Genomic DNA, 556,693 nt, shown 5'->3' with positions numbered 1-556,693 from the left:
AAGATCATTATTATGTATTTCTCAAGTTTTCTAATATATTCAGCAAAGTTTATTACTCCTCTCTCAATACCTGTAAGCAATCTCTGACATACTAGAGAACTATGTCTAAGATTCTACAGACAGAATCCTTGAGGCCATCCTTCCTATGGCTCAGGGGCTGGAAGGAGGGAATCTGTAGTTCTGCTTCTGAGATAAAACTGAGGCATTCTGGCAAGCAGACACCATCAGTACTTAAAAGATGTCTTTGCTCAGTCACCATCTGTTATGGTCTAACCCTGATGTGGTTTCCAGGTGTGGTCTGCAAAGGGCAGAGTCGTCACCACTTTTTTTCCATTAGTCAAGTGCTTCTTTTACCTGCAGAAGTATAGTGTAAATAGAATAAGAATAATTACATGGCTGTAACTTTAGCTTGATTTTTTCAGTTGGTTGATTTAACAATTTAAAATACTCTATTATAAATTATCTAATACAACTGTCAGGTGGTATCATTATCATTAAAATATTTGTTTAATCTCAATAAAATGTATCAGCACATTCCCATAGAACCCTTATTTAATGCAACTTAAAGGAAGTTTGTTTTGTGAGAAAAATTATGACTGACCATAGTTATCGCCTGTAATAAGTTTCTAATGTCTTCCTGCCCTCAGGATCCATCCCCAGGAGGGGAAATCAGAATAGCACGTATTGTCAGATGAGAGCATAATTCCAGCTAGGAAGAGAACACAAGTGAGAAGCTTGTTGAGTCAGTCTCTTTCAAAGATGATCCTTGAAAACCCAAAGGTATGAAGTTGAGTTGTTCCCACTCAGTAGAAAAAACCTCGTAAAATAGAGCAGCAATAACTGCACTCACACTTCCTCAGTTTTATGCCTCCCAGGGGCACTGACAATCAGGCAAATGAGTTGTAATTTTACACCTCTTTGCACCAGCTGCTCTTAACCAGTCTGATATTTACCTGTCACTAAAAGCCCCATAGAGAATTAATATGAAAGAACTATTAAAAGCCTGATGTATTTTTCATATGTAGGTTGTTTGCATTTCTAATGCTTATTTTGAAGCTTTGCATGAACCAAAAAGTGGAGGTGATAACTCATAACATGCAAAATCTGAAAGTACAATATTATGGGAAAAAAGGTTTTTTTTTGGAGTTTGAGAACTTAATGCACAATGTAAGTATGTCAGTGAGAAAGCTCTTTGAAGAATGTTGAAAACAATCCAAAAAGTATAATACAGATTTCCACAATAATGACAAAAAAATGGCTTTCAAAAAACACCCTTTTATAGAGCTTTAATAGGCCATCACCTTTAAGCTGATTCTTCCCCTTTTCCCTTCCCCCATGATTTTTTTTTTTTTTATATTAAAAGCTGCTTATATTTCAGTTTCATTTCTCCAAATCCTTGTGTCAATTAATCTGCAATAGGAGAAAGGTGAAAAACATCTTATGGACAGGCAATGAGAATTTTAGTCAGAGAGGACTAGGGGTAATTTTGACCAAGTTGGTTCCTCTCTAGAAAATGAACTATATGAAAGTTGCTGTAAGCAAATTGTCAGGTGCTGTGCTATATACAGGGAAATTTTAAATTAAGAATGTATGTGACTGTAGGAGATTAAGTAAAACCTTAACCATAGGACTGGGAGATAACTGTGAAATACATATTCTTTTTGTCCCTTTGCTTCACTGTGAGGAGTTTGACTCAGGGACATTGTAAAGCTTTGCAGCAGTGTAGACAAAACAGGATGTTGTTGCCCACAGATGAAGGATCTTTGAGTGGCAGCGTTCAGTTTCTGCAGACAGTAAAGAGTGAGTGTTACAAGAAACAGGAGTCTGAACTGGGTGAATAATTAAATATTTCTGCCCCCAGCCACAATTATCTCAGAAGATCTTTCACCTCCAAGGGCTGACAGACCTTCCTGTGTATTTGTGCCATGGGCATGGGAGGAAAAAGCAGCTGGGCGAGGATGCAGAGCCTGAAGTGTGAGCTGGCAACAGGCCTGCTGCTCCTGCTGCTCTCACAAGGGCTGTGGAAAAGTGAGGATGTTGGGTGGTGCTGGGTGGGATCACCTCTGGCTACAAAGCTGCTGCTGCCTCTCATGCAGCAGGAAGAGTGGAAAGCTGCAAAGGTGGAGAGAGAAAATAAGCTATCTTGGCAGCTTGTGCAGGGTATATACCTGGCAGCTTGGTAGCAGAGTGTGCTCTGTAGGTTGTATATGCTTGCCTGCCTTGCCTATGGCTGAACACATTCAAGGCCAGACTGGATGTGCTTCTGAGGAAGCTGATGTAGTTGAAGATGTCCCTGTTCTTTGCAGGCAGTTTAGACTAGATGACCTCTGAAGGTCCCTTTCAACCCAAATTATTCAATGATTCTAAGTTAGAATTGATTTAGAAGGATTTACACAGAGATCAAAGACACAAAAGAGCAAGGGAGCCCCTCCTGTTGAATCATGAGGTTCAGAGTGGACCCCCCTTGCTTCCTAAACCCCTGATGGAGCTTAGGTGCAACTAGGTCCACTCTTGGTCTCAGACTCAGGCAACGGTTTATATCGAAAGGGGTACATGTATAATCAATTAGGATCGCCTAAAGAATCAACGTCCAGGATTCCAGCAAAAGGTGATCTTGATATGAGGTTCTAAAAGTACCAATTCAACTATACTTACTATAGGGTATCTAAATCAATTTAGACACACATGAACCCAGACGCAAAGACAGACAGGTAGATAGATACGAAGGTATACCTGTTAAAAATCCCGCTTGAATTCTGTGAAATAGTCACTTCAAATGTCTCAGAATTTCTCAATGGTTGAGAGTTGAACCTTGAGGAGTGGAGAGTCTTTGGCCCAGGGCCTGTCATCAGCTTTTGTCAGTGGCCCTGCAAACTTCACAAACTTGAGTTTGTGAGTGTCCCAGGCAGAGAGAGATGCTGGTCACAGCCTACTGTGGTCTGGGAGAGCTCAAAGGGCCTCACTTAGGACAACTGCTCATAAGGTCACAAGATGATTTGCTTTAGTCATTAGTAAATTTCCACCTTGGCCACAACCGGAGTACGTATTTACTAGCTGGCAAAAGTTCTGATACAATGGCACCGTTCCACTCGGGCTACATAGTAGGTGAGGAATGTTCCAAGGCTGTTGGGGGATGACTGATTATTCCTGCTTTTGCTTCCCACCTTGGCCAGGCAATAGGAGTTCCTGAAAGACTCTCAGTTTGCTGCTGAGCCAGCTCCTCATCCCCCTGACATTAGGAAATTAATTGTATCCCCTAAAGAATGGGATGGGAACATACAGGGTGACCTTGATGATAGTAAACTAGGGGAAGATGATTCTTTGCTTCCCTCAGATTCCTCTGAATATGTGGCTAGATGCATCATTAAAGCAGAATACATTCTGATTCCAGCTGGCCCTCAACAACTGGCAAAATTCCTAACAGGTACAGGAGCACAGATCTCAATATTAACACAACAGGATGCCAAGAAGCTGAGGGTACTACCTGGATGGCAAAGAGTTAAAATCACTGGAGCGAACAGAGCGAGTGTTACCTGCCAAACCACAGTTAATTCATGGCTCTCAGGCCTCTACTTGCTGTGCATTTACAGATCACAATGAAAATAGTTTGGGTTTCAGTGTTTTCAGTGGCCAAACCTGGTGCCTGCTGGATGGCAGTGTGTGGTCCTTTGGTTCAAATGCTGACCCTAGCCCTGACAGAAACTGGGAGCCTACGGTGTGTGTACTCTGCACAGCACCTGCACGCCCTGACTCAAAGATTACTAGTGTACCACATACCCTATTTCTGCTGCATCACTAAAGGGAATTTCTGAAGTCATAGCTGATTTGGAGAAACCACAAATCATCTCCAGAACCCAGTCCCTTTACAAGAGGAGGATAAAAAGAAATTTGGGGTGACTTGGGATGGTAAACAATAGACCTTTAACAGAGCCCCACAGGGATATAAACATTCACCCACAACTGCTCATGCTGCACTTGCTGAACATTTACAGTCTCACTTCCTCAACATGTGAAACTGTACCAATATATAGATGATATTCTAATCAGGGGACATTCCCCTGAAAAGGTGGGGGAAGCAGCAACAGCAGTGTAGTAAGCACTCCATAAAACATGAAGTTGAGATCACACCTGAAAAATGTCAGGGACAAAGCAGAGAAGTAGAATTTTCAGGTACTTGGTGGTTTGCAGGTAGTGCAGTAATCCCACTGGATACCCTAAGTAAACAGCTTCAAATGTCCCAACCTAGGAAAGAATTACAACAGTTAATAGGAACTCTAGGATACCAGAGGAAGCATGTACCTGGATTTTCATTGCTCGCCCACTGTATTCACTTTTATGAAAGGCAAAACCATGGAAATAGTACTCAGAACATGAAGAGGCAGTCAAAACCCTAATACAAGAATTAAAAACATTGGGCTCAGAACACCCTCACAGCCCTATTATAGCCAATGGAGGTTCTGCTGAACATGGCACTTACTGTAACCTGTTTTAAACAGGCCCTGATGGACCAAAGAGACCTCTATTATTCAGCTTGACTGCATTTAAAGAGACAGAGCAGAGATATTCTGAGTGAGAAAATGGAATTTTGTCTTTAGCCCAAGCAGTTAAACAACTTGAGCCACTAAGGGGTAACCTGTCTGGAAAAATCTCGCAGAGACTTCTGTTGTTTTCCCTTTCCAGGAATGATACCAGCACAGCCCTACTGGAGATGGGCTTAACTACTGGATGATCGCTTACCCTTCTTGCAAGAGTAATCATTGCCAGCATGAACCAGATTCAGTTCCATATCAACAAGTTCAACTCACAGGGTGGAGAATCTCACTTCTTTTACTAGTGTCGGTCAATATGATAACTATAGTCAATATGATAACTATAGTACATTCTACACACATAGTGCAAGTCTGAGACTAAGAGCAGACCTAGCTCCCATCAAGGATTTAGAAAGCAAAGCGAGGGGGTTCACTCTGAACCTCGTGAGGGTTCTATCTTACCCTTTTTCATCTTCAGTCTCTGTGTAAATCATTCTAGATCAATTCTAACTTGATTTTCTCATATGTTTCATCCATGTAGTAAATAATAGAGTGAACCTTGCTATCAGACTTTGTTAAGTTGCATTTTCATAAATTCATATTAAAACTACTCTTGTTAATACCTTTGAGGGTGATTCTTTGAGTGACCCTAAACCATGTCTGTCTCATTCATGACAGACACTTCCCAGTGTTACTGATGAGTAGTAGGGGGAAAAGAAATCTGAAAAATCCCTAAGGCAATGATAAAATAGAATATTAGTTTTGTATTTCTGCTGCCAGATAGGCAATCCATTCAGTTAACTTCACAAGGTTTAACATGCTGAGAGAGGAATTCTAAATATGATTTTCAGTAGCCAGATAACCTCTAATCCTCTAATAGAGTTTAAACTCTAATAAAGTATTTCACCAAATTGAGATCTTAATTAGCCAACACTATATGCAGACTCTGCTTTTAAAAAAGCATTTACTTCTGCAGAATGGCCCCCACAGCCTGCACTATTCATGCTACCCTGTGGGAACTGTGTGTTGGAGTGGAATAGGGAAAACTGGGGGGGGGGGGGGGGGGGGGGGGGGGGGGGGGAGGGGGAGAGGTGAAGTGGTTTTGGCTGAAGTCCTGTTGGCCAGTCGCAGTTTCAGCTGGGGTAAGCCAGACAAGCAAGTCCTCAATGCTGAAGTCCAGACAGTTTTCTTTCCTCATGCCTTAAGCTGTGGTGAGGGAGGAGTCTGGTTCAACAGACACCATTCAAAAAGTGGTTGCTTAAGCAATTTATCTGGGGTTTCCCCTGATTTTTATTTATATTAAAGAGGTGATATTTACAGATTTTTTATGCAACAAGAATTTTAGTCAACCAGTAATGTTAGTCAATAGGTACCTGAAGTGGTAAAGCAAGGTTTGCTTGGAAATGAGCCTCCCATTGACAGACATTTCCACTGCACACTTGTCTCCTGAAAAACACCACTGTATCCTTGAAAGCACACTCTCCTCTTCCAGCACTGGAAAGACACCCTTTTATCATTCTGGGTCTTCCAAAATAGACATGTTTTTGATGAATTGCTATGAAAGACAGCCTTGACTAATAAACTCAGTCCTTTGTTTTCTTCTCTCTTGTAACTGTTTCACTGCCAGTCATATTGCTTTCTCCTAGAGTAAGACACCTTTCTTAATACCTAAATTAACAAAATAAGATATTGTGATTTTTTTTTCTATTGTCATCAGCCTTTGCCTGCTACCTGTGGGTGTGGGTCAGGGTAAAAATTCTGACATGATACAGTTGTGATTGATGGCCTTATTCTGTAGAAGGCTGTGTGTATAGGGGGTGTCTATTTCTACCCCCTACACAAATAAAAATGACCAGATTGTCCTCGTGGTCTGAGGCTCCAGGTTGGAGAGCCTAGGCATTTCCTTCAGCATGCCTGTGCTGTCACAGAAGACAAACAGAAATGTGCAGCATATAACATCAAGTCCAAAGTTCAGTCCAGAATTCTGAATTACTGCAGGAAAAGAGGAAGGAACAGAAAAGCAGCTTGCAAGAATGGAGATTACGGGGGGAAGGTAACTAAGGAAATGGCATTATCCTTTAAAATTTGTGTATAAGTGTGCACAGACACCCAAATTTCAAAATACTTTCTTACATGTAGAAGCTAATGGGAAGGGCCAAATTCACAGGGACAATAACTCCACATGTTCAGGCCGCTGTGTGGAGCAATGAACACCTACTCCTTGCTCTGCTGCTCCTACAGCTTCTTAGTAAAACATTTACATCTTTTCAAGTCCCTCTAATCTTTATGCATGGGAGTTAGCAGTCAAACATGAAGGTTAACTGGAACAATTCAGGGAGCCCTGCAGCCCTTTCCCTTTGGATGCCTGTGGTGTGTTGCACTGAGCTTGAAAGAAGCAGGAATGGGAAAGAGAAGAAAGCAGAAAAGCAGGTAGTTCGTATGAGGCACTGGTGCTGTCTTCATTCTTTTGTGTATACGTTTTTTCATAAACTATAACTTAGTTACAGTTCAGCCTAACTCTACAGGCATATTTGGTTTATAAGTCATTCTTCATTTTAGGAAAGTGTTTCTTTTTTACATTTGGCAAGTGTGATTGCACTCCTTTAGGTTACTCAGGCTTTCACACTGACATCTAAAGAAATATCTGTTTGTTGAAGTGCTTACTGTTGTTCACCCATTTGTAATGAATAGTAAATTCAGGCCACACAAAGACATTAGTGATATAGTCAGAACACACCCAAAACACAATACATTGAAGTAACACTCCATTAACCCAAGTTAGGTAGTGCAAAAAAGTGATCACATTTGTATCAATGTATGCTTTAGGAGACAAATTAGCCTTTTATTCACTGTCATATATAAAATTCATCAGGTACAAACCAGAAAGCATTAATCAGCAGCTGTTTGGCTCTACACTCCTCCCTACATTGGGGTCTGGAATTGCCCTTTACAAACTGAGAAAGTGTGAAAAGCTCTCTCCAGTGCAGTATGAAATCCCATTTGAAAATCAGGAGAGCCATGTGAAGTAAACAACCTTCACAGAAACGTGGTGGCTTACTGTAGCACTGCAACATCCCACAGAAGCCATACGTGGCCGTTAATAGTGTCTGTAACTCTTTTACTGTCTGCTGGGGAGGTATGATTAAGCAGTGATTAAATCTAAATCAGTCTAAACTTTCTCAAGTCTAGTCTGAACTGCAGGTGTGTTGTGCTGCATGATGTACCTTAACCCTGGTTCCTCCAGACTGGAGGTCAGACCAACACAGTACAGCTGCTTTCTGGCCTCATGCCCAATCCTTATTCCACCCTTCAAACCCAGGTGGTGGAGAAGGTTGGCTGGATTTAATTTTATGGAAGACTGGGAAATAGCTGAGGATTCTGTGTTCTGAATTTCCTATGGACTCAATGACATACTGGTCAATGAGACTGTGATGTGTTGCTACGTAACAGACTGTAATTTAGGGTCTAAGATCACAGAAATAGTTTTCAGCTCTGCAGATCCTGTGTAACTACAGTTGTATTAATAAATGTAAGCTAACTTTAACTAGGTAACTTGCATTTATTCAGCAGTGTACCCTGCTGATTTTCTAGGTTACTAATTCATTAATTCAGTAATTTAGTACAGAGTAACCACAGCCATCAATAACAGGCTGCTGTAGTACCCAGGCTGGCCCATTTAAAGCTAAGACAGACCTGCTTATGCAAGTTGCACCCATATCTTAAAAAAAATGCAGGAAGACATGTTTGATCTTGTGATCCTGACAACAAAAAAGTAAAATTACTAGACTGAGATGAAAAGCTGAACCATTGCTTCACAGAGAGAGGAAAAGTTAAGAGTTACACGAGGCCACTGACACCCAAAAATAGGACAGGAGAGGAATAAAACTTTGCTATTTTGCAATCTCTTCCTGAAAAAAGTCATCCTAGGAAATATTCTTGAAGTCCTCTGAGTCTAGTCTTACCTGCAAAGCTAAGGGGATAAAATAAAGGTATGTTTTGCTCCTTGGTATCCATCCCACCTATTCTGTAGTGTGAACATGAATTACAGCATATGCACTCTGATATTATTCTGGCCTTCACAGTTCAATACAGCTTCTATTTCAGTCTTTCTACCTGTTCATTTTCCATTTACCTCCTGAGTATGAGGGACTGTACAGCAGTTAAAGTCCCTGTTTTTACCTGAATTTCTCCATTTCTGTAGAGCTAGCTCATTAGAATCATAGAATCATAGAATCGTTAGGGTTGGAAAGGACCTTAAGATCATCTAGTTCCAACCCCCCTGCCATGGGCAGGGACACCTAATGCTAAATCATATCCCCCAAGGCCTCGTCCAACCTGGCCTTGAACACTGCCAGGGATGGAGCATTCACAACCTCCCTGGGCAACCCACTCCAGTGCCTCACCACCCTAACAGGAAAGAATTTCCTTCTTATATCCAACCTAAACTTCCCCTGTTTAAGTTTTAACCCATTACCCCTTGTCCTGTCACTACAGTCTCTAATGAAGAGTCCCTCTCCAGCATCCCTATAGGCCCCCTTCAGATACTGGAAGGCTGCTCTGAGGTCTCCACGCAGCCTTCTCTTCTCCAGGCTGAACAGCTCCAACTTTCTCAGCCTGTCTTCATACGGGAGGTACTCCAGTCCCCTGATCATCCTCGTGGCCCTTCTCTGGACTTGTTCCAACAGTTCCATGTCCTTTTTATGTTGAGGACACCAGAACTGCACACAATACTCCAGGTGAGGTCTCACAAGAGCAGAGCAGAGGGGCAGGATCACCTCCTTCAACTTGCTGGTCACGCTCCTTTTAATGCAGCCCAGGATACGGTTGGCTTTCTGGGCCGCAAGTGCACACTGCCGGCTCATGTTCATTTTCTCATCAACCAGCACCCCCAAGTCCTTCTCTGCAGGGCTGCTCTGAATCTCTTCTCTGCCCAACCTGTAGCTGTGTCTGGGATTGCGCTGACCCAGGTGTAGGACCTTGCACTTGGCTTGGTTAAACCTCATGAGGTTGGCATCAGCCCACCTCACAAGCGTGTCAAGGTCCCTCTGGATGGCATTCCTTCCCTCCAGCGTATCAACCGAACCACACAGCTTGGTGTCATCGGCAAACTTGCTGAGGGTGCACTCAATCCCACTGTCCATGTCAGTGACGAAGATGTTAAACAAGATCGGTCCCAACACCGATCCCTGAGGGACACCACTCATTACTGGTCTCCAGCCGGACATTGAGCCATTGACCACAACTCTTTGCATGCGGCCATCCAGCCAGTTCTTTATCCACCGAGTGGTCCATCCATCAAATTGATGTCTCTCCAATTTAGAGACAAGGATGTCATGTGGGGCAGTGTCGAACGCTTTGCACAAGTCCAGGTAGATGACATCAACTGCTCTACCCCTATCCATCAGTTCTGTAGCCCCATCATAGAAGGCCACCAAATTGGTCAGGCAGGATTTCCCCTTAGTGAAGCCATGCTGGCTGTCACCAAGCACCCTGTTGATTTTCATGTGCCTTAGCATGCCTTCCAGGAGACTCTGCTCCAAGATTTTGCCAGGCACAGAGGTGAGACTGACTGGTCTGTAATTCCCCGGGTCATCCATTTTCCCCTTCTTGAAAATGGGGGTTATATTTCCCTTTTTCCAGTCATCGGGAACTTCACCTGACTGCCAGATTTCTCAAATATGATGGCCAGCGGCTTCGCAACTTCATTCCCCAGCTCCTTCAGGACCCGCGGATGGATCTCATCAGGACCCATGGACTTGTGCACGTTCAGATTTTTAAGATGGTCTCTAATCAGTTCCTCTCCTACAGTGGGCCCAAGGTCTTCATTCTCACAGTCCCTGCATCTGCCTTCCAAGACTTGGGTGGTGCAGTCAGAGCCTTTGCCAGTGAAGACCGAGGCAAAGAAGTCATTCAGAACCTCAGCCTTCTCTAAATCCAGGGTAGCCAGTTCTCCCGAGAGCTTCCTGAGGGGGCCTACATTCTCCCTAGTCTGTTTTTTATTTGCTATGTACCTGTAGAATCCCTTCCTGTTATCTTTAATACCTCTAGCTAAGTTTAATTCTAACTGGGCCTTAGCTTTCCTAACCTGTTCCCTAGCTTCTCTGACAACATCCCTGTACTCTTCCCATGCCACCTGTCCTTGCTTCCACTTATTATAAGCCTCTTTTTTCAATTGAATTTTCCTCAGGAGCTCCTTATCCATCCAAGGAGGTCTCCTGGCCCTCCTGCTGCACTTCTTTCTGGTTGGGATGCAACACTCCTGAGCTTGCTGCAGGTGATCCTTGAATATCAACCGTCTTGGGCCCCTCTGCCCTCTAGGGCTGTATCCCATGGAACCTTCCGAAGCAGGTTCCTGAAGAGGCCAAAGTCTGCTCTTTTGAAGTCCAGGGCAGTGAGTTTGCTGCACGCTCTTCTCACTGTCCTGAGGATCTCAAATTCGGAGCATCTCATGATCGCTGCATCCAAGGCTGCCCTGGAGTGTCACATTTCCAACGAGCCCTTCCCTGTTGGTGAGCATGAGGTCAAGCACGGCACCTCTCCTGGTCGGCTCCTCTATTACTTGCAGAAGGAAGTTGCCTTCTACACAATCGAGGAACCTCCTGGGTTGCTTGTGCCAGGCTATACCGTCCTTCCAACAGATGTCAGGGTGGTTGAAGTCACCCATGAGAATAAGGGCCTGTGAGCGTGAGGCTTTTCCTATCTGTCTATAGAGTGCTTCATCCACAGGTTCTCCTTGATCAGGCGGTCTGTAACAGATGCCCACAGTAATGTCTCCCATAGCTATATTCCCTTTAACCCCGACCCACAAACTCTCCGTGGACTGCTCACCTGTCCCCAGACAGAGTTGCATACTCTCCAGCCTATCCCTAACATAAAGGGCAACTCCCCCTCCCCGCCTGCCAGGCCTGTCTTTCCTAAAGAGCCTGTAACCTTCCATTCCAACACTCCAGTCATAGGAGCCATCCCACCATGTTTCTGTGATGCCTATTATATCATACCCCTGTAGATTGAAGCAGTACAGAGAGAGATTCTCTGGGCCAGCTGTGTTCCAGAATGCTGTGAGTACAATGTTCTAGTGATCCTCTGGGTTGAGCACAGAAAAGAAGATAATTCTGGATGGCACACTCTTACAATTACTTTTTGTAAGTTTGAGGACGGATGAAGCAGAGAGTAATCCAATGCTAGAAAAATAAAATGCACCTACTGACCCATTCACAATGGGCAGCCTTTGAGGCAGAACAGCTTGTCTCAGATTTTAGATGGGAGCAAAAAGGGCTGTACCATAGGGAATTCCTGCAGCAGAGGTAGCAAAGTGGTAACCTAGATATAGAGAAGACCTCAAAACCAACCAAATGGACAGAGACCATGGATGTACTCACATAGAAACAGAACTGATGACAGAGCTACCAGGACGGATAGAATTACAGCATCACCACAGTACAACCTATGCAGGTATTAGTGTGGGGACAGCAGATGGCATAGTATGACTCTTCCTTTGGTCAAGGACAGGAGTTGCATCATCCCCTGTCTCCTTGTCCCCCATGAGCACCTTATTCCTGTAGGTATGTGCACATATGTTCCAGTATAAATTCCAACTGGTGAAAATTTACCTATGCAATTAACAATTTAGCCATGGTTTAACTGGTAACTATTAAACTTATTCAAAGCTGGGATAATATGCTTAGCGAGAACCAAGTGCCTGTCATTATATCTTCTGGATTCTGTGAGTGCTATATAGATAGTGGCATTAAAGCCGGGTTCTAGGGACCGTCCCTGGTAAGTCCCACTTCTATTAAGTGAAGAAATAATTTTGTGCTTGCAGTGTTTGGTCTCTTGTCACTCTTAGTTCACAGTACACTTTCCAGCCAAAAAGATAAGAATCAGATTTATTTTTAGCTAGCCTTGGCATCCTAATTCAGTGCCCTTTTAATGTTTAGCTGTATGTTTTTCCTGTTCCTGCTTAATAAGTCTTACAAATGATTGAAATAGGAGAAAATCACAATGATCAGTGAAATTGCTGGAGAGAGGGAACTTCCTGTATCTGTTCTACAGCACAGTAAGCAAATAAAATATTAATTTAAGGCTTAGTATGATACTAGTGTGACAGGGGTGATACTTTTTTTCTCTCTGTGGGCAAAATCAGATACATATTTGGTGAAAAGGACCCTGATCCAGCAAAGATTAAAAAAACAAACCCCAAAACAAACCAGCACAGATTCAAGGATCTTGCTGCACATAGCCTTGGGCATGGGCCTAATGTGCATCTTGAGTCCCACTGAAAAAGGAGCTGGAAAAAGTAGTTGCCAATAATTTAGAGAACAACTGGAAAGTTAGAATACACAAGGTACAAAATCAAATCTTGTTTCTTGAGTTGCTGTTTCCTCTCCTATCCAGTAAGATGCAGCTCCCAGATCTTTACCAGGTTGTAGGTGATATACAGGGGATACATATTTCACATCACCAAGTTCTTCAGCCGTCTAAGCAATTCTGTATTTTAAAGGGTAATAGTCAACCATGAACTCTCAAAATGGAAGGCCACCTGGACAGATGGGCTTCTTTTACCTGAGGACCAGGCTGGCCCTAGAGAAAAGGAGAATAGTTGCCTGCGATGCAGATTTCCATTAGAATCCAGACTATGATCAATTTCACTGCAAATAAGATTTTTGTATATTTTACTTACTTATAGGGAGATTCCCAGTACTATTTCATATGGTACTTCAGTTTATAACATAATTCTTGATCTTGAACTATGTATTATTTTGGGGAAAGAAAGAGGCAGGGAGCCTTAGTCAAAGTTTTGAACAGGGAAGACAAAGATGCTAGAACCAGAGCAGTATTAGATCAGTTGGTATGTGGACAAAACCATCAACAACTTTATGTTTCCACATGATTTCAACTACAATTCAAAGGAAGCAACAAAGGAAGCAACACTCTCTTCTCCTGGATTGTCAGTGGTAAGAGGCATGCTGTGAGTGTATGTGCTGGATTTAGCAGTGTGTTGAGTTCACAGTATCATTTCTTGCTTCCACCACAAAGGAAATGGCACAGTGTATTGTTCTATTGAATGCAAATAGTGCTGAGCATATTGGTAAACAAATAGATTTGGATCTATCCTACAATCAACTAATCAGATCTGCAGTCTATTACCATTTTGCAATTGGTTCTTTCCATCCTGCTTTTTGTGCTGTTTTCTTCAATTATGTTCTTACTTTAAGAATAATGCATAAATTAAGACAGAGGAGGAGATTTTACAAAATGGACTTCTATGCCTAACTAGTTTTTGAATGGCATAAAAGCCTTTATTTTCAAAAGAGGATGAAATCATGCATCTAGACAAAGAAGAAATCATTGTCCTCCATTGGATTTCTTCCTCATTAGGAAAGGAAATAGCCGTAATCCTTTAGTTTTGTGCTTAATCCTTCTATGTATCAGGGCAGCACAGCTAGTAAAGTACTGAATATTCTGGAAAGTGGATAAAAATTCTGATGCTTAGAAGTTACTGTAAATAGATGTACATATTGTGTGAATGCATTTTTGCAGTGCACTGATTTTAAAGGCCCAGCTTGAGAAATACTGTAATAAAGACACACTCTTTGGTAACAATATTTACATTCTAAATGTTTATTGTGAGATTTTTCAGCTCTGAAGGCGCAAGCACGTGAATATTTCCTACCAGAGTCATTTGTGTTACTATAATGAATGGCAGAGTGGGTGTAAAACACGATGAAATCAAATCCAAAATATCAAGCCCACTGAATTAATTTCTAAACAACAATGCACAAGGCCAAACTGCAATGGATTCTTTGTGCTTTGAATGAACATAGCTGACTTTATTATATTTTCACTCATATTTGCTGTTACGTGTCTTCTTGTAGGAGCACAGGGAATTTCATGTGCCTAGAAGTGGATAATCAGTTTTTGTTCCATTCTTTTAAAGTAACAAGGTTAATTTATGAATGCTCTTTGTGAAGACTAGAAGGAAACGCTGGGTGGCTAACAAGCCAAACCAGTTCTACTTTTATTTTAACAATTACCTGTAATATTTCCTGCTTTTAAAAAGTTAATTTTGCTAGTTTACATGGCATAGATATGGTACAGACATATCCAGACAGAATGAAATGGAATGGCTAGTTCACATGTTACAAACCAGGCTAGTAATGCCTAAGACTATTGAAGCTGGCTGACATTTCACTTTGTAACATCCAGTTAATGTTAACTTTGTATGATTTTAATTATATGAGGTGAAATATTCCATGTTGAGTAATGAATTCATTTATACTTCCTAAAGACGGTTGTTTTGATCGTATTAAAAGAATCCTGACGCACTTGTTGGAAATGCCCCTCTTGCACAGTAGTTTCTCATACCCAGCAGCTAGCCAAGACTAAACAAAAGTGGCACTGCTCTGTGCCTTAATGGTAAACAACAGTGTATTGGTAAGTGTAGCTGCTAATGCATGTTGCCTGTGTCCCTGAGCCATCCTTTACCAAATGCTTGCTTGCTATAAACCAGGATACACTCTGCTGTCAAGATGAAGTTCTTGAACTATACCCAAACAAACCATTTTGGCCAGTGCTTCTTTACTGCCCATTTCCCTAACAGAAGTTTTTTTTCAGAAAGCATCCTGATCTGAAAGTTTGTAAAGCAACACTGAGATGCTGCAGGGTAATGGCTGTTAATTTCTCAGAAAGGTGTTGGTGAGGGTGTTGTAGCAATGTCACACTGAAGAATGTGTGAAGAAAGGACATCTGGGGCACTACTGACATAACATAGTACCATCCTACTAGTCAGCTGGTGTTTGATTTTTCTGAAGGCTGTGAAAAGATCTATCAAGTGAAAGTACAGGGGAGGTTATGGAGAAGAAAGAAGCTTTATGCTTCAAGAGAAAATAAGTCAGTTGCTTCCTCTTAGATTAAACTTGATTTTACAGTTGGTCTCTTGTTGTTTTCATTGTGACTATTATTTGTGTAGTCCAAGCCAAGAGAAAAGGAAACTGGATAAGCCCTGCATGTGATTTATAATGGATTCTCATCTCACTGGTTCGCAATCCCTACCTTGGAGTAGGAAGCTAAGACTTCATAGAAAGAGGCTTTAATATCAAAGATGTGCCTTTGCAATCTCTTTGAAAATCTTCTCAAACTTGGCCAAATTTTTAAACTATAAACCAGCATTTTGCACATCCTGGATAAAGACATGTGAGAATTTAATACTTAAGTCTCAAAATATTCCACAATCACGTAACATAAATCTCTCACATGCATGACCAGACTGCAGAGCTGCCATTCAGAGAGAATGTGGTACGCATGAGGAATAGTAGGCATGAGTCCAAACCACCACTGCATCACTGCTGAACAAGTTTCCCTGTAATTGCTTATGTTGTGTTATCACTGCTGAAGAACTTTCCCTGTAATTGCTTGTGTTGTGTTTGATCAGAAAACTGAGAGCAGCCACTAATCTTTCAGTGATCCTCTTTTCCCTTGCTGACCTTTAATCAGCATGAAGGAAGAAACCATCCAATTAAATACAGGGGGAAAAAGGGGTAATAGATTGGAACAGAGAGAGGAGGAAGGTTGAGATGAGAAGGGAAAGCTGAGTAAAGAGCTGGGAAACAGGAGAAATTTCAAAAATTGAAGACAAAGACCTAGGAAACTGGAGGAATTTTACCTGAATGTTTGGGAGCCTGCTGGAAGTAACTGGGATAGCTAGAACAAGTCATTCTGGAAATCTGGGTACTTCAACACCAGAAGAAATTTTATCATAAACATATTGCACAGTGTTTTAATCCTATTTCAAATCTGAGTTAAGTCATGCCAGTTCATGCCCTATTTTAGATAATGTACAATACATATCTGGGTTAATGCAGCTATTTCTGGGCATAGGTAAGTCTTTAATTTCATCTTGAATTAGTGTTAAACTGGCCTGCTTTGTCCTTTCTATATTTCTTGTTTTATTAGTAATACCAATTAACTTGATAAACAAGAATTCTCTACTGATGTTAACCCTCTGCAGCTGGCATACACTGTGCCATTTTATAGATGAAGAAAATGAGTCAGGTGAGTCATGTAATTTGCTTTAGGAGGAGCACAAGTGAAACAGTGAATGAGCCAGGAATCTAAATTCAGGAATTTCTGAACTGTTTTATCCTGGAAATCTCATGTTTCCTGCTATTTTTTTTTTCTCGTTACACTACTGAGGAAACAAGTTCATTTTTTTTTTCTTTCACGTGTGCATTGCTCCAGTTAATGTTAACTGATTATACTTAAGCAGTGATGAGCCAACAGTCCTGATGTTAAAAGCAAACCCAGCTTATTAGTTACTGTTGCTCAATACTTCCTCTCTGTAAATTTGTTGTCTGTGTTGCTCAAAAGCAAGCTGAGAATTGTCCTCTTTGCTTTGTTTATGTACTAGAGGGAGAAAAAAAACACCACACTGGTAGCCAGAAAATTCTTTAAGTGATCAAGAGAAGGACAGACACATTGTTTGTGTGCCTACACAAATGTATCACACTTCAAGAAATGTGGAATGGGGGTGGGAACTGAAGGAACAAGAGACAACCATGAAAGGCGAGAAGACGAGAAGGCTGGACTTGCATATTAATGAGAACTGGCCTTTAATTGGGAATTTCCTTTCACTACATTGTTCTTTTTCCTTTTTCCACCACCCACTGGTTTTGTTTATTTTTTTTCCTTCCTCTGCCTTATGTGTTATTTCTCGTTTGTTCCATTCTGTGCAAGAGCAGCATGAAGTTGGCTCATATCCTGATTTCTGAGAAAGTACAGTTCAGAGAGCATGCCACCACAGAGTGGGAAAAGCAGTGCTGAAAGGAACTGGTACAGAAACCAGGGCAGAAGCTTCCAACATCCCTCTGCTGAAGCAAGAATTTGGAATTATTCTCAGAAGGATGATAATACCATGTTTACAGGATAGCTGCTAGGTAACTTTTTATTCTGTACAAATGTATTCCATTCACACCTGAAAAGCTAAAATGTCCTCTTGTGTGGGATATTTCAAAGCTAGGTGAAAAGGAAACAAACCTAACATCTGTGGGGTGTCAGGTAACTGGTCCAAACTATATTACAAACAGGTAAAAATATAATTTCATAATTTGCTATTTTCCCCTTCTCCTCCCCTGTCGTTTGCACCTAAGATCACCCAATTCTGCTGTTGTTCTTCCTTTCTGTGTAGGTCATATCACCTAAATCTTATAGTGCCCTTCCTCAGAGTGAGTGAGCTCTGTGGTAATCCTTGTAATAAAACAGACACCTGTTCCCATATTATGTTCAAAGTGAGACAGCCAGAAGCAGATACATTCTGACCCAGTCCACTGTGCTTTATTTTGTACACAGATTTTACAAATGCCTTCTTTTGCTATTTAGTCTTCTCTCTTGATTCATCAGTTATTTTTGAAAAAAGTGAAGTTACATACAATCAGACATATAGAAATAAAGATGGAGAATTTCACTGAGTGGATTCAAACCTAATCCAGGGTGGATCAATTCCTAACAGTCTTCTTATTTCTGTAATTTTTTTCACTTCCTATTTATAAGTGTCTCTTTAGGAAGAGAGCTGCACTCAAAACAATCCGAAAAATAAGGTGTTTTTTTGGTTATTCTTTTCTGAAATACTTCTACTGACCTTAATTTACTCACCAGTTAGTTAACTGCACATAGTAATCCTCTAACATAGAGTGTCAGTGATTTTTTTGCCCTTCTGCATGACCGTCCTCTGAGTGGCTCCTTGGGATTGGGGTGGGGAAGAAAACCCAGGAAGATTACAGTCCCCAAATATGTGTCCGTTAGAACTGAAAGAAAGTGACTGTGTAGATACACCCACCTGGTCCCAACATAATTCCTTCTCTGTGCACTAACAGATTGTTCCCTTGCTGTGATTATGTTGATGACATTATGTTTGTGAGGGAAATTCCTTCCTGACTCCAGATCTGGTGAATTTATAATCCTGTTGATGTAAGCAAAGCTCACTGTATTAATCTTAAGACCCAATTGTCCAATCAGTTCTACATATAAACCTCCTGTTGAAGTTAACAGAATTGCACGTGAGTAGCTGAAAAGATGATTGGACCCTGATATGGTTTCTGCTCTACAGTGATAGCTACAAGGTGACTTTAAGCCAGCACTGCCCTGACAAAGAAAAAAGCAGTCTCACCATTTTCTCCATCATTAGCTGCTTGTCTCTACTGTTTTTTGTCCAAGCACAAGTATCCATGCAGGAGCACAGCTTAACCAATGAAGTTAAGATTAGCCTGGAAACAAAGGGTAAATATATAATCTTTTAAATATTCAACTATTATTAGATTTCAGGCACCTAAACTTTCTTAGCAGAAAGGCTTCAAAATTTCAATACAGTGTTCTGTTGTCTGACCTATCACACTGAGTTATCACTAAAAGACTAACCACAACAAGGGAGACAGGTAATACACCAACACTGCACCTTACCCCAGCAGTTTATACTGGAAATGTTTTTTTTTTTGCTGTGCTCTTTTATGATGGAGAATGGGACACAAAATGTTTTGATTCAGAAATACAGCTCTTGGTGCCTTGTGAGAGCTGCAGTTTAGGAACTTTATGGTCCAATTGTTTTCTGTACATTAGGCTCTCTAGGCAGACAACGAAGTATTAGGTATTGTGGTACCTCCATTTTGTGTTCTCTAGCTTTATCTTTATGTTCCTCTCCCACTCCTAAGATGAGCTAACCGTAACTAGGGATTCCATTTTCTGTCTAATTGAGATCTCAATAATCCAGTTACTTAAGACCAGCGATTACTGCTAGTTCCCTTCACTCTTGTAATACCTTGACTACAGCTGCTTTTAGATCTTCATCCTTATAGATTCTTCCATCTTGCCATGCAGGGAGGCAGTTCTGCTCAAAATTTAATGACTGTCCCGTTATTTTTCAGTTACTATGTCTCTGAATTCCAATCCTAAGTGAAGGTAAGTTACACAAGCTTCACACTCATACTGGAGTGTTTGATATGGCTCAGATCATCTTCTGCACTGGGTGTTGTTATAGACGACACAAAATTTCAATCATAATGCTGTCAAAAACTGAGCCATGCTGTACACAGCACACTCAAGAAGTGAGAGTTTCTTTATCATGGGCAACAAGACTTCGCTGGCAGGAAAAAGACAACTGCCAAGAGTGGTTCATCATGACAACCAAGTAACTTAGAATCAGCATTAAGGAAATCTGATTTCCCTGTATTTGTGTCATGAGGTTCATTGGTTCTGGCATCTAACCCCAGACAGGTCTCGCGACAAGCTAAAGCTGATCTCGCCCCAGCTGCTGCCAGAGAGGCGGACAGCCACCTCTTTCCCCCTTCTCACAGCTCCCAGCATGGCGCAGCCGCAGGGTGATCTCTTTGCTACTCCCACTATGACCCAGAACTTGTCAAAACTAACTCGAGTTAGTTCGACGACCCGGCACAGCCCGCCCCGGCGGCAGCCGATGGGGAGCAGTGAAACAGGCCCGCCCTGCCTCCCCTCCGCCGGGCGCTGAAGGGGCGGGCTCGGGCCGTACCTCAGGTGCGTTTCCCCGCGCCGCTCTCCGCCACCTGCCGCCGCCCCGCCCCCGCCTTTCCGGCTGCTGCCCCGCCGGCCGGTCCGCGCCTGCGCAGTGCGGCGGGGCGGGGGTGCCGGTGCTGCCGGCCGGTGCCCGGCGTGCGGGCGCGGCTGGTGGCAGCGGGGCCGGGAGTGGGCCCGGGTCAGCCGGGGAACGGCGCCCGCCGAGCAGCGTACGGCGCGGGGCGATGAGCTCGCGCAAAGGTACCGCGCTGTGCCCGGGCGGCGGGGAGGGAGCGGGGGGGCTGCGTGGCCGCCGCCACCACTCACGCCGGCTCCGGTTTGTTCTCTTATCCCCGGCAGTGCTGGCGCTGCAGGCCCGCAGGCGGCGGCCCAAGCAGTCCGCGGCGGCCGGCAGGAGGGACAAGCACCCACCGTCCCACAAAAAGTGAGTACGGGGACCCCCGGCCCGCCGGGACACCGCCGCTCTCTGCTCTTCCCTCACGGTTCCCTCGCGCCCCACGTAGCGGCCGCCCGGGCAGTCCGGCGGCCCGGCCCTGGTACTTTGGTTTCACGCGGGAGTTCCCCCGCGCCCGCCGGGACAGACGGGGGAGACCAGAGCAGAGCACCCTCCCTGCCCGCACCGCGCCGGGGCCGGGCCCGCCACAGGGGGGGTGGGGATGCCGCCGGTTCCCACCGGAGATCGTTCCCAGCGGTGGCCCCGGGGTCAGCCTCCTTCGGCGGGGCTTCCCCTTAGTCTCCAGAAGCCCCTGTTCATTGGGGATCCGCACTGACTCGAGCTTCACAGCCCTCAAGTCCCTTTTGAGTCATCCTCCAGTTCCCCCCTATCTTCGTGGTCTTCTTTCCCTCCTTGTGCTCTCTGTTACGAGCGTTCTTTCTGGCGGCGTTGTCCCATCTGTTGTTAGTCCTGTTCTCTTTCTGTCTGATACACCCATCCTGCTCGCTGCCACCTGCTCGGTACCGGCAGTTTATTCCCTGTGCCCAGATGTGCCTAGCTGCCAGCAGTGCCGATAACTGCTGGCACATAAAAATATTTTTTTGGGCTGTTGTTTAAGTCTCTGGTCTTGCAGAAACGGTCAGAAATCGTGGTCTGTTCCCCCCACCTTCTCTGCTAGCTTTTCATGTTCTTGCCATTTCATCTTTTCTCATTTGCATAGCACCTGTTTCCACTGAACCATGTAGGAACATTCTCCCATCTCTAGTGTTCTTGCTTTAACTGCTCTTCCGTAGGCTAATGTGACCTTGGACTCCTCCCTATTTTTCTTTTTTCTCCTAGTAGTGTTGTGTGCTTCCCTCCCTAACTCTTACTGTATTTTGTTCAGTGAGACTTTATTGGTGACTCATTAAGTCACCAATAGTCTCTTGTCTTTGCTTTTGTTCTTTGGTAATTATATCTACCTGCTTTGTTCTGACAGGGAACATACAGCCTGATGTTCCTCATCCCCCTTTCCACCTAGTTGGCCAGTATGCAGAACTGGGAAGTGGTTTATGATGAATAGATGGATATGTATGTGATGGGGTAAAGATGTTGCTGTGTGCTATGGCAAATGATTCAAGGGGAAGATCATCTTCTTTCTGATTTTTATAGAAAGAAATGCTAATGCATCCCTGATCCTCGAGGTTTGATTTGTTTGTTGGTATGTTATTGGGTTTTTTTTTTGGTATTTTTTTAGTTATAACAAATGGGCTTTTTTTTCCCTTTGAGATGGGTAAAAATAACGTGAGATGAAATGCTGGTGTAGTGGTTGTCAGGCTTTGACAACTAACTTGTGTTCACATCCTGTTCTGTTATTTCCTCCAGTGTTGTATGAAAGCTGTGTTATGATTTCAGTTACATGAATTTGGAGCTATTTCGATGGAAACAAGCTTTTATGTGTAAGATATGTGGTGTGGTTGGAAACATGGGACCCCTGTTTCCAAACTCTTCTGGAAAGTCAGTTTGTAACCTTACATGGGTTTGTTCTACCACTTTGAAAGCAGAAATAGATTAAATTTTAGTGTAACTCTGGGTTCAGAACTGTTCATGCCGCTTTCAGTTAAGACTTAACCACAAGGTTATTAATAAACTTCTGTTCTACTTAGATGATACTGTTTAAAACACTTCTTAGTAGGGCTGCCTTGGCATGTCTTGCTGAAAGAGTTTGTCAAAAATTTGCTTTCACAGACACCTAGCAAGCGCAGAAATGGTACTCTCTTTGTGTTTGCTGAAGAAACTGGCTCCTGTTAAGTCAGGGTGCACAGTCAGTAGCTGGACATTTGCCATACTGAGTCGGCATTTCCAGATGCAATGGTCCAATCTGTTCAGTTGCCTCGGGAAACAGAGGTTTTGCTGTGGTAGACAACAGAGCCATCATTTCTTTTCTGGAACTTGTGTTTTCTTTTCTCTTCAAACCACTTTTATGGAGACCTCCTAATCTGTTTTGCGCTGCTTTCTGAAAGAGAGACCATTTTCAGGCTTTTTAAGTCTCCTTGTGTGTGGCTAAATAGTTTAGGCCCCCGAATTAAAGCCAGCATTAGACATTATTTCAGAAGACAATCTCAGCAAAAGTATCCATTTTGTCCTGTTCCTAGCCTTGCTTTAAATTCAACTGCTTCAGGATATACTAGTGTGTTAGAGGCATACAGTTTCTCTGATGCACATCAAATGCACAGTAGCTGAAGATGAAAATGTCTGTTGGAGGGGTGGACATTCTATACTGTAAGTTCCCTGTAGTGAATTTGTTCACTATGTGAAAATTGTAACTTAGTTTTGAATCCAAAGCTGTGTTTTTTTTTTTTTTTTAAACTGTGGTTCTTAGGAAGACTGTCCTCTCCTGGGTCATAGCTTTATGGAACAACTTCCATTGTTGCTGGTAACAATGTGCTTTAAAGGAACTGCAGGATTCCTCTTCTGGAATTGGGTAGGAGAGTTATATCACATTGTAGCTTACTTGAAGGCTTTTGTTTGAAGAGTATTAAGATGATGACACAAGAAGAAGAAAAGATTACAGTGCTCTTTAACACTGAATAGCTTTTTGTCCATTATGACCTTAATTGCTGTAGAAGGCTGTGAGCTGGTCCTGTAACTGCTCAGTATTGACCTCTTAAATCGATGAGAAGTGGTGGAGGTGAATCCATACAATAGGGTGGAAAAATAAGAAAGCAGAAGTTAAGTGGCTTGTGTTCTGAAGAGAAAGCACTTTGTCTTGAATCAAGACTACATCTAAAATTGCATGAAATAATAAAATCTACTTGGTATGATTTTACTTTGAATGCAGCCATCCAAGCTTCTGAAAAAGAATAACATATCACTAGTTAACAGTTAAGATAACAGCACTTGATTTTGGTTATAATAGATGGATTTGCATGTGCTGTGTACATACTGCTTATGTATTTTTTGAGTTGGAGAAAAGATTAATCAAAATGGTTAATTCAGGTCTTCTGTGAGTTATTTCTCCTTAAATGGAGATTTGCACTGAGAGAGGTTTTGTATGTAAAAAAAATCCAGGTGATGATGTGTGGATGTATGGAGAGAGGACTGTGTTGAAAACTTAAATACAAAAGCATAAATCCAGGTATCAAGATCAACTTTTCAAAATTCTGTTTTCTTGTGGAGTAGGGTTTTTCCTTTTGTCTTTAAGCAGTACTTCAGGTGAGAGGCCATGTGGTATTGCTTTATAGTGGTGAAAAAGTATATATGGTAGATAATAGAGGAAGAGCCAGATTTCCATACTGTGCACTTCCAGATGACTGACTTATTGAACCCATAGATATTGTACAGTTATGAAAGTTTTGGATATATGACATTACTGTGGAATCTTAAATGTCTGAAAAGAATTCCCTGCTTGCTTTGTCAGTGCTTCTGTCCCACGGTGTTTTTCAGTGTCATTCAGTAAGTCTTTGAGGAGAATAGTGCACAGTGTTATAGTGCACTATATAAAAGTCCAGCTTTCATTAGCTTCATTTATTTTCTGCTTGTGGAAGTTTAGCAAATCCTCCCCAGATTTCTTCACTAGCTTTTTTCCAAGTGTGAGAGCATGAGGGTGGAAGTGTGCATATGTAAAATGTGTGGAATGGACTTTTGACCACCTTTGGTGTGATGCCACAGCATGTGGATATCCTAGAGTGACTGTATATCTTAGGGTGAATTGGCTTGGGAAGTCCACTCAGTGATGTTAGGAGTATGTACTCAAAATGTGATGTTGATGTGAATTGCTGCTCTTGCCTTCTTTCTTAATAGCCTTTTGTCTTCTTGCTTAGAATATTTTAATCGGAGCTTTATCTTCCAGTTTCTGTCAAATTTTAGTATTTCATTAATCTACCTATACTTCAGGGCTGATTTTAGTTGTATAGATATAATACTAATAGGTGTTTTGTAAAGTAGTAAATAATCGCATATATCGAGATTACAGGAATGTAAAGAAGGTGGTGTTACATGTTTGATCTTGAATATTTGTGTCAGTTGATACTCACTTTTGTAATGTGATAATTAAACACATATCTAAGACTGGGATTGTGGTGGTTTAAACCCTAGCCAGACAGCTCGTTCACCCACTCCCCCCCCCCCTTTTTGCCCTCCTCCCCCTCCCGGAGGGAGGGAGAGGAGAATCGAAAAGAGTGCAACTCCCACGGGTTGAGATAAGAACAGTCCAGTAACTAAGGTATAACACAAATCACTGCTGCTACCACCAATAATAATAATGATAAGGGAAATGACAAGGGAAGAGAATACAACACCTCACCACCAGCCAACTGATAACTCGCCCCCCCCCCCCCCCCCCAGCCTGACCAAGCACTGACTGATACCTCGTCCAACCCCGCAGTCCCCAGCCCTTCCGGGTAACTCTCAGTTACCTCCTGGGCATGACGTGCTGTGGTATGGAATACCTCTTTGGTCAGTCTAGGTCAGGTGTCCTATCTCTCCTATCTCTGCTTGCTCCTGGCTTCCCCTCCTCCCTGGCAGAGCATGAGGCTCACAAAGTCCTTGGCCAAACCAAAACATCATTGTTATCAGCTCTGTTCCTAGGCCGAACAGCTACCTGCTGCACCAGCTACCAAGGAGGAGAAACATAACTGCTACTGCTGAACCTAGGACAGGGATGTAATTGAATCTAGAGTAAACTTCAGTGTAAAGTAGGATGTTTATTACTAAGCGTGTTCACCTTTTTGTTCTGTCGTGGTTTAAACCCAGTCAGGTAATTCGTTCGCTCACTTCCCCCCCTTTCTTGCCCTCCCCCTGCTCCCGGAGGGACGGAGAGGAGAATCGAAAAGAATGCAACTCCCACGGGTTGAGATAAGAACAGTTTAGTAACTAAGGTATAACACAAATCACTATTGCTACCACCAATAATAACAATGATAAAGGAAATAACAAGGGAACAGAATACAACACCTCACCACCCACTGACCGATAACTCGCCCCCCAAGCCCGACCAAGCTCCGACCGATACCTCCTCCAACCCTGCAGTCTCCCAGCCCTTCCGGCTAACTCCCAGTTACATCCTGGGCATGACGTGCTGTGGTATGGAATAGCTCTTTGGTCAGTTTGGGTCAGGTGTCCTGTCTCTGCTTCCTCCTGGCTTCCCCTCCTCCCTGGCAGAGCATGAGGCTCACAAAGTCCTTGGCCAAACCAAAACATCCTTGTTATCAGCTCTGTTCCTGAGCTGAAAGTCAAAACACTGCACTACACCAGCTACCAAGGAGGAGAAACATGACTGCTACTGCTGAACCCAGGACATGTTCTGAGCTCTGTGTCATGTAGTAAGAAAACATCCTGCAGCTCTATTAAACTTAATTTCAGAAATGGGAATGGCTCCAGAATTTCTGATATTCTGCAGAGGTCTACTTGCAGATTTGTGTAATGAAAGTAGTTACTGTAATGTAGGTGTCAGAGCATCTGTTATCAAAGAATTATGTGATCATACAAATTTGTCAAAAGTTTGTGCCTTTTTCATAGAACAGAAGTTGGAAGTGATCTTGAAAGATCCTCTGGCTCAGTCTTTTATGGCAAGGGGAACCTGGATGAGGTTGTCTAGCACCTTGTCCAGCCGCATCTTGAAAATCTCCAGGGATTAGTTGTTCTCACTGTGAAATTCTTTATTATATCAAGATGAAACCTCCCAGTGCAACTTATACCTATTGCCCCTTGTCCTTTCTGTGTGGCTCCTAGTGAAAAGAGAGACTAATCCTCTTTGTAGCCACTCTTTAAGTATTGGAACACTGTGAGGTCCCCCCTGAGCCTCTTCTTCTGCAGGGAGAAGAAGCTTAACTTTTTCAGTCTTTCCTCAAAGGGTTCTCCAGCCCTTTGATCATCTTCATGGCCCCCCTTTGGACCTTCTCCAGTTTGTCCATGTATTTTTTCAGTTGTGGGGACCAGAAGTGGACATGGTATTCCATGTATGACTCGAGAAGTGCTGACTAGAGTGGGATGATTACATCTCAATCTCTTGTTAGTAAGGTCCCTGTGGATGTAGCCAAGGTTGGCTTTGCCTTCATTGCTGTGATGAAGTTCAGCTGACTCGTGTTCAGTTTTATTGTCCACCAGGATGCCCGGGTCCCTGTCAGCAGGGCTGGTCTGCAGCCATGCACATCCTAGTCTGCACCAGGCTTCTGGGTTATGTCAGATTTTGAACAGGCAATGAATAAAGATGCCATCCTGGGACCTGAATTTCTTTTGTAATAATTTTATTTGATGAAATAACCCTGGTTTTAGTATAACGGTTGTTTTATTAAGGAAGATAAACCGGTTTGTCAGGGTTATGTTAAACAGGAGTGCCTTTGTGGGGGAGGGAAAATGACTACATTTTGTGTTTGAGATCATAGTGAGGTGAGCTGTCGGGGTGTAATAATTCATGAAGATCAGGCCACTTGTTCTGCAGTGCATTTTTATTTTTTTAACTCTTGTTTACTGTAATCATGGAGTAGGATGGTAATAAATTTTGTGGACAGGATTTCAAAATATAAGCATCCATCCATCTCTTCCCTTTGTTTGCAAGATGATGGCAAACTGTAGGAGCTGTCAACTTTTTTTTTTAACTACAATTTGACATTCTGTAACTGAATAAATAAAAATGCCAGCTTGTACAACAACTATAATTTGGTTTGGTAAAGACTGGACCAAATCAAATTCATTTTTGTTTTGGATAACTTCGCTGGATTCCCACACATTAACATGAAGGAAAGAATTCCTTTATTACTTGGCTTCTTGATGGTGTCCTAAATACCATTGTGATTATTTCAGTGGCTTAGTGTGAAAAAAAGATTGGAAGCCATGCATGCAGTCCTTTCTGATGGCCATAGATTATCCAGACATAGGGAAAAAGTCAAACCTGGGGAGAAGCCTGTTCTTGTCATGGCTATGCTAAATATTCACCTTTTTGGTTGCTGCCTTGCAGCATGAATCTTCTCAGAGTTTGTGGTCAGTCCCAAACATTTTCTGGAGTAGTAAGAGTGATAGAAATGAATGTGTCTAGCTGAGCTAAATGTTCCAGTAAGAATTTGAAATGTGGGACAATAAAAACATTCAATCAGAACACTGTATTGTATTAAAGTCTCCTTTTATTCATTTAGAGGAGAACTGCTGATCCTGTTGAGAAACAGGCACAAGACATTTATTTACTCCTAAAAGACAAGGATTTTGTATTTGAAGTCTTATTTTTAAATCCTGTTCGTGTTTTTTGAGATTTTGATCTTTAAGGATTGTCATCTTTTCACCAAGAAAGCTAATGGCAAAGGTGAGCAATTACTGCATTAACTAGTGAACTGTAAGGCAGTAATGGAAACTGCATATGCTTCTTGTAGGCATACCTGTACTTTGAGTGGTTTCACTGCTTGCTGATCTGTTTGTCTTCCTAGTGTCTGTAATAAAAGAGTAAATCTATACTGAAAACCATTTTCATTTGGTCTCTGGCTGTGATTGCATAAGACAATGAGCTTTTGATAGTAACCTTATCTAGCTTCCTCTTCCTGTTTTCTCATGAGAAAATGCTACTAGATTTGCTACTATGCACACAAACACCTATATGCATGATTGTGTATAAATATGTGTATATAAACAAGTTAAATATGTTAATCCTTGTTTGAAGGAAGCCTGGGTCTAGGTATAGATAAGAAAGGCCAAAAAAGTTAGTGTACAGAAAACTAGAGAAGTGTTTCAGTGCTTCAAGTGTGTTTGTTATGCTTGGACAAAATAATAATTTTGTATTGTGACAACTAAGTTTTTTTTCTTAAAAGTAGATACTATCAGGTAGTTCTTGTGCCCTTGGGTATTTGCTGATTGGATTTTGTTCACCCATCAAAGGCTACAGGTATGCTTCTGGGGCTTCCTGTATGAGAATGACCATGATCGCTGAGTCTGAGGTAGTCTTGGAGCTGTTCTCAATTGTAATGTGTGTGAGATTGTTGGTGGGATTTTTGATGTAGGGATTTTTTTTTTTCCCTTTCATTTTGTTCTTGGCATTGTTTAGTGAAGAATGTCAGAGAAGCTAATGTTTAGTTTTTAAGCTTTTGCAGAGAACTAGGAAAGATTTGCAAGGATAGCACCAAAAGTTAACCAATGTCTAACGAAAGCAAATAAAGTGACCTCAGCTCTCTACAGAGGAAAGGGATAGGACTGTTAAAAATGAAAACACAACTATATAGCAGTTGTATTCATAATCCTTCCCTTTTCTCACTGATTACTCCTTTTGTAACAGTTGTTGCCCAGCTCTTAACTGGTAATGTAGCCTGTATTTTAATAATAATTAATTATGTACTAATTGCCTTTGGGGAATTTGGAATGAGCCCTATTTTGCTAGGTTGTTTTTAAAGAAAAGATTTAAAAAAGCTTTCATTAGTATTTAAATGGACATAAATTGTCTATCTGTTTCTGCAATTCCCAATATTCTTGTCTTAAAAAATACTGTTGGTCTCAGCTTTCATATACTGATAACCTTGCTTTCTGTTTTTCCTAGTGAGTTAACAGTTACAGTGCATTGTAAGAGGGATGGTTCTACTTAAAGTTGGCAGAGCTTTGGTAGTAGTCTTCCTCCTATACCTCCCTGTAATAAAGCACATTACAGAGCAGATTGCAGCAGTCTATATCTGAGCCTAAGATAACCATAGATGTAACTTTCTGTATTTAACAGAAGGCATTATGAACAAGCTTTTTGGATGAAAAACATGGGCTAAGTTTCAAAGTGAACCTCTGTAAAAGTAGTAACTTTTTATTTGTTACACGTGTACTGTTATTAATTTAGCCTATATGTTTAGAAATCCTATGATTAAAACAGTGCATATATCTAGATACCACGTATTCTGGTTTTGTCCAGCGAAGCAGCTGGGAGACCTTGACTTTTATATCAAGGTCTTGCATAATGAAGTAATGTTCTGCTAGGAAGAGTGTTTGTGTCTGAGTGTTTCGCTGAAGAAATCTTGCTTTGAGTGTTAATGCTAAAGTAATCTTATTTTGAACTTGTTTGTTAAGGGCAAACCACAGAATAGACTGATGAAATAATGCTTCTTGACAGTATTAATGCCTTACTGTTTTTTTCCTCAAGTGAAGTTAGTCAATTAAAAATCAATACTTTGAATGCAGGAGATTAAAAGAATCAAGGGCTTCAGTTGCCTTGAGCTATTGTCAATGCTTAGTTTGCAGTTTTCTAAAATGGGAGAATTCCATAGTTAGAGGTCAATTACATTTTCCTATCCCTGAGGAAAAAAATGAATATCTCTGTTGTTCTTGTTGCAGCAATAAAGGTCAGAGCTGCCTAGGTACAATATCTGTATCTTAAATTCTGATATTAGAAACAACTTTTTACTAATATTCAAGCTGTACTAAAATTATAGTGCTCTTGTATTCATGGTTCTTAAGAAAATTCTCTTGTGACATCTCTTTCTTCCTTTGCATTGATCTGTTTCTTCTAATTTTCCCTCTCACCCCAGTAATTTCTGTTTTAATGTGCTTGTGTCCCACTCACTGCCCTCCTGCTGTTGCTTGCCTGTATGTGTCATTATTCCTTCTTAATAGAGTGAGACACATATGTTTGTATAAGATCATTATAGAAGAGGTTCTTCGGTAGTTGCATGGAGCCTGGAGTGGGGTGTGATGAAGTGCTATTTCTGTGACTGGTTGCCTGAAAAGTTGCTGCAAGGGTTAAAAATACATGATTAAGCTGTGTCTTAGAGACAAGGTACAGTTGGTGAAGCAGGACAACTCCTCCTCTTCCAGAGTGCTTAGGAAAAATATAACCCTGAATTCCTTTCCAGGGCCTTTTGAAGGTTGGGCTTCCCCTGTGGTTTGCCCTGCTGAGCTGTGGGCAGTTAAGTGAGATGGACCCACGCTGTTGTGCTGTGTGGGACTGCAGAAGTGTGCTAAGGCAACTAGTTTTACTTCTTACACCTTCCAGAATCTGGAGTACCCAGAGATCACTGACCACCTTTGGTGAGGATCAGTTGGGCAGCTTGAGTTTATGTATCCTGTGGAAACAAAACAGTAGAACACTGAATTCTAGAAAATAATAAGGCATAAGTTATTAAAATCCAAGTAGGAAGTCATTAAAAGAATGCCAGTCAAGTGCAGCTAAGGCTGTAGTTAAGTAAGGTACCTAACAAGACAACATTTTTTAAACCAGGTTTTATAAATGGCTATTTTAATGTTAGAAAGCTAATTATAAAATGTTTTAAAATAAATTGTGCTTCTGTATAAATTTTAATATATTTTTGCTCATCTTACATGGTTCACTCTTAACATCTCAGAAAAGATGATGTAGAACTAGAAGATACGTGAAGGAGGGAGTAAAGGTGATTAGGGATATTGGACAGCTTCACTTATGACTAGTACTTTTTAGTTATGTAAAGGTAGTTAAGGAGCATTTTGACATGCCTGAAAAATCATTACTGGTATAGAAAGGGAAGAATGATTAACTTGCCATTTTTCCATTACAAAACAGTGGTATCCAAAGAATGACTTTAATGTAAGAAAACAAGACACTTCTTTTTATGCAGTACAAATAGCAGAATGTGGCTTTGCAGTATGTTGCAGAGGCCAAATTATAGATGGGCTTAAGAAGTATGAGTGGACCACTGGTAGTTCTTAAGTATACTACTGCAATTTGGCTTTTCAAGCCAGTGTTTGCTGAAGCTCTGTCATGTAAGTTTGCCCTAATATAGAGTGATCCATTTGTATAGTCATCTCTAAGCATGTTTCTGTCACTGAGTGCAGTAATACTGGTGTAGATATGTATTTGATTTAAGTTACTGTGGCAGCTGTTAGATTTTTAAGGCCACCTCAGTAGATCACTTGCAACATCCGATAGTATGTGTAAGCCTGACAGTATTTGTGAGCCTAGATCCAGAGAGGGCTTAGGTGGTAACAGCTTGTGGCACTCCTGTACCTGGCTCAGGATGGAGCTCTGAAATTGGAGTTAGCTACTAAATCTGAGTGAATCCGTAGAGGTGTGTGTTTGAGAGGAGCTTTCATAAACCCAAGCACAATAAGGTAATGGCGGAGGGGTGGGGAAACATGCCAAGGAGAGCAGAATGCTGAAGGAATGGGTGTGCCTGAAATGCTGCTTTACCGGTAGATGCTGATGCCATCTGCAGGTCTGCGTTTGATGCCAAAATGAGCCTGGGTTTTAAAGTCGTCAGTCTAAGAATTTAGGTTATTTCCTCTGTTGTTGTGAACAGCTAACTTTGTTTTAAAGTTTCAGTTGCGTGCTTATGTAGTAGCTCAATAATTCATTCACCTGTGAAATAAGAGTTAGATGCTTGAGGAATTTCAAGCTTATTATTTCAACCTGCTGTGTGCAAGTGTCAGTCATGGGATTATAGGTCATGGTAGGCTTTGGTGTGTAAGGGATGGCCAGTAACTTTATATCTCTTCTGTGGAATAATCAAGACCAACAGACTGATGGAGTTGAATGACAAGTGATTAAAAGGGAAGCGTTGTTATCAAGTTTCACTAGTACACAGGTATCAGCATCCTGCTTGACTGGAGCCAAGTAACTCTGAGTTACAAAACAAACACATGGTAATTTGGTCAGAATGAGGCTGTTTGGGTGATTAAATGGTTTTGCTTTTTAACACAGCAGTCACAATTCAGCATTTCTATGAAAGATGGAGCCTTGAGGAGATCAGAGACTTAAACTTCAAGTTCCCTTTTCTTGTGTGTCAAGGCACAGTATGACAGGTCCCTGTTGCCAGAATCTGTTCCCAGGTGAATATTTTAACATTTTAGCAGTGTCAGGGAAACTTGGGAAAGACCAGGAGCTTCACAGTACTATTACCAGTTCTAGCCCAAAAGAACAGGAATCCTCTTTACAGGTAACAGTATCTGAAAAGAAAAAAAAGCAACTTTATATTTTTTTTTTTTCCTTTAAGGTACTCTGTTGCTTGGGGTGACCTGCTTTGTATATGTCGGTATACATGCTTTATATACAACAATATATTAGTAACTTAGTTTTCCAGCACATGTTGTTGTCCAAAACCATGGTGCTGGTCCTAGACATTTAACAGAATTCTATTCAAATGCTATTAGAACATTGCTTCTCTGTTTTTAATGTCAATTAGAGATTTTCATATTTTTTTCTCCCAGAAATGTGGGAGCAACTTTGTAAGTCTTGGGTTGTGTCTTGCTCTATAGCAACTTGTAAGTCTTGGATTGTGTCAGCAGTGTTGAGGTGATGCACAGCAGTTCTGGTAGTTGCTTCCAGCACTGTGCATTTTATAGAGTCACTCTTTAATCAGGAACAGACAGTCCTGGGAACAGGGAACTCTGTGATGAGCTCTTCTTGCTGTTGTGGGCAGACATAATCTGGGCATACCAGCCAGTCAAGGCTCTTGAGAGGCTGGATGTGAAAAAACAATGTGTGAATCTCAAGTTGACTGTAACTGTGAGATAGAGCTATAAAGAATTAGGCTGAGGCTACCACTATGTTTTAGATCACCAGATACCTGCTAGATAACTACTTTGGTCTTTAGTATGGATCAGTTATTTCAAAGTATTGCATTCTCACTGCTAATCCAAGTTGTTTGGTAAATCCAAGATATAGAAACTAGGTTAAAACTATTTATTCAATAGACAAAACCTGGTTTTCACCAGTTGTCCAAAACAAGTATTCAGAATTGATTAGTTACCTAAAAATGTTGCAACAAAGCTGTCAAACTTTCTGCATATTGTATAGGAAACACGGTGTAGAAAATTATTTCTGCTGTTCTGATTATTGAGAACTGATTCTCTGATGTTTATTTCTGAAGTCAGAAAAATGAGTTTTGTGTAATGAAGATTTACCTTGGGAATAAAGATGTTATTCTTTTAAAGTGCTCATTTTTGATCTAATTTTGTTTCCAAAATTCTTGCTAGTTTCTGTCTCACAGGGTGCTATATCTTGTCCTAATTGTAGCATTACAAAAACTTGAGATAAAGTGTAAGTAGACGAATGTATTTGCAATGCTCTATTCTTTTCCCACTTTAAAACATTCAATCACCATTTTAGATAATTATGTCAAGCAGTAAAGTCACCTTAAAAATAAAACTATGAAAAAGGTAAAAGAAAGCCATTTCATGTTTAACACTGGAGAGTTATTTGGCAGCAAAAAATTATCTTTCCAGTTTATTTGTGAGATTCACAGATAGCTAAAAATCACTTTGTGATATCTTTAAGAAGTGGGGAAGGAAATCTCACTTTATGTTTCTGGAGGACATACTTTTAAGCAGAAGAATGTGACTGAGCTTTTAAATCAGAAGGTGGCATTATTTATGTTAACAGTGTCTCTCTTAAATCCAAACAAATATGTAATTAATTATGATAACAATAATGCTAACAGTGCAAGAGTTAGCAAATACTTAAAAAAACATAATCCAGAACAAATGGGACCTTTCAGAGTTGTTCTATTAGGATGTGATGGAGAAAATGCAGAGAACTTGCTTGTCCTGTTAGTTTATTCAGAATGGTTTTAAGGGCAATAGGCAATGGAATTGAATGTGTGCCAGCTCTGTCCTAATTACAGTTCACAGCCTGAAGTATTAAGTTGAATTGAAACTGCACATGGTTTAAATTAGTATGTTAAACTCTGAAGTGTGGCGCACCAGGTGCTGGCATGTTTGATTTAGCAACTATTTAGCTTTGCAGCAATCTCCAGCAGGAAGATGAGTTGATAGCTAATGCTCAGAGTCTGTTTTTCAGAGCCTTCTCTCAGATTTTGTTCCACAGCAAAATTTCAGGTTTGACACCATGAATTTTACATTGGTAATAAAGGAGATGTTTGAAGATAACATTGCAGTGATAAGAAAAATACTTTGTTTTTCCATGTTTGTATCCTTAATAAGTTTTTTCCCTCCCCAGCTGATTCCGTGTCAACTCTGCCAATATTTTATTTTTGAGAAAATGTGTACGCTCTACTTCATATGTACTTCATATGTATACCATACTTTAGATCGATTTAGCTAATAAATAATGAATATGTATGTGCATATAGGTAGAAAATTGCCTTTACGTAAGAAACTTAACTTGTGAATCTTTAAATGCCGTTCAAGCTCAGTGCATAAAGTCTTGTAACACTCTACAAAGGTAATAGTCTAATAACAGGGATGAAGGGTGTAATCTCTTAGTGTTTCAGGAGAGGCTGCAAACAATGAAATAGAAAAATTGTTCCCCTTTCACTTCTTTGCCTAATAGTATTGCCTTTCTTCATAGGTTTGCTTCTTATGGTATTCTTATCAAAGCATGACAATGTTATAAGCAAGTGAAATAAAAACAACCAAGCTGCCTTGTGTCTGTTCTATAATGATATACTTTCCTTCAAACTGAATTACCAGATAATGTGGAATTAAAACTTTATCAAGAATTAAAAGCATCTTCACCCCATTTCTCAGAATAGAATGTAATTTCTGCTTTTATGAGCAGCAATGGAAAGCAGCGAAGCCCAGATTTGCTGCTGATAAACATACCTAGAATATTGCAATGAAAAGTGTGTGAGCATATAATGACATTTCCTTATCTAAGCAGATATACATTAATATGGTGGGGAGTATTTGAAGAAAGGAAGCAGAAGACAGGGCAGAGGCTGAGTAAAGGGAACATCGCTTTAGCAGAAAAGGGAAAGTAGTGTATTTTTTCACTGGTGGGGAACAAATGTGTATGCACTCCAGTTGGTGTTAGCAAACACCCAAAATGCTTGAATTAGTCTGAGAAGATTGGAAACTGGTACTTAGTGAGGTAAAGAGACCATGTTTCTGTGTATATGTATAAAGTTGTTTGCTGTTTCCCTTCCTAGTAACACATTGTTGGTCTTATTTAGAGGATAATAAATTAATTCTTGCTATTTCTTTATGGAGGCTGGGAGGAAGGGAATCCAGTGACTATGGGAGCTGTATGCTTTCTCAGCCTGAAGTTCTTCACTGCTTATCTCCCATGTTTGCAGCATGATCCTCACCCTGCAGATTGGACCTCGGGCTCAATAGCTACTAGTGGATCCATCTGTACCCACTCTCCTTCCACATCTTAGTCTTTTATTACCACTTTATTGCATCCAGTTTCAGATAGGTTGCTTGAATTTGTTACATTCAAAAGTTTATTAGAAACAGAAGGAATGATCAGTGTTTGCAGAGTCAAGAATATGCAGTTAGTCTGGTGCAAGTCTTAATGGTCCAACCGCGTAATTATTGATAGTTGAGTTAATGCTCCTAGTATTTGTTTCAAATTGCATATGATCAAAATGATAAATAAACAAACTTGGTAGTAGCTGCTCCTTCTCTGTGCTTTGCCCACCCTTCTAAGGTGGATGGTTTCATTTGGCAGGGAGGGATATGGCCAGTCATCAGCCTTCTGGCCCACTACTGGGAAGTCTGTGAGGTTGATGTTGTTGGCTGTCCTGGGTTCAGCTGTAGCAGTTACTTTTCTCCTTCCTAGTAGCTGGTGCAGTGCTGTGTTTCAGCTTTAGTCTGAGAACAAAGCTAATAACACACCAGTGTTTTAGTTGTTGCTGAGTAATGCTTACCCTGATCAAGCACTTCTCAGGCCCTCATGCTCTGCCAGCGAGGAGGGCACAAGAAGCTGTGAGGAAGCAGAGACAGGAGACCTGACCCAGAGTAGCCAAAGGGGTAGTCCATACCACAGCACATCATGCCCAGTGTATAAACTGAGGGGAGTGATGCGGAAGTCTCAGATCAGTGCTCGGGTCGGGATGGGTATTGGTTGCAATTGTGTTGTGCATCACTTGTGTTTGTTGTCTTTTTTTTTCCTTTCCCTTTTTAGTTTTATATTCTCCTTGTTTTTTTTTCTTATCACTGTTAGTAGCAGTTTTATGTTATACTTTAGTTATTGAGCTGTTCTTATCTCGGTGGTGAGGTGTTTATAGCCCCCAGCCTCTGTCTTATCCTGTGACTTTCTAGTCTTCCACAGTTGTTCCATATCTTTTTCCCCTTATACTGCTTTTTATTGCAGCATATTAGATAGTTCACTTCACTCTGAATAATTATTATTGCTCTGTTAGCTCCAGACAGATGTGTAACAGTAAGTGCTACACCACACAACTGTACAAAGCTAAATGATAGCTAAAACGAAGTTGGTAATAGTCATTTGATCAGTAGACTGTTGCTGTTCAATGCTAAAACAAATCTCCAGGCAGGCCAAGAGATATTCAGGCAGAGCTAGTAAGTCTGAAGGTTTGTGTTACGAGCTTAACACAAAGCCCGTGGCCCATTGCAAGCGATGCAACATCATGTTTATGGGCTACATTTAATTAATTAATTAATTTTACGTTGTTCTGTGTTTTATTTCCTGTATTTAGGGTACTTAGATCATCTTGCCATTAAACATAACAGCAAATGTACAGTTAAGTCCAGGCCAGATAGGTGGGAAGTATGTTCCTCTTTATTTTGTATTCAAGAATGTGAAAGAAATAAGCTTTAAAAATAGATTTTAGCAGTGGTGCTTCTTCCCCGAAATTATGTGTTTTGAGAATTATTCAATATTGGGTTCTTACATAATATAAACCAAATTATTTGATGATACTGTTTTGTTCTGCCCCTAGAAATAATTTTATTTTAAATAGAATGTACTATCTCTAGGCTTAATTCTGTAACTAGTCTGTGGCCATTTCCTTTGTTTTGGGTGGAGAGGAGTGTTAGACTTTTCTATACTGGTGAGAAAAATCTCTGGTTTTCTTAAACTTATTGTAGCTGTTGATGTTCTCGTGACTGGCTTTTATGATTATTTAACATTGTTGAAAAAAACCACTAGGTGGCAATATCAATTAAAAAAATCCAAGAGGTTCAGTTAGAGTTGTCATCTAAAATGGGATGCTGAACTGTAGCTTGAATTACAGTGAAAACGTTAAACTTTCTTGGATGTAAAATTGTCTTTATCTAGAGAGGAGGTGTTCTGCAAAAGCACATGGTGTGGATGGTTGGTAACGGAGGACAGTGAGGTGTATTTGCTTGGGTGCAAAGGAAATGTCTTCACTTTCACGTTTGCAGTATATTTTACGCATTTGAATAGGTAAATTATTGTCATAGTACTTGATGAAACTTGCTTTAGCCTGCTGGTCAGAAGGAGTTAATTGGGGTTGGATCAGTGCTACTTGAGAAACAAATCCTCACTGGTGTTAATGCAAAAGATTTAAACTAGTTAAGGTAAAATCACTGTGAATTTACTTACGACTGTGGATGATCTTCTGAAATGCCAAATGTGTCTGTTACAAGTAGACACTTGTTAATGGATGTGCTGATTATATCTTCTTTGGTGTAGGTGCCACTGTACAGCATGCAGTCTGGGTTTGTATGTGGGATAGAAGACTGAAGAGACTTGTCATTAAATAGCTGGTGAAAGCAGTCTACTTCCTGCACAGCTTTAGAAACCATGTCCTTATTTCACAGGACTTATCAGAGGTATCTTGTCCTTTTATTTAGATAGGTATATACTTCAGTGCTTTTAGTGAAGATGCTGTTGCTAATGTTCCTGCTTAAGTTTTCCTACTTGAGTTTATATCACAGTCCTATTTGGGCCATTACTTTGGGAATATATAAAATGAAATTGCTGGCATGCAGTAACAGTGGCCTTTCTACTTGAGTGTGGTTTTATTGGAGCTCCTATCTGTCTGCTCCATCCTGCCTGTATCACTCCACATGTATTTTTGAAACATCTATGTAGTATTCTGTTCTCTCATTAGGTTTAAGAAGAGTGTGATAGTCTGTCCCTCCTAGGAGCTTTAGTTATTTGGGATTTATCCCTAGTGCTTTGTGCCGTTACTAATGGGTGAGTCACAAACCCTGCTGTGGTTCTTGGGTATTTTGAGGAAGGTAGAGCTTTCTCTTGCTTTAACCCTTGGTCTTTATTTTATAGTCAGGTTTTATAATTGCTTTATCAGGCAGTGGCTAAATGAGCAAATTTATCTTGGGGTGGTTTGTATTTTGCCTTTCTCTGTTCTTGTCTGCTATGTAAAGCAGTGACTTTGCCTCTCAGTCTTTACGTCATGCAGTTTCTCTGAAAGTATTTCTGCTGTGGGTGATACAGCAGAGGCATTCCCTTGAAGTACTATTTTTGAAGCAGTTGTAAATGCTTAATTTAATGGTCTTTGTACGCAGCTGACTATCATAGATCAGACTGGACTGCTTGTTGGAGAGTAAGTTGCTATGTCTTGGTATGCAAGGTCTGGGCAAATAGGGATCATGCCTCAAATTTTGGGGTGGGAGGTATTTTTTTGTTTGGTTGTTTTTTACAGGTTTGATTTACTTTCAGTTACTTCTCCATATCTTCTCCATATCTTTTAAAGATAAATAATTAGATCATTCTTGGTATTGTCACCGCAACTTGACAGTTAAGTAACCTCTGTAAGTGTTGGCAGATTAATCTTGTGTATTACAGTAGATGCTTAAATGCAAACAACAGGAAAATATTTCCAAAACATTATTCTGTGGTAAAAGCTATGTCTGTTGAGTCTGCTATGATTTTTATTAAGTTTAATAATTCATAGTTTATGTACGGTACCCTCAGAGGATGTATAGAAAATGCCTCATGGATATGGGTTATCTTAGGCATAAGGAGCAATAAAGCCACATCAATACTGTATCTGGGATAACTAAGCAGGGAATGTAAACAATAAAATTCACTTAGGAAAGGAACATGAGGCAAAATGATTTGGGAAATGCTGTTAAAGGTTTTTAGACTCTGATCCAGAGTCCAGTGCTGACTTTGTTGCTGTGTGTCCTGGGTTCAGCAGTAGCAGTCATTTTTCTCCTACTTAGTACCTGGTGCAGTGCTGTGTTTTTGACTGGAGATACAGAGAGCTGGTGGGATAGTGGTGAGCATAGCTGCCATCCCAGCAGTTGACCCAGGTTCGATTCCTGGCCATCTCACCTAGAATTAAGGTAAGGGAATGTCTCCTTCATAGGTTGACCACCCAAGGAGGGGAAGAAGATGCGTAATTGTTAAAACACTGCTATTATATACATCCTAAAGTATAGAGGTGATGACCACACTGGAAATGCAAGCCAGATCAGTTTCATAATCAATGAGTCTATTGTATTACAAGTCATTACCATAAAGTACAGTGAAACAAGAACCTTAGCCCAGGCCCCCCAGCTGATAAACACTAACACAGCAGATACCGGCTGTAAGTAAGGTATGACATGCTGAAACTCCGAGATCAAGAGCAACAACTTTGAGAGCCAATAAATCAACATTGTGACGAGTGACTATTAATCCAAAACAGTGAATGCTTATCACAAATACAATTAGATGCACTCTGGGCAGATCTGTCGTTATCTCAAACCTTCGAGCCCCATGTTGGCTGCCAAAAAGAACTGCCGTGGTTCTGGGTTGCTGGCTGGGTTTAAACCAGTTTTCCTCTTACTGGTATTCATTGTTGCATGTTCCTGTAGGTGAAGTATTTTGCTTGGTGTTCCTTCTTCTGTTATAAAAAGACACCTCTAATTCTCTTAGCCATCCTTTTTTATTTTCTTATGTGTGTATTGTAGCCAAAAATAATGTGTCATTTCTGCTGAAAAGCTTTTTTCTCAGGTGTGGCATATACTTTGCACAGTGGGTGTCTGCGCCCTCATGGAGTACTTAACTCTGAATGTGCGTGTTCTGTGATGTCCATGTTACCACAGGCTTGCTGTGTCTGAGCCTTTGAAAATGTTTCTTCTTTAACACTTTTCTAACACTTCACTGTAATTTCCACCTTGCTGTTGCTCTCTTGCCTCTTCAGGCAGCTCCTGGTTCTATAGGGACTAGGACAGAGGTGACACGAACTGAACATTCTTTGTGATTCAGTGCCCGTTGTGCTTTGCTTGCTCTGACTTTTTCTCTGATGTTTGGATTGTCCTTCATTAGTGTCTTTCTTTTTTTGTGAGGGGTCCCATTAAGAATGAGTCCTGAATACCACTGTTCCTGTAAAAGCTGGGTCTTCCATTACTGACTTCAGCTGGATTAATCCCTAAGCAGGTCCCTGATAACATTCATGTCTGGGAGAGCATTTTTTGTCATCTTTGGAAAAAGAATCCTTGAATAGTTTAAACCCACCCCTCAGCAGCAAATCAACAGATGGACAGCTTGAGCTACCTGCCTCAGCAAGTATCCTCTCAGGATTGTTGCTCTGTAGGTAGCTCTGCTTTTTTGTCCAAGGCGCATCAGAAAGTGGGAGGTTTTGTGGGATGTCTTGTTTTTTTTTTCTTTCTTTTGTATGCCTCACATGCTGCAAATGTCAGCTCTGTTCACTCCTTCCATTTAAATTGGTTCCCTCCCCCCCCCCCCCCCCCCCCTGCTTTCCAATTTAAAGCTTATTGACTTTTTTGGTTTTTTTCCCCTCCATGCAGATAACAATTTTGTTACTTTCTTTTCTGCTTCTTGAAGATAAACCTGGTGCATAGCACCAGAATTTGTCTCCCAGGGACCAGTGACCAGCAGAAATCAGAAGAGTACCTGGCTTTGTGTCTAGCAGCAGGGCTTCACTGGGTAGCAGGGACTGCAGACTGCTTCTGTGGTAAGGGAGATGGAAAGAGGAGAAGACTATGGAGAAGGTCCTCTACAGCAACAGAGGTTGAGCACTTAGTATTCAAGCTAATTGATCCATTGTTTCTCTAGAATCACCAGAAGTGCTTAAAGTCATAGAATGGTTTGGGTTGAAATGGACTTTAAAGCTCATCCAGTTCCAACCCCCTGCCATGGGCAGGGACACCTTCCACTAGACCAGGATGCTCAAAGCCCCTGAGCAACCTGGCCTTGAACACTGCCAGGGATGGGGCAGCCACAGCTTCTTTGGGGAACTTGTTCCAGTGCCTCACCACCCTCACAGAAAAGAAGCAGTAAATTTGTTTATTGCTGCTGCTTTTACCTTATTGTTTGTACTCAGGAGGCACTACCAGTATGTATCTGTTTGTAGACCCTGGTAAATAAAAGGTCTTTGTTGTACATCTGTATTCCAGTGGCTCCTTAAGTGTTACCTGTAGGCAGGGTAAAACAATTTGCAGTGACTTTTCAGAACTACAAGAAACACAAAATTCATAGTAAGTGTTGGTGGTGGTCTGAGAAATTTTGAGCAATGGCAGTGGTCTTGGCTCCTAAATCTCCTGAGCCCATCTGCTGCCTGTGTGGATTTTCATTCTTCTTCAGTACTGCATGCTTTTGAAAAATGGGATGAGCAAAGCCCTGATCTATTTTTGGTAGCTGCAATACAAAAACATTCCTTTGTGTGTAGTAGAGCTATTTTACTTGTTTTTTATTTGAAAAAGAAGAGCAAATGCAATGCATTTTGGCTGCAGGGAATTATATGACTCATTTAGTAAATACTGAATACAAAGAAAAATAGTGTTTCCATTGTATTGCAGTTCTCTGCTGTGTTTCTGTTATCTCAGATTTTAATAGGGAAATTATCCAAGTAAATCCTAGGCCCAAGATGTTGATCTGAAAGATAATGATGCTACAAAATCTAGGTGTTCCCATTAAATTAAAATTCCTTTCAGTTTGTGTTCAAGTGTTTGTTTACAGGGTACGTGTGGAATTTGACTTCATTTCTACTGCAGTAAAAGGTGACTACTCTGTCAAACATGAATGAAGTTTGAAATACATAGAGCTGTGTAAATGACAGGCAGTGCCTACAGGGTTAAAACTGAAATTTGAGCTGGCAGAACAGCCAGTTATCTGTGTGCTGTGAATAATTTGAACATAAAGACAAACTCAAATAGTGAAAGGGGCGTCAGTTCCACCAACAAAAAAACCCAGCCAACCAAATAAGATGCTGCTTTTAGTATGCCCAGTATGTTTTTTAGATTATAATTTTGTGTCTGTTTAGCCTTTCTACAAAGGTCTGGGAGTCTTGTGGGAGCAATTGGGGCACTGCCCATCAGTTAATATTACAACTCAGCTACACTCTTGGGTTGATGTTTTTCCCATTTCTGCCTGTACTGCATGGTCACTAAAATCACAAAAAAAAATGTGCTATTTAAAATGCATCACAGAAGAAAATAGTTAGTATTTTATTACAAGGATCATGGGGAGTGTATTAAAAAATGCAGTTGTCCTTGTAACTGTCATGATATCATAGCCAGCATGCTTTTTCTCACTTGAAGAATGAGAATCTTAAATAATATCCTGCTCTGAGGTCGTTGAAGGATCCCAACCACTGTCTTGTTCAGATTTTTTGTCAGCGCTGTCTTCTTCTACAATAAAGTTTTCTTTGTACAAAACTTCTTACCCTTTAGCATAGGAATTATAGGAATTTTCACAGTATCACAGTATGCTAGAGATTGGAAGGGACCTCAAAAGATCATCTAGTCCAATCCCCCTGCCGGAGCAGGAACACCTAGATAATGTTACACAGGAATGTGTCCAGGCGGGTTTTGAATGTCTCCAGGGAAGGAGACTCCACAACCTCCCTGGGCAGCCTGTTCCAGTGTTCCGTCACCCTCACTGACAAGAAGTTTCTTCTCAAGTTTAAGTGGAACCTCTTGTGTTCCAGTTTGTACCCATTATCCCTTGTCCTATCATTGTTTGCCACTGAGTAGAGCCTGCCTCCATCCTCGTGACACTCCCCCTTTATATATTTAGATACACTAATAAGGTCACCCCTCAATCTCCTCTTCTCCAAACTATAGAGACCCAGCTCCCTCAGTCTTTCCTCATAAGGGAGATGCTCCACTCCCTTAATCATCTTAGTTGCCCTGCACTGGACTCTCTCCAGCAGCTCCCTGTCCTTCTTGAACTGAGGGGCCCAGAACTGGACACAATATTCCAGATGGGGTCTCACCAGGGCAGAGTAGAGGGGAAGGAGGACCTCTCTCGACCTACTAACCACCCCCTTCTAATACACCCCAGGATGCCATTGGCTTTCTTGGCCACAAGGGCACAGTGTTGGCTCATGGTCATCCTGTCATCCACTAGGACCTCCAGGTCCCTCTCCCCTACACTGCTCTCTAACAGGTCATTCCCCAACCTATACTGGAACCTGGGGTTGTTCCTGCCCAGATGCAGGACTCTACACTTTCCCTTGTTATATTTCATCAAGTTATTCCCTGCCCAACTCTCCAGCCTGTCCAGGTCTCGCTGGATGGCAGCACAGCCTTCAGGCGTGTCAGCCACTCCTCCCAGCTTAGTGTCATCAGCAAACTTGCTGATAGTACACTCAATTCCCTCATCTAAATCGTTGATGAATATATTAAATAATACTGGTCCCAGTACTGACCCTTGAGGCACTCCACTAGTTACAGGCCTCCAACTAGACTCAGCCCCATAGACTACAACTCTCTGGCTTCTGTCCTTCAGCCAGTTCACAGTCCACCTCACTACCTGATCATCCAGACCACACTTCCTCAATTTAGCTGTGAGGATGCTGTGGGAGACTGTGTCAAATGCTTTGCTGAAGTCAAGGTAGACCACATCCACTGCTCTGCCATCATCCATCCACCGTGTTATTTCCTCATAAAAGGCTAAGAGATTGGTCAAACATGATTTCCCCCTGGTGAAGCCATGTTGACTGCCCCTCATAACCCTCTTATCCTTGATATGCCTTAAGATGGCACCAAGGATAAGGTGTTCCATCACTTTCCCAGGGATGGAGGTGAGGCTGACCGGTCTATAGTTACCCGGGTCCTCCTTCTTGCCCTTTTTGAAGACTGGAGTGACATTTGCTTTCCTCCCGTCCTCAGGCACCTCTCCCGTCTCCCAAGAGTTGGTAAAGATGATGGAGAGTGGTCTAGCAATGACTTCCGCCAGTTCCCTCAGCACCCGCGGGTGCATCCCATCTGGACCCATGGATTTATGGATGTGCAGATTGTTCAGCTGGTCTCTAACCCATTCCTCATCGACTAAGGCAAACCACTCTGTTGACCTGACTTCATCTAAGGTCTCAGGGGTACAGGGCTCTTAAGGACTGCCTGCAGCAGAATAGACAGAGACAAAGAAGGCATTCAGTAACTCTGCTATCTCTGTATCTTCTGTCACCAGGGCACCCATCCCGTTCATCAGTGGGCCTACATTGCCTCTGGTGTTAGTTTTATCTGCCATGTATTTGAAAAAGCTCTTTTGCTGTCCTTGACCCTTCTCACCAGGTTTAATTCTAAGGATGCCTTAGTCATCCTAGCTGCCTTCCTACATCCTCTAGCAGCAGCCTTATATTCCTCCCAAGTGGCCAGCCCCTCCTTCCATGACCTGTAAACTCTCCTCTTCCACTTGAGCATACCCAGCAATTCCCTATTTAGCCATGCAGGTCTCCTGGCCCTCTTCCTTGACTTCCTGCGTGTTGGGATGCTCTGATCTTGAGCTCGGAAAAAGCAATCCTTGAATGCCAACCAAAATGCAGCCCAAAGCGGGTGGTAAACTCCATCTAAGGCTAAATACCGGCACGAGACCGATAGTCGACAAGTACCTTAAGGGAAAGTTGAAAAGAACTTTGAAGAGAGAGTTCAAGAGGGCGTGAAACCGTTGAGAGGTAGGCCGGTAGCGGCCCCCTGGCGCACCGGGCCTGGGGCTTCTCGGAGTCGGGTTGCTTGGGAATGCAGCCCAAAGCGGGTGGTAAGCTCCATCTAAGGCTAAATTTTGTTTTGGTGGATTTAAGAGCTGTGAACACACCGGCTTCTGGTTTCATCTAAAATAGTCAAGTAGAAGAGGTATCATTTCTTCATGCTTAAAATTCTATACTAATTTGCTTTAAATGGTATCTGGTAATGAAACTAATTGCCATGTCAACATGTTGAGGAGCTAAGATGAGCTTTACATGTTAATAAATCCCTTGATGCGAATATGAATCGGGCATAGACTGAAAATAGTAGTGAGCACTAAAATACGTATTTTTCTAACTACTAAGTACAGGTAGTATGCCAGAGAAGTCAAGAGAGCTCTGAGATCTCCAGAGACCTAACGAGCTTTGCAACAACTACCTTCTTCAGGCTAGTCTGTAGACTGAATCAGGAAGAGTTATGGGTCTCTTCATGACGATGTTTGGGAATTGCAGGCTGGGCAGGGCATGTGGGACTGTGCACCCCTGGTTTGGGCAGGTGACAGTTTCACCCTTGGGTGTCAGGAAGGGGTATGGGAGGAGTATTGAAGAAGTTTGTAGTAACTGCAGTAGGAAGTGGTGGGATAAAAGGTTCAAATCATAGGCAGTCAGGATCTGTTAAACGTGCAATACATTTAGGACAACTTCCTTGTGATTATTTTTGCAAGTATTTCTACCCCTTTCAGTTTATTTTATGAACATACTTGAAATCTTAATATACAATAATTTTAAAGTTATTACTGATTACATTATCTTAATAAATACTATTAACTGTGAAAATTAGAGTGGGAAGGAAAGAGAAAAGGGTACTTCTGTCTCATTTAAATTGTGGGCCTAGTTAAATACCCCCCCCCCCATGAGTGTCATTAAGAAATTGTCATTAAGAAAAAAGCGCTACTGGATGACCTTGTCATCCTTTTTCCTGCTGAGAGTGTGCTTTATGCCTAGCGCACTGTACTTCCTTGTATTTCTGAAGGAATGAGGAAAACTCTGGAATCATGTTTTGTAGCAAGAATAAGTTCCCTCTATTACAGTGCTCTCTATAGTCCTGGTGTTTGATTTTTGCATTTCAGAGAGGAGGTGTGGAGGCTGTTGCATAATATACAGCTTTAGAATTTGACTGAGTTTTCTTAGGACATGAGATTTTTATGGTTCTCATCTTCCTCTAAGTGTGAAGGCAGTTGTGCCGGTTTTTGTCTTTGAGAATTGCTTTATGCTTACCTTACATGACTTCAGTTAATACTATTTGGAGAAATTCTCAGACTTCTTTCCTTCAGTTTTCAGCACGAAGGGAATTTAGGTGTTGGCATCATTAGGCTCCAAGCCTTGCTAAAATTAGGGCTGACTTGTGAGACTTGAGATGATGCCATTTGGTTTGCCTTTGCATTTGCTATTTCATAAACGGACGCATTTTTTAGTAATACACCTATACTGATATGCAGATTTTAATGGAGAATTTGACGTTAACTTCTACAAAACCCTGGAAAAGAGCTGATTTTGATGAATAACAGTGCATGTGTTTGTTGCAGTACCCCAACAGTGATTTTTTTCTTTTTTTTTTTTTTTTTTCCCCCTGACCTAGAGTTTGCTGTTTGGCTGCAGTTCAGCTTTGACCCAACTGTGCTGTGGATTTCCCTTGTGTTTGGGAGGGAGCTGGGCTGCAGTGAACATTATTATTATTATTATGCTGCACTTGAGATGTGCTGCTTTGGAAAATGTGCTTTTGTGTTCTGCAAACCTGAAGCTTCTCTCTGGCAGGGATTTGTGAATACATTCGGGACTCTGGCTATGGTGGAATGTGTGTAGAAAGCAAAGCTTTTGGATGCTCTCATCACTGCTTTTACAGCTGAAACTTACTATTGTAGTTTTTAAAGTATTAGTCATTTCTGTCCTATGAGTCTACCTGAGTATCTTAACTGCAGTGATCAGGAGTGTGGCTTTATAGATGTTGTATTTCAGATGCTAATATGTACATTATGGTCCGCTGGGGCTATAATTTCAAAGAGAGACTCAAAGGTATCAATTTTATGTTGTTCTTTAGCTTGTGCAGTATTATGTAACAATGCATAAGAAATGATTAGTGAGAATGAAGCTAATACTGTTTAAAGTTTTGAATATCATTAGTATGATGTCATTGCCTTAAATGTGACATTTTGCACTTGCACTGAGGTGAGAAGTGTGAATTGGACAGAAGTGCTTGAAAAGCTCATATTGCTCATATTGTGAGAGAAAGAGCAGTCAAAGCACTAGTCTTCCTATATAAAATTAAGCCACCAAAAAGTACAAGGGGACACAGCTTAATTTTAATACCAGCAGAAGAGGGAGAGGAAGCTAATTTTGCTTTAAATAAATTAGATCACTGAGGAGGCTGCTTGGGAATTATTTAAAAAAATGTAATCATAGAAATTAGCATATTAAATTTTTCTGGGTCAGATTTGGGGAATGAAGTTTTAAACCAGGCATTAGGGCATTTATTCATATTATGTGAAGACTTCTGTGGAGATATAAACCCAAAGCAACTAGGAATACTTAGCTACTTATTTAGGCAATGAGGGGGGTGGGGGTGGAAAATCTGACTTGTAAAGGAGAAACCTCACAGTCACTTACAGGGGGCTGAAACATGCATAATTAAAATATTAAGTCATGGTAAATTATTCCAGCATGAGCCTACTTCTGAATTTGCTTCATTATTTGATTGTGATGCTACTGGTGATGAACTGAAATCAAGAACTTTGATAATTTAATAAATCCATTATAAGGAGATGAATATGATTAGATTTATAACCTCAGTGGTGGTGTGCTGATTTTTAGGTACTTGTAGCAATGCATATGTTTGAATCAAGTGTTCTTGAATTACTGTTTTAAATATATTAGTAAATCACACTTTTATTTTGCATAAGACCTACATTTAACTTTGTTTTGTACATTTCATGTTCCTTATTTTTTGTTACTTGTAGCACATTGATATTCTAAATTGAAAAAAACATTGGGTTTTTGTAGTGCCTTGTGCTAGGTAAATTCCTACATGACCTTTAATAATTTAACATCAGATTCGTGAAAGGTTTAGGCTCCTACTTTCAATGTGTGACGTGTCAGAGGTCACTTAGAAAAGCATCATTTAGGTAGACAAAGGAGACTGTTCATTCCCATATCAGACATGAGCTAGTGGGGCTCTCCAAATAAATTCCTTCTTTATGTGCATGTCATTTACAGTTATTAAATTACCAAATAAAAGTTTAATGCTGTTTTAGGCACTCGGAATGTTTGTACAGTCAGATTCTCCATCAGAGCAGGAATTACTTTCAGATCTAAAGCAGATAAAAATTAAGAGGGTGGGTTAAATGCTTGTGATGATTTAAACAGGACATGCATTTGGTTTTATCCCTTCAAGTGACATATGTATGCTGCAAAATTTCCAAAAGTAGAATTGTCAGACTCATCTGTGGGCTGACAAGTCTTTTATCTTTCTAATACTATATGTTTTAGAAAGTATTTGCTCATTTTGCCTACTATTGATACTTCTGTTAGAGATGACTGGAGATGTTAGCTCTTCTGTGCAGCAGTATCTTTATCTTAACTGTATAGTTATAAACCTGGAGCCCTAATACCTTTTCCAGTCCTTTGGTAAGAAAGTAATTAGCTAGCTAATACACTCTAAGTAAAGGGAAAGGATAAATTCCTATGAATGTTCTCAGGATATTTAAATTTGGAGGAGTATTTGGTTTTTAGTCTGCATTCCAAGAGAAAAAAAAGTTGTTCTGAGCCTCATTAATTCCAGGTTTTTACCTGATTTTTCCTGTTGGCACTGATTTCAGGTTTCAGGCCATAGGCCACTAGTATAAGAAGACTGAGTTGTGTAAGGATTGCGTGGTGTTACACATGTCTGAAATTCCTTTGGCAAACAGTTATGGTATGACCTGAATCAGCAGTTAGCAATGCTGAGTCTTGTGTACTCATTGAAACTCTTCATCCCATTTGTGGCTGAATTGCAAGTTGTTCACACCATGATGCTACTGGACAGCATCTGTAGACTGGTATCGACTAGGCAATTCTTAAGCACAGTTACAGGGATCTAGCCAGGACTCAATGTCTTGTCCAGGGACCTTTCTTTCTGCTTCAATCCTGACTGTTTTCTAGCTCTGTTAAAAGTCTGAATCGTCATCTTAAAAAACAAGGAGAAAATAAGCATGTTGCCATTTAAGAGATGCATTAAGCTACTGTACTGTGTAATGTATGTATGTTCTGGTTTAGCTTTGTGGGTGATCTCTTCTTTATTCTTTCTTTCTGTGCATGTATTTCACTTTGCAGTTTAACCCTCATGCAGTGACTTATCTTGTAGATCATGGTAAGCTCTGTAATTGTTTTCAGTAAATAACACTGAACGCTGTAATAGCTCACCGTCTGCCAGCTCTCCAACAGAGAAAAATACTTCGCTTTCTCTTAAATTATTCTCTTAGTAGGTTTTATATTCTTTCATTTGCCTCCTCCTAGAAAGTAATTACGAGCTGAGGGCTCTGGAGACCTTGTTGGACATGCCTGACTGAGGCTGGCTCATGAACTCCCTCATCAGTAACAGCAGCTCTGAGTTTTGAGATGCATCTTTCTCATATGGAAAAATACCTCAAGCACAAAACTAGGGCTGGGGGTTGCTGCTTTTGATATCTTTCTTCAGAAAGAGTTATAGTGCTTCTACATTTTTGTATTCTTTGATTGCAATGATTAAATGTACAATAGTCCACTTACTTTTTTGTAATTGCAATAGATATTGCTTGGAAAATGCATGGTTTTAAGTGTGGCCTTACAGATTTTGATTAGTGATCTACAGCTATTAAAGCATTACCCTGTGAAGCCCTGTATCATTAGGTTTCAGAAGTTATACTTCTGCCTTTCTAGTTACCTTCTTTGTTTTGAAAGGGATATAGATTTAATACAATGTTCAGTTAATGAGCTCACCAAAGAGGCAAGACATTGAGATTCAGGTTTGAGTGCAGACTATATGTGAACATAAACTTTTTGAAATGAATATCGCAGATGTCCCTAGCCTTGGATACCTGATAGCCTCACTTAAAACTCAGCAGTTTGAGTAATTTCATTCCATGTGTTTTTTCTTGCTTCTAGATTTAATTTAATGGAATTTGTTTTAATCAATTGCTTTAACTTGCTAGAAAAGCATGAAACTTGAACTGTATTGTCCTGGTGATAAGGAGAGTTGGAGACATCTCATCCGTGTGTGATGACTGTTACAATTTGAAGTCTTCAGAGACTCTTTTCAGTGAGCAGGTAGTGCTTATGACAGTGATAATGCTACAAGAGCATTATACTCAATTAACATAACTTGAATTAATTTAAAATAGGTCTTTCTGCTCAAGAATGAGAAGCAGTTGATAGATAAAAAAGGTTTTGATCTTTGTTAATTAGCTGGAATTTATTTATAGGCAATCACTAGGTGTATGCCCTTTGATTTTTCTACATGTATACATTAAGCTGTTGTTTAACCTTTCTCTTGCATGAATTGGCAAGCCACATGCAGTTAGCAATTCTGCATGCTAAGTTTGTCCTTGAAGTGGTTCTTAGAGCCCTTTTAGGTAGAGGAGTTTATTGTAACCTTGGATGTTGAGAGTAGATTGAGAGTGTAAGCTTTAGTGGGCAAAGGCTACTTTGATTTCTTTAGTGTCATTAAAGAACTGAGAGAAGAGACCTGTAACCATCTTTCAGAGAGCTGGTTGAGTAGTTTAGTATCTTTTGTGGTTTGGGATCAGCTGTAGAAAGAGAAGTTCATTAGTTGTGTGACGTTGATAAATACTAACAGTCAGTGACACTGTGAGGTTACTCATTTCATGAAACAAATGTGTGAATCGGGACACACAAATATAAACATACTGTGGCAGCCTCTCTGTATTGCAGCATGCTTAAGGGGCAAAAAGCAGATACAGTGTTAAGTGTATGCCCCAGTGTGTTAAAGGTTAAAAGGTATTACTGAGGGATCTCTAGTAAGCTACCATTCAGGCAAATCATTCTCTAATACAAAATTCAGTTGAGATTTAAAAGAAACGTACATTTACTAAAGTTTTGTAGTTGTCATCCTAATGATGTCATGTAACAACAGAGGAAGGTATTTTAAAGTATATGGTTCAAGAAGACAATTTAATTCATAATGTTTTCATATTCCTCTCTCTGAGCCGTTACAACATTCTCCTTCAAAATTCTGTTTTGCATAATATTAATCCCATATGTTAAAGAACACTGTGCTGCTAAAGAGACCATCTTGCAGATGAAATCATGTTAGACTACCAGTTAATTTTATGTGAAACTAGTATGGAATCATGAAAGCTCTTTAAAAAATAAAGGCCTGTGCTTGATGTTGTGCTATCACTTAAGATGCAAAATGCAGAAGAGCATCTTAATTGAGGCTGGGAGCAATAAAATGTATTTATATGCTAAAAGGCAGCTTCTCAAGTGAGTAGAAGCAATTTACACGAAAATATGTATCTTATCCACCAACTTCATTACTGCAGGATCATACCTCTGAATCCTTGGAAGAAGCATGTGGAATGTATCCTATTGCTTATTTTGGCCAAATTAGCCTTTTAAAATCTTTCATCAGTATTTGCTGGTAAGCTGATCCAGCTCATTTTTTATCCTCTACACTTGCCCAATGTGTTCCTCCCTTGTGTGCAAATCTGCATTGTCCGTCTCCGTATCTGTCAACGTTGTAAGCCTTGCCCACTCATTCCTTGTGTCTTGTAAATGCTCCATTCTTCCTCCCACAGTGTTCCTTTTCCTATAAATACCCTTCATCACCAACATTTGTAGCAGCTACACTCCTGTTCTTCAACCTCCTTAGCCATTTCTACCATCATATCCATAAGGAGGTAAGAGGATGATGGATATGGTTGGCAATTGCATTACTGTAGTTTATAAATGTTGCCTGTGTAGATGCATTTATAAATGCTTTTATCTCTCTATGGCTGCCTTTTCTTCCCTCCACAGTATACCCCTTGTATTCCTGTAGACTTCATTTGAAGAAGTAGTCTTGTCTTTGTGTTTTTATATGGAACAGTGTGATCTAACCTTAACTGAGGCTAATGTAATGTAAATGCTGTATAAGAATACATTATTATGTAAGGTGTTCTGACTGGTGTAAATAGGAGCCTCAGTATTTGCTGTGAACTCTCTCTGATGGTAGTGTTGGAGCTGGAATATGGAAAACCGGAGTCTTAGGAGGCTTTGAGGTCTGACACAAATGCTCCATGGCTGTAGTGCTGGAGATAAAAATAAGGACTTAGCATGAAAGTGAATCTTGAACCAGCTTTAATACCGTAACAAGTATATGCATTTGGAGCACACTTACCTGAGTATTTCTTTGTGAAGGTACCAAAAATGCCTACAGTGTGCAAAGGAAAAAACCTAAGTGATTTTACTTGGAAGGCAGTATAACAGTACTCAGAAGGGAGACTTGTCACTGGGGATCTCCACTTTCACAGAATCATAGAATATTTAGGGTTGGAAAGGACCTTAAGATCATCTAGTTCCAACCTCCCTGCCATGGGCAGGGACACCTCACACTAAACCATGCCACCCAAGGCTTCATCCAACCTGGCCTTGAACACTGCCAGGGATGGAGCATTCACAGCCTCCCTGGGCAACCCATTCCAGTGCCTCATCACCCTAACAGGAAAGAATTTCCTCCTTATATCCAATCTAAACTTCCCCTGTTTAAGTTTTAACCCATTACCCCTTGTCCTGTCACTACAGTCCCTAATGAAGAGTCCATCCCCAGCATCCCTATAGCCCCCCTTCAGATACTGAAGGCTGCTCTGAGGTCTCCACGCAGCCTTCTCTTCTCCAGGCTGAACAGCCCCAACTTTCTCAGCCTGTCTTCATACGGGAGGTGCTCCAGTCCCCTGATCATCCTCGTGGCCCTCCTCTGGACTTGTTCCAACAGTTCCATGTCCTTTTTATGCTGAGGACACCAGAACTGCACACAGTGCTGCAAGTTGAGGTCTCACAAGAGCAGATTAGAGGGGCAGGATCACCTCCTTCGACCTGCTGTTCACGCTCCTTTTGATGCAGCCCAGGATACGGTTGGTTTTCTGGGCTGCGAGTGCACACTGGAACCGCCTCAAGTTCATTTTCTCATTGACCAACACCCCCAAGTCCTTCTCTGCAGGGCTGCTCTGAATCTCTTCTCTGCCCAACCTACAGCTGTGCCTGGGATTGCTCTGACCCAGGTGTAGGACCTTGCACTTGGCATGGTTAAACTTCATGAGGTTGGCATCAGCCCACCTTACAGGCGTGTCGAGGTCCCTTTTTTCCACAGTCACTGGAAAAAAACAGTATGTTTGTCTTTTGAATGAACTTCTGTGTCAATAAAACAAATGTATCCTGATACTTACTGGGCATGATCATAGTTGAAATGTTGGACCAGATGATCCTTGAGGTCCCTTCCAACCTTGTATTCTACATTTCTATGACAGATTCTGTTTTTTTAGGAACTGCATGCAGTATAGCTGAGATGAGAGAAAAGCAGTGCTTCAACAGCATCATCAGTGCCAAGTGTCCTCTACAGCATTTTGCTTACAAAGACAGAGAAGGCAGTATTATAATCAGTCTGCCTTGAGGAATACCAAATGAAAAGATGAGTAATGATTTTTTTAAAGCAGTAAAGCAAACTGTTAAGTAGCAGGGATTACTGGAGGGATTTAGTGTTAAACGTGGACTGCAGTAAAATACTGATTTTAACCTTTTTCCACTGCGCTGCCTACTGAAAGTTTTCATTAAGGGTTAGTGTGTACTTTGTCAAAATGAGTCTTACAGGGCAGAACTTAGGTCAGTGATAAACATGTCCTCTTTTTTCAAACAGCTGGTCTAGCTCTGTTGGTATAGCAAGGCTGAAATGGTTCTTGTCTCAACATTGGAAACCTGTGATGAAACCTGTGAGATCTCCAAACCTGGGAGACACTGAACTGACTGAGAAGGTCTGATGGATTGAAGTGAATGATATTTAATCAGTAACGATCGTTTCAGGTATCTGTGGGGTATACAGCTTTGTGTTTAAAAATGGAAAACACAACTATTCACCATGTTTGTTTTCCTAGTTACTATATAGCTATTAGTATATTATTTTCAAATTCAGTAGGAGGTCCCTGGTTTTTGAGCCAGTCACAGCAATGCCATAAGATAACAAAGTTATATGAGAAAATGAACCCAGCCTGATAAAGTTGCCATCAGAAAAAAATAAAATTGCTTTGTTTTTAAATCATATTTATGATTTTCCTCCAGATTAAAGGGTTGAGCTTCATATCTAGTGTTGAGATTTTGGCAAAAGTGTGTCTCTAATGTTATCCTGCTGTTGCTACCTAATCTGTGCTGTCTTTGAGGAAAAAAAATCCTTTAAAAATTATCTAATTAAATATTTCCACACAACATAAAAGAGATTAGTGGTCTAAAACGTGTTTTCTCTGAGCGTGTTCTCTCTGAGTGGATCTCAAGAGGTGAACATGCAGCTTAGAACAGATGGATAGTCTGTGTGGTACACAAAATAGTCTAAGGACTAGGCAAAAAAAAGGAATAATTGACATGGTTTAAGAACATATACTCAGAATTGAGTGAGGAAAGACAAGTAACAGCCTGCCAGAGGGCTTAAACTGTGTTTCTGGCTAATAACGCCACGTGTGAGTAATACATGCAGATCACAGGTTTGCTTTTGGCATGTGTTAGCTGCTAATGATGTGCAGGGTTTTATCTGTCCTTGCATGGCCTAAGTGCAGTTCAGCCTTGCCAAAACCCCTTTAACTAGCAAGTAGGGCTAGATCTTAGCTGTAAACTTTCAAACCTTTAAGACAAAATTTGTGAAAATAGCAGCAATCTGAAATACTTGATTGCAGTGGGTGTTCCAAGGACAGGAGGGAGGAGGAAGGTCTTCTTCATACTGACGAAAGCGAGAGCTTTGCGTGACAAGCAGTATTGAAAAACCAGTTTAGGCTAGAAGCTCTGGCTTGAGCAGAGACCTTAATAACAATGAAAAACATGCCAATGTTGCCCTGGCTTTCAAACAAAATAATCAATAAAGGGAACCTTCTTTACAGAGGCAAAAATAGGCTCTGCCCCAGTTGCTGTACACCGAGACTTTCAGGGCTAATACCTAATAGTTGGGTACTTCTGGCATTTGTAGCCTTGTAATGACTAAGAATCCCACTCCTGTGTGATCCCTCTGCTATTTCAGGCTGTTTTGCAGAACACTGATACCCCCATCTCGGAGGAGAGGTTAAAAGGGAAAAAAGAAAAAAAAATGTGAAGTAGAGAGAAAACAAATCATATTTTGTTAACTGTTTTTTTTTGTGGTGCTGTGCCAGAAATGCACCGAAAGCAGTGCAGGATGGTTGTGTTTTATGTATTTATTTTAAAAATCTGATTAAAAATATCTCACACAACTGTACTTGCTTGGACACTTCAGCATGCCTATGCTGTTGTCAGGAGTGTACTGTAGAGATGCCTGGGTTTGCTTTGGTACCAAACTGTATGCATGGCAGTATGCAGGCCATGAGACAGCCGGCTTAGCTTCTTTGAAGATACATAGGTGTTTTGACACAAGGTTAATTGGCAGAGTAAATTCATACTGTGTGAGATAGTTTAATAATAAAAGCTAGCTACAGTTTAGATAATATTTTCAATTTAATGATCATACTTTTGGCTTCAATTATAACTGTAAATTATCTATAAGGCATCTGCATAATTTATTTCAGTATCAACATTTATAATAAAAGTGGTAAGTCAGAACTGAAAGACACTATATGTCAGCCCTTTGTGGGGTAGGCTTTGCTACACAGCAGAAAGTGCTATCTTTGTTCATTGGCCTTCTTTCTCTTTTGACTGTTGCTTGGATTGTGGAACACCGATTTTTATTCCATCATTCAGCCACCTCCTACTAGACTTGTTAAAACCTTCAGTGAATGGCTACAGGACTAAGTCTTTTATTAACTGTTCCATTCAGTCACTTTTTGATTGTTGTTTGCAAAAATGTGCCCCACTGTAAGATAGTGAAGCCCTTCCAATGAGTAGCAATTTGAGGATTATGTCTCAAACCTGCTGTGTGTCTAAAACCTTGTCTTCTGATATTAATTCACAAGATCACATGTTAACTCACAATATGGTTTTTGCCTCAAAGTTTAAAAGAAGAATATAAAATGCACAACTGAGTTGAAAAGAGTCAGTAATGGTTGGATGTGGCTTTCAGAGTCTTTCAGAGCCTGGTGCCCTGGCTGCAGAACACAGACCCTGACCATACCTGCTCTGGAGCATTTGCACTCTGGGGACAATACAGTGGCCCCATTGATAACTCTCTTGAACTGATGACTGTAACAGTATGTTTATTCCCACTGGAATTTTAAATTCTCTGGGGCAGGAAGTAAAAATACTGATTCTGCAGTGGCCCTTAGTGTAGGTTTTAAGAGTTTGGTTTGATGACCAGAAGTTTCATGTGTATAGAGATTTGGAGCCATGCAGGGCTGAAATGTTCTTACCGTCCTGTACGCATCTTTAAATCCACAAATATGTCTGTTTAGATTTAATCCCATGTAACTTTATCAGCTTGAGTAGAGTTACATCACTAAAATATCCCTGTGCTGTTACGTATTTCATTGTTTATCTTGCCGTAAGACTTTAACTATTTAGCATCTGTGTTACTTTACACAAATACGAAGATAAGAATGAGAATGAATGAAATCCAGCAGGAATTCCTGTTTGACTTTGTTCCCTGTCTAGTTTTTCAACTTTTTTTTTTCTTTTTGGCCAACATGCCCATGCTCTCTGCTTTCAGTTCTTAAAGAAAATGTTCTAAGTGCTTTGCTTTGTCTCCACTGGTACTCTTCCTGATTTGTTGTGCCTTTCCTGCCTTCAAACTTAATCATATCCATGTTATTTTCTTTTTCAAAGAATAATAAGTGTTAATGTGATTGATGGCTTGCCTCTATATATGGGAATTTATGTGCTAATGTAACTATATTAGTACCTGTTCCAAACCTCTATCATAGGTGGATTTCAGTGAATAATAGCAAGTTAAAAACATTTTGAGCATCTTAAATTTGTGAACACCTGAGTGACTCCACTGTAAAATAAATAAACAAGCTGTAGCCTCGCTTTTCTGCATATACCTTATGGAAGGGAAGTGAGTCAGTGTAACTAATACACAAAGAAGGCTGACGTTAAAAGATATTTTAATTCCATGTTAAATTACAACAGGAATTGTTAACTAAATAGGTGAAGATTATCTGCACTGATACAGCTACCTGAATTCATTCCATCATGTGGATGTCTGCAGTGGAGGTGTCTATGTCCGATCTGGTTATCCAGACTTCTTCATTATCCCTGGAGAGACACTGGCGCTTGGCGGGATTCATCTTGTTTGGGGTTAGATGAACCCTATCCTGAACTTCCCACTTCCTCGTTTACAGCAGAAGGAGCCCATGGTAATTCAGAGGTGGGCACAAACAAGTAGAATTAATTTAAGCACTCTAAAAGTTAGTGGTTGAAAATTATCATTGTGCCTTTTCAGTCAGTTCCTGCAGAACAAGTTACCACAGGAAGGCAACTTCTCTCTTTAAAAATAATGCTGATATCCTCAATGTCTCCATAGTACTCTAGGGATTTATACACTACGGATGCTGGTTTGACAGCTTTTGAAACTGTTCCAACTAGATTCTTAAGAGGATGTTTGGACATAGCCAAGTGTAATGTAAAATAATTTATGCTTTCTTACATACTTCTGGATCTGGCTTTTTATCTAGTCACTTGTGTACTTTCTCAAGCAGATCAACAAAGAAACAAAATAATTCTAATAATTATCCTTTGAGGATAAAGCAAGCCTGGATATTTTGTCACTTTCAGTCACTTTTCCTGTTCATATTTCGAAGTGAAAATAAACCAGGGCAGTGTTAAATCTTGCTGTCACTTTATTCCTGCTGGAGGAGTGGTTTGATGACTCACATCAATTGGGAGTTTTTCCAGTTTTAACACGGCATTTGGGGGTGTTGCATATTAAAAAAAAAAAGAAAAAAGCAAAAAAGCAAGCTCCTCTTCCATGTCTTCTAGTAAAATGAACATGAAAAAATAACAGCAAAATAAACAAAAGTCTGAAAAAGAGTCTGTTTTCAAATGTACATTTTACTTTTTGTGTCCATGATGTCATTCTACTGTCTTATTCATAAGTTTGGGGTTTTATTCATGGGCAAAAGCTGAATTCCTAATGTAAAAAGCGGATGCTACGAGTTCTCTAAATATGTTGTGGACTCTCTTCAAATAGGTACAAATTGTACTCGGCATCTCATTTTCCATTATATAGGGACCTCCAAAATGTGATTTTAAATGTCAGGTGCTGGGTTCAGCTCATGGACCTGCCACTCCCTCAGCTGCTCTTGTCATTGCTTTGCTGCTTGTTGGAGTAGAAGGAGCACTGCAGGGTGGGGGGCAGTAGTAACCTGCTTGCTGTCATGTCCCTTTTGCAGGAGAAAGGAAGGATGTGCCGTTTTCCAGTACATATTCTGGTGTATTGTGTAGACAGTGTATAGAAGAACACAAGTTGATCTTCTTTAAAATATTCAAAGTGCTCTTGCCTTCCTTCCCCTAAACAAGCACACATCGGCTCACTAAAGCTGAGCACACTTGCTACATTCAGTGTTTTCCCTTGCAAGATTTAGTCCTCGTCTTTTTTTAGTTTGCTGGTCTTCCTACACTCTCCTGAGCTTTCTCATCCTTCTTTGTCTGCTGTCTTCATCTGTCTGTTTTTGCCCTGGCAACACCTTTTCCCCCTCTGACCGTTATTCCCTTTTCCTTCTCCCAGAATTTTTTGCTTTATTTTTTCCTGCTTGATTTTTCTCTGCTCTCAGTGGTTTCTGCTAATTGTATTTTGCGCCATGTCTCCCAACAGTCTCTGCTCTCTCGTGTCTTTTCCTTCATGTAGTTCTTAATTACATTTGGAGGTAAATTGGTGATTCTTACAACTTAACAAAATGACACTGTTTAGAATCGACCTGTAAGGTTGTCTCCTTTTCTGCTGCTTATTACTTAATGTTATCCTTCCTCTTTATGCATATATAAAAGTATCTCATGATGGGTGTTAAATACCAGGAACAGATAAAGATTCAATGAATTTATTTATATTCTAGGTTTCCTGTAAGTAGGGTGAAGTAGCAGTGGCATTTAAAATACATATAATCATTGAAGTGTGTTTCCTTCACTGTAAGGGAGCCAGAATGATCACCAGGAGGCTTTGTTTGGGCTAGACTTGGCCAGCCCTGTTGAAACTTGACTGATCTGGTTTTCAAGCATGTATCTTCTATGACTGTGAAGTTAGATACTTTAGGGAATAGGATACTGAATATGAAGAGAATCCAGATAATTTGACTGCTCTTTTATGAGGTTTTTATTTTTATTTAATATAGTTTTCTGTTTTCCCCTGTGTTTCTATAAATGGAAGTTCTCAAAGGATGGACCCTTCTCTGAGCCCTCAGTGAAACCTAAAGTAGCAGACAGAGTATTGCGTGCCAGTCTGTTTTGTTTTGTTCTTCCTGTTTTCCTTTTCCTTTTGATGTCTTTATGACTATTTGTGTTCTATTTTTCAAACGAAGTTTCTTTTAGTTTCTGTAAGATTTATTTTTCTGAAAGACATAACTGACTGTTGGCAATCTGTGGAACATTGTGCATTGTTTAAGTGTTGCTGTAACAGCTGCCAAAATTAGGATGATGTTGTTGAAACCTACATGTATAGATATTTCTTGCCAGCAGTGAAGTCAAAGTGTTTTGCATTGCTCACATATGCAGGGAAAGACTGAATGTAGTGGAGTTCTAACTTGGTGGTTTGAAGAAGAAATTGGCCGGGTCTGGACACGTTTAAGTGACATCATTTGCTGACTCATTAGATGCCAGCCACCAGGGCTCAGACCTGGTAGCATTGCGGGGAGAAGGCTGAGTGACGAACATCTACACTTTTAGTGGTGATGCTCAACGAAATCCACTTCATACTGTGTAGGAGAAGATGGGAGGAAAGGAAGGGCCATGACGAGCTACTGAATGATGTCACCACACATTTGCAGGGTGGATGGTGATGACTCACCACCTATATCACTGGCTTCACTACAGGAGAAGCTTTTTGTAGTCAGCTTTTAGACAAGGAAATACCTGGGTTCTCATGTAGTTGCTGAATAAGCAATGGGGAAGTCAGATGGAGAAGGGGAGAGGGTGTGAAAAGAAAAACAGTGGAGCTGAAAGAAATCTTGAAAGTCTTAATGCTCAAGAGGTGAGCTGCTAAAGCACACTGAATTTTTCATCAGCAATAGCTGATTGTGATATCATTTAGATGACAAACTAATGGAGGGTGGGGGGGGAACGATGGTGGTAATGTAAGATCACATCTCATGTCTGGACAGACCTCTGCTTTATATAAATACCTCCATTATTGTGGTTACCTTTAACTCTCTTATTTCCTATGGAAATACTTTGTTTCTAGCAGCCAGAATGTTTTCTGATAAGAATCTTTAAAATTTCTTATTCCATTTCTTAAGTCTCCCTGTAAAAGTTTGCAGATATTTCTCCAGATCACTTTCCAGTCAGTTGTTGATGTTGTTGCATAAGAATAATGTTGCTTTAAAAAAATCAACATGGCATTTCTTTGAAGAACAGAGCAAGAGCAAAAGCAAAGCAAGGGGATATTTTTTACAAGTATCTGCATGTGTGTTGTATGTTGTATCTAAAAAATTAAAAGTACTCCTCATGGAAACCCTTCAGAATGAGCTTTCATAGCTCTCCCTTAACTGGAAGTACCTCATACATTTTTTTTTTTTTCCATTTTTGTGAGCATAGTGTGTTTTTTCCCACATGTTCAATACATGTATATATTATGCTGTAATTATGTTATAAAGACAGGCACATGAAGATTTAAAGGTTTTTCTGTTCCTTGCAAAAAAGAAAATGTTAATACAGGAACATCCTTTAAGATTTCGTCTGAGTGCCAGGTTATCAGCGTTAGGGTGTTTAGCGTTTGTATCAGTTTCAGTAAAGACTTTCCTATGTTACTACTATGTCCACCCTCAGCTAGGGAGAAGCCCAATAGAAAAATCTCCAGTGGCTTTTTATGTTGCAGTGTAAATCCAGGGCACTGGCAACCAAAGAGTGAAAATGGTATACATGAGAAACACAGTTGAAATATAATTAGAAGGTTCCTCCTTTCGTGGGCACTGCATGCATGTTTAAAATTTGTCATCAGTACAATTTTCTCTCCAGTAATAATTTTCAAATATAATTTTTCTGTATAATAGCTTGACTAAAAATACTGTTTCTGAAAGCTTAAACTTGTTCAAGATGTGATGTAAGAATAGGCAGATCTATTAGCTAAAAATTAAAAAGATGCTTTATTATGGAGAACCATATTTCTCAGGTATAATTGTTAACAGCTTTACTGTTGCTGTGATGATTTCCTTCTGTAGACTGTATTTGGGCTTTTTTGCTTTCATTGGCAATGGTTATGGAAGCAGGAAGGCAGATCCCCATGTGAGAAGCAAGTATGATTACAGGTAGCACACGTGTGTTTCAGATGACTGGAAAGTGTTGGTGTTCCATGTTAAGTTTCTTCTGCTTTCTTCACCTCAGAGATAACAAAAGTGGTGTGTGCAGGAGCCACAGTCCAAAGCCAGTTCCTTGCTGTAATTGATGTTGATCTGACAGGCTCTAACAGAGGACTTCAGTGTCCTTCAAGAGTTTGTATTGGCCCTTCAGTTGTTTTTTCAATAAGAAACAATCTGCAAGGAGCATGCTGAAGAATGACTAACTGGTTGGATACAGAATTTCAAGGTTGTTGAAATATTGGGAAGGTTGCTGTGAGACAAAGCCTTAATATTTCCTTCAGTGCTGTCAGAGATTCCCAGAACCTAGACTGCACAGTGGACAGGCTTATTTACGCAGAAGTTGTACAGTGTCCAAATAAAGGAACTATAGGTAAAGCCAGATGGATATTGGGTGTTATTTGGCAAGTGTGGCATAGTAAGCCGACATCAGTGTCTTGGGTTTGGCAGTTTTAATGGTAGCTGATGATGTCTTTCCTGCTGTCTTCCACACATGCTCTCATTCTTTCTTCTTGTAAAAAACCTATTTTGTTTCATGATGTTTTTTGTTTGTTTGGGGTTTTATTGTTTTTGTTTCATCCGCCTTGTCCCTTGTAAACAATAAGGAACATCTTAACTGAAGTTTGACAGGGACAACTGTGTTCCTGAAGAGCTATGCTTTGGATAGATGATCACCACATGGGCCCATGTCCCAGTGGGACAAAACTTCAAGCTGAAGTGGAGAGGTTTTTGGCTTGCTTTGTGCTCAGGATGACAGATACTTTTTTGATGGAGCTTTTTCTGAGAACAGTTTGTGCTCTTACAAGGCCAGGAAAGGTGAAACAAGTCCTGTCTCTTGTTCTAGAGGAACACAGCTGCAAACATCAACTTTACAGCTCAGAATTCAAGGAGTATAAGAGCCTGATGATCTGCAGGATAAGGAATGTTGAAAACCTTGAAAGAGTATTTGGAAAAGCCAGTTATGTAGATGCTGTAGTGATGATCACAATGTAAAAACATTCTGTCAATATCCTGTCCAAATATCTCAATTTAAAAATGTTTCTACTATAAGGATTTCTAAATGTGAAAACTGAAATAAAAAGTAAAACCAGAAAGCTTTTTGAAACAGTGAATGATAAGTAAGGAGAAATTCTAGCCTGGAGTTTAAGGTTATAACATGTCTTCAATAATTGTGACCCAGTTTAAACCTTCTGGGTAAATTGTGTAGCTTCATCTCCTAGGAGAAGCAGGAATCAGAATGTGTGCAAGATTTTATGAGTCATTGCTTTAGACTTCAGAAGGTAACATATGCTTGACTCAGTCTGGATGAATAGAAACCTGGTTTGTTTTTTCTTAAGACTGAATTTAATTTGTCATTTTGCAACATTAGAGCAATTTATTTTTTTTTCCATAAGTTTTGAAGAAAAAGCACATAACAAAGGAGTGGAAAAATATTAGTATTTGAAAATTTGAATAGCACTTAAGGCATTTAGGCAAATTGTAGACCTGAAAGAAAATGCTATTATTCAAAGAATCTTAACACAGTAACAATTGTACACTAGATTATAAAAGGAATACATTAGAAGTATTTCAAACTAGAAATCAGAAATTACCCATTCTGTACAGTGAGTTAAGACAACAAAGATACTGTATGTAGTTGGGTGTGAAAAACTTCCCAAACCGTTATTATGCCAGAGATTGAATTTCTTTCAGCTTTGGTAGAAGAGCTGACCATGCACACCCAGTAAACCGTTTGGCTTGCTCTAGGCAAGGTTTAGGAAAGGTTTAGCTCATCATTTATTGTTTTAACTAGCACTAATAACTTCTTAAACTACTGCATTTAGCAACCTTATGTACAACTGTTTCTACGTGAAACTGTTATGTGGCTAGTAATAGGAAGCAATGGGCAGCTGATTTTAAAGGACAGGAGGATGCATTTGGACAAACTTCCTGAATATTTTGAGGGTGGGTTTTTTTTTCCCCTGGAATGGAGAAATGTATAGGAATAACATTTATGTTTTGCAGCAACTTGCAAGAAATGTTCTCAACTCTGTCCCTGTCCCTTCCAAACAAAACTTTCTCATAAAGGTTAAATACATATAAATAATAAAGTTGCCACAACATAAATCATATAAACAATATAATATGAATAATGTTGATACATATATATATATATATACACACATTTAAATAAATAAATACTTAGAGAATAAAAAGCACAATCATATTTGGTGTTAATAATGTTTCTTTGTGTTTTACTGGTATTTATCCTGAGAAGTAGTTAAGCAAAAAGAAGTTTAAATTTTCTATTTTTTTTTCTTTGAAGAATGGCTTTTTGTCCAATTGCAGAATTCCAAACAAACCTTGGGCAGAGCTGGTTATTGGCCTGAAAGGGGATTAGGGAGGGAAAAGCCACAACTTGGTGCTGGGTGTGCATCTGGTACAGCAAATGCTGCAGACCCAGGAGAACTACTGGAAGGAAGAATTCCTCTTAATGTCATCTTTTTGTTTCAGTCAGCACTTTGTTAATGAATAGTACAGCCTGGCAAAAGATTAAATGCCAGCTTATGTCAACATGGCTTAGTTTAAGTTATGTGGGTGACCTAACCTATGTATTTGAATTTCTTTTTAAGTTTAGCTGTAATTCTGTTTCCCTGGGTTTATAATGGGCCACTTTTAGAGTAATTGTGGCATATCTTAATGCTTTTCTTCTTTAATACCTAGTGCTTCCTCAAGTTTATCTATAAACTTCCTTCACAGATTTAAATATATAAACATAAACAAGAAACTCAAGAATTTGTGTTAAAAATTCTTCAGAGGTATTAAGTATGTGACTTTGGCTGTATATTTATATATTTGGAAACTAAATATTTAAACAAGTGAAAGGCAAATTTAGCTGTGTATTTTGCATGCCTTTTTTTCCCTTTTAGAGAAGCACAAACAAACCTGACAGTATGGTGGATGTTCTCAAGTTTCTGGTTTCCACCCTGAGATTTCCTGCAGTGTATGTTTCCTTCCTACAGTATTTCGTTCCTTTCTGTATTCCATGCTTTCCCATGTCCTCCTTATGGTGAAATGAAGTTTTAAAATGATAGTGTTGTGCTTTTTCTTGTATAAAAACCCGTTGTTCGGTAAATTTTCTCAATGAATGGTCTTCCAGTTTCCTCTGCAAAACAAGGAACAGCTACCATCAAAAGTACATGCTGACCTTCAGATTGGCTTTTGCTTCTATTTGTATTAAGAAGAACAGTGCTAAGCAGGAAGTAGTGCCCCCTGGATGAAAGGTGTCTGTCTTTAAAAACCGGGGTAGACTTATCTCTTGGGTATTAACAGGGGGTGCAGCCATTTTGGAGAACAAATTTTCCTCAGAATATTTTGTAACCCCAGGTCAGGTATGAAAAACTCACTTTGGAAGGATAGCAGTGATATCACTATAAATATATTCATAGAATCATAGAATAGTTGGGGTTGGAAAGGACCTTAAGCTCATCCAGTTCCAACCCCCCTGCCATGGGCAGGGACACCTCACGCTAAACCATGTCATCCAAGGCTCTGTCCAACCTGGCCTTGAACGCCTCCAGGGATGGAGCATTCACAGCTTCCTTGGGCAGCCCATTCCAGTGCCTCGCCACCCTCACAGTAAAGAACTTGAAAGAAGTTGAAACCCATTCGCCCTTGTCCTGTGCTACAGTCCCTGATGAAGAGTCTCTCTCCAGCATCCTTGTAGGAATGTTCTTTAAAAGTAGCCAAGTAGATGATTCCAGTAGTGTTTGAAGTATAACTGAAATGTGTAGAATCATTGTTTCTGTGTACCTGAGGTTGCCAGGAGAAGACCAGATGCAACCCATGGTTTCTTAAGAAAATAAAAAAAAAGTGTATGTGTGTGGGAAGACCTGGTCCTGTCTCCTAACATATTTGCTGTACAGAAAATGGAAGAAAAGCACTGAACCTGATAGTCTATGGCCAGCCTAGCTTAACAAAATGTGGATTAGTTTATGTACTGATTAAAAACTGGGTATATTTTTCTTGCATCTGTTTAGTATAATGTTTATTTTAAAAGGGATGTATGGAATTTGGTGTGTCAGGAATTTGGTGTTTACATCTCAATAAATTGAAAGCAGTATGTTCAGCTGCTGCTTCTTCTCTCCCGTTTTCTCTAAAGTAAATAAGTAAGCAGGGAAAAAAGAGCAAGCTGTATTATGTTGACTTCTGCAACAGTGGTTCTCTGCCCTGGATAAACTTAATATATGCACTTTCAGTAAGATATTTTAATCTTGACTGATGAATATGTTGTAAACCTGTTTGTGATAGATATGATTAAGTTTTTAGTGAAACAAAGTCAGTTGACTTTGAAATACTAATATCTACCGGTATGTCATAAGGAACAGTTTGTGCAGTGTTGTATATGTTGTTTACCTTGTCTGCATTTTTCCATCTGTGCTTAAGCAGCAGCTAAGTTTAGTTTTTTGTTTTTTTTTTTTTTCTTTGCTGCAGGGATCTCTTGGTGCTTTCTTTTATTGGTAAAACCAAACAAAACTCCAGGCTAGACCTGCTTCCTGTTGTTTTTTTTTCCCAGATCATGTGTATTTTCCTCAGAGGTTCCCCATTTCCATATCAGATTTTTTGTATCGTTCTTTCACATCATTGAAAAAAAACAGTTTCTCTTCTTTGGGTTGTCTTGAGAGTTTTTCCCCCTTATCCTTACTGAGACAGTTTGTTCTAGACTTGTGGAAGCTTTAGGCTTCTTGGAGCCTTTGGCATGATGTTCTCCTCCAAATCCCTGTTGAGTTTAGAAACTTCCAGTACCTCTTTGTAGGGCTCTTCATTTTTCCAGGCCTCTGGTCTCCTCTTTTTTTTTTGGCAGAGCAAATGACCTCTCTCAAAAAGGGGATACCTTCCCGTTTTAACCTGTATTTCATACCTTGCTCTCTGATCTAACCCACAGCTACACCTGAACATCTGAGAGGGGGCAAACAACTGACCTAAAAAAAACCCAAAAGGCTGAGCACAGATCCCTGTAAATAGTTAATTTCTTCTTTGCTTTGGTTTAAGAAAATAAAAATGTGATGATTATGAAGCCATTTCGGGCAGTGCAGAGTCTTTCTGAGCTTGTTTTTTGTTTTCATTCAATTGCAGCTTGAATAGTACAGCTTTAGAGACTTAGTGTGTCTGCTTTGCTCAGGCCTTGGATGAGTGCCAGTTCTCTGCCGTTTGGTCTGTACACAACGTAAAGTCACTCAAAAGCACATGAAACAACTGAGAAGTTGGTGACAATGGTACTGCTGCCCATACCCAAGTTGATTGTAATTTTGTACCTTGGGAAGTTCCTTGTATTAGCTGCTGCTTTGAGACTGCAGGCACTGATTTCCGTTCATTTTTTTTTCAGACAAAGTGTTATGATCTATTCCTCTGGATGTGGCTCTACTGGCAGTGCCATCTTTTTGTTGCCTCTGAAATTAGGACAGGCCAAAACTCTTCAGTGCGAACTTAAGTGTTGGCTTACTAAGCAGAGGTTCACTGTATGTCTGTGTGCTGATCAATACAGTCATTCAGTAACTCATAAAAGCCATTAAAGGTGGTGTCCATTGAATTCATAACATAGCCCAGCATTTACCTCTGTGCCACAGCACTAGAATTTTTTATTTTACTTGGAGGTTAACAACTATTACTGTGATTTGCATTCTCTGGGCTGCAAAGGCTGGTTGAGTGGCTGGTAGGATAAGCAGAATTTGAAGGGTTTTCTCTTTTTTTATTTGTACTTGGGATGCAATTTGTATGTTCTAATAAATTCCGTAAAAGATCCCAGATTTCTGGACATGTAATTTATAAATAATCAAACTGAAGAAGTGGTAACATTGATATTTCTGCAGCCTTTTTTATCTCCTGGCCTAAAAGGCACTCAGTGTAAAGCTCATCTGTTGTGCTTTGGTGAAATTATTTCCAGGATGGGTTTTGTATCAGAAGTGATAATGGTGGTATTTGACTTACCTTGGGGATACAGTATGAATGTGTAAAGATGTGCTTTTGGAAATGAACCAAATGGGTCCACTTGCAAAAATCTCAGCAGAGACAAAAGATAGGTAAATCCCAAGTAAGAAAATGTTTCAAATTCACAGGAGAGAACAGAGGGGAAGGAAAGAAAGAAAAACCTCAAAACCTTGTAATGGAGGTTTTATCTACCTGTGGAATGGAGCAGTCATTAATGATGTTAGAATTTTTTTTCTGTGATGTCTCATTTCATTTAAGTTGTTATTGCTATGTTAAATAAATCTTTGGTGCCACTCAGTTTTACTTCACAAAAGTAGAACTCAATTTTGTGTTGGAATACCATTGGAGAGAAATGTCCTTGTGCATCTCTTAGCGCATCCAGGCACTTCCAAGTTTGAACTGAAGTAGCTTACGTCTTCAGTTTTGTTTTTAACATCTTGTAGCGAGTCATTAGCAATAAAGTGTAAGTGTAATAATCTCTAGGCATCCATTGAAAAGCCTGTCTAGAGGCTTGCTTCTGGAACGGATCAGTTGATAACTTTATTCCAAGCTCTTGGATATCATTTTGCCATGAAATCTTACATTGTTAATATGTTTATATGTTCCATTTTAAATTTTAACAGGGCAAGTATCTTCAGATGGAGTTAAAAAATTGTTACATTAAGAGGTCGAGGAACAGATTTAGTCAGTCAGTGTCAAGGGTCTGTGGTAGGGCGAATGAACTTTAGTTTGTGCCTCCAAATTGTTCATTTTATTTCTGTCCAAAAGTGAGGATAAGCAACTGAAAGAGCAGCCTTCTAACATTCCTTCATACAGAAGAGGAAAAAAATCAAGAGTATTGAAAGGCTGTTTTCTCCACAAAGCTGTCTGAACCTTTAGTCTCCTTCATCCCACAGACATGTCTGTGGTGTAGCTTCTAGTGCTGATAACTCCAATGTGTTCTCACAATGTGCAACGAAGCATCTTGTTCTTGTTGAACCATATTGGATCAGAGCATGACCCAATGCAGGTGTGCTGGTCCTTAAGGAAAAAAAAGTACCTGTACTTTCTTTTAACCTCTGTAATATGAAGTAGTCCATATTCAGACACTTGTGAAAGTAGGCAGTCTCTTTCACAGAAACATTTTTGCAGTGTTCTGAATACCTGGTTCAGTCCTGCAGAAGATGTTTAAATAAGTAAGGATATATCCAGTGCACTGCATGATTTGCGTGATCAACACCAATGTTATATGTTGCACTAAAAATCTGTATGAAAATAACTGTATGGTTGTATAGTTGAAAATGAAGAGGTATTAAAGCCCTTTGTGGAGCTTTTATGCAGTTCTTCGTAGTTCTTAATGACATCAGACTTTTTTTTACTGTAATATGAGTGGGTCTTTCACTGATGGGATGAATATTCAGTATTTTCAGTTCTTAGCCACTGCGCGGTTCAAAGTCCTACTTAATAGAAAACCCAGTACCCTGGGGAGGTTAGTTGATGTAATCACCTCTTGATAGCTGGAGAACTGAGGCACGGAAGGGAAGACACACATAGTCTATGTAAGAACATATGTGGCCTTTCAGTAGTGAGGTCCAAGAGACTAGATCATCAAGCTTATTATCTTATTCAGTGTGGTGCATCTCTGGAGCTGCCCAGAGCCTTGGAGGTTCCCCAGCCGTCAGCCTGGACAGTCCTGTGGCGACTGAACTTGTGCTTGTGTAGGGATGGGTCTGTGTGGGCAGAGAAGTCTCCTGGCATCTGTGACTGGAGGAGCACCTGCTGCCTGGGTTGGGAAATGGTAATGGGAATTCTGCATGGTCCTTGCAGTCACACAGTGGAGCCAGTTGTGGGCATACTGGACTTTTCAAAGAATTGTCTTGGAAGCTTTGAGAAGCATCTACTCTGGGTGTGAGAACTGAGACTGTGTGTGGAGGTATCTCTGGTCAGGATGTTTTGGGAAGAACAAATGGCATGCTTGATCATCATCATGCTTAATCAGGTGATGATCATTGCTAACTTGCAAGCCTTCCACCAGAGCATGAGGGTGATAAACTCATCTTAGTAATAATTTTTTAACTTTGGTTAAAAGAAGAAAAATCTAGTTTCTCCTGTTTTCAGAAATTCCTGGGGTTTTCTATGTGAAGTATGTGTAAAGGAAGAAAGGTTGAAGCTCTCCTATTGTAGAATGGTTAAACCCAAATAGTTGAAGTTTACTTTGGTTGTAAACAAGTGGATATAGTCCATGTTGCACAGATCCTACTGCAGTTTTCATAGGTGGCCCTACAGTCTGTGGCGAGGATAGGATCTTAAGATGATGCTAACATCTGTGACATTGTTCTTTGAGGTTTTATGGGTCACAGACCTCCTGATTCCAGAACTCCTAGTGAATTCTGTTCTGCTTTGGCAGCGTCCTGTGGTACAAGTGGCAGCGGGACTAGGGCACATGTCCCCGTGGTAATGGCTGGGTGTGGGTGCTTGTCACAACAGCATTGCAGTGTGGGCCCAGGTTGGCCTGGTTCGTGTCCGTTACCAGCACCAGGGCGGCAGTTAATGAATACTAAGTACATAAAGGAAAATTAAATACAACTGTTCAAAGTACATTAGGAGGAAATTGGAGGCAGGGCACTGAAATATAAAACCCAGGTATACGTAGTGGTTTCCATGTCTGATTTCCAACCCGTGTATGAAAGTAGTGATTTCATACTTGATTCTTTGTGACAAAAATGATTCAAAGAGCCATATTTTTCAGGGCTCTCGATCTGAAGCTATTCGAGGGTGCCCGATACAGCTTAGATAAGGAACCGGGAAGCTCCTCCGTGCCGTAAACCCTTTGTTTCGGGATTTCCCCCCTCAGGAACTCCCCTCCGCCCGCCCACTGGCAGCGGTTGCAGTAGGACTCGCCCGGGAGCCGTGTCGGCTGCCGCTGAGGCGAGGCTCTCCCCCCCACCTCCGCCCGCGGAATGGTTCCGCCCGGCGCCGTGCGCAGTCATGTGCGCGGTCCTGCGCGGCGCCTCTCGCCTCGTCCCCTCAGCGCGGCTGGGCCGGGCTCACACAGGCGCCGGGTCCTGCGGCCTCTTCCCGGACAAAAGGGCGTAGGGAAGCGGAGTCGCCTGGGCAATAAGGCTGTGGAAAGCGAGGGCAGGCGGTCTCGGTTGTGAATATTTTCTGATTTTTCCAGAAATCAAGCAGAAGATTGAGCTGCTGATGTCAGTTAACTCTGAGAAGTCGTCCTCTTCAGAAAGGTACAGCTGCATCTCCTGCATGAGCGGTTCATGGTGTAGCACTGCCGAGCAGCGCGCAGGGCTTTGCTCCTTCCCTCGGCACGTTTGCTGGCGTTCTGTACGTTTTGCATGCTGGTTATTGTACCGCATCAATTGAATCTCTCGTTTTGGTAAAGCCTTGTGCGTTTTTGCAGAGATTTGTTTTGTTATGTTATTTTTAATGAAGCCTGCCGGGCTGTAGCATGCAGTTCGTACTACAGCAGGCTTGTGTGTACTGGTGCTGCAGACCCTGCTCCTACCCGCTGCCGTGCAAACAGCATCTCTACATTCGCCTTTAAAGACCTCGCATTCTTGGGTTGCAGGAAACCGTTCCACGGTTGCAAAGGGTTCCTTTCTGTTTAGATGCATAGGCGATAGAATTTGGTGAAGCGTTTCATGTCCTGTTATGTGGAAAGGGAGTGTCCTTTGCAAAGTAGCTCAGGAATCGCAAATCCTCCAATTAGTCACATTCTGTAAGATAGATGTGATCCTTGTTCAAGTCTGTGCTAGGAAATGGAGCAGTCGCTGCATGCAGTAATGGTTCATGCCTGCAGGTAAGGACAGAATGACTCAGAAGTGTTTTTAAAGCAATTATTTTATCTGTCGGTCAGATTATTACAATTTCAAGTAGCTGTTTCGTTTTGAAGAAATATTCCGGGGTACTAAATGCACATTTAAGTTTTCTGACATAAAATAATCTGCTGATTATTTTGTCCATTTTCAGTGATCCAGCCCTGCTTACTCTTCCTTTGCTTGCGGCTGAATTCTGGGAGAGATTTGTATTTTCAGAATTGCTTAAATTCAAAGCAACAGTTTTTTGGTTTTTTTTTTTTTTCATTTTCTCCCAGATAATTTACACTAATCCTTTTGGCTGTATGCAAAAAGCCATCCGAATGTTCTGTTTTGCCATATTGACATTGAACAGTGGCAAAACCCCCTGTATTTAAGCACTCAGACTGTATGTTTAGCTGAAATTATTACCTGAAGTATTTTAATGAATGGCTCAGTATAGAAAGGCATGATAATGCACTGAAAGCTGTCTTAAGGAGGCAGGCTAAAAGGCATCTTTCAGAATGAACGAGTGCTGTGTGGCATGGTTTTAAAAAACAAAACGAGCAGCCTAATTAGATTTATAAGTATATTTGTGGAAGATACGCAGAAGCGAACTGCATTGCCTTTCACCAGTTGTAGTATAACAAAATATCAGCATTGAGAGATACAGAAAATGGTGGTGGGGGGGAATAGGTTGTTAAGTCACCTTACCAAAATGGAGAAATATAAGAAGAGCATTGAGAGATACTTTATTTATGTATCCCGAAGTAAGAATCATGAAAGAAAACCTTAAGGTTTATTTGTTTACCTTTATCCCACCCTGATTCCTGAAATTTTTAAATACAAGACTAATAAAATGGTGATGATAATGGAGAGGGTGATGGGGTGAAAATAGTAAAGGAAACAGGTGTTAATTTGATTTTTTGGAAAAGCTTTTGTTGGCATTGCTGTGGGGGAATTTGGTATGTAATACAGATATTTATTTTATAAATATGGATGTTACACAGCACCTGAAAACTGATCAGCCTGTTTTTGGGCACAGTGTGCTTGTAGTTGAACTAATGGTATTCCGAGGCAAATAGGTCCCTATAAAGGATTTTAACGCATAGTTAGAAAATGATGCATTTGTCTGAGATCCATTTAAGTGCCATTCATTAAAAAGTAATATTTTTATAACAGCATGATGCTTTATCGTGTAATAAAGATTAAAATGTGAATGTTAATTTATATATGCACATAGATTTTTGAGGATGTAAATACATGGTACTGTTCATCTGGAGATTGATTTGACACATCAGCTGCATGATTTATGTGGTCAGTTGTAAATGAAAACAACTTTATGTATAATCTGAGATTTTTTTTTAATAGCCACATTCTTTTCAAGTATCTAAAAATAGATGGAATTTTTTTGCAAGCTGTTATGAAACAGTGCTGTCTCTCCTATTAGCTGCCAGTTCCTTTCAAGGCCCTTTTAAAATTACTGTATAAAAGTGTTGTTTTTAAAAAAAAAAAAATAAACATTACGGTATTCAGAGTCTGAACTGCTAAAACTGCCCTCAGTCTGCTCTATAGCAAAATTGCAGTGTGTTTTCATACCATACAAACATGAAATTATGCATGTGTTTGACAAACACAGAAAGGGAATTTGTGCTTTTGTATTTTATTACTAGCTTTTACCCTTGTTTCTGATGGTTGGACTTTTTGAGAAGCTTGAATTCTCTAAGCGGAAATGTCAGGTGGAAGATCTGAAAGAGTCCATGGCTTGTTTCTGGTTTTCTACACTAGTAGAGACTGCTAGACAGTGCTTGCATAGCAGGAGGGGAGGGAGAGGAGGTGCTCTGTGCATTCACAGAAACATGAAATGGGAATAGAGAAGCTCAATACCTGCCTCTTTCTTTGGTTGATTTTTGTTTTTACAAGACAGTTCAACGTTTGTAGGTTTTCTTGCTCACTTGGCAAGTTCAACATGTTATCCTGTCCTAGGGAAACAAAAACTGAGAAGGAAGCTGGAATATAATGAATGGCTTGGCTGTTGTGGAAGATCAGCATGTTAGAAGTCTTGCAGCATTCTCTTAGCATAGTTGGTTGGTTTGATTTTAAGAGGCTTTTAGGAGCCATTATCCAGCCTTTTGTTGAGGATCCTCTGAGATGTTAAGAGGCATTTCAGCCTTCAAAAGTAAATTACAAACTTAGAGGCATTAACTCACAGTGACATCCTTCCTTTCCCCTTACCTCTGCCCTAGAAAAACAGTAGTTGCAGATGAAGGGGATAAGATAGCTGTGTTTTCTTGTATTATGGGATATTTCATTAAGCAGATACAATCGGGCAGCATCTGTAGGTCCTAGATTTCTGAGTAGTTAATGTTGCTGCTGTATGTGTTAACAGCCTGTGGCAAAGTCCTCACTCCTTGTTGATAAGGTAGCCCCCGTAACTGCGGATGCCTGTGTGCACATGAACACTACAGTGGATCAGGTAACCTGGAGCTTGTTACGATGAATTGATTTGTTTGGATGTCTAAGTTTTAAGTATAGCGTGGAAGTGTTTTCCTACAGCATGCTTACGAGGCGGCACACACCTGGTTTCTTTATCTACTAAGCAGTAATTTAACTACCATGTTCCCCCATGTTCTTTATGTTTCAGTGGAGGCTGTCTGAGGTTACCCTCCCCAGCCTTGCAAATATCATTAGAAAGCAAGTAGCAGCAGCCAGATGGAGGAGGACAGTCTTTCAGGACACCCCCCAGAAAGCAAAAAATACTTTAATTTCTGTTGTATGAGTTCTCGTACAACTGTTCTCTCATGCGCAGTGCAGTCAATGCTTTAAGCTGCACAGATTTTCTTATCTTGCCTTTTTTAGGCTTTGTGGTTTATGTTTTGTTTTGAGAAAAGTCAGTTCTTCCACCTGGACCATTTTCTACTCTTTAGACTGCAATTCTAATGTATATATAGTGTTTTTCTTTTTCATAAAACTTTAGTACAGAGAACTCAGTATTTTTTTAGCTGTGATTTTTGGATTCTAAATTTATGTCATCTTAGCAGTGCATTTTGACTGCAGGATATTTAGTGGTAAAGGTTGTTAGCAAGGCTGAGAAGTCTGAAATACTTGACCTGCCTTTTTATGTCTTGCTGCAAAGGCTGCATATCCAGGCTGCTTTAAAGTGAATTTCTGCTTCACTGTTTTTTAAAAGGAAATTAATAGCATCCACTCATGAGCAGTCTAAAGTAGATAACCAGAGTGTGTATAATTTGATTTTCATCATTTTGAGGGATTTCATAAATAGTAGCAATGGGAGGATACTTCCAAATGACAGTAGATCGGTAAAGTTTGTCATTCAATATGTAGAAGTATTTGGGGTGGGGTGGTGCAAGGTTTAAGGAGGACTGTTGTTTTTGTGTGTTTGCTTTTTTGTTATTTGTTTTTTTTTTGTTTTTTTTTTTAACCTTGGGCTATGTATACCTATCTCTCTTTGAGATTTATCTTTGCAGAGCAAATTAATGTATTAGTGCTTTTACATGGTTTCTTCATCAGGTCATGCCAGGAATGCAGTCAGGGATAAATTAAAGGAGAAAGAAATCTAAAATAATGAGGAGGAAGAAAAAAGCTGGAGCATGTCTTCTGCCTTTTCTAAGAGACATAATGTTAATTGATGTAAGAGGCAATGTGGAACAAATTTATGATGCTGAAGGATTCTTTTGGGTTTAGGAAAGGGAGGGGTTTATTTAATTTAATTGTGGATGCATTACTTCTCCTGAGGCAGAAGTATCACTCGTAATGAAGACCAGAAATGAAACACATGTTTAAAAGTAGAAGAAACTTCAGTTCACAACATTTAGTTTGAGTTGACATTGCTGTGTATCAGATAAATGTATTGGAATAATTATTAGATAATAGGGCATTATAAGATAATTCTATTGTTATTTATGTATCTAACACAAACAATAAATACTGTCCAAAAAATGCAACTATTTCATCAGTTCCAGTAACTTCTAAGCAAATTTTGAAATACCATCTTTTCTTTAGCTGTCTTCCTGCTTTACTTTTTTTTTTTTAAGCGTAAAAGAAGTATTACCTCACTTCTATTTTGGGGCAGTCCAAATTTATTTTTAGTAGTCAGTCAGTTTGTTTAAAATAAGATACCTGTAACAATGAAGAGTGTATATTTTTTTTCCCCTTTATTTCAGACTTGCACGCTAATACTGCTGTTCATTGTATTTTATCTCGGAAGTAGGAAGGAAATAATCCTATCTTAATGTGGGCCCTAAGTTATTTCTCCAGGGAGGCACTCTCCAAACTCTGCTCTGTGACAGTGTGCCTCTATAGCTCTCTTAGACTAGATACTTAATTTTAGATTACTAAAATTGGACCAAACAGAACCCTATATTTTATGTATTTTTCATATGAAAGGTTTCACAGGTTCGTTGTTTTGGAGTGCAAGGCTTTAAAGTGAAGTGTAAAAGGGATGTAGGGAGAAGGAATGCTGCAATGTGCCATTGTGCTAGTCTAGGGGAAAAGAAAAAACGGAAATAGTCTGTGGAAGCAGCCACTTGCAGAGCAGCTTTTTCACTTCAAGCGATATTTTTAGGGGACACAGCACTCGTTTTAGAGTTCGTAGTGCTTATATCAGCTGATCACTAGGCTTTGAAAAGATTTAGAATTTGCAGTGTGTTTTATTTTTGCGTGATGGACTTTATTTCTCTGTCTGTCTGGTATTTCTGCTATATGCAAGAAAATCAGTGTCTTTGGTATTTCACTACAAGTGCAATATATCATTAGTATCCCTAGTAGTCAGTGATCTTCTGTTTAAGACTTGGTATTGTTTAGACGTGTTTGTTTTCTTCCTTTTTTGTGAGCCTTTTATCATGCAGTTATTTGTGAGACAGTTATTACAAGGAGGTTTCTGGTATACCTTCTTGACAACATGAATAGTGATTTTTGGCACTTACTGTTGGAATTACAGAAATTTGGGAAAGGAAGAGACTTAAGATGCTGGGGGGGTGTATGAGATCTTCCTATATGAGAACTGTTCATGGGAAACTAATTGAAGCAGTGAAGCGATGATTATAACAGTTAGTGGCTAAAAAAAAATGCATATAAAATACTTGAAAACTATAACTTCAACAATATACTTTGAGGTAAACATGTATTTCAGTTCTACTTCATGGTAAAAAAGCAGTGAAAAAGCAGTTGGTCATTTCTAGTAAAGCCTTTTGTATCAAATTCAATCTGTTTCATAACTTGAAACTTTTTGCCTAATCACTGTCTTAATCCTGACTTCCCTGAAATGTCCACACCAAACCCCCTGACAGATGGTGGGGGAATTTTACCTGATAGATTGTATGAAACAGTATGAACCCATGCCAGATGACTGTGTTTCTATGTCACAGTGCTGTGGTACAGTGAGAGTTAGTAGTTTTCTGCACCTTCACATTGTATACTTAAAAATGAAGAATAAAGTATTTAGCACCTGATAAAATTCAGTAAATTTACTGTGATACGTTCTGTGTATTTCCATTGATATGCAATTGATGTAGTTACGAAGAGATGCTAAGCAACATGTTAAACAAATGTATGCCAAGTAAGGCATTCCGTTTTGTTGCATATTTTGTCTATTATAAGCATATTATCAGGAGACTGTGGCATCCCTCAGCTCGTGAGTAGCTGTGAATCCTGCCATGCAGTTAAGAGGATTAGTCTTTCCACTGGATTGGAAAATACCTGTTCTGTTCAAAAGATACTGTGACCAGAAGGTCTTTTACTAGTTGTGTTTTCCAGAATTTTATACTCCTGAGTCAGTATCTGCCCCAGGTGCTTCTGTTTTCATCAAAACTCCCCTTAAGGCTTGGGTAAACTCTCTGGAAAAATATATGGACAGTCACTGTTACCTTAAAAACAAATGTGAAAGTCACCTCATCTGGGATGCCTACTGAACTCATGCTACTCTTTGTGACTAGATGGGTAGTGATTTGCTATTTCCCTTTCTTTTGCTTCACACTTTTTCTTTCTTTTTATTCTTCAGATCTCCAATTGCCAAACAAATGTTTGCAACTCCATGCTCTGCCTGTTACCTATGCTACAAACAACCACATCCTGTGTAGATGTTCTGTTTGTATGGCTTTTTGGCCATTGTGCTTAATAAGATGTTCAGAAGGCACTTTAAATAACCTCTCTGTACTGACAAATGTGTGCTAAGTGTAACTTTGTCATAGAATCATATAATGGTTTGGCTTGGAAGTGACCTTAAAGCTCATTGGGTTCCAACCCCCTGGTGATATCCTCATTTAATGAAAGATAGTATTTTTTCTCTTGAAAGGTTGTGAAATGTATATTTTAATGTTGTGTTGGTTAATCTTGAAGAATTTTTTTCAAAATCTGGAGCAATGTAATTCTGTATAAGGGCAAATAATTCTTTAAAGCTACTTCTCATATTGAAAAATGTCACTGGAGTAACATGAAACATTTTAAGAATTCAGTGCTTTGTTCTCATCAAGCAACTTCCTATGCCCCAAATCTACTGGGATGTTCACTGCCTTCCTAAGAAGGCAAGGACTTGTCCTCACTTCTGTTGCTTGGTACTAATGTGCGTGGGAATAGGGCAGTGTATATATTTTCTGGGGGCAAAGAAGGCTGTATTAGTGCAGAAACTCTTCTTAAGCTATGTGCTTGTGTTGTCAGAGCTTAAATATTAGTAGTTCTGGCAGAACTAGTAAAATTGGTTTTGTTATTAATACTACTATAAAGAGACCATGTTATTTTCTTTGGTAACTACTGTATTGGAATATCCAGCAGTGATTTTTCTGTGGAGGTGGAAAAGGGGTCTGAAATTCCTATTGGTTTCAGTGGACAGCTGTTTTGTTATTCTGTATCCAGCATCAGGACCTGCATATTCTCATTGTCTGTCATCTAGAGCTGCTGTGGCCACTTCCCACAAAAGCATTCAGTTTCTGCCATGCCCACATACCAAACAGATGTACCAACCTCTGTTTATTCCATGCTATGAACTGGAATGGAAGATGTTTGGAATTAGCTCTACTGCCTCTGTAAAAGGATTACCTTACCCACAGGGAGACCACGTGGTGGTTTCCTCAACGTGGTGCTTTGTCATCCCCAGTGTGACAGTGTAAAGCCTTTCTGATGGCTCCTGTTGCATATGTGAGAAGAATCAGGAATTTCCACTGCTGCTTGGTGTCATAGATATGAGCAGTGGCTGCTTCCAAGAAGACAGTAATGCAGCTTTGGACCAAGACCTCCCTAAGAGATACGAAAAAAATGATCAACCACAGTGATTCAGAAGTACATTTTTGTCAGTTAAAACATTTCATTTCTAATACAGTATGACTAAGAGTACAAACAGTCTTTATATACTTGGTTTGAAGTCTCACTTGGCTTCTTCCCCGGTAATTAATGTTTTAGAGCATCAGTCTAGAAAGCCAAATGAAAAAAGATAGAGCCTTCCTCAGAACGCTTAGTTTCACAACAGAAGTGAAAGAATGCCGAACTTTATTACTGGTGATCGAGGAAAAAGTCTTCCCCTTTCTCGAAGGTACTCTTGATATCTGTGGGTGCATTACTGAGATGATGAATTAGCATAGGCCCTCTTCTTTGGGGACTCTGGCTATAGCGTGCTGCCAGAGAGTGCCGGAATTCTTTTGCAGACCACTAGTAGTCAAAGGTACTGTTGCTCTTGGTGGAAATCTGTTTACAAGTTTCCCCAAGGCAAACTTGTATATTAAATTGCAGGAACATATTAAATATCTACTTTGTTTCATCTGTATTTTTACCTTATTTGTGTTACTCTTCTGTTGTAGCGGTATACAGTTGATTCCTGTCTTGAAAAGGAAGTGGACAGTAAAGATCCAGTTAAGATTCCTTTCAACTGTGTTTAGCACGTAGGAGTTTCAAGGGCTATTAAAAGCCCAGAAGACATCCAGTTGAAGTAAAGTGGTGGCTGAGAATGCTAATTTTTTTTTTTTTACTATCATTTAAATACAAACGAGGAATTAGAGATGTGTGCACGTTTATGGGGGTATGATATAATAGGCATCACAGAATGATGGGATGCTCCTGCGACTGGAGTGTTGGAATGGAAGGTTACAGGCTGTTTAGGAAAGACAGGCCTGGCAGGCGGGGAGGGGGAGTTGCCCTTTATGTTAGGGATAGGCTGGAGAGTATGCAACTCTGTCTGGAGACAGGTGAGCAGTCCACAGAGAGTTTGTGGGTCGGGGTTAAAGGGAATATAGCTATGGGAGACATTACTGTGGGCATCTGTTACAGACTGCCTGATCACGGAGAACCTGTGGATGAAGCACTCCATAGACAGATAGGAAAAGCCTCACGCTCGCAGGCCCTTGTGCTCATGGGTGACTTCAACCACCCTGACATCTGTTGGAAGGACGGTACAGCCCGGCACAAGCAACCCAGGAGGTTCCTCGATTGTGTAGAAGGCAACTTCCTTCTGCAAGTAATAGAGGAGCCGACCAGGAGAGGTGCCGTGCTTGACCTCGTGCTCACCAACAGGGAAGGGCTCATTGGAAATGTGACGCCCCAGGGCAGCCTTGGATGCAGCGATCATGAGATGCTTGAATTTGAGATCCTCAGGACAGTGAGAAGAGCGTGCAGCAAGCTCACTGCCCTGGACTTCAAAAGAGCAGACTTTGGCCTCTTCAGGAACCTGCTTCGGAAGGTTCCATGGGATACAGCCCTAGAGGGCAGAGGGGCCCAAGACTGTTGGTTGATATTCAAGTATCACCTGCAGCAAGCTCAGGAGTGTTGCATCCCAACCAGAAAGAAGTGCAGCAGGAGGGCCAGGAGACCTCCTTGGATGGATAAGGAGCTCATGAGGAAAATTCAGTTGAAAAAAGAGGCTTATAATAAGTGGAAGCAAGGACAGGTGGCATGGGAAGAGTACAGGGATGTTGTCTGAGAAGCTAGTGACCAGGTTAGGAAAGCTAAGGCTCAGTTAGAATTAAACTTGGCTAGGGATGTTAAGGGTAACAGGAAGGGATTCTGTAGGTACATAGCAAATAAAAAACAGGCTAGGGAGAATGTAGGCCCCCTCAGGAGGCTCTCGGGAGAACTGGCTACCCTGGATTTAGAGAAGGCTGAGGTTCTGAATGATTTCTTTGCCTCAGTCTTCACTGGCATAGGCTCTGACCACACCACCCAAGTCTTGAAAGGCAGATGCAGGGACTGTGAGAATGAAGACCTTGGGCCCACTGTAGGAGAGGAACTGATTAGAGACCATCTTAAAAATCTGAACGTGCACAAGTCCATGGGTCCTGATGAGATCCATCCGTGGGTCCTGAAGGAGCTGGGGAATGAAGTTGCGAAGCCGCTGGCCATCATATTTGAGAAATCATGGCAGTCAGGCGAAGTTCCGGATGACTGGAAAAAGGGAAATATAACCCCCATTTTCAAGAAGGGGAAAATGGATGACCTGGGGAATTACAGACCAGTCAGTCTCACCTCTGTGCCTGGCAAAATCTTGGAGCAGAGTCTCCTGGAAGGCATGCTAAGGCACATGAAAATCAACAAGGTGCTTGTTGACAGCCAGCATGGCTTCACTAAGGGGAAATCCTGCCTGACCAATTTGGTGGCCTTCTATGATGGGGCTACGGAACTGATGGACAGGGGTAGAGGAGTTGATGTCATCTACCTGGACTTGTGCAAAGCGTTCAACACTGTCCCACATGACATCCTTGTCTCTAAATTGGAGAGACATCAATTTGATGGATGGACCACTCGGTGGATAAAGAACTGGCTGGATGGCCGCACGCAAAGAGTTGTGGTCAGTGGCTCAGTGTCCGGCTGGAGACCAGTAACTAGTGGTGTCCCTTAGGGATCGGTGTTGGGACCAGTCTTGTTTAACATCTTTGTTGCTGACATGGACAGTGGGATTGAGTGCGTCCTCAGCAAGTTTGCCAATGACACCAAGCTGTGTGGTTCGGTTGATACGCTGGAGGGAAGGAATGCCATCCAGAGGGACCTTGACACGCTTGTGAGGTGGGCTGATGCCAACCTCATGAGGTTTAACCAAGCCAAGTGCAAGGTCCTGCCCCTGGCTCGGAGCAATCCCAGGCACAGCTGCAGGTTGGGCAGAGAAGAGATTCAGAGCAGCCCTGCAGAGAAGGACTTGGGGGTGCTGGTTGATGAGAAAATGAACATGAGCTGGCTTCAGGTGTGTGCTTGCAGCCCAGAAAGCCAACCATATCCTGGGCTGCATTAAAAGGAGTGTGACCAGCAAGTTGAAGGAGGTGATCCTGCCCCTCTGCTCTGCTCTTGTGAGACCTCACCTGGAGTATTGTGTGCAGTTCTGGTGTCCTCAACATAAAAAGGACATGGAACTGTTGGAACAAGTCCAGAGAAGGGCCACGAGGATGATCAGGGGACTGGAGCACCTCCCATATGAGGACAGGCTGAGAAAGTTGGGGCTGTTCAGCCTGGAGAAGAGAAGGCTGCGTGGAGACCTCAGAGCAGCCTTCCAGTATCTGAAGGGGGCCTATAGGGATGCTGGAGAGGGACTCTTCATTAGGGACTGTAGTGACAGGACAAGGGGTAATGGGTTAAAACTTAAACAGGGGAAGTTTAGGTTGGATATAAGAAGGAAATTCTTCCCTGTTAGGGTGGTGAGGCACTGGAGTGGGTTGCCCAGGGAGGTTGTGAATGCTCCATCCCTGGCAGTGTTCAAGACCAGGTTGGACGAGGCCTTGGGGGATATGATTTAGCATTAGGTGTCCCTGCCCATGGCAGGGTTGTTGGAACTAGATGATCTTAAGGTCCTTTCCAACCCTAACGGTTCTATGATTCTAAATACTCATTGGTTTAGCAGATGTCTTAGCAAAACTGTGTGGAGTGTGTTCCAGCAGATACCAGGACGGCTTAGGCAAGTACAGAGTACCCCAAACTCCAGTCTAAGGCAGGTTTATGCACTTCACCTTCAAAAGTGTTACTGATAGCTTATAGCTTTGCTAAGAAACTTGCTAAAGGTGTGTGCCCTTTTAGCCCTGCCAATTGTTAGAGGTAGCCAGATGTGGAGGCTGTGTGTGCCAGAGGCATATCTGCTGTCCCAGCTAAATAGTTAAGCACAAGGCTGCTGTGGTTCTGTGTCCCTAGGGCCAGCCAGCAGTGAGACTTATTCCCAATAAGAGTGTGTGTGTGTAAACATGCTACCATACAGCAGCTGGCCACATGGATCAACAGAGTCTCAAACTGGTGCTTTTAGTGGCACCCACAGAGCACTCAGGACCTGCACGGAAGGCCCAGTCCTTTTCCTCCTTTCCAGCTCCTCAGGATGGATGTTCTCTACTGGAATTTTCACAGAAACTGACTTAAATGCTACACAGGTCCCCCTAGTTCTAAATGGTCTAGGTAGTTGCTGAAGCTTTGACCCGTTGGTTTTCTTCCCCTGTTGTTGGTACCTAGACCCTTGAACCCCTGAGGTCTGTGTTCTCACTCCAATTGCTGGTGCTTAGACCTCTTACCTACTTGCTGGCCAGTCTGGCTTGAAGTTGGCTTGAGTTCATACACACACTCGGAATAGAAAGTACATCCACAAAGATGACAGAAATGGGGTTTAATGACAATATAGGGTAGACTCTTATCAAGGGCAGGGCTAAGACAGACAAGTGCAGTGACCAGCTTCCCATTTGCATTGAGCCTGTCACATTTGTCCCTTTTTCCTGCTGTTTTCTCATACTTGTTTCTTCTTCATCCACCTTTATCCCTGTCTCTCCACCTCTGGTGCTTTTCCTTAAACATTTCATAATGTCTTGCATATTCTCACAATCCCATGATAAATTTTGCATAATCCCAAATGTTCTTCCTTGCTACATCCTATAATAAGTCCTGTACTCCTTAAGGCAGTAAACTTTAGTTTTCAAGGTATTTCTGGGGTGAGAGTTTCCTCCTTTACTCATCTTGGTGGGTTTCATGCTTGGAGGAGTGTGGACTAATTGATGGTCTTGGGAATAGCTGATTCAGGTGCTCCATTTTCACTCATCAGGTTTCTCTACCTACTTTCCACTGATCCTTGCTGGGTATGTCTCTGTTATGATTAGCCTTTAATCAGATAACTTGACACTGGTCTCCCAGGGGCCACGTAGCATCTGCTAAAACTGGATCTAGGTCTGACATGGGCAATCAAAAGACTGACATCTGCTGAGGATACAAAATGCACAATTCCTTTGCTGCTACTTCACAATCTTATGGAAATTTAGCATTGCAGTTTTGTCTGCTACTAAACTCCTATTCAGTTTATAGACCTGTATTCTGGAAAGGAAAAGTGAAGTATCTCCTTACAATGTGTTAAATATATACTCTGCTTTTGATGTAGACCTTCTGGAGGTGTTAGGATCATACATGTAACAGAGGCAAAGCTCAGCAATGACCACAAGCAAGTAGTGCTGCTTTGCTTAACTTGTCCTCTGTGCTTGTTGCAGAACCCATTTGAGGTAGATAGTGCAGGGATGCATAATAGTAGTAAGGAGTTCTGGAACATAAAGCAACTAGACATCCTGCTTCTGTGTGTTCTGGTCCAGAAAAGAGCTGTCTGGTAATAGCAATGGAAGAGTATTTCTTGGGCAGATTTAAAAAAGGCAAAACCCAATCATACGTCCTTATTTAGAAGGGAAGTAATGTCTTCATGGGTGGACAAGGAGGCCAGTCATTAATTTGACCTGCAAGCATCAAGATACTGCTCAATTCCTTTTCATGGTAGCTAAGCAGGCAAAACCCACAGACCCACAATGTGTAATAGCCAATATTTGGCTATCTGACATCTGCATTCAGAAAACCTGGCATGTATTATTTCTAAGATAAGAGCCCAAGAGCTAGCTAATACTTGAGGCTTTGCCAAGTTGCTTCTCTCAGGAAGAGAAATAGATTATGTGATTTGAGGGTTGTGAGATTTTTTTGTGTGTATGTACAGTCCTGTTTATTTATGAAGCGCGTAAACAGAGCTCTGTTTGCTTGAGCAGAGTAGAAACCAAGTGCAACAAGCAGCTATATTGCTGATGTTTTCAAGTCTGCCTGTCTGGCAAGTACTGTACTAAAAAAAACCCTTAAAACTCCAAAACCAACGCCCATACTCCTCCTCCCCCCCCCCAACTATCTCTTCTAAGATCACACAGCATTTTTGCTGTTTTTTTTTTTCCTGCTTAAAACACAGAGGTACATATAACAACAGCTTCCCCCAACTCCTTTAATTTTGTGATTGTTATTTATAAAATTCTTAACTCTTCACACACATCACAGTTTGACTGGGTTTAATGTGTGTTTTGGACAGTGTTTTTCTTTCCCATTTATTTAGTTATTTATTTTTTACAGCTGTTGTGTAAAAGACCCAATGTTCCCTTTTTTTCACGTAGACTAAAAGTAGGGTGTTCAGCCCAAACATCACCCTTGATTGAAGCCAAGTACAGAATTCTTTAGAGAGCAGCTTGATCACAGGCAGGATTTTTTTTTTTTTTTTTTAAGAATAACAATGCTGTACCTAAAATACAACTTTCAAAAGAAGTCTTTATGCATGCTAGAATACCTTTACTCCCTCTCTGGACTTCACAGTTTGTTCCCAGGTCACATCATGCGGCATCTGAAGACTCCTGCCCTTTACTGCAAATAGCTCTGGTCAGGAATTTCTCATGGACAGGTGTGAGCTGCTTTAGGATCAGTCTTCCTGGGCTTCTGCCAGGTCTTCACTGGACTTCTCTAGGACAAGGATGTTTAGATTTAATTTGTCCTGTATGTTTGAGGGTTTTTTCCCCCCTTCTAAATTACTGCCTTTCTTCTCTGGGAAGCCTGACTAGGTTATCGCATGATGCTTCATCACCCTGCTCCATTGGTCTAGCCTTGTATGAGTCAGCTGGAGCTCACACTTTGTCTTCCTTAACTCCTGAAAGCTTCTGAGACTTGCAACTTCCTGGCTCTCTGAGCTGCTTCTAAAACATCTTTTTTTTCTACAACTAGCAGTTCATATGTGTGCTGGTTCCTGCAGAAAGTAATCTGAGATTGAATTGCAATGGAGTTTTTATATGCAAGTACAACAGGAAGTTTATCCCAGAGCTTTCCCTTTACCCTCCCTCCCTTCACCCATTATTGCCTCCCCCCGCCCCCCCCGCCTTCCTAGTCAGTCCTCATTCTTGTCCCTGTTTGTGTTCAGGTGTTCATGTACTATCTGCTCACAATCCTCTGTCATCTGTTTGCTTTGCTATCCCTTGCCTTTGATTTTGTGGTGGCTATTGGAAAATTAAAGTACTGATGCATTGTAAGAGATAAGATTATGTGAAGTGAAAGTTAGAGGTATGAAAATATGGTGGAACTTCACTTACTAATGTGTGTATATATATGTTTGAAGTTTTTATAATAATTCAGTTACCAGCTTGTAATAATTAGTTCGCAAGAAATAATAGGATTTGTTGTGATGTAGCAAAAAATGGTCCAAGTATATAGTGAAGGACAAAAATGTTAGAGGCTTAAGATGTATTTAACATTGATTAAACAGTAGTAGTGTCTGTTGTTTATCTTGACTGCAGCAAGATTTGCCACTTGGTTATCAAACTAAGGAAGCCTGGCCTAGGTAAGTAGACAGTGAAGTGGTTTGAAATCTGGCTGAACTGTTTGGCTTGAAGGGCTGTAGTCAGTCACTAGTGGTGTACTCTTGAAGCCATCATTTACTGGAGCCAGTACTGTTGAATATCTTTGTTAATGGCCTGGCTGGTAAGGCACAGCACGCTCTCAGCAAGTTTACACATGATGCAAAACCAGCAGGAGTGATTAATGCACCAGAGGATTGTGACTGGTATTCAGAGGGACCTCAATAGGCTGGAGAAAACTTCAAACCTCCTGAAGTTCAACACATGGAAATGCCAAGTCCTTGCACCTGGGCAGGTGTAACCCCATGCACCAGTGCAGGCTGGGGCCAGCCAGCTGGAAAGGAGCTTTGCAGGAAAGGACCTGGTAGACAGGATGTTGAACGTGAGCCAATAAAACATGGGGCAAAGCGTTGCCCATCAAGTCAAGGGAGGTGATCCCTCCCCTCTGCTCAAGCCTGGTGAGGCACACTACAGTGTTGTGTCCAGTGCTGGGCTCCCCAGTATGGGAGAGCTCTACAGGGACCTACCAGAGTCGGTCCACTTCAGGACCACAAAGCTTAATGGTGAAGGCCTTGGAGCCCCTATCATACAAGGAGAGGTTGGGAGAGTTGGGATCGTTCAGCTTGGCGAAAAGAAGGTTCCTGGGGATCTTACCAGTGTGCATAAATAAATACCTGATGGGTGGGTGTAAAGAAGACTGATTTCTCAGTGATGGGCAGCACCAGAGGAGGGGCAGAAGGGACAAACTGAAATACAGTAAACTCCATTTAGATGTAAGAAAAAAAAAATTTTCTTTTTTAAAAAATCCTTCTTACATCAGGAATTTGTATTTCTGACTTCTATACTTAAACTGTAATCCTAAGACTAGTTGCTTTTCTAGTTGGTCATGTTTTTCTCTTGAAGGCACCTTTTTCAGTAGTTAGGTAAATTCACATGAGAGTATGTAGCTTTTCTTTGCTACTGTTCTGTTTATTCTTATTAGCCATGAAGTCAAACCCTGTAAAAAAACCCAGAGAGCCTGTCTGAACAACATCTGTTTGGTCCAGTTCTGTGTCTGTGGCTTTCATTTCCCCTTCTTACAGTAACTGGGGCTTCGTAAGCTTTACAACACTAATTCCTTTTTCCTCTGGCTGTTTCTAGAATTCACTTTAGTGTTTGGTGTTCAGCTGGTTTGCATCTAGGAAAGGTCTCAGATCTGTAGGCAGATGGACAAAAGTAATTGATAAAGGAGGTATTTAATTGTTGTTCATCATCTGTCCTGGCTATTTCAGAAGTATATGTTGTCCTGTTTCTGCACCTTGATTTTTGATGCTTTTCCTAGTAAGCATTTGATGCTTTTACCTAGTAAACATTTAGTAGATTCCAACATAAGATTTGGGTTGGGGGTGGGGTGGGGGGTGTTGCTTATTTATTTATTTATGATAACTTCCTAGCCTTAATTGTGATGGAAAAAGCTTTTTACTGAACTATATTAATGATGTGATAACTCCTTCAACACACCTGACTAATGTACTTGTTATGTGCCAGGTAATACAGAAACTCCCTTTCTGGGGACAGTCTCACCTTTATTCACTAGTAACAAACCCATCATTTTGGTTTCAGTGGAAGCTGCTGTGAGGTAACAACTGGGCAAACTGTAACAATTTCTTCATAGTTAAATGCCTATGAAGTTATTTTTATCTGTGACTTGAGTCTTTTAAGTTGGTACCAGTCCATTCGAAGAAATAGAATGCAAGCTGCAGTTACTCCAAACTATAGCCAAAATGGAACACCCAGCTCATTGAGTAGCTCACTGATAGGATTTTGGCAGTGAAACTTTTTATGGAAAGAAAGGAGGATATGGAATTAATATTTAAAGTGCTCTACTTTCAAATGAAATGAGAACTTTTAACATAGAGATGGTGAAAAACTAATTCTGGGTGTAATGCAGTTAATTGTCAGCATGGATTCTGGGGTACAAGGATTTACTTGTAAAACACACTGCACTACATTTTTGTTGGGATAGGCACATTATAATAATGAGGGGGGTATAGCCATTTTTATACAAATATAAAACTCAGTGATTTATGTTGTGTGTACTGCGGGCATTCAGTGCTGTCAACCAAAATGCTGTCTCCTTCCTTTTTAGTCCTACCTACGTGTGTTTTGTGGCCCTGTGTCGATCTGTTTATTGCCTTGGTTGGATAGGAGGATCAGAGGCTACAGTACAGCAGCTCCTGTTGTACCTTCTCAAGTAGTGCTGGTAGCCTGCTGCATGACCTACATACTGAAGAATTAGAAGGCACTCAAGAAAGAAAATAATACTTGCTAAGTAAAAGTGGTTTGGTTTTGTTGGGGTGTTTTTTTTTTTTTTTTTTTTTTTTTGGAAGTGGGATTATGCAGAATTCTTAGAAAAAGATACTGAGGATTTTCATATTCAGTCTGCAGAGTTCAGTCACAGGCTGCTTTGGGGCTTCTGAAAGGTGTTTCTTCTTTTGACTGTAATAAATTTTATATTATTTATAAATAGTTTTGAGATGATAAACTAAAGATTCTGTTCTGTTTTTTTTTCTTTCCTCTGTGCTAAGTTGTTTTATAAAGCCGAATGTAAATGGATCATGGTGAGTGGTTTAATTGATTAGAGGAGGGAAGGTATTGAGATCTCTCCCTCTTCCCCCCCCCCCCAGTAATCTAGTCCTTAATCAAGTCTTCTGGAGTTGGAAATCAAAGTTGTGTTACTTAAAATATAAGTGAAGATTGAAAGTCTTAAAGTTTCTGTTTTTTTCCAGGTTTATTACTGCTGCTAGCATTCAATCTTACAATTTCACAGTAATGCAAAAGTCTGCTTTCATTACAGTGTTACTTCATCTAATAGAAATTGCTAGAGCTTCAATGGAATACAGACTAGCTTCCTTGTGCCAGATAGGAGGATTGAAATTGCTGTTGTGTTGAGGTGTGGAGGATGTTGACGAAGTGTCAGTGGAGGTGCTTTGATGGGTGAATCACCAGCTGGATGGGAAGGTGAAAACTTGAGAGTCTGTAAGTCAGCTTTTATTTTGTATGTTGATTTGACTGCAAAATGCAAATCTTGGGAGGAGAGGCAGTTACTAGAAATCGAGAAATGCACTGTTTATGTTAAGGGGCAACAAATGTTACATATAGGAGGAGACAGTAATATCTCTATTATTGTAATATATCCTTTGTCAGTATCTTTTTTTTTTTTTTTTAGTTTTATGGGCTTCATGCTAGTCAAGTTTAGCAAATACGTCTAGGTATTGTTCATTACGATTCCAGACTAGCTTAATTTTACTGTCATCTGTTGAACATACTGTGTTTTGCTTAATTCATAGTGTGCATTGTTTAGGGTTCTTTCTTTATCTTGTTTTTTAAAAAAGCAGAACAGTTTTAGTCCGTTGCACACTGTTGTATTTGTGTACTTCAGAACAGTCCAAGCTCATTGTCAACGGGAATGCATAAACGTAATTAAGATGATGGTGGTGTTCTGAGGTACTTAGGTTCATTAATGATATAAGCACAAAAGGGAAACTGTTTTACTCACAGGAGATGCTCACATCTCTTTGATTGTATGATTGTATGATTGTGATTTGTCCATTTAAAAGTTTTCTATCAAATGTTTTGATTTTTCTTAAAGAAGTGTGAAAGATGTGTATATGTGTTTCTTCCAAACAAAGGTGACCGGTGGAAAGACATTATGTCTGTACACCCTGAAGAGAAGGAATTTTCACACGCGCACACACACACATACATACACACTCCTTCCAGTTTTTGTTTTTTGAGAAATGATGTTTAATGGTTTCCTATAAAGCATAAATATAGACGCATGTAAATGCAACACATCCTTAAAAAAATCTGTTATGTATTTGACTTAGTTGAGTATTTATTGCCTTTTTTTTTTAACAAAAGATGCTGAATTTAAAAGGTCTCCTAGGCTTCTATTGCACTGTAAGTCAGTCTTAACACCTCAGCATTGTTTTGTTGACATTTTTTATCCTTGTCCCCAGTGGTGTTATAGCTGCAGTTGGCAAACACTGAAGCATTAGCTAAAGGAAACAGTTACTGACTGAGGCTGGTATAACTCTTGATTTCAGTGAGCTGTGTTAATTCACACCCACACTGACTGTGCTTGTCTCCATCTTGTACTCCGGTATCTAGCTTTTACCTAGGTTGATGATTATAACATGCTTGCCTGAGGAAAGCTTGATCTATCTCCCTCCAGGACTCACCAATAACTGTATTTGAATTGCCTTAGGGTTTTAGGCAGAGCACCAGGAGCCACTACTCTTCCTCAGGATCCGATTGTGCTGTGTCTGAAATGATGCCAGCCTACAACAGTCAAATCAAAAGGCCTGTGTGTGATTCTCAAATGCTGTTGTGTTTGTACTGCTTTAACTTGGAGGCCAATTTGTTAATTCTTGGAACCAGTGCCATTTTTTTTTCTCCACGTCATGTCTGAGGTAATGGGTCAGTGAAGAAATTAAGGCATGGTTGTGATGATTCTTTACTGGTTTTAACATACTTTGATTTTACCTTTTCACGTACGTTGTGCTCTCTTGGCATTTTTGATGTTACAATGGGAAATACCACATGTTCTCAAGGTTTTAGGGGGTGCTCACTGCGTGTGTCTGCATGCCCATGAGGAGCTCAGCAGGTGAGCGTGAGGACTGCTTGATTAATACGGCAGCTCTGCTGCTGTCCTCAGGTCTGTGCAGGCTTGTTAGGGAATCAGTCTCTGATAGTACCTGGATTAAAGATGGGTTCATTCTGGGTATAGTATTAGTTCACTTTTCTGTTTACTTTCCTACAGGAAAGCTGATTTTTGGTGCAGAAACAAGTATCTGGAGAGCTAGTGATATCTTACACTGTCCCAGCTGTCTTCTAGGTGGATATTTCCTAGATTTCCAGTTGTCAAATTCTGTAACAAGATTTTAGTACCTAAGACATGACAAGCTTACACAGATTCCTTATGCTTCCCAAAATACAAGGGATAAATACCTCTTGTGCATGGTTCTGTGAGAAGGGCTGATCTCAGCCTAACAGTTTTGCAACTGAGTGGTCCTCCTACAGCTTTTTCCCTTAGGCTGGTCTTTTCTCCCCTCTGCACTCGGTGCAACATTACCAAGTTATGTAGTAATTCTTCTAATGCCTATAGAATCACAGAATCATAGAATAGTTAGGGTTGGAAAGGACCTTAAGATCATCTAGTTCCAACAACCCTGCCACGGGCAGGGATGCCTCACGCTAGTCCATGTCACCCAAGGCTCTGTCCAACCCGGCCTTGAACGCTGCCAGGGATGGAGCATTCACAGCTTCCCTGAGCACCCCATTCCAATGCCTCACCACCCTCACAGTAAAGAACTTCTTCCTTATATCTAACCTGAATTTCCCCTGTTTAAGTTTGAACCCATTACCTCTTGTCCTGTCACTACAGTCCCTAGTGAAGAGTCCCTCTCCAGCATCCCTATAGGCCCCCTTCAGGTACTGGAAGGCTGCTCTGAGGTCTCCACGCAGCCTTCTCTTCTCCAGGCTGAGCAGCCCCAACTTTCTCAGCCTGTCTTCATATGGGAGGTGCTCCAGTCCCCTGATGATCCTTGTGACTATGTGCTACGTAGGTAGACATGTCTTTCACCCTAACAATTAGATAGTGAGATCTTCAGACTAACATACTGCCTGGATATTTTGGGTTTAATATACATTAAAATAAAACTATAGTAAGAAAAATAATCAAGTGTTCTTGGGTATATGGTTCCCACTCAGAAATTACAAAGCCTTTACTTGAAAGCCCACATGGAAGAAGAGCTCAGTTACAAAGCACGGGCTCATTTGTTCTTGCAGAGCCTTATCACCCAATCCCTTCAATTTTTGGAGGGTAAAAGTTGAGACTTTTGGGTTGATGTTTTATTTTTTCCTTTTTTCTGGATTCTGGGTGTCTGTTAGGAACATTATGAACATGACATTTTATCACCGCTCTCCAGAATTGGCCAGGATAGCTGGTTGTCCTTGCATTTTGATGGGTTCCGTTTTTACTGTCTCTCTTCAGCATTAATTAATCCAGCATCTTTCTTCAATTTCATAGACCATCATCAGCAATTAATCTGTGTGGTAGAAGGCATGTAATTTCTTGTCTCAGGAGCTCTTCCTAACAGCAGTGGCACTGAATAGGCTTTTAAGCATTCTGGTTCTGTTTGAGAAAGTTTTGGTAATGCAGGCGTTGATATTGAAAGGAAATTGTGTAAGGTGCAACACCACCTTCACTTTCCAGGGATGTGTGGCATATTGGGGGAACAATAATTACAGTCTGCCAAAGCAGGGACTTAGTTCTTGAAAGTGAAGGGGGGCAAAGTGAGGTTTCAATTAGTAGTTTAGTTTAGCTGTAGATATGTTACTAGTTAGCATTTTCACCTATGAAGGTTGCATATACAGCACACCTTCTGTGGTGGATTGCCTCTGTACGTCTAAAACTAAAGCTATTGCTAAAGCAAGGCGTTGGCAATCCTGTTATAATTCATGTCAAGTAATGATATATTCACAGCATAACACAGTATATCATGCGTGGCATGGTTATTTGTCGAATGAGAAAAGGTATTCCCATTTGTAATCAATACTGTAGGTTTTTTAGAAGTCTTGGAGCAGAAAATTCTCCTGAATACTGATCCTAGTTCAACGGTAACGTTGAAAGAAAAGATTTGTGAACTGGAGGTGGGGGTGGGAGGAACAGACCAGAACCAAGCCCTTGAAAATTATTTTACGTGTGTCTTTGCCCATTTCTGTGGCCTGGTTATATCAGCCAGGAGCTAGAGATTCTAAATAACATCAAAGACTCATTTGAAACATGAAAGCACCCGTTATAGACCGTAACGACCGTTTAGAATTCACTGTGCCCAAAACTTGTTGTATTTTCATTGCAGAAAAGATGCTGAGGCTTTAAAGTTACAACGGTACATAGCTAGATCATGCTGGAAAGAAATGGCGTTTGATTTAAGGCTTAGTAACTGCAGGAGGGCCGCCTTGTTGATAGTCCTGTTTGGAGATAGGAAAGAATATTTGCAATTCACTGAGCCGTTGAGAAGGTGACTTAAGAAGGGCAATGCCATTTGCTCTTTTCTGGAACAGGAGGGACCTGAGAAATCATAGTTCAAATATCAGTGACTAAAAATATTGCATGATTCAGTTTCATTCTGAGAATACAGACAACACCTGGCAAAGGAATCCTGTTAATACAGTAAAACGTAAGAGTTTTCTACCTCTGGCAAAATTATCTCGGCTCAAAATAGAAATAATTCCCATCTTTATAAAATTTTCACTAGTTTATAGATTTGCTACATTATTAAAGTCAATATCTGTTAAAAATGTTTTGTTTCTTCTTTATTAGACTTTATAATATAAAATGTAATATAATCAGGTCAGTAAGGCTTAGTTAAGATGATGCTGAAACCCACGTAGGATGCTAACGGTTTTTAAATACAAGGACATCTGTACTGTACAGACTGAGAGTATAAGAAGATTTGTGAGTGTAATTGTTTCAGTATCATTATAGGAGAAATGATGGAGTGAGTCACCCAGGCTTATTGTAACCTCAAGGTTTTGTTCTTCATGAGAAGTCCATAATGAACCATGTGTATTTATCTTTTAATCTGTTTTTACTGTATGTGTTGCTGCAGAGTTTTTAAGGTTCTGTGTAAAAATTCATGGAGAAGATACTTCATACTGAAAACACACTTCAAGAGCACAGTTCTGCTGGTGGCTTGAGCCCACATTTAAAGTCTTACCTTATCCCCAGGACTTACTGTTTCTGTTCTTCTCTAGTGCTGGCACTGGTGCTTTTGATGCAATCAGTTGGATCAAGGTTTGATCAGCCTGAAAGTTGCTACAGAACGTGGGAAGAGGTTTTCATATGGGTTAGGGAGCTATGTAACATGGCAGCAGAAGCACAAATGCAGGCTGAAGAAATGCCTGGAAATAAGCAGAAGGCAGGACAGCCCCTCTCACTGAAAGCATCAATTTAGATCAGCCTAAGTTAATTGTGAAGCTTTACTCTGACAGTTCATAGGGAGATAATTCTAACAAATTTCACTCATAAGATATATTGAATAACAGCAAATGCAAGAACTCCTTACCATTGAAATAACTGGTCCATCTTCTGCACAGTCTTGGCCCCATCACCTTATCCCCACATTTGCACTCATTTGCAGCTTCCTTGTTACCTTTCTGCTTGCTAGAACAACCTCCAAAAGAAGTGAATAAAGGAGTGCTAGAGCTGATGGGAAGGAGAGGGCAGGTCTGCATGATCATGGCTATATGAGCAAGAGGAGCGAGACTGACTCATGGCAGGAGCAGGCTATCAGGTTGGTTCTGTACTCGTGACTGAACTGCAGATCCACTCTCAGCCCTAGGATAGGAAGAAGTGGGGAGATTAGGTCCCTGCCACTGAAAAAAATAAGGAAGGGAAGGTGGTGACTTATTCCTCTCCAGTGTGCATATTCTTCTGCTGTTGTTTGTTCCATGCCCTGTCTTGCAACAGCTGTATTGCTCATAACTCTTCTGTGTGCTGTTCTTAACCTGTGAGACAGAAATGTTAACCAGTTTGATTTACTTTGAGGATGATTTTCCTGATTTTAGCAGAGGAGTGTACAGCTAGAGGCAGGTGAAAAAAAAAATGGAGGAGGGAGCATGACCTGCTGTTGTAATGTTACTACTGATTTGTGCTGATTTGCTCTGGATAGTAAAATGGAGGGATTACTGAAAAAATTCAGAAGGAATTCTACAAGAAGGAGATAATATACATAAAAGTGTTAAAAATGTAAATCATAGCTCATGGAGAAAAAACCTTTAAAACTAGTGATGGAATCTAATGCAGTTATTATTGATATTGGAGGAGTACTGGATCCACAGAAGTCACAGCTTACTGCTGTAACAGGACTGTAAATAGAATGTTAGGGACTATCAAGAAAGGAATTGTGCTCAGTGGATAAATAAGCAGTGTCTTGTGCCTTAACTATGGCACTTGGTGCCTGCTTGCCATCTCAGAAAGAATATAATAAATGATTGAGGGAAGTGACATGGAATTTATAAAACTGTGAGTGACGTGAAAAGAGTAAATAAGAATTCACCATTTCTTCCTGTATTATCAGGAAGCAGGCAGTTTCTGAACACACAAAAGGAAATTATTCTTCAAATGTGGGCAGCTAAGTGTGTGGAAGTCCTTGCCACAGGATGTTAAAGTTAAATTTTCATCAGTTCAAGAGGTGACTAAGTTCATAGAAGACTTCACTGAAGACTGTTAAATACAAAGATCCCATTTGCGGCCTAAGAAGTCCCTATGGCAGATTGTTGCAGACTGGCTCAGTGTTGGGCTGTTGCCACGTGTTTGATCATTCCTGTACTCTTCCCAAGATGGTCACTTTGAGTTACTGGCAGAAATAGGATAATGGATTAGGTAGAATTTTGATGTGACTCAATGTGGCCATTCTTCTGCTGGCAGAACTCAGAAGTAGCTAGAGGTATTGATTGTCAAAATAAGTTTTATGCTTGAGGAGATTGAGTTATAATGTGAAAATGGCTCATGTAAATCTAGACTTTCCCTTACTGAGTGTTAATGAACTTGGCACTGATAGTTTTTGAAGTCTTCAGGGAAGAAAAATACTTCTTTTGAGGATGAAAATATGCAACTGTTGATTGTTTCTTTACAGGTAGGATAACAGCTGTGCAGAACTCTGGTTAAATCACGCATACCAGTATTGAGTGTTGCAATGTCATGGGTAGTTTTTAAAGAACTTGGTCAGTGTAGGTCCCTGAATAAAATTTCAGGTCTGTAGATAAGGAAGCAATCAGTAGTATATAGTGAAAATCACAAACTCCATGTTCCTTTTCTAGAAAATAATTCTGTAGTAGTCCTTTATTGTGATGACCATTTTGAAACAGTGAATAGGAAGGTGAAGTCATTTCAGGTGCTAAGCAAGAGCCCATAACTTTTCTCCCTCAATGTTATTAATTTGCACATGTACAGAATAAGGAAGAAGTAAACTTCCACCTTATTTTTCAATATATACAGAAGTTATGAAGGTGTTCTGAACTGTTCCCCTCCTACTCTCCAAAATGTTTTCGATAGTCTCATCCAGCTTTTCTGTATCTTTTAAATAGAATTTCTAGTCTGGTACCTTCTTTGTTTTGCTGGAGGTTTTGTTGCATGAGTCATGTGCATTAGTAGTTCTCCCTGTTTTAATGGCAGAGCTGTTGAATCCTTATCAACTGGTGTGGAGGGGACAAAACAGAATAAAACCTCACATCTCATCTTGATTCTTAGGTTAATCATCCAGAGTGTCTCTAAAGTCATAATCACATACTTCTTTTAGCCACCTACAGAATCTTCTAACATGGATGGTACTTTAATGTTGAGAGAAAGAATGAGCAAGAAAAATATTTAAATTCCACAATGAGAATGTACAGGTTTTCAAAAGTACTAAAGGATGTAATCCTACATCTTGCTTCAGAGCTCTGTGATGATTTCCCAGCTTAGTTTCCATCTCTCTCCCAGCAGTCTGACTAGTCCCACAAGTTAACTCTGATGTTGTTTGCCACAGAACTGCCATAAAATTTTGGTTGCACCTCCACATTAATTAATTTACTGAAAGCTACGAGCCATGTGCAATGATAATGTGTTTATCCAGAGCTTCAGCAATAAACTGCTGAAAATCACCCTTGTATAAAAATAAGCTTCACCTCTCCCTTTTTTGTAGCAATTGAGAAGGCAGTTTTATAAGTCATGAAATTTTGACACTGTTCAGATCAGTGACAATCTCATTATATTTTCCATGGAAAATGTTGGTTTATTCCACTTTCTCATCTTTTTTGGAACTCCTCAAAAAGTTTCTTAAACAAAAAAAAATAAATTGATTGCTGTCAAGTTCAAGAAATAAAAGATCCTTGAAATCTTCTTCACATGTTTTTAATACTGTTGATACCTTCTTTCTTAAAAAAATATAGTAGCAACACAACCAGTTTTAGAGTCTGTAAAGGCAAAACCAGGATCTCAAAAAACTGTGAAGTTTTAACTTTATTGATGCTTTCTTGAGCCCAGGCTTATTTGGGAATCTGGGTTTAAAAGATGCATAAATGAGATGTAGCATAGCTAACTAAAAGAAGGCCTCTGTGAAGTTGTGTAGAAACCACCGTGCAGTGCTTTGCTATTTGGCATGTCTCTGACTTTGGGAATTGTGTGGATGCCAGCTGTGCCTCTTGCACTCTTTCTTCACACTTAATAGACACATAAATTATGTGCTTCCTTGTTTTCCTTCTCTTTTGGAAAGGGAAGTCAAGGTATAGGAGAAGTGCAAAAATCAGTTCTAATTAGAAACTAGAAATAAGTATTAAGCAAATATTTGTGTTGCATGTCACTTCCATTTTTCTGAAGTCTGGATTTTTATAGATGTGAATAGTTCTTGTAGTCTGCTAAGAATTAGAGTTCCCTTTCATTGCTGTGTACGTGCAGCACATGCTGCTTGAATATTACACCCGCTTCTTGGCCTTTTTCATTTATATGAATGGCAGCTCATGAGCAGTGCTCAAGAGTAAGATTGTTCTTGGCCAGATCAGTATGCAGTTTTGAAGGCAGGGGGTGTAACTTCCAATTTAGGATGCTGTACTAAGCTGTGTAACTCTGGACTGCAGTTTCTTCCTTCTGCGAGAAGGGAGGAAAAAAAACACCTCATAAAAATATGTTTTAATTCGCTGTGTTTCATTAGACTCTTTTTCTCACAAAATTCAAGGGTATTTTTAGCTCAGTTTTTACATGGACTGTTCTAGTGGGTTGTTACAAAGAGCTTCCTCTCCAAGTCAGCCCATTGACTGTCAGGCCTTGCAACTGATGCTCTACTTCAACAAGAACTCTTTTGATTTTGGAGAGAGCATGATATATTGACAAGTGACTTCAGCTCCAGGCTTTGATGGATATTAGTGTACAGGCATTCAGTAACTCATCCACAGCCAGAAAATGCAATGATCCAGTTTCTCTTCAGAACATTTTTTTTATCTAAGTGAAAAATGAGAGTCTAAATCAGATGCCTTCATGTTACATTTATTTTCTTTGCTACAGTAGTTTCTCTCCTCTCATTTCTTAATTTAAGAAGAGAAGGAATCCATAATCCTCGGCTTTTTCTGTTCAAGGGCAGCATCTGTGGAAGCTCCCTCACTGTGCTGACAAGGCTGCTAGTATCTGTAATGTAACCTTGCAAACCGTTTAGTGTGGGTACCCCTTTGCACAGGTAGAGGTGCAATGACAGGACTTGCAGGGACTTCAGAGTGCAGTACGGTGAGCACCCTTTACTGTGCTTTCAGCGCGTAACCCAGGTAGGCTGTACCATCGTACCCAGGGATAGCTGTGCCTAGAGCTGGCTGTACTCATCACTGTGTACCTACTCAGGCACCTTCACAAATACTGTGCTCTTCCAAAATTCCTGGTACCCAGTGCCAAAGAGGAATGTGGAGATCCCACCCTGCGGAAAGCTGGTGGATGTACTGGTGAGCAGGGAACAGAGCTGAGCCTGAGGGCAGTGACAAGCATGGCAGACAGCCTGCAGAAGTGATGTTCCTGTAGTGAACATCTTTCTGGGTCGATTGTCACTGAGGAAGTGGTGAAGGGCACCTCATGGAGAAACGGAGATGGAAGTTTTCAGAGCAGCCCTGCAGAGAAGGACTTTGGGGTGTTGGTTGATGAGAAACTGAACATGAGTCAGCAATGTACGCTTGCAGCCCAGAAACCAGCCATGTCCTGGGCTGCATCAAAAGGAGCGTGACCAGCAGGTCGAAGGAGGTGATCCTGCCCCTCTACTCTGCTCTTGTGAGACCTCACTTGGAGTATTGTGTGCAGTTCTGGTGTCCTCAACATAAAAAGGACATGGAACTGTTGGAACAAGTCCAGAGGAGGGCCACGAGGATGATCAGGGGACTGGAGCACCTCCCGTATGAAGATAGGCTGAGAAAGTTGGGGCTGTGCAGCCTGGAGAAGAGAAGGCTGCGTGGAGACCTCATAGCAGCCTTCCAATATCTGAAGGGGACCTATAAGGATGCTGGAGAGGGACTCTTCACTAGGGACTGTAGTGACAGGACAAGAGGTAATGGGTTCAAACTTAAACAGGGGAAGTTCAGGTTAGATATAAGGAAGAAGTTCTTTACTGTGAGGGTGGTGAGGCATTGGAATGGGTTGCCCAGGAAAGCTGTGAATGCTCCATCCCTGGCGGTGCTCAAGGCCGGGTTGGACAGAGCCTTGGGTGACATGGTCTAGTGTGAGGCATCCCTCCCCATGGCAGGGTTGTTGGAACTAGATGATCTTAAGGTCCTTTCCAACCCTAACTATTCTGTGATTCTGTGTAGTGAAATCTGTGAGCTTTTATCTAGAGATTTCAATGTTGGGTGTGTACAGAAGGACCGTTGCTAGAACTGTATCTGAGTGCTCAGTCCATTGGCTGGGTGGATGCAGGGTTGTCGTCAGGAGAGTGATTTTCTGAAATAACTTTGTTGTGCAAATCACATTACCAAATACTGTACACTTTCATTAGACTGAATCAAGTTAGAAGACACGTCCTTGGGCTCAGAGCTTTCTCCTCGGCTCTAACAAGAACCATTTTGCTGTCAATCTTGGTGAAAAAAGCTCTTATCCTCAGTCCTAGTCTGTTTTTCAATCCGGGTGTCAAGGATGGTTTATTAACAGGTTGTTGCAGTTCTTGGTTAGCCTTACTTCCTTACATCTTTAGGCCTTTACAGCTTTAATACCACCATGTCATGCTTGCCAAAGAAGGCCGAGTCCCATAACAAACGCTGGGTGACTTTGTTTTGGTTTTGAGGTTTGACTATCCATTTAAAGTTTACATAAAGTGCTTTTTCATTCTAGTTTTCTTTAGCTAGTTTCATTAGCTAGTTTTAGCTAGCTAATTATTTGCAGTGTTTCCAAAGGATTTTAGATTAGGTGAAAAAAAGTGAAGGAGATAAAAGGTTGAGAGCTGTTTGTGTTACAGTTTAGATTTGAGTCTTTTTGAAGCATGGCCTACCATGGCCTTTGAAGTTAAGTTGGCAGAAGAGTGCACCCGCATCTATAAGCTTTCGATGTGGATTAGTCCCTGTATTCAAACATGTTTTAACTACAGTCCCTGTCCTCGAAGGATTGAGGGCACGTTCTGCTGGTTTGACAAAACTGTCACTTGCTGTTCTATTCATACACTCTTGCAGCAGTGGATTTTAAATTCTACTGTCCTTTTTGCATGCTTATTTTGGGAGACTAGTTCTGTGAAGCATGGCCTCCTTTGGTTTGGGCTGGTTATTGAACTATAAAAATGGGATCTGAGGAGTACATTTTTAAGAAAAGATTTTTTTTTAAAGTTAATTGCTATTTAAAATTTTATTTTTTTGTGTTCCTCCAAAGACCTACATTCCAGATTTATTTTCAATATTTTGATTTAGAGGGAAAATATGGAAAAACACTTTGTACATAGCCACGTGCTCTCTTTTGACAGCATTTAACTTCTTGCAGAGGAGTTTGTCCAGTCTTTATAGTCACTTATATGCAGCAGTGTGCTTAATGACACAAATATTAAGTGTCCCTTTCATTGCTTTTACAGTTACTTTTAGCTTGTAAAAGATGGAATTATTAGCATTACTCATGCAAGTGTACAGTAAAGCAAAATGCAGTGAAAATTCTGTGACGTTGTCGTGGTTTAAAACCAGGGAGAGCTCCTTCACTCACTCCCCCCCCCCCCCCTTCTTGCCCTCCCCCTACTCCCAGAGGGACGGAGAAGAGAATCGAAAAGAATGCAACTCCCATGGGTTAAGATAAGAACGGTTTAGTAACTAAGGTATAACGCAAATCACTACTGCTACCACCAATAATAATAATGATAAGGGAAATGACAAGGGAAGAGAATACATCATCTCACCACCAGCTGACTGATAACTACCCCCCCCCCCCCCCCCCCAGCCTGACCAAGCACTGACCGATACTTCTTCCAACCCCGCAGTCCCCAGCCCTTCTGGCTAACTCCCAGTTACCTCCTGGGCATGACGTGCTGTGGTATGGAATACCTCTTTGGTCAGTTTGGGTCAGGTGTCCTATCTCTGCTTCCTCCTGGCTTCCCCTCCTCCCTGGCAGAGCATGAGGCTCACAAAGTCCTTGGCCAAACCAAAACATCATTGTTATCAGCTCTGTTCCTGAGTCGAAAGTCAAAACACTGCACTGCACCAGCTACCAAGGAGGAGAAAAATGACTGCTACTGCTGAACCCAGGACATTATCCGCCCCTTATTCCATACCATTCACGTCATGCTCAGATCCCACCTTTTCAATATACCATCACTGTTATCTAAGTGCACTCTTATCTTAGTTCATGGACCAGTCCCTATAAGGCTGCTGAGTCCATCCGGTCCATGCTGTCAGGCTCCATGTCTTGTAACAGTCTTCCAGAACAGGAGTGACTGTTCTCGTGAATAACCTCGGCAATAGTTTCCATTGCTAAGTCCACCCCTTGATCAAGAGTCCATCTCTGTGTTGCATTTCTGCCCTGATGGCCTCAATGTCATGGGCCCACCAGGCTCAAAATAATTCACTGTCCCCATCAGCAGTTTCTGCAGCTTGTTGCTGGGGACTCCATACAGCTGCCTTCCATCTCCAATGCTTCCAAAGCACTGGAGGGGCCCAGTGGACTAGATAATTGCTCATACTGTCCCACACACCCTGCCACTCATGGCTGTCCAGCCTTGGGGAAAATCTTCTGGTCCTCCTATATCCTCATCTAACCCCAGATAAGACCCAAACCAGACTCTGCTTAAATTTCAGGATCAGACAAAATGGTCGTGGGTAAAACACAGTCTGTGAGTGTGCCAACATGCTGATTCCCATCACAATCAACAGGCAGGTCCCAAGGGTACCCAAAGGCCATTCAAAACCTTCAGAACTCTCAGTTGATGCTGCTGTACTTGTCACTGGGGCTGGTGTAGCTGCTATGCTTGCCGGCTCTCCCACCCCCAGCTTCTCTTTTCCTGAGTCCAGCTCTTCCTCCTCTGCCTTGCTGGGAAATGCTGCGTGGTCTCCTGCATCCTCCTGGGGCTCGGCGAGCGGCTTCCGGGGAATGCTCTCGGCCGTCACAGGGTTCGGCTCCTCCATCGTCTTCTCCCGCTGCTCGGCAGCTGCTTCCCTCTGCTCCTCAACCGCCCTGACCTCCTCCACCGGCAGCCGTCACCTTGCGGCCTCTGGCCCCGCTCCCGCCACCGCTTGGTCCCCGGGGCCGTTCTTCCAGGCCGCATCAGCAGCCGCTGGCTCCCGGGGCCACTCCCCTTCGGCTCCCTGCGGCCTCACGAAGATGAAGGCAAGGGAAAGGGCCAGGAAGGTGAAGAGCAGCTGGATGGCCAGGTACAAGTCTGTCCCACCCTGTTGCTGGAGCCCACCTGTATTACAAGTCATTGCCATAAAGTACAGTGAGACAAGAACCTTAGCCCAAGCCCCACACTTGATAAACACTAACACAGCAAATACCGGCTCTACGTAAGTTACAACATTCTGAAACTGTGAGATCAAGAGGAACAACTCTGAGAGCCAATGAATCAGCATTGTGACGAGTGACTATTAGTCCAGTCAGATCTGTCGTTATCTCAACCCCTTCGTGCCCCATGTTGGTTGCCAAAAAGAACTGTCGTGGTTTAAAGCCAGTCAGAGCTCATTCACTCACTCCCCGCCCACCCCCTTCTTGCCCTCTCCCTACTCCCGGAGGGACGGAGAAGAGAATCGAAAAGAATGCAACTCCCACGGGTTGAGATAAGAACAGTTTAGTAACTAAGGTATGACACAAATCACTACTGCTATGACCAATAATAATAATGATAAAGGAAATAACAAGGGAAGAGAATACATCATCTCACCACCAGCATCTCACCACCAGCTGACTGATACCCCCCCCCCCCCCCCCCCCCCCCCACCTGACCAAGCACTGACGGATACTTCCTCCAACCCCGCAGTCTACCAGCCCTTCCAGCTAACTCCCAGTTACATCCTGGGCATGATGTGCTGTGGTATGGAATATCTCTTTGGCTAGCTTGGGTCAGGTGTCCTGTCTCTGCTTCCTCCTGGCTTCCCCTCCTCCCTGGCAGAGCATGAGGCTCACAAAGTCCTTGGCCAAACCAAAGCATCATTGTTATCAGCTCTGTTCCTGAGTCGAAAGTCAAAACACTGCACTGCACCAGCTACCAAGGAGGAGAAAAATGACTGCTATTGCTGAACCCAGGACAGATATTTTAAATTAAGCAAATTTATGTGGGTCATTTGGGCATAGTTCTTAATCTTTATTTGATCCCAGGTAGAAGAAGGAAGCAGACAGAAGAACTGTTGTTCTGTTTTCAGCTATAGGCTAAATAAAACTGTTGTGTTCCTAGTACCCGTGTGCTTCATAGGAAGGTTGCTTGGTCCATGTGGGGGGGTTTAACAATTCAGGCAGTCTGTTAATGTTCAGAATTGATTCTTCCTGCGAGTGAATTCCTTCTAGTGTCTTTCAAAGAGCAGAGTAATTCCAGTTAAAAAAGCCCAAACAGCAAAACAAACATCAAAACTAAACCCACAATGAGGCAGAACGTCAGAGCATTGCAGGCATTACAGGGGTTTCTCTAAGTCTACATCTATAAACCTTTTTTAGGAGTGGAATCATATGCTTAGTTATTTATCTTTGCAGAACTGTCACAAGCTGAAGGGGAAAAAATTAATCTAGAAAGTCCTTTCACATATGTTGCTACAGCAATACTCTCTTCTACATTAAAAAAGAAGTATGACTTTGCTGGCCTTGCCTCTTCCCTGGCTCCGGTCCTGGCTCCTCTGCCACTGGCAATGGAGGCAGCGCAGTCTGCACCTGCCTTTCAGGTGATGACTCAGTTTACAGTGCACTTGTGAGGAGGGGAATGCTGTGGTTTGAGCTCGTTCTGGGCTGTAGTCTAATGTAGCACTGAAAGTGCATGCATCCAAGTTGTGATTTTCTTTAAAGAATAATAGTACTAAAACCCCTCAATGAATTAAGAAAACTACAGTAAGTAGAGCATGGGAATTAACACAGCACAACAAGCAAGGTAACTTTTCCAGTATTTCCAATTTTTCCAAAAGAACCATTCCTGTACAAATACGCAGCCTGACCACTGCATTTAGAATCATAGAATAGTTAGGGTTGGAGATGACCTTAAGATCATCTAGTTCCAGCGCCCTAGGGGTTGAGTGAGGGCAGGGACACCTCACCCTTCTCCAGGCTGAACAGCCCCAACTTTCTCAGCCTGTCTTCATATGGGAGGTGCTGCAGTCCCCTGATCATCCTCATGGCCCTCCTCTGGACTTGTTCCAACAGTTCCATGTCCTTTTTATGTTGAGGACACCAGAACTGCACACAATACTCCAAGTGAGGTCTCATGAGAGCAGAGTAGAGGGGCAGGATCACCTCCTTCGACCTGCTGGTCACGCTCCTTTTGATGCAGCCCAGGATGTGGCTGGTTTCTGGGCTGCAAGCGCACATTGCTGACTCATGTTCAGTTTCTCATCAACCAACACCCCAAAGTCCTTCTCCACAGGGCTGCTCTGAATCTCTTCTTTGCCCAACCTGTAGCTGTGCCTGGGATTGCTCCGACCCAGGTGTAGGACGTTGCACTTGGCTTGGTTTAAATTTAAGTTTAAATTTCAGAGAAACTCCTTCCTAAGAAATGATGTCTCTTTTGAAGTATCTGTTGGTGTCATGTGTGTGCTCCATTGCTTGCATGTTTGTGTATTCTGATGTTTTTGTTTCATTACATTATCTGAAGTGATACTGTATCCTGACTCTTCCTTTCCACCTTGTTGATGCTTTTAAGACCCATGTTCTACAAATTACTCTTCCATGGGCCATTGTTGAGAAATAAGAAATAATTAAATGCAGCAAATATTGGAAAAGTGTGGGAAATGTTCCCTAAAACATTTACACTCTGTTTAGAGTTTACTGACTTACTTTGAACCTCACATTTGGAACGTACTACTTTGATTTCTTTTTGATTTGCATGCTCTGATGCAAATGCAAGGAGAGTATCTGGTAAGGTGTTATAGGCACTAGCATTAACCTGAGCAAAAGAGAAGTAAGAGAAAGAATGCTGCAAGGGGAAGGTGCTTTGGATATCTTAAGAACCAGTCTGTTCTCCAGCTGTTAAATAGCAGAGAACCCATAGTGCCGCAGAGGATGCCAAACAACGACCCCTGCCTCTGGTGACAGTGGCACTGTTTGCTCTCCTGTGGTCCTGGTCACAGCCCACCTGTTGCATCCTCGCTTCTGGTGTTCCACTGCCTGAACTTGTGTGAATTATTTTGCATTTCGCACTGTTCGGCAAACCAAATGTTTATGTAACTTAACTAGCCTTTACCTTGCAAAAGGAGAGGGAATACTTAATTTTTACCTATTCTTGACAATTCCTGTGTTAGGAAGATTGTGGTTTACTTTCACGGGTATGGTGTATCACATCACTAAGACTTAAACACTTGCCATAGATAAATGCCTGAATTAAATAGCAAAAAAAAAAGGAGGGGTGGAGCCTGAAAGGGCAAAATGATGTAAGGGTTTTTGCCTCTCAGCTGAGGCAAAATCTGTATATGTTATTTACTCCTTTTGCTGTGATCTCCACTCTTGGACCAAAAGCCTTTCATTGGGTGGAGGCTGTGGTAACTGCAGTTCTCAGTTGCAGTTCAAAATCTGGCAAGAAAACATGAACTAAGTCACATTTCTGACATCTGTGTTTTCCTTTAATTGATCTAAATACTTTTCTTAGCAGAGTCAGAAAACATACAGGAAATAAATGAATGTGTCTTCCTGTTTATATCTGATGACTGTTTTCTGCTCTTGCTGAGATGTCAGCTTAAAGGTTGGGTCTGGAGAGGCTGGAGTTATCAGTGAGCAAAGCCATGAACAGGAAAGTTTTCCCTCAGCTGTCTTTTTCCTAGCATAGGTTGGTATTTTACTCTGCAGATTGAAACAAGACACCAAACACAAAGCCAACCAACCAAACCCACAGAGCTTAAACCTTGTTTTATAACAGTAGTTTTGTGGTCATTGGAGATCATGTTTGGAAACCATTTCACTACATATAGTTGAGTGTATGTTAGCGTTATCAGGTAGCATGGCACTATTTCCAGTGAGACCTGACAGGAAGAAAAATAAAGCAGTCAGAGCAAAGTGCCTGAGGTTTACCATCGAATTTAAGTGCAAACTAATATTTTACATTTAAAAAGCAGTTTTCACTTAAGGATTAATTCCTGTTCATTTTGTCAGATTTCTGTATTTATTACAATGATCTTAGTCTTTTGCTCAGTTAATCTTAAAATTCCTTATGCTGTGCAGTGGAAGATGCATCTTTTGTGGAAGATACAGTCGAGGATCCTACTGGAATGTCAGACTATCTGAACAAAGTTCACTCAGTACTAGAGTTCTCATTTGCTCAAATGAGTAGCTCCTTTCAAACTAGAATTGCTCCTTTATTAATTTTACAGATTTTAATGATTCATAAGGAAACTTTTTATTTAATGGTAGACATAGGTAAATAACAGGCATCTCGGAGAATAGCAACTTGTCTGTAAAGAAAGAGCTGAAGGGAAAAGGATTCTTTCATGTTGCCGGATTAAGTTGCAGCCTGCTACTATTTTGTAGGGTCTTTATCTGAATATATTTTTATCAGTTGTAATAGGTAACATTAGGAAGACCAGATCTCCTATGCAATCATAATAATGAAATGAAACATACTACACTCTAAAATTTAATAAACATTTAAATATATTTTCCTGCTACAAACACATAGAAGATTTCTACTGATTCATGAATTGCCCAAAGCAACTACTATATTATCTAGACAGCTTAGCCAAAATCTGCTTTAAGCTTGGACCTGTCTGGTCTGCAGTGGCTGAGCTGATTTCAGGCTGTTGTAAATAGGTAACAATGAAGTCCATGCAATTGATTTTAAAGTGATTCTTAATTTACCTTTACGTGTTGTCACTATGATATTTTTACTGCATCTGTTCACACAGAAGTGTTGTTTTTCTGATAAGAACTACTTTGTAACATGTTCAGTTCATTTTATTCATGTTCTGGGAGCATGAACATTTAGTTACCAATGAAATTTAAGTAGCCCTATCTCTCAATTGTAATCTTCTTCCCTACTGATAGAAAGCAACATTATTTTAATCAAGTGTTTCAGTTACTAATATAGCACTCACCATTCATCTGAAATTAAATACCAAGTTTTGCTACTTACCTAATCTGTGAGTCGCCCCTTTTTTCCTGCTTTTGTAGAGGGAGTGAACTAGGTTTCTAATAGTCTTCTCACCTTTCTAAATTAGATAGGTACATTTTAGCTTCCTGGCATATGGCTGCAGAATTGTACTGATGAGAACACCATTATCTTTTAGTTTAGTCTGGAGTACCTGGTGTTTTCATGTTGATAACTCCTTCCTGCCAATGACATTTATTATTTAAACTTGAATTTCTATGGACATGATTGCTATTTTGAAGTAACACAAATCATGCAATCAGGCAATATCATACAAATCATATTGATCCAATCACAAGTTGTATTGATAAATTGTGTATGTTCTTTTCAAGAGAGGTGACACCTGGGAAGTATCTTTGTGCCAAAGATAGAATTGTCTTAAAGAATGTGTCTTTTCTGCCTCACTTTGCTAAGTATGTTTTATAGGGCTGTCTGATGTTAACTAAAGCAGAGCAAGAGTCCTTGTGTATGACTTCAGTAAATATTTTTAATTTTGGGTCTCTACAGTTCTAAAATCTCATTAAATTTCATGAGGTACATAATTATTTTTATGTAAAATGATATTTTAAAAGGAAATACCATTTCCTTTTAGAGCCACTGATTAATCTACTTCTATTCAAAGATGCAGTAACTCATACCATAATCACACTCTCATTAGAAAATAATTAGGCAGTTCAGTTCTGGGGAGTCACAGTTATATGCTCTAGTCATAGACTTAGGATGTTAAAACTGAGAAAAAACCTGCAATCAGAAACTAGCTTTTTGTTTTCCAGAAGATACAAAGAAGCTCGTTTTGGTTGTGTGATCAAGTGAAAGCATATGCATTTCTTTTTATTTTGGTGACTTTTGGTCCCAAACCTCCATCAAGCCTAGTTCACTGTATTCATACTAGCATTTTGGATGTCAAAACAGCAAATGAGATCCACCTTAGATAAATGTTGAAGTGATACACATTAAAAAACAATCATAACTTTTATATAAAATAATGGATTCTGAGGTAATAATCATTATTTAGGGAACTACCATTGAAATAGAGATTTCATAAAAGTATCAGCTTTGTGTTCAATAGTGATTAAAAAAGATAAATTCAGGATTAGGAACAAAGAAGAGACAGCACAGTAGTCCAGATGCCATTATGCCAAATACAAACCCGTCACACATCAACTATGGAATATTGCATACCAAGGGTACAGCATGACGGTGTTTGGGGAAGAGAGAAGGGGGGAGGATCTGGAATTGTGAAGCAGCTTTCCTGTGAGGAAAGACAAAATTGAGTAGGACTCTTCAAGGCTGAAAAACAGATGGCAGAGGGGGATACAGTGGATGTCTCTTAAATTGTGTGCCAGGGAGAGGGCGACTGCAGAATGAGTGTTCGCATGCACTTTCAGTACAATAATCAGAGGATGTTAGTTGGAATTATGAGATGGCAGGTACAGAACAAACACAAGAATATGATCCTTTGGAAAAGGTGTCATTATGCTGTAGAATTTCATACCATTCTATGTGGATGTTGGAAGCTTCCATATACTCAGAGGGGAACTGGATAGATTTGTGGAATAAACATCAGGAGGGAGATACTAAAGGCATCAGAATCCCACCTGCTGGCTTCTGAGCTGCCCTCTGTGGGAGACCAAAGGACTGCTTAGGGGAGGAAGGATCCCTGTGTGTTTAGCTTGCTCTTATGCTTTTACTTGGACATCTGCACAGGGCTGTTTTTCTGAATATAGGATACTGTCCTATGTGGATCTGTAATTTGTCCTAAAAGAACCTATTGCACTCATGGGATTTATGTCTTGATACAAATATTTTTTTTCTATTCTAGTTAATGTTTGTACCAAAACTGTGTTTTTAGAAGAAAGGTTGAGGTAAGAAAGAGGGCAAGACCTCACTCTGGTAATAGACTTTGGGTATTGGTTTAGAGCATAGGAAAGAACTCCAGATACTTGAAATAAAAATTACAGTTCAGACTGTGCAGGTCAGGGATTTGAACCTAACTTACAGAGTCTTTCTCAGGCTCTCTACTTGTAGAGAGAGAGAGTGTGTGTGTATCTGGCTCCATCTCTCACTGTCATACTTCTCTTCAGAAATTCTTTCAGACAAACCCCCCCAAATACTTAAGACCGGTAGTTCTTTTTCAGAACTTCTTGCCTTTGAAAAAGTGTTTTGAGAAGGTCTGAGGTGAGGGAAATTAGACTTCATTTTTTTGTCTTCTCTGTGTAAGAATCTCTTTAAATAGACTTGAAAGTTATTGTGTATTTTGTCATTTTACACTAAGCTGTCTAATAAAGTTGCTTTGGCATCGGGGATGTTTTCTTGGGCATCAACCAGTGAGTTGTTTGCCATTCAGAAGTTTCATTGTGTCTCCTAATCTCATGCATGGTGTTGAAAGCTGAGCATTGGCACAGGCTGGCTGCCCAGAGAGGTGGTGGAGACTTTATCCTTGGAGATACTCAAAATAAGCTGTCTGGATGTGGTCCTGGGCAGCTGGCTCTAGGTGGCCTTGTGAGAACAGCAGGGGGGTTGGACCAAGAGGACCTCCAAAGGTCTCATCAACCTCAACCCTTCTGTGATTCGTGAAGGCTGACTGCAGGGGCATACCCAGCTTGTCTTCAGAACCATCCCCCCAAAAAATCCCCACCAGAATTGCAGGGCAGTATTTTTACATAAAATATATTTGAAGGGGCTGGAGAGGAAGAGAAGACAGACATTCCATCCTATTAAAAGAAGGGGAATACTGAAGGTTAGGTTGGCTTTCCTTGGCTTTGACATCTGTTACAAAAAAAGCCTTTATAGTGTTCTATCACGGCTTTTTGACGCTAAGGCAAAGGGCTTGTCTTGCTCTTAAAAGGAATAACTTAAATTCTGTTTTTTTTTCACAGTACAATTCAAGAACACATGATTTTATTTACTTACAAAGGGTGGAGCTTGTCTGTCTTTTTGATTGAAAACAAGAGGGAGAAAAGAATACCATGAATTCCACATATGTCTGTATTTCCTACACTGTGATTTTGAGGCTCGTAATATAAATATGCTTTGAATGTCTGATAGAAACAGTCTGAGCTGGTCTGGGGGCCTCCAATGAAATCATAAACACTGTATATATGAGCTCTCTTGCATATTATATAAATATTACTTAAGCTCTTTTCCTGCTTACATGGAGACTATATTGGCATTAGAAATCAGGGCCAGTTTCCATGGCAACGTGGTGGCACTGGGAGAAAGGCTGATGCTGTGCTGTGGTTGGTATTTTTATGCAAGGGAAGAGATGCAGACCTACATTTTTAGGTAGGAAATTCATTTCAATGCACAAAACCATTTAACAGTTTTTTTATAAATACGTTGAAAGAGTAACAAAGGAAATTGAAAACTGCTGTTTGCAATAGAAAATTAGTTTTTGTTTTTATCTAACATTACAGAACAGCACTGTTAAATACATACACAATTATTACTGCTGTGTTTGCATGGAAATAGCAAGGAGTCTCCTATTCTGAGGACAACGGAGGTTTTGTACTGGGGCAAAATAGGGAGGAAATAGACTGAGTTTTGGCTAACTCTCCTGGCCTTTCCAGTCTCATTTTCACCTGCTGAACTATTTTAAATCATTTTCACATGGGTCTTTGAGGACTTCTGTAAAAATCTTGGGGGTTTTTGTTTGTTTTTTTTTTTTTTTTTAATATAACAGTCCAGTTCCTCTGGTTTTCTTTGTTTTCTCTGGGTTTTTGAAAGATAATCCTCACTTCTTTGTTCTTTCAGCCCTCTGTTATCTTTCAGTGGTACTTAGTATACCTTTTTCTTCTTTTTGCATGATCACAGGGACAAGGAGAGCTCTGTATTACCTTTTCCCCCTCTGAGAATGGTGAAGTCAAGACTTTAATGCCTCTTACTTGCTAAAGACTGTCCAGTAGTTCTGTGCAGTTGCTCTTCTCTATATTTTTGCTTGCCATTTGTGTGTTAGGTACAATCTTTATGTGTTCAAGAAATAGCTGTGGCTGATAGATACCTAAGGGGAATTCACATGAAATTGGAAGAATTATGGACATTGTTTTACAAACTGTCTTCCATGTACTTGTGAAGATTGCTGATAGGGATAGACTGGGACATGAGGTAATGTGTGGTTAGGTGAAGAAAGTGAAGTTTTAAGATAAAGAAAAAAGAAAAGGCTCATACTTTGAGTTATGTTTCTAGAGAATCGACATTGGTAAGAACTTCAGGCAGTTATTTACTGTTGTTAGTAATGAAAAAATTAGGAAGGCACAATTCAAAGGCATTGGGAAGCTTTCTAGAAATGCTAGATTTTCTCTTAGGTACCAGGAGTGTTTAAGAGAAGGGATTTCTCAGGGTTCCAAGTTTCTCTTTGATCTTTGATGGGATGAGGGCAAAGCTTTGCTCATCTGTTTGCATTTCTCTGTGCCTCCTACACTGCAAAGTACTTGCTCCACCTAAGTGAAGTGGGATGTTCTGAGCAGTAAGAACCTTCCATGAAGATAAACCTAACTGGAAGCAGTATTCTTCAGAAGTGTGAAGGGTTCTGTTCATCTCAGTGAATCATCATCGTTCTAACCCTAGCACTAGACACTCTGTATCAGGTGTTGCCTAGCAGGAATTCATCAAATGTCTAAAGGGAACTGATTTATCCTAACTAGAACTCTTATAGAAATCCAAGTAGATAAAATGTTCACAGAGGAATATTAGCCTCTTCCCTGTGTCTGGCACCCACACAATCAGGAGTAAGCTTTAAGGCATTTTACAGCTGTCCAAGGCTTGGCTGCCTTGTCATGCCGATGATTTAAAGATGTCTCGCTTCGCAATGGAATATCTCCTTTCCATCCCGCAGTCAGCATGTGTTTCAACTGTTATCTTTTGAGATGTTTACCAAACCAAAGCTCTAAGTGATAGCTCATGTGCACAGTGGTACTGACTGCAAATACACACCTTTATTCAGGAGCAGGAAAACCACTTGGCCTCTGCAGTAATTATAGGTATATAAGGCAAAATGAGTCTGGTACACTCAGGTCCTCTCAGCTTCATCTCTTGAAACACTGGTTCATCTCTAGGGTTCCCTTCAGCTCTTTTCTGCTTATTACTGCAGATAGCCTACATAGCTTCTTGAAGACTTCTCTGAGGCTTTTCAGATAACTGAGCCAGCGCCAGGGTAGACTGTAGCTTTGGCACTGACTCAGCTTAGTGAAAGTCAAGGCAATACATTGCAATCATATGTAGTGTGTCTTGGTTTTAGCACCAGTCAGATCAGAAGCTTTGCTACCACCATAATACCTTAGTGTTTCCATTTTCAGCAGCAGTAAACTTAAAATGTTTCTTTGACCTCAGCTTCTGGTTGTAGTATATCGTAGGTTGGAAGTCATGATGTTGCCATCCTTTACTGTCATTAGGACTCAGCACCACAGTGTTTCTGGCCTTTACTGTCAGTATCATCCTGGACGTTTGACTTCTGAAATTGGAATTAGAAAGTTCTTCAGCTTTGCAAATGGCTCTGTGTAGTGGCCAGGTGCAGACATCGTTGTCCGACCCAAGAAACCCTGAGATGGGGTTATTCATGGTAAGAAAGAGGTGAATTGGAGACTGTAGCCTCCTGGTGGTAATAGTTGCTGTCCACTTCCTGTTGTAAACTGGGTTCAGAATTTACCTTAACAAGATGAGCTTCCTTTCCTGAGGTGTACAATTTACTGACCTGGTAGGGGAAGCTTCAGTCCCAGCATTCTGTATTCTAGTAGGGCACAGGATATGGAAATATCTCACTCTGTGAGGTAGGTGCATATTTACAGTTGCATCCTCTGGAGGGAGAATGTTCATCTGGGATACCACGACAGCTGGGATTCCTTGAGTGCTTTTCGGCCATGGAAGAGGCTCTCTCTTGCTGTTAGAAATAGGAATATTCCAGTAAGTGAATCATCCAGCATCCATGCTGCAAGTTAAAGCGCGCCAAGGCTGGGATGAGTCAGATGGTCTGATAACCCTTACTCTCAGGCTTGCTGACACAAATGAGATTCTGAAAACCTCATCAGGAACTGTCACAGTATTTGGTGTCCAGAACTGCCTCGTCTAAGCCAGTTGAACCAGCTGTACAGGCCTCTCAAATGCTGAAGTGACTTCCATAACTCTCCTGAAATGGCAGCTGCTTGGTGAAGATCCACTCCAGTGAAAGGTCACTTGCAAGCTTCAAAAAAAGAGAGTTCCAGAATGGGCTCTCCAACCCATTCTGTGGACGACAGGATGACCATGAGCCAACACTGTGCCCTTGTGGCTAAGAAGGCCAATGGCATCCTGGGGTGTATTAGAAGGGGGATGGTTAGCAGGTCTAGAGAGGTCCTCCTTCCCCTCTACTCTGCCCTGGTGAGACCCCATCTGGAATATTGTGTCCAGTTCTGGGCCCCTCAGTTCAAGAAGGACAGGGAGCTGCTGGAGAGAGTCCAGCGCAGGGCAACAAAGATGATTAAGGGAGTGGAACATCTCCCTTATGAGGAAAGACTGAGGGAGCTGGGTCTCTATAGTTTGGAGAAGAGGAGACTGAGGGGTGACCTTATCAGTGTCTATAAATATATAAAGGGGGAGTGTCACGAGGATGGAGCCAGGCTCTACTCAGTGGCAAACAATGATAGGACAAGGGGTAATGGGTACAAACTGGAACACAAGAGGTTCCACTTAAACTTGAGAAGAAACTTCTTGTCAGTGAGGGTGACGGAACACTGGAACAGGCTGCCCAGGGAGGTTGTGGAGTCTCCTTCCCTGGAGGCATTCAAAACCCGCCTGGACACATTCCTGTGTAACATTATCTAGGTGTTCCTGCTCCGGCAGGGGGATTGGACTAGATGATCTTTCGAGGTTCCTTCCAATCTCTAGCATACTGTGATACTGTGTAACCCGTAAGACAAATGGTTGATGGAATAAAGGATTAAGAGGTGTTGAATAGGCAGCATGGCATGTGGAGGAATCCAATCATCTGTTAATTTTGCCTTTAAAAGTATGGAAAGTGAAGTCCACAGGAACTTAAGTTACAGTTTTCTTCTACGTTAATTTGTCAAATAATTATACAAATAGAAAGTGTTTCATGTTTAATAATTGCCACTGCCTCTGCGAAGACAAGAAGGCAAAAAGATCAAGTAAAGGGTCATGAAATACATGGTCTGTTAACTGAGAAGGAGATGAAGGTGGCCTCACTGAGTCAGTCTTACTACAGTATGAAAGTCCTCATGCTGCACATGAAAAACCATTTTCTTCCGGACTGTCATTCAGAACTAAAGAGTGACCATATTCTTGATTCCTTTTCACCTCTAGGAGTTGCTGCTCCAAAAACTGTCTCGCATATGCAGTCAGCTCAGCAAAGCCAGGGTGCAGATCTAAGCAGACCAGCAAACATGCCGTGTTTGTGCTTAGTGGCAGCGTATTTCTTGGTCCTAGCTTAACCATGGTCAGTGTTCAGGTTTCAAAATTAAGTGCTTGCTTATAGTAATACTAGATCTAGAAGAATGGATGCTATAATTTTGGTTGCCTCCAGGTACAGGTACAACCCTAAAAGTATTTGAGGCCGTATGTTAAAATACATCACATGTACAACCAGCTGCTATTTAGCTGCATTTGGGTGCATGAGTTTTTGTGAAAAACGCTTGTCCGTAACGTTGCCATTTTCTCACTTCTGACTACTGCTGGACTTTGCAGTCTCAGTGCTGCTTTTATGTACTTCTGTTATGAAAATGGATGCTTAAATTAAGGTAAATGAGCAGTATATATAGAGGAACTCAAAAGTAGGCTTTTCCTACGTTGTACTTATGGCCACATACACCCCAAATGGAAGAATTCCAGTTACAGTTGAACACCGGCAAACGTTTTTGAATGATAGGCATATTTGCAACTTATATTTAAGATTTAAGGTAAAAAGTTTTAAGTTGCTCTTGCTTAGCTTGATTTTAGTATTTACTGGTACTGTAGTGCAAACACAGGTACTTTCATAAAATGCTAGTAGGAATTGTGCAGAGACTTGTAAAAATTCTGGTGAAGTTACATGGAGGAGATGTCACTGGCATTGGAAGTTGGGGTGGGGGTGTTAGAAGAACTTGAGGTCAGTCCTTCATTTTGTAACAAAGTCTGTTAGTGGAGTTATGATTGTTAATTTAAAGAGTTCATGTAAAAAAGCTCATTCCAGCTTCTCAAAAGCAAGGTGAATGGGATGAAGCTTGGTATCAATAGAGTTCCAGTGGTGGCGTTCAGAATGTATTATTTGGAATTTATCACTGGAGTGGTGCTTTGTATTTGCTGCAGGCAGAAAGGCTCCTCTGATTTCTTAGTCATGCAACCTTCTTCCTTCAGACTCCTTTACCCTCCCACTAGTTATGTCCCTCAGTGTTCGTCCCTTCCAAAAGGCTTGGCTGCTTTCTATTACCTGTAGAATTGAGTTTCCAGACATAATCCAGAGCATGAGGCATTTGCACTAACAGGATGAATGGGTCTTCCAAACATTAACTAAGTGTGGAGATGAAAAATGCTTTTTTTGCATGCAAATGATCATGTGAAGTCAGGATTGCGTTTTACCGGGATGCTTTTTTGGGAGGGGAAACAAGAGGTACTCTGCTGCTGACCGCATTTGCTGTTAATGGAAGGGTTACAATTTCAGTGTTCCTATGAAATCTTTTTTACTCAGCTGTTAAATAGGTAGGAAGGGATGAGAATGACTGCATTTGTTGATTTACTCCTGCTCGTTTTGCTTAAGGTTATCGTGGTTGTCTTCGTATGGTTTCTGACACACGTAAATTGGATATATACTTCCTTGTAGTGTATGTATGTTTGTATTAACTCTAAGGAAGTTGTTGGCTTGTACTGGTAAACAAAGACTGTATCCCACGTTTCATAATTTAGTTATGAATTAATTTTTGAGTTCATCTTTGACTTCAAAGGATTGTTGACTTAAGGGGTTTTGATGCTAAATTAAGTTAAATCTGCTAACTTTTCCAAGGGCAGATAAGGCTGTTGGAGAGCAGGGGTGTTTCTTCCCCCTCCCCTTCAAAACTTGTAGATTTGTTGCTAGTGGCAACTGGAAGGTACTGAAGAAACAACAGCGTGTTTTCTGATTATATCTTATTAATAGAAAGACTAGAAACACTATAATTTAACATGCCAAAGAGAGAGAAATTAAGTACTACAACGTAACATACCAAAAAGAAAGTCAAAAACTAATTTCCATTTATACACCTCTGAGTCATTCCAGTAAAACTAATCCATCACACAGCTCACCCATAGTGAGAGGACAAAGAAGTCAAAGCAGATCTTGGCTAGTGCTGTTACCGTGTGCCAGTGATTCCTGTCAGGTCTTCTGATGGGTCACAAGTACGGGTGCGCATGCAGGGAGGTGGAGGAGGGAGCCATGTAGTGTGAGAAAGGACTCTTGTTGGCAGTTGGAGAAGATAAAACCTCATATGTGGTTTATGAGACTGGCTTGGTTTTTAATTAGGTCTTTATCATTGCACTAGAGCAATATTCCTTATCTGACTGACTTGAGGCAGAGGCTTCATTTTGACATGTTAGGATGCATATACAAGGAACTCTGTTCTCCGTTGAGCAGTACGTATTCCACAATTAGGACATCTGTGTTTCTCCTCTTTGGCTCTTAGGATTTTTTAACTTTTATCTTTTTTATAACTTTCTCACCCTTTACAACACTTTACCAGTGACTCGAAGTATGGGTGAAGTGCAAGCTGCTAAGTGTACCTCTAGGTATTTTCTTTCTGTTACCAGCTACATCTGTTTTCTCTTTTTTAGCTGTTGACCTTTTCTGCCTCTGAAAGTTTGTAATAGGTGATTGGTCTGGGAAGTAGAACCGTGCAAGAAAAACAGTTTGAAGAAGAAAACAAATACCTTGGCAAGTTCAGTTAAGCTTGAGGCTTCCTGAATAGATTTGGCTTCTGGCTCACTGTCTTAAGAGCATTCTAACAGAATTGTATGTGTATGAGAATAAAATCTCATTTGCGACTGCCTTTCAGAGCTTGAAATCAATTATTTCTGGGAACTTGGTATAATTCCGTGCCAAAGCCAAAAGAGCTTTCTACCTCCTGTGGTATCTACAAACCTGGCAGACCTTACTGCTCCATGTTATGTGTGATTATAAATGTAGGCTGCTGCTCGTTTTCCTCACCTCTACTGTTGGCAATGTGCTGGTCCTGCTAACCTTGCCTCTGATGTGGCTGCAGAGTAACGGAGCCCAGTTCATGGGTTCATAATCAATTGTGGCTGGGTAATCGCTAGATCCAGCGCTGAAGCAAGGGAGCAGTGCTGTGATGAGGAGTGCAAATGTGCACCATCACTCTGCTGCTGGGCTGGTGCTGTCATGCTCAGACTGCAGTACTAGCTGCCTCAGATGGTATTTATTTATAGTACCTGTTGTTTTGAACGGAAGAAGGCAGAGTTCTGTGGCAATTTACTTTGACTTTGGGTATACACTGACGTCCAGGGTTGCCTCCAAAAGGCTAGTAAGCAGGATGGGAATGAAAAATTCATTCTCTGTCCTGCTATTTGTATGAGGAGCTACCGTGTCTCAGCCTTCTGTGTTCCAGGAGGACTTTCACTGGAGCTTCTGTTGATGTTTGATGGCATGATGGTATCTTTCGAAGGAATGTTAACAGTCCCAGGAGGAATGATAATTTTGTGAAATAATGACCAGATGTAGACACTGTTTCATGCTTGTGACATGCCAGCAGTCTTTCTTCTTATGCATGGATTTTCAGGAATTAGAAATTGCAGTGCAGTTTTGCGCCAGTATAAAAGCACAAATAGCACTTTCCATGTAAAAAACAAAGCTGTGTCTGGGATTTCACATTAACAGTTTATTGGAGTTTTTTAAAAACATGTCTCCTTATGCCCTGTTTCCTTCTGGATTTATAGACTTTGTTTCTGAAAACAATGAGATGACCTCTGGCATAATTAAAAATAATTACATTATTAAACTATAAAAAAATTAGCATAACTATAAAAATTATTCAGATTTATAACCAATATAAAATTTTACTTGACATATGCAACATTATTTTGTTCCTTGAGCAAGAACTTTGGAGTTGTTTTGATGTATCTTGGTTTTTTGTTGCTTGTGTGTATGTATTTATTTAGCAAGCCTTTAAGGCTGCTTCCAGTTCAGAGAGCTCACTGTTAGAAGGCACCTATGTAAGCTAAATTAACATTTGTGAGGAAGAACAGGCAAGAGTTCAAATGGTAGAGCAGACACCATTTGAACAAACAAGAAAGAGATTCAAATAGCAGAGTCTTTAGGCAATTAGTAACAGCCAGAAGAAACTTGTGTGTAGAGATTTCAGACTTCAAACTGCATCACCTGAGAGCCTTGCCTGGGAGCATGGAAGATTTTGCTTTCTGGAGCTGGAGGGAAGCTGAGCTGGATCTCCTTCCAGATGGACCCACGCCCACTTGGGGAGTTTGTACAGCTCACATCTCTTAGGAGGTTTACAGCACATTTTGTCTGATGTTTACCCTCCCCTGTCTCCTTTTTTTCCCCTCTTCAATCTGCAATTCCCCGAAGAGCCTCTGTGGACATGTCAGGATGCTTGTAATGTTGTTAGAATGCAGTTTGTTCTAAATTTGGTTTTATTAAATATATGAAGGAGTTATTTAACTTCCTTTTAATTGCATTTTCTGTTAGCAAAAGAAAATTTCTCTGGATGTGTTACTCTGAAAATCTTAAGGAAAGTTTTGGTTTCCTCTCAGATTGAGGTAGTTCTTAGCTTAACCCCACCAATTTCTGCCTCCTTCCAATTTTTTTTTTTTTTTTTTCCATTTGACTCAGTCTGTTTTCCTTCTGAGACAGTGCTTTCCTAAAGGAGAATTAGATACAGGTTTTAGCTGCATTCAGGGTAAAGTTCTGTTTGCCTAAGTCTTTAATAAAATCAGTAGTTTACCATGCTTGCAATACACTCTTCATAGAGGAGGAATCCTCCTGCTGTGTGCCTGTTCCCCATGGAGAACAACATGAGGATTTGTTCAAGTAATCTTGTTTGGATAGCAGTCTTGCTTGCAATGCCTTATTATCCATTACTTTGTAACAACAGTAAACCCATGGTTTTGCATGTGAGGTTTTTGGATAAAGAGGCCTGAAGTCTGTTTTGGTTTTTAGTAACAGAAGTCATTAATTTATTGAGGAAGGGGAAGGATTGTCTGAAGATGAAGTGACTGCATGAGAGCAGACTCAGAGTGGGTCTGCATTCCCTCTGGCCAGGAACAGTTGCCTGGGGAAGAGTGCAGGGCTGGGCTCAGATGTATTGAATACTTTCCCAAATCCAGCAATCTCAGGCTGACAGGCTTTGTAAGTAAAAGGCAGGTAGGTATTAGCAATCAGTGATTCTTCCATGAATTTTTCTGAGCCCTATTTGAACTTAGCTAACTTCTCTCACCTATGATATCTAAGAGAAAAAGAAGGTGGAGATTTAGTTTTTAACAGGATGTTACACAAATATATATGTTCTTTTTCCTTTCGATTGGCTCAGTTTGTGTGGGGAGAGGCAGTGAACAGGCATTTCCTATTCACTTTCTCTGTGCCTGTCAAGATTTTTCAGATCTCCACTGTCTGTTTTCCTGGCTGAAGAGTTCTGCTGTGTTCACATGCTTCCCATATGGAAGGCATTTCTTGTTTTTAATTACCCTTGTGGCTCTTGTTTTACCTTTCCTAGAACAAAAGAACAGCAAAGAACCTCACAACATCAGCAACAAAAAAAACCCGAATGCTTCTTCCTGAATTTCTTGTGCTATAATTGTCCCAGCATGTTTAATGTTACAGAGATTGCTTTCAGTGTTGGCTGTTCCCCAGTGGAACATGCTCCATGCTCCCCATGGAGCAACATGTCCATGATGCACAACAGTTAAATTAAGTTGTCAGTAATTTTGCATTTCTTAAAAGTGGGCAACTGATTTTCTGTAAGACTCCATGCAGCGTTTCAGGTATTTTGCTTCAAGTTCAATCTAGAGGAGAAATGCTTCAGCTTTTCTTTTGTCTTTTACTAAGATGAAGCTGAAAGTAGGATTTCATTGTATTTTGATTGGACTCTACCCTAAATTTGTTTTTGTAAGAGAGAGTAATTAAAGAATAAAACATCCTGGCTAGTGGTTGCTAATTGTTTGCAACACTTCCTTCAATACAGTTAGAAGGTTTGTCATTGTAGCCTGTGGAGATGGTCAGTTCTCTGCATACCTACTGACAGAGTCTAGAAATGGTGTGTCATCTTCTATTAATTGAGTGTTTATGCTTGGAGGGTGATGAATAACCTCATAGTGGTACACCACAGAGAACCAAATGATTACTTCAGGGAAAAGAAAGAGATTTAGTGTATGCCTCTGCATGCGTTACCTAATGTGTATCGTTGCTTACGACATTTCAGGAAATAAGAATAATAACGTGGAATAATGCAGCTGTTGAATAAGTTGTTGTGATAGTTTTTAGACAATTATGTTTCTGAAAAGGAAATGGAGGCTAGCGTATGTGTTTATTACTCACAGGTTTCTTAATGCCACAGATGTTGTAAAGTCCACTTTGAAGGAAAAACAATTCACTTTTTAACAAACTCTAGGCTGGAAAAATTAAATCTAAGCTGAATAAAGTGCATGTTCATGCCATTCATGACGAAAGGATATATTGTTGAAACATTCATCATAGCTTATCTTACCAATTCAATGAAAAGGCTACTAAGAAATAGCAAAACTGGAGTTCTCTCATCAACTGACGTGCTACCTCTACGCTGTGAGACTGTTTTGGCAGAAGAGCAAGCATCTGTGGTGCCAGGATGAGTTACTCAGTTTGTAGGCAGAAGTTAAGCGGCCAAGTCAAGTGCTGAAGATTTGATCTTTCCTTATAACCCAGAAGTGTTAAAGTGAAAGAAATCCAAGAACAATGCGAAGAATCTGAAACAGAAGCAAAAAAAACCCCTCAAACCAACCAGATAAGACAGCAATGCCGAATTAGTAGTCAGGCTGATGTAACTCAGCATAATTTCTTTCCTTCGCTCTTCTCCATGTGCTAATATTTCATTACTTCAGAAGGTGCAAGCAAAGCTAAAAGGACAGTTCAAAGATCTTCCTCAGTTTAAATCAGCTTTTTGTTATTCACAGATAAAATCATGAATAACTCCAGAAGGAAATAAAGGAAATATCTTTCCTTCCCTCCTGATGTCCACAAAGGACAATAAGAAAATGCTCCTGAATACCAATTGCAGCTAGGACTGGAGGCAGGAAAAAAGAGAAAGCCTTTTTAAAAATAAAATATAGTAACTTGAGAAAGACTCAGAAGCAGTTCTAGTTTCTTAATCTGTTTCCCTAGGAATAAATGCAAATACTGGTTTTTCTTTAATCTTGGGTTGTACAACTTCCTCTCCTGGAGGAAGATTCTTGGTATTCCTTGATGTTTATTTCAAAACAAGTGAAAAAAATATATGAATCTCAATGCCAGGAATGCTTCCAATTCTCTTTAAAGTATTGGTTTTATCTTGTGAAGAAATACAGCAAGTTGTTATCTCAAGAGGAAAAATTGGTACAACTTCAATGGATTTTCAGCCTGGAACCTGTGTACTTGAATTGCCCTAACCTGCACTAATTTTTCTGTATATTAGCCACCTTATGTGACCAAAATAATAACATGGAAACCTGTGATCAGAACAAAGTAAAATAATGGTACTGTCCAAAAGGAGTCTAAGCCCTGGTGGATGTGCCTGTATTGCCTGGCACATCTATGTATCTGCTTCAGATACATTAATGAAGTGCAAGCTAGTTTTCTGTACTTTATTTTCCCTGTTCATCATTGGCATTGTTAATTTTTAAGTGTTCATAGTTCTTCATCTGTGTATCCAAAATAGTCTTCTGCCCAGCAGATGAGGTTTCAGGGTTTGCAGTGTAGATCCTTGTACCATGATTTGTTTGATTAAAGCTTTGTCAACATCAGACCGTGAATGGGGACCATCAGCTTGCTGGCACCATGAAATTAGGCTGTTGTAGGGCCATTAATGTGTAGTAAGATGAGCTGATCAGAGGATGTGCTGTACCTTCCATTTATTGTATCTGTTTACTTTCCTCACAGCGTGCAATCTGTTGTACATTGGGACATCTATGAGACATCTATTTGGAACAAGAGGAAAGATAAAGGCAAAAAAAAGAGCATAATTTATGCAGGAGGGAGCACATGCAAACATATTTATTGTTTATCCTGCAAATGGATTCCTTCTTTCTCTTCTGTATGCCCTAAGCTTTAAGTGGTTAGAAATCAGATAAATGAATTTATTTGGGTAGATTTCTCATCATAACTTAAACCATTAGTAAATTATTTCCAGATATTCCTTTTTCAATGTGACCATTTAGTCAATGAATGCAAGAATGTTGTTATCTGAAAGGGGTAGCAGGCAGATAAATTTGGTATGCATGCAGCTTTCAGTGATGTCCTTTCAAGCAGAGGCATAGCAGCAGCTGCTGTCCAGGCGGTGCGTGCTGCCAGTGGTATTTGTTTCTGACCAACTGTGTACTCTTTGACTCCAGTTGCTCTGTTTGGCTTGAATAGTTGCATTGTGTAAGAAGAAGGGGTGGTGTGGGGAATCGTGAGGAAAAGGACTACAGGAGTGGGATAAACCTAAACACAGTTTTTACTCATGATCAGAAAAGCACTTGAATCTAAATTTTAGGAGCTGAAAAATTAGCAAATGACAGATTTTGGTTTTTTTTATCACATGAATGGCAGAATACTGTTAATACGGTATTTTTCAGACAGCTTAGCTTTGAAGTAGATACAAATGCAAATTATAACAGCTTTTGATGGCAGAAGTGTTTTAAAGTTATTTTTGCAAATGTATTTTGCAAATATATCATTTGGCAAGAATATGTTATTTATTTGTATGAAGGATAAATACAGAAAAGTAACAGCATCAACCTGTTTGGGGAAGGCTTTCTTAATTATTTGACAAACAGGTGTGCATCAACCCTGGATTTCATTTGTATAGGTATTGAAAATACTCAGAATTTCAAAATGTGTGTAGTTTGAAAGTGTTTAGAAGTACCAAGTACAGCGTTTTTACATAACAGGATATAAAACATATTTCATTTTTTGGTTTTCTTTCTAAACAGGAGACGCAAGACAAAAACACAGTGTTGGGTTTCTGTGGTGGTGGTCTGCTTTTTTAATTAGTGCATATTAAAGCAAGCTCTGCGTGTTCTGGGTATGCATTATAGGCTGCCTAGAAAGATTAATTCTTCTTTCTTACTTCCTAATAGCTGTTTTTGTATTATTTTTTTTATACTGATAACAGCTTTTCATAGTCTCAGCAGCAGCTAAAGATGAGAAGTGCATTAAGTCATCTGGTTTGTGTCAGTGTCCCTAGAAGATTGTTTCTTGCTGTATATTAATGAGATCTTCCTTCAGCTGGCAGGCAGGAGCTTTTGAATAACTTGGTATTCTCTGAAAAATACTTCTTCTCAGTCATGCTCAAGAAGACAGGTTTAACATCTCATTTGCTCATCGGGAATTCTAAAAGCTTTTCTGATTTTATGTTTTATATTTTATGCTTTATATGCACTATTATATGCCTCTTTTTAATATTACATGCTTTTGAATATAATATTTTAAAATTTATAATACTTAATATAAGCTGTTTCAGTGATTAAGTCCAAATTCACTGAAGCCTGCTTCTGGTCTGGTCAGGTACTTTTCTGTCCATGCCTCCCACAGGTTATATGAAAGATGACAGTGGGAGCCTAAGTGAGACATGCTTGACCAGTATCTCCCCAGGCATTTTCCTACCCCCACGAAGGTCTGTGTTACCCTGTGGGGAAGCTCTTTACTCAGTTATTCTCTCTTCGTTTCCAGGCCAGAGCCTCAGCAGAAAGTTCCCTCTGCACCGCCACCTCCACCACCACCCCCTCCGCCACCCCTGCCGGAGCCCACCCCGCCAGAGCCAGAGGAGGAGATCTTGGGCTCTGACGATGAGGAGCAAGAGGATCCCGCAGATTACTGTAAAGGTGTGTACATTCAGCAGCGTCCACAAGGGCAGGCACTGTCATGCAGATTTTAACTCTAGTTCTTGGGTGGCTTTTAAAGACCTGATCTTCAACTATAGAATTTATTGATACGAGAATTATAAACAACTGCTTTTTTCAGGTCCAAAGGCACAGGTCTCTTCAGCTTTACTTTTTCACTTAGCCATAGCTTATTCATACAGTTTACAATAAGGATACAGATGTTGCATCCCTGATTTCTTCTTGATGTTCTAGCTGTAAGAATAGAGAAGAAACTTTTCTGGATTGATGTTAGTTGTAAGAGAAGCACCCAAACCAAGACAAGAAACCCATTACCCCTTGTCCTTCAGCTGGTGTTTCAAGTGGTTCTAAAATCTCTTGATGCCTTTAACAGCATCAACTACGTTTATTTTTTCATCTGTATCTTCTTTCCCCTTCTCTCACCTGCACCAGCCCAAGATGCTATACACTGCTTTTTCACGTTGTCTTTCCCAGTCCTCAGCATAGTCTGAGGCTCTCTGCATCTTTGTTTTAGCTTTTGATTTCTTTAGTTTTTGTAGCTGCTTGTATTAAGTATCATTAAATGTGTAAAAAGACGTAATTTCAGTACAGGAGGATCAGTACTTAAATTTGTTTTCATGTCTTTGCTGAAGTTGCAAGTCTGTTCCCATAGGAGCAGAATATACTGTACTTACATAAAAAAAATTAACTGTTTCATTCAAGTGACTGTTTCAGTTTGGTGTAAGAAGTTTTATTAATATGTGATATTTCAAATAGTTAAGCAGCTTACAGGTACCAGTCATGAAAATGACGCAGTAAACTCAAACTAAATGTTGAAGTCTGCAGCAGGGAAGAGAAAAACATGTTGCTAAAGCATGCACTTTTTTTAATTAAAGAAAAAAGTGCTTCTGTCACAACACGTTTGTTCCTTAAGATAACTCTTAGTATTTGTAGCATATTCCATCAGTGATTAAGGGTTTAAACATCTGTTTACTTGTAAACATCTGTATTTCCTTGATTAAGCGTTTCAAGGCCCTCACTTCTTCCCTAAAGTAAGAGTTGCGTTTAATTTCAAACTGTCCATTGTTGTCTGTGTTCCAGTATCTCTTGCACAATGTTACCATCTGGAGAAGCTACATCACAAAACAAACAACAAAATAGTCTGAGTTTACAGCCTGCTTGTGTTACCTGCTTAACTAGAATCTTTGTGACTACAGCGGGTCAATAGAGAGATCCCTGTGCTTTTAAAATGAACTATGTTTGCACTAAAAATACTTGCACATTTCCTGAAAAATTAAAGGGTACTTGTGTGTGCTTAAAGGTTCTTCTGGATTCTGCTCTTGAAGCATTGAACTGATGAAAGTATATTAAAGATGGCTCAAGCTTTGATTCACTTTGATGTCATAACCATTACTTGTTTCTGTAAAAGCAGTGCATTTATTGCTTCAGTTTCCTGTTCTCTGGCTGTAATTTTCCAGTAAGACTGGTCAGTATGTTTCCTTCTTTTTAGTATGTTGGAGTTGAGCTGAAGGAAAGGTCCCATAAGAATCTTGACTCAAATGGTCAGATTGGGATGATCTGGGGTGATACAGACATCCTGTTTGTCTTTTTTATATTCAGTGTGGAGAATGAATAAGTTATTTGGTAAAGAATCCCAGGGATGGCTTTTAGATACAGTACTTCAATTAATTTGAAATAGATTTTATTAGTTTAAATATGTTTTCTGTGGTTTGGGTAACCTTATCTGTATTTACAGAGTGGGAGATAAATATTTGAAAATTATAATTTATTACTGGAGTGCCTCTTGTCTTCCTCATACTATCTCCAAAATGACAGTCTCCCAGATATCTGAGTTAGGCACAGAAATACTTCATTTCTTCTCAACTCCAGCTTGAAGTTTCATAGGAGGGCAATTTTGAGGAGGTGGTATATAATTAATTTTTTAATTAATCCAACATTTTGCCAGTTAACTGTACTTCCCAGTGTTTGGGCATTTCTGTTACTGATTTTCTTTTTTACATTTTAAGGATAAATTCCTATGTGCTGGGCTCACATCTTCACCACGTTACATGGTGGTTAGCACATAGTCATAATAGTATTTTTAATCAGGAAATTGGATTAATTTGAATTAGCATCCGATGTGAAAGAGACAGCTAACAGCCATATGTGTAAAGCACAGACTAACCCCCTGTTCCCTGGGACTTCCTCCAGGGCCTGTTTAAATCTGTGAAATGACTTCTGTGGGTGTCATTGAATTTACATTAAATGCTGGTCAAATCTTTGTTTAAGGAATGGAAATACTAAAAGTCCAGCTGCGTGGTTTGTTGAGGGATACTTAGACAGTGAAGGTAGTTTCTCTTCTTTTCTGAAAAGCTTTGAAACACTTGGAGATTTTTCTAAGAGCCAGTTGTGTCATGGATGTAATTGGGATTCTTTGCTTCTCTGATCATCATCCTTGGCCCTGGAGATGTCTCCCATTCATCCAGTTCACAAAGGGAATAATTCCCTGTACAAACATAGAACTAGCCAGCTACAATTACCAATACATTCAGAAGACATTTAGGAATAATGATCTCATTTTTCTGACCCTCTTTCTTGAGTGCACGTTGCACTGTCTAGCAGTGAGAGACACTTTTTTGTGTGTGCTGCAGTGAATAGCACAAGGATTTTTTTGTTATGTTATCAGCAGTGCCACTTATACATTGTATATTTTCAAATACCGATATTGTTCTTCTCAACCCATTAATTTTGCATAGATATTTTCTTGTTATGACTGTTTAGAAATACTTCCTGTATTATACAGAACTTAAATAATTACATTTCTTGTAGGATGACGCCAGTTTTTAAAATATGTTGAAATTAAGTGTTGTTACCTGCTGGTTCACAACCTGTAAATGAATGTGTTGCGGATGTGAATAATCAGCGAGTAATATGCACAGAAATAGTGATCGATTATTGCCAAAACTGCACCTGTCATGGCTTATAAAGTGTCTTGTGCCCATGTATATACTCAGAGATTATGCTGCTGCTGTTGGTATCTGTACATACGCTCATGTATTGCTATAATTAGTTATGGCATGCTATAGGGACCAAAATAACATGGCTTGTACATATATAGTATTGTTATTCTTGCAGTACGTACATTTTACTAAAATAACTCTATCAACCCCCAGTTTATTAACTTGGCTTTGGTGTCTTGGATTTCCTCTGTAGGGTGTTTTCTGTCCTGCCTCTGATGGGAAGAAACTACCCCAATTTTCTGATTTTTGACCCTTTGAAGCACAAGTAGGCCAAAAGCTATCTGCAGAGAGGCAGCCTTATAAGGCACTTGTTTACCTCCGCTATTTAAGGAGGCATACATCTACCTGTATTTAAATTCTTCGTTGTTGAGTGTTACACTGTTAACATGTTATCAAAAAAAGGCAGATATTTTGTTTAGTGCAGAAATTTACTTCTGGACATTCTTCTATGTACCTGAAGGCCCACTTACACCATTCTGACAGTGCAGAAGGCTGCATGAACTATGAGTGTTTTTCTATACATCTGAAGCCGTATAACTGCAAAGGAATGATTGAGTAGAACTAAATGTTTAGGGAAATTATAAAACATTTCAGAAATATTTGAATTGTTGAATTTTAAAATCTGTTTGCAAACCATAGAGAGGTGTTAAAACTGGGTGTTAAATACATTTCAGGTTTTTTAATCATATCTGTTTGCAAAGGAGATACAGAGAGAGTAACATTTCATGCTTCTCACTGTTCTCATGCAATGATACCTGCAGGACAAAAATCAAATTGGAAGAAATGATACTGCTATAATGAATTACGTGGAAGTGTTCCATGTAGTTCTAGCTGTCAGGTCACCTGACTTGATTCATTTCACAAATACAAACCTTTAAGTAATGGAATTGCTGTATGTTCTGTAACTTCCACTTACATCCATCACTTCATTCTGATGAGTAGAGCTTTATGGAAATAATTTACCAAAGAGTATAATTTTGTTGTTGTTGGTTTAAGCCATTTAAAAGCTGTCTTAAAATATGATTTTATTTATCCATTTTTTAAAATATTTTCATCAACTGTTACTGCAAAGACAGTTAAATAGACAAATTAAAATTTAGTTTTGTTTTTTAATGTTTCTATCAGTGTGGATTTGTATGTGTGCATTCAGCAAGATTTCTCTAATAATGAAGATGCAGTAGATGTAGGCTTATTACATGGCTGATACAGTTTCTTGTTGCAAACGAAGTGGACATCAGAATAGTCAGCACTTACTCTCCATAAGTCCATGTCCCCAGTGCTTTCTGGAAGTGTAAATCTGGTTGGGTGTTCCACAACCGATTTGTTTTCTTTCTTTGCCAAGTGGGAACTCCTTGCTTTCCAATGTTAACGCATTCTTAGGTTGACACAATTCAGCAGTGGAAATGAAGATACCTTTTTAGGTTCCTAGGTGGGTTGTCCTGACAGCTTTGCATGAACATTTCCTTTCCGGTGGTGGCGGGGAGTCCTGGGATTAGGCCCTAACCTGGGTCTGTATGTGTTCGTCCTCCTCTAATGCCATGTTCTGCTCCTGAACTAGGGCCTTCTTTCCTTTGCTCTTTTTTAACTGAAAATGGTGGTGTCTGTATACCTAGTGATTTGTAAAATGAAATACTGTGTGTGATAGTGTATAACTCTCTTGGGTTAAAGGTGCAAAGGTTATTCTTGTGCAAAATAGTCATGGCAAAGATGGAACTTCAGCTCCTTACGTTTGGTTGAGTGAGCTGAGACCGCACCCTGTGTCTGTCCATGCTACCTGTGCACATCAGACTCATTTCTGTGCCTGTGAGCATGCTCTACCCTCTGTGGTGGTATAAACCTGGAGGCAGCGGGGCAGGGAAGTGTGTGAAGCCAGCGCTGTATGTAGCTGAGACTTGGCCTGCCCATCTGGAATTATTTGTTGCTGTCACTTGGTTCAGACTGGCCCCTGTCGAGAGACATACTTGTGAGTGCTGCTCCCTTGCTGCTCTGGCGCAAGCTGTTTGGGTCTCTGCCAGGGGTATTACGTGCCAGAGCTTGGGCGGCTGCAGTGTGTCAGATGGGTCAGCTTGTATTTGAGGATGTGATCAAACCAGCGAGTGTCTGCTAAACTTGAAGTCACACCTTAACATACAAATGTTGAAGCTCTGTGTGTTTGAGTTTAAGTTTATACATGCCAACATTGAAAGCAGTATATTAAGCTTTGTCATTCTGTTGAATATGTAATCTTTATAATTCTGTTGCACAATTGTTTTAAATTTATTAATCTGCTCTGGAAGCCTTTGAGAAAAGTTTACAAATAAACTCTTCTGTTAAGGCAAAAGATGTTACTAGCAAAGAAAGGATATAAATATATCCAGATTTGATTTTGCTGTTCCACAGATAAAAAGGAGGTAAGAGCAGAGCCCCTGTTTTAAATCCAAGGAAATGAAAAGTTCACATTGTTGTCTTAACTCAGCACCAGTTCTCACAAGATTTTCAGGGGATTTAAAAACAAATATAGGAACTTAGAGAAAGTAGTCTTGAGGTTTTCCTGATTTTAAGTGGAATAGTCAATAACTGAGGATCCTGCCAGAGGACAGTTGGGCATGAGACATTGTGAAGGGCCAGAAGGAGTCAAGTGATTCCTTGACAGCTGCTCGGAGTCTGCTGCTGGGCAATGTCCTGGAAGGTTGCATGGTGCAGCCTGAGATTTGTGTGCACTTTAGGCAAAATTGTGGTGGTTGTTGTTCGTGTGTTAAGGTCTGAATAATAATAATCTTGTGTGATCACTGACTTGCCTGTATTTGACTGGGAGAAAGAATGCCTCTTAAAATACAAAGGAAACAAAAAGCATCGTTACACCTTCTCACGCTGCCTGGAAACCTGAGCCTCCAGCCTGCTCTGTCCCATTGGCCTTTCTGCCAAATGGGGCTTTGAGGACCTGTGTAGTGGTGTAAGTTAGGACTGCAAACTTCATTAATTAAAAAGCAGTTCAGACAAAGTCCATAGCTGCCTGCTCTCTCTTCTTCCTCACTGTAAAAACCTCAGAAATGAGAAAAATGCATTGCTGCTATGGGTCGGGAGCCAAGCAGAAGAGCATCAGTAAAGTCTGCATTGTTCTTAACATTTTCTCAGGAGGTATTTTATTGCTGCCTTTATTAGTAGAAAGCAAATGGGAATTAAAACAATCTCTGTTAGGATTCTACAATCATCCAAAGTATGTTGACTGGAGAAGCTTCAAATATGATAAAAGAAATAATGTAGATCTTTCCTGTACTCTCTGTGAAGTGGAAGATAAGCCTGGGGAAATAGAGAACAGATGGTAATTTTACCGTAAATAAAAGCCATAAGAGAGAAGGGTGAATAAACTACACTAGTTACAGGACATGAGTTTTTTCCCTTCAGGCCAAGTAAGATAGATTTTTAACATTGGAGTAAAATACTCTTTAGATACCCTATTTATAGTACAGGACAATTTGAAGAGAAAGATTTATACTACAAGAATTACTTGAAAACCTGGGAAATACTGTTTGCTTTCTGAATATTATTCTCATTTTTTCATGAAAGGAGGCTATCATCCGGTGAAAATTGGTGATCTTTTCAACGGCCGGTACCATGTTATTAGGAAGTTAGGATGGGGACACTTCTCTACAGTCTGGCTATGCTGGGATATGCAGTAAGAAAACTTTATACATTATTTTGTTTGGAGTATCTTTTGTTTTGCATGCATGATAAAGTTTTGTGAATGTTTGCTATCTTTTCATGGAGAAAGATGTCTGCAGTCTTATTTTGCACTTGGTTAAGGGTTTAGCTTACAAAAGCTCTCAGAAATAAGTATGTATCTGTTTTCTTTGACAAATTAGCTTTGCTTATTGAATGTTGTTTGCATGTTGTTTGCATGTTGTCCTGAAAATGCAGATGTGAGCTACTGTTTTTAATTGTTTTAAATGGAAAAATAAACCGTGACTGAATGATAAAATATGTAACCAAATTCTTCTTTTAAAGGCATTAGCATCAAGGGGACAGAATATTCAATATATCAGACTGTTAACAGAGTATTGATAGAAGCTGGTTTTAATTGTAATGTCAGTTTTTTCTGTCAGAATATATTAGGTTAAGAAATAGTTTATTCAAAATTTCCCAGGCTTTGAAGTATGTCTATTTTAGTTCAAAGCATGTGTTGAAAATATTTTTGTTCTTTTCAAGGGGGAAAAGGTTTGTTGCAATGAAAGTTGTCAAAAGTGCCCAACATTATACAGAAACAGCCTTGGATGAAATAAAGTTGCTCAAATGTGTAAGTACCACCCATGCAATCCAGTGCTCAGTATCAGTAATAGCAGAAAAAATAATTTAAAATGGAGCAGAATATTGTTTTTAAACTCTTTTTACGTATTTTTTCCTACATATCTGCGTTATTTGTTGCTGTGATTTCTGAAGCTCCAAAATAGTGTTTAACTTCATGTGAAAAGCTAACTAGCTAGTATTTTAAAGTGATTTTTACCCGAAAATGTCAGTGTTTCCATTCTTGGTTTAGGTTCGTGAAAGTGACCCTAATGATCCCAACAAGGATATGGTTGTGCAGCTGATTGATGACTTCAAAATTTCTGGAATGAATGGAATTCGTATCCTTTTGAAAACATGGCATCTTCATTAAAACTGATCTGCTGACATAAGTAAGCATTTAGTTTGGCTTTTTTTCTAGTTAGTATTACTTTAAATATGCATTAACCTAGATGCAAAGGGTAGTCCAGTGTGTAATGCAGTCACTGGAGTGAAAGCAGCTTAGCTTTTCTAAACACGCTGCAAAAAAGAAAATTCTCATGAATCCTGTCATGTTCTGCTAGAACTAGAGATAGGTTGTGTAAAAATTGGAGTTTTACTGAAAAGGTTTGTAATAACTGGGGCTTATAGGAAATATGTTTTGCTTTACGCTGATAAAGAGAGAAAAGTGTCAGTGTTGTGAAGAAGCTGGTTTGTGTTTTCTTGTGGGAAGTGTGAGGTCATGGAGATTCTTCTCTTGTTTGTATGAGCTTCTTTAGTCCAGGTGTTAGCCTCTTTTTTTGGCGAAGATTTTAAAGCTTTATCTTAGAATCATAGAATCATAGAATAGTTAGGGTTGGAAAGGACGTTAAGATCATCTAGTTCCAACCCCCCTGCCGTGGGCAAGGACACCTCACGCTAAACCGTATCACCCAAGGCCTTGTCCAACCTGGTCTTGAACACCGCCAGGGATGGAGCATTCACAGCCTCCCTGGGCAACCCATTCCAGTGCCTCACCACCCATAACAGGAAAGAATTTCCTTCCTTATATCCAATCTAAACTTTCCCTGTTTAAGTTTTAACCCATTACCCCTTGTCCTGTCACTACAGTCTCTAATGAAGAGTCCCTCTCCAGCATCCCTGTAGGCCCCCTTCAGATACTGCTATGAGGTCTCCACGCAGCCTTCTCTTCTGCAGGCTGAACAGCCCCAACTTTCTCAGCCTATCTTCGTACGGGAGGTGCTCCAGTCCCCTGATCATCCTCATCTTCAAATGCTGTCTTAAAAAAAGGAAGGGAGGGAGTGTTAGGAAAGGAGAGACACAGTAAAATGTGATGGAATATTGTTCTCAGGAAAAAATTTGTGTCTTTGAAAGCATTTGGATTCAGAGTTGAGCTAAAGTGAGTTTTCATTGCTAATTATATGAGATATTTTAGCAGCTTATTATATTGCTGTGCTTTCATTTACTGTTACAGCTGGTATTTATGTGTATACTTGGAGCCCTAATAACAGACCTCACTGTTCATGGTTTCATACTACCAGACAATTAATCAGTTCCTGCTCTAAAGAGCTTAACACTGGGTTGACTTTGGTGATGGGCCTTCAGTCTTCAGCAGATCAGGTTAAGGTGCTTTTCATCTACTCTCATCCTCTAAGAAGTTACTGTCAGTAAATGTGAATGCCTGCTAGAAAGCATCCTTTCAGGGAGAAGAATGCAGGCAGTTTTCATCTTATCCATCTGTCTCTTGGCATAAATTACGAGAGTGTGGGGACAAGTATCCTCAGTTACAGAATGGCATCTTAACTGCTTTCCCTTTGTCCCATTTAGATTTGTTTCCTGGTTGCTTCAGTTGTCAGCTGCCAGCTGTGGTAGAAATGTGCTTAAGTGTAGGTGAAGTTAGTGTAGTCTGCTTATTGCCTAGGTTTTATCGTCATATTAAAATAAACCATACAGTTGCCAATAGTCATGTCAATCTGAATATAAATGGTTTGTGATCAAGGAAATTGCTTAACACAGTAAGGCAAAGAACCCTGGTGAGGGTTTCTTGTAGCTGTTGTGCTACAAAAAAACATGTTTTAATGTTTGAACTGAGCTGAGATGCTTATTAAGAAGTATTTTATAGATATATCTATTTTGTATAACTGTTCACGAAGAAATAATGCAACCAAAGCACTTCAGGTCTTTAGCTGACAGCTGTACAATTGAGGGATAATCAAAGTTATTTTTAGAAATCAGAAATTTTTACTTGCTGTTTTCTAATATGAAATAGGGAATAAGAAAATGCATTCATAGTTACACATAGAAATAACTTTTAATCTGTTTAACAGAGCAGTTTCCCAATAACATTCTTAAAATATTACTAAGATTCACAATTATGTATGAGTCTGTATAAAGGTGAGAGCCATTCCTAAGTATGGAGAGTAAATTTTGTTGGTGATAATATTTTGTAAGCATATCCAAACTTTATCTTTTGAAATACGACACTTAAGTTGACAGAGCCAAAAGAGACAACGTACTAGTGAAAAATAAGGGTTCAGATAGCTTTGTGTTACCATCCGGACAGCTGATGTTGATTTATTTTATTGCAGTTTTACTTTCATGTTGAAAACTCTGACAGTACACAAGTTGTTTTATGTGGAAGGCAGATGTTCCTGCCTTACTGAGAAGTACATTTTTCAGAAAGGTACAGCAGACAGGATGGGTTGACACTGCACTCAAATTGAAATTACAGCTGGAAGTCTGTCAAAGTCCTAACCAGCAGTGAAAATATGGGATCAAGTATCTTATGCTTTGAGTTTTCTTGTGAGCAGCTTGTGCATCCTGAGTTGCATTGCCAATTTGAGCAGCAGTTTGTTGCACTGATGATTTGACCAACTCCTTTTTGTCTTCTAGGAAAATAATCTTTGGTGCAGGTTCTTTTGGGAGGGAGCAGGTAACTGACTATAATGTTTTGCTGCTATTTGTTTCCATTTTAAAAATACCCTGTTAGTGCTACGTTAGTGTTACTGAGTTAAACAGGTTGAGAGAAATACAGGAATTGGAGAGTTTTTCCATGCTCTGCTGTTTCCAGCTTCCTCTGGGCAAGTCACTAAATATCTGTTCCTTGACTGTAAATTAAACCAACATATGCTTCATAGAGGCTAGATCATTGGTTATGGAATACATTTAAAATTTAAAGCAAGACAGAAGAGAGGTGGGTGAATCCTTTGGATGGCTAATACCACAAAATGTTGTGGAGCTTCCAGACAGGGAAACTTGTCAAGAGCTGTGTAGCACCGAGCTGGGAACGTGCAGAGTCATTGGCCTGCACTGTGTCATCTTTCTCATAGGAGATGTAAGAAGTGTTTATATACAAAGGGATTTTAACAGTGTGTCTTGTGCTATGCTAGGCTGATAATTTTTTTAACTACTTGAGCATTTTAAAAAGATTGCAATTATGATTTTTTATTTTCTTTTTTTTCCAGGAAATAACAGAATTCCCAAACTTGGGCACTTTGGTGTTTTCAGTAAGTGTAGGTTATTATGTTTGTCTGCACTGGATATTTATTAGAGCCTTAATAAATGTTTATTTGAGTGTAGTGTTTTTTAAATAAAATATTCAGATAACCACATAATGAAACAAGTATTTGGAGAGACAAGTAAAATGATAAGGAAGGAAACATTCCTGACACAATCGGACATTATAATAATTATAATAAAATTACCTCCAAAGAATATACAGCATTAATTACATGACATAAAGCATAAATGCTGCCAATCCAGAAGCATCTGAGATACCTCCCAGAAGTGTTCTATGTTGGTACCAGAACTTTATTTCATTTAACTAGTGTCTAACCCTCATCTAAACTCTTAAGTGCTTCTGTAATGTGCATTTATAGATAGATAGATACCTACTGGTAAGCTTTTAGTCAAGAAAGAACAGTTTTAAGTACTTAAGCCTGTCAGCTGATTCATGTTATGTTTGCTCTCACCTTTGCTGCTCTGCTCAATTTCCCCCTTTCAGATATTTCTCAAACTGCTTCACAGTGTTTCAGAATAGGCATGTCTGCTGGGTGGGCTTCGGGTTTATTTTTGATGGAGGACTTTTTGGACATACTCATCTGTCAGGATGTTGGTGCTGTAGGAAGATCCTGGGGCATGTGAGGCTGGTTTCCCAACAGTTAATGCACAGCTTTTCCCAAACACTTTGTAGTGGGCAGTCTGGCTGACAATTGATGTTTTTCAGGTCAGAATAGTAAAGCGGGCAACTTTTTTGAATACCTACTGTAAACACTGAGCCTCTTATGTGTCTTCTGCCCAGTGCTGAGCACTGCCTTGAGTTTGTCTGAGTCCTCCCAGAAAGATGTCGCCATCTTTTTTTTCAGGTAGACATCACTTCTCTTTCTTGTGTCCCTCCTCTCTTTGCCTGCCTCTGCCTTGTCTCCTTGCATCTTCCTACTTGGTGCCCTCTTTTTGCCTTTCAGCTATTCACTTCCCTGCACCCATTTCTCTTCTGGTTACTGGCAAGGCTTAACACTTCCCTAAGTGCAAGGAATGACAGGAATCTGCATTGGACAGTTTGCAGCAGCAGCGGTCTGAAGGGCTGTGGGCGGGTGTCCTAAATTTCATCTCTGAATGCTGCAGTGTCTTGCCTTTCTGAAATCTGTTGTGTTGCTGTAGCATTGCAACTTCACTGTGTGGGCTAGGTTAATAAGCCGTGCAGGGCTCTTGTGCTCTGCTCATCCTTTTTGATGGCTGTGTGCTCTGCTAATGACTTCTGTTCATAGGGTGCTTATGTGGTAAAGTAACCAAGACTGTTTCCTTTTCTGCATGGAACAGAGCTTTATAATATTCTGAGTAGATTTGATTGATATGGTTGGGAAATGACTATTCACTGTCTCCTTTAATACAGGAATTAAGGAACATGAAGGGAGGTGAAAGGTAGCAACAATCAAAATGTTACCATCCTTCACAATGTGCTTTGACCAGTCTTGAGACCTTTTAACTTTGATCTAACTCCGGCATAAGGGATGTAGATTTCAAAACTTAAGTTAGCTTTATGCATATAGGTAGGTACTTGAGAAGAATGTAAATGATAAACTGATAAACAAAGTAAATCTCATTTTGACAGCAGTTAAGACCATGACTCTTAAGATCATTGCTGTGACTCTAGTTAGTAAAACTTACTAACTTGATTAGAAGTTAGGTAAGATTTCTCCCCTAACAGTGTGTAGTTCTTTATGAATGGTCTCTTGAGATACAGTCTGATTTCATCCATTGAGATTTTCCTGCAGTATCTGTCAGTTCATTTTCTGTTATTTGTTTTACATTATTCTTTGCAAGGTTACAGGTTCATGTAGTTAAGATTTTAACATTCTTTCTGATTTCCAGGGATGTCAAGGTCATTTGCAGCTCATGTCTGAGGATTAACTTGGTCAAATCATTAATGTCTTGGGGGAATGTTATGGCTGATAAAACTTAAAATTAGCTTGAATATCTGAATACTTTCTTAATGGAAAGATAACCTACCTAGGTGTATTAAGTGTAGATTCTCTATCTTAGGAAGCCCTTGAACCGCAGATCAGTGGAGGCTCCTACATTATTTTTTCCCCTAATACTTCTCCCTGACCATCTTCTGTTGGCCTGTGTTGCAGACCAGTAGTAGATGCTGGGTCAAATTAAACTTTTTGGCATTGTGTTTCTTGCATGTTGCTTCCGAGTTCTGCATTTTTTTTGTTCCTGAGTTTTTTGGTGATTGACATTGTTCTCTGCAGTTAACACTGTAGGTGGTAAGAGATCCATTCTCTTACTACTTGAGTCTTTATTGTCAAGTGATTCTTAATTGAGCCTAATCAGAAAGATTTCTAGTGTGGTTCAATTTCTAAAACACTGTTGCTGCAGACTTTTGGTGTTAAAAGTCTATTAATATTATTGAAAGTTTATTAGAAGCTAGACATTATAAGCCAAATCAGTAGTTCTAACTGCTTCAAAGAAAACAAAAAATAATTATTTTCTAGAATTACCTATTTCATTGTTCACCCTAATGTTGCTGTTAATATATGGAAGTGCTTGACAAGATTTGTATAATTAAAATGTATAATTAAAATGTTTCATTTGTTTTGCATTTGGGCACTGTTCTTACATATGACACGTACAATTGAAATATTATACCAAAACATACACTGTGTTCTGCTCGTTTTAGGGGGGAAGTGTTTTCCCTCTAACAGGGTGGTGATTGCTTTAGCCAGTACGCAAACAGACATTTATGTTGATCTCCTCAACAATTTTATTTGGAAATTAACCTTAATTAAATCCCAGATGTATGTATGGTCTTCGAAGTACTTGGACATCATCTCCTGAAATGGATAATCAAATCCAATTATCAAGGCCTTCCCATCCGTTGTGTAAAAAGTATAATTCGACAGGTAAGATTTGGTAATGTTTTAATTAGGTTTTTCTACCCCTGTTAACAGTTTGAAGGTTAGAATGGTGATATTTCAGCAGAACTCTTACTGATGAATATCTAAGATAATTTTATTGGTAATCCTGGGGAGGTGGCAAGAGCATCTTTTTGGACAGCCTTCATTTCTGCATGCTGTGGGCTTTTCTGTTTTGTGTTTTTTGTGTTGTTTTTTTTTTTTTTAATCAAGGTTTCTGAGAAGAGTTTCCTCAGCTACTTTAGAAAATAAAAAGTTGAAGTAATAAATCTTTTTCATAGATGTAAGGATATTCGTGTTCAATTGCTTCTTAATAAGATCTTCTGGAATATAAAATTTCAGAACAGGGGGAGGTAATATTATAAAACAGAACAAAAATTGTATTTGAAAAATTGTCATCTCTCTGTGTTTAAGTTTTTGTGGTGTCAGAGGGTTAACAAGATGAAACATCTGAGAACATTTCACTGGGACATGTTCTTTCAAAATGCATTCTTTTGCTGTACTGCAAAAATGAAGTTCCTGAGAGGTGATCCTAAGGATAAATAGTGTCTCAGCAAGGAGAAGTCATATGTATATCTCTGATTTTGTATTAATCCATCAGCAGTTAATACCTACAAATAATGAATGAAGTATTCTGGCACTTCAGTAACTAGTATTGCCTTTCATCTACTTTACCTATAAATTAGTGATCTGTTAAACTTTCTTTGTAAATATTATTGTATGTCAACTGGTGAATATCAGCTTGTTACATCTTTCATCAGAATTAGCTAAATAACAAATTTGATGAGATTGTTACTCTACAGTTGAAATTTTAGGTCCATTAATACCTGTACAACTAGGTGGCTCAGGTACTAGAAATCAGGAGTTGTTGTGCTCCAGCTGAACTGAGCTGCCTGTGAAGGAAAGGGAATGTGTATGTTTGTATCATGTGTGCATATAAATATCCACTGGTTTTGGTAAATATTGTCTTTCTTTGGAATGTTTTTGTGCTGGTTGCACCTTTGTTTGGCCAAAACGTGAGAAATCACATGTAATTCCTTGATAGACCATGTTTAGCAGCAGTTTACTCTTACCTTGGTTACACTGCCTGTAAGCCAAACCACAACCCATTTTTGGAAGGAAAGCTTCTGAACCCAGCTTCATGGCATCTTTGCCAACAGTCTCCTGTAATGTAGCAGAGGAGGACTTTCAGGTGCGATCTTCAGGGATGGTGACCACAACCCAGTGAGAAGTGGGTCAGCAAGAACAGGAGCCTGAAGGAGCCCTGATAAGGGAGAGGCTCTCATTGATTTCTGTGATTGTCATGACTGTGGCACTTGACTCAAGTGGTATATACAAGTGCATACAACATGGACTGATTTGTTCAGTTTTAAGAAGAAAAGGCTAATAAAGGGGGAAACTTGTGATCTCTTCAGGACAGATAGAGAAAATGGAGCCAAACTTCTCTTGTTGGTACATAGAGATAGGACAAAAAGCAGTGTATGTGAGTTACTGCAAGTGAAGTTCTGGTTGCATATTAGGAAGAAATTTCTTTGTAGTGAGAAAGTTCTTTGTAGGGTAGTAAGACACTGGAACAGGTTGTCTACACTGTTAGGTAGTCTACATCTTAGAAGTGAACTGGATAAAAATTCTAGAGCAGGCTGATCTGATTTTGAGGTTAGGTGCAACTTTGAAGTTGATATGACTTAGGGAAGGTTTAAATCACCTTGTCTTCCATTCTAAGCATGAGTGTAAGCAGTGGTAAAAATTGCAGGTAATTCAGACACTTGATACGTGAAAAAAAGCGGAATGTGTTGGTCCTGAAAGATTAAAAAGGTTTTATTTTTGTGAGATTGGAGTTTGTGAGTCACTGTTTCAGACTAATGAGAATGGCATTAACTGGTAAGACTTCCAGGTTGTTCATCTCATTAAAGAGAATACAGATTCTTATTCTTTCTTCTACTGAGACAAAACTTGTGGTACACATGTTCTAAAAACTTACTTGTGAAACTTTAATATGAAACAATTAATGCACTGGTATTACTGTGCAGCAAGCCATTTTGTTTCAGAAAGTACTATAATTTCAAGCTACAATTGAAAAGTTAACTTTTTATGCTGTGATTTGGAAGATTTTTTTTATTTTTTTTTTTTATTTTTCAATTTTTGAGTACTTTTGAGCTTTGGGGCAAAATTAGGTTTGTTTTAAAATGCAGCTGAGAGTTGAGTTTCTTAATGAGAAATCTCATTTCAGTTTCAACCAGAGTTTTTTTCCTCTGGGTCAGAGTTATATGAACTATTGTGCAAGAGAAGACCTTGCAGAATAGAAAATGGGGTTTGTTGCTGCAGTTCCTTGTTTGGAGTGGAGATGATTGGAAGGGTCCATGTATTTAATTCCTTACTTTGGGTTGTAAAATGTATAGCATCGGTCTCTTTTGAGAGGATCATGTTCTGAAACTGATGCTGAAATGAGCATCATGTATTTATCAATGAAGGTTTTCACTTTTGCTTGGATTTGCAATATAGTAAATCTTCTTAATGGGTCAGTATGATGTGGCTCGCTCCTTGAATGAAGAAACAAGTGAATATTAATTAGAAACTGCCAATTATGAGTTTCTTTATGTGAAACTGACCTTGTGACCTTACAAGGGAAAAAATACAACCTTCTAATTTACAGGTTTGGTTTTCTAAAAAAGTTTTTTTGTCTCCCAAAAGAGAATTCTTCAACCGCATTAAAGACAAAGCTGTCTCTGCGACACTGTTACTAAAAGGGGTAAAGACTGTCTTTTTGAAGTGGGAGATACCAAGTCTGTTTTCTCATAAATGCCACTTTCGCAGGTTGCAGTGGAACAGATATTTATTTATCTTGTGAATGTTTATGGCTTCCTGTGTACTCTGGAATCTTTTATTTTTCTTGGCCTCAGAATTATAGGCATTCAGTGGTAATTTGTAAAATGGTCGTGTAGTGGGGGAGGGAAGAGACTATTATAATCCATCTTTATGTTGCTGTTAATGCCTCTTGTAAATTTTGAAGTCACTTAACTGCTAACTTCCCATAATAAACCAGTCTTTCTTTAACATTTCTTATTTTGAGACATACTGTATGTTCCTTCAGTTGCTTTGGCAAGTGGTTAAGCAAATTTTGGATCTGCAAGAAAAAAATCCAGATTTGTCAAGAATGGAGCAGGTTTTCGGTGTACCATTGGCACTAAGTCCTGCTCAAGTGAACGCATGAGTTTTCATCTAGGTGTACAAAGAAAGCTTTTCAAAACAGTAGCTGTTCTACTCTAGCTCCAGAACTGGAGAAAGCAGAGCCATGCACTTGAATTGTTTCTAGGATAAGTTAGCCTGAGTGTAAATATCATATGCATTTTGCAGCTGCTCTTCTCTTGAGCTACCTTGCGTGCTGGATGGGTGTGCCAGTTCTGGAACTAGCTCAGAACTGGGTGGTGGACTAATACCTGTGTATTTTGTTACTGGTATTTTGAATCAATATGTTTGCTTTTAAAGTTGACCCTCATTAGCTCTGTCTTAAAGGATCCTGAGAGCAAAAAGCTTATTTACAAAATACAGAGACTGGCAGGATGTTCTTGTAGTTGGAGCTCATGAGTCTGGAGGTCTGTTTCTTGCTGTAGAACATTGAAACAAGTCTTTTAAATGGGTTCAGCTAGTTTTCTGCTTTTTTTCTTTGTTGCTGATGTTTCTCTACGATAGTTATGTAGATTATCATAGTAGCCTGGTTTATGCCGTTACGTTATTCTGTACTGAATAATTGTAGCAGTTGACTTCCAGAATTTATCATACGTAGGTTTTACCTAAAATACATGTAAAATCACACAAACTACTGTATTTCTGTTCCAGTTAGAATTTAAGAATATTTTTTTTCATTGTGTAAAAGTCATGTTTTACTTTTTGTCCCGGAATGCATTTTGAAGACTTTGGATATGCAGGTTTGATATGAGCCAGCAGGTTTTAGCTTGCAGGGAGTATAAAAGACTAGTGAAAAAATACATGCGACAAATACAGGTAGGCAAGTTGTGATGTGTTGGTCACATGAAAAGCTGGATTACTATTGGCACTCTGAGGAAAACTATAGATAGCATTTCATCCCAACAACACAGTTCTCTCTTTGGTTTTATTTTTATAGTCAATTATAAGATGGTTATTCACAAACTGGACTTCAGTTTACTTCAAGGATGTAGTACTTACAGGGTTTTCTTTTCCAAATAACTATGTTTTAAACCAGTGAGGATCAGCCAGATTCCCTTTTCAAAGAAAGATACAGCAAGTATTTTTTACACATGTGCAGATCAGCTAAGGAGCACTTGGAAGTCTGACAGCAGGTTGCTGTTATCAAGACAGTTTAGCCAGTGAGTATCTTACTCATGAAAATCTCAATAACTGTTTTTATGAGCTAAATAAATTATCTGGGCCACAAATGGACTGCAGGCAATTGGTTGAACATGTGTGTGCTAATAACAAATGCATTTAGCTTGGTTTTAAAACATCCTTTTGTAATTAGGTACTTCAAGGTCTAGATTATCTACACAGCAAGTGCAAGATCATCCATACGGATATAAAGCCAGAAAACATTTTGATGTGCGTGGATGATGCCTATGTTCGTAGAATGGCTGCTGAAGCTACCGAGTGGCAGAAAGCTGGTGCTCCTCCCCCCTCTGGCTCAGCAGGTATGATAGTATATTGAAATGCAGTGTAGTAAAGTTCCATCAATATATTAATGCTAATGATATTATGTTTAATCAAAATCAACATTTTAAATAATTGCATATGAAAAATGCATGTCTAGTTAATTCTTATTTATGCTCTGGAAACTGTCCAGAGCATTTGACTGAGGGAAATGTTTTCTCAGTTTTGCACATTCAGGTTTACAGGGTCTCCAGATGCAGAAAAAGATTTATTTATGTAAACTTACTCTCCTCCTACTGCACAAGCGTTAATGGCTGAGGTTTAGCCACACTGGAGCCTTAGATTTCTAATACTAACGATGATCTTACCTAAATTATGTGTCTGGTTCTATTACAAGTTCATCAGCATCCTTGTGAAATAATCTGCCTTTTCGTCAGTTATAACTTGCTAGACTGCAATGAAAACTCTTTAAGAGTTGATAGTTTTTCACCCTTGAAAATAGAATTTATTATACCTAACTGAATTCCTGATAAGCCCTGCTCCCTATCACTGTATGTGATATGTCTTATATTGGACTTGCCAGGAGTATAGAAAAGAATTGTATATTATGTTTAGCTAGGCGAAACCAAGGTAAAGAAGTTCTCAGCCATCAGTGAAGAGAAACAAGGAGGAAGGGTGGCTTTTCTAGTGATCTTCAGTACCATGGTTGCTTTTTTATTTACCAGTCAAGCCCATCAGTTACAGGCAGTAGAGAAATAATGTCATTTAAATACCATTGTAATATTGTCAGAAAATATATCACAGATTAAGATCTCAGAAGTACAATAAAAGTACCTGCTGTAACAAATGCTGTGGTCAAAATCCATAAATATTTCACAGTATTCTGTATGTTTAGATGCAAATTCTTATCAATCATGAATATATTGTGTTGAACTTTACATAATGTGTAATCACATAGTTAAAGACTGTATGTTGTTTGTGTGGGAAGTAACTTGATTTTGTTCATGCAGCCTATATGGTGCTTCTTGACATTAAAATAAGTATTATTTTAAGGAATGTATTGATGGAGTTCTTACCACACTTTGTTCTTAGCAAATTGTAATTGAATCTGTGGCCTTCCACACAGGAGCTGAGCATGTGTTTTCTTTACAGCATTTCAAGAATAGGTTCTGCATAATTTCCCTTTTTAGATCAGAGCTGGTACTCAAGTTTAAGAATGTTTTTGAATGCCTTGCCCTCTCAGGAGGCATACAAGTAGTTTTTTCCCCTGAACTTAGCAGCAGAAGCTGAAGCCATAGGAGAGTTCTGAAGTATTAACTTTTTATTTTGCATTTCTTAATTGCCATATGCTTTCGTGTCTGAAGAAGTTCATGAGCTGTTCTCCTCCCCCGTTCAGTTCCTCTTTCTCACTTCCACTTTGCCTCTGTCTCCCACATTTGGTTATTTCTATTGGGTTTGATTATTTGGGGGGGGGGGGGGGGGTGGTGGTGGTGTAGGGGATGTTGTGTGACTTGTATTGCTGTTCTGTGCATTTTTACAGTTAGTACTACAATCTCATCAGACCTAGTCAGTGACTGAATCCTTCTGAGAGATGCTTAGGAAGAAGTCCATGCTTGAGATTTTTTTTTCTGTGGTGGTGTGTTTTCTTCCAGAGGCACTTCTTCATGCCTCCAGTCCTGGCAATCAAACTGCCTTGTTTCAGAGTGAAGGAAACATGAATATTTGACTTTTCTGCTGAGTGCAATACAGTAGTTTTGTTGCTGTTCCCTGAACTATCTAAAATCTGCCTATATCTTCTCAGTCAGCTGACTACATACAGTTAATATGTGAGAACTCTGCAGTCATTTAATGTTTTCTGTCCACTTCTCACTGATTCACACTTTCCTTTCTAACTTTAATTAACTCTCCACCAACCATAACAGTGAAATTGATGCTAACTCCTTCCAATTCCAGATGCTCCAATGGAGGCATCAAATGATTTCAGGCAGCAGGTACTTGTAAAGAGAAAAAATATGACTTAAAAAAATAAATTTCTGCCATATGTTTATTTAAGGCTATTTTTACACAATTTCTATGACTTTTTGCCTTTTTAGAGTTGGTTTTGTAGAAACAATTTTCTTCTTTTTTTTTTCTTTTTAGTGAGTACAGCTCCACAACAAAAGCCTGTAAGTATTGTTATATAATTCAAATTAACTTTATTTTCTGTGTTTAGTTGCTATTAGACTGTTGGTAGTCACTACCCTTTTTGCAAGCTTCCTTTGACTAAAGCTTTTGTCTTTCAAAGAATACATTTCTTTTAGTGTCTTTGGCCTTACCAGCTTTATGTACAGTATTTCTCTGATGGAAACTCTGATAGACGTACAATTCTAAAGCTATGTCAGAGACAGTTAAGCACTGCCATTTCATCTCTCGAGGAATAATCCATTCTGTTCAGATCCTGACAAAAATGGGTGCACACACTAAATACCATGCATTGCATATATCTTAAGAACTTCAAAGCCTTAATAAAAAAGGCCTTAAAGGAGAAGGGGTTTTGTGAGACTTGGAAGATCTTTTTGCTATATACATACAGCAGATAACCACTGAAATATCTAAGGTTAGACCTGTTTTCTGTATGTACAGAATGTATGTGGGCATACAACATGGGTGAAAAATAATAGGATTGTCAAATTAAGTGTCCTATTCTAACTGTCTTGTAGCTTCTTTTGGAGATAACAGGATTTACAGATAAACCTTTGAGAAAACAGTATTTTCCTTTGTTCCTTGCACTTTTTTATTATATTAGGATTTCTTGTGGTGATACCTAAACAGTGAATGAGAACTGGATAGATCTCATCTATGAATTAGTAAAAATAGAAGTCAGAATTCAGTTACAATATGAGAAAGTGTTTCAGTCCTAGCTCAGATGTGTTAGTTTTCTTGTTATTGTTACCTGAGTTTTTCAATCCATATGTTATATAAAATGTGAAACTTTTCATAATGGCCATCTGTTGTTTGTGATTTACATGTTTTGGGCCAGAAGTGAATAATAAAAATGCTTTCCTTTCACAAGGAAATAACTGAACAACACAGGATTTATTTAAAATCCTTTACCATTTTCAGTCTCTAGTTTTTCTCAGCATACTTTTGCTGGTCATTTCCTTCGGTGTACAGAGAGAAATCATGTATGAAATTTGTATGTAAATAGGTATGATACCAGCCTATCTTCCACATGCAACATCAACAGTTAATCTAGATTAAAGTTGAATATTAGTGTGCCTAGTTGAGATTATAGGATCATAGGAAATTCACTGTGATATTTTAGATATATTTTGCTCTTTTATCTAATAAACAGCCACGTAAAACAGTGTATAACTATGTAACATTTCAGTAGCTTTTTTTGTCTCATATAACCCTACATCATTTTTTATTTGAAGTAAAATGGGAAAACCAATATATTTACTTATTAATAATTGCCATTATTAATATTAAAGATATGTACTGTATTAATTGCTTATGCTAATGTAAGAAAATAATTATTAAAAGTAATCATACTGGAAGTGAATTGGCTATGAGATGCCTTGAGAATAATCGTTTAGGTTTTTTGTTAGTTTGCTTTCTTTTAATATTTCAGATTGGAAAAATATCCAAAAACAAAAAGAAAAAAATGAAGAAAAAACAGAAGAGGCAAGCTGAGCTGTTGGAGAAACGCCTGCAGGAAATAGAAGAACTAGAGCGAGAAGCTGAAAGGAAAAAAATAGAAGAAAATGTAACCTCGTCTGTACCATCAAATGAGCAAGAAGATGAGTACCACCCAGAGGTGAAACTAAAAACAGCTGATATAGAAGAGGTAGTAGATGAAGAACCTGGAAATGATGATGGTTAGTATTACCTGCTTTTATTTACCCTGAATTTACTGTTTCATAGTAAGTGCAGCATTGCATCTAGTGCACTGAACAAAATCTCTGAACTGTCCTAAATCATCAAGTTTCGTTTTCTGCTGTAGGTAAAATTGTAACTAGAAAGTCTAAAAAGCAGGAGCCAAACCTACTGTAGAGGTGAAGAAAAACATCAATAGCAATCTTGCTGTCAAATCCCACAGAAGAGCACACAGACAGTTCAGTAGAACAGCCAGTTGTCATGTCACATTAGGTGGCATAACCGAGTTTCTTAATGAGATAGAAGAAAATCAACATGAATTTGTATTTTTTAACTTCAGTGTAGTTAAGTCATTGTTGCTTTCCCCTTGTTACAGTGTTTGTTGTAATGATCTGTCAGGTAGTAATAACTGCAGCTTCTTCAATAAAATTGGTAAGATGCCGTATTAAAATTCTTGTTTAGTCCCAGTGATTTGGAGTATATTTGTTACGCTCCAACTCCATTCCTGCTTCCCAGGTTTTCTCATGAACTCTTGCTTGTTCTGTAAAAGTGTAACTGCTGAGACTTGTTTTCTGGTTTGTTTTAGTTTTGTTCTGCTCTTAGGTGAATTTTCCTACTTCTGTTATGACTCCCTGTTTGACACAGATTGAGTTACAGATTTGTAAAGTTTGCTTTCAAGACCTCATGCATCTTCTCTCCCTGGTGCCAGGAGGATGGTGTCAGACTCTTTTCAGTGGTGCCCAGTGGCAGGATGAGGGGCAATGGCCATAAACTAAACAACAAGAAGTTTCACCTCAGCATGAGGAAGACCTTCCTTATTTTGAGGGTGCCAGAGCATGGTAGCAGGCTGCCCAGGATGGGGTTGTGGAGTTCCCTTCTCTGGAGACATTCAAAATTCACCTGGATGCGATCCTGTGTAACCTGCTCTAGGTTTTGCCCTGCCTTGGCAGCGGGGTTGGGCTGGATGATCTCCAGAAGTCCCTTTCAACCCTAACAGTTCTGTGATTCTGTGATAACATTCTAATCTTCTGAATTGTTCCCTCCTGAACCACTCCCCATTGTTTATTTTTTCCAGCATCCTTATTAATTAGTTCTTTCTTTTGCCTTCAGTTTAGACTTCAAGGTCTTTGCATATTTTATTGATACTTAGAGTTTCCTTGTGTGATGTCAGAAGTCAGGTAGTTACTGAAGAGTTAAAAATGATGAATGCCTGATTTCAAAATGTCATATTATTGATGTATGATCTGATGTGTTGCTCACTGAAATTTTTCAGGTGAAGCAGATGATCAGGATGAAAAAGAAGACACAGAGAAAGAAAACACTGAGAAAGATGATGACGTTGAGCAGGAACTTGTCAACACTGACCCTACAGACCCTAAGTGGATAGAATCCCCCAAAACAAATGGCCATATTGTCAACGGCCCATTCCTGTTGGAACAACAGATTGAAGATGAAGATGAGGAAGAGGAAGAATGTCCAAATGCAGAGGAGTATAATCTTGATGAGCCAAATGCAAAAAGTGATTACTCTTATAGCAGCTCCTATGAACAGTTTAATGGTGAATTGCCAAATGGACGTCATAAAATTCCTGAGTCACAGTTCTCTGAATTTTCAGCTTCAGTGTTCTCTGGGGCTCTAGAGTCTGTAGCTTGTGGTTCTGCTGTTTCTGAAGGATCAGCTGTAACAGAAAGAGAGGAGAGCAGCCCATCTCACGACAGGAGCAGAACAGTTTCAGCTTCAAGCACTGGGGATTTGCCAAAAAGTAAGTATTCCTCGTAGTGGCATACAGCATCCTTGAAGTCTCTTGCAGCCATAGGTGGTGTCTTATGTAGAATAAGTAGTGGGGCTAAACCTTATGTATATGTTTTATCTGTGTTCAGTGACGCATACATGCAGATTTTACTTTTGTTTTAGAGCTTTTTTGTGAAACTTTCAGTAACACAAAGGGACCTTTTGATAAAAGCAGACAAAACCTCTATCACACCATTTATCTATCTACAGGTTAAGTGTTTTAAATGCTTTTAGCTGACCCTGCTAAGTCTTGGCCTGCTTTTGCATTTGTGTCTGAAAAGTGCCCACTGGAAAAGGTGATTCCAGTGTGCCAGCGTCTGAGTCAGAAAAATCTGCGCAGACTGCCCCCACATGCTCTCTTCCTTAGCTGTTCCCAAACCTAAGGAGGAGGTGGAATACAGGGTCAGATTTACCACTGCTAGGGTTACGTTAGAGCTGCAGCCCACTGCTGAGAACCCCTTTTTCTTTGCTGGCTATCATCTTGTTGGTTTTATCTACACTGAACATTTTGCTCATTGAATCATACAATTCTCATTTATTAGTATTTTACATTTAGTATTTTGTCTTAGAACACTTTTGGCAGAGCAGGTATCTAGAAAGTAAGAGGGGGATTTTCAGTTAGTTTAGTCCCAAAGCATTCTGGTGAACTTTGACCTCCTAGGACCAGGTTTGAAGAAAAGCAAGTGCATTAATTTTGTATGGCTTTTACAAATAGAGTGGGGAAACCCACTTTGAGTTGATGGAAGACGTGTGTTTAGTGACATGGGTGTGTATTACAATAAAAAAAGGCAAATAAGTGGAATAGAAAGACAGTGGTTAGGTTAAGAAATAAATGTAAGAGTCTCATTAAAGGCAGTAGCTTAGCTAAGCTTACTTTAAGTAAATTGGGTGACTTTTCTTGCATTCAAAAATGGGAGTTTGATAGATGCACTTGGAAGACAATGCAAAAACATTCTCGTTAAATTCAGACAAATCTGCTGTCTTAAAAGAGGAAAACCAAACTGTGATTTTTTTTTTTTACTTTTTTTCTGTTATGGAACTTGTTTTTACGGGTGTGAGGTAAGTTATTTTAAGTTAAGTATTCACATTGGTAGGTCAGTCTTCACAGGAAAGAGGAAAGGAAATTCATGGTTGCAGTTAGGCATTCTTCTAGAAGGTGACCATGAGATCATGTAACCTGACTTCCTTTTATAACAAGCCAATAATACACCAACTATTAAGTCCAGTAACCTTTGTGTTTGGCTTAAAACATATTTTCCAAAAAGACACCTGCTCTTGATTTGGACAAATGAAATAATTAAAGAGTGTGGTGTGGTTGAAGTGCGTTCCACTGGTCAGTACTCAGAATTATTTCAGGAGAATCATTGCAAGTTTGGATTTGCCTGGCTGCAGCTTTTAGCTATAAATACTTGTTACGTCTTTCTTCAGTCACATGAAAAAAATCTGTAATGTGCTGTATTTTCATTCATTGATGGTTCTTTTCTGTTTCGAACAGTTCCCCTCTTAATCTTTTATTAAACTCAACAAGTCTTTGTCACTGCAAGGCATGTTGCTATCCCTCAACTCATTATGGCTTTTCCGTATTCATCATGGTTTTGGACACTTAAATTCTGGCCACCAGAACTGCTCCAAGTCCAAAACTTTTGCCTCTAAGTCCTGTTTACTGAAGACATGGAAGGTGATATCTTGGTGTCATTGCAAAGAACTGTTTTTTTGCCATTGAATTAAATAGCTGCAGGGTATTACACATAGATTTTATTTATAGTGCCAGTGACTAAATGATAAATATATGGGTTTCAACTTTAATCAAATACTGAGAGACTAGATCTGCAAGCAGACAGAAGAAAATGAGATAGCTTAGGGAGAAGATCACTAAGCCTGCTGTCAACATTGTCCCCAGATGAAGTTACTAAATATAAATAGAGATGTATTGAAAAGTACAGTCAATGTATTTCTTGGTTTAAGACTTTAGAAGAGCAATTCACACAGCTGTTACAGAGTCTGACAGGTAAGTTAATCTGCAGGTAGGCAAGAAATGTGAAATAAAATACAACTGAGAAGAGCTGTGTTTCTGGAAAATGTCAAGTTCCAGGCAAGTATGTCTTCCAGTCCATCTCCTTAAACTCAGTAGTCCCTGAAATGATACACAAGAGGTTCCTAGGTGCCTGGTAGCCTCTTCCTCTGTGCTGCTGGCAGTATTTATAGGCAGAAAGCCTCTACTGCTCTTTTCCTGGTGTGATGTGAAAAATTGTCATGCCTCCAGGGAGTAAAGCTGTCATCACGTGTCATGGGAGCAGTGTATCTCCATAGCTGGAGAGACAAACCTACTTAATTCCTCCTTGATGTTATCTCATCAGCAGCATCTTTTGTGCAAAGAAGGAAGATTAAATTTAGCCATAGCTGAATTTACTTCTTCCACGGAAAGAGGAAAAGCTAAATGTTAATATTAATGGCATCAATAATAATGTTGAGTTAAACAGTAATAAAACAGATTAGAGTATTTCAAAAGAAGAAAGGTAAAAGTTGCAGCCTATTCAATGTTTTTAAATGCTGCTACTTTTTTCCTAAAACTTCAATGCCCTTTTCTAGTATAGAAGTGGACTTTATTTGTTCCTCTCTGTCTGGGCATTGCTGTACATTATAAAGTAACATGATCTCTTATTTTTTGGAGATACTTGCCTCATTCAATGCACAGACCAATTTGTGTTCAATGGATGAGCAGCTCTTAAGTTCCTACCTTTTTCAAGTTTTCACTGTGTGACCAAATGCCCTTAAAATAGATCTATTAATTTCCTCATGACTCTCCTCCTCATTCCAGTGTTTAAATGTTTACTAAGTATACTATCGTGCTGAGACTGTGAGAAGAGGAGGTGATATTTCTCAGTTTTACAGAACTAGGACACACAGAAGTGAAAACCAGAAATGCTTACTGATTTTGTGCTCAGGTTGAGCTCCTTTGGATGCTTTTTTGAGAGTACTTACTAAAAAGTGTGCTCCTCTTGACTTCACTTTCAGTTGTGAATGATCCACATTTGTCATATATAGAATCCAAGGTCACATTCATCTCTCAGAAAATAAGGGACATAAACTTAATGAGCTCCTGAGAAAAAAACACAAAAGTGTAGGCATTTTCGTGTTACCTTGTCATGTCCCTCTCCTAGAAGAAGGTTAAAGAAAGCTGTTTTCTAATGTATTCAGATGTCTTACTGATGAGTTCTCCACCCCTTCATTCCACTTTATTTACTGCAGTCCTTCACCTTCAGAAATATGTGTGGGAAGGATTTATCTAGCACGTTTTCATTTTTGCCAGGGCTGGTGAATTGAGAAAGGTCCTGGTATTTCTTGAATAATGCATGTGATTGTGTTTAGAAAAATTAGACTCTATTAAGCAGCATGCTTGTAAGGGAAGATTTTAATATTAAGATTACTGAAGACTAACCATCTTTTAAGTACTGAACCTCAGCTTTATTCTCTCAGTGTGTTTTGCTTTTATTGCCCTATAGTGATGGGGTTTTTTTGAACTCGAGTCTTGGACTCTGTTGCAGCTTTTTTAGAGGGCTCTTGCTGAGGTCACTGCCACTTCTGTCTTCTGCTGTTCAGTCCCGTCTTTTCTTTCTTTCTTTCCGTTGGTGGATCCTGCCACTTTCTTTTCTGGTTGACCAGTGCCCTGATGGCTCAATTACCCTTGCTGTCCCAGCAGTTGAAGATCCTCATCTGATTTCAGTCATTCCTGATTCGTTGTTAGATGTGCTGTATTTTTTCTTTGCCCCGTGTCTGCTGTACTTTCCTCTTCCAATGCTTATGGTACTTTCACAGATCATTATATCCCATTTGGAGTCCCAGTGTCTTTTGGATCTAGTACCTCTTTCCTATCTTGCCAGCAGTTTCCAATTTGATCTTCATAGCTTTGGGATAAGTAAACTGAGATCAGTCCTCTCCTGCTATGTGATCTGTGGTATCTCCTTCTGTCATCCACATTCAAGTCAATCTGCTTTCTTTCCAATTCAGTTTGGGAGCTGGCGGGTGGTATGTCAAATAAAAAAGAAAAGCAGCGGTCCTCCACTGTCCTGTGTTAGGATCATCAATGTCCCAAGAGCCTCTAAAGGTGGCAGGATTAATGAGATTAAAGTTATGCCTTTCTAGTTGGATCATACTCAACGCAAATTAGGACCTTCCGAGAATTTTGATTCAACACTGAGTTGTCTGTGAAATGTGTGACAATCCTCCAGGCTCTTAAGTAAGCCAGGTTTTGGTGACTTCTTCCCCTTGGGACAGATTTTTTTAAAGAAGAAAAAAATCCAGCCATATTTTGTTTACCTTAACCAGAAATGGAAGTGCAGGATTTTATTTTCTCAGCCAGACTGTTCTAAGAACAACTCTTTCATCTGTACTTCTTTGAGTTTAACATTTTCTGTCCTAATCTGTTCTTGAAAACATATGGACTCTTTCTGCTTAGAGCTCTTCTTGATATTCCAATTATAGTCTTTTGGCAGTTAATGCAAAAATTTGCACTTGGAATTTGTAAGGATATTTAGAAATCAAGGTAAGAAATCCTGTTTGTGTTGCTTAAATTTCTTGTAACATTCAGCAAATGATTTTGATGTCTTCCATGAATTACAAAACTGGATAAAGTGTCAAGGCAAAACTGCTTAGAGGTAATGCATAGTGTGCTTAAAATACTAACTGTTCTGCATTTTGCTTGTGTTAGCAAAAACTCGTGCTGCTGACTTACTGGTGAATCCACTGGACCCAAGAAATGCAGATAAAATTAGAGTTAAAATTGCTGACCTGGGGAATGCCTGCTGGGTGGTAAGTATCACTGCATCATTTTTGCTCTTTAGCCTTCATTGTTTAGAACAGGCCTTTTTATTCTTATTTTTTCCCATTAATGTGATTGTTTCTTTTTTAGCATAAACACTTCACAGAAGACATCCAGACAAGACAATATAGATCCATAGAGGTTTTAATAGGAGCAGGTTACAGTACACCTGCTGATATCTGGAGTACAGCATGTATGGTAAGAAGAATACAATGTGTATTTTATAAGAATAAAACTGAGAAACCTGATGTGAATGGTTTTGACACAAATACATTATCATAAATAATATATCAGATAGCTGCTGCTGATTTTTCCCCTTCTGTTTCGCTTTCTGCAGTATTCTTAATCAGTTTTCGTTTTCATTTGATGCATTTTAAACTTGCAGTCAAAACCATGCAAGTTTGTAGGGAAATACATGTGTATTTTAAATTACAAAGTTGAACCTAAATAGTACAACTGCATGTTTCCTTCCTATCTTAGAATCTATACAACTGTTTGCTGTGTTTTCATTCCTTTTTCTTGCATAAAGTAGCAAAACAGCGAAATACTTCATATTCTTGCCAACTGCAGTGAAAATATTCATCAGATTAGGCTTGCAAATCACAGCTTTAGGTTCTAAACTTCAAAGAGAAGGATTTAGCTTATTAGTAAAATACATGGTAACATTCTGTAGAATTAGTTTTAACACAGTTAAACTGAAATGATACATTTTTTGAAACCTTTAAGAACAGAAAAAGTAAAAAGTTCATTATTCAACTTTCTGAAACAATTTTGTTTGTAATATCTCTTTGAGGACAAATAAGCTACATGCATCTTCTCATTAAAGATAGTTTTGAAAATACATTTAGAAGTATCTGTCTATTTTAAAGGTGAAAACTTATTCAAATCTTTGTATTTTACAAATACATGTCTGCAAAGAGTAAGTGTGTGAGGAGGAGGAGAGGACTCAAATACTAGACACAGTTTGCAGGCGTGGGTGATGAGAAGAATTGCAAAGCTCAGAGGGAGAGGAGGAGGATTGAAAGGAACATAAAATCCTACAGATATTATAAGCTCAGCAAGCCATGTGCTGAAAGTAACTAACCCGTAAGTAAAATTGCAGATATATTTTCTTTGGAGTTTAATTCTAGCTTTTGCTTTAATACACAGAAAAGAACATCCATTTCCAAAGTTACACTTTCATTTGGGGCAAAATGTAGAATTTTTCCATTACATTGAAAACAAAGCATAGAAAGTATTTTACAGTTTTGATCCGTTATTTTTTGAATGATTCTTCTCTTAACTAACTGCAGAATTATTATTAGAGATATTTAATACGTTAGATTCATCTTTCTTTAAGGTTGTACTTACCTACCCTATGCTAATTTTATATGCAGTCATGTAGCTAAAGCCACATTAAAAAGGCTGAAGTCTGTCTAGGATTGTGTCTAAAGAAAGTGGGGCACTTAATAGCAATATCAAACCTAGGAAATACAGTATTCTTACAATACTTGGGGTCATCCAGCCCCTTACACTTCAGTTCTTTTTCCATGTTATATAAGCATTCCTCATGAGAGTCCTTTAAACCCCATGAGCATCTATCTCTGCCACTGGGGGTATCTTAATTCTGATTCACAGGTATTTATGAAATTGATATATTTTAATGAGAAAACTACACTTCTGCTTCTTCATTACATAAGCTTTAACAGGAGTAACACATTTGAGGTAGAAACACTGGAAATTATTTTCTGCCACAGACTTTGGTCTTTTGCTTATAGAAAATGCTGTAGAAATTTTATAATCTTCACAGCACTGACATAAAATCATTCATTCAGTTGTCATCGTTGTAATAGTTATGTTAAAAAGAATAGAGATCAGTTTCTCAAGCTCATCCCCTAAATTAATAATTTCAAAGCCCCTCAGGATTTGCTTTTATTCCAGTGTGCTTGAGGAAATGGGTCATTGTACTGTTCCTGTTAATCCTGTATCAGATGGAAAACAGCTCCGAGGTAGGGATTGACTGGAAGATCTTAAGAGTTATTTCTGCAGAAGACTTGTAACAAAGATTAACAGCCAGGGAAACATTCCTGATGTGGAATTTCAAACTCCCAACAAACTTAAGGCTGTCTTTGGAAATTACAATGTTATTCTCTCTGATCCCTAAAGCAGCCAAGAACTGTCAAGTACCAAAGTGATTTAATGCCATTTTAGTCCCACTTGCTTTCTCAAGTTTGGATTCCTTGTTGTGCCTGAATGTGGTTCAGAAAATGTCCTTTTAGGTTATCTTGCTCTTGTTTCATATTTAATCCACTTTATCCCATAATATTAACTAGTAGATGTGTTTTCAAAGGATTGTGTGCTGGAGCAGGAGCTGAAGGGGCGGTTTATTTTCAGCCAAAGCAGAGGTCACATTACCGTTGACCATGTTGTCCAAGTCTCTCAAGGGAAAGCAGGGAGACTTCTTTGTCATGTTGCTTTGTTCGTACAGTAAGTCCATAGTCATTAAGGACATTTTTGGAAGCAGTAGTATGTAAAATGAGTGGTCCAGCAGTACTGCTATGACTTTTCTTGGGGAGTTTACATCTTTCTGTACTTTGCCCAGTGTGACAATACCAAGCACACATAAGGTGGTGTCCTACCAGCTCATGATTGCATGTGGCATTTATCATTTTCTCCTTTTTAATTGAAAAATAAAGGGGAGAAAAAGGAAAGTCTGTAATTTAGTAGCTTTTTCTTAATAAGTGATCTAAGGTTGAGGCTGTGTTCAGGATAGGTAAGTAATGGCTCTGCTCAGATCCACCTGTCAGATACTACCTTTATGAACAGATAAGCAAGGTGCCACGTGGGTTTGCAGTGGGAACCGTGTCACATAGTTACAGATCCCGACCTTCATTCTCATCATGATTTTGACCCTAGGTGAGCTTTCTTGTCTTAGTTTCTCTACTGAATGATAAGGCACAGACTGTAACTAATGCGAATGATGTGAATTAATGTGAATGAAAAGTGTAATAAAGTAGTATCAAAGCGAAGATGTTATGCTTTGAAAACCTTTGCTCACAGCTAAGTCGCTGAGCTAATTCTCTGCACCTGCAGTGAAAGAGGGTTCAAAATATTTTGACCTCACTTGAATGGAATTGTGTGCAAATGCATCTTGTAGTGCTTTGTGTATCCACAACCTTAAAATCTGAGATTTCTGACCAGTATTCTGAGAGGCTGATCCAGGTGTGCTCCTCACTTCTCCATCTGTGTAGCTCTTGCTGACAGATGTGATGCTTCAGAGTGATGGTCGGTTCTCCAGCTCAGTGGGCGATGTTTTTTTTCACACCGTGGCTGCCAAACTCTTCTGAAAGGGTTTGCTCAGAAGTAGTCCAGACAATTGCTTAGTGGTAAAGAGCACATATGAAGACTGCTTAGCTTGCAAAATTGAAGAGATTCTCCATGTGCTATATGTCCACTACTGTGTCAGATTCTAGATCATGTCTCTATTAAAAAAAAATATAATAAGCACCAGGCCATTCTTTGAAATAATTTAGGATCCATAGGGTTTCTGTGAGAGAGGTTTATGTGTACACAAACTACATGAGTCTTACCATGTCTCCTGGATTTTATGATGGACCACTTGGAATGCTTAGGACCAGGAGTCACTTGGGATCTTAACTTGATCTTGTGCTTAATGGATCTCTGAGCCTAGGTTTTTCACTGCCTTTTGCTTGCTGATGAAATAATCTTGCTCACTGGGAATAGCATTGGCAGAATGTGAGAGCAGCAGAGCTACTGGGTTGGACTTGGTGACCTTAAAGATCTTTTCCAGCAAAGGTGATTCTGTAATTCTATGATTCTTGTGTTGGCTTGCGTTTATGGCCAATATTTATGGCTTGTGTTAAATCAAGCACAGAGGTTATGTTTTCTCACAGCGGCAGCAGACTGTCTTTTTTTCATCATACCATTTGCCTCATCAGTTTTACTGCATCTTCAGTAATAAGGATGGAGATGGTGATGGTGATGTTTTTTAAACAAAAACCTCTGATAATGGTGCCTTGAGCATGCAAAGCATTTGTGTTGATGTGTGCACAGCAACTTCCAGAATACCCCCCTTATGAATCTGGCTTTTAGGACATGGTATGTTTTGTCTACATGGAGTGCTCTCCTCACCTGGGCTCTGCTGACATGAGTTGGCTTCATCTAGCCATCAACTCTATGGTTTTGGTGCATCTTGGAAAGAATACTCTGTTCTACGTGTATTGTCTTTAGTATGGGAGTAGCCAGAGATTCTGATGAGGATTGCTTGTACTGGAAGTGTACATAAAGAGAGGCATGTAAGGACTCCAGCTATATATAGCAAAAGAGAGAGCAATAACTCAGTGCTAATAACCTTACAGTTCTTTCTTTTGGTGAATAAGTAGCACTGTAAGCCAACAGCCTCCGAGGTGAACCTTCTCATTTTAGATGATTTGGTGTGGCCTGGTTCAAACCTTTTTGTATCAGATTTAAAGGATGAGAGTGAGTATGCTCAGGTGACCAGAGTCTAAGAGTCTTCAAGAAAAAGAAAAAAAGGCAGAGGAAAGAAGAGGATGCTGTTTATCTGTGGAGGCTGATAGTGCACGCATGATGTGCTGTGGGGCTAATGGAAGGAGATAGATGCCAGTGGACTTCCCCTGACTGCGATGGAGGACTGAGTTCACTTGTTCTGTGCTCAGCAAAGGATGCAGTGTAGTGTAAATTGCATTTTTTTTTTCCCAGCCTTTGGTGACTCTGTGTCTCAGTAATTGCGCTGTGTTTTGCTGGACATATCTTCAGTTTAGCTAAGGAAGTTGTACAGTGCCCTTTCTTTTTTTCTTAACAATGTGGCCTATTTAGATGGGATACTCAGCTGTTCCCATGGAAAGCTAGATACTGGGAATCTCTCTTCACATTTATGAAATTCTAGATAATTCTACATTCCCTTGCTGTATTAAACCCTACTTTAATTCTGCCAATAAGGAGGTGCATCTCATGTTTTCATCCCAAAAAAGGAGCAGATTTGGAGCCAGCAGTGTCTTTGGTAGGATTGAAACCACCCTTGATTGTTTAATCTTATCAGGCTGATTTTCCACATTGGCAGTATTGAGAGGGGTACTTTCTGTGGAGCAGAAACTGAATAGGCACTGCATGATTTAGCGTTTCATAAATCTCAAACCCATGGAACACAGTACTCAACTGCTGCTGCCAGAAAATCCTGGCAAGATAAGGGAGTTAGTACTGGCAGAGGGCATCCCTTTGTGTTGCTCCTGGAAATGACTGCAAGCACCATGATTCCACTGCTTTTCCTTGCTTATGCTCTTTGGATTGGAGACAGGAAAAACCCCTGAAATGATGAGTCAAATCATCTGACTTTTGTTGTTCACTATGTACAGTCTTGTTTGAGTGGTAGGGAGGAGATAGCTATGTCACAAGCTATGACATCAGCAAGATTAGTTTATTACCACTTAGATGGTTTTTGTGGTGAGTTTTGATTCTTTTTATAATACGAACTAGCAAAGAGATCATAGGTGTAGATCAGCAGGAAGGAGGAGAAAATTATAGTTTGTGTTTTATCTACCCAAAGAGAGTACAAATTCTGAAAGAAAATACTATGGGGGTGAATGGAGAAGGGAGCAGACAGACAAAATGAGAGAGATGCTACTACAAGGCAAGCAAGCCTAGAGGGGTGTATTTTATTATGAGCATTTCTATTTATGTGAGAGAACTTGGAGGGACAGAAAAATGAGCAGAATATAGTAATTTATGATGTTAGTATTAAACGTACCTCCAAGCGTTTGTAGTTCAGGCCCCAGTTTACTTGTTACCATGATGTCTTCTCATGTGAGGTGGAGAAGCAGCTGTCCTTAACTACTCTTCCTGTGTGGTAAGCAGGGAAAAAATTATCATGTTTCTATGGGATCATGAGTATCATCATGTTCATATGTGTGAGTAGCACATACCAAAGGTGTGATGATAAGCCTTAGTGTGCACAGAAGCAGTATTTTGAGGAAAAATAGGAAATCAGAAATCTGCTTGAGAGGAGAGAAAAGCTTCAAGTCGTATATTTCACATATTTTTCAGTAGGCAGATTCAGTACAAAATGCTGTTATTAATCACTGTACACCCTTTTTGAAGGTGGTGGGTGGACAACCCGAGACATTAAAAAGAAAATGATGAGCGTGGTGAGGCACAGGAGCAGGTTTCCCAGAGAAGCTGTGGCTGCCCCATCCCTGACAGTGTTCAAGGCCCGGTTGGATGGGCTTGGAGCAACCTGGTCTAGCAGAAAGTGTCCTTGCCCATGGCAGAGGGGTTGGAATTGGATGAGCTTTAAGGTCCTTTCCAACCCAAACAATTCTGTGATTCTGTGATTTTTCCAAAGAAACTGACTCTCTAAAGCAGCCACTCAGTGTGTGCATGATTGTGAGATCAGAGTACAGGAAATGATAGAAATCTGTTTCCTTTTCAAACATCCCATGCGTGTCTCCATTTTGGATATCTCACTCTTCTTACCAAGCACTAACCATGCAAAATGCCTTTTATATTTTTCCATTGCGTGACTCTTCAGGGGGAGATGACCATGGGAGAACAAACTGTCAGCTGGTGTGTGTATCTTGGAAAGCTTTTTGCTCTTCTTTCATGGTCCCACTTACCTGTGGAAAAGCGTTCTTAAAACTAAGCCTGTTTTTAAAGCAGTTACAATCTTCTTATTCACAGCTCTTCATTTTAGTGGGGGCAGAGAAGCTCTGGCCAGGAACTGTATCTCATCTCTCAAAACGATCATTCTGGCCTATAGCTTGTCCTTTTTCAGCTGGGGTTTCATAAGAGAAATTAAGGGAGGCTGATGCAGTCCAAGTGAATTGTTCTTCCATCCTCTCCCAGACAGCTTTCACTAGGCATGCATCCATGTTCAATCACCAGATTGAGTACTCAGCTGTCACACAGTGAAAATGTAGCTATTTCCAATTGTGTGATAAGACATGGATCTATAATATACAACAGTGATGCCAACAGTTCAGTACTGTGGTAGGTTCGTGTACAGTCACGTGGCAGAAAAGGAATCATAGCCTCTCCAGAGCCTACAAAAGCAGAAATGCGACCATTTATATGAAAGGTTCCCCATCTGCAGATGGAGAAGAGCAGTCTAGACTCTTCTTCTGCAGTAACCTTAGGAAAGTGCTAAGTAGCAATTGCCAGCACAGTCAGTAGGATGGATGATTGCCTTGGGCTTTTGTGCCATATGTTGAGTGTGCTGTATCTCATTTGTTATCTCCATATAATAATTGAAATGCTGATTTCTGTTGAGGTAAATGTCAGCATTAAGTAAAAAAAGATCATGGTATTTCAAAGTCAGATTTCTGTCAAGAAACTAGTTTTTATAAATTAATACTTTCAAAGGGGAAGTAAATATGGTTCATCTGTACTTGTACCATCATAGAGATAACAGCCAAATTTAGGTGGAGAGAGAGCTCTAGTAGTCTACCTTCTGCTTGAACCAAGGTTAAAGTCAGATGAGGTTATTCAGAGCCTCAACCAGTTGAGGCTGTACATAGCTGACAGGATGGCATTTCCACAGCCTGTCCCAATGCCCAGCCAATCTCACTAAAGAATTTTCTTACCTGGTTGGAATTTCCCATCTTGCTGCTTGTGTCTGTTCTCTGTTGTCCTTTCATTGAGGAGAGCATATCTTGATCTTCTCTGTTACTTCCTTTCAGGCAGTGGAGTGCAGCAACTGAATCCCCCCTGCTCCTCCCCTTCTCCAACCTGACCGCAGCCCACGCAGCCTCTCCTCCTGCTCAGCCCCTAACATCTTAGAGGTCCTCCTTGGTCTTTCACCAGTTTGGCAGGGTCTCTCTCATACTGATGGCCCCAAACTGGTCACCACAGTCTGCAGATGTAGATGTGCGTACTGAGGAGAGGGGAAGTCACTTTCCATTCAGGGCTGATGACACACTTATATATATACTGCATTACCACAGGAGTGCACCGGTCACCTGTGCTCAACTTGGTGTCTGTCAGGGTCTCCACCTCCTGATTTTATCAGTGTCAGTGTAGCAATTGGAGGCTGGGTGTTTTATGCATCTACAGTTGAGTGTGGAGTGTCCATAAATACTGACAAGTACTCAGAAGTCCAAAGCAGCAGTGCATCATCAAAACTGTAGTTCTGAGTACCAGCAGAGAGAACTGCTTGTGGTGGCACTGACTCAGTAACGGGACTGCACGTGTTTTCTAGTGCACCATGCCTTTGGGCATCAGCTTAAAGAGCAGATCAACTCTGATACAGTGAGTTATGGCTATTTATATGCTCATTAGTGCATTTTTAACACTGTGTCTTTTACCTTATGGTAAAAACCTAGGTCAAGGATTTATTCTTTTTTAAATAAGGCCAAATTAATGTAATTTATCTTGCACTATGTAGCTAGTCCATCCTACAGATATCTAGGAACCTTTTATCTGGTTGCTACAGATGAACCTGTGAGACGTCATCATGTGTGAATGCTAAAAAGTATTATAACAGATACATATTGCAGCACCCAAAAGACAAGGCTGTCTCTGGGCTGTCCCTGTGTGCAGTAGTCCAAAGTTTCTTCATTCTCAGTGCAGAGTCCTTTAAGGAGAGTCAGGATATTAGATGTCTGAGACCCTGCCGCTCCAGTCCATGCTGGGCATGGAGTCAGGGCTATACAAAAAGCACAAAAGGAGCAGCATCATAATTTTGAAAAGCTTGAGTTTTTTGTCAGCAAAAGGGTGGTATAAATATCTCAGATCTATGAGAGCTTGCAGCTCTTGTTATATGCAAGCTGATGTAAAATTCAGTGTATCACAGTGGTATGCTTGCTTCTTGTGTTTCTCACTGAACAGTTTTTAGTTTTTCCAATTGAATCTTCTTAGTCCCATGCAGACATGGAGCTATTAATAGTTCATTTTTTAGGACAGAAGCTGTATTCTTTTGGAGTCTTACCTTTGTGGCTAAATTCAACTGCATTTCCATTGTTCTCCAGGAATCTGTTTAAATACCAGAGAGTTTCATAATGTCCTCAGAAATCAGCCCCAGTGGCATGTGTTCTCCTGGGAAGGTTTGTCTGCCTCTTCCAGTGAATACGTTGGTGTGAGATACAGTGAGAGCACCTGGGGCTTCTCAGTCTCATCTCAGGAGAATAACAATATTCTCCATGTTGTGTTTAGAGATCTCCACCAGTGATCTCTTCTGGCTACTTTAAAAATCTCTTCAGTTTAAATACCTGATGGTTTATGAAGTCCTTGAGGTTTTTCTCTTAAGTGTAAAATGAGAACTCTCAATGTGAAGCTAAGAGTAGAATAATAAAAAGTGAATGACTGTTTCTTAGTGATTTTAATTAAAGGCCCCATTCAGTGTCAACAAGGGGCATTCTTGCTTTCTTGGCTGCTCTGTGTGATTGCAATGAATTGTTTTGGCTATAGCTCTCTTGGATGACACTGCAACTCACAGCTTGAGGAAGCCGAGTGCCCATAAATAGGCTAAATTTGCAGGTGATTTAACAACTCCAGATTAGGAATTGGAACAGAATTTCAGGAGATGAATATTTTGTAGTAAACGTCTTAATGGTGTGAAATCCCATCCTAGGACTGTGCCAGGAAGTTCTACCTGATTTTTGGAATGATTTTCTGGATCAGATATTTTCCCTGGTCTTGGAGATGGAAAACGGTTTGATGTTTAAACCACCTGGAAAGAATTAGATTCCTGTGGCTGCTTGGGGTAATCGGTGATCTGGAGCAGAAAGAGAATAGTCTAACAAATTAGACTGGATGATTCCATGTTAGTGCACCAGTATGGGCTCTTACAGTTATTTCAGTACTTTAAGACTTTTAATAGCCATTACACCCATCAAAAGAAATTCAGTTTTGTCCTCTCCTAACATGGGGTTAGCATCCCATCGAAGCATTGTGAATGGCCTGAAGGGATCAGTCATCCTGATGTCTAATCTGGATTCCTTCATCAGTCTCAGCCTCAGTGTTTTACCCCAGGATGGCAGTATATACTTTGATGACTTGGGATTCAGTAAAAATACCTTTTAAAACTGTTATAGATTTAGAGTCATTGAGGAAGCTTACTCTGTTTGCTAAGTACAAGTGATTAATTACAGTTATAAGTGGATTTTATTTGTGATTCAGGCTTTATTTCTGTCCCTAGCATGCAATCTGACAGATAATTAACCTTCAGATACAAGTGTAGCTCTTTATTATATATTTAGAAGCACCTCTCTCTCAGCTTCATTGACTTACACATATTTAACACGATCAAGAGAGAGTACATCAGTATTTAAAGGTGCGTTTAATGCTGCCTTACATTGATGCCCCCTCCACACCCCCATGCAGCCAATGTGCTCAGAATCATCATCCTCCGCAGCCAGATGCTGTTTGCTGCTTGCAGCCACCAGGACCGATTGGAATACTCCCTGGTCAGCTGGTGGAGCCCAGGGGTCTGGGGAGGGACCACAGGTCCGCACTCCTGGTCCGTCTCCTTCCTTCATGCTGGTTGAGTGGGCAGAAATGCTGGGGGTTTGGGTGTGCTGCCTGTTTCCAAATCTCCAGCCTCATGTCCCAGTGGGACTTGCTCCAAAGCCTGGGTTCATGCTGTGTTTGCCCTGCAGGAATGATGGTCCCCAGGTAAGTGACCTCTCCGCAGTGTCTGATCCCATTGTAGGCCTTGAGCTTTTGAATGTTAATTTCTCTTGGTTCTGAGATAGTTCGGATGTTCTGCTGACAATTTAAGATCAAAAACTTTATTTCAAATACCCATAAATATGTCTGTTATGTTATAGGCGTTTGAGCTAGCGACCGGAGATTATTTGTTTGAACCACACTCTGGTGAAGACTATTCCAGGGATGAAGGTATGAATCTGTTGAGATACTATATGGAGATACATATATATATTTATATATATATGTGTATATATATATTTTCACACTCTTCTTAAATTTCCAGTGAGCTTATGGTGGGGTTAAGTTTTGCATTGTTCAAGGCCAGCTTCAACAGAGGCTTGGGCAACATTGTCTAGTGTGTGAAATGTCCCTACCCATGGCAGGGGGGTTGGAACTAGATGATCTTAAGGTCCTTTTCAACCCAAACCATTCTGTGATACTGTGATTTGAGTGAACTGTTCATACGCATTGCTTTCAGAATATAAATACGATCTTTTTCTTTTTAGTTTTAAGTTCCATCACTAGCAATGGGTGGGCAAAAAACTCCCTTCTGCAGATATTCATCCACTTAACAACTGCCTGAAGGAATTAAACTGCCCTTCTTGTAAGACTGCATATGTGTGGAAACCTGGTTGAGAATAACAACATCTTAGTTTAGAAAAGAAACAACAAATCTGAACTTTATAGTATCTTCTCTTTGTAAGAGTGACACTGGAATAATGTTTACATTGTGTATTTTTATTTGAATTAGGCAATTACTAATTTTTTATTTTAAATCAATTAACTCCTGCTTCCATTTGTATACCTGTCCATTTCCATGCTTGTTTGCTTGTAATACTCTTTGCAGTGGTAATGTGGGCATCATTCATTGTTCCTAAATGCTACTAATGATGCCAGAGCTCTGCTGATCCTGGAAACCTCTGCATGGATTTGCTGCAAACATTGTTGATTTGAAACTATTTCTGATTTTTTACTAATTCCAGTTTCTTTCCTCTTCTTTTTTATCCCGTCCTTTCCCTGCCCCTTCCACTCCCGTATCCTTTTTTTCTCTCCCTCATAGACCACATAGCACACATCATAGAGCTGCTAGGCAATATCCCAAGGCACTTTGCTCTATCTGGAAAATATTCTCGGGAATTCTTCAATCGCAGAGGTAGTACCTCTTCTTCTTGAAAGGTGCCGTGATGCAGACAGAAGTGGAATTGCTGTTGCTGGTTGTAGCGTGCCCATTGAGGAGCATTTTCCGAAATCACACAACAAAAACTGCTTTTGGAAAACAAAATATGAAGGAATCTGACAAAATTACTGTTTTTTTTTTTTTTAGCTAAACACTGAAAAATGACCATTGCTCCATTTGAAATTGTGCAGCAAAACTTGGCTGAAGCAGCTGATCCTCAGATGTTGCTTTGAGAAGGAAGTTTTGCTGAAAGCAGCTTTCCAAATTAGCCCCTGAGCAGTCTTCACGTGTCTTTTTTACCAGGATCAATCTATTTCTGTCTGTGCCGGGCCAGTGTTAGTGTGTGCATGCAATGTACTGATTAAACTGTTGTATGTTTCTGTTTTGCTGGCAATGTTCTCCAATGCAGACCACATAGCATTGATCATTGAACTGCTGGGAAAAATCCCTCGAAAATACGCTATGTTGGGGAAATATTCCAAGGAGTTTTTCACCAAAAAAGGTAACGGTATTTATGCACCACTAATTTAAAGCATAAAACTATCCAAAAGGAGAATATGTTCATTTATGGGTACTGAAGAAATATATCCATTTAAATGGAGAGCTCTTACTACAGAAGAATTTTGGTGTAAACTTGGCTTTCTGAAAAAAAACACGATTTGCAGTGTTCATTTCAGTTTTTCATTTAAAATCCATTTGGGATGTACTCAAAGTGTGGCTGTTAACATGTCTGTGTCAATCTGTTGTGAATCTGTTGTCCAGTATTTGTGCAAGTGTAAGGAATCAAGTGATGCATAGCTTGTAATGTGATGGAAAATGGTCTGTCAGCTAGTTTTGATCGTGTGTCATGGCCCAGCAGATGCTACTGATAAGAAACATCAAGGTGGGAATGGAATACCTGGGCAATAGACACAGCTGCATGCAGTCAGTCCTTGCACTCATAACCTCCCTGAAGAGAGAGCGTGCAGAGGACAGTGATGGAGAAAGCTGCTCAGTGTGCACTGTGCTGTCTCACTCCAAACATTGAATTACTGTAACGCCCGCATCCCAGAGCCATAGGCAAGCACTTAGCTGTGTTTGGTGTCATACGCAAGCCCTTTTAAAATTAAACCCCTTGAATTGCTGCAAGGGAGTGACCAATCTGAGCAAGCACTCTGGGCCCAACAGTCCTTTTGTCTTTGGACTTCGTCTTTGCACGGGCTGCTCCTAAAGGCAGGTTTTTGACACGTGAGACAGTGTGGGGATGCTTCGAGTGTCTTTTGTTCCCTCAGTGAATGAGACAGCACTGTGTTGTAAGGACAGACAGGGATGTCAGGAGCATCCCATTATGTGATGTGTAACATCTGGGGTCGATGGTGAGGGTGCTTTCCTGCCGAGCAGTGCTGGGGCTTCCCTCTTTCCTGTTACTCCATGCACCTGGGCACACAGCTTGTTGGTAGGGCCAGTGCTGACCAGCTCCATGGGGCATGTGGGGGCCTGAGCTGCAAGAGGTTGGGGTGAGGAGGCAGGAGACAACCAGTGCTTCATCCCCCCCCTTGCATGGAGCTGCCTGTTCTGTGTGGGTATTTCTGGCAAAGCAGGGACATCTGCATGCTTGCATTGCCTTGAGGAGGATGTCACGGTGTTAAACAGAGTGTGAAGAAGGGCAGCACTGATGATCAAGGAGATAGAGCAACTGCCGTTTGGGAGAGTCTGAAACCCCTGAGGCTCTTCAGTGTGGAGGGGAGAAGGTTGCTGGAGGGATAATGAAGATTTACAGGTCAGTGGATAAGCTGAAGACAGAGCTGCTCTTTGCTAGCACCCACCATGTGAGAGCTGGGGGACACCCAGTGGAACTCCAATTTAAAAGAGGCACTTACTGCACAGCAGGTAGTCGGAGCCTGGGGATTATAGAGAGAGGCTGGATCGGTAGGCTCAAACCAGTCCCGTGTTAACTGAGATTTTCTTCCCTGTGAGGGTGGTGAGGTGCTGGCACAGATTACCTGGAGAAGCTGTGGCTGCCCCACCCCTGGCAGTGTTCAAGGCCAGGCTGGACGGAGCTTTGAGAAACCTGCTCCTAGTGGAAGGTGTCCCTGCCCATGGCCGGGGGTTGGAACCCAATGAGCTTTAAGGTCCCTTCCAACCCAAACCACTCTGGGATTCTGTGACATGAACAAACAGGGCTGAAAGGTCCGTAAATGTATAAAGCAATAGAAGGGCTGGGCAGGAGGCACCCTCCAGCACCCTGGCAGGGCCTGCCAAATGCTCCTGGTTTGATCCTGGATGCCCATCCTGCCTGCCCTTCCTGTGCCACTGTCAGAGGCAGGTACTGAATCAGAGAGAGCCCCCAGCCTGTCCCCTCTAAAAGCATATACATCTTGTGTTCCTCATTTTCACTTCATACCAGGTGGCATTTTCTAATGATGCCACAGAACTTTAAAATGACCAAGCAGTTAGAGAAGAACCACAGCGTTTGTGGCACACAGAAAAGGGAAGTTTGTAAAATTCCCATGGGGAGTTTCATGTGCTTCCATGAACATTGTCCAGTGCAGAGTGTCACTGTTGTCCTCTGGGCCCTGATCCATATTGGCATTCCTCAGAGGCACCATCTGCTGTGGCTCGGGGTGGGATGTAAGCCCTTCAAAAAGCCTGGTTCACCCACCACACAAACTGTAAGTGCAGGTTTGGTTTTTCTAGACCGTGGTCTCATCTCTTCTGATATTTGCCAGCCCCGCTCCCTAACCTGTGCGAGATGCCGGCTGGGCACTGGCTTTGCCTGTTGGAAGTTGTGACAAGGAAAAGTGCTGCTGGAAGGGAAGAGGAGGGCTCTGCCCCACCTCCCTTGCTTCCATCCATTGTGGCATGGGGCCTCACCAGCAGTTCTTGTGTTAGTTCTCGGGAGCATGTCCTCAAAGTACATGGTAGCAGGTTATCTCCCACTGTTGCTTCCCAGTCCTTTGAGTCATCCATTTCTCACTGTTAATAACCCATCCTTCTCTTCCCTGGTGACGCATATTAAATTTGTCTTTGACAGATTTCATAGATGAGCTCTGTGTTTTGTATTCTGGTCAGCACAGAGATCTTTAAATACCACTGTCACCCCCACAGGTCCCTCAGAAACTTCCTCAGCAATTTCCTTCTGACAACACTCTGTTTTCCAGGAGGTTCTTTGCTGCGTTCACTCTGGCCACAGGGGTTTTACAGTTCTGACAGCTCCATTGTCCTCTCTGGATATTTCTTGTGTGCTTCAATATAAAAAATAAATTAAGAGCTTTTGTTGGAAAGTCCTCCCTTGCTGCAACAGTTTTAGCATTTCTTTGACAATTCACGTTGATGCCCTGATTGCTGATGGTGTCAGACCGATGGGATTGTGCTTTCCATTCCTCCCTTAAATATCGGCACTGCCTTGCTACCCTCGGGGCTTTGAGCAACCTGGTGTAGTGGGAGGTGTCCCTGCCCGTGGCAGGAGGGGTTCGAACTGGGTGATCTTAAGGTCCCTTCCAACCCAGACCATTCTGTGGTTCTGTGAAACCTCATGAACCAAATGAAAACTCTGTTGTCGGACACCTCCTTTCCTGTGCTGCTCTCCAGCGCCTCAGGGTGGAAATGAGATGAACCCACCACGTTAAAATAAACCTGAGTTTCTCATCCACCTCAGTTGTGTAAATTGCCTTTTACTCAGCCTGCTTTGATTCCATGGTCATCATCATGATACTTATTAAAAGCTGGTTTAGTTCTTGTCCCCCACAAAGATAATTTTTACTGCATCCTGTCTTCTGAAATCCATATGGAATTTCTTGAGGAAAATTCCAGCCCATAGTGCTAAAATAGCTTGTTCCTCAGCAGAAAACCACAACAGAACATTGTACTGCCCAGGGTGTGCTGGTATTAGCTTGGGTTTAGTTTGAGTACTTCAAGTTCAGCATGCACAAAATAAGGAGTATTCAGACAGTATGAACTTGCCTTAATGGCAACACCAGGAGCCTTATCTTGCAGTCTCACTTTATACAACCTGAGGGGAGGGAAGGTACCTAAACCGATGTAATTTGAGTACAGAAGTGAAGACAGTGCTGCATGGAAACACAGACACTCCCCCAGAGCCAGTCTGGTTTGGTAAATGATTATGACAGCCCTTGCAATGAATGCTGTCAGCTGGGGAAGCTCTGGACACAGCTGCATTGACTTGTTTTTAGCCATTTTTTTGCTTGCAGTCTATAACAAGTGCCATGGTTTAACCCCCACTGGCAACTGAGTCACTCTTTTCTATCACTTTGTGTAATACCTGAGTTTGTGCATGTTTGTGAGCTGGTTTTCTGCTTGTTCTTGTTAGTGGTCACCAGTGCACGCCTCTGGAAACCTTCAAACGGGTCAGGTTTTCAGCAGCTGAATTTCAGAGCTGCACAAAGGTTTGTGAAGGGCTGAGAGTGAGCCTGGAAATGAACACACTTCTCTGGGATGTGCTGTCCTTTCCCTTCATTCATACCATAGGACTGGGGGCCCAAACCAGAGCCCCGTTTGGTTTGACTGGTGGGTACTGGTGGGACATGCTGGTGCAGACATAACCCGGCAGGATATACCTGCTGCTTTCACTGCTCCTGTCTGAGCACCCCTTCTGCCTGTACAGTGGAAAGAGGACAGGCCCAGCTGTGGGCAGCACCTCTGGTACAGCAGGTCTCTTGTCTTCCTCTTGCAAGTGATGGAGTGTTTGCACACTTGCTGGTTTGGGGGTCTGTATGATGGCATCTGGAGAGCTGCTCTGGTACCTGGCCTAGAACCTTCTGCTGTGGCCTGAGGCAGCAGAATTGTGTCCTCCTGGACCTGGGGTGGTTTCCATCTGTTGCGTTCTGATGCTCAGTCGCTTGGGACAGTCTGAGGACGCGGTTTTCTCCTGCCGTGAACTTCTGTAGCCACAGGGATGTACAGAAACAGACCTGAGAGCTGATGTCTGATGACATTTTATGGGCAGTGGATCAGAGCCAGGGACAACCAGCAAGTTGCCAAACCACTTCACTTCTAATAGTATGGCCTGTGTGCTCCATACCAGCTGGTGCAGTGGGCTTGTGAAGCTATGGAAGAGTTACGTTCAGCTTCCAGAATGGGTGAGAACCCGTCACCCTCCTTGCAGCTTAGGGCTGTCACAGAATAACCACAGGGGTCTCTGTGGATCGTCATGTGGAGACCATCTGGCTCAGATGCGTGTCTGGGAAAAGGGGGATGGCAGTGGAGGTGCAGGAAGCAGCCAGCAGAATCTTTCTTCCCTGTTGTGCCAGATGACCTGTGGGATAGACCTGGATGATACTGCTGCTTTGAATGGCAGAAGGGCTCTCGCCTCCCTCATTGTTCTGGTCCCCAGCACACTGCCAGATTGGCTGAGTGCCCCCTCCTTGATGGAGCTCAAATCCTGCAGCTGCTGTTGGCTGTGGGTCAGAGGAGCCGTGGGGAGGGGCAGGTGCTTCCTCCTCAGGAAGGATTCAGACCAGGCCTCCTGGGGGAGGTTTGTCTGGGACATGGAGCAGTGTCCAAGTGCCAGACTCTGGGCTGGGCTTGGCTGGAGTGGGGCGCTGCTCTGGTGTCTTGTCAGCCAGTGCCACGCAGCGAAGCAGCAGCCTGTGGTGCGGAGACCTCCTTGTTGGGATGGGGGCAGTTTGTGTAACATTGGAGTTTGTTGGCTGGTTAAGAAGGAAAAGCCTTTGGTGTTCTTTGCCCATGGTGCGAGCACACAGGAGTGAGTGAATGAGTGTTTTTTGTGCATGGGAGAGACAGTGTGAAACTCCAGAAGTGATGTGTACTGGGTGTCACGGCATTCGCTGTAGGTTGATTCTTGGTTTTGACGTTGGATGTGCTCTGCTCCTTTGAGGACCTCAGCAAGCTGGCAGCGTACCACCTTTCCCAAACGATTCTCAGCCTGGCCAAGGCGCTGTGAATGCAGAGCGAGAGAAAAATGACACAGGGATTAGTCACTCACAGGGCCAAGGAGGGATTTGTCTAATGCGGTAACATCTCTGTTTGCAGGAGAGCTCCGACACATTACCAAGCTGAAACCTTGGAGTCTCTTTGATGTGCTTGTGGAAAAGTACGGTTGGCCTCATGAAGATGCTGCACAGTTTACAGATTTCCTGATCCCCATGCTAGAAATGGTCCCAGAGAAGCGCGCTTCGGCTGGAGAATGCCTTCGGCATCCATGGCTGAATTCTTAGCAGAGTCTCCCAGCTGTACAATAAAAGCCAGCAAGCACTTCCCAATGCATTGGACCTAAGCGGTGACTGTCACCAGTTCTTTAGCAGGATCACACGTGAGCTGGCTTCAATCCTCAGACCTTTATTTTGCTTGAGGTACTGTTTGACATTTTGCTTTTGTGCACTGTGTTCTTGGGGAAGGGTGGTCTTTCTGTCTTCAGCTAGTAGTTTACTCACCCACTTTCTTCAGAAAACACTTACTGTGTCTTTAAGCATTGTTTCTTGTGTTGTGTGGCATTCAGATGTCAGATTTTGGAACAAAGGAAACTCTCCCCCATGTGTTTTGGCAAGTTTTGTAACTATTTATGAAAAAGAAAAAAGAAAAAAAATATTTTAGCTGATGCATATTATATAATTTACAAGTGTAAGAAATTTATCAAGGCAGAACCGAGTTATGGCGAGGAACTGTACAATTTTATCTGCTGGCAAAGGGATGTCATCCTTGTATTATAGTGTATGTAAATGCACCCTGTAAATGTTTATTTCCATTTAAATATGGGACTGGGGACTCAATTTCAGAGTAAAGCGACTTAAGTTTTAGAGAGCTTTCTAGCAAACCAATTGCATGTAGTGGACTTCAAACTGCTTTAAGGAATTGTGCAAACTTTCTATTCTGTAGCAGTTCCCATTCATTGGATTTCCAACCAAGTGGCTCTGGTTTACAGGATTCCATTCCCCAAACGGCACTTTAAAGGAAGGCTGGACTTCTTTCTAATAACAGTATGCATTGTCATTTAGCACTCCTTTTTAGAACTTTCGCCTATTTTAAGTGCTTTTAAGAAAAGGAAACTAGCGATTTCCCTTCCAATGTGATAGTGAAGACATGGTACCATATGGTGTTGCCTTTTTATAAGCACTGTAAGTTGTACTATACCTTAAGGAAAAAAAAAAAAATCCAGTAATTAAAAGTAGAGCATGAGAACCACTCTGTGTAAAATTACTGATCTTTTATAATAAAAGTATGCGCTTGGTATCAGGTGAGGAAGGATAGAGCTGCCAGTGTTTACAGTGCAGTGGGCAAAGTAGTCCAAGAAGCGAGATCATGCTCATTCCATTCACAGCTTTACATGTTTCTAAACCAAATTGCACTAGCTTTGTTCTCTGCCATGAGCAGACGTACGATGAGGACCTGTTGTAAGTTGCACGCCACAATTATATGTCTCCTAGGACACAAAAAGGCTGCGTAGGCTGAAGTTCACAGGCAACACAGGAATGTACAGGGAGGAGGAGGTGTAGTTTGGCCTCTTCCTAGAAGTCGGTGGGATGAATGTAAGGTGACTCCTGACCTTCATGTAACTACGGTGCCACTTTTCTCTTGACTTTGTCCATATGAAACTTATTCACATGCCTTTGCAATAACTAGATTGTGAGAAGATCGCCCCATGCTGTAACAATAACCCGTTGTTTGAGGTGCTTGCAGTTGTCTAATTAAAGTGTTTTGTTTTTTCAGCCCGTGTGCTGGTCATTGGACTCTTTGCCCTTTGCCATGACTCCAACCCTGCCTTTTCCCGAGGTCCGTGATGGGGGGTGGGCAGGGGCTGGGGAACCCTGGCCCAAAGCGAAAAGCAGCTTTTTGTGGTAACTTATATGTCACCCAGTGCATATTAGAGCATCCAAGGGGTGATGCAGCACGGGGGGGGGGGGGGGTTGTTTGAGCAGTTGCCACGTGAAACGTGACCAGACTGAGAGGGTTTCATACAAGGTGTTTAACCATGATAAACAAGTGAAGGATCACCCATGCCTGGTAGCCCAGGGCAGCCACTGCTCCAGAAAGAAGCTGCACTGGTTGAGGAGAAACCCATCCATGTGCTGAGGCCCTGCCTGCAGTTGGGGTTGACTCTCCACAGGAACAGCTACAAGGATGAGTGACACTGGTGAGGATGGTGGATGCCACAATGGACTCCAGACCTAGAGGTAAAAGTGCTGTTGAGCTCCACACCCAGCCCAGCCCCTGGTAGCTGCAGCTAACGAGAAGCTGGTTCTTGAACACGTAGAAGCTTGAATGGTGCAGCACGTCCAGTGCAAGCCCAGCGAGGTGAGTAACTGACTACAGTGCTGGCATCATACCGCTGCCCATCGCATGGCCAGGGTGATGCAGCAGACCTCAGGGGCTCAGGGTAGCACCAGTGCTGTTGTGCCCAGTGCATCTGCTCCTTCTGGTGCAGAGACCTCACTGCATACAGTGTGTATCTCACGCTCTCCAAGATGACGTACTGACCAGTGTCATGGAGGGAGGGAAGGGGGGCAGGACAGTCGGGTTTGACTGTTGGGCTGTGACAGATTTTGTCACATGGGCGTCTGAGCAGTGGTGCGGGTGGGCTGGGCGCTGCTGCTGCTGGCCTAATCTTGCTTTGCTTCATGTCAGTGCAGACCCGAGTGTGCTCTATCCATCCAGGGTGTTTCCTGTGGCTGGCAGATGCTCAGGGCAGTGTTTGCTGTGTACTGTTCTTACTAATCAATTACTGAACTATGTTGAGGCCCGTTAGAATTTAAAGTAGCCTGATTTTTTCCTAGCTGTTAAAATGATGTGTCTGTCCCCATTTTGCAGTGAGCAGGCGCATGGCCCCATCCTGCCCCAATTCAGGTTTTCCTGTACACCGCTGCCATGCTCTGGTTCTGAGGCGGAGCCATCCAGTGCAGGCCAGGTTAGGTGAGCAGGACTGACAGCAGCCACTTCCCAAGACACAAGGACACTGTCACATGCGAATGACAGTAACTCTGCGTTAGTAAGTGCAACAGCAGTAGCTGAGCTGCTGCTATGCAGCACCAATAAACATGCCCTACCCCAAGCACTGCTCACTGGGCTCCCCATGAGCTGCACAAGCAGCAGGGCCTGAGGATCCACTACAGGCAGAGACCAGGGCTGTGCTAGAGCACGCAGGTGGGGCTGGGGCCTGTGGCCAAGGTCAGAGTACCACCACACCATGTATACAGCACAGAGGTGCTGGTGCAGCAGTACTCTGTGACACGCTACCACCCCCAGAGAAGCCTGTTGGTAACCAGGACAAGACCCTGCTTAGAGTGATGTTTCCTCAGCTCAGGAAACCCCCGTCCTGTGGCTGGTTCCACATGGGTCCGGCACAGGGTTAAACTCACAGCTGGAACCAGGGCAGGGGAAGAGCCTGTTGAGGAGCAGGGGTGGCCCTTCCCTGCAGACACAGCACCCTTGCAGGACAAGTAGTTAAAACTGACATAACTGTGATTTATTAACATGAATTAAAATGCCCAACCAGTGCTGCAATGTGACAGTATATTAAAAAAAATTAAAGATCATATACTGTACTACTTTCACAAAGATCACACTTTTTTTTTTTGCAAAAAAGAGACTTATTATATACAATACTATATCAAATGAAAGCAGCTTTAAGCCATTTTACAAGCCGAAGAAATACAGTATTTACAGCACTCATCAGGGACATTAGAAACAGTCTATACATTAAATTACAATTTCTGCAAATAACTGATGAAACAAAAAGCCATGTCCACACCAAAACTAGAAAAATCTGTATTGCCTTGTTTCCTAGCGCTACGCACACAGAGAACTGCTGACAGAAGAAAATGGGGAGGGGGGGGAAAAACGTTGTTAGTGCCATCACTGAGCCCGTGTACTTATTTAATTACATATGTATAAAAGTAATATAGAAAACATTCACTAAATGAATTTAACTGCAACAATAAAACTTTTAAAGATTATGCAGCATCAAACCTACTGCCCGAAAAAACAGCTGGAATGTCCACTTACAAAATCAAAAGAAATTCCTAATACTGGCTTGTAACAGCACGTCTTCCGGAATTGTAAAAAGCAAAAAATGGAAAGAATACAACGCAGGAGGAGCACTGGTGTTCGCTTTTATACAAAGTCTCATGTACAAGCTTTAAAAAGTACCTTCCACAGGTACAGAGGAAATATACACAGTTTATCTTACACAACATTGTAAAAATGCTTAGGCTGGGGAAGCTGGTTCGTCAGTGCCACCCTGACCCATGGTAGTTGTTCTGGAAGGTGGGTGGCACCTGTGCTCTGTGGATGGGGAGCTGGCCGGGCAGGGGCGAGGCCTGCTGCTGCCCCTGCACATGGGGGAGCGGCACAGCCCCGGGGTGTGCGCAGAACCCCGAGGCAGTGGCTGTGGCAATACTGTTTGGTCCTTGAGGTTGGATGTGGGGACCCTGCCCCGGGAGTGGGCAGTGTGGTCCCGTTCCAGCAGGCTGATGTTGAGGTCCAGGTCCTAACGTCGTGTGATGCGGGGCTGGCGAGGAATAGGAGGACACGCTTGTGTGAGCGGTGGAAGGGAAATGGGGGGGTCCTTGGTGGGATGGGTGGTGTAACCCTTGTGCTGCTGATGGTGGGTGATGCCCCGAGCCCATAACACTGGAGGGCGGTGGTGGTGGTGGTGGTGGTGCAGAGTTTACAACATGCTGGTGTTGTGCTTGCAAACCTTGGTGTCCAGCTGGGGGGTGGGGAGGTTGGTGGTGGGGGAGAGGACCTGGGGGTGGAGGTGGCGGTGGCAAATGGTGACCAGCAGCCTGAGAATGGATGTGCGATCCAGGAGCTACAGCCATGGCGTGCACTGGACCGACGACGTGTGCTACAGAGTGCTGCTGATGAGTACTTTGCTGCTGTACAAGGTGAGGTCCTGGAGCAGGGGGTGGTGGAGGAGGAGGTGGAGCAGCAGACGCCGATGCCTGGTGATGAATACTGGGGTTCTGAGAGGGCAGGAAGTGTCCTGCAGTTACATGGTGTCCTGGCACGGTCTGCTGACCCGCAGCGCCAGGAAGTGCTTGGTTTGGTCCAGATGAGAAGACAGTCTGCTGGGGTAGGCTGCCCTTCAGCTGACTGTAGCTCTGAAAGTTTCCAGAGGGCTGCTGGCTTTGATAGTAAGTAGAAGAAGGAGGTGGGGGGGGCGGTGGAGGGGGAGCACTGCTGTTCAAACTTTGTTGGTTAAACTGGCTGTAAGAAGCTGAAGATTGTCCTGAAGTCGTCTGAGTGAAGAGGGGGGCGCTGCTGGCCTGCTGTTGGCTGCTGGGCTGAAGGGTCGGGGCTGCTGTGTAGAAGTTGCGGTGCGTTTCCCTCTGTGGTGTTCCCACCTGAGGTGACTGTGGGTGGTGAGGTCTGTATGGAGATCCCAGCTGCTGTGAGTGGGGCTTTGGTGACAGGTAACCGTGCTGCCCGGGCGCGTGCGGGGTTGAGGGCTTGGGGGGATTCTCTACGTGGGGCGAAGGCGGGCAGTGCAGCTTCAAAGGTGCGGAAGGCAACTTCTGTGAATGGGAGAGTTGCTCAGCAGAACTGCGTGGATGCGGTTGAGATGGATGGGTTTTTGAAAGTGTCTGGACGTTGTTTGTCTGCTGTTTTTGCTGCCCCTCGGATTTGGGGTGATTGGCACATTCGGCCTCAGGGGCATTGGCTGCAGGTTCCCAGTGCGAATCCGGCTTTGTGGGTGTTTTCCCAAGTGACTGTGTTGAAACTACAGGACTTGGTGATGAGGGCTGGAATGGAAACAAGATCAGTCAGTGCAGAACATTCAAAATACTCAGCTCTCAGTGCTCAGAATATTGTTCTCTCCCCCTGATGGTGAAAGAGAGATACATGCTTGGTATAAGAAAAGTGACAACAGAAACCTTAAACTTAGGAAGACACTACATTTAGCGAGTATGCATCAATCATCCATCCAAGTCAAAGGACTAGCAAATGGATTTTAAGCAGGAACAGAAGTTCAACCCATCTGGACAAAGCAAGAAGCTGTTATTTTTTCAAAGTTTTAGACTGCTGAGTCTAAAACCTATAGCGGTGTTAGGGCTGTCAGTGCTGACTGACTGCCAGTTCCTCAGTGGGGACACTGAATCCACAGACATAATCTCTGCTGTGTTTCCAGAATGAAGAACCTACGTAACTGTAGCTACTGAAAGAACAGGATGTAAATCAGCTAGCTAGCACGTGCCACCAACACTGCTACAGAGGTTTACCTGTGTTAAATTACTGCACAGCAGGGTTACATATGTACTTGTTCTCTAAGTAGTAAAACATGATTACATTTTTTTTTTTAAGATAAATCAGATATGTACATCTTCACCTGCACATTATACAGTGCATGTATCTCACACCCTCTGCATTACCTTGCTTGCTTTTGATGGACTCTTGCAAGTCCTCTGTGAAGTATCTGGGGACGGACATTCAGAAGGAGGCTCTGGATTCTCAGGATCGGGTTCTACAGCCATAAAGCAGAAAGAAATGTAAATGTGGGAAAATCAACTGTCTTCCAAAGATTGCTAAGCATTTTATATCTGACTTTAAAAGAGCTATTAAAGTTGTTGTAAGAAACTATTCAATATGGCAAGTGTCACACAAGGTCATCTGCTTACTGACCTTCCATAAATTCAGTGAAAGAAGGGACCTTAAGCTGCAACTGGGAAATGAGATTTGAATGAGATGAAGGTGAAGACTGAACATGAGACGGTGAGCATGGGCTACAAGGTGTTTCTCCCCCTACAGATGAAGCAGACCCAAACATAACATTAGAATGAGTATGGACTACCACAGGGGAACTGGTTAGATTTATCTGCCTTCAACATGATTCATCTGCTCACCACTGTCCTTGTCTTTCCTGTGGTCACTGAGAAGCAAAGCTCTCTGGTAACTTCGTTCTCTCACTTGTTCCACAGAGGTTGATGCAGTCCTGGAAGAGAGAAGCACAATTTAAATTTAAGAGGCTGTTCTCCCACAGACCCAATTTAGGACAATGTATATGCAAATACTGGGCCAGAAGAAATTTACAGTGTTTAAGAGCCAAGTAACTGGTTGTACATAAGGAATGTGATTTGTTAAGTATTTCGTAACTGTTTTCTTCCACTACAAATATAACTGATTTCCTGCAACGCTGTTACATTACAAGAACTGACAATTCCCAGAACTGACAATTCCCCTTAATATGGAAACAGCAGCTGTAGACCTGGGGGTGGTGGTGGTGGGTATCTTTTTCTAAGCAGCTGAAAAGTCAAAACCTACAATAATAATTAAAAAAATAAAAGGTTGCAGATACTGCTTTGTAGTCTCAGGTTTTTTGAAAACTCTTTTCTTCCTACACTGAAACTATGTTATTATTTTTCTTTAATAATCTGCTCTTTAATAGTGGCTCCACCCTTGTAAATACTGCACAACCTCAAATGTGTGTCTGGTCAAGCTTCTACACTTAACTTACCAGACAGTGGGTATGAAGTGACAGTCACATCTTCTTTCTTATAATCAGTTATGTCTGACAGTCACACCATGATCAAAAAGAACATGAACAACAGCACTCTACAAAACTAAGTTTTTCTTTCAGGCAAGAACATACAGCATTACTCTCCAACAGCTGTTGTACTAAAATAAATGCTGGTGCTGTTGTCTGCAGCATTACTGCAAAAACATACTAATAAATTCTTCCCTGTTGAGCCTGTTTCCACATTTTTTGCTTACAATATAGTACCCTAGTTTCTGCATGGGGAACTTACAGTCCCTTTTCAGTGAAGCTCTGAAGACTGCACTTACGTTCTCCCTTCAACTGGCTCTATAACATCCTTCTAGTTTGGAACAGCTGGAGCATCTGAGCAGAAGGATGTTCAACTTCTCAGCCCATGTTCACCCCACCACTGTCAGGCCTTCTCTACCGCATGAAGATCATCTGCAGGGTTTATTTTGTGCTAGTAACATTTTGGAGACAGTGCCACCACAGCTGACCTTCTACCTTAAAGCTACCAAAAATGCAGTGGAGAATGTTGTGCAACACTTGTACAGACTAAAGTCATTCCATCTCATCCTCCTTCACACACTACCTCTGCCCAGGATTTTTGGTGGTTGGGAGTATCTGGCATGGCATCCAACAGAACATATGGTCTGCACACAGGGAAACCATTTAATGATGATAAACAAAGATGCAAGTATCACCAGCGCTCTTTACCTGAGCAGAAGAACTGTTAGGCAGACTTCATTCAGCCCTACACATTACACTTAAGTAACAGCAAACACCAGAAACGCATTCCAACCAGGTCACCAAAAAACAGGCTCCTGAAGTCTTCCAGAGGCTTTTGCTAATCAATACAGATCATTCTCCTGTTCCAACCATCTTCCCTACAGTACTTTTGGAAAGGTTTTGAGATTTCAGATGAAAAACCTTCTCTTCAGCCCACAGAAAAAGCAGTGGAGATACAGTAATGTGTGCAGAGCCAAGGCCATGCTGAAAATCCAACTCCAGGCTCTTCACAGGCAGCACAGCATCCTTCCCATCCTACTGCCACACTTTCCTCCACACACTGTAGCAAGCACACAGCCCAACCTGTGCAGTGGTGGAGGGGGCACACCTAAACACCCATCCCATCAAGGTACAGGTTGACATCTGTACTTCGTCTATGCAATTTTACACTCCACAGAACTAGGCAACTTGCCTTGCTCAAACCAATTTCTATTTTACTCTTAGGAAATAAAAAAGCAAAGCATAATGAAAGCGAAGTAAGTTAACCAGTATGTTATGGGTAATGTTTCCTATCTTCTAATCTGTATGACATACCTTCCCTTTTTCTGATAATAAAGAGAGAAGACAACTCTTTACTAATGTGGAAGGTTTCCAAACAGTAATCTATATCTGTACCTGTATCAATGAAAACTAGGTTTCAAATAGAAATGACTTAGCATTAAGTAAACAGTTCTTCAGCACTTCAGTGCTATGGCTTACCACTGAACTTCTGGTTCATTCTTCTCACTGGAAGATGATTCCTTAATCGTACTGTTGTTGCCAGTGTCTTCTGGAGCTGCATTAGAAGCAGTAGTTGGCAGTGGTACTGGCAGGTTTGCAGTGCTATCAGTCTGCTCCCCATTTTCACCACTGTTGTTATACCCATCATTAGCACCATTGTTACTACTTATATTTCCTCCAGCAGCAGCATGAGGAGATACAGTAACCAGAGGGAAGTTCTCTGTCTTTGAGCCACTTTTTCTAGCTTCTCGTTGTCTCTTACGGTATTCTAGTAAGGATACCTAAGAAGAGAACAAAACAAAATAAAACAGTATTAGAAAGGAAGCTCGCTTGTTTCCTTTCTCATGGTTTATGATTAGATGTATTATTTCAGTAAGATACACCATTTACTTGGTTCTAAAGAAAACAACAGATTGTTGAAGGTGTTTCACCACATCTGTAGTGCATTTACAGAGTACTGAGCTACTAATGGCTCTAAGCACAGCGTAAAGAAGATAAACACTTCTGGCAAGAAAAGAAGTGTGCATTCTGCCTCAGGAAAGTGGCAGAAGATGCAGGACAGCCAGGACTTTGCTGCTGAAGTCGTACTGTTGGTTGAAGCTACAAGGGACTTCAGAGTTTTTCCTGGAACTGCAGCATTATTAAGAGTATGCTGACACAGTAAAGCTAATTTTAAGAGATGTCACATCCTGCTCTCAGTCTGACTCCCTCATATGAAAAACCCGCTACACTTCTGCTTCATTGTACTACATGAAAAGGATTCTCTCATCCCTGCATACATTTTTCTTAACATATAGAACTCTCAACTTAAGCTTTCTTTTCTGATTCTGAATTTGTCTTTATGCACTCTAAAAGAGACTTATGAAGAACATACGCTAAATTCCAAGTAGTTTCTTACGAAAAACAACTAACACATGAAAGAAAAGTGGCTTCTTGTTTGTATGCATGTATATACAAAAATCACTACACAGAAGCTTCCACAGAATAAAAACCAGTTTAACAGTAAATTACTGTGAGAAAAATAAACTTTCAAATGTTTTCACTACATACCTACAGGATTTGATGCAGAAAGCTGCAAATAGTGTCATACTTTATTCAGTATGACACTAGTTTGGTAGAAATGACATCTAATGCCTTCAAATCCTTCCTTCTGGTTATCAACATCCTACTCTGAACCATCCAAGAAAACAGTAAATTGAAGTGCAATAATGAAAAGGAGTTCAACTGGCCTAGTCCTCAGGAAGAGCAGACATCCATTTCTACAGGGAAAACCACCACAGCACCCTGCTTTCTTTGCAGTCCTGGCTTTTTGTTTGCTTTCAAACACATCTGTCTATTAGAGACTCATCTACATGTCAGGGTAAGAACAGTTAAAAATATTTGGTTTTTCACAGAAAAAGGAAGAACTGATGTTGCTTTCAAACAATTTGTATGATTTCCACATCCCGTACTTGGGATCCCTTGAAGGATACTGCTTAAAGACAGCTTAAGAATGGATGAAATCTGTCATGTGGGCACTATGTACAAGGCCATATTGAAATGGGTGAACTTGTACAATGGCGAGAGAAGAACAGAGGAGCAAACGCCCACAAAAATGTTGAAATGTAGAAAAAACGTTTAACAACTGCGTAACAACATTCGTGTCTTACCTGATCCTAGGAAAAGGCTTCTATTATTCTCCTACAAAAATACTGAATGCTACCTTCTCCTTAGCCAAGATGCCTCACCCCCTTTTTATACATTGTGAAAGATGCTTTTTTTGCTTGTTCTTGGAAAGCCTAAACCCCATTCTTTCAGGGGCACACGTAGATCTTCCCTATTTCTTCAAACTGAGCCTTTTAGACAGGAAACCTGGGTGAGGGTCTGGGTGAGGCAGCCACACCATTCTGTGTTTGGGGGATTACTGTAGCATAAACCCTCAGCAGTCACACCCTGGAAGAATCCTTGTCAGCAAGAAAAAGGGGGCAGAGGGTTACTGAAACACTAAGTGCTTCTGGGATTTGAAAAGAAATTAGTTTAACTTTCAAAGAAGCATATGGACTTACAGAAATTTCAGCCTGTTATGACTCTATGATAGTGGTATGTCTTCTGTATAATAGATTATATAATATTTAGTGTCATATGCAACCCTTTCAAACCTGAGAAGTAATTCTTTATTCAACAATTCATGTAAGGCTTATGAAATAAAACTGAATTTGTACGTATTAGAAAAAATACATTTACTAATGGCTGTATGCAGCTTTTTTGCTCTTCATTATTTTCCCTGAATAATGTCTATTACATTGTAGTACCTAAAGATCAGCCATCAGCTGGATTTTAACTATATTATGGTTCTTCCTGTTACAGAAGTACCGTTAGCAGACTATGTGAGAGAGAACAAATGATTCTTAAAATTATAACCTTTTTCTTCTGTGGAGGATTCTGGGGTGTGCAATTTCCATCCATCAAGCTGTCGCTATTGACAGTCCTTCCAAAGCCAGATGCAATTCCATCTTCTGAAGTACAAAAAACAGATGCTTCCATGAACATGCCTCTAGCATCGTCTTGAATCAGGCACTTTGACTCACTTATTCTGAATCCACCTCCTACCTCCAACTGATGTGAAGGGGTCAAGTCCCTCAAATTAGAATTCACTGAGAAATTTACACCTGTCCTGTCGGGACTTTTTACCCAGGAAGAATAAATTGTGCCCCGCCCACAATGAGCAGTTTCTAGTTGGCTGTTCGAATCAGTCCTATCATGTGGGGGGGCTTCCAGGTTTTTATGCAGTGCACTTTGCTCAATTACTTCGAGTCCCAGCTGGAGGTCTGACACACATTCCATTTCTCCAGTACACTGCCGTGTGACATCAGTCCTATTCCTTGGACTGGAATATCCAATAGTCTTGATTTCTTGCAGGCCCATTTCTGTCAGGTTGGAGTTTCGGAAAGAATTCAGTGCTAAAATTGATGCTCTATCATAGCCCTGCGTGAAGAAAAGCATGTCAACTAGTTTTCCACACCTGAAAAAACCTGCAATTATTCTGACATTCAGTTGTGCCTTTAAGTGGGATTAAAGGCCTTCCAGTACCATGAATTTATCTAAACAGTTCTACAGCCACTTATTTCTACAATTGCCATGTATTAGGTAAAAACATTTTAATAAAATCCACATTAACCCAAGCCAAAATAAACGTTAAATGCCAGGTTTTATTTATGAAATAGGCAGAGGAAGGGGAGAAGTTTCAAGAGGAAGAAGTCCCTGACCAGAAAGTTATAAAGCACTTGCTTCAATTCAGCATAAACAGGATCCTCTGCATCAAAATATGTATTTCAAGAAGAACTGGGGGGGGGGGAGCTTTTCTGAAACAATACCCAGTATACTGTAGAAAGGAAAAAATACAAATCTTAAATTACAGAAATGTCTTCTGTACTTCTTAAAACTTAACCATGAAAACCCCAGCACAGATCCATGGCTGGAAGCAAATAAATCCTGAGGGAAGTGACCCTTTACATTCCAGGAAACTTCCAACAGCTGGTGAAAAACATTTACTAAGAACAGTTCAGCTATTCAGGTGAAATCAAGATACCACTTGCAGTTTTAAGGCAAATATCCTTACCTCTTGACTGTAAGCTCGCCTTTTTACTTCTGGGGAACTGTCAGGTGAGGAAATATTCTAAATAAGTAAGAAGAAATTGTAAGTCAATTTCTTTTTTAGCCCGGAGAAATATAAAACACCCCCTTTTAGCAGGAGTACAAATACTGATTTACACAAGAATGTCTAAATGCATTCTCTGAACAAAGCGAAATTCACTGTAACTCTCACCTCAAAGTGCATGGTATTTCCATGTATACATGGAGTTACAGGAGTAACTGGCGAATAGATGGGTTTGTAACCATTTCTACAAGCTTCATCTTCTGTTTTCACCCTAGGAGGGGTAGCAAACAATGATGGCTCGGAGGCAGTGATGTCAGCATGAGTCGGTGTGGCATAAGGAGAAGGAGTAGGCGTAGAGGTTTCTGAGAATGCAGACTCCAGCAGCTGATACAGTCTTCGTTTTTTTAGTGGTGTGGTTAGATCTGCATGTTGGAATCAGAAAAGAGATGATCTGGATACAGTAATTACAGTTGTTTATGTACTCATAAACATTACAAATTCCACAGTAAAAAATTAGTAAAGATTACAAAAACCTCTTAAGGGCAAGCTTCCTGAAAGATAAACTCTTAACCACCTACAGGCCTTCTGAAAACAAAACTCTTCACAGCCCACATTTATCACTAACTGAAATTTCTATGAAAGGATAATGGAAACAACTGTCAATGTTTCCAGAAAAGGAAAGCCAATGTCAAGGCATTTTTAAGACTGTTCAGCTAAAAAGCGGAAATTCCAAGTTCAGGACTGCATACAGAAAATATCTGATACACTCCGTATCCTTACAGAAGCATGTTTAGTTTTTGGCACATTCCTATTTTGTATTATGCTTACAAGCTTAGACAGCTTTTCCGATATGTGCAACATAATGCCCTGAATTTAAAAGGAATTTTGAATACACAGAACAGCGGAGAAAATGAATTTATAATCTAATCCCTTATATTCGTAGTCAAAAACATTAGCCTTTTGCTGACTGTACACACTATGAGATATGGTGGTTACTCATCTAGTATCAACTATCCATTAAAGGGGGAAAAAAAAGTCCCAACCACTATGCAACTAAGCATTTCTTTCAAAGAAAGTATAAGGAAAGAGTGCAAATGTCCCTGCCGTTTTCATTAATGTTACTTAAAAACATGCTCCTCGACATTTATCTACTCTGACAAAGCTCTTATGCACTGTATTAGTGAAAGCTTCACCTGTTAAGGAACAGCTGTCATTCAGTAATAATGGACTTTTATTTTCACCATTGATGGCTGGACTTCTAGATCTCTCTTGTGATGGTGAGTTAAATCTATCAATCATTGTTGAACTTTCTTCTTCCAAAGCCTGCTTCAACCAACGCTGTAATAAAACAAGTTCAAATCAGTGCCTTAACAGTTTAATGATAACCATTTCAAAACCATGACAGGACTACTTTGCTAACCAGCTTTGTTCTGCCTGAAATTGTGCTAATAAATGAAGACTCGTCTTTAATAAATCTGGGATGGGGAACCATAATGAAGGGAAGCGTTACCTTCTTACAAGAGCCAGTAATGTTTTCCACAGGTTCTTTTTTCCTCCTCTTTTCTGAAAGGAATGGTGAAGTAAAACGAATATAGTGCTTTGGAGTTGAATATACATGTGGGCTGTAAGTGAGACCTGGTAAAGAATTCAGCTGAGTAGCCAGAACTTCAGGGTCTGTAGTTATGCGCAGAGGCCTTTCTGATAGACTGTCTGTAGGCTTCCCCGTTTTATCACTCTTTTCACTTAACCATTCACTGACCAAGTGCTAAGCAGAGAGAGAGAGAAAGAAAATTAGTGTTTTATGAGTGGTTTTATCAGTGACTTTTAGGTTTTTTTTAGTCTAATTATTCAACTTCTACACAAACCAGAAAACTGCTAAGTTGCCAGTTTGCAAGTTTAAGAATACACAGGGCAAGAATGAGGACAGTTTTGCTGCAATAATGGGGGCAGCAGAAAGAATCAGTATAGATTTGCTCAATATACTGAAGTTTTGGGGGGTTTACTTTTTGGGTTCTATTTGTTGTGGTTGGGTGTTTTTTTTTCCATTGTAGACTAACACTTAGTTCTTTTGTATTTAATTCTCACTGAACATACTATACAAGCGTCCAGATCAACTGTACTTATGATGTGAATTCAGTAGCAGAATTCCAAGACAAATTTTAATGAGCCCAAGCATCTAAGCTGAAGAGAAATCGCGTGATGTTAATAGAAGACAACTCCTCATCACAAAGCACTAATGAGAATAAAGAATCTTCCCTCCAAACATACACGTAATTTTTGAGTGTTTAAATGCATTCACTTCAGAACAGCCATCTCAAAAGCATTAGGTTATGATTTCCTCTCAGACACTACGTTTGCTACCATTAAAACACTTTCTAAAGGATATGATGAACAAAGGAAGGAAAGGCAACTTTTATTTCGTTTTAAATTAACAGCTTTAATTATGTTTTGGTTACATAAATTATTTCAGCTCATTTAGAAAGTACTTCCCTTAGAAAATATTTGATCCAAAATTGTTCTGCAAGATGTATTTTGGAAGTCTCTTAAAATCCAAACTAACTTTACCAATGCATGTTACACATACCTTTTAAAATCTCTTAATTTATTACCAGCCAGTGGCTATGTAATGATTTTTAAATAAATGAGTCAACATTTTGTTTTAGAAGCCTATACACAGCTGCATAGTAATGCAGCAGCCTGTGATTTTTTAAAGCTCTGTTAAAGTCTATCCTCTTCTCCCCCAGCCCTTAAGAGACATACCTTCTTTGTTTTAGGATACTTAGTAGGGCATTTATTAAGTGCTGGAGCTTCAGTTTCAGTAACCATTTCAGTAACAACAGTTTCTGCTTCAGGCTCAGCTACCAGTGCAGCATTCTCAGTTTCATTGTGTTGTGAAGTTACTTCCACGTCAGGAGAAGATGGCTGAATATCTGAACACATGCTGACAGTTCTGTGTCGTCTGCGTTGTTGTCCAATATGAGTTCTACTCCGAGAGAAGCTTTTTCTCTGTTTAGCTCTACTAACTTTGGCTGGGGTAGGCTTGGTGGCAGTTTCTTCTTTTGCTGGTTCCTGGTACAAAAGAAAAGTCTAGTAAACAGATCCCACACACATGTAAAGCTACATATCTATCTTAAAATAAAATGACAGTTCTCCCTTCCTTTACAGGTCCAAAAAACCTCTATTTCGCTGCTGCTGTTAGAACTAAAATACTTCAGAGACAGTATTTCTATCCTTCTTTAAGGTAAACTACATGATCTCCTGCATTTTCCTCCCAAACGCCTGCCCTTTCACTGGCAGAGTATTCACACACACCAGTCACTGCTCAGATCAGCAGAGATTTATGCAAGAACTGCCATACCACACTCATTCACACATAAGCTAGAAATCAGCTGCTTACATCATGAAGTCTTTCAGTCTAATATCCTTTTTGTAATTTATAGTTTACAAAGTGGTTAGCATTTTCACAAAAGGTACTTAACAGCATGCTGACAGAAACTACCTGAACTGAGAATATGTACGAGTATTTGCAAAGTAAGAAACATACTAGTATCCAGTGACAACAGAGTAAAAAACTTTATGAAACATTAAGTATCATCTGCCAGAACTCAAAACAAACTATGGCTTAGTAATTATTTTCCTTTAAAAGAAATGAAAGAATTATAATCTGTTCCTGAGTAACCCACTGAAAAAGCAAATTGCTCTCCGCTGGTTATAGAGGGTGCCTAAGTAAAGCAATCTCCTGTGCCTGAAGTCAGCATCAGTACACGCATCCTATCCTGAACTTTGAAGAGAGACTGAATTATGCAGCTGGGGTGTGTGCTCGCTTGCATTAAGTAATGTAACTGAAATTCCTAATAAATAAATTCTGTATGTGTTTTCTTGGGGAGGGGGTAAAAAAAAAAATAAAAATCAAGAGCTAATATAACATCAAAGAACTACATAAAATTTGGTCAAATATATTTGAGTTCAGAGGAAATAAACCCAAGTATCTCATACATCTTAAAGTGCAGCTTGACATCCACTGATAAAATATCCCTATTTTAAAGCTAGCTTTAAAATAAAGTTCCAGATAACTACCTGAATAAATTCAGCATCATTGAGAATCTGTGCTTCCTTGCATTCTGATTTAACCTCAGTTTTTGCTGTGCTGATTCTTTCCAAAGCCTGTTCTCTTCTTTTTTCTCTCTTTTCTAGTCTGGCAAAAGCTTGCAGGATAGCTTCCATCTTCCGTTCTTCTCTTGTCTGAGGATTTAAGAATAATTAACTTTCAGTCAATCTTTTGTGTATGTAAATGCTATTTAAGTACTTCAGAACATGTTCACTGTGTGTTGACATGAAGATCAACTTCAGCAGAAGTTCAGAGGAAAGGGAGATGTTACAATGAAAATGCCTGTAATTATTAGTCTTCTGAAGAAAGGCTTGCATTCATGCCAACCCTGACAAACAAGCAGTCCTGCTTTGGATTTAAGAACTTGCTGAAACAGTGATTTACTAATAAATCACTGGCCTATAAGCATAAAAAAGAATACACACTTCTGAGCCACTTACTTGCATGTATAGTATTTATAAACAATAAAACACATGTATTTTATATCTTTCTGGTCCTTAGTATGAAACAACCAACAGTAAGCCCCATTAGCTTCTGACCCAATTTTCCAAGTGCCACAAACTCAATCAAAACATACAGTCAACATCCAGGAATCACTATTCAAAATAAGATAACACTAGGCCACCCAGAGGAACTGAATTTTCTGTCTACCTATAATTCAGGTCCTAGTGCTGTACAGAAGCAGATCCCTTCACCTGCACAGAGCTGTGCTGAAGACGATACAGAAGTGGCAGAACTGAGGGCTTCTATTACAAACTTTTGGGCATTTCTTTATAAATGCCTGTAGTTCCAACAGTGCATTGATATCCACAATGTGTTTATATCAAAGAAAGAATACCTGAAAATATATTGCTTGTATGAGCAAATGAGGAACTAAGGTATGTTCTGGCACTGAACCTGCCTGTGTTTGCTTGGTAAAATACAGACAAACTTGCAATTATATGCAATCCTCATAATGGAGCTAACGAAATAATTAACTACTACAGCAACTGTGCTGTAACTATGCTTCCCAGAGTGTTTTACTTTTGCAAGAATACAACAACTCCCTCCCACTTCCCCCCACCCCCAAAATAGCCACAAAACCCAGTACATTCAGCAGTGTTTGGTGAGAATCATTCCTCACAAGCATGACAGGACACTGCTGTATGTTATTATCAGAGCTCATGCTGTCATTCTTCAGATTTTGTGAGTAAAATATGTAATTTAATGAACAGATTTTGCTTTCTTATGTCTCATAAACACAAATCTCATAATTTCTGCTACTGACAGAATTGTATAAAGTACTGACCAAAAGGAATGTACACCCCATCCCACCCTATCCCCCTTGTTTTCTAAGGTCTGGGCAGATGCAGACAGCTTGGTGCCACTTTAAACAAACAATAAAATTAAGCTCCAAATATTAGTATTTCATTATACAACTTGGCCAAGATTTTGACTGAACTGGTAATTTCAAGTGGCTCACATTTTGAATGCCTAACAAAACAAGTGCATTTTAAAATGCCAGTTTTCATAACACTGTTCTACCAACCTCATGAAAAGTCCTGACTTCCATGCCATCTCTAAAAATGGACATTACAAATAACAAGTAGTAATGAAGAAAGAAAATAAATTCTAGATATTGCTACAATGTCTTTTTTGAAGGCAATAAGAAGTTATGCATGTGAAGATAAAAGCAGCTTTTTGTCAGAAAGCAATGATCAAGCCAGATGAAGTGCTCTCAAACAGCAAGCCTTTCATTTTAAGATGAAGTTCATGTAAGGATCTGACTTCAGATATGCTCAGATTCTACAAGCCTACAAAAAGGCAGCAATTAGCATGGGAAGAGCAGGTGTCACTAAGCCTTAGTGACAGCTTTAGGCAACTACTTGCTTCCCAACTTACCATCTTCCTTTTCCTTTCTGCAATCTGTTCCTCTGATTCCATTTCTACTTCATTGCTAATGGGAGTTTTTTCTTCTATATCATCAATAAAATCTGGCTCCTGAAAGATGGAAATGACTGCTTTATAGAAGCTCTACTACTCTTGCAAGCCAGGGAAAACTAAAAGCCACAGAGAACTTAGATTCCTCAGATCAGAATTAACTAAGCCAGTAAGTCCAGACAAAAATGTAAAAAAAAAAAAAACCCCAAATATTCACCTGTATCTTTGTATAAAGCTGTAAATATGATCACCTGCCTAGATCTATTCCATTCTGAGTTTAGACACAATCTTTAATATACTGCTCTTATGAAATTTTGGGTTTCCATCCCCACTCCCCAACCCCACCAACCACAAAAAATACCCCAGAATTAAACCTCCAAACTAATAAAAACTTTTGGGCACTATCACTAGCCACTAACCCAGCCACTTTTTAACCAGTCAAAGAATTAGGAGCTTTACATTACACACCCATTAAAAAAAGGCATTAATTTTAGTGAAACAGAATGAACGTCAAAGACGACGTTAACAATTACATCAAAGTTCTCAGCTTGAAAGTGTTTTCTATTAAAGTCACATTTTCCATGTAAACTCTCAGTACAGAATCTAATGCTGTGTCACACCATAAGGAAACACAACAGTCAGCTAACTAAGAATGCTTCTGTTTTGAAAAAGAAAAAAACCCACACCAAACCAGACCCAAACCCCAAACCATTAAAGAGTGCCTTTGAAACCTGTCTTATATGCAATTTCACTTTTACATAAAGGACTAGAGAAAGCCGGGGGGGGGGGGGGGGGGGTATTAATATTTGTTTTAAAAGTACATTTACATTTCCCCATATGCTTTCTTTAGCATTACACATTTCACCCCAGAAGGAAAAAAAAAAAAAAAGCTATTAACTGACTGGCTTCTATGTTTTAACAGCTTTAGTCTTCTCACAATTCCTACTGTTTCAGTTTTGAAATACAATGAGTTCTCCTGTGTCTGTTCTATATAAGCACTGTACATTACATTGACAGCTAAGGTTCCAAATACCAGTTATCACTAGTTACAGCACACTCCCCCCCCCCCCCCCCCCCCATTACTTAAGATAAGAAAGTTTAAATAACAGCCTCCCTGGAGATCATCATTTGTAACAGTCACATGCCACGCCTTCTGGACATCCCAGTGTGTTTAAGCTATTTAGCTACTAAAACCCCAGAACAATTTGATCATCTTAAGAACATTGGGGGTCAATATGCTTGTTTTTACCTTATTTCCTTCACTCTTCAGTGATATTAAAAGAACTAGGAAATGGCTTTCTCACAGAACAACTCCTTTTCCTCTGCCCCTAAATCATCATAAAAAACATTACACAGGAAAAAAATTACCACTCCCAAAGGAAAGAGGAGATCGATAGTTACCGAAATAACCATCTGCTCATGTTTAATGTTTATCTTTAATAGCTGCTCTGCAAGATTAATCACATGGATCTCTCCCACTAGTTCTTTCAAACTGATTTAACTATTTTAAAATTGCCTACCATGCAGTATCACCAGGTAGCTTCATCATACTATCCATATACTATCCATTACTTAGCTTCAAAGCACACCTTCCTCATCCCAGCTCCCTGAACTCTGTTTAGTAGAGCTTCAGAGCTCTACTAAACACAGATCTGCAGCCAACACTTAATATTCTGGGTTGAAGTTTTATTTGCTATTAGAGCAGGGCTACCAATTTTTATGTTTAAAATCCTATGCTCCCAAGTAACACATGCAGCTAAAGAGATGACACTTCAGGATGGACTGGGAGCTCCAGAAAGCATGACATGAGGCTTTCACATTAGAGATCCACGAAGAGATTCAGAGTAAGAATGTATGGTTAAAACTGGTATAGGAACCAACATATCTTTACAGTATAAATAGTATAAAAAATTCTAAACACCTCAGCCATCATGACTATTTTTGACAAGTCTTCATACCCCTTTTCAGTGACCTGTTAGAATTCCTCTAGTAACTACAAAAGGAGAGTTTCTGTATTTATAAGCTTTTCTTTCTGATCATCTTTGTGTCAATACCTGGTTATTAGAAATGGACAGCCTGAGGGGAGAGAGCTTCCTTTGTTTATTATCTGCAATTTTTATTTTGGTGGCTGCTCCTTCACAGTCCAATGTGATGTTTTGATTCTGAGTCTCCTTTTCTCTTGAAACATCTTTCTCCTTCTTTCCTTTTTTCCTTCTGGTTTCATATCCAGTATTGATGTTCTCTGTCGGCTCAGATCGTCTGAGAACTGGACATTCAGGATTTTCTTTGAGGCAAGCACAATCCACTTTGTATTTACTAAAAGCAATTAAATACAAGAAGACATATTTTGATTAGGTTATGCAGCAATGAGACTTTCAATGCTAAATCATGCAGGTTGATGATATATTTCACATTGAACATCTGCTATGATGCAAACCAACCATATTAAAAGCAGCTGACTCAAGTTTTCGCCAACATATACAATTTTGCTGTAATTCAAAAATCTCATCTGTTGGTTAACAGAATTCGTGGCTGTTTGTCACATGGAATTCTTTAAAATTCAAGGTTAGCATTAGCTTAAAAGATTGAAGACATTTAAAAGCTGGAATATACACCAGGTGGAAGTATGACAGGTATTAACAGGCATATGTAAGGCAGACAGTTCTTGGTTTAAACAAAGACAGTAGACATAATTTACAGAATGAGAACTGAAGAGTCACTTCGAACAATTTTAAGTTTCACATGGATACAGAGGAACAGTTATTCTAACACATTCAACTTACACAGACTGTCAGCTGCAGGTACTAAACACAACTACTAAGTACTTCTAGAAGGATAAATAACAAAACCAGGCAATTTCTCAGGCTGTCTTTATGGGAGGTGTATCTACAACACTTAACAGTGCAAGGTGCAGTGAACTAGCCTGAGCCGGAGCTGATTAACACAGGTAATACTCTATGGACATAACTATTCAGGTACAGAAGTAGTGGAGGCATGTCTTGCACAGTACTGCACCCAAGCTGACTTAAGAGCAGACCATAGGAAAATGTATAACCTTGGTGCAGCAAAACGTCAAACAGTTGGACTGATTCTGGACCCAATCAAGCACACACACAGAAACTGGCTCTTCCAACACTTCAGTTTCCAAGGTTAGTATTAGCCTAGGTGCTCCTGTGCAATGTGCCTATACCCTGTAACATTTCCTACTAGCCATTAGTAAACTCAAAGGCCTTATTCTGCCGTCAGATTTCAGAGAGCTGTTTGAACAACAGTTCCTACATATGTCAACCAATTATTTCTTTTACCATTTCAAAACAATGCTCACAGATAAAGGCAACAGTTTAATTCAGTAAGAGCTTTCCCCAATTCATAAGAGGAACAGCAATTATATGCAGGAAAACGGGCAACAGGTTACAGAATCTAAAGCACTAAGCATTCAGTGTATCGCAGCACTCTTAATCACACATTGAACTAACATGACTTTTAACTAAATTCCACAGCCACTGTACTACAGAGGTACTCTGAAATAAATAAGGCATTACGAAATACCTCTACATTCTCAACCCTCTACTGTCCCCACACTATGTGATGCCTATATACAATACATTTTCATAGCACATCTTTATTCATATTCACTTAAGTTTGCTTCTTTTCCACATCATTTTAAGTAACTGCAACACTGTTGAAGTTAGCAGATATACAATAATAAAAATAGAGAAGAAACCTTGCCCCCACACACAGAGTTCCTTGTAAAAACAAGTGCTTAAGGAGCCCTGTGTTATTAAAGCAGGCAAGAAGTTACATAAAAAACAAAGCCACTCTGAATCACAACATAACTTAGTAAGCATCAGATATATTTTAGAACTGTATGTTCAAATACTTACCAATTTCCATAATCGAAATCAAACGCTATAGTAATCTCTGCTCCCTTTGGAATGTTATGGATGGAGTAAATATAAAGATGAATTGTTCCATCTTCAATTACATGCCTCACCTGTATTCAAGAGAACATCATTACATTATGGTTTTTCTTTTTAAAAGTACATGTATAAAAATCATACGGATTATCAGTTTGATTGTTTATCAGTTGGGAAACTCAAGGAAAAGGGGACTCCTAAGTATGTAAAACCTAATTTAACTTTTGTATATGCTCACCTCTGCATTTGGTGTACATGAACGTCTGATGAACCGAGCTTCATTTCCAAAAGTCCTTGCATCAACACACATTTCCAGCCCATGGAATTTGGAATAAAACAAAACGAAAGGGTACGGCCTAAAAAAGACACAAGAACAGCAGAGTTTTGTAATTTTTCAAGATGTTAAGTATCGCTTAGTCTTCAGATTAGTTAGCTTTGTAACATGATGTTCGACATCATATCTGAGAATAGCATGTTTAAGCTTCATGATTCTTATCAGTGCATTCTCCAAATGTATTCTCAGAACACCGTAAATTTGAGTTACAGCCCTGAATGTAATTCCTCTGCATAGGATCAAAAGGGAGGAACAGGCACAGGGCAGGCCCTTTATGTGGAAGACATCAGGATAAGATTCTTCATCTGTCTTACATTTTTCTTGCAGCAGGTCCTAAAATGAAACTGGGGTAGAAGTTTAGGTGCCTTACAGAACCATCTAAAAAAAAAAATAGAATAAAATAACACCTCCACATTCCTACCTAACACCCACACTAGCACCCAACTCTCCTGAAGAAAGAGAGGCATCTAAGTACTTTGCCAAGACATGCTTTAAGTTCTGCTATTGCATGTGCCGGGGAACCCTTTCATCTTCACTGAGCAGAAGCTCTGTATTTTATCTCCTCCAGCAGGCCTCCTCAGTTTCCCATGCAGATGTGTCTATGCAGTTAATGGCAGCACTGAAAATAATCCACAGGAAGAAGGAAGCAGTCACCGACTGCTCAGTAACTTGACCAGCTGGAAAACTCTTGGCAGTAAAATGGCTCCAAGCTGAACCTGCATCCAACTCTGTCTCAGCCTGATGGACTGTCATGGTTTAAGCACACCCTTCTGTGTGACTCCCCCCAGTTTATATACTGGGCATGATGTGCTGTGGTATGGAATACCCTTTTGGCTACTCTGGGTCAGGTCTCCTGTCTCTGATTCCTCCCAGCTTCTCATGCCCCTCCTCACTGGCAGAGAATGAGAGACTGAGAAGTCCTTGGGTAAGCATTACTTTGCAACAACTAAAACACTGGTGTGTTATTAGCATTGTTCTCAGACTAAAGCTGAAACACAGCACTGCACCAGCTACTATGAAGGAGAAAAATAACTGCTACAGCTGAACCCAGGACAAGAACTTAAAAATTCTTTCTCTCACAAAAGAGAATGTCTTTGCCATTACCTTCTGAATTATTTTAAGGATGGTAGAACCTGCCAACCTCTGGTTTAAGGTGCACAACTACCCAACCAAGAATGCAGGAATCCTGTAACCAGGGAAAAACAAAGAAAAAAGAAACTAACTCCTGAACAGATCTGTAAGGATATCCAGAAGACAAGGGGGAGACCAGATTCCAGCTGCAATTATTTTTATCAGACAACAGTAAAATGCAAGACTCTATTGATAACTAAAACCCACTCCTACTTAAGGCAAGAATTTGGCAAAACAGCATTTTAATAGTTACCTTATAAAATATTTGGAATAAACAAACCTTTTAAAGAAATATCCATTAGCTTCAAACTGTTCTCTCAGCATGAACTTCCCTCTGTATTCAATAATAAGTGCATCAGGAGGCAAGTCTTTGGCAGCTTTTAAAATTTTCTTGTTTTTTTGCACGTAGCTCTATAAAGACATAAATTAATTCATGAAGTATCATTTTCTACATTTTTTCCCATTATGAACAGCAGATTATACTTTCTCAACTAGTACACGATTCTATATGAAGTAAAACCCCCTCCTTTTTGTAATTAAACTTCCAGCCTGATCAAACTGTCTGTTCCACCACCAATGCAACCAGTTATGAATTTATACTCAAAGAATACTTTAGCCTGTGTTCTCAAGACATGGCTGAACACCAATATATTCATGTTGTCACAGTATGTTCTCACTTTATCCCTTAGTGCACTTAACTCTCACCACTACTAGGATGAACTGCTGCCCTGTTTAGCATAATCCTTTCAAAAAGCTTCAATTTCTTCAAAGGAAAACAAAACATGCAGACATAAAAGGACATTCATGATTCATTCAAGGAAAAACAGAACAGGAAAAATAACAAAATAACCAGAAAAAAAGAATCCTGAGAGTTTCCAAATTTATTTTCAGATCTTTAGATGGAAGGATGGCTTTTAATTAAAAACCAATACATACCCTGACAATTAGTGAACTCACACCTCTCATAACTGTCATCGCCAATCAAAAAGGAAGTAGCCTCTATGTAGGCAAAAGGCTCTGTAAGCAGGGATATTCCTCTAAGGAGGGTGTCCCATATGCCATGATGGTCTTTGAGGAAAAGAAGCAAAGATGCTTCCATTAATCTGCTACTGTAACTACTCCTCGAGATTTTTGCTACAAAATGCTAATGTCTGTTACATGGCTTTGATTTTAAGCTGATAAATAACTGATGTTAAGGACAGAAAAAACACTGCACAATTTCTTCATAAACTAGAACTTACAAGATCACATGAAAAAGAACTGGTATCAGAGTATCATCTACCATCAGAACTAGTAAATGAAATTCTACTCTGAGGACCTGAATATCCAGAACACCTATCACACTTTAAAAAAACGCGGACAATTAACATGTTGATACACATACCAGAAAAGAAAAAGAAAATAAAAATATATATATATTCCAACTTCAGTGCTTCTATATACTCTAACCACTCCTGGTATTCCTCACAGAGAAGACACAATACCAATGTTTACTGCATCATATCTACCACAAGACAGTCTAAGGACAATGCAATGCTCAGGCTCAGATTAACACCTCCACTGTTTTTATGAGAACTGAAATGCAAGTGTAAACATAACCAGGGGTGACACAGGATGTATGAAAATCAACTACAAATCCTGAAAAGCTGTTAAAACTCTGCTGCTTAGATCTGATGAGACAGGATACAGAAAATGAAAAAATTATCCCCCTCTTTTTTCTAAGGCACCTAAATGACTGTCATAGCACAAACCAGCATGCAGGAACACGACATGGCACAGTTCATTACCTCTACTGGAGGTTTGAACATCAGATTGCTGGTGCTGACTTCTTTTTTGTCACTTCCATTCCCTAATCGCAGAGCTATTTTTTGTGCCTCCCTCTGCACACCCTCACTATATTGGTTATTATTTGCTTCTTCATAACGATCCATCCATGCCTTGATTTTTGTTTCCCATCCAAAGTTCGAACTGTCAGTAGGATCAATCTCTGGAGCTGAGCCCTAAAAATTAAAGTGACCAGATATTATAAGGTAAGAAAAAGATATTAAACAAAACACGAAATGAAGGGCAAAGGTATGCCATTGATAATTCTGCATTACTTAAAAGCACTGAGTTGAATACAGTAGCATTACATTTGTCCAGAATTTTATCATTCCATAAATACCACAGAAGTTCAAGAACACATCCCCCCTTCAATACAGATTCTACGTTTTACTGGGCTAAGAATGGAGAGTGACATTGTTTCCTCCCACAACTGCACTGCATCGTGAATCGCTGAGTGCAGCAGTTGGAGGGTCAGATCTCCCTGCCTACTCAACTTTTGTGAACTATGCAAATATAGAGAACTCCCACTTCCATCCTATAATAGATTGATTTTTCCCTTTCAACCTCACAGATCATACTGTATCATTTTTCCGCTTCACATCTTACTAAACTCTCCTAATCCTACACCTACTACATTAAGGATGTGACTCTAATGTTACAGGCTTTGCACAGATCATTTTTCCCCATTTATGTGCTCCACCCTAAACAATTTTCTTCTGTGGTGCTTCAGATCCTGTTTCACTTTTAAAGAAAGTGCCACTGTACTTCGAGACCTCACAAGCAGCACACAGGCTGCAGTCAACCAATGCATCCTTTTCTATCCACCTGAGCAGAGACACTATTAAATATCAATAAACCAGCAAGTGGTTCAGCAATTCAATCTACCTGTTCACATTTATTTTGTACCTCAAGAGAGCCAAACACACAAACAGCATTCAAAAAGGTGTGATGGTAAGAAAACCATGAAAATCCACAATGGAACCTTACAAACACCATATTCAAAACACATAAAACAGATTATCTTCCCCAACACTGCCTTCACTATTCATGTCACATCTTACACATATGAAGTGTAAATTGTGTTCCATGTATTTTTATATGTCTCAAGGCTTAATAAACTATGGGAAACACTTTGTTTTCACACCATGCATACTTTTTTCTTGCAGAAAATTTAAAGACTGCTACAACACTTAAATCTTACAAAGCAGATATCCCAGCACAAGTCCTTAAACTATGCCAGCACTAGTGAGTAGAGCCCCATTAGATGAATACATGGAAGTTGACAGCAGAACTGCTAGTTTGGCTTTCAAATGCAATATAGCCATTTCATTCTTCTGCTGCTTAGAGCTATGAGAAGTTAGAGCTACTACATTCAAGCAAGGTGGGCACTTAACTTTACTCCCTTGCACAGCCCTAATCCCTCCTCTGGCTCCTGAAAACCAAAATTTACACTATACTATTTAAATTAACTTCACAGAACAAAAATGTAGTGCTCATACTTAACTTAAATTTACTGTATGTAGTACATTATTTATCAAGAGTACTTCAGCACTTCATGTACAGCCCCAGTTGTACTCTTGATGCTTCATATTATTCAAGTAATATACAATTAAGATGTTTACACAAAACAAAACTCAACCAAAAATCACATTACCTTTACTCGTGAAGATTTCCTGGATCCTTCTCGAAATGCCTGAAACAAAGTTAGATACTTATATTCTTTGAAGGAAACTCAAAATCTCCCCATGATTTCAAAAAAATCTATTAATGAATTAACAGCTTTTCAACATGGGCCACTCAAAAAACAGTGCAAAATTACAACAGAAAAAAACTACGTTGAAATCTCAAGAAGGCAACAGGTTATACCTCACAAAGGCTTTTTTAAAAACCAATCTGGCATTCGAAGCTAAGTGCATACTGGATGTCAGCACTGTGGTCCAGGTACAGGTATCTTTCTCCCATATTACAACATGACTCTTTAAAATTTCAGAATTCATGGTAAAGTAACTGAAATGTTACTTATGGAACAGCCCATATTTATCCAGTAAACCTGTAAATTGCCCACATCCCTCATTACACTATTTGCGGAAAGAGGGGAGGGGGAAGCAGGTGTCACACATGTCCTGTTATGTTAATATTTGAAAGAAGTCTGCCATTCTACAACAGAATCTCCTTTAGGTCATCTCACACAATGCTGGGAGTTAACAGAAGAATACATGGTAGTGAATTTATAATGCAGAACCATTCATCCAAAGGAAATATTTTACTCAACATTTCCAAAGAAGTACCAGTAACTAATTCTGACTTCAAGTTTTAAAGGTCAAAATTCTCATCCAAGCCAGTGAAAGTGAACTTCAGAAAGCAACTGCATTGTACTTCTTCACATGTATTACATTTGTCTTCACGTATTGTTTACACCTGTACCTAAACAGTACAATGTCAGTATCCTGTTTACCAAAGGAGTTTAGTGGCTTTCTGACAGCACACTTCCACACAGTTTCAACTCAAATAAATGGACATTAAGTCACACTAGGAAAACTGATAGCAAATGTTCCTGAACTGTAAACAGCCACAACTGAGGAGACTTTCAGACACAAAATTCTTCTTTGGCTATTGAAACCTTGTTCTGCCTCACCTCCAACTATATCAAGTGGTTCACTACATGCAATTCCTCCTTTGAATTCTGCCTCAGCTACAAAATTAACTTTCATGGCTTGTACATATTAACTCAAATTAAAGGCAGGGGAGGCAGGAAGATTTATCACCTACTGCAGAGTATTACATTTCAAGCTAAACCCACGTTGTTAAATATTATTAGTAATAATAGCCTGATTTTTAAAACCAGTCTCTCTTGTAAAAGCTGTCACAGATATTATTTATAACATTTAGGCTTATAAAAATAGAAACCACATTCACTTACTTTTTTACATTTTGCTATGGTCTGTTCTTTCTCTCCACTTTTTTTCCTTTTCTTATCATTGACTTTTGTAACTCTTGTAGCAGTTAAAGTAATTGTAGTTGGTGTATGTTGAAAAGCAGTATACAGTTCCACAGGAACCTCATCACCACTCTCTGTTGCACTGGTATCCCCATCTTTAAAACAAAGAATATTCTGTAAAGAATCATACTGTGGAAAGAATATTCACTCGTTCCTCTACACTTGCTTTCGAAAAACAAAACTGGGTACTGACAAACGCTTCAAGCACTCGCATGTAAAATCCACCAACAGTTGCAACAGCAAGAAAATGAATGGCCAAGGAGAAGCTGGTAATTAACAGATGTTTGTAACAGCAGGTAAGAAAGGTACCACATTAATTCCATTCTTTGCGTGAAGTTATATTATCATATTCCAGCATAACCAGAATCAGAACAAAAAATGGAAAAACATCTGTTTGTTAACTCATTCACTTCTATATAGCTTTTACTTGTAATATGCCTGTAGGATTCTCTCAGATGACTGTATTCTAGAGGGGATTAAAATTAATGACAGCCCAGCATTTCTCATGAAGCCCCATTAATCATTCATGTGTTAAACTGTAATCAACAATTTCAGCTGCAATTTGCAGCGTCAAGTGCCTTTTTCAGGATAAATATGTAGATTTAGCCCAAAGCCTTCTCTACTCAAAATCCCCTAACAGTAACATCCTGCTACTCAGGGAAGAGAAAAGGGAAGTCTATGTTATTTGTTAAGAGCATAAACACACTGACATGTTTTATCTTTGTGCTGTGTACCCACAGACCTAAAAGCCAAAGCCTAAAATTCAGCATACATCAGCATTTATGTCAGACAAATACATTTCCTGACCTGAAACAGGATTAACCTAGTTCTGTCAAGATGAAAGGCTGTGAAGTATGGGGAGGCTTTGAAGAGAGATCATGCACAGGATAGGAGACTGATGTTCATATGTGCACAGTACAGACTTCTCACATTTTAGCAGCTTTCCTAAATACCTCCCTCCAGTAAACTTATTTCACACTAAGCAAGAATTTCTGAAACTGCACAGAAGGCGGCTTTACAAACACTTAAAGTGAGAGCACATTCCTTCTGAGCTCAGAAGGATGTTGCCTTAATCAGTGCACTCAACAGTCCTAATTCTTGAAACCTCCTTTACTAAATAAAGAACTCCATCCAGCTACTGGTTACTCTGGATTTTTCTCGCTCACAACATTCCTTGCCAGGATTCTTCCGCGCATAATAAGCAATCCAATTTTACCATCTTGGTTGTTGTTTTGAGCAATTTATTAGGCACATAATTATACTTTATATATTAACAATGGATGATGTTTTCTGAATGTTTACATCTCTGCCTGGACTAGCATCAAAACACACACACAGAAGAAATGGCTCATCGAAGAAGAATGAACAGCAGAATAACGAAAGACTGAGAAATGAAAACCCAAATCCCTCTTGAAATTGTCAGTGTTTATAGTCCATACACTAGTGCCTACACAATCACTGTCACAGCCAAATACCTCTACCTCTGAGACCCCACAAAACACTGCCTTCTTCAGGGAAGCAACATTTCAATGTTGTCTGCTACACTGCGCCTTAACTTACTGGGAAGACTAATTACCTCAACCAAACATATAATTACACAGAGTTGTTTTGAGACACTCCTTCCCTTCCCAACCTACATAACCTGCTTTCACTTTGAAGAGCCCTGGTAAAGCACACTAAGGGAAGATTTTGCATCCTGGAAGGCAAGATACCAAGTCTCTAAATTTCACAAGAAGTTATGGGCCCAGACTCATTTCACCATAGGCAGCGATTTCATCAGCACTGATTTCAAGACCAGACAGCTTGACGCAACACCCTTGAACAAGCTACGCATTTAGATACTGTACCTTAAAAAAAAAAAAAATCTCATAAAAACAAAAGCAAACAACAAAACAAAAGCAAAAAAACACCCAAATAACAATCTCACAAAAACAGTAACAAAAAAAAAAAAACAAACAAACCCAAGCTATTCAGGCTACAGTTGAGTAGGGGCTTCACAAACGTGCTCATTCCACTGAACCTCTGTAAGTAATTCAGTGAACAGTAAGCTGCATCAGAACTGAACTTTTATACCTGAACAAGAAGACGAGCACCACCACATACAACCACAGGCCCCAGAACAATAGATTATAAATTGTTGCCAGGAAAAAAAGGTGATGTGGTTAAGCATAAAATTTCCTATTATGTGAATTGTTCACTTAAAGGCTCTTCTCTAAAGGAAAACCAACTGATCTACTACTTGCTCCTGCCTGTTTAGCTTTTGATACAAGATGGCTAAACCAGCACCTCTTTAGACAATTTTACAATAAAAACTGTATTCTCGTATCTAAATGATAAATCCTATTTTACATAAGTCTATAGAAAAAAAGCCCTATATAAATACATACATTCTCTAAGAGCATCCAAATAATGCAATCAAAACCTTTAATCAAACACCTGTAACACTACTAAGTTACAAGTAACATTGTTTTTCTATTGAATACTTAAAAAAATGGATACTAATGCAATTTTCACTTTTCCTACTTGAATCATCTATGAAAATTGGCCAATTTTACTAACTGGTAGACAGTTCATACCCAGAATTACTGTAATTCTGACTGAACTATGTAATATCAGTCAACATTAAAAAAGTACATTTAGCCAAGCAAATGTATTGGCTAAATTATAATTAACTAGAGATGCAAGCATACATTCAAGTTATGTATTAGAAACCACAAAGATATGATTTGAAAGTAACACGTTAAGTTTAGGAGGATGACTATCTCCTAAATTATTACTTTTGTAACAGAGCTTCAAAGTATCACCTCTCAATCAAGAAATCCACAAAATTTTGGTGATGGCTGGACAGAACTCCTGACAAGTTAAGCTGGCTGAGTTCTGAAATTTTATAAATGGTAGGAGAGCTCATTTCATACAATATAGACATCAAAATAGACACATGCACTACACACCTCACCTTGTTATTAAAGGCCAAAAAAACCTCAAAACTTCGTCTAACTCTATTGCCCAAGTTTAGCCATTTTTTCTCATTGTCAAACTCAAAAACGTACCAATACACATACACAAATCTACAACAAACCAAGGAGAGGTGGATCCCCTCTCAAAACTGTGCTATATCGTTCTGAATCTCAGTTACGTAATTCTCAGAGCCAGAAATATCACCTGTAATAGAACAGTTTTAAGAGGACAGCATAGTCTATATTATGAAGAAAAAGAATGACAGAGATGTGAAAAAGAATTTTTTCCATAAAGAAAACAGACTTTGTAACCTTCTCTTATCACAAAAGAAGCCTGAATATTTTCCATCTTATCTTCAGTAGCTTACTCAAAGTTGTCTGGTTATTATAAAAGTCACATTTCATTATTGTGAAACTTTAACAGTGTTCAAACAGATCAAATTATTCCACAATCATAAGGAGAAAAGGTAGTGGCAACAACCTCTAATAAAACACATGAACTGCAACAACTCTGATTGAATGTTGTTATCTCAGTAATGATAAAGTCAAGTAAAAGATTCACCAAATTTTATATGCAGAAGGCTATCAAAATTGAAGGAACAATGTATATACACTTTGAAGCCTATACAGTCAATACATTTTATAACCTTTACTACACAAAAACTTTAAAGCTTTACTCACCTGACATATTTTCTCTTTTCCTTCGTTGCAACAGCACTGCCCTTTCTTTATCTAAACTCCTGAAATTAAAAATAAGTTTTACTCCATTCTTCACACATCAATACATCTATGTATTAAAACAGACCTTTCTGTAGTTAGTTTCCATTAACTATTGCAGAATAAACAGCAAACTAGCTGAATGCTTAGATACTTAGAAAAACTAAGCTGTGCACTGTTCCATTCCACTTTTAATGCAAAGCGAGTATCCAAATCACTTGAAAGCAAAATGAAACTTGATACCTCACAAGAAAGAATGGCAGTTGGCCCACAGACTACAGCTAAGCATTGCACTATTTTCCTGCAGTCTTCAAAACAATATAAGGTTCAAACTATTTCAAAGAAATAAAAGAATCATTTATTGGTAATTAAAATGTTCTGAACACGTCCTGTATTCATTGTTTAATTAATAATCTGCAACATAAGTTAACAGGCAGCATTTTATACTTTGTATTTTCTACTTTACATCACAGGACAACTATGATGACTACCTACTACCACACAAAATGCCCTCCTTGATACATCATATGACACTGGGGGGGGGGAAGGGGGGGAGGGCATACAAATAACCATTCCACAGCAAGAAATCCTCCAAGTGAGCACTGCAGCATATTGGAATGGGGTTGTAAAATCAAAGACACTAAGAAATACAGATTCTTAACATATGACAGCCATGAAATGAAATAAAATATGGAATGGGTTATCTACGTATTAGTCAGCCTAAGATAGGATCCAGAAATTATTGCAGTTTCGATAAGCTTTTCAAGGGTTTATCCCTGCTGCCTAGGGAGGTGAAACAATAAGCTGCTGGGAACAAGAGAATGGAGACTGGTAAGATCAACTACATCAGAAAAGTAGCCCCTTTAACTAGAACTGGCAGGATTACGCTACATGGTCTGTGTTTTATTTGCTGGTTGCTCCAATACCTCTTTTTTTCGTAGTCTTTACGCAATCTGGTCAGAGTTCAAAAATCAACCATACTACTCACCTTGGTTGACAACGTTCACACAGATATATGTCAGGAATATGCTGCCTGTCAATCCCCATGCAGTCAATGTGCTGCCAGACACTTAAAAATAAAAAAGAACAAAAATCACCTGTATTTTAAGCACAATTTTAGAATTGTGTGCATGATACACACACGGACGCAGATAAACACAGTTGTTTTTTTTTAATCATGATCTTTACTCGGACTGAATACTGCCTAAAACTACATCTCAACCACTGTCTTCGCCATCATTCTGCTAGCTGATTTTCTATTCCACTGATCACTGCAATTCCAATCTTGTGGCTGTCTCCCGGTGTCTCTCTGCTTCTTTAGACTCACTTTCCCTCTTGGAAATCTTTCTCTAACACTGGAAATAAAAAATGGTAAATTATCACAATAGAGAACAAGATAGAGACAAACACCCTCAGCAACAAGACTTATGCTCTACGCTGTAACAAGAGTTTTGTTTTAAATAAAAAGATTCCATTTGCTTTCATAAATATATACTTAAAATAATATCTTTATTTTTATTTATAGATACACAAATATTTTTATTTATAGATTTTAATGCAAAATATGAATACATGTTTTTATACACACATTCCACATGACTGGTAGCACTGTTGTGTAGCACAAGAGCAGCTTTGACTGCTTCCCACAGTCAGGGAAGAGAGGCTGCTTGCTAGACTGCAGGCTAACCTAGGACAGACAGACTTCATGCTCATCCCCACACTGCTAGGAAAAACTGGGACATGAAAATCATTGTTATCTTGCTACTTGTGAATTTATCACAACTCTCTCCAACTCCTCATGGAGGATTTCTTCTTCAGAAGATGCAAACACTACCTAACTGGTGACTGCCTGTAGCTGTCTTTCAGCCATTGCTGAAAGAACATCTTAATACATTTCAGAATAAGCAAAAAGGTTAACAAAATCAAGGACCATCAAAAATTAGTAACAAGGTCGTTATGTAAGTAGACAGAAGAATGGAACTCAAATTAATGTTTTGATTAGATAACGATCATTTCAGAAATACACAATGATCTAATAAACTCAGTATCATTCATTAATCATACTGAATATAAAAATACAGGCTAATACTGAGCAACTGCAGAAACAGCAGGTTTGTCTTCTATTAAAAACAGCTCTAAAATTTTCTAAGATAGTTTTTCTGAGTCCAAGTATTTAATAGCACCTACTTATTTACTACGATCAAGTAGGTGCTTAAGCACAAACATGTAAATTAAATGTTTAAAATTCAGCTTCTCCAGGAAGAATCCAGGTTAATCTTTTCACAGCTACGAAAATTCTTAAAACTGTGTCCTTTAAAAATAAAGAATTCCTATTACAAAGATCATGCACAGAGAAACCAGTGTTTGAGAAGTTTCTTTCAGATTATTTTGCATTCTGCAAGTTACTTGATTCACATATACATGATTTACCAAGATGCTTTACTGCTCAGTACATGCAGATTAGGAACTAATCCCTAGGCCTTTATTTCATTATATTAATTACTTGAACAAAACAAAGATTTTTTTTTATTTTTTTTGGGGGGGAGAATACCTTTATTAAACAACAATGCACAAGAAAAGGCACAAATTAGTTTTTTTTAAGTAATTTCTACCTTTTAAATTATTTTAATATCTATTACCTGCATTTGTCACAACAGATCATATATCCATCATCATGTGTAAAGCCACAAATGCATCTGGTAATATCAGTTCCATAGCTTCCATCCTCTGACGTACTGATGGTAGTGGCACTGGAGGTTTCATCGAAGTTGGGAGTGGTAAATATGCCTACTTCATTCTTGCTTATAAGCACTGATGGAGGAGGAGAAGCCGGAGGTGTTGGAGGCGGCCGAGCACCATAGTTATGGTCCTAGATTTTTGTGGAAAAGTAAGTTATAGCTCTTAAAATGTTCATACACTGAAGGTTATTTAAGCTAAAGTAAGAACTCACTTTGTAAAAGACTTCAGAGACTTATTTTTTAGTTAAGTTTAAAATTTTGTTTCTGCCACTGCTCATGCTTGTTTTCTACCTTATCAACTATGCTTTACGTGTAAGCGCATCACGTTCTGTATTCCGTTTCTAATCAACCGTCTTTAGTCAACCTACCCAACTCCCAGTAAGATATAAAAATGTCAACGTGAATCAAGAGTTTTTTCAGTTAAGAACAGCACATTTTACGTAATCTATTTTTTTTTACAGAATACTTAGCATGAAACTTACTGCATAGGGCAAACCAATGTAACTGTGTGAATGCGAGCTGCTGGTATACAACTGGTGCGGGTAACTGTTTGATTTTTCAACTACCACAGGGCTAGCTTCTACAGATTCTGGTCTGCAAGGCAAAAGAAGAAAAAATAAATGCAATTAATATGTCATTTATATTAATAGATTAAAGGCACTTGTTGCACAACTTCTGATTAATTGCCTGCTGATTCTGTTTAAAGGAGCATACAAAGCAGGATGGGGTGGACACAGACCCCCAAACAGCTCCCTCACTCCAAAAAAAATAAAGGGTGGTAGGAGAGGGAGAACCAAACACTCTCATTTAAAATTAAGCTTCCAGAGCAGCAGAGAATTTATGCCTCTTTAAAGCGACAAAATTTTTCTCTCAAAAAAGTGCATGCTAGATCACATGACATAACCTGCAAATCTGGGACAGAAAAGCATGTTACACACTTCGTCAGGGAGTCATCAGGATGTATGCCCATGCCTGGAGAGTTGTAACACAAGCTGCAGAAAGGACTTCAGCTTAATTATGTCAAAAGATAGAAGCTGAGATGCAACTGCAAACTGTCACAGGCCTACACCACCACCAATACTATTCAGTTCTGCAATGACATCTAGTGGCCGCATTACTGCGCCCCCACAAGCATCCATACAGACCCGTAGTCAAGGCAGAAGGGTGCGGTTTCTGCAAACACAAATCACAAGTAGGGCAAACCTATGTAAAAAGGCAGCTTCACGATTTATCTTGAAATAGAAGAAAAAAAGAGGGTAAGAAATTGCGAGAGAGGGTTTGGCAGTGAAAAGCAGCACCTTCTTTAATAGGCAAACTACGGTTTATATGCACTAAACTGCAACATGAAAGACAAAAAGATAAGGCGTACTAAAATAGATCTTTCTGAGCACAAGAAATTATACTTTATTACTCTTCTTCAGCAGTTACATTCATATGTGCATGCATGCAAGCATTTATATAGACACTCTCATGTCAGAGACAACTTTCAGTTCAGTAACTTGTAGCTTTTTCACTGCAACATATGACTTAATCATGCCAGGACAAGCTTCAAATTAATTTATTTACCTAATTATTCTGGGTTTGCCTGGGTTTTAGTTGGTTGGGTTTTTTGGTTTGGTTTTTTTTTTTGGTTGGTTAGTTTTGGGAGGTTTTGGTTGGGCTGTTTTTTGTTTTTGTTTTTCCTTGAAAGGCAGGACAAAGTATCAATATTGAAAAGGCTTTTGACCTGCATCACAGATCAAGCCTTGTTCACTTTCTAACTTCAGTTTCATTATGTATGAAGTCTACTTTCCACCAGAAACATTCTAATTCCTTGAACTGAGTTTTTACATAAAGTTACTGATTCTTAAGTTTAAAGAAAAAAACAAAGCATTTTTTCTTTGATGGCAATATATTAAGTAGAGGCTTTTCTGTTATGCCATGAAGCGGTACTAATTTGATTTAAAAGGACACCAGGAACTTACATTTGCTGGTAACATTTTTTTCTATAAATATAGTAAGCCATTAGCTTTCCAAAAACAATACACAGTATTTTCACATCTGCTTGAAAGCACCCTACTACTAATGGGCCCATTTCCCCATGTGAGTTTACTACATGATCAAATTAAAGTCATCATCCAGTAGTGTTTTAACTATTACTTCTTTTAAGTTTCTACAATCCAAAGGAAAAAAAAAAAAAACGAAACACCACCATCTTTTTTTGACACCATTAATGAGTAAGAGTCACCAGGCTCCATCTTTTTCAGGGAGTGAGCAAACATGTGAGTGCACAAATCATGTTACGTACTGACATTAGAAAAACAACTTCTGACCAGCATGAGATAAAACCCAACTCTGACAACAGAGTTGTTACCAACCCAGAAAAATCCTCATTTACTCTCTTACACCGCTCCTCAACTTGAAAACGATTTTATTCAGTTTGTTAGAATTATCTTCTAGAAGCAGCTCAGACTTGCCAGGTTCAAACCCATGACTTTAAAAAAAACAAACCAACAAACCAACCTAAAACCCCCAAAAAACACCCAAACAATGGAAAAACCAAACCACCAGATGGAAGATGGAAAAGCTGTGCTTTTCCAAGAGATTTGCCTTTACCTATTTACAAATGCATTTGTGCAGCAGTCATACACCATTAATATCATCCGATTAATCCTTCTGTTGATCTAGCCAACCAAAATGCCTATGAACGAGTCACTACCCACTCATCCATCACAGCTAGGGCAGAAATTAACTTATCTTTCTCCAGTTCAAGATGGTCTTGAACATTGTATTTCTTCTATTGCTACTCTCCAACATTTATTCAATGGGACAAACAGTAGCACAGTTACTCTTACCCCCTATGCACTCAATGCACAACACAGGTCCTGTTTGTATCAGTATATGGAAAATACTCGGCTTTCAGAGCAGGAAGTGGGGAATTCAGGTACTATCCATCCTTCAGCAATGCCACAATTAATACAGGAGAGTTTCCTTCATTAAAATTAAGAATTACCATGACCTAAATACCAGCTATTTCAACACAGGCGCATTCAGTGAAAGATACCAGAATGGAAATGTCCTAAAAAAAAAAAAAAAGGGAGAGCTCTGACACTGACTACAAAAATTAAAAAGGCATTCTAAATCTCTTTCAAAATAGGAGGCAAGACTATATACCCTACTCCCTAAAACCATTTCTTCCCACTCTTGGCAATTTATAAACCACTTAAGAGAACCAAGTTTAGAGGCATAACAGTTGTGGGAAGCAGAAGCATTAAGCTTCCAAAAACGAAATAAGGAAAACAAATGCATTAATTTCCAACTATTTTAATACTCATGAACTAGATTCAGAGTACAGGGTTAAAAAAGAAAAAAGCACTGCTTTACCTGAGCAAGGAAAGCTAGTAAGAGGGTGGGAGAAAATGAGGTGAGACACAAAGGAAATTAAATATTTGTACTGTAAGTTTTAACTTAAATACAAAATTAGAGCAAAACCAGCTTTCAGCAAATGTTTTTCAAATGCTTATCATGGGGGCCACTGATACTTCTTTGAATTACAACAGATGCTCACCAGAGCTTTGAATATACCTGTTATTGTCCCATTTATCCACTCAAATGCTAAACTGGGGTGGAGAACAGCATGGAGGAGACAGATACGGGAAGGAGGTGGGGCAGCATTCACTGAAGCTAAAACTTAATCATTGTAGGCTTCCACTGCAGTCAGGAGAAAAGCAGTACTCACCCCATAAGCAGCACAGAATGAGTATCGTTTCTCCACAGAAGCAGACAACCTTCTAACTTTGGCAGGCAGGTCTGCCAACACTTTAACATGCCCTTCACCAAATTCCTTGTTACACCTCTTCTACCCACCATGCACATGACCCTCATCCTAAACAGCAAGCACAGCCTCGATGCTACTGTTTGTCCAGAGGACAAGGCCTTCTAAAACAAGCATCTCAGAATTGCAGAGCTTTCGGAAGGAGTACCTCTTGGTAAAATATTTACTTGTGCAGACGATTCAAGCATGAAACATGACTCAGTTTAAAATCAATTTAAAATATTATTTTTACTCAAACAGCAGGGCTCAAGTAGCAAGGTATTAACTACTGTATTAGAGACACCCACCCTAATCTTACCACTGGTATTTTTATGGGCATCCTAAGCAGCTAGTTTTCAGGAAGAAAACGTGTAAGCGTTCAGATGTGAATGAACACTAGGAGCTTTTCCTTGCTTTTATTTTTGAACATAAGCCAGCTCTGTAACACTGAGGTACTAAGCTTGGCAATCTTCTGAGTATACCACGTTTTTCAACTTAAACAGCAGCACCTTTAGTGTCTAAGGGAGATACTGATGGTATTTTTAGTTTTCATCAAAAATAATGTTTTCATTACAATATATTTGAATATATTTGAAACTAAATTCCTAATATTATTTGCTAAAATTAACAGATATTACCATGACAAACTGACCACGGCATTTTGCTAAAATTCATGTACTTAAAGTGTTGTGGCAATTCAAAATGGTGCAAAATATTCAGAAGTAACTAAATAAAAAGCATCAGAAGAAAAGCTTTCCCCGTGCTCCTGGGTTGCAATGATTTAAGACGTTCCTGTAACTTGAGAACAGGAACATAGTATTGTGTCAGATAAATTTAAAAAAGCAAAGCTACCCATATTTTTAACCCCCCCCCCCCCAAATAATTTTCAGTCTGCAAGTGAAATAACTCGTGTTCTGGGTCATTTCCTACTCTTTGCAAGTATGATGCAAACTGAAGATATTCTGCATGTTGCCAGCAGATGGCATTAGCGAGAAATTAAATAAGCAATATGAGATCAGACAGTTCAAAAAAAGTTTCTACACGTGCACAGTTAAGTTACATTAAGAGATCAACTATCAAACATTCTAAGCGCTAGTCATTCTTCTTTAAAAAGTCCTGTCTCCCCATCCATACCTTTTAAATACTGTTTTGCTTCTGACTACGTAATAATAAAAAGAAAGCAGGTTTTGGTAACACCCAAAATACAATCAGTCCTTTAGAATCTGGGGCCATCAACCACTTGTATACAAACGGGAAAGAAAAATCTCAATAAAGCTAAAATCTTCTAAGGCAGGTGTGTATCTCAGCTTTCAAGTCACGGTATTTCCTGCAAGTATCGAAATTCCAGATGAAACCTCTTGCTCCAGCAGGATCAATCTGGCACACGACAGTTTCACAGGTCTAATTGTCAAGGTTTGTTTTCCTTTTGCACCAGTACATGTGAGCAGTATTTGGCTGAAGATCAGCTGAGATGAAGGAATGTAATGTATTTTTTCTGAAAACCAGTATTGCCTACTTCTGATGGGCTTCGCTACCTAGACAACAAAGACTGAGCACTATCTTCTCCACCAGACTGGGTTCTGCTACCTTCAGCATTTTGTAGCAGGCCCTGTAAGTACAGGCTGGCCTGGTACCTGTAGGAAGTGGCAAGCTTCCCACTGTCCTAAAATATATACTAAAACAAGTAAATCCTTGTTTCAGCAACAGTCAAGGGATGACAAGTTTTCATTTAGTGAAGGCTGCAGCAGCAGAGCAGTACCATAAATGGCATTTCACTATGTGTAGCCTATACTCACGCTCTAAACTAGACTAATGCTCTTTTAAGCCAGGAAGTACATTTCGAACCTTCCCAAATAGCTGGCTCTGCTTACTATTACAGTGTCTTTAACAGTAAGAAGTCATATATTCATCTTTCATTTCACTTAAACAGGGGAAGTTTAGACTGGATATAAGGAAGAAGTTCTTTACTGTTAGGGTGGTGAGGCACTGGAATGGGTTGCCCAAGGAAGCTGTGAATGCTCCATCCCTGGCGGTGTTCAAGACCAGGTTGGACAGAGCCTTGGGTTACATGGTTTGGTGTGAGGTGTCCCTGCCATGGCAGGGCGGTTGGAACTAGATGATCTTAAGGTCCTTTCCAACCCTAACTATTCTATGATTCTAAATAAAGGCAAACTATGTATGCGTTCTGACTATTATGGCACTACAAAGACAAATGCACCACTGGAGAGCTCATTTAGATACAAGTTAACATAAGAGACAGAACATTTCACCAGTTCAGTGATCTTAAGGTCCTTTCCAACCCTAACTATTCTATGATTTTATGATTCTCAAGGTGTTCAAACTTTTAATGAGTTAATTTTCCATGTAGCTATTTGCTATGATAATTAAATTAATATGTGAAGCTACATAATCACATAAACTATCCACCTTTTTAATAGGCTTATACCTTAGAGTGAAGCATAAGGAAAAAACTGTAGGCACTAAGAGTCTATCCTAAACTATTTTCCTAGGCTCCTTCACCTACATAATCAGGTTTGCCACTCCCCCATTCCTGTGTCTGCTCATGCTTCAGCAACTGATGAAGCAATATCAGACCTGTCAGTCACAGTGAAGAAATTCCAACTCCTCCCTTTTCAGAAAACCCCAGAACTTGCTCAAAGACAATTTTTATCACTATCAATACAATGTATATCCAACTTGCTACTCTCTAGCAGAAAATGTACAAAATACATGTAAATCACATCTATGATGACAGAAAAGGTTTACAACTGTGTAAGATGGTAGGTTAGAGAGACACCCTTGTGCCACACTTCAGACAGTGACACAGCTTTTAAATAAGTGTAATCCAATTCACACAACTACACATTTTTCAGCATAAGTATTGCAGAGATGACAAGAATTAATCTAATTGCTAAGAGTCACTTAACATCTGAAAAAAAAGTAGCTGCTAACTGGGCTGCCATGCTGCAGTATCAAGCAAACAATACACTGAGAACTCTATCTTGTTTATACTAACAACTATATTTATTTTAATTTCAGCATAGCATGCTGTGTGTGTAAGGAATGTCAGCAACCTCGGGAATCATGACCTTCTCTAAACATAAAAGAAAACCACAGAAAAAGATAATGAAGAGACCTGTGAATGGGTCACTGAAGTTAAAAAAGTTTCTGCACCAAAGAAACTAGTGTTCGCGATACAAGAGATCAACAAAACAGCTTTAGAAGTTTAATGTGACAAAAAGCTTTAAACTGCATATTCTTGGTTTTCTTTAGATAAATGAGAGAAACATCCTTTTAAAAAGCTGCTCAAGAGTTCTGCTTGCAGGGCATAATGTTTCATTCAGTTTTGAAGGAAACCCATTAGCTTCTTAAATTTAGTAGTATTACATAGCTCACTCTCAAGCAAAGAGAGTAAGGTATTTAAATTTTAGTTATTTATTGCACCTGTTAAATGAACAACCATTTTAGGAAGCATATTTCCAATTTCTGAAAGATTTTAAGCATGTATGTAAAGGAAGTCTAATCCATTGTTTCAGCTTCTGAAACAAGCAAATGCATTTTTGTGGTAACCCAAGATAAGGAAAATCTTTAACATTACTAAACAAAGGTCCAGAGGAAGGCACAGAGTACTAGCATCTCAAGTGGTTAAAAAAACAGAACAAAAAAAAAATCCAATCCAAACATACCAAAACTCAATTTAATATATGATCAATTCAGTATTTTAATAGATGCAAGAAACAAAGTGGTGTGCTTTTTCTGTATGCATATGCAAAGAAGTACCAAAGATTAACCATGGATTACACAAATTCTCTTTATCTTTAAACTATAGTATCTTTTGACACTTATCTTTTCCAAAAACACTCACCTGTCATATATTCTACTAATACAAAAGCAACAGAGAAAACAAGAAAAACAAACAAAAAACCAAAACCCACAAACAAAAAAACAACCAAAACCAGATACTATTCTGAAATATGCAGAGCTCAATAAGGTAAGGTACCTATGTACAGTGGTGAAAGTATAACACCACCTCAGTCTTTTACCTCTTCAAAGTCAAGTTATCCAAAATGTCATTTATCTTCTCACAATTCCACGGGTAAGTCAGTAACAGACACAAAGGCGTTTGACAGGAAAAATCTCCAATCAGAGATCAACAATACCTAAGCCCTAGCCTATCCATACTCTAGAGATTCGGACAATACTAGAGAGAAGACAACACACAAAAAAACCAACCCCCCCAAAAAACTAACAACTCCCTGCCAAAACAAACAAAACCCCACAACTCCCCCTCAAAACCTCCTAATCCCAGAAATTCACCATGCTTATTTCATGTAAAGAAGGTTTCCTGAATTCAGGATTTCGTTAGCTCTTTGTAATCCTTAATAACCAATGATTAACAAGTAAATTTCTACTAGCTTTTCAACATAAAAATTTTGGGAAAACATGGTATTAGACCATTCAGCTAAGCAAAGTATTTTAAGTATGAAAAGCAAGTGAGGTAGCATCTATATTTCTTCATCTGATAAGCAAGGAAAATATGCATCTGTAGAACACTTTAGCTTCTCTTCTTTGCTCCCCCTGAAGAGGAAGAAACTGACTTACATTAATAACTGTCACTTTATTCTTAAATAATCAAAGATTCAATAAAACTAAGGAGACTCCTAAAGCTTCTCTTTCAGCTGCATGGAAAAAGTAGAGCAGGGGCAGGAGAAGAAAAAAAAAATGGTAAGAAAACTTACAACTTATGTTCACATACTTACTCTGAGCCTGCAGCCATTTCCAAATAAGAAGTATCTGCTGTGTCAACCCCCAACGGGATCACTATGCTCATGACGTTCGTTTCTGATAAATTCGATTACTACGGAGTCCTATGCATTGGTATCCAAAACACTGGGGCATGCCAGCCACAGTGCTCATTGCAAACATCTAAGTGCATCCACAAACCCTGTTAAAATAAAAACAATGAAAGAAAGCAGAAGATTGAGTCAGTTCACTTTAAAACCAGGAAATTTTACATCACATGTTTTTTAACAAAATAATCACTTTTATCTGTTGCAATGATCTCACCAGTTTTATTTTACCCAAGCAAAAGGAAAATATTCTATCTTCTTCAAAAGTTAACTTCAAATACACTTATTTTTTAAGACCTTGATGATCTTAAAGACTTAATATTACAAACTGACAAAAATAGTAATTTAGTGAATGAAAGAAAATAAAATCATCGCATTCACTGAGGTGACAAAGACTCACTGAATGCAAAGTACATTTGCTTACTGCTGTGTGCTGACAGAGCCTAGTTGCTGTACCTTTCAGCAGAAACCTGGTTACAGAATTTTTCAAGTATTTCTTAGCATTGTTCACTTTTGTTTTGCACTTAGAAACACCAAAACAAAGAAAAACAACACCAAACAAACCCACACAACTTTCTATGTCCCTAATACTAAGGCCTTCAAAGGAAACAATGCCATAACTTCCATTCAGTACTTTTTAAAAACCAAAATCATTCTAATGGCTCACAATAGTAATAGAAAACAACTTCCATCCCATTTTAATAGATCACCATCAGGAGATATTATACCCACTGGGTGCCACTGCTAGAAGTGATTTTTTTTTTTTTAAAGTAGTAAACTGAAAAGCATCAGTAGCAGCTTTTGACTGTAGAGCAAAGCTGCAATTCACTCGACCGTCAGAAGTAAACACAACAATCCTACCTGTATGCCAGTCACTCCTTGTCTGTCACCCACTGAGTAGGACAGAACACCCAACCAAGTCTAAGAGAGATATACATAGCACCTCAGCTGTCCCTATTCACAGGTCAGTAAACTAATGCACCTTTATAGACTAATCCACAAGTTACTAGGCAATTGAAGCAAAATATCCCCTATCTTCAGTAGCTGCACAATGTGTAAGTGCAAACTCCTCCCAGAATTTCAAGAACACAGACCACTTTGCAATGAAGCACATACAGTACCTAATAAATACACTTCTCCCGTCTGACAAAGCATAGTATCTTAGCTGAAGTCTCCAAAAGCCCAGCAGTTTTGAGATAAACATATTTTAACACACTCATTCTTGTCAAACACTAGATTGTCAAGAAAAAACACCTAATGAGCCTGTAGTAAAAAATGGGGCACTTACAAAAGGGAAATCAGACAAGCATTGTGGATTTAAATCTGAATTTGTGTCTTTTATTGATAAAGTCAGTATCTTCAGGATGATGCAATGGCATCTACAAGGCATCTCTAAGATATGAGCTTGCAGAAAGTCATCTAACTTCTTAGAATTTATCTCACTATATAAGTTTGACAACATCAAACATCTTGGCATGCTCTGAAGTGCCTAAACCTCATTCTCCCTCTAGACAGCAGAAGTTCTGTCTTGGTCCCATTACACAAGTCACCAAATACAATCAACTGGAAAGCAACCAGGCCACTGGGTTATCTCACTTTCCTCATTTAAACACTGACCATCTTCCTATCAAATACCACAAATGTCAAATTGTGTCACTAGCTACACATGAAGTTAAGGGGAAATCACAAAATTTTCAAGAATATGCAGGAAGAAAAGCTTGTTAAGCCAAAAGCAGGTATAGAATATTATTAGTACCAGGCATAAAAGAAATCACAAGCACCTGTTTACAGTTTAAGTGACCACCCATTCTGGCACCACAGTCTACTCAGAACAGACCCTTGAATATCCTCATCTACAGCTTACAGAAAACATCAGATTACCATTTTGCTCTCCTAAAAAAGTAAAAAATTTATATTAATGCCTACCCAATAATTGAAAGGAAACCATCAATTTAGTCCTCATAAATCGGTTATCACAGGTTAAGGGTTGTTCCACTGCCATCTGCACCTCCACTAGCAAATCATCACTGTAACACATTTTATGCTTGCTACTACATAATTCTGAAAACCAGTTTTTACGTATTTCCAAGTAGGTCTAAAAGACATCATGGACACCACTGCTGGGATCATGATCCTCACTTAGGATGTTTCTTGCTCTTAAAACTGATTTTGGTGGTGGTATAGTTTTTCCTAACTGAATGCTCTTCAAACGCTTCCAACCAGGTAAAGTAACAACTGGAAATTAATGTAGGAAAAAATGCCTGGGAGGCTGATGGAAGTGAAGAATCTGCCTTAGACAGCTGCCTCACGGGCTGTGACACCTGCAAACCTATATAAACAAGTAAGACTACCCAGCATATTCAAGTGACCTTCGCTGTCAACACAGAAAGATGCAGTTACCAAATCTGAGAATCAAGTGAAATTTGTTTGGATCTTTTAAGTAAGGCGGAGGAAAAGAAGAGCACTGTGTGTACGTTTTTAGAGATGTGTATAGACAGAAAATTAATAGCTAATGCATGGTACAAATAATGCCATCATCTCTGACCAAGCAAATGCATCACCACTCTTGTAGGGAAGAAGAAAAAAAAAAAAAGGGACAGGGTACAGAGCCAAGATAAACTTTTTGCAACTGAAACACGGCACTAAGCCGTAGTCAGAATTCACTTAAAAATTCTGAAACTAATCTATGCAGAATAAAATCAGGAACTTGAATTAAAATTTTGCCAGTGTTAAAGTGAAGTTGTTTCACCTAAAAGGAAGCAGAGTATGATTGTAATACCACCTCACTATTATTTACCACTTTAAGTTTTCAGGTCTTCACCATGCTCACAGAAGTGCAAAACCCTGCAGTGCTCTTCCTCTGCCTAGAGTTAAGAGGAAAGACGGCAGTCTCCAGCTCACAATACCTACACAGACAAATTAACTCAAACAAACACAGGTCATTATTTATTAGTAGCAATCCTCAACGAATTCCCACAGTGGCGACAGGGAAGACCCAGAATAAATTCATTATATGATGCCCACTTATTAACAGAACTGTGACCTTACAGGCCATCCAACCATGAACTCGGCAGTGATGTCAGATTTGGGGTGAAGAAAATCTTGTCATGACACACTAAAATATTCCCAGCATTTTTACTGGATTATACTACAAAAATTGTAAAGTTCAGAACAGAAAATAATGTAACCACTGGGGATCTTTCTTCCTTACCCACCTTAAAAGTGAACACTTATCCTTTGAAGCCTGGTATTTAGATGAGTCATAAAAATACTACCTGATATCATAATACGGAACTATCCAGTTTCTGCAAGTACCTATCTACTTCAAATCATTATTCTTTCACAACTCTGACAATCTGTCACCCATGGCCTTTAAGAAACTATTTTCATAGATGCATTTCATCTAAATAATTGGCCAGGAGGTGTGAAGGGTGCTAGAGAAGTCTGCCTACAATCCAAGCAGATTATACATACCTTACTGTTTAAAGAAAGTCTTTCTTCAAGCAGTACACTAATTTGAAAATTAGGAAGACCACACTGGTTCATCCAGTTAATTTTAGGATCATATGGTTCAAAGACACTATATAAAAACTGCTGGTCCAATGACCAGCACTTTTTTGGGCAAAGCAGCCCATCTACTGTACCTCAATCCCAACAGTAGAGGCCCCCCAATTTTGTTAGGGCCCACTCTACTCTGTTACTGACAATACACTGTAAGCTTTGACAGAATTTTGGCAATTTCTTAGATTCATGAAATTTTCTTCATTATCATCCTACCAGCACAGCTTTATTGTATGAAAACACACTCCTTATTTGAACAAATTTTGCTTTTATTTAATGGCTGTTAAAGGGTTTATCTTGCCTGAATAATATGATTTTTATCAGGGGTGGAGGGAGGTGATAACAAAACCAAAAACACACACCAAACCACTTATCTTACGCAAGATCAACCTTCTGCAAGGAACCTATCACACTTCATCATTCAATCACATTGGTTTACATTTTCTATGGCAGTTCCTGCTGTCTCTAGAGAATACACAGGAGCTTTCTCATTTAACAGCCATATCTAGTCTAAAACATTTGAAGCTTCACCATACTTCTCATGATCCTCTTCGTTTACGACACTAGAACAACTGTTTTAAATGAATTGTGCTCTAACAACAGAAGTGTAAGAGCACAATACATTCCAGATTACTGATGTGTGGCTTTGTACAAAGAACATCATTTATGCATTAAACAAGAGAAAATAACTTACATATTATCCCTGAGGTATTCCACTTACACAACATTATTCTGTGGTCTAACAAAGACCACATGCTTCCTTTATGCCATGTCCTTTTAAGATCAATTGTGTGACAGCAGAACTAAAAACTTTACTTTTTCCCTAGTACATGGAGGGAAAAAGAAAACAAAATATAAAGGGCTCAGCTCTTGAATCAGAAAGTAAATGGGTAATCTTCTGAAATTACATCTCTATTTTTGAACCTAATGCTACAGAGTCCAAACATTCAAAATGAAATCCAGTTGCTATAATCAGATGTTGGCAGAAAGGCACTCCAGGCCTACTTTATCAGCATGTCCTTTTTTCCCTGCTTCGACTTGCTTCTTGTAGGACCATCAAAAGATACATAGAACAGTTTCAGGAAATGAGCAGATGACGGATCACCTAGACAGAAAGTACACTTGAAAAATAAGAACTTGAAGTCTAGCCAGACTGTCCAGATGACTCCAACAAGGTTTCATAATCCTAGCTATCAATCATCCTCTAAGTGTCAAGAGCCCAGACAAATTCTTCCATGGCATTTTCCATATCACTTTCTTTTTGTTTCTTTGTTTTTTTTTTATGGGGTTTTGCTTGGTTTTGGGGTTTTTTCCTAAGAAGGTAGGAAAACTAATTTTTTAAAACACTTAGCTACTTGCATTTTCTTTTATAGATTCAGAAACTGAGTTCCCAGTACTTACATTCAAATAGAAAGTATCAATATAAATCTTATCAGAAAACTCTGACTTACCTTTATTTTTATTAACTATGAAGCATATTTTTCAAGCCAGAAGAGACCAAAGAGTACTGGGAACAGTACAACTCACATGGTTATATGCTATACTGGTAGCTCACCTCCGCAAGATATTTAACCTTTTTTAAGGGAGAGGGAAGAGGAAATAGTACTAAGCAGGCTGTCAGAATCTATTCAGTAGATGCAAGAATACTAAAGCTCTCATATGGGGATGCAAAGCTTCATAACAATTGAAGGTAAGAGGTTGTGGCAGCAGCAGTAACAACATTTTTGCCTTAATGATAAAAAACTTACGCAAAAAATAATGCATCAAGGTAATATCATATACTTATTACAATAAGGTGGGGTATTTTGTTTGCTTAGGGCTTTTTTTAAAATTCAGATTTACCCCTAACATTACAAGAAAACAAGGGGGAGGAGGGGGAGAGAAATCTGGTTTTACTATTCTTCTTAATACATCTGACAGCTTTTACACAGACATTGTCATTGTTCCTTGTCTTTCCTTCCCCATAAATCAATTTCTACATTCTATTGTCACGTGCTAGATACTGGAGACAAAAAGCATCTAGCAATTAGGGAAAAAATCCACTATGAAACTTAGGAACAGAACTCAAAACAAGGTGCTACACCACACTGTTTTCCAATTTATAAAGGGACATCAAGGAAATGAAGTTTACAATTAAATTCTTTTTTAGATCAAATAAAAAAAAATTTCCCGTACTCAAAGCACTACACTAATTTTGCGAAGTTGATCACTAAATCAGTTCGAGTTTCTCACGTCACTAGGCATTACAAAAACATTGAGTCTTTTTTTTCCTGTTTTTAGACTTCAATATACATCTGAAGTTCTTAAAAAATTTCCTCTAGCAACTGCCTCTCAGTCACCACCTGCTGACAATTACAAGATAAATCAAAATTACCATTACTATACTATGCCTACTCTGCATCTTCAAGGTCTATACACAAAATGCAAACATGAAAAAGGTGAAAGTGATAATTTACCCATATTTAGTGAACTGAGTAACTGAGAATAATTACCACTCCTGAACATCTGAAAAGTTACAGCTTGTGTTTCCCAACTAAGAGAAACAGGCAGTCCACCCCATGTTTAAACACCTGAGAACAAGTCAGAAAAGGTCCTCTTTTTGCTACATCTGCTAAATTAAGAGTATCAGTAACCCCACTGACTCACATCCTTTAAATACAGGAAAAAAAAAAGTAAAAATTTCCTGGAGCAGTATTTAAGTGTCAGAATACACACAGTGTACACATGAAGATTCATTTTTAATGGATATGCACAAATCTAAAGGAATTAACTTGAAGCTTACTGGAACAAGCACATGAAATTGCAGAAACAAAGTTATTTGTACAGTCCATTTTCCACTTGTGCATGGACAGAGGAAAAGAGGAAGGGTACAGAATTTATCAGATTTACAGATAAAAATGATTCAGACGTAAAATACACAAACTAGTCACATGACAGTCTTGAGTCAAGCAAGACATTTCAGTTCGACCAGCACATGATGCTAATCTGGCTGTAGCTTCAAGTCAATTTGAATGTAAAAATAACCTACCAGTACTCAAGCAGCATTAAGCCCAAACCAAAACTCCATTTGCTCCCAGTAGAAAATTTATGCTACTGCGGGTCCAGGTTGGATCCAGAGAGTCATACAGGATTCACTCTGAAACTAACTACAGTTTCCCATGTCAACATGGGAAGGCAAGACAGAAAGGCTTCCAAGGTCATACTACTCCTTTCAGACCTCTGCTGACTCCTGCTGATCTTGGTGTCAGTGGTTCATATAAGTCATCTCAGGTAATAGAGACAGATGACCAAAAGGTAGTATTTTGTTCGATTTTCTTACCGCATCAGGAAGTATGGTCTACAAAGTCTGCTGCTGCCTTCCTTCCCCTTAAAAATGCCCTTTTTTTAATAAAGGAAGGTAGGTAAGAATGTATTTGAAGTACTGATACTCGATACAGCACACAGGAATGCATTTATGTACCTTAAAAACTGAGATACCAAATCAAGCCTACTACGTACACTGAAAAAGGGAGAAACGGAATATAAAGGACAAACACTTAAAACCATCTTCTATGCCTAAGCCGCATTTTTTGGAGCACACAATTTAAACATTCTCCTCTTGCCTCCCCCCAGTTACATCACACATGTATACACATTTTGCAATCATTAGCAGAAGCAATTCTTGTCATGCCTTCCTTCAGGTTTACAGGCCAACAATCCTAACCTGTAGTCATGGGAACCACCCTTCCCACAAAGAAACACACAAGAATGGACCTAAGAAAAGTCGATACACCTATGCCCTCACACAATCTATACAGGAGAAACCCTAGTAAAAATGCACCTATCAATACAGAGTGCTGTGGTCCACAAATCCAGTGTGAAAAGTCCTGTCCTGAACTGTCACAGAGTCAACAAACCCAACTTTCCCACTTGGCTTCCTTGCCAACAATTTTTTTTTTATTATTTTTTCCTAATAGAGGGAAGGAGTTTACAGGGAGAAAAGAGAAGAAAACAGTAAGAAGATTTTACTAAAAAAACCCTGTGTATTTTGCTAAACTTTTGCTTTCTACTACTGCTCTGAGCACTGTCTTCTCCATACAATAGGTAGGGTATTTGGAAAACTAGTGATAGAAACTGACATGTTAACGCTATACTATAGATATCCTTCAAACGGTGAACTGTTCTGTGCACTGTGTGCATATATACGTATACATATGTATTAACACACAAATCTAGAAAAATATATGCAGTGTGTATATATGTAACATAAATACATATATCAAAGTAATCTGAATATTTATTGCTGCCTGTTTCTAAGGAGATAAAACACCTTTCTTTAATCAGACCTAGAAGCATAATACATGAATAACTGACTAATCTTACACACAAGGAAGTTCTTTCTCTGCTTCCCTCAACGCATTCCACCATAGTACAGATTTTGGCAAAAGATTAGGAGGGATCTCCAACTTCCAAATGTTACACCACTGCAGTTCCAGTATGAAGTACGCAGGCTTAGAAATAGCTGTAAGCCCAAATTCAGACCTTTGCTACTGTTTGCTGCTCTCTATGGAAACCTAGCAGATAAATCAGCAGTCTACTTCAAATTTGTGCCAAGATAAAAAAGGACAGTAGGTAAAAATAAGACACTACGCACATTCAAATACAATATGCACATTAAGACCAACTCCTATTAATCACACAGGAGATACAACTGGTTTCTTCTGTATTTGTAGTTTGTGTTCTAATATGCCCACTGACTTAATGCCCTCTATATCCCTCTCATAGCAGCATCTTCCTCATTACAGTCTTACCTGGTCCTGGCTTCTGCCACAAGCCCCTCAACAACCTATGCCACCCACACTGACCGACACTGTTACCAGTAAGGTCCATCTCACCTCCTCCTCACGGGCCCCATTAGCCAATTTAAAAAAAAATAAAATAAAATACCTGCTATGGCTGGTTTGGAGTTACACACAACAGATGCCTAAAATCATTATGCTGCTTCTCCATGCTTCTTCCAGAAGACAGCGCATAGCCCTTTTTCATCTACTTCTGGATTTTCGTTAAGCTTCAGAGATCTCAAGGGCACCAATTTTCTATTTCTATCAAATTTTGGTTGTGTTTTTGTGGGGTTTTTCTTTGTCTTTTGTAAGTTACTGGCTGCACTGACAGAGACCTAGTGCTCATTAGACTAACTTAAGAAACACAGCTATTACAGCCAAACTACTACAGTGTAAGGCTCCTCCTCATACTTTTTTTTTAATCCAGAGCCAATACAGAGTAAGAACAAGTATGGTGAAGTAAAGAGTTCATTAGCAAACTTATGAACATCCTGATACAATAAATACAGGACTTTACATTTAACAAAGACCTCAGTCAGGTCTGGAAAGACAGCCAAACTTCATGAACCTGTCCCGAGCTTGCGATCTAGAACGAAGATGAAAGAAACCCTGCCTCCTCCATGGTATCAAAGATTCATGCATAAACCCCCTCAAGTTTCCATCATGTAAGTATCAATTCTTCAGTATACAGATCATTACATACATTACACTGAGTGGAAAGCAAGCTGCCCTTTTAAGTATAAACCTAGAATCATTCAGCAGTAAAATTTCTGCCACACAGAAGAGCTAGTTTCCACTGGCCATAGGCTATCTTCCCTTTACTATCTGCCCCAAGAGTACTGCTCTTGTGTACTCCTGAAGTAGTAATGGAAAGCACTCTCCCTTGGATATTTATGCCCGTCCATTAAAACATGGATGACTTCCCCTTACCTCTTCTCTCTCTTCACTCCTCCTTTTCTTCTCTCAGTGGAAGTTAGACAAAATATGAGACTAGGAAGAGAAAAAGAGTGAGTGGTAGAATAGAAATAAGGGTAAATGCAGTTACAGAAAGAACAAGAATTAATGAATAGAAAGATCAGAGAAACGGCAAGCAGGATTATACAGAAAAACAACATATTACAGATTTGTGGGGTTTTATTTACAGAAATCAATTCCCAAAATCAAAAATTAACCGCCAATGACTTGATGTCTCTAATTTTGCAAGCACCTGCGATACTTCTTAAAATAAACCACACACAAAAAGGCCTAGCCATTCAGAAGTTATTATTTGAGCAGGAGAGTCAATGAACACAAAATACAAGACAAGTAGAACGCAAGAAGAGTAAGAGTAAAGAATACTTTTTAATTGCAATATTGCTTACTGCTTGGACAAGTATCTACTAGCTACCGAACTTTAGTGTATTTTAGACTAGAAAACAGAAATCAAAATTCAAAGGTTAAGAAAATAAATACAGCAGTTTCTCATTAGAAACATTTGGACTTAAGTCAGTCTTTGTATCAGCTGTTTTACTGCAAACATTTGGCTCCATCTACCACAAAACGGTAAAGAACTGCTGATTAAACTTATACAAAATGCCTGTATATGACTTACCAATTCTCTAAGAAAACATTATTTACTCCTGTTACCAAAAGTTATTTTTACAAACATTTCAAAATATAAAGTGTTTCTGCCACGTACATACAGTCCATATTCTGTAAGAATACTCTGTAAAGGCTATTTCTTCTTTTATTAAATGTAACAGCACACGTCATGGTGATTCAGTTATGTAGAAGTCTAAATTCTAAGGCCCAATATTCCTTCCAAGAACAAGGCTTTTTGGGGGGGGGAAATGGGGCTACAAATATATACTGGTATTGCCTTCAACAATGTAAATATTCTGCTGCCTTCATGCAATCAAATAAAATAATACATTTATTTTTTTCTATGCTGCTTAATTAAGACTTGGGAGTCTATTGTAATTATTAGCTACCTGCTACAGAAGCCTCTTTTGGCTTATTTGAAGTCTGACATCTCAGGTAAGCAAATTTCTGATATGTTTTCACTTTAATTCTTTCTAGCAGTTGGAAGAACTCTCATGTAATTTTAACCACAGTTCAACCTGAACTATATTTCTTGATAACAACTTGGCAATATTCCAATGCTCTTTACTAAGATTTTGGGAGGAAGAGGGCTAGAAGGGGTGAGGAAACAGATGGAAGGACTATGTCATGTTCAAGGACAGCCAAAAAAACCCACAAAAGATCCTTCCTACTTTCAAGAAAAAAAAAATCCTTTTTAATTGCCATTATTTAGCAACATTGATTCACGCTAAGAAACTAAGATTCTATGCATTTGTAAATTTATACCTTTGAGTTTTCAAGGAAGATCTCAGTATGTATTTTTAATTGTAATACCAAGGACATGAAATGCATCATCTTACAATAAACACAACCAAGAAATTCTGCCCAGCACAAAACACAGCTTATAACTTTCAACATTAATGCCATGCAGAAGAAGAAAAAAAGATGCAGTTTGTCTTTTATTTGTCTTCCAGTACAGAAGATGTGATTGCAGAGGAGACAGGAGAATGAACATAATAAACAACACCAACTCTACAGTAATTCATAAAAATGCTGCATAACAATATTAAATAAGATTCCCATGATGTGTAGCTACCCTTCTACCCTAAGCAAAAAAAGTAGCTATATTACTTGCGAAAGCACCTCAGGGAGGAGCATTATAACTAGTAAAATAACTACTGTATTGTTTATCAGTTATATATATAAGTATCCACATTTCTTTCTTAATTCTAGAAACTGGTTTAGAAACCAACCAAGAAGTGTAATCTCTCAATACCTTCCTCAAAAAAGCTATAAATAAGTTGCTGTAATTCTCAGGTCTTTGTCTTCAGTTTAAGCAGAACCTACTAAAAAAACATTCCTCATTTGAAAAGTTTTCTTAAACCAACAGTTAAGACAGGATTAACTGTCTAGACTTGGAATATTATCTGTCTTGTGATACAGTTTTTAACACAGCCCCATTATAACAATACTAATTAGGAGTTAGCTCATTTTGTCCACTCAAGGCAAGTTAAAAGCATCACCTACTGCTAAAGAAAGAAAGCATCTTTAGACCTAGTCAAGTTAGAAGAGTTAAGAGTAGCAAACACCAAACCAAATTAAATATTCAGAGCTCTTCAAGGTAAAAGATACAAACCTACCATCCTGTATACGTTTAAAATTCTCACTTTGCAAAGACAGGATACTAATTTCATTACTTTCTATGACTGATGAAATAACCAACGATGGACAACAGATTACAGGTCCTTCCTCTTAAGTTGTAACATAAAGTACAACAGTGTCATTAAAATCTAGTCTTATCACCCTGTCTTTGAACTTGATGACAATTTCTTTTTGAGATAAAGATATAAAAGTGAATGATTACCCAGACTATGATGGCATAAAACACAACATGAAACACATGAAAATCAAATAAAAAGCTTCTATAAACCTGAGCCTGCACTATGAAGTTTTAACATTTACACCTACTGAAAACATTTACTTTAAATTCTATAACTAGGATCAACATCATTTTGTCATTTCCATACTTACCCTGATTTGTAAAACTGGTCCCTTGCAAAGCTCATCTAAGTTTTACAACAGTATATCTCCATCTAAGCAGTGTATGAACTATCACACGGAAGGAGACGTAGCACTCTTCCAATAAAGTATGTAAAACTAACATGCACATTTTACTTGCACAGGATACAAACTGTGTGCTACTTCAATATATTCTTCATTTGTACTTCTGAAACAAATAATTTGAGCGGGCGCTGTGATTTACCATAGTTCTTCCCAAATATTTTCATTTTAAACATAAAAAGAACACTTAAGTCAGACACATTAAAAAAAATATTCTGTACAGCAGAATTTTCTTCAAAGGCCTACAGATAATCTTAATTGTTAAAATTCTGAATCAGAAGCAGAGCTTCAATTCTTGCCTGTCTCATCAATACCACAATAAGATTTGTAAGACGAAATAAAAATAACTTCAGTATCTCCTAGCAAGTATATAAAATCTCGACAAGGTTTCTTTTATATAACTTGTTTGTTATGCCTTAAAGGTAGCAATAGTTTTGTCTCTGAAAACAACTATAGCAGGTTTTTTGTAGTAGGAAGGTCATGAGCAGAATTTTGGCTCCTCAAAGATTAGATTAACTTTTGTGGGTGTGATTCTTTGGTTAGGAAGAAAATGTGAAAACCAGTGTAGCTAGAAATATTAATCTTGCACCATTCAAAAACCCACTACGATTAGTATTTTAACTGATCCAGAATTTGGAAAAAAAAAAAAACAAAAAACTTGGGGTTTGGTTTTGGTCTTTGTTTTTTGTCCTCTGTTAATCCACATTTTACATATGCTGGAACTTTTTTTTTTTCTCCCCAGAGATATCTTAAGTTTCATTCACAGCAATAAATCAAAACTACTATTTGCACAGTGGAAACATTTAAACACTGTACCTGTTCCAAAGACACTGTTCAACAAAATTTTCTTTTTGAGAGATTCACAACTGCTCGTTTGTATGGAAGTTGTAAGGCAAATAACATACATGGACTTCTTAAGCATTTCTCCAGAAGTCTGAATTGAGTTTCACTCTGTATCTTCACTAATCTACCCCCTCCAACGCAATTTTGTTAGAATGTCATACAAAACCAACAAAATACTTTCATTAAACCTTCACTTGTTATTATTTGTTTAGAACAATGCCACAATTCTACAATTACATACACCACTCCTTAACTAAGTCCCACAAATGATCCTTCCTAAAATGAGTATTAGTATGCACACAAAATTAGACTGCCCTTAAATGTGAGGTCAGGACTAGAGACATTACACCTTTCAGTGTGACACCAATTTCTGTACTTCTGTTGCTCTCCAATGGAATATTAACAGTTGTGTGTGCTGAAACTGTACCAAAGATATGAGGCAATGCAACTTCTAAAAGTAATCTGAATTGTAAAGCTAAGAAAAAGTTTCCCTGGGTATAGTCTAAAAAGACAGTATTATTTCCCCTCTATTTCCCAGATGGCAAAAAAAGCTCACCCAAAAGGCTAAGTAACAGTTAAGCAGATTTTTCCTTCAGATATGAAAAGCTTAAAGATACATAAGTGGTTTCAGAACTGCAGCCTATATTACTGCATTTGTAACACCGTGTTTGTATGCCAGAAATGTCTGTCTTTCCTCTTTCAAGGAGTATTAGGGTTTTTTTTGAGGGGTGCATTTTATTTTTTATGAATATACTTTAACATATCAACATCAATGGAATTTAAAAAAAAAAAGGTAGAATTTCCTTTGTAACATTGTCTCCTTAAAACAATCACAGATCAGTTTCTACAAATGGAGAAACTGAGTCACAAAGGCAAACTGACTCACTAAAACTCATACAGGAAAACCCTAGAAGATCTCAAAATTCCCAAGAAGTTCTTAACGCATAAATTTGCAATCTGTAATGTAAGCAGTAAAATTTGTGTACAATGACTTAAATCTCTGGGTTTATTTCACCACCTCCCCACCTCACGAACACTTTTTGTAAACTGTACAAACTTATTTTAATCTTGATCTTGAGTTAGATGTCTGACTGAGAACACGACTGAGGCCATGACTGAGGCCATGAAGTTGGACTGCAGAACTGTGTAGCCCTCTAAATCATGTTTAAAAAGAGTTATTCACAAGAACGGGAACTTTAAACCTAGGGAGAGGAAAGAAACAGGCAAAAGGTTTCCAAAAAGGCCCACACATACGCTGTTTAGAATGCTATTAACGTACTTTTTAATAAACAGAGTAAAACAAGGTTTATTAAAAACATAAAATCCATACAAACAAGGGAGGTATGATGGGAGCATACATTACTAGACTATTAATGCATCACCTGGTGGTTGAAATTGCTCAGCCTTTGGCCTCAAAACACACAAAAGGCATGCATTAACAACACTTACTATCTTACTATCTTACTGTTCAACTCCAGGTATAGCTTAAACCACACATCAGTGCTTCCAAATGGTATCTAAATTAAAATTTTTTAGAGATTGAAGGCAGCTTTGGCATTTCAATACCTCACTTTCGATTGTTTAAATCCAGAAAGTTCCAAAGCTATACTAGAATAGGAATTTGTACCTCATTAAACCAAGGACAAGATTTTTAAAAGGCGCACGCAAAAAAAAAATTTTTGTTGTTATTGTTGCTTAGAACATCCAGTTTGCAGCCTCTATAGTTTGTATCAGAGTACACTACACCAACTACCAAATAATAAATCCTTGTGACCTCCCCCTCCCCCCACTCAAACATATTTATAGTGGTGATACTAAAAGGTTCATATTTCATTTAGAAAAAAAACCTAGAGGTTAGGAATGGCACTTTCCCTCAGTATTTGTATGTATATTACCACATATGTGATTTACATAGCAATATACAAAATAAATGGAAGGGGAAATAAAAGTGATACCAAGATCATATGGTGGCAGAAAAAATTCTGCATGTTAATAAAGTAACAGGTTATCATCTCACACAGTTTATTCCTGTAAGTATACAGTCCTTTTAGTGTTCTTGAACTATCAATACATGGAATTACTACCCTGATGGCCAGTGAAGGTATATCCTGGAAGGTGAATGATGTTCACAAATGTGATTCCACAAAGAATTTAGCTGACTGTTTTAGTGATCTTAATCCAGTAGTTATTTTGATAAATATTATGCTTTTATGTCGTTAATAGAATGCACAGATGTATGCTATCCATCACAAACACAGGAGCTTTTCCAAATTGTTAAACCGACATACATACTACCTTACAACAACCTATACACACCCCTCAAAGAAGCTGCTTCAGTCTGCTGCCTCTTTCCACCCCCCTTTTCCCCGACAAGAGTGGTCTCGTTCACTTGCCTTTCACACACATAACCAATAAAATTAATCAGCTGGAACACAGCATTTTTAAATCGCAGTAAAGTCAAGAGACATTTTGTACATTATTTGAACGGAACAGTCTTTTCATTTAAACGTAATAAGACTCTAATATGCTGCAGACAAACGCACTGCATGGGGTGTGGAGGACCCGAGCTGATTAGATTACCACAACATCAGCCTGAGGCCGCCATTTTTAGAATCTCTAAAGGACAAAAGAGGGAAATTAAAAATATTGCTCCACATTTTTTGTAAAGTAACTTTGAAAGTATAGCGACGATAGCCAATTAATCATGCATTAGAAGTACAGCCGTAGATATCTCTCTCTCTTCTCTGATCTGAGCCCTGAATAACAAAAACCTTTCATTATTATTCCTTTAAGGTACTGTAAATAAACAAGCTAAAACATTCCTATATCTAGATGCAGTACTAAACTTCTGCTTTTAACGACACGTAGTCTGTACCATTTTAGGGACCTCAGGGCTTTTAGCCACCGCACATTCCCCAATGGCTGAGCAGGGGGGAATACAGGACTTTTATAATCAGGCTACATTATATTTCTCCACCCTATTTAGTACTACACAGTGAACCGTTTGTTTCCCCTGCCCTATGTCTGCAGCAATAGTGTCTACCCCACCAATATTTATCTCTTTAGGAAGGAGACTGAAATGAGCCACCCAAAGAACGCGAACGCTGGCTGCAGGAACTGAAGAGAGGAAGGGATGCACCAATATAACTACTTACACCCTCAAGAAAGGGGGTGGAGAGAGTGATCCCCTTTTAAATTGGCACAGAAACTCTTGAGGACTGCTTTCCGTTCGTCCAGGTTACACCACGAGAGGAGATATTAGCAGGGAGGGAGGAAAGGAGGCGGGGGTGTGGAAGGCAGAGAGATTAGGCCTATAATGAGCCATTTTAGTACCACAAAGCAAAAAAATACAGGATGGAGGAAAAGGTTTCCCATAAGCTTAAGCAGAACTCAATACGCAGTCCCAATAACACACAAACCCAGTCTGAGAACCACCAGTTTAAGGAAGCGTACGTTGTCACATAATAGCCTCCTCTGGCTCCTTTTCCAATCATAATGCATAAATCTGGCGTAACTGCCAAAAAATTCTCCTCAGCTCCTCCAGTTACAGTAACCCGCCATATTCACAAGATATAGCGACAGCCTGCCATTTTTTAACCAAACCCCACAAAAGAAAAAAAACAAATTCAAGGCAACTTAAGCAGAATTTAAACATATTTCAGGGTGGAAAAGAGTTATACTCGCACCGAGGTTAATGATACGTTCCCGTCGTGTTTCACTCCCTTTTTGCCACCCCCCCCTCCCCAAAGCACCCACAACAGAATATGCTGTAATAACCGAAGACTCACCTGTAATGGTCACAGGCCAGGCAGCAGGACCCCTCAGCTGAGCCCCTTCTCTATCCCAACCAAAACAATGCAACAGCCCCACTGCGGATGTCCCTATCCTAGGTAGGACTGAACCCTCAGCAGGCTCTAGTAAAAGAAAGAAAAAGAAAAGGAAGGAAAGAGGAGACCCCCCTCCCCCCGAACCTAGCTCAGTGCGTAGAACCCTACGGGGACCAGCTCGGAAGCGCCTTTGCCTTGGGACCTGTGTACAAACCCCGCTGCCGCTGCTGCTCCCGTGTCTCCCTCCTTTCAGCCTCCTACGCTCCCTTCTATGTCACTGCCTCTCTCTGGGAAAATGGCGTCCGCTCTCCCCTCCCTCCCCCTGCACGGGGCTCACCCGCCCCGCCTGGCAGGGGCAGGGTTACCAAGGCGAAGCCAAATCGCCGCCATTTTGCTTATGGGCTTGGAGTGCAGCCTGTGCCCGCCGAGCCCTCAGTGTCCATTTTGCAACCTCGCTTTGCATGTTACGCTGGGCGTCCCGAACAGTATGGGCGCGGCCGAGACACCAGACTGCGGCAGGGGCTGGGCAGGGGGGCTGTGAGGAGGGGAGCAGGGTAGGGGAGGAGGGGCGGCTGCAGCTGGGGCTGGTGCCGGGGGCGATCCGCAGCCCCGTAGGCGCAGACGGCGGGGGTGGGGCGCGGGCTCTGTCCCAGGCTGTTGTGGGACCGAACGAGGGCGGGAGAACGTCTGACTCAGAACTGCGCGCTCTGAGGCACAAACGCCAGAGCTCCCTCCTCGCCTGCTCCCCCTCCCCACCTCCGGCTTCCTCCTCACGACCGTCGTTGCTCTCAGCGTACCAATCCTTCATGAGTCTCAACCTGAGGAGTAACAAAGTACGCGAAAAGCCGGGCAGACCCGCCGGATCTCACACAGGCAGAGGAACTTGCTTGAGGGGCGGAGAAGAGGGGAGCGAGAAAGGGGATGAAGCGGGAGGTGTGACTGAGGTTTTGACTGAATTTCTCCTGTCAGACACTTTAGGCTGAGAATTTTCCCCGAAATGCTTAAGGCTTGCATATAAGGCAAGTGAGAGCTGCTTTTCTTAAAGTGGAACAGCACTAGCTGAAGGCGTTTTCGTTTCTGCAGGGAACGAGAGGAGCAGTGAACGAGCCCCGTTTCCCCTTCAGGGAACGGCACTTGAGGAGCAGGTATGGTCTGCTTTCATCCGGACCAGCGGGAGCTGGCGAGGCGAGAAGCTCGCCTCAAAGTTTCAGGACAGACGCAGCCTCCGCCGTTTGTACGGAGCTCCTCTTTCCACCAGCTCCCGTTCTGCTCGCCCGCCGCCCTGCCTGGTTGCAGCCCCTCCAGCGACATGGCTGATTGAGGGAGGGGAGGCGACGGCTGGGGTTTCGTTCGACGCCCACCAGGGGCTGAGCGAGCCTCCTTCAGTGCGCAAACTCGGGGCACCAGATAAAAGCTGGGCTGGCAGCTCTTACTGTGCCTCGATGGAGCCGCCACAATCGGGTGACTGGAGAAGCAATTAGCAGCGCCATAGACTAGCGTCCCCCCACACCTTGGGCAGAGAGAGTTTGGGGCTCTAAACAGCTGCTGCTGCGGCAGGAGGGAGCCGAGGTGAAGGGATCTGCTAGCTGGTTGGACGCAGAGGCGGCGGCTGTAATGGGGCATTGAGTCTGAGGGAGGAGGGGGGGCGATTAAACGTCTTGTGATCATGGCGGAGTCTGTGGGTATTTTTTCCTGTCTAACTCTTCTGTGCGTGTGTCTCTTTGTTTCTTTCTCTCTTTCCTTAGGGCGCTTTGGCTGGGGCTGCTCGCTCGGGTTCTGCCTTCCCCCATTAACCTTATGCAGGAGGGTGTAGCTGCCGCTGAGGAAGGTTCTCGCTTCTCTCTTTACTCTCCACCCATCTCCAGGGTGTAGCTGCTCTCGGGTGAAGCTTTCCATTACGCCCCCTCTGTGTAAGGCTTTACCCACTGCAAGGGAGAATTCCCCCTCGGCATCTCCTCGCTCCTCCCGAGTGTGCGCGGCTAGGCCGATCGGGTGACCTAGCCATAATGCCGTCGCTCACTTTGTGAACCAGAGCACTTTATCTGTAAGTTAGGTTCCCCGGAATCGTAGCGTTGTTCTGAGTAACTTGCCTAAAGAGTCCTTTGAAGACATGTTTAAATGACCTCATTAAAACAGTTGAGGAAAACGTACAGGCAGTGCGGAGTTCTTCTTGTGATGAAGGTCGTCGTGTTTCCGGTGTTGCTTTGCCGGGGGTACAGGGTGGGGGCCTGAGGGAAAATCTGTGAGCTCTTTATGACTATATTCTATTTGAACAGAGCTTCGTTATGGAGGAATAGATCGATATTCTTGTATTTGTGTGATGTTAGAGTCTGTTGTAGGAGTTGAGAAGCGTTTCTGTGGGGTAACGTGGTATGTATGTTGCAAGGTTAGGCTGCCGATGGCCTGCGTTTGTAACACAGGAGTTTTAACTATGTACTTACTACAAACGAAAACCTACGGTGTGTGAATACTGTGAAGGTGCCCCATGTCTTACTTCATGAAGCTTACAGGAAAATGAACTTGTCACACAGGTCTGGGCAGGCTTGGAGGCTTGGCAAATAAATGTTCTGGTTCTTTATTTCAGTACTCTGGCAGGGGGTGCGAAATGAAAAATGTATGTTTTCCAGTCCTAAAGCTTTTTTTCTTTAAGGACTGTAACTCGTGATGTTACTGTTTGGGTGGGGTTCTTTTGTTTTCACAGCAGTTTGATTCTGCTTCCCATATTTTGTTCTTGTATGACAGGGTGTAAATTCAGACTACATCTAACCCATTGAGCAAGTTAACAGTTAAAATCGCTGATGCTTCAGGAGTGATAGTTTATTCTATTTAGAAATGTTTCACAACACTTTTTCTGTTCTTAGTCCACAGATTAGATGTGTTTTGGGTTGGGGTTTGGTTTGGGAGGTTTTTTCCTTTTTTTTCCCTTTTTTTCTTTTCAACATTAGTAACCTGGTGGGGAACAAAGCTTGGCTATTTGGTGAACGTGTTGTGTGAGAACTGCTGGAATGAAAGTAACTGAATATGACTAATACTGAAGATTCCTGTATAATAGATGCTCCTTAGTATGTGTTATATAAGTAATGTGGTGAGGCGGAGCCTGGTTACATAAGAACTGGCTGGGGACTTAGAGTTGCTGTAAGTAGTCCATACTGGCTGCAGATAGAACCTGTGGGGTAGTTGTGTTTTGGAGGGGAGGGGACAACAACAGGATTGGAAATGTCTAATAGTGCTACATTTCTCCTTTGTAGGTTATATAAAGGATAGCAGGAAAGAAATGGCAGAGACAGTAATTAAGAATGACAGTGTGAACCTCTCAAGTTTGGCATCTTATTTGTGCTGAGCTTTTAGAATCTAAGCTCTGCTTGCTAGAAAAACCACACCACCACCCCCTACACCCCTGTTTTGTTGGTTTATTTTTTTGAGTGTCTGGTGGTGGCTGTCAGCATTGCACCAACCAATATTGTTCGGTGCAGGCTATTTCAAAGAGCAGGGTTCTTGAGTCCTACAGCTTGTGGAGGTTTCTGGTTTGTTTTTGGTTTTTGTTTTTTCTTAGGCTTACTGGAAATGGTGTGAGGAGGCAGTTGGTTTGTTGACCAAACAGTGAAGTGACTGGATTAGTGATTCTTCTTGTGTAGGCATAGTGTGACACAAGGTAAATACTCCCTTTGTGATGAAAGCTTCCAGAGAGGCTTTCAGTGTACAATGATTCTTTTGATACAGAATGCATTTGTTTGGAACCTGATGTTGTGATTCCTTGCATATGTGTTAAATGAAGAACATTAATTTGAACTGAACATAAGGAAAAAATGCATTTCTGTTTTATTAGTACTTGCATTTAGTATGCATTCCATAATTATGAAATAGGAAGTAGTTGCTTACCTCACTGTAAGGGAGCAGTTTCAGTGCTTATGTTATGGAGTAGTTTATATAGAATACCTGGAAATCAAAAGTTTAATTATGGCAGCTAGAACTTTAATTCTTAAAGCATTGTTTTAGGTAGCTCACATTACTTCTTGATTTTCAAGCAGAATCTGCTATTAAACTACTTTAAAAGTTCTCTGTAACTGGTAGCTTATAGCAGCAGTACTTGAAGTGTCTCTGATTTTATGAAGCTATAGAAATAAAGGCAAGTTTTAATGAGCTCATAATATTTTGTTTCAAGGTTGTTTTATTAGCTATTCTCAGGGAAGCAGTATTAGTTATCTTCAAAGAAGCAGTAGCTCCAGCAGTGTTGTTTTGAGACCGCGCTGCAATGTCTGATGCATTCTGAATTACTTCAACTGCAGGAGAAAAGTAAAAAACAAACGCGTGTATTACTTTGAGATGGGCAAGGGGGTTTTCCCAAAGGGCAGTCTGATGCAGACTGCCTTAATTTGGAAGGTGAGGAGAACAAAAGGAGCCATAGGAGAAAGAAAGGGAGTAGAGACAGACATGCAGCTTGCGTTTATGGTAGTCTGGTAGGAAGCAAGAGAGAGAAAACAATTTCTACTGAACTACAGTTATTTCCTTTTTAATAAGGATATTTCAACTGGCTGGCTGTTCTCCAGCGCTTGTGGTTCTAACTTGCCTTGATTGTCTGTGCTTGTACATGGTCTCTGCGTTTGCTAAGACCTGTTATTTAAACGCTGTTGTTTACCTTTTGCCTTACAAAGGGACTGACAGGAGTTCAAGGGTATTTAGGGGAGAAAGGAGAGAGATATTAGCAGTGTAATAGATCTGAGTATGTATTAATGCCATAGTTGAAACAGTTGAAGTGGTGCTCATACTGAAAGATGATCCTGCACCTTTTCCTAGCTGTTCATTCTTGCTTCTGCACCACCCTTTTTTGATGGTGGTAACGTGGGAAGTAGAATAGATCCAGCATAAGCATAATTGTAGTGGATGGGTTTCTAATGTGAATATTCATTGTGTGGCTTCACAAACACTCCCACTTGAGTAGAAATAGGGAGAAGCAGCTGTGGGGAGAGTGGAGGTGTGCAGGTTTTAACTGTTAGTGAAATTAGGTGTGGGTTTTTTTTATCAGCAGAGATGCAGTTCTGAAGGAATTTTAAGAGGCCACTCTTAAAGGCACATGGCTGGTGCCACCAGCACCACTGCTTAAGGAGTCAAACATACTTAAAGAAACAAAAGTTAACTTTAAAAGTAAGGCACTGCTAGATTGACCCACAGTTGTAGGTGGTGGTATCATTTTTGATTCACTGAAATGATAGCCTACAAAAGTGAAATGCTGTTTCCTTTCAAACTGTAGCCTAGTTAAGTGTTTACAGGATTTTGGACTTCTGGAGCTTATTTTGTTGGAACAGGATAAAACTTGGAATAGTCTTGCTTCTTCTAAAAGCAGCTGATCATCTAATAGATTGGGTATACAGTGAAGAGTTACTCTTGGTGGATAAGGTCTGAACTAATCTTAAAAGCAAAAAGGAACCCCAAGTGATACCTGTGTGTTGCAGTGGTCTCTAGTTAAATGAGCATGCATTATCTGCATGTAATGGAGCAATTCCAGTGACTGAAGGCTGCTCAGTTTGTATGGATGTGTCAAGACTGTGGTCAAGGCCTGAACAGCAAGACAGGGCAGGAATTTCCTTCAGGTTTTGTGTTACGATGGCTTTCCTGAAAAAGCTGAAGCTAGTAAGGGTTTTTCTCTGTAAAGAAAACAAGTGATTGGCTGGTTTTAAAATTCTTAACAGTTGAGTTCCTCAGTTAAAGGAGCAAGTTTAAAGCTGTTGTGTGGCCTGCTAATCCCATGATTAGTGGGAATTTGTACCTAGTCCTGCTCACTGGTATGACCTTTGGGTACTGAAGTGGGGCAGTAGTCTGTTCTCCTAGCATGATCTTGTTATTTGAAGTGGAGTGTTTCTGACAAACTTCTGGTTGCTTTGGAGAGCAGTATTAAGCTCTTTGTAGTTACTTTTATAAGTGAGGTAGTGCTCTGACCTGATCATAATGTACTGCTAGTCCCAAAGCCCTGTCAATAACAGTTCTTTGATGAAGATGATGTAAATAGCCAGCAGTTGAATGGTACCTCAGTCACTGTTAAGATGCAGGCATCGTAAGCTCAATAATGGTTTTTGAGGATCTGTAGGAGGAAGATAGGGGGAAAATCCTGCCACTTTCTGAGAGTTGGGCTGTACCAGAGTCAGGAAGTTACTTGAACTGGGGGCTCCAGTGTCCCAGAACTGCTGGAGGAAGCAAGTGTTTGGGCTGCTTGGAAACCAAGCAAAACTTAGCTGCTGTATTTGTGTGGTTATTAAGTACTAGACAATAAAGGTTCCTTATCTCTGCTGAAACTTCTTACTGTGACTTCTCTGGAGGGAACTTTTTAGTAGGGGTAGGGAACAACCACAGGCTCAGCAAACAAGTTTCCTGTGCTCCTGTGGTCAAGTGTGGAAGCACTGTCTGCCAGCTTGTTAATGTTGCACAGGCATTCAGTAGTTCTTACTCAGAAGTACAGCTTGAGTATAGTAGTATTCACTGTCTCTTCAAAGGTTTAGCTTTTGAAAATGGCTGTAGTCCTACTCTGTGTAGCCTGTTAGAACTCAGTTGGAGAAGTACAGCTGTCTGGCAGCAGAATGGCACACTCAAATGAGTAGCTTTCTGACACTGAGGACCACTGGCTATGGGAATGCATTTGTTTCCTGTAAACTTCAGTAGGTTAGCAACTAATGAAGCTTTGTATTAGTGAACTTCAATTCTTGGTATCTGTTCTTCAGATATGTGCCTTTCTGCCCAGTTGTTACCATATTTGATAGCTGTTTGATCTGTGTTAGTGCAAGTGTTGTATACTAACCAAATACAGGTCCAAAGCTACCTTGTGTGGCACATCTGGTGTGTATGTCAGAACTAGTGGGGAGGGCACAAGAAGAATTACACTGAAGAACTATTTGGAAAACAAGCATTAGCATCTAATTCTTGTGCTTAACTACCTCTTCCCTCCCATGTTCCTGCCTTTCTCTATTTAAGTGTTTTTAAGATTTAAAGAAATTAAAGTGAATTTAAGAATTTAAGTGAAGTTTGGGTTTATATGGGTTTTGTTTGGGTTTTCTTTTTGTGGTTTTTGTTGTGTTTCTGTTTGGGGTGGTTTTTTGTCGTGGTTTAAACCCAGTCAGGTAATTCGTTCACTCACACCCACCCCCCCCCCCCCCCCCCCCTCTTTCCCTCCCCCTGCTCCCGGAGGGACAGAGAGGAGAATCGAAAAGAATGCAACTCCCACGGGTTGAGATAAGAACAGTTTAGTAACTAAGGCATAACACAAATCACTGCTGCTACCACCAATGATAATAATGATAAAGGAAATAACAAGGGAAGAGAATACAACACCTCAGCACCAGCTGACCGATAACTCGCCCCCCCAAGCCCGACCAAGCTCCGACCAATACCTCCTCCAACCCTGCAGTCTCCCAGCCCTCCCGGCTAACTCTCCGTTACCTCCTGGGCATGACGTGCTGTGGTATGGAATACCTCTTTGGTCAGTTTGGGTCAGGTGTCCTGTCTCTGCTTCCTCCTGGCTTCCCCTCCTCCCTGGCAGAGCATGAGGCTCACAAAGTCCTTGGCCAAACCAAAACATCGCTATCAGCTCTGTTCCCAGGCCTAAAGTCAAAACACTTCACTGCACCAGCTACCAAGAAGGAGAAAAATGACTGCTACTGCTGAACCCAGGACATGTTTTTTGGTTTTATGATGGATTTTCTGTTGTTTTGTTGTTGGTGGGTTTTTTTGGTGTTGTAGGCTTTTGCTTGTTTTTAACAAAACCTGGAGGTGCAGAGCTGTGCTGCTTTATTAGTGCAGTTAAAGTAGCCCCTAGAAGAGCTTTTAAGTGAGAATAGCTGGTGGTGAGATTGAGATGGTAATTTTAGTCTCTAGACTAAGAGTTCTCTTACCGGCTTAATTCTCTGGTAAGTATTAAACTGTGGAGTGATTGTGCTGCTTCATTTTGGGCAGCAGTGTGTGGCTCAACGTTGTCAGGCTTATGATAGATTGTTTGATGTAGTCTTATCTGCTGGGACGGGAAGCTGTGTCAGATTCCATCCAGAAGAACTATGGGCCTTCTAATTAAATAAACTTTATAAGAGCATGTTACTTAATGACATTGTCACAAATATCTTTGTGTAGAGCACTACTCTTTACAAAATGAAACTACTGCTTTTATCATGGTGGTGCTACACTTTGGATTCATCTTCAAAGCTGTTCTCCATTACCCCAGCATTCGTACGCTGGAGCGAGCTCAGAAGCTTATATAAAGGCATGCTGGGCAGTTGTCAGCTTCTATTTTTAAACTTGTTTCTGAGAAACGCTTCTGTCTCCTATCTCTGCGCAAGTATAGGAAAAGCTATACTTCATGCAGGAGCCATGGTGTCTGGGCTCAGCTAACAGCAATTTGTGAACTTGAATTACTATCTCTTCAGAGATAGTAAGGCTGAATCTGCATTGGCTTCTGTTGAGGAGGGGAAATCATGTAAACTAGGAAAAATAGTGGCAGTGGGCTTTTGAGTCTTTGGCTGTAAGTAAAGACATGGTGCATGAGAGACTAACCAAATTTTTAATGGGAATCCTGATGGCTGGTGTCAAAGCACCTGTTTTGCTATACTTGATGGAATGAATACAGCAAGAGCTGATCCGAAACACTTTAAATAGTATCTCTGCTGGCGATTCTTAAACATAGAATCACAGAATCAACTAGGTTGGCAAAGACCTTTAAGAACACCAAGTCCAACCATTTCCCCAGGAAACATAGTGGCTTTTCTTAATGGTGTGCTACTGATTTGCAGTGACCTTTACTCTGTGTGATACTACTGTATGCCCCCTTTACACCATTTTCTAATGTTAGTGGAAATTTAAAAATGCAGCTGGGTTCTGTAAATGTCTTGTCTATGCAAGTAGGGCTAGTATTTTAAGGTTTTTCTTCCCTGTATCCAAAATCATCTACTTCAGTCTAGGCCAGGAATAGAAATGTGGGTGTTAACATACTCTTGTTATGGTAAGGAGGGAATTCCAAAATTGAAGGACCACTTTAGAAAATATATAATGTAATTTGGGGCAAAAATAACACCAAGGAAGCATTAGACTTGGTTTTATTAGTCTTTTAAAACTGGCAGGCAGGGATGTTTCACACTGGGATAGGAATTATGCAAAGGAAAAAAACCATGCTGCTTTAAGATGAATTATACATTGCAGAATCAACATTCTGAGCTCTATGTGTCTTACAGCTCTTTCAAAAGACTCCTCAAACATTGCAGTTGCTGGTGTAGACCTAGTTGTTAGGAGGGACTCATTATTTCAAAGCAAAGCCTGCACCACTACTAAGAGCTGACAGTGCAAGGTCTTTGGTTTGGTGTTTTTTTTTTTTTTTCGGGGGTGGTGTTTGGTTGGTTTGGTTTTCTTGCTTTTTGTTTTTCTAGAACAGGTAAGCTGCTCCTCCACACTTTCCAGCAGACTGTGTGCTGCAGATATTACTGGCCTTGGAAGTACAGCTGTTTGCTGAGTTGGTTTGTCTTGTCTTCTGTTTCAGGGGTATGACTATTTAATATTTCTGCTCCTGTTTAAGTAAATAGGAGTACTTAACAGGTAGCAAGGGGAAGAGCAGCATCTGAATTCTGTCTTGTAGACCAAGTATTAGTGCTTATAGGAAAACTTATCATTGGACCTGTTGTAGCCTTATCCTGCAGTAAGCAAAACAAGGTAATTTGTTTGAAGTGTGTGATGCCTTCCACACTTTGTTACCTTAAACATGTCCTTTAATTTTGATAAAGCAGTGATAGAGCAACACATGTTCTAGAACTGTTTCCTTATTTGAAACAAAGCAACCCCCCTCAACTCACATGCTTCTGTAACCTAGCAAGAATATTCATACTTGGGTCTCTTCAGTTTAATGGCTGTGTCTTACCTAACCTGATCCAAACTACAGGCTTATGTTTCAGATTTTTCTTATGACTAAGCCTCACATCCTTTCAATGTATTTTGGAAATAGCATATCACAAGTAAGCAGAGATTTAGCTGTCTACATATGCTTCTTCTAGATACAGTTGACTTGCTGGAAGATACTTGTGCATGTCTGTAGATGCTGCATAAAGCTTATATCCTTCTTTCTGTAGACAGCCTATGCATTTAACAGGAAGTGTCTTGCTCTGGGTGCTTTTTTGCTTGAATAGTGTTGAGCAACAATTATGTACTGATTGCACTCAGTACAAGTAAACTCTGCATCCTGTTTGGAATAGGATGTCCATATTAACAAGTGTAAAACATCTGTTGTATCTTCCTAGAAATAGCATGTTGCAGTCTTAAGGTATTCCAGCGTCACTGCTGTTCAGAAGCCGTTCCATATTCCAAATGCGAAGCCTTTAAAGGCTGCCTGAAATGACAGAGTAAAATAGGTGGTGGGTTTGTTGTTTTTTACATGATACAAGAATGAGTATTGGTTTGGAGTTATTACTCTTTACCCTTCTGGATTATCAGTGCTCACTATAGTAATAGACCATCAAAGAGCAAAAAACCTGAACTGTGTGTCCAAAAAAAGGCAGAAAAAGACTGAATTCAGTACATCATCATTAGAACTTGTGAGCCTAACTGCAGCTTAAGGGTGGACTGTAAGAAGGAAACCTGACTGAAACCTGTTTGTTTCAGGAAATATGTTACGTTGGAAACATGTTATGTTGGAAAATAGGCAGGGCTAACCTGTAGTTCTTAAATAGCTTACACCTTTAAGTAGCTCAGAGCTATGTCTAGAGTAGGTCATAGAAATGATGAAAATGGAGGCATTGTATGCAATTGTAGAATTCTGAACAACCAGTTTGGGGGGCATCTTCTGCATGTGAATAACATCCCTATTTCAGGCAGTTGTGCTGCATCCTACATCACGTTTGCTTGCTGTTGTGCAACAGGAAAGCCTGGCTTTCTGTCCGTCTTACAGAGCTTCTGGAGGGAAACACAGATTGGACTTGTTTAACTACAACTTCCTTCCTGTAGGGAACTCATGTCTGAACCATCACGGATTTCTGGCCATGTACTGTACTTTGGTTTCCTGGCCATCTGTGAAATCTGAGTAGCTTTGGAGTCAGGGTGGAGAAGGGTGACTGGAAGCCATCTTTTTGTGGGATTAGAAACTCATTCCATGATTGTCTCCTTCCCTAGCTTTCTGAATGGGTGTAACTAGGTGTACTATGGTACATGACAGTCAATTGATAGTATGTATTAAGCCAAAAATACAGCACATAAGACTATTTCAGCTTTTTTATTCTCAAACTTAAGGACTGTTACTTTCAAAACTTCAGATAATTTTGCTGTATCTGAATAACACCCTGTGTTATTTCTAAATGTCAAAAGAAAATTATCTGGGATGGAGGTTATTTCAAAGAACCTTCCACCTGCCTACCAGACTAAAATGAGCTTGTAGGTTTTCTCTGCCATAAATGGAATGGAGAGTGTGAAGTACCTAAGGAAACTGTAGAAACCAGCCGAAGAATGAGGAAGATTGCTTAAGAATGAGCAGCATAGAAAAGAAAGGTGCTTATCTTTAATTAGGTCTGCCTTTTACTTTGAATCCTGTTCTGAAATTAGATGTGTGCCCAATCTCCTTTTGTAGCTTTCTGAAAGAGAAGGTCTAACCACCAAATCAGTAGCCTTTTTAAATGCAGGAGAACTGGAATGATGAAGTCTGTAAGCATACCTCTAAAGTCTTGCAAATGCTCTGTCTGACTGCATTGTGTAGTTAATATCTTGGTTTTTGCAACTCAGTTACTAGAATTTTAGCTTCCACATTTATAGATGGAGGTAGAAGGACTCTGATTTAGTGCAGTCTATACTAAAAATCTACTGGCTGTAATTTTTTCTAACTTTCCTGTAATGTATGTGATTCTTCTAGCTGTTTACTCATACTGTTTATATTACCTTCAGGTTTTCTCCAGAACATTCTACTCAACTTAAATACAGAGGTGTTTGTTTTCTAATGTTAAAGAGAAACTCTGCTAAACCTGCTAATTTTCATGACAGAGCAAGAGGTGCTTAAAGGGGCAAAGCTAGTGCTTGAGTTCACAAGTCAGAATAGTCTTGTAGCTTTTAGTAGCTACTTGAAGTAGCTTAGCTGACTTCTGAGATACTTGCAGGAAAAAAAAAGCTATAGTTTAAAAACATAGCTGGCAACAGGCTTATGTCTATCCTCAGAAAAGTAAAGTTTCCTGCCACAATCTCCTGATCTGTTTGGATAATGATAAAAAGATACTGGTAAACCCCAAGAGTTCTGTGACTGTTTGCCCAGAGTGTAAATATTTCAGGCTTTACTGAGTGCTTGTGTGGCTTCACTGTTGCAGCAGTACTGCCTCGATTTATTTTTAGGGTTGGGGATCAGGAAGAATGCTTGTTTCTTGTCTTCCCATCCCTCCAAAATCTTGGGTACCTTAGTTGAGGGGAAGAAAAGGAGCAGTCCTAAGCTGGTTTGTCAGATCCAATTAACAGTGTCAGTACATTTCTTGACCCACTGTGGAAGGGGTAGTACAGCCACTGCAGTTAGAATATACCAGTTTCACAGTATATTATCTTTTGAAAAAACACAAGGTCATAAAACCTGTCAAGTGAAATGAGAGTGCAGCTTGCTTGTTACTTTTATATGGATAGTCCCCAAAGTACATGTGATTAAAGCTCGTAACTAGAATTACTCCTTCTCCAGTTGCTGTCATGGGAACTTTGATGCTGTGCACAGACATGACTAATGAGAAATCAGGCAAACAGAATACTTTAGTGCCTCTTAGTCATTATAATGTGAATATATTTAGTTAATAACCATTAATGTCTTCACATCAGCTGCTACTTCTCTTATCCATAATGACAAATTACTCCTACTTACAGGTTTTGGTACATATCCACACTATAAAGCAAAGGAATGTGATAACTTGGCAACAGTACGTGTCTAGTTTGAGCTGTGCCAAACTGCTTCCACTTAATAAATTGCCCCCAAAACCCTATATAACAAACAAAAAACACCAACTAAATTGGTACCTTGAACCATCAAGGTGTAAAAAATCCATAGCAGTGCCTTAGATTTTCTGCTAAGGGAGAAATACAAGAAATGCATAGGAGCCTGATTACTGGTGCTGTAAAAATTGTTTAAGAGAACAGGGTTTGTTGTTTGTTTTTTTTTTTGTTGTTGCATGAGTTTATTGGCAGTTGTACACAGGTGTTAAATTTGTGAGGGAAAGCGTCTGGGGCTATTGTGTGAATCTTGCTATATTTGCAGTACACCTACCCTTAGTATAAATAATGCTTCATCCTGACAGAATCTGTCTGCAACAATCCACTAGAAGCATAAAGCTTATTGGCACTGTGAGGTGTGTGCAGAACAGGCCTAGAATCACTCAGCAAGAAGCAGATAAATGCTAGCTTTGGCATGCAGAAGTGTCCCCATGTGTAGAGCAAAGATAGAAACAGCAGGCTTGTCCTAGCATGCTCCTCTAGCAGCTACACAGGAATGTCACTACTGTGTAGCACTTTCTCTCCAGTCTTCTGTTTTCCACTTTACTTGGGAATGATGGTTCTGGGACATTTGTTTGCAGTTTGGTCTGGGGATTTGTTAAAGTTAGGATTTTAGAAAAATGACCAGATCTCAGTTGATTACTGTGGTTCTTCCTGCTGAAGCAGAAAATTTTATGCTGGTATTGTCTGCCTGGAAAAACTTATGGTGTATGAACTGATGGAGAATATGGTTTGAAGAATCTTGAGCTCTGGGGGAAAAATGGGGCATCTGCTTACAGAAAGACTTGCAACCTCTTGCATCGCTACTTAGGCGCAGACAGTAAAACCTTCATCTCCTGATGTCTGAATCATAGTGGTTGTTGAAGACATAGCAGTATGGTCGCTTGACTAGTGAGAACGTTAAGCAGTTCCATTTGCTCTCAAGTATATTCTTAATTTGCAGATGAAAATCAGGAATTTTGCTACTAGTTAAATGTTTTAATTGTTTATTCTGCAGGCTTGTTTATGCAGTCTGCTTTGCAGTTCCATCTGAGGAATTTTGATTCCTTACAGTAATTCAGTACGAAATAGTTAATAAACTAACAACTGTGTGAACACTTGGGTAGTCTGACATTAGTAGAACTACCCCTACCAAAAGACTAAAAGGAGCCATTTGTTATTAAACAGTCCAGAAACAGAGACTAAAATGATGAATCACATAAGGACAGGAGCTTAACTCAAACTATGTTACCTGCAAACAGTAGGGTCTGCTAACTGCACACAAGTACTTTGCGAGTGTTAGAAGGTTCAATGTAAGGAGGCTGGTAGCACCATCTGTTGTTCTTCATATGTTTTTAGTTTCCCAAAGCACCAGTGGTAAAGTTTTAGGTGGTAGAATTGGGGGTGCAGGAGAATCATGCTCCAGTTCTTGGGTTTATGCTTTAGAATGCAGCTTCGTGTTGCTTGTTTGAGAACTGCCAAAAAGCTTGTCCAAGTTCTGATCCTTTCATGGGAAAAGACTGTAAGTAGTGGGTTGGGTTTTGGTAGGTGTGGTTTAAGAAGCTTATGGTTTCAAAATGAGCCTTTCATAATTCCTGATGCTGGTCTGATTATATATACCTCAGACGTGTGAAACCTGTGATTTAGGCAGGTATAATGTCGCCTGTTCATATGTGCCTCTTAGAGGCTGAGAATAACGTTAGCTAGCTCTGTAAGACGCTGGTAAATTCTTCATATAATGGTCACTCTTGACTGCTCTGAGTGTATAAGCATGTATTACTCATAATTGTTTCTAATTACACTAATATCTGAGCAGAAAGGAAGAAGAAACCACTTGGTTAAACCTTTTGTTGTTGAAAGATCAATAATAACGGGAAGCAAGTGGTACATTAATATATGTCACAAGGCTTAAGGGGGTTCATTAACATGAAATTAAGGACTTAAAGAATGAAGGCAGCACTGAGAGTGAGGGTGGGAATTGATAAGACAATTGGATATCAAGCAGAAAAGTGTGGTGAGCTAATACAAGGGTAAGAGAAGGACCTGTGGTGAAGGGAACTGTCTTTAGCAATGGTGAAGGAAGGGAATTGTCTTTAGCAACAGTGAAGGAAAAGAAAGCCTTACATGAGACCTGCTGAAACTTAATGGCTGTTACCTAATGATGCCTGCTGTCAGGAAGTCGGTGCAGAAGCCTGCTGGATTTGGAGGCATGGGATTGACAAAAACTGCTTGGCCTAGGTGCTGAAAGAGTCATGGAGGTGTTGTGGCTAGCTGGAAGAAAGAGTAACTAGTTGAGTAGTAACCCAAAAAAGTAAAAAGTACTTAGCAATAGGGCCATGTTGATGGTGACTGGATGAGTTGAACGCCATGTTGGAATGCTGGCAGCTTCCTAATGATCCCTAAGTAGGAAGTGGTATGTCAGGGTATGTTGTGGGAATGAGAGGTGATAGTGGCTTGAGGTGTTTTCTCTAGTTACTCTTTACCACTCCTGAATTCTTGTTCTGACACCAGAGCATAGTGCTGCATCACCTCAGCTGTGTATGTCATTTGCAAGAGCATGCTGTGAAGAGGAGATTGATCTGCTGAATAAGAAGATTGCTTTCTCCCATGCCTGAATTATTTTTTGAGCTGGGGCTTAGCATGGATCTAAGATCCATCAGAATGGAGGAGGAGCTATGTTACGATGTGAAACAGAGTCCCTCCAGGCCTGTATTGTTGCAGTAACACTTCCTCCTCTTTTTTTCATTTCTGTTTAAACTGTGTACATGGATTTTCAGAGTATATCAGTGCCTTATTTTAGGGGCGTAGGTAACTGGAAACTAGTAAATGGTATCCATGAAAAATTTGGCTTGAGGAGTTCTGTTACATAGGAAGTGTAAGGCAGAACTAGGGCCAAAGTCTCATTAAAGGCATGTTGTTCAGTATTACCATGGGACACTTTTAGTTGAAGTCTTTTTAGTTTGTCACAATTGAACAAAACTATTCCTGCAGGAAATAAAGTACAGATTTTTTACTGATAATGTGACAAGAAATAAATTAGGGAACTATGTACACCCTGTAATGACAAGTTTTATGAAACAAGGGGATCCAGTGGCCCAGGCAGTCTGTTCTGACATTCCTCAACTTTCCCCTGCTTGATTTCATAATGTTACAAAGCATAACAGATGAGTAGAACTGGATTTTCTGTGAGTGTTTCTTGTAAGCGTTGAACGTTTTTCACTTTCATTTCCTGGACTAAAGCAATGCAATTAAAAGAATGAGTTTAATGACAGAGCGAATCGTACCTTCATAGACCTTTCTTTCCCACCCTCCCCCTTGCCTTTCCATGGTAAGTCCAGCACCTCATGAGTTACTAGTAATGCTGGCAGAGACTAATGTTTACAACTGTTTTTTGAATACAGGCTTCAGTCTTCTCTAGCAAATTAAAGCCAGATGGGAACCGAAGGGAGCAGAATGGAATTTAATTCTGTTTGTGGGCTTGTGATCTGAACAAAATGCTTTGGGTATTTTCATTGTTATTTTGCCAGAAAATGGCTTGTACCTTCTTCCTGTCCTGTCACTGTAATGTGCCGTCTTCTTTCAGTATGCTGGAGTAACTGCTGTAAGACTTCACTGAGATCTGTTGCTTCATTTTTACTCCACTGGTAGACTGTGGTATATCCATACTACTTTTTTTTTTTTAACTAGAAGGATCAAAACCAAGTAAATCCAGCTGGAAAAGCTGGTGTGGGTTTTGTTGGCTTTTTTTCTTCTGCTGCTCTTGTGCAGCTGGTGGAGGCAAAATGCAGTTGTTTTGCAACACTTAAGTCTTCTCCCTCAAACTACCCTAGTTGAAAGTACACTGAAGGAACACTTGGTGTAATTTTAAGAGGGAGACAGGCTCAGTCACATAGAATGTAAGTGGTTCTAGGATCTGTATTGCAAACAGGGCAAGGATGCATGTTAATGCTGTGCTTTTTAATGCTGGTTAGTGCCATCTCAGAGGAAAAGTTTCAATGTGTTGAATCACAGACACGTTGCTTCCTGCTGGGGTTTGGGATTTCCTTGCAGCTCTCCCCTTCGTAGCTGCAGGAGCTGGTTTTGCGTAGTGCGTGTGCTCAGGCAGGAACTGAATGGGGATGAAGACAGAAGCCAAACAGTTCTGCACAGCATGTAATAATTTCTGACTCAAATTGTGTGGTAATTGTCAAAATATCGTAGGGTGTGGTAGGAACTGCTGTGTCTAATGTTGCTGAGGAGTTACCCCTTCATAATTTGCCTAAATGAATATCATGTGTAAATCTCAACATGAAAGTGGGGAAAGATTTCTTGATGTTTTCTAGCCATTTAAAACCTGACAGTGTACAAAAATTCCAGCTTGCTGGGAGTACTCAGGGTGGGGTTTTATCCCCAGTTGCTCAATCTTAACATCCATTCTTTCTGATTTCCCACAGAAAACAAACAAAGCTACTAATAGAATAGTTTGAGTTGGGGTCTTAAAGATTATCTCGTCCTGTACCCCCTGCCAGAGGCAGGGATACCTTCCACTAGACCAGGTTGCTCCAAGCTCCTTCCAGCCTGGCCTTGAACACTGCCAGGGATGGGGCAGCCATAGTGCCTCACCACCCTCAAAGTAGGAACTTCTTATATATAACGTAGGTCTTATCTCTTTCGTCTTGAGGCCCTTCCCCTTTGTCCTATCCCTATATGCTTTTGTAAAAAGTCCCTCTCTAGATTTCCTGTAGGCCTCTTGAGGTACTGAAAGGCTATTCTGAGGTCTCCCTGGAGCATTCTCCAAGCTGAACAACCCCATCTCTCTCTGCCTGTGTCCATAGCAGAGGTGCTTCAGGCCTCTGATCATATTTAAGGCCTCCTCTGTACCTGCTCCAGCAGCTCCTTGTCTCTTTTCGAGTTGGGGGCCCTGGATCTGCACACAGTACTGCCGGTAGGGTCTCAACAAGAGCAGAGTAGAAGGGCAGGATCACCTGCCTCTGTATCTTCTGGTCCCACTCCTTTTGATGTAGCCCAGCATAAGGTTGGCTTTTTGGCCTGTGACACACACTGCTGGGTCATGCTGAGCTTCTCATCAACCTGTACCCCCAAGTCCTTCTAGCAGGGCTGCTCTCCGTTCAGTCTCTACCCAGCCTGTATTTGTGTTTGGGGTTGCCCTGATCCCCTTGCACTTGGCCTTGTCGAGCTTCATGGGGTTCACACTGGCCCACTAATCGGGTGTGTCCAGGTCCCTCTGGATGACATCCGTTCCCTCCAGCATGTCAGCCATACACAGCTTGGTGTCATGAGCAGGCTTGTTGAGGGTGCACTCAGTCCCACTGTCCATATTGTGGAAGAAAAAGCTGTAGCTTCAAAAAGGTTATCTCTGCAAACTATGAGCACTGGAAATGGATAAAGCTTCAAATTACTGTCTAGTTTCTCTGCAAATTAAAAAAAAATGTAACCCTGGAAGTTAACATAGTAAATTGAGTGTTTTTAAATACATACCTGCTTCATGTATGTATGTAGCTGTTTGCTTTCTAGAAGTACTTCCAGTAGTTTGTTACAGGACCGAATTTCAGTGTCAAATGCAGGACTTGTGGGTTTAGTATGAACACAAACTTGAAGAGAATTTATATGAACTTCTTCAGTATTTGTTCTTGATAATCCAGGTCTTGCAGCCTCAAGAGGCAAACAGGAAAGGGGAGTAGTCAAATTTTCAGGCAGATAACTCAGAGTCTTTAACAGGAAGAACAGAACCAGTACTTGTTCCTTCTCTTGGTGATCCCTTCAGCCTTGCACTTCTGTCATGCAATGACATGATTTCTGATGCTCAGAAATACTAGTGTGCTGTTTACTGGGAAGCGTATTCCTCTGAGACTGAAGTTCAAGCCCCAGTCTAAAGACCTTAGTGCCTTTATTGTGCTATCTCTCCAATACAGCACAGCCGTTTGTTACGGAAATATTTCTGCAGTGGAAGTTCTTCCTTTTTTTCAAGCAATCTACTAGATAAATGGGAATGCTTTTGAAATAAATACAAAATGGCTTGCTTAAGCTTTCTGAATGTGGAATAGTGTGAAACTGTGTTACTCCTGTATGTTTTTTGGTTTTTTTTTTTCAGATTCTATTTCAGATATGCTGGGTGTTTCACCCTGCAGTGCCAGAGAGATCTGGAGGAAGCCATTTCGCTGCCATGTTTTAACCCTTGCTGTACTTGGTCCAGTCCTTGTATAGCAACCAGTTTCTTGTGATGGATTGTCTTCTGGTATTGCTTGGAGGGAGGAGAAAGGATTGGTCTTAGTGGGGAGTGTCTGAAATAAGTGCTGCCTGAATTTGTTAAATCTAGTGTCTTAGAGCATCTGGAAAAGCTTACTTCATAGGATGATCTGAATGTGTTTCACTAAGTCCTTCCCAACACATTCCATGAAAATATTTCCAGTGCTTTGTGAGTTTTCATCCAGGACATGGGCTAGCAACTAAAGCACTACCAGAGATGCAACTCCTCATTTTAAGTGGAGCTTCCATCCCTAAATACAGTTCTTGCTGGAATAAAAAGGGCTATGTATTTTATTTAGATAAGGTCCATGTACCTCATTTGAGATAATAAGGTTTTTTTTCCCATTTTTTTTTTAATGAAAATTTTCCTTAATGGTGATGACAGCCATGTAAACTAATGTGAGACTCTGTGTGTGTGTCACTGTTTGTTGAAGGAAAAGCATGTTTTCAGAGTGTGGTTTTTGGACTTCCAGACAGATTACACAAGCTCAAGAAGGCCTACCCCACATCCTGTGTAGAAACCAGCTCACAGAAATGTCCATTGTTCTTCAGGATTATAAGTCACTGTACTTTCTGCCTGGTTTTTGTTTGGTTTTTTTTTCCAAAGGACTGTATGGAAAATTCAAATGCAAAGGAACCACAGCAGCTTAACAAGTGCTTGGTCCTGCCAGGTACTGAGGTCTCTGCTGTTACTGAAACGGGGGGGGTGGGGGTGTTAAAACATTCAGCTCCCTGGCTAGAGAACAAAGGTTTTGTGTTGGTAAAAATAGCTGAGAGTGTTTTATTAGTTATGTGAATCAAATGATAATTGATGTCCTTGAAACCTGAAAGTTGTTTCTATGTAGCCATGCCAGTATTTACTGTCTTTGAAGGGGAGGTGGGAAGTTAAAGGGTGGATTTTCCTTGACATTGCTTCACCTTTGTTCAGTCTTGACTGGGAAAAGAGAGAATGGGATATTTGGATTTAATGCCCTACCAAAGAGATAGTGTGGCTAGTGTTTCTGAGTCTGTACCCATAGCTGAGTGGTGTGCTATTCCATCTGCAACATAATAGAGCTATCCATAAAGAAGGAGCTATCAAGCCAGAAATGGTACACCTTGTTCATTCTGCCTTTCTCAGTCTGTTTCACCCACATTATCATCTTGGACTTTATTTGCAGCATCATGCATTTCTTGCTAGAGTGCAGTACCTATTTAAGACCAAAGTAATTGTTACAGTAATACAAACATAGCTAAGCAGAATGCTGCTGTGAGAGTATTCAAGGCTGTATATTGCTCTTCTGCAGTTCTCTGAAAGGAATCGCCTCCTTTTTGTCTCTGACAGTCTCCTGTCTGTGCAGCGTTCCCAAAACATGTGGCCATAAAATGGGATTATAGGGGAGGCATTCAAGCAAACAGAAGTTCCCTCAGGATGAGATTTGCTTTTTCATGCAGAGCTCCTGTGTGCTTTAGCCTGGTGCTACAGCCTTGTTCCTGAGCCAGGGATGGCTTCCCTTGGTGTCCCCAAGGGTATGAGAGTACATAGGCCATGCCCGTGTTTCAGGCATAGCCTCCTTGTTGGATGGCTGAGACAATAGAGTCCTCATTGCAGTGTTTTGGAAGGACACACCCAGTTACAAATGAAGGGAATATAATCCTTTCTGTGTCTTTGGTGTCTCCATGTAGCAATAAATGAGCAGTCCATGATGTGGCTGTAGGTGCCAGAAATCTGCATTAACTCTACAGCATTGCTGAAGTGGCCTTGTGCTTTCATGAATTGTGTTCAAGGGTAAGTATCTGCTTAAAGCTCACAGCTTTCACATTTCTGCGAGCACACGGTTACGTTGGTGGATAATAGTGTATTACTGTGATTGTGTGGTCCCATCCAGCCTGTTCTGTGAAAAGTACAAAACCTGGGACAGGTTCAGTCTGCAATTAAAGTACTTTCAAGTTCTTCATTGAGACTAAATTATATTATCAGCCTTTCCAGACCCCATGTCTGGTTCTGGCCTCAGTAATTCAGGCTGTCGTTGCTGCTCAGCAGTACTACACTGTGTGGGATATCAGGGCCCAGAACCTTCAGACTTGGGTTCCTTTCACTGTTTCTCTTGTTTAATATTAAAAAAAAAAAAAAATTGTTCTGCCTTTGTAGTGCATGCTGGTCACCATGGGAATGGTTCAGTCAGTAGTGGTCCCATTATGCTGGTAGCAAAGCTTCAGATGGTGGTGGCCTTGTCTTCAATTTAGAGATGCAGCTCTGCATCACAGCATGGAGGCTTTTGTCCATGGGAAAAGCTACAGTTGTAAATATTCTCCTTAGAACAACGGGGATTAATAAATTCTTGTAACTGTGTTCCAGAGTGGCCAGTGTCAGTCACATCATTGATACGCTACTGGGCATTAGTTAGGAGTGTGATAGAGGTTCCTGCGGGATGGAAGACTGCCTGCTGCTGCCGCCTTTGAGACGGCACAGCCTTACTCTTACTGGCATTACCTTTCTTCAGAGGTGACTGTGAACAGAAACTTCTCATAATTGGTCTTGGTGTGAAGCTTTGAACAAATAACAGCACTGAGAATTTTCAGCTATCTGAAGGAGCATAGGCCAGAAACTCCTTTTTGTTTCTGCACCTGGTACAAAGAAGTAGAACAGCCCTGGGAACAGGGAAGCCAACCCAGTTCCTGGCGCTGTCAAAAGCAGTGAATTCATTCATTCGTGTACCCCCTATCGCAGCCGAAGCAGAGAATTGTTTGCTGTGTGTTCTAAATCAGCAGTCACTATTCTCTTTTCTCTTGTTGGTTGGTTTCTTTTCAAAGCATATACAATGGGCAGCACATTTACAAAATTAAGGGAGGTAAATTCAGGGCCTGTAGCTCATACCACAAGTGACTGCACTCAGGAGTAATGTCATTGTCACAGCTGTATGCGGCTTTCATTTCTAGTGATTCTCTGCCCTGGTGTATAGGGGGCTATAACTGGCAGAAAGCAGGCTCCCTTGATTTGATGGCAGTCTGCTGATCAGAGTACTAGTTATGTGAAGACTGCTTAATCCTATTTAAGGCTGGGATTTTTTGGAAGGTCAGTGATGTCTGGGTGTATTTTGTACAGAAACCCACTTAAAAGCTGAAGCTGAAATAATCTGTCATATTTGCTACATAATGGTGATATTTTCATTATATTTAAACTGTATGAGTTTAACAGAATTATTAAATCAAATTTTCCAAAGTTAAAGGTGATTAATTACATTTTAAAAACCTCCAGGTTTATAGGATCTGATGCTGAATTATGAGAGGAAGTAATGACATCTTTAATTACTATCTTTTCCAAATATTGGGTAGATTATATACATCATCAGGGAACTGAAAATGTCTTGCAAATAACAGCAACACCTGCTTGTGTTTCATTTAATAACTTCTGTGTGGGGTCATTTATGTCATAGAAAATGGCAGCTCATGAACAATATTTTGAGGGGAGTTGCTAGAGCTGCAGTGTTCTGTATTATGCTGTACTGATTCTTTATTGTAAAGCAAAGCAGCAGAGCCATATATATATCCATGACCTCAGCTCCACAAATCCTGCAATTAGTAATGACTGAAATGATTTCTATGGGAAACAGCTTTTAGAAACCTTGGAAAATCAGAGGTGTGCTCAATGAAGGACCACTCGGATGCTGCACAGTGCTGAAGCACCACCCCTGGTTGCCTTCAGCTGCCCCATCATTATTCCTGTGGTATTAAAATTGAATCCTGCAAGCCAGGGCATACTGAGATCAATATAACTGCTCAGTAACAGAGTTGTAAACTCCAAACAGATGTCCACACAGGGCTCTTTACCAATTCACTTCAACCTGTTCAGTAGCATGGTGCATTGGTCAGTGATTCGGCTGAGTGGGTTGCATACTGCAGCCCATGGTGAGCTTCCTTCCCCCTTCCCAGCCCTCCCATGGGAGGAGAGCTGCTTGCACTGCACTGCACTGCACTGCACTGCATGCACTGGCAGGCAGGTAAACTTCCAGTGAGCTGGATAAGCAGAAGAAAACCTTGCTTTTCTTGCGGTGGTCAGTTGATGCCAGTGTAGCTCTGTGAACAGTTTCTTGTGGAGTTAAATGAGTGCCAGTGCAAGGGAAACACAAGGGAGGAACCTCCCGTTGTAGCAGCAGTCAGTGATCAGGTTGGCTTTCTAATTTTGTGAAGTCATATTTGTAAGTTACATGCACTTGTGTAATGTTCTGGAAAGCTGTGGTTGTGAAAAGGCATTACTTCCCTGCAGCTGAATGCCACCTGTCTCCCACTCTGTCAGCTGCTTGATGTAAAGGCAGGTAAGGGATGCAAATGTGACTGGCTATGAGCTTCTGGGATCTTTCTAGAAATGTCTAGGATTGATGGAGATAAGTCTTGGGGATAAATTGCAGTTCAGATGACTGTTTGTATGTTTACATTAATATGAGGTGAAACATGACTTTTGGGTGACCATGAAGTCTAGGCTCAGACCTGCGCAGCTGCCATTAGGCAGGTGAGCCATGCTGAAGGAAACTGAAGACCTCAGTTAAATTTTCTGGAAAATAAAGGAATCTACAGAATAAAGAGGCAAATGCCAGAATGGCTAACTAAGGTAATAGGTAGTGAACTAGTATAATTTGCCTTAAAAAAAAAAAGGGGGGGTGGGTTGTGGTGGTATTTTGGGATCATCAGACTGGTGTCGAAGTTCTGAGTTTGTGGACTGGAAGGTCACCATCACCTTGAGGGGAGGGGGAAGATCTTCCTATTTACCTTGAAAAGTTTAAAGGCCCTGAGCAGTGTTAACCTGAGGACCTGTTTTTACTACCTACTGTTGGGAGTGACACTAGAGATAATTAAAACTGGAAGAAGTTCGCTGAACAAAACCTTTTCTCATCTCCTATTTAGTGCTGTCGTTAGTGTTCTTGGCAGCACTTCACAGATATTCCCTTTCAGTGGTTTTCATGCTTGGTTGCACTTCCTGTCTCATATATTAGCATAATGATGTCATTCTCGTGCACCACTGTGGGGGAGCTTTGCCCCAGTGTCTGCAAGAAAGGCTTTCTCGCTCTCCTACAAGAGGACTTTGCTTCTGCTCTCACATCTGAATCTCTGATTGAGGGTCCCCGTTTCTGAACCTTTCCTCTGTGGAACTGGGGGGCAGAGCAGGAGGAAAGAGGCAGCTGGAGAAGCACCTTCTCACCATCTCCTGTAGGAAGCTACTCACAGGAGTGTCTTCACCTACTATGGGTGAGCAGCTGGAACCTGTAACACTCTGTATGGGCCTCCATAGCCTGTACAGAGCTGCAGAAGGGAAGAGGGTAGGGAAGCTCCTTATCCTGAAAGCAAACAAAGCAACAAAAAATGGGCATGAGTGTTTCAAACATGCTCCTGTTTTTGTGGGTAGGCAGCACTGCTGATGGGAGGAAAGCACTGAAAAAGTCCCGTGGCTTCTTTAATGGACCGGGAGGGCAGCAGGGTTTGTTTCCTGGTTCTCCTGAGTGTCCCAAGAAGGCAGCAAAGACGGTGTGGTTTCTCCTTGGGGATGTTGCTGCAAGGAGAGGGAGGAGCATGGCTGCCAGGAAGCACCAGGCAGCCCTGGTACCTCAGGGGAGCAGCCTGGGCCTGTTGGCTCTTCCGGCTTCATCAAGTTGGTGCGCTCAAGGCCAGGCTCTGCTGTGCAAGCAGCAATTATGCAGAAAGCTTTAAAGTGATAGACATCAGCATGTTAAATGAACTTGGGAAAACTTTTGGTAGACTTGGTCTCCTTAAATCTGCCTGAAAGGGGCTCCTCCAGCATGAGTCATTTGCAGCTGTAGAGGAGCCCTGGGCAGAGCCTACCTCTCTGCTGAATGGAGCTGTCAGAGTGTCCAGAGCCAGGGCAGGGAGAAAAATACCCCGATTCATTTCCTAACGAGGTATGCATGGGCGAATTCCCCACAGGGCTGCCGGTGGGGTTTGCGGCTTTGTATTTTTCAGTCGCTCAGCTCCACACAATTATGCAGCTTCGAGCTCCCACTCAGGGGACTGAACCACCCCAAGCCTGTCCCCAGGAAGCACACAATAGTGTTAATATGCCTGTTGCTACAGAGGAAGTAGCTTCTGTTATAACCAGTAAGCAGTCTGCCAAAGTCCAGTTTGGGTGGTTGCCAGACTAAATTCTACATGAAATTATTTAACCTTTCTGGCTGTTGTCTTTCTGTTTTCAGGAGATGTTTCTGTTGCTTCCTACTTTTTAAAACTTGTGCGTGCCAGTCTTTCTCCCCTTCCTCTCCCAGTTAATACAGGCTCTTACTTAGAAAACATGGAATTGTTAACAGCAAATCTAGTCTTCATTTAATAGTTGATAAACTATGCTCTCAGTAGGGTGGCAGACTGCAGCTACAGTGTTGCTCAGGGCTTTGTTGTGCTCTCTCCCATCCCCTTCACTGCAGTCATTTTTTGATGTGACTTTGACGTTGAAAATACAACATGTTAGTGCAGAAAAGACGGGATATGAAAGTCAGACTTAAGATATTTGAGGCATGAAGCGCCCTCTTGTGCTGTTTCTCCGGGAGCATCACAAGGCCAGCAGCTTCCCAGGAGCAGAGTCTTGAGTGGAGTTCAGCCTCGGGTTTGGTTTGTGGGGAGTCTGGTGTGTGCCTGGGCACCTACACCATGATCTAGTCCAGTTTTGATGTGCAGGAGCAATTTGATGGGACCACAAACTTCACCGCAGCTGTACAATGTGACTGTTCAAAGTGAAGCTTTGAACAGAAAAAAGTGACCTCTTCCAAAAGACAAAAATAAGATCTTCAGGTTCACTCAGAAATAGCAGTGTTTGCTATGTATTAAATGTATCTGATGGGCCAGGTTTTAAGCTAAATTTCAAACTTCTCTGACTGTTAATAATACTGTGCAAGTTTAGGGATTTTTTTGATTGGTTGGTTGTTTATACTGTGCTGCCTGTTTACAATCATTCACCTCTTTGTGTTGCATAATATCAGGAAAATGTGCTGCACCTCCCTGGAAGTTAAACTCAAGATTTAGTTTTATTAAGTCTAGTTAATATTTTCCGAGATGGCTCACTGCAAATTCTGAAAAGACCACATTTGTCCAGATTCCGGACTACAAGTAAAATTACAAACTTCAGAATAAGGCAAATGAATTTACAAAGTTAACAGAATAGCTTGCTGCCTAAATAAATCAGTTTCACTGTTTTTTATATGTGGGACTTAAAGTTCAAAGGACACAAATACCATATTACTTTCTGGCCTCATGCAAAGTCCCAAACTTACTGATACCTGTAAGATGCAAACAGAACTAAGCATAATGTGCAGTGAGCTCTTCCCCTTGCTGGCATTTTTTGGTGTTGCTGGCTCTTCAGGGATTAAAGGTGTTACTTATTTTAGGCTTATTGACCTAGACCAGTTTTAGACCAGGCTACCTGCCCATTCTGTGATTGCATTTCTAGCAAAATGGCAGTTTCTGTCAGTGTACCTCTCAGCATGAAAGCTCCTGAGGATTACAATGATTTCATAGAGCAGTAACTAGAATTTAAAAGAACGGTTGTGCTGGGCCTGGCTGAGGTCCATGTAGCTGATACCGAGCCTGTGTCTCCAGCAGACGCTGTAAGTGGATGCCTTGGTAAAAGCCTAAGAACAAAGCGGATGTAAATGCGTCTTGTTTTATTGTTCTCCCAGCCTCCAACCATTTTTACATCCTGAGCTGAACATGGGGTTTGTGTGTTTAGCAAACCTTGTCAGATTTATTTTTCTGTCCTGTCTTAGAGTAAGCTAATACTGAACTTGGCATTCACAACATTGTTATGATCTCTGTTGAGCACTGAGCTGGAACTATATGGGACTTATCATCCCAGTATCTCGCGTCTGAGTGCTAATGGTCATCTCTGACCACATGTAGGGGCATGTAGTGCTCATGAAGTTAGAATTGCTTTTCTGCCTGTGCGTGATTCTACATTTATCTATATGGAATTCTATCTGCCATTTTACTGCCCACTGACTGATCCTTTCTGCAGTCCGTGGCCCCTTGTTCTCATCCTCCTCAGTAGTTCATATTACCAGTAAACTGTCGTATTCTTGTTCACCCCCTTTTCTAGGTACCCTGAACCAGACCGCTCCATATCAGATCTCCAGGAGAACTGCACTGATGAACTGGGTCTGATGTGAGCACTGGCCATCTTGTCTCCTGTTTCTCATCTTTTAGCAATTAGCCTGGAAGGACCTTCCTTCTTAAGCCATGGCTGCTTGGTTTCGTTAGAGTTTAGTCTTGGTGAGGAACATGGTTGAAAGCTTTCTGGAAACTTAGAATATACTTACCAACCAACCCATCAACATCCCCCTCAGCAGCTCCTTGTGGCTGCTGAGCTCTTTCAAGGAGTCTGATAGTGCTTGATGCAGATTTCTATTTACAAAAACCAAACATCTGGGCTCTTCCAAAGTGTATCATATTTGTCTTGTTTATATTCCTTATAGGCTCTACTGCTTGCTCAGTAGTAGAAGTAATAGTTGTTTTGTCCAGAATTGCAGCTCTGCTGATAATGATGTGACTTTGGCAATGTGACTACTTTTTTTAATACTTCTCTACATTCTCTGCAGAATATCACAAGAATGCCACAGCGTGATGTGTTTGTAAAGGGCAAATAATGTCAGGGAAGTATTTCCAAACAAACAAAATGCTGTGGAAATGCAGAGAATTAAGGTTGCTATGTAATTTTAATAGGAGTTATCACTTGGCAACAGTGAGTACAACAAAATGGATCAAATGAGGGGTTTGTACATACTTTGAAGTTACTAAGAGTTATGTGTCTGTACCTGACAGCATACTTGAATTTGACCCTGTAAAGACCAGAAGTTTCTTTTAGCTCACAGGTTGTATTTTTGCAGGATCTGGGCTGAAAATTTCCACACTTCAGCAGGAGCAGTTTCAGGGGATTGGCTGTACAGCAGAGCAGATCCAACCCTTGTAAGTTTTCAGTCTGCCTAGGAGCCCACCTGAGTGGTTGGCTGCTTTGCTCTATATGAGGGACTGTCTCATGGCTTTATCTGATGCCAGGTGAAAAATAATCTAGATGGGCATTTGGGAATGTGCAGAGTACTAAAGGGGGATGAGGAAAGTGCCTTTCCCAGTGAAATCCTTGTGCTTCCTCCTTCCTTTCATGAACAGGATAGGGAAAGGCTCCAGGCACAGATGATGCAAGTAAGTTAGTTCTGAGTAGCTGGGTCTTCAGCAAAGTACTGGGTGAAGCTCTTCAAAAGGTGCACAACTTTTCTTCTGTGGTTTGCATAGCTGAAATAGCTAATGTAAATGAATTCAAAGACACATCTCCTTAGCAAAATCAGCCATTCCTGAGTGCAAAATGTCATCATTAATTTGAGCAGTGTGTGGTGGTGCTTGTTCTTTCGTTAAACCGAACTACTTTAATATATCAACAAAAGGCTCCTTGTGGCTGCACAGCTTAACCTTAGTGCTTAAAAACCTGACAGTGTGCCAGGACTGATGCAGCTGCTGGTGAAAGATCGTTTGCAGATATCCTGGTAAATTATCCAACAAAAGAAAGCAAAATATGGGGGGGGGGGGGGGAGGAAAAGAGGAGGGGGAATAAACAGCAACTTGGGAATGAATTCTCCTTAGTTTTACTAAGCATCTGAATTACTGCTCAATGAATAATTCAGTAACACTTTCCAGAAGACTGGCAGTTACATTGTGATGTTTTGATAAAGAAATGCACGTATTAGCATAGGCCTGTTAGGTCTGTGTGCACTGAGCAGGTGCAAGAACTGACATTACTGAGGTACAAGGGCAACACAGACTTTGCAAAAGGTTGAATCCAAGTTGATTCTTCACATCCTAGTTATCTGCTGTTTCACAGTAAGTGTGTGTATATACTTTTCTCTGAAATACACAATAGTAAGCATGACATAATTAAAAAGTAACATTATCTTTCATTTACAAGAAGGAGGGAGGGGCAGGTAAGAAGTGTGTACATAGATACTCCCTGCAGAGCTGCTTGCTTGTGGTTACTAGCCTGTACGTCCCTCTTTAGCGTTGCAGCAGTTAACTCCTGTCCTTTAAAAAAATAACATTGTTTAAATCCATATAAAATACTTTCTTAGCCACGTCTGAGGGCATCTCTGAGCCCTGTCTGTTGCCACATTCTGCTCTTGCGTGCAAGCTGATCTTTCCCGATAAGCATGCATAGAGTTCAGATGAATCTGTCAATAAGCAGTGGAAAGGATGTCATAATGCAAAGTCTGATACTGTAATAAAAATATATAAGTCCTTGGAAACGTGTTTGGGAAGGAACTGCTTTATTCTTAACATAGCTGCAGATCTGGCAGCAACAGATCATGAAGAGGTGTGGGAATTAGCAAAATAGACCCCCTGCTGCAAGAAGAGCTGGGAGGCTGTATGCTACTGATGCGAGACTTCTCATAATCCCTTTGGGTAAAGGAAGGTAAATTATTTTTCTTTGCTGATGAAACACGTTGTGAGGTAAAGCCACATTTGAGAAGAAAAAGATGAGCATTTACTGGAAATAAAATCTCTACGATCAAATGAAGTATGGTGTCATGTGAGGTTTATGATTTTGTTTGTCATAATCTTTGATTCATCACAATAAATATAACTAAGAGAAGAACATATGAACTGGGAGGTGGGGAGAGGAAGAGATGGCTGAAGATGAAACACATTTTTAATTGCTCAATTGCTAATTCTCTGATTTGGATCTGCTTATAATTAAGTTAAACTATTTTCAATGGAATCTTTCTTTGTAGTATTTGCTGCAATGCAGAGTATGTATGGTAGTATGCTGAGCCTAAGGAAAAGGCAAATAGAAATGCTCCCTTGTCCTGTGAATGCCACCGTTCCTATAATGACTCCTATGACTATTAATAGGCTCTTTTCCCAAAATCTACTTACTTAAAGTATGGGTTACATGAAACTTAGGAAGTTTCTGCCCTCTGGTGACTCTAAAAATTTTTACACTAGAATGAAGTAAAACCCAAGATGGAATTTGGCTTGCTCCTGTGGGAGTACCCTGGCAAATTGGACTATGCATTAAAGACTAATAAACAGATTATAGCTCCTAGAGCTTAACTAGGTAGTCTACACAAGCCATATGCATACAGAACTCCATGGAAACTCCAAGTGTTGTGGGACCAGAGCTGTAATGGGTAAGATGGATTCTCACTCTACCACGCAAATAATCTCATGTACATTCAGGGCAGAGAAAAAGAAACCTGGCTTTTAACACTGCAAACTGATCATTTATTTTCTAGTGCTTACAGAAAATAAAAGGTAAATCAAAATGTCTTAGAGAGTTTGTCTTGATGCAGGGAATGATAATTGATTATATGAAATGTTAGAAGTAACCCAGCTGTGCAAAAGAATGCCTTTGGTATATTCTACAGTTAATGTGGCTGCCACAAAGTCTTTGGGAAGCTGATCTCTGTGCACTGTTTCCTCTCCTGGGTATTGCTTTCTAAGTGCACAATCTGTCTGCAGTATCTAATCCTCTCCATTTGCTGTGCATCATTTCCCACCATACTGACATACATGACCTTCTCCACTGCACTGATCCTAGTGCTCACATGGCTCTTACTCTGTTCTGGTTGAAAAAGACACTTTTATTTGCAGGGTTGTGTTATTTTACAGCTACATCCACGGTCATATAAACACCACTGCAGACAGAATTCCACAAGTATGTGTGGCTGGGGATGGATGGAATAGGTGTATGCACCCTCTCTTCAGTGTCACTTCTGGTTCAAGTCATGGCCATGAAGCGATGTCCTGATCTCAATATGTGTGCAATACTGGTGAGGTAACGAGAGTGTGGCACTCCAAGACAATTAGCCCAACAAAATCATCCACAAGCAAGATAATGGATAGGGGGTAAAAGAGAAAGTATAAAACCTGTGTTAATAATTTTGTGTGAAGTGTGAGCTATTATTTAATGATTTAGTCATTATTTACTGAATTTCCAAGTTAGGCACATACCCCAAATAACTGAATCCAGCTAAGTAATTCCTCAGCTTTTTAGCATGCTGTGCTTGGGAGAGGATGCATCTCCTCCTATTCATGTTCTTTGCAAAACAGCCCCTTGGGCACAGTGTAGATCAGCTGACTTTTATGCATATCTAAGAAAATGTTATCTTTTATCTAAGAAAAACTAAAGGAGTAGACAAAATATTTGTCTTAACAAGATGCCTACTTTGATCGTAAATGTTATGATCAGGAGGTACAGGTATGATTTTATTATCACTTCCCAAATAATACACCCTGTAGAACCTTCTCTACTAACTTTCTCATTAAGTCAGTAATTTCCCTTTCAACTGCAGTATGCATTTTAGGAAAATACCTAATCTTGATTTTACAGGCCATTTAGTATCTGGAGAAGGGTTTGTGCTATTGTTTTGAGGTCTATTAATAAATACATCAGGGAAAAACTTTTTTTCTCTGCTAGCATTTGCAGTATGTATCTTGTGGTCACACAGTGACCCTCCTGGCCTGAACAGTTAGCTGGGTTCTTCTAGGAGAAAAATAAACCCATTGATAAATTTATGTGTTAGTGCAGCACCGTATCTCTGAACGCTGCAGGAGCACACACAAGTGAGTACTTCTCTCAGTGGCTATGCCCAGTCTTCAGTTTCTAGCTAAGCTGATATTTCAAAGAGCCTCTCGCTTCCTTCCTGGTGGAAATTGGAGCTTACTCTGTTGGGCTGCAGATTCTGTTTCATACAGGCTCATGTAGCCCAATCAGCTGTATCCAAGCTTCTGCTACCATAGCAAATCCATGTTCCACCTGATGTCTCTGGGCAGTGACTTCTACTGTGCCCAACCATCTTCCTCTGTGAAGGAACTTAATTGCCCTTCCATTTAGCCTGAATGAAAGGTAGCTGTTGGGCTTGCTGCCTTCTCCTTCATCAGCCTGTGACTGATCAAAGATGTGTGTGATGTCTTGTGCTTCCCATAACTGGTTGTAGAATAATGTCCATTCATATGCAGCTCTACAGGAGGTCAGTTATGCAGTCTACAATCACAACTTGAGGAATGTATAGAATAGAGCTGATTTGATTATTATGCCCATTAATCATAGAATCATATAAGGGGTTGGAAGAGACCTTAAGGCTCATCCAGTTCTAACCCCCCTGCCATTGGCAGGGACACCTTTTTCACTAGCACAGGTTGCTTAAAGCCCCATTAAACCTGCCCTTGAATACTGCCAGGAATGGGGCATTAAATGGTATTGCTTTCATTTTTCTAGCCTTTTCCATTCATAAGTTTTTCTGGCTTAGTACCTGGAGTAAGATGTAGGAAAGGAACATGAGTTCTGCAAGGATTCAAGGGGCAGCTCTGAAGCTCATAAGCATTGGGATATTTCAGGATTAGGCCTTTGGGAAAACCAGTTGCTGGTATATAGATAGCTCAGTGGGGGAGGCTGCCAAAGAGGGATTTTTGCTTCTGTTATGAATCAGTTTGTTTGCCCACTTACCTGTTCCAAAAAGTTTTCCTTATTACATCAGTCCCCTATCTCTACTGTTAATTGCCTGCTCTGCCTGTGGATTGTATTTTTGTACTTGCTCATAGCAGAGTTGGCTCACCTTTCACAACAGCTTCCACCATGCTAGAGGAGTTTCTTATACCAGTGAAAGAGCTGCTGCTACAGATCATCATCCTGGGCAAGAGCAGCAGTACCTTACCCTAGAACAGGAAATGGAAGCACCTTAGCTCAAGTTGCTGTGCACATCAGATCAACACAATGCCTTGTTCTGGTAGATCTAGGAACTTTGAACAGAAAGAACTTGGCTGTGATGGGGACATTAGAAACACAGAGAACCACACAGAGCAACAGGGAAATTCCACACCCCGGGAAGGTGGAGCATTATCCCTATATCTCATCGGTGGGAGGGAGTCCAGGCAGACAGGTCCTCTGGTGACTTGTTGGGGCAAATGACTCAGCTCTGCAGTGGAGAATGTCCCCAGCGCTGCTTTCCTGGAAGCACCTTCACCTGGAGGTTTCTTGCCCAGGAATTAATTTGCTTATGAAAACTCGTAAGTGCACAGAGCCTGAGGTGGCACAGCTGCGGACAGATCATGCTCAGCTGTAAGCAAGGTCTAATTAAGACCTCTGACAAAGTTTCCAGTGTAACTACACCAGTAATTGTCAGGATCTATGAAGTAAATAAAGCTTAGTTGTTCTCTCCATTCTGAGCGTTGCACAAGTTTGTAATCATCCTATCTCATCAGGAGTGAAACACATGGGGCATATCAAAGGAGGCAGCAGTTGCTATTCACTGGTGATTTGTTAGAAATAAAAGCTTTCAGAAACAGCACAAGACGGGTCTGGCAGCAAACTGACCTGTAATTGTAAGATGGGGGGAATCATTAGGAAAAGGAAGCAGAGTGTAGCAAAACTCACAGCCTAGTAATTCCCGTAAACTTATCTGGAACTTGAGCCACCATCACAAGTGAGACCCTGAGTATCTGAATCTCCTGAACCATACAGGTTTGTACTGAAAGTCACCCTTCTGGGAAGCGAAAACATTCATATTTCTGACAGAATAGCTTTATAAGCTGTTTCTTTCCAAAACATCAACCTTATCAGTAGCACTGGTAATAAAGTCTACTGTCTATAGACACCTCTCAACTTCTTTCTTTATTTAAGGGTAATCCATGTAGATAGTGGTACCAAATTCTTAACTCCTGTAAAACAAGTTTTGCTGGATTCTGGCAGCACAGACCAGTTTCAAGCCTGGTTTGAAATGGCTAGTGTTCCTAGAAGTCCTCTGATTGCATAAGATAGTGGACTTGGGGAAAAAAAAAAAAGGCCCATCCCAACAGGTACCTGCTGTCAGGAGCCCAGCTGGCAAGCATTATGTAGGAATCAGCACCTGGAAGCTGCCTTTGCATGTGCAACAGGAAATTGTTGAGTGCAGTATCTGCTTTATTTGCTGTCAGCTTTTCAATCTGAACAAGATAAAGCCAATTGGTGACACATGGAGTTTGTGGGTCCCTGTGCTGGCATTGTGAACACTCTTTTGCACAGGAGAGGGTGGAGAGGCAGAGTCATTAAAACATCCCACTGTGCAGCCAGAAATGTCAGTTTATGACTTAGTTTGTTAGCCCCTCAGCAACTCAGGTGAAGGTCTTTTGGGATTAGTTAAGTCCAAGGAAGCCAGGTGGTATATTAACCATTTCCCCCAGATGGGGTTAACTGCAGAAATGGAAGTGATTTAGGCATGTTCACCTGAGAGACCTCTCCAATCTAGCAAACCTTTGAACTCTTCTGCTAGATCCATTCAAACACCTATGCTGGTACAGCAAAATAGGACTGATCTCATGTATCCTTAGGATGCTGCTTTATTTCTCAGGACTGGCTCTCTTGCAGTAGTACTTTGAGCTTATCAACAGCTTCAGAGTGAGGCACAGAAACAGTATGATCAGCTAATAGTGTGACATTCCTCCTTCCTGGCTCTGACATACTGCCCCATCCAATGATACCTTGGGGAGTATCTGATTTATGCATCTGGTGAGGTATCAGCATGCATTGATTAAGTGTATTCAAAAAAAGCTTTTCAATTGCTATTGCAGAAGGAAGAATTTCAGCTTGTCTTTTCAAAATATCCTGGCACTGTTTGTATGCAAGAATTTATAAGGGAGACTTTTAAGTAGGATGAAAGTAAGAAATCCTATGAGGAAAAGTTCTGTTTGTTTCTTACATTTTCTCCACCCTTCCCTCACCCTGGACTGTTCCATATGGTTAGAAGGAAAATCTTTTCCAAACCCTCTCAATGTAATACATCATCAGATGGAGCAAAAGGAAAGCCGAACTTGCTGTAGAAGTGTTCCCACATTGGAATGTTTTAGATGCTCCAGCCGCAGAGCCTTGGGTATAGGGAAAGTATGAGTACAAGATGTCCATGCTGATTGTGGAGGGGTGGATCAGAGAGTGTCTCATGCCTTGGGTGCTTCAGGGAACTATCTGGGAGTGTGGAAATCATCCAGCAATGTGGATGTGGGGACTTTGGTGACAATACCAGCTTACAGACTTCTTTCTTGTTCTCTGTTTCTCCTTGCCCATTTCCATGCCATGGGGCACCATATTTGTGGCTGGATGAATGCAATTCGCTAAAAACAGCACTGAAGACTAGAATGTTTTGGGGGTAGGGTGGGGTTCTTCAAAGCCAGAGAAGCTCAACACTGATCTGATTTACAGCACAACCCCACAAGTGGTTACATGCAGGTGTCTGATTTTACCCATCAGTACTGTGGAAAATGGTCCTCTTACCCAGTATGCTGAATAAGGTCCTCAATCTAACCCTATAGGTATGCTGGGAAGGCTCTGCTTCAGCTCCAGCTCCATCAAACCATGACTCATGAAACTGAATGAAGATGACCTCTGTCTCAGTGTTTGCTCTGGTTGCTGAAAACTGCAGGGCTCACAGGCAAGACCAAAGGAAGAGTACCTAGTTGTGAAGTGTGTTGGGCCATACCTGCATCCACTGCTACCAAGGCCAAGGGACTTGTATTAGGATTCCTGGGAAATACAATATCATAATATTTAGTGTCTCTCTGCTTCAGAGCAACTGAGGAGGCTTAGGGCAATTTTAGATGTAGGTAATGATTTGTTGTCCGAGTTCCACAAAAGCTGCTCGTTGGATGTACTGTGTCATCCCTTCTATTGGATTAACACTGACATAGCACTGCATTCAGTCAGGGGACTTTGAGAAGTGTTTAAATTCAACAAAGATGTAAATCTAGTCTACTAAACAGCTCTAACTTTCCCTTCTCATACTGGACATGAGATGAGACAGAAACCATTTTGGGTACTGTAAAACAGTGTGAGATTAAACTGCCTCAAGTTTTGTAACACAAATCTAGATTTCTAACAATTCACTGAGAAAAATACCAAAAAAAGAAAAGTGGGGCTTTTACTCTATCAAGTCAACTGTGAGTAAAAGCAAATACTTGAAAGCTTATTTTTCTATGACATTTATCATTAAAAAGAAACTGAGAGAAACTGCATGCCAACATTTGTTACAGTTTCATTAGGATCCAGGTAGATCAAATTTATGTGGGGGTTCTGTTTCCAAGATGAAGAGCAAATGAATCTCATCTGACAGGCAATTGAGTTATAAAGGCTTTACATGACAACTGTTCTCCAACAGAATGTAAACAAGACATGCTGTTTAATAAGGTCAGACATACAGTAAGGAGCTAAATTATGGCAGGACCCATCAGCTAGAAACACATAGAGACAGACCTTCTCAAATGGTGCAAGTTAGCAGTAAAGCTAAAGGTTTAAACTAACACCAGTGTTTTACCCTCTGGCCAGTGGAAATAGGGGCTAGAGGAAATAAGTTTATACACCATAGAATAATACAAATCTGCACAGCAAGTTGTAAAGACTTGAATTTCTCCCAAAGACTTACAGATTTTTACAGTATTACCACTGTAATTATGAAATCTTGCATGAAAGTCCCAGGGAAACAAAGTATAGAATAAATGTAACATTTGAGACTGAAAATTTATGCTCTGGGAACTGACAGAAACTCCTCAAGCCGAAGATTCATGTAGCAAAATGGTGAAAGGGCATCCCTGCTTAAATGCCTTGTGGAAAGTGCTAAGCAAACTGGAATAATTCCAAAACATGTAGGTGGGATTGCGCTTCACAATGCTGGGATTTACTCCATTATTGTCCAAGTGACTCAGCTGAAATTGCCCACAATATACTAGACATATTTTATTGTCAATACATTTTGTCCTGGCCTTTTCTCTCCATGGCTACATGACCTCAATTCACCTTAACTTCTAAAATGGTGGGGTCAGGTGGTTCTGGTAACAGCATTCCGTTTTCCATAGCCAAGTATGATGTAGACTCATCTGCATATTCAGGAGGGCAGTGTGTCATCACCTTGTATCAATATTTTCCTGATTAGCCCACTGCCAAGAGAAAGATACTGCCGTCCCTGCTGTTGGACTGAGCTCTTTCTCTTCTGTATGTGACACTGCCAGCCACCAAATGACCTTGAAACTGGTTCCCAGACACAGAAAAGCGCCTGTTTGAAGCTATGATGCTTAATTAAATCAATCAGTTAACAAGTCATGTTTGCCCCTGCTCTGGCAGAGCAAATGGACCTTTTTTCATTCCAAGATGGATTATGTCTAAATCGGTTTTGTGCAGAGAAAACCACAAAATATCCATGTTTGTCTCTGGCATAAATATCTAGCAGAATGGTATCTCCTGATGCTGTAGTCCACCCCTCTTACTGACAGAAACCAGGCTTCCTGCCTTGCTATCTAGAATATTGTTTACCGTAAATTAGGTCAGGATTTGTTCAATCAAGTTACAGGACTTCTTGAAATTTCAAATGGAGATTAAAATACAACCCAGCGCATGGGATTGCAGTGTCTTGTTTATAGAGCCACCAGTACCAGCTATCTCAGAAGAAGGTTTAAGAAGCTTCTCAAAGGAAAAATATGAAATAATCTTGAATTCTGCCTCTGAGCTTTTACTGAGGGACTGGTCTCTGAATGGCTGTGGTTTATATCTCTAGCAATTTCTCAATCCTGTCTAAAAAATGCCAGACATCCTCATTACCTGCTTAACTACCCAGTGATGTTTTGGATCCTAAATTTCAACAATACCTGTTGACAGGGATTTTGTAGGTTAGCTAAAGGTGTCATCCTCCTCTGCTCTTCCAGACCTGCTGTTTGATTGGTTTGCCTTCTATTTTACTGTTTTTTCCCTTATTCTCCTGTCATACCAAGATATGTGCTGGAGCTCCTAAGCACTTCCCACGTTCCAGTGCTAGCTTTTTACTACCAACAGTAAATGCAAATGCACTGAATGTCCCCTCTCCCTCTCTCCTGGCTCCCCATGAAGCCAAGCATACTGGCCAAAAGGGAGGTGCTTTGGCCAAGTACCATTCAGGTCAAAGCATCCATTTTCCCTAAGTCAAGGCACAGCTCTGGTGGCCATTCTCTGTATTTTGTTTAGATAAAAGTTTTCTGTATAATATTGTGCTTTAATACGTAATTCCCTGTATTTATCTCAAATGTAACCAACTAACTGGGGCTGTTGAGCCTGAAGAAGAGAAGGCTGCATGGAGACCTCATAGCAGCCTTCCAGTATCTGAAGGGAGCCCACAAGGATGCTGGGGAGGGACTCTTCATCAAGGACTGTAGTTATAGGACAAGAGGAATGAGTTTAAACTTAAGCAGGGGAAGTTTATATTGGATATAAGGAGGAAGTTCTTTCCTGTGAGGGTGGTGAGGCACTGGAATGGGTTGCCCAAGGAAGCTGTGAATACCCCACACCTGTCAGTGTTCAAGGCCAGGGTGGACAGAGTCTTGGCCAACATGGTCTAGTGGGAGGTGCCAATGGCCATGGCAGGGGGTTGGAACTGGGTGATCTTAAGGTCCTTTCAAACCCAAACCATTCTATGTTTCTATGATTCTGTAATGCTAATTAATTCGCATATAAATACATTACTATGCTCTTTAAGATGTAGTACAAGATACCATTGCTCTTTATTAAGTCTCCTTATGCACATTGGCTAATCTATAATGCCAAAACAGCTGCTCTTTTGTGTTAGATAAGGGCCATAGGTCCTAAAAGCCATGTAAGCGCCCAGTTCCTTCAAAAAATTTAGGCACAAAAATAGCTCTTAAAGTACTAGACCACTTTCAGACACACAGGCCAAAGCTGCTTCTTTCCAAAGCGTCCTGAAACTTGGGTCTTGGGTGGTTGATTTGCAAGACAAAACAGGACAATCTCTGTGTTTCACAAGGGTTCCTGTTCCTGGCAGGGATAAGGAAGAGGCCCTCCCTGTGGCAAGCAGCTAGGAAGAGGCAGGAACTCAACAGCTAACAGGGAAAGAAACCTGTTATTTGAACTCCACTTGTCCTAGCAATCTAAGTTACAGGGACTATGGGGGTTACTTGGGGCTGCAGGAGGAAAACAGGGGGCTGAATTTTGAGTTCTGGAAGGAAATAAAAAAAAAGAAGATCTCTATTTCATAGGATGCTGAGTGGCACAAAAGAACTATTGGACCCCAGGCTAACACATTTCAAACTACTCCTCTACTGACAACATGTCATAACCAGACCAGAACACAATTATAAATAACAGTAGGAAATCTACCTACATCATGCCAAGACAGTGAGTCAGCATTAGTGTTTTGGTCTTTTTTAATTGGGGGTTTTGCCCAAGTCCCACTGAGAGTCAGTCCTCTCCCTGCTCTGTAATACCAGGGGGTATTTGGTTTATATAGATATATTCTCAGATTTCATGCCATCAGTTTGCCTGCCCACAGCATTTAACAAACTTCTTAGCATCCTTATTAAAACTTTAAATTTCTTTATTAAAATGAATTCCCTCAGAAGTTCTTCAGCAAGGTGTCTCGGTCCTATGCAGAGCACAATTAGCACACAGGGTGGAAAGCTGTGTTGGGACAAGGGAGAACTTGTGGCTGTTTCAGTGACCTTAGTTGCCTTATTCTTTATACCTCTGTAATCACTAGTATACAGCAAGGATATTGAATACTGGTATGGCAGCATCTTTTAGTATTAAACGTATACTGTACACCAGACAGTGAAGACTCAGTTCTCCTTACATTCTTTGACTATTTTTTAATTTGAGGCTTTTGAAGCACTTTTTAAAAAATTATAATAACTGATTAAATACCTATCAATATATTTAATAACTGATCCCATTGTTAAGCGTAACTATTTTAGTTTCACAGCATTTGGTGCTTTGAACATATGTGCTACCATCTGAAGTAAAATAGAAGCAGGTTGTTTAGGGGATTTTGCTAGAAGACCCACTGACTAACAGTTACAACTTAGGTCAAAGGATTAATCATGCCTCATTTAAACCCAGCCTTTCCTAATGGGGAACTGCTTTCTGTGGGGTTTATACTCCCTCATCTAAAAGCAAAGTCTGATGTGAGGGTGCTACCCGCAGGATGGAGCAGAGCCCAGAGGGAACTCGGGGCACCATGGACCACTCTCTGTGGCAGCTGTGTGTTCCCGGGGACTGGTTCTGGAGAAACAAAACAAGGTGTAAGTTAATAACCTACTTTAGAGGTCAGCTGCCAACCTCTTTGTCCCAGACACAAAGAAAGCCAGGTCAGCTGTTTTGTGTAGAAAGAAGTATCTTATGGGAAGGCAAGTTTGGTCTCGCTGATTGATTAAATTGGATTTTTTAACACCTGGGTTGATCTGAGAAATCCACAAATAATGAACCAAAATGTAATGTTTTCTCTGTGCTAAGAACAGTGAACCAGCAGGGTCACTTCCCACTGAATTCAGGGTCAAAACTCTTCTCTGTCGGCTTCATCGGAGGGAGGTAAATTTGGGTGGACAAATGTACCGTGCCAAACTAAACAGCATCAGGGAGATGTCTTGTGTAGTGGAGCTAAGCCATCTATATCAGCACAGTGTTTCCTAGCCTGGTTTTGGCCTCAGTCAAAGATGGTCTCCCAGATGCGGTAAGATTTAGGTATTAGCATTTGCCAGGCCCCCTCCCCAGTGGGCAGCCTGGGTGAAGCCACACTGCTTTGGAAGCTGAGACTTCACAAATAAGTGTGTGGGGTGTTCTCTGCCAGAGAAGTTTAATTTACTTTAATAAGTTAATTTTAATTTGTATACATGGAGCTGTGGCACGTGGGTGAAGCCTTGGAAGGACAGGCATCGCAGCTGCCTTGGCTTTCCTCCTGCCCCAGGGCATTCAGGTCTCCTTGGGCTCCATGGATGCTCTGCTTTTTGCACAGGGGCCGAGTGTCTCCTGCCCCAGACACTTCCCCAAGTCCCGGGTGCTTTGGCATAGTGTGGAATCAAAGGAGGAGGCCTGAGGAAGCAGAGTGACCAATGCAGGAGTCATATCAATACCCAAACACATCAGTGTTACCCTGCCATACATGGTTGCTGCAGACCAGCTCCTGGGAGGGAAGGAAAGCCTTTCTAAAAGGAGCAGGACCTCACACTGAGACTTGCTGATGGGGACAAACTCTAAGCAATATCAGTGACTGATGAAAGGCACTTGTTAGGCATATTTCTGTGTTACTGGCAGGCAGTGGAGTTGCTACACTTCAGCTTTTGCTCTCTATTGATAAACTCATCAGTACTGACGTACGTAGGCTGGCAGGATGGGAAAGATCATGGTTCCTGTGGCTGCACAGCCTGTGTAAGCACATGAACTGTTTGCCAGGGGCAAAACCCCATCTACCTCCTTCAGCAGTACTTTTGCAGTGGCTGTTTTGAGGCAGGACTGAGTCTGCTGAGGACCAGCATCTCTTGTGTAAACAAACACACTTGGAGGCAGGCACTGGGGCTCTATTAGAACATAAGATGATTGGAAAGATAAGGTACCAGCATAGTCTTGAAAGAGCTGGGTTTGCTAAGAATGTGTAACTTCATTAAGGAGCTTCTGTGGGTTAAAGCATGTTTGAGCTGGTAAAAAGAAATGGGGGGGGGGGCTTGATGCCCAGGCAAACACCTGAAGTGGCTGCACTCCTAAGGCAAGATCTTGGAGCTGATGGAGCTCCTACGGTGCGAAGCTGCTGAGTAGCAATTGCTAAAATGCTTTAATTAAACCACAGAAGGGAGAGGAAGAAGGCAGATGTTTCTCAGGAAGGGGAGCATCTCACTGTGGCTCCTCACAGGACCCGATGCAGCACATCAAAAAGTGGTGGTTCTTTCAGATGGGAGCTCTCACCGAAGTGCCAGCCCTTGGCACCTTCCTGCAAAGAAGAATAAATATACAAAGGTGTTACAAAAACACCCCTACCCAGAGGAATGGGGCTGTGGTGCTGGTTACTGTCCCGTCATCATGGCAGCCCCTGTTCCTGCTATGCCAGGAGCCCTGCCTGGCTGCAGGGCATCCACACTGTCTCCAGACCCTGCTCTCCATCGAGCATTTTTTACAGGTTTTTGCAAGTGTTAAATTGATGTAAAGCAGGCATTGAGGAGGCACAAAGAGAAAAGTTCTTGGCAGAAATCCGATGCGCTCCTCCTCAACCATTCCCTGCTGCGGGCAGAAGGGGCACCAGGAGACGCAAGACAGAGTTTTCAAAGCTCATTATTTACCAGTTTATAGACTAAGTTATTTCAGCTTGGCAGGTTTGATAAGGAAACCTGCAGCTTCAGTGAAAGCAATTGAAAGCAATTAGCATGACTTGAGTTATTACTGAGTAATTGTGCCATTATTTATTTCCTGTAAAGCGACAGACTACTAGAGTGGGGTTTATGTTTTCTGGTTGTAGATTATTTGTGTCAGGATGGATGCAGCCACCAGGCAGATGGCAAGTAGAAGTGGGAACACCACAAAGATTTTCCCTGCGACAGTACAAGGACATGCACCTCTCCCCATCTTCTCCACCGTCTGGTACTTTTCTTCTGTGGTATTAATAATGGTGATGATATTCAGGGCCAGGTTTATGTTGGTATTTGCCCTGGCCTGGGACGACCCCAGGAGGGGGACAAGAGTGCCCTGGGTTGATGCCAGGCATAGGCATGGGGGCAGACCACAGGGCAGATTTGTGCATCAGCCCTGGCAGGCAGGTGGAGATGTCCATGTTGATCAATACTGAAGAAGACAGCGGAAGAAGTAGCAGAGGTTGCATTTCCCTCTGCTTGCAAGTAGGTTTCCTTTTCCAGTTTGTATCGCTTCCTGCCAGGGATGAAATCAAACCCCTTTGTATGTGGAAATACTTCAGTCCACCTCGCACTAATTCCTGTCTGCTCTGAAAATGAAACATGAGAGCTACTAAAAATAATCCGTAACGGGGCAAGAAATAAATAACCCACTGCTTTATTCAGGGAGAAATGCCTTCTGACTTGGTCATCACCAAGTTATCTTTGCTGGAACTGGCTAAGAGGTTAACATATCTGGAGTGAATTGCTGACCCTTCCTGGGGAAAATGGTGGCCTGGGATACTTTCTGAGGTTCTTTTCAGGTATGATTTTAAGAACGATGCTATAGAAGTTCTTTAGGAAGCAGCTCCCTTCAGTAGGGAATAATTTATAATTTGGCTTTTTTCTGGAACTCCTGAAAGTTTGGATACTGCAGAATTTTTTGAGGCCAGTGTTGAATTGTTACAACTCTTGCAAGCACTGTGAAAGACATAGACCAATGAGGATGAAAGGGAAATGTACATTCTAAAATGCTTTAGTCTAAACAAATACTTCACATCTGTGAGTACCGGAACAGCCAGAAAATAATGTGGAAAGGAAAAAACTTATACAAAAAATGTTTAGCTTGACATTGGGAAAAACTGGTTATTCCCTACAGTATTCTGTAATGGGAAAAAAAAAAAAAAAAGACTGTTTAGGTCTTGGGGAAATGTTAATATGAACCAAAGACACCCTAAGGATGAGATGCAAGGAACAAATTAAAACTAGGGACTCTCAGGACACTTTTGAAGTAATGCAAATCTTCACCAGTGAAACCAAGATTGCCACAGGCAGCACGGACTCTACAGGCAATTTCAACACTTACACTTAGGGCTTCAATTCCAGAGGTTTTTGAAGCTCCAGTGAAATGAATGGCAAATAGAAAGTCTTTTCTGCACTCCTCCCCTGCGTGACTGAGCCTCAGCTGGGCTGATTCTTTGCAGCTGCCCAGGCAGAAAGCCAGACCCTTCAGATGGTGAGTTATGGGCAGAACAGAAGGAGTTCTGGCATCCTCACAAACAGGACACCCTTGGGCAGGGGAAAGCCCAGAAAATATCAAAGTGCTCAACACTGCTCTCCCATGTGGGCTTCATGAGAGCCAAAGTGAGGAGCATCCAGTGAGGCAGTGGAGCACAGCAGTGAGACTCCAAGAGCTAGGCCATGGGGAAGGGGATGTGGCTCAACTCCGCTCTTCACCCAGGACACATAGTTTTACATATCTTACATAAAAGCAGCAGGTAGAGTGACCTTTGATGCATGTGCAAAGTAAAATTAGTATAGAGGTTAAAAGCTTTCTCTGTGCCATAGTCCTGCCACTCTATGTCATCCTTCCATCCTCACTCCCTCACACTTACTAACTCTCTAATCCTCTGCAGTTTGAGTTCTCCTCTCCATAGGTTTTTTTTTTTTTTTTTCTGTTTGAAAGTAGTTGGAACCCTTCTGATTGCTTTATTATTATATTTCTCTTCAAATGAATGCTCTCTGATGGAGTCAGCCTTTAGCATAACATCTTGCCCTAACATTCTGTCTCATAGAATTATAGAATAGTTTGGCTTGGATGGGACCTTTTAAAGGTCATCTAGCCCAACACCCCTGCAATAAGCAGGGACATCTGCAACTAGATCAGGTTACTCAAAGCCCCATCCAGCCTGACCTTGAACACTTCCAGGGATGAGGGATCTAACCCCTCTCTGGGCAACCTGTTCCAGTGTTTCACCACCATCATGGTAAAAAATGTCTTCCTTATATTTAGGCTGAACCTCCTCTCCTTCTGTTTAAAACCATTCCCCCTTGTTCTGTCACTGCAGGCCATACTAAAATGTTTGTTCCCATCTTTCTTACAAGCCCCTTTTAGGTACTGAAAGGTTGCTCCAAGGTCTCCCTGGAGCCTTCTCTCCAGGCTGAACAACCCCAGCTCTCTCACCCTGTCTCTGTAGCAGAGGTGCTCCAGCCCTCTGATCATCTTCCTGGCCCTCCTTTGGACTCACTCCAATACATCCACGTCTGTCTCATGTTGGAGCCCTCAGAGGCAGATGCAGGACTGCAGGTGGGGTCTCACGAGAGCAGAGTAGAGGGGCAGAATCACCTCCTTTGACCCACTGGTCATGCTCCTTTTGTTGCAGTCTAGCGTACAGTTGCCAGTGAAGACTGAGCCAAAATAGTTGTTGAGTACCTCAGCCTTCTCCTCCATCGTTGTTACCAGTTTGTCAGTGCTGTTCATCTCAGAGGTATGCTTTCTTTGACCTTCCTTTTCTGGCTGACATACCTGTAGAAGACCTTCGTATCTTTGCGTCCCTTGCCAAGTTCAACTTCAACTGCACCTTGGCCTTCCTGACGCCATCTCTGCACAACCAGGCACCGTCCCTATACTCTTCCCAGAATACCTGTCCTGTGCATTTCCTTGTTGTCCTTCAGTTTGACCAGCAGGTCTCAGCCATGCTGCCCTCTTGCCTTCCTTTCCTGATGTCTTATACCTGGGGTTTGAGAAATCTTGTGCTCCATGGAAGGTGCTTTAAAGATGTGCCAGCTCTGCTCTTCTCCCCTATTCCTGAGGGCAGCTTCCCAGGGTCCTATTGACTAGTTCTTTGAACAGCTGCAAAATTCAGGGTCCTGACTTTACTTGTCACCTGACTCATATCCCTCAGAACTGAGAATTCACCAGTGCATGATCACTGCAGCCTGGGCTGCCTCCAATCTTGATGTCAGTGATCAGCTCACTTGTGTTGGTGACCAACAGCTCCAGTAATGCATCCCTCCTGCTAGGACTGTCTATTACCTGGCCTAAGATGTTATCCTCAGTGCACTCCAGGCATCTCCTACAGCTTGGCATGCCACTTTTCCAGCAGATGTCAGGGTGGTTGAAGTCCCCCAGCAGGACAAGAGCCTCCAAGAGTGATGCCTCCTGTAGCTGGAGTAAGAGGCTTCGTCAACAGGCTCCCCTTGATTGGGTGGCCTGTAGTAAACACCAACCACACGATTCCCTTTGTTGCCTCAGTCTCTAATTCTTACCCGTAAGCTTTCAACCTGCTCATGGCTATTCTTCTCCATACGGGGTAGACCCTCTACTTCTGCCCATCTGCTTCGGTGCCATGAAACCTAACCCAGTTGAAAACCTCTCCATCTCATTGAAGTCTGCACATAAAAAATTATCTTTTTTTCATCAGCACAATACACATATGTAACTGAATTAACTGTTTTTCTGAATGGCATCTTCAGGTTTGTTTCCCAAATGCGTAGAAGGCACCATCAATCAGATAGGCTGAATTCAGGTTATTTGATGTCTGGAGCTTTCAAGTGCAAATAATAAGCTAACAGTAATGTCATCCTTAAAAGCCAGGGTTCTTCCCCAAAAGATTTTATCTAAAAATGTCCAAACTGAGATCATTATATCTACTCTGTGCTGTTGTGTGCCACATAAAATGTCCAGATATCCAAACAGTTATGGGAAATGTAGGGATTTAGAAACGATTGAACAAAAAAGCATTATCTATCTCATCTGTCGCAGAGCTCCTGCTCTGCTGCCATTTACTGGGATTCAGCTGGGATAATCTCTCTCCCAGCCTTTTACTTTAATAGCAACAGGAGAGTGACAGTAGGTTAGACTAGATGACCTTTAAAGGTCCCTTCCAACCTAAACTAAACTATGATTCCATGATTCACACAGGGATGCTGGTCAGTGCTGGCCGATACCCAAACCCAGCCCCAGAGAAGGCAAGCTCCCACAGGAGTGGCCAGGGCTGTGCAGCAGGAAGGAGCTGTTGTTTCCTGCTCACTTTGCTAGTTGTTGTTCTGCTTAAAATGTGAGGCCGGAAAGAGAAAGATTTGGAAAGCAAAGGTCTGGTTGGAAAGTTTCAAGTGCGTGCATGTTCTCATTGCTGATGAAGGAATAAGCTGGCCTTTGTCAGTTAAGTGACCTGGATGTTTATGCTTGAGCCATCAGGACGGCCTGTCACCAGTCAAGGCGTAAGTGGCTGAAAGCAACAGCCTGTCCTGCAGGGAAGGTCAGTAGTCCTTCCTGCCTCCCACAGAGGGGTTAACTCTGCCCATTATTTGGGCAAGGCTGTGCTGGGTTTGGAGAGGCAGGGTCTGCAGGGCGAAAAGGACCTCACTGGAAACTGCTCTGCCAAAATGTGGCTCTGATAAAGCAGCCCAACCCATCCTGTAAAGACTTCTACTGAAAAGTCTTGAAGTAATCACACAGGAAATGAGGGGAACTCGGGTCTCGCTTCCCGCCCAGGCCGGGCACTCCCTGTCTCTTTTTCCCTGCAGCCCGCCCGGCACACCGGTGTCCCACGGGAAGGGCCAGGGCCCCCGCTGCACCATGGCAGAGGCACTGAGGCAGGAGGAAGGAGGGGTTGCAGCAGGGAGCTCGGTGCTGCGCTCTGCTCCTCGTAGGAGTATGGAAATGTAGGGTCAAGTTCAGAGATTGTGGTGGCAGGGGAGGGAGGAACAGAGCAATTCCTGTGGCCTGAGCGACATTTCACTTATTTATACCAGCTGCAAAGCTTAGTTGGATTCTTGAGGGACTTTAGTGTGGCTTTCCTTGTTTGCATTTAAGAAGGCATTCAATTAACACAAGTGCCTTGTGCTGAAGTGCCTGCTTTGTGAGGGGGCAGGGCTGAACAGGTCAAAAATACATTATACTTTGGATTATATTTCTCCTTATAAAGTAGTTTCCAGCTCTGCTGTCCCACACCGTTTATCTCCTCCCTTATCTGTGGATTAGATATAAAGAAACCACTCTCACTGGTTTTATCCAAAGATGAGGCTGTTGTGTTTGGTTTTCGACCTTATGGTTTGTAACGTGTCAGTTACTGGTGAAACACAGTCTGAACCCAGTGCCGGTTTGGTACCTTTGTAAATTGCTGAACATCACAAGAGGGTAATGAGGAATATGCTGTACATGCTCTATCTGCCCTCAATCCTGTCTGTCTTCCTTGGATGATCCCAAACATTATTTTGTGTGCCACAGTCCTCTGTTAGAAACCTTTTCTTCAATGCTGTTCTTTTCTGGTGTGCACTAATGTAACCCTGCCCTATGGCAGCTACAGAGGAGCAGTGTGTCAGCAGGCTGCGTGCAGAGTGGTCATCAGTCTGCAGATACAGTCCTGGTCTGGGGAAGTGATGCTCTTGGGAGCTGTGTTCCTAATTCCTTTAGATTCACCTGAAAAAAACCCAACTTTCAGTGTGTGGTATTGTACAGACTGGGGACAGCAGGACATGAGCAAGAAACCTGAGAAAACAAGGTGTCCTCAGCAGAGATGTTGCAAGACTTGGTGGCTGGTAGGTTTCCCTGTCCTCCAGACTTCCCTCTGGGTGTTGTGGACCTAGGTAGTCTTGGTTGGCTTCATAGATGGCCACCCCTCGTCCTGGGTGGTGGCAGAAGCCAGCTGGATGTTTTCTGTACCTTTGCGCAGCTCTGAGGTGTGTAAAGTTGCTCCAGACTGCAGAGAAAGCGTGTGAAGCCTGTTCAGCCTGTACATAGAAGCTGCTCTTGCCCCAGGGCAGGGAAGGGACATGGAAGCCACCAAGTGATCTGGCCAGCCGTGGGAAAAAGTCACTGAAAGAAAGAAGCAAGCAGGCTTCACCCTGGTCTTTGGGAATCTGCAGTCCCTCTGAGACTGTAAACCATTCATGGCAGAGACTGTCATCTCCTATGAGGCACAGTGGGTGGTGTAGGCCACATGAAATACACATAAATCCTAGTCCAGTCCAGACTGTAAAACTGGTTTAAAGTGAAAACAGACTTGGGCACTTCTCAGGCTATGGGCAAGCATCAGCTCCGGGATGTGGCAGCTCCCTCTGGGCCTCTGTTGGTGGGTCATCCTTGCTGCCTCTCCAGAGCGTGCCGCTTCCTCCCATCCTGTGATACAGCTCCTGGTTTTGTTCATTCTGAGGGCAGGCAGGGAACAGTGAGTGGCACAGCACTGACAGTGGTACTGGGAATGGAAACCTCGGGCTGGCACCGCTCCCCATGGAGTGCCACCGCTCCCCATGGATTGCCACAGTCTGCGGTGCTCTTGGATGGTGCCTGATGAAGATGTGACCCCTCCTCAGCTGTTCGCCATGGCGGTGATGCCAGGGGTACCCTCAGATCTGCTGTCAGGTCAGGGCAGGCACTCGCTAATCCCCTGGAGAGTTCCTGCGGCTTATTGCAAATACCCAGTTTAAACTGGTTAATCCGCGCGGGTCGGTCTGTCTGGCAGGGCTGGCAGCGCGCTCACACATGTGCTGCCCTGGGTGAAGGTCGGCTGCTGCTCCAGGGCAGTCACAAAGAGTGGCTGGTTCTGCTGCTCCCCAGCCAGACCTCTGCCTGCAGCCCTCAAAGCCTTTCCTCCAAATCCTGTGCAGGTTTTAGTGCTTTTTGTCCTTCTTTAGTTGAAAACAGGACTCCTGTTGCTTCCCTGATGAGACTAGTAAAAGCTATGAGAATATTCATCCTAAATTTCCCCTTTACACCTTATTATACACCTGGGTATTCACCCTAAAGAAGCAGACGGGGTGAAGATGTGGCTGTTTCCAGATTCCACAGCACCACTAACAGATGCCATTTTAACACTGAGCTCTTGTTTTGCTGTAGCCTGGTTTATCTTGCTTTGGAGAACTTTCAGGAAGTTGTGCAGAGCAGAAGGGTGCAGCTTGGCTTTTCATTGTTCTCACTGCTCCTGCTCCTGTACAACACAGGAAAACACGGAGAAAATATCCTTTTGCTGGGACTCACTCCCATATTTCTTGTGAACCTGGAGTTCAAGGGTCGGTAACGTGGAAACTGAGGGAATACAGAATGTACTGAGGGAATACAGAATGTACTGAGGGAAAGATGGTGCTTAGTATAGTGCATGTGCTTCACACTCAGCCTGTTTGTTTGCTTCTCCCAACTCCTTAGCATTTAAGTAATTTCACTAGCATTTACACATAAATAACTTTCCTTGGCAAACAGCAATGACCTTGAATCTGCAACTCTTTCTTTGCTCAGGAAGATTCAGCTAAACCTGGGTTTATTTTCATATGAACCTAATTAAACTTGGGAATATTTTTTTTTTCAGTCCTATAATGTTAATTATCCTACATTCACATAATGTATCTCATGTTGGCTGCAAGCTTTGTGAGCCCTTTGGAGGGCACTGGTAAATTAACTCCAATTAGCTCCCTTCCTCCAGTTTGCCAAGCTGCAGCTCCTCTCCTCCCTCCTAACTCTGACTCTCCCCCTCCTTTCTAACTCCTCTACTGATGTTACTGCTCTCAGAGGAGTCAGGAGATGATCCCTAGGCCAGGTCCTGCGTGTATACTCATCCTAATTACCAATTTCTGACAATCACCTGACATGTAAGTGGCAAACTCCTTTCTGTGAGCCCCGTGATGGGCTCAGCAACCCCTGGCAGTGAGGTGGAGGGAAGAGCTAGGGGCAAGACTTCAACAGCAGCAGGAAGATTTGCTAAAGCCTGTCTGTCAGGGCTGTCTGGGTTTTAGGTGTGGTGTACACAATCTCCATACACATACCATTGTACTCAGAAATGCCTCAATCAAGGCCAAACATTGCTTTGCTGAAGATCTGGATTCAAAAGTTGAAATGGAGGCAGCTCGCCATATGCTAACAATGGATGACCCTCCTACTTCCACATTTTTGTCATATTTCTCTATCTGAATAGCTTTAACTTCCAAGTGTATGGAAGGCTTTGTTGTCAGATTAAAAACCGCTGTAGTCTCCCTTCCCTTTCATGGGCAGCATTTACAGCTGACTCATCTGCTTCTGACTCACCTTATGCAACAACACATTGCTGTCAGGACAATTCTGAGTATAGAGTCAGGTAAAGGTAGAGAATTTGGGAAGCTGCCGGCAGAAGCATGGATGCACATGGTGGTTCCTAAGTGGAACTGCCCTTCCCATAGATAACCCAATAACATGAGCCAGCAGCATGCGCTTGCAGCCCAGAAACCCAACCATGTCCTGGGCTGCATCAAAAGGAGCGTAACCAGCAGGTCAAGGGACATAATTCTCTGCTTCTGCTCTGCTCTTGTGACACCCCACCTGCAGAAGGACTTGGACCTGTTGGAGTGAGTCCAGAGAAGGGCCATGAAGATGATCAGAGGGCTGGAGCACCTCTCGTATAGAGACAGGCAGAGAGAGTTGGGATTGTTCAGGCTGGAGAAAAGAAGGCTCCAAGGAGACCCTAGACCAGTCTTCCAGTACCTAAAGGTAAAAGGGGCAGGTAAAAAAAAGACTGAAAGAGGACAGATTTAGATTAGATATTAGGAAGAAATTCTTCACTGTGAGGGTGCTGACAGGGTGCCACAGGGTGCCCAGGGAAGCTGTGGCTGCCCCATCCCTGGCAGTGCTCAAGGCCAGGTTGGACGGGGCTTGGAGCAACCTGGTCTGGTGGAAGGTGTCCCTGCCCATGGCAGGGGATTGGAACTGGATGATCTGATATGCATGGGGTGTTTTGAGCCTCCTGTGCAAGTGCTGTGTGGGTTGTTCAGACTGCACGGTAACTGTCATCATGGGATCAGGATTCACCGGATTTACTCTGCACACACAGTCAAGGTGCAGGTTTCTTGAACAAAATATGTCAATCTATTGTGGGCTTCCTTTTCAGTCCCCATGTTGGTGCTCCCTAATGCATTTTTGTGCTGATAATGATGTGGCCGTAGAGTGGGTTGAACTAGCTCAGAGGTGCAGCTGACTGTGCAGGTACACAGGGACTATTACTGACACAGAGGGGTGATGGGAGCAGGGGAAGGTGGGACTGCTCCTCTTTCAGTAGCACCTGCTTAGATTGACATAAGCCAACCATGACACTGCACTGGCAGTGATTTATCTGAGATTTTAGTACATTGGACAGCCCAGGAAAAACTATGTCTGCAGCTCATGCTTTGATGAAGCTGCTGAAGACCTGAGACCAGTGGACAAATTCCTCTGCTTCTGTCTGGTAAAGAAGTCATAACTAGGATATTGGGACAACTGGTAGTTTTGATGGAGCTGGCCTGGCCACAGGGTGGACTAATCCTTGCAAATGCAAGAAAGAAGCAGGGCTACCAAGACCACATGGCTGGGCAAATGTGGAGACAGAAATCACACTTGGTTTAAGTAATGCATCTGCTTATCTTCTCCTAGTTGAAATTACTGACCAGTCCCAAGAAAAGGATCATATTGATCTTTCATAGTTGTAGCATCCTAAGTATTTTTTTCTAGTAACATGTATGCTCCTTAAATCAGGTGGTGAAATCCTGGTGTCTTGGTGCTCAATTCCTACTGATTTTTTTCCTCTTCCTTCTCTGATGACCCCCAAATCTTTACAAACCTGCGGCATATCAGCATCTTTGACTGGGCCTTCACTTGACATTCACTGGTTGTGGGATCTTGGAGATATCATTGGGCTTCTCACCTAGTTACCAGAATCTGCAAACAATTAATCTTGGGCTGGACTGTACAGGGGTCTGGTCTACTCTGTCTTCATAAATACTTCTCCTTTCTTGACCTTTCGGAATGATCATTCAGTCTGTCAAATTTCCCTTTATGTCCTGTTTTATTCAATAAATTCCTTTGCTTAAAAAGTCTCTTGCTGATACTAACCATCTGGCATCTGTGGGAGAGAAGACAGTGAAAATAAGAAGTGAATGTTGGGCTGTGGGTCAAAGCCTCATCTGTAAAGTCGTGCCATAGGAGCATGATAAAAAAGGGGAGAACAAGAGTAGGAAGTGGGAAAACTCACTCATGTCTCTAAACATCGTGTCTCTAGGTGTCTCATGTCTCTAAATTGGAGAGACATCAATTTCATGGATGGACCACTCGGTGGATAAAGAACTGGCTGGATGGCTGCACGCAAAGAGTTGTGGTCAATGGCTCAATGTCCGGCTGGAGACCAGTAACGAGTGGTGTCCTTCAGGGATTGGTGTTGGGACCGGTCTTGTTCAACATCTTTGTCACTGACATGGACAGTGGGATTGAGTGCGCCCTCAGCAAGTTTGCCGATGACACCAAGCTGTGTGGTTTGGTTGATACGCTGGAGGGAAGGAATGCCATCCAGAGGGACCTTGACATGCTTGTGAGATGGGCTGATGCCAACCTCATGAAGTTTAACCATGACAAGTGCAAGGTCCTACACCTGGGTCGGAGCAATCACAGGCACAGCTACAGGTTGGGCAGGGAAGAGATTCAGAGCAGCCCTGTGGAGAAGGACTTGGGGGTGCTGGTCGATGAGAAAATGAACATGAGCCAGGTTCAGTGTGCGCTTGCAGCCCAGAAAGCCAACCGTATCCTGGGCTGCATCAAAAGGAGTGTGACCAGCAGGTCAAAGGAGGTGATCCTGCCCCTCTGCTCTGCTCTTGTGAGACCTCACCTGGAGTATTGTGTGCAGTTCTGGGTCCTCAACATAAAAAGGACATGGAACTGTTGGAACAAGTCCAGAGGAGGGCCACGAGGATGATCAGGGAACTGGAGCACCTCCCGTATGAAGACAGGCTGAGAAAGTTGGGGCTGTTCAGCCTGGAGAAGAGAAGGCTTTGTGGAGATCTCATAGCAGCCTTCCAGTATCTGAAGGGGGCCTATAGGGATGCTGGGGAGGGACTCTTCATTAGGGACTGTAGTGACAGGACAAGGGGTAATGGGTTCAAACTTAAACAGGGGAAGTTTAGATTGGATATAAGGAGGAAATTCTTTCCTGTTAGGGTGGTGAGGCACTGGAATGGGTTGCCTAGGGACGTTGTGAATGCTCCATCCCTGGCAGTGTTCAAGGCCAGGCTGGCCAGAGCCTTGGGTGACATGGTTTGGTGTGAGGTGTCCCTGCCCATGGCAGGGGGGTTGGAACTGGATAATGTTAAGGTCCTTTCCAACCCTAACTATTCTATGATTCTATGAAAACTGCTTCAGGCTGTTGTTTCCTGGCTCAGTGCCCAGCAGGCACTGCGTCAGGCAGCTCAGGACAGGAGGTTGTTCTCTCTGCTTCATGCTACTTCATTCTCTGGCCTGGGACGACATCTGGCTGGCGTGTTCTTTTCCACACCCCAGGAATAGTGCTCTCTAGCTGGTTACTGCAGTACTTGGTGTTAAAATACAGTAAATCAGACTAGAAAAATCACATGAGATGGGCTTAAAAATAATGAGGTTTAAGTACAGTTGATCTTTGAGTTCTTTTTGTTTGCCTTCTGGCTTAGAAACCCTTAGAATATGTGATGTGTATATTCTCCTGCTTTTCATCATGACCGTGAGTGCTCATCAGTCACTTTTTAAATGACAAAAACAACAAAAGCAACAAAACAACATGATACATCTTTTTTATTGAGAAGTCCAGAATAAATTAGTTGGGCTTTCAGAACAACACTAGTTATCAGAAACTCTCAATAAAAATAGCAATATTCTTGCTAAGAAAGATATAAGAAAGAGTGGGACAAGAAAATCAGAGAAACAGGAGAGAAGACTTATTACCTTCAAGAGATTGCTTAAGTCCAGGAAGAAACAGGGTCTGTGATGGTGTAACACGCACATGGTTGCCTCCAGGTTTTGAGTACTTTCCCGTATTTGGAAAGGTTTCCTTCATCAGCAGATAAATGGTCCTAGACAAACAGAATTCATGATCTGGAAACAGATAACCACTGGCTGTTACACTGATCTTCTACACCACCAAGCCAGCATCTGTGCTCCTGCGTCCACCAAGTTGCCTTGAAGCAGAAGGAACTCGTGCTTTCTGTCTTTCACATCATTCTGGATTTCAGCAGGAGCTTCCCATTACAACGTGTTTCAGTTTTCACTGATAGCCTGTTGCAGATCTCCTAACCTATCCCTGCAAAACAGAGCTGTTTCCACAGAACCTGGTATTCTTACACATGAAACAGAGGCACTGCCTGATGGCAGAGCTGTTTTCTGCCTGGGCTGCAGGCATGGGACTGGAAGTGCGTGTTGATTTAACCTGACTTTTTCTGGATGGGGAACTCTGCCAAAAGCACAGCTACAAGTGTGAGGGCTACAGAACAACCATTTATCTTTTGGTCTATGAATGTTTACTACTTCTCAACACAGTAACCAAATTTTCTGGTTGTAGCACTTACACGCAGGACAGAGAAGCCTAGGGGAAATATGTCTCTTCCAACTACAGGAAGGATGTAATTCAGTAACAGTGACAAGTTAGCACTGTAAAGTTATTAAAATTTAACCTCTGTACACATGCTTAAGAGTTAAAAATGTACTTTGGGAAGATTGGAATGGTTTCCCTTGAGAGCAGAGCCATGCACATAGCAGCTGCTCTGATATCATGTATCCGTGTCTCCTGGTTGATGTTTACTTAATTATTGACTCATTTATGAGGATAATTATGAGGATAATCAGAGCAGGTTTCCCAGAAACATCATCTACTCTTCAGCCTGATGTTTATAGGACCAGACTGGATAAAGCCCTGACCCTAAAGAGAAGGAGGTTGGACTTTGAGGACTGCCAAGGCCCTTCCAACATGACTATTCCTGTAATGCTGTGACTCCAGGCCTCTCACACATGGACCCCAGGTTTTGAGATTTTCCTCTGTATTTTCCAGTCTGTAAAAGCTTAGTCCAGCCTCTTCATCCCTTCGTAATTCCTTTAAAAAACAAAATAACCATGCCACTGGGAAGCAGTAGAATGTGCTGAGTTTTTCATGGGTGCTGAGTGCAGGTATCATTAATACTTTGTTTTTCTACTTTGGAGAAGCCTGTAAAGGTAGAGAAGCAGCCAAAAGGAGAAGAAATATGAGCATGTATTTTATTTGGTAAGGTGACAGCTGCATGTGTGTTGCAACAGAAGCACAGCCCAATGATGACTGACTGTCAATATTGCCTGTCGTGGTAGTTCCTCAGAGCCCAACATGAAGCAGTGACTCCTGTCCTGCAAAAGCAGTAGGCAGAGTCATGGAGCTGGCTTAAATACAAATACCTGTAATATAATTTCATTTTAGAAACTCATTTTGGAGGCCTGTTGTCTAAGGCCTCAGAGAAAACTATCAAGTGCCTTGGTATGAAATGCATGGGACACATGTCTATGGTGATGCTCGCCTTATTGTTTTTGGAGCTTCTCAGCTAGGAACCCTCACAAACCCCAGTGTTGGTTTTGGACTTTCTCCAGGTCAGTTCTCTGGGCTTTGAAACATCCCCGTCCATTTCCTTCCTCAGATGGTGCCTGAGCAGGATGGCTCTGTCTCCAGTTCCTGTTGTCCAGACACCCCCTTGGAGTCACCACGGAGTAGTAGGGGCCTGGTGACATCACTTTGGGATTGTGAAAGGCTGCACAGCCTCACTAGGGAGGAAGGGCTTTTGCTACTGGGATGCTTGCCACAGCCTGGCAAGCACCCTCACTCTTACTGTACCCTGACAGCACACTTTTGCTCACAGTTAATGTATTAATGACGTCTAGAGTCCCTGCTTCATTCGTCCAGGATTCAGGGCTTTAGCTGCTCCCAGCCTTCAGCCTGGTAATCCATAATCTAATCAGATTTTAGTATACTCAGAGCAAATACCATCTAGGGTGGCCTAAATCTGACGTCCTGTTCATTTAGGGACCATCAATTTTCCATGTTCTTGACACCTTTGAAGATGCTCGTCAGTCTCCTATTGCATGACTATAAGTCATCAATGCTACTTTTACTATCATCTCAGAGTCGTGATTTCAGTAGCCCCATTAACCTTTGTTTTCAACAAGAGCAATGTGGAGGAATGCTGGCTGGGTGTGGTTATGTTCTGGTACAGGGGTTTGACTTAAGCTACCTAACTTTTCCTTTTTTTTCTGACGCCTGCTGATTATGCTCTTCCATCACTCCATTTCATGCTCCCAAACACCACTGAGAGCCTTGCTAACAGGCCTGCCTTCCCATCTTACACTGGAGCTGACAGTGGTCTGAAAGTCTATGGGATTTAGGAAGGAAGGTTTAGCATGGCAATAGGGAACTTCCTTCTTCAGGGCTCCCATTCTGCTCCCTGATTCTGATTCCTGCCATGTCTCTCTGTAATTCATTGCTCTGTGAGTAGGCACAACCGGTGAGCTTTGGTGTCCTACCTGTTTCTCAGAGGTGGTCTTCACCCTGCTAAGTCATCCTTGAGGAGTGGGGTCCCATGGCCAAAGGATTTAGATTTTCAGGTATAATGGACAGGTTATCTGTTTCTTCTTAGCTAGCCATCAAACTTGATAGCTGACCAGTGCCACTGACGGCTTCACCTCTTGATCTCTGCCTGGTCTGTGGGAGGCGCAGGAGGTTACCTGTGCATTGGTTTTGTTACCTTGATCTCTGTGAACACAAATGCAAACTGCCTGTAAATCACTCACAAGGAATAACCCCCGAAGAGGCTGGCCATTAGATGGCAGCACAGATATGCTCAATAACCATTGCTGCCCGGAGCTGCTCTAGGAAAGCCTCCCCGTTGCTTTCAGCATCCCCAAGGTATGTGTGTCTGAAAAATTTTCACATTATTTAATGCAGAATTAATTAAAACCTGTAAATGAGGACTTTCATATTATATTACAGCAGATAAAATAATAATTAAAAACAGTAACCACACGTATTAAATTAGAAGCTCTTTCAGAATTTCTTAATGATGTTATTCCTTCTGAAGGAATTCAGCTACACTGACTAAGCCAGCTCCTTTATTGATGGCACAGATAGCTGCTTATATGCTAAAAGCTCTTCCAGAAAACTCCCTCATTTTGATGCCACCAACCAGCTCAGCTCATTGTTGAGTTTCTCAAAAGGCAATTGAAAATAATGTAAAACATTATGCTCCTCAGGCAAATACAGCAGGCAATTAATTGAGCCTCAGAATGTCCCAATGACACTCCCTCTAATTTCCTTCTATTAATGGAAAAAAACCTGGAGCAAACAGGGAGGAGAACTAGTTTTCTTTTTCGAACTTAAATGTCTCCCACCTAGCCCATTACTAACTTTGCATTGTGTCGGAATCAAGTCAGGTGAAGGAGAATCAAGGTGCTAATTGCATACCTTTTGACATTTTGCTCACATCCTGGTACTTCACCTGATATGTTGTGAGGAGGCCGTGTTTGAGAATCATCAAAGTAATGATGTGCCTATGGCAGAGCAAAACTCCCACTTTTCTGTGCTAAGACCCGATGGGGAGATCCTGAGTCTGTGTAGCTGGTAATGTAACTGAAATTCTAGAGCATCTTCTGCTGTTAAACTGTGGGAGTATTTTTTGAATATGTGGTAATCATACAGCAGCCTAGCCCATAGGAATTTGACAATCTTTCTTTCATTCCCCGCCTCCAAGAAATAGCAAGGTAATAGATTAATAATTATTATTAAAAATTATTAATACATAAATAATTTTTTCTTATTAATTATCCTTACAACTGTGTTAGGCTAATATAAAGCTAACTTGCACTTGACAAAATGAGAAGTAATTATCCATGTTGCTATGCTAATTTAAAACCAGTTTGTGGCAGTAAATTCAAAGCCCCAGTTCACAGTTCTATAGAGCATCATTCAGGCTGCTTTCCCTCAGCTGATGCTCAAACTTGGAGGCTGGTCTCACACCAGCAGTCTTGGGAAGTGTTTTGCAGCAACTTTTGGAACTGCTCCAAAAAAGAAAGGAGCTTTTTAGTGTCTCATAGGCAATTACAGGCCACAGCTGCTCTTGGGAGTTGATGAGTGCAATGTGGCTGCTTATACTTTATTCCCCATAAATGTGTCTCTTGCACAGACAGTGTGACTTTGTGAAGTGGAAAAGCTATGTAAGTGCCCTCAGTGGTGTTAGGGGACTATCTGGAAGAAGGGGAAGATATATCAGTTTACTTTTTAAAATGCAAGAGGCATTTCAGAAGGCAGTATAAAGTGACACTAAGCAAAAATTTAAGAGAGACAGATGGGTAATAGAAAGTGTCAAGGCGGTACCTGATCACAGCAAGCCTTGGCTTTGTGTATTCAGCAGCATGGGACTAATGCTTGATACAAAGGGAAGAGCATGAATTTTTAAACTACATATTCTACTTTCTGGAGAATTTTGGGCCTTCCTTGAAAGTCTCTTCTCGAAATATTAATGTAAATCACAGTTCAAGGTGGAATGGCTGCAAGTATGACTCATGTGCAGGTACCACCAGCTACTCCAGCAGCAGGCAAAGCTGTTCCCTTCTGTGCAGAGCTCCTTGGAAAGGAAAAATGTGTAAACCTCTAGACTTCAGTACACTGGAAAAAGAATCTATGTTGCTTTCTGGCACTGCCTCAGAAGCTACCTAGCATATGGCTGGCTTTTCAATGTATAAACCAGTCAGGACAAATCTGTTTTGGTTTGATTTTTTTAGTTTATTTTTTTCTAGTTCTTACTCCATTTCAAATCCTCAGAGAATCATCTGGAACTATTGGAACTTGTAAATGTTTGAAGGACTTCGGAATAGCACAGTGAAGATGGGCAGAAAGCTGCTGGGCCCAGCATTACATTTTCCTATCCAGAACAGGGGAAGCTGGATGGTGTGAGGGCAGCTGATCTCATATTCCGGTTGATAGATGGCAGAGTGTGCGAGTTTGGGAATAATTAGACCCCAGTCACAATCATTTCTAGATCATCTCCAGATGCAGATACCATTGTGCCAGCATCATGGAAGCAAATCCAGTTTGACAAGAAAGTACTTACCTTTTGGTGCAAGCTCTGGGATGATGTAGGTGAGAGACCCTGATGGCTCCAGTGTAACTTCACAGAATCATAGAATAGTTAGGGTTGGAAAGGACCTTAAGATCATCTAGTTCCAACCCCCCTGCCATGGGCAGGGACACCTCACACCAAACCATGTCACCCAAGGCTCTGGCCAGCCTGGCCTTGAACACTGCCAGGGATGGAGCATTCATAACCTCCCTGGGCAACCCATTCCAGTGCCTCACCACCCTAACAGGAAAGAACTTCCTCCTTATATCCAATCTAAACTTTCCTTTTTTCAGTTTGAACCCATTACCCCTTGTCCTGTCACTACAGTCCCTAATGAAGAGTCCATCCCCAGCATCCCTATAGCTCCCCTTCAGATACTGGAAGGCTGCTATGAGGTCTCCACGCAGCCTTCTCTTCTCCATGCAGTGAAATCAGGAGGAATCACTTTCTGAACTTTACTGTGTCCTCCAAATCACTTGTTTGAGATTTCCAATCAATTTAGGAATAACTGAGATGTGTTGCCTGTAAAAATGAACAGGACTTCACAGTCCTACAAACCTGGCAGTTCTCAATTTAACTATAACTAACTCATAAATAATTTACATTCTTCTGTCTCTAGCTATAAACTAAGTTTTATACCAAAGTAATCAGGAACTTTATATTGTTGTCCATAAATGCATAGTCAGGCATTACCAAGATTCTTATACTGTGAATATGATTCACACATAGAAATCTCTGCACTCAGTAAGGGATCAGATTTTACATGGTCTTTACATATCCTAGGGATCTGTGTAGGTGCAGGTGTGCAGGAGGCAGCTAGGCTTGTGTCTGGGGGAGGACAGTAATCCCAACAACAGCAGCCGTTCCCACAGGTGAGCTGGAGAAAAGCACTATCACGCTTTATTTTAGTATGCTACAAAATTCATTGTTGAACTTTATTAGGTACTTTAATACCAAGCATACTTTAAAGTAACAAAAATTATTGTTATTACTTTTTACAGAAAATTAGGTATTTCAACAGTTTTCTTTACAGTTTGTTGACTTAAAAAAAAATACAATTGACAAGTTACAATGGATTGGGATGTGAAAGGGGGAACATTTAAAACCATAAAACATACTATTCATACTGAGTCAACAATTAGTGATGGACATCCTGGTATGTCTCTTCTGACTGTGTACAGATGGTACATATTCTCCACTCTGCCCTGGCAGGGTTGCGAGTTCTTGTGATGACACCTTTTTTGCAATATTTGTGTATATTTAGAAAGGGATTTTACATTAAACAGTCACCATGATGCAAAACTTGGTAAAACTTAGTAGTCCATAGCAAATTAACATAATACAGAGAAACCCTGTTTCAGTGATTCTGTCACAGCAAAAGTGCCATGACTGCAATAACGTGGGATAGAGGTAAGTCTAAGGAGCAAATGAAGACAGTAGCACACTAGCAAATCCAAATAGTAAACCCTTCGGAATTTGGCTTTGGACGTGAGAGTGCGGCTATGAGCCAACAAGAGCAGTTGAATGAGGATGGGCTTTACTGAGATGCCATTGAACAGGGACTCCTGGATGCACCCGCCCTTAAGGATGTGTGTTTTCCAGCTGGCATTGGTTGGTCTAATCACAGATTTAAAAACTTGTCAGAAGTGGGACCTTAATGAGTTTATACAGCCTGAGGTGTAAACTACTCCATTTTAATCTACATCCCCTTCAGGTCAGCAGCAGGTACTGGGAATATGTTTATGGTGGTTGATTGATTTGATGGGGTTTTTGACTAGCTCTAATGCTGGTCCTGCAGGAGTCGGGAGAAGAGTCTCCTACGCGCTGTTACAAGAGCAGATTTGGATTAAAACAACTTAAAAACCCCAATAATGCTGCCAGATTCAAACATAAATTTACTTGGCAGACATCCACATCAGTGTTCAGTCTCCAAGACAAGGAGCGCCATACTGGTACCTTGGTAGTCAGATGGAAGAGTTCTCTAATCCCCTGTGTTTATTGACTTAAGTTCACTTAAAGGTAATTTCTCATTCAAAAATAATATAATTTTTCTGAGATTCATACACTAAATCCTGCAATAATCTCTACTGTGCAGCCAGTAGTTAAAACCCAGTTTTTTTTACTCATGCCCTCAGTGTATTGTGTTATTTGGGATCAACATTAGCAATGAATTATTATTTTAGCCATTTCCCCCAAAAGGGAAAGAATGAAGGAACAGGCTTAAGCAATCTAAAGATTTTTTAGCAATGGAGTGTTCATTTTGGGCTGTATTCAGCTTTGATATACAGAAGAAGAGGGGAAAAATGCAGGGAGCAGCATATTCCTACCTGGTCCTGCACCAGGAGGAGGCATGCCATGCTGAGACCTTTCAGAGAAGAGCAGAGGAAAGGGTGCTCCTGTTGCCCTCCACTGCTCTGTGCCTGACACTTGTCATCCAGTCCTTTCCCTGGGGTCTTTCTTGATACCCTGTGCCTCCCTTGTTTAACTGCTCAGTGGCTTCTGGCAATGACGGTGCCCTTTGTGGAGTGACCCACAGAGCCCCATGTGCCAGTCTTTTAATTCATGTATTGAGATTAAGGCCAAAAGGGACCATTGGATCACTTCATCTGATTGGCATTAGCATGGGCCAGAGAATGTCACTCAGTGGTTACATGGCAGGACAAGGAAAAGAATAGAAATGCCGTTGCAGTGAGCAGCTGCATGTTACATTTAAGGGGTAAATTACTTTCTCCTGTTAGAAAAAGAAATCAGTGCTTTTATTTTGTCACTTCAAATACAAACAATTCTATGTGTTTTGGGAAATTATAGTATCATGATATTCAGACATACCTTATAGTATATATGCTTCACAGAACTAGAATATAGGTCGGAAATAATTTTTCAGTCTCAAGTTTGTTACAGACATAGATTAATTGGAACACATATGCAGTAAAAATTGAGAAGCTTTACAGTTTTAGTCAACTTATTATACAGTGAAGTAGATGAAGTGCAGCAATGCAGCAGTAAAAGTTATGATTTTCACTCTATGTGATGGAAACATTCAGAAAGTTTATTTATAAATGCTAATTTAAGAGAGATGTCCTATCTGCTTCTTGGCTACTGGGATAGGAATAGTCTGGAGTTAACTGCCTCTCTACTGTGAAAGGTTTTAAAGCTTTTTGCTTTCCGTCTGAATAAAAAAATGACATTTACAAACCTCTTCAATGCATATATATTACATATGTTTATCTAGCAACAACTACACCCCTTTTAATTTATTCCCCAAATGTGACTTTTCATGCATGTCTTCTGGATGCTGTATTCAGCAACAGTTTCTAATGAGCTGGTGTGTAATCCATGATTGCATTTCTCTTCTGAAAATCACTTCCACGTCTGGCTGATCTATATTTAGAAGGTGGCGCTCACCCATCAGGCATTTTTGCACTCATCAGCGTTCTTCTCTGTCGGAGGCCCTTTCCCAAGCTTCTTCCCATTTTAATGTTGATGTACAAAAGCTGTTATTCATTTTGTTTTGTGCTCATTCTAGTGAGGATTGGCTTAGTAGGACTGTGCAAAACAGAGAGAAGAGAGAAGCTGGTTTATTGCCAGCAAACATAAAGATGTTCACGCTGTGCTTGGCTCAGGGCAAGCCTCTGATAAATATTTTAATAGACTTAATTATTTGCATTTCCATTTATCATGAAACGTGGCAAGTTTAATCTTCAGATATGACAAGGGTTTGTAAACTGGAATTCTTAAAAACCTGGTTTTTATCAGCTTATCGACGGGGAGTCAAAATAATGAGATTATTTAATCCAAAGTTTGAACAATATGAAAATAAATATGCAATGCGTATAGGGGAAGAATGACATTTGCTAGATGAGTATCATGAATTGAGTTAAAATCCTGCCATTCCTGTTCTGTATCAGTAACTTCCTTCACTCCCCTGAGCACATGATCTCCATTCATAAACAAGGCAAAATAATTCCTTGTGTTTAATTCTGAAGGAGCAGACCACAGTGGGGGCAGACGTATTTTCAACCCAAACTCTCCCTTAAAAACTAATTCCCATCCAGTTTCCTTATACTGTAAATAGATCTGTATATGCAGGAGAGTGGAAAGGGGCTGCAGTGGCCCTGCAAACAGGGCGATGAAGGCTCCTCCCTCCTCACTGGAGGTTACTGCCCATATGTTGGCACTGGAGGCAGCTCTTCAGACCAGGATCTTAATGAGAAAGTCTATTTGCAAGTACCCATGTACATGTAAATATAAAATCCAATGCCAGCATTTGGTATTGAACAGAAGGTTCTTCTTGCACCAACAGAGCTCTGCAAGTTCATCATTAGCTAAACTCTCCTGCATCACTCAGACTAAACCATGAAGTTATCTGGCAGGCAGCCTCCTCATTGCCTCCTGTGAAAGGGTCACTGGCCACAGGTCCTACAAGCCTGGGGGAGAGGAAAGCCACCTTCATCACAACCCCACTCCCATCAGCATAACACAGTGGCCTCTGCAGGATACAGCTGAAACGCAAAACTTGGAGGAAACCACAACTTTTGTGAAAACAAAAGAAAAAGAATTAATTTCATTGTGAAATGACAGTGAACTAAGAGTTTCAGAACCAGAAACTCTTAAAAATGTTACTATAAGAAGACTGAAAGCAATATATCTGTCCTTCATTACATTATTATATGGAGCAGACAATTTTTTCCCATTCCCACCAATCCCTCACACACCTTGACTCTCCTGGTCAGCTTGCCCTGCTGCCAATTCACCCACAGGCACCAGTGTGTATGACACTCCAGGGCAGGATACCCAACTGTCCTGGGTTCAGCAGTAGCAGTCATTTTTCTCCTTCTTGGTAGCTGGTGCAGTGCAGTGTTTTGACTTTCAGCTCGGGAACAGAGCTGATAACAATGATGTTTTGGTTTGGCCAAGGACTTTGTGAGCCTCATGCTCTGCCAGGGAGGAGGGGAAGCCAGGAGGAAGCAGAGACAGGACACCTGACCCAAACTGACCAAAGAGGTATTCCATACCACAGCACGTCATGCCCAGGATGTAACTGGGATTTAGCTGGAAGGGCTGGGAGACTGCAGGGTTGGAGGAGGTATCGGTCGGAGCTTGGTCAGGCTTGGGGGGCGAGTTATCGGTCAGCTGGTGGTGAGGTGTTGTATTCTCTTCCCTTGTTATTTCCTTTATCATTATTATCATTGGTGGTAGCAGTAGTGATCTGTGTTATACCTTAGTTACTAAACTGTTCTTATCTCAACCTGTGGGAGTTGCATTCTTTTCGATTCTCCTCTCCATCCCTCCGGGAGTAGGGGGAGGGAAAGAAGGGGGGGGAGTGAGTGAACGAGTTACCTGACTGGGTTTAAACCACGACACCAACCTGAGAGCTCGGGTTGTGGTACCATGAACTAGTGAGACAGTCAGTGGCTAACCCTTCAGCTGCAGACCCTGATGCCTGCTTCCCCATCATCTTCCAGCAAATCGACTTTTATTTCAAGAAAAGTTTGTTTTGGAGGAAAATTATAGCCCAAACTACCCAATATATATGTGTAGTCCAGATGATACATTTTACAAAGAAACTTTTAATTGATGCTGCTGGGACTACAAAGTAACAAATAAGCTTTGCAAAAAGCATAATTTAAGCTAAGAAGGGCCCTGCAGAAGACAAATGGATCCGTTTTGCTTTTGTCAGAAAATGAATATGAAATATAGTGCTCACTGTAGCGAAAACATTCTTATGACGCAACTATGTAATGGGGATGGTAGTTTCCAATTGTAAAAGAAAACTTCCTATTGAAAGCGCCATGAGCTTTCTTTCTCCCTTTACAACATGTAGCAAAAATCAAGGATGAACAATGGATGAGAAATGCACACATTTGTGATAAATAAAATCTATTAAAAATGGTCTGTTTCAGGAATTTTGGTGTATTTTACTAATATGGTTACTAATATAATTCGTATGGTAATTATTAATATAGGTAAATAGCACTACTAGATAAAAGAAAAGAAAGAAAAGGTGCTTTAGGGTCCAATCTGTTTATTTGCTAAGCGAGATATGGGGTTTTGCGAGCCTCTTAAACCAATCCAGAGCTGGTAAAACTGAAATTCAGGGAAAGCCGAAGTTGCATGATGAGGAGCATATGCCCTGATACTCCTAGGAACAATCTAAATTTAATAGAACTGAATAAATCATTTCTTTCAATTATTTTTAATCACAGTTTCATGTACCTGTGTTATTCAAATCCTTAACAGCGCTTATTGGATTTCCAGCAGTGCTCAGTGTCTCAGTTGTAACATACTGAAACCTTTATTAGTTCTCTTGACAAATTTTGCGCACAAGTGTTATACACAGGGAAAGGAAATTTAATAAATGCCAAAGGTGCCTAGTTGATAAGGCAGAAATAAGTAATTCACATCCAACACCCCTCAGTCTGCTTCGTATCACATCATAGGCTTTTGACTCCTTGAAGTTTCCTTTCTTAGAGCTACTTACAACCCTTTTCTACTGCTGTTGCCTAGAAATCAGCTAATGAAAGCAGTCTTCATGAAAGCCATATTACCCAAACTACCCAGGTGCTCTGCTGTTAAATTCTCTATTTAAAGTCCTGACAGGCTGCCTGTTAGTCTCAAATCCTGACAACACTGTTATTATTCATATTTGACCCGTTCAACTCAAGCAGTCGCTTCTGCAGAGCTAGGGAGGAGTCAGCCTGGAGCAGTTTGCACATTTTAGCGACTATGTACAGTTTCAGAGAGATGCCAATTATATTTCTTTGTTTTGAAGATGAATCACGGGAAATGTCCAGGTTGCTCCCTGCCAAGGTATAAAGCACGTACTGAATTTGAGATAGTCCCTTACATGCTGTTACTATAAAGGCAGTCAGGTAGATAGTAATCATACAGAAAAAGGCAGACCTTCTAAGTCTGAATATATATTTTCTCCAACATTCTTAACACCTTACACCACTAATTGTCACCAGCCATATTTATGTACTTTGCCATTTATTTGAGTGGCATTTGGAAAATAGCACCTTTCCAAGAGTTAATCTTTTATTTCTGTCTCCAAACACACACAATGACTGAGCTAAAGAGCAACTGGCATTCATGGTCACACCAACATTGGTGCTATTCCAAAACCACATCAGCTGGCAGAGGCCCATGGGCTAATGACCAGAGATTTCTTCCCAGCACCTCCACAGTATTCCTCTAGCCTAGAGTGCAACATTATCTCTCTTGAGTGCTGTCACTGTGTTTGGTGTACAGGAGGAGATGAAGGAGAGAAACGTTACTGTGAAAGCTCTGCAATTGAAAGCAGACATGCTGAGGCACCTTGGATAATGCTGCTGCCCAGGCAGTAGGCCAAAAAAATTTGGACATGTTCAGTTTTAATGAGGTACTTGGAGTTCTTGCCTTTCTGCCTATGATCTGGCTCAGCTCCTTGTAACCACAGGTAGGTGGTTTTGTTGTTTACGTCAGGGTTGGTGCAATGCTAAGTGTGTTAAAACTCCACTTGTAGTTACTGCACACCAAAATTCAAATAGCAACATGCATTCAGGGCCTGGGCGATATCCTGATGTGTGTAATAAAAGACACGAAAAGCAGACAAATGCCTAGCTGCATGGGGCAGCCAGTGTTGGATAGTCACATCTCTTTGAAGGTATGCTATTTATAACACATAACAAAACCTATCTGAGTGGCCCAAGAGAATGATTTTGTTTTCCACGTGATGAGAGAGGAATAATGTGTATTCCCGTTTGTCTTTAAGTTTTTGCCTACCTGCTCTGGGTGCCTCTTCACTCCTGATGCACTGAGCATCCTTTGCCCTGGCCTGACTGGGGGGCTGCTTATGCATTTCTCAGAGAGACACTCAGAGCAAAGACTGTGCTATCAGTAAGCAGCCAGGCACCAACCTGGGTCCTCTCCAAACTCGTAAGAGTTCTGGTGATCCAAGCTGAAACTCTAGCAAATGTTTTGGGGATGCTGTCCACAGATTGTCCTGGAAATAGCTGTGTATCCAGGAGGTGAAGTTGTTACGCTCTCTGGTGCCTGCCCCCGACCTGCAGTTTAGACCCAGTGAGGGAGGAACAAGTCTGCCCTATGGAGATGGAAGGAAGAACGGGCAGAAATTCCCCAACTGTTTTGCTAGCAGCCCTATTTCAGTGTTTCACTGCTCAGCATCTTCTCAACCAAACGGTATAAATGACCTGTCCACACCACAGCAGCTGCAGTGCATTTCCCCCTCCTTCTGGCAATCCAGCAGGCAGGATCTGGCATTACAGCTACTGAAGACCACCTGAGAGGGCAGGGGTTAAAGACAGTACACAGCAAACCTTGAGGACTTACTACAACTTTGACAAAACTTTGGTATTGAAACTGTGTGATGGTTTTGTCCGCATGGCACTAGGGAAGAAGCTCATCTCAGCAGAAGTGTGTGAGCTGGCTCTTCTGCTGCAGCGCTTCCTTGCAATAAAATAGACCTGAATCACATAAAAGTTGATGAGGTTTTTAAGCCCTGTGAAGCAGATCTGAGTGGAAAGGTGGGGCTCCCTCCATCTACTGGGTGGTATTCTGTGCACCCTGTCAGTGGCAGCAGCTGAACTCCTGGGCATGGGCTGTAGGAAGTGTTCCCAGGGCTGTAGGAAAGGGTTGCAAGAGCATCCAAGAATTTTCTCAATGTCTGTCAGAAGGTGACCCGGGTTGTTTTGCAGGCACCAGGCTCACATCATGGCAGCAAAAAGGCATTTCTAGCATCTGAGGGGACGCTTGCAGGGTCATGAGGGCAATGAGAGTCAGAATTAACTAACTGAACAGACAGCATGATGTTTTGTTAGACATGCTTTTCCAAGAAGAAACAGAAAAACACTGAAGGATCCAGCCAGATCGGTCCAGATTTCTGGTATCCGTTTATGACATACAGCTGAAAAGACCTTTGCCATCAGCAACTCATACACTATCATTCACAAGAATGCATGCTCAATGCTGCCAGTGACCACGCTGCTGGCCAGGTCCTGCCCTTCCCTGCCAGGCTCTGGCCAATCCTTGTAGTTTTAAATTGTAATTTATTTTTACGTTTCTTTTTTCCCCTTTTGCTGTTGCTGTATGTGGAGACTGACACATGACAGGAGGAAATGGCTGTTGGTTCAGAGGCTGTTTGGCTGTAGGCAGTGTGCTATGAGAGAGTAGTGACACATCAGGGAATCATTATGTTCTGGGCTTTTGTCTCTTACTTCTCCAGATAGAATGGTTTTTGAAGCTGTTACCACAGTAAGTAAAAGACTTCAGAGAAAATTGTGGTTGTCAAGACAAAGTGATTAAAGAAAAAGAAAGGATTGAGCAATTAAGTCTGACCAGCCTGTGCTGAGTTATCAACAGAGAGATGTATCTGGAAATGAAGTGTGGAGCCCAGGGTGTGTCAGGACAGTCTTTCAGTCTGAAATACCCATTTGTGGTCTTGACGTCTTCAAGTGCCTGTTCTCTTCCAGATGGAAGTATTGAGAAAGGTGAGGAGAGTTCTTGGGAGGAGAGAGAAGAAATTGGGTTTAGAATTGTATCTATCTCACATAATGTCAGCTCTCTGAGAGTCAGGCATCAGTTGTACAGCTCTGGGTAGTCCTTGAAGAGGTACAAAGCCCTCATGGGGTGACTCATTTAATCTCAGGGCAGTTCCCAGGGTGAGTGAGGGCCATTGGCTCCTGTGGGACCATAAACCCCGGTGAGACTGGAGGCCAAAATCTGAGATGGACCAAGTGAGGTGTGGGAATCCTGGAGTTATAATTATCCTGAACACAGTGATTAACAGCATGCATGGAGACATGAAGAGAGAAACTACTTCCCACGCATAGGAGATAATCTTCAGCCTGAAATATCAAATTATTAGGCAGTTTCGGATTAGTTGTTTGTAACAGGCTGTCAAAGATTTCATCTGAGCACAGCTTGAGGATGGGTATTTTTAGTGCTGTTGGGGTGTGCAGTTGACTGCCTTCATGGGGGAGGAAATAGCTTTGTAGAAGGTGGGTCTAAGCTTTCAACCCCAGCCCTGGAGGGCTTAGTAAAACAAGCTAGACAGCTTAAGGGCTGACTGGCCTGATGCAGGAATGCGAGGAGCAGGGCAGCCTGGTGGAAAGGGGTGAGCCAAACTATTTATGACAATCAGCTTAGCTTCTCTGGTCAGTGAGACCATGTCTGGGGGAGCAGGTGAATTTTGACTGCCGATCCTGAGAATGAGGGTTAGAGCAAATTAAAGAAAGCAGTTTTCTCATTTGCCAATGATCCTCCTTCAACTACAGCTAAATATAACGAGGTGGCAGTGACAGGCTCCAAAATCCTGAATAGGGGCAGGCTTCAAACTTCCCTGCCACCCTTCCTAATCCCTGGCTCAGGTGGCTTTCCTCTGGTTGGAATGCAGCTCCAAGAATACCACATATGTGTCAGTGAGAAAAACAGGAGGAGAGCAACAGGCAGAGGGAAGAGAGACCTATCCAAGGATGGAGCAAGTCATAGCTGTCATCCCTATCATCTGCTGGCACCAGTTTGAGCTGATGGAAATAGGGCTCCCTTGGATGATAGCTGTGCTACCCATGCCTCGCTACCAACAGCTTTTGGGTCCCTCAGCTGGACAGCTTGGCGCTACAGTGCTGTGCTTCCTGAGCAGGCACCACCTCCCCTCTGCCACCATCACACACAGCCGAACAGGGGAGGAGGCTGTGTGTCCGCTCAAGGTGGGCACCAAAACACTGAGATGCAGTGATCAGATCCTGCTGAACACTGGGCAGTGTTTTCCTCCATCTCAATATTTGCTCTGTGCCTGCCAAGGAAAGGAAGATTTTTATAATAATGAACAAACACAGCAAAAAGCCTCCTATTTTTAATCCTAAAGAGTTTTCTTTTACTGTGGAGCACCACAGAGATGCTCCTTCCTCTGGTGGTCCCTTTCCAGAAGGCTCATCAATTTGTCTTTTGTACTTGGTGATGTTTCTGGCAAGTTTGGGATGGGAGTCACGTCTCCAGACAGGTTTGCTGGCAGGGGAGATCTAGTATGTTCTTGGAAGGACTGGAGAGAGGCTGAAATGCCTTCATCAATAATGTCTTTCACATGAAAGAGCTTCCTGCTCTGCAGAGTTGTAGGCTCGAGTCAAGCAAAATCAGTTACTTGTTGTTCATCTATTTTTATTTCCTCCGTGTGGTTTGCTGCAGTCTTTCTTTGCCCAGATGGCCGAATAAATTGCTGTCACTAAACAGGAGTCCCTGAACAGTGGTGCCCAAACTCTTCCTGTTCTTTAACTGTTTAATGAGAAAATATTTTACTTTATTTATGTTCTGCACATTTGCTGGAGTTGTTTTTCAGTTTTTCTCCTGGAGCTCAGGGATTCAGAGGTATATTTCTTTGTTTCGTCATCCTTCAAGCCACGTGATCAGATGCAGCTGCAGAAAGCTCTGCATTGTCTTTATTTAATAGTGTGATGAACTTTGATCTGTACTTGTTTACTGAGAGCCCCTCTGAGGATCCAGCCATGGCACTGGAGGTACCTCAATAAGGTCCTGAGCAGCTTGGCCAAAAAATGTTTGGATTGTTGTTGTGTACTCTTAAGGGGTTTTTAATCTTGTTACTATCAGTTTATATCTAGCCCCATTCGCTTTCCATCTTCCAGGAGTTCTCTTGTGCTGGGCAATGTCAGAAGTTGATGCTGGCACACATTTGGTCTGGGAAAACAAACCTTGTTGACATTAGTACAAAGCTGTACTTGTCCTGTCTCGGCCATCAGGGAGGGCAGAGGGCAGTGCCAGGGCCAGCATCACCTGCGGGGAGCTGTGAGCAAGCCTGAGCTTGGGAAGAGCCAGTCACCCATTTGAGTGTAGTGCTCAGGCTTCATGTTGGTTTGAGCCTGCATGTCTGTGCAGCAGAGACAGAGTAGGAGTTCAGCCCTGGGAGAAAGCCAAGATATTAAAGCAGACTCTTGAAGGCGCCAGCCAGAATCTCTGCATAAGGAAGCTGCTACGATGGGGCTTATTTTAGTGGTGTGACACAAATGGAGTTCTGCTCTTTTTTTTCTTTTTTCAACAGACTGGATTTCTCAGAATGATTTCCCAATTCATATAATGAGGTTTTTTCCTCCTGGCAGAAAGGAGGAGGGCTGTGACAGTTGTCTGGCCATTCTGGCATGTTATAATGACATTTCTGTGAATGGCATTTCCTGAAATAATTTGCTGATTTTAAATTATAACATAATAATTAGGACATACAGAAGAAGTTCAGTTTAAACACCTCAGAAAACACAGTGAAAACCATCAGTGCTAGTGGACCTTACATGCTGCAAAATAATACAAACTTCTAAAATTTCTTTTCATTGTGTAAAATTAATTCCTCTGGTTTTTGGCCAGTGCCAAAGCTGTGTGAACTGGGAGCACAGCACAAATCCCACCTGCTTCCCTGCTGTGCAAAGGCACATCCAGGGGTTTCCAAAAGTTTTCCAAACTTTCTCTTTGTAGGGATTTGTGCTGGTTGAAAAAGAGAATGTGATGAGTGGGTAGGGTTGGGCTGGGAGAGAGGCTCTGCTGGGGCTCACTGTGGAGGGGAAGGGTCCTGTGGCTGGAGGGCTTTGTCCAGAGCATGTCTGGAGCAGGGGCTCGCCAAGGCCTGTGGGTCCTTCACCTGGAGCACACACTCCTCCTGGAGTGGTTGGCTGCTGTAATGCTGGGTTTCAGTCAAAGCCTGCTGTGAACATTGATCCCACTTGTGCCTCTGAAAAAGATCCAGAGTTACTTGTTTATTGGAACTAGAAAGATAATGATCTCAAGAAGCTTTAGTCTGAGGTTTCAAAACTGTGGTTTAATGATCAGCTTACCTGAGCACAGGAATACTGATTAACTGGCTATATACTCTCTAGGCAAACAGGAAATATCTGGAGCTGTGCCTAAGGCCCACAATAATTTCCAAGGCTATGAGATAACGTGTCAAACTACTGAAAAGATCTCTATGGCGTTAGGTGATATCCAGCTTAAGCAAAGGCTGGATTTGAGAGATGGAAAAGCCAGGGTCTAAGGAGAGGGCAAGGTTTTTGGTGACCACCATCCATCATGGAAACCTGTTTGATGGGCAGCAAGGAGCATGAAGGCTCATGAAGGCATTGTTTCAGTCATCTTCCCTTTCCAGTTGTCCTGTAGGATTGCTGCAAAACCAATTCTTCAGGCTTTGGACAATATATAAAGTTTTATTATTGCTATTAATTTATATTATTCCCTTAAACATTTTTCTGAGTTGCTGCAGGAGTGCTAAATGCACTCTTGCAAAAGAAAAAGAGGAGATTCCTTCCCTGAAGAGCTTTCAGTACAGAAGGCAGACTGTGATTAACAGTGCAGAGAAAAAAAATCCCTCCACAGAGAAGGGAGGGCTGTGTTAGGGAATTGCTAGCTGAAAAGCATGCAGGAACGCAGGCTGGTTTGCAGTAGCCCTGAATGACAGGACTGATACAGTGTCCTGGTTGTGTTCCTTCTCCTCTGCATCAGAATAGGGAGGTGACAACCTGGTGTGTCCAGCAAGCCCTGCAGTTTAGGGCATGAGCCTTAGCAACTGCTGTGCATATGAAATGGTGATGGCAACGAACAGAGCATCACTCCCAGCATTGCCTTCCTCCCATCTGTGGGAGCTGATCATTGGAAGGAATCTCTTGGCTCTCACCTCTTCCCACTTTCTGAAGGGGCCTGGCAGACAGAGGTGCTCCTCTTATGCCACCCTCTGCACCCAGCATCACTTCATCTCCCTAGTGCCACCTCAAAGCTGTTTCCTACTCCCCCCACTGTCCCATTTTTGCATGCTGCTGTGGTTCCCACACACTGTCCCTCCTGGTGATGGCTCTGGTATGGGATGTCCTCACAACACACACTAAACAAATAACTCTTCAGGTAATAAGTCTGTAAGCATCTCACTACATCTCACTACATAGTGTTCTCTGGTCCTATCCTTGAGGCCTGTCTATGTGAAGGTGTGAATACAGAAGCCTTAACCATATGAACCTCACCTGTAACCTGTGGTGTCTCTTGCCCATCAGTGGTCTGAAGGGCAGCTCTTTCTACAAGGTCTCACTCTCCAGCAGAACCTTCTGACACTTGGATGTGGCATCCATGTGGTGCTGCATTCCCTTATTCTGTGCTCCAGAAGGATCAAACCTCATACAGCCTAAGATCTGCTCCAGTGCTTAGGAGCCTTGGTGGCTTCTTTCCCCCTTCTTCCCTACACCTGATTCACACACACACAGGGACAATTTCCATCAGTTAATGCCACCTATTCAGGTAAGGATGCCATTGTAACAGCAAGAGACAGCTGGGTGGTCTCAAAAAGCAACCGACCTGCTGGAAAACACTAACAGGGAGGGGGAAAAACCCCACCCTACCATCTCAAACCAAACACCCATTTCACCAGGATTCCTCAAAGCTCAGTCACTACTTCCTCAGGAACAGCAGTAGTTCAGTGCAACCCATTAGATAAAGAAGATGCTGATATAGATTTGCTCAGAAATGAAGCCCATCTGTTAAAAAGGGGAAGCTTAGACAAAAGGATAACTAGTCTGCTCTGCACAGTCAACATCCACAGCAGCACTCCCTGAGGAGCTGTGCAATAACCCTTTCACTTTACCTGCAGACTTGAGTACAGGGTGTAATGTGCTATCCTGCTGGGTAGCTCTAGCAAAGCTCTAAGAAAGGCTTCTACCCTTCCACCCCCTAAACAAGTTATTTTTGTCCATCCTTCCCTCTTATTTTCCTCCATCAAGGTATGGCTAGGTCAGCAGTGGGAGCACAGGGGACCTTGCGTGTACCCTCAGCACTGTGCTGCCCTGGGACTGGTGCTGCTGGTGTCCGTGCTGGGGCTACCAGGGCTCAGATGAGAGCCCCTCACCTCTGACAGACCCCAGCAATGTCGACTTTTCAGTGCGGGGATCGCCTGCCTATGGTGTCAGGCACCAACTGAAACACTTTGGTGCTTAAATAATAATGATGGATTTCTGCTCTGGAGTGATAGCTTGTGTTGTGCGGCTGAGTTAATGTATGTCAGTTGTCATCATCCTTGTCAGCTGCTGCTGTCAGTGAGCAGCTGATAAGTAAATCTGTGATGATGCATATCCAAGAGAGAGCAGGGATTAAATATTTCATTGCTTCAGACACTGAAACATCTCCTAATTTGGAGACCTTTTCTAGCAGTCACATCCTCCCAGATCGCCCCAGCCCCAGGGAAGAGCAAAGGCTGCGTGGTTTTCTGAGATCGCAGGCAGGGGATCACTGCTGCAAGTCCCTGCAGCTGGGGTGAGCCAAGCAAATGTAAACATGAGCAGAAACTCAAGGAAAGAGAAAAACCTGCTTTCTTTAGTCCTGGTGTGCCTGACAAGGACATTGAGCAGCTGTTGTGCAGACCAGGGAGAGGTGGCCTAGCACCCAACTTGGGCTGCCTCTGAGCGATGCTGAGAGGCCAGTGACATGCACGGAGCATCTGTGGTGGTGCAGTGGCTTGCTCCATATGGGTAACACCATGGAAAGCACCAGCTGTGGTTGTGGTGAGGTAAATGTGGTTGTTTCATGGTGTTCCTTAAGGGATGAGTCATTGAATCCTGGAGATGAGCTTTCTGATCATTCCTACAGCCCCTGCAGTACTATGTGTCCACCCTCTTTCTTCACCAAGGTGTTTCTGAAACCCCATTGCTAGCAAAATCTCAGATTATCAATTGCTTGAAGTCAGGAAAAAATGCCATTATTCACATTTCTTGACTTTCCCAGGCATTCCTGGTATTGCCCACAGGAACTTTATATTGAAGGGATTTTCAGTGCAAAATATCAATTTGTTGAGATTGAAGTTTTCTTGGATGCTTCTTGTTTCTATCGCATCAAAGGAGTTATTCTAGGGGGATGTGGAAAATGAAAGAAAGTGTTCTGATAAAAAATGCCTTGGCTACTTTGAAAACTGGCAATTTTAGACCTATGAAAACATCTCCTTTTTTATTGCACACCAGAAGAGGGAGAAGACACATCCTGTCAACACTGCTTGTGAAATGAAGTCCTTGTTTTCCAGAGAACCTTAATGAGCCACAAACCACTGCAAACCAGAGAGATGAACAAACATGAGCTTCTGAAAAGTCTGATTTCTGCCTTATTTACCTCACATTTCCTGAGCTAGGGGTTTTCTTTGCAATTATGAGGAACAAATGCGTTTGTTTTTTTTTTGAAAGCTGAGATTCAAGTACAATGGCTGATTCAGAGCTGGAACTTGCCATAAAACCAGCATGAGCAGTCATGACATTTCTAAAACTGCAGGTAACTGCACAGGCATTTCAGCTTTTCCTCCTTTTTGTATAATCTGATCTCCTTTCTTTGCTGTGCTTTTTATCTGGACAACAGACATGCAGTATCTTCCACATGGATAGGTTTCTATATAGGTCTGTGGTTCCCCCAGCTGTGGTAGCTGAGGACTCAGTAGCTGGACCCCAGCAGAAGACACGTATTGAAGCTTTGCAGGTGGGTCTTTCTGCTTCCCTATTATGCAAGGTGCCAAAATCAGTATTCATCTGCACATTGCTAAGAGGCAGCATTTCTGCCTTTTTTCTTCCCTTTTTTTTTCATGCAGGGAAAGGATAGTTTGTGCTGTCTTATATAAAAATAGCAAATTTTATGAGATGCATTTCCCTCAGGCCCCACAGAATGGAATTTGTTCTGTAATAAGAGACCAATGTGTTTTAATTGCTTGTTGTAGACTATTGCCTGTTAAATTTATCTGAAAGTGACACCAGCAAAAACCTTCTTTTCTGTTTTGCTCCCTTCTGCTTTAGAGCTGTCAAATAACTTCAACATCTAAGGATAACACATGACAGATGACTCAAATATGTGGCAGGTCATAAAATATTGACTCTTCATGTCACCTGCTAATGAAACACATGCCACTGTGGGTAAATCTTCTTTAATTGGGATTTCTGACTTCTGATTATTATAACCCCAGTTTAGGTTGCAGTTAAGAATTATGAAGCAATGGGTTTGGTCCCAGGCAATTATAAAGCCAGTAAATAAGGAATCAGTTTTACTTTTCTTAAACTAGTACTTTTTACCTAGATTCCCAGTCATGTTTTCTGTTACAACCTACATCTCTTGGAAACCCTTTTGGACCTTTCTGGGTTTTTTTTTTATTCTAGAACCAACTCAACTCCAAAGATGATGAGATGGGTCTATCAAGGACTTCCCATGGGGATTTTTTTGTTTTTTTTCGCCAAGATTAGAACATTCTCTTGATAAATAAATCATATTTAGTAGGTTATTTTTCAGGATTTGGGGATTTCCCTTGTTAAGCTTATAATTTGCAGCATTTTCAGGTAATTTTCAAACAGCAACAGCTCAAACCAGGCTTTCTTGTCTCGTCCTCCATGACAACTGGGTCCTTTTTGCCAAACGAAGGCAGCATTTTTTGGCTAGAGCTCAGTGTGTTAGATCTCTTGGCAGCAAGGAGATGCTGCCCTTCTTGAACCCACCTTACAAGCAAAATGCTGGAAAATAATGTTCAAAATTAGATTTGTAATCTCTGTTTAGCAAGGCTTGTGTCTTGTACAAATTTAGGGGACATAAAACCCCACAGTGAAATGGTGGCAGCTGCCAGTCCTGACTTGAGACTGTACAAGCAGGCTTGTGTCACATCTTCACTTCTAAAACACTTATGTGTCTGTGACTGAAAACTTCCCACAGGAAGGTTAACATCATCTCTCCTCAAAGGAACCATTTCTAGTGTAGTGATGTAGTGATGATCCAGTAGCAATGTGTGCATGGGAAGAAGGAGCTGTACAAAATATGTTAGAGATCAACTGACCACATGAGTTCATGGGGCCAAAGACAAGCGCCTGACAAGGATGTGCAAGCAGGAAAATTTATCTACCAGGCTACTCTTGCAAGGCCTCAGATGCATGGTTGTTTTTTTGGCACTACACTGTAAGACACAACTGGACCTACTGGGTAAAGACAAAAGCATAGCAACAAGAAAGATGAGAAGCCTTAGAAATCTTAATGTAAGAGAAAACATAGGCAATTGAGCTGTTTAGTCTAGAGGAAAGGAGACTTACTGGACATAACACTCTTAACTATGAAAAAAGCTGCTGCAAAAAGGAAGGGGATAAATCATTCTCTCTGGGGATGTGACAAGTAATGGGCTTATAGTGCAGCCAGGGAAATTTCACTTAGGCATTAGGAAAAGCCTGTCTAGCATAAAGCCTGCTGGCTAGCACAGCAGCTGCTGAGAGAGGAGGAATGGGAGCCAGCAACACCGGGGACCCCAACAGACTCCCCCTGCCAAAATGCTCCTGCAGCCAGGCAGGCTTGAGGCACATAAAAACCCCATATTGCACCTACTGATGTCCAGAAGAGAGAGAGGAAGGGAAGAAGGTGCTGTCTCCGTCCTACACCCTTGCCCTGCAGGAGGTACAACAGCCCCCTGGGGACACTGGACCGCAGAGGCTATTTGTAAGCCAGGTCTCAGGTGACAAGTGGTGCTTTGCTGTTCACAATTTCCCCAGCTGGAGGGACTAAATTCCACAGGGACTTCACGCTTTCTCCCCAGATGACTTACGCAAAGGGCATTTCAACTGCTCAGGGGAAGAAAGATTCCCCAGCCCTTATTTCTGTGCCAAGTATGCTGTCTATTTTTACCAGCAAGCTGCCATTAGCATTTATTTGCTAAAAATAAACATATTTCAAATGCAATTCATTACCTAGTGCATTAGGGTAAAGGCAATTTATGCTTCAGTCAAGAAGAAATATTTTTAAGAGATAAATTGGTTCATGCAAATAACTGCCGCTCGCACCCAGTGCATGCGGTACCAGCGGAGACAGTGTTCTGATCTCAGTCGGTTGATGGGATAGATCACAAAATTCAGAAAGCTGTTGAGGAGCTTGGTGCAACATCCTCTTATAACTTAATTAAAAACATTACCACAGTTATGAAAGAGAAAAGTGAGAAAGAGATGGGAGGTCTTAGAAACAGTTCTCCCTTATATCTGCCTCGTAACAGAATTGTAACAAATGGGCAGCCATGGTTTTTGGGGACAGGGTATTCTTTATTCTATTGACCATAATGACTTCCTAAAACCTAAACATCACTGCTTCTTGCTCACAGAAGAGTGGAATACTACAAAAAGGCATAATTCTCAATCAGAAAATGCCAGTGTATAAAGGTTTTGAAGTGGGTTTAGGTGAGCTGCTGAGCCAGGAGCTGGGCAGTGATCTCAGGTCAACCTGTCCTTTAGGAATCACCTAGTCAACTTTTGATTAAAACCAACAATTTTAGCTTCCAGAATGTTTTGTGGAAATAAAGCATTTCAATCAGAAATTGCTAGTTTTGATGGCACTTGTAGCAGGAGGATTTCTAGGGTGTGGAGGGAATACCTGCTCTGAGGGAAGGTTCACACGTAGGAACTGAACCTGAGCCTCGTGCCCCTCTCTCCTTCCTGTGATAATTCAGAACAAAAATAACGCATGGTAAATACATAGTATTAATAAAAAAAAAGATAAAATCGACTCAGAATCTTCAAGGTATCCGGGAGAAAAGCAAAGCTTTTATTTCCAGCCAGTGCTAACGGGCAGGATGCAGGAGGTCCTGCAAAATTGGGCCGGTCTGATTTTACCCACTAGAGGGGACTGCTGTACCTAGAGTCACCGGCTCGCTCACAGCCATACTGGCAACGGCAAAAGAAGTGGCATTACTAAGAAAATTAATGAACATTACTTCTAATGCAATTCGAAACAATGTAAAATTTGAATGTGCCAGAGACCGTTATTAAATGTTCAAAATGAAAAAAATAATAACTTTAGGATCCCTCATTAAACTATTTCTAAGCTACCAGACTTTATTAAAAAAAAAGATTAAAATCTACTAGATTATCTGAAAAATTTGGGGTGTTTTTCTCTATTGTTTTGCAATGCACAGATGAAAGGCATTAAATTAAAACGCGGTCTGTTTAACTTCAGAAACTTTACCGATAAAACATTCCTGATGATTCACAGCAATTCGTGTAAAATTTGCAAAAGCCAACACCTTGCTGTCTCAAAATAGTTTGGTGTCAGGATCCTTAGCTAATAGCCAACATCTCATACAAAACCTAGAGAGGGAGGTAAGAGCTCAGGTGTGATTCCCACCTAGGATGTGCTGCTGGTGGGAAAAAGAAGGCTCTGAACATGGGAGGAAAGAAATCTGATTTCTTCTCATGTCCTCTTATCTATACAGTTTTGGCACTTCAGCAGTTCCTAGGTGGCTGTTTCACCAGAAGCATCTGCTAAAGCAACACAAGTTAAAGCACATTTGCAATTATTGAGGTTTTAAATTCCAGAGATGAGGAGTGTGGTAACATTGGTGCCCACCAGCAAGGGAACTGGTTTTGGGATGGGTGGTCCCAAGGGTTGGGTGTGAAGCTGTCTGCTCCTGCCACTAGGTTTATTTTACAGAGTGTTACTTGCATCAGCTCTTACTGACCAACTAAGACAGCATTAGTGGGAGTGCCTCCCCTCCTGCTGTGCTGTGGCTGTATATGGGGTGGGCTGCAACACTTCTGCAGCTGCAGTGGTGATCATGGGGGCACCTGTTTGCACCATTGTGTCTTACTAACCTTTTACCACAGATCCCTAAACCAGCATGCGTATTTTCTACCTGCCAGTCCTCTGCTGTTTTCATGTCTCAGTGTCATAGACTCAGGAAACTGCAGAAGTGGGCAGGGACCTCTGGGGTTCCTAGTCCTGCCTCACTGCTCAGAGGAGGATCAGCTAAGCAGGCTGCTCAGGGCTGAATTCTGTTAGGTTTTCATTATCTCCAAGGGTGGAGCCTCCACCACCTCTCTGGGCAGCCTGCTCCAGTGCTTGACCCTGCGCACCATAAAAAAGTGTTTTTTTTCCTGATGTCTCAATGGAATTTCCTGCACATCAGTTTGTGCCTGGTCTGACAGCAAAAATTGTGTCTCTCGCTGTCCTTGGGCATCACCAAGAAGAGCCTGGCCTGTCTTCTTTACTGCCTCCCATCAGATACTTAATACATACTGATAAGGTTCCCCTTGAGCCTTCTCTATTCCAGGTTGAGCAATCCCAGATCTCTCAGCCTTTCTTCATAGGAGAGATGCTGCAGTCCCTTCATCATCTCAGTGGCCTTTCATTAGACTTTCTCCAGTATGGCTACATCTCTTGGACTGAGGAGCTCAACACAGGACACAGCACTCCACGTGTGGCCTCACCAGTGCTGAGCGGAGGATCCTGTGGAACTGCTCTACCCTAAAGGACATTGCTGGTTCATGGTCAGCTTGGTGTCCACTAGGACCCAAGGTGCTTTCCTACCAAGCTGCTTTCCATCTGGTGGCCCCTAGCATATACTGGTGTATGGGGTTCCTCCCCAGGTGCATAGCTTGGAGTTTCCCTGTACTGAACTTCGCAAGGTTCCTGTCTGCCCATTTCTCTAGCCTGCAGATGCACCTCTGGATATCAGCACAAACCTCTGGTGCATCAACCACTTCCTCCAGTTGTTTACCTGCCCTATGACCCCTCTGGAGTTCACGACACTGATCACAGACCTCTAAGCCTGGCATCTCATGCACCTTCTAATACACATCACTGTTTACTTAGCTAGCTCACACTTCAGCAGCTTGTCTGTGAAGTTGTTATGGCAAGCACAGTCAAAAGCTCTGCTAAAGTCAAGATAAACAATGTCTACTGCTTTCCCCTTGGCCACTGAGGCAGTCATGTCACCATACAAGGTTTTCAGGTTTGTCATGATTTGTAAATCCATGCTGACTGCTTCCAGTCACCTTCATATCCTTTATGTTTGGAAATGGTTTCCAAGATTATTTGCTCCATCTATTCCCCAGGGACTGAGGTCACACTGCCATGTCTATTGCTCCCCATACCCTCCCTCTTGAAGATAGGAATGACACTGAATGCCTTGTCTATGTTGTGCCCAAATGGATTGAAAATTTTTAGCAAATAGTTTGTTTCAGTCACTGAATAGGAAAATAATTTCCATGGTCACCATATTATTATGGGAATGTCAATATTTGCAAGTGCCCTCCCAAGCAAGGGTTTTCCTTGAGTGTTCCCCCCATTCCCAGCTTTTCTTTTCCTGCTGCCCTCTTTTCAGAGGGTGCGACCAGGACACCAGCCACAGGCAGGTGAATCACTGGGGTGTTTCCTCTCACACTGGGCTGACTCCAGAGGACTGAACCTCCGGTGTAAGTTGTTCAGCTGTTATGAGGAGGGAATGCAGTGGGAGCCGTATGGCTCAGAGGATGCAGTGGGAAATATGAAGATCTTTTAAAGCTGCCTTTTCTTCTCTCCCCTCTCTCTTAATTGATTCTCAGTCCTGAAGAAGCTCCTGTGGACCCAACCAAATGTCAGGGTGCTGCTGTCAGAAACCTCTCCCTCCTCCTCTTCCCCCCTTGTTTTCTTTGCTCACTCTGCAGCTGACAGGCACTTTTCTCCCACTATTAAGGTTTTCTCTTTCTATAACCATCACAAGTTTCAATCTCCTCTGTCCTCTTCTGCTTTCTATTCTGTTCTTTTTCATTCTGAGGAAGGGAGGGAGCACTGGCATCCCAATTATTTATATGTAAATATTTTCTCTGCTTTTGTCCTGATTTAGCAAAATTTGGAGTCCTGCAGGAGCAGGAAACAGAGCCCTTTCTATTCCCATCAGGCATCCTCGCAGCTTCATTCTTGGCTAGCAAAGCAGTTTATAAGACTGATGGAAAACTGGCATTCCTTTATCCCTGCTCTAAAACTTGTTTCATAATTGTGTGCCTTATTCTAAAAGGTATATGCTGCCTTAATCCTCCTAATATGTAATGTTTAATATGTATAAAAAGCCTGCTATGTACATCATCTCAGCAGAGAATTTCAATCGCTAGAAAGGCTGAGACTGAATTAAAAAGGAAGCACTGTGCATGGCAATGAGCTCATTTTGACAGGCTGAATTAATTTTAAATAATAAGGAAGTAATTTCCATCTCACTAAATGCCTGCATTTTTCTGCAAAAGTAAAACACTATAGTCAGAAAGATACTCTTGAGAAATGTCTCTCATAGAGCTAAGTAAACCAGATAGATAGCAATTTAAAAAGTAAATAAGTCATAATTACAATAGTAAAAGGTAGTATTAAGTATTAATGCACTTCAATCCAAGCTGCTTTGATTGAGTTCTGCTTTATCTCATTAGCTTTATAATGAGAAAAATATCATCAGCTAAAGATACATAGATTTAAGCATAGACAAATACCTCCAGCAGTTAGGTATGGCTGTTGTAAGGATGCAGTCACAACTGCCTGATGCAAAAGAAAAGACCATGAAAATAAAAGGTGTAGGAAGATGCAGAGAAAGAGATCCCTGCACCACCACCGCCACTGTCACCCACTGTGTTCTGTGGAGGATCATGTGGGGGATATGGCTTTCTTTGGTGCATGACCAGAAGGAGCAATGGTGCTTCCTTGTGAGAGTCCATACGTTATAATACTCATTAGGACCTGAAAGGGTGATGTTCAGCTCTCTCCTCTGGAAAGGAGGAATCACTTTTGTACCCCAGACCAGCCAGGAGAGTTTTCCCACCACCAGGCCAGGAACGCAGCAGGACACATGGCATTGCAGTAATGAAGGTTTGCATCAGAGCCTCTGGCTCTGCACTAGACTGTGGGGTATGTAATGAACTTTGCACAAGTAGACCCTGGTAGACCCATGACCAGCATCGCCATGCTGTGGGGAGGGCTGTGGCCACCAGACACCCTCCACATCCCTCATTGAATAGTGAATTATTTTCTGCACAACATTGGGGTGAGGGGGTGTTTAGGAGTGTCTGTGTTTGTGTGCATCCCCCTCTTCTCTACAGTAGCCTTTGGTCTGGGTTGTAGGGCACTCTCCCAGGATCTGGACAGAAAATAAACCCCTTTTATCCAACACCATGGTGTTTTGAACATCTGCCCAGGAGATGGGAGATCCTGGCTCAGCTGTAATCCTTGAAGTAGCTGCTTGACTGCAAAGTCTTCTCTAAAATGCAGCTTTCTTTGTCCTGTTAGCGAGACTGGGAGAAAGGGAATAAAAAAGCAAGATCAAGGATGACATTGTAGCCTGGTGACAGGGGCACTAAGCTGTTGAAAAGGTGATCTGACTTCCACTCTCTGCTCCCATTAATATTTAATAGTCATTAAATTAAAAGTCAGGGATATGTAGGATTAACTACAGGTCAGCATCCTTGTACTTATATCTGAATGAATGAGATAGTGTTAATATGGATGGAAATAAGCTATTAGCAATGAGCTCAACCAGTATGTCAGACATGAATTTAAATGATTTAAACACTGTCCCTGACAAACCAAAACAATGAAATGGCCACTCCAGTACAGAGACATGCACAAACACTGCACCAGCGCTGAAACCTCCTCCAGCACAGATGTTCATCGAGACCTGAAACTGTTTGACAAAAATCAGCCCTTTCTCTCTGTGGATTTGCTCAAGGGACTTGAGAGACACTGCTGATCACTCAGAAAACAGCCATACACAGCTTTTCATGTGCTCAAAAGCAGCGATCACAGAGTAGCAACCTTTGAAAGATGCTATAACTGAGTCACCTGCATTGCCAAGAGAGGAGGTGAGTGCCTGGCATGGAAGAATGCAGGGCTCTGGCTGCACCAAGCCATTAGTGTGCAGAGTTTGAGTGGCTGATGGCCAGCACTGCAGGAGTGTCCTGCTCCTCTCCAGCCCGGACCTGCCACCGAGGCTCAGAAAAGCCACAGCCCACCTTCTCCTCTGCTGCAGTTCCTGATTTGGGTTCAACTTGGGAACATCACAGATTGCAGCTCTTAGTGCAAGATTTCCTCCTCTTTTCCATGCTCATGAAAATGAAAAGCAATCTAATCCTAAGCAAGCTTTCCATATCTGGAGGAACCACATGTGAAGACTCTGATGGGCAGCTCATCCTCTCATCCCTCAGTGGAGTGGGCTTGTTTACCATTCTGCCTTGTACAGGGAGGGCTTCCCACCAGCTGCATGGTTTTCCTGTGCTGATGAGCAGAGAGGAGGGTGGAGGGATGCCTGCTGGATTTGACCAGACAGCTCAGATCTCAAGCAGCTTCTTTCCCCACAGTTGCTAAGAAACCAAAACAGTCATCTCAGCTGGTGAAACAACTGTTTAGTATATTTTCCCTCCATTTGCCTCATTCTGGGTAACAACAGCTTTAAGCCTCTTAGGGCTTTCCCTGGGCTCCTCATGGTAAAGAGCTGGACAAGCATAGAATCAGAGAATCATAGAATAGTTAGGGTTGGAAAGGACCTTAAGATCATCAAGTTCCAATCCCCCTGCCATGGGCAGGGACACCTCACACCAAACCATGTCACCCAAGGCTCTGGCCAGCCTGGCCTTGAACACTGCCAGGGATGGAGCATTCACAACTTCCCTGGGCAACCCATTCCAGTGCCTCACCACCCCCACAGTGAAGAACTTCTTCTTTATATCCAATCTAAACTTCCCTTGTTTAAGTTTTAACCCGTTACCCCTTGTCCTGTCACTACAGTCCCTAATGAAGAGTCCATCCCCAGCATCCCTATAGGCCCCCTTCAGATACTGGAAGGCTGCTATGAGGTCTCCACGCAGCCTTCTCTTCTCCAGGCTGAACAGCCCCAACTTCCTCAGCCTGTCTTCATACGGGAGGTGCTCCAGTCCCCTGATCATCCTCATGGCCCTTCTCTGGACTTGTTCCAGCAGTTCCATGTCCTTTTTATGCTGAGGACACCAGAACTGCACACAATACTCCAGGTGAGGTCTCACAAGAGCAGAGTAGAGGGGCAGGATCACTTCCTTTGACATGATGCTGGAGAGTAGAGTTTGCTCTTGGTAGCTTTTGCAGGAGAGCTCCAATTGCCCAGGTTGTTTCCATATGTGGCCATCAGGAAGTTCCCTACTGTAAACTGTCTTCAGGAGTCTCAGACACTTATTCACAGATGTTATTCAAGACCGCTGTTGGCCTTACAGCTGCTTGAGTTGCCAGTAGTTCCAGATGTGACTTGGATGAAACCTGTTGTCCAACTCCCACATCACATCAATGTTTGAATTTATCCCTCTGCAGGCCTAACTCTCTCTAGAGTCTCACTCACAGCCGTCTGCAGGGTGCCTGGGAGCAGGGACAGTGCCTATTGCCTGGCAGGATTTTAGCTTTCTGTGCCGGAGCGCTGCCAGAGAAGACACCATATGGGCATCCCTATGGCTGAGCGCCAGACAGCCAGATAGCCACTGAAGAACAAATCCCCACACCAGGTTGTACCTGCTGGAAACATCACCCAGGAGAAAACTCCCACCCACATTAGAAGCAAATGGGAAAATAGACTTGGGCAAAGGGCACAGAACTCATCCCTGGCCAAGGTAGAGGATGGTTTCCAGATCACTTTTAGTAATAGCACAAAGCATTTGCCTCTAGCTGAATGGAACTGGAAGGCTGATAAAAAACCTCATGGAATAACCTTCCCTGCGTAAATGACTCTGGGAACTTTGCTTCTTTATTTCTCTGTCATGTAAGGATTTTTCAAAGTTCAGCTGTGTTTTCACAATCAATAAAAGTCCAACTGAGCAGAGGCTTGTACTGTCTTGGAAATGCCACCTATCAAGATACACAAATAAAGCTAAAACAACCTCCAAATATTAACTACTCTGTGTGTTTGCTAACGGTGCTGTGCTGACCGCAGGAGCTGGATTGCCATTCCCAGCACAGCACCTGTAAATTTTGCTGGTTCCCTGGTGGGCTGGGGTTGTTTTTATTAAGTGGTTACGTGTTTTGCTTCCCTCATGTGAAACCTCCTGTTTTCCGATGGAGCTGTGGTACAACTCTTTTTTTAGCCTTGGTAGAAACTGGTTGTTTTATCAGCTTATGTATTTTGTAACTTTGGCAAGGAAATGTGTGTTGTGCATGTTAGTAAAACAGAGATCTCTATTGCATGAGAAAGAACTGACACAGTGCATTGACCAAACTCCTCAGCAGACAACATTCACCCAGTTAGTCATTAATTTTTCAAGCTGTGTGTCTGGCTTCCGATTTAAAAGGAGAAAAAGGCTGGTTCCTCAGTCCCAACAGTATGGCTTACAGTGATCTCGTGTGTCCCCATGCTAAATCAGAGAGGAGACCTTCTGCGGATCATGGAAACAGTTCGCTACACCTTCTCATAGTATCACTGATGGTGAGGAAAAATAAGAACATGGGGATTTCTGGTGTGCAGGATAAATGGCCAAGTTACCTAATTGGGTTCTTACAGAGAACTGCTACCCTTAGCAAGAAACATGGCTGTGTTAGTCTATAGGAGCACAATGTTTAGCAAACCCTGCCAAAGGTATACGTGCTCCCTGCTTTTTTTTTTTTATCCTTCTGAGCAAAATATTAATGTGTTTTCCAATTTGTTTCTATTAGACAATGTTTAAAAACATATCTGAATGACTGACTGAGTTTACTGTTCCTGAAAAGAGGCTGGAATAAGTCTTCAGAATGCTCTAAATTAGAAAACTAGCTCCTATCCCAACAGATAGAAGAGACTGTCATACCCTAAGATGAAGCATATTCAGCCAACTTAGGTGGTTTTTTGTGTTTTCTACCAGGGAAGTGACACTGGCTATCTACTGCATTAATATAAATCCTCAGGCCAGCACCAGTAAGTTACTACCTGGTTCATAGGCTTTTCAAGGGAGTCTGAGTGCTTTTGTTCATGTGGGTAGTCTATAAATACTGTCTGTTGCACTTTGCACAACAAATGCTCATCAAAGATTATGTGAAGGAGGAAATTTCTGTAGGACTCAGTAAACTTTATCACTGTCAGCCAACAGAGTTGCCTTTAAAGCTGCTAAAAAGCTGTGCCTTTTACAAGTCTCCGGACCAAGATCATGAAGACACGTTCATTATTAGGAGCACGTAAACTACGAATTAATGAAATTCTAAGCATGTGAATGGAGCATCATAATATTTTATATAAGCTATAATTAACTAGACATAAAATATACAAGCAATGCAGTTGAGTATTTTGCAACATTATTGAAAACCTATTACAAATGATTTGACAGTCTTTGCTGCAAGCTATAACCTCCATCATGGCTGACATTGGCAAAATGGAATCAGCCCTTTCAAGCCCTCTAATTTTGCATGCATTTTTTTTTTTGTAGCATCTTCATAATTTATAAAAGAAGTCTGAATATTCAGGGTCTAAAAACCCTCAAAATCTAGTGCAGGGTGCCTCAAATCATGAGCCACCTACAAATACTCTGGGTCACAAAGCTGAACGAATTACTCTTGTTCATGCTTTCGTAAATCATCAGTATAAAATAGCTGTACTCCTTTTTTGTTTATTAGCTTTGATACACAGTTTGAGAAGTCTGTTTGCCACTCTAATCTATTTAATCACAACTTGTTGTTTAGAAATCTTTGTGGCATCTCTGATCTTTCTAATCTATTATGAACACTGTCTTTAAGGAATCAGAAAATGCATGTATTAATTACAAAGAACTTCAGAGGCGCCTGCTCTCAGGCAAATAATGTTTTGTAAATCAGAGAGCTGAAATAAGCTGCTAGGAGATTGCGTGGGTTACAGTAAATATTTTTAAGCCTCACATCCAGCTCACACACCACATACAAGTTAGAGGTGAAGGAACGTCCTTTGGATCATGGCTAATATGCTAAACTCTGCCCGAAAGAGTCGAATCAGAAAGCATATCGTGGCCATGTTGTCACTTTTTTTTTTAACCCATGGGGATAAAAAACAATTCTGGACTCAGATATCCTGAGGTACTTTCCCCTCCAAACCTAATTCATAAATTTCTTTCCACTTTCCAGAGGGATCTTTTCCTCAATGTGATTTTAATGTAATACCAGGTCTATTACAGATATTTAAATACTCTCCATTCCTAATAATTTAGAATGGAGGCAGGAAATCTGCAGCAGCAGGGTTTCCCCGCGACAAAAAAAAAAGGATGCTTTCAACTCAGGATGAACTGTAGGTCCCCTCCTACAAGAACAAATAACAAATGAAGACTGACTCTGGTTTACTTTGAGGTAAATCCAAGCAAGGCCAATTTGGGCAGGAGCATGGCATTGATTTGTACTCTGTCTGCCCTGCACATACTTTGCCTCCTCAGAGGACTACAGAGCAAGAGAGTTATTGCATATGTTTCATCAAAGGCAATACCTCAAAAACAGAGGAAGTAGCAGGCGGGAGACCAAAGGATGACTGAAAAATAGCACAGAGAAGCCTGATTTCCTGTAAATGTCTCAAATCTATGGAAAACCAAAAGATTGGTAAGGTTTCAAATTCTCTTTGGTGGCACTATGGGAGGAGGTTTTCTGTTGCATTGTGTTGAGATGGGGGAAGGAGGCACCACGAAGAGGAAAGTGAAATGGGCAGTTTGGAGGAAAGGAGGAAAAGCCTTAGGAGTAGTTTTAGGGAAACTTTTGCAAGGCTGGACCATGAACTCGACAAAGAGGATGAAGGTGAAGCAGTGAAAGGACTAAGTGTGGTTTGCTAAGGAACTGAAGCAAGGAATTAATTTTAACTGTGTCATTTTGAGGGAAGACAAGGCGAGGATCAAGAGGGCTAGAACAAAGAAGGTTACAGAGACTGAGGATGAAGCTATCAGTGCCTTACTGTGGGAACAAATAATAACAGATATTTCTGTAGGATGCTCTTGAGGGAACGTCAGCAGGATTAAATGATGGCATCAGTCCGGAGAGAAGAGGGAAGATGATGATAATATTGAAAATAGCGTTGAGGGTGTGTGCTGCCTGGATGCAGAAGCTAATAGGTTTCCCAACTACAGTCAGGGTATGCATGTGATAAGGTAAGATAAGGGGGTCAGTTTTAGCTATAGCTGTGTCGTTAAATGGAAACATCTGGCATTACTGAACCAGAGACCTGCCTGCAGAAGAGGGAGGGAGGTTATGCTAAAAAACAGACAAAGATGAAGACTGTGGGAGAATGAAGGAAGTTTCCAGAAGCTGACATTGCTAAGGAGGAGGATTTAGGAAGATCATGGACAGCAGCTGCATCGAAACAAGTATGGGAAGAAGAGAACAAAATAGCCTCTGACAGTACAAAAGACAGAAATGAGGGATGCAGGGAGAAGGAAAAACTGTCTGAAAAGCTACCCAACATCCTGATTTTTAACCTTGTGCAACTCCCCCCCCCCCCATGTCCACGTACTCTTGCTCTGTTCAGGTACATTGTCTGAGCAGCATTTGAAAATTTTGGATATTTGCCCCAAAAGTTTAGCAGGTTGGAAGTGCACATGTGCGGTTCCATACGCTGTGATGCATGCTCATTTGGTCGAATCTGTATTGCACACTGATCCCATCAGTATGTGCCAAACTTAGAGGTCACAGTGCCCATGAACATGCCTGTATCCAGGAGAAACACCCCCCTTGTCTTCTGTCTTAACAAGTGTTTCTTTCTCACATATCTAAGCAGAAGCAAATTTTACACAACAGAGGGATTATGTGCTGAATATTGCATGTACCATTGATTGTACATATGTATGTACCACCTGATCCAGTGATTTTTGGATGGCTGGGTTTGTCGTGTCCTTAAGTCAGGCATCTAAAGTCTGTCCTACAAGGATTATATGATATTCAGCAAGAGGTGAACATGCCCTCTGCAGAGATATGCTATTGATAGGGAGATGTAATGACTTAGATGAAATGATTACTTATCCTTCCAGTAAGTTGTGTCCTGATTTAGTAACAAATTCCATTTGTAGATCATGTTGTCTCTGGTGAGTCTGCTTTACAACAGCAGTGCAAACAAATTAAACAAAGTTTTGATATGCGTTTATCAAAGATTTGTCCCTAGTGTCCTTTGATTTACTTCATGAGATCTCCTCTGGCACGAACTGGATGGAAGCAGTATTTTCTCCCCCTCAAAGTTGATCTGAGCTCAAGCACCTCTGAGAATATATGAGCTCTGCCTTCAGAGCTGCCTTCAGGCATTCTGGAGAATGACTGCCCTCCTCTTAACATATAACAGGCTGAAGATAGCTGTATGTCTTCATTTCAGTGAAACTGCTTTTTTCCTGCACTTCCTTGGCCTCCAGATGGTGGTGCTCCGAGTGTCCTGAGCTGATACCAAAGTGAAAAAACCCTGCTGCCCTTTCTTGCTGGTTGACTAAGGGAGCTACAGCGGTACATGCTCTCCTTGCCTTTAACCTCATGCTGATCTCATTGTCAGCAGGGAAAGATTCCTGTGTTTTGTGATTTTTGTAATAGCGTCACAGAGGTTAGAGGTGGGAATAACCCATGGATTACCCTTTACACCACTCCAAGTCTGCTGAAGATGGTTCTCTACAGTAGGAGGTATGGTTTCCAGCATGCATTTTGATACTTAACAGAAATGTGGAACAGGAAAAGAACTGGTTCCAGGGGCACCAGTATAGAGTACTTTTTTGTCTCTAGTCTGTCAGAGGATCATTTTTGGATGTTAAGACTTGAGGTCTCACGGTGTTAGCATGATTGTCAATAGAGCTCTAAAAGCAATATATATATTAAGAAATGAGAAAATGCTCTTAAAGGTGAGATGTTGAACAACTGAAAAAATCCAAAATAGCCATTCATCGGGAAGACAGTTTAAGCAGCATCAGCCAATTCTAGCTCAACTCCTGTATAATAACTTGCCAGGTTAATACATTGCCAGGTTGTAAAATGCTACTGATCTGCTTAGGTTTCTGTCTGTTAATTCTTTGGGTAGTCTGAATGCAGAGAATGGCTATCACTTGCTGCCACTATAAAGGAAGCCAAGGACATGCAGCAAATTCAACCCTTAAGAACACGGATAACTTCTGATCCTTTGGCTATGTTTGATGAGTGGTTCAGCCCTGATTCCCAAGCACTGTGGTTCGCATGGGACTGACAACATCCACTTGGCACAAGTCCCTGTGGTAAGGCAAGCTTTGGGGTTCAAACACCAGCCCCGCCAAGCTGTCTTCCGTGGTGAGCCTGAGAGAGTGACCAGGCTCTGTCTGTGATCAACCCCAAGATCTTTGTCCTGCTTCAGATCATCATGGTCTGCCTGGTGGCTATTTGCCATAGGAAAAGGTTGGCATTTTGGGGACTGTCGTGGTTGAAAACCAGCCAGAGGGCTCATTCACTCACTCCCCCCCTTCTTGCCCTCCCCCTACTCCCAGAGGGATGGAGAGGAGAATCGAAAAAAAATGCGACTCCCCCGGGTTGAGATAAGAACAGTTTAGTAACTAAGGTATAACACAAATCACTGCTGCTACCACCAATAATAATAATGATAAGGGAATAACAAGGGAAGAGAATACAACACCTCACCACCAGCCGACTGATAACTCGCCCTCCCAACCCAACCAAGCACCAACCAATACCTCATCCAACCCCGCAGTCCCCAGCCCTTCTGGGTAACTCTCAGTTACATCCTGGGCATGACGTGCTGTGGTATGGAATACCTCTTTGGTCAGTTTGGGTCAGGTGTCCTATCTCTGCTTCCTCCTGGCTTCCCCTCCTCCCTGGCAGAGCATGAGGCTCACAAAGTCCTTGGCCAAACCAAAACATCATTGTTATCAGCTCTGTTCCCAGGCTGAAAGTCAAAACACAGCACTGCACCAGCTACCAAGGAGGAGAAAAATGACTGCTACTGCTGCACCCAAGACAGGGACTCACGATGAAGGAATTTGGCCAGCCCTAATGAAGGATTATAACTGTGAAGAAGGAAAAGCCAGAGGTCAGCTGAGCATTTTAATGTCCTTGATAAAGAGCCCACAATTTTCACATGTTGGGAAGCTGGGTAGTCTTTGGGCGAGGAAGACATTGGTATTCCAATGGGCAGACTTTGCTTTCCCAGCTGTCACGTAGGCTTTCAGGAGCAAGTTAGACTGTGGCCCTCAGCCAGAAAAGCACTTAGATAGCAGTACACCTCCTAGTCCATGGATCATCCTGCTGAATTTGTTAGGGCTCCATCTGCACTTCCAGGAAACAATGTGCACAGCTGGGCTGGGTCCAGCATCTCTCTCGTGTCCCCACTTGTGTAAAGCTCTTTCACATCCCTTGACGTCATATTAATATGCTGGATGGGCTATGGACACTGCCTGGGACTGCACCATTTGAGTCATAACCACACTTTTGAAAACAAATGAGTAGAGTATGCTTTTGCTTAAAGGTAAAAAGCACTGTTCTTTTGAGTTGTGAGAATATGAGCATCAGCAAGAGGAGAGCTGTGCCTACACACTGTTCCAGTGATAGTACGTGTACTCTTGTTTACTCCTTGAATAATAAGACTTTGAGCTCAAAATGCTGGAGGGGATCAGCACATAGCTTACAACAGCAGATGGAAGCAGAGGAAGACATGGTGTGTTACCTTTTTTGCTGTGGATGGATCCCAGAACCCCAAAGGTGGCATTGCAACAGCAGCTTGAGTGAGCATGACAAGTGGAAATACTGGGATAGAAGATCGTGTGGAGATGACAGAGACCAGCATAACTATCTAGCAGCAAAGGACTGCCAGGGATTAAGGCATGAAACATTGAATGTTGAGATGAGGGCATGCCTAACTCTGTGGTGCAGGGAGTATCTAAACATAGGAACAGAGGAAACTGAATAGCAGGCAAGAGAGCTGCACAGTGATCACTGGTGAGAAATGTGTGTGGCTGAGGGCTGAATGAAATTGTAGGAGACGCTGTTAATCAATGATGGCAGTCTGTGGATAATTTTCTGAGGATTTAACCCTCATATGGAAGATAAAACTGTTCTGTAAGTCAGTAGAAAAACTATTCCTGTAATTTGCTCAGAATATAACTGGAGAAGGCAACTGTGGTACAGGATTTAGTGATGCAGGATGCGCTGAGAATCCAAGAAGGAAGCCAGCCAAGACAGCAGAGTTTGCAGAGGAACATATGAGAGCATGATCCAGTGGGCCATGATGGCTCTGTGGACACTGCTGGAGTTGCCTGAGTGTGTAATGCACCAACAGGCACAAGCAGTGCACAGTGGAGTTACACCCTTGGGTGTATGTGTGCAAGAATGTGACATTCAACAGTGTTCAGTTCTGTCCTCTCTTACCAGAGAATTTGTGTCCCAGTCACAGATGTTTGTATGTGTGTGCAATTTAGAAGAGTGATTAAATTTTGTGGCTGAGGCTGTTAGCATCATTTAAAATAACAGAATCACACAAAAACACAGGAGGAGATAACTTCAGGAGGTCATGCAGACCACTCCTTGTCCTAAGGTAGGCTAATTGCACCAGTACCACTTCTGATGTGTTTGAATAATTTGTCCCTAAGGCTCTCCACCACTCAAAGCTCACGATACCCTTAGGCTTCACTCTCCCTACTGCTGGAAAGGCTGTGGGATTTTTGTTCATCACATCTGGGTTGCATATTTCTTCCTAGAATTTAAAACATGGTTGCAGGTGCTACTAGCCACATGTGAGCACCGAAAACCAAAAATACTCGCTATCATTTATGGACTGCTCCCTCACACTTGTAAAATAAGAGAACTGAGTTGAAGGCATCCCTGCCATGCAAGGGAAATCAGTAGGGAAACTGGGTTTATTCCAGTGGCACTGGGCTGACACAGAACCCACAGAAACCTGATTGAGGAGATCAGTGTGAAACAAATGAATAGTCTGAAACTTTGCATGGCTCAGCAGTTCTCTGCCAGATACGGGTGTCTGGGAGATGGCTGGTTGCAGCAATCCTCTAGAGGGGTTAAAGAATTGGGAGGAGGGAGGTGGCAACCAGAGGAATTACTCAAATTCAGGGGATCTGAACTCCAGACTATTAGCAGTTTAGGGGAAGAGAATGGGAGCAAAAATTCTTAATTGGTTGCTTTGGGAAGATGGGCTGTTTCTTGTCACAGTGGCAGAGAGCAGCCAGACTCAAAGGCAAATTCAGGAGCCTCAAGTAGTGCCCCCAGATCTGTGAGCTGGGTCCTATAAAAATGGTGTGGGACATCCATTTACCACACACAAGTGTGAGTAGATGTTGCTGTCATTTTGTTTTGCAGCACAGGATGGGGGAAGGTGAGTGTCCTGCCAGCAAGGGGAGGAGGTGGGAGGTTGTAAGGCTCTGTGTGTGTGTCATGGCTTCAGCTTCCCGAGGAAGCACTTTTCCTGGGGAGCGAAGGGCCGAGCTGAAGAAGGAGCATGGTGGGAACAGAGATCTACAGCGCTCCTGCCTTGGGGCTTCAGTGAAGTGTTAGAGACTCTGGCTGCTGGCAGGAGCTCACCAAGGAGAAGGAGGCAGGGAAATCATAAACCTGTTACTAACTCGCTTTCTTTTCTGCAACCCCTCCCCAGCACTAACCATGTTTGAAAATACAGCATCCAGGCTTCTTATGAAATGGCTTCAAAAAACAATCTTACTTCTGTAGACACTTATTTTCCCAGCTCTATTTTTCCCTTGCTTTGAGTTTGCCATAGATGTTAATTAGGACTTCCACATCCTCCATAGCCTGGTGTTTTCCTTTGTAACTGAGAAGTGAAGGTGACCTTGCTTCCCAGGTGGATTTTCTCAGCTCTGGCAGTCTAATCATTAATGTCTTTGGAACAGAAGCAGGGATCTTACATGGGAAACTTGAGAAGAGCTATAAAAACATCACATAGACAGCTGTCAGTGTCAGCTGGCATAGCTCCAGTAATTCAGAAGCAGATACGTTTCAGAAGTCATCCTGTTCTCACACAGCAGTGGGTGTAATGGAGTGAAGGGATATTTTTACTGCATGGTAAGAATTTACAACAAATACCTATTTTTGCAGCTCAGTTGCATGTGGGTGAAGTGGGTCTACTGAGAGTAGTAACCAACATTTGGTAATCTCTATTTTATTATTCATAAAAAGTGAAGCAGTGACCAGAACACTAATCGTCACTGAATGATAGTTTACAGCATAGGGAAAGTTATTCTGGTGCCTTCATTCTACTCCCCACCCGTACAGTCATGAAATTGTAGAATCATACACCGTAAGTAGGAAGAGATTTCTGAAGGTCACGCATTCCAATTCCCTGCTCAAAGAAGGTCCAACCAGAGCAGGCTGCTCAGGGTCATGTCCAGCCAAGTTCTAAGTATCTCCAAAGATGCAGATGACACTACATCACTGGCAACCTCATCAATATTTGACCATCCTCATGACAAAAATCTACAGTGCACTTCCAACATGAGTGGCATATAGTGAACTGAAACCTAGGCAAGGAATAACTAATACCAGGCAGCACCAGAAGACCTGTGTTGGAAAGTATGCTTCAAGATGCTGTGGCTGGTCTCACTTTCATAAGTATCACATACACTAAGACTGAACAAGCATATAAACACAGGAGAACATTGTTTTTGCCCACAGTAGTATTTTTTTAGCAGAGTACTGTGAAAACATAATATTTTTAATTCCAGTATGTCATCTGTCACATGAATTAAAGAGTTTGACAACAGAGTCATCATGAAGCATTCACATTACAAAAGCAGATGTGGGTAGCAGAGCTGTACACAGCAGCCAGCTGCACTAGTACTAGGCTTGACTTCTAGAAAAGGCAAACTGGAAGCTGCTGCTGTCCACTTGCAAGCACAGAAGTGTCAGTGCTGTTTCTGACCCATTTGAACTGCACACTTCAACATTTCTACAATGGATTTCTAAACAGCCACATCCAATGGGGCCCTGATCCTTGCAGGTACTTCCGAACATTACTTAGGAATAACACACACAGCTTGCAGATTTGCCACTAGCAGCTGCCACAAGCTACTGAAGAAGGCGCATTATTAAAACTATACGAAACCAAAGCTGGGAATATAAATATCAAACAAGACGCTTACATGTTGCTGGACATGCTGCCTAACATCAGAAACACGAGACAACAGCAGAAAGCCATGCAACAACGTATTTTGGCAGAAGCACGCAAACATTTCACAGCTTGTCCCCTGGATGCCATGCTCACACTTACATTAGTCTGTGTCATACTACCTTAACTTGTTTTAAGCATTTCCATCATCTGTGAGGTAGGGAGGGAAAAACAGAATAGTTAAGGTATAATCAAATGAGATCTTGCACATTGTAGTATAATTTGTAAACAATCTCATTACTGGCGGTAGTGTGGAGAGTGTGAATGGTTCAGGCTTCCGTCTCAGCTTATCTAGAAAGGGAACTTTCTGAAAGCCAGGTGACTGATTCAATGGGTTACTAAGGAGGCAGATGAAAAAACTAGGATTAACATAGGATAGATAGTGACAGAACATAAACAAACAAACACAAAAGCAAAGAAGTTTTGTGTCTTACTGCATTTTTTTCCTGTCATGACAGAATCAAAACTCCCAGTAACATCTTCTGATCAGCGGGCAATTCTAATCACTGTGTTAATCTAGCTACTTCCAAAATATTGGAATGAAGATGGAAAATCAAAAAGCAATCAACCATAAATGAGAACAATAAATTAGGTTAAAGATAAAGATACATCAGTTATCAAGTATGTACAGATCTACAGAAGTCTTTCTTCTAAATGAAAAATTATAGTAATAAAAAATAATGCATCTAAATCTTGCTGATCATCTTACTGATTGCTCATCACTTTTGAATATACTTCTGAAATCACAGGTACCATCCTTATATGCACAAACTCTCCTAATGGCTTAGATCTTAAGGGCAGCCATGCATTGTGCTTTTAATTATGCACCCACAGAAGACTGCTCCAGTGAGATCTTGTGCCCATGATGTCCTGAGAAAGCCCAAGAGAACCTAGAGATACTTTGGATCTGAAAGGATTGTGAATTCACTGTACTTTGATAAGCGTATAAACCCTTTGTGTCTGATCAGGACAGATACTAAAAGTCACCTGTAAGTGAAGGATTTGTATCAAGAAAAAAATGTGTACTTGCACTCCTTTATATACTACTGAACAGCTAAAATTCTGTAACAAGAATGGAAGAAACAAGAATCTTTCCTGAGGCAGTGGCAGAGCAATCAATTGGCCTAAACTTCTGCTGTTCGAAAGGAGCCTCAAAGGAGATGCCAAAATAGATAGCACTTGATACACTATCTTTAAGGAACCATTTCTTAACTAAGAACATAGCCCAACAGTTCCACTATTGCTTGAAACACGTTTTAAAAAAAAAATTGGAGAACTTTAAAGTAGATTTGACATAGAAATCACAAATAGCCATAATAACACCAGAGTTGCATTTTCTAGCTGGGTCTAATTCGGATGAACTGTAAAATACAGCAGAGAAATTAGACACAGTACCTGGAAATATGTAAATGTGCTGATTAAATGATTGGCACGTCCTTGGTGAAAATGATCAATATATTAACTTTTCTAAAGATTCACAGTAGGCAGTAAGAAAAGTCTCTGTATGTCTCTGTGTGTATACACATATGTATGTTTAAATAATTTGCTGGATTCCTATCATTCTTGGAAGTTGTGACTGTATGCTGGTACTTCAATGCCTCCATTGGCTTTCCTTCTACCATTATTTCAGCAATGAAACATGGAAAAAACAGAGGTGCTGAGGGATATGCACACTGGTTGAGTAGCTGTCTCATTTATACTGCTGGAAAAAATGAGGTAAAATAGCTTATTGAACAAATGTTTTTGTCATCATTTAACTTTTCTCCTGTTTTATTTTGATCCTTCTGCATTGTAAGAGAAATCAGAATTTGTAGTAATGTAATCGTGCATGCCCCTCTACCTCCTGCCTGTATATCCTGGTTAAATAGAACTGATGCTGTTTCATGCAGATTAGGCAACAGCCATTACAATTCAGCAGCATTACACCGGTTGGATATACTTGGGAAATATCCAAGGAAAACCCAGACCCTATTAAAACACTGATGAAGGCTCCTATGCTCCCTGTCTGCCTTTCCCCAGACACATGAGCTTTCCCCAGGATCACCAGAGGATGTCCCTGCCTATCCTGCTCCATGGGACACACCAGACGTGCAGCCACCAAGGGACATGGGATGTGTAGTCCCACCCCTGGGATGCTGTGGAGAAGACCCAGGGGAGATTGAGCACTTATTGCCAGTCCCAACAGCCTTGGTTTAGGCTTACCATTCCCAAGGAGATGAAGGGTTAATTATCACCCAGTCAATGTAAAACATGCATAAGTAGAGCCAACCTCACTGCTCAAGCTTCCTGGGCAATCTGGTTGTCCCAGGCAACATCTCCTCTCCACAGGAAACTTTTCTGCCACCATTTTAGTTAGGTCAAGGACTGTTTCCCCTCCATATGTACGTAAGTATCATGTAGCCACAGCAGGAATAACTTCTGGCCCTTAACTGGAAAACAAACAATGTTTTCTCTTGTCCTTCCTGAGTTCCTCCTTGGCATCTTTCATCAAGCTACATACCTTTCACCAAGCCTTACTTTCTGCATCTGTCTATACCCCAAAACATACAACCTGCTATATACTTTCTAAGCAGGTTAAGTGTATATAGCTGGTGGCTGTCTCCTGAACAAGATCTGTCATGGGCATGACAGCACTTTGTAGTGAATTGGGAAGATCAATTCCCAGCCTCTTTTCTTCAATAGACTGTGACAATGTGCATGAAATATTGGCAGACCTGGGGCAGTCTGGGGCTGTCCCCATATCCATGTTTCAGTGGGATCAGGAGAATGTTTCTGAGATGAATTTCTCATTTAGTGTGCTTGTTCCAGCTAATAATGGACACCTGTAGGGCCAAGCAGGAACTTGGCTGGAATAACATCCTCCCTCCACCGCGCTGCTGGAACAGACATCAGGTCCCCAGGACAAGTTATTTCACCCCACAGCACTATTCCTGCTGCTAATGTAGACATTGCCTGAGAGAATGCTGCTGACTTGATTGATCCTGTTTGAATCTCTGTGATTGTATCAGCAAAGCTGATAGATCTGGCTGCAAGTGGCATTTACTCCACCATATTATTTGGCATATAAATCAGCTGTCTGGGGCAGTGGTAACTGTTTTGTTACCACTGTGAATTTAGAAAAAATCTATTAAAGTCAATGAAGAAAGTACATATTTACAGTGGAATAACTGATGTGAGGACTTGACTGTTTTTATTTAGATGTGTAGAGGTAGTTTAAAGAGATTCTTGTCTTTTTGGATCCTTGAATTTAGGACTTAGGAAAAAGTAATCAGATTTGTTATAAATCCTTTCTTCCAAAGTATTTTATACATGGGTGAATTATGCACTTGGTTACACAGCTGTAAATCTGCATATTGCTGTTTTTACCCAGTAACAAAATATTCTTTTAGATTTTTTATTGGTTGCAGTAAAATTCTCCATTATGTGTATCGCAACTAGTAATTTTCATCTAGAAATATTGATGACTTCTTGCTTATGGCAATGAACAGATTTCGATACAACACTAAAGCATGCCCTGTCTTCTCAGTTAGTCTCCATTGACTAAACGTGCAGACTATTTACAAAAAACCTAATGTAATGGAAAGGAAGAATAACTAATGCAATGGCTGTATTCCCTGGATCACATGCAATTCATCTTTACTAAGCTAGCTGAGCCTCTATAATCTCAAAGCATTTATGAAATAATAGGGAGAAAGCTTTAGGTTAAGCATATTTAGTACAGAAAGTATTTGCTTAATTTGTTTCTTAAGATGAAATTCTCCTATTCCTGAGGGAAAAGCAAAGTGCTTTATGAGTTACAGCCACAGACATCCTGCAGTGAGATGTAAGAAGCCTTGTGAGAGCACTGTTGGAAACAATCTTTATGATGCTGAGATTTCGTAGCTTATAATTAAACATCACAGACCAGACCCTCTAACCCGTATCATCCTTACATGCCCTATTTTACACATCAGAGCAATTAGTGAAGTCTATATTATATATTTAGATGAAGGCTTTCTGTCAGGGGCTGGTGATGTAGTGACTCAGCAAAGCATTATCAGAAGGCATTTGCTAGTGCTAAGGTTTTGTACACCTTTGTAGGGGCTAGACCTGTCAAATTAATACAGGGGGCTATTTTTGTAGCATCCAGAAAGTTTCTGCTGTACATCAAACTGCACTAGCTGCTTATTTTAGATGACAGCAATTCATACATTTGTCTTGAACAATACAGTCTTTAGCACTTTTTGGGCATGTACATCTACTAAAAAAGAAACTTGCCTTTGAAGCATTTTGTAGAAGAAGGGCTTCCAAATTGATGTCATCAGAGACATTTTTGTCAGGTGCTTCAAACATACTAGTGAATTAACAGCTCATGTACCAAAGATAAGCAGCAGTCTCAGTGACAGGCTGCCTGGCTATCAAGGAGTACTCTGAGGGTGTGATTTGGGACAACATGAACATCTGGATTTGTGCCCTGCTCTCTTCTGCTGAGCTGGGGTTCAGCCCCTGGCAGTGCTGAGTGCCTCTTAGAATCATAGAATAGGTAGGGTTGGAAAGGACCTTAAGATAATCAAGTTCCAACCCCCCTGCCATGGGTAGGGACACCTCACACTAAATTATATCACCCAAGGCCTTGTCCAACCTGGTCTTGAATGCTGCCAGGGATGGAGCATTCACAACCTCCCTGGGCAACCCATTCCAGTGCCTCACCACCCTAACAGGAAAGAATTTCCTCCTTATATCCAATCTAAGGATAATAATCTTGAAATGAGTCTGTCCTCTTCAGCCTATCTGTTCTTTCATTAATTGGCTTATTTTTATTCCCAGCAACAGAAATCTCACCCTCCTTCCCATCCATACAGTTGTTTTCATTCTTGAAAACAACACTGCCAGAAAGCTGACATTTTACCTGTGGGCAGTGATGCTGGATCCCATGATTTTGACATGAAAAGTTTACTGCTAGCACAAGGGCTGTGCTTTACTTTCTCTTGCCTGCCCTTATATCTGCCCACAGTGTTTGGAGAGTTAGTCTGAGCCCATGAACTGAGCATTTTGCCATTGTGTCTCCTTTATGTCCCTGAGCTGATGGGGCAAATCCTGACTGTGAATGTGTGAAGCAGTGGAAGACACTCGTGAAATCCCAGCTGTGTCCCCAAGGTGAGAATCAAGGACTTTAAACAACTTCTAGAGACATAATGGAAATTACCACTGAAGCCAGGTAATTTCACCAAAGATGTCATCATTAACGCTTGGCTTTCACAATGTGCTCTTCGTGTGTGTAAATCTCAGGATATTGTCAAGAAGGTCACTGTTATTAACTCTAATGGCACAGTGAAGTGACTTAGAAAAGGTGACATGGAAGACAACAAAAGCACTGAAATAGAAGTGGGCTTTCCTGAGTCATGGCCTGACTCTCAGCCCTCCTCGCTCCCACTGCCCTGATGCCACTGGAGCTGTCCTCCCTCTCTCCTCTTCACTGTTGCCCTGTTCCCCTATCAGCTGCCCATCCTTTCTCACCAAAGCACTTACTAAAGTGCCTTACCTGGTGTATGCTCCCAGGCCTCACTCGGCAAAATGTAGCTGCATCTGCACTTGTCTAAATGGGGATGGATTAATCACATGCTTAAAAGCTTTGCTGGATAGAGACCGGCACTTTAGAGCCAGACCTACCTTCATTGTGGAGTCTGCAGGGAGGAGGAGAAGGCATTTTTCTCCTTCACACATTCTGGATGGAAAAGGGATGGACAAGAGAAGCAGGGAGAGCACTGACTTGGTTTCTGCATCAGAGGACTGCCTAGTGCACCTGCCTGGATCCTGGCGCACCTTGAGAGGAGGTTAATAGCAAGGCAGAGCTGAGAAGTGTACCACATATTAATAGTTCTGTCATATTTTTAATGAAAACATTTGGAGAAAAGGTTTCCTTATTGACCTTGAAGAATAGAAACACCCAAAACCCCAACAACATTTTTAAAGCCAGCAGCTATTAATAGTAGTGGTTATGTTAGTTATGTACTAGGATCTTGCCTGGCAAGATCTTGGAGCAGATTCTCCTGGAAGGCATGCTAAGGCACATGAAAAACAGCAAGGTGCTTGTTGACAGCCAGCATGGCTTCACTAAGGGGAAATCCTGCCTGACCAATTTCGTGGCCTTCTATGATGGGGCTACGGAACTGATGGACAGGGGTAGAGCAGTTGATGTCATCCACCTGGACTTGTGTAAAGCCTTTGACACTGTCCCACATGACATCCTTGTCTCTAAATTGGAGTGACATCAATTTGATGGATGGACCACTCGGTGGATAAAGAACTGGCTGGATGGCTGCACGCAAAGAGTTGTGGTCAATGGCTCAATGTCCGGCTGGAGACCAGTAACGAGTGGTGTCCCTCAGGGATCGGTGTTGGGACCGGTCTTGTTCAACATCTTTGTCGCTGACATGGACAGTGGGATTGAGTGCGCCATCAGCAAGTTTGCCGATGACACCAAGCTGTGTGGTTCGGTTGATATCCTGGAGAGAAGGAATGCCATCCAGAGGGACCTTGACACACTTGTGAGGTGGGCTGATGCCAAGCTTATTAAGTTTAACCATGTGTCGTGGTTTAAACCCTAGACAGACAGCTTGTTCACTCATTCCCAGTGAGTGGTGCCAGGCTGAGAGCAATCGAGGCTCCCCCTCCCCGGGGCTCTCCCCTTCCCCGCTCCTGGAGGAACGGGGAGGAAGACTGAAAGAGTGCAACTCCCATGGGTTGAGACAAGAACAGTCCAGCAACCAATGTACAAAACAAATCACCACTGCTACTACCAACTACAACAATGATAAGAGAAAATAATGAAGGGAATACAATACCACCGGCCAAGAAACGAGTCTGACCCAGAAGCCCGTGTCCTTCTGGGTAACTCCCAGTTACCCCCACCCTGGGCATGACGTGCTGTGGTATGGAATACCTCCTTGGCTAGCCTGGGTCAGGCACCCCGTCTCTGCTTCCTCACAGCTTCCCCTCCTCCCTGGCAGAGCATGAGCCTCACAGAGTCCTTGGTCAGGGTAAACATCACTTAGCAACAACTGAAAACATCGGCTTCACCAACACTGTTCTCAGGCTGGAAGTCTGCACCAGCTACCATGACGAAGAAAAATGACTGCTACTGCTGAACCCAGGACACCATGCCAAGTGCAAGGTCCTACACCTGGGTCAGAGCAATCCCAGGCACAGCTACAGGTTGGGCAGAGAAGAGATTCAGAGCAGCCCTGCGGAGAAGGACTTGGGGGTGTTGGTTGATGAGAAAATGAACATGAGCCGGCTTCAGCGTGCGCTTGCAGCCCAGAAAGCCAACCGTATCCTGGGCTGCATCAAAAGGAGCGTGACCAGCAGGTTGAAGGAGCTGATCCTGCCCCTCTACTCTGCCCCTGTGAGACCTCACCTGGAGTACTGTGTGCAGTTCTGGTGTCCTCAACATAAAAAGGACATGGAACTGTTGGAACAAGTCCAGAGAAGGGCCATGAGGATGATCAGGGGACTGGAGCACCTCCCGTATGAAGATAGGCTGAGAAAGTTGGGGCTGTTCAGCCTGGAGAAGAGAAGGCTGCGTGGAGACCTCATAGCAGCCTTCCAGTATCTGAAGGGGGCCTATAGGAATGCTGGGGGATGCTGGGGAGGGACTCTTCATTAGGGGCTGTAGTGACAGGACAAGGGGTAATGGGTTCAAAATTAAACAGGGGAAGTTCAGGTTAGATATAAGGAGGAAGTTCTTTACTGTAATGGTGGTGAGGCACTGGAATGGGTTGCCCAGGGAGGTTGTGAATGCTCCATCCCTGGCAGTGTTCAAGGCCAGGTTGGATGAGGCCTTGGGTGAGATGGTTTAGTGTGAGGTGTCCCTACCCATGGCAGGGGGGTTGGAACTAGATGATCTTAAGGTCCTTTCCAACCCTAACTTTTCTATGGTTCTGTGATTCTATAACTAGTAGTAATAATATTAATTGCCTGTATAAAAAGCATTGTTGGGTTTTTAGTAGGAATTGGGTATTAGTCATAATGCTACTTTCATTTAAGTATCTCTTTAGTGTGGAAAATATGTTAGGGATGGTATCTAAGTCACACAACACAGGGGTGCTGGAACCTCCATTACCTAATCTATTAAACATCCTTAAACTATGGAATAAAAGCACCACATTGTGCCTGTTATTATAGGATCAAAACATTTAACATCCTATTGAAAAGAAAAAATGTACTTTTTACATCTTTTTTCTGAGCGAAACATTTACATTGTCTTCTTAGAGAAGCAATGAACTTTGCACTTTATCTGTTTAATCACATCTTCAGTTTTCATGCCTTCATGTTACTATTGTCAATTCATGACTTTTAAAAGATCTGTTCTTGAAGTTACTTCCCCCATCAAAAGGTTTGGGTTTGCTTCTAAGTTGTATATCTTATACTTAGATACTAAACTTACCTGTGACATTCAGGACAAAGATCTCTTTGCTGAACCAGTAAGTCAGAGGGGATCTCAATATTTATTATCTCTGTGGCACTTGGGTGAGGTCCCTTTTAGTTTCTTTCCCTTTTAAATTACTGCTTTTGTTTCGGGTCTCCCTAGACTCCCACCATCAGCCACAGCAGCATGAGCAGAGGGTTCTCACTATGGCAGCTGTAACAATCATTGATTTTTATTTGGTTCAGCAGCAGAACAAGTAAAAAAAAATCTGTCAACCTTCTGAAATGCAATCCTAAAAAACTGAATTTCATATCAGCAAACCCCACAATTTGATGTACGTGGTATAAAAGCAGAGGATAAAAAGCCAGGCATCACAAAGCACAACAGTCAGATATAGCAGCTTTCCTTCCCTGACCTGGTACTCAATGGAAAAGCTGTTCACTGAGGTCAAAACCACACTCTGCTACATGCAGGGATAAGAGCCAAAGCCATTCTTTTAGCAGTGCTGTTCCCTAGCTCCAGCCAGAGGTCACCTGAAATAAGATTTTCTCCATCAGTCCTTTTTTACTTTTCACTGCAACTGTACAAATGCTCAGCAGTCGAGAGGAGGAAGACCGTATGTTTGTTTGACACTGCAGCCTGGTACAGCCTTTAGTTGAGACACAGCACCACTGGTTTTTAGTTTGGTGGCAATAGCCATTGAAGCCATTTACAACAAATTAAATCATATTAAAAGACTTCAGACACCTTTCTCAAAAATTCCTGACAGTGTAATGGATGGCTCCTCTCTCCCAGGGAATGGAGGTCTAGAGCCACAGGTCCTGCACCATCACCAGTGACCTGGGAGGGAAAAGAGAAACAACTACCAAGATCCAAACTATTTATCCAGTTAAACTATTGCTGAAGTGACCCAAATTCATCTAGAATTGCTACGTTTTAATTAACAAGAGAACTAAAAATGTTGCTGCTAAATGCTGCTCACTACCTCTCAACGTCAATTAGTCATGCACACTGAAACCAGCACTTTCCATGACAGCCCATGTCTGTGAGCCCTACCTGCACATGCAGAAGGGCTGCTGGTGACTCCTTCAGCTCCACCAACACGGTGGTCAAGACAATATTATTATCTCAACTGCCTCCCTGTGATCTCCTCAGCCCTAGCCTGAAGAATTACACTGATGCTGTTTCACTCATCTCACTATTTTAGGTTAGAAAGCCTTAAGGCTGTATGTCAGCTCTCTTGTACACATTATTTTTGATCTAAATCTCCTTTAAATATCAGGCAGACTCTTTTCACAGCTGAGTAGTCATTTCAGTAAGCGTGGTGGTTGATTTACAGTTTGTACTTCGTACACTTTCTGTAGTGAAGCATAAAATTGAAAGGCTTATGTCAAATTCATTCATACATAGACACATTCAAGAACAAATTAATTTTAAAGCATTTAAAGGGTATATAATGTTCCTATGTCATGCTTTACAAATCTATAAAGTAATTTATAACATAAAGTCTACTTTGGAAGAGAGCTGCAGTAGAACGGATAGCAGAGAGATTTCAATCTAAAATATCCCAGTGCTACACTCCCCCAGATATCCGCAGTTCAGATCTGATAGAAATCGTGAGTAATCAGTTTCTAAAGCAAAATTATTATACAAGGAAAGTGTCTCAGTGTAACTTTCGCTTGCAAAACCAGGCTATTCTTCTAACCATCAGTATGCAGCACACTAGATAAAGAGTCAGATTTGGATCTCAAACTAGTACAAAATGGGAATCACAATTAAGCAGGACCAGACTCATTTAGATGAAAACTGGATAAATGCCACTTGTAGCTGTAATATTAGGGCCATTGTAATTAACTTCAAGAGAGTTTTCACCCCATGACAACAAATGTCTTCCAGCTGACATTACTGTCGTGGTCCTCCTCTGGCTAGCATGGCCAATGGAAGGGACTTCTGCACAGGGCAAGTACCTTCCTTGCTCTATCCAAGTGCAGGTTCTTTGAACATCCATCCAGCACTTTGTGTTTTGGAGGCCACCAGCTTTTCTGTTCTCTTCATCAGGAGCTGGGAACTGCCAGCACTATTCAGCACTGGCATCTTGCTGCACAGGGCCAGGGACCCAGAAACCATGTGAGCCACCTCTCTAATCACAGCCAAGCACCTTCTCTACTTGCAGCCTGTAAATTCCCCCATATTGAGCAATTATTAGCAAACATGGTGGGCAATCACTAAAAGTGCTCAAAGAGAAGTGGTGACCCAAATTCAACCCTGCGATGGGCAGCACCCCCTGAAACCACATCCTGGCATGGGCAGGAACAAGTGCTGAGTGTCACGAGCTGCCAGCCACCTCGTGTGTCAGAGCTACTCCTGCTCCCTCCTTGTGTCTGCATTTCCTCAGGGGCTTCCCCGCTGCCCTTGCAAGCAGCAATTTAATTTGCTAACAGTGCCAGGAGTAAAATATACAGCAATGGCTGCAAACTGCTCCCATGCTCCTCTTCCCACTATTCGTCCTGCTTGGCATGTGTATGGCACCTTGGTAGCTAACTCCGTAATTTGGACATAGGTAGTGCATTCCCTCATCTCCTCAGGAGAAACAGAGACATAATCAGAATTTAGAGTGGCTTCTAAAAGGTATGTATTTCAAAGGCAAAATTGCAACATAAAGCATTCAGAGAAACTATAACCCAAGCACCTCCTGTGTGCAGAAGGAAAATATCCTTCTTTTAACAGCCAGTGGTTGCAGACCAAAGGGGCTGACTCAAAGCAGCTGTTCTTACTCCTCTCATCAGAGGGAAGAAGCTCTAGTTTCAGTTCCCCCATGCAGGGAACTTTGAGATATTTATAAAAAAGTGGAACAGCTTCCATAGAGCAGGGCAGCAAAGGTCACCCCAGCACTGCTGGGCACGTAACCAGTCAGGACAGCACAGAGCCACAGCGACCCAGGAGAAATGCTGTCGGTGGGGTTGCAGGATTGTGCTTCAACACACACAGGCCAGGGGCCACCCCAGGGCTGGGGGGATGCTCTCACAGGATGGAAGAGCTGCGCCTTGTCATTCCTTTCTGCTGGATGCTGGGACCAGCTTTATTGAAAGAAGCTGATGATATTGGGTGCATTAAGCTTCTCAGCACAGGAATTAATGTCGTTGGACATTCAAGACAGTTCAAACTGGGTTTGCCAAAACTCCTTTTAAACAGGTTAGCCCCTGCCACCCTCCTGCACCACTTTCTTCCTTGCAGCCCCACAGCAGCCGCATCACTGACACATGTGAATGGAGAAAAGTCCTTATCCCAGCAGGAAAGGCTGAAGAAGAAAGAACTATTAGTCTGAAATTCTGCAATGAAAGAGGCAGATTTCAAAGGAACCCAAAACTTGCATCCAGCTCAGCGGGAATGCCTTAGGTCTAGACTTCACCTATTTCTTTGAAGAAAGCCGGTTACCGCTGCAGCCTTAACAACTGCTTTAAACAAAGGGAATCCTAAAATTTGCTTTATCATCAAGAGGTGAGGGCTGGCAGCCAGCAAGTGCAGGAAGCAGTGGGGTGCGGAAGGAGCCCCTGCGGCACAGCCCGATGGCAGCCTCGGCGCGGCTGCAGCGGACAAGCTGCTGTACTGAGTGCCGTGCCTGCCGTGCCCTTTGCTGAGTGTTTTGCACACTCCTGTTTGCAGTTGCTAACAAATATCCGCAGTGTTAATAACGTGGGCTGGATTCTTCTGTGACTTCTTTCTGCCTCTAGTTGTGTTTTTTTCCTTTAAAGTTTCAGCATAACAGTTCAGCAGTTTTTGACAACCTGCACCATTGCCTAAGGAGTTCCTGACTCTGAGAGCAGACAAAATTGACCAGCTTTCCTCTGGCTGGAACAGTAGTACCCAAATACTAAATAAATGGTATTTGGATGGAGTTTTTCTGAGTTTTGATAGTGAAAATCAGTCATAAAGACCTTGACAACTAAATGTCAGTGTAGGCCTATCTCACCATTGCTGTGCTGGTTCATGCTCTGGGGCTGTTAGTGCCCTATGGGTTAGATTCACAGAGTGGTCACAGGGTCATGCCATGAGGCTGTAGCACCCACCTTTCAGGGATCTAACTCTCCTCAAGCATTCACAAAGCAGGATGTAACAGGTAAGGAGCTTGCAGTATAGGGGGAAAGATGGGTTCCTGAGCTTGGGAATCCAGAAAAGCCAATACAACACAGAAGGACCGTCTATGCTGGAAACTTAAAGACCAGGATGCATTTGAAATGCAAGCCTGCTAAGCTCTACACAAAATGAAGAGGAAATGCTCAGCTTTTCCTAGGCGGTAGAGAGCTTCTACTCAAGAGTGTTTCTATGCCCCCCTGTTGTTTCCTACCCTTCTCTTTCAGGAAGGGAGTTATTGTTCATCCTCCCTTTTACTGTATTAAATCTTCTCAGGTGGCTACTGTAATTAATAGTCTGCTGGGGCACCTCACAGCTCACACAGAGACCTCTGTAGGGCCAGGAGAGGATGAAGCCTTGATCCCCCTCTGCGGTTCTCATTCCCAGCCAAGGCTGCCTCCTTTGGCCATCTTAAGATTTGTAGGGTGCTAAGGTTTTGGGTATGAGGGCACACTCTCCCTTTCACACCTAAATAAAAATCTCCTACAGGTAGGTCCTCCCTCCACGTGGGTAAGGGAATCCTCATTGAGTAAACGCTTGTGTTTGCCCAGAAAAATGCTTATTAACAAATTAGATTTGTTTCTCTCTAACACTGTCATAACTTTCTCAGTGAACTGATGTGGAGAAGTTACTCTCTTGAACTGGCTCTTTAATTATGCTGCTAGCAAGGTAGGCAAGGCACCAGGGTAAATAGGCACATGCAGTGCTTTCTGCTATTATGGCTGGAGATTGCCTCCAGGTGCTGAACTAACACAGTGCTAATGAAGCCCACAGACAAACGTTTTGCTACTGCCCCAGCTTTCAAGTTAGCTTATAAAAAAAGTGGATTTATGCAATATAAAAGACTTTCTAAGGTGTTTGACTTGATATGGCAGGGTATAACATTAGTACTATATAGGCTTACTAAAGTACATAGGAAACAAAGATGAAGAACTGCTTTTTCCCTGAGCATCATTTGACAATGAGCCACCACTGTTAAAAATGGGTGTTTTCAGTAGGGATGTATATAGATTGTTTCTAGACCTACAACTGTTCATCAGCAGTGCAGATGCTACATTAGATCATGGCTGATAAAATCTGTAGCTTGCACAAGAATCGATGTTATGTTTAAATGATGAAGAGAGAGCAGCTATACGAGACCTGCTTGGTCAGCTGGATCCATTGTTCTTAAGTACAGTCAAATATAGAGTTAAACGCCACAAAAGAAGAAATAATAGCTGCTCTAGTTGAGTGCTATTTTTCCTCTAAAGGATTTAGAAGACAAACAAGAAGGTGAAACCTCAAGTTCTCTAATAGCTGAGAAAGTTAAGCAGACCATGGATGGCTAAACAGGGAATGCTGAGACTGAGCAGAAGCCAAGGCTGCCAGGCATGTGCTATCTGCAGTTTTGGTATCTTTGTATCACTGAAGATACTGAAAACCTGGGGAAGATGCAGAGACAAATAGAAAAAGTGAGCCAAGGACTAGAGAAGGCACCTAACGGAGAGAGATTTTAAAGAGACTATCTGTCTAGCTTATCAAAAAGAAGACAGAAAGGTCTTGATTACAGTGAAAAAACTATCTTCACAGGGAGAAAACAGCTCTTTAATCTGGTGGAAGAAGATGAATGGTTGAAAGCTGGAACCAGATATATCTGAAGAGGAAATGAGGTAAAATATTTTAATAGTTAATAGTGAGGGTTGGAAACAAGTGCTTAGGGAAGGGAAGGAGTCTGCAGTACCTGAAGATGTCATGATGCTTTTCTGAAAGAGAGAATTTTCTTGTACAGGTGCTGTGTTTCAGTCCATCCCAGTATGGGCACAACTGGGTGAGATTTTTAAGAGCTGTGATAAAACCTAGTTGTCTCTTCCAGCTTCAACTCTGGGATCCTGTATGAGCCGTCAGAAGGCACACAGCGCTGTACATGGAGCTGGGGTCTGTGCAGGGAGAAGAGGCCTTTGTTTTCATTCTTTCTCCTTCCAGCAGGACAGTCATGCCAGGAACCAGTGCTGGGATTCACTCCTAAAACCCTGGTTGTTTGGGTTTCCAAAATGCTTTGAAGCACAACGAACCCCTTGCTTGTCCAACTTCACTGAAGCTCTACATAATGAGCAGAGCCAACTCTACATAATGACAATGAGCTGCTGCAGGGGTGATCACCCCAGCTCATACCCATCCCTGGCAGGGCAGGCAGCTTGGGACACTGAGCTAGGCTGACACAACTCCAGTGGGCATTGCCTTCCTTGGGGGGGTATGGAGGAGAACAACCTTTCTCTTCATTCTGAGAGAACCATCTATCTGAAATGCAATTCTTTTTCTTAACTGAAATATGTATCCTCCTGTCTTCATCTCCCCATCTTCCACAGAGATATAAAAATTACTCTTTCCCCAGTGGAGCAACTGCATCCTTCAAATGCCTACCTTAGCTGTGGAGATGCCCTGTGCATGCTCGGTATGTGAGTCAATCCTGCAGCCCAGACTAGCCACACTGTGCTGTCTCTGTGCCTTTGCATCTAGCAAACGGTTTCCAGGATAATGATCATATTTTCAGTCAATTCAGGCAGGATTGAACTCAACAGGGCTAAAAGGCTCAAAATAAGGTGAGTGAGATGTCACCTGTGGCAAAACAATAATCCCCACCTTCCTTGAAGCTGACTATAGCTATTTTTTATTCCTTTAAGTTGTTGGTGTCATGGCAAAATCCTGGCAAAAATTAACTCCCACACTTGGCTTTGCAACAGGAACGTTACTGCATCATGGAACGATGTTTCAGGATTTCATTAATTTATGTTTGACAAAATGCATTTTGTGAGAGGAGAGCTAGGCTGGAAATACGGAGGGAATGCTAACACCCTATCATGATGCTTCTAGACATTTCCAGGATCGAGAGTCTTTTATTCAGCATTTAAGGAAATTATCAAAATCTCCATGCAGTTACTATAGAAAAGCAAAAATCTGAACAGTGCCAGCAATGGTGAGCAGCCCTCATAGAAGAAAGACATGGGGGCTGTCACTGAATTTGCAGTGCCTTGTGTTATGTCAACTGCATGTCTAGGACCCTTAAGGATGAGTTGGAGAGATTATCTTTCCTCCAGCTCATGAATGATTGCCACACAGTGATCTCCACTGACAAGCTGCAGATCACCCATGGATGCTCAGCAGGCAATTACCTCGTCTCATGATGCAATAGTAACAAATTTAAGATCTTGCTCTCTTCCTAACCCAAATTCCCTCCTCCAGGACTCCTTGCATATTTTCTTCCCACGACTTTCCAGTGAAAGCAGCTGCTGTAGCTGCTCCTGGCAATGCAAGAGTTACAAGGGAAAAAGCTCTTCCTTGAGCAATATTACTCACTAATGTGTGGTTAAGCACAGAAGTATTTTCTGACTATTATTTTCTTTTTAAAGAGGCAGAGAGGGGTAACGAATGGTAGAACTAATGAGTCAGTTATGTGTTTTCAAAAGGATGGAGAATTAGTTATTTGACAGAAAATTGAAAGGCTTGATTGCAGGCTCCATTGTGAGCCTCTACCAGTTTGGCCGTGGTATAATCCATTGACTTTTCTATAATTGTCCTAATTAAACAATCAGAAGTGAGGGGCAAATTAGACCCAAAGTGTACATTTGCAAGCAATTCAGTGCACAGCATTCTGGCTGGTAGAAGCGAACATTTAAATCAGCTGATTTAACAACAATTAAACAAAACCTAAAAATCTAAATCCCAATGGTTTCCACAGAAAACAGCCTTTAGTGCAACCACTCCACAGTAAAATAGAGAAGAGCAAAACTTACAAAGACATTAATCAAGATACAAAGTGAAAGAAAATGAGATGCTTCAAGGCACAGGGATGGCAGGAATCATATCTGTGGCAATAAGGGATGATGGAAATCATACAGAGGGAAATAAGACAAAGGACACATGAGGAAAGGACACAAGAGCTGCAGAACACCTACTCTGCAAATACAGTCTTTTGCTCTCACTGAAAATCAATAAACTCTGTGTAGGAAGAAAAGCTTATTAAATCATTGACTGTCCAACTGGATATTCCTGTTGGCATACACATTGCTCTGTGTGATGGATGGACATGAGGGTCAAGACGTCATTCACTGAAGTGATCAGGCTTCATAAAATCAAGATTTGCAAACAGCTGGGGCAGCAGAGCTGCAATGAAGTTACTGCTGCGGGTGATTTCTGTTCCCTGCAACACTGTGAGTCCATTTATGCAGCAGTGAGAGGCTTTCAATCAAGGCAGAAGCAGGAAGCACTCTTGCAGCTCTGGTTATACCAGATCTGTGCATGCCCATGACTGGTCACATTGCAGCATCTGCCCTTGGAGCAGTGATGGCCAGCAGGCACCAAGGTCTGCTCAGGGTCACCAGTGCCAGTGGCTCACTCCTGTCAACCCTACTCTCATGACACGGAGCCTGCTGGCACAAGTGGGATGAAACCATAACACTACAATTCATTGTTGCCCTACCCAACGTTTATCAAAGAACTTGAGAAACCTAGAGTTATAAGGGTTTGGGTTGGAATGTACCTTCAAAGATCATCTAGTCCAACCCCACTGCCATGAGGAGAGACATCTTTCACCACATCAGGTTGTGCTGGGACTCACCTTTTATTTGCACACACCAAAGCAAGAATAAAACACCTTCTTCAAAGAGAGACCCTGTGTTTCTCTTACTGTCTGGCAGCAAGTTGTAGCTTGATTCGTTTTTTGCTCTCCCTGTTGTCTATGTTACTGGCAGGTCCCATGAGCATCAGCCCATTACTTCCCTATGCCTCCTGCCGCATCACCTCCCCATGGCTTCCCCATGGGTCAGTGGCTTCTCTTCTCCCCTGCAGTGTTACTGACCCCTTCTTGTGAGATGAAATGCAGAGCTCACTCACTCACCTGGTGAGAGCAAGAGGGAAAGGGAAGGGGCTTTCCAGGGAGAACAGGGGTCTGTAAGACTTCAGGGAATGTGCATTTCATCCATAATAGTGTAGATGAGCAGAAAGGCACAAAGAAACCAAGGTCCTACTGGCCCAGGTCACAAACCCCATGCCCCAGCCTCCCCTTCAATATGGCACCTTCTTCTGAACTGAGGTGACAGGATTTACCCAAGGGAGCTCAAACATGTTTCAATGCAGCCCTCTCCCTGCATGGTCCTGTGCATAGCTGGGTGGAGAGCTTGGTGAAGCTGTGACATCCAGAGATGGCAGCCACGGAAATGTCACTTCCCACATCCAGGCCCTCCATAACCTCCCTTCTCCTCTGTATTTATTTGCCAGCATAAACGTACACTGGCAGGAAGATTTCTGTGACTAATCAGTGCAAAGCATTTGCTCTTTATTAAGTGTTTCTCACATGAAATATTGTTGCTTTTTTTTTTCTTTAGTAGAAAATTCCTTACTCTTTTAAGCCTATTAATATTTTTTTTCTTGTTTTGGAGGGGAACATGGGCATGCTCTGCCTCTCAGGGGCAAGGCTGAGATCCTGGATGCTCAGATTAATGGGGAAGCAGCCTTTGTGGACAGGCCATCAGCATCTGCGTATCCCCAGATCCCAAATGCTGCAAGTTTACTGCTGTGGATTGGGATCTACCCAATTTGTCCTTGATGAGCAAAATGTTTTTCTGCCTTTAGTTTGCGGTTGGAGAAAGCACAAAGTGGTGTATTTTTTTTTCTTTTCCTGGAATGCAAAGGCTTATGAACACTTGGGGCTAGTTCTGCTTCACTTCAGTCTGAGCAATGACAGGGGATCAAAGTAAGCGTTGGCCCTTTGGCTATTAAATATTTATTTAGAGAAGTTTTCTCTTTCCCCAATTCATGTCAAGAAAATCTTGTTGTTTTCTGCCTGCAAACTGGGGAGAATTGTTATGTTTGAGTGCATTTTCTCCTGAATGCCAACAGATTAGAAGAAAATAAAAGCTATCATGTACATTAATAATAAATACACACATAAAGATAGCCTCGAGGTGCCTAGACTGCTGTTAGCTTTTGTATGTGAATGGATTAAAAACAAGACAAATATTGTGAACTAAATTTAAATTTAAATATTTTTGTCTAAGAAAGAAAAATCATTAGTATCAATAAATCCATCATTATTTGTAAGCAGCCTTTATTTTTCACCCTCACAGATAATCTTTCTATCCACACGGAAGGAATTTCTAACCTTATTTAAGTTAATACTATTCAAATTAGTTACAGCTTTGAAAAACTCTATTTCTTAAGCCATAAATTGTTTTTCTAACAGAAAGTAAAGTTGGATTTTATTTTACTGCGCACACACGCAGCATCATCCCCTTGGTTTTATGTTTATTTGGAAATAAAAATGGAAGTTCTTCTTTTGTTTCTTCTGGAAAAAAATGTATCTGGGGAAAGGAGAAAATCAACAATGCTTATATCACACTTGGCAGGAGTCCCAACAGGCAGAAAAGGTCTCCACATAACATTTTCATTTCTTCTGCATTTTTAACCATGTTTAGAAGCAATGGTATCTGTGCTCTGTGCATACAACGCACTTGTTAAGCCATGAAAAGCAGAAAGGTCAGTGGTGGGCGGCCTCTTATGTCAGCCAGCCTCGCCGATGTCTGCTGTGCGATTTAACAATCACTTGCACAAGTACCAGATTTCCCGGGCAGCCTGCAACCATTTGGAACTTTCTGTAAGAGTCACATGCTGAGAAAACAGATCACCTGCAGTGGAGTGGCTGGGAACCTTGCTTGAGGTAACCTGTTGAAACCAAACCTAGTGCCAGACATGGGGTTTGAGGAGCTTATTTTCCAAATTTGGCTGTGCAACTGAGATGTACAACATGTATCCACAAGTTATTCAGGTGCCAGAACTTTTCACATTATTTGCCTACTGACACAGCTTAACTCAATTAGGACTGTATTAAAGTGCTTTAGCTAGTAGGTCAATTATATCAGGGGGTCAATTTCTCTCGAATTGGATTGATGTGATGCCAGGGACGAAGTTTCCCTTGTAAAGTTATGGAAGGCTTACCTGTTCAGTTTGTGTAAGTAGCACAGTCTAATCCTTGAAGAAATTGCATTGGGGTGCTCAGGAACTAAAGGGGGCAAGTGTGTGATTTTATTGAAATTGGTGCAATCACACAGATGGATCTGGTCTTGTTTCAGCCTGGTGTAGTCACTGCCACTCACACAGGACAAAGGAGTACAAGAAGTCAGTGAGGAAAGAAGTTCTTCAGACATTTTCTTTGCAGCAATACTGTATGAAAATAGTTTGAGCTACCACTTCCAGAATGACAGATTAATCTAATCTGGGGGGAAAAGCAGAACTGACACTGATGGATGAACAGGCGGCAGGAGGGCCTGAGAGCAGCCACAGAGTGGGTGTTAATCCTATTGCTGCTTCCAAGCCAAGAGAGGACCTCATCCTCCAGCACGGATGACTCAGCAGAGGGCAGACATTTAAGGAAAGGTCCTGCTCTGTTTACTTAAAAAATTGGCTCTAGGAATTTAGTTTGCATGAAGGATGCAGGATGGAGACCTCCGTTGTTGATGCAAGGTGTCACATGCTCCCCTGCTCCCTCTCCTGCCCCTGAGAAAAACCCCGCAGCAAACAGGAATCCCCAAAGTGCTTCATTTCTCATTTGAAGAACTGCCATTTGAAATCTCTCATTCTCCAATTTTCTTTGTAACAATGTATTATCAGATATATTTGATGCCTAATTTAACTTGGTTTCTACATGTCATTTTGTTTATGAAATGTCTTTGTGTTTCAGTGAGGTAGATGCAAGCACAAGATCTTGCTCTTTGGTTTTATTTCCAACTACTTGCCATATTTGCTTTTCTCAATCCAGGCCAACCTGCTAAACACACTTAATAATTTACAGGTTTCAATGCCTATTGCCCCTGCCCAAAAAGCTAACTATTTTCTTTGTCTCATTGGGAGCCCTGCAGAGGAAAAAACTCTGAAAACTGCCAAGGTCAAGAGGATTTTCAGATTAAGGTTTATGTTGTGCTGTCGTTTAAGTAAACAAAGGTAAATTCCAGCAGGAGGGATGAATTTAGACTACATGGAGGGTGTATTTACTGTGGTAAGGTAGTGGATGCAGAGGGAGATTTACCAGAGGGTGCTGGGATAGGTAATGAGCAGAGATGACAGGAAAAGCCCCAGTAGCAGAGGCTACTGCAGCATGCACAGCATTCACACAACCTGCCAGAGCAAGTCTTCATGCTGGGGCCCAAGGTTGCATCTGCACCAGTAAATAAAACCAGGCCACATCCCACTCTCTAGTCCTGAGGGCAAGTGGTACAGCATGGCATGCATCCATCCTCGCTTCCCCAGCCCTGCCTCCCTCCAACCCTCTCCACCCAATGTGACCTTCTCCCCAGCATCTAGCAGCTCTGGGCCATGTTATCTCCCAAACCTTGTCTCAGACATTACTATCCAAAGTGAGTCAAAACTGGGCCAGGGAATGCACCAACAGGACACTAACAGCCTGGATGACCAGGACAGTGTTTCAGCCCTTGTTTGTGTACAGTTTATTAATAAAGTTGTAGCTGGGGAGCCCAAACTAGATGTGAAGATGTGTTTGCCCCTCTCTGATGGATGAACTGGATGATGTGCTCTTGTATTTCCATTTCATTTACACCAGGAGGAAGGTTGTAGTGTTCATTAACTGGTTAAAAAACAGGAATCTAATAAAAACTAGCAGTTCAGGCCCTTTTGAAAGCTACTGGATGAAAACAGGTATATTCAGATGGTAGCTTATCCCCAGACCACTATGGAGCTCGTGTATCCACTCAGGAATGTCAGATGGCAGTAGGCACTTGAACATGGGCACCAGATGTGCATCCCATGAAGGATGAGTTCACCTTGCACTCTGCTCTCCGTTGACAAGTACTGACTACATCTCCTTTGACACGAGATATTGGGTAACTCACACATGTAAACATCTATGTACAGGTAGATGGATTTTCTGGATTTGAATCCCACCTGAACTGTGCTAGTGGCTGTGTTGTTACTGACCATGCTATAGCAGAAGAGACATACTGGGGATGCAAGGCAAACCCAAATGAAGATACATCTATGTTGCAGCTATCTGGTAATGTGATTGCAGCTTGTAATCAAGGACAAATGAAGATAGCTGTGGCTTATCTGCTACCTTGTGAGACTTTCAGCAGTGGCAGACACAACTATTCACCAGTATTATCCAGCATCCAGATGCATCTATTCATGCACGCATTTAGCCTTCTGCCTATACAAGCTAGCCTGAAGCTAGCTCTGGTTTGCTTGTGTCTCTGCTCAAGTCAAACAGGGAGAGAAGCAGAGTGGGCCCATTGGGTGTGTGAAGTGTTGACCAAGAGAAATAAAGCTGTAATCAGATTGCTGGTGTGATGTGGTGTGATGTTCCTGAAATCAGCATATGGGCTCCATATCTACACCATGTTGGGTACTGCTGTCTGAACCTTGCCTGAACTGATGGGGGATGCATGTTAGTCACTGTGAGAAAAATGCAGGAGTGTTCTGAAGTTTATTAAAATGTGATTGAGTGGTGAGAAATGAAGAGGAAAGGGGAACAGATTCTTGAAGAGAACAGCCTTGCTGTTCTGGAAAGTAGAAGCAAAGCCCAGACTGGAGTGGGAGATACATACAGGGAGACACAGAAACAGATGCTTTAAAATAACGATATGTAATGAATGGAGAATGAAACTGTAAAATGAACTGCAAACAGAACAGATTTACATGAAGCTGAACAAAACCAAGGAAGTTAGACTCACTATCTTTATCTTGTGTGAAGGTTTTATTGTACCGTCAGGATAAAAAGGAGCTTGAAAGGGTTATATATCTCATGTAACACATCTGCTGAGCTTCTAATGGTTATGCTGCAGGTAGAAGACATTGCTTATCAAAGCCTAAATAATGTTCTTGCTTTCACGTATAAAGAAGAAACATAAAGTCTGGGAGTGGGATCCCCCAAAGTAGGCTCAAACAAGAAAAATACCTACTCATTCACTGCTGGCAGGGCTGCGAGCCTATGCTTAATTTTCCATCAGTTAGGCAACTGATGTGCTGTTAATCTATACACAAATCCTGTTAGCACATTTATATCCCTTAGTGCTTAGACAGAAATAAAGTAAGATAAAGACAAACCAGATACATTATTGTTTGCTATGCATTGTCTACGCTAGTGATAATAACAGGGCTGTTCCTTGGCAACGTTTGGGATAAATGAGCTGGACACATTCTGTTTCACTATGGAAATGTCCCAGGGCTTAGAATGTTCTCAAGTGAGTTTTGTGCTTACAGAAAATATTACATTGACAGTCTAAAAAATTAAGTCTGTTTCCAAACAGCAGAAGCACGCCTGCTAGAAACAGATTTCTCTGCAATTTCCCACCACTAGGCTGCCAGATGTACTCTTGAAAATGGGATTTTCCATGCAATATTCAGCTCCCTTGCCTCTTGTTAACAGCAGTAGGGACATCCTTGTGTCTTCTGAATACCCTCCCTCACTGTAGGGACACCCAGACATCCCATGACAGAGCGGATGTCCACCTGTACCTGTGCTCATGCTTTGTTGCCTGGGTGATGGTCTCCAGCATCTTCCCCTGGCAAACTTGACTGCAGAGGAGCTGCCACCGGCACCTAGCCCAGCCTTGTCTCTGTCTTCTTCATCATCCCTGGTGGCTCCAAATCCCACAGACTGGCTGCTTTTTGTCCAGATGCTATAACCCTACTCTATAATTTTTTGCTCTGTGTACATGTTCACAAACATCCACACGCCATTAATGACACATCTTTTTCATGTTCTCAAGACACTGGCACCAGATATTGGCTATAAATCTTTTGCTATAGAGCAACCGTGATAGAAGGTGTTGCAATATTCTTCTCCAGGTACATGGAGCACAGAATGGTTCTTTTTAACATTTACTTGTGATGTTCCTCATTTCCTCCTGTTCATCTGAGAGTAAAACAGCACCAAGGGGTTTATCATAGGACCCAATGGGACATCATACCACATATTTGGCAGATTTGCCTGCTGCCCCTTGATAGTTTTCTATTAGTCGTTTGCCTCAGTGGATTTGAAAATATTTTAATTGATTCAAATACATTCACAACATTTCTCTAATATTTAATTGTGTAATTAGTGTAAAGACATATAATCATAGATGTAATTAGGCTGTGTAATTACAATGTGTAATAATCTTGTAGTGCTCTTATACACAGCTTTTTTAAACCCAGAGGAAAAAAAACCATGCATATATGTCCAAAACCATAATGTGAGTCCCAGAGTGTCTGTAAATATTTCCTTACACATACTCCAGTTTTTCTTGCACAGCCATGGAAGTTTAAGTACAGGAATATATGTTACTGTAAGGCTGCCAGGGAGTCACCAAATATTTCTGGAAATCAACTCCATTAAATTGTGTGGTGCTAACATGAAATGGTTGTGCTCAGGTGGACATGTCTAAAGGCAGATGTTGAGGAAACGTGCGAAGGAATTTACCTGAAGAGGTGATTATAATTCTGCAGGGATGCTGTCCTGCAAAGGCTAACAGTGCTTTTATTACGTGGTCTAATTCTCTTTTTCTTACAGTGGAACTGGATGCTGTCCTGATCCAGCTCTCCCTGAGGTCAGTAAAAGCACTCACATTGGCTTCAGCAGGGTAGGCTCACACTCCTTGTGAGGCTGATCCATGCTGTGAAAGGCTTTAAGGCTCCTTGCGCACATAGGAAATCAGTGCCTTATTCTGCTTCCCCTGCCCCTGCTCCTGTAAAGTCAGGCTTGGTTTCAGGGGTGTAAGGCTCAGGCTCATGTACTTTTCTAAGCCAGGGCAATGTGTCTCAAAAAGAAAGAGTTTGTTGCTGTTAAGTTTCATCAGCTCCCAATATCAGACAATCTGTTTTATGACACTGAAAAGTGTTTTATAATTCACAGAATTAAAGTACAAAGGAATTAATAGTTAGTAATTACTGACTCGCTTTGAGGAGTTCACATGAATGTCTCCAATGTTCATCTACATTTTACTCATTTTAAGGAAAGGGGGGTAAATCCCCAAACCAGGCAGATGTTGCAGGTTCGTGTATGAGACATCCTTCACCCCCAGCTGCAGAAATAATACTCTACCTGTCACTGGTTTAGTACAGAATTAATGAGCAGTTTGCAAAATGTATCACATCCTCAATAGTTGATGGACCTGTTAATAATGCCTTATTTAGGTTTTGCAGAAGCATGACCCATTTTCAGTCACACATTGGCATTGCAGTTAACTACAGTGAATACAGCACTCAATCCAAACAGGTGCCAATGCTGGAAGGCTTCTGCACAGCTACCTGAGTGGAAAACCCCTCCTAAGGGTGTCTGACATGGAACAGCACAGCTGGCTAACATGCCCTTTGCAATATGCACTGATCACTGCAAGGTGCGCCAGTCTTTCCAAGGAGTCTGAGATACTTTCAAAGTCAGCAAGAAGCCATGTCAACCTAACAGCTTGTTGCCACCAAGAGGATTGATTCACCTTCCTTCCTCTTCCTCCTGAACATGCAGGCCATGTGTTGAGCAGTAACAGTCTGGGTACTGCTGGAGCTTGTAGGGGATTTCTGTGGTCTGATCTGACCACTAACACACAGAAAGGTATTCACCCTTTTTGCCCTGTAAGCCACATGCAGGCCAGCAGCCATGAGGCAGGAGGATGGAGCTTGCGCACAGGGGCAGAGGCTTGAGGTGGGGAAGGCAACTGGACCTCCATCATTAGGTACGTGATGAGCTGTTGCATCAGCTCTTATACACTGCACATCATTAGTATGAGCATCCAGGAGATCATCTAAAGCACCCTACTCTGCCAAAACACATTCACTGCTAATGGAGACTATACATTCTAATGGAGACTAAAAGCATGTATACAAACGGTAAATAGAATTTCGATCTAATATCTTTATTTTAGTTCACTTTCTAGAATCAAAATCTTACTTTGCAAGCTACTGTAGCTACTGTGTTAGGAAAAAGCTGCTTCTCCTCTCCCCAAATTGAAAATAATAGTGGTTCAGATGAAAAGCCACACTGCCATGCACTGAAAATGATTAGTTTCTAACCATTTCATAGTTCTCTGTTACTTAAGAAGATGTAGGCAAAATGATACGTATTATAATGCTTTTTCAGGCTCTTCGCGTTTTCCAGTGCTACTAAAAGACTCGCTATGCAGACAACCTGCAAGGAAATCCAGGTATATACATTCAGAGGAAACTCCATTAGCACAAGATGTGTGCCCATCTTCCTGTGGAGCATGAAAATGCCTGGGTCTCTGTGGCCAGTTGACCCTGGCTGGAAGCCAGGTGCCCACCAAAGCTGCTCTATCACTGCTCTCCTCAGCTGGAAAGGAAAGAGAAAATACAACAGAAGGCTCATGGGTGGAGAAAAGGGCAGGGAGAGATCACTCACCAGTTACTGTCGTGGGCAAAACAGACTTGACCTGGGGAAAATAATTTATCACCAATCAAATCAGGGTAGGATAATGAGAAATAAAAACTAAATCTTGAAAACACCTTCCCTCCACTCCTCCCTTCTTCCTGGGCTTAACTTTGCTCCCAAATTCTCTACCTCATTCCCACCGGCAGCACAGGGGGATGGAGAATGAGGGTTGTGGTTGGTTCATCACACATTGTCTCTGTTCCTCCTTCCTCCTCGGGGGAGGACTCCTCACACTCTTTCCCAGCTCCACCATGGGGTTCTTTCCACAGGAGACAGTTCTCCATGAACTTTTCCAATGTGGGTCCTTCCATGGGTGCAGTCCTTCAGGAACAGGCTGCTGAGTTGGGTCCCTGTGGGGTCACAAGTCCTGCAGCAAACCTGCTCCATCCTGGGCTCCTCTCTCCACAGGGCCACAGCTCCTGCCAGAAGCCTGCTCCTGTGAGGGTTTTCCACAGGGTCACAGCCTCCTTCAGGCATCCCCCTGCTCCAGAGTGGGGTCCTCCCTGGGCTGCAGGTGGAGTCTGATCCAACATGGACCTCCATGGGCTGCAGGGGCACAGCTGCCTCACCATGGGCTGCACCACAGGCTGCAGGGGAACCTCTGCTTCAGTGCCTGGAGCACCTCCTGCCCTCCTTATGCACTGAGCTGGGGGTCTGCAGGGCTGTTTGTCTCACATATTCTCACTGCTGTCTCTGGCTGCAGCGACCCTTCCCATCCCCAAGGTTCTACCACCATTGCTGATGGGCTCAGCCTTGGCCTACAGTGGGTCCATCTTGGAGCCATCTGGCATTGGACCTATGGGACATGGGGAAAGCTTCTAAGCAGCTTCTCACAGAAGCCACCCCTGTAGCCTCCTCACTACCAAAACATTGCCACACAAACCCAATACACTGCAGGCACATCCTGATGGACCATTTTGTTTAGAACATGATTTAAAATTGTCAGTTCACCTGCTTTATCATGCCAGCCCTATAATCATAGAAAGACCTCTCTGCTGAAGACAGAGCTGGATTATGTGTCTCCTGGCTAAAGCTGTCTGGGTAGTAGTGGGGAGATGGTAGATGTTAGTGCACAACAGCACATTGCAGCTCCATCCCTAACTGATCTGGGGGCAGAAACGGCTGCTTGTGGAGAAACCCACTCATTTCTCTGCCTGACAAACTGACTTGGGCCAATTATCTGCTGGAAAACAGCATGGAATCTACTCCATAATCAACTGCTAGATGAAGAAAACTTGTCCAAGCAAATGTTTTATTCAGTGAATTTAGCTCCTTGTTTTCTGTTGGTGAATTCTGTGGTAATGGGGTTTGATTTCCACACATTTGCTATTTGCAGCTCAACCTGCTTATTCTGCTTGTGCTATTCTGAGCTGCTTCATCTTCTGCTTGTTGTTCTTATTTGTTCTGGGAGGATGGTTCCTAACTTCATGTGGTATTTTTTCTTCTTCCTGATCAAATATCTGACACTTTTGGAGAGAGGAGAAAAAAAATCAAAGATTTCTAACTAATGAGTTGAAGCCACACAGAGAAAACCTCTGCACGACGTGCAACTTTTCTGGTTGGAGTTTGTCTTCCTTGGAATTTGCTATGAGTTAGGTGATCACTGATATGAATGCTTGTAGCAAACAAAGACTGAAATATCAAAGCAGCTGTATGACTTTTATTTGTGTGTATCTTGGTGAATGCTTCTTACTGCCAATCTCCAGCAGCTCAGCCAGAACAGTTGCTACAGCAGCTGTAATTTCTCATGGCAATCACTCAATGTGCACGGGTCCTGCTGAACCTGCTGATCGATGAGAGTTTTTACTGTGTGCACAGTACACGTTTGGGGGCTGCTGCTTGCATAAGTGAAAAATCAAAAGCCCTGAACAGACCTGAGCACGGAGGAGCCTGGCGTGGCATTAACGAGAGCACAGCATTAATGAGAGCGTGGCATTAATGAGAGCAGCGCTCAGCCCTGCCTGGATCCTGCTTGACATCTGGGAGCACACCAGCTATCTGCCAACCTGCTCAGCACCACAAGGAGCAGGTGTCACCTTGTCCCCCCCCAAGCACATCCTGCCCTGCTTGCTGCACACAGACACTCCTCAGCCCTTGTGTTTGCCAGGGAAACACAGGTTGGTTTGGGACATAGACCCATGATGCTGGTAAAGCTGCCTGGCCTTGTCCCTCTGGGCAGGATTAGATTTGTGCCATTCCCTATTTGGCTCTCCCTTACGCTATTGGAATATAAAATCGTCTCCTTTTAACTTCTTCAGTTTTATGAGAGTTATTTTTAGCAAATTGTGTTTTTACAGCAATATGCACTTTTGCTGTATCTTCCTCATGAGGAACTCCAACCATTTCAGAAATGTTAATTGAAAAATCCTCACAGAAGATGCTGGAGGCAAGCAAATAGTGCCAAAGCCTCTGCAGGACACATGGGGAAACTGAAGAACAGAGAGTTACATGCTTTGTCCAAAGTCATACAGAACTGGAAAGTCTTTTGACTGCCCACTCCTCTGCTCTACCTCAAGGTGAGGACTGATTCCAGCCTCCTCCTGTTCTGCTTTTTGTGTGCTTTTGAGGAAAAATACAGTGTTCATTTTGAATCTAGCCAATTGTAGTTATTCCAATGCTGAATTACTTCTCCTTTTCCTGCACCTAGCTGTATTTCTTTTGATTGCAGAGGGATAGATAAGCTCTTGACATGGAGACTGGGCAGTGATGCTGGGGGACACTTGGTGTTTGTTCTTCACACAAAATTGCACATCTAAGCTGCCTGTACCTGAAAGGGGGTGTGCAGCCACAACAGGGGATTAATTCTCTGCTCAAGCCTATAAAACCTGCACATCCACAGGGTTTCTTAGCTTAGCCAGTACTCCAATAACACAGCTACCAGACTGTGAAGACATGAGCCAGGATCTGCCCCATGTCCGTATGGGCTGCTGTGAGCTTACGGAATTGTGCATTGTGCTCTGTTAGGTGATATATACATGGACAACCACAAAAATACCTGAAATGCTCCTTTCCATCTCAGCGACATCCAGAGGAGGGAAACAACACAGAGAAATTGAAATGCAGGGGCCAAACCAGCAGCGCAAAGCACATTCACTTGGCACAAGGTGCTGTGTGGATATTAGCTGAGTTCTGAACTGAATACGCTGTGTCAGCTCAGTGCTGTGCTGACACACATTGCCTCTGGGCTCCGAGCTGGTACAGAGCCATGCTGCTGCAGCTGCTTCCAGGCTTGGAGCAAACTGTGTCCCTCAAGGGCCAGTATCTCCAAACCCCACTGCATCACCACAGCACTGCTGCGACCTCCTTCCTCCCAAGCTGAGGGAGGCATGTGCATGGAAGAATATGCTGCCGCAGGCTAAGTTTAGCTGCACCTAATGGTCTCCTAAAACTGTCTCAGCATGTGAAGCAGTTGAATTAAGAAGATTTTTCCCCTGGGTACCAACAAGTTTGCATTCTGCCCATCTTTTTTTTCTTTTTGATGCTTTGAACGAGGACTTATAATCCAACTTGAGGTTGATCTCTAGGTTTAGACAGCTGGACAGAGGATAAGAAGGTTTTTGTTTCGGGAGAAGAAAATTGTTCTGCACATTTCTGTTAGACCAAAGATTACAGGCTTCATTCAGATCTTACCCACACCACTGTGAGGATTGAAAGAGTTTGTTGTGGCCCCAGGAGGAGTCAGGTGATTGAGGTTTATCCTGGATGCCTCACACTGTCTGTTGGAGGTGCTTGGTGTGGGTTCAGCATAAAAGCTGACTGAAGCCTGGGTGGATCAGGACACAGCACAGCCTGGTGCAGTGTTGCAGTATGTACTTTTATTCCATGTTTTACTCAGCCATAACAAGAGAAATGCTGCATCTTCAAAATGCTGAATTCCCTAGCTCTTCTCTTTTTCTCTTTAAAGAAAATTGCTGCAAAGTGTTGACTGACAAATTTTGTGAATACAGCTTTTGGCTTATCTATTAGCCACTTATACTATGGGCACTGCTTCCCTATTGCTCATTAGGAATAGTTAACATCTAGAAGAAGCTAGAAGAAATTTCCCAGACATGGGCCATGGTCCATGCAGTTTGTCAGCTGCAGCAAACAGTATCTCTTCAATCAGTATTGTAGACTTCATCTCATGGTATCATAAGCCCTCGTAGCATTTGGCACATTTGAACTGGAATCTGTAGATAAGAACTGATTATTTTGAATGCACTGACCTTCAGAAAAGTTTCTTACAGCAGCTGCTGCAGCGATTGTATCTCCTAGGAAGATTATCATCGGTGGAGGTAGGCCGGTTCTACCTTGTTTATCTTTGGCTGAACAAGGGAACAAATTCTCCAAAGCGCAGACTGAGATCTTATCCTGAGATCTTAATAGGTAGCGCTGGTTTTCTGGCATGTTTTGTGAGCTGTCCCCCCAGCAAAGCTGAGTGAAACGTACCGGCCATGGCTGTGTTGCAGGTATTTTTAAGTGTAACTGTTAGATAAATAACCAATTTTTCAGCTGAAGCAAACAGTGGAAAAAATAGTTTGGGGCTGAACTGAAACAGAATTTTTAGAGTTTCCTTTGAGAGATGAGGGTTCCAATACTTTCTATTGTATCATTTTCTTTAAACTGAAGTATTTCATTAAATACTTTGTGAGTTATTTAGATACTTAAATAAACTTTTTATTGGTCAGTTTTAAACGAGCCTAATGTAGTATGAGTAGTACAAGGAGTCAGAGAAGCCCGGCTTTCAATGAAATGCATGTGTCCTCCTCCTACATGGTCAGAGTACAACGACCCAGCTCCTTTGCCACAGCCTCATGACATCTCCATAGCAATACCCGGTTTCCCCTTACACTCACGCACCTTCTGTCTATGATATCCATCTTTCTCATGTCCTCAGATCCTTCACTAGTACTTCCAGCTCCCTTCACACCCAAGACCTTTCCAAACTCACATGCTTCCCACAGGTCCCAAATGTCTCTCACAGCCTCTCTCCTACAGGACTCTTGGCTTCATTCCACTTTCCCTACATTTTTTTTTTTACATATATATATACACACACACACACATACAGAAATACTTACTATATTTCCCATGTACCCTACCTGACTTTATTTAGCATGACAGATGACCAAGAAAAGGCAAGTAGTACAAAGTATCTGAAATGAGCTTTGTCCTTACTTGGTCAGCCAAGTGCTGTTAAGCGATGAATCTCCTGGCTTTCCCTTAGTGGGATCACTTTGCTCTCTTATTTTACCCAGACATTGATCTTCAGAACACTTCAGGGATTTTGATATTTTTGCAATGTTAGCCTTTGTTAAAGTTTGTTGAAATTGGACAACGGCTTTAAAAGTTATTAGGGAAGGAGGGAGGTAAGAAATATAACCTCATAAAGAAATTATGTTAATAGGAAAATAAGAAATTTTTGCTGTCAGACTGAGATGCACTAGCAGAAACTAAATTCAACAGCCATCCACTAAAAAGCTTTACTTCTTGAAACTGAAGTTTGTCAAAAAGGCTCCATATTTGGGTTTGTGTTGGTTTGAGATTTGTACACACCATGCCACAAAAAATCGTGGTGATGTTGTTGAAACTAAAGTAAAATTCTGAATATATTGATTGTCATTGAGAAAGCCCTGCTATTTGTCTGAGGACAGGAACACATAAAAATCAGAAATGTCATCCTTATTACCAGCTCTGGAAGTATGTCAATTTAATTCCAGAACTTGGATATGTTGCAAATCTAAAAAGGGAACTACAGTTCCTTTACTTGTGTTATCCAAATGTTAGTGCAGTGTGCAGTGTGCAATTGCATGCCCTGCCACTGCAGTGCCAAGGTTGGTTTGCCTGTTACTGTCTTTTAAAGGCAACAATATTAATGCAGTCCTGGAAGGATGGGAAAGCCAGCCTTTTATTGCCTTCAGGCACAAATTCTTTCTTTAAATGAGAATGCAAGTAAAAATCAGATTATCTAAATGGGAGAGTGGAGCGCAGAAGGAGGACTATTTTTATCTTAAATACTTCATTAGGTTCATTGGGAATTGGGAGCTAATCTGTTACTAGAAAATGGCAGACAAAGCAAAATTGTAATCATTGGAGACTAAGTTTCTTGGAAACTTAGAGAAAGAAGTGCCAAATACTAGGTTAATTCACTTTACTAATTCAATAGGATCCAAGTGGCAAGGTGGAGTGTGAATGCTAAGAGAATACTGTACTTTCCAAGGCCATTGAAAGTTGATCTTAGGCTCTACTGCATAGCCCTGACAAAATGCATCTCTCCTAACATATTTACACCATACCCATCACCAGTACGTGCCCAGCTGCAAGGACAGTGCTCGCAGGGCAGTCAGCAGTTATTGTTCTTTAGGAAAAAAATCACTTTTTTGGTGCATGATATTTGATACTGAACACACGATATTCATAGGTCTGAGAGGTATGTCTAGGTAAACTTCAATTCTGGAAATAGGGAGTAAATAGCAAAGGTTAGGAGTCCAATGGTGAAGGCATCCAAACGTTCTCCATTAATTTCTGAGTCTCCCTAGTTGGAATGCTTGTTAGTACAGGGTTAAGGTATATGGTTGTTGGGTTATGTTTTTTTGTTATTGGCATTCGTCTACTCTCAGCTGAGCAGAAACCAACATTTTTTTTACATGCTTCAGCCATCCGTCATCCTCCAGATTCAATTTTTGGTCAATTTTCATCAAATATGTGCTATACTTGAGTCAATGATCTAAAAATGAAAAGTACCAAGCACCTCAAACTGTCAAAGCTAGGCAGTTCACAAATTTCACTCTTAGAAAACAGGCACAAAACATTAACTAGACTAGACAAATGATGAATTGCTGCATTCTTTTTCTGTTAAAAAAATGGAATTGGTCAATGCAGTGGGCTTTTATCTGAGTGATAGCCATAACAGCCCATGTATACTTATTATATGATAACATTCACCTCCGCTTCCCAAGCAGGCAAGGAATGACAATACCATTTATAATTCTTTTATTGTTAAAGTTTCAAAACTAATATTAGACACACGTTAAAAAAACATACAAACAAACAAACTAACCCCCACCCCCAACCAAACAGAATAAAATCCATTTAACTTCTGCTTTTCATCTGCTTAAATGATGAAATAATATTTTTTCTACAATTAGAAAAACATAAATTAAGAAAACACTCCTGGGATTATGAAAACTGAAGGTTTGAAATGAAAGTGAAATAAAGAGATTTGCTAAGCAAATGAGATACAAATACATGCTTTATGAAAAGAAAGGGAAGAAAGGCAGGAAAACATAAGAGGAAAGGAGAGCCAAGGTGAACCTGGCACAGCGCAGGAAAACTGATAGAAAAATGAAATGTTTAATAGTATTTATTCTAAATGCTTAGTTTGAAAGAGTTTCTACTTTCTCTCTACAGCTTTTCAGATGAGGTACTTAATTTATGTCAGAAGACAACTTAACTATAGGTCTACACAAACATAAGATGATAACTGTGATTTCAATGCTATGCAGAGCTTTAGAGAATATTCTAAAGAATATTGGGACAAAACATAATGCAGGTTTAGCAGGGATAGATGGTGCTGAACTAACCTGACAGGCTTTAGGTGTAGCTCCAGAATATTAAAAAAGAATGTAAGTAGCCTAGGGTGAGCCATAGTGGGACCAATAGCACAGGTCACCAGGATTTCTTGCAGTGCTTACCCCATTTCCCTGCTGTGTTAAGTGTCCTGTGATCCCTGTGCTCTGGAGGGTCCTGCATCTTCCTGAAACCCATACATGTACAAACATCTATGTTTCTAGGCTTGTAAGAGCACACTAAAGAAAGTACTCTGTGAAGTGACAAGCACAGAAGCCAAGAGGATGGCACCGTTGAAAGCATGTGTACTCACATTCATAGGCATAAAGGAAGGATTTGGGTGGAAAGGGAAAGAATATGAAGCTGCTACTAAACCTTTAAGGTGAACAACAGGACCCAGATTGTTGGTCATTCTGTTTTCCTGCTGGACCTCTGTCGTGGTTTAAACTCTGTTAGCCACGCAGTCTCACTCTCTCACTACCCCCCTTCTTTCCCCCACCCTGCTCCCGGAGGGATAGGGAGGAGAATCGAAAGAATGCAACTCACACGGCTTGAGATAAGAACAGTTTAGTAACTAAGGTATAACACAAACCACTGCTGCTGCCACCAATGATAATAATTATAAGGGAAATAACAAGGGAAGAGAATACAATACAAACCGCCGATACCCAGCCTGACCGAGCAGTGAACCAGCCCTTCTGGGTAACTCTTAGTTACATCCTGGGCATGACGTGCTGTGGTATCGAATACCTCTTTGGTTAGTTTGGGTCAGGTGTCCTGTCTCTACTTCTTCCCAGCTTCCCCTCCTCCCTGGCAGAGCATAAGACTCACAAAGTCCTTGATCAGACTAAACATTACTGAGCAACACTAAAAACATCGGTGTTATCAATGCTGTTCCCAGGCTGAAAGTCAAAAACACAGCACTGCACCAGCTACTAAGAAGGAGAAAAAATGACTGCTACTGCTGAACCCAGGACCACCTCACAGCACCATGGATTACCCTTCCTGTACTTCTCTTCATATTTCTTCACTAAGTCAGATCTAGTCTCTGCCTAGAAACAGAAAGAGTTGGTCCCCTCCAAGGTGGACAGCCTGTCAGAGCCAGAGACCCAAGCAGTGGCCTTTGCATTTCCCTTTTGCAGCCAGCTCCAGCTTCTCCAGAGGTTCCCATGTTGTTCTTTCAAGAACATTTTGCACAGTGCAAGAGGCAAAGGTCAACATTACCCTATCCACGGCAGATTTTTGAGACTGATGTTGGGTGAGCACATATTCTGTATCTATCTGCAAGGACATTAACTGCACTGAAAAGCAATGAATGGCCCTCATCTGGACTTAGCGAAGAAGATGACACCTTGGCAAATGGTTTGTGACCAGGATCTTATACAGAAGTCATTCTGAAATATGAAATCCTATCAATTAATGCTGTAATCCTCACTACTTATCATTTTCAGAACATTTTTAAACCTATATTTGTGTCTGAGTACAACTTTACTACCTCTAACCTTTGTGAGAACTGCTTGATAGATGAGCAGATACAGCCTCTGATTCTAGCTACTCGCCAGTGTATAAATGATTGATTAGTGTATAAACCCGCTGATGTCCTGGCATTATTGTAAACATACAACTTCTAATCATTTCACAGAGCTCTTTTAGGGATTTATTTAAGATATTTAAGATAAGCTTGTCAGTTTTCTTCAGGAAAATAGTTGGGTTTATGGTTATATGTGAAGATTTATTGTACTTAATAACATGTCATTTTTGCCCATACAGGATAAGAATTAAGTTCTGCAGAGCAGCAGGAAATATATGCATAAGCTGAGGCAGAACAACGGAGGGCAGTTTTGCTCTTTACACAGTTACTGCCTTTGCTTGGAAGTGCTAAGGCCACATGACAGTGAATGCGCAGAGGTTTTCAGCTATCATTTTATATTCAATAATTAGATGCTGCAGGCTAGTTCTGAAAGGGCACAGAAATGCAGCCTTAATGCTAATACATATTTTTGTTCTCCCAGGTAAAGTTGCTCCTTAACCATTTGGCTTTACTTCTTTCCATGTTGCCAAATCCAGCATTTCCATTAAGGATACAAGTACTGTGTTTTTGTGCCTATTCTCCTAAGTACAGCACTTTTTATACTTTGCCAGCATGGCTTCTGTACTGAATTTCCAATCAACTCCCTGACAATGTTTTCTTCTCCTTAACATTTGAAACACACTGAATGAGTGCTACATTACTACATACACTAGTAGACCAGTATTTGTCTTTGTAAGATGCATGAGGTCTGATCACTACTGCTTTATCAGAGTTTTATTTGCAAGGGGTCAGTCAGTTGTTATTGTCAGAATGATAGATTTTAAAAGGAAATGTGAATGTATTTGATACACGTCAAACATTAAAACACCTGAAAAATGTTGTTTGAAACTGCGCTCAAGGATAACTAAAATTCATGACCATTTAAAAAGTGTATGAACTGCTCTAATGGATTTACTTTACTCCCTCCCTCTAAAATTCTTACTGATTTCACAGGATGAATAAAAACCCTATGGCATAATTATGTCCAACATGCTCAGTGGAAAAGATCTGAGGATTCTGGTTCAATAAGCTGCTTAAAATAAAAAGAATAGTAGTAAACATTTTGTATAAAATGAGTCCATTTTAGCTATGCTAACCCAATTTGTTTTCTGGATGTGTTCTTTTGGAAGTAACCACTAAATAACTGAACTATTGTACTCTGCAGAGATTCTAGATGCATCCATTTTAGCAGCCACTTACATAACACTGCTGTTTTTCTCAATTCTCATCCAATGTGCATTTATCTTTCGCAAATATTATTATGTTAGAAGGGTAAAAAGTACAGCTGAACTATTACCTCTGTGTTTAGAAATCAAGAAATTATCTACCCTTACACCTCACTGCTGGTAGCAATGCTGGTGGATTTAATCAGTATTTCATGATGGTTGTTCACCTATTAGACACTACAATAGGCAACCAGGATCTTCAGCTGTACCAGACAGTGGGGAGTATTCATCCAGTAAAGATCTGCCTTTAATGACCAAACTGTTCAAGTGCAGTGAGGGGTTATGAGACCCTATGAAAACTGGGAAGGAAAGAAAACAAAGTCATAGCGAGGCACAAACTGCCCTGACACTGTTAGCGCAGAGACCAGGGCTTATGTTCAGGTGCTTTTGGTTCTGAGTTTAGTACACATGTAGAAAAGAAAGAAGGTGGCTCCTGGTCTCCTCTTCTTCTTCACATCTTTTCAGCTCCTTCCTCAGTGAGGAAGAAGGAGATAGACCTACAACATCCAGATTTTCTCCAAGATTGCTGGGAGCCAGTGGCAAATATATGTTTTCTCTCCCTCTCAAGTATTCTGGTGAAGAGGTACCAAAGATGTCTTCATGTGTGTTGGCAAATGACTCATTCTATAAGCATGGCCTGATGCAAAATGATATGTCAAGGAGCAAGAGAAGTAGCCACACACTGACAGAGAGCCTGTGGAGCAGTGCTGTTGGACAGAAGGGCTGTTGAGTGTCCTGGATGCAGAAGAGAAAACACTGAGCAGTAGAGGAATTGTAACACTGCTGGGTATGCCAGAGTCAGAAGCACCCCTGGAACAGTGTCCAGATCTGATTCCACAGTTACGCAGTGCTGATAAACTGGAGGGGACTCAGGCCATCCTACAGCCTGTGTGATGATGGAGAGCAGTTTAAACAAGCATGCTGGTCCTTTCAGCCTCTATCAGACATAGAGTTATACAAAGAGCAGCGAGTTGCGGTTTCAGTGTGCACACACTAGACAGGAACAATGCACTTAGTGACTAAAAGAGAATTAGTTGGGAACATCAGAAGGCAGGAACTGAGGGAAATAACATAGAGGAATAGAGCAATGGTCTGTCTTGTGTCAAACGCTGCCACCTAGAAGGGTTCAAGTACTTTCAGATGAAAGAGATGAATAAATATGCCATGACACCCTCATGCCAGCTCACTGTGATCCTGAAAATTTTTAGGGTTACAAAACTAAGGTGAAGGTGGCTTGTAAAATCAAATGTGCTGTGGCATTGTAAATACATTTAGTCAAACAGGATTGCAACTAAACCTCTACTTTCAGTTTCACCATGTCTGTTTACATTTCATGCTAAATGATCTTGAAGTAAGTACATAAAATATTTCTGACAGCTGTAGTGAGGGCATGCCAAATGCCTGAAAGATTAAACATAATAACATGGACCACGTGCTATGAACAAAATAACATATCTCAGTTAAAAACATGAATTAAGAAAAAAAAACAGTACAGACACAGAGATAGGCAAAATCTTGGTAAAATATTTTTTTATTATAATCTCTTATTGTTATCTGTTGTGTATCTTTTTAGCAAATTAAGTTAGTACATGCTTATAGCAATCTTTAGTGCAATATTACTCATGAATATCATATCTCTGTTTTCTCTTCTACTGTTATTTTCTGTTTTGCATCAAGTAAAACTTTACAGACATACCAATGTCAACAGACAAAGATCTTGGCATCAACAACAGAACCCTAACTTTCTGTTGCAGCAAACTTGGGCTGGTGGGGGCAAGGAACTAAAATACACTAGTGCCCTTGTCTGGGCCTGTTCCAAGGTCATGCTTTCCAGGCATCCAGGGAGAGCTCAGTGAGAATGACAAACTCAAGTCCACCAAGCTTGTCATTCAGGAGAAGATGAGGGACTCCACACAAAGTTGCAGATAAGTCAGGAATAACATGAACAGTTTCGAGGCTCTAGAATAAAACCATGTAATAATGACTGGCTTAATAGAGGGAACCTACACTGCCAGCAGCAAATAGGTCAGCTTTTACTTGTTACTGTAGTTATGTGGTCTTGGACATTGCCTGTAACAGAAACCAGGAAGAGTCAGATATCTTCAATATCTTGCTGGGTATGAAATGTCTCACTGAATATGATTTTGTGAAACAGGGCTGTTTGTTTGTCTTGCTTTTATTTTGATTTTTTGATAGCTCCTTTACTCTAAAGCTACTGACAGCATCCTTTGTTTCTACTGACACTGTGCCCAGAAAGGAAGAGGTTACCTGCATGTTTTTTCAGGTATTTTGTTTGCAGATAGAAAATGATCCTGACTTTATGAAGGTGCTGAAGAAGAATCACAACAAATTCACAGTGGAAATGAGGCAATGAAACTAATGGCTTTTTAAATTGTGAGAAAGATTTCAAAGAAAATTACTGGAACTTGCTTCCAGAATGAATAATTACAGCTTAGTTTTACAGGCTTCCTCTATGGGTGAGGACAAGACATTAGGGCTGGTATGAACATATGGACAGCATGAACAGCTCTCTTGAAGTGGCAGGCTGGACTGGGCAGCAATGTCCTCTCGATCAGCTGTTCCCAGTCACAGTCCAGATTCTTGGCACAAACTTGCCTTCATTATTTAGTCTGCATGAATATCTTGTCCAAAAACATTCATGCAAGAGTGGCTGATTCATGAGCTCTCCTCTTCTTTGTGGTTCCTCCTATAAACATGGCTCCTATCAGTAGGGAAAAAGGTACGGACAGTAGGGTATGATAATCTTTCTGTGTGACTAGCCCTACCTGGAATGAAATATGTGCAAACTACTTTGTTTTTATGTATCTATGTATTGTGAAATATTTCTGATTTTTTTTTTTTTTGTCAAAACTTCACCACCTCTAGTGCAACTACTAGTGATGGCACAGTCAGACTTGTTGCCTTCTAGCTCATTAAATATGGTCTTGCTTGTAACAGGTCGTATGCTTCCTTATCAGTTCACAACACAGGTCTCCAGATACGTCCAGACTTTGTATGGACTTGTCTTGACCATTCCAGAGATTTGTCTGTAGCTTGTAAGAGCACTGTCTAATCCTCAACCCCTCTGTGGCTTGTTGCCCTACAGAATTTTTCCACTGAGCATAGAGCACATACAATGCATTGAGTTCCCTGTACTGTCTAAGAAGCGTTTTTTGAGGCTGCCTAGCATTTTGCTTCCACACCTTGAAGTCCCCACACTTGGTCCCTCATATCACGACCTCATTAAATAGAATGACGATTCCTTTAACTGAGCTATTGTATAAGACCCCTTCCAGAGTCTCACAGAGAGTGGAATCCATCTTTCTATAAGACAGAAAGCAGTTCACCATGTTTTTCCTTAATCAGTGGGGAACTAGGGCTCTTTATTCATGATCCCCAACTTCTTCAGTTAAGTAATTAATGCATACGTTTAGGACTAATTTTACTTTCTCATTATAGAAAGTAGAGCTGGAAAGGAACTGTTGGATCAGCTGATGCATCAATCAGCACTACTGCAAGATTGACCTTTAATGAGGTATTTTAATCAGCTTTTGACTTTCAGTTATGATGCCTCATTTGCCTCCCCTTAAAAGTATCATCACTTAGCAAGTTGGTAAAGTAGTTCCCTGATAAAATTCTTTTATCAGGGTTTAGTCTCAGAATACATACTTTAATAATAATTCCAGCACCATTTACCTTACTAATTCACCTTTAATTGCTGAACCACAACATACCTTATCGACAAAGTCAGTCTCATTCCTCCCCATAAAAAAGCGAAATAGAGAAATTAAATCATAGGTCTAAACTCAGTAAGAGACACAGGAATCAAACTCAGCTATTCTGAACACCAGTGCAGGGCTTTTGCCTTACTGCCACTCAATAACAGTAGAAAAATCTAAGTAGCTTCTCACATGCATGCATATACATGTGCTTCTTACATGCTTGTAAACACAAAAGCAGGCATTTTCAAATGGAAAACCTGGAAGTGTCTTCTAAGTCCTACACGACATCCTTGTCTCTAAATTAGAGAGACATCAATTTGATGGATGGACCACTCGGTGGATAAAGAACTGGCTGGATGGCCGCACACAAAGAGTTGTGGTCAATGGCTCAATGTCCGGCTGGAGACCAGTAACTAGTGGTGTCCCTCAGGGATCGGTGTTGGGACTGGTCCTGTTCAACATCTTTGTTGCTGACATGGACAGTGGGATTGAGTGCGTCCTCAGCAAGTTTGCCGATGACACCAAGCTGTGTGGTTCGGTTGATACGCTGGAGGGAAGGAATGCCATCCAGAGGGACCAGAGAGCCAACAGGCAGAAGTGGGTGACTCCTGAATGCTTTAGAAAGAAAGGATGGAGATGAAGAAGACTAGCAGACATGAAGAGAAATGCCAGCCTACAAAAGGGAAGAGAGCAAGAGAAATCCTGCATTTTACTTTTGACAGTATATTTATTCTTTAAGAGTCCATGCTAACTGAAAGGAAAAGGTCCATGCACTGGCTTCTTGTTTATCATGAGGAGCCAGGGGATGCAGGACTTCAGAAAAAAAGGAACTATATCATTTTATCAGATAGAGAACATGCAATATGTCAGATAGAGAATATGCAGGGTATGCAAAGTGTTCTGTCTGGATTAGTTCTCTTTATTACTACCTGGGCTGTTGATAATTCTTTTATACATTGTAGCTATATGGGGAAACTTAAACCAGGTATCAATATTCATGTTTATTCACCTAATTTTGAACAAGTTATCCTGAATGTTTGGGTGCATGTGCCAGGAGAACTACATGCTGGTAAGCTGGGCTTTGCAATTTTGCAGCAGTTTGCACATGCGTTGTGACCTGAGCTATTTCCCTTTTGAAGAATGACAGCTGACGCACACTCTGTCATGTAGGCCCTTGACAGTGTGCTGCTGGCCTCCTGTCACACAGCTTCAGATATGAAGGCTTTTGCAGATGGTTTTTGAGCAATCAAAGGGGTAGACTATTCCTGTTTACAGAAGATGATTCTCCAGTTAAAGGTGCACAAACCTCTCTGCAAGACTATTTTATTTCTTTTACAAAAAAATGCTTTGTCACCAAGAAACAACTTGCCTTTAGCTTCTGTCTGTAAGTGTGTCTATTCTACAGTGACTGCAGCTCAGGCTGATATATGGAGCCAGCCTTCAACAACCTGGATCAGGCCCTGACAACGCTGATATGGAAAATAATGAAGGTGTAAGTGTCAACAAACTGTCAAGTCCTGGCTTGGGCATCCTGCACTGAGCTTTGTGACAAGCTCTCTGCAGTGTGGCTGTTGAGTCTGTGATTGTTGCAATCACTGCAAGGCAGATGAATCCCTCAAATCTGTTGAAAAGGTAGATGAAAACCTTCAAGTCCGGTTCCTGTCTCCTTTTATCTATTTCAGCTTTTAACTCTGGGAATTCTTCAGTGCAACTTGCTTATCTGTGACCATATGGGCCCCAAAGATGAGTCAAATGTTAAACACCTTGTGAAGCTGTTCTATTCCTCAGAAAAGCCACAGCTCTCCACAAAGTGCATCATCCACCTGCTCTGACTGATATTACTTAACAGGATAGTTTCTTTTGAATGCTTCTGTATTTATCACTCATAATGCACACCATATTACCACTTCCTACCATAAAATTAATAACCTTGCACTCTCGATTTCTGTTGGAAATTTCTTGTTTGGTCTCTTCACCCTTTGGCCAGAACTTTCATTTTATGTCATTAAGACATTATAGTTCAAAATGTTAATGTCATTAGACAGCACATCAAGATTTATGCCTGATGTTGATGGCTCTCTCAAAATGCTGTTGATGAAGCTAAACTTCTAAAACTAAGATGAATTCAGATTATTTTTGTCATCACCCTGTATGCCATTATTTTAATAACATACAGGCCTTTAAGTCATTACCATTAGTTCCCATAAATTAAAGAAAACTATGTAATACTGTTCCCTCCTTTTTCAAATGGCATAAACATAATGGAAAGTCTTTTTAGAAAGACCTTTTTCTTCTCCAAAAGGCTTTTTATTAAAAAAAGTACAGATTGTTGAGTAAAATTTGCATGATTAGGAAACTGCATAAAATAAATAGCCTATAACCTGAAGAAAGTCTGCTAAGCCTGAGTTATATTTCTTGGACATGAAACCTTCATAGCAGTTTGCTCTTAAACCTACACAAATAAGAAATGAGTAAGCACTATTTCTGCCAGGTTGTGAAAAAGAAACTGTTTTTTACGGCAAAAATTGGGCTGTCTTTTGCCATGAATAATTCTAACAGTCAAATTCCTTACTCACAAGCTTTGATTAACCTATGTAAATATACAGAACTGTAGCTATCAAAAGCACAGAGCAGGTGGACAATTCAGCATGGTAAATCTACAGAGCAGCACGCCTTGCCCTTTTTCTGACATCTTCTCACCTTTTTGCCATCCTGTTGTGTTTCATATACTTTTAGCTGTTACCCTGCCACCAATGCTCAGAAGCACTCTGGTGTCAGGAACTTGCACAGCCACCGCACTCTCAATGAGTCTGTGGGAGCTCATCTGCAAGGAAGTCTCCAGACAGAACAATTACCTGATTAAGAAAGCAGCTGTCTGGTCACTGCCTAATCATTTCTTGTTCTAAAAAGGTTTTCCACATACATGAACACTGTTGTGATTCTGCTACTTAATTTATTGTCTCTTCATCCCCGCTGAGCTACCACATAACGATACCTACATGCATGGGGGCAAAGCCCCAGAAGCAGAGGAAAAGCTGACAGGGCAAGCAGAGGTTTTTCTTGAGTACAGTGTTGGTTGCTCCCCAGGTGCTTTCTGCTGAAAAGCCTGATGGAGCCAGGACTGTCCCGTAAGGGGACACCTTGCTTATCACACGCTATGAGATGTCCAAGCCTGTGACCAGAGGGTAGGGTTCAAAATAAAACGGGAAGTTTAGATTGGATATAAGAAAGAAGTTCTTATACTGTGAAGGTGGTGAGGCACTGGAATGTGTTGCCCAAAGAAGTGGTGCCCCATCTCTGGCAGTGTTCAAGGCCAGGTTGGACAGAGCCTTCAGTGACGTGGTTTAATGTGAGGTGTTCCTGCCCATGGCAGGGGGTTGGAACTAGCTGATCTTAAGATCCTTTCCAATTCAAACCATTTTATGATTCTATGATTCTGTGACATCACCACAAGCAAAAAGGAGTCAATGGGGTCAAGCCTAATGGACAGCCCTGACCATTCAGCCACATTTTTTGCCCTTTGGATGACAGCAGCAGCACAGGGACTCCTCCTTGAGAAAGGGATGCTCCTCATCCATACCTGCTAATCTAGAAGCAGGAGCCAGCACAAGCCCGAGGCAGACCTCATGTAGATGAGGAGGAGGAAAGAGGGATGGGGGGCTGTGGAGAGGTGTTTAGCATTCAGGGCTACTTGTTATGAGGGCTTTGACTTCACATTGTAAAAGTATCTTGGGAGGCTGAGGGTATTGCTTATAAGGTATTGCTTATATCCTTAGTCTTAACTTCTTGTCTATATGGGAGGCACGCTAGTGGTATTTATGTATTTTAGTATTTTCACATCCTGACCATTTCCAAGAGACACATGGATACTCTGCATGTGGATTAATGCTGATGAATAGCCCTCCAGCATCTCTTAACCTGAAAGGGGACAAGGGAATGTCACTTATGGGATGTCAAATCCCTCATGTATGTGCAGTGCATGCCAGGGGTACAGACAGGAGGCTAATTGGTGCAAACTTCAGGACAAGTGTTTGCCCTAATGTTCTACCAGGTTCTTCATTATTATGGTGTAAGTAATCAACACTTGCTCTAACACAGACCACTGCCTCAAACTGGTCATCAAAGCATGCAGCCAGTGACAGGCAGGATTACAAAATCTGCCTCACAATCCCGGCCATATGAACCCCAAATCTTCCACCTAAACACTGCTAAATGACTTCTAGCTGCAAAAATGGATGAGCTCTACCTACACATCCCTGTTTCAGACTGCAGCCTTTTTGGCAGAAACCTCTCTGTGGTCTGCAGGAATCATCAGATCCATCAAACTGCTCCATCAGCAGTGTTGGGAATGGCAAGCTGCAGCCCACCTTGTGCAGAGATCAGACACCACTGGAGGGAATTAAGTACTTATGCCTTGTTGTCTCAGTAGGATATTTGCTCAGTAGGATGCAAGGCAGGCTTTCCTGGCATCCGAAAGGCCAGATGAAGGACTCCAGCAAAGTGTAGAGCTGGTAGAGCACCCTGCTCATGCTGGTATCTTACTATGTCCCCACCATTCATGGGGGTGCTGGTTTCCACTCATGCTGCTGCTGTCTTCCAGGGCAGTGGTGGTGGCAGCAACATGTGCAGGTGGGGAAATGCTGGGGGGGGGGGGGGGGGGAGGGGAGCCAGATCCAGAGGGATTTAGACCTGCCCTGTTGTTTCTTCTAAGAAGCTTTTTGTGATGTGAGGGGAAAAGGACGTTCTTTTTAGAAGACAAGCTGCCTTTTTTGATTTTCATTTGAAAGACAGTTTAAAAAGTGGTGAACAATAGGCTTATATGAAGGGCAAAGTTTTTGCTGAGTTCTGGTTTGCTTTGAAGCTAGTGGTGTGGTACATGTCTGTGTTTAATCCAAGGAAAATGAGCTGCTGAATGATTTTGTCTGACATGCTGAGGACCAAATGTTCTGGCAGGAGCTTGTGCCAGCGACGTGAGAGGTGATGAGTCTCCAGAAGCTGCTTTTTGCTTGTAAGATGCCAAAACAGATGAGGTTCTTTGATGCAAGTAGTTGTAGGGCTCATGAGTTCTGTATGGTATAGACAAATCAGACACTGTGCTGAGGCCAAAAGCACTTGTGGCACAGCTGTGAATGCCCTTCTGATAAGTATTTTAATTTTCAAATGCAGATGAATATTATCCTTATAGAAGATGGACACAGTGGCAATCCTTGAAACCTATGCCCTCAGTTTACCTGCACAACAGATGTACACATGCAATTGCAAGCAACATGGACTTCCCTTAACCCCCAACATTAGCAGGCTCTAACCAGGTCTGGAACTGTATGTAAAGTTCAGTCTTCAAGTCCACTCATCTTTGCGCTGAGTGAGCTGACTGTCTGCAGTTCAGCAACCTGGAGCCACTACGTGGTGGCTTTCGGATACATGGCTAATGGCTCTCCTGGAGCAGGACTGAGCTGTTTTTGTACAACCCAGGCTGCCAAACAGCTTTTGACTTCCAATCCAGTGCTGAAGGGCTCCTAATATCCTTGGTATTATTAGAGGCAACCTACAATATTACAAAGGTGGTGGATGAGCTGAATGCAGAATCCTTCACTAGGGGACATTCGGTGAAACTAGCAGGGGATCAACTGGAAACAGATAAAAGAAAGTACTTCTTTAGCAGTCAGTAGTGAGCTTCAGGAACTTGCTGCCACACGGTGCTGTAGAAGCCAACAGTGTCAGCAGTTTTCAGAAGGGATTAGACACATACAGGGACAACAGGCCCATTAAAAAGACAAGGCAGGGACATGCCTTCTGTGGTGTCCATCACATCGGTTACACACCTGTGGATCCTGGGGAAGCACAATGGGAAGGGGCTGCAGAAATCAGCCAGGCTTGCACACACTCCACACTCACCGAACAGCATTTCTCCTCTCAAAGCTGTGTGATAAAATTACTGGCCTGAGCAAGTTTCATGTTCTTAATCCAGAAATGTGTTTAATCCCCAACCCACTGCATGAATATTCAGTTACTGCAACATCTGAGATTCCCATGAGCTGACTAATGAGCTCAAAGCAACACAATCAAACAAGAACTAGTATTCTTCTTCATTCCTGGCTCTGATCTTAGACCACTGGTGCCTTGACATATAGGTGGTCCCATTACACATCTCATTACCAGTCTTGCAAGTCAATACCTCCTTTACTGTGTTACAGCCCTATCACAGTGAAAAATCCTAAGGGAATCAAATGAACAAATCTTGCATGGGGTACAGAAACAGATAGAGATAGTGAAATTTAAATGCTAATGAAATAATGTGCAACTGAATAACACAAAAACATCCTATCTACACCTTTAAAAACTAAGGATAAATCATGCATAGTGCAGCAATTATGGCAATTTCGAGCTCTTACAATTTGGAGGCTGAAAATCCAGACTTCCTCTGCCCCTTTCATTTCTTCTTACCCAGCAACTTATGAAGCAATCCATCATACCAACTTTTAAGTATAAAATAAAATGAAACCGATAATTGTTTTTAAGTAATTGCCCTCAAGGCCACCCAATAATAGTGTTTCTAAAGCAGTCCTACCTTTGTTTTCCAACTTGAGCTCTTCTGCTAGCAAGCTGTCTTGTCTGTTGCCAAGCACAAATGCCAGAAATGAGAGGATCAGGGCATCCAAGATTCCAATAATTGCCAGGATATATGCCCAGCGGACTGAACAAGCCCCCAGCGTGTACTTGTCTGTCTTTTCACCACACATCCGTTTTACCTCATCTGAATCCCAGCCATCAGGAAAAATCATACAACCCAGGACGAGACAGGCAGCTTCGAGAAAAAAGAAAAGGAGAACAATGGGATAATGAGACCAAACTTCCATTTTGATAAGAACCTACATAGTTATCAGTAAAGCAACACACTTTTTCATCCTGAGCTTCAAAGCTACGTTACTTAAAAACAAGTCACAGAATGATAAGCTATGATTAAGCATTCAATACAAAAAACCCTAAGACACAATATCAAATGTGCTTAAAAAAATAAAGTTACATCCTGAATCATGGACAGTTTTTTTTCCAGAACTATCTCGCTTTCCTTGTGATGCTGATTTATTCATTTGTAACACAAGAGAAAAGGGAAAAATTATTAATAACCTGGATATCCAAAGGAAACAGTGGATTACTGTCAAATGGTCAGGCAAACTAACCAGAGGAAAATAGAGGAAAACTCCACCTATTTCTGTTAATCCAAGTACTTGTAACAAGCATAGGTAATGGCAACGGGATTTTTTTTGTCAGTTGGCAGTACCCCTTTAACTGAAAAATGTTTTATGCATAAGGTTTATACTCCTCAAAAAACACAGGTAATGACATTGTTCTGCAAGGAAAAATAAGCTGTCAACATTGCTGTCAACTTCTGATCCGGTTTACCTGAGGAATCACCACATGGCATCTCAAACATGAAAAAGTGCTAATCCTTTTAACAGCAGGAGAAATGAAAAGCCTCTTCCCGCATGGAAAGCCAGCTGACACCGACCACTAGCTGCTGCGGGTAGGGGCAGCCATACTGTGACGGGGACAAAGGGTAGGTGTTTGAGTGCTCATCCTTCAGCCTGTGTGACTGCTAAAGGCTGACTTCATTTTTAAGTAGCAGAAATCTGCTTTGACCCTTGATTCCCAGGGAAACTGCCCTGCTGTGGGATAGCAGGTACTGCCACAGCCCAATGTGGCTCTTGTGGAGCAGGCAAAACAGTGTGACAAATCTGTATGTGCTCCATCACCTGAAGCCACCTGAGTCACCGGAGTCAATGGTGCTCACTGGCCAGCAGTTGATGTGATGTCCCCTGCCTAGATGGTGCCAGGGTGAGGGCTGTGCCCAGCCACCCACACCTTGGGTGGGACATGTGTGCTCTTGGGCAAGAGACCTCAAGGTCGCAGCCACTGCCTCAGCATCTTATGAGACCAAGGTCTGGCACATGACCTGCAGTTCAGACACGTACTGTGGTCACTGATGAGTAGCCTCCTTGGAGGTTGTTTGCCCCTTTTCCTACTGGAGTGTCTGTGTTGGGGTGGGATGACAGGCATGCAGCACCAGGATGGGAGGATACGACGTGTCCTGAAGTGGTGACACGTCATTACGAAAACACACAAAAAGGCAAACCCACACACTGAATCTTCACTAACATGGTCCCTCCCCACTCAGTCACTATCTGAGAAAATCCATGGGCTGAGAAGATATGCCAGTATACCAGCCTCACAGGACTGGACCAAATGTACCTCTGCATCAGACCTGGCTTCTCACTGCCTGCAGGAACTGTCACTGGGCACAGCTGAAGGCAAGACATGTACGCTGCCAGATCCCTCTGGACAATGCCTTTCCCGGAGAAACTCCATGCAGGTAGACCCTGTTGTGAGTGGGGTGAGGGACCTGGTGGTCTCCAGAGGTCCTGTCCAATCTGTGGCAGGAAGGCAGCATGTTGGTAACAGGGGACAGAGCAGTTGGGTACTCATGGCACATTTCCTACCAGAGCAGTGGGAATAGCACACAGGTATGACTGACTGCAGCCCTTGGTCAGACTGATGGATTTGTTGGCTTCACTGAAGCAATCAACAAGAGCGCAGCGCTAGCCAGGGCAATGGCATAGGGACATCTTCAGCAGGGGAGGATAGGATATAAAAATTAAGTAAGATAGTTTTTATTGCATTTAGAAGAATCAGAAAATCCATATGCTTTGAGCAATTGTCTGTACTGCCTTTCCTAAGTTGGAAGCAAGAATATTTTCATCATTAGCCCTTCTTTCTTAGTATGGCTCATGAGATACAATGGATCCTAAACCACCTTTTATAAGTATTGATATCGTATTGGTGCACTGTGTTCTAAATTGCAGGTAAAGTTGCTAATTTAAAGAATATATTCTGTGGCTTTTATCCTTTCAAACAGTTTTTGAGCCAAACCTCTGTTTGGAAACCACAGTTTATACACCAAGCAGTTTATGCAACCAACAGCTGCCACCACTGTGGGAAATGCAGTAAGTTCTTGTCTTTTCTGGACAAGCATAAGCACTGTCATTTTTATACACCTCTAATGCCCACAAAATAAAAACACGCCTGCACTGAATGAATATAATGAAATACTGAGAGAGATGTGAAAACAGAGCTCAGGAATGGCTGTTTCCTTTTGACAACTACACAATTGCAGTTAACAAAGCCTTGAAAGCATGTCTGCAGAAAGCATTTGACGTACAATAAAAGCTGCACCTAAGGCATTTGACAAATTCTTCCTGAGCAGTTGATTTGTGTGAAAATATAACAGCTTATAATATTTTCAAGGACAATTATGCTTAGAAACAAGGACAATTAGATAAGGACTCATTTACTCAGAACATGCAAGTAGGACAAATTGTAAGCTGCCTATTGCCTGCCTTAACTTACTTACACAATTTCATAAGATCTTCCAAAGATCTTAGAGACAAACTGTACAATAATTTACTTTCTTGAGCTGCTTACCTACACTTCCAGAAAGATTATATCTTGCAGACAACACATAAGCATTGCCTTCACACTTACGAGGGACTCCACTGGAGTGATGCAGCAAATCTGCATACTCCTGGTATTTGTAAAAATGTCCACATTTACCCAGGTAACTGTTGACAAAAGTTTGATTTACGATGTAACAGCAACCACCAAAGCCAGTTTACATTTATTAACCATCCTCAAAATGAAAGGAAGCTTAATGCTCAGTTAATGATCAATAGATGTGGGATTTTTCTGCTAATCGTGCAAGAATAATTAGCAAATACTGACATCTCCGTGGTTTTTTATTGTATATCACATCATATATATGTTCTTAGTATTTCCTAAAAATAATTTAACTTTGTTCTTTTCCGCCTAGGTAATTAAAAATATGGGCCCTTATCTCATGAACTCAGTGCACAGCTTCCCATCTGTGTTCCTCAAACTTCCAATTAACTCATCTTTCCTGAATTCTGCTCCTGCATACCTTGATATTCTTGCTTAACTTTCTGGAGTAATTCTGTTGGTTGCAGTTGGACTTCTCTTGGTAATCAGACACACAGGTAAATGGTGGCTGGACTATATCCCTTTGCATAAAGTTTAGGTGCTTTCTACTGGATGACTACTTGGTCAACAGATGCAGGAATCATACTTTACCTGTAGAGGTTAACATAAATACGACTAGTCAACCTTGAGTTTTCACTTGCTGAGAAAATTATTTCACACTGAATGCCTTTAAGAATCCAGACTTGCTCAACAATATGAAACAGATAATGATTCATTTATCAGCTAAAAGACTTAAAAGACAGGTAGAAAATCCACCTACAGATCTACTTTGTATTGCTAGAAATTTTTACATTTTAATCCTTATAAAGAGGATTAGAAGATTTTTCTCCACAAGGAAATTACTTTCAGCTTTATACAAATTTGAAAAATGGAAACCATTTTATGCAATTTCAGTGAAACTCCTAAGAGATGATTTTATAATACAGGCATGGGTCCCACATCCTCGTCTAAACTTCCACTGTCACTAATGTGACTGAAATGGAAATGCAACAAAGGCTACTACTGTTTTACTACTATCCAGTTCTAATAAATTCAGAAACTTTTGTGTTTGGAAAGATGCCTATTCAATGAAAAGAATTAAATCGTCAGTTCCTATAGACATTTCAGTTAAAGTAAGAAGAAAGTTAAATCTATACTGGTTGAAGACAGTCTTCTGTGTGTGAGCTGAATACGTCGGATTAGCATCATCTTTCTGAGCGTGCAGACAGCCCAGCCTAGGACCTCTGTAGCTAAGCAAGACCTTTCATGAGAAGCAGCAGGGGGAAATTGATAGAAGACTGATTAGTGTCACTGACACCATTCTCTATTTGCCTCTATTTGGGTAACCATAAAACTTACAAGAATCATATCCACGTCATTTTCCCTTTGGTTGCTTGAGAAAGCTCCTAGCAGGAATGGCCTTTGTAGTGATGGCTAAGTAATGACTGGCTTCCTCCAGTCCTTCCTCTTCTTCTATGACAGGGTGGCCTGCTTAATGAATGAAGGAAAGGCTGTGGATGTTGCCTACTTTTAGACTTTAGCAAAGCCTTTGACATGGTTTCCCACAGCATTCTCCTGGAAAAACTGGCTGTTCATGTCTTGGATGGGTGTACTTTTTGCTGAGTAAAAGCTGGCTGTATGACCAAGCCCAAAGAGTGGTGGTGAATGGAGTTAAATCCAGCTGGTGGTTGGTCACAAGTGGTGTTCCCCAGGGCTCAGTATCTGGGCCAGCTCTGTTCAGTATCTTTATCAATGATCTGGACAAGGGGATCGAGTGTACCCTCAGTAAGTTTGTAGATGACACCAAGTGTTGATCTGCTTGAAGGAAGGAAGGCTCTGCAGAGGGATCTGGACAGGCTGGCTCAATGGGCCAAAGCCAATTGTATGAGATTCAACATAACAAAGTGCCAGGTCCTGTACTTGGGTCACAACAACCCCTTTCAGTGCTACAGGCTTGGGGAAGAGTGGCTGGAAAGCTGCTTGGTGAAAAAGGACCTGGGGGTGTTGATTGATGGCTGCTGAACATGAGCCAGCTTGTGCCCAGGCAGCCAAGAAGCCCAAGAGCATCCTGGCCTGTATCAGAAATAGTGTAGCCAGCAGGGCCAGTGAAGTGATTGTTCCCCTGTACTCAGCACCGGTGAGGCCACATCTTGAATACTATGTTGAGCTCTGGGCCGCTCACTACAACAGAGATCTTAAGGTTCTGGAGTCCAGAGAAGGGCAACAAAGCTGGTGAAGGGTCTAGAGAACAAGTCTTATGACAGAACTGTATTTTGTAGCCTAGAAAAAAGGAGGCTCACGGGAACCTCTCTACAAGTTACTGCTCTCGACCTGACGAGAGGCTGTAATGAGGTAAGGGTTGATCTCTTCTCCCACATAACAAGTGATAGGATGGAGGAAATGGCTTCAAGTTGTGCCAGGGGAGGTTTAGATTGGATATTAGGAAAAATTCCTCATCAAAAGTGTTGTCAAGCACTGGCACAGGCTGGTTGAGTCACCACCCCTGGAGGCATTTAAAAGATGTGTAAATGTGGCACTCAAGGACATGGTTTAATGGTGGTCTTGGCAGTGCTGGGCTCATGGTGGGACTCAGTAGTCTTAAAGTTCTTTTCCACCCTAAACGATTCCATGATTCTTACAAGACATGGGCTAACAAATTGTTTCTCCTACATAATGTAGTCTGGTGAAGTTTTTCAAGCTTTTAAAAAATAATTAATACATAGTAGTTAAACATGCCCGATATACATTTACTTCTCAAAACCTTTTTTCCCATATAGGCAGCTAACAGAAACTGTCACATGGTTTTCCTTTAGGGCTCTGAGTGACAAGACAAATTATTCATACTAAGAGAGGGAGTCCAGGATTTTACTCACTGGGATGAAAGGATGCAGATATGAGACTTTCACAGATTGGAAACAGACACTGAATTGTTGCTGGCACTGACAGACTTGTGACTCTGACCAAGCTAATATTATCACAGCTCGTGCTTGGTGGATGAGCTCAAATGGCAATTAGTACACAAGTAGTTCATGATCCTATGGTTGTGCCAAATATGGTGACAGATTAATGCTGTATCATTGCATGGAATGAGGTTCTATTTATAAAAAGGCTGACTGCTATACAGGAAACCAGTGCTGAGAAATTCCCACTGGCAAGACTTCCCTTTCATCTTTGTTCTTTTCCTGACAACAGTAGAGTATGGCAATGGCAAGTTTCCTGATAGTAAAAAAAATGGAATGGGAATTACACTGATCAGCTATTTTCTCTCCATACAAGAGTCTCCAAGCATCCATGGTTCCAAAACCTAAGAGGTTCTTTGTTTTTTGCTTTTTTTGTAAATGGTATTTACAAAACCAGTGATTCATTAAACTCCAACAAACGGAATGGAGTTTTTTGCCAGCTGTGTTGGTGAAGTGAACTTCTAGGGCATAGTGAAATGAAAGTTGAGGACTCTGGCAAGAGATATTCGCTAGGACTATGGTCTTTCAGGAGCTTGCACCTGGGAAAAAAAGAAAGGATGAGGGAAGGTGGCTGGAGACACATGGTCACATACAGTCCTGAGTGAATGCAGAGGCTGCACACATTGATGTAGCTGAGATTGATTTGAGTGATATGAACTGTACTAATGAGCAGGATAAAATTTCTCTATGTTTACATTTATGTTCTGGCTTAGGACAAATGTACAATTTTGAAGCAAATGCCCTGATTCTCTTCATTTACTGATTCCATTCACTGAAACAGTTCTGGTGCAGGTAAACCAGATTATTTTTGGAGGAGCATAGATGTTCCTTTCCAAAAGTTCTTCAGTGCTGGATAGGGGCTGTTAAATTCTGACTCAATGTGTGGGCTTCATTAACACAAAACCTGTGCCTACGAGAAGGCTCTTGAACCACGCAGAGCTTCATTAACACCTGAAATGGTTCTTGTGTGATACAAAGAGGCAAATGTCATACAAGACTTATTTGCTGTGTTGTTTGAAGACTGCCAGATCTAGTCTTCAGCTTTGGAGAGGTTCTTCAGAAAGGTGCTAACTGGCTCCCCAAGGAGATGACACAATCTGTTAATTTGTGCCATAAGCAGACTGAAAGTTCCTCTGGCAGCAGGATATCTTGGTGGCGCTCATACAGGGTTGCTAACCACATGATTGCTGTTGGGTATGAGATAGCCAATGAGAAAAATAGCATGAAATTCAATGATTCAAGATTCAATGGCAGCATTCTTGGAGAGCTGGAGTGACAAAAGCATTATTTGGACTTCTGTGCCCTGGGCAACCATGTGGGACAAGGGAGGTGCCCTGCAGAATTACTCAAGGACACTGATGTGCCACTTTAATTTAAGCGACATGGACAAAAACAGACCTTTCTAGAGAGGTCCAAAAATGCTCCCCCCCCCCCAAGTGAAGATGCAAATGTTTGTGGGTTCATCTTCCTTTAGAAAGCTTCAAGCAACATGTATAATGGAGGCATCTGGTCCAGGGAACAAGACCAGTTCTTATTTGAAGTAAAGCCCTAGAGCCCCATACAATGTGGGCGTGAGAGGCGACACGTCAGCGTAACTGCTTTAATCTACTTTTTATTTTATTTTATATTGTCTTACTTGGCAATGTAGACAACCCTGAACACTTCCAAAGGATTAAGAACATTTATAGACAATGCTAAGGGGAAAAATATGGGGAAGAACCTCCCTCTGCATTCCTATGATAATATAAAAGACTTGACACAATTATGGCCACTTGACTTATTAGGGCACTGACTTTCTGATGCCAAATCTGATAAGGATATATATATATACATATATATATATATATAAAATCTCAATAGATAGGAGTATTTCCCAGGCTGATTTTAAGAAAAGGAAAAAAAGAAGACCAATTATTTGGTGACTGGACAGCAAAGAGAAAGAAAATGTTATTGTGGAAAGTGGTAGCGAGGTAGGTGCTACACTCAGAGAGGGAAGACTCACCATTTGCTGGCTGAGTTGTGAAGCTGGTTAACAGAAATATGGTTGACCAGCAGCCATTCCCAAAGACAAGCATGAAGAGCATTTGTTCAGAAAGATGGCAACAACTGTGAAAGTGAAGTAATGTTCTATGTGAGGAATGTGTTAAGCTATAAATATGTAGAACAAGTTAGCAAAGATAGACAGTGCAATCTACTTTAGTTAAGATCACCTGGGGGAAGAACTGTAAGAAAAAATTTACTGCCCTAAGGGGGCCTGTTTAAGACCTCAAGTGTCGGATTCATGTATGGATAATTTCTTTGACATGATAGCGACAGAAATTTCTGTGAGGGGTTTTACCATCATGGGAGCATTTAACTTCCAAGTTTCGATCATCACCCATGATAATTAAACTTTAAGATTAATGCAGTCCTATCAATAACTTGGTTAGTACAACAATTATCTTAGCTTGAGCATAAAGACAATGTAAGAGTATTATAGATTTTTATGACTGCATGGCAGGTGACTCACTAGGTGCATCCCAATGACTGCACAACTTCTCGTGTTCCAACCATGGCTATATGTAATATATATAGCCATCATATGTATACCCACATAATTATAGTACCTTGTCCAGAAAAAGTATGGAAAATGGGGACTATTAATGGATGCAGGCCTAATCACCATGTGGGCAAAAAATCCCTAGAAATGTCATGACAACGAATTTCTAACAGCTGTAGAGAGGTAGATGACTAACCGATGAAAAATGGGTAAACTGAAATTATATACGACAAGAGATAAAAATACTTCTTTACAATAAAGCAGGTATGGGAGTTCACAGAGCTAGAAGCCCACAGGAAGGTATATGTCAAGTTACATTTACACTGTGTGACCTCCTGTGGTGTCCACTGGCCCTGGGATCTAACAATTTTTTCTTCTGATCTTTCCGTTTAAAGTGTCTAAAATAACATGAAATCCATATCACAGCTCACCAGAGTTTGTCTAACATGTCTTTGTATCACAGAACGTGTGTTATGAGCTCTGGGTGTCAGCTGAAGGTTCATACCCAGAGATCACAGGAAAGACAAAGGATAGGAATGCTTGCAAATGCATGTGCTCAGAGGATCACAATGTGAGAGGCAACTGTCATGAAGCCAGGTTGTCTGACAATGTGGGGATATGCAAAAGCTACTTTCCTTATATGCTAGAGTCTCCTGAAAAAGAACTGTATACGTAATGAAGGAACTACTTGTTTATATTGCATCTTTGCTGTTTGTCAGTTCCCAGCCGTCTGATGCAATTTTGGCTAGGCTTTACTTGTTAACAAAACTTACTATTGAAAGTGTTTATTTTGAATGCTGTCACGGAAGCGTGTTACAGCTTTCTAATTTAATGTTAACTTCTCTTCATAGAACCTGGTCTTTAGCCAAATCATATCAAACAGTAGCATGCTGAAATGTACTAGATTTAATCAATGAATAAACTCAATATAAATACAGCGTAGGCTACAGCAAACAGACTGTGGAAGAGGTGTGATTATGAATGGCATAGGCTAGACATCAGTTGAGATTTATACACTGACATTTCATCACAAGTTACTGATCCAAGTAGCGAGGCTATTTTAAACACAGTTTTGGAAAGAAAAGGAAGAGCTGAAAATAATCTTACCTTCAGTGACCATGAGTCAATTCAATTTAAATAAAATGAGTACATGAATAAAAATTATCCCCAAACTGGGTTTAAAAAATGCATCTTTCAGAGGGATAAACTTTGATAAGCTAAAGAAACCTAAATTGGACTGAAGTGGTTCATACTTAATTGTGGGGAATGCCTTGAATTTCTTTCAGACAAAGGTGTAAGTTTGCTGAAGTTTCTTGACAAGATGATTAAAGTTCCAGGGTACTTCCAGCTCTGTCTGAAAGAGCAGCAAACTCATTTTCCTTCCACCCTCGTTACTATCCTCCAAAAAAAGCCTTGGAAAGAGGAATGAAGGTGTTAGCAAAGACCTTAAAAATTATAAGAAAAGGGACTTGTTAGCAAAGAAAGACACATTTTGGAGGTTAGATAATGTAGGTCTAGAAGACAGTTTGCCAAAAGTCAAGCTGTGATAAATCTTTCAAGACATATTGAAACAAAAAGTCAAATAATCCTCAGTTAAGTTAATAAAGTAAGAAGAAAAGCAGATATGGAGTGAGTCTGGGGCTATGACCTAATTCTTTACCTCATTTTTCTGTGAGGAGGATAATAGAGAACAGGAGAACAATGCCCTGACAGCTGGGAATGAGCATTCAGAAACAGGAACTTGTGCCTCCAAGCCCATAGCAAATCTAAAATGGTCATAATGTGCTCAAGCTGGACGAATAGACCCTCCAACACCAAATACTGGAACAACTAACACATTGAACTGCAAAGCTGGTAGGAAGGTTTTTAAAACAGATTTATTGTTGAGATTATGGTGAACAGCATAGATGCTACCTAATATTTAGGAAAAAAAACCCAACCAAAATTGAGAATTGAAAAGTAATTGCAGCAAACACTCACTGGAGTTTGACTCCAGTTCTTCCGAATTAGTGAAGGAAAGAAATATGAAGTGGGATGATGTTAGCATGGTTCTGACAGTTAGTAAGCTGTAAATTTGTAAAAGGAAGCTAAGTAACACATTTTTCATAAAGCATTTAATAGTGTGTCATACAAAAGCATTTATTAACCTGGAGAATACAGGGATTAGCATGAGCATTTAAGATCCTTATGGCGCTTGCTCATGGGGAGCTGACATTTTTGCTGGAAGGGCATGTCTTGAGCTGTTGTGAGGATACACTGGGCACTCAAGGATCATTTAGTGTTTTCATTGGAAGTTCTGGCATGAGTAGAAGTTTGGTAGTAAAATCCACTGATGGGGGGTCAGTATCAATGCAGAAGACTATTGGGACAAATGGTAAAGAGGAGAAAACATATGAATATGTTGAACAGCCCTTGGAGGACTGTGAAACACCAGTAAAATGAACCCATGAAAAAGGTAAACATGAGCATTGACAGTACCAGGGAAAGTTTTCTCAGCATAATGTATGCACTAGAGACATCCTCTGCTGGTGTCTTCTCATTTTTAGAAGAGTGATATTTGGAACAACCAGTTAATCAGGTTAAGATCATTTTAAAATGTACTGCAGTACTTTAGGAAAGTTATTACATGATGATGTTAATGCCCATGATAAGGGGACTAGATCTGATGATTTAGTAGGTCTTTTCCAGGTCTATGTTCTTATGAGGAGGCTGAAAGATAGACATACTTGAGATTAATAAAGAAGGATATGTAAGGGGAGCAACAGCCAAAGAATTAGGAACTGGACGAAACTACAAAAGTCTAAGCTAAAAATAGTGTTGTCTAAACCACACCAAGAAGAAAATCTATGAGATTAAATAGGGTAAAAGGCAAGGAAGAAGCTCACTATTGGCTCTCTCACTGTGGTCTTTACAGAAATTTGCCTTTTCCTTGCTCTATTAAATGTTTGAAAATGTGATGGCAAAGAAAAAAGAGAGGCATAAAGTGATTTTCTTTTTTTTTGCCAGTCCTCATCCAAGCTGTCCTGATTTCCCTGCCAAATATCAAGCAACTATAACAGCCTGGTTTTTACTGGGGAAGTGCATGCCTCCAGCTTATTTCTGAAGCTACTACAACTGCAAGCAAATCTAAATGTGATGGTGAGTGGGGAAGTCTGGGAGTGCACCAGCCGTGACTTTCAGGCTCAACAAGGCAAGGTTCTGCAGCTTCTGAAGTGGAAGCAAGTTGCAGAAGCAAAAGATATTCATACAAAAAGGGAATTTCTACAACTAAGTCTGCAGTAGAGTGCACAATAAATACAATTGTTTCAGTCTTTTGCTCCTAAAATTATCAATGTCACAGCCAGTAAGTAGAAGTGAAATCCTATAAAACACATATAGTGATGCCTAGAAAACATCTGCATATCTGATGGTGTTGGTGCACTGAAGATTTTTACGACTACTCTGTAAAACATGAGAGAATGGATCCTGGAGAGGGCAAGGGCTATTAACTGGAAAGACAGTCTTGGCACTTGAACAAACAGATATAAACCATCCAGAAATATATGTAAGCTGTAAAGTAGAAGGCAGTTTGGAATTGTTGGGAGAGAGGTTCTGGCACAAACTCAGTAGCTGTATCCAGGCCAGAAAGTTCTAAGTTGATGCTGTTAAGTAGTTATTAAAGAGGACTTTGACCAGTGTATTAAAAAAATATTAGGATGTGTTTCTCTGTGAGGCTAAATTCAGCTACTTTGGGCCTTTAAGATGACTGCAAGAACTTAAAGGTCTTACAATGTGTATCTTCAGACATCCAAACCCCAGGACTGTCACATTTGTCAGCACGTGAGCTTTGCCATAGCAGCAGAGCTGGACGCAAGGATAATGCAAACAGCATCCATTTAAGCCCTAGGCAGGAGCAGCACTGAAGGCAAACTCCAGGCTTGAGCATTATGGCCATTTTGCCAAAAAGCATCAGATTTATTTTCCTTTGACCATAAATTTAGCAAATCTCTACCTGGATAAACCCTGCCTTGTACTGCAGTCAGCAAAGCCTCTTGCTAACTGTTTCTCATCCTATGGTTGCACTCTGTGAAACCAGATCAGCTTACACTGCATAACCATTGAGTTCACAATCAGCAAGGCTTCCCTACCCTCTTACTGAATTCTACTCACAGTACTACAACCATCAACTGCAGGTCTTTGTCTGCGTCTCACCTGGCACGTGCCATGGAGCACACTGAGCAACACACAGCAACAGCATATTGGTAATGCAGTCTCCCCAAACTATTGCTTTAGAGCAATATCTGGTATGACATCCTGGTTGTGTTCACAGCTTCATTTACATGACCATGTAAGGGTATTTGACAGTCATGATTGGAAAACATTGGAAAATGGGGTAACTCACCCATGCAGCACATGAAATAACATGGGTCAGTGGCCAACAATGGAGTGAGTGATTTCAAAACAGCCACCAAGAATTCAACCAGTTGTTACCTAACCTCCGCTTCACTGGCTCTCATGCCATGAAAGGAACAGAAACAATAAAAACACTTCCAAGAGGAAATTAAATATAAGGAGAGGGCAGAGGGAAAGTTCTCTTAAATGCGCTGAGCCTCCCCTGCACCCCTGAGCCCTGCTGGTGCAGAATGCCGACTCAACATGCTGGAGCAGTGAACACATGCCGTGCAAACATCTGCCTTGCAGATGCCTGCACCTTCACTTGGTCACTGGCCAGCTGGAGAAATCTCTCCTACAGAAGCTGATGGAGAGATACAAGAAGTTGCTTGGCAGTGGACAAGATAGAGAGCCACTGGTGAGATTTCTCTGCTGTAAGCTGAGATGCAGGTTCATGGTCACTGCTGTGTTCTCTGCCAAAGCATGGCTATGATTTCCAGAATATAATGCATCATGATAAGGAAATGTGGTTTAATGTTGAAACGAGAAGTGGCTTAAGATCTACACTTTACAGGCATTCAAGCCCCCGTTTGTAGGCATCACAGTCACATTCCCTTCGCCCTCATTTGAAGCTTTGTATTTGCTGGAGAAATTGAAGTTTCGGAGGAAGTGACTGAAGTCAAGTGGAAAGATGAAAAGATGATGTGATGGACAAGGAAACATTCTGTTATGAATAAGGAAAAAAAAAGAAGCAATTGAGTGCATTGTGGGAGAAAGGTGAAGGCTTTTATCCCTCTTGTCTTTTGTAAAGCATAAATGTTTTGCTTGACATTACCTGCAGTTGACTAAATCCCATGCTTTCCTTGACAAGTAGCAACAGTACTCACCCTCTCTGAGACATTGGCTCATCCTCCAAGTATAAAAATCTGTTCAGGATTCATGGCTGGGGATCTCTCAATGTGCTCTGCCAGAGAATTCCAGCTAGCTCTGTATGGGAAGATCCATCTCCAGACTGTTTTCATTCTCCTTTTTAAAAACAGTAGCCTTCCCAAAGCCAGCCTGCACCCTGCTCCCCACCTCCTCTGAATGACGGGATCCACAATTGCACCTCTGAGTATTTGTGGGGTAGGAAAAAAGTGAGACAGACTTTGAAGCACCTTTATGCTGCAGGCAAGCAGAAGTGGGTAATGTAAGGCTAAAGTCCTGCAGAGGGAGGGACCTGGATATCTGGAGGAGACAGGAAGCAGAGAAGCAGCAATATGGGACAGTCTCCTCTGGAAAGTGAGAGGTGGAAACAGCAGGAGGGAGCCTTGTTGTTGAGCTGGAAATGTTAAGGTTCAACTAAAGTCATTACAATAACATAAATCTGATTTCCAAAGCAGTGCTAGCCAATATTGGAAATGGACTAGCACATAGGCAAGACAAGTTCTGAGCGGATGATAAAGGCATCGACTTTTGTATAGTTCCTTTCAATGCCCCCGAGGCATACGCATACATCTTTATGCCTGCACAGCTTGTCGTGCTATTCTTCACTCATCTCTGCTATAGCTCTTCCTGATCCCCTAACAGCTTTGCTCGGAAGAAAAGAGAAATGGACAATAGGCCCTAAGACCTCTCAGCTGCATTGCTTCTTCATTAAAGTTGACATCTGGCAGCGAGACTTTACTGCCTTTCAGGAGCTGATGTCTCATTGAAGCTAACAGCAGCAGAGGTATCAGGGCAGCCATGTCTCTCTACTGAGCATCCAAGTTTTGGATGGTGGGAGGGAGCCCTGGGGAATGAGACCAGTAACACAGGTGATGTTTTTCTCTTTTTGCCTTTTTTCTGTTAAAGGGAAGACTACCCTTTAGTTAGGGCCAAACCTATGATGTTGCTGAGCCTCCTGAACTCATTGCTTTCGATAAGCCAGAGTTGAGAAAATTTAAAATCTTTGAAAAAATGTGAAAGAAATCTACACTCATTTTGTGAATATTTTGTTATAATAGATCTATATTGGCAAGCACATCTCATCTTCCATTTGCTATCAAGTCTGTCTGATCAATAACATGTCTTATTTTGTTCAGTATAACTGCGACAGTCCCTGCCTTGGTACTTCGGTGATCCTGATTCTCCCACCCATACCTAATTAGAAAGGTTAATTTCTTTTCCCTTCTACAGGAGTACATTTCTCTGCCTTATGTTTTCTTAGTCTTGCTGGTTAACCTCAAGATTTGCACTATACAGCAAAGTTTGCCAGTATAGTTGTCAGCAAATCCTTGTGTGCATGCACATGCAATTTCAAGTCCCGTCTAGGTTTATGATGTCAAGTTGCAATATGTTTTTGAACATTTTTTTCAGTCCAGCATGTGTACTGTTCTAGTGCTGCAATGCCTCTGGGGTAAAGTAATTCTTAGTACTTCCAACACAGCAAACACCCGCTCTGGTGCTGATTTTCAGCACTTATGCCCAGAAGTCAGAGAAAGTAGGTCTTCCTCCATTTAAACTTTCTGGTATATGCCTATTAATATAACACTGATGGTGACTTCTGCCTTAGAAATTAAGATGTCTGTTCAGACACTGAAAGGACTGGAATAACGTAAGGCAAGGCTGCAATGCAAAACAAAAGGAAAATCTGACAGTCCCACAAAAAAAACAATGAGACATGGGCTGCCCGAAAAGCTGGGTACCTGCAAAGCTGGGTATGAAGCCTGAGGGCTTGCTAAATGACCTCTGAAACCCCAGAAGTGCCTGCTGCCCACCAGCTTATTAAGAACGGTGAACCAGGAGATGTGGCATTTCCAAAGGGAATAAGAGCACTCCAGCCCTAAACAGATCCAGAGATGGAGCCAAAGGAAAGAGAAGTTTAACTGGGATTGCAATAACTGTGTCTTCTTTCAAAAATGTTCATAGGCCCTGGAGCCAAAGCTCCTTTTCTACTACTCTATAAATAAATAATGGCTGAAATCATGTATAATAGAATTGTTTTCTGAAGCAATCAGTTTAGTATATCTCTTTTGGTGGGCACCAGCAAGAAAAGAGAATAAATTCCATGAGCAACTCAAAATGTTCCTGAATGCATCAGGCAGCAAGTGTTTCTACCACTACATTGCAAGCACTTGAAATACAGCTCAAGAGATATTTGAACATTTGAATAAATGTACAGAAAATATAATGTCTGCCTTGTGAACAATCCAGTATCTTGTCATTGATTTTTATAAATAAATGCCTAGAGGAAACATAAACTTCAAGACCTCAGCCCACCAGAATCACCACTGGCTATAGTAAGTCAGCAATCTCTAATGCATTATTCCTACTTCTTTTACCAGTGACACCTACGAATTAATTTCTCAGTCTCACAGGACTATTTGCATTGGAAAGTGGTACTACCATGTGAAGGGGCTGAGAGCTTCTGACCTATTGCAAACAAGTGTATTGGAAGTAAGTCCAATTTATTTCAGAGTTCATGACAGTTTCTTTGGAAAACTGTAGTTTGGGGAGGCACCTTCTTCAATCTGCTGACAAACATCCTAACTATGGTGAAGAAGACACGGGCATATAAAAAACAGGTTCTGTAATTCTCTCCAAATGTTCACGTTCAGACTCTGAAGGAAAGGAGAGGTTGGAGTGCTGGGGCCAGGGGAAACACAGGGACTCCAGAAAACCATAGGAAAGTGCTTCAAAATGCTTCAACTCCTGAGATATCAAAAACAGAAACTGTAAAATTAAACTTCCCTGAAACCTGTACAGTAGCAGTTGTTCTGCATGGACTCTGTCTATTTTGGATTGAAGACAAAATACCAGATCACAATTTGCTTCTCATTAAGCCCAAGAGAAAATAACGATTGCAGAGACAACCTATAATTCATGCAGGAAAAGCAGCCAACACTCTGCACTTTTAATTTTGCATGGTTTAAAATATTGTATAATGTTTGTACTTGAAAGCTGGCATTTGACATCTCAAGGTCTCTGAATAAGTCCTTCAGGCTTCTACAAATGTGCTAACAATTTGCTTACAATACCCAGGCAAGTATGGTTTATTCAGGAATAGCACAAATTAACTCAAAGTGTTTGGAGAGGGCTGCTGGTGAGGCACTCAGTTGCTCAGCACTTCAGCTACTTTGCTGTTGAGGTCCTCAGAATCAGACAGTCCTTCCTCTTAGACTTTCTACTATGACAATGATGTTTCCCATCTTGGTTCATGACTACAACATAAAGGTACACCGTACAGTCTTAGTGACACAAATATGTGATTCACAACTATTGAAACATGACCAGCTCAATATGTTTTCAGCCTAATGAGAATCACATTTAGCATTCAACCATGCAACTGCTCCGACAACAGTGAACTTTATTCTTAGTCAAGTGTGAAAGGCAGACCAAGCCACAGATGCAAAGAGCATCTTGGGCTCCTTCGAGAACAACTGGTGCTGCTACTCCCCACTCTGACCATGCTGCTCTGAAGGAACATTCTTATTTGCAATGCTGCCTTTTTAAAAATGAACCTCTCCATATCACTCTGTGTGCCAATGTAACATCCATAGTGGTTCATCCATGGCGGTTCACCCACTAACATGAGAGTTTCCTTTTGACACGTCCTAGTTTGGATGATAACTAATGACATACAACAGTTCTAGAAATCTACTACATCAAGTTATTTGACCCTGTGCAGATGGGACTCTGCAGCTTTGCAGCAACCCAAGAGCAGAGAAATGGACATCTAATAGAGCCAGCTGAAAGTAACCTCAGCTGTTGGTATACTCATTAGAGCTACCTCACTGACCAGAGAAGATATACTGACCTTGTCCAGTGGTTAAACCAGACAACAACAACAAAGTATTTTATGTTGGATTCATTGCTAGAATTATTTTCGGTTAGCAAGAAAGTGCTATGTTATTTAGTACTAATTGTGCAACCATGGGAACAGGATAATAAAGTGCTGATATAAATTTGATGGAAGTAATAGGTGTATCCAAGAATTATGTTGTCATGTGTTAACTTACGTACTCCTGAAAATGGAGTTAGTTAAGAGCCACAATTAAGAACTGGTTCTTTGGAGCTTTCTCTTGTGTGATGCTGGGACTCCTGAGGTGTCCCAGTACCAGCCTGGAGGTATGCTGCATCTGCCTAGGAGGGGTATGATAAGCAAGGCAAATAGTTACCCTTATTTTACCAGTAATAATAAAAAAATAGTCTTTTTCTGCTTAAGCAAACCATTATTTCTGTAATAATATCCTTGTGGACAGTAAGAAGCAAACCTAAGAAATGTAATCATTCCTACTGAATCTAACCAATCTGATCCAACAGTAAGTAGATCTTTCTTGAAAAGTCATACAGTCTTGTGCAGAAAAACTCACTAATGCCCTCACTTACTTGGATTTTAGCTTCTCTCAGTATAGATTTGCTACCCCTACATCCTTTATCAGCTAGCTAATGCCTTCCCTCATACCAGTGTCAAAGTACACTCAGTTTTGGCAGTACTGACTGAAACATTTTGCCTGAACCTTTTTGCCAATAAAGAGTGCAGTAGGTCAGTAGGTCAGTGGGAACATTTCAAACGTTTAGGCTGATTACCATGAACTTTACCGACCAAACACAACCAAAAAGCATTTCTGAGAAAAACTGTAAGTAAGTGTTCTGTTTGTATTGAGAATCCCTTGAAAACAAAGTGCATTTTCATCAGAGGCAGACAGGATGCAATTTTGAGGTTTATTGGCAATTGATTTCTTCCTGCCAAGTTTGCCAGTTCACGGGTCAAGAAAGAAATGGCACTTTCCACACAGAAATTTTCTGCAGCCCCTCCTGAGTCTTCCCGATGTGGCCCCTGGCCTGGACCCACCTGCCAAGGCTTCTTTCATAAGCACATGCTCTGCTCCAAATGCCTGCAGCAAGCTGACAATGTCCATGCTCCGCACCTTCTGCATGTACCCCTTCCCAGTGCTGTACAAGCAGATGCTGTAGCAGTTACAAGAGCTGCATAAAACACCCCATCTGTCCCATGTATGAGAAGAGAGCTCATCTGATGCAACTGCAGAGATTTAAGCTAATCAGTAGAACTGGTTACACAGGGTGCTGATGGAGCAGTGGGAGTTTCACTGGGACATCTTTCTATGTAAAAAATGCAGCACGGCAAGGGGAGCAGAATGTGCGGAGCTCCTAGGGAAAGGACAAGGCTAGAAATGGTCCTCTTAACAGTTCCTAGTACAGGCATAGCTTGGGGCAAAAGTTTCATTTTAGTATCCCTCATCCTCTCCTTTCACTTACCCTTCCATTGCTCACAGCCCCAGCAGAAACTTGGTGACCTCCAGCTGTGTTTGAATGGTAACACCGCTCAACCTTATCAAATGCCTTAAAGAATACTTACCACCTTTGCTTAACTCACTGACCCTTCCTGATTACTTGGTTATCCAGACAAGGGTTGTAATTCTGTCACATAGCCCTCTTTTTCTTGTTCTGTTCATGTTTGCTGGTGCAAGCTCTGACTGCTCTGTTTTCATACTGACAAGACATACAGTAATGCACAGTATTTTTTTCTCACGATTTCTGTACTCTCCTGCATCTTAACCATCAGCATGTCTTTCATCCTCTTATATTTGCCTTATAGATTACAGGTTTCTTCTTCACCTCTCACACCTTTGGTGTCTTCTTAATGTTGATTAGGAAACTAATTTATTAAGGTTATCACTGCTCAGACAGTTACCACGTCACCTACCATCTGCTGCCCATGATATTTTTTCTGTCTGCCAACCACACAGCACACATCAGATAGGTTTTATAGATTGTCTACAACACAACAGACATATTTTATCCAAGATTCAGCATTTTCCAACATATTTGTCTGAATTGGGGAAATGGAAAAACCTCTCTCTCAGAGATGTGTGCCACTATGAAATATTTTGGGTACCTGCATCTTAACTGTGAAGGTGGAGCCACCTATGCAGCCTCCAGCACGAATGAATGCCTGCTGACAACTTAATTAATTGCGTCTCATGGATGTCACCCAGCTAAACCACTGTGATTTAAACTCAACAAGTCAGGATCCTCTCATGTCCTCTCCCTGTACGGGCACATAGGTACCAAAACAGTCCTGACTGTGAATAACCATCCATTTAATCATAAGACTGATAGATATGCATTCACCTGGCTGCTGTCCAGACGGCTGAAGATGACTGTCCCCGTCTCTAGGCTGAGATTTCTCCAGAGACTTCGCATGAGGAGTGGCAATTTAAAAGAAGAGGTTAGACAGTGCTGTTGAAATGTCAAATACTTCTCCCAGAAGGAAGATTTCCAGTGTGGGAACCTCCCCAAACTCCTCCGAAGTAACTGTGTACAGAAGATTTCTTTTAAGTTCTTTCCCTAGAATATCTCTGTCTTTCCTGACACTTTTATCAGAGACTTCTCAGAAAATTTATACTTTGATCATCTTCCTGGATTTCTGGCAGATTTCCTCCTTCTGATGCCTTTTCCAGAAGGATTAGTAGTTTTAATGCCTTTTACTCGTTATTCCTCAAATCTGTTTTTTTTTTGTTCTGCCTCGTTATGCTTGAATTCAAAGTCAAATTGTCAGGATTTAAAGCTGTCTTTTTTTCCCAAGCTCCAGCATTCACATATTTCAGCTGCAGGCCCAACACGAAGGAAATATGTGAACTTGGTTAAGGGCCCAGGCCTCTGCTTGCTTTTAGGAGCAGTCACAGTAAGGGATTGCAAACTCAGATGCTGTTCAGTATTTGCATCCACCAAGATATACATAAAAGAACAATTAGTAAATTTGCTATCCTACCCCTTGTTACAGGAGATGCAGTATTTTAGTCCATGATTGCTGCATTTTATCTCTTCTGGTGCAGCAGTCGTAAATTCTGAGAGACACATTAATAAGTGAAATGTTTATTTTAGAACATAAGAGAAACTACGTGTTTGCCTCTGCTGGAGAAAGATCACAGTGTCTTCAAACATCTCCTCTGGCTGACTGCCCCCAGCCTGTGGGAATGGTGTGTGATAGCACTTCAGGGCCTGATAGCAGCCTTCATTTCAAGCACACGATGTATCAGTATGTCAGATCATCTCATGATTTCACTGTGAATCTCACAATATTTTTAAATAGTTTCCTCAATGTGAAAGGGTTTGGAATTTTCTGAAAGAGAAGGTTTGGAAGTACACCTGAAGGGTGGTATATGCAAATAAAAGAATTAAAAGTAAATTTAAACAAATCCACCACTTCAGCCTTCTGCTGGGACCCACCCCGAGGCCAATGCACCAGCCACCTGCGCCCAGCCTTTTCTCCCACAGCCAGAGAGACCTGTGAACTAGATGTTCAATGCAGAGGTCCACCATAAGCACTTCTGACACTGTTAGCATCATTCCTTCTCCAGACAGTGTGACCCAGCAGTCACCCTGTAGGGTCCACTCTATGTACTACATCTTGTTCCTAAATCTCACCCTTGTGCAGAAAGGGAAAACTTCAGGGCACTGTGGTTTTACACCCCAAACCCTGACATTTGTGGTAGGAAACTTTCTGGATCCATCTCAAACACATCATCTAGAGACTGCGCATCAGCCCTGCCCTGGAAAAGCCTTCCCTGGAGGCACAGCTTCTTCTCAAGGTGGGCAGACCCTAGTTGCACTGCCATGGTGACCTTCAGGTGTGAGCATGCTGGTGCCAGCAAATACAGGAAAGGTTTGCGGGTGAGGAATCACAAACAGCGTTAGCAGTGCTTCACTTTCAAACACATGAAATTGACTCATTGTTCTTTTAAAACACACTAGACCTGAGCAGACTAATTTCAGGCCCCATACAGAACACTGTTTCTAAAGCTTTTATGTAAGGAGAAATGTTTGAACACATGCCTTTTTCCTTTCTGCAATGTTAACCAGCCTTCTGCTGTCAGACTTCTAATTTGACATATTTAAATACCCTGATAGGTTAATAATAGTGTCTAAGATCATAATGCTTGTAACAGCTTCAAACTCCAGGCAACACTTCCAGAGGTATCAGTAATTCTACTTACTATGAAGATAATATTGTATAATTTGCTCAGGGAAGATTTATATTATGGCTGATACCATACATTAGATATCTTGCATTAAACACATGCAAGATGTCTAATGTTTGTAAATACATATGCACAAGGCCTAAAAAAGCTGCAAGCATGAATATCGTCAAAACACTGTTTCCCCTGTGCGCCCCAGGTAATGTTAACTACTCAGACTGCGCTTCACAGTGTGACACTTTAGTACTTCAGTACATTTGTCTGGGAAGGACTTTACTCAGTAAAGCCACGTATAAACACCTCTTTCAACATCAAAGACTGCAGCTGAGCTTAGATTTTTCTATGTAAATGCATTGTAGAGAAAGGCAACATGCATAAGCCAGACTGAATTACTGAGAGCACTGCCTGTCAAAATAAAGAAATAAGGAATTTGTTCTAAATTGGATAAACATTTCATTGAAAAGCACCTGGGTGTAATTTCCCCAGGGCATGCATTCACTGTGGGCCCATGTTTGCTTCTGCTGAAGTCAAATGCAAAATTGATTAAACGGCACCAGCGTCAGTTCCTCTGCACACATATGAAGAAAGAGTTTGTTTCATCAACTTCACATACAAGTTGTTACGAGATACATGTTTTTTAGGTCCCTTGACTCAAAAATACCCAAAATAAACAGTTATTCATGGGGATATGTAGGACATTTTTGGTATTTCAGCATCCAGGTTCAAGCTTCAGAAATACTGTCTTGGGCACTGGAGCTTCAAAGGCTCGAATGTGACTGTGTCCATCCCCACCCTCCTGCCTTAACCTAATCAGTGCAGGGACACCAAAAACTTTTGAAATGCAGTTGTTACATAGGTGGAGGGTTTGCTATAGCCATAGCCTATGTTGGAGGTACACGGCGTGCAGCTGCGTGAGTCCTCCTTAGTCCATGACCTGTAGTGGATCCGTATCTACCAGCATTAAAGTGAGCGACTAGGCAGAACGATGCCTTTAAATATTTGGCCTTGATCTACTGACACATTCAGCAGAGACTCGATGTAGATGATCATCATGGTCCTTTGGCTCTTTAAACTCATGAGAAATTAGGTACGGGAAGATACAAAATTACAACTGGTGATTTTAAGCATATCAGCTTTGGGTGTTTCAAACACTCCCCACAGGTCTGGTTAAGCAGCCAAACTCTGTAGCTATGCAAAAGATTCTTGCTCATAATGTTAACAAATCGACATAATCCAGGATTTTTTATCTCCATTCAGTAATTCATTCTGACATGAGTAAGAACAACCAGCACCCACCTCAGCACTGTACACAGAGATTAAGACAGCTAAATTGAACTGTTTACACTCCACCTATAGTCCATGGCGATGCGGTCAATAGAGTGGAGTCCAGATGGTAACTCACTCATCAATTGTACGTGCCTGCTTCCAGGTGAGCTGAGTTGCTCTCCACGTTCCACTGACTGTATTGACTACATCAGAAGTAAGTCTACTGGGACTTACTGGACACTGAGTGCACAGGTAGGACTCCACATATAGACATCTAAATAGAATGCAAACAATCCTGCTCTGTGCATCTACCCTGGTTTTATTAACACTGGCATTTGAGCAAATAAGGGATAATACAGCTCTGACTTTGCCTGCAACAGAGTTAATTTTTGTCAAGAAAAAGATGATAAAGTGGAAAAAATCCCTGCATATTAGCTGGAGCAAGTCACAAGTGATTTTAATTGGATTTTTTGAAGTACTATACACATGCCAATGAATTGGAAGACACCTGAGTTTTCTTCTATGGTGCATTATGGTTTTTTTTTGACTTAGCTTTTCTGAAGTCTTTCTTCTGGTCTATCTAACATGATATTTGTTTGGTGTAAAGCCAAACCGCATCAAGCGCCATAAAGAAAGTCACAAAGTGCTAACTGTAGGTGGGGAAGGCCAGAGTACTCATGCACTACCAACAGCCCTGTCTTTAATTAGTAATTTATTCATCACCCTAAGAGTTTTTGCCATGACTCTTTTCTGCTTCCACCTCACGGTTTAAAGATTTATTTTCCTTTGCTGTAGAAATAATAAGCCAGGCAGCAAAGGTAGACATTTAAAATTGTAAAAGAAAAATAAACACTTGGGCTCCAGCTGTGTTAAATGCTATCTCTGCTCTGTTACAGAAACTGAATATAGATGAGCTAGCGTTGGATGGATGCTCTTATGCTCTTGGTAAATCATAAATATTCTAATGTGTAACTATAATCATATTAGAAGGGATATTGGCTTTATTTCATTTGTAGTTTTTACCTTATACCATTGTTTTTTTGATGGTTTACCGTTCCTGGATGAATAATTGTTCAGCATATCTAATTTTAAAAAAAGGATTAAAAGTAAAGCTTATTTCAGCCATCTTAAATACAACTCTCTTTGTATCTTTGGAGTTTTCAGTTCCCTCAGCATATCTGTTTCCAAAGTATGTGAGTTTCCATGTGTACACCAACCATACAGAAATTCTGATCACAGAATTCTGATCACTGACACAGTGCAGTCACCCTGGAGTTTAGTCTCATACTTTAAATAGAATAATGAATGTGCAATAAATTGAAGATAATGTTAACAGAACCTGGGCCACAGAAAAATGATCTGGTTGAAAGGAATTACAAGACAGATAGCTTTAGAGACAGAGGATGGCAGTTCATCTTATTCAGCCAAGGGTGATTTCAGATACTTTTACTCAAATACTGTTTTTTTCTATCTGGCCAAAGTCGTCTTCAGCTACAGGTAGATACATCAGAGGGATTTGGGTAACATGTCACTTTCCATCACAAGCTCCGTGATCATCTACAGTGTAATAACATACATGCTTAAACTCATCTAACAGTGCTAGACAGGTTTGCATGTTGTGCTCATGGGAAGCAGTATCAATTTAAACAGATTTTAATATTTGATTTGGTTAATCCAGTATTTCTAATACAGAAGCACCATTTTGTTACAGTGTGTCTGAAAAGAAAAACATTCCCGCAGGCATTGGCCCCATGGTTTTGCAATTTTTTTGTCCTTGCTGGAGTTAAGTAGGATGTATATTAGTGTGAGATTTATTCCCTTATCCTTCAGCCTTGTTAAAATGCTCGATATGGCCCCCAAATGACTATTTGCTTCTGGGTATTTTGTGTCCAAACATTTAAAATGCAAATGCGCTTTATCTGATACTTCCAAATACAGAAATATAGTCAAAATTGGAGTGAAAAATTCTGTAAACTTTAGATTTTCCTTCTTTTGAGCTGCCTCCCATGCCCTAGAGTAACTATGTGTTCTCTTTAATTAGTACCAAACCACTCATGGTATCCCAGTCACATCCCCTGCAAACATTGAAGCAAATTCAAACAATAAAGCACGATGCACTGAAACAGCAAGGGAGGGAAGTCGCACCAGATGGGGAGACCATAATCTAATTTCCTAATGCTTTTCGAGTTTGCATTCTGAAAAAGCAAAAATTTCCACTGATAAAAATTTGATTTCTTTGTATGGAAAATTGTGACTAGGAAGTGATTTCTGTCTGTGAGCAATGCAAAGGTAACCCCCTAGGAGCAGGATCTAAACAATAAAAAACATATAAATGCCAGTCCAAGCAGGCATCCCCCTGTTGAGAGTAGTTTGGAAAATCATTTCTTTAAACCTAATTATTCATTATATCAGTGCTGCTTTCCCATTAAAAGATACATTTTCCGTACCCAATTCTTTCAGATTATGAGTGATGTTCTTATTTTTCATGCTGGAAGAAAATATTTATCTCTGCAACAAATTGTGTCAAAGTGTTTGTCAAAGTGTTGGTAGTTATTAACTACAACATTATGACTTTGTAATTCAGAACTAGAAAATTAAAGATAGAATTCAAGCAACATTTCTAATTTAACAACTGGAACGCACAGAGAGTTTGAACTACTAAATGCTGGCTACCCTAGGCATTGTTTTGGCTTTAGCACCTGCACACAGCTCTGCCTCTGATATATATGTGATATATATTTACTGATACGGTAAATTTAACCTGTAGATTTAAGGATTTAGTATTCCTTAACTAATAATGCCTACTGGGATATTACTGGCACTGCTGTCATTACAGCGTAATGATGGCATTACAGCTTAACACAAAAGTACATCCTGGTGTCATTGGTATATTCATCTGGTGAATTTATTCTTCCAGACATCTAGTCTCTTACAATGTGAGACTATGAGAAGTCTAAACAAATTAAAAAGCTGTGTATTTTTTACAAAGAATTTGAAATATTTTCATATGGATGTTTCAGCTAATGCTGTAATGGAAAGAAACAGCTACATAATGTGTTTTTTGGGGGGGTGGGGGTGGTATATGTTACCAATTTGTGAACTCTAATGGAAATAACTGATGAACTCAGCTTCCGAAGTCACCATTACATTGACTTGCATTAGCACTTTTCAGACAGGCTTTCGCCCAAACATTCTACAAGCCTACTCAGCTACAGCAGCTTTCTCTAGCATTCATTTAACTACCTCCAGGTACTATTTCTTTTGTACAGAAAATACAAACCTATGCCATATTTGTTCTTTGACTAAAATAAAACAAAAAACAAAAGCAAATTTACTCATTTACTGCACCGCATGACCAGCTTTCCTCCTGGTTGCTGAGGAAACCAAAGATCAGTCTCTGTCCTAGCAAGGGTAGATGCAGAATGAGCTTTGTCCTTGAATTCAAGATCGCTGCCTCAGTGTGCAGCATGCTGCCAGGATCAAGCGTGATGACTGTGTTATTAAGCTGTTGATTAGACTGTGGGAATTGACGATTAAGAGTTGTACATAAGTCAGTTCAAATGAGCTAAGCGTCACTTGATTAAACAGTAAAATCTAAACACACTGTGTGGGGAATAGAAAAATAGTGGGTTTCCCTGGTGTCAATTCATCATATTCAGAGCTTGTGAAATATGTAGTAGTTAGCAGTGTGGAATACACTCTCACTTACATTATTTGTCACAGAGCACTGAAATTGAAAGGTACTTCTGCTGATTCGAAGAGTTTGCTGCCTAGAACTTCACGTTGGTTTACTATCCAAGACAAGGCAGAGAGATGGCAGAGGGGAAAGCTAATAAAGATAACAGTAGCAGCAAGAAGATGATGGGATAGTTCATCCGGGCATGAAGATATTACCGCATTTGTTTGCTTTAATTTGTCTCACTTTACATAGGGAAGGTGACAGAAATAAATGCTCAGGAGGGCACTGAATGAGGAAGGCAAAAGCTGAACTGCTGACGAGCCCTTTGGTTTTTGAAAGTGCAAAGAGTGAGTGGGTTGATGAAAAAGAGACTGGACTGCATACTGTGAGAATGAGGAAGAATGAGAGGCTGTCTTGACTGAAGTGGCTCTGCTGGAGAAATGGAGAGAAGACTGGTAAAAGAAACTCAGAATGCATAGGTAGGAGAAGGTGTATGGGAGGAAAGAAAAAAAACACTAAAAAATATTATGCCAACAACAGGGTACTCCTCAAGAACAGCCACAGATAAGCGAAACCATAATGGGAATATCCTGGCAATACCATGGCTCAATTTTTACACCAACAGGAAATTCCATTTCAAACTGTACAGCACAATAATAGCCCTTATTATTAATCTTTCCAGAAGCTGGGTCCCCATTTAGCACTTTCCACTCTTCTGCTCTCTTGGCCTGTATTTAACCCATGTATTATCATTTCTGTGCAGGTAATTCTGTCATTTATTTTTCCACCCTGTCTTATTCTTTTCATTTCCATAGTTACAGAATTGAAATGACAACTGTTCAAGATAATTAAAATAGACTCTATAAATCCTGGTGACATTCAACCATTTCAAACATGCAAAATATTAACAGTCATGTTATACTGAGAAATTGGTAATGGACAGTGCTTTAAATAATCATGTTCTGGAAGGATGTGGAATTCAGAGAATTCAACATGAACAATGCGCACACAGATACATGAGAGGGTAATTTGACAATACAAACAGCTGTGTGGGTTCATCATCATGTGTGTCAGTTCTAAGGTAAGTGCTCTGAAGTGAAATGTTGGTTAGTATTTAATCCAGTGACATTAAAAGACAGGCTAATTGGGGTTTTTTGGGTAGCAGCAGAACTATGCAATTTTTTTATGCCTTTGTGTCCTACATCGTTAGTCCTCAGAGGCCATACCTCAGTATCTCCAAGTCTCTTACTCCTTCTCTTCAAATTCCTCAAGCATAAGGAGATCTCCTTACTCCTTTATCTCTTAACTGCTGAACAGGTTAAAAAAAGCAGATGCTGTGACGTTCTGAGCTCCATGTTTATTGACTTGTCAGTACACAGGCTGTCACCAGCCAACCCCGAGGTCAAACTGATAACCACTGAGCTCTCATCACCATTTTTCATCCAGTGAATATACTAATTTGATACTCTTTTGTCAAACTAGTCAGTGTCAGACCTCCCAGGAAGATGCGACATTTGGGTCTCTTCTATCTGACTGAAGTACACCCAATGATAATAAAATCCCTGAGAAGGATGTGACAAATAGGAAGACAGCTTGATCACATATGCCTTATTTCAAGGGGAAACCAGGCTAAAAATCTCATTATACAGAAGAGTCCATAGGGTATTTTTGTTAAATATCACACAATGCTAAACTGAAAGCTGTCTGTATTCCTTGCTTTATCTGGCATATCTAACTGATTTTCATGTGTTTCTCACAGGGTTGGATGATGTCAATAAGCTGAATGTGACAGCCTACCTGAGCACTTGTAGGGGAACCCAAATCAGAGGTCATCTGAATGAATCATCCTCCAAGTACCATTCTCTCTCCCACCGGTAATTACTGGAGGACAGCAACTTAGCTACAATTAAGTAAAACGAATTTCATCTGAATGAATTTTACGTATTTGGAAAGTGTCTTCAATGCACAGAAGGCTGTGAAAGTGTTAAGAAAAAACTATGTTATAATAATTTATTTGCTGTAACATTTTGTTGCATTACTTTCAAGGTTATTTTTGCCAGTAAGGCTCTCATCCTGCCAAATAGGTGTGTACAATTCACCAGATGCCTCTTGAAGACTATGAGGTACTGACATGAGAATGCTTCCAGAGACTTTTGTTGCTACTGCAGTCTCCTTGTTCTTCTCACTGCCTCCAGATCTCCAGTTGTGGCTTCCTCTTAACACTATTGCATTTAACACAAACACATGCAGCCACAGAGACCTCACAGAAACTGGTGAATATCTGAAGGAAAGTCAACACAGCATGGCTGGGCATACATGGGTTACCCAATTCCACTGTGCAAAATCACACTGGGGAGGAAAACAGTGACCCTCAATTGGAGATGGATCTTTTATACTGGGCTGGTCAGGGATGTTGCACAGCTGCTTTGTAGCTTACTTGTCAGGAAGCACACTTCTTCCAAGGTATGCACAGGTAGGTTGATAATGTGCAGTACAAGAAGTGGCAGAGTTTCCCCTGATAGTGCTGATGTAGCAAGCTCTGAGAAGGGGAGCAACACAAATTATCAGTGCGGACATATTCCAGGGATATTTGCTCTACTGAAAAGCAGAGATGCTGAGCCTGGGCATAGCACTGCACTAACATGGCCATGACCTAGAAAGCCAGCCACTACCTTTGTGTAGCACTGTGCTATGTTGCACAGAGGAGCTTGTGAGGAGCTATCTTAGGTGTCTGTAAGGTGGAAGTGCTTGCACAACACATCCATACCCTCTGACTGCCTTCAAGCCTGGGGCTTCGCTTTAACTGCTAGGATGGGCAGCAGACTTTTCACTGCTGTATCCTCTGAGAAATTAGCCCTTTGCTTAGGAGAAAGGAGCTGCATATTAAAAAAGTTAAAGATTATCAGCTCCTGATCCATGACATAGGAAATCTTCCTGACTGTTTCTGGAGAGAACAATTTTATTTAAGCCTAAAAGTAAACAATCATTGGTCAATAACCCCACGCCAGTCCTGGATGTTGGAAAACCATGTTTCCAAATCCAGAAAGTTCATCTTGCACTCCTTTAGATAAGAAAAGAAATCCCAAACCACAGTGCATTCTTTGAAGGACTGTTCATCTTAATTTATACTTTTTCTGGACCCAGCTGTCAGTGACAGGATACTGGACAGGAGGAAATTACATTTTGATCTAAAATGGCTGTTTCTGTGCTTCTATAATAGTCATATGCCAGGACAGAACATGTTAGGTAATGTTGGTGTCAGAGCAGCACACAGTACTTGACAAATTTAATTCCTCTCTTTTGTAGGATTATGTAACACAATGAAGTAAAACTTGAAATAAGTTTTCCCTTTTACACAGCAGGAATATCTGTAAAATTAGAAAATTCACAAACAAGCTCTAACTACAAAAACATTTGCTGGCCAAAACAATAATACCACGGAAGTATGATGGAAAGAATCACATAGTGCCAACATTTAAGGATGCTTACTTGAACCAGTGCTGCAGCAGATGTTGCAAAAACTCCCCATGTAAACAATTATTACAGTCCAAGTGGAATGAAAGGCAATGGCTGTTAAGTATACTTTCTGAGAGGGAAGAAGGAATGAGATTTGCAATAATTTCAGCTGTGACCTTCTGAAATGGAATGGTCTAAATGCAGCTTCTGGGCAAGAGAAATCATTGCATCCACACCAGCACTGGAAGAGGTGGTGGGGTGGAAGTAGAAACTTGAGAAAGTGCTTAATCCATTACTTTCATCTGGCCAGCAAAGGGGATTCTGAAAATGTTCCCAAGCCATCCCAACCTGCAGTACTACAGGTAACAAAGCTGCCACCATTCATTTGTTGCTGAAGCAGCAATAGAGATTGTTCCTTACGAACACCAAAAGTATCATTTTCCTATGTATTCAGAATATGCAGTTGCTTTACTGAAGACTACAAAGGTGTAAATCAAGTATTCATAAAATTTTATACAAAAACTGTATCTTTGGTAACCAAACATTCCACTGTCAATTAAGAAATACTCCTCTGTGCTGCTTTTGACTGGGATTGAGCTAATTTTCTTCGTAGTAGTTAGCATGGGGCTATGGTTTGGATTTGTGCTGGAAACAGCGCTGATAACACAGGGGTGTTTTAGCTAATGCTGAGCAGTGCTTACACAGAGCCAAGGCCTTTCCTGCTCCTCACAGCACCCCACCAGTGAGCAGGCTGAGGGTTCACAAGGAGCTGGGAGGGGACACAGCTGGGACAGCTGAGCCCAACTGACCCCAGGGATATCCCACACCACATGGAGTCATGCTCAGCATGTAAAGGTGGGGAAGAAGAAGGAAGGCGGGACATTTGTAATGATGGTGTTTGTCTGCCCAAGTAACTGCTACGTGTGATGGAGCCCTGCTGTCCTGGAGGTGGCTGAACACCTGCCTGCCCATGGGAAGTGGAGAAGTAATTCCCTGTTTTACTTTGCTTGTGCAGCTTTTGCTTTACCTGTTAGACTGCCTTTATCTCAGCCCATGCGTTTTCTCACTTTTACTCTTCCAATTCTCTCCCCCGAGTAAGCAAGTGGCTGTGTGGGGCTGAGCTGTTGGCTGGGGATAAACCACAACATCCTCTAATTGTTTAAAAATATAAACATATGCACACGGTATAAATGCTACCATTTTTATGCAAGTTAATGAGAATGTTGTTTTTTCTGAGACAAAAGCTCACCCATCCTCTCTAACCTTTACCACAGCACAAAAGCAATGTTAACATCACCATGTTAACATCAGAAATGTGCACCTGAATAACAGAAAGCCACCGTAACCAGGGAAACCAAACAGTGGCATGGACAGGTTTTCATATAAGCGTGGATGGGGGAGAATTAATATGCTTATTACAAAATACTGGCTTTGAACAACAGCAGTTCACTGTAACTTCAACATTATTTTTATTTTGGTGGAGAGGAAGAATTCTGTGTCTAGGGTGAAATATTCAAAGGGCAGTATTGTGCCAAGGTCTGTACAGTTTCAAAATGGATCAGATTTGCTATGGGTGAAAACACCTTTGTCACAGACCATCATGCATGACATTCTTGCCTGGCCAGCATGGGGGGATGATGCTCACAGCAGAGTCCCCTGCTAACAGACACAGGAGCTTGGCTGCACACAGGATTACCACTACGAGCCATTTTCCTTCTTCTCTGCAACCCTCAACTGCAACTGAATCATGAAAATATGTTTAACATGTTCTTGGCAGACAGTTTTAAAGCCAGTAGTGCAGGGAAGGACAGGAGCCATGCTCTGACAGCAGTTTTGAGAGCATCGTCCGTAGCTCACAGTTCTCTCCTGTGGCAGACACACACAGACGCAACAACACCAGCAGCAACTTGATAACCAGGAAAGCAAGATTTGGGAAAATTGCAAATACTGTTTGTGTATTATTTCAGCCTTGTCTTGCTGAACAAAGCAGGTTCTTCCCCAGTGATCTGCCACTGTTGGGATGGGGAGAGGGACCCCTCCTCCCAGCAGTTTCTGCCTCTCTAAGGGCTGACCAAGCGTCCACATCAGTTATTTGAAATACTAATTGATCAGAAAGATTTTTTCCATAATGTTTGACTGATTTTTATTAACTGGAGTAAGTCTAAACTTCTCCTGGAAAGGCACATTCTCAGTATGCCCTTCCCTATCCAGCTGAGGGTTGTAGGGGTAACGCACCAATATAAGACCCAAATATTGAAAAGGCTCTTTAGAAATAAGAAGGGTTTGTTAGTCCCTAATGCAGAGATACATCTAGGTAAATTGCTTATTTTTAGCTTCCTGTGTTTTAAAAGCAACAAGGAGAGGCAAAAAGTCTTTTTCTCTCCCATGTAGACAGCTAACAGGGATGTTCCTGCAACGTTCCTGGAAATAACTTGCAGGTGTCCTTAGAGGAAAGGGTCTCTGAAAACTCAGATTCAATATTCTCCAGATTTTCAACAACTAAAACCTTGAAAGCATCCACTTTTTTTTTACTAACTTGCTATTTTTTCTACCAAAATGTCCTAAATGTAAAGTAACAACTGTGCAATCTGCCATTGAAAAGTTTTTTTTAAGCCAAAATAGTAACTTATTTCTTTCTTTTCTCTTGCCTGTCAAATACACCTACAAAATCCAATAACCTATCAGAACTGCTAAGTCCCTGGGAGCACTAGTCCCTTTGCTAGCCTTCCATCAGGCTTCATGATGAAATGCATTCATCCAGAAACTGTTAATTATAGATCATTGAGCTGAAGTTTTAGACTGGTGTGTCTCTAGCAGAATTTAGTGTATGCATTCATTTACCCCGGCCACACATTAGCCCTCAGTTTACTTTCTGTTCAAGCTTCGTGTACACAATTGCACCTCACACTTCTAGATGTCTGCATTTGAAAAAGAAAAATTCAGTAAGGATCAAAACTATAGTATCCTCATAACAAAGTTCTGGGTCAGCGCTGCACCATCTCCATGGCGAAGTCTATCTGTGCAGTGGCTCATATCACATAGCTTTTATGATACCTCCACATTGTCTAGAGCAAACCATCATTCATTTAGATTCCAAAATAAAAACTGTATTCAGAGGCTACAAGATTATTGCAGGAGCCAGGGGATCAGTAGCTCTGTTGTAAGTGGCAATATCTCTCATATTCAGGAAGCAAAGGAGACATCTGAAAGCAAGCTTTCATTCGGGCTGGCACAAGCACAGCACCAATCATGCAGCCAAATGGAGAGAACTCAGAAAATGATTTAAGAGAGGAAAATAGCCCTGAAAGATCTGAAGTTACATGTCTGTGTGGCTGCTTGAAATATGTGTTGATCTGCTTTCTGATACCACAAAAATAACTAGAGCATAGTTTAGGCTGCAGGTGACTGTAAGAGTTTCCTACTCATCATGCAGTACCACTGCTCTAGCATTGAGAGAAGCTTGGTTGACTCAGAATATACACAGCCCAGTACAGCACATGGTTGACAGACAAGCAGCCAGGACGCTGGGGACTCAGAGTCTGTTTCCTACCACACAGAACAAAGATGCAGTGTTATCTGGAGGATTTATCTCCAGATCCCTATTCCTTCAAGTGATAGATTCAGTTTCAGGCCTGATAAATAAGCAATGGAATTCTGAATTCCACTGCTCACCTTGTGTAATCAGGTTGAATGCAGTCTAAGTAGACAATGACTACTTTGCTAGAGATTTCAGTGATCACCTTCATAGCTCTCCCATAACATCTGGAATTGTACTAGGAAGCATTGAATAAGTCCATCCACAAGTGACAGACTCTGTGGCTGGAATCACTTTAAAAGTCACTAAGACCTCAAACAGAAGCAGGCATATATCAATCAGGAGATTTTCCTACCTGAAAGGGTCATATGGGACCACTCAGGTGGCACAGAAGCACAGACTGAATTAAAAACTGAAACTAAACAGAGCTGAGATTTCGTAGAGTGAATATCCACCCTTACAAATACTCAGGTATGGAGGATGCTGAACCTAGTTCAGGCTTCAATCTGGAAGACAACTGGCAGACAGCTTAAGTCAATCAGAGATACCTGCAAGTGATAGGGCTTTCCCTGATAATCATATATACAAAACAGAAAATAGTGCTTCTTCTAGCAGAACAAAATGCAGTTTTTTATCCCATGATTGCTACTTAGAATTGAAAGCCTACTCTTTTTTCTCACACACCACCCCATTAACCTGAACAGTGCTATTTATATCACTGCAAGGCTTACTAGTGTGAGTAAGAGTCACTGGATTAGGCTGTGTGTTTGGAGTGTGCTTTTTATTTTAGGTGCGTGGGAGGGGAGTCCTGAGATTGCACACAGACATGCTGGTGTGAAATGCTGAGGAAAGAGCATCTGCTGAGCCCTGTGAAAAACAGATAAAGATATAAGGGTAGGGGAGAGAGAGGATGAAGGGGCTGAATGATAAAATAGTCTCTTAACAAGCCCCAGACATTTGAATATCTATTTTTAATTATTCTGGGTTTGATAGCCCCCAAAGAGTACTTTTAAGTGCTTAATTTGCTTTGCTCCATTGATTTTAATTAATCTTGCCCAAGGCTTTCAAACTTGATGAGCATGGAGAAGTTAGGGGTAAAAAAAAGAGAGCAGCCTGCTTCTTCACCATTCCTTAACTGCCTCCAAGCACAAGGAACCACAGCTGGGATGCGCCAGTTTCAGACAGGAGCACTCATCAGACCGTGGGCACTACCCTTTTAGGCAGGGGTAGTACCTTTATGGGATGAATTTAAAGCAAAAGACGTGTCTAATGCTGAAGGCTTCTGGACGGATAGATTTGGCCCAGTTCCTTCACCAGCCAACAAAACACCAAATACCTGCCTGCAGCCTCTGTGTCAGAGGCACAAAGCAGCCTCAGAATCATAGAATCATAGAATGGTTTGGAAAAGACCTTTAAAGGTCACCTAGTCCAACTCTTCAGCAGTAAGCAGGAACATCTTCAACTAGATCAGGTTGTACAGAGCCCCATCCAACCTGACATTGAATGCTTCCAGTATGGGCCATCTACCACCTCTCTGGCCAAACTGTACTGGTGTTTTACCATCCTTATTTCCTCACTGCTTCTTGGGTTTCTTGTACTGGAATCGAGACAAGAAGGGAAAAAAGATCCAGCTGCATTTAGAAACCAAAAAAGCCAAACAGCATTTTCAGTTCTCACTTATTTGGAGAAAAGTTTTATTGTAACTTAAAAAAGAAAAACATATATATATATATAAATATAGTAGTAAAATAGTATCACAAAGGCAGAACAAGTTAGAAGTAAGTGCTGAGTTAATTTAAAAATATCTGTGTCTTTTACTTGCAGCAAATTTTAATACAGACTCCCTTCACAAGTGCACAACATCTGCAGATGTGGAAAAAACAAACCTGTATAAAGAGGTTGGTCACCACCAGAGGAATATCTCTGTTTTTCAAATATTTCTTCAAAGGATTGGTGACCAAAGCAGGCATCTGAAGTTGTCAGAAGGGCAGGTGCCTCCTTGCTCATTGCAGGGAGTTTGGACTATATGACCTTTGAAGGTCCCTTCCAACCCAAACTATTCTATTCTATGAATCTATCCTCTTCTAGTTTAAAACCATTACCCCACGTCCTATTGGAACAGGCCCTACTAAAAAGTCTGTCCCCGTCTTTCTTATTAGCTCTTATTTAGGTACTGGAAGGCTGCTATAAAGTCTCCCTGGAGTTTTCTCTTTTCTAGGCTGAATAACCCCAACTCTCTTAACCTTTCCTGACAAGAGACATGTCCCAGCCCTCTCATCATTCTGTGGCCCTTCTCTGGACCTGCTCCAATACGTCCATATCCTTTCCTGAGGACTCCAGAGCTGGATTCAGTACCCCTGATGAAATGAGACACCCAAAATGATGGGCAGCTCTGACAGCTGCAGATCCTGCTGCTCGGTCGGCTGGCATGGGGAAGCAACAAATCACCGTGTGCTGGGAAGAACGTGGAGTTCTTTTCACAGCCAAGTCCCAGAGTTACACTGGATATGCAGATATCACGTCTGTATTGTGAAAGGCTCCTGCAAGCACAGAGGCATAATAAAAAAAAAATGGGAGAGAAGGCCTGAAGGAAGCAGATGAGCTTTTGCACCACACAGGAGGAGACACCTAGGCTTTATGAAGGAAGGATGAGTGATAAATGAAAAAATTATAGGACTCTCTGTCCTCCCTTGAATGACTGACCCAAGACAGTCCCTTTGGTGAGATATCTCCTGGGATCTTTTAGAGGGAGCAATGATGGCTGGTGATGACTGCAGCTTAGGGTGAGTGGCACTGGCATCAAGTCTAGTAATGAAGGGGAATTTAACTATTGCCAAGTTGTTAAGTGGTGTTTAACCAGGTGTTAAGCTGCAGGGTGATTTAAAGATCTTGTTCCAGACCTAGGTTTAAGAGCTCTTTTCTTCCAGCAACTTCCATTAATGAGATGAGACAGAAATCACAGAGAGACAGGAACCTTCACTTTGAGAGCACAGCACTGCCACTGTGCACAGGATGCGCGATGGGACCAGAGACTGCAGTGAAAGCATGCTGTCTTCATGCTTTCTTAATTGAACAGAAACAACATCAATCAGGAGACCAATTTGCCATCACCTCTGCCAAACTCCAGGTGTGGACATGACACCTCTTCTTGATTCAGCTGAGAGCAGCAACTCCTGAAAAGCCTATATGATCCCTCAGCATCACCCCACTGAGAAAGGCTGCTGAGTCCTGAGAGGGAATGCAGGATCACCAACTCCTGGGCAACACCATGGGAGGCAGAGGATGCTGTCAGGACCAGGTTTTGTTAAGGAGCCTCAGCCCATCACGCAGAAGGATAGTAAGGTCAGTCATCAACTGGGAATTATACCCTGTCCTCCTAAGGGCAAGGCACTGACCAGCATTAACTAATCAGTGATTAAATTGCCACTCAGAATTTGACATTTGGGACTTCTCTAATTACTACTGTCTCGTTCTGCATCTTGCATTTCTGGGGAAGGTTATTAGAAGGTCATACGGTTTAGATTATAATTAGTTAAGTCTCCTGCCTATGAATAAGCAACATTAGATTTCCAACATCTGTAATTCTGAATATGGTTATCTGGATAAACCATCCTATAAAAGAAAGGAAAAATAATTTGCTTTTTGCTAAAGGCATTGAAGGTATTGATAGTATACCCACAAGACACTGAAAAAGAACTCCACACATAGATTAAGTAATTCATTAAGAACATTAATCAGTTTTGGACTATTACACACTGTAGTAATCAATCGTTTTAATTAAAAGGAACCGTGCAATCTCTCCCTGTCTTTTACCTCAGCCCATCTTTGCACATGCAGCTTATCAAAGATGTCATATTTCAAAGATGCTGAACACAGTCTCTATAATCTTTGTTAAAGAATTTCACAAAGCAACAATATCTTTGCGTTGGTACTGAGGTCTTTGCTTTCTTAAGTAGCTTTTGCTATCAGGTAATTGCGATCAGGTAATTGCCCAGCAGCTCCAGTTCCTGTGCTCTGTGTAAGGGAAGAGAGAACACTTGAGTGCCTTACAGCAAGGTGTACTGGCTCATCCTTGTCTCTCTGGGGCAAACTGGGCTCTCCATGTACCCAGATAGATGCCACCACTCTGTAACTGTCCTTCCTCCATTTCCTGGGAGAGCAGAGGGTCTCCATTCTGCCCAGTACCTTTTCTTCTACAGCTGCCAATAGCTGATAGGATGGAAAGAAAAGAAAGACTGCATAGGGAAAATACACAGGGATATTTCCTCACTCTGCAGTGCATGGAAGGTCTCTTGAGCCAGAGACTTTAATGGCTGCAATGGATTTTTCATGCCATGCATTTCTCCAGTCCTTTTCTGAATGATGCAATGAGCAAAGACGAATTCTTTCTTTTTAATATCTGCTGGGTTGTTTTTTTTTTCCTGCAATTTGAAGGGAAATCTAATATGAAAATGATGGGAAAGAATAACACATTTTGTCTCTTACAGTATGCAAGAAAAGTGTTTTGTTACACTCATCAACATGTTGCAGTCTTTTAAGATCAAAAAGGAGCACAAGAAAGAAGAAGAAGAACAACAAAATTGCATTTATAAAATAGCTATATTTTCCTTTCCTAAAGTTGATCCTGGTATTCAATACTTGCTGCTTAGCTGAAATCTGCCTCTGCCTATCAGCATGAGGTTTCAAAAGGATGCTGGTTTAAATGATATCTAATGTTGATTTAATTTAAGATAAAGACAAGGCTGTAGAAGTGAGAATCAGTCAACAAGAAAGGCATAAGTCAAATGATGAAGCAGGGAAGATTTTTCAGCTGTCTTTTCCTTGAGTAAGAGGAACAAAAGGCAAATGGTTTGGACACAACTGTGTCTTGTACTCCTCAAACTGCTGCTCAGATAGAGGGACTCAAAGAGGTTGTTCCATTTTTCACCACCCTATGAGATAGAGGATGGAAACACACACAGCTGACACGGTTCAGCAGCACTTTCAAAAGCCACTGGAAGAGTTCTGTTCAAGAAGATAAATAAATCATGGTGTGAAAAATAAGCAGTGGAATGGCCTGCAAACACTGTAGCAACAGATGCATCAATAAAGGGCTGCTTCTCTATATGATGGAAGGTTACACTTGAGCGTGCTTAAGTCCCAGACTGAAACTAGTGGTGCTAATTATATTTATATATGGCCTGAGAGAACTAGAGAATAGACAAATAGGAGAAGAAATAAAGTTTCAATTAATCAAAACTAGAATAAACCAGGAAGTCCTCATGGGGGTCCTGATGAGGCAATGTGACAGCTAGGACACAGACAAATGAGAAGGAAATGGTCTGAACAGCTCCACTGTATTACTACTTTGGAAATGTAATGCAGCCACAAAGGAAAAAAATCCATGTCCGTGCTCAGTATGAACTGCTGCCTTCAGAAACAGTCAAAATGCTGGGATGCACAAGGAAAATGATAGAGAATTATTAACTCATAAGATCCCAAGGTACACAAAATGCTCACCTTTGCCTTCAACAGTGCTGCTTGGGTCGGGCTGGGTATTGGTTGGTGGGTGGTGAGCAATTGTATTGTGCATCACTTGTGTTTATTTTTTTTTACTTTCCCATTTTAGTTTTATATTCTCTCCCCTTGTTACTATTATTATTATTTCTATATTATACTTCAGTTATTGGACTGTTCTTATCTCAGCCCGTGGGGAGAAGGGGGAGACTGAGTGAGCAGCTGCATGGTTCTGAGTTACCAGCTGGGCTTAAACCATGACAGCAATGCAGTACAGAACTCCCTGGATCTCACCAAGAACTGCTCTACCACCCTCCCTCCCCACACCAACCCTCTGCTGTGCTCCACTTGACTGCAAGCACATGCACTCAGGGCTATACAATGGATGGGGCTGACAGCTAGCCTGATTTCATGTGATGCTTCCTGCGTTTCCAAATAGAAATCAGTGTTACGTCAATAGTAACGCTACTGCTGGACACAGAGACAGTAGCCAGCCTTCATTAGGGACACAATCAGAACAAGTCCATCCTGCTAGCTCCACTCTTCTATTGTGTCACTTTATTTTCCTAATAAAAAATAAACGTAATCTCTTACTGCTGCAAACTTCACTGTAACACTGTAACAAAATATGTTAGAGAATAGATTAGTTAGGGTCTGAAAGGACCTCAAGATCATTCAGTTCCAACCCCCCCCGCCATGGGAGGGACACCTCACACTAAACCATATCACCCAAAGCTCTGTCCAAGCTGGCCAGGGATGGAGCATTCACAACTTCCTTGGGCAGCCCATTCCAGTGCCTCACCACCCTTACAGTAAAGAACTTCTTCCTTTACTTCCTTTACAAATTATTGTTATAATTCTGTGTTCTACAAATTTGCTAACTTCAAATGATCACCCTTGGGGCTTTCTCTAAGTGAACCACACAGCATTTTCAGACTGTAGGAACCAACTTGTCTCTGGACCACCCAAAAGACTTGTAAGATGGGAATTCAAATGAAAAGAAGAACTACTGCAAGAAAACAGATGGTGAAGACTGAAAGCTGTTTCATTGCTTTGACAGAAACACCTTGTGGATGACCTGAACATGTGTTCTGGACCACAGTATTGTCTTTTGCATGGGTGAGTTATATTGGAAATGAGCTCTTACAGAAACTTTTAATCCACCTTTTATTTTAAATGAAACATGATCACCAATTTTCATCTAAATAGACTTGAGACATAGGTACCCTAAGGAAACGGCCACGCTCGCTGAAAAGGACTTTGCATGAAGTGTACCACTCTTTAATATTTATGAGACTGTTTCCAGGTTTGCTAAAGTGCAAGTGTACATCACTTCTTGCTCGAGTCACAATATTTAGAATTACTTAAAAAGAATTTATTTGCACTAACTCTAATCTGAGCAAACTATTCTAAAACAATGAAGTCAGTGCAAACCACCCCAGCTTCTCCCGCTCAAACAGCTGGCTCATCCGTACTCCCAGCCCTGCAGCACAGTACCGCTCCAGATCAGAACATTAAAGCTATCTATTGAAGGTAGCTCTGTTTGAACTTAGGAAATCTCTCAGAGTCTTGCTGTTCAATTCTCAATTCTACTGTTTGTTTGCAAATGTAATGATTATTATTTCCTATTAAAAATAATAGGAAAATAGTTGGCAGACCTTGAAAAATTATGCATTTTTATGGGTCAAACCTGCCTGTGAACAATTTATGAGCAGAGTTTTACTGGAGTGGTGCAACAAAAACACTAGTATAGGTACAGTTCCCATAAAAATCACCCTTTTCGCACTATATTTTTCTATAACGCCTTCTCTTTTTCTCCCTCTCCCACACATCATTTTTGTGCTGGCAGTTAGCCAAAGCCATGCAAGAATGGATTGCACTGTTGTGGCATTTAAATTATATCAATACTGAAATGAAGAGTAGAGTCCTTTTCTATTTTATCTCTAAATTGAATGCTTTCACAGAGAGGCACTGTTATCTGCATTACAATTTGAGAGCTACATTAGTAAATTTTGAATGCTCTGAATTAGAGTATTCAACTTCTGAGGTAGATGGTTGAGCTCACCACAAAAAATGTATTAAGCTGGAGATACGGCTTCATTTGGAACGAACATGAATTTTGAAGAATATCTGTGATTCTGAAAACAAGCCTAAATTTCTGGGGTACCTGCATCTAGGTGAATGTTACCCCCTTACCTTTTAAAGTAAATCTTTTTAGATTTTCCTGTCTACAAACCATGCCTGCAAAACTATCCTTGAGGTATCATTTCCCTGTCAGATGGGGAAATTATGTAAATTCCTACTTTTACACAATCAGTGGAGCAGTCTGAAAACGCTGCTTGGGAACGGCAAAGGATCCCATCTCTTTTAGAGCACGCTGTAAGAGCACCAGTAATGTTGCAAGTATATTGATGGGGTATGCAGTAGCTAAATAGTTATATGGGTCTGGAGAAATGAGTTAAATCTTCTAAGAGGTATCTTAGAGGCTTTATCCTTAGGACTTCAGTGACATGGCAACCTCTCAGCACCCCACAGTCACCCATGGACCTTTAGCCTTTAACCAAACTGTAGGTTCTCAGGTTTCCAAACTTCTGCACCTCTGGCTATGCCTGGAAGCGCTGAGAGTGGAAGCTGTCAGATTTGCTCCAACAGCTCCATGTCCTTTTTGTGTTGAGGACACCAGAACTGCACACAATACTCCAAGTGAGGTCTCATGAGAGCAGAGTAGAGGGGGGCAAGATCACCTCCTTCGACCTGCTGGTCACGCTCCTTTTGATGCAGCCCAGGATACGGTTGGCTTTCTGGGCTGTGAGCGCACACTGAAGCCGGCTCATGTTCATTTTCTCATCGACCAGCATTCCCAAGTCCTTCGCCGCAGGGCTGCTCTGAATCTCTTCTCTGCCCAACCTGTAGCTGTGACTGGGATTGCTCCGACCCAGGTGTAGGACCTTGTACTTCTCTTTGTTGAATTTCATGAGGTTCAATGGAAAGTCTATTTAACTCACTTAGGCTCAAATGGTTATTGCTATGACCCAACTGCTAGTGTGAAAGGAAATTATTCCCAAAATTAATAAAATAAGGTCAGAAATAGTTATACCAAAAAAAGTCCTTTGTCACTAAAACTTCATTTGGGAAACTGATTTAAGTTGTCTTATGGATATAAATGTGCCTCCAGTACCAGGATTATGTGATACAGCTGACCCAGAAACCCCTCTGTTCATAGCAAAGAAGCTTGAAAAAGACTGAAGGTCTCTGGGGAGTAAAACCGAGCAAGGCTATGTTTGCAACCTCATAGCAAGGCAGATTTGAGAAGAACCCCAGTGGGATCTGGCCATGGCCAGAGATGGATCAAAAGCACAAGGAGCCTGCTTTCACGTGTCCAAAGGAAGGTCAGGTCTCGGGTCCCAACTATGTTGGGGCTGGGGAAAGCTGTGACCTGGTGCTCAGCTGGGAACCACCACCTCTGCGCCCTGAACAGCAAGGGACTCTTGGTATTTTTAGTCTTCTTCTTCAGTTATCAAGCGCCTTTCCCCTGGAAGGGTTCATGTCTGCTTTTCAGTTTAATGAAGAACCTTTTTTATTGAATTCTGTCTGTTGGTGATGCCCATTAGGGAACCTGTGAGAGGTTTCAAGTGAAGGCTTGATCTATTTGATCCCAACTTTTTGGGGATGAGGAGCAGGTTATATACTTTGATCTGAAGGAGACCTTATGGTGTGACGTTCATATGCTGCCTGATCTTCCTGTAATCAGAAACCTTGCCTGCAATTTTTGTACAATATCAAATATGTATTTTTTCCCCAAACAGATCTATGGAGCCATGTCCTAGCAGAAAGATACAGTCCCTGATAGGGCAGTTTCTCAAAGACCGCTAGCCTCAACTCTCCTCCACCTGTTTCAGCCAGCAGCCAAAAAGCAGTGTTTTCAGTTGCTTATACCGGAGTCATATGGGAGTCAGAACAACAGGCTGCTTGTCTAATAAACTTGCACACTTATTTTCTGTACATTGACAGTATACAAAAAGTGCAGCTTTCTGTAACTCATCTCTAATACAACTGAGCATGTGATACCACGCACAAAATACCTGCCAGAAACCCTTGTGTTTCTCTCTTGTTGGCAGATGCTCCAGTGGCACCCAATAGCATTGCCTGTGTAAGCACGTGGAGGATGTGACACGTTTATTTTCCTTGTTTATTTTACTTGATTCATTGCCGTTATGGGGCTGGCACTGCTACGGCTCCAGCCCACAGCAGAGAGCTGAAGTGACATCTATCTGCTTGTGCAGCAGATCAGAATTATCCAAGGAGAAGCACTGACTCTGAATGGTTACCTGCAGGATGCTGCACTTGGGCACCTGTATAGCTGGTGGGAAAACCTTTATCCAGCTACTGGACTGGAGGCAGACACTAAGCCTGCAGTACAGGTTTGTTATCCTGTGCTCCCCTTGCAGTGCCTGGCAGGAGAAACAGGCACCCTGGAGAATCACTCTGAAACCCTCTGTTCACAAGTAACGTGGCCAGAGGCTTCTAGGGCAGCTGCAGGTCCTTAAGATGGAATTTCACAGCACCTCATGGTGCATCTTAAAGGACATATTTCATTATTTGATCCTCATGCCTCTGAGGGGGACAATGGGACAACCCCCCTGTTTATTTTAATCATGTGGCCCTGAAGTACCTATAAAAGGCTTTGGGCTTTGCTCCTCACTGAATTCCCATGTTCTGGTATGCTGCAGTGGGTCATTCCCCACATGCTTTGTGAAGCTCAGCCTGGAAACCAGCTCTTATTTTACCCTTTAACTTCCCTGCTAAATTTGTCCTCATGCTCCTGCTTTCAAAGGGGCAGTATTTGTTGCTTCAGAAATATTTCAAGTAACTCACATCTCTCAAACTTCAAAGCAGCTTTGTCTCCCCTCACTTACATTAGCTATGCCTGAAAAGCTCAAGAAAGTGTGATTCAAGAAACCATTTCCTCCCAGCTACTTTCTCCTGCACCAGATCTGCACCAGCCAGCTGCAGCTGTATGTCTCTTCACTGAAGGTACCAGATCACAGTGTGAAATAGACATGGTCTGAGCTTTCCCAGCCACTCTCCCTGGTAGTGGTGATGTTCCCAGAGCCCCTGATGAGTGAAGAGTGGCAGATGACAGAATCACATAATTTTCCACCTGATGCACAAGTCCAAGGCACGGTTGCACTTGACATCCATCATGCTGGATGGACACAGGAGAGGAGCAGTTTCAGGAAGGATAAGCTGGGTAAAGGGGGAGCACAAAATACTCTTATGAGGTCTCCAGAAGGGCAATTCATATATGGGAGTGAAGCAAGAGCCATCCTTCTGGATGCATCTTCCATCCTGGCTCCATCAGGGAAGCAAAATCATCTCCTACAACAAGCACAGTGCTTGGATATAGGCAAACAGAAGACAGAAGCATCTTTGTTCTAGTACTGTTAACGCAAGGAGTGATTCATTTTCAATAGCATACGTAGGCATTAGACTAGTGTGGGCCTAAGAATTGGTTATGAATCTCTAACTGAAATTTCCAGAATACCAGCATTTTTAGAAGTTCCAGCAGCTACATGCCAGTAACAAAGACCTGAAATTATACTTAAAAGTCTGAAAATGGACAGGTACAACAGAGCATGGAAATGTAGCCATGAGGGTGTGCAACTAATAAGGAGGTACCATGGTCCAGAGAGGTATAGTATCAGCAGAATGTGAAGGGAGGTGTGAAAGATCCAGGTGAGCACACTGTACATAACAAAAGCCAATCTATCTCCAGGAACATTTTTTCCTATTTCTTGGGATCCATCTCACCGAAAATCATAATTGCTGTTACAACTGGTTTGCCTCAAACCTGTTTGCTTCCTCCTCCTAACAGCCTTGTTGAAGCCAACAAATTTTTTTGGATCACTGCAGAGTGCACAAGTTCCTTTGAAATTGATAAATTATATGGCATAGTATTCTGCTTTCTAAACAGTACTAATGAAATGCTTTCAACTCCACAAAATACTTGTAACCTCCAATTGAATGGATTCTGTTGAATGCGAATGTTGATTATTGCTTGAGAAATTAATGTATGTAAAATTAAGCAGTAAGTCTCTACCTCAGTCATTTCCCTGCCACAGGTCTGATGCTCTCATTTGCTCAAGCCACATGTGCCTGCTGTGCATGCGTTTACTCATATCAAACTGAACTTCACCCCTGCAGCTGTGTGCTGGGGTTCATCTGCTCTACTGTAGGCATACCCAAGGTAGCTTTACTGGCTGACATGAATATTCAATTCAAATTTGAGCAAAATTTGCTCAGAATAATCAAGCCTGCACTATTCTTTGCGCTCCTGCAGCTAACCTGCCATCAATATCCATGGGAGGTCGGAGCAAGATCAGGTGTGTCTCAATGTGCCCCATTTACAACTGGGACAATGGCATCAATGTACCTGAAGAAAAAGGATGTTGTAAAAGAGCCTCAGAACTATCAGGAAAGAAATGCATTGCTCAAGTCTGGCAATTTGGGAAATAACTGGTATTGTTCATTTATGTCTCTTCTTAAAACAGGAATATATCACATTGCAGCCTTACGAAAACATCCATAGTTACATATAGTACACAAGAGTTTTCTTACAAAAAGGTCTGTTTTCTTCATGGGCTATTTTGATTTCACAAGAAATCTCTTTTTGTAGAGAATCTGAAAGACAGCACTTTTTTCCAGTGTAGCTGACACTTATTTTACAGTTCAGGGCTGAGAAAGCAAGAAGAGAGTAAAATGTATTCATATTGAAGTATCAGAAGGTATCCCTCTTTGATCTTATTTTGGCTAGGATCAAGAATTCCCAACAAGTTAATGACAGCAATGGCATTTATAAAGCTGGAGTACTAGAGAGACTTCTGCCTCCAGCACTTCTTCCTGCTGCTATAAAATTTATAAGCTCTATATGCTACCTGGACCAGAAGGTCTCTGCTTTTGCAGCATTTACAAGCTTTGCAGGAGTGCCAGCCAGGGAGTGAAGACCTCTGAAATCTTCCAGAAACTACTGAAATTCCATAAACATAGACCAAGAAATTTGCAATTTTTACAACCTTCTTTGCATAGGAAACAGATTTCCATCAGTCGGGATGTACAGGGGACTTCCTATGGGAGTACCTAACTGAAATTAGCCCAACAATAGCACTAAAATAGTAAAAGGCTCCACTTTGAGCTAAGGTAGCAAGCCATAGTTATTAGGTAGCTAGCTTTGAGACAAGATTTCTGTTGCCTTTCCTCCAGCTATTAGCAGCAACAAAAAAGATGAAGGTTTCCGATACTTTTTCTAAAGGTGGAAAACTCCGGCATGTGTTAGGGTTGTAAATGATGAACACTGATGTTGAGTAGCCTTGACATTCTTCTGCAGCTTCTTCAGTTAGGAGAAACATTTACAATGAAGTGGTTTAATTCTGATGTATATTCAGGTAGAGTCATTAAAACTGGCATGACAATAAACAAAATCCTTATAATCTTAACTGGAAATGATTTTTGCCTCTTTACAGCAAGACTGGTGAAGCGCAGTCATACAGAGAACCTTAAAAAGAAACACAATTTAGTTACAATCCTGCATACATCACATGATTCGGTGTCAGGGACAACACTGAAGTAATGGCAGACATCACTCTGAAACCCATTCTGACTGTGAAACCTGTGAAGTGATGGATGTCCAGGAGAGAGAAATAAATTAAAATCTAAACTGCTGCTTGGTTTACTGCAAGTTTACTGCTTGAAGAAAATCCAAAGCTTACACTGAGTGTTCTCTTAAACAATGTCTTAAAATCTCTAGATAAATTATTTAAATTGAACGGAATATTACATTGGGCCTCCCATGTGATCCAGAGCAAGAAAGACCTTGACTACATTAGGGGAGAGAAACCTTCAGATTAATAAAGTTGTACTTCCTCAATCAGGAGCTGTGGACTGCTGGGGCAGCTGGGCTAAGGCTAGGGAAGGAAACTCCACCATGCAGCACGGATGATTAATCTTAAGTCAAAGTTTATCAGCTGCAGTCTCATTTTCCCTGATACAGAGAAATGAAAGCAGGACTGAGAACAAGTCTAGCAGGTGAGCTGAGGTGCTAATTGTACAAGACGTCAGCAGATTCACAGGAGGAAGAGACACCTTCAAAGTCCTCAGCCTGGAAAAGGGTGATGGAGGTAGAAAACATTTAGAGATATAAAGGAAGAGCAATCTTGAGTGAAGTGCTGCCTCCTGCCACTCACCTCCTCTGTGCCAAAAAAAGAGTAGGTAGATGTAAAGTCTCCAAAGGGTCTGGCTGCATATCACTTAGAAAAGCCAGATGGGTCTCCACCAGCCACAGAGCATCATCATCTACGTCAGCAGCAGCAACCTCTGGGGGAGGAAGTGTGATTTGGCTCAGCTGGAGCTACACAGCTCTGCCCTGGGAGGCCTGGTAATATGTGCCATGGTTTTCCACATCTTGAGTGATCCTGAGCATCTTATATTTATATATTTCCATCTTCCAGCAGTCCTGGGAAATACTCCTTCTGGAGACCAGAAGGAGTCTGTTACTAACAGTCCTGGTTATTCTCACATCACTTTGGACTGCACTGAAAAGCATAAGGGCCCTCATCTTTCCTCTGATGCCAATAACTTCCCAATCCGTTGGCCAGTTTCAACCATCCTGGACAAAAAGAGCGAAGGTTGCAAAGAGAATCAAGACTCCATAGGAAGCTGCAAGCTTACACAGAGGAGACGGCATGGTTCAGATACTCATGAGCTTGCCCCCATCGCTTGTGAGTCTTGGCTGAAATGTGCAGGCAAATGATTGCCTGTACGTTGATCTTGAATTACAAGGAGATTGTACATATACACAGGGAAAACAGCAAATCTCATTATAATTCAGTCACAAAGCAAATCAAACCAGAGACATAAATCCGTAGGAAACTAGGCTTTGTTAGAACAGGTGCCTGCAAAATTGTTTGTTAGGAAATTAAGTTTTCAAGTCATTCTCCATGTGTGGTTAATGATCTCCATGTGAGTGTTTATTTTCTGCCTGAATCTACAGACCCAAACAGTAACTTAAAATGCACATGATAAAGTGGTAATGACAGCATTGCACATTTCTCCTGATGGTCTACTGAAGACTAAAGTAACCCAGCTGGCTTTTCTTCCCATACTGGCTCAAACAGGAGTTTCATCTATGAAGCATTAATACCAGTGAAACCGTTAGTAGCTCTGCACTGCACAGGGCACTTTAGCCTTGAGTTTAAGTTATCAACTCCCATGAGCGTGTTATTAAAGGTGTGCTCAGGAGTTTTGCTAAACTAGGCTATGATCTTGAAAGATAACCCAAAAAAGCTGCTAATCGTACAGCTTAAAAACAATACAGATTTACCCAGGTTATGGGGAGTTTTGACTGAATTAACAATTAAGGTTACTTTACAAGACCTTACTTTACAAAGAAATGTACAACCTGCATGACTCGCTTGGATTGCATTACTTGGGTTTGGATTTATCTGAAAGGACATTCCTTCCCTGTGACAGCATGTAACTAAACTACCATGGGGACAAATCCTAAAATACTAATGAAGACAAAATTCTACTGACCTCAGAAAGTCAACATTTTTAACTACTGCATACCAATATGCAATGATTTTGCTGTTGACCACTAGCTGAGTACTGATGCCTTCTGAAAGGCCAGGAATTAAAGGCTTCATGTCCACAAATAAACAGTTTGTGGAGAGAAAGGAAGAATTTCAGGGAAATTAGGAGGTTCACTGCCAAGTCAGAAGGAAAAAGCAAGAGGATCTGATTTTGAAGATCAAATGAAAGTGGGAAAGCTAAAATGTCCAATTATCCCTTTTTCAGACTGGGGAGATTTATTCCTTGTGTAGAGCCATTCAGCCCAGTAGGAGTAATCCCTGTATAAAGCTGCATTTCCCCCAGTTACGAGTATCATAATCACAACTATTAGTCATAGAAGAATTTATGTAAAAAGAACAGGTATTTTCTCTTTCCCACGAATTTTAAAAAGCTGCAAAATGTATTTTATCTGTCCATTAGTTCCAGGTTGTAGCCTAATCACATCAAATTACAGACACAGATTTTTCATGGCTGCATTGAAATAGAAGTCCACTGTGATAACTTGAAAACAAACCATGACCATGTAGGACGAGTGAGTACATAATGTACAGTTTCACCTATAAAGTAAATTTAAATTATTCATATACACGATTAAAGTTTCTTAGGTTCTTGCTAGCTCCTATTTTCTTCCTAAGCCAAAGAATTTAAAATCAGAGAATTTCTCTGTCATTAAATGGAAATTTTAAACAGCCTGAAACTAAAATGTTTCATCATTAGTTGATCAACAGCAGACAGTGAAATGAAAGGATTTGCTTTTGTGGCACAAGACTTGCCCTGGGTTCTAGTGCAAAGCTTTATGTCTTGGATAACTGTCTCTCTCAAGACCTGAAGGTCAGATGTTGTACAGTATTTCTGGGTATTTCAGACAACTATGCTTTGTTCACTTGGAAGCCTGAGAAGGTAGAATTGCTATTAATTAGAAGCTGAACATCTATGAATCTATAGGAAGAAGATTCATAAAGCTCATTAGTAGATGTCCTAAAATGTATTCATTATGCAGCTAATTTATTTTGAATGGAAGCCAAAAAATGTTTAAAACAGAAATGCAAGTTTTCATAAGATATTCTTATACATACGAATATATTTCCTAAATTATTTCTCTAACATAAACCTTCACTGTTTTCTTGACCAAAATAAAGATTCCATATCTGTCCATGAAAAAGAACTAAATTCATAACAAGGAGAATAAATTTCACTGAATAAATTTCACTTCATCTTCTGAAGTGCCCAAAACCAACCATTAACTTTTTTCTGAAAGAATAACTTGCCATTAATTATTTGCAAAGAGACACCACAGCTAAAAAAAGATGCAGCTGTAGAAACGATTTTTTGTGTGCTACTCCTGTTAGAGATTCCAGATGTGCCTTTTGCCAATAATGGACCTGAAAATTGACAGAAACACGTTAGCCACAACAGAAATACATCATTACCGAAAAGCCTGAGAAAAGGAGATATGACAAATTACATGGGCTAATTCTGGGCAGCCTGGAGTCCCAGTGGATCCTGTCAAAAATGAGGCGAGGGGATTGATAACACAGGCAGCAGAATGTCTCTCTCCAGAAATGAAGACTCGATCCAGCTCTCAACCTATTTTTGTAACGGAGAAGTGTCCTAGTGAGGACCGCTAGTGTAAAACACTAGCGGGAATAAGATCAAAATAAAGGGGCAATGTCCTTTTGCTAATTACTGCTCTTTGCAGCACATACAGACGTGTTGGTGTGGTTACTCCAGTAAAATGATGTTGTGGTGAATTGAGATCTGGGGCTTCAGCTGGCCCCTGGGCAGCAAAGATGGGCAATGGGAAAGTGGGCACTAGCTGCTGACAGGAACAGGGAATCCAGCTCACTTCCCACACAGGACAGGCTGATGCTCTTACCCTGCCAGAAGAAGTTCTGTGATCACAGATATGAAGGAGAAAAGCTCATTTCTTCCCTGGTACAGCAAAAAACCAGGCAAGCAAAGACAGAACAGCTTCCTCAGGATGATGCAGAAAGAGTAGGGCAGTTTTCTCTTTAATCCCTCACTTTACTACCTTTTTTTGGCATAAGGTGGCACGAATCCTTCCCTGGCAGTTAATGTTCTGAGGTCTCCTTTGTTGAAAAGGAACTACAGGAAGGAGCATGGGAAAAGACACACTAATATTCTCAAGCAGCCCAAGCAGAAATGCAAACTAATAAAAATGATGATGATGTTAATAATAATCTGATATGTGAAATAACTACAGCTGACACATGATCTATTGCTTAAAGTCTTTCATATGACAGAATGTCAGCCAGCAGAAATAGGAAATCAATACCTCATTTAACTGCAAAGAACAACTCAACCTCCTCCAGGCCAAAGAGAGAATGGGGTGTTTGAACGGAGCCGTATGAGTTTATTTGATCAATTTTTGTGAAAAAGAAAGGATTAGTTATACTAAATAATGTCTTTCCCTGAATTCAACAGGGTGGGGGTGGGGGGTGGGTGTCAGGTAGCTTATGAGCAATTAGTAAGTCTAGTCAAATAACAGCTGTATTCATGCAATTCATTGCATGGCTCTGGGATGTTAGGATTTTTAGATAAACCAATATATTTCAATAACTGCAGATTCCAATAAACATGGATTTAAGTACATAAGGCCTTCTATGATGGGGCTACAGAACTGATGGATGGGGTAGAGCAGTTGATGTCATCTACCTGGACTTGTGTAAAGCGTTCGACACTGTCCCACACGACATCCTTGTCTCTAAATTGGAGAGACATCAATTTGATGGATGGACCACTCGGTGGATGAAGAACTGGCTGGATGGCTGCACGCAAAGAGTTGTGGTCAATGGCTCAATGTCCAGCTGGAGACCAGTAACGAGTGGTGTCCCTCAGGGATCGGTGTTGGGACCGGTCTTGTTTAACATCTTTGTCGCTGACATGGACAGTGGGATTGAGTGCGCTCTCAGCAAGTTTGCCGATGACACCAAGCTGTGTGGTTTGGTTGGGAATTCCCCTGGAGGGAAGGAATGCCATCCAGAGGGACCTTGACACACTTGTGAGATGGGCTGATGCCAACCTCATGAAGTTTAACCATGAAAAGTGCAAGGTCCTACACCGGGGTCGGAGCAATCCCAGGCACAGCTACAGGTTGGGCAGAGAAGAGATTCAGAGCAGCCCTGCGGAGAAGGACTTGGGGTGTTGGTAGATGAGAAAATGAACATGAGCCGGCTTCAGTGTGTGCTCACAGACCAGAAACCAACCGTATCCTGGGCTGCATTAAAAGGAGCGTGACCAGCAGGTCGAAGGAGGTGATCCTGCCCCTCTGCTCTGCTCTTGTGAGACCTCACTTGGAGTATTGTGTGCAGTTCTGGTGTCCTCAGCATAAAAAGGACATGGAACTGTTGGAACAAGTCCAGAGAAGGGCCACGAGGATGATCAGGGGACTGGAGCACTTCCTGTATGAAGATAGGCTGAGGAAGTTTGGGCTGTTCAGCCTGGGGAAGAGAAGGCTGCATGGAGACCTCATAGCAGCCTTCCAGTATCTGAAGGGGGCCTACAGGGATGCTGGAGAGGGACTCTTCATTAGAGACTGTAGTGACAGGACAAGGGGTTAACGGGTTAAAACTGAAACAGGGGAAGTTTAGATTGGATATAAGGAGGAAATTCTTTCCTGTTAGGGTGGTGAGGCACTGGAATGGGTTGCCCAGGGAGGTTGTGAATGCTCCATCCCTGGCAGTGTTCAAGACCAGGTTGGACGAGGCCTTGAGTGATATGAATTAGTGTAAGGTGTCCCTGCCCATGCAGGGGGGTTGGAACTAGATGATCTTAAGGTCCTTTCCAACCCTAACTATTCTATGATCCTATGATTCTGTAAAAAAGGCAGGTGATGTTTTCAGGGTTTGAATATTATTTACATATTTGCTGCAAAATGCAGATTCCATCCCAAAAGTTAGATTCCTGCCTCTGGGAGTTGGCAAGCCACAGAAAACATGCCCATGAGGGGACCCTGGTGGAGGAATGCTCTCCACACCATACATAAGTACATTCCTCTGCAGAGGAGCGGATGGGTGCAACGATTGTTCCTGTTGGTCTCCTGGGTCACAAGAGTTCTGTAATCCATGCTATCAGACACACACAGAAGGGGGAGTTGTTTGTCCCATCAGGGTTTTCTTTTTTTTTTTTAAAGAAAGTACTTCAGTTCTAGGGTTTTTCCTCTAAAAAATGGTCTCCATTCCCAAAAATGAATCTTTGGTGAAAACAGAACAAGAAATAACTCACACATTTGTAATTTGCAGAGTAGTATAGCATAGGAACACATGATCAATGGATCTGGCAGACTATCACATGGCACTTTTATAACCTGGGTGCACACAAAAGATCTACAGCTTTGTGTGTCCAAAGCTGCTGAGATTCATGAAGGATCCAAAGGGATATAATTCTGTGGATTGTGGGTTGTGATCTGTGGGCAGCTTATAAGGAGTTATAGTCACCTTATTTCTCTTTCTAAGAGAATAAAGCGATAAAAATGGCATGAATACAACAAGGCAATTTGTAAAACTACATGGGAAAGCTCTTCACTGCAGCCGAAATATTGCATTTTCATGCATACAAACCACAAGTGATCTGCAGAGAAAACTGATTCTCTACAGTTTCACAGAAAAAAAGGGGTTATAAGTGTAGTCTCACAAGGGATGGTTTACTGTGAGCACTCTTTCTACCCAGTATCTCCTCTGCTTTTTTTCTGCTCCCCCACAGCCAGCTCCTTCTTGTTAATCCTGAAGGCAGAGACCCTTCAAAGGCATGCTGGTTACCTGTGGTACAGGGTGCACATGTGAAAATGAAGCACACAGGGACATGAGAAATGAACACCTCAACAGTACTGAGGTCTGGGGGCTCATCCCTCATGGGGAACTGTGCTTACCTTAATGAAACTCATTATTTTATCTTTGCCCTTACCACTTAATCTCACCATGGTGCAGCCATTGCTATTTCATTTGCCAGGAGGGTGGCACTTTGGTTTCCAGTCAATAAGAAGGGGTTCAGGGAGGAATTGAAGCATTTCCACCATATTCCTCGTTTTCTGTGTACACCTCCAATCTGAACACAAAGCTCTTCTCCCAAACAAAGGCAAATTCCAATTGTTTCTTTTCAAGAACTGGAATTAATGGGCTTTTTTTTATTTGCTCTGTTAAACCCTGGTTTTGCAAACATACCAAGGATTTGAGAATTTACATTCAGGTGAATTGCATTTAAGATATGATTTACTGCCAGTACAATAGTCCCCTGACAACACACTGCTGTAAGTGATGTTTCCCTGCAGCCGTGTTGACAATCTCAGTGAAGAGGCAAAGATCAAGAGAGCACAAATGCTAAACAACCTGTTAATCAAAAATACTGGAGCTAAAATTGACTGGCAGAGTGTTTTGGGGAAATCCACGCAGTCATTGCTAAATCCTGCCTGTTCTCTGCTTTAAAAAGGCGTCTGTCTCCAGAGCAATAAATTGATCACAAAAATAAATTAAAAACCAGACTACAGAGAATTAATTAATCCCTAATTTCAATATGCAGAGATGAGGATAAAAGCTCAGTATTATGCAAACAGACATTTCTATTCTGCTCATTTTTGTAGCATGCCCAACAAAAAGCTAAATTATTCTTGATTTAAGCAAAAATATATAAATTTGAGCTCACACTCCTGACTTGATTTTAAAGTTTTCCTATTGATATAACCATTTTCTGCAGTACCAAGTATCACATCCAGAGTATTGTACATTCTCAGTAGGTACAGCTAACTAGTTAAACCCGACCCCACACCCTTAGGAAATGCAATAGCCCAACCATGTAATAGGCTCACTAGTTACAAGGAAAACACCAAGTCTTTTGGGACCTTGAAAAGGCTCCAATATCTAACCTGCTGCTTTTTTTTTTTTTTTAGTAAGCAATTAACTAGAAACAACGGTGACTTCAGAGTCCGTGTTCCCTGATTTTAGGCAAGGGCATGGGTCAGGGAGCTCTGGCACAACCATGGTGGAGTGCCATGACCTCCTCCTCTAGGGACAGAGGAAGCTTTGGAGCATCATCACCTCTAAAATCACAGCTTCTCTTGGGATTTGCAGTCCAGAAGCTGCAAGATTGCAAAGAGCAACATTTTTTTTTTAGCCTAACACAGCAAGACTACTGCTTCTGAAAAAAAAAAAACCAAACTGGAATTTTCATGTACAGATACAGAGATTGGGGAATGCACATGGTGAGAAGCACTGTATGAAGTAACATACATTACCTCATTTTGTCCTCAGTGTAAGGACATGAAGCTGTTTGAGCAAGTCCAGAGGAGGCCACAAGGATGATCAGGGGTCTGGAGCACCTCCCGTATGAAGACAGGCTGAGAAAGTTGGGGCTGTTCAGCCTGGAGAAGAGAAGGCTGCATGGAGACCTCATAGGAGCCTTCCAGTATCTGAAGGGGGGCTATAGGGATGCTTGGGAAGGACTCTTCATTAGGGACTGTAGTGACAGGACAAGGCGTAACGAGTTCAAACTTAAACAGGGGAAATTTAGATTGGATATAAGGAGGAAGTTCTTTACTGTAAGGGTGGTGAGGCACTGGAATGAGTTGCCCAGGGAAGTTGTGAATGCTCCATCCCTGGCAGTGTTCAAGACCAGGCTGGACAGAGCCTTGGGTGGCACGGTTTAGCGTAAGGTGTCCCTGCCCACGGCAGAGGGGTTGGAACTTGATGATCTTAAGGTCCTTTCCAACCCTAACGATTCTATGATTCTAGAGACAAAGCACATGAGGCTTTTTGTTTTACCTGTGCAGCTTAGGCAAACCAGTGCTGAAGTGAAGGGGTACCAGCCAGTGTAGCTAAGGTTGGGGCATCGCAAGTACAGAGCTGCTGTAGTTGCCCTAAGAGTGGCCCTAGACCTGCATGAAGGATGAAAGAGGTGATGCTTATTTGGAATAAGAATGAAATTTCTTAACACAAGCTATTTCTGAAACCTGAAATATGCAAGCTGCCTAATGAGGCTTGGAGCAGGTGCTAGCTGTGACATGGAATGGCAACACAAAGGTATAAATACAAAGGACTTCCCTACTACAAACTCACCCTGCATTCATGTCAAGAAAGGCACAACTCAAGGACATTATCACACAAAAAGTCATACTTTGCACACTTCCAAAGTACTGTCTATTTAAGGATTTTCTACAATAGGTTACAGCTTTATTCTATTTAAACTCCCCACGTGAGGGAGATACTTTCCTCCTTTTACAGCTGCAGAACCTGAGACATTCAGATGTTCAACCCTGCACTGCATTTCATTACAGGCTGTCCAATCTGCATCCCAAAAAATCTGCCTGCAGCTCTGTTGGGCTCCTTGGGAATAGCACCTGAAAGCCCACCACAATCACATACTGCCCCAAAGACATCCCTGGTTCCACAAGGGCAGCAGTGGAAGATCCAGCACCTCATTGGACCAATGCAAAAATATTTGTGCCCCTGTCCACCATCAAGCATTCCCCATCCCCAGGTCTCCAAGCTGGCCTGGCAGGTGTGGCTGGGGGAGTCCAGCTACACCTTCAGCACAGAAGCATAGTCTTCCTCCCCATGCACAAACTTGGACATGAAGTGAAATACAGCACTGCCCAGTGAGCAGCTCTCTTACACTTTTTGTGACTTTCTAGGATTGTTCTTGAAACCACAGGGTTTAAATATTTCATGCTGTAATGCAGCACACCAACTGACACCTCAGGAGGAATTTTTGAACTGGTATAAATTAATTATCGCTCAGACGCACAGATCATTTCTTCAGCAGGCTTGGACAATTCATGCATTAACTGCCAGGTAAAAATGACTTTATTTTTCCTATCAAAAGCTATTTTTCAGTTAATATTGTGTATGAATAAGTGGGTTTTAGTATTATTTTCCATAGATCAAGTATTTTATTTAAGATTCCTTGAGGCTTAAATCTCAAACACTAACACTAGATATGAATACTTTAGTTCTGGCTTTCAATTCAGGTGGCATGAGAAACTGAGGAGCATGGGAAAGCTGAAGTTTTCTATTAAGGTTAATTTTTTTAATAAAAAAAGGGACAAGGAAGGAGGGATGGAGGTACTGCCCTCTGCATGAAGAAATTGATAGATTATGAAGAGATTTCTCTGGAGAATAGCCATGAGCAGGTTGAAAGCTTATGGGTAAGAATTAGGGACTGAGGCAACAAAGAAAGCCTTGTGGTTGGTGTTTACTATGGGCTAGGAAATGGAAAGGGCAAGGAAATGCACAGGCAGTGCAAGCAGGGACACTGTCCAGTTGTGCAGAGAGGGGGTCAGGAAGGCCAAGGCACAGCTGGAGCTGAACTTGGCAAGGGATGCAAAGATAATAAGAAGGGCTTCTATGGGTATGTCAGCCAGAAAAGGAAGGTCAAAGAAAGCATAACACCATGATGAACACGACTGGCAAATGGTAACAAATGAGGACAAGGCTAAGATACCCAACAACTGTATCAATACAGGCTGAGGGATGAAGAGGCTGAGAGAAGCCCTGTGGAGAAGGACTTTTGGGTACTGGTGAATGAAAATCTGGACATAAACTGTCCATGTGCACTCACAGCCCAGCAAGTCTGGGCTGCACCAAAAAGACTGTGGGCAGCAGGACAAGGGAGGTGATTCTCTCTCTGCTCTTGTGAGACCCCACTTTCAGTACTGCATCCAGATCTGTGGCCCCCAACATAAGAAGGACATAGACCTGCTCAAGCGAGTCCAGAGGAGGGCCATGAAGATGATTAGTGGGGTTTGAACACTTCTCCTGTGAGGAAAGGCTGAGATAATCGGGGTTGTTCAGCCTGAAGAAGAGAAGACCCTGGAGAGACATTATTGCAGCCTTTCAATACTTAAAAGAGATGGACAGACTTTTTAGTAGGGCCTGTAGTGATAGGATAAGGTCTTATATTGAAAGAGGGTAGACTCAGACTAGATATAAAGAAGAAGTTCTTTTATGACACTGGTACAGGTTGCCCAGAGAGGTAGTAGATCTCCCATCCCTGGAAACATTCAGTGTCAGGCTGGACGGGGCTCTGAGCAGCCTCATCTTGCGGAAGGTGTCCCTACTCATTGCCAGAGGGTTGGGCTAGATGACCTTTAAAGGTCCCTTCCAACCCAAATGATTCTATGATTCTACGATTGATGCCAGAATGTACATGTTTGACATGCCATGAAAACCAACTTCCTGGGTTCCGCAAAAAGAAAGGCAGCAGAAGCAGCGGCCCATGTACTGCAGTTGGTACTAGGGAAGAGCAGGGTTGGGATCAAACACCCGCCGAAAATGAAAACTAGGAAGGTATAAAGCTTACGGGTTTTGCTGACATGCACTGGTGAGTGTTAAAAGAACTTGCACCGTGTTATACAAAGTGTACACACTGTCACAGCCATGCACAAGTCAGAAATGAAACTGAGAAAGTAATAAACCCAAGTGTACCTGCTCCATGTCTGGATGGACAAACTTCCCTCTGGGCCCTACCAGCACACCTGAACTTTAATAACCCTGTAATGTTCTGCTGAGCACAGGCTTCCAGCTGTGGTGCTGACTTTCTACCATGCTAGAGTTTATACCCATTAAACTCTGTTAAGGCTGGAGTTGGAAGGGTTTTCTCAGGACAGATGTTAACTGTGCTTTTCCAGTCCCAGCTCCAGGGGAGAATTAGCCGGGTAGCCCCAGGGACTTGCAAGCCCTAGGGGGTAGTGCCTGCACAGACCTACCTGGACTGCCAGGACCGGTATTTGCCACCCTGTAACACACCTGGGATACACAGCGACTCTCTCCCTTACTTTTAAAACAACTGCCTAACTATGCTGAATACGCTCTAATCACAGGAGCTTCAACAGTATTTGCACACTTTTTCCTTTTCCAAATGTCAAGACCACTAAGGATTAACTGTAACATTTTATAATTACATCATTTCTGCTTCTCAGCAGTTCATAAAAAAGCCCGCTTACACCACAGGAATCTGACTTTTTTTCTCTTTTGCCAGACTGTGAGCTCAAGCACAGCCACACCAATTATCCCCAATCCTCAAATGGCAAACATGCACACAAAAATATTTGCAGCAAAGCAAGGGAAGTGCCAGATTTCTTTATAATGCAACAGAAAAACAGGGGTTGCAGTATTTTTAAGTGCTTTGATTAAAAGTTATAACTCTCCATGGGACAATATGTCAGGTATTATTGCAAGGTCAGCTCCACCGAAGGAAGCTGAATCACATTCAACCTCTGATTTTGCAGCAATGTATGTCCTTATGCCACTACCTGGGACTACTGCGGCACAAAGCCAGAGTATCATGTGCTCAATTTGTCCTTTGGTTGTTTCATAAAGCTGCAAGAACAGCCTCAGGGAAGGCACAGCCACACCATGAGATTCATGGAAGAGCTGAAAGAAGCTGCTGAGCTTTCTCTTCGTAATATGCTTGGAGGACAACAGCATAAGAATAAGAAAAGTGGTTCCCTAGGGAAGAACATGGACAATAAGGCAGCCTCCAGCAATGAACCTGAGTTGCAATGACAGCACAACATCACAAGCTGATTTGGGTTCATGATTCACTGGAAAGCTACCAACCAGAAAAGTACACAGGGATGTTGGTCATCAACTGGCTGAACATGAGCCAGCTTGTGCCCAGGGGGCCAAGAAGGCCAAGAACATCCTGGACTGCATCAGCAATAGTGTGGCCAGCAGGTCTAGGGGATGGATTGCCCCCCTGTACTAGGTGAGTACTGCCCCTTGAATACTGTGTTCAATTTTGGGCCCCTCACTACAAGACAGACATTGAGGGGCTGGAGTTTGTCCAAAGAAGGGCAATGAAGCTGGTGCAGGGTCTACAGCACGAGTCTTATGAACAGCAGCTGTTTATAAGAGACCAGGAGATCAGAAAGGGACCAGGAAGCTGATGGGGGACCTTATCACTCTCTCCAACTACCTTAAAGGAAGCTGTAGCAAGGTGGGTGTTGGTCTCTTCTCCCAAGTATTAAGTAATAGGACAAGAGGAAACAGCCTCAAGAATGGATATTAGGAAAAACTGCTTCACCATAAGGGTTGTCAAGCATCAGATGGAGCTGCCCAGGCAAGTGACTGAGCCACCACCCCTGGAGGTATTTAAAGGATCTGTAGATGTGGTGCTTACAGACATGGTTTAGTCGTGGGCCCGGCAGTTCTGGGTTAGCAGTTGGACTCAATAACCTTAAAGGTCTTTTCCAACGTAAATGATTCTATGATTCTATTGTATGCTCTTCATTGTGATGAAAGATCCATTCAAGATCAACTTGGGTGTCTGGAAATCCCCAATGTCTATGCAAGTGTCTGGCTGCTGCAAGCTGAGCACTGCTGGTCTGAAGACTGTAGTATATAGTTAAGCAGAAACACCATTTGTACCCTTATAGTCCAATTGTATAATTGCATTGCCATGTAAAGAGGCTCTCAGCAGGGGGCTCAGCGGGCACTCTTAATAGTTCCTTCATACTTCCAAAATAAGGATCTGAATGGCTGATACGCAGTGAAGCTTGAAATGTGAAAACAGCACCCAAAAAGTTCAATATGCAATTAACCATAAAAGCAACACTGCCTCAGTTTTTAGGGCATTTATAATATAGTCCCTGAGCTGATTTAATAGTATGGAAAAGACAGCAACTGGCAACATCTCTCAGAGGAGCAGAACAAACACAGGCGTATTTGAGTCACATACATGTGACAAAACCAGTAAGTGGGAAATAAATGATCAAGATGGCAAAGATTTTCAAAAACTGACTAGAATTTCTGAAGCTATTTGGGGCAGCCAAGTTGTAACAGAGGCCTGTTTTTCAAGATGCACTCAGCAGTCTTCCTCTGACAGCAATATCACTGCATGGTATCTCAAATCAAGCACTCACGAACTATGACAGCCTCAGTGACCATGGGTGTTGATGCCAGTCACCAGAAGGAAGAGGTGCTCAGAGGTGATGGTCTTCAGTCACACAGATGCTCAGCCTCAGGTTTGTTGGGACAGAGACTGCTCTTCTGCCCATTCTGAGACCTAAGTGCAGCCTGAGCTCACCCAGATTCGACTTCATTTGTGGTATACTGTATTAATTTTTAAGAAAGTCCTTTCAGGATTGTCCCATTTCTTTGCTACAAAAAGAACTATGAACTGTGTGGGAAAGGACAGCTAAAACCCTGCCCTCACTATCTGATCACTTCTAAAATGGTGGGAAAACATGCACGTGCAAAATAGAGAAAATCGAAAAGGTGAAGAGTCTCAGGGTGAGAGAAATCTGTGGAAAAGCTTCTGTCTTTGAGTCACGATAGAAAGACAGCTTCAAATTTTCTGGGATAATCCAGATTAATCCTTGTTCATCTTCTCTTTTTTCTCTTCCTTCACCTCTCTTAACCCGCCTCTTCCACACATGCGAGTTTATTTCCCTCTTCTGAGCAGAAGCAAATGAAATTTATTTTCATGGCTCGCTCTCCCAATGCCTTCTGCATGGTCTGATACATTAATTCGGATTATCATTCTGTGCACTTTTTGCATTAATTCTCAACTGACTGACCCTCTTCATCTGTAATTATTACCATGAAGGTTTTGAATATCATTAAACTCTTCTCATCGACTGCATTAACTTTAAAAGGTAATTTGATTAATTTTACAAGCCACTGGTAGATGGAGATTTAACGCCTCATGGAATTTCTGCATTATCTGTATTTTGCAGCAACTAGATCTGAAAGATAAGCGAAATCCTTGGAGACCAGATGAAAAAGGTTTGTTGTTTTCGTGAAAGATTTTAAGTAATTTCGTTAAGCTTTAAAAACAGTGTTCTAAATTGTTTTTCCCAGAATTACAAACAGATCATTCCTCTGCATTCCCCTGCAGTACTGATTTAATAACTTTTCATTTCTGTGAAACGCATATATTTCCAGAGCTCAGCCAAAGGTTCTTTCTTCACTTGGGAAAACACAATGACTGTGAGGCAGCAAAAGTTATCAACTGATAAATTGTAGAACAATATAGCCTGCCAAAATAGTCAACATGTAAAGACTTCACCCAACCTCAAAACTTCTTGGAGACCAAAGAAGCATGTTAATGCAGTTTCAGTGACTAGCGTCACATACAGCTGTTGAATTGTTGTTTAAATAAAAGTGCTGGAGGATGATGATGGTGTAAAAGATGGCACATAGCGTTACTGAGCAGCAATGTATTGCATTAATGACCCAGTGTATGGAACTGCAGATAATAATTCTCTAGCAGAGATTTCCCATTTCTCCTCCATAGGCATGTCTGATGGCCGTACTGGCAATCAGCTCTTTTCTATGTGCATTAATTCAAGGGTAGCAGAAAGCAATATTCATTAAAATTTCATAAGTGTTAATAACTGCTCAAATTACAGATTAGAGTAGGGAATTAAGGCCACATGCTTACTTGCATGGCATATATTGAAGGGCAGTGGAAATAGCCCAAGGAACAGGCATTAATGGAGGCAGCATGTGTAGAAACGATTCTTCTAACCCATGCCAGAGCACATCAGCTCCAAAGACAAACTGCTAACTCAGTGAGGCAGAGCTGCTGCGGAAAGGATGAGTTGAAGAGATGGCTGCTCCACAGGGAAGTGCAAATTCATCCCAATTACCATTGTATAGGATAAAAAAATCCATTCTTTACAGTGACATGCTAATCAGGAGGCTTACAAACAGGGTGAGCTGGTGCCAGGCAGTGGCAGTGGCCATCACAACAGCAGAAGTGTCTGGTCAGCCCTCAGAAAAATCCCCCTAACTATGCATGCATGGAAGGATTTCTGCCAGGGCTGGAAGGTGCTCCCTTGCCATGCTCCCATCCCTTTGCCATCCCTCTTTCTTCCAGCAGGGTGGCATGGAGCAGGCTGTTGCATGGTTGTAGATCTGTCTCAGCATGCAGCTGGTTACAGAGGCAATGGGGTTTTTTTATTCTAGAGAAACCTTCAGAATATAAGTTTAGTTTTTAAGGCTGTAGATCATGCAGCTGCAAATACATTTGGTATGTCAGCTATTACGGACAGCAAGCTGGAGAGTGCTGCTGTATTTATTTCATATGAAGGCCCAGTTACAATTAAACTTATCTAGAGGTATTAAAGATAACAGGAAGGGATTCTACAGGTACATAGCAAATAAAAAACAGACTAGGGAGAATGTAGGCCCCCTCAGGAAGCTCTTGGGAGAACTGGCTACCCTGGATTTGGAGAAGGCTGAGGTTCTGAATGACTTCTTTGCCTTAGTCTTCACTGGCAAAGGCTCCGACCACACCACCCAAGTCTTGGAAGGCAGACACAGGGACTGTGAGAATGAAGACCTTGGGCCCACTGTAGGAGAGGATCTGGTTTGAGACCATCTTAAAAATCTGAATGGGCACAAGTCCATGGGTCCTGATGAGATCCATCCGCGGGTCCTGAAGGAGCTGGCAAATGAAGTTGCGAAGCCGCTGGCCATCATATTTGAGAAATCATGGCAGTCAGGCGAAGTTCCCTATGACTGGAAAAAGGGAAATATAACCCCCACTTTTAAGAAGGGGAAAATGGATGACCCGGGGATTTATAGACCAGTCAGTCTCACCTCTCTGCCTGGCAAGATCTTGGAGCAGATTCTCCTGGAAGGCATGCTAAGGCACATGAAAATCAACAAGGTACTTGGTGACAGCCAGCATGGCTTCACTAAGGGGAAATCCTGCCTGACCAATTTGGTGGCCTTCTATGATGGGGCTACAGAACTGATGGACAGGGGTAGAGCAGTTGATGTCATCTACCTGGACTTGTGCAAAGCGTTCAACACTGTCCACACGACATCCTTGTCTCTAAATTGGAGAGACATCAATTTGATGGATGGACCACTCGGTGGATAAAGAACTGGCTGGATGGCCACACACAAAGAGTTGTGGTCAATGGCTCAATGTCCAGCTGGAGACCAGTAATGAGTGGTGTCCCTCAGGGATCGGTGTTGGGACCGGTCTTGTTCAACATCTTTGTCGCTGACATGGACAGTGGGATTGAGTGCGCCCTCAGCAAGTTTGCCGATGACACCAAGCTGTGTGGTTTGGTTGATATGCTGGAAGGAAGGAATGCCATCCAGAGGGACCTTGACATGCTTGTGAGATGGGCTGATGCCAACCTCATGAAGTTTAACCATGACAAGTGCAAGGTCCTACACCTGGGTCGGAGCAATCCCAGGCACAGCTACAGGTTGGGCAGAGAAGAGATTCAGAGCAGCCCTGTGGAGAAGGACTTGGGGGTGTTGGTTGATGAGAAAATGAACATGAGTCAACTTCAGTGTGTGCTCAAAGCCCAGAAAGCCACCGTATCCTGAGCTGCATCAAAAGGAGCGTGACCAGCAGATTGAAGGAGGTGACCCTGCCCCTCTACTCTGCTCTCGTGAGACCTCACCTGGAGTATTGTGTGCAGTTCTGGTGTCCTCAGCATAAAAAGGACATGGAACTGTTGGAACAAGTCCAGAGAAGGGCCACAAGGATGATCAGGGGACTGGAGCACCTCCCGTATGAAGATAGGCTGAGAAAGTTGGGGCTGTTCAGCCTGGAGAAGAGAAGGCTGCATGGAGACCTCATAGCAGCCTTCCAGTATCTGAAGGGGGCCTATAAGGATGCTGGAGAGGGACTCTTCATTAGGGGCTGTAGTGATAGGACAAGGGGTAATGGGTTAAAACTTAAACAGGGGAAGTTTAGATTGGATATAAGGAGGAAATTCTTTCCTGTTAGGGTGGTGAGGCACTGGAGTGGGTTGCCCAGGGAGGTTGTGAATGCTCCATCCCTGGCAGTGTTCAAGACCAGGTTGGATGAGGCCTTGGGTGATATGATTTAGCATAAGGTGTCCCTGCCCATGGCAGGGGGGTTGGAACTTGATGATCTTAAGGTCCTTTCCAACCCTAACGATTCTATGATTCTATGATTCTAAGTCTCTGGCTACTAATTGCAATGACTGCCAATGACCTTCTAAACTGAAACATCTAATTAATATGAGGCAAGGAAAAACGATACTTTAGGCTACGTCAATACAAGTAAAGTAAAATTCTAGGGCACAGGCACACGCACTGGCCTGTCACCATTTTTCACTGTTACTTCAATTCCTGGCATGGTTTTGGCATGATCATATGTTTTTCTCCCATACAATGCCTAGGAATGGTTCAAGGCTTAGCAAGCCAACACCAGTTCAGGTAGGCTGCTGGATGTGGTCTGGTAGACAAGCTATATGTTTGTAAGTCATGTCCAGCCAGTTGGCCACATGAATGATCCTTTGTTCATTATAGTTACTGGGACAGATCCACTGATTAGAGTATGCAACGAAGGGAAAAGGTGACCGCATTTGAAAGGACGATGACTTCCAAAAGATCTTCCTAGTTTGGGCTTCATGATTTTGCAGTCTGGTATCCCAAATGAATGTCTTTTTAATTTTGTTTTTTCTTAATTGGTCTGTCTCTGGGTTAGGTCAGACCAAAATCTGCTTCTCACATTTATGTTGACAATTATTCCATAATAACAGGGACTCAGGGCTTTCTGTGCACTTGCTACTTGGCCACAAGAACAGCTTCAACTCCACCCTTAGTTACCGTCTGTGTATGTTGAAGCTGCTCTTGTAGTTGCTATCTCTACAAGCCCAGCTGTAGAGCCAATTAAACATCTGCTAATGAGCCCTGCTGTTAGATCAATGCAGAGAAACTGATCTATGGAATTAAGTTAGGATTTCTTACTGGCCAGCCTGGTTTTGTTCTTAGCTGAGGAGAGGACAGCGTGTGTTTGTTCTGCCCTATTAAAAAAAAAAAGAATCTGACAGTTTCAAATTGTTTTATTCATTTAAATGTGTTGACATGTCAGTTCCCTAAAGCAGTGTATTAAAATGCATAATCATACTTCATTTACTGCATGTACCTCACTTTCTAAGATACATGGTGTTATTTCTGCTTCCTGACTCAACCTGTTTGAGTAGTAAAATAATAGATAATGGACAAAACACTTCAGAGACAGATTTTTGGAGAAATAACCCTGCTTTGTTTGATAAAATATATTTTCAATTAATATGGTCTAGCTCATTAATTTTCTGTGTCAGTGCAGTCAAATGGTCAAAGCAGGAAAATGAGTCTTTTTCCAGGCCTGCATTTCTGTTATTCTGTAACATACTCCTGTATCAATCAAGTCTTGGAAATAGCAGTGTCTCAGATATTTACAGACAAAAATATCTACAGCAAATTTGCACAAATAGAACATCATTATCTTAATTAAACTTCAAAGTTGTTTGAAATTCCTAATTTTTTAAAATGTACACACTGTCAGCTATGTGGCATTCCTACTGGATATAGAGCTTATACAGAAACATGATGCTCTTGAGTTCTCCTGAAAAAGCTCTGGATGATATTTGTAAGATCTGAGATATCAATAAATATATTAAGGAGTGGAAACAACAAGTGCTTATTTCCAGTGCCAATCAGTCTCCCTTTTTGTTTGTCAATTCAAGTGCCTATATGCATATATACTTCTTTCAGCAAGCTTCAGCTGCAGTGGCACTCAAATTACACTGCAACAATGATTTCCCTTGAACACAGATGAAAAGAAAATGTAAGAAATTCAAAATTAAACAGCAAAATGCTGGTTCCAAAATACATTTCATAAGGGTTTGTATTACTAGGGGGCCGGAGCATGGTGGCAGGAGAACTGAGAAGGAAGGCTGCCATCACAGGGCTGGTGGGACCCACAGTGACATCACAGAGCCCACCCTGCAGCTACTCCCCTCCCAGCTATGCCCCCTCTCCTGTATTCACCTCTTTATTTCTCTTCTTTCCAGCAGATCATAACAGAGACTTTGCAATTCACCTGTAATTACTTTCTGCTTTTCTAAAGCCCTTACTACCGATAGGGTTACCTCAACGCACACCACATAAATTAACCGTGCATCAGTTTCCTCCCAGTCACCATATGGTGTGGGTTAGAATAGGCAGCTTATAAGACTCTTCACAGCCTTTGCATCAGCTGGCTGGCAATTAAGTCTCACCTTACAATGTCTTTGAGTAGTATTATTTTTCTTATATGTTATACCATGAGTGATGGACATTGCAATACTGTTTTTATAGAAATTTTAAACATTTGAACGTGGAATTCACAACAGACAGCTTTTTGTAATGGAATATGAATGAGTGAGACCTGGTTTTAATGTTAAGTGTTGAATACATGTAGGAGAAGGACTGGACAATGGTAATATACTCATTATATTTTAAAATTTATTTTGTGATCACTTTGCAGACAACACAAAGTCCAAGCCAGCATATACTTAATGCTCAACTGACACTAAAAACCTCTTTCCAAAATTTTTGTCCAGATGGGAGAGGAAAATAAACCAGGTTACTGAGGTACAACACGTTCCCTAATCTCCCTTAAAGTGGAAGCAATCTCATCTAAAGTAAGAATTTTTAAGTGGGTTTGGGTACAAAGGAGATGCATGTAACTGCTGGAAGAGCCAGAAGCAGGAAAATGAGCAAAATGCTGGTAATGAAGTGCTTATGCAGCAACTCTCCCTGTGCTGTGAAATAAACACAGCCGAACATCTTCATCCATGACCAACACTTTCAAATTTGTGGGATTATTTACAAATAACTGAAATATTCAGAATGTACTGTTTGTTGAGATTTACTTTCATGCTGTTGTTTTTGAAAGCTTTTGTACTGTAAGAGGCAAGGAGACATTTGTTGCACTTCACTACCACATTCCATTAAATTAAGGTATGGATACAAATACCTTCAGCATTAGGCATTCAGAAAACAAGAGCTTCAAGCCATCTTCATAAGAGAGACCTTACCAAAGGAGTCACTGGGACTGACTAGACCCCAAAATATTTTTATCCCTGACCTAACTCACATGCAGTTGCTGTGGAAATATATGCAGCAAGTTCCCTTAAGTAAGGATTTGGGTGCATTAAAGAATGCCTGGATTTAGGCATCATCTAATGTAAAAAGTGTTTTCACTTACCTCTGCTGGGGTAGCTGATTGTCTCTGTTCTACTTGAATGCCTGTAAGCTTTTTCATCTTAACTACAGAGGCAGACTATCATGGGCCACAAACTACTCCAACAATCCCTAAAAGCTCTTAATCTATACCATAGTAATGAACGCTGTTAAGTTTAACCTGCTTTTTTCTGAATGTTAGGTATGCACACAAACTGGCAAAAATACAAGGAAAATCAAACAAATACAATGATCACAGAGAAAATTTGTTCCAAACATAACCTGGCCAGTAGAAAAAGAGGGAGGGAAGGCAATGGAGAAGACGTGATGGTAGACATGTGGGTGTTGTACCCTCTCACACTTACCTCTTCATATTTTTGTTGCTTCGAATGATACCACACTTCACAAAATCAGTCAGTTTCTTACTTGAGGGCAGTATTCTGTTTTCCAGAAACTTAAGAAAAGGTTTGCCCTTGGTTTTGTTCTGCATCAATACTGGATCCTGGATGGCCTGGATGAAGGGCTAGAGTGTTTTGTACCATCAAAGTAGCAAGTAGCAAGTTTGCCGATGATACAAAGATGGGGGCAGTGGCTGAAACACCTGAAGGATGTGCTGCCATTCAGGGGGACCTTGACAGACTGGAGAATTGGGTGGAGAAAACCTGATGAGGTTCAGTAAGGGCAAGTGTAGGGTACTGCACCTGGGGAATCACAACCCCAAGTACCAGCACAGGTTGGGGCTGACCTGTTAGACAGCAGTTCAGCTGAGAAGCACCTGGGACTATTGGTGGATAAGTCAACTATGAGCAGGCAGTGTGGCTTTGAGGCCAGAAAGGCCAATAGTATCCTGGGGTGCACTGGGAGGAGTGTGGCCAGCAGGTCCAGGAAGGTGATCCTCCCCATCTACTGACCCTGGTGAGGCCACATCTGGAGTGCCGTGTCCAGTTCTGGGCTCCTCAGTACAAGACAGACAAGGATCTACTGAAGAGGGTCCAGTGGAGGGCCACAAGGATGATCAGGGGTCTGGAGCATCTCTTTTATGAGGAGAGATTGTGGGAGTTGGACATGTTTTGTCTCGAGAAGACTGAGAGGGGATCTCATTAATGCAGATAAATATCTCAAAGGCGGGTGCCAGTAGAATGGTGCCAAACTCTTCTCAGCACCAGGATGAGGAGCAGTGGCCATAAACTAAAACACAAGAAGTTTCACCTCAGCATGAGGAAGAACTTCTTCACGTTGAGGGTGTAGAGCACTGGAACAAGCTGCTCAGGGGGTTGTGGAGACTCCCTCTCTGGAGACATTGAAAATTCACCTGGATGTGATCCTGTGTAACCTGCTCTTGATGGCCCTGCCTTGGCAGGGGGGTTGGGCTGGATCATCTCCAGAGGTCCCTTCCAACCCTAACGATTCTGTGATCTTGTTATCTTCTGCTGTGGTTAAATGTAAGGTATTGATAGTTCTTAATCAAATGGCTGTATTTAATAACTGTTGTCCCTTCACACATGCAGGAGAGCAAAGGTGCAATTCTCTGATTCCATAACTTTGGACCTCAGAGGATAATGGCATTATCCAAAGATCTGTAGCTTTTCTAAGTTAAAAGCATTCCACTTTGTTGGCATTTTGTCAGCTTTTTAGTGCACTGTCACCAAATTTATTTTCCTTAACAAAGTCTTTGCCAGGATGGAAACCAGTATTCAGTACTAAGAAAAGCACAACAGCATGCTGAGTCTTCTGACAATAAAGGAAAGCACAAAATTCATATTTTTTAGTAGTTGCATCTTTACAACAGCATTTAAAGACACAGGTGAATTCCCAGTATATAAATAAGTATTGATTGCTAATACAGTAAAATATTTATAGCATTGAAAAGTCATTCAAAACCCTAGAAAATATCTTAAGCTTCAATATCAAGTATAAATGAATGCATAAATAGATAAGTTATGCCTTACTTTAATTGCATTCCTAATTTACATGTTCTGCAGCTTTTAAATAGTATTAAGAAGTTAATTGAAAGAGCAGGTTAATAATTTAAAAGGCTTCCTGATTAATTTATAGAATTTATGTCCTTTAATTTTTGCTGCAAACCTTGCACAGGTGAACTGCTCCACAAATGATTTCAGATTGCTCAAAAATGTCTTCTTGGCTGGCAAAGTTTGACAAAGATCAACTGGATACCTTGGATCAGATTTGGATCAGCTATGTAACATGAGCAGCTTGTGTAAAATGTCGTGTAATCTTTGGTATCCCAGTGTTTTTGCAAGAGAAGCAGAATATATGCCCATTCTGAAGATCACTCAATGGGAAAATAGCTAGGTTTTGCACTCTACCTAAAACTTCCTATACTTGTCTAGTCAGTGGTGGTTGTCACTGACTGTTCTTGCTGCCAGATCAAACTTGTGAAAATAAAGAGGCTGACAAGCTGTGTGGTTCAGTTGATAATGCTGGAGGGAAGGAATGCCATCCAGAGGGACCTCAACACACTTGTGAGGTGGGCTGATGCCAACCTCATGAAGTTTAACCATGACAAGTGCAAGGTCCTACACCTCGGGCGGAGCAATCCCAGGCACAGCTACAGGTTGGGCAGAGAAGAGATTCAGAGCAGCCCTGTGGAGAAGGACTTGGGGGTGTTGGTTGATGAGAAAATGAACATGAGCCAGGTTCAGTGTGTGCTCGCAGCCCAGAAAGCCAACCGTATCCTGGGCTGCATCAAAAGGAGCGTGACCAGCAGATTGAAGGAGGTGACCCTGCCCCTCTACTCTGCTCTCGTGAGACCTCACCTGGAGTATTGTGTGCAGTTCTGGTGTCCTCAGCATAAAAAGGACATGGAACTGTTGGAACAAGTCCAGAGAAGGGCCACAAGGATGATTAGGGGACTGGAGCACCTCCCGTATGAAGATAGGCTGAGAAAGTTGGGGCTGTTCAGCCTGGAGAAGAGAAGGCTGCATGGAGACCTCATAGCAGCCTTCCAATATCTGAAGGGGGCCTATAGGGATGCTGGGAAGGGACTCTTCATTAGGGGCTGTAGTGATAGGACAAGGGGTAACGGGTTAAAACTTAAACAGGGGAAGTTTAGATTGGATATAAGGAAGAAGTTCTTTACTGTAAGGGTGGTGAGGCACTGAAATAGGTTGCCCAGGGAGGTTGTGAATGCTCCATCCCTGGCAGTGTTCAAGACCAGGTTGGACGAGGGCTTGGGTGATATGATTTAGCATAAGGTGTCCCTGCCCATGGCAGGGGGGTTGGAACTAGATGATCTTAAGGTCCTTTCCAACCCTAACTATTCTATGATTCTCTGATTCTATAAAAAAGCAGCTTCAGGTATCTTAGATATCTAAGCACAGTGTTAGGTAAAGGAATTTATCACATCATGTTCTGAAAATAGGGCTAAACTGGGAAGTCCTTGGAGAGGTCTCCCACTGAAGGCATTCACAGTTGCCATGAGGACCAACACAGAAATGAGGTAGGTGCTGAAGTCCAGGACAATCTGTGTGGGGAAGGACCGAGGAAGAAAAGGATGGAAAGCACAGGGATAAGTTCTTGAGCCTGGGGTGATGGCATGGCACTGGGGAACATGAAAACACAGCTGCTGTGTTTAGCAAAGCCCACCACAGCCAGAGAAGACACCAAATACAGGTACTGGGAAGTAGAGGTTGTGCAGAGGAGGTTGTGGCAGCACCAGAAGTTTTCAAAGTGATTAGGCACGACCATTAGTGGATGGGAAAGGGGAGTAGGCAGGGAATGCTGGAGAAGTGCAAGACGGGCTGGAGAGAGTGGCCAGGCTCATGTGCTCTCCCCAAGTCCTTTTGTTACCACAGAGGATGGCGTGACCTGGACCCCTTTTCTAGATAAGATGACATTCCTTACGTTTATATTTTCACATTTGAGATGCCAGAATGAAATGCTACTGAGCAGAAAAAAAAACCCATCACAGCCTCACAAGAACTAATCAGAGTTAGAAACCGCAGGAAACAGCCTGGATATTCAGCAATTTTGTGTGAGAGCCATTCACCAAAGCTCATGGGTTGTGACTGCAAATAAACAGCATAGCTGGCCTTGGTGGGAAACTGCTCCCACAGCAATCTCATCCCCCATGCTGCGCAGTTACTGGTACAGACTCATTCACTCACAGGGGACCATCAGCATCTCAGTTACAGCTGGTAACACAGAAAAACCACTTTTCATTGCAAGAGAAGCCTCACTGCAAAATTGCTTTCTACAGCCCTGAAAATCTACCTCGGGATACTGCCAGGGCTAAGGACACCTCTGTCCCATCTAGACCTCTTCTGCTGTCTGTTCACACTCAAGCCCAGTGCAGAAGCACTGAACACATCTTCAGGGATGCTTGATGTGGCTGGAGAGGGAGTGCAGCCTGGCTGACCCACACACAGGTTCCTCTCTGAACTACAAAGGCACAAAAGCTGTGCTGAAGCCATCAGCCCCACCAAGACAGAGCAGGCACGGATGCTCTGGGACATGCTATCCTCTGAACCATGCCCAGGCTGTGCCTGGAGAGCTTCACCGAGCAGCTGGAAAGCAGTCAGAGGTCGCATGATGCAAGCAGTACCCTGCTCACCTTCCCCAGCCATGGGCTCGTACAGTGCCTGGCTGGCTCACTAGGGGGTTTCCCCCTTGTTTATTAAATATTCTCCTACTCCATACAAGGTGTCCTCAGAAAGCAGGGGAAACCGTTGAAGGGCAATACCTTCTTATTCCTGATGTCCTCTGTGCTTTGGCTGCCTCTTTGGCATAGCAGAAATCACCTCTGTCCCAAGCGCAATAAGAAAGGGTAGAATCTATCTTTTAATGTAAAAATATAATAGCAGTATATATCTGCAGAGAAGAGAACACTGTCAACATTATATAACATGCATAGGTTCTTCACCAGAAAGGGCATTATGATGGGGCTTAAATAATTCTTTATACTCTGAGTATTATCTATTCAGAAAGTCTGACTGTAATCTGAATTTTCTTCTGCTCTGATCTCCTAAACAGCTTCCACTAATATGCTAGAACAGCCCAAGTGCATTTGAAGGCTTTTAAAAGCAACTTGCCCTGTTCCCAGGGAAAAGCACCACCAGGGAGTGGTTCAGGGCGGAGGAAAGCCTCACACCAGCTCAGGAGAGGGCAAGAAATTGTTTTACCCACTGTTTCCTGATGGCCAAGGAACAGGTTTCTTATTCAGCTGCAAATAAGGAAAACTGCATGGATCCCTCCAGAAAGCTCAACAGCCCCTGCTTCAGCAAGCACTGGGGCAGGAGCCTGGACAGCCGAAGGAGTCCAGTGACATTTGGTTTCCTGCTGTGTTAGACCTAAGACAGCTGAAGATGATTGGTGGATCCCGTTGTGGCGTGTGGCTGTTGCACCCAGGACCATGTAATCTCTTTGCACAGGGAGGGGAGCCCAAGTCTGCTCCCTGGTGCCAGCAGATGCTGCCAGGCAGTCTATGGGGATGCGCAATTACACTCCCCGACACAAGCTACAGAAGTGATAATGAAAGAAGCTTGTGGCTTTTCAAACATCTTTGAGGGATAAAAGCCAAGAACCATAATTTTCTCTGCATAGAGTGCCTGTGTTCAGAAGAATAATGCTGCAATCTGTCTTTGCTTTCAGCTCTGAGCTAATTACCCCCTCCTCTCCTCTTTGCAAGGGTGGCTTCACTGCGTACTTCATTAAAAAAATGAGCTGGAGTAGTTTCTGCTGCATTGGTTGGGAGTTTACCACCATATCTCTGGGAATCCCACAAAAAGGGGAACTTCAGGGGAACTGAAATTGTTCTGTGATTTCTGCACCCAAGACTGATACCAAAATACCCCATATACAGGAAGGGTGACAGACCAAAACAACCATGACCATAATCCACAACTAAGGTTAGTGAACATGGTTAGGCAGCGGATCTGGAGCACATCATCAGCCTATTATCCAGAGCACAGAAGTGCAGAGCATGAGGTCCTTCGGGGAGGAGATTTGCTTCAGCCAGAAGGTGTGAAGGCAGGATGGCTGTGGAATTTTCTCTGGGCAGCTCCAAGAGGGTATTGCAGACCAACAGGACTGAACAGGACTGCAGAGCATGACAGTCAACACATTTTGGGGGGTGTTGATACCAGCAGCCCCACGGGTACAAGATCACCTTTTAACTTCAGCTGAAAATTAAACCTGGTGAATGCTGTCTCTGATCCCAAGACAGAGTCTTTGGTAAGGACTTGTCCTGGCTAAGACAGGTCCTAAGCAGCTCAGACACTGGCCAGAGAGAGACAATTACTATTCTTTGCCCTATGTCTCTCCATGGATTACAGGGAACAGGTGATTTAGACAACTCCATGCAGTTCAGTGAGGCCAGGCAAGGAAAATTTTTCCTTTAGCGGGATGTTTTTAAAAAATCTACACTTGAGAGCAGTAAGGCGTCTGATGAACTATATTATCTCACTGCTTTTTGTATTCCTCTGAATACTTTCATCCTCTGACTCACCTTGTATTATACCTGTCTGCCTTACGCTCCATACCTGCGCAGTACCCAGTCCTGCTGCACGATTAGGGCTCCTCTGAACAACAGCAAAGCCAGGAAATAATAACAGGCTGTGGCAGAAACACAGCATTTTACCAGGGTAGAAATTGCTGACCACTGGGAGCATCTTGTTAGCCATACTATAGTGCTGAGCTCTCTGCAAGCTGTGAGTGAACCTATATTAAGTATAAACCTTCCTGTTGCTGACTTTTGTCCTATGCAGAAGTACAGTGTGATTAATTCTCTGCAGAGAGCTCAGAGCCCTTACAACCGCCTTTCAAAAGCTCAGGACAGCAAGAGACATGTTCACCCTTGCTATTACTACCTTGCTAGGTACAAAGTGGATTTTGCTGTTGAAGGTCCATGGGACTCTTTCTGCTGCTCCCACCACTGAGAGTCCTGCCTGGGCTGGATGGCAGCACAAGAACAAATCAGACCTCTGAAGAGTGCAGGAGGTTTCTGATGTTTCTCTCTGCAGCTTTAATTTCAGTCTGAGCACTTAGGATGCCCAGGCCAGTCCTAGAGCTCTTCTTGTGATTTAAGACACTGTAATATACTTGTCATCCTTTGGGCTTAAATGCATCTCTGAAGTTATGCAACTGATCTTTACACTTCCAAAGTCAACTGGGAGCTAAACTCTTGCAAAGTATGTCGTATCCATTTGTATTACAGAGAAATTATGTATGCTTTCAAGTCCACTTTTTGTTGGTGTAGAATTTATGAGTTGGCAATATCTCTATTACTTTTTTTTTTTTTTAACAGATTTTTAAACTTCATTTTTTTACTTCTCAGAATATACCACCCTTTTTTCTGTACTAACTATAGCAGTAAGTGAGCTTGATATTATCAGAAAGCTGAACATTAGTTGAGCCTTGGAACAGTCCTGTAAAGTGCTTTATTCTTGGAAAAATGCTTCAGCATTAAAGTCTGTGGTCAGAAGTAAACTCTGACTGCAGTAAAATACAGAGTAAAGTATAGAGTAAAATGAAACCCAAGGAAAAGTGACAAAATGGGGTTCTGGGAAGGGAAAATATCTTGAACTATGAGTGTAAGTCACAGGAGTGAGTGAACAGATGGAAAAAAAAAGCCCACTGAAAGCCTTGAAAACGACAATGTTTTTCTTCCATTTCCTCCCTGCACAAAATAGTTTATTGCAGCTGGGTTGTTCAAGTGCTTGATTTGCCCTGGAACATTTCTGACCCCACTGGGCTGCCAATTTCACCATCTTTTTGTCACGCTCCCACAGCAAACACATACACAGAGATTCAGAAAGATTTTTCAGGTTGCAGAAATACCAGACAAACAATAAAAAACAAGATTCAAGAATAATTCTAAGGCCTGGGCTTCCTTGCCCTGGCCCTTAACATAAACCACATACTCCAACATCGCTATTTGAGGAGCTCCACCTTGCCTGTTCCTCTTTCCCATGCTCCCTGGCACTTCGCCCTTCCCCAGCTCTTGCCTCTTGTGTCAAACCTCAATTTTTTTGCCTGCCTGTGGCAACAAGTGCCCCACAGGTTTCTGCAGTGGGTATGACCCAGCCCGATGGCTTAAACACCGCTGTAGTGCGGTGCCATAGTCATCACTGCAGATAAAAGGCTACTTGTCTCTCAATTTTTGCTTCATCTGTCAGAATGCTCTGTCTACATAGAAAAGTAATGCATGAAGTTACAGGGTTTTGATATTTCTTCTGGAAAGGCAGCCCAGGTGGTGAGGCACTGGAATGGGTTGCCCAGGGAAGTTGTGAATGCTCCATCCCTGGCAGGGTTCAAGACCAGGTTGGACGAGGCCTTGGGTGATACGATTTAGTGTGAGGTGTCCCTGCCCATGGCAGGGGGGTTGGAACTTGATGATCTTAAGGTCCTTTCCAACCCTAACTATTCTATGATTCTATGATTCCAGGCCGTACTGCTATGGCCAATGGAGTAGCCATAGGAGACAGTCAGAAACCCTCTGCAAGGATCAAATGGGCCCTGAAGCCTTAAGACTGTTTCATTACAGGCACTCAGCAGGATGGAAATCAAGAGGAAAGTTTCATCTGAGTCTCGTCGTAATTCAGTGATGTGGAACTTAAGTGTGTCTACAAAATTTACTTTGTACCTTTGCCTTTGTGAGGTCCTTCTTCAATTTACCCAGTTCTCCTTATTTTCTTAACATTTTCCATTTGCCACTGTGTCTTATTTTCACCCTTTCATTTTCTTCCTGACTTCTCACAGTCCCACAGGAACTTAGGTTTCTACTCACTTTGAAAAAATGCACATTTCAGACTGGTTTTAATGGGATGAATACTGGATTGATTTAGACCTGTGGAAAAATGCATAAAACTAAAAAGGTTTCTAGAATGCCCAGAGGGAGTAGGTACCAGCTATGATCCACTGCCCTGTGAGCACAGAATATGCCTGTTAGGGTAATTCCTTCATCTTCTTGCACAGAGTTGTCCTTGCTTTTTAAATTAGATCTGAATTCAGGGTGATTCTTCGTATAGACACTTAATATAACAAAAGTCCCCACAAAGTAAGTGTCATAGGACAAGGACATTACATGGAGAGTTGATGGCAGCATCTGATAAAATGGATGACAAATTGGTTTCTCCATAAACATGGCACTGAACTAGAGGGAAAGTAACATCATCTTTCCTGATTTCACCCTCTTACTTCTTACAGATAAATTGTTCTCTGTTGCACTTTCTGCTCCCCTCATCCTTTCCTCTTTAGAGCAAAGACAGTTTCCACAGAGAGAGGTGGTTCCTTGGGACAGATGAAGTATGCTTTGAGTCTGTACAGTGTTAAGCATGTATCTCCTTGTGTCTCCTGTCTTTTGCAAAGAATTGCAGGGGAACTGGAGATACATGACTCTGTGTTTTAGATCCAGGTGCCAGGATCATCACTTTAAATGGTAGGCACTGCAGCACTTCACTGGTAGATGTCTCCTTTTCTGAATCTGGTCCAAATCCTTCATTACAGTTCCTTCTTGCTGTATTGGAAAAGTTCCCTCAAAGATTAAAAGAGTGGTGATGTGCATTACTTTAATGTTGTGTGCTTTTTCATGTTGTAAGAGTAATTAATGAGTGGCAAGCCTCTGAGTTTTGGCAACCAATCTAGGCAATTTCAAGGATGAATCATGCTCATGTGCGAAAGGTGAGAGACTGAATTTTCTGTTATCGTAAAGAATCCCCATCCCGTAAAGAATGTGTGTTCACTGTGCCAAAAATACCAAATTTAAAGCTTAAAATAAAAATGCATTTTAAAATAAAGTGTTAGGCCTGCCCACAGGTCAGTGCTGATGCTATTTCGCAGGTCTAGAAGCCTTGCCCTGCACACTCTTCATGCTGGGCAGCAGGGAGGTGGAAGCTTTCAACATGTCTTCGAAAGGAACAACCATGAGTGGCTCTTGGCCACTGATAAAACCTGGCTGGTAAAGCACATCAGAAATTTGCCTTTCACCCAGGTACAGCTTCCTGGCAGAAGCCTGTGGAGAGCACTGCAGGAATCCTCTCCTCTGGGCTGCAATGGAGTTCCCTTGGATCATATCCATTCTTCTTTCACTGTTGCAAGGCAACATGGCCTCAATGCTGATGGTGATTTGCTCCCATCCTCCTGAAGATAAGAAATACTGGGACTAAACCATCTATACTGGAAATTCTGGAAAACTCTTGAGCATTTAGATGTTTGGATTCAAGGATGGCAGCATTATCTCCTATCACAAGAGAAAACCAGCCAAGACAAACAGGACCTGTGGGAAATTGTAGGAACAGATGTACGCATGAAGGTGTGGTACAACCCTTCAGCCACTTTAGTCACATATTGCGATTCTCCCATTTTGTACATGAGATGGGCACCAAACTGCCCGATGCTGCCAAGGTTGGAGCCATTCTGGACATGTTCCTAACTCCAGGGAACCTCTGTATTTAAAATTTAGGTGTCAACAGACAAAGCCATACAAAAATACAAGACAAGACAAGGAGACTCAAATTCTTGGACCTACTAGGTACTGACATCCTGCCTAAATTCCCTAGGCTGCCTCCGGGTTTTATGTGACTGTGGATCGACATATAGCAAAGCCTATTACTTTAAGACATGCACAAAGGGAGAGAAAAGAAGCTTCTGCCAGACAGAGAAAGGGCAGGGGACACAGAGGACAAAGGGAGAGGAGAAGGAACCAGCCTGAGGAGATCGCATGTGTAAGAGAGACTCCAGTGATCTGAAAAATGTATAAGCTGTACAAGTGGGACTTGAATATCACAGAGAACTCCAGCCTAAGCTATAAGAATGCATTAAGGAAATGGTAGGAACAGATATTTATAAACTCTATTATGTCCTGATCTCTTATGTTAGCTCAGGCAAAGGCAAAGGTAAAGAGTAGGTCAGGTAAAAAAAGCAAGCTTTGCCTGAACACACACCGACTAGGAAATAGTAGGTACATGGTTATTCAGATTATAAACCTAAACCTGCTCTGATGACTGGCAAGCACTGAGGCTTTTCCTGAAATCGGCATTCCAAATATTCCACGTTTGCCAAAGATGCAAAATATTATAATACACAGATCAAAACAGTTTTCCCAACGAATGCTTGCTCTGCCTCTCACTTAGTTCTGAACTTGTCTGAAAACCATAATTTCCATTACAGTTTCCTTCCGCTACTTGTGAATGCAGTTTGGCTTGTAAAGTTGGTATGGCTATACTGCTTCAAAATATATTTAAAGAATAAAGTTACACTGATTAAAATCTCTGGCTTATCTCTATTGAGGGTTTGTTGGGGTTTTTTTGCCTATTACTTCGGCCAGCCAAACTGAGTCACATGGGGAACCTGAAACTGAAAATGGAATCATGTGAATAAGAGCAAATACTTTCTGGACCTCCTTTCCCTCATGAGAATTTCCAATTACAACATACCATTGCCCACTATTGCCCACTTCTTCTAAATCTGGTTGCCAATAATGCTACATAACAGATGTTGAAGGATGATCTACAAGAAGACCTGACTTAAATAGTCATTAGATGATCTTTCTCCTAGGAAACTTTCCAGCTGGCCTGAAAACAAGGCCTGGAACTTGAGGATTTAGAGTTTCCCAATAGTCTGTTCTTAGCGTTAACTTGTAAAGCCCTACTGTTCCAAGTTTCATCTATATAAACATAAAATCTGGTTTTGGATCCTACTAAACTCTTCATTTCAACAATTTTTAATTGCACAGGAATGTCAATTCTCACTACTTACAAAGTAATAAAGTATTTCCTAGTTTCTATTTTGGGTCCCCTTCTTTCAGGTTCATCGACAATGCCTACCTACTTGTCATTTCAACTCCTAGCTATTACTCCTATTTTATGCCTTTCTATTGTGATGCTTACTCTTTAATAAATAACAGTTACAATCTTTAGTGCCTTCACATGAGGTTTTGGGCCATCCAGTGACCACCCAATAGTCTGGCAAGGTGTACCACCATCTTTGTAAGAGTGATTGTTCCCCAGAACCACAGATCATTTACTGAACCTGCATCATACTTGTGTTCACTAGGAGTAAGGATAGATCCATGGTTTTGGGCTGAACTAATCAGAGCATGAACATTCCACTTCACATGCCCTCTTGGAAAATAATATGATTCTTCATAGGAAAGCAAACCCCAGAACTAGATAGCTGGCTGCTTTTCTGTGTGTTATACACCATCAGTGATGATTGATTGATGGCTTGGCTTCGCGAGTGAAGATTTGGGAAGGGCTCTAACCACCCTTTCTACAAGCACAATGACCAAGGGCAAGTGGGATATCCAAATGTGGCTGGAAAAAAAAGGCTGCTTAGGCAATCAGGAAGTGACCAATCACGACTGTCAACTCCTGAGCTAACTCGAGCTACCCATGCGCTGGTCCACCCACATGCAGTGTTGGATCTGCAGCTTCCCGTGCACCTTGTCACCTACTGTTTAGACCCTCGCCCGTCCATAGACAAGTGAGAGTAAGCCCTTCCAGCCTGTGCAGTGGATTTTTTAGGTGAGGCGCAGCTTGCGCAGAACTGGCCCGACCCTTTACACCTGAGGTTTAACTGCCATGGGCTAGTGAGCTTGAATGGTGACAGCAAAGTCCACAGGTTGTAGGTTTTGTAAGAGTGTCCTCTTTGATGGAAGACCATACAAGGCTAGATGAGCTCCATCAGCACGGGTTTGAAGATAGTTTTCCTTCTCCAATGAGGAAGGCCTGTCTTAGCTAACGAAGATTCAGAAAGACCTTTACCCATGCATTCTGAACAAGACTATCATCTCCTGGGTCAATCACGAGCGACTGATGACACAATAGCACAACAAGTGTCTAGGCTGATTCTTAGAGGCATTCAGTCATAAGCCTGCAGATGGTAGCCTCACGCCAGTGGCTCCTCAGCCAAGTGCACGCACCAGGGGTCTGAATCTGCGGTTCCTCTCGTACTGAGCAGGATTACTATTGCAACAACACAACATCAGTAGGGTAAAACTAACCTGTCTCACGATGGTCTAAACCTAGCTCACATTCCCTATTAGTGGGTGAACAATCCAACGCTTGGTGAATTCTGCTTCACAATGATAGGAAGAGCTGACATCTAAGGATCAAAAAGCGATGTCGCTATGAACGCTTGGCCGCCACAAGATCAGTGATGATTAACGTTGCGTTATCAAACACTATCAATGGGCACTAATGAAAAAAGTAAGAAAAGATCCTTCCACAGATGAAAGCCAGTGGCATTTATTGGTGGCTTTTAAGTGTTTTGTTTTGTTTTCCATTTGGGAAATTCCGTTGTTGGGCTTTTTTAAATTTTAAGTGAAAGGCATTTCTGGAAATATTTCACTGATTTTCATCATTTTTATTCCCAACAGCAATAACATCGTATTACACGGTTCTTTGAAGAACAGGAAAGGGTAGGAAAAAGAGGAATGAGGATAGTGTGTCCAGATGCTAGACAGAATTTCAGCTTCACAAGCAACAACCCTGTTTAAATTTTTGTAAGACTGGTAATTACACTCTAAACAATCTATTGCTGAATCTAGCATCAAATCTTTTCACTTGCAGTAACTACTACAAAACATGTCAAGAATGGCTGAATACCATCAGCACAGCTTGAGGATAAAGAGCTTCAAAGTCTGTTTTTCTTCAGCAAAGTTCTAAATAAATGCAAACTAACTTTCTCTGAAGGATTCTGGATCTGGTACCCATTCAGCCTTTATACAACATGCACTTTGTAGAGAGTAAATGGTAATTTCTTCTTTAATAGCAATCATAAATAACACCTGGAATTTTAGTGCTGGGGTGAAGGAGGATTAGTTGCTCAATAGAAAATTTAAGATTTCTGAATTCTTTCAGAACAAATAATTTGACATCTCCCTCAATTGGTATTTCTTCAAGACTGGCACTGCTCTTTGCAATTTCTTCTACCTCTCACGGTCCAGTTACTCTTGAACTTTACAAAGTCACCTGTATCTTTCTTTTTGAGGACTCTTTTTCTGCAACATCTTAATTACTCTGCTGGTCTAAACCAGGATTACTGAGGAGCCTGGGAAGAAGCAGGCTTTGGCTGAATCTGAGCACTTACTACTTGTCAAAATACTCTGTAATCCCTGGTAGGATTACTCGCTGCAGCGTTTCCTTGCTGCTAAATGACAAACAAATAAAATTTGCTATTTCAGCGCAGCACGAAATGTTCTTTCACTTATGATATATCCGAGGGAATATTTGACAAAGATACCAGAAGGTTAAACTCAGTAAGGAAGTTGCTCTTTGAAGAACAAAGGCAAAGGTACGTCAGGTTCATGGTGTGCTTAACTCTGGACCCCTAAGAGTTTATAGTGGGAGAACCACAACAGGTCTAACAGGTCAGTTTCATGAAGATTTTCTTCAGCTCTTGAAGCAGAAATGTGTATTTGAGGTGGTCAGAAAAAGCTCTGACTTCTGCATACCAGGAATCATGGCTCACACTAACTCAATGACAGAAGAAACGTTAAGGGAGGCAGTGAACATTCATAATAGCTAAAGAGACCTTAAAAAAGGTATCCTAGGATGTTCACCTGGGTAAATCGTAACTAACCAGCTGGATGGCCATCTGTATTAAAATAACTGGGCTTGTGGACAAGGGAAGAGCAAGGGATGCAATCTAGCTTGACTTCAGCAAAGCCTTCAACACCATGTCCCACAGTGTCCTTGTATCCAAGTAGATATAATACGGATGGATAACTATATAGGAAACTAACTGGTTGTGTGGTGGGGCTCAGGTGATAGCAGTTAATCAGTTGCACTCTGGATATCTATGACAAGTGGGGTAACACAGGGGTCTATCCTGGAACACAATCTGTTTAACATCTTTGCCAGTGATCTGAAGGAGACAACAGAGTGCCTTTTGGTCAGATTTGCAGAAGCGGGTAGAGGAGCCCAGGCTGGAGCAGGTTTGCTGCAGGATTTGCGACCCCATGGGGGACCCATGCTGGAGCAGTCTGCAGCCTGTGTAAGGGACCCACGCTGGAGCAGTTTGTTCCTGAAGGACTGCATCCATGGAAGGGACCCATGCTGGAGCACTTCATGAAGAACTGCAGCCCATGGGAAGGACCCATGTTGGTGAAGCTCATGGAGGACTATCTCCTGTGGAGAGAGACCCCACACTGGAGAAGGGGAAGAGTGTGAGGAGTTCTCCCCTGAGGAAGGAGCAGCAGAAACGTGTGATGAACTGACCACATAAGGAACCCTCATTCTCTATTCCCCTGTGTTGCTGGGTGGGAGGAGGTAGAGAATTCCAGAGTAAGTTAATCCCAGGAGGAAGGGAGAGGTGGGGGTAAGGTGTTTTTAAAATTGGGTTTTATTTCTCATTATCCTACTCTGATCTGATTGGTAATAAACTAATTTTTTTCTCTGAGTTTTCCCCAAGTCAAGTCTGTCCGATGATAACTGGTGAGTGACCTTCCCCTGCCCTTACCTTGACCCATCAGCCTTTTGTTGCTATTTCTCTCTCCGATCCAGCTGAGGAAGGCAGTGATAGAGCAGCTTTGGTGGGTACCTGGCCTCCAGCCAGCATCGACCCACCACAGGGACTAAGCCCTGACATGGTTACCCAGAGTTCATTGAATCAGTGAGTTGGTTTAGATGGCTGCCAGGGTGGATCTAAGAATATCTGCCCTAAATTTTTTTAGCACTCCAAATACTATGAACACTCAGTTCAATTGCTTTCCAAAGGGATTATTTTTCTCCACTGAAAGGCAGCCAGCTCCACAAAGCTGCTTGAACTCAGTTACGGCCTGAGCCAAGATGATTTCTAACATTAAATACCCTCCTCTACACATCATGCAATCAATGCTACATAGAGTAAGTGTGCTGCACTAATTACACAATAACATTGCACTGGAGGGGCTCACTGGCCTAGATACTTGCCCATACTATCCCACACACCCTGCCACTCATGGCTGTCCAGCTTCGGGGAAAATCTCTTGGTTCTCCTATATCGTCATCTAACCCTAGACAAAACCCAAACCCAACTCTGCTTAACTTTCGAGATCAGATGAAATGGGTGTGGGTAAAACACACTCTGTATGTGTGCCAACGTGCTGATCCCCATCACAATCAGCAGGCAGGTCTCAAGGTTACCCAAAGGCCATTCAAAACCTTCAGAACTCTCAAATGATGCTGTAAATAGTCTGGTGGGGAGCTGGGAATGTAAGGGAATGTCTCCTTCACAGGTCGACCACCCAAGGAAGGAAAAAGAGATGTGTGATTGCTAAACACTTCTATTATAAAACCTCCCAAAGTATAGAGGTGATGACCACACTGGGAATGCAAGCCAGACCGGTTTCATGATCAACGGGTCTATTGTATTACAAGTCATTACCATAAAGTACAGTGAAACAGGAACCTTAGCCCAGGCCCCCAGCTGATAAACACTAACACAGCAGATACCCGCTGTAAGTAAGGTACGACATGCTGAAACTCTGAGATCAAGAGCAACAACTTTGAGAGCCAATAAATCAGCATTGTGATGAGTGACTATTAATCCAAAACAGTGAATGCTTATCACAAGAACGATTAGACACACTCTGGTCAGATCTGTCCTTATCTCAACCCTTTGGGCTCCACGTTGGGCCTCACAAAGAACTGTCATGGTTTAAGCCCAACCAGTAACTCAGAACCATGCAGCCGCTCGCTCACTCCCCCGCCTTCCTCCCCCTGCTCCCAGAGAGATGGGGAGGAGAATCAAAAGACCGTAACTCCCACTGGTTGAGATAAGAACAGTCCAGTAACTAAGGTATAACACAAATCACTACTGCTACCACCAATAACAATAATGATAAGGGAAATAACAAGGGAAGAGAATACAACCATTCATCATCCGCTGACTGATACCCAGTCCGACCCGAGCAGTGATCTAGTCCTGCGGCGTAACTGCCCCCAGTTTATATACTGGGCATGACATGCTGTGGTATGGAATACCTCTTTGGTTAGTTTGGGTCAGGTGTCCTGTCTCTGCTTCCTCCTGGCTTCTCCTCCTTCCTGGCAGAGCATGAGACTCAGAAAGACCTTGGTCAGAGTAAATATTACTGAGCAGCAACTAAAAACATCGGTTTTATCAGCGCTGTTCCCAGGCTGAAAGTCAAAAACACAGCGCTGCACCAACTACTAAGAAGGAGAAAAATTACTGCTACTGCTGAACCCAGGACATTCCTAAATTGCTTTGGGGTCCATGGATGACAGCTCTCACAAATTTGCAAAGAAGGGTTTAATTCTGCAAAGACCCAAATCACACAAGTCACAAGTTCTTATTCAGTGATACTGCCTCTAGTTTTCAGTTGGAACATGAAGGGTTTGTGCATATGAAGCACCAGATTACCAGCCTGGCAACACCAGACATTTCAAAAACATGAGTAAGTCCATGAAAAATAATAATGTTGACTTGAAAACTATGAGATTTGAAACATTCTTTTAACATGCTAATGCACACAGATATATTTGACTTGTTTTCAGGACCATCCAGTGATGGAGATTCCACAACTCTCCTCAGCAAACTCTTGCAGAGCTTCAGTATTTCAACATAAAACCTAATTCTCCATGCCTTTCCATGTAAACAAATAGCTTCTTATTCAGCTTACAGTGAGTCTCATTCCCAGGAGAGGCAGAAGAAATGGGAACAGGAGGTTTCTGGTGTGAAGTGACACGTGGCTTCCATCGTCTCTTCTCTGGACTAAACAACCAATTTTGTCTCAAGCTTCCCTCTTACACCACATTTTCTAAACCTCTGATTAGTCTCCTTGCCTTTGCTTCTCTTGGTGTAATCCACCTATTTCTGCAAGTGCAGTGCCCAAATCTTCACTGATTACTCCAGCTAATTTTTCACTAGTTCTCAGCAGAACATTTCTTTTATTTTTTACTTAATGACTTATATATACCATGGCTCTGCAGCCTGCAATGTGGTTGCTTTTTTTCTGGAAAATGACGACAGTGCTGACTTGTGCTCTGCTCGAGACCCACTGCATCTCTTATATCATTTTCTACCTCCCAGAGGACTCTGCTGCTGCATTTTGGACTCTTGGTGTAACAAAGTCACAGTTAAGCAGGATCCTGCCTGTGCTCCATGCTTTGTAAGTGGTGCTGCTGCTCCACACAGCAATGCTATGGAGCTTGAAAAACATGCAGGCCTGTTAGCACTGGATTATGTACTGACAAGAAGGATGTGTGTAGCTTATGAAAAGACTGACAGTGGTTTACATGGACACATATACCACTGCATGGAGGGACATGCACCCAGGGAATGTTCAAACATGAAGACTAACTGGACAAGCCAAACAAATAGTGTGGCTACTGGTAAGAGATTGTATGAATTGCACGTGGATAACAAAGTTACTTGGTTTGAAAGCACGTGAGAGAAATGCACAACATGACATACATGGAATTCATCAGAGGTACACGAAGGGAAGCTGTGGCTGGACTTGGTTTTGTTCAGACTGCTGAACATTTGGGCCCAGCATGTTCTGGTCAGTCTCCTGCAGAGAGTTAAGCTCACCATTTGCCACACTGTCTGGATAAAGAAATCCAAGTGATGGGTCCAGTGCCAAACCAGGCTGTTTTGTGAGGAGACAGGCTCCTACCAGGAAGAACTGAATTAGAAAGAGGACCTGCAAGAGGTACCTGTTCCTGGAGGGTGAACAATGTGCCATGCAGACCGTGGCTGATGGGGTATGGAGGCTGGGAAAAAAGTAACTGAAGCCTGCCAAATTGCATGCTATGTATTTCTGAGTTTAGTCTGAATGTGGAAGATAATTTTGAATTCTAAACCCATTCTCCAGATCCTTTATCACATGTAGATTTTATAAGCATGCACCTTAGTCCCCCACTCATATCATCAATGTAAGCATTGAGAAGTTTCAGGGTCAGGACAGCCTTGTGGAGCTCCTTGTTGGAAATTAACCCATGATCTCTATTCTGTGAGCATGGTTATCAAAGCCAGTGCTCACCTGCCCTACCACAGTTTCCCCAGAAGGATATTTCCCTCTCCAGCTTGCTTTGAGATGCCCATGGGAGACGGCACTGAAAGCCTTACATGATGTTCCTTGCTTTCCCTCTGCCCACAAAGTCTCCGGCCTCTGTCCTAGGAGGGAACTACTTATTTTTACACGATTTATTCTAGACAAATTGATGTTGGCTTTTTACTGACACTGTATTATCCCTCTGTAATGCATTCCAAACACATAAAAGAACTTTATAAATACACAAATGAGCTGACCAAATATTTCCTACCTAATGTTTAATGCAGTCTACTCAGAGTTCATAAAAATATTTACACAGAGACACATTATTGTGTTCTTCTGATCTTTTCTGAACCTACGCAAATGTTTCACACAGCTGTGCCCTGCACAAGTTAAATAAGATAATTCCCTGAAAATGAAGTTAAAACGGAAACTTAATTTGTGAGGCCAGTCACTCAGAGAAAAACCTGGAGAGCCTTTTCCAAAGGCTGAGGAGGCTTTAGCTCCAAAGATTACCACTCTGATTTTGCCTCCAAACTCCTTTGAACATCTATTCAAGTGCTGTAAAATTTTAAACAATAACATCAAGTGCTGCATTATGCAGCAAGGTCCTTAAATCTTTTCGTTGAACTTTAAGAGCTTCATGAGTCTAGTTGGAAGGTACACAGGAAATATTTAATTAATCCATTCATTTATTCATAAAGCATTAGAAAGGGTCATAGGCAGTTTAAGGGCATGTAATAAAGAGATAAGTAAGTGTTAAAATGTATTTATCAAATCAATCTAATCTAATCTCTAAAGAGAGAGGGCTTAATTAGCATTTCTACCAAGTCTCCTGCCCTCTCTGCCATCACACCGTAAATGTTACACTTTTCAGTAAAGCAACGATAAGATGCAGTACTCTTTCTTGTGCATCTGTCCTACAGCAATAATTCATAGTTTGGATGCCAGGATGCTGGACTTTGATTAATATAACGACATATTTTATAGTATCCCTGGCACAAACTAGGAGAGATCACAATTTATACTGAAAAGTGAAGTCAGAATTCTTATTCAGAGCAGAAGGTTTCAAGATAAATGATACGTTTCCCTGCAGGCTTCTCGCAATGGTTATTGATTGAATTTTATTAAAGAGTGGTGTAACTTGACCTTAAGAAATACTGCATACGTTCAAGAAGCTGAGCCCTAACCATTCTATGATTCTGTGATTCAAAGACACAATTTATTAGGTGGCTTATGTATCAAAGAAAAAAATGCCATGCTAGCACTCAGACATCAAAATAGTGCCCAGAACCCACAGCCAGATATACGCTGACAACCGGATGCTACTTGTGTGGGATGGGAGAAGATCTGCCCCAAGAGCGGAGATTTCATCTGATCCCTCCAGAGATGCTACAGTAGTGGGAAGATCTGTCCTCCAGCTCTCCACATAACCAATGTGAGCCTGCAGGAAGCAGACAATCTCACAGACTTCTGCCACAGACAGAGACTTTAAAAACAAAATGCATCCCAGGCCTCTCTCCAACCTTCAAATCATTATTTTCTTAAACACAGGAAATATTTCTATCTCAGATAATAATACAAAATAATAATGATGTCGTCTTCTCTGCAAAAGCAAGTAAACAGCATTATGTCACTGCAAAAGAGATGGGGAGTCGATGAAAAACAACACTGAGTATCATAAATTATTGTTTATTGCTAGACAAATAAATGTCTGTCTTTGAAAACGGACTTACTTGTGTGGTTAAAGTTTAAAACAGTGTTTATGGTAGCAATTCAAGCTCTTAAAATATGCACTTAAAACTATAGGGACCCTCTGTAATGTCCCTCAGCTGCATTTCTGCAGAATAGTCTTAAATCATTCCAATTACTTAATGCAGCCTGTAATTTATCAGCCCAAATAAGTCGGGCTTGTCAACCACAGACCCAGATATATGTAATTGTTAAATTGCTTAAACTTCATGTACATTACGAGCTCTTCATGTATCAAATGGCCACCTTTAAAATTAATAAGTAGTTTCCTATATGCAAAGAGGATACTGATTACATGGACCTGAATTTTCTTCTTGAGGTTCAATGTAATTTTGCACACTCTGGGAATATGAGTGATCAAAACAGGGCTTGAAGCAAATGTTGCCTATTAGGAATGATGAAAGAAAAATAATGAATGAACCTGTTGCAACACATGAAGCCAGACATGAAAAGGTTACCCAAGTGTGCAGAGAGCATCCAGAACAACCAGGGAAGTCAGAAGTGATATATGTGAGTCATCCTTTTGGCCAGCGCAGGTAGTCTCTGCCCACACAGACACACTGCAACATTATACTCCTCCTAGGATTTTGGTAACAGAAATACTACTATTTAGAACTTGAACACTATTTTCATTTCATTCTTTACAGGCATTACTTAATTAATCCACCCGCCAGACCAGATGAGCATTATTAGCTTTGCTAATCCAGGCATAATTACCAGCAACAGTTCATTAACACTAAACAAGAGCTGAGAAGCAGAACCAGATGATCCCATTGGGATCCAGGTGATCTAGAATGCTCTGAAGAACATGTTAGGGTGTTATACTGCGAGAGGGCAACTTTGAAGACTCATATCTCAGGAGTGACTGTGACTCTGTTGTCAATGAGAGTCACATGGATTTCATCAGGTCCCATGGACTTGTGCACATTCAGGATGATCTCTAAAATTATACTTTCCTACAGTGGAACAGGAAATCTCCTTAGGGAGACTTTATTCTCCCAGTCCCTGCATTTGTCTTCCAAGACTTCAGCAACATGGTCAGAGCATTTGCCAGTGAAGACTGAGGCAAAGAAATCATTGAGAACCTCAGCCTTCTCCAAATCCAGGGTAGCCAGTTCTCCCAATAGCTTCTGGAGAGGGCCCACACTATCCCCAGTCTGTCCTTTGTTTTCTACATACCTATAGAAGCCCTTCCTGTTATCTTTCACATCCCTTGCTAGAATGGGTTCTGACTGGGCTTAGCTTTCCTGACCTGACCCCTAGCTGGTCACCCCTCAGCCAACAGGGCAGTGCCACTTGGACACAGCCTAACAAATGAGGCCTCACAAAGACTGAAGAGAGGCTGATAATCAGGTCCCTCTACTCTTACTAACACAGCACAGCTTTCACAATGCCTTCAAGGTCCACAAGGTCACCTCGATGATTCACCACCAGGAGAAACACTCTGACCACTAGTAGGGCTGGGCTACATGTCCACATAGTCAATGGATAGCTGCTAATCCACAAACTCTCCTGCAGCTATTGCCACTGTGGAACTGACTCCCTCCAATGTGACTAGCATGGTTTACCAGACTAGCTGTCATCATTCGATACAACCTGTACAATTTGGGAACCTGGAGGCTACCACGTGGACTCGAGCCTTTGCAGAGCAGCTGTGCAACACCACTGTGCCATTGTCTGGTTTCATCCCTCAGGTCAAACACAGCTCTATAAAGACACACCCAGAAATTTCTCCCTGTGACATACAAGTGACTAAAAAAGAGATGAACCTCCATTTTACCTTCTTCTCCATATTGCACATCTGCTTTTGCTGCTGCAAATCATTACACATACAGACTTTTTTTTCAATGTTTGAACACCAGATTTCATTGAAGAAGAGAAAAAACTTCCATTTGGTATTATGAAATATAATAGAATAAATAATTTCTGTTGTAATAACGAGTTCTTACCAAAGTTTCCTTTGTGCATAAAATGTATTACAGAATTTTATGAAACACTTAATTTGATTAACAGTTGTCTCCATTAATCCTTTGCTCAGTCACTCTTGAGAACGGCATTAGTTTAACAGAAGCTTTGCCAGGCTGCCTGCATGGACATGGATCAATATCCCAAAAGGCAGCCATGCGTAAGCTTTGATTTGTGACTTTATGATCAAGTAAGAAAGTGCATACAATCTGAATACTAATTGAAATACCCCAACCATTATGGGTACTTTTCTAGATTACAGTATTTAAAACTGAGCTATAAACAGTGGCTGCAAACTCATCCTGCACTTTTGATATTGGTTCTGACTACAAGTATGCTCAAAGGTATTTTTAAGACTTGGATACTGTCCCAAGTTTTAGGCAACACCGATCCACTCAATTCTGGAGGCCATTCTGGATTTCTGAGCATGAACAGCAATATTACACAGCCATTCTTCTTTGCAAAAAAATTACATTTCCATAAAGCCAGCACTACTCTGGGGGGAAAGAAGTGGGGATATTAGCCTGCATCTTTCAAGTTCCTTCAAGAAGTAGGAACAGATTTGCAACCACACAACGACAAATTAAATGACCTTTTGTATTTCTCTGTGAATCAATGAGCTGCTGGGCAGTCAAACAGTGGTTTTCCTCTTCCAAAGGTAACCTTTTCAGCATAAACAAACACAAATGTACATTCACATAGCCAAACTGACCTTACTGGGGCTGCAGGGCTTGTAATTGCTAAATTTAACCTTGCAAGCCCATTATAAAGAGTTCAAACCACTAGGTTAAGCACATACTTAGGAAAGTAAAAATAGATGGTGGTTATAAAAGGAGGGAAAATGAAGGAAAAAAATTAAAGAAGACCGGATGTTTGCAGAAGACCTTTTAGCTCCTTTACTTAAAAAGGCCTTGGGGAATATTTGCAAAACAAAGAGGAGCATTACTGCGCTTGGGATTTCATTATTCAAGGTGACCTTTCTATAATCAACACCTATTTAGTACTAATTGATGCATTTCTTTGATGTGGTTAATGTCTGGCCTAGGGACAGTTATTACCATTTAAATTTTCTGTTAGGGGTTGGAAAATCTAGCAGGGGAGAGAATAGGGAGCAGGAGCATGGAAATGCTGTGTTTGAACCCAAGCCTTGGAGACTTCTGCTGATGAGTTTTCCTGTTTTCTGCTATCCTATTGCACAGATGGGAATTTAAGATGAAGGTTAGTGGAGACTTTAACATATTGCTTCAAAATCCAAATATTAACTAGTTTACTGAAAGATTTCTTTCACACGATGAACTGTCAGTCCCACTGCAGGGGATTCAGAATCACGTTCAGAACTAGATGGAAGTTTTAAGGACAACTTAATCTGTTGTTTTCTTGTCTCTTAGGACTCTTCCATGTTCAAACTGTTCAGACAATTTTGTTCGGAGTTTGGAGGTTTGTTTAAATCAGTTTACTCAAACTGATGCAAATCCCTATGTGAAAATACCTTACTCTGGTTCCCATCAATTATTTTACATGTGAAGCAATTTAGGACACTAATTAGGGACAGCTTAGGGTTTCAATTAGGCTAGTTTTCTTTTGTGCTTTTTCTGTTTCTTTTTTTCCATCTTTCCTTTGTGTTTCTGGCAGCAGTTCTGTCTTTTTTCATTTCCCGCTGTCATCGTTGCATTCAAAACTTCAATTCCATACTTTCTCCAGTGGCCCCTGCCAGGTTTATTTTCCCTTGTGACTGTTTTTCTCTGAGCTGTTTTATTTGACCAGCTGAACTCAATCTTCCTCAGTTTTCTTTCATTGCTTCCTCAAGGTGAATTTTGCCTTCATGTTAAATCTCTGTCTGATCTCCGTACATTTTCCATCTCAGCTTACTGAGTGATAGACAACTGATACTGAATCAGTGCCATTTACCTCAGTCAGCTGTCTCATTGCTGCTTCAAGCTGACCACCAGATCAGCAGATCAGCTCCTGCACTCAGGCAGACAGTACTGGAGGATAGCTAGGAAGGAAAGTTGTCACTAAGCTGAACTTCATGGGTGTGCTGGTTTTGGCTGGGGGAGAGTTAATTTTCTTCATATTAGCTAGCATGGGACTAGAAGGAGGAACATTTGGAGTGATGGCATTTGTCTTCCCAATTAACCATTACACATGATGGAGCCCTGCTGTCCTGGAGGTGGCTGAACACCTGCCTGCCCATGGGAAGTGGTGAATGAATTCCTGGTTTTGCTTTGCTTGTGCAGCTTTTGCTTTACCTGTTAAACTGCCTTTACCTCAACCCATGAGTTTTCTCACTTCTATTCTTCTGGTTCTCTCCCCCATCCCACCACAGGAGGTGGAGTGAGAGGCTGTGAGGGGCTGAGTTCCTGGCTGAGGTTAAACCATGATGAAGGGCCAGGATCCTACTTAACAGCAGATGAAAAGATACTTGTAATAGAGATGAGGAGAGGCAGAACAGGGCATGCAGCAGGATTGACAGGGCAGAGGACCTGTATGATGAGCTTTCTCACTCAGGGAAGTGAAACTTGAGCATTTATAAAGCTTTTCAATCAACTGACCCCACATTTCAGTTGGCTTTTTTAACTACTCTATTTCTAGCTCTCTGAGCACGCACAACTTTTTAATGTGGAACAGATAATTTGATCCATCAATTTTCATTAGATTCAGCTGAATGCCACTAAGCCCAGGGATAAAACTAGCACAAAGATGGGCTGCACCATTTAGTTCTGGTGAATAGCATGGAAATTTCACACAGTTTGCTTCCTGAATCTCATCCCCTAACACTACAACTTTATGGCAGTGCTATCTAAAACAACTTGACCTTCCGTGGAGAAAAGTCAGATTCTCCTCTACATGTTTTGTCAAGGAAAAATCCTGGGATCTACTGGAAAATAGCACCATTATATCATGTTATTTCTTATTTCAGGATGTGATTGCTCTACACAGCATCCTCGGGCAGCCTGCAGTGATGAACACACAAATAGCTAGTTGGGGTGAATCCTACCTCTCCTTTTCACAACTTACATCAACAGGAAAGAAACACAAATGTCTATGTACAAGACCATGATGTGCCTGCACACAATTATACTTCATTTTAACATTATCATACTGTGGATTCACAGTTACTTTCACTTAAATCCATTACATTCACTTAAATGTATTGAGACTGCAAAGGTGCTTCTCTTTGGATGAAGGTGTCTTTCAGACCAATCAAGGTGCTGCTGCTGGAGATTCCTGGAGGAGATAAAACCAACATGTAGAAGAAAGTTTCCTCTGGGAACGGCCAGGTTTGGCTAAGGTTTGGACTTGGTCAGCCCTTCTAAAAAGCCTTCGTTAAGCATGAAGGCAACACTGCAGAGGCAGAGAAATAGATCCTGTACAACAGATCCAGGCCAACTAATACTCAGCATGGAGAATCACATCTTCAGACTGGTAATAAAACACAAAAGCCTGTTGGCATGTTGGACTGGATATTTAAACTCTGAAAAAACTCCATTTCTTATCTTTTAATACACAATTGAGACATACAAAGAAGGATACCTGGGATTATTCTCACAGTATAAATGGGTTGAAACATATCAAAATTTTGTAAGTTTGTAAATGTAAATGAAACATAACATGGAAAGTTGTTGGAGCTTTCCATCTGTTGGGATGCGAGCTAGGCCTGTGGGTAAGCACACAAATGAGAAAACGATGCTGAAGGAGCAGTGCAGCACTGCAGCAGGAAAGCAGGACCCTTCTCAGATCTTTGAGCTGATCAAACCCTAACTACAGCATAAAGACATTTAAAAAGGATATTTTCTACAGGGTAGCCTGGATTGACAGTAATGGCTATTTTCAGGAAACAGCTTAATGAAACCGCTTACACATGTTTAGGTTTGGAAATCAGCTACGAAGCCTCCACATTGTGAAATACAATGGGTGTTTGTACCAACTGTAATTGTCTATTTATTTGCATGCCACTGAGTATCATCAGACACTCATACAGCCAGCAGTGCAAGGCTGGGAAGACAACACCACAGTGTTGAAACCAAGTCAAACCACGTCAGCACAAATGATACACTGCAAACCAAAATAAACTGACCATTAAATCTTAAACCAGCAGGGAGGGCAAGCCTAGAGTACTCTCAAAATCAAGGAGCTTTTGGGATATTTCCAATTACTGTAAGAAATTACATGTTAAGAACATGCTTGCCCATCCACACTTCAGCTCATTCTCAGCAAGAGTGCATGGTAGGCAATCAAGGTAATAAACACAAAACAGCGGCCAGCTCCCATTTTGGTCATGTTGGGTCAAGACCATCTAGGAAGAGACAACCACCACTGAAATTAATGCCTCTATCAGCTGGATTAGTGGATTACTTCGTAGTTGTCTCAGAGATTTCAAAGCTAGGGTAGGTCCTGCTTGTTCACTGACAGGCTCTGAGAAGGAGGAGGAAATAACCCAGCAGTTGATCTGACATCCAACCTGCTATGCTCCTGCCTATCCACATACAGTGGATGCCTATGAAGTTACTCCTGTGATGTTACTCCTTACACAGGAATCTCTTTATCTGACAAGTCTCCCTTTCCACAGCTACTGAAGCTGGTTATCAGTGTTTTCTCCCAAGCTGTGCTGCAGACAGGCTGGGGCACCTTCCCTTTTAAATAAATACACCTGTCACTGACTCTGTTTTGTAGGTAGAATGAATGCTTTCAGCAGGAGATTTCTTGTATTTGGTTTCAGACCTCAGGCAATATTTTTCTAAGCACCTGAACTTTAGACGTTTTTGTTGTTTTTTTTTTTGCTGGGAGGAAGGGACATGGAAAGAACATCCTTTGAGTGCTGGAAAAAATATTTTCACAACCTTTTGAAAGGGAACAGCTCTGAAGCTTGAGGTAAGAAATCAGATTCTTCCAGAGAACAAAGTATACTCTCCAGTTCAGTTAAAAGTACCAATTAATCCTCTTTCCTTATACAAGAGCCAATGTCCTTTACTGATTTCACTTAGAAAACATTTAATTGACAACATATGTTTCACACATTGTTTGCTAATTGTGATGGTGAGTGATTTAGTGAACTGTATTTGTTCATGAATCTTTAAAGCACGTTTTTCTTGTAACCAGTTTATTCATCAACTATTGCTATATTTCTTAAACATTTTTGTTGCATTGTTCACTCTTCTCTGTACACTGGAAGTCTTTGGAAGTTTTTCTTTGAGGCAAAAAACCCTAATTTTAGCAGTTTCATTGTAATTGTTTTATCAAGTGAGTAACCATATTATTGTTGTTATCATTGAATTTGTAGCAGCTGTTGCAGCATCCTCCCACTTTCCCTGCTGGATAACAGAGAAAGCTCATTGTTTTCAGGCCTGTGAGTAAAACCTGAGGAAATACTAAGCATCGGAGGTCCATGTAGGGACGAAACGCAACATGCAAAACCCCGATACATTCACTAGGGAGTTGTAGGTTCCCTTGCTTATCCATGCGGTAGTGAAGAGTGCAGCCATGAAAGGCGCCTGTTGTTACACATCTGTTGCTTTGCTTGTGCTTCTCCACTGTTACAAAAAATCCCCATCCTCGGCTGCGTTCAAGGCCAGGCTGGGCGGGGCTTGGAGCAACCTGTGCTAGTGGAAGGTGTCCCTGCCTGTGGCAGAGGGTTGGAACTGGAGGAGCTTTAAGGTCTTTTCCAACCTAAACCATTCTGTGATCCTATGAAAAGCGTTTATTTGTCCTCACGTAATGTTTTTTTGGGCATAATGGAGAGAAACAAGTCTTTCTACATGATGAAAATACCAATACTAATGTGAAGTCCGTGGAAAGTCGTAATAGGAGCAAGTTCCTAAAAATATAAATAAATAAATCAAATTTCAGTGCTAGACCAGCTAAGGAGTACCAAGCTGCTTCATTTCTTGCTTTCTTATTACAGTTCTTGCGACTATTGTTTTTCATTAATATCTGACTCATGGAGTCTCATTATTCCGTAAAACTCAGCTTCTCTCATTTTAAAGTTTATTTCTCCCTGAGAGGAAGGAAAAGTAAATATCAGTTCAAAAGCAAAGGGTAATTTATTTTTTAAGTTATTACAAATTTGGTATTATAATCTCATTACTTTAAGCAGTGTAGTAATTTTTTAAGTTCCTCAGGGTCGGGCTTAGCAGTCCCCTGAATAAAGGCATTTCTAGGAAAAGAAACTATTTATTGGTGTGTGATTCATCAAGGCACTAATTTTTCTAATGCACATAAAATAAATCCCTAGAACTATTTAGTACTGAAGTGCTTTTGTAATAAGTGATTCTATTCAACGATAAATGCGGCTATCTGTCTAAGTGCTACCAAGGGGAAGGCAGATGCTAACAACTCACATTGGTACATACTGTCACAATTTTGGTTTTCTTCCTTAAAATACACAAGTCCATTTTGTAGCTGGAAATGGAAACCACTGCTGTCCTAGGGCCCCTGCTGCCTCTTTCTAGGACATTTGTGAACGGGGAAATAGGATTGTCTTTACGGAGAATGGGGGTGGGAGAGAAAGTACTAGACTATTTGCACTGAGGATTCTGCAGCAGTATGATACACACAACACCCTGGGTCAAATGGGGACCTCTGTCAAGTAAGTAAAAGGTTTTGGTTGTGCATAGAACATCGTATCTGACCTTTCACACAAGAGGCCAGTTTCATCAGGCTGGAGATGTCATTACAGCAGAACCACTTCTTGGCTTTTCCTGTATTATTTCATACTTGTGTCCTCCCAGGCAGTCTCAAATCTCATGAAACAAACTCCAGCTCTAACTCCCCAACTTCCCCTTCCTGGGGCCTCAGTGTTCAGGTATGATTTCCTGAGGTGCTGAGGTCCATCACCTGGGATCAACCCCTGGCAGACTCCTGTTGCCCTGTTGTAAGTGAACATTCAAAGCGGGACACCGAAGATGGGGTGTGAAGCCCCATGCTGCTTTGGAGTAAGGGGCAAGTTGTTACCCATTACCTGTGGCACAGACCACAGCTTTTCCATCATATCAACAAAGCCCCCTGCACCAGACCCCTGAGGTCATTTGGCAATGTTCCCAAAGACGACAAAGAAGTGTGGATAAGAAAGCCTCAGACTAGATTATTTCATTGCTATTACACACTGTACGGAAGTAACTTAGATTTCTGTTTGGTCTTATCTGTCCATACTGGCTTCTTGGACATATCAGAACAGCACCTAATGCATATTTCTTCCACTGTCTGCTAACTCTCTGAGATTCTTCTTTAATCACTGTGAAATAAACAAGTTCTTTTCACTTCCTCTTATTGTTCAGCGAATGAGGTGATTCTCTTCCAGCAAACATAAACCCAGTAATATGCATTTTTGGGGTGAAATTACGTCTTCCATGTTCTGCAGTTGCTATGGTTACCATCCTGCAGCATCCCTGCATTCATGGCTAAAAGAAACAGCACAAAAGTAAATGTTCACATTAAAAACAACAGGAGAATCCTGATATACCAAAAAAAAAATATACAAAGTATGAGTTAAAGAAAGACTTATTTTCCACAATGACAAAGGAGGAGGGAAGTGCCCATGGTCTTGTTGACAAACTTGCTTATTTAGGCTTTAAATGTTGGAGCAGGTTTTTATCCCGTCTAAAATTGGGAAGATGGATGGAACATGGTCCACCCTCATGCTCCAGATATCAAGCAGTGTTAGTACATGTCTGGGAACAACTGCGGTTGTTTTATCAGTAGGAAGCTAACTCCCTGGGGCCACAAACCACAACAGTATTCAGGTTCCTAATGCCAGCCTGGGCAGCCTGCCATCCTCACAGGGGTTAGTTGGACAACAGGGGTTACAGTGAAAGCTGGAAGCTCAAGCACTGTTATGGATTGGGCCCATGTCAACAAAAGGATTTGGCGGCTACAGTTAAATTATGCTCCTCGGCCTATGGATGCAAAACTCAATATCAGGCCAAACCCTGAGAGATGCTTGCATCTGGAGTTGTCTCCTGCAGTGAATGCCCTTCTGGCATATTTACACATTTAGTGTCTCCTTTGGACCTAAGCCCAATCAAGACCCTCAGCCAGGCCATCCCATGCCAGCCCTGGGAGAAAATGGGTGCAAACAACTCTCTGGATGCATCTAACCCATCCTGCCTGGAGAGATCCGCATACAGCAGAGATGTCTTGATGAATGTGGCTGATGTTGGTAAGGCCAGGGACATCTCTGAGTCCTTCCCCATCCTGAAATGGCATGGGATGACAGCACTAGTCCAGGCCATGGAGGATCTGGAATGCCTGTGTGGATGATGGCAGTCACATCCTCAGCAGGCAGGAGGTGCTCTATCTCATGAGAAATGCTGGTACTTAGCAAGAAGTAACTGAAGACTAACGGGAGCAGAGAGAGTGAGTAAAATGGAATCTGTCTCTCTGCTTGTGCAGGAGCAAGAGACCTGAGTTCTCACCTTTCCCCAGAGGCTAAGGCTTTATATCACCAGAACCACAGTGAAGGAGGTAGGAAGCTTTCCTGGGAGGTGAGAAATGTGAGTCTGATCACCCCACAGGCTGCCTGGACCTCCAGGCAGACTGGATACTTACACCACTCTCAAACACTAATCTGTAAACCACTGCATGCTTAGATGAATTTATCGCCTCGAGGCAAAGACATCACTAACGAAAAACCACAATAGCTGTGATTTCAAGAAAGATTTTAGGATTGAATATTATTGTTTCAACAACTTAGCAATGAAACAGAAGAGAAAAGCAAGCTTACAAGTAGAGATAAGCTTTTTAAAAAATCCCCAGTATTAAGTCACACATTTTGAATTTTGAATAACCATGTGCTCCAGGAAATACATTGACTTAATGGTTGATGTCCATTCCCTGTGTACTTAACTTTCCACTCCTATAAATAACTGGCCAGAGAATTAACTCTATTGCTATGCCAGTAACAGCACTGGGCAAGTGAATAAATTGTCTTCTAATGGTACAAATGTACAGTCATTTCACATGGAAGAATTCAGAATAAGTACAAATTTGGGAACTGCTGCAGTCAGAAAAGTTAAATACACACAACAGTGAGTGGAGGGGAAAGACTGGGGTCCTCCTGGGTCCCAGGAGGCAGCTGGAAGCAGAACCTGCATTGTCCTGAGTCACAGCCTGGCCACAGTGACCAGTGCTGGGTTTCACTGCACACTGGCATGACGGAGGCTTCCACTTCTGGTATAGGTCAATAGTCTACTTAGAGTGATGATGCTGTGGAATAAACCAATTTATGTGAAACCTAGATGCTAGCCTAGTCATAGAAGGCAGTGGTGTTACCATCCTTAAACTTCTTACACTTGCTTTTTCTATGTGAGCATCATTGTATCATAATTTCCAGTGTTTTCACTGGGGAAAAAAAAAGAAGCAAACTGAATACTGCAGCCTTATGGCATTGAAAAAGAGTTCCTAATTATTTTTTTCTAATGTATGTTGATTTGAGATTGCAGCACCAAGAAGGTCATTGCATTTCAGAGTCCCCTTCTTTTTGTATCTGATCTACAAAGGTTGCTTGAAGGCAAAGCAACATCTGAATGGCGAGTTCTTCCTTCAGTGTACATCTCAGAAGTAAGGTGCAATTTCAAGAGCAAATGACAACAAGGAAAGTCCCTGTTCCTCATTAGCTAATGACTGTCATGGGGTGGTGTGAAATGTGAAGGAATAAAATGGAATAAAAGTGTGAAAATACATCCTGAATTCCCCAACACTTTCCTGCTGTGTCCTTAGGGCATTTCAAGACCTACCTTGGAAAAAGGCTTTGCATAATAATCACTGCTATGATTACAGCTGCGTTTCACATTATATAATATGTACAATTCACCTGATAAGCACTGAGAGAATTACCTGCAATTAAAATTTCAGAATGTTCCAGGATTTAGGATGTCTCCCTCTCAGCCTAATGAAGCAGTTACATCAGTTTTCTCAGCAGCCCCTCATTAAAACTCACTTGAAGGTATTAATGTTGTTAAAATTCCCTCTAAATGATCACAAATTCCTAACAGCAATGACATCAGTGGCCCCCGGGCAACAACCACTTCACCAGTGGAGCATTACTGGTCATCAAAGGACTGCAACCTGGGAGGTGAGTAAAACCAGTTTTCAGAGTAATGAGAAGAACAAACATCAAATATCCCATTTAAGAGACAGTAAAATTTGCTCTAATGTGGACTTGCAAGCCAGTGAAGAAACAGCAAGTTGCAGTACATGTTAGCAAAGACAAAATCAATCCCAGGAGGATTCTGGGAGGAAATCATCAACATCATGCAGCTCAGGATGCTGAGGATTCTCTATGAGCCAAGACTAAAACCATCAACAGAGGGAACCAGGCGATAATGGAAGGAGGAATGTAACATAAGAGAAACGTATGGGCATTACAAAGTTTTGTGTACGTGCAATCTTAACAATATGAACTTGTGTTCATTGTGATCATTATAACTGGAGTACTAATAACTCATCAGGCTCTTAAGACTTTCTGTAGACTAAATTCTAAGGTTAATATCTAATGTGGCTTCCTTTTGCATCTAGCAAGATTTTGAGTTGGACAACCTGCTAGGATTTCAAGCAATCCGCTCTGTAGCTTAGGTGCAGTAAATTGGTAACCCTCATCCCAAGGATACACTGTTAGTAGAGTGAAACATGCACCTCTAACAACACAACTATGCTGTCCTGGGGAAATTCAGGATCATAAGCTGCAGATGGAGACAGACAACCTTGGCTTATGAGAAACTGAACATGAGCCAGCTTCAGTGTGTGCTCACAGCCCAGAAACCAACTGTATACTAGCCTGCATCAAAAGGAGCGTGACCAGCAGATCGAAGAAGGTGATCCTGCCCCTCTACTCTGCTCTTGTGAGACCTCACCTGGAGTATTGTGTGCAGTTCTGGTGTCCTCAACATCAAAAGGACATGGAACTGTTGGAACAAGTCCAGAGGAGGGCCACGAGGATGATCAGGGGACTGGAGCACCTCCCATATGAAGACAGGCTGAGACAGTTGGGGCTGTTCAGCCTGGAGAAGAGAAGGCTGCGTGGAGACCTCATAGCAGCCTTCCAGTATCTGAAGGGGGCCTATAGGGATGCTGGGGATGGACTCTTCACTAGGGACTGTAGTGACAAGACAAGGGGTAATGGGTTAAAACTGAAACAGGGGAAGTTTAGATTGGATATAAGGAAGTTTTTTACTGTAAGTGCAGTGAGGCATTGGAACAGGTTGCCCAGGGAGGTTGTGAATGCTCCATCCCTGGCAGTGTTCAAAGCCAGGTTGGACAGAGCCTTGGGTGACATGGTTTGGTGTGAGGTGTCCCTGCCCACGGCAGGGGGGTTGGAGCTGGATGGTCTTAAGGTCCTTTCCAACCCTAACTATTCTATGATTCTATCAGAGTATTAAGACAACATATATACCTGAAATAATAAAAGCTAAGATTTGGTGCTTCTTTCTGTATATAGAAAGCAGTGCAAAGCAATGAGATATAATTTAGGGCTCCCCTCTCCTCTTACTGATTTGTATCTGGCTGAACTGTATTTAGAATTATTTATGTTCCACACATAGTTCTTTATGAAGAGTAAGTATGTCCTTTGAGTCCTGCATCAACTTCAAATGCTATGGCAGATTTAATCATAAGGTATAGTTTTGCAACCTCCACCATGTACATAACTTGAATTGGTTGGTTTTTTTTTTTAATTTTTAGCAGCATTTATTCTACTAATTTAAAAGCTAGTAAGCAAGATTAAATATTCACAGCAGTAAACTGTAATTCTAAAGTCATTAGGGAATAGTCAGTGCTCAATACAAATGCTAATGTCGTTTAAACTTGATATAACCTTTCTAGATCTAAGTCATCATCAAACAAAATGTTAATAAAAACTTCTGGACTGTATCTACATTTCTTTTTGTATTAGTAACCTTGCTATTACAGAATGAATAATGACCAAAATCTTCTTTTCTCAAAGAACAGAGTTTCCAGTACAGCAAATAACAAGAGGAAAAAGTGAGAAATCCTCATTCACATGAACTATGAAAGCAAAACCAACACTGCATTCCTGAACAAGAACAACAAAATCAGTGGGTAAATAATATTAGATACTGTTGAGAAATCCGCAATTATGAAATCGATGCACGTTTGGCCGTAGCGTATAGCTCCATCAGTGACACTTCCTGATCAGATCTGTAACCATTTGTGCAGCCTGTAATCTCAAGTAAAGTCTGGACCATCCTACTGCATATGCAAGCCTCACATCTTTAGCATGTTTTCTGTCCTTGTTCTGGTTCATGTTTTTAAGGTAGAGTGACAAAAAGTACCTGTATAAAGAATCCCACGGTAGCTTTATTACAAAGGCAGCCCACATTTGAGTTACGCCAAAATGGGTGATGTTTTATGATATAAAATATCTGTGAATCTACAAGCCAACCAAACCACAGACATTCCTGATGCATTTTACTGCTGGATGTGCTGCACATGGTGATTCCAGAGTGGGGATGGACTGGGTGGGTCCTCCAGCCTGCTGTCAGACAGAGACATGGCTGCCAAACCAGCCTGTGCTCAGCCTTGGTAACTGTAACTTCAGCCTGGCAGATTGGTCATGGAAGGGTGGAGAGGAGTGAGACCAAACTGGACCTGAGGGATGTCTTCTCCAGTGATCATTTCTTTCTCTTTTCCAGGTGTAAGCAGCTTTCCTGCCTGGTAGACCTCATGTGCTCACTGTGGTGCCATCACCTGCAGAGACCATTTCTGATGGCAGCAGGGCCATCTCTCCCAGTGGAGACCAGGCCAGCTAATAGTGATGCTGTGCAAAAGATAGCCAAGAGCTGAGCAGCAAACTTGTGTCTGAAAATGCTGCTAGCACCCCTTCTTCTAGTGCCAGCTGCAGAGGGAAGGGGTGCTGCCTAGTTAGGGAAGGAGAGCACTCCCAGAAGGACCCTGTTAGGACAACACTGACACTTGCTTTCCAGGTACAACATTAGGTATGGCATTTTGTTACTCCTGAAGGGAAAAGGCTGGGCATTTTAAACCCAAGGCCATACCCCATCTCTTCATTTGCAGCAGCAGCCTCCAGCCTGTCCCTCCCCAGTTGCCTGGTGGAGTGCAGACCGAAGCCCTTCACTGACCACAGCCCTGGTCCATGGAAACACAACTGTACTGTGAGGTTCAATTGCATATCTGCAGACATAATTTTGCCTTACTAATCACTATAGCTTTCTCTAGAATGAAAAAGCCTACGCTACAGAAGCAGGGGCTTCAATGTATAAATACTGATTTACATTCACACAGTCTGCCTCCTCCTTGACATATGATGAATCTAATCCCCGGCATTCAAGGTATTTTTTTTTTCTTTGATAAAGGTATGTCTGACCTTTTTTTTATGATAAACCATACAGGTATATTTCTTCCTGCAGGCCCAGCAAAAATCATCTTGGATATTTTGAATGACTATGACTCTGTGCACACAAAACCACCCAAAAACCTCAACCAGCCACAACACAGACTCAGAATACAAGTCCCAAGGAATAGGTGTGGGTCAGTAAAACAAAAGGGGGTCATGAGCATCTTTGAGAGGCTGGTGCTAGAGCAAAGAGAGGAGCATGGCTCTGAAACATGTGGATGACTGCAGTGGAGAAGAAATGGGAGGACAGAACTATGGGAAATGACATTACGGGTTCAATAAAATCTTCCTCCGCCTCCCACACAGTGAGTCGCCTGCAGTACTACACAACACTGCCGAGATCAATTCCTAGAGTTTTGCATTGGCTGCTGAAATCTGGGAGACATGCTGAGGTTTTTCTCACCAAATCCAGTAATGTAATTAAGGGAGCAATGGAGAAAATGAGAACAAATCCTAAAACCCCAAATTGTGTCCTATCTATACAGAATTTTGAATGAACATAGTATTACTAAATTGACACACAGTTATTATTGCAGCAGCATTCCTAGGGCCCCAGTCTGCCAAGGAAGCATTGGCTGGGGTATGACGGAAGAGAGACACGAAGGGTTGTCTTCATTCTCAATTAGCTGAATATGGAGTTTATACAGCCATGGCAAATCCTTTGAGCAAAGTCATTCTGCCAGTCAATACTCTACTTGCTAGTATGAGCAATCATGTATGGACATCATTTCTTCCATATTTTCTTAATTCTACAAATGATGACAGGTTTTATTGTCATAAAGGGAAACATTTTACTGCAGCATGAACCAAGCAGCAACACTAACCGTCAAAAAAAGGCAGGATTCCCCCATGAGGAAATACTTTCCCCTAAAACATGCCATTTAAATGCACTTACAACTGTGGAAAATAAATTAGTGTGGTTTCCTTCTAGGGCATTAGTTAGTACAATTCTGAGATGTTTGTCTGAAAACACTACTCCATTTCATTGCTTCTTGTTCAACAAAGATACTTGGTTAGCAAGAACTATGTTGCTTTTGTGAAACTTAAGGCTGTGTTTTGAATTAGGACCCTTTTTATTAGTATGTATTAAAACCTGTTATTGATCTCCTAGAGGTGCTATTTTAAGTGTCTTTTGTAATACAAAACCAAATTAGATTCCGATCAGGTTCAAAGTGTTCAATCAAGACCTACCGTCAGCATTTTTAAATGAAATGCAGTTTGTGTTTGGCATTTCAGATCAGCTATTTGGTTGAAAGTCAGGAAGAATTCCCAATGATCTCTCTTCCTTTGCCGGGCACCTAAAATGCATCTAGCATTCAGCTGCTGCATAATGTTGACATGCTGTTTTGTTCAGTTCAGAGCACTTTGACATTTAATGTATACTATGGTGGCTAAATTAAAAGTGACCACTACAGCACATTGCCTTAAAAAACATCTGGTAAACATTTTAAATCAAACAGATTGAGATTGGAAATTAGGAAAAAATTCTTCATTACAATTCATTAAAGTGAGGCCCTGGCACAGGTTGCCCAGAGAAGCTGTGGCTGCCCTATCCCTGGCAGTGTTCAAGGCCAGGTTGGATGGAGCTTGGAGCAACCTGGTCTTTTGGAAGATGTCTCTGCCTGATTGGAACTGGATGAGCTTTAAGGTCCTTTCCAACTCAAACCATTCCATGATTCTATGATTCTTTATGACTAAAGACTGATGTGGTTATTAAAAGAATGCAAATGTGTAATGTATCACTTCTAATCATACTACGAAAATATTAGTCGTCATAGAGAACTGATAAAATAGGTGAGGATCCAGTAAGCTCAGGGACCCCCAGTGCAAGGTGCTGTACACAGGGTCCTAAGAGATGGACTTTGTATGAAAAGTTTGTAATTTATACTCCAAAAGAGAGATGTAAGGCAGATACGGTATTTCTATTATATCCACAACGACGATAGCAAATGGGTATTTCTACTTTACCTAACTCCATACTCAAGCACAGAATCATAGAATTGTTTAGGTTAAGGACCTTTAAGATCATCAAGTCCAACCATTAATCCAGCACTGCAAAGTCCACCACTAAATTGTATAAATCACTCTAGGACTCCATACAGCCAATAGAAAGAAATACACTTTGTGGATGAAGTTCATCTGATATCCACTTTGCAGAAAGGCATCTTTAGTAGAAAATCCAAAGTCACCTATTTTGCCAATCCTAACAGCCAGACCTCCTGCCTTCCTGGAGGTGCACAACCTGCCGTGCACAGGCATGCAAGGTGAGAGGAGCACTGTGCTCTGTCAGCACAGGGTCCATTCACATGCGTGGGCACGCACCTTGTGTAGACACTGGGTTTTGATAGTGGAAATCAATGGGTTTGCTCTGGGGTGAAAACCAGAGCCCAGAAAGTGGGTGATTATGAAGCCACCCAGAAGCAGCAGGGACCTGAATCCAGCCCTCTGGGATGTTCTTTGCTTCACCTAAAGTGATAAGACTTTAAATTATTAGATCTACTCAGAGAGCAGCACAAAGCCTCCAGGTTCAATACTGCAGCTCCAGCAGGTTGCTGCTGCATGCAGGGATGACTGCAGCCAAATAACGGTCTCAGTGGTTTAGTCTGTTTATTCAGATTTAGATCAGCTCAACCAACCTACCTGGTATTACAGCTACCATATGAAATTAGACAATATGTCACATGAAAACACCTCCTCGTCAAGGAAAAGCCCCAGTGGATGCTGGGTCCCCTCCTCCAAAGCCAGTTGATGTGTGCAGGGACATCTCTTGCACTGCAGGGTGAGCTTCCTTGTCAGTAACAAGGCTTAGGCTCCTGCTTCTAAACAATTCCTGATTCCTCTAGACACCTTTCGGTGCCAGACTTTGCTCAGAATGTACCACCCTTTTACTGTAAGCGGCAATTAAAGGTGTGGGTTTGTAAGTGACGTTAAACTCAGCATACCTCTATTCAGATCCCTCCCTTCAACCTGGATTTCACCTGTTTCTAAGGTCTTACAGTGCATTTCTGCTACCTCCTGTCATTACTAACTTTCTAGCTACACAGCAAAGCTCCTAAGAAAATGACATGAGCTCTCTGGCTGATTTGATGGTGTTCACTGAAATGACAATTACTGGTAAATAATACATGTTGTATCTATGAACTTCAATGCTTGCTGCCTGCTGGGCTTAATGGCCATCTAACGTCTGCCTTCCTCCAGTTCCCAGGCAGGTAAGGCTGAGCTGGGGAACAGGGGACACTTATTTGTTTTATGGCCCTGGGCACTTGTCTCCTCTCCAGCCTAGCCAAGATACAGCTGTGAGAATGCTCAGCCTGGGTGAAGCAAGCCCATGCAAAGAGACACCAGCACTCAGAACCTGAAAGAGAAGGAAAGGTGTCTCATGTGATGGATGTTCCTGCAGCCATGTCAACACACCCCTGGCTGGTGGAGCACAAAGGCGGGAAATGGAAGAAAATATAGGTCTGTAACTGCCGCATATACTTTCTTCCCTGTTGCCCTCTAATTTAACATATGTAAAAGCACAAAAAATGATCACTGTAACTGCCCCATCAACACCAACAGTGCATTACCTACATTAATACTCTTTCATCATTGTTAAATGCTCCAGGATGATGGGAAAACTAAAGGACAGTACTGCAAACCCCACAGAAAGGTCTAAGCATTAAAAGGTTTTCTCCAGGTGAAATCTTTTTCCTGTACTGCACCAAAAGCAGTCTGGGGGAAGGCAGCAAGCTGCCAGCAGCCCCTGCATCCAAGGGGTGAGCGAGAAACAAGCCAAGGTCACATCACCCTTCCTGAGCAGTGCGTGAGACAGCGCTGAGCCTTGCTGGAGAGGTACACCGCAGCACACCAGGTACCAGCCTTGCTGCGATGAGATGGATGGAAAGCACAGCAGGGTGGGATTTCTTCAGTAGCTGAAGGTCACCAGGTCACTAAAAGCGAGACAATTCACTCAGATATCTTGCCAGTGCCTTCACTTCACTGCTGGAACATTGGTGTGAGCCAGGAACCCCAGGGCTGGGAGTGGACCAGGAAAGGAAAGCCCTGTATGTCCCAGAGAGCAATAACTAACGTTTGTTCCAAGCCTAATCACACTATTATTTTCAAGTAATGAAATTAAGATTATCAATTTAATTGGTGTTTTTTAGTAGCTAAAATTCAATCATTCAGTGCCTGGCAATAATGTTCATCATTGCAGAAAAGCAAGTGGCTTACTTGCTTTCATGCTAGAAGCACTCCATGTATCTAAGCAGAAGGCTAAACTCACCCTTAAGCTAACTTAATTGAAACCAGTTTCTTCAGGATTGAACTTTACCCAGTTACAGACATAGACTGTAACTTCTGAGGATGGCATCAATCCTGGGTCATAAATGGTGCTCACATGAAAACTACATAAGAAGCTGTTTTAATGAGTGCAGCACCACTCTAACCTGCCTCCGGGTGGAAACTGCAGGCTGCTGCAGTTGTGACATCTGAACATTTTCAATTAGTTGACACACCAGTAATTTGCTTGGTATCATCCTAAATAATAATACATTTTGTGACGGAGTCAATTTGGCAAGCAGCCAACGATTAATTAGGAAAAGTTAATTATGTACTTGTCGTGAAAGGCACTCTATTTATGGCAAAATGTGTTGACTTTAAGTCAATCTTGATATTTACAGTGAATTAGAAGTTACCACAGAGTGTAAGTATTTATGTTAAGAGCAAATTGTCTGCAAGGGAAAACAGAATAGGGAAGGAGGTGCCTGCAAACCCTGCCTGGGGGTGGCCCGGTTGGGGTGGAGCATCCCATTCTGTCCTCCCAAATCTCTGTGGATTGCCAGCATGGTGGAGAGGGGAGATGAGGAGAGGCAGCCAGTCGTTATCAGACACTACCACAAACCAGAGAGCAGTATCTGAAAACATGCAGATAAATTCCAGCACATGCCACTTGTGCCTTTGCAATGAAACCTGAGAGAAAACCTCTGGGTTACCAAGGGATTTCTTCAAAGATTCATTCTGGGGATCAATCTCATTAAAGTTTATAACCAAAAGCAAGAGGGGGGTAATAATCTGCTGATGATGCCTAGTTAGGAGGAGTTCTGTCAATTCAGAAGGGACTAGGATTTCACACAGTACTAAGCAGATGACCTTGAGGTCTCCACTAATAGAAAGGGATGGAAAAGAATTGTGCAAAGTGTGAGGCCATACAGCTAGGGACTAATAATGACCATTTCTGGCATAAGCAGAGAGCTCATCATCTGGAAGTGGTAGAGGACAGACACCTTGATGTCTGGACAGGCTCTTCCAGATATCCAGACTGTCTGATCACAGAATCACTGCAATCCAACAACACAAAGCAGAAATGACAAAAAAGATCCTAGAACATATCAGAAGTATTTCCACAGAGATGGGGAAGCCCTAACAACCTTGTACAAAGAAATAGTGAGACCTGCCCACCAATCTTTTGTATGAATATGCAGCATGCTGACATGTTTAAGAAAGCTGATCTCAAAATGGAACAAGAACGCAGATAGGGCATTTATGATGCTATGGAAGATTAGATGTTTGACTTACAAGAGACTGAAAGAACAGAGTTTGATGGGATAGCAAGGGGTAGTAGAGAGCAGATTATGATTATTGAGTATAAATGCAGTAACGGGGTGGGAATTTGTGTATTTATTATCAGGGAGGAAAAAAGAGCTGGTAAAACTAGAGAACACTATGAAAACAAACAGGTACAGGTATGTTGCTAAGATATTACACCAAAAGTAAGAGGAGCACTTCTAACCAACATAAGAGCTAAGCAGTGAGGCCACCAAACTAGCTACTTCTGAGACAGAAGGTGATACAGCTATGGAAGAAGTTGCATGAGATGACCACCAGCAACTGCAGGGCTGAAGGCCCCTTCAGAGCATCTTTTGGTGCCTGAGCTCCACTGCGAGCTCAAGCAGAAAGCCCGGATGTCCAGCAGGACTTTTCCCATGTGACTTCTTGCAGATGCCACTTGGACCTAGAAAAATTCCATTATTATGATTCCATACAAAGAAGTTGTTTTGCACTTGGCTTTTGTTTGGTTTGGGGTTTTGTTGTTTTGTGGGGTTTTTTTGTTGTGTTTGTTCCCCCTCCCCCCCCCCCCCCGAAGGAGCTTTCTGATGAAAGAAATTCATCATAGAATCATAGAATAGTTAGGGTTGGAAAGGACCTTAAGATCACCAAGTTCTAACCCCCCTGCCATGGGCAAGGACACCTCACACTAAACCATATCACCCAAAGACTCGTCCAACATTGTCTTGAACACCGCCAAGGATGGAGCATTCACAACCTCCCCAAATTTAGCCATTTTACCTAATCTAGTAATTTCTTCCCTACACCAATTGCAACAAATTAGCTAGTTCTACCTCATAGCCAGGTGACTTAAGTAGACCAAATTACTACTAATTTATCTATAGAAAGGATTATTTAGCATTCCTTTCTAGAATTATTTGCAGCAATGGTATCCCAGAACAGAGAGTATCCAAACATCGTAGGGATGACAAAACTTTAGTTTACATCATCAACTGGTATCCTAACTTCATAGCCCTGAAAATTCTCCACTGTCTATAACTTAGCAATATCCCACAGTGACAGAGACAGGTAGCTTTATTTGAAATTTTCCCAACCTGGTACCAGAAAAGTGTAAGTTATAGACTGTTATTATTATTACTAATATAAAGCATGGCTCTTTTTCACACAGTTAAGTGAAACAAACTTTTCAACTTTAACTTCAGTATATATATCAGATTCATGTCTTCCTGTCCATATTGCCTCCAGAATGAGAACTAAAATAATGTAATAGGCATTAAATCATGAAATCAAAAAAATGCATCAGCATCTTGTGTTGTTATGAGAGGTACTATACAGTACAATTTACAAGGTAATAGACCTATTCATCACTGGCACATCATTCATTCCACTTTCTCTACTCAGACGATGCAGGGCAGGAATTTTGATGGACTAGTTGTCCTTGCTTTGATTAAAAATAAAACATATCTTCAAAACCAAAACTTTGCCTGCTGCTCCACATCTCTGAAATACTATTGTGTTACCAGCACAGATCAGAAGTACTAAATATGCGGATCACAACATTACAAAATCAAAGGTTGCACCCAAACCCTGTATTTTCTAAATTCACTGTATCAGACTGGGATAAGGATCACGCAGACATCTGTTATCTTTGGGGTTTTGAACTGCCCTGCTTTGGCAGCATTATAATCTAGGGGTTAACTGAGGACTTAGTGCGCCTGGATTCAGCTCCCTGCTACAGTCCAATCATCATTATGAATGTAGAGAGATCTCTTAGGTCAAAGAAAATGATGGGCTTAAATATCTTCAGCAATCTACCTTTACTCTATGGTAGTCTTCTAGTCTATTGTGTCTTTCCAATTAGGTCTACACAGAACTTGTTCTGCTTTGTTCTTCACTAACTGGGAATGAAGACGAATAAGGATTTTGAGGCACTTAGATATTATAGAAATGATGCTTTAAAAAATATTTTAGCAATGATTCTTTGTATAGCGGCAAATATGTACCCTGCTGTGTGACATTAAGTGTTGGCCTTTGCATGACTAAATGCTTTTGCCTTCAGTGTGCTCCAGTAGAGGTTTTGGTCCCATCTCTTTCTAATTTTTCCAGAGGGCTCTTTTAATTACAGTTCACAAGATAACCGAGGCTGAAGGGATCCCACAAGAAGAGAACGACCTTCCGACAACAGTCCTTTTTTATTAAGACCTTGTAGTTGCTATCATTCCAGCAGTAGAGAGTTACAGGCAGCTGAAGTGCATGGATGTAAGATGCTCTCTTCACCCCAACTAGCAACTGAACACAAAAACATGCTGTACCCACAGCTGGAGACAACTGCCAGCAGCGTGAGGACTGAAATCCTGCTGGGCCCCTCACTGCTCACTTCTCCATAGGAGCAACACACCAGACAGCCCCCCATCAACCTGATGACTCCAGACCCTGCTTTTCTGTACCCACTGTCACCACATGTCTTGTCTTCCCAGTGTTTCCTAAATGACAAATCAAAAGCATTGTAATGCTCCCCTGCTTTCATGTTGATACACTCATAGGTTTCTTTGGATTGGCCACTAAATCAGTGGCACCAGCCAAAAACATCTTTGCTAGCTGGAGAAACACAGAAGGGCATGTGGCTGTGGGATGTAGGACTGCAGCACAATCCCCAGACTGCACAGCATGCAACGCCTAATTCTGTCCTGACATATTTGGAATTTTCATTTTATGGTCTGCAGCATTTCAAGTTTTATTTTCCATTTTAAATATGCTCATTTCACAAAGTACAAAAGCAAACTTCCTTTCATAATCCTGCACCTCACAAACTCCCTCTGCAACCTGAGAATTAAGCTGAACCCACTCTTCCATGAACCACCCCATCTATAATATTTAAAAGGGCAATGTGAGCTTATTCCCCCTCTGCATCTCTTAGAGGTTTCTAAGAAAAATCCCCTGGGTCTGACATGTATTTTCTTCCAGGTAGACTGACCCAGTCCTTTCTCTTAAAACAAAAATGAGTTGCCATTTGCAAAAGAAATGTCACTGCCATACTCCAAGCTGGAAAAAGTCTGGTCATCCTGGCCTCATTTAGGGGCATCCACAACCATCACGGTGCTGCTTTAAAGGTGCTTGTGTTGCACACATCTCCATCCAAATCCTTTCCAGCTCACTTACAAACATTCATTAAAACTGATATATTTGATTGTCAGTGAGGATCCATTTATTTAAAGCTGTTGTTTAGAATAATTTGTAGTCTTCCAGTATGATGACTACAAGTCAAGAGATGCTTCATGCGTTGTAGCCTCTGTTACAACATTATCCTAAAGCTGTGAGACACAGCAGGTGCTGTAACTCATCGTTACTTCCAGCACTCTCTGTGGTACAGGCACCTCATGTCAGTGCTGTCGTGCAGAAGCAAATGAGAGCAGAATGAGATGCCATGGGTCTTCCATGGCCCCTGACAGGCAAGTAGGTGCCTGAAGGAAGGAGAGGGACCCACACATCTTGGCTTTGCTGTAGGCTGAGTTGGGCATACGCTGACAAGAAGCAAGAGGACTGGAAGATGGAAGGACTTGAGTACAGAGAGGCATGCCTCATAAGCTCTGGGATAGACAGGAGCACCTCACTGCTTAAACGGGGTATCCTAGAAAGGATGTACTTGTAGGTGCACCCTCCAATGACCTGATGTCCCTCCAGCACCCCATTTTCCCCTCACCACCAGCAGTGGTTTGAAGGCACAGGCTAGCCAGACAGCAGCAAGTTAGCTCCATGCTGTGGTTTGATGAGAAATCTCAGTCTGCTAGACAAATAATCCACATTTTTTAAATGGTATGCCCAAATAAGTGTTTATTTGATGAATGCTGCTGAAGAGCATTTTGCACTATCAGCTAAATAGTAGTACTTGTTTACAAACCAAGCTAATTATGGAGCCATCATATTTACTGTTTTATGAGCACACCAGTGAACGAGACAGACCTGCTGCAGGATTAAAAGTCAGAATTTAGCTATGAACCACTGCTAATCTTTGACTCCATCTATACATCCTCTGAACCATTTCAGTGCAACACGGAAAGGAGAACTGCAAGAGGATGAACTGATAATTATTTCTCCTTAATTAGGATTTGATCTTCTGTACATTAGGGGGATGAAAACAAGCCCTGATATACACACTCCTATTCATTCAGTAATTCTACATGACATGGAATTAGAAGCAAAGTGGTGAATCCCTCACTCAGTAAGCACACACAATTCCCATTAAGGATAATAGTTATTTTGCTGTGACCAGCATGTGTTTTGAATGTTTAATTTCCATCACAGGTTTTTATTCAATTAGATTCATTGGCAGCAAGACTTAAACACTAAGAAGGAAGAAGGTGAACTAGAGGTTGAAAAAAACACTAACTGCCTATGACGTGTTTTCCAGAACTGCAACATCTATGCCCTTCTCCCACAAAACAGTGTTAATAAAGCAAACTTTAGTCTTTCATTGTTTTTAAACATTAACATAAGTACAACAAGGCTGATGCCAAGAGCAGCATCAAAGTGCATGAAATAACAGAAGATTGGCGAGGATGATTGCAAACATGCTCCAGTGACTTACAGCTAGGGTGTTGAAAACCATGTGTATGATACTAATTGTTGTTTGGCCTTGTGAGTTGGACAAGTAGAACATCTGTGTTTAGGTAACGTAGTCCCGTGATAGACCTAGAGGCACCCTATTGAACACACTTAAGGTTCCTGCCCTGCAGTGGGGAAGATTGAAGCACAGTGAAGAGTGAACCCCTGAAATGCAGGTGAAAACAGCAGGTTTGGTGATCATCTAGCATGGAGCAAGCTCCACAGTGCCTACATCCCTGCTTGCATGCCTCTGCTCCGCACATTCACTCCCTGGGCATCCTGGAAGGTATATCCAAGGAAAGAGAGAATACAGAGAAAAGCAACAAAGGAAAAACAAGACAAAACATGAACTCATTAGAACTGGTGATGGGTATACACAACTGCCCGCTATCACATGGGAGAAAAATTACAGAACCTTGCCTGCAATTGGCTTTATCATCCCTTGAAGTCAAGCTGAAGTGCCTCCTCCCAGCCTGTCAGCACCCTCTGGGAGCAGATGCTGTGGGACTCACTGACAAAGCAGGCTGTGGGTGAAGATGGCCACTCAGATGAATGGTCCCTCCTGTACAGAGCCTGCACCCCTCACCCCTCTGCATAGCCCGCTCCATGTCTCAGCAGAACGATCCACAACTGGGATCCCTTCGAGCCCTCTATTCATATGCATCAGCAGCAGCCAGGGTCATCATCCCAGTGACAGCCTGAAGATGCATGAGCAGTGCTGTCCTGCATGGGCTGAAGGGATGGTAGCAGCAATGAACTTTGCCATCATTTCTTGTATTTATGGTCCACTGGAAGCGTAGGTCACAGTATTTGCTCCATCAGCCATCATGTAGCCCATCCCATGTGTGCACTGACAAATGCCAGAGGGAATAGCACCTGCCATTTGCTCCAGCTTGCACCACCAGTCCCTTGTGGTGTTGGGGTGCAGCCCTGACCAGGTTAGTGGCATCAGGATTGCAAGGGTGTCTGCCTGCTCTGCGGTGGTGCTGGGGAGAAAGAGAATAGTCTGCACTGCAAATGCTTGCCAAACTGATCCCAGTCTGTGAAGGCCTGTTTTCCCAAAGTAATTAACAGAATGAACAAAAACCCAGTGTAGTGCTACACTGCATTATGGCAATAGGCTGGGGTTCATCTTCTCACTGCATTTGTGGTATTTTCTGAAGAAGCCTTAGAAATCAAACATATTTTCCAAACTATACCCTTCTTCCTCATTTAAGGAGTGTTGATTTATAGTCCTGATAGATTTAACCACACTCTGCTTCCCTTCGTAGCCTTCTCCTAGACACCAAAATCAGGTACAACATCATCAGAAAGATGACAGTTTGGGGGTTTTAAACTCTACACCCCTTCCTAATAAAGTCAAAGGCAGCTTTTCACGAACTGGTCTTCAAGGAAGTGTTTTACTGGCTTCCAAAGAAGTTGATAAGAAAACAAAAATTAATCATCTATTATTTGACCTCACAATGTACAGTATTAGATATGTCAGTAAAATGTGTGGGGTCTTGAATAAGAATTACTTGGAGAATGCTACAAGCCGAATTTCCACACCAGAGAATGGCAGGACACCAGAGTCATTGTTCTGACTTAATTTGTGGAAGCACTTCTATGCATGAATGCAAGAAATCACAGCGTGGCCTTGCAGACCTAGAGGCTGCTGTCAGACCCCACCCACTGCCAGGTGGATTCTGCTCTCCACAATGAGCCCAAATACAGCAAATGCTGCTGAAGAAGAGACCTCTTGTGCACCCATCAGCATGAAACATGAACATACAGGTGCTAGCTCTGGAGTACCAGAAATAAAATCAAAGGGTCAGATGGAAATAACCCACCTATTTAATTATGGTGGGTCTTCTTGGTATCCAGGGCCAAGTCCTTCATGTCCTATCATTTACACAGGTAACCTCATTGGAGTCATTTGCAATAAGCACTGAGTAAAATGGACTGGATGAGGTTCCAGGGAGAATTTGGGCAAGTCAAATAAGCCATTTTCATAGACAATTAAGACAAACCACTCAACATTTGATTTCCTTTTATTAGAACAGCTATCGATCCCAGTATCAAACATAATATACCCTGTACATTCCTCTGCAACAAACTGAAGCTGCAGTTTTTGTAAACTTTTCATAGGATTACGTGATCGCTACAGCCTGAGTCAGCAGAAAGATCTGGCAAGACTGATCTGATAAATTAGATGGGTGAATTACGCGGAAGACAGTTTCTGTGAAAAATCTTCCATATGCTCTATAAATTTTGATAGCTTGACAAATAATTTCAAAGATAAGGAGTTCCCCTCTGCTTTTGAATATTTATGGAGTGGAAGAAATACTTGCTTTACACCCAACAGGGAATCAGAATATGAACACGGCATCATCATTCCCCTCTTTCTTTAGCCCTGGGCATACTCCGGATGTGCAGGACTGGCTGCTCCAGCTGTACCAGTCTGTGAGCCAGAGGAGAACAGGGGATACAGGGAATAGTGCTAGAAATACCCCTGCAAATAGCAGATTCCCAAAGGTGTTGGATTGGGATCTTAACACGGCATTTTGCATGACTACTGACTTCACTTGAAATACAAAGAAAAATGCTGTGTTCAGATATAGCTACACAGAACCTGTCACGTTCTCAGCACATTCTACTCTATGAATACAAAAAATCAGCACATTTTGTGCTATACACAAAGAAATGTCAAGTAGGTAACCTAAATGCCCAAGTGACACAGCCAATAAATCCAATTGAAAGAGCAGGGAGTATAATAACAAACTTTACAGGATCCCAATGTCACTGTATGCGACCAGCCATGGTAAAATGCTGCTACCTCTGAATTTCAAAAATGGAAGTTAACTATTATGGGCAAGAGTATCTAATAGCAGGCTGGTACAAAGCCCATTAAGACACACCATCTGTGTAAACGTCTGTCCCTGAACACATTTTATTTGTAAGATAAAAATAACAGCCATGATATAAGAAAACCTAAGAAATAATTAGGGATTAAACCCTGGTTTTATACAAGAATGAACATTTTAAAATAAAAGTATCTAAATATATATATGCCTATGTCTAGTATGAGAAAAACACAATGATCTTGCATTGCAAATCAGAATCCACCTGATAAAACCTGTTCCTAAGCAAGAAGGATTCTTCAATGCCATGTTTAAGTCATAGTTGCTGCAAGTGAACAGTGGCGATGCAGGCCAGGAGGTAGCAATAAGACCCCCGACCACAAAGATAACATTATGCCCTGATGCAAGGATAAGACTTTCAATATATGATTTTAGGAGGGCTTTTTCCCTTATGCCTTTTGCCAAGTTTTTGTTCACTCACCAGTTAACACAGGGCAGGGTGATGTTCAAAGGGAGCACAGCTGTGTGCTTACATCAAGACCAAGCACTTAAGTTTTAAATATTGTCTTCTTAGTAAGGATATTATAAAAATAACGTTTTAGTATCCTGAGGGTAAAAAATACCGCTTCTTGCTTGTTTTTTAAAGCTCAGCATCTCTTCTCCTGGCATGGATGAAATAATGAATATTTTCATATCTGCAAGTGCCAGAGCATTGAGACAACTTAGAACATAAATTATAATCAAGCCATTAACTAACACTAGTTTACTCCTCCCACACTTTGGCTTAGTAGTTTTTTTTCTGCTGTGAGACCTGCAGACCTTGGTGCATCCATCGCAAATGGTGGCGCAATCAGTCCCTAAGTACAACATGGCCTGGCAGAATGTTGCACAAAAACCTGCTATCAGCTAAGGAAAACAACAGGCAAATGTCCAAAGAGGGCAGCCACCTCCTCAGCAGCATCTTCCTCTGGCTCAAACATCCTAAAACAGCATGGGAGTTCAGGTATTAAGAAAACACTGCATTAACTGCAGCAGTTGATATTGTAAAAGGCGCAGCAGCCTCAGAAAACCAATTTCCTTCCCACCAGCTGTTTTCTAACTGCTCAACACTCCCAGTGAAGCATCAGGTCATGCAGTCCCACTGTGCAGATGTCCTCTGGCAGTGGTGGGGCAGCAGCATTAGTGGGGTCTTTGAAATGGAATTGGGTACCTATGTTATTGGCATTCTGTTTCCTTTGGACATGAATCGTGATGACGATGAACCCCTCCATCTGCAAAGCAGAACATGACAGAGAGAGAGAGATATCAAAAGGACAGAAGATGCCCTCACAGGGGTTTGCTTCTGCATCTCCTCCCCATCAGCAGCATGGGGTTTGCTTTCCCATTGTGTGGGTTCAGGCTCCAGCTCACAGATAAACACATCTCTCCAAAGACTCTGATAAAAACTCCAGCTTCCGACTTTGGCTCTGCTCCAGCCTCACCTCTGTGCTGTATCTGCAGGGTGATGGTGGCTGCAGCCCTGCCCCTGCCTGGGCACTGGGCAGCCAGGTGAGGACAGCCCCAGCACAAGCTCTTCCATGGAGAAGGTCCTCAGTAAATAGCTACTCAGCTTCGGGTGAAGAACAGCAGAGCTCTGAACTTTTTAACCTCATTTCTGTAGGTCTGCAAGAATATCAGCACACGTCCCCAAAAGTCCCACCCTTGTTTGCCTGTTTTCCCTCCAGACTTGCAGTCTCCAGCAAAGCAGGAAAGCTCCTAGCTTTGAGCTAACATTTGTATCAGACAAAGCAAACTGCCACCCTGCGCTGGTCTGGGACCTGCTGACTGCCCAGTACACCTGCCAGAGAAAACCAGCACTAACACAGGCCAAGTGTGGGATACTGGGCTCTGAAGCCTTTTGCAATCCTGATGGGATCCTGTCAATGATGTTCACTGGATGAGGACACTGCAGCCAGGAGAGCGGGAAGAAAGCCTTGAGGATAGTGGGTTTGGAAACCTGTATCTATTGACTATGAATAAATGTAAGTAAAGCTGAATTTTTTACTTCCATTTGAGAGCAAAAAGACCTTTAATTTGGAGTGAGACTTTGATATTTGCAAAACTGAATGTATAAGCAAGGGCTTCCAGTACAGTTACTCTGGCAGAAATCTTCAGCAAATTTCTGATTTGTCTATATTTTTGATGACTGAGTGGGAAAAAAAATGGTGATTGACAGGCCCAGAGATAAGCAGAGACATGCTCAGAAAGTAATAACTTATGAATACTACTTTCATGTAACATTTCCCCACTTATCAAGTCTCTCATATTTCCAAATGAATGAGGTAATGTTAAAATCCTCTGCAATCAGAAAATTGTTTTCCATATAAGCCACATGCTATCTTTCTGCCTGCCTGTAATGTGCTCTGATTGCTAACGTCCTGGAAGTAACAAAGCTATATACTCCCCTTCTTGGTTTTTTTTCAGTGTTTTAAATACTCTGCTCCACATGTCACCTACAATTTTAAGAGTTCCTTGTGCCATTTATACGGTTCTTCATACGTGAGGACATCAACTTTCAGACAACCAGAAGAAAACATCTGTTGTATCAGTATTTTCAGTACGGAGTACACAGGCAACTCAGGTAATGAAAGGCTTGCAAACCTGACAGTGATCCCAGAGAAAATAATGAAATGGTTGAGAGGGACTTGATTAATAAGGTGGCTAATGTAATTACTGCCAACCAACATGGGCTTAGAGCAAGCAGATTTTGTCAAACTAATTTGATATTTTTATGGGTTTTCAAGTTCCTAAAAGTAACCATGAAGGTATAATAGACTTCTAAAAGCTACTTTAGATGGTGCTTATAACATGATGTTTTGATTAAGCTGAATGATATAAAAAATCAACATGACATACATTAAAATGATTAAAGTCTGAGTAATTGATCATTCATTAGGGAATTGTTCTTGAACATGTGTTTCCAGTGGGATCCTAAAGCCATTAGTTCTTAGCCTTATTCTTTACATTTTATCACTGATCTGCAAAAAAATCACGAAATTGTCACTAATAAAGTTCGCAGGTAGAAAAGGATTGGAGGAGTGGTTGAATGGTGAGGAGACAGGGCCAGCAGTACAAGGGGATTGGACTCCTTTGGGAGCCAGCACAACCAGACAACATCAACTCCAAGAGAGCCAGATGGAGACCACGCTGTTAACAGAGGGGGGAAAAACAAATCTGAGAAGAGGTGGGGGGAACTGAGTGGGTTTCAGCTGAACAACCATTTGAGCTTGTGTTCTGCTAAAAGAATGAATGTGATCCTTGTATGTGCAAATGCCAAATGGGGTAAACCAGGTTTTCCTTAGTGCTCAGTACTGAAACACTGTGTCCAGCTTTGATGCCCACAGTTCAAGACAGATGTTGAGTAGTCAGAGTTCAGAAAAGAGCTGAATGATGAAAGAGTTGGACAACATGGTTCGTATGAAAAGGTTCGAGATGCTCAAGATATTTAAGAACAAAATGTATCTTCTCATAGTCCAAGATGCACCATGTCAAACACAAAATGGATTTAGAGAGTTCCCAAATCTGGGAAACAGACCCAAGAATGGGAAACTTAATTAGGAGCATCCATTCAGACATCTAGTGCATCCTTACCATAGGAAGGATATAGGGAGGGTGATTTACCACTGAAACATCTGTCCAGTTCTTTGGTAAATGTCATATCACTAGAAACTAAACACTTCATAGGATTTTTCTCTAAAAGATATGTCCTATTTCAACCTAAGCTCATTTGAGAAAACATGTGGCCCATGTTCTGTAGGAATTTTAGATTAGCTGATTTGAGTGTGTTCTTGGAGCCTGAAAACCTGCCATTCTACAAAAGTTTCTCCTTATCAGAGAAAAATGCAGTAGCAATGCAAATTTCCCTTGGGAAAAACAAACAAACAAACAAAAAAAAAACAAACCAAAAAGAACTCCCTACCTTTTCCTGTTCTCCTTCTCCTGGAAAAGTTTCTTTATTTCCATTTAAAAAGCCTATTCAAGTAACAGTCTTCTTTTCACCCACTCCTGAAGTTTTAAGACAACAGCTGTAGACCAATGATTCGGAATCCCAGTGTCCAAAAGGCTACAAAGTCCTGATGAAAATGGGTTACCTAGAACAAATGCTGCAAGATTCACAAAGAGAGAAAGCTAAGAGGGAAAGGAATGCTGTAGACAACAGATCGTAGTTCTGACCCCTGCTCCCAAGCTGTTTGAAAATAGGCTGTTTGACTAAGTAAGGCTGAATATGCTGATAAATGCCTGTCTTAGAGCTTTAAGTTACTGCAGGGCTTGGCCTGATTTATATTGATAACCCAGGGATGAAATGGTTTTCATATACTTTTTTAATACTCTTTTAATTAGCAATTTCACACACTTTTTTAATACTCTGTCCTTGCCCTATGCTTTATGTGCAGATGCATATTTATAGCAAACCTGTATTTTAAATGCTCTTTAGCAGCTGAAATAATTACCCCAAAACATTGAGTCGCTAGAGAAATCAGTGAACTGGGAAAAAAATTCTCTCAGATTTGCTACATAACCTGCAGAAATTGAGCAGAATAACAGATGGCTCACAGTATTCTTCCTCCAATTAATGGCTAAAGAGAAATAGCTTACTTGGGGAAAATGACTCTTTCCATTTAAACTTGGAGTATTTTAAGACAATAATTTAGGGGAAATTCCAAGGGACAATCAAGTCCTTAATATTTCAGGGCTTGATACTCACAGGGGCCAAACCCTGGCCTACCTCCTAGGATGGCTTCTTTTACGCTAAGTCTTGTTCCTTGCTCTCATTAAAGTCACTCCAAACCCAAAAGCGTGAGGTAAAAAGGGGTTGAGAGAAGATATAAATAATATGTGCAGTGCAGAATAAATTCACATCTAAATTACAGTCTGAGAGAAAAAACAGCTTCTTCAGAAGGCTCATCGCATCCACTGCCTTCCCTTTCATATCTCTTTTTCTACCTTCGTTCCCAGACTATTTACTGTTTAATAACTCATTCAAGGTCTTGCTTGAACACTTTGATGCTTCGCAATTGAACAGATTTTCTTTGGAGCAAACTCCCTGAGCTGTATGCAGTACATTTGCCATGAAACATTTTTGACCAATATATTCTCTAAAAATCCACCCCAAACTCACACAATTTTCAGCCAAGTTTTTCAAGAACACCCCTGACTTCAGCATACCAAAATTTACCAAAATGGTCACTGCTGGGGTGAAGATAAATTCCTATTAATGCATGTTTGATATATTTTCATTTATGCCCCTGAGTTTTATTTTACAACCAGGCTTCTAGATGTTCCTTACTTTGCATGAATGGTAACACTCTAAAGATGTCCAATTGAACTGTGCAGTTGCCATGCAAACAAATTTCCTAGTTAAAACCCCTAAGAATTTGATCTGTGGAATGACAGTAACATCACAGCCCAGTAATGACTTATTTGTGACACTGTTACTGATATCTTTGTCTTACCAAGCTTGACTCCTACTGTAATTAAGGTTTTGTTTCTACTGTTTGCAGTGCAAGGCAGTTTTATTCACTTTAATTACTTCTAAAGATTTTCACTTTCATCACATTGAATTTCTGAACATTAAATGGCTTTTTACTTTGTTTCTGGTTCATTTCTCAGAGACACTGGAAAGTGCATTTTTCTAAAGATTTTTTTTTCCTTTCATTTTTCCGTAAACATTTTTCTTCCATATTGATTTTTGTCTTTTTTCCCTTCAACAAATGGTAATTATTTCATTAGAGTTAACTGAAAGTGACTCATTTATTTTATTTAGCAATTTCAATGCATATGTTGCTATTATGCTCCAATAACCTTGCCCACCAGCATTATTAATGCAAGCAAAGCTATGGGATAATATTTGTTAAATTGTTGTTTTAATTAAAGATAAAACTTTCTGTTTAATACTTTATGCTTGTGTATTCCCTTATGGGCTATAATGCTAATTATCCCAAGGTATAAATAAGAGGTATAGGCTTGCAAAATCAAGCATCCTATAGACAGGAAATGCCAAAACTAAGAAAGGCTTAGATTCCAAATTTGAGCTTCTTGGCACCATTTTAACACAAATAATGGCAGTCATTAAATTACATGATACATTAAACATCCAGCAACAGGAGAATATATTCAGCAACAGTCCTGCATCTAGCTGAAGAGATTTGTATTCCTTACAAAAAGAGCAATTAATCTCACCTAAACTTGCTGTTGGCAGTGTTGCCTCTGAAGTCTGCAGACTCGCTCTGTCTGCTTGAGGCCAGTGGGTGAGTGAGAGCTGGTGAGCTCAACCCTGCCCACAGGATGCCGGGGGAAGCCCAGCACCCTCCATTCCTGCAGAGGTCAATAGGGATGAATGTAGCTCAACCCCTTACAAATGTCAGTATTTAAAGAACTAAAGCAGGAGCTTGCATCTCTTCCTCCAGAAGATTCAGAGAGAGATGATTAACAGACGTATGTAGCAAGTTTTATTAAGCAAAATTCAGGCCTAAATGTTGTACTGTGTTAATCAGGAGAACAGGCTGCAGAATCGTAGAAAGAGTTTGAATTCTTCATACATCATAGCTGACAGTAACTAAGCTGATGTCTTAGCAGGGTGCTTCATCAGCTGCAATGGCTATAAGCAACACAGTCAGAAGCCTGGAAGGACTAATCTGGGAATAAACCAGAATGGCATCTGAAACTCCACTGCAGTATGAGCAGATGACACCACACAGCCAGCGGTTCCATTCGCTCCATAGAATGACTGACGCCAATGCAGGAAAACACCACCAGAGAATTATAGAATCATAGTATCATCTGAGCTGGAAATGACCTTAAGATCATCCAGTTCCAAACCCCTGCCATGGGCAGGGACACCTTCCACTAGACCAGGTTGATCAAGGCTCCGTCCAACCTGGCCTTGAACACAGCCAGGGACAGGGCAGCCACAGCTTCTTTGGGCAACCTGTGCCAGTGCTTCATCACCCTCACAGGAAAGAATTTCTTCCTTATATACTGTCCTGGGTTCAGCTGTTAAACCACAACATCTAACTTCAATTCCCCTTGTTCAAGCTTGAACCCATCACTACTATAGTGTCCTATCACTACAGTCCCTGATGAAGAGTCCCTCTCCAGCATCCTTGTAGGCTCTTTCAGGTACTGAAAGGCTGCTGTGAGACCTCCACACAGTCTTCTCTTCTTCAGACTGGACAGCTCCAGTTTTCACCAGAAGCAAACTCAATGAAGTAAGTTTGTGAGGCTGATCCCCTTAATTTTTCAAGAAAAAATTGTAAGCCCAATTACAAATAAACCCTACTTATTCTGGATTTTAACCAAAATCATCCACAGGAAGGCCATAAGAGCAGAGCAGAACTGGAAAGCTCACAGACTGTTAGGTGTCTTGATTTACTCTTTAACTGAGAGCACCACAGCCCCTCCAGCAGCTGCTGTGATCAAGTACCTCAGGCCTCAGCGTAAGCACATCCATTTTGTTTAACATAGGAAACACTTTGCTTCGGCTACTACCTAATCAAAAGCAATGTCTAAGCATATTGCTGCATCATATACCTATATTAAACCAACACAGCAAATATAATGAGCTCAATGACAGTATTATCTCCTTTAACCAGAGATAACTCCAGATGCCATAATTTATACAGTCACATTTACTTCAAGCAAAGGCTGTGGTATGTAAATCACACCTACCATTCTGAGACCTACCCAGTCCTTTTGCAACATAACCTCTATGAGCCAATTACAGTGTAAAGTCAGGGACTCAAAAAGATGTTTTTTAAGATCAGAGGTGCCACAGTGGGGAGATTGAAGATATTTTACCACCACTATCCAAAAAGCTGCTTACTTTTTCCTAACCCAGGTGGTGTATTTTCTTTCTCCTTAAATGATTATCTGCCTTAGCTGAATGGTGGTCAAATGCTTTCCAAAGGGCAATGATTTTCATGGAAACAGTCAAACATTCTTCTTCCTTTATTTCAGAAACCATGACTCTTAAAACAGAAGATATTCAGCCTAAATTCAGTTTGCAGTCTCCTTCTCACAAGCTCCTTTTCTGCTTTCCAGGTAGAAATCTTACTGCTGTCAAAACCCCATGGAAAAGCCTAAGACATGAGGCAGATAATTCAGACAGAGAGTATGTTATCTGCCTAGCCAATGTATACATATTTTATTCTAGATAGTAGGTTTCCTTCCTGTGATCACTTCAGAAAAGGAGTCTATTCAGTAAGTAGTCTGTTAAATGACATACTTAAAATAATCATTTTTGTAGTGGTTTATGTAGTATGAGATGAAACTTTTGAACTTTGACTTTCTTCTGTATCAGTATAAGTGATAACATTTCTAAGAAATGCCTACTTTATAGATCAATATTTAGCTAAAACTAAAATTGTCCTAGAAAGGAGATGATACAGAAGATACAATTTAGGTAAAATGAAGTAAAATGTCAGTTAAGTCTAAGGTCATTTTGTGTTACATTTCATTTCCAGATTTAGCAGACACACAAGTTCTCTGTCTTTCCTTATACACCACCCCCCACCCCCCAGTTGTTCTACTAACTAGGCAAATAAAATATCACCTTTACTCTTTTTCTCTTTAAAATATACCTTTGCTAGAAATTAGATCTCAGAGTGAGTATAAAACATTAAGTTACTGTTACACCAGGGGCCAGAGAGAGAGATTTAAAGTTTACAATCAGTCTCTCGACTAAGTCAAAGTCCCTCACTGCATCTAGAGAATACAGTGAAGGCTGACCTGTTCTTTCTGACCTGGTTATAAGGTTACAGGTCAGTACATATTACATATTATCTGAAAAGTGGCTCCAAGAAATAAGTATGTTTGAAGTCTAAAGCATTTGGAGAGAGATTCGCCTGCTCAAATGTAGGCTTCCATGTGGTGAACAGATACATCTGTGTTGCTGTCTAGACTTTGTTTAAGGTAACAAAAGAAGCAATGGAAAAAAAAAAAACCCGCACACTTTTGAGATGTCTGAGTACATATTTGTCTCATCTGAAAATAGGACAAAGCAATTTCTCTCTCTTACTTGGCTATAAAGGAAACTTCAGATACAGATATCTACCTTGGAGATGTCTTAAGACCCAAGTGGCCTCACTGTGGTCACAAGGCCAGTGGCCATTCTCTCCAGCATACAGTGTAAATCTCTTTTTAATTATTTTTGTTACACTGGTAATAAAAAAGCATTCTGATCTGTGGCATTATTTTCCTGTGAGACACCTCATAGTAAGTCAGTGCATGTTTCTACTGAGTACCTCTGTGAGAACATTAACAAGGATGTAGCGCAATTAGGTATGTAATTTTACAGACTGATTTTGCATAGAAGAAAAAATCCTGGGTTTTCCCCAAATTTTAAACTATTTACAACCCTTTCAGTCTCAGTTTAAGCTACTGACTTCTCTAAAGCAATTGGAACTTTCTTGTGGTTGACAGAACTCCAAACTTTTACTTTTTTAAATCCTCACATAGCTTTTCTGTTTCATGATACATACACACTTGTGAGGAACCCTTAAAGGCAGATTTAAATAGATCTAGAATGACTTATCACATTTCTTTCAGTTATTACTTAATACATTTCTTCCTCATTATTTCTCCTTCTCAGTAGATAAGCTCAGTAGAATGTTATCAGCTTTGATACAGTATCTGAAGGGGGCCTATAAGGATGCTGGGGAGGGACTCTTCATTAGGGACTGTAGTGATAGGACAAGGGGTAATGGGTTAAAACTTAAACAGGGGAAGTTTAGATTGGATATAAGGAAGAAGTTCTTTACTGTGAGGGTGGTGAGGCACTGGAATGGGCTGCCCAAGGAATGCTCCATCCCTGGCAGTGTTCAAGGTCAGGTTGGATAGAGCCTTAGGTGACATGGTTTAGGGGGGCTGGAACTAGATGATCTTAAGGTCCTTCCAACCCTAACTGTTCTGTGATTCTATGATACTCTTCTCGCAAAATGTGGTTCAGCTGGTTCTATGTGCTGCACTCTTCACTCAGTATATAGTAAGTTTCTCCTTTACTTTGTCACTTGAGCTGCTTTTGATTCTTGTATCCTTGTGACAAATCTTTTATCCTTATGTGTCTTTTAAAAAGCAAATAATTACTTCACCTCCTTCCTACATTATCAAAGCTATCACATGAGGTAGTTTTTTTCAATTACTACTTTGGACCCTTCTCTTGAGAAATTCTACCTTCAGAAGCATAGCATCATTACAAATCCTGTATTTCCTATTTTTTTCTTCACTCATGACTTGCAAAAAAGTCAACAAATGCATCTAATACAATGAAATAATATTATTACTTCCCTCACAGATGTTTGTACTCTAGAAACATAAAAGGTATCCCGGAATAGGCCTATCACCAATTCAAACAACATACAGCCTTTTGTCCAGGATGGAGCTGGATGGTTTGTAAATATTTCTGGTTTCTGTAGATTAAGGAGAAATAGCAACCATCAAAATAAAATTTGCTTTATTTTCTGTAATTTTTGGAAGAAAAGGGGGAGGGAGTGCAAATTCATTCAACCAAGCATTTATTGATCTACTTGATGAAAAGAAAGCAAAATGTAGGGTTATTTTCTTTATTTCTCCTTTTTTTATTTCTCCTTGCTTTGACCAGAAACCATCCTGCTTCTGAGAAAGTTTCAACAATGAAAGGTCCACTAGAAATTTCAACAAGCTCCATTGGGTGACATCTTTAGTTCTTCAGGTTTTTTTTAGTTTTGGCTGTAAACACAATGTTTTTGAATATCTGTGGATACAGTATTTACCACATTATGGGGGAAAATAGCATTGAAGATATTAAATGACCTTATGGCTCTTTGCTATTGTTACTTTATAAGAAGCACACACAGCAATAAATACCATTGAATGCATGAACCGTCCAATATACTATTATTTTGTTGAATTTCAAAATCTATTCCATGTAAAGTTTCTACTTGGTAAACATACAGTATCTAAGTAATTCCCTCTTTTCCAGGATGCCTGAGGTGCTCACTACATTCTGAATGCAGTTCTTATATTTTAAAAGCATAGAATCACAGAACGGTTTGGGTCGGAAAGCACCTTAAGGTCACCAAGTTTCAACCCCCCTGCCATGGGCAAGAACGCCTCACACTAAACCATGAAACCTAAAAACTAGACTGTATCTTCTAGATATTAGTAGCTTAGCTCTCTATTGCATTACAATTCTGATTTAACATCTTCAAGATGTTTATCAGCAGCCTCTCACCTGCACCAGACTACTGCATACGCTTAGCAATAATATTCTTTTAAAAAATATACAGTAAGTAGATCCTGACTTCTGCCAAGATGAATATCAAGATCTGTTGACCTCAGGGTAAATATTTACCAAAGCAACCTGCAGCCAATAATTTATTTGTGGAACAATAATTCTTGATGTTCCCCAAAATACAAAGACAATTTTGTGTATGTCTCACTGACCCACACTGCAGAAGACAGCAGACCTACCCCAAAAAGTAGATTTCCAGGCTGCTCTACCACATGTCCTGTATGGAGCAGTGCAAGACTTATTTCTGCTATAACTGGAAAGGAACCTCACTGAAGAGGAAAGGATTAAGAAAAAGGTACAGAGGTTTCATGGGGAATTGCTCTGTTCCCATTTCCTCAACAGAACCTTTTCAGGAACAAATGAAAAATGAATATTCTGTTGCTGAGGAGAGTAACTTTCACCATCACTCATCCTGCCCTTAACCACACTTCTAACAAAAAAATCACAAATCAAGACCACATATACTGTGCTCTGGCTTTTGCTTCATTCCATGATTTTTGTGGTAATAATAATCTAAAATAAAATAAAATAAAATCAATAAAATCTATAAAGTCTTCCTAGAATTTGAATCCTCCTTTAGAAAAGTTGAAAATTTTCAGCACAATCTCTGAAACAACAGAAGTACTGATTATAGATTATTTGTGTAACACAATTTTGCATGAGAATCACACTGCTGTGTCAAGCCTGATACCATTTCCCTTCCACCACCACTTTCCACATGAATTACATCTGAAAGAAAAAAAGATGGCAAAGAATTTCAGACAATAGTATTTTTTAACTACAACATCCTACAAGGTAAATGACATGTAAAGGGAAAAAATAAAGTGCTTTTCCCAGCCTCTGATTTAGACAAACACTTCTATGGAGCTCAGCAGGACCAACGTGAGGGGGGCTAATTTGCATGTGCAAACAGATGTTCCAGATCTCTGTATTAATGAACTTGGCCATGGCAGTCACTTACGGATTCACTACTGGAATGTTTACAGCCATTAGTGTAAGACAGAAAATGTATGACAATGTTTAGATAAATTATCTCCTCCTTGGCTAAACCAGCCTGTTCTGAACTGCTTCCACTGCCACCACAAGTATCCTTGTCTAGTACGAACCCTTCAGCTGCCATGATGAACCCAGACTGTTTGTACAGAGCCTGTTTTTCGCTTTTGTCAGCTTTGAGTTAATGCAGCTTTCCTAATTTCAGTTCGGTACCTCTGTTTTTACATCAGGCTGAGCAAAACGCAGGGTTTACCCACCACTAAACCCCATTTACACTTTTGTTCTTTCAGTCCCTCAAGGGTGCAGACTAAGAGAACAAAACCTGTTACTTTTATTGGCAAAAACCTTCCTCTTCTTACCCCCTGTCATTTACTGTGCTATCTCATTTATATTCAAACCTTCTCATTTATATCCTGATGTAAAACTGACTTTTTCTCTGCATTTTAAAAGAAATCCATCCACTCACTTAGAATCATAGAATGGCTTGGGTTGAAAGGGACATTGTAAATCACCCAGTTCCACCCCCCTGCCATGGGCAGGGGAACCTTCCACTAGACCAGGTTGATCAAGGCTCTGTCCAACCTGGCCTTGAATGGGATGGGGCAGCCACAGCTTCTCTGGGCAACCAGTGCCAGTGCCTCACCACCCTCAGTGTAAAGAACTTCTTCCTATCTAAATCTCCCCTCTTTCAGTTTAAAGCCATTTGCCCTTGACCTACCCTCATAAAAAGCCCCTCTCCAGCCTTCATGCAGGCCAGCTTTAGGTACTGGAAGCTTTAGGAAGTGAATGATGCAGACTGGGATCCTGTCATGGAGCTAGTTTGGTGAGTCATGGGGCTAGCTTCTGCATGTGCAAGGAACAGGGTCCAGCCAGACAGTTGTAAGTATAGGGGAAAGTGCTCTAAAGCAGAGCTCTCTAGGGAGAACAAAGGAGGCTAAAGGATGCAGAAAACTTGCCCAGTATCATTGAGAATGTACAGGATGAAGTGCCAGTGAATCAGCATGTACTCTATCAGCTGTGCTTGGACTTGCTGGTGAGTACCAGGAAACAGAGGCTTCCAAGAGGACATTCAATATTTCCTTGTAATAGCATTCTGTAACAGGAAGGCAGCACTGGTGAGAAAAACCAACTGCCACAAGCCCTGTAAGCACAACTCTGCATTTAATATATATGAAGGTAAATAAAGATTCATTATATTTAGTAGACAAAAAAAAAGAAGCTAAAAGTGGTTGCTAAGCCAGAGGGAATTGGGCTCTAGTAGAAAAATTATAGAAACTCATTTAGCTAATGCCTGCAATGTGGAAAAATAGCTAGAAAAATAAGAAGCATAAGAAAAGAGACTTGTTTATGGCCAAAGTTCCCATTCTGTCCAGGAGGCAGGCGGTTAAATGGATGAAGACAGGGCACCAAAATTGAGATACATGAGAATTGGCTAGATAGTTATTTTGTAGAATCATAGAACAGTTAGGGTTGGAAAGGACCTTAAGACCATTCAGTTCCAACCCCCCTGCCATGGGCAGGGACATCTCACACTGAACCATGTCACCCAAGGCTCTGTCCAACCTGGCCTTGAACGCTGCCAGGGATGGAGCATTCACAACTTCCTTGGGCAGCCCATTCCAGTGCCTCACCACCCTCACAGTAAAGAACTTCTTCCTTATATCCAATCTAAACTTCCGTTTTTTAAGTTTTAGCCTATTACCCCTTGTCCTATCACTACAGTAATTGTAAGTAATTGTATTGTAAGAAAAAAGAGAAAAAACAAAGGAGAGATGTGGGTCAGATGAAGCAATCTATACACAACTAGATGTCAGCAAACAAGTTGTTCTTCATTCAAGGGAAAACCCCCGCCCCCCCATATAATACTTATTGTTGGCTTTCTTTGCTGCAGCAACACACCATTCATGTCAAGTTTGTTGTCAGCCAGGACCCTCAGTTCCCTTTCCATAGAGCTGCTCCCAAGCCAAGTAGATCCCAGCCTGTGCTGCACAATTGGTTTGAGTTTACCCATATGCAAGACCTTACACTGTCCTTGTTGAACTTCGTAAGGTTCTTGTTAGCCCACTCTTCCAGCCAAAAGTGGCCACTTTCAGCGTTACAAAGATTCCTGTGATTCTCCCTGTCATGGCTTAGTTTGGCAACCAGCAACAATATGGAAAAATAATGGCACAAATACATGCTGAGTTGAAGTGGATGGCAACTGATTACAGCAAAAGAGTAATTCCATGAAGGAAAATCATTGTACAACCTGCAACAAACGCCCAACAATGGTGACAGTAATAGACTGCTTTCAGCTTGGCCTGTAGAGGAGGTAGTTTCTGATCACAACTGAGCATCCACCCCAATAACACCTCCAACAGATTCTCCAAACCTGAGAAGTAATTTGCTGCATAGTTGGAAAAACCGTACCACTCTGTGCAGCCTCACAGGCACAAGAAAGCAAAGTCATGTCAAGATAGCCTCGTTGAAGTGACAGATTGCAAACACTGCCCTAGGTAGGAAACCAAAACCTGATTTCTCAAAGGAACAAGCATAGTCAGGAAAAAAATTACTGTCTTCTCTCATCCTGTAATCTGCAGAAAGGGAAATGCTGCTGATGTACCCACTGGTGATGAAGTGGGACTGGAAGAATGGACGCCAGAGCAGTTAGATGCTTCCTGTGTATAGGAGCTCCAATTTCAGGACTGCACACAAAATAGGAAAAACACAAGTGCAGCACCTTCCCCTTCTCACAACACTATGAATTATATAATTTTAAAAACACTGAAGAGTTGGGGATGAGAGTTGGAAGAGTTGGATGGCTCAGAGTTGTAGTCAATGGCTCAATGTCCAGCTGGACACCAGTAACAAGTGGTGTCCCTCAGGGATCAGTGTTGGGACTGGTCCTGTTTGACATATTTGTCGCTGACATGGACAGTGGGACTGAGTGCACCCTCAGCAAGTTTGCCGATGACATCAAGCTGTGTGGTTGGGTTGATACGCTGGAGGGAAGGAATGCCATCCAGAGGGACCTTGACACGCTTGTGAGGTGGGCTGATGCCAACCTCATGAAGTTTAACCATGACAAGTGCAAGGTCCTACATCTGGGTCAGAGCAATCCCAGGCACAGCTACAGGTTGGGCAGAGAAGAGATTCAGAGCAGCCCTGTGGAGAAGGACTTGGGGGTGTTGGTCGATGAGAAAATGAACATGAGCCGGCAGTGTGCGCTTGCAGGCCAGAAAGCCAACTGTATCCTGGGCTGCATTAAAAGGAGCATGACCAGCAGATCGAAGGAGCTCTGCTCTTGTGAGACCTCACCTGGAGTATTGTGTGCAGTTCTGGTGTCCTCAACATAAAAAGGACATGGAACTGTTGGAACAAGTCCAGAGAAGGGCCATGAGGATGATCAGGCGACTGGAGCACCTCCCGTATGAAGACAGGCTGAGAAAGTTGGGGCTGTTCAGCCTGGAGAAGAGAAGGCTGTGTGGAGACCTCATAGCATCCTTCCAGTATCTGAAGGGGACCTATAGGGATGCTGGGGAGAGACTCTTCATTAGGGACTGTAGTGATAGGACAAGGGGTAATGGGTTCAAACTTAAACAGGGGAAGTTTAGATTGGATATAAGGAGGAAATTCTTTCCTGTGAGGGTGGTGAGGCACTGGAATGGGTTGCCCAGGGAGGCTGTGAATGCTCCATCCCTGGCAGTGTTCAAAGCCAGGTTGGACGAAGCCTTGGGTGACATGGTTTAGTGTGAGGTGTCCCTGCCCATGGCAGGGGGGTTGGAACTAGATGATCTTAAGGTCCTTTCCAACCCTAACTATTCTATGATTTCTACAGGGAATTTCATGACAGGACAGCCTCTGATATCATAAACCAGACAGACACTCAGATGATGAGTGCAAGAGGGTTTTGCAAAGGACAAGGGCTCTAAGCTGAAATCAGTGCTTTGTCTCCACGATCACCGACAGCTGTATTAGCTAGGTTCAGTTTTTACAGTTAAGTACCATAGTCTGTGACAACCAAGATATCCCTGGCCATGCAGTCAGACCCAGAAAAGGAATCTTTCACTTCTCTGGAAGCTGGAAGGGAAATATGCAGGGAATTAAAGTACCTATAGAGGTTTTAGTGATTTGGGCTGTTTGGGTTCACTGCAAAAAACCATCTGGCAGACAGAACCTGTCAGCCCATCAATTCCACCTTGTGAGTTCTGAACTATTTCTCTGCTCTCTGTTCACCAACTGTTCATGATATAACCCTTCCAGGCCCAGTGGACAATGACAACAACTAAAGGAGAAGCCTTGATTATGACATCTGGACTGAGTTTTGCAGAAAGTGGCAAAATTAGCCGCTCTTGTGCCTTTCAGACAGAGTGCAGAGATTTGTTAGGACTAACCCAGATGAGCTGATCTGCAAGGGTGTACACAAGGACTTGGATGGGCAGAAGGGCACTGTTCTGGACAGGGATGTGTGTGATGAGGAAATAAGAAAGTGAGAGCTCAGATGGAGAAGCAGTGAGGCATCCCAAAACAAACTGGAGAAAATGACCTACTCAATCCTATACATAGAACTTTTGTTCTGTTGCTTTTACAACATTAAAATCTCACTGCATCTTCCCCTTGTGAGCCCAAGACTTGTCAGAAGTCAAGGCAATTTAGCTTTATTTATATTTAAAATTTGAATTCTTAAACAAAATATCTTATGATCACCTGTTTGGGAAAAAAAATATAAAACATTGAAGCACAAAAATGCAAGGATCCAGTCGTTCCCCTGGCATGTCCATGTTCAGTGCCCATCAACAGGTCTTGTTCCTGGATTCCATTCAAATTTAAAAAGAGCATTTTAGAAAAGCAGTGGGAAGGAATCATGCATGGTTATTCACTTGGCTCTTTAATGAACCCTGAGTTGCTCTGTTCATGTTTTGAGACACCTCACCTTTTACCACTTCAATGCTCTGGAACAAAATGAATAAAATGCCTGTTCTGCATATCTAGTCTTTAAAGAAGTCCTCATCAACTGAATTTGCCAGCTCCCTAAAGGTACATTTTCAGCCACATTTTCAGTCAAGGTTATTTTCTGAGGATATAATTTCTGGGTTAGCACTTCTAGTTTCTGCCTACTCAGATAGCTAGATCTTTTTACTTAAAGGATGGAAACTGTATCCACAATCAGGATCAAATCCACTGTGAAATATGTACCCACAAACTGAGCAGTTTAATCTTCCTGACCAGCATGTACCTTGAGATAGGCATCAGCTCAGATGAATTTCAGCAAACGTGCTCCAGAGGGGAAGCGACTAAAACCTCTCTGAACAGTGATTTGGTGTGAATAACAACCAGCACACAGAGCACTCTGGAAACGATTACAGTTTGCCAAAAAACACCAGCAAGAGTTTGAAGGTTACACAAGTCTTCTCAATGGAAAACAGCAGCAGTGACAAATATTGACTGTCGTTTATTTTAGACAGCAATCCAGGTGATGCAGCTGGCAGGAATCTCCTCTGGGGATGGGGAGCACCCGTGAATGTCTCTGGAGTGGCAGCCTTCAGGGACAGTCAGGTGAAGAGCTACTGCTCTGTTGTAGTGGGGGTGAAGGTAATGCACTGTTACAAGTCTGGAGAGAGGAAAGCAACCCTGGAAGCTCCAAGACTTGGTGTCACCTGCTAGGAGAGTTATCGGAGGAGCTTAGAAGCCAGAAGTGGTTGTGTTTGATTCAGGAACAGGGACATGCACACTGGCATCATCTGCTATGTGTTGGTGCCCTGCATGCCCCAACAGGCTCTGGATGCCTCTCTCCTCCCAGGGGTTTAGGTGCGCTGTCTGTGGTCTGCTCTGGTACAGTGTGGTGATGTGATCCAGCGCATGACAACTGTGAAAACAGCTCAGCTGTGGCTGTGACAAGAAGCTGAGGCAGCTTGGCTGTGTTTGGGCTCAGACCTCTCCTCTTGGCCTTCGCTGGGTTATACTCTATGGATGGGAGCACCTGGCCATGAGCCATGCTGACCCTCACTGATGGACTTCTCTGCCTGAGCTTGGAGCTGCCTCCTGACCAGGGACATACCTGGTCATTGCTGGTGGGTGGCTGACCCTGGTAATCCTCACTTCACCTATTGTAGTGATTCTGCTGTTCCAGGTTTAAAATTCACAATGTCAGCAAGAGAGCGTTCAGCTTGCATGGTATTTCAAAATCTTTAGAAATAAATTGTGTTTGACAACTGTATAAATGTAATTAGCAATGTGGTAAACTGCATGATGTCTTCATGGACCACTCTGATGAGCAAAAGAACGGCTTTAATGGGAAGAGGCATAATTTCTGCTTCCAAATATTTTACTCAAGTAAAGGAGTGCTTGTCCATCCAGAGATGGTAAATTCTGAAGGTCTTCTGTGTGCTTTCAGAAAACTGGACCTAACAAAAATCTTCCACATTCCTACAAGTTACCCAAAAATAGTTACATGGTACCTGGATATGACATCAAAGATACTTACTTTCACCTAAACTGACAAAGATTATGATTTATATAAATATGCATCCATCCCACATGTCTAACACTTATTTGCTCCAGGGCTTTTAGAATCATGTTCAGATTTTAAGTAACGGGAGGTCATTATCCAGAAGACCCATCACTTCTTTTTCTTGTCTTATACCCAAGCATGTCCGTGTATATAGCTTTTATATAAAATTACCTAAGCCATGAATTGTACGTAATTATCTCACTCCAGCAGCAGAAAGTTATTTGGCCCTAGAAGCAGAAATTAGGGTTGCAATTTTATGGGTTGTGATGAAGTATGAGAATGGTCTTTTCCTTTCCAACATTAGATCCCATCATATACCTCAAAAGCAGCAATTAATTAAACTGTGGTTTCTTTTATTACATAACTTATTTTAAGGCAGTCAACAAATCACTAGCTCTGTGGCAAAAAAAAAAAAAAAAAAAGCAGCAACCAATCTGCCTTTTAGCTTCTCAGCTGTGGTTAGAAAAACAAATCCTGTTTCTTACAGAAAAACCTTTCTGGGCAAGATAACTACCATTGGATTGCTTGCCTGTAGCTGAAAAGCTCATCTCCTTTACTCCGACATGCAGATGTGGTGTGCATTAGAGTCAACCTGGGACACACCCAAAGGCATGTTTATCAGCATGCACTTCTTCCCCTATGGCTGTGCTCAGGTGGGCTCCCTCCTGACTAGCAGGCTCCTCCTTTCACCGGTTCAATCTCTGTAGGCATCAGCATCTTCGAACAGCAGCTCAGCAATGCTATGGCTGATGTGACTCAGCCTGCTTCCATAATTCCTAGCTCTGTATATGCATTAGGCATGAAATCAAACACACTTGTTTATAAAAGCAACTTCACCACCTGTCCTAGATTTCTGGAAAATAGAGATCTTCCTGCCCAGTTCTCTTCCATCCTCCTTGTTCCCAAAGAGTCTGTTCCAAGTTTTCTTCCCTGATTGTTTCTGCTTCTGTATCTTCTTCTTTAAATCTAGAATGTTGCTGTCATCTCAAACTTACCTTGCTAAATACTTTTGTTTTCAATTCTAAGACTTCCATACTCCACCATTTACAGGTGGAGAAAAGATGAATTCAGATGAGTAACAAACACACACCACATACACCTTCTGAGCTCTTTAGTGTTTGTAAAAATGTTTATTTGCCACAAAGACTGACACAATACACAGAAAACTCATCAGCCGCATTTGAATTGTTAATAAAATCAACTATTAAATGCAGATCTTTCACACAAAGAATGCCGGATAGATTAAAATGTCCCCTTTAATCACTATTCCACTTTAAAATGCCACTGTATGGAAGTGACAGAAATTAGCTGTATTCAGTAAAAGCAGTAGGGAAGGGTTAAACAAAGAGAACTCTTGCTCACTTTGGCCTGTCATTGCCTGACTAGAGCTTATGCTACCTACCACTACTCAGGTTCTCAGGTCAAGGGATAAAGTAGGCAATCATGTAAATAACTGCAGTACAGACTTTTCTCCCATCTGCCTGCAAACAGAGAAAAAGAGAAATCAAGTTAAGAGCAATCACTGTTATTTCAGCCATCTAATTTAGCTGGAGCTTCTCATATCTCACCATGGTTTCAGTGATCTTACCTACATCAAATATAGTCTCCGGAAAAAAGCAGGGAGTGAAATAAGCTCCAAAGACTGTCAATGAGCACAGGAAGTTGCATTGTCCTTTCATAAGCGAGCCTTGATGAAGATGCTAGTTAGTAAGTAGCATGACATTCCAAGAGAAAAATGAAGCTACAAGGCTTTTAAAACACTTTCTGCAGTTCAACAAAGAAACTCATAAATGCCTATCATTACCCTACACCATTTTGCCACAGAAATAGATTCAAATTGTTTTGATATAAAGAGATACAAATAATTAAAAGGAGAAAAGAACAGTTAGAAGCAGGGAAGCACAAAGTTGCAGCATTTACAACAGAAATGCATACATCGTTCGCCACATTTGGGTTTTTGATGGTCACATATGTGACATTCAGAAGTCCCTGTTCAGACTTTTGTCTCATAGACTTAGATGTTGCTTTGCCTCAAGACCAAACGGACCCACAGTCTGGAGAAGAAAGAAAAGAGCATGAGAGGCTGGGGGAGGCAACGCTCCTCATCAAGTCAGCAGCAGCTCATGAACAAAGCAGGGACAAGATCCCTTCATCTATGTGCTCTCAACAGCCCACTGCAGCAGACACAGTGCAGACTAATGGCAGAGATTGTCTCCAAGTCAGCCAGATCCAAAACTGGTTGCAGATTTCAACCCAACAGTAAAGTTTTGCAATAGGCTGCGGCCAAGAGTGAATGTAGGACACTGGAAAGCTGAGCCCGGTTAAGTATTAGCAATTTTGCAGTTGGTGTAGTTTTCTATTCAATGTGATGCTTTCCTCACAAAGCAAAGACTCACAATGGTTGTGTTCACCAGAACGGCTGGTTTTAGGTTTCTTTACATACTGGTAGAGAAGGTGAATCCAACTGATGAAGTTGGATCTCCTCGCTTTTCACTGCAGCCACTATTTCCCTTGATGAACATTGAATAAGACAGACAAAAAGGAAATCACCAGTTTGCCCAGGCATCCCTGAGGACAGATTTTATACACTTCCCTAACTTGCAAAATCCCACCCTGCATATGGAGGCCCACAGACAGATGGTTGGGTCTGGATCAGCCATAGCAAAGCAAATTGAAAAAGCAAACTTCTGTGATTCATTTCTGCAACATGGCTATTGCTGTTTTGCCTAGCCCTTTTTAGATCAATACAAATGGCTTAGAGATCTGCTGCCACATGTTTTTATGGAAAGTTAAAAATAATCCAGTGCATAATGTTTGTGATTAAGGCCCCATCCTTTGGCTACACAGCAGATTATCTGCCTGTTCTGCAAGGGTACAACCTCCTCTCTTTTACCTCTCCCACCCCGTTAGGCTCATTTCTACACTGACATATACAAGAAACAGTAAAGCAATGATCATGAAGAAACCATTCAAATATTTTTAAAAGAGACACCCTTGAAAATATATTTTATCCTTCTCCCTTAACTGTTGCCTGTTGGCTTAAGAAAGTAAACCATCTGGGGTAGGTACTGCCCATACAATACCTAGCATGCTGTTGGCATTACTGAAACAGAAGAAATGAATCAGCATGTTGGGTTTTATAACACTCCCTTATGTGAAACCTTGACATGTTTGCTTGTTGCAACCCCAACAGGTTGGTTGCTAGTCAGCTGAAGTTATGAACTGCACTAAGAACTTCAGGACTTGCATTCATAGGACTAATTCATTTATTAATGAGAACCGGTACTAAAGGGTTTCCCATAAGTTAGAAGGCAGGAGAGAAAAGGATCCAAACACAATTAAGGAACACCCATTGACAAAAAGCTTTTGGCCTTTTCAATTTATTTATTTGGCCTATTTATTCCCTCCATAAGGGGCAAACACAACAATACCTTTAAAACCTGGGTCTGTCAAGCTGCACATCAGGAAAGTGCATGCAAGAAAATGTCTCCTCCTTTCCCAACTTCCTATTGAGTGACAGGATTGCTCCCTGCGTCCAATGCAGGGGCAGAGGCATAGCCAGAGGAAGCACAGCCAGGGGCAGAGGTCTGCCCAGGAACATGCCCCATTACCCTGGGCTCAGACATCCAGTAGCAAATGACAACCTTAGATATCCCTTTGTGCTGACATCAGTGACTCTGTTTTGCAGGCCAAGAGGGAAACAACAGTTCACACTGGCTTTCAGCACTGCAGGGTGGTCTTGTCTGTGTGCTGTTACCCTGGAGAGGGAATGGCTTCTCTGCAAAACCAAAACGATGCCTATTCCTCATGGTGATACAACCAAAACCTTTCTGAAGTTCTCCATAAATGGAAGAGATCCTGGGACAGTCAACAGAGTGCCTGCAAGGGTATTCTCCTGGGCAGGGAGGACTTTTGCAGATTTAGGTATTTAGGCTGTCTGATTCAAGGGAAAGACTTGATAGTGGGCTTTTGGCATCTCAGATAATGGGCTATTCCTGAGTATTCCCCTCTGTAATTTCTGCCTTAGACAGGAGAGGCCTTTCCCATTACTTTCAGTTTTGCTGGAACTGGCAGAGTGCTACACGTGGCTTTGTTTATTGCAAATCAGCATTTTGTAGTGAAAACTCTTTCTGTTAAGATTTCCCATCAGCTATATGGATTACCTTGGAATTATACCTGAGGTTAGCTGCAAAAACCAATTTTTCCAGAGATGTTTCCTCTGATGGGTTTGGAAATGCCTTTGCATACATTATTTTCCGAACCAATCTTGTCACTAAATCCTATAAACAGAACACTGGAAATGCCTCCTTATTGCTGCTCATCATTGGATAAAGGAATCACAAACCTTTTACAATGTGAACTGATAGTGGCCAAAGCCAGAAAGTGAGTGATTCATGTAAATCAACATGTTCCCAGCTGTATCATTATGGATTAGGGATGTGAGACACACCATTACTAGCAAGCATCCAGGAAATGCAGAAAAGCTGAAAAGCATCACCTCTTACTGAGCCTCTCACCACACAGCAGGACTGATGCCTTAACAAATTGTCTGCTCAAGTAGATAGGACGCTACAGAGTATGACTGTGTAACGCTCACCTATTTGTAAGTTCAGAGAAATGCAGCATGCATTATTTATTTAGTTGTGCTACACAGTAATTAGCAGGGCTGGAGAGCACAGTCAGTTGAGAGGTTAGACGTGCTCTGTCACAACACTGCTAACTCCCAGCAATCTGCTTTAAGCTGTCAGCGCCATTTGCAAGTGCTCCGTTACCTACTCCAGTGAAGCGGGGTAGCCATGAGCCTCCTTGGAGTTTATATAAAGTCTTTTTTTCTCTAAACAGGCTTCTAAAATTTAGCAGGAAGAAAATAATATGCTTGTCCTATTGCAAATATTTTGTGGCCTTTTTTTGCATGACCTTTCATCACTTTAGGGATCTGCAGGAAATCAATATATTGGAAATGGAGTCAAGAAAAACAATCAGCTTCTATTTTGGAAATCAGGTCTTTCTTAGGAGCCAGCATTTGATGCAACACTTTTAAATGCTGCTATCTGCAGAAAAACTCTCACTCACTGAACAGTTAAGGTATTCTTATAAAATACAAGTGATTAATGTTGGACTTCTCTGGCATCTCAGCTGAACAGACCTGACAGCCAGGTAGCTCACTGACCATAGCAGACAGAGGCATGAGGACATGGATCATCATCACTGAAAGCAGGGTGAATCAGATACGTGGGCAGGATGAGAGAGTAGTTTGGTATCAGGGTGATGGATGGATAATCCTGGCAACTGAATAGGGTGCAGAGAAAGGCTGCATGTTCAGAATATGTTGAACTATAAGAGGAGAAAAATTGATTATGACTGATACCGCAGGACAGGAGCTCCCAGCACCCTTCCATCTATGAAAACTTCGGTTTGCATTCCCCTTTTTGCTGGGAAGCATGCATCAGTGGAAAAAAAACACATATAGCAATTAAAGTATGTTCATACTGCAAACAACACTCCAGTGTTGAGATGCTTACCCTAGACAGTTATCTCACACAGTGACCAGACTACACTGACTTTTGTTCAGCCTGATCCCTGCTGCTTCTTGTCAAGAGAAATGTACTGCTTTCAGCAGCCAAGACAAGCCAGGCACATTGACCTCATGCTTCAGGCTTGAGTGCAGCTTGCACCTGAAGGGCTGCTGAATCATTTCCCCTGAGGAGAGGGGATAGGAAAGAGCAGAAATGGGAAACAGACCTCTGACACTGCAGACAGTCTGGCTGCTGCTGGTAGCTGAAGCTGGAAGTAGGTTCTGAGGTCCATGAGCTTTGGGTTTCCTGGTCAGACACCCAGCAGTTGCTGTACCACGAAGCATCTTCTCCCTAGCACATTTCATCTGTTGACTAATCTTAAGCTGACAAGCTACTTATGTAGCTTCCTTCTTCACCTCCAGTTCCAGCTCACCTCACTGTAAGCATGTACTTACTTCTGTAATACTTCTGTATTCTCAGAGCTCTTTGCTCCCAGGATGCTGTGCAGGGTGTCTTTGCTCCCTCATACCTTCTCAGCTACATGAAGCAAAGTGAACTCTCCCCTGCTCAATCCTCCAGTGTTTCTGCAACAAGTCCTTCCTTACAGCCTCCTGCTTATGCAAAGCCTTTAGTGGGAATGGAGAAACCACACATTCAATAGTATTTTCCAACCCAGATTCAAACTAGAAAGGAACTGGAAAAGAGGCACTAACTGCAGTAGAACTAGTACAATTAAGTTTTGAAATATGTGTTTGCTAGGAAACTGATGCACTGGCTGGAGAATCCAGGGTCCTGGGTCTATTTTTTTCTTTAATTCAAACCTGAATTAATTCACAGAAGCACTATGGGCCGCATTAACCAGAAGGCCAGAGCAGGTGTTCAAAGCTTCTGCAAATCAATGAAGATGGAATTTTCAGATGAAAGAAGAGGCACTTCACTCTCTGCACTAGATTCTTAGCACACAGACCAGCTGGAAGAGCAGCAGCCAATGTCTTAGCAACAGAAAAAAGGACTTCTTTTGTACTACAGTCTTGAACTATTCTCCAGGCTCTTACACTGGGCTAAGGTAAGGTACTTCTGGCATTGCAGATAGACATTATGCTGCTTTTTTAGCCTCCCTGCATCAGACTCACTACACAGGGGTCCTCCCACCTCCCTGCCTGCACATGACAGGACTGTCATTTGAGAGATTTCATGGTAATGGGCTTTTCATTACATAGTTTTATTGTAAGATCAGCTGCACCACAGCACTGTGACCTTAGACAAACCTTGATTCATCTCCATTTATAAGTCATGGAAAGAAAATGATGGAAAGGCCATTCAATACTAAATAATACCTCACTGAAAACACAGCAGTGAATTTTTGGTTAATCTAGGCCATATTTTCATGTCAGAGTCACTGGCTGTGTTCTAGCTAATACAGCGTCAATCTTCCCAGGTACAAGCAGCTATAACTGTGCAGGAAGCTCCATTCAGAGGAATGTTTGGCAGTCACAGCATGGGGTAATCTGGTTATTAAGAGACTAGAGCTATAGGCTACCAACCTGGTCATGTCGGATCTTTCCCAGGCAACCTTGACCCAGTCTCAGAAAACCAGCATCTTCAGACTTACCTCTTGAGTCTTAACTGTTGGTGTTTCTCTGAGGCTCAGTTTCTTCCTCATTAAGTAGAAGCAGAGCTGCTCTTCTCTGTCTGGGGTTAAGAGACTCAGCTCATGGACCTTTACAAAGTGCTCCAAGACTCTCAGATCACAAAGCAAAGCAGGGGTGAGAAACCTTTTTCTTCCCGAGGCCCAAACAGTCTTTTAGAATGTTACATATTAACCTGTTGTTCTCGAACAATAATTCCCAAGAAAACCAAACCAAGGTGGTGTGATTTACATGAAATGAAGCTATGGGTTATAGCAAAGCGCATCTCAACTAGAAAGTAGCATGCCGTGGTTTACTAAGCAGTTTTAGAAATGTTAACTATCACATTTCTACAGCAGACCTAGGTAGTAAGTAATTTGCACAGGTGCATTAAAGGAGAAACTGTTTGATGTGCTCAAAGCCACAACAAGTACTTCTGCAAAGTATCAAAATTGTGATTCTAAACTAGGAAATCTTTCACCTCACTGTTTGATCTGAGAGTAGGTTGCCTTCCACTTAGAGCTGAAACTCCACATGCAAGCGATTTTTCATTCCTACTCAAATTGCTTTAGCTATTTTTAGCTCAGATGAGTAGAATAAATACCATTAAATATTTTTCAAGCACTTTTAGAATTGCTTCCTAACTAAAAAAGAGATCCTTTTCACAAAAATATATTCTCTAGTCATCACTCTGTAAAGGCACTGAGACCTTTTGATATTGTAATAATCAAATAATGAAAAAAAATCTGAGCTAACCAGGTTAGGAAAGCTGATACTGTATATTTATGGCAGCTATTCAGTATAAGAACTTTTAGCAGGTGTGAGTACAGTGGAGAAGAGATGGACTAGACACAGAGACAAGCTGCGCTATAGTTACATAGAGACCAAGCGATAAGAAATGTCGAGCAAGATGGTATGTTATTACCACTAATACCTCTCAGCAAAGTTTGGTACAACATTCTTTACAAACACCTCAGCTCAGTCCATGAACATTAGCCCGAAAAGCCCTTCCAAGACCACTTTCATCCAGTGGTGCTTAGTGGCTGGGGCAGGAACACAGGTCAGGAGATGGAGACTGTGTTCCTGTCTCTCCAGGGCACTGTGCTAAAGTCACCTCTACTCCCTCTGCCACTACTTCCCTTCCTGCCTTGCCTGATCTGAACATGGAACTTTTGGGGACACAGTGGTCTCTCCATACCTCCTCCTGGACAGAGCTCAGCACAACAGGTCTCAGATTCCAACTGGATGCCTTCTGCATACCATTGGTATCCCACAAAGGGAACAGTACAGCTGGATTCACACAGCACCATGCTCTATGTGCTTACCCTGAGATTGCCTAGGGATGGCTCCACCATGCAACCAACAACATCAGAGGCCTGCATTTCCTCCACGCGCATGTTCCTACTGCCCTATTTGCATGTTTTATACCATGTGTATTTTTGCGTCATCCAGCTTATCTCAACAACCTCCACTCTACCTGGCATAACGGAGAGTTTGCCAGAGTAACACCTTCTGCTCGTTGGCTGACCGTAAGAAGTGAAATTTAGAACATTACTTGCCTACGGTCCCAGAAGGAGTGCAGGGCAGATGCAAGCCTATGACTGAAAGCTTCCCTGACCTCCACCATCACCAAAAGGGTACCCTTCCCCTCAGAAAACATTCTTTATCCTGACAGGCAGGAAGTTCCTGTAACTAGTGCTAATTCATCCCCCTCGGGTGTTTGTCACAAATCCTTTTGACCAATTGGCAGAACAGAGTCAAAAGACAGACAAGACATTTTGGGAAGGCTTCTACAGAGGAATAAAAATGGCATGAGAGAACACAACAGAATTTTGGGGAGGAAGCAGGATATGAGATGCTGTCCTCACTGCCTTTCTGACACAGCTGCTTAGGCTGGAAGGGGTAATGCTGGGCTGTTTCCAGCTCCCAGAACACCAGTGATGGAGCGAGGTGGCCATTGCAGCACATCCCACACAAAACAGAGCAGGAAGGGGGCTCGCTCATGCTGCAGGTTGCCCCTGCTATGCTGTCAGCCATTGTCAGCTGTCTGTAATGAGCAAAAGGTGACAATACAGTAATAGAGACAGGCTACGAAGGCAGGAGAAGTTAGTAAGTAATTAAGTGTTCTGGCTGCTGTTTCCCTTGAAGTATGACTCTGAGTACACAAAAACAAGCATGTGCTTCTCAGAAACCAGGAGAAGTCACTGCTCTAATGAGCTCCCAAGGCTGAGTTATAGCAAAATTGGCCATTTATCAAAAGAGAGAACACAAATCCCTTGGTCACTCTACATAGGTTTATACTGAAAGTTCAGTTAACTGCCCCATGCTTAGGAATGCCCCTCACAATGGCAATGCAGCAAAATCAGCCCTGTCAAATGCAATGCACCAGCAAATACTCAGCACTACTTCAGGAAATGGGGAACCCCAGTCAACACCAAATGTGTCCCTCATAGGAATCGAAAAGCAAAGGGGCAGCACTGTCTTCACTTCTGTCATTAAACAGAAGCTCAAATGTGCATGCTTGAAAGAACCATTCAACATCTTCTGCATCTTCATTCCTTTCATAAAAATAGAACACAGCTTCCCATCCTTGGTCAGGGTGTTTGGCCAGATCCTGGATCACACTCACAAAAGATTTCTAGTCTGGAAGCCGTACAGCCATTTCATCACTTCATCCAGTGAATCTCCTCCAACATACACCAGTGTGAAGAGTAATCCCCAGCAAATTCTGGCTGTAGCAAGGGATTTTCTGCTCCACTACTTCTGAACATCTCTAAGTAAACATTGGACAAATTGCACAAGAAAGGGGTCAGTGCCGTCGTGAATATTTCATCTACACAGCACAACACAATCCAGCTTAGAGAATAGAAAGGGAGAAAAATCACTTATCAATTATTCTTTTACTCAGTAACTCTTGTTCTTCAATAAAACACTGCAGAGTGCTTTCTCTTGCAATCAGGAGGAGAAGAAAAAGCCTCCACTCTGGGCAAACTATTTTTGGAAACTCAAAATCTCATTCTGCCTTTTCTTTTTCTTCTTTAAATTCCTGCTTAGAGGAATTTCATGATAAGGATGTAAGCCTTGAAGCTTACTAGAAATTACACAATTAAGATTTTAAAAACCTACAAAAGTTGGGGTTTTTTGTACTAAACTTTGCTTTTACAATCATTGCATAGCCCATTTTATCTCTCTTGGACACGGGTTCTTCCACTTTCTAACACTCCCCTCCATGCTAGCACTTAACTGCCATAAATGCTACCATAGACACATTTACCCTTTCTGCCATTTTTCTGTCCTCCACATAAACCCTTTTTTTCAGATAGGATTATCATTCAGCCCTACCATCTTACCCACATTTCCACATTTGTGTCTCACTAGCCAGTTTTCCCACTTAGGTCAAAAAACATTCTTCCTTCCTAGAAAAGTACCTTTGGAATTGTTTGCCACTGATGCTCATCCTGCAGTTTCTAGTCTTTGTTATTTTGTCCCCAGTATTGCTCACCTCAGTTTCACCAACTATCTCAGATATTTTGCAATTTATCAAAGAGACAGTCATTGGAGAACTATGAGTACACAAGAATGTCACGTGAACCTTCGGAGTTGTAGACCAAACTCTAGAAATGTGTATCTGAAAGAGTATGACTCTAAATGGAAATTAGTCCTTACAAAATGTAGTTGGGTTTTGTGATATTGGAGGTTTTATGCAGACTTTTGATTTGAGAGGGTCTTGACTCATGACGACTCATGGTTAGTTGACTCAGCTGCATTTCAAAGGGCTTATCTGCCATGGCAGTTGAGTCACTGAAGCTATGGTCCTCCAGTCCTTTCAAGCTCAACCACTTGCAGAACCACTGGCCCTATAAAAGGCTGTGTCTGAATTGTACAAGTTTGATTAGACCCAGACAACAACAGAGCATAAGAAGTGGCCAGATTCTATTCTGGGCTCTGTTACTGATGTACAACACAAGAACGGGCAGACAGCAAACTGTTTTGTCCTCAGTTGCTGAGACTGAAAAAAAACTGGGAAAGTGATAATCATGCCAATCCTTCTGTACAAAATATTCGGAAATAGTTGGTTGAAAGCCACCATATAAATGCTAACTACATACTGTTAGATACTACTCCTACTTTAGGATACTTTTTCATTCACAGATGATATGCACAAGCCATTTACTAAATCAGCCACAACTGTATTTTTTAAATCATTGGGTATCTGGAGAAGATAAACTCAGTAGCCATCTCCTGGGAAGGGAAAAAAATGATTCTGACTTTGGCAGCAAACACTCACTGCACCTCATTACAGTTTCTAGCAGAGTAAAGGAACAAATATTAGCATACTTGGGCTCTGTAGAGCAAGAGCTTGGTAGAACTCTGTGGGGTGTGTTATCCAGGTAAAGCTGACGAATGGACCTGTTCGGCTTTAAAGGCTGTAGATCTGTGAATTTATTTTATGAAGAGAAAAAGACTCCTAAAACACTTTCAAGATTCAAGCCAGGATGCTTATGGTCAGGCAATCCTCTGACTGGCACTTCATGCTGGAATATGCCATGGCTCACAGAAAGAACAAATAATCTCTGTTAAACCTACCTGCAAAGGAGCAATTAATAGGCAACAACAAATACATTTGGTGGCACTAAAGGTTCATCTAACCTGGAGTGACATTCCCAACAGCAGACAGAATCAGACATTTGGAAGACAGATGAATATGAAGTGTCCTTCCCTTATCACACCTTCCTTACTCCTACCAGTCTGCTCCCCAGAGGGTGAATCAGTGACTAACATGCAGTCCAATAAATTCAATAGCCATCGCTGGATCTCTTCTCTCTTAATTGTCTAATCCTTTCCTGAAGCAACTGGTGTTTCTGCTTTCCACATTCTTTGGCAACAAACTGGAACTATCAGCCTGTATCTCCACACCAGCATCACAGCATAGTGTTCTGCACCCTGCAGGGATCGGGACCAGCTTGGTTCCTGATGGAACCAAATCAGCTTTCTGCAAAAGCAGGAGGAGGCTGGATGTGCTATGCAGCACGTCCAAACCACAATTTGGGACAATCTTCTGCTGTTATGTTCTCTGACTTAAAACACTAGTAACCAGCAGAAACAGAATATTGCACTAAAGAGGTAAAGCGCTTTCAAAGAGGAAATATAAGAACATGCCCTGCTTTCACTTCTAGTAAGCTGTCCTCCCTATAGGACACCCATACCTTCACTTCCCCACATGATGTGAAAACTCACAGATGACAAGATCAGGCCCCTGGAGATGAAATGAAGGCTTATACAGAGCTGTAACAGTCACTGTAAACTTCAGGGGATGAGCATAAGCTGGGTTAATGTGCCGCCAGCCCTCCACCAGGAAGAACTTCCTTCATGTACACTCCTGCGGAGTTCTCTCACCCCGGCCATCTTTCAGCAACTATGTTTGCATAACCTGAGCTAGATGCTGAAGTCATCCCAGTTACCCCTTGTGCATGAGTGCTTACCCTGTGCAGTCACCATAGCTAAATGAACTGGGGGAGCACACTGTAACAAGCCCTCATGAGTTCCTATGGGCATGAACACTTCATTCTCATGCATTTTAGACCATAAATTGGAAATGGCAGCTATCAGGCAAGTATCATGCTGTGCCTCCTAATTCTCCTGGGTCTCCACTGATCATATAGGAGAAATCCAAGCAGACATGGAATTAAATCACCTGCCTTACATTGGACTAACCAAAGCCGTTCCTTGAATGACAGATTGCTAACAGCTCCCTTAATGACATCACCCAATATGTCATAAAATTTGCTGCCAACACTATGGAATGTTTTTTCCCCCAGCCAGAAACATTCTCTGGCTTTGGAACAGCGGTTTCAACAAAACGTGGCTCAAGAATTAACCTATCAAGGGTTCTCAGTGCACAAGGTATGTACCACCCAAAAACTCACTGGAGAATAAAATCATCTTTCTTGACACTGCTTTCCTGGAATGGTGCCTCAAGTCAGACTTCTCTAAGTGTTTGAGACTCAAAATTATCTATCCACCATCTCTGCAGGTAGCACTAAAACTCACAGTTCAGGAACCATAGCCAGATCTTTGCCAGATTACTACCCTTGGGTGAAAACTGTTATCTTCTTATTGCTTTCGTGCTTTTTGGAAGGAAAGTCTTCCCAGATGGGGTGTTAGCATTAGAGAACAAACAGATATACTTGTAGTACAATAGAAAGGATTATTTACCTGGGGTTTCACTATTACCCCTCTACTTCCAGGCTCCTACCAGTTTTTCTGTCAGAAGCACAAGTGACAACCAGAGCACACACAGCAAGAACAGCCTTTGAGACTTTCCAGGAGACAATTTGCAGGTTTTTCTCTATTCTTCACACACCAGGAATCCAGCTCGCAGCAATGCACCACAACTGACTACCCATTCGTTTTTAAAATGTTACACTGGAACCCACTTAGGCAGCCATCAACCATGACTGCACAAGGGTAATCATAATTACCCATTCCTGTAACTCTGTGCTACCTGCATTTCTTCACAAGCATGCCATATGCAAGAATGGGCTCAGTGGCACAGACTGTTTTCAAAAAGGGCAAATATATTTCTAAGAAAAATACTTCAGTACATGGAGCCAATAGTGAAGAAGGAAAAAGTTCTTCTTTGTTGATAACTAAACTAAATTCTGATTTATAGTGAAAAGCACTGAAAGTCTCCAAGATTTGGTCTTTTTGATGAAGGTGAGGTTGCCCCTCTCCAGCCAGTTGCAGAAAATCAGTGCTGTCTGCTGTTTTTCTAAGTCACTCCAAAAGCAGATCCACTTCTCTATGCATGCTGTCTTTCCTCCCTGCCACCAGCTATCTACTCAAACCAGTCATAACTGAACAACCAGAACATGTACAGGAAGAAGGAAAAAGTGCAATGCTAAGTCTTGTGGGAACTTAAAGCTAATGCACTCATCTGCATGGTCCAGGATGTGGCTTGAGTATTTCTGGTAACTCCTTGGGTATCAACTGTACTTCTGTTCCCTGCAGCAATTCTTGCCAACAGAAAACCATTCTTCATGCCAGTGTGCTGGGGATGCTGAGAACCAGTGGTCTGAACAATCTGTCACTCATGTAAGTTCAAAACAGCATCACTGTGGTGGCACTTACTGGCACTGTGAGTAAATGAGCCATAAGCTATATATCTGGATATGCTGCAGTTCTTCCCTGAAAGAAAATGCAAGTCAAAAAGGAAGCATAGCACTCTGCTGAATGCTGAAGTGAGTGACCAAATAAATAGGATTAGCTAAATCTTGCTTATCTGTCAGTCATTTCTCCCCCTCTGAAAGCAGTCCTCTCAAGCCTGCCCATGATGATCAGGGCTTCAAGTACTTGTTTGGGTTCCTGAACTGATGCATTTCAAGCTATGTCATCTGCTTATGTTACACAGTCATTTTGGTCTTCTCATCCAAGGGGAAAACCTGGTTTGGCCAAATGTGTTGCATCACATGTACTTGCAGTGCACGGAATGAAAGGCTAAATAATCCCCATGAATTTTGTTGTCAAGTTCAGAACTGCACTGCCATGACTGCAAAGTGACAGATGTCAAAACCGAGCTGAGTACCTCATTAATGCAGAGATAAACACACAGAATATGTTGTTTGGAATGACAACCCAGTATGTTTATATATGTATGCCACTATTTATCGTCCTACAGATGGCTGCTCACAGTGCTGTACATCCACAAATATGTTTAATTTTGCTTTTTTCCTATTCTAGGAAATTACCACTTTTCTTTGTTTACACTGACTACTAGTAAGATCGCCCAGAGATCTCTGAGTTTTTCTAAGGGTCAGGGGCTATGTTGCACAAAGCAGATCCAGAACCCACATGCAATCACTTCTCTGCAGCAGTAAAAGCCCATGCAGAGCACCTTTTAGGGAATTATCTCACTATCATTTTACAGCCAGGAAAACTCTGAAAGGTGAAATGACTTACCTAAGGTCGCACAGCAGGCTCTGTTCAGTACACAGTTACTCCTCTTGCAAACTGGGTAGCTAATCAAGCTCATGCTACTCACACCACTCAAAATCCAAACCGTAATTATTATTTTCATTGCAATTTGTACAGCAGTCAAGGCTGGAGGCCACAATCAGGATTCAGCTTGTGCTGGGCTCTGTTCAAACATCAAATCAAATCCAGACCCTGCTCTATGGGGTTCGCACTCAGCTGGGGGAACACAAAATGCAAAGGAAAGGGAGAGAAGGAGGGACAGAAGGCAGCAACCTGAATGTAAGGTTTCACATTGTTTTGGATAACTATGAAGTTTGGAAGCTTAAATTATTTAGGTGGATAAGAAATGTAAGTGCATTACTGACAGCCACCTGTCTAGTTGCTTAAGTAGCAGTTTATCTTCATAATCTTAATTGCACAAACACTTTACTTTTACTCCTATGTTCTTTGATTACACCACCAGACAGCAACTGGATCCTACTATTCGCTCTTCAGGGGACTGACTCACACTGCACTAACCCCATACTCACATTACTCTGTACTTTCTAAAGAATGATATTATACCTAATCTTACGGCTCCCTCCCTAATCTGCTGCTAGGGCAATTCTTGCTGTAGACCTTTTTAGATATTATGTACTTACACATTTTACAACACATGACAATTTGGTATACTAGCTATAAGTAATGAAATCCTTTCACTCACGCTAACCTTCACTAAGCTCTGCAGCAGTGTAATATATGTATTAACTCCCACCTTACTGCACCCTAATATGACTCCATGCTAGCCATGTTATGTACGAAATGACCATGTAGCAATGAAAAGACTTAACTGGGTATAATAGAAGAATTAATAGCACCTCTGTATACTGAATGGCATAGACACAATAGGATTATTTGCAAGAGTAAGACTGCTCAGTAACAAGTCTGGATTGCTGAATGGTACTTAGAAGTTAACCCTTTAGTTTTCTGGTATGGATCTGCTGCCTCATTATTTATTATAATTCACATATTTGTATAAATAATGGAAAAGAATATACAGGAAATATTTGATTGACACTCGTAACCTCAAGTGTCTGAGTACTTTTTCTGGATTTCAATTAAGCCAAACATTTAAAACATATTTCCAACCCATCAAAGCATGCGCTTAACCCTTTGCCCAAATGATGGATTCTGTTGAAACAAACAGGCAGTTTTTCAGTGACACAAACAGATTCCAGATCAGCATAATAATACCATACTGTACTCCAAAACAGCTTGAGAAATCACAATTTAAACACATTATTTTACAGAACAAAAGAAAACATTCATTTACAACTACTTTCCTTGTTCCTATTCTCAACTGGCTAAATACACATACAAATTAATGACCTATCAATCACGATGTCTGTTGAGGATACAGCATCAAACACGGAGGCACTGCAGAACCTATATAAAAAATATAAATGCAATTTCATTTCAGACTATTAAAATTTTTCAGAAAATGATGTTAGGTACGCATTACCACCTGCATTTATTCCTCTTTCACAGGTATGTCTGAAGCTCAGGAGAGATGAGGCATTCACTTACATGATTAGAACTTAACTTTTAGTCATGCTATGTTAAATGGAAGCAATAAATAACAACTGCTTTGTTTAGCAATTGTCAAAACCTATTTTGCAGCTCTTCATACAGTATCCACTAATCTCCTTCAGCATCAGGTAATTCAAATTCCTTTATCATATTTCTGATGCCTGCATTTATGACACTGTGGCTTTATTTTAATCCCTGCAAAAACACATTGAGAAGGAACTATGATTGACAGTATAATGCTAACTTAGAACAGAATACTTGTTTAATCACCCTAAACTCAACTTTATAAATCCAAGAGACAGGCAAGCCTAATTTAATAAAATACAATATATAAAAGCCTGTATCTACATTAGCAAGTTGCGTATTGCAACAAAATGGATCTAAAAAGTGAAACAGCACTTAGGACCTAATATTCACAACATATGAGGTTTTACTCTGGACCAGCCATAGTCTGGTCCAGTAGAAGGCACACGCATTTGTGGTCCAAGTACATCAGGTGTAATCCTGAAGGACATCTGGTTCAATCTGTTTAGAAAGCAACAGTTTGCATATCCCAAGACTACTACACAATGTGAATCAAATTATAGTAAGTTAGGACAACTGGAAGATTAACTTTAAAAAGGCACTCACCAAAACTAAAACACCCTTACAGTCAGCCCCATCAATGCTCTGTGGCAGACCACTGGCCAAGGCAGGCAGTTTCAGCTGGCTGTACAGGCACTCAGTCAACTCCAGCATCGCTGAAGGCTTCTCCAGATGACAGAACAGCCATGCCACCCACGCATGCTGTCTCTTTCCAGAACAGCTCATATCCAGGGCCAGTAAGGTGCTTGAGATCAGGCTGGATTCATAACCACAGTGGGCGGGATTCAGCTCCAGACTGAGAAACATGAATGAATGTGTTCTATAGGCAAGTTAAAGAGTAGAAGCAAGGGTTTGATTCACTTGCCAGCACATTGGCACCTAATGCCACTGAATGCTGTTTTACTGCTTATGAGATATCCATGTGTAGATGACAGAGAACCTGTAGAAGACCTGTGTGCTTCTGGAAAAGCAGTTAGATGTCAGACAGGATCCTTGAAGCATTTTAACCATGGACACCTAGATGGAGGCAACTGCTTGATGGGTCAGCCTCCACAGAGTGACATCATATCCTAAGACCCTGAACACTCCTGGATTCACTGCAGAACACTTGATTGGCCTTGTCAGAGCCACGATAAGTCTGCCAAGGCCAATGGCGATACCATCCTACTGCAGTCTGACCAGCTAAGCCAGCTGTGTAGTCAGGTATTTCACGGCATGTTCTCTGGCACATCCCTGCTGTTGTATCTATGCTTACACAGCACCTGCTGTAACAAAGTAAAATGGAGCTGTCTGTAGAAGCATGTTTTGCATTTGGTTCAGATGTGATTTGGGAAGAAGCAACCTCAGGGAATAAAAATAATTACACCTCTTGGGAAGAGACAAAAATGCAGTTAAAATTTCCCAGTCAACCTCAGTTCTGCCTCGGCATGATTCCTCCAACATACCAAACAACTAAAACTAAACAAAATGTTGTGCTATATGTTGAACACTCAGCTATTAAATATACCATCTTAGGTTCACACAGACATGCACTGAAGTCAGTAAGGCTAAATTTGAACCCAGATACTTGTATCTGCAGATCTATCCCTAAGGGTATAAAATCCCAGACAGATGTTTTTAAGTATGCACACTGCATGCAATGCACAAGATCAAAAGAGTGTCATTTGAAGCTCAGGGTGTGACTTATATACAGTTGTTTGATGCACTGAACACTTGTTTATCCCATTGACAAACTGCTCCCTCCTCTCCCTCTCAAGCTGCCACAGGAGGCAGGAAAGAAGGCAGCAAGGACTGACCAGAGAACTCAGCGTTGCTCCACTTTCTGTCCTGCATGAGCAAGGACCACTTGATAAGCCCTTTCTTTCTACAATATCCAATGCATTCAACACAAACCTATTCACACAAACAATGAAGCATCCAGTGGCATGTCAACATGATCATCTTCAAAAAGATTAAGAGATTTTATGTGTTTCTTAGCTATTTAGGAAGATCATTTACATAGCAGCATGGCATCATAAAATAATTAGGTGCATGAAAAGGTAACAAGGGACAACTTCTCAAGAAAAGATCCTCAGCAAAACTAGACCTGAGTTATAAAACTGATAATTTGTAAATTATTTTCCCTAAAACCTGGTATTTTTCAGTATTTTAAAGATGCATTTTTCAACTACTTTAACTTTTAAGCATCCGTAGTTAGCTGACATACATTAAATTTTCTTAAACGCAATTAAATACCCAAGTTACATGAAAATGTTGACTACAAACTGTAAAGCACATTCCTGAAGCAGCTGTTGTTGACACTGTTTTACAGTTTTGCTGGGAATTTAAGGAAAACCCTTGCTTGTTTGGTCAGCATGCCAGGCAGGAGTGGAGCCCCACTGGACAGATCTACAGATCTTAGTCACTGTCTGTTTCTAATCCTAGAAGGCACTGAGATAGGATTGATACTGTATAAAAAAAAAGGGGGAAAAAATGGGAGTAAAATAGAAAACAGCATTCACTCAGATGAATTAGTTCTGAGAAATGGGAAAGAGGGGAACAAGTCATGCTGTTACAAACATTCTGTAATCTGTCAGACATTCATCTGTTTCCAGTGTACAGCTCAGTACTTTACAAAATCTCCTCCCTTTAGAAAGCTGTTGCAGAACCTTGCTGCTCTAATAGTTAGAAACCTTCTTTAAATTTCCAGGCTGAAGTGATTTATATGTAGATAATACCCATTTGTTCTTATCCCACTGTCAGCCACGAGTTTAAAATTTTTAGTTTTCACTCTAGGATCCATGGGCTCATAAACTACTTCTGAGACTACTACTTCTGAGTAGGCCTAACAAGCTTCAATTTGCTCTAACAATGCTACAGAGCATGTACCATCATCTTTGGAAAACTACACATTTTCCAAACGAAAATCAAATCAAATCAAAGTGAAAATCACTGGCTTAAATTTTTTTTTTCCCTTTCCTCTTGTTTTTCATCCCTTCCCATGAGTTTTTAGACAGCAATCATGGACATTTTATCAACCTTCCTTTTTCTACATTAGACTAACCAGGGCTTCCCTGGTTTTCTCCTTGCAAGAAATGTCACCACTCACTTGTTTTCCTTTTAGCAGCTATTGCTGTCTCAGGCAGAACTGGACATCGGTGTCCAGAATCCCACAAGAAATATCATAGTGCATCACGTAATGACGCTAACATTGCCCTAAATCATCTGGAAATACTTAAAAAATACATGATCATGTATACCCTCTCCACAGTCACATTACACTGACATCCCATTGCCATTCTTTGGTGAACAGATACACCAAGGTCCTCGCTTCACTCCTTGTTATCCATCCTCAGCTGCATGGCTTTCCAGCGCACCAGTGAGTCCTTACTACCATCACCTCACTCCTCAAGGCTGACATCAGTGAAGTGGCAACTTGGAAGTGACTGTTGATGAGCCAGGTGATGATGCCACACTAAATGATGAATCTGATCAAATACAAATGCCTGACATGAAGCAAATGCAAGCAATTGTGGCTGGTGAGCCATCAGCAAGTTTGGACTATTTTAGACTCTATTTTCCTAGTATAATGACCATGAATTGCAATTTCAAGCTTTTTATTTTACTGATGTTCTAATATAACTTCACCAGTAATAGGAAGGCTAAATACTAAGACACAGCAACTAAGTAATAATTAACTTTCTTTAGCGGAACATAAAGCTACAAGGATTAATAACTTCATTTCATGGAAAGTCTAAGACTTCTCTCATGGAATTAATCTTAACACTTTGAATTTAACCCTTTGTGAAGCTACACTGAACATCTCTCAAGTAAAGACTCAATGCACAACAGTTTTATAGTCTTCAAAGAGGTACTAGCCAAGCTGAAGATATCGGGGGGAAATCTGATTTTGAAACATACAGTCTGCATCAGAGAGAAGATTTATTTATGATTCTTAGGCTCATGGGTAACATTCTCCCACAATCTGTATGTGAAAAACACTTTTTGTAGCTCGTCCTATGTTTTTGATCACTTCTTCCTCTTGCCAAAGGTTGCAAACATCTTTCTTTTTCAAGGTCATTGCTAAGTCTAGTTTCAAAGCTAATTACACTTCATGCAAATTTTTCATCCAGATTTTTTATTGTTAATTTAAACAAATAAAATCAGAAATTAATACAATGGCACTTCCAGTTATAGACTAGTTTAAATTAAAGGACTAAATCCCACATCACCTTAACTTTCCTGCACAGATAATTCTGGAGCGCCTCATTTTGAGACTTTGCTACATGTTGGTTATGTAAACAGCTAAAATGAAGCAGTGCCAGGGAGTATTCCCATGTACTGAAACTCAACACTATTAAATCGTTAGAATTGTCCCACAGCATGTGTCACAGGAGTGGTTTTAGTCTGTTCCAAAATAACCATCTTCCAAAATATCGCCAGGGCACAGTTTGCAAGTTAGGACATGCCAGGAATGGGTCCCAATAGGCAGTATGAGTCTGGTGACCCAGTTTTAAATGGTAAAAAAAATGCAATAGTATGGACACTGGCCAGTGTGCCAGCTGACTGTACCAGAGGGTAGTTTTGGGCACGCTTAATTTGCAGGTACAAGCAGAGACACCACATCCCTCTATTGGGCCCTGGCAAGCTGAGGAGATAACTTGAAACAGAAATGTCTGAGCCTAACTTTGAAGATTATTAGTCTCCAAGAAGCACAAGATCATTTATGTAGGCATTTCAGGCCTACAGATGCTGTCATCTGTAATCCTGCCCCCCTGCTCTTGTGAGACCTCGCCTGGAGTCCTGTGTGTAGTTCTGGTGCCCTTAACATAAGAAGGACATGAGCAAATCCAGAGGACACCACAAGGATGATCAGGGGGCTGGAGCACCTCCCGTATGAAGACAGGCTAAGAAAGTTCGGGCTGTTCAGCCTGGAGAAGAGAAGGCCACGTGGAGACCTCATAGCAGCCTTCCAGTATCTGAAGGGGGCCTACAAGGATGCCAGAGAGGGCCAATTCATCAGGGACTGTAGTGACAGGACAAGGGGTAATGGATTAAAACTTAAACAGGTGAAGTTTAGATTGGATATAAGGAAGAAATTCTTTCCTGTCAGGGTGGTGAGGCACTGGAATGGGTTGCCCAAAGAAGCTGTAGCTGCCCCATCCCTGGCAGTGTTCAAGGCCAGGTTGCACACAGCCTTGCGTGACATGGTATAATGTGAGGTATCCCTGCCCATAGCAGGCAGGGTGGAACTAGGTGATCTTAAAGTCCTTTCCAACCCTAACTATTCTATGATTCTATGATTCTATGATCTGGGCTGCCACAAAACAACCCTCTTCAAGACTCCCCTTGTCCCCATCAAGAGACTCTGTGTTACAAAGAGCAGAGGAGCATTTGCTTTTCTGCAGCCACTCCAGAAGCCTGCTATTGCAGAGGAAGAGGCAGGAGGTCAGACAAGAGGAAAATACACTGCTTATGGCCAGCCCTCCTCTCCTTCCTGCTAAAATCTTCCCTGATCTTAAGAGACCTTGTCCTATTTTACTCACACTTTAGCTGCACATAAAGTTCATCATGACAAATAAAGTACTGTAGGGTGGAGGTTGCAGAGGTACAGTCTACCATGGCAGTACCAGTCACATTCTGGTTATGTTAATCACAGGAGATCACTCACCTTATCCAATGAACTTCTACAAGTAAGGTGCATGACTTTTGACTTTTAGCAGTAAACAAAAGAACCTGTCTAGGTTTCAGAAGTAGCATTTTTTAAACCTCTCAACTCAGAATATTTGTCTTTGACCTTCCAAGTACAGCATGTCTAGCTTTCTTCTCTATAAATTTTTCCTATCTGAAAGATAACCAGACAAATAAGTGGAATGTGTGACAACTCATCAACTGTTTGTAATAATTTATTTCAAACCATTTATTCGGCAGCTCTCTTCTTCTGATGCAGTCTCAATTACTTGATTGAATAATATTCTCCGAAATAGCACATGATGTGCTTGTGTCAAAGAGGCTCTCCACAGAGGCCATCAGCCACCTTTTAAAATCAATGAAATTCATAAATTTGCATCTGTCTTCTCAAGAAGAAAATAAAGGAACCTTTTCCCCTGTTACATACGACCTTCTCATTCCAAGGCCAGCTTGTTTCAAGTCTTCTGCACCTCCGAATGCCAGTGTGAAGACAGATAATGTCTTTCTTAGAATAGGCAGATCCTGAAGTCTATTATATTCCCCTTCTTAAGGATTCTAGCTGTAATTCTCTCTTAGTAATTGGGATTTGCACACTGTTCTACACAGCAATGCATATTCCAGCTATTCATTCTGTCATGCTGTCACTGCATTTTTAACACTGCTGATAGCGACCGATGTTATCAAATTCTGCAGACTTCTCAGGCTTGTTCATTTCGTGTTTTCATTTCACCATTTCTGAGCAGAAATGTTTTTATTTTTCCCTTTGTGATGCCTCACTACTGTGACCCTGCCATTCCACACAGCTAGATCTTGTTAGTTTTCAAATATTGAGTCCACACTGTCTGATCACACCACAGATTTTCTGTTCTGATATGTTTGCTGTCTTTGTGTTTGCAAGATCAAAGCTAATGCTGTTTATACCACAGTGCTAAAAAGGTTCACTTCTCAAAAGGTAAAATAACCTTAGTGTTTGAAATCTAGCCTTCTTTTATTCTGCGACTTCTACTGCTGGTAATATCCACATTTCTCCTCTTCCTGGCTTCATTTTCCCATATAGGAATTTTCTTTAACCAACTTTCAGAAGGAATTTTGGAAAGAACTCAGCAGCAGCCATATCTTATGTGAAGCCCCTTCAGGTACAAGAAAGTAGAGCTGCACCAACACCAGCTGCTTTCCAAACCCCACTCCCATTTCTCTTTCCAAACAGCATTCAAGTTCTCAGCTCCTCACATTTCAATAGGTGGTACTCTCCTCATTTACATTCTCTCCCAGTTTCTTTCTCCCCTCCTTTCTTCCCTCCATACATTTTTTTTATTTCCAATGAAATGAAATTTGTCCTCAAATTCCCTGAATAACTTCATGCATTTCCTTTTACATCTAACTATTCTGGTATCTTAGTGTTTTTCAAACAGTGGACCACAGTCCCCAGGATGTTCATAAAAGGCAATTGGGAGAGTTACAAGATGGTGAAATTTTTATTACACTCTAAAACAAAATAAAATATGTCTTCTCCATTCCCAAAACACCTTTATCCTTCAAAAATGAGTTTTGCTATCAAAATCTCAAGTCACTCATAAAATAAATGATATACACTTCTTACATGATACATTTTAGCCAGGTTTAGCAACTGATGTTGCTGTGTCATTTTGAGCCTGATGACCAATCTCAAGCACATTTGACTGATACCACAAGGCTCCAAGATACTAAACTTCTGCAAGTTTTGTGAAAAACCTGGTGCCTGGGCAGAGCAGAAAGTATCCCAAATTCCCACCAGTGGAAAGACAGGGATAGTTTATTCTTTAACAAATCTAAGTGGCAACTTGAGGACATCAAATCAACATACAAATAGCTTTCTGACAGCTATAATACATGGTGTGTCCCTGTCAGCTACACAGATGAAGAGCCTGTGAGGAGTCAGACAGTTTAGCTACTGAAAGCAAGGGATGACACGATGCAGGAGAAGACTTTCAGTACTGTGGCCACAGGATATTTAGGGAAAGTAATGACTTGGAGGGGGGAGTCGGAGGCACAGCATTCTTTCATTTCCACTGTTCACAGCACATACCTTTTACTTTCATTTTTATAGCCAAAGCATGAAATACATGAAAATGTTTACTTCAAACAATGTAATGACACTGAAAAGGCTGCACACCCCCATCACTTTTTTCACACACAACTCCCGGATAAAGCCTTCAGTTCTTCACCTTTCCAACCTACCCAGCTACCCTTCCAACTCACATTAGGACATGAGCACTTCCCAAACCAGTATAGCAATATTCATCGCAGCCAGCGTGACAGAAGCAGAGCAGAGGCTTCCATGGGATACTCCCAGGTCATGAATGAGGGTGGCCCTGAAGATCTCTCTTAAGCCCTAAGGGAAACTTTCTTCTGGATCTGAACAGAGAAAATCATATTGGCAGCATGAATTCTCCTCTGGGAAAAAGCGGCACCTGCACCAGGCCCTCCTGAATTAGGAGAGTCCTTATAGGCTGGATGAGGCAGTCAGTACACTGACAAGAAGAGCACTCAGCTCTTTCCCTGCTCCCTGCCTGCATGCACAGCTCCAGCACCCCATTTCACAAAGACGTGAGGGCAATCTGCATTTTACCATGGTCAGAACCCCCAGTATTTCTGTGTTTTCAGAATTTTCTCCCTGGGATATGATACCCACCACTGCTCACAGACCTCAGTCACATCACCCTGCTATGGGGTGGGGGTGTTAATGCTCTTATTAAAGTCAGCATCAATGCTGAAACCCAGCTCAAAAACCTGCTCAATGTTCCTGGACTTCCCTTCCTCTCCCTTTGGCCTCCCGTGTGCCTCTCACTTTACAGCCGGGGTACATGGAGGGAACAAAAGCTGGCAGCAGCGTGGGTTAAGGTCCTTTGCTTCTGGGGAGTTAGACCATGCCTTTTAGAAAGAGGCACTCAATCTCATGTTAAGACTTCAAGTGAAGAAGAAACCACTGTAAAGATAATTAACAAATGTAACTTAACAGGCTACAAATGTATATACCTCATGGCTAATGCAAATTTGTGTAACTTCAGCTTCCAAACACAGCATTTGTCAAGTTAAGGAGCACTGCATGACTTGAAATCTCCCCCCGAAGGTCCTCATATGCCATAATCTGTCAATTTTTAATCTTCTTTTGAATAGCAAGGAAATTCATCTTTTTAGTTCTTCTGCTTTAATTTATTTAAATCAGTCCTGAAATCCTTTCTACTTTATACTTGAAAGGGAGTCTTGACAGATGTTTGACCTGGACAGAATGGGAACCGCTGTGGGCAACAACAGTCCCATTTTTCACATACATATTTAGGGACCACATTAGGCTTAAATGCAGCACTGCAGCGAGAGCTCACTTTGGATGCCCATCTACCACAGCTTCTAATTTCTCTTCTAAATAACTGTTTTCCATAACACATAATTTCCATAATTCTCCCATCAGTAGGACACCTCCTACACTTTGATCCCCAGAAGTCTTATACTGCATTGGGTGTACTAAAAAATACAGGCTGTTGAAGCAAGCCCAGATTATTAAGATATCTAAAACAGTCTATGGAATTAGCTATTCTTACTATAATTTATAAAACAATTTCTGTGCCAACTGCAAAGTTCAGCAGCCATAAATGCATATTACCCTCCCAACTAACTGTTAGGGATACCAAGGCTACAAACAAGGTCCTTGCCTGACTTCACTATACACCCTAATCAAACACTGGCACAAGACTTCTTTTTTTTCTAGCCTTCTGGAATTTACCCCTGTAGCAACATCTGACAAACAGCAGCAACAAAGGCCCTGAGAGCATCAAGGTCAAGCCTTTTAAGACTCTTATATAAAAGTCACCTGGTCCTGCAGACTGATTTCAAGTATAAAGGCAAACAACACAGCACACAGCTGCCATGAAGAATTTCACCTTTTCATTCTGAAACAGTTCCCTGTTTCAAATGAACTTTTAACTGTGACATCTAATAACCTCTCCCTTATGGCTGCTTTGGCTCCAAAGAGCTAGCAACTGAGTAATATGAAACCAGTTTTAAAAACTAGTTTAAAACAGATCCAGGGAAAACCTGGTGAATCACAGAAAGACTGGCACCTGTACCACATAAATTGGTAAGAACTATGAAAGGCAACAACAGAGTATGCCAGCACGTGCACAAACACGGCATATTTGTGTGATGAAAGGAAGGGAGTAAGGTTGGATCAACACATACATTTTAAGTCATTTTCCACAAAATTCCAAAGAAGTAAAAAGTAATGCATACCATGGAAATTTTTATTAACAAAGTCGCGTTGGATTTCCAAAAGACATTTGATGAATCTGTCATACATAAGTCTTAGAAAAAACTAACCTCCCAGAGGATAAAAATAAATGTCCTTGCAAGGATAAATAATTAGAAACAGATGGTAGGAGAATACTGTCAATTTTGCAAGTGGAGAGAGGTCAATGGTGGAGTCCTGCAGGGATCTGTGCTGGAACCTGGGAGCTGCTCACTTATTTATAAATGAGCTGGAAAACAGGATAAATAGTGAGGTGACAAACTTAGCTGCTGATATTCATTCAGGGTAGCTAAGATAAGGGCTGACTATGACAAAAGACTTTACAATACTGAGTGATTAGGCAATAAAAAGGCAAATTAAAGTCAGTGTAGATAAACAAATACGAAGTCATTTCTTTGAGGGGAAAATATCTAACAAAATGATGTGCTCCAAGGTAATGGAGCTCCAAGCTCCAAGCTCCATTACTACTTCAGGACTGAGATCTTAGTGTTGTAATAGATAGCTTTGTGAAAACATTAGTCTACTGTTTACTAACAATGAAAAAGTGAGTATTAGAAATTACTTGGAAAGTAACAAAGAATGAGAGAGTATTATACCACTGTATAAATGGCTAGTTTGTCTGTCTTGAATACTGCATGTAGTTCTGGTCCCACTGCCTCTGAAAGGATACAGTAGACTGGACATGGCTGTAGGCAGGGCAGCAGGGATAATCACATTTATGGTAAAACCTAACAACTAAGGAACAACTAAGAAGCCAAAGATTCATCAGGTCTCAAAAGCAGATAGCTGAGGGGATACAGCAAAGGTGTAATCAGGACCAGGACAGGGAAAGTGTCTGGGAGTCCCCTGTTTACAGCCTCTTCTAACATGAGGTGGGGGAAATCAAATGAAATGGGCAAGTTTAAAACATAAAAATCCCTACTGAATCTTCACACAACATATATTAAGCTGCGGAACTCCTTGCTCTGGGGCACTGTAACCCCTAAAAGTTTACACAGGTTCAAAAAGTGACCAAAGTAATAAAAAAGAAATTCCAGCAAAAGCTTTTAAATGCCAGGAGTTATCTCAGAAGTTCCTGAACAGAAGCGCTGGAGGAGAGAGAGTACTGAGGGCAAAATGTCCTTTTACTGCTCTGATACTTCATGGGTGCACATTACAGACCACTGCTCAACATCACAGGACTAGACGGGCCTCTGGTTTGACAAAGTACAAGGTTTTATGTTGGTGTTTTTTCAACTGTCCTCTTACTGTGGGCATGGACTCACGCATCTCCTGAAAAACATGTACATGGGTTTCATTCTACTTGTCCATGGGACACTTTTATGCCTTTCTTTCACTTTCTTTGCTTTTCTCTTTCCTGTAACTTGCAATGTTGAATGCAGAAATAAGTAATGATAAATGTCTGAAAATGAAAAAAGTCACAATGACAGAACTGAAACCTTTAATTTATTTAACTTACAAAAGGAATAAATGTCAAGCATTATCTTTATTTGTGAGGTTTCTTGCAAACTAGATGTAGGGCAGTAAAGAGCAATAATACCTCATTTCTAATGCTGTCACCAAGTGTTTGTGTTCATGCCGCTGTTTAGATCAGGTAAGTGTTCATATGTATCATTTTGAACTGACGAAGGGGAGGCTAGGGGATGGAGAACAAGACTGCCAACACTACCTCTCAAGATATCAAGTGCACCCTTACAGCATTATGCACAAGGACCAAGAAAAGCAGCCTAAGCCATGGCAAAATCATAAGGGAGTCAAATGTATGCTGGCCTTACATACACAAAGGAAATAGCTTTTTTTCTGAGGATTTTTCTGCTTAATTATGTCATAGACATGATTAGACAGCAACAAGGATTGAAAACGCATGTGTCCGAGATACTGTTTATCATTTCCTTATTTAAAAAACACCTCTTCAAAACAAGAGCTGTATCATGCTGACAATTTATAATGACTCATGCAGGACAGAATGTGATCAAAGCCTTTTTTAAAAGAAATTAGCTCCTAAGCTTTTATTTGCAATCCCAAACCAAGCACGATCCCATGGCGAAAAACTGGCTTATAAGGAGATTTAAATAACATAAATCTGAAGTATTCTTATATGATCTAACTGAATGCTAACACTACTAATAATAAGCAAAATCAAAGCTATACTCACATACTTCTTTATTTTACAACTTCAAGTTTAGAGAACTGAACACAGATCTATATGCTTATGTAGATGATATTACTATACTGTTATCTGTGAGATAAGCATCTTAAGCTTATTACTTAATATGGTCAGAACAGTAAAATAATAATGGAGATAGGTCATATAGCTCATAGAAAAGGTGTCAGAACTCGTTACAACTCTCTTGCCCTGCACATTCTAAGTTTTCCTTCTGTCCCACCACCTTTGCTTTCTTCTTCAAAGGATGCAACCCAAACCAACATGGATTTTCTGATAGCTTTTTCTTCCTTTGAGGAAACTTTTTTTTTTTTTTTTTGGCTAATACATAAATGAAGAGTCAGGTAAATGCTGAATTAAGATACAACATTCAGCAAACAACAAAGTCAGGCTCTTTCAACACCAGTGTTGCTCCAGTTCTTGCAGGGCGTTCATGTACAAACCAGAAAAGGTGGCCAATAATCACTTGGCTATACATGTATTCCCCTAATATTTTAATTTTAGAGGTAAGCAGTCTGAAAAATGATTCCATTGCTGATGTAAAACTTCTTTTGTTGACTTTTAATATCAACAGTGCCTCTACTAGCTTTGGAGATGATAAAAATTCTGTGTTATTTTGCCTGAAAACATATCTTCAGTGTCACACCCGCACACGTGCAGCATGGTGTGGACCGGCTGGGCTCCTGTATATCAGCTGCATGCAGTGGTTTCTAAACATTATTCTTCACCCATGCAGAAATGCAGTAAAGGAATCTGGTTCATTTTTATCTGCCTTGCACTTCTGTTGGCATGAAGCAGTGGAACCATATAAATAAAGTACCATTATCTCTGATGTTGGAAGGTGTAACGGATTTGGAAATTGCGTTGTTCCACTGTATACTGGACATGAACAAACCAGGCTGAGGATACACCAAACCAGTGAATATTCATGTCACTTTTAACTAGCAGAGCCGTAAGAAGAGGAGACAGCTGAAAGCAGAAGTCCTTAATGGAGCAGAGAAGACATCAGTGGTGCAAACATGGAAGAGTTTATTCTGCCTGGAGCCAAGTGACAGGACAGCGTACAATGAATAAGACCATATCAGAATGCATGTTACTCAGCAGACAAAGTAACCACCAGCACCAAAGAGGATTCCCAATGCAGAGATGAAGAGCCCAAAGCTACTATTGCTGGAGTCAGGGAAAAATCTACGAACCTCAGGTGACTGCAGATCAACCCCCAAGTGATAAAGAAAGAAACCATACAGAAACTTAAGTGACAGAAACAGCGTGAAAATATATGTAACACACTTAAAAACAGCATCGCAGAGAAAAGCAGTTAAAGCTGTTTCATACAAACCAGAAATTTCCAGTAAGCCTCATGGACTAGGTGGCAAACTGAAGAACACTGAAGCTGCTCAGCAAACAACTCAGAAGAATTATTGCTCAGAAACTGAAATGAATGTAGGTCAATTAAGGGGACTGAAAAAGTGATTGTGAGACTATTCAGGAGACATTTTGCTGTTTCCCAAACAGCTTGCTCTTACAAAGCCAAAACTTCTCAATGTCAGGGTTTTATCATGAGGACAAGTAGAAGGTATGATTTGATATTAGACTTCTTTTTTTTTCCCAAATTATTGAAGAATTAATATTTTCTATCACACTACAGCTGATTTTATTACTATCTCAAGTCTACAGACAATTCTTTTCTCCTCCTCTGTCTCCCAGCTGCACACAAATCACCAGTTCTGTACTAACTCAAAAGGAAAGCTGTGTTGGAAATGCAAAAAGGGATGTCCTGGTGTTCTCCCTCTTCCTCATCATCAGCTTCCCCCAGGGAGACACTAGATGTGATGGGGAAAGGCAAATGAAATCAGGAAACCTTCGAGTCAAAACCAGAAACTGAAATGAATTTTGTTTTCTTTAAACTCATAATGCGCAGATGAAAAAAGTCCCTGTGAAGTGGGGGAACAGACCCCAGCCAAAACTCATGCATGTAAATTCCAGTGACCTCACCTGCCCTTCCAGTTGGCCAGCAAAAGACCTCTCCATGCCCTCCCATTGAACCGAAGTGGGCTCTGCCTTGACCAGGTGGAAACCTGGGCTCAGCGCTAACCTTCAACAGGCTGGCAGTTTCCTTCACCCACCATCACCTGCTCGAAGCGTCCGCACGGCCCCCACTGCCATTTTCTCGTCACCTTTAAGCTCCAGCCCAAGCGCTGGAAGACAACGTGGGGCTGCCGCTGCCCGCCAGCCCTCCCCGGGGCCTTTTGATGCGCACGGGTCGGTTCGCAGGCCGAAACCGGACAATTTCTACGGGTGCCCCAGCTCCTCGGGCGCTTTGGGCTGAGCCTGAGCCTGGCCCACGCCCGATACCCCCGCGGGTGGGGGGGCGGGGACAGGCACCGCTCCTCAACGCCAATGGTGCTCCTCGCTCCCCCCCAGCATCACCGCCCCGGCGGGGCACCCCGGAACGCGCCCCCCGCCCCGCCGCTCTCCCTGTCCCCTGCCGGCTCGGGCGGCCGCAAGTTTCCCCAGCGCCGCCTGTACCCCCGTGGGGCCAGCCTGGGCAGTGCCGGGCAGGGCAGGGCAGAGCGGCTCCGAGCCCCCCTCCACGGAGCCGCTGCTTCCACTCACCCGAGGTCAGCTGCATCCAGGCACAGATCTTGTAGACGGTGGCTGTGTTGCAGAAGAAGAAGAGGATGAAGCAGACGATGCAGGCGATGATGAGCATCATCGAGAGCCCGATGAAGAAGGAAGCGGCTTTGAAGGCTCCCGAGGGCAGGCTGGAGAAGTCCGTGAAGCTGCCCCGGCAGGTGAGTTCCCGGCTGAAGCCGTTGCCGATGCAGTAGTGGAAGAGCCCGAAGTAGCCCGCCTGCGGGGTGTCCACGCCGTCCCCGATCCAGTAAGGCTGGATGAAACACACCACGTTGACGATGGCAAAGCAGATGGTGAAGATGGCCCAGAGCACGCCGATGGCCCGCGAGTTCCGCACGTAGTTGGTGTGGTAGATCTTGGCCGCCTCCTGAGCTGGGAGCATCCCCGCTGCTGCCGCTCCTGACGAGCCTGCTCCTGTCGCCGCCGTCCCTGCAGCCGCTCCGGGCATCCTCGCCGAGAAGATCCCCCCTCCCCTTCCTCCTCCTCCTCCTCCTCTCCTCCTCCTTCTCCTCCTCCCCGCTGGCTCCGCTCGACGCGAAGCTCTCCGCCGCTGCGTGCGAGAGCCCGCGAGCCCCTCCGCCGGGCTTCAGCGGCTCCGCGCCAGCACTAGCACCGGCAGCGGCCGCACCAGCACGGCCCGCCGCCGCCTATCGGGGCGCAGCGCTGCCGGCCACCGCGCACCGCCCGCCCCGCAGCCCGCCCTCCCGCCGCCGCCCGCGGCTCCGCGCTGGGCGACAGCCGCCACAGCGGCAGCGGCGGGGCCGCCCCGCGCAACAACGCAGGGGTGAGGGGCGCAAGGCTGAGGCGCCGTCCCTGAGGAGAGGCAGGGGCGAGGGGCGGCAAGGGCGGGAAAGGCGAGCCTGCGGCGGCGGGGGGTGCTGCAGCCGTGGCCTCCCCTCAGCCCCTAGGCCGGCGGGCTCCCGGCCCGGGCAGCGGCTGGGCGGTGGAGCTGGTCCCGGCGCTGCGCGTACTGCGTGTTCTGGGAGGCAGTGTTCGGGCAGCGCATTCTGAAGTTTAAAACCTGTGTGTGCGGTTTTCTGTTCCCTCACAAAACATCGACCCGTTCTCAGCCGGGGGCTGCCGCTGCGCCCTCCCCCCCCCCCCCCCCCCCCCCCCGAGCAGCGCCTCCTGCCGCGGGCCATGAGACCCTTGTCTCTGCTGAAGCAAACCGCGTGGGGGTAAAGTCCTAAACCCGGGGAGCAGAAATCATCAGAGACTGCTCCTCACCTCGGGAGGTGGGATGGCGGCCATGGAGAAGACCACCATGAGGCTCTTGTTGAGGGTGGGTGAGGTGGCACTGGTGGAGAACAGCAGCTCCGCTCCAGCCCAGTGACTTTGGCCTGGCACTCGGCGCGTTGAGCGTTTTGGCATGCAGCAGTGATCAGCATATATTAATGAGCAATTAGCATCTGGTAGTAATCATTCCTATGCCAGTGACACTTGGATTTGCAGTCCCCGACCTATGCGCTGAGTCTGAGTTAACAGCGGTAATCGGTGGCACATACACAGTGCTCTCAGGGTTGTCCTCGCCCGGAATGGAGCAGAAGCAGGTGCTGGAGAGCGAGCAGCCACCTCGGCCGCAGCAGGCTCTGCTCGGTGCCGGCAGAGGGCTGCACTCAATTGAATATTAGTGCTCGTCAGGGGCTGCGAGGAGGGAAGATTCCTGTGGAAACCACTATCGAAAATGAAATTCCATCTATTTCTCACCAAACTTGATTTCTGCCAAAAACTAGGCACAGCCAACGCAGAGAGCATGCCAGCCCTCCCCCAGTGCACTGCAGAGAGGCTAGGAAGGGGCAGCGCCTGACAGCAGGTTTTGGGACCCCATACTCATGTCTGGAACAGAGTCAGAGATTTGGAAGCAGCTGCTGAAGGGTGGGAGCACAAGGGAGCTGCCTCGGTGCAGTGATGCTGTTACTGCCCTGCATGCGGGAGCGCTCCTCTCTTGGAGGGCAGTAGCGTGGCACACATGGCATGGGCTTCCTAAGGCACAGGCAGCGAGAGCAGTGTGTGCCCCCAGTACTGACGCTTGCCTCACTTTCTTAGGGAGGTGGGTCCAAGCATGCAAACTACAGCTAAAATTCCTGGAGATTTTGCAACCACTGAGTGTTCTTTGTCCATCACTGACAGAGGTGCCTGTGTATGCTCCACTGCCTCACCATGCTCCTACTGCAGTTGCTGCACGTGACCAGACTGCTCATACGCTGCCTTCAGAGAGCAACTGAACTTGTTCCAGCCTCAAGCAGCAGAGGAGTGATGGCCTTTCCCTTCCATGCTCCGTCCTGTTTTCCCCTGGCAGAGGCTACCTGGGCCCCAGGGCTGCTGCCTGTCTTTCCTGTCCTCTAAGGGGCCATTGAGTGTGGAGGTGAAGACAATACAATCCAGACCTAGAAGGCAAGAGGAGGCCTGAAGTTGCCCAAGACAAACAATATAGGGATGGATGTTGGAGTGAAGTGCCAGCCTCCTTGGCAAGAAGTTCTGAGAGAAAAAGGGAGGTAGTGGGGAAGGGGTTTGGGGCAAGTGGCCAGTTTAGTGGATGATGTGCCTGTGAATGTGCACACAAAGAAGATGAAACCTGGAATTAGTATGGCAGGAGGAAAATATACGGACCTGGGAAGGAGCCAGGAGAGGAGAAATGTGCTTGGCAGAAGAAATGGGCCAAGGGAGCTGAGGAGGATGAAATAGTGAGATTGGAGGAGAAGCCAGTGAAAGAGAGTCAAGTCTGGGGTAGGGAAGTATGGAAGCAAGAAAGCAAAAGGCCAGAAGTAGAGGAAGAAACTAGGATTCTTCTCACAAGCTGAGTAAAAGTGTGTGGCAAAGAAGACGCAGTTGCCTGTGTCCAGGCAGTGGCTGGTTTGGTTGTCCTAGGATGTCCTTTCTGGCCTCTGATACCAAAGAGGCACTAGAAAGTGGTACTAGATGCCTGTTTTGGGGGACACATGAATCATTCCCGTTGCATACCTCTAGAGCTTTGACTCCTCTAGTCTCACTCTTTGGTACCAGAGATTTCTTGAGAATACCCAAAGATAGGGTCAGGAGGTGTTTTTATGGCTCTTATCACAATTACATTTGTGCTTTATAATATTAGAAAATACCATGTCTCTATGAGAGGTATATTGAGGGTATATTCTGGACAGAACACTTAAAAGGCAGCTGGGACTTCATTCTTCAAAGCAGAACTCACATGGATTTTGGTTGCAGCAGTTCTGTAGATGAAGCCTCAGAAGGAGCTGTACTGAGTTGCTGCTCATCTATTAAAAGTTTTAAGCATCTTGCCTGGCACCACAGAAGAATTCTGTGGCACAAACAGGGATAGTCTCCAGCTCTTCAGGAAAGCTTTCATCATCTTAATCCTCGGGAGATTATCCTTTCTCTCCAACAACCCTGTTGTACCTCTACTATTTTTCTCCCTGGACATTAACTGGGGCACAGCCTAGTCTCATCTAAAAAAATCCAGGTCTTACGGCAGGATTTTCACCAAAGGCTTCTTCAACAGGTGAAACAGATTCTCATCATCCTGATCTTTCTGGACAGCAGATGCTGTCTCAGGTGCCTGATAAGGCAGGATCCCGTTTACCAATTAGCATGTGAGCACACAACACAGAACAAAACAGGTGTAAATCAATTGGCAGACAGCTCTTTTTTTGGCCCATCCTCTTCCATGCTGGATTTTACATCCATAATACTGTTTTTAAAAACATTTTTGTGTGTGTGGCTAAAATAAGCAAGTTTAAAGAGATTTTATAAAATCTTTCAAAGTATACTTTGTGCCCCAAATTGGCTTGGAACTTACTATTGATCATTTTATCTGACAACAAATGTGCTGATTTGTTATATATATATAGATTATCATGCAAAGCACAAAATAAAAGCTTATTATTTGGTTAATGTTTCTAATCACAGCATTTCTCTTTGGAACTAGTCAGTTATTTGCAGTGGTAGAGAACTGCTTAAACATTTTGTTTGGAGTGCTACGGGTAAGGACTGTGTGTTGTACTGGGAAAACCTTTGGATACAGTGGGTTAGAAACGACAGATGAATGCATTTGCTGGGCCATGGGCAATGTCTGGCAAGAAATGCACATCTGGGCATTCATGTGGTGGGAAATTAAGAGAGAGTGGAGAGAAGGAGTAAGTGCATGGCTGGAGAAGAGCTAGAAAGAGAGGACTTACCCAGAAGAGAAGGATGCCTGTGAGGAGGGAATGGGGTAGTAGGAAGTTAAGTACTAATGAATAAATAGCCATACAGGTGTGTGGCAATGAATGATCACTTTTGGTGGGGCTGGACCCTGTTAGGGTGACAGTTGAGGGAACTGGGGAAAAACAGAATACATGAGAACATGCTTACCCATGTTCTTACGCACCATGTCACAGACAGGGAAACCTGGGGGAGGTACACCTTTCAGGCACACAGCTGCATCCTGCCCTCCCTCTGAGCAGTTTCCCCTATCCAGCCCTCATAAAATGCAGCTCTGCCTTGGAGGCTTTTTTTCCCAGCCTGCTTGAGGGGTCTGCCTAACATGTCTGTAGCTGCATGGAAGAATGACTACATGGGCACTCTGGGACTTCCCTCCTGGGTTTCTTGGGTATCACTCACTGGCTATCACATTCACCCAATGCCTGCCAACAGCTAGTAATTTCACTCTGAGTCCACTTAAATAGCTACATACAACTATTATAACCATTTAATGCAACTGATATGGGTATGTCCAAAGAACAAAATCCTCTAATTTGGACAGACCTCAGTCCTCTGGCTGGAAGAGTGGGAAGGCAAAGTCATGGTAGTCTTGAGGTGTCCAAGGACACGTGGGCATCCAAAATAAAAGCTGAAGAAGGAGAAAGTCTCCACTCCCCCCTTTCCTGCACTCAGTACGAGTTGAAGCTGGGACAATGCTAAAGGCCAAGTAGGATTTTTTGTGCCATTTCACAGATGACCAAGGTAACCTAAGCATGTTTCGGGCTTCATTACAGCTTCACCGGGTGCCAGCACTGGTAGATAGCATCTTAAACATGTGTCAGTCCAAATCAGTTTTTCCCTTGTCTCAAGAGCTGGCTGCAAGCAGCTGCGGGTATGTTCTTCTGGAGCAGGGGAGTGATTTCTGAGCAAGGGAGTGATTCCCTGTTAGAGACCTTTTGGTGGGAGTGCGGGGAGCCCGGGCAGCCCTGGTGTGCAGCCTGTCGCCATGGCAACCGACTGCCTCACCAGTGATGAGCTCTTGCTGTCTATCAAAAAGCATTAACTTTTATATGATGTCTTTTTTATTATAGTTTCTGCACATTTTGGCTTTCTTGACCCCTGGGGCCCAGCTGCACTGGTGAAATGTTCCTTTCCAGGGAGTGGGAAATGGCATTTCTTTCTATTTCTGCAGTGTTTACAACTGTGGAAGAGGCATAGCAAAGGGATGACTAGAATTACTGTTATCAGTCTCAGAAAAACTGCTGCTGCTGTCAGTGTTTCAGCCAGAAATGGTCTGATTTAGGCTTACCTTAAAATGTGAGTAATTTAGAATATTTGCCCCACTTCTCTTGAATTTAGTCCTGTTCTTACTGGTGACAGCAGAGGAGGAGTCCTGTAGGGCACCCATAAAGCAGGGCAGAGCCAGGAAGCACAGCATGACCCTGATGGAGCTGCATCACAAGCAGGCTGCAGGAGTCGATATACTCCTGCAATCATCAGGTAAAAGTCACATATTCCAAAATGTACCCTGAGCCAAGGCAGTTGGCTGCAAGTGACAGAGTCTACTTCAGTAAACAGAGAGGGGGACAGTGGGAGACTGGTGGTTAGGCAAGGAGCCATGGCTGCAGTGAAGGGGAAAGGATGTGAGGGAGGTGAGAAGTACCTGGGATGTATGTGGAAGCAAAGATTGAAAGGAAGAAAAGATCCCATCGGCCTTTAAAAGAAAGAAAAGCACGGGAAAGGGATTAAGTAGCAGGAGTCCTTGTGACAGCAGATTGGACTTCATAATCCAGGATAGGCTTCCCTGCAAAGAAGTGGGAGGAACAGTGGCAGTTGGAGGGTAAAACAGGTGGGAGCACAGATGAATCCGATGAAGCAAGTACAGGGAAAGTGGGAACATAGCTATTAAGATCCATGGTGGAGAATAAGTCTTTGTGCACTCTGACATACAGCTCGGTTAAGACCTCCTTCAGCTTTCTTCCCTCAGCCTCTCCAACTTGGAGGGGTTGCAGAACAGCTCTGAAACACACTGGCTAAACTGAAGCATTTAATGGGCCTCTTGGGAGCTTGGGACCTAAAGTTTCCAGTCCCAGCCAACCAAGAAGTACTGCCTCTTGGGGCCTGCTAAGCTATCTTGCAATGCGAAGAGCCTTCTGCATGGCAGCATTTAGGGCTTCTCTAAGTAAGTGATCTCGCTCCCAACAGCACACTATGCAGCTCTCTGCCTCAGTAGCCTAGCCTGCTTGTCAGTGCTGCTAATTAGCCCAGACAGAGCTTTCAGGTGGCTTGCTGTGTTGTGCCATTCAGAGACACCATCAGAGACTCCTCCTGAAGTGATGGAGATTTCGCCTCTCTTGCTGTGGCAGCTGTTTGCCAGAGGGTCAGTAGATTCAATACAAAAGGAACTGTGAAATAGTGTGCTGCAGGCTATATACTGTACATCGTCAAAGATAGCTGTACAGTTAAGGCTGGTGTCTAGACATGTTTTTCATATAATAAAAGTTTAATCAAGATATGTCTCCTAGACTGGAATTCACATGGCGAAGGACCTATATATGTTTCTCTAGACCAGCCTAGTTTAAGTATGTAAACTCTCCTGCCAATAAGATGCATTTTAGGTTTTTCTCTCCAGAGCCCCAGGCATCATGCAGGTGGCTGCAACTTTACTACCATAAACATCAATCATTTGAATAAGGACTCTATGCTGATAATCATAACATTGATGAGGCTTTCAAAATTGTACCTGCCAATGCCTGAGTCCCTTCGTTGCCCTTAACAAGGTAATATTACTGCAGTCAGGATGTGATTTATGATGTTTTCAGTTAATTTTTTTTTCACAGTGGAGAATGACTGAAAATACCTCACACTGGTTAAAAAATGAAGCTCTAAATAGATTAACATTCTAATTCAATTAAATATATATTACATTTATTTCCAGATATTTCTTCCTGAAAGGTAACACAGCGAGGATGTAGCAAGAGGAGGACCTTCTGATCTCCAGTAAGTCAGAATCTGGCCGGTTGCTTTACCCTAGTGACAAGCCAATTAGGATGCTGTGTAAAGCTTCTGATTGTTTCTAATTTTAGAACTATTCAACAGGGAGGCAAAAGTAGGTGATATTAACTCCTCTGGAATTGATCTGCTAGATTCACAGTCCTCCTGCAATCTAATATATTTTCAGGAAAAGCAGGAAAATTACCATACTTCTAGTGTAGGCATTAGGGACTATGCAGGCCTTTTGAACATGCAGGGTGTGATCAATACTTGGATAGAGGAGAGGAAACTTGGGAGCTGCAGAGAGAGATTTTGATGCTGCACAAGATGATATTCTAGTACAAAGTGAGCAATCACCCTGGCATTATACAACATGGTACAACTAAGTCTGCTGTGTTTCCAGGAGGATTTATGGTAAAATGTTTAAATGTACCTAAGTGACCTGCTAGTAAATCACCATCTTGACCTATAGCAGGTCTGGGGAAGGAGATTAAATGGAGAAAGAATGGAATTTCTCTCTTTCAGAGTATCTCTGTGGCATAATGCAGTGCCATTCAGGGATATTGCAGCTACCACAAGCAGTGTAGTCACATTAGCAAGATGCTAATGTGATTAATCAGCCCTGATGACAAGCAAGTTATACTAACCTGGGCACAGCTTAAGTACTTAACTGCGTAAGTCTCCGGAGTGCTTGCAGCTCACTTAGGTTAATAGAATCTGGCGATTTAATAAGCATATAACCTATTTCATTGTTCAAGCCATTAATAATAGCAGTGGCTAACACCGAACATAAGGCAGACTCTTGTGGAACTGCTAAAGATAGATACACACATTTGATTTATCAGTGAGCTAGGAGTAGCTACTTTTTTAAAGTGTTCCTTGCCACCTACCTATGCATTCACCTTCCAGGAGCTTCACCTAAACAACCTTTCCTCATCTGGCTATGAAAATATTATGTAAGAGGGCATTAAAGGCCTTGGAAGAGTCAAGATATAGGGCACCTATACCTTTGTCTTTATCTACAAGGCGAGTTATCCTGTAATAAAACAGAATAAATTAAATTTGACAAGATTGTTCCTCAATAAGTCCATGTCAGGCGTTACTCATCCTTCTTTTATCTTCCATGTATTCATAAAAAACATTGTTTATTTCTATAATATTCTAAGAGTTACAGCTTTGCAGACCAATCTGTACTTCTTCAGTTCTATTCTCTTATGTTCAGACTCCTCCCTCATCCTTTTCTAAACACAAGACACTGTATTTGTCTATTTATAATCTTTCTAATATTCTAAAACTTATCCCATATGCATACCATGATATTGCCTCACCCTCTTGCCTGTAACATTTACAATTCCCTCAGTAATTTTCAGGATCAGTGAGTGCATCTAGGTAGTCTTTAACCTATTCCTATTCCTACTCCTACTCCTATCTCATCTGTAGTTTTACCTTTTGATGATGATGCTAATGTTGTTAACCATATGATCAAATTTAATACCAATGATGAAACAGAAACATCCCCCACCAAATTACAGTTCTCATGTAATCTGTTATATATTTTCCCTTTCCCCTGAGAAATAAAACAACACTTTCTGTAGTCTCTCAGTCTTTCTCCCGATGCTAACAGACCTCTGGAATGTCTCCTTGTTTTTAGCCTCAGGCTGTCATTTGAATAAATGTTTACTTCATTACTGCCAAAATGATCTTTGGCCCCAAACTCATTTCTCATCTTGATGGTGGTACCAAGGTAAACAGCTGTTGAGTGGAGCCAACACTTTAATAGCTCTGAAAAAAAGTATCAAGATTTTCACAGTGGGAAATTGGCAATGTTACACACTCTTTGCATAAAATAAGTGGGCATACAGTGATGCGGGAAGTAGCTGCAGATGCCCACTAGCATGAAGAGGCTAATGAAGCCAATGATCAGTAAACAGTAGGAGTTTACACAGTATATGTTTTATCCAACATACTTCTTGCCGGTTAAATGGCAATAGGAGGAAAGGGCGATAGCATTCTGATTTTGCTGAAGAACATGATCCTCTGTTTTGTAGCATCTTGTCCAAAATATTCTGAGTGACTTGGATTGGCTCAATACAACGTGTACTGAAAACCTTTTGAAAGACAATGAAAATAATCAGACCCAGCATCTAACCACACTGGAACAATAGTTAGTCACATACCCAGTGGATCCTTGTTAGATACAATTTTAATTAATAGCTTCATTATCTGAAGGAGGCAATAGAGATTGTGTTAATGAAACTTACAGCATAAGCTAACTAGTTATAATTACCACTAGCAGTAAAAAAAAAATAAGGGGAATTTATATGAGTGAGAGTGTCAGAAGATACTATCTGGGGAAAACCACAAGTTACTATTTCTGGTAATAAAGAAAGTCTCCATAAAGAGGAGGAAACTGGAAAGGAGTGCGTTGGAAGAGAGGCACTTATTTACAGTGAATAGAGTTGTGAGAATAATTGATTTTTCTGTTTGGTGGCCAAACTGAAAGTATATTAGGGAAAACTAATATCCAGTCAGATAAATTACTCACTTTTCACATATTTTTACCCTTTACTAACACTAAACATAGATCAATTTTAGAATGAAGCACTGTTATAAAATAAAACCAAGACTGTTTTATGTTGAAAATATTGAAAGAGAGCACTTCTGGGTTTGTTGGGACTTTTTTTCCCCTGGTACCATTACTCAAAAAGAAATTCTCAATGTACGAATTGATTTTTGATTCATAATGTGTCTTTTTGAGAAATGAATATAATAGATCCGTTGTTTGCAAAACACGGGTTGTAACAATTCCCCCAGAACACCCTGCCTCCACAGCAAAAACTGGTGGTTGGTCTTTAGGGTATGTATTTAGCAGAACATCTCAGAATTTTGGAGCTCTTTTGTCAAACTTCAAATCCTGTTTGGTCTTGTGAAAGTCCTACAGATGTCACCATGGGCTGGAGCCCTCCCCTGACAGTGCTGGCTTGGACCTTGCCACCAGGGATGGAGGAGATGGGACAAAGCGATCAAGGGCCATCAGCATCATGCAGCTCTTCCCTGATGTTCTGTGGAGGTTTTTAGCTCAGGACCATGCAGAATAACTCTCTGTAGGAGCCTGAGGTGGGCAGAGACCAGAGCCAGCTCTTGCTTGCAGCACCTCTGTCCCTGCCATCGCCATGGGAAATGGCCAAGAAGATGTAAAGAGCTGGTGTTCCTGAGCTCGGGAGATGTGGCACAGGGAGGCTGCCTTCAGGCTCTGACTGTTTCAAATGTTGCAGTTCATAAATGAAAACAATTCTAAGTGAAATACAGTGTGGTTGTTTCCTTTGTAGTCTTCCTTCCTGTGCCTGGCTGGGGGGCCTCAGAGCTAAGGACAGTAACTTGTCAGAAACTAAATGTGGGTCTTGAAGTCAAATTGCTACGTTGGAATATTAGGTCTGTTTTGCAGATTCACATCTGCAGAAAAGTGTCTAGGGACAGCCTGTGACAAGACCCCAAACAAGATTTAGGAGATCATATAATGGCAATTATTTGTCTAAATTCAGTTTCCAGGTATTATGTTTTCTTGTAACTTTGTCTAATAGAAGACAGAACTGTAATGTATCAGGTGTTATCTTTTTCTCACATAAAGGCCTTGATCTAGTTACTTGCTACTCCAAAAAAGCCAAGGTGCCAGAGATGCTTTATCACTCTAATACACACTTCCCAGATTTTGGATTACTCGCCCAACTCATTTCTGAACCTTTGACAATTTATCAATAATCGTTTGACTTTTGAGATAGAAGAAAGGTTCAGGCTGGGCCAAGCATCATTAACTAGGAAATACAAAATGAATGACAGAAAAAGTGAAGCATCTGGCCGAGGACCACTCAGCTCTTTGGTAACATGGTGGGTGCTCCTGGACCTGCTCAGGCCAAGGACTCCAGCTCAGTGAGGTGAAAATGTTCCTGTTTCCCAGTGCAGCCCTGCAGCAGCAGTCTTATCACCAGTGCTTTTGTTCAGCTGGTTGATCTGTTGTGACCTATGAATATTTTCAGTCCTGTTTATCTTAATGCAGTGTCCCAGTCCTCACAGGCAGAACTGCAATCTCTGCTCACAGATACATTAACCTTTGTCTGAGTCTATTAAAAAATGTCATGTAAAATACTGTCTCTGTCAAAGACAGCGAGAATCCTGTCATTGGCTGCAGCAGCGTTTGTTTGCTCTGTTGGTTTTTCCCCCCTGCAATATGTGTTCAGTTTATATAGCAGTCCAGAATCACGTTGTGTAAGTTCTTATCATGATTTGCTACTCTGCTAGTGTGTGAATTTTGCAAACTTTATTAGCCAGCTTTGACTTCATTTCCAACACTTTCCCCTCTCTCCCCCTGCAAAAAAAAAAAAAAAAAGAGCAGTACTGGGCCAGGCACTCCTCACTGCAGAGCTCTTCAGAGACACCTTCTTCCATTAAGTATATTCTCTTTAAGAAATACCCCATAAAACATACATTTACTTTTTAATCCACTTAGTACTTGCAGTATTGATAGCATTAATTTTTAAATCAAAATGTCACACAATAGGAGGTTAAATGCTGTATGAACTTCTCACTCTGACACACTACTCTGACAAATCCCTATTTCCCATTCTTTTGCTAGGAATTACTGTAACATGGACTGACCCACAATTTGCTGGCCATCCATTTAGTATGATTAAAAAATGCCACATCAGTTTTGAGCAACCTCTCCATTTTCCTAGGATTTATAAGGAAAAATTAATGTTAGTGGTTCGCAGAATTTGCTGCTTTAAGTATGTGCTCAGTAGTCTCAAGAATGTCGGGAAAGCTTTGCAACAACTATAATTAAATCCCAACTCTTCTATAAAGCAGACAGACTTGGAATTAAAGACCTCACTACAAATCACTTCCAATTATTTGTGGACAGCCTCTTTTGTACAGAGCTCACTTGGATTTTCATCTCCTTCAGTCTGCTCCCACGGGTGCTGGACGCATGACAAGGAGTAAGGAATTGTAAAGTCCAGCAATGCAATATTCTCCTGACCTTATGACGTTCTCTATCTATGCTTTTGCTTTGGGTTGAACTCGGCATCCAGTTTACTCCACCACCAAGGCCAACATTGGTGATGGGAGTGATATTTGTGCCCAGGGGTAACAAAAGTGAAAACTGAATCACAGAATAATTCAGTTCATAAATGCTGATATGACCCTATTGAACTACCTCGTTTGCAGAAAATGAAGAAAACCAGTAAACATGTAATATAAACATCTAAATAGATCAATAGCAAAGATAACAGTAAGGATTATCATCTCAGACTTGAATTTTTAGAATTTTAAGAACTTCTTCCTTATAATATCTAATCTGAACTTACCCTGTTTAAGTTTGAATTCTGCAAAATTGTAATCATACTACATTGTTGTTAAAAGGGGGAGACATGAGTTTGCGATTCCAACATTCTCTGCAGGAGCTTGAATGCCACCATTTTCCCACTTCTGCATTAGTTTCAAAAAGGTTGTTTACGAACCTGTGAGTTACAAATCCTTTGCTAATCATATCAGCTACATAAAATATTGAATAAGGTGTGCTTCCTTTCTCATGAGACATTTATGAATAAATTATTTTTGCTTAAATTGGATGAAGATGTTTATCTAATGCATCCTGGAATCTCTGAGTTAGTTCAAAAGGCAGCAGTGCTGAGCGCTGCCATGCTCTCAGCCCTGTTCCTGCCTTTGGGGCGGATGAACTTCCCTGGCAGCAGCAGTTTTCCCTCTAGGGATGGCCATTACTGCAGGCAGATGCTCAGACCTGCGGCAAAGATGCAGCCACTTTTCAGCAGCAGCTATGGATGTTTTGTTGCACTAGGTAACACCTTGTCCCTTCTGTTCGGCAAACCTGACCCAGCTGACAGCTTCACTGCAGCTTCTGGTCCCTCTTCTGTATTCAGTGGTGTGCACTGCAGGGGAGCCAGAGCCTGCTCTTCTGGGTTTTGTTTTTTAGGGTTTATTTTAGGTTGGTGTCCATGTCTGCACATTTGCTTTTCTTTATTCTAGGCATTTTAAGTCTTTCCCATGACTGCACTTTCTGCTCTGTTCCTTTTTCTGCTACTAAACTTCCTCCTAGATGTCTGGATGCTCAGAAGAGTCGTTTCCTGATGAGTGGGTGGCCTTGTCTCAGGCCACAGTTGGTCTCAGCAGGCACACTGGTGAGTTCCCACCCTGCGTCACAGTGTCACATCCTGTGCTGCCTCTGTGGCAGCCATAAGTGACTGGCACCATCCTGGGAAAGAGCAGTTGGCAAGCTGGGGGAGGACTGCAGGCTTCTTGTAATGAGCATAACCTGAGCTATCCCTTAGGTTCACAGGAGGAATAAGATATGCCTAACTGCTCAGTAGTTATATGTCACATTTGCCTTGCCACATGGAGAACTGTCTGATTCCCTTCTCGCTCTCACACATTTCTCCTGCTGCTCTTGAATTGCCACATGCTGGGGAGTCCTTACTTGTTGCTGCTGCTTGTGGAGACTGAAAGCAGCACACTCCTGAGATGGTTTTCTCAGTAGTGCTGCAGCAGAACCAGTGACCATGCTCCAAGCAAGGCCATACACAGAGCCTTGTCCAGCTTTCAGACCCATAAACACTTCCCAGATACAGAGCTGGTACAGCAGGTTTTCATAGACCAGCAGTTGACTTGCTATTTTCTGTCACTTTTTGAGGATACCTCAGAAACTGTCCATGCTCTGGTGGTTATCAGCACGCCACAGTCCTACCTCATCACACTGTGATTTATCTAGCATTTACCTTTCAGGAGAAAACAGAAATCCAAAACCTGCACTGGTAGATCCCAGTCTTCACCATCCTAAACATTCTGCTTATGCCTCCTAAGACACCGCTGCTGCCACATCAAATGTGGGCCATTTGCCTTACCGAAAAGCCCACATGTGTTTGGCTCGTGCTTGCAGAGCTCAGGTGGCTTCAGGACTCAGCAGCTCATGTGCTGTCATCTCCAGGACCAGCACATAGGTCCAAAGGACAGAAAAGAGACTGAAGAAAGAAACTGTTTACCAGGTTTAATGCTGCTCACAGGTTGAGTTTAGGAGCCTGCAGATCTGCTGAGCTGGCTTTCTGCACAGGTAAATCCCTGAAAGCTCAAAAAATTTAGCTGAGGAAAAAGTTATCTCCCCACCCTTGGGTTTTGGGAGCTTTTTTTGCTATTGTCCAGATGGAATACCACATAGAAATCTGCCTGCAGAGAGATTGCCTTAAAGCCTTTTAGTCAACTGCCTCTTCCTTGCCCTTTTACACGGACAGTGTATGGTATCATTTGGCCTTCAAGCAGAGGTTTAAATGCTTCCTATGGGAATTCGTAGATAGATGCTCTTTTCTCAGTGTGAAATACGTCCTAATTCCCTGAATGCTATGATGTATAAATATTTCATCTTGCATGAGAAGGTTACTGAACCTCCTCTAGTTGCTCCTTACTTGTGTTTTGTGCAGTGTGACTGCTGACTCAAAATCATTGCAGGATTTTTAGTTTATTTTTTAAAACTAATTCACATAGCTAATATAAAATACATAAATATAAAATAGAAAAAGATAAAAATACATAACTAATATACCAAAGCAAGGTAAACTCCTGAAAACTCCTTTGTAAGAGTCTAAAAGAAGAGAGGAATACCTGCTGCAACTGTTCAAAGACATAATTAGACAAGTGACCAAAATAATTCAAGTCTATAGCAAGTACAGACTGAAAAAAACATTTTTCCTTTCTAAGTAAGTGGTGCATTTATTTCTGATTGGAAGGAAGAACAATGCCAGAAGGACTGTGGACATTAGACTAGGTTATCAGTGCCACTCAGGTACAATTCCAGCACATTCACAGTGACCCCAATGAACTTTGAAACGTTTGATCAAGCTCAACTCTAAGTTTTAAAAGACCCATTGATACAAAAGCAGGGAGCAGCTCCCAGGCAGGAGATCAATTAATTCTCTGAAGCCTTCTTAAATGTGCATCACTGGCTGAATTTTCCATGTTTTTCCAGAGCCCTTATGTATGGAAGTTGGTGCGGCTCTGGTTCTCAGTGAGTGGCTGTGTCCATGCCTGCCTCGACCTCCTGCAAGCACTAATTGTCTGTGAG

General features: G+C 41.6%; 3 protein-coding genes across 17 annotated transcripts; 1 reads left to right on the top strand and 2 right to left on the bottom strand.

The window, feature by feature from the left end:
• Positions 1–20,167: 20,167 nt before the first annotated feature.
• Positions 20,168–172,509, top strand: SRPK2 (SRSF protein kinase 2). 5 transcript variants are annotated; one of them, XM_057417808.1, is made up of 17 exons: positions 20,168–20,306; positions 20,406–20,490; positions 124,095–124,246; positions 130,810–130,918; positions 131,449–131,536; positions 131,777–131,864; positions 137,800–137,906; positions 142,417–142,582; positions 144,681–144,706; positions 146,155–146,401; positions 147,673–148,161; positions 152,899–152,999; positions 153,100–153,207; positions 163,788–163,857; positions 164,729–164,821; positions 165,255–165,347; positions 170,837–172,509. In XM_057417808.1, the coding sequence occupies exons 1-17, from the start codon at positions 20,291–20,293 to the stop codon at positions 171,019–171,021; spliced, it is 2,223 nt and encodes a 740-aa protein (XP_057273791.1). In that variant the 5' UTR covers positions 20,168–20,290; the 3' UTR covers positions 171,022–172,509. The 5 variants fall into 5 exon arrangements, with proteins under 5 accessions (XP_057273791.1, XP_057273795.1, XP_057273794.1 ...); XM_057417810.1 differs by lacking the exon at positions 20,168–20,306 and adding an exon at positions 70,749–70,812; XM_057417812.1 differs by lacking the exon at positions 164,729–164,821.
• Positions 172,510–174,241: 1,732 nt separating this feature from the next.
• KMT2E (lysine methyltransferase 2E (inactive)) lies at positions 174,242–232,020 on the bottom strand. 8 transcript variants are annotated; one of them, XM_057417800.1, is made up of 27 exons: positions 231,401–232,020; positions 224,019–224,078; positions 214,618–214,802; positions 206,547–206,658; positions 205,966–206,195; positions 204,315–204,395; positions 203,291–203,349; positions 199,575–199,747; positions 198,309–198,347; positions 196,618–196,830; positions 195,111–195,241; positions 193,604–193,721; positions 193,333–193,442; positions 191,503–191,764; positions 189,410–189,508; positions 187,498–187,662; positions 186,181–186,489; positions 184,931–185,185; positions 184,614–184,758; positions 183,589–183,842; positions 183,382–183,438; positions 182,184–182,747; positions 179,763–180,064; positions 177,643–177,731; positions 177,422–177,541; positions 177,172–177,263; positions 174,242–176,544 (listed from the first exon to the last, which is right to left on the bottom strand). In XM_057417800.1, the coding sequence occupies exons 3-27, from the start codon at positions 214,686–214,688 to the stop codon at positions 175,027–175,029; spliced, it is 5,568 nt and encodes a 1,855-aa protein (XP_057273783.1). In that variant the 5' UTR covers positions 214,689–214,802; positions 224,019–224,078; positions 231,401–232,020; the 3' UTR covers positions 174,242–175,026. The 8 variants fall into 8 exon arrangements, with proteins under 8 accessions (XP_057273783.1, XP_057273784.1, XP_057273782.1 ...); XM_057417801.1 differs by lacking the exon at positions 224,019–224,078 and having other exon boundaries at positions 214,618–214,805; XM_057417799.1 differs by lacking the exon at positions 224,019–224,078.
• A 61,441-nt stretch (positions 232,021–293,461) lies between these two features.
• On the bottom strand, positions 293,462–542,010 carry LHFPL3 (LHFPL tetraspan subfamily member 3). 4 transcript variants are annotated; one of them, XM_057417897.1, is made up of 4 exons: positions 541,381–542,005; positions 374,264–374,500; positions 327,809–327,836; positions 293,462–294,418 (listed from the first exon to the last, which is right to left on the bottom strand). In XM_057417897.1, the coding sequence occupies exons 1-3, from the start codon at positions 541,847–541,849 to the stop codon at positions 327,820–327,822; spliced, it is 723 nt and encodes a 240-aa protein (XP_057273880.1). In that variant the 5' UTR covers positions 541,850–542,005; the 3' UTR covers positions 293,462–294,418; positions 327,809–327,819. The 4 variants fall into 4 exon arrangements, with proteins under 4 accessions (XP_057273880.1, XP_057273879.1, XP_057273878.1 ...); XM_057417896.1 differs by having other exon boundaries at positions 327,789–327,836; positions 541,381–541,897; XM_057417895.1 differs by lacking the exon at positions 327,809–327,836 and having other exon boundaries at positions 541,381–541,898.
• Between the last annotated feature and the right edge of the window lie 14,683 nt (positions 542,011–556,693).

The sequence above is a fragment of the Pezoporus wallicus genome, unplaced genomic scaffold (assembly GCF_028554395.1).
Source record: "Pezoporus wallicus isolate ANWC-B61680 ecotype Strahan unplaced genomic scaffold, APGP_CSIRO_Pwel_v1 contig_5542, whole genome shotgun sequence".
Lineage (NCBI taxonomy): Eukaryota > Metazoa > Chordata > Aves > Psittaciformes > Psittacidae > Pezoporus > Pezoporus wallicus.
Note: the sequence above shows the minus strand (reverse complement) of the source record. Positions and strands in the feature narration are given on the sequence as shown.

Bases quoted from the DNA above. Each gene is read 5' to 3' on its own strand.
- SRPK2 (XM_057417808.1), top strand. The intron at 20,491-124,094 runs GTGAGTACGGGG...CTTCGTTTCCAG, and splicing joins CACCCACCGTCCCACAAAAA to GCCAGAGCCTCAGCAGAAAG. The intron at 148,162-152,898 runs GTAAGTATTCCT...TGCTTGTGTTAG, and splicing joins CACTGGGGATTTGCCAAAAA to CAAAAACTCGTGCTGCTGAC.
- KMT2E (XM_057417800.1), bottom strand. From the start codon at position 214,688: ATGAGCATAGTGATCCCGTTGGGGGTTGACACAGCAGATACTTCTTAT. The intron at 198,348-199,574 runs GTAAGTGAATGT...ACTTTGTTTCAG, and splicing joins CCATAGCAAAATGTAAAAAA to GCATTTCGAGAAGGATCCAG. The intron at 176,545-177,171 runs GTAATGCAGAGG...TTTCCATTCCAG, and splicing joins GTCCATCAAAAGCAAGCAAG to CCCTCATCACCAAGTCCTGT.
- LHFPL3 (XM_057417894.1), bottom strand. From the start codon at position 541,849: ATGCCCGGAGCGGCTGCAGGGACGGCGGCGACAGGAGCAGGCTCGTCA. The intron at 374,501-541,380 runs GTGAGTGGAAGC...TTTTTCTCGAAG, and splicing joins CTGGATGCAGCTGACCTCGG to CTGCCTGTCTCGTCCTGGGT. The intron at 366,696-374,263 runs GTAGGACTGCTT...CCCTACTGATAG, and splicing joins GCTCAAGTTGGAAAACAAAG to GAGCCATGTTTATAGGAGGA.